Genomic DNA, 540,549 nt, shown 5'->3' with positions numbered 1-540,549 from the left:
TTTAGGCAGTTTTTTCCCTTGTGTTGCTGGAAATTGAGGGGGGGGCAGGGAGATAACCCTGCTTTCTAAATGAAAATGGCTCCTGTGACATTTTTCTTTCCTGGTAGCAATGTGCCCCCCTCAGTTACTCCCAGAAGTCTGCACTGATGGTAATTGCACTAGATGTGCTGTGGTAGTTTTATCAACAATGCTTTTTCCTGCTGGAGTGACGCAGTACCTTCGTTCTAAGTCTGCCCTTGCTTCTTGGTGTGTCAAGCAGTCAGCGCCAATGAACTTCCTCCACCTCCTAGCTTTCTTAACCTTAATTGCAGGAAGAGGTTATGGCCAGCGATTGTCTGCTTCTGGGTCCAGAATGATTACAATGCCTTGCGGAGAACAGCAACAGGGAATTTCTTGTTGTCATGGCAACAGCCACCAAATTACAATGAAAGAATATGGTCATAGTAACCATCAAACACACACACACACACACACAGTTGAAATAGTATCCCCCTTTTCTACCTGCACAGGAACCTGGAAGAGATGAAAAATAAGAATTTCCAGGAATCTCTCTGCATTTATTATCAAAGGCCAAGTTAAGGAGAGAGGCAAAAGTTAAGCCTATGAGTTTTTCCCCTCTCCACACAAAAAAGGGAGGGGCTTACAGTGAATAGATGGGGAGAAGAAAACCAAGCTCAACTATTATTACAATTATACAAACAATGTGTTTTGCATTTTCATCCTTGCAGAAAGACAAATGAGAGGAACAAGTTTCTGCTTTCCAGAAGACGTTGCAAGGGCTTGTAAGGAGAAGATCAAGACTGTCAAATAGAAGAAAAGCTGGTTCTTATATGCCGCTTTTCTCTATCAGGAGGAGTCTCAAAGCAGCTTACAATTGTCTTCCCTTTCCTCTCCCCACAACAGACATTCTGTGAGGTAGGTGAGGCTGAGAGAGCCCTGATATTACTGCTCAGTCAGAACTCCTCCATCAGTACTGTGGTGAGCCCAAGGTCACCCAGCTGGTTGTATGGGGGAGGAGTGGGGAATCAAATCCAGCTTGCCAGATTAGAAGTCGTAGCTCCTAACCACTACACCAAGCTGGCTCTCACCAAGCTGTGAATTGACATGAGACAGCCCAAAGGGCTGTGAACTGTTGAAAGCAGAAATCTGGAATAGGCAGAGAAGAAGAGGTTTTTTACAAGTGGCATACAACTACCTTCCCTTTCCTCTCCCCACAACAGTCACCCTGTGAGGTAGGTGAGGTTGAAAGAGTACTGATATCACTGCTTTATCAATGTTGTGACGAGTCTAAGGTCACCCAGCTGGCTGCATGTGGAGGCGTGGGGAATTCAATAATGGCTCACCAGATTAGAAACCATTGCTGTTAACCGCAACAACAAGCTGGCTCCAGTCAAGCATGGTCAAGGCCCACCAACTCAGTGAAAGGTCCAGTGCTATTTGAAGGAGATCAGTGGAGTTGAAAGAGAAGACCCCCAGGTGCCCAGAGACCAGAAGAACAACCTGGGCTGGAAATGAATTTTCAGAGGGGTTGCAAGCCTAATGCTGTGCATGTCTTAAAAATGCATCACATCATATTGTTTGACTTAAAAAGCACTAGACAGTAAAATAAAACCCAGTCTCTCCTATTTCTTCCACTCTATAGAAAAAATTCTCATCTTGCAACCTAACAGAAAAGCGTGTGTGTGTGAAGGGGGGGGGGGACGACAGATGTTTTTTTTTATAATGATTTTTTTTATTTTCATAAAGATAGAAATATAATCATCATTTGAGAATATACGACCCCACATTGACTCCACAGTGATATAAACTTTTGCCCAAAACTCTAAGAGCCATGAGTCTAAGAGCCGTCCACATTTCCACTACATTAAAAAAAAAAAAAGGCCTGTTTAGATATACAAAAGAAAAGTTATTATTAGTCAACTTACTTGAGAGATCGTAGACCTCACATTAACTGCTTGATACAATCTAAGAGCTATCCTAGCAGATATTTCTAGGTTTGAGTTAGATGCTTAACATTAAACATTTCTTATAGCACAGTATGAGTTTTGGCCCTGTATCAATACCCTGATGAAGGGAGAGGAAAGTAGGGCTTTGCCTTAAAGATGTACAAAGAAAAAAAATTACAAAAGGATTTCATAATTTCTCCTTATCCTTAATACAGATACATCTACAAACCATTTATACTTGACCCATTCTAAGAGCCATCCTGACAGGTATAAGTTGAGAGCTTTGCATTTTCTACAGATCAATATGGGCTTTGGCCCTATAACAATACACCAATTAAAAAAAAATAATAAGGGGGGAAAGCCCCATTTTATATTTCCAACGCTAACGATTATATTACCTATATGCCTACTAAGAAAAAGAAACAAGAGAGAAAAAAGGCACTGCTTCCCCTTTTTCATAAAAATAGCAATGTAGAATACAGTATATGTTGTTAATACAGAGAATAATAAGATTTCCAGGTTTAGATTAAATGCTTAACCTTAAACATAAAACAATATAAGCTTTCAGTCTTCTATAGCTTCTCCTTATCCTTGGTTCTGATACATCTACAAAACAATTTATGCTTGACCCATTCTAAGAACCATCCTAACAGATATATTTTCAGATTTAAGTTGAAAGCTTAACATTAAACATTTTCTACAAGTCAGTGTAGGCTTTAGTCCTAGGACAATACACTAATAGAAGAAAGAAAAAATAAGGGGGGAGAACCCCATTTTACATTTTCAGCACTAATGATTATATTACCTATATGCCTACAAAAGAAAAGAGACAAAAAAAAACAAGAGAGAAAGAGACACTGCTTCCCCTTTTTCATAAAAATGGAAATATAGAATACAGTATAACATTAAACATAAAACAATATGAGCTTTCGGTCTTCTTAAGGGGGTCTCATCTCGAGGCTTGCTACATCTTGTCGTTCCCGTAAAATTATATTCTGTCCCATTGGCCTTTGGCGTAGAAAGTGCAGTTGTACTCTTTCCCGCAGAGTATGCATCGATAAATCTTGAGGCCGTTGCACCTCCTGGACTCCAGTATCAATACAATTTTTTCCCCAGAGAGATCCTTTAAATCGGTTACTTTCACTGCAGATCCATATTTCTTTTGATTGATTTTTGTACACTGTTGCTTTGAGATGGCTGTATGTCTTTTTAAAAAGGGTGTCCTTATCTGGGCTGCAGAGCTCCGGCATCCCATTTTCCGTCTCCAGAATTTCAGATTTCTCTTCTACTGTTGGTTTTCCACCTTGTTTAGAGCTGTCATCAGCCACTGTTATTGATCCATTATTCCTGTTAAAGACGTCTTCCTTGGCATCTTGGATCTCCTTGAAGATATGAATTTCAGATTTCTCTTCTGCTGTTGGTTTTCCACCTTGTTTAAAGCTGTCATCAGTCACTGTTATTAATCCATCATTCCCATTGAAGACTTCTTCCTTGCCATCTTGGATCTCCTTGGAGATATTTTTGATCAATCCATCTAAGAATACTTTGTAATCTTGGGTTTGTATCTCTATTAGATGAGCCAATCTTTTTAACATAGACATGATTTTGACTTTTAAAAAAACCGGCCTCAAACAGTTTTACAAGTGGCCAGTAGAGGTCCTCTGTTTTATCCTCTAATGTTCCGGCACAGGCATGTGACGTATTGAAGTTAGTTAAGGCAGAGATTCTCGTACTGGCACAGAGTTCTCGTGAGATTTTCCCATTCACAGCTCTTATCTTCTTATCTTCGAAAACCAAAACAATTACAATAAGAGCTTTTGCCAATTAATTCGAGTTGATTTGAGTCCTTCTTCTGCTTAGTTAGGAGAATTAGCCTGCCTCTTAACGAGGTGGCTTCAGGCAGAGCAGAGTAAGAGGAGGGGGGAAACAAAGGGCTTTGATGCAGGAAGAAAGACGAAGAAAAAAAAAACGAGAGATACTTGCAGTAAATGATGTTTTGGAACTCAGCCGATGTCCTCCCCTCAGTTCAAAGCGTTCATTTGTGGTAAATCATCATGTAGGGTTGAAGCAGATACTTTAAGATTAAAGAAAGAAAAGAAAGTCCGAGGTAGAAAATGGCAGTCGTCCTCTGGACCTGGAACGCTGACAGCCTATAATCCAGGGAGATATACTCCCTAAAGGATTGGAGACGGCCCCAAGAACTTCCTGGGTAGAAAGGTGAGGTGGGGTTTGCGTACCCCTCCTCTTTTCTGCCAATTGCTTGCACAATTGACCCCTGTCAGGCTTCAGAGATAGCAGAGCAGATGCCCTGCCACCCTCTCAGGACGACATCTTTAGCCACACCTCTCGGGGGGACGACAGATGTTGATTAAAAACCAGCCAGTTGGTAGGGTTAGAGAAGCCTCATTTCTTTGTAGAAAAGCAAGTTCAAGTAGCAAGAAAGGGTAACATTCACTGACTTTGTTTATGTTGCTGAATGCTTAGAGTAAATGAGGACTTGCTTCTGGGTGCTGAAAGGAATCAGCAATGTCCAGCTTATCTTCACTGTTTACTTTTCTTTAATGTGCCCAATGACATGGTTGCTAGATGCCCATCCTCTTGGACAACCCTAGTACCAGGATGTATCTTGCAGCTATTTAAGGACTCATTTATTTCTTTTGGTGGGCACTATGCTTCTTTGGCCTTAGAAGTGTTTAAAGTGAAAGTTATAGCTTAGCTATTATATGTCAAAAACAGGACTGGTGTTTTGCCATGTAATCTGTTTTTTGTCCCTTGCATACTCCTGTCAGTGCCTGTATTCCCTGCTACCACGTTGATCCTTCAGGTAGCCATTCTGCCTTAGATCTCCCCCCCCCCCACAATTGTCTGGGAAACGCTATCTCAAACATCTTGAAATACTACAGAATGTCCATTTTGTCAACAAGAACTGTTCGCAAACCATTTGGCACTCAGAGGGGCTGTGGGCATTGGGTAGATAAGGGGTTGTTAGTTTTAAATCTGCAGTCTTAGCAAGAATCTCATGATGATATGTTCATTATTTCTTCAATAAATATATTTCTTTCTCCAAATGAAACCTGATTATTGGGAGTAATCCTAGATTCTCATATTATACAGAGCCCGAGTTTTTACTGAAGCAGACTATATAGCCCAGATTAGCACAATTTTGCCATTTTACCTCAGGACCTAAGCAAGGTCAGCCATAGTTGCTTCTTAGATGGGAGGCCTCCAGGAAGACAAAAGGTTGCTATGTGGAGGTAATCAATGGCAAACCACCTCTACTCATTTCTTGAAAACAACCATGATTAGGTTGCCATGGCACCTTACATTTGGATCCAAGCTTTAAATGTTCTTTTGAAAACATCCAAACTCCCCTTTCACATGCCGTTTTTGGAGCTCTTAAGTGTGTTGCCTCGTTGGTCTTGTGAATGGAGCAAGTTCAACTTTAACTTGGTTTGCAGCAATTATGTTTGCGCTGCCTCTTGCCTTATCAGATTCCCCTCTGACTATGATGAGTTGGCTCCAGTCTGACTCCCATTCCAGCTCTTGGATCCAGAGGACAGACAAGAAAATTGCCAATCTGTGTTTCTCTGCGACTTATTTATCAGTGCTGAGTAAGGTTAAACAAAGACTGTGCAGCAGTGATGGGAACAGTTGAGGAACTGGACTGGCAATTACTTTGAGCTGATGCTAAGCGAGTCTGCTCACCTATCTATCTAGGTTTTGTGCCTTCATTTCCTTTTTCTTATAATAAACACCTGTCATATCTCTTGGGTCCTGCTTATCACAGGCTGTTCTCCTTAGCTCATTTTAATGCGCTCCCTTTAACAGAACTAACCAATAGATTCAGGGGGATTTCCTGAGAGCAGAGGTGGAGCTCAGGATGCACAGCTCCTGTGGAGCTCCATTAAGTCTTTCCCCCCCTGTAAGATGTATGCTGAGCAAAGGGTCAACATTTTACCTCTGCTTAGGACTATGCTTCCAGCATACTCTATGCATTACCATCTGCTAAACCTCCTTGAGGTTGTGACGAGTGGACCATAGAAACAGTAGCAACTTTTATTTCATGGGCATTTAAACACTGCGACCAAGTTCTGAAATCACCTTGAAAGATTGGATTCTGAGGGCCCTGATTTAATTTTTATAATTGGCATATATGATATGTTTGGTTTATTTTAAACTGTTTAATTTTATCATAAGTTTGTGGTGTCTGAGCTGTGATTGTGTGTGTAGTTTACTTTTCATGCAGGGAATACTCCAGTTGTCCGTTCTTCTGCACCAATAAATATATCCCCCTGCCTTCTTCTTCTTTACGTCTTGGTTACCTACCCTGTTCCTCTCCTTCCTCTTAAACTGCAGTTTGGCCCAATGGATTTTCTGAATATGCTTATCACACCTTTCCACAGAAGATTAGCCATGTTTTTGATGCAGAGGTCAAATAAGAATGTAAAAGGCTGGCTGAAGCAACTTGTAGCAACTGGCTACAAGTTATACAAGTAACTTAATGTTCACTTGCTCTTAATCTCGTTCTCAGCACAGTCCAAGACTTTCTATTAAAGAGAGGAAAGAGGTTGGCTTATACCTCCTAAGAGAGCTTTGCATAAAATGGTTTGTTTCTACTGTCCTCTTCACTTCCACAAGCCCCCGGCACTGATTTAGAAATGGAAGGAGATGCTGTCTGTCTTCGTACTCTCAATGAACAAGAACTTTTAGAAAAGGTAGGTCAGGTGTACTAATGCACAAAAGTCCTTTTAGAAAGAAAGGCTGTAGTTTCTTCCATACTATTCATGGGCTCATGAAGCAGTTGATGAGGCTACAGCCTAGGTTTCTATATCAGATGTGCTAATGAGTCTTTGGGTAACACTTGTTCTACCAAATATTTGGCCACTGAGCTGCATATATTTAAATCAATGCATATAAATAATCAAGGAAGGGTCTTTCTTCAGAGACTGGTGGTAAGTTTATGTTTCTCAAGCAGAACTGTTACGCTGGCAGCTTTCTCTCTCAGATCTTCTGGTTCTGTAGGTGAGGACTTTTAAGTGCAAAATGGTTTCACCCAAGAGTGAATAGAATCATTCCCTAATTCAACTCCTTATTGCTAAGATAACACCAAAAGGGTCTTTAAAGGCCAACACATTTTCTGAAGCATACAATTTCACAAACCAGCACTCCTTTCCATCAGATGCATGAATCTGCCAGGCCACTTGATAGCACTGCTATCAGTGCAGCGGTTGGGGACCACCCCTGTAGATGCCACGAAAGACTGGTCCATTTCTGCCTTTCCTAGAGGCAGCCAATGGGAGCTGATGGAGGCAGCTGACAGAACAGTGGGAGAGCCAGTAGGGGACTAGAGAGAAAGGGAATGACAGAGAAGGCGGCAAGGACTACTTGTGGCCAAGCATTTGGCCAAGCATTTGGATGGTGGTTGCTGGCAGCTAGCCTAATGGCTGGCCACCCACATCAGCAGGTGGTCTGACCCACTAAGAGTGGGAGCTTGAGGTGCACTCTGATGCAGCAGGCTACGTCAGGGCCTGGCAGCAGATATCAAACAACACAGCCAGGAGCAGAGCATTCATTTAACAAAAGGCTAACCCTAAACATGAATAATTAGAAACTACAGTATTGTTGCCAAGGTAATTTATGGGCGAGTTCACATGTCGATAATATATTTCATCTGGCAATTAATTAGTCTACTTTCTGGTAAAACTCAATTGGCTCCATTTGGTTTGAGGAGAATGGGTTATGAACGTTCTCACAATGCTTTTTGATATGGGTCAATTGATGCATTTACACATGCAAGTCACCATTTTATGCTGCACGTTTTAAATTATGAACATGCATGTAAGAACTAGCTCTAAGCACCTCATTCAAACTTGGCTATGGACCTAATGATGTATGTTGTTCCTTCTGAACTTTTTGAGGATAAAGAGTGACCTGTAATGCTCATTATCCACAGGCAAGATAGGAACAGGAGATGTGCATGACAGAGGAGGAGCAGCCAGTAACAGCTTCAAGTTCAGCCACGACAAAATGGAAAAGTTCCCCTAGTGTGGTTTCTCTGTTAGCTTGCAAAGTTAAATTATTTTTTGCTCCCATTTTTCCTAATTTGCATTTAGTCTTTACAATTTAAAGAATGATTTTTGAACAGTGCTAAATTTGGACAGCCTTACAGACATTTGAAAAGACTTTTAATCTGCAATACAGTGGGGACCTCTTAAACACATTACCCAGCCTTGGTGTACTCTCAGTTGGGCTCTAATAGATTTATTTCATTAGCAGGCTATGACGATCCACCCCTCTCCTCCCTCAGAGACAAGATTTTCCCCTCTGTTTCTCTTTCCCTTTACTGATTGAGCTGCCCTAGTAATGTGTTTTCGTCTTTGCTGAAGAAAAGTGAGCTGCCCTAGTAATGTGTTTTCTTCTTTGCCCTGTCACATCACAGTATGATATTTTGGCTGCTGGCTCAGTGCAGGAGCCTGAGGAACCCACATTAACTGAAACAACTTAAATGGTAGTTGAGGCATTTAAAAATTCAAAAATAACAAAGATGGGAGAGTTCAGGTGAAATCGGGCTGAAAATTTCTGAGGTATCTCTGTAAGTATAAATAACTGAGATAAAACCTGTACATGCACAGACTTTAGTTCTTATGTTTCAGGCTATTCAGGCTATTAAGCTATTCAGAGTTACTTAAATCTTTGTGCTGAGAGGCTTTTATTCCAGTGTTTTCCCAAATATTCTAGTAAGATTCTTGTTTATACCATTCTCTGCTAACTACATTTCAAGGCCTTGCTGCTAGCAAGGCTTTAAGACCACTAGGAAAAACATAGTTTTCACAATCCCAGGAACTAACCAAGCTCCCAGGCCTAAATGTTCAATAAGATAACAGTCCACTTCACCAGGAAAGCAGAATACTGAACACCTGAATACTGAACAAATTAGGAATGAGGCACTTTGGGAGCTCTGTCAGCCTGGCTCCGAAGAAGAAGACAACGACGAAGAAGACGACAACTGCTGCTGCTTACTGTCACCTTCCCTTTCCTCTCCCCACAACAGACACCCTGTGAGGTGGGTGAGGCTGAGAGAGCCCTGATGTTACTGCTGTGTCAGAACAGCTTTATCAGTGCCATGGTGAGCCCAAGGTCACCCAGCTGGCTGCATGTCGGGGAGTGCAGAATCGAACCCAGCATGCCAGATTAGAAGTCCGCACTCCTATCCACTACACCAAACTGGCTCTCTAGATGAAACCCCGATGAAACTAGGCCTAGCCAGACTTGCAAACACTCTAAAAACCCACTCTGGGTGAATCCCAGTGGGGAGAAATCTGGGTCTTGATAGAAACACCAGTACTTTTCTTGAAGTTTTAATTGACAAACTTTCTACAGGCAGTATCTAACCACACCAGACCAGGGATCTTTTCTAACTCCTTGTTTGACTGGGTAGGGAAATTCTCCTCTCACTAGAAGATCTATCCCCCTTTTCTTGTTTGAGAGGGAGTCTCCATCTTCTCCCCAAACTTCTAAAGGGCTCTCAACTCAGACTGACATTCCGAACTGTCAGTACTGCCTTCTCACCTAGGGCTGAAATCAGAAGGAATCCTCTTCAGCATCCAGTTCAGAAGTTTCTCTGGTCCACTGATGCTAACCAGTCAGATCTCTGTCACTCAAGGCTCTCTGGCTCTGTGAAGAATTAACCCTTCACAGTCCTTTATCTGTTTACATTGCACATCTATGTTTTTTAAAGTGCAGTCTGTCACACAGGCATACGTAGGGGTAGGCTTCCAAAGCACATCAGATTGACAGAAATTCCCAATGAACAGATGTGATCAGTTAAATGGTCTATTTTTTTATAAGCCTGGTTGTCATTAAATAGCTCACTAATCCGTAAGATGTTTTTAATTTACTGCTGCAGTGAAGAGCTCAGTTTCTTGCTAGCAGTATTGCATTTCTTAAGTCGTTTATCTGTTCTACTATATATTTCTGGTAAGGCCTTGGAGGGGGAGCATGCCTCATGGCTTAAGTGCCACCGAGAGCTTAACAGCCACTCCAACCGGCTTGCCTGTTTGTCCAGTGGCCAGCCAATCGCCTTCTGTCCCCCACTCCTGACCACCCCCTCCTGCTCCTTCCACTTCCCTCAGAGGCTGCAGATCCCTGCTGTGTGAGACCTGCTCCTGCCGGTGAGTTCTTTAACAACTGCCTGCAGCCTTTCCAGGTCCTGGGAAGAGGGGGAGGCCATCCATAGAGTTCTTCTACTCCATCCCCCAACCTAGCACCTCTTGTGTTCCTCAATGCAATGGACTTGGCCCCTAGTTATTGTTATATTTTCAAGCCATCCTTCTAAGATGTTTCAGGCCTTGTTCATTTAACAAAAGACTGACCCCACACAATTGTGTAGAAAGGCTGTTTTGCATGTGTATCCTAGTGACAAACTGACATGTTTGTATCTCCAGTTCCAGTGCAATATCAGTATCTCAAGAATCCTTGATTGTTGTGTTGTTAGTTGCAAAGTCGTGTCCGACCCATCGCAACCCTATGCACAATGATCTTCCAGGCCTTCCTGTCCTCTACCATTCCCTGGAATCCTTGATATTCTGGATTTATTTTAGTTCCAAAATCTTAATGCCAGTTAATTGTTTCAATTTAATGATTCCTTGCAGACATGCTATGTGTATGGAAAACAAACTAGACCAGAGCTGGTAAATTGCTTACTGTAGATGCCACGAATGACTGGTCCATTTCTGCCTTTCCTAGAGGCAGCCAATGGGAGCTGATGGAGGCAGCTGACAGAATAGTGGGAGAGCCAGTAGGGGACTAGAGAGAAAGGGAATGACAGATAAGGTGGCAAGGACTACTTGTGGTCAAGCATTTGGCCAAGCATTTGGATGGTGGTTGCTGGCAGCTAGCCTAATGGCTGGCCACCCACATCAGCAGGTGGTCTGGCCCACTAAGAGTGGGAATTTGAGGTGCACTCTGATGCAGCAGGCTACGTCAGGGCCTGGCAGCAGATATCAAACAACACCGCAGAGCGTTTTTTTCCTTGGGTTTGCTTCCTGACTGTGGTCCTTCCTTCTCCTTAGTTGACTCAGCCCTGCTATTCCTGGCAGCTGCTATGAGTGTCCCTTCCACAAGAGGAATCTTCCACAAGAGTAATCTTCATTAGTGACAGGGCTGGGGCTTTTCTGCTTCAGGTGGTTCTATAAGGTATTTGGAGGCATGAGTGCCTGGAAAGGGCGGAGGCTATCTCTGACTACAGCCAATTTTGTGTGCTTTAGGGCAGCTGAACACCAGCAGCTGCAGCTGGCACATGACTTCTTTGCTTTCAGCCAAAGAGGGCTATTTTCTTTACCAGCAGATAACAAAGCTTAGGTTTGAGGCTGTGGTCAAATAATTGCAGTGTGCTCCCATTGTTTTCCATTTTGCCACCATTTCCCCTGATGGATGCCTTGCTTCAAGCTAAGCTTTGGTAGTGGCCATAAGGAGCACCTCCTGAGCATTCAGCCTCTGCAACTCCATCTTATGGTACCTGACCCTTTCCTGATAAAAGCTTAGGGCCATTCCTGTGGGTTTTATTTTGCACGTGGGAAAGCTGTTCATTTCTCAGGCTTCTCTGATTCTACATTTGTTGGTATCAGTTAGGAGTTATTTACAACAAGGAGTGGTAAATCTAAAGTAATCACAACAATATTAAAATCAAATAAATAGAAAGTAACTCTTTGGCAAAGCTTTGTTACAAAGCAGACTTAAGTATTTAACTACTCACAATATTAAGGGCTGTCTCATTTTCTTTCCTGTCTCCTGGTATTTCATAGTTAAAATGAGAATAATAATTCTAAAAGGCTTGGGAATCGTTTTCTAATGGGGGCAGGTAGGCATTGTTCACCAGCACTCTTAAATAAACAAATTAATAATACTTGATAGTAAGGTGTGCAATTTGGACTAGTATAGCTGGGGAAAGAAACTGAATAAATGCTGATTTGGGGGTGGGGGGTATTTTTAAACCCAAGGGGCTTCTTATTGGTAAATTGGTATAAAATACTAACAAGAAAAGGTCAAGATCAGAGATTGGGACAAGCTCCGTGCCTATGTGGTTAAGGATTGAAGCTGGTTATCCAGAAGCCATTAGAAAACAATGACAACCAAAGCTATGAAGATGGAACCACTCAATGGAGTAAGTGGTTCTGGTTGCTATGACTGATAAATGGCCAAGGGCTCACAACAGGAACAGCAATCTTGGCAGTCAGTCACCTGAAAGAGCTTATGACTCTCTGACAGTTTGCCTCTTCCAGCTCACTGGATGACTAAAACATCCCATTCTAATCTGTGCATGCCAGCCATTCTGTCACCTTTCTTTCCTTCTAGAAACTCAGGGCAGGATGTATAGTTCTTCCCTCCCCATGAGGAAGATCAGGATGAGACTTAGTGACTGAGCTAGAGCAAGGATCCTCAACCTTTAAAAGCCAGTGGTCACCTATACAATTTTGACAAAAGGTGGTGGGTGCAACCAAAACATGGCTATCACAGCTGATGGAGCCACACTCACAGAGTGTGCCAAATGCAGGGAGAAAGAGGGAAAATATACTGGGAAAGAGGCGAAGCAGAGAATAAAACTAACATACTGATGGCAACTGACTGTCCACAAAACATAATTTTAATTTGCCCAGCCATTCGGATCGCCGCTGGCTGATCAAGAGCCATCCTGTGCAGCAGCCCCACATTAACCCCACCCACTTTCTAAAAATGCCTGACAACACTAGGAAAGGTGTTGATGGGTGCCCTGGTGCCTTCCTCTATAGACACCGATGGAGACCCCTGGGCTAGCACTGCATAGCTGAGCAGAGATTTGAAGGTGGGTCTCTCAGATCCTAGTCAGTCATTTCTGTTTTATTACATAGCAATCCCGATAAGCTGGAATCTTCCATCTTAGACAATGTCATATTGATCCATATAACCTTGTGTAGACATGCAACGCTGAAGCAGTCTCTTTCATTTCACATAACAGGCAGGGCTCATTGCTTGAGGTTTGCCATTAAATCAGGCTTTGAGGAGAAATCTCAGTTAAGTGAAATGAGTTGGAATTTTGAGCAGCTGAATGTTTCTAACAAGGAATTAACTATTACTACAATTGTCTGGTTCCACTTTTTTTTTTTTACAGTCTACAGGGAAGGTTATATAAGCATCAACATTTCAAGAGAAGCCCAATGCGGGGGGGGGGGGGGAGGGGGGAGGGGAGTTTTCCAGTGAGAACTGAATTGATAGGAAGAGGATGTGAATGAAATGGTTTTATGGGCGACTATAAATGTCCTAGCTTTTCAAATACCGAAGCAGGCCAGTGCCCTGCCATTCTGCCATTGTTCTGGTGGCAAGTGTGACTCTGCTACCTGTTAAAACAAGCCTGACCTACATTTTTCTTGAAGCCAAAATGTGAAATCCACCAATTAGGGGACGGAATTTCAAAATGAGCTTGTTGTGCAGGATGACCTATAAAGTTCCTTCCAGCCTGATACTTCGAACCAAGAAGCTGTTAATCTGCTCTATGAAAAAAAAAAGTATGTTTGCCTGTTCTGTAGGAAGCAGAGGTTGCAGCAAGTCTTTGGGAAATGACTTGATCATTTAAGTTGTACAATGGTAACAGTGGATACTGGCTAACAAATAATTAGCATTTGATTCAAATGAGTAGCCGTGTTGGTTTGAAGTAGCACAATAAAATCAGAGTCCAGAAGCACCTTTAAGACCAACAAAGATTCATTCAAGGCGTGAGCTTTCGAGTGCAAGCACCCTTCGTCAGACTAGGAACTGACTATCATAACAGAAGGAATATATAAACAAAAGTTAATCCTGTTACATAATCCTGTGTGGTGACACAGTTTACTAATGTAACAGGATTAACTTTTTGCTTATATATTCCTACTGTTATGATGGTCAGTTCTTAGTCTGAGGAAGAGTGCTTGCACTCAAAAGCTCACGCCTTGAATAAATCTTCGTTGGTCTTAAAGGTGCTTCTGGACTCTGATTTAATTAGAACTTGACTACCTGAAGGATTCCCACCCCAAAAATTTTTTCTGGATGAGTGTTGTTGTGTATGTAGTACAACAGAGATCAAAAGATTGGATGCTAGCACTAGGATTGGGGATGCACAATTACCATTGGCTATATTGCAGGATCCAGCCTGCTATTGGTTGTTGTAAATACCCAATCACAGGGTTCTGCTTAGGGCCAATCCCAGGCTTTGGTGGGAACCTCTGAACTATATTTTTATGTTCAGGTGGTGGGCTGCTGTTTTAGTTCAGATGTGTGCGATCAATAAAGAGCTGATATTTTAGCACATGAGTGACTCTGTGCATTATTGAACCCACTATTCAATAAGAGACATCACAGGAATGCAAATATAATCAAGTCTGGGTCCTGTAAGATCTGCAGGAACATGAAGATGGTTTGGAAATCCAAGAGTTTACTACTCTAGGACAGTATAAGCTGTCAGAGTGTCAAGCAAGGTGACCCAAAGTAGTGTGTTCATAGCTTGCAAACTGACTACATCTTTTGATTCCCCCCTCCCTGCAATATGGCTGTATATTATGTAAGAAAGAATGGTACCATTTTCTAAGAACATTTGTTTAATTATTATTATTTCAGGCCAGCCTGAAGGGAGGGGAAGAGGAAATCAAACTTTCCGAAATCTCACGCAACCCTTTTTTCTTATAGAGCAAAAGTGCCATTATAATTACTATATTATCATGGTACCTCTATCATCCTTAATACTGCATTGTGTGAGTGCTAAAATCTTTGCTATTTCTCCCTTTGGAAATGAGGTACACTGACTGAAATCAAACCAGGTCTCCTAGTAAGGCTCGATTCAAAGCTTCCTATAGTCGTGGTTTCATTCTGATGTCAACTGACATATACCTTCTGTTGTTTACCTTATAATAAATGGAGAGAAAGCTACTAAATTCCTCAGGGCAATAAGGCAAAAGACCTTCCAAGAGAGGCCCAAATTAAATGATACTGAAGTAAATTCTAGAATGTGATATGCCTCTGGCTCGTAAGCCACGCATGTATATATAGAGAAAGAGCAAAAGCTCTAAGCCATCCTGTCAGGCCCTTGACCTACTTTACAACTTTAACAATATTCTGCTGTTCATGGTGACCAGCCTCATGGTGACCACTGCCTTCTACATGGGAAATATTGTCATATGAAGCTGCTTTTAGGCAGTTGTCCATCTGTCTAATTCATTATCCTCAAGTCCAATTGGAACCAGCTCTCTGGAGCTTCAGGCACAAAAAAGGTCTTTCCTTTTTTGCTGACTGAAACAATTTAACTGGAGATGCCAAGGATCAAACCTAGGAGCTTGTGAATTAACCACCGTTCTACCACGGAACAAAGTTTCTTCCTTCTAATCACCACTCCCCTGCTTTCAATGAGGAGCAGCCATTGCAAGAGGAAAATTCAGACCATTTTCGATTCATCCAAATCTCCTATAGTGTCGTTTTGATTTGGCTGAATCAATTCGGTGACATTTAAACCAGTTGCACCATTCAAGTCTATGGGGATTTCCCCGTTTCTGTCTTTTCTGGGCTCTGGGGCCTGGGTGTTTGAGGCAGAGGCACCAAACTTGCAGCGTAGAACCAGATTCAACTGAGTTGTGCCTGAATCAAGGCTGATTTGGGTTCTTTGTGGCCAGTTTGAATCAAATTGCACATGCCTAGCAGCCAATATCTTAATAGGTGCAAAGAATTACAGACATTATGGCAAATGTGTTTGATATGTGAACATACCATGAGCCTAACCTCCCCTTGCCATTTGCCTTGAGCAGCTGTCACACAGCTTTGAGCTGTGCAGTCACTGTAGCAGTGGAGCTCTGTGGTGGATGGTTGGGTTTAGCCTCCTTGCTATCTGTACAGTGATTCTGCTCAGAGTCACGGCTGGTTGGATCATGTCACTGAATAACATGAGGGGGGGATCTGTACTGTGGTTTTGAATATGTGGCAGGAACAGGGTCAAACTGTTTACAAACAAACAAACCAACTGAAGAAAAACCAGCTCCCTGCTTGCACCTGCTAAACTGACCATGAGTTGAGCCACTGGATGTTCCAAAATCCTATGAAAAATGTAAAAGGGACCTAGCAAAAGAAATGTGATGGGCACACATACTGCCTATCTGAAAACTCTTTGCAACTGGAACCCCAGTTTGGTGGTAGCATGCAACATGCATTAATCTTGCCCTCTTTAAGAAGGTACACAAAGCTCTCCATTCCTGACTCTGAATTCACTGTCAACAAGGCTACATTGTCCTTCATGCAATAAAAAATATCTTGTTTATTCTTTATCTTCTGAACCATTATGATGGAGAGCCAGCTTGGTGTAGGGGTTAGGAGTGCAGACTTCTAGTCTGGCGAGCTGGGTTTGATTCCCCACTTGCAACCAGCTGGATGACCTTGGGCTCGCCACAGCACTGATAAAGCTGTTCTGACTGAGCAGTAATATCTAGGCTCTCTCAGCCTCATTTACCTCTCAGGGTGTCCGCTGTGAGGAGAGACTCTTTAGGTAGATAAAAAAACCAACTCTTCTTCTTCTTCATCTCCTTTCAAATCTGGAGGAAGCAGGAACATCTTTGCTCTTGTTTAGTAGCTGTTCCTCTCCCCAAATGTCCCAGTATGCTTTTTAAATGAATGAGATAGTAAATGAATCTGAGAGAAGATGGATGACCACCTGACATGCCTTCAATTTAGCATGGCAATCCTCTCTTGGTCAGTGGGTTTTTTTGAGCTCTATAAGTGCTACTTACCAATAATTTTTACCTTGAGGCCTTTGATTTCTGTCTGTTGAGAGAATGTGGCTTACTGGACTGCATCTGTTAAAAATTGCTCTTCTAGTGTATTGACAAAAGGATGTAGGCAGGTGGCAGCACATCCCTCTGCTTATGTTGTTTGAATTATCTGATGCCCTCTCAGAATCCTGTGGGCTTAAGTTAATATGCTTTCCTGAAAGCACATCACCCTGTCTCTGCACAGTGTTGTTATCACACCCAGAAAGGCACATGGTGCCTTCTATCAATACAACACTCTTCATTATTTAACACAATTAATAATAGACCCTTGTTAAAACACCTTTCCTGTGCGTGGAGAATAGAATGGGAATGGCTGATATAAAATTCAGATGTGAGAAATAAATAGAAAGAGTGTGAGGCAAAGCACTCCTGGGTCCTCCTAAGGGTTAATGTGTATAGTAATCAGTTCATGCCATCTTGTAGGTGTTGTGAGTAGCCTAAACATCTTCAAGTCCAAAATTAGGAATGGGGTAATTAGCTCTTCATTAGAATCTGCAGCTCACAGAATGACAGGGGATCCAGGCAGAGGAGGTAATTTTCTAGAATGTTCTAGCAAGAAAATGTCCTGATCGGATTGTTATCATCACCTGAGGCTGGTTGACCAAAAAGATATAATGGAGTTAAGAGTCTAGAAGAAAGCTAGTTTGGATTATGATGGACTAAAGACCTGGACTATGATAGACTGAGATTGCCATGGATTGCTATGGCCTTTGACTTTGGGACTTTAAGACTGTGCCATCTTATGCAGATTTCAAATGTGTTAGATAGTTAAACTAGATTTTCTTGCTTTCTTTACTGTGTGATTTTAGATTTGTATGTTGCATAAAGTTAAACCTAGTTCTAACATATTATTCAACTAAATTCTCTCTATATTTTACAAAGATTGTCTTCTTGTGCACATTAGCTCTGGGAACCCACGGGGTTTGGGATTGGACTCCTTGACAAAGAGGTTTTCTGGAAGTGATTTGATTCCCGTCAGGTTCCATTTTCATGCTGCATGTCCCAACTTGGATCTAGTACATCCAGCTGAAATGGATTGTAAATACACTGGGGAAGGCAATAACTCAGGATAACAAATAAAAATAAAAGATGGAACATTGGAAGTGATTGGGTAATACCCTTGTTATTGCAGCACTGAGAAAAGACGTGTATGCCAAACAGTGGTGAAACGACATTTATGTCCATGGACTGCTGCCCAATTCACTCCTTGCACCTGGGAGATTTCCTGAGAAATGAAAAAATCCGAATGTATTAACCTGATATATCATGTAGATCTGCCTTCAAACTGTGGCTGTGTTTGTAGTGTACACAAGAGGCTATGTTTGCTGCTAACATTAGACAGAGTTGCTATGGAGTAAATTCTAGATCCAGAATGGTAAAATCTTGGCCACAGGGGACAACGTCAATGGATGGCAAATGCCCAAGGACAGAGGCATTCTAGAATTTTGCAAAACATCCCTTGACTACATTTCAACCAATTATATAGTGTTTTTTCCCAACAGTATATATTTTTGCTAACCCGTTTTAGGGGACCACAGAAACCAGATGTGTCTTTAAAATAGGTAGCCTCTAAAATAGATGTTTGAGGCATTTGTACTACACAGTTGTTCATCCCACAATAGAAAATTTCATTGTATTTACCACATAAACTTGGATAAACACTGCTGCACTGCCTAGGGAGGCCTGGCCCGTTGCAGGCCAACATGGCAGCCGGATGAGCCAGCATCACCTCATCTGCCCAGGGGATATCACAAAGTGGTGCTGAAACCACCGCTGTGAAGGTGAGGAGAGGGGGGAGGGAGCAGGGAGTCTCGGTGGTGGGGAGGCCTCTGGGGGCCAGGGCAGAGGCTGCATGGCTCCCAAGGGTGGGGCAACTGCCCTCCAGGCCTCTGGGGGCCAGTGTGCAGGCCATGACATTAGCATAGGCCCAGGTGCTGCCCTCCAGGCTGCAGGAGGCCGGGGCCCTCCTGGGAGAAGAGGTAAGGAGGGAGGACTCTTTGTATGCATGTTTGTGTGTGTGTGTGTGTGTGTATGTTGGGAGGGAGGGACCAGGGAGTAGGTCAGGGAAAGAAGAGGGAAGGAGAAATAGGGGAGGAGGAAATGGGGTTTGCATGTGTGTATTTGTGAGGGGGAGAGGAGGAGGAGGATGGACTAAAGTGCTGTGGATCAGGTATGTGTCACACATACCTGTGAGAGCCTGGGTGTCACTACTTTTATTTACCAGTACTGATATAGTTCAACTGCAGGTGCTTTTAAATTTTTCTTCTGCCAACACTCCAAGCAAGCAGTGCCAGACTAGGGGAGCAGGGGATGGGGAATCCCTTGCCTGATTGAGGGGAATGAAGCCCCTAGAATGGAACTGAGGGGACTGAGTACCTATGCTCCCATTGGACCATTCCTACAGCAGAGTCTGCAAAATACTGAATCTCCTTATAGAAACTACTCCTTAGAGCAGGGATAGTCAAACTGCGGCCCTCCAGATGTCCATGGACTACAATTCCCAGGAGCCCCTGCCAGCATTCGCTGGCAGGGGCTCCTGGGAATTGTAGTCCATGGATATCTGGAGGGCCACAGTTTGACTACCCATGCCTTAGAGGAACCACCTGTATCCCTGTCCCAGTGTGAACCACATGCAAAGGCAACATGCATGCATTTCACAGAAAACCACTTTATGCAACGTGTCCAGTACACCTCTGCAGTAACAGTGTACATGCAGGTCTGTGTACACGTTTGAAAGCAAGTCATTGCTCAGGTTGGCCTTATTTCCTTTTGCTGCAGCAGTAAAAACATAGTTTCTCTGAAAAATGCAATGAGGAATGTCCTCAAAGGTTGGACAGAGACAGTTGCCTAATTTTGCTCAGAATGTCACATCCTCCGGCAATAGTGGAAAGTGTGTTATGAAGAGTGACTGTTTAATATAGTGATTCATTGACCGAGACAATTGCTTGCCATGCAGGGGAAGCAGGACAGAGAGCAGCTGCATAAGTTCAGAGAACTATCCATTGACTACAGAGCATGAGGTGTGGCAGCAGGCTGAATTCTCACTTGGGAAGAAGCAGGCAGTGATTTCAAAAGTCACAGAGTAGGAAACATGGTAGCCCACAGTCTTGCGAGCCAACACCACCTCACACTAACCAAGAGGCTTCCAAGTCAGCCAGCTAACCAAACATTCATGCACTTAAATACAAGAAAACTCAGGAAATCTCTGCCGCTATTGCTGTGAAGGCATGTTGGCTCAGTCATTTCCAGCAACCCATCTGCCCATTGTATTCTATTAATGTGGGTACTGGACATGCTGTGGAGACCACAAAAGACAGAGTTGGAGAGGAAGTAGTAGGAGGTCAGCCTTGTAATCAACATTTACCTTCTCCCCAGAGATGGAGGAGAATTGTTGGCTATAAACCAGTAAGATCAAGAGATGGTATGTGGCTGCCAGAACCACCGCCTGTCCTGGAAGCAGAATCAGAAAGGCAAGCCAGAGTAATTTGTCCACTTCCTGGTACCAGGACCTGGACGGAGGAGGCAGTACTTTGAAATGATGAGTCTGCTATGATCAAATTTAGGGTTAACCCCCCTCCCAAACTGCTTCCTTGGCTGTCTTGAGAGAAGTATCAAGTGGAATCTTGGATCCAGTTAGGGAGGGCTTTGTTGTTGTTGAGTATTGGCATATGAGAGAGGGTGTCTCCCAAGACAGAAGAATTGGTGGAAATTAGTGTAATCGATGAGTATGGTCACCCTTCCTTCCTTCCTTCCTTCCTTCCTTCCTTCCTTCCTTCCTTCCTTCCTTCCTTCCTTCCTTCCTTCCTTCCTTCCTTCCTTCATCAGATATGCAGAGGACATAAACTGGAGAAGAATGTGAACATTTCAGAGAATGGTCCAGCATTTCAAAATGTCCCTGCTAAATAGTGTAGGACTATCTAATAACAAAGAAAAATCAGATGTTCAAATACATGGTATGGCACATAGGCATATGACCAATAAGAATTCTTTTAGTGCAGAGCTCAAAATGGCAATTCTCCCATCCAATTTTGGCATTTTTGGGTACCAGTTGCTGCTGTTCAAATGCTCCATCCAGCTCCAGGCCATTTTTTTTTTCAATTTGTCACCCTGACTGGACTGTTTACTTGGCTCTAAATCCTGGCTTGCAAATTTGTTATTTCTTGCTTCTCATTTGGCCCTCTTGTGCTTCTCATGTCCCTATTTCTTTCTGCTCCCATATGGTCTCAACACTGAAAGAAAGATGAAAATAATTTTCACTAAAGACTAAGGAATATAGACTCTGCATAAACATTAGAAAGAGGGTCTTGGTATTAAAAGGAGAAGGGTGCCAAGGGTGTCTTTCTCGGGGATGCCCAGTGACACTGCAGCCCTGATTCTATGTTGGTAAAAACAAGAGGAAGCCGAGCCCCTGAGAGAATGAGGGAGAAAAAGAAACTCTAATCTAAATTCGAACTCAATCAGCATTAACATCGATTTAAAAAGGTATTTAAAATTGTCTAAAAATAAGTCAGCAGCCTAGAACCTAAAATAAATCAACCAAAGGCTCTTTAAGGGAAAGAAGTTTCTTTTTTTAATTAAGTAAAATCCTGCGAAAAGGGAGATATTCACTTGTGTTAATTCCAGTAATTTATTAGCAATATGTTGATATTTTGTTATATTTATTCTTATGTGTTAAAAGACTCTGGAAGCTCTCTCTCTCTCTCATACACATGCACACACACAATCACACACACAGATCTCAAGATGCTTCCAAAATGAAGACAGTGTAGGCTAGACAGTTTCCTTGTTTATGAGTTATGGAACTTCCCTTTGGTTTTAATGGATATTTCTGGTACCTATGCTTATTCATTTTTAGAATAGAGGAGGTTTCTGGAGGTGGAAATGGCCCTTGGGTTGTTGGGGTCAACCAGAAAGGGAATGACACACTGAATGCCACCTGTGCCTTTGAACCCTGGAGACACTGCAGCAAACCTTAAATACAGGTTTCAGCTGTCAAGTGCTGATGGCCCACCTTGGGAAGAAAATGATTACATTTTGTGTACAGTTTCACCAATGATGGATGGTTCTTCCAGAAAAGGGAGACTTCAGGTTGAGGTCAGGTGCCTGCAACTTGACAGGTCTTCAGAGTATAAGCTCTCGATTGCAAAATAACTGTTCTGTCTTTTATTGGAAAAGAAAGCAGTTTTGGTCTGGACGTAAACAGCAAAGCACCGCATGAAATGCTGGTGTATTTCATAGCAGCCACAAAGCAGAACAGAGGACAACATTTCTAAAAGTAATTATGCACACCTTTGAAAAACAAGTCTAACCTTTTAAGTCTGGTGTCATTGATCAGGGCATCAGCTAGGAAATACGTGAAAAAGATAAGCAAGATTTGTTTCAGGTTGCTGGGCTTACTTTGTGCCTCTTTCCCCTCCATGCACAGGGAAATCTGAAGTGATGAATTTGCTTCCAGTAGAGTTGGATCCAACAGACAAAATAAACATTTGTTCTGATGACAGTGAATAATTGACATCTCAAGCAACAGTCTTCTCGTCTATTGTCATCTGTTTGTACCTGGCCTTGAGCTCGACAACCTTAAAGCCCTTTACAGACTTTCTAACCTGCACCTCCCCCAGTCTACCCCCATTTCTCAGTTGCATTCTCCCAACATGTCTCACTTCACATTGCCCAGAGGACAACAGTGAACTCATGGGCTTTCTCTGTAGTAGGTGGTATATTCCTCTGAAATGGTTTCCCAGACTGGGTGCAGAGTGACCTTTCACTTGCTGTATTACAAAGGTTTGCAGGACTGTTTTATTTCAGATGACATTTGCATAGAAGGAAAACTAATATTGGCGGATAGGGTATATTCAGCTCTGGGTTGGGAAATAATTGGAGATTTTGTGGGTGGAGCCTGGGAAAGGCAGAGTTTGGGAAGGGGAAGGATACAGGGTACATCAGGGTACCATGCCCTAGAGCCCGTCCCCAGGGCACATGATCTCTGTTGTCCGGAGATCAGTTATAATAGTCAGAGATCTCCAGGCCCCACCTGCAGGTTGGCAACCCTAGATGAATAAACTGTGAGATGTTTTTTTTGTCCTTGCAACCTGTTGTTGCATTGCTATCTACCCTGAATTTAGTGAGGGAAGGTGGAATATAAATATTTTAAATAAAATAATAAATAAAATATTTAAAAACAGAATGGAAAAACATCCTTTAACTAGAGCAGGCTGTCTCGACCAGGCTTTCATGAATGTATGCGAGTTAATTAATTTTAATATATATTTTTTAAAATGTTAAATATTTATCAGGTGATATGACCATATATGGTCAGGTCGACCCATGCGCCCTTCCCAAAATGGCCAGTGATGGGCCTGGGGGGTAGGAAAGGGAGGGGTCCTGGGTGGGCCTGTACACAGCTATGCTTCCCAACCATATTCTGCATGATCCTGCCACTTCTTGGGTTTCTCAAAGACCGGAGAATGTTCCAGGGGTTTCTCAATGGTAAAACAGTTTAGAAAGGCTCAACTAGAGTTTCAAAAGTGCTATAGGTACACAAAGAGATAGGTTACTCATAAATAATATTTAATTTTCTTTCAACAATGGCAACACAGAAATATGAATAAGTATATAGAGACAGTTCTCTACAATTCTAGTTCCAGGTCGCTGAACACCTGCTGCTTCTGTTTTTCTTACAGTCTGTTGGGCCACACAGGGATAGCTTTTTTTTCCCTAGTATGATCTCAGAGATACTCCAGACATGACCAAAAAAGAAAAAGAATGCAGAGGAACATTGGCTTCTTTGATTGATGTACAGATGACCACAGAGCCTTTTGTGCTGCAATGCATGGTTTAGAAAACGTGCTGTTTCTGACACACATGATTCCTTTATCGGGCAGTTTATTATACCTTTGCATCAGGAGTGGTGCAGGATTCTCCGGCATGACAATACAGATGACAAAACTACCTTAGATTGGGAAACTCACTTGGACCCAGTTAACCCCTGTGCTAAAAAGGGGGAACAAGGAGTGACCCGAGTCAGCAGCAATTACTTTGTGGCTGAGTCTTCTAGTGTTCGTGCTGTCCATGGGTCACAAATCAAAAGCCATTGTATCCACACCTGAACAAAAGAGCCCTCTGTATGAGAAGAAATGCTTTCCCCTCAAAGGATATCTCAGCTCTGGCTATAAACTGGAAGGTAACTACATCTTGATTTTCGTATCAGATCTGGTGGGGAAGGGAACCAATGCATCTATGTGGGGAACATGACAACACATCCTTCAAGAATCTCAAGACCCTGGGACTTTTTGCAGCCAGTTGTACCACTCGTGTGTGTGTGTGTTTCATCATTAAGTCATTTCCAATTCATGGCAACCCTCTGGGTTCATGACCTCCAAACTCCCCATCGTTAACAGCAGCCACACTAAACTAGGAGCAAATCTAATTTTGAGTTAAAGCTTTTGTTATTTCAACTAATTAGCATAATAAACTTTGGAACTCCTTCCCCAGGGAGGTTCATCTGTCCCTTACTATCGATGTCTTTCACAGCAGGTGAAGATTTTTTAATAGTTTCATCTGGCATACCTCCAGTAACAGTTTCTGGCAGCAGATTATATTTTAATTGTTTAAATGCTTTAATATTTTTTTATGTTCATTGCCTTGTTGACCCTGATTGGGTAGAAAGGCAGCATTAAAATGCTTTAAATAAATAAGTAGCTTATTGAATATTTTATTCACGTTGATGAGCCAGGGCGTGCAGACTGCAAAACTTATTATTTTTATTTCCATTATTTATTGTCGATTTTTCTCAAGGTGCATTACACAAAGTGAGTCAATACAGTCAACAGGATGGGATGTTATCTTACACGCTCAGAAGATCAAACAACCAATGCACACTTGTTGCCAGCTTGAGGTTGGGAAATTCCTGGAGATTTGGGGGTACCGCTTAGGATGAGTAGACTTTGGTGAAAGTAGGGGTGTAATGCCATAGGTGGAATGGAATGGATCAGAAGGGATGTAATGCCGTAGGGTAGGGGTAGTCAACCTGTGGTCCTCCAGATGTCTATGGACTACAATTCCCATGAGCCCCTGCTAGGAAACACTGGCAGGGTCTCATGGGAATTGTAGTCCATGGACATCTGGAGGACCACAGGTTGACTACCCCTGCCGTAGAGTTCACCCACTGAAGGTGCCATTTCCCCCAGGGGAACATTTCTGTAGTCTGGAGGTCATTTGGAATTCTGGAAGAACTGCAGACCCAACCTGGAAGACAGCTACTCTAGTTCATACATGCATGTTTATTGCTGGCCAGCAAATGATGACTGAGTTACAAAACAATGGAGAACTTTCGGTTTGTTTTGGAAGCCAGTGTGGTATAGTGTAAACCACCCTGTGGTGATATGTCCAAGAGAAACAACAAATGGAAGGAAGGAAGGAAGGAAGGAAGGAAGGAAGGAAGGAAGGAAGGAAGGAAGGAAGGAAGGAAGGAAGGAAGGAAGGAAGGAAGGAAGGAAGGAAGATAAAGGTGTCTGATTTAATCTGCCAAGCTGAGTTTGATTCCCCACTTCCCCACTTGCAGCCAGCTGGGTAACCCTGGGCTCATCACAGTCCTGATAGTGCTTTTTTGACTGAGCAGTCCTGCCAGGGCTCTCTCAGCCTTACCTACCTCTCCTGTGAGGAGAGGGAAGGTGATTGTAAACTGCTTCGAAAAGCAGTGTATAAAAACCAATTCTTAGTCTTCCTCTTCTTTGCATTGCCCTGAATGCAACAGTGTCAACTTCTGCGTTTTGCTGTGCCGGATCTAACAAAATTGTGGGAGGGGGCAACAAGAAGGCACTGATCAGTTTTCCATAGAGCTCTCTGATTGCTTGGTATCTGTCATATGTGTTGGTTTGTTCCCTCCACTTCTCTGCTCCCCCTTCCACTTTTACTGTTTGTCTTAATTTGTCCTATTTGTCCTATTACACTGCACTCCTTTCTTCCTCCTGATTTTAAGAACTGTATTACCTTAAAGCCAGGGAATAGAGGGTAGCAGTGGTGCAGAGAGCCAGTGTGGTGGAGTGGTTAAGTGCAGCAGACTGTAATCTGGAGACCAGGGTTTGAGTCCCCATTACTCCTCCGCGTGAAGCCTGCTGGGTGACCTTCGGCCAGTCACAGTTCTCTAAGAAGTCTCTCAACCCCACCTATCTCACAAGGTGGCCGTTGTGGGGAGAGGAAGGGAAGATGATTGTGAGCTGCTTTGAGACTCAGATAGAGAGAAGCGGGATATAAAAAATCAACTCTTCTTTCTACGACAGTTTATAAATCTAAATTTAAAAATGGCTAAGTAAAATAAAACCTCAGCTAACCTTTCCCCTCTCCAAAAAGGGGAGACCTCTTTTGTATGTTCAGGGCTATGGACTCTGAATACTTAGGTTTAATTTAGCCATCATGACTAATAGCTGTAGATAGACCAACATTTCCTGAATATATATAACTTCTTGAGGCAGTGAATTCCATAAATCAGGTATACATTGTGTGCTACACAGAGCCTCAAGGAGGCTCTGGATCCTAGCAAAACAGTCAGTCCCCCTCCCCAGTGAGATGTAAATAAATGGATGACAAAGAAAAGCTTTAAAAGTATTCTGTTAAAAGTATTCAGTTTCCGCCTTCATCAGTAACACAGCTGGTTTTCAAACCAGAGTCTAACATCATTTAGGAGCTAGATTTGGTCTATTATTGAAGGAACTGACTCCCATACTTTATTTAGATCTGATTCATATGCTGCTGATGTAGTGTGTGTTAGGGGGAGGATTTCTGGTTCAAAAATAGTTTCTCCTATTGCTCCAACTCCCATTTTTCTGGTAGTAAATGCTTCTAAGCCGCCCACTAGCTTCTTATTCTTAAAATGTGCACTGCATGTTAATTTAAGAAGGTTATCTTGCAAAAAAGGAAAAGGGGTGGGGAGAGGAGAAATAAAAGAAGACACACTTGCTGTTTCCCCACTGGCCTGACTTCATAAGTGTGGGTGGGCAGCAGGTTACGTTAACAAAAGGAAGAGCCATATTTTGTGTACACTGTAGGCACAAAAACTTTCAGGAAATTAGTTGTAGGTGAGCATCAGAGTTTAAGAAGGAGGGAGAGAAGAACTATATTGTTTCTTTAAAAAAACCCATTGTCAGTTTAAAATCATTCATGTGGTTCCCTTTGTAGAGCTGTAAGCTCCGTGCAGAATATAGTCAGGCAGAGAAATGGGCTTTCCCATTGAAAGCCTCTACATAGCAACTACTGGATGACTGGTTTTGGCAACTGTTTAATATGCAAACAGGATGAAGCATCAAGCTACTTAAAAGAATAGAATAGTATTCTTAAGAAGAGAAACAAACTTTATATAGGAAAAGGAGAGAGAGACCTAACTGTGACTGTCTAATTGTTCTGTATTCATGAAGTCTGTTCTGGAGGCAAGCAGGGAGGAAGTGTGCTGAAAGGGGCAGGAAGTCTCCAGTTGAGCCAATCAGGATCCTGTAGGAGATTATCTGGAAAATAGCAGGGAGTTCATATTCTAACTATGCTACATACATATCTCCTCCGAGACCCTCCCCCCCCAGATGTTCTTCATATCTTTTTGAATCATGCACACTAAAGAACTTGCAAATTCCAACAGCTGCCCCATCAAGTAAACTCTGGCCTGTCTGAATGGGCCACATATTTTACGTTCTCTGCTATAATTCCCAACCTTTCAGTGAAGTCTGTTTCAACAGAGAATCATCAAGAGATGCAGCTATATGCACAGACCAGATCTAACTAGATGTGACAGCAGCAGATTCATGTCTTAGAAGAAGGGCCATCGCCATCCAGTGAAAAGTGGTGTGCGAGTGTAAGAGAGACTTCATGCAGAAACAGGGCTGGGGGGTAGAGGTGGGAGAGGTGTACTGTTGAATCTTTTGCCTGAGATTTCCTCTGGATCACCTCCTGCCAGCCGCTTTCCTTCCAGGCATTCTCATTCCCACCCCATCAACTGGAGCCACCTTCTTCCAGTGCTGTTCTAATCCTCTTCCGTTCCATCTTGGATGCTGCATTTTCTAGTACCATGTTGGGATGTTACAACACTACCTGAATTCTATTTTTTTTTTACAACGCAAACATTGCATTGGGGAGGGGGAGGGGTATATTTGGATTTAGATACCCCCATATAAGTTTTTTTCTTAAATTTATGGCTTGTCCTATTACACAGATTTGCCTGACTGCATAGAGGTCAACCTGTTAAAGATCAACCATTTTGATATTAAAGTAGAAAATGTTTTGAAAGGGAAGGGGGATCTATGCAACCCTTTCCTTCTTACTGAGTATTTGTTCACTCCCTGATTCTTCAGAATCTAGATGAAAATTGCTTGTTTGGTGTTTTTAGATAATTTCTATCCTGTCTCTCCAGGGAACTGCACAAAGTATCTCACAGCTAAAACCAATAGCATAAAATTATTAAAAATATACTTTGGATGCTTTGGGCTGATCCTGCGTTAAGCAGGGGGTTGGACTAGATGGCCTGTATGGCTCCTTCCATGATTCTGTTATTCTATACATATTTAAAACCCAGCCTAAAATATGCATAAAAGAGTCTTACCAGACCATAAGTCATCTTATATACTGACCTCCTCCGGTTCATCTTTAGTCTTCTGTGCAGACCCACACTGGTACAAAGAAATGTTTGAGGCTGGTAGTCCCCAAAAACTAGCCATGCAGGTGTCAGGAGAGGGGACTCCAAAGGCAAAGTGAAAGCACTGAAAATGCCCTGTCTCTAGTTACCATGCACCATGGAATCATAGAATCATAGAGTTAGAAGGGATCTCATGGGTCATCTAGTCCAACCCCCTGTACTATGCAGGACACTCACATCCCTGTCACTCATCTACTGTAACCTGCCACCCCTTTGCAGATGAGGTTGCAGAGAGCAAGCCTGGCAGGTGCAGGCTGGAATTCTTCAGAGAAAGTGACAGTCCCTACAAACCATCTGAAGGCCTTCAAGGTAAGAAACAACACTTTGAATTGTGCCCAGAAGGAGAAGAGCTGCCAGTTCTTTCCAAAGCATATTATTTCACAATTCCCTTATCTCGTTTTTAAAAAGCGGTTTCTATTACAACGGCAGCTTTATTCTCTCAGGTACATACTGATCTATTACCCCACATGATATGGAGGAAAGGTTGGTGACCCAACTTCCCTTCATTGCTTCTGCACCATCACTTTGATGCCCCTCCTTCCAGTGGGTCTTACCAATGTCAGTTTCATCAATGTGGTTTTTCTTTATTTTAAAGTTAAAATATTCATTTTTTCAACCAGCTATTTTGTTTCAAAAATGTCCTCTTGAAAGTCACTCTGTACACAAATGTTTTACCAGCAGCAGCAACTACGATGGCTGTAGAAAAGCAAACAGGTGAAGTATCTGCAAGCACCATTATCTGGATGTCTGGAATGTAAAATATCAGGAGGATTTCCAACGAGAGCAATTGATTTTTTTTAAAAAGCCTCGGTGAACATTCCTCCAGTTTTTGTGTGTGATCTAGTGAGATGTATAACTCACTGCTGAATTCGGTAAGAATGGATGAAGATCACTTTTTAAAAAAAAGGCAAGCCATTTAAGTCTAGGTGGGAAAACACCTTCCTTAACAAACAGTATTTATTCTGACAGAGCTGCACAGAAGTGCAATAAAAACCAATTGCCATTGCTGTGAACTTAAAGAAGTAAAATAAAATATTTAAGCTATATGGATGGTAAAAATGCACCTCCAGAAATGCATTTTATCATTGTGTCTATAGTAGTTGTGAGCAAATGAGTAAAGGCTTTAGAATATGGTTCCTGCAGTACTCTATGATATAAATATTTATAGGTTAAAAACAAAAATCTTTTTTGCAGTTGTCTTGGCATTGAAAACAGCTACATTGCTGTGGCATAGTATGCTCAAAACATATTGCCGTGGCAAGAAAATGCTGTGCATATCCTCTGGGGAAGGGATCACTTTGTACTGAGACATCGTGGATTTCAGTGGGGCATGTATACCTTACCTCTATTAATTTGAGTAGGATTGCTGTTGGAGGGACAAATAGCTTTTCCTAGGTGAGAGAATATTGCGGAGGAGGGGAGTGAACACTGCGAAATTACTCCCAGCAATTAAAAATACTTCCTTAAAGAACAATATTGCTATGGTGGAAAGATTGCATTGTTCCCCTTACATGTTTTGCTTACAAAAATTGAGTCCAGCAGCACCTTTAAACATTCACGAGACAAGGATCATGTGAGTACAGATATATCGAAAATTTACCTTTTCTATATATCTGTACTCTCGTGATCCTTGTTCCATTTTATCAGAGCAAGTGTACCTGCACATGGAAGTTCATGCCTTGAATAAATCTGTGTTGGTCTTAAAGGTGCTACTGGGCTCAATTTTTGTTGTGCTACTTCAGACCAACACGGCTACCCGCTTGAATCCACATTTTACATAAACAGCTTTCTTAGTACTCTAACAGTGTAATCATGAATAGTTATACCCTTCTCCGCCTGTTTACGTCAGTGCATTTAGAAGGATGCATCTCTGCTTAGAATTGCAGAGATACTTCTCCTTTCCTTCCACTGGGTCATGTGAAAGAACCATCTGTAGCATCTGGACGGATGCTGTTCCACACAGTTCACTTTTGGCTATAGTATGGGATTAAGCAGAAGGAAAATGCCATTTTCCTACTCTGTGCTGTTCAAAGGGGCCATAGATGTGATGTCTGTCATTATTTTCATTGCATTTCCCAAATTTTTACCTACGCTGCTTGGCTCTTTAATGGCAACACAACTGGAGTTGGCCATTATTGCCTTTCGATTTCATAATGTTTGCTGTGCTTTCATTTCTCCTCAGTCTCTGCACAGTCTTGGCATAACAACCTCTCTACTGGCCGATTACATCTTTACTTAATATGGGATTAAAACTGGTTTTGTCCATTTGCCCAAATGCTGCACTTGGATACACATCTACAACTCCAGCAGAAGGAGAAGCATCTGGCATGTTATGAACATTCTGGACCAAGGACAGATCTTTCTAAAGAATAATTTCTTTGTTTACTGGGGAGGGGGGGGAAGTATGTTGTGAGGAAAATGGGTAAGAACTTCATCTGCATATATGAAGAAGAAGAGAGAAAAGTGGGTTACAGTCGCCTTCCCTTTCCTCTCCCCACAGCAGACACCTTGTGAGGTGGGTGAGGCTGAAAGACCCCTGATATATTACTGCTTAGTCAGAACAGCTTTAAAAGTGCTGTGGTGAGCCCAAGGTCACCTAACTGGCTGCACGTGGGGGAGTGCAGAATCGAACCCAGAATGCCAGATTAGAAGCCTGCACTCCTAACCACTACACTAACCTGCAAAATGGGTTCCTGTAGATGGATTCCTGTAGAGCTTTGTGGCTCCTCACTTTTAGGACTTTCTGCCAGGTGACTTTCTGTTTTACCCTTCCTCCAAGGACTTTAGGGCAAAATATGTTATTCTCTTTTCCCTATTTTATCTTCACAAAACCCCTATGAGTTGGGCTGGGAGACTGACTTGCCCAAAGCCAACCAGCAAGCTTCATGGCAGAGAGGGGATTAGAACCCAGATCTCGACATCTGAGTCTGTCACCCTTTCACGAGATCATTACAGTTCTTCCTTCTGTTCTCTCCCATGGTCAACCCAGATTATGCCACCTGTTAACATGGTTGGTTCTATTTCCACATGATAATCTTTCTAAAATATTGCACAGAGAAAGGCCAATGTGGGCTGAGCTCGCTGTGGGTATAGCTGATACCAAGCAGGATTTTGTGTGATCGTTTTGAGCTGACACAAAAATAAATGATTGGATTCAAGACCCTGAGTTTTATAGATTGACTGTACGAACTGGCCTTCTGTCTTGGGAAATATGCAAACAGAAAAAATAATTGACTGTTTCTGGAATGACTCACCTGGAGGAGTCTTGATGGGGACCCTGTTGAGAATTATAATTTTCAGGTTTATGTTCAAAGTCCCCACCCCCATTTCTGAATAGTCATGAAAGCTTACTCTTTGAAGAGCTGATGAACTGAATCTGTGGTGTCTCACTGGGAAAGTAATTGGCTGACGGCAGCTGTAACAGAAGGCTTTATTTTTCTCTAATTCCTCATTTGGATCTTTCTGTCACTCAGACATGGCCTAGGCCTTCAACATTTCCTGCAAATCCCTTCTATCATCCTGTTCAAGGAATGACTGACTGCAGTGCATGGAAGTCACTCAGGAATAATGGAGGTAACAGATAATGTGTGATGAAGCAGGGCAGTCTGGCACAGCTAAATTCTCCTTCTTTCCCAAGCACAGCTTATTTAGCTGGAAGCCAATCTGGGAGAGTAGGGAGTTCCGGAAAGAGTTGCCCTATGGCCATAATCCATAGTAGCTTCTGACACAATTTACCAACAGTGGAACTAATTTTCACAAGACCTGAAAGGAGGAGCAAAACTGGAGCATAGTAAAGAGTCAGCTAAATGATATAAAAAGTAAGGAGGTAAAGGAGAACAGTTTATGTTTGAATCTGGGAAATTCACATTGAGCCAGAGTCATGAGTCCATGATGGAAGCTGTTTATGACATCTTAGCTTCCCATTCTGTACACTGAATGTGGGCATGTACTGTCTGTATGTGCATACATCTGCTTATAAGAAAGCACCAATGCCCACATTCATTTACAAATGAATGTAGCTGGCAAAATTTTGGAACAAATCATCAGTCAGTCCTTGTGCAACTGGAACAGAGAGCTGTGATTTCTAAAACTCAGCATGGGTTTCACAAGAACAAATAATGCCAGACCAATCATCTCTTTTTTTGAGAAAGTGACTACTTTGCTTGATCAGGGAAATGCTGTGGACATAGTTTATCTGGATTTCAGTAAAGTGTTACTGTATAAGTCACCTTATACTGGTTCAGAGTATTGGTCTATCAAGGTCAGTATGAAGGGCAGCTGCTGTTCAGGATTGGGTGAAGGATTTCAGGTAATTGATCCTGGGACCCGCTGCATGCAGTGCCATGGCTATAACATGATTGAGGGAACATGAGAGAAAAAGGGTGGATGGAGGCTGCAACAGCCAGCTTGGTGTAGTGGTTAAGAGCAGCTGCCTCTAATCTGGCAGCCTGGGTTGATTCCCTCTTCCTCCACATGCAACGAGCTGTGTGATCTTGGGCTAATCATAGTCCTTTTAGAGCAGTCCTGTCTGAGCTCTCTCAGTCCCACCTTCCTCACAGGGTGACTGTTGTGGAAAGAGGAAGGGAAGGGAATTGTAGCCACTTTGAGTCTCCTTTGAGTAGTGAAAAGCAGGGTATAAAACCCAACCATTTTTCTTCTTCTAAATCTGCAGTAATGTAGGCCACCTAAGGCCAGACTTTTGGTTGAGGATGGGCTAAATACTGGGCTATGAACATGGGTCCTTCCCCATCCATGTGTAATCTGGACCTAAGCAGACTGTACAGGGCCCTTAGAAAGGCTGAGTTCTGTACCACTATGAATGCCTTTCAACCTTCACAAAGTTCTTTAGGCTTGAAATGTACATAAATTAGGTCTATAATACTCATTTAGGTTTACTGATTAGATGGTCTCTATATGGTATTCTGACATCCACAGAGGCATTTTCCAGCTTCCTACTCTTGCATGTTCAGATGTTTCCCTGTTTAAAAATTTTTAAAATCACAACCAAGTACTCAAAACCTAAAAAAAAAACACACACACAGATACATCCACTCTACTTAAGCAGGTCAGCATTGATCCCAGCTGTGTATATGTATATGTAACCACATCTCCGGCAGAAGTTGTTACCTTTTCTAGCTCTCTGCAACAAATCTGAGTCCCAGCCAACCAACTGCTGAGTTCCCTCCTGATGAGGACACAGTGTACCAGAAAATCAGGTGCAGGATTTGATAATTACATGATGATACAGCTTTCTCTGCTATGAAAGGGAATAGAGAAGCAGGTTCTATGCAAAGTAAGGACACTGTGAGGCCCCTTTTAAAGTGAGCAAACTGGATGAAGAATAGTCTTAAATCATTTTTCACTTAGGCAGTAAGGTTGATGGAGTGAAGACTGTCATTCCATGGCAGGGAGTGAGAAGAGCGGGTAAGTTTGCCAACCATTGTTCTTGCTGTCCTTGATTCTTCTTCAAATGAATTTCATTTCAACTAATGAGTAGAAAAATTCACATATGTGAATATGGAAATACATATTAGACCAAAACCAGATTCCACCCCACACCTGCAAGTGGGAGACATGGCAGCCTTAAGAAGAAATAGAAGAAGAAGAGTTGGTTCTTATATGCTGTTTTTCTCTATCTGAAGGAGTCTCAAAGTGGCTTACAGTTGCCTTCCCCTTCCTCTCCCCACAACAGACACCCTAAGAGGTGGGTGAGGCTGAGAGAGTCCTGATATTACTGCTCGGTCAGAACAGCTTTATTAGTGCCATGATGCGCCCAAGGTCACCCAGTTGGCTGCATGTGGGGGAGTGATAATCGAACCCATGCCAGATTAGAAGTCTGCACTCCTAACCACTACACCAAACTGGCTTTCAATGAATGGTTTGAGGACTTCTTGGTGTGGGGTTGGACTACTGCATGATAATTGTGTGTAGCCTGGCAGTTTATGATGGGAATTGGTAGTCTGTGTTTTACACGGTGAGCCTTTAATACATTTCAGAAGAAAATGCGCTGGCTGTTTTACATATAAAACAAAACATATTTTATAGCATACTAGTGTAAGCTTGGTGAAACAGTCCACTTTCTTGATGACTATCAACATGACCCTGCGAAGAAGTTTTACAACACTGAGTTCAAATTATACATTTTCCTACAATCTATAAGGGGTGTTTCTCAAGTGATTTCAAGATCAAAGGAGTCATGGCTCAGCAGTGGAACACATGTTTTGCTTGCAGAGAATGCAGCGCTTAACATCTCCAGTTAAAAGATTTGGGGGACTGAAAAAGATCTCTTTCTGCCGGAGACATTGGAGGCCAGATGTCAGTCATTACAGACTGTACTGAACTAGATAAGGCAACTTCATATATTCATGTCAAAATAGCTTTATCAGTGCTGTGGCGAGCCCAAGGTCACCCAGCTGGCTGCATGTGGAGGAGGAGTGGGGAATCAAACCTGGCTCTCCACTCTCCTGACCACTACACCAAGTAAGAGATGGGGAGTGACATGCCCCTCACAAGTCTTTCTAGGACCCCTACTTGTTATCATCAAACATGCATTTACACAGCACCTCAGTCCCATAATATTAGCCCACATCTTGACAATATGAGATACATATTTTAGAAATTATGTCAATAAGAAAGTGGCATTACAGAACTGACATTTGGTTTAGTTATAACCGTGGAGAGATACATACCCGTCCTGCTCTGCTGTGATATACTTTCCTTTGTCTTGTCACAAAGCAACAATTAATGTTCTATAACAGCCGTACAGTCTGCTTGGGTGCCTGTCTCTGGAACTGCTCGTGGCTGGTGAGAACCAAAAACACATCTAAATAATGAATTAATTTCCCACTCCCCGAATTCTGTTTCATTCAAATTCACAGGAGGGACCCAGTCTCCCACCCACAAGATGTTGTTTGTATTTTTGCTTTGGGTTTGTTTTCTTAACAAGATGGAACATTTAGACATATGGCTATTGATTGTGTGAAGAATAGGGAAGACGGATGAGAGTAATGATACAGAGAGCGGTTCTGCTAAAAGCATGGCACGTGGAGCTGGAGAAGGCAGACTTCAAAATGCATAATTCACGGAGCATTAATATTAATAATGAACCTAGTCTAACCCCGTGAAAAATAATTAGAAACAAAACCACTTTATTGAGCTCCATGAGGAGCCTTGTGCTATTCCCAAGACATAGTCAAAGAAGGATCTTTCTGGCTTCTCTGCGCAAATGACTTTGACTGCTACAGCCGTTTTATCATGTCAGATATTACCCTGGGGATCTTGGACCTTAGCTGTGACTTTGACAATGCTTTCTAGAAACCTTAGGAATTATTGTCACTACCACTGATTTCAAGAGCTTTCTGATAACAGCTGGTGTACCCTGGACTCTTGTAGCAGAATATATTCGGTGTTCATATCATACCCCAGGCATAGGTATTGCTCATGGGAATTGCCTTCCTGAGCTTGCATCCTTTTCTGCATAGTTTAGTTCAGTGGGATGGAAGCTGCTGCTGTCTGCAAGGTGCTCTGGAAACGTTCTGTTAGTAAAATGGTAAGCTATTAATTTTGCTGCCATTTCTCATAGTTGGAGCTGCTGCCCTTGATTCTTTTTGTTTTAGATTTTAAAAGGTAGCCTTTGAAATATAGGGCAAGGTCATATATACTTCCTTCTCCAGAGGAATTTTAGTGCTATGCCAGAACCACTGTGCATTACAATGATGTTTCTGAAACACTTATGTACTTGCACCATGGGAAGGAAGGCCTGTAGGGAGAGGATGCTGGAATGGCTGTTTCAGAAGAAGAGTTTTTGTTCCTGCAACAGTGAAAGGTACCATGAAAATTCTGGATGCATTTCCCCATGTAATGCTACTAGGTCATCCATGTAGCAAACTGAAAATCTGCTGTAGACTAATGAGATTGAGAATTACTGGCGTGTACACAAAGAAACACTTCTTGGAAATTGTTGGTTATTAATAACCATAAGAGACACCATGGTTAATCAGAACAATGGCTCATTTAGCCCAGGATCCAGTTTCTAGTAGTGGATAGAGATCTGACACAGGGAATCAACCCCTAGAGACAAGGGGCACCACCAACTGACTGCTTCCTATCATTCTGCCTTTGAACTTAGCAACCCCACTTGTCCAAAGTGTCCAGCCCCTTTGGTAACTGAAAGGTTAATCTTCTGCTCTGCAAGAGCTATACCAGACTGTTGGAGGAGGCAGCGTTAAAACATTAGGAAACTTGGTTCTTACCCAGATAGCGGTAAAATAACCCCTGTAAAATAGGCCAAATTGACATTATAATCCATCTGGCTATCACCAGATGGATTTTGTGGTGGTACATGAATATTCACACTTGTAGCAGGTTCCATGATCTTGAATTGTCCAAGAATCTAGCATCACAAAACCGTCAAGTAAAGAGAGTGGTCTGATCCAAACATAACCTCGTTTTTGAGTGTGTGCACTTGCTGGTGTAATTCCAAGTGCCTGTTCTGTTTTAATCTCTCAGTTTGCAAAACTGGCTGCGAAACTTGGATGAAGACATCAGAGGTGATGCAAAGCGATGGGCTGGCACGTTTCAGATAGCTGCATTGTTTTAAAATAGCTTCATTCAATCCAGTTTTTCCTCGAGATTGTAAAATGGCTAGTGTGACCTTTCCTTACAAACCAATAAGCGAGTGGCTAGCTGAAAATGCCGGCTCCATGGGTGAATGCATGAATGAAGCAATCAATAAATGTTCACTCAACTGTGTGGCCTTTGGGCAAGAAACTTTCATGAATTGCTCTGCTCCTCTGTATTCTCCCTGCTTGCCCTTTACCAAGTTAAGAACTGAAGGCAGGACAGCCTCATTTATCTGGATTACAGCAGGACAGCAAAACCATTCAGTCATACATTTACATGAACACAAGTAGTAGTTTCATACAGCAATGTTGATATGGGCGAGAGTTTGGGAATTAAGAGTTGTGAATAAATGAGGCTTGGGTGACGAGGTCACTGCTGCATGTTGCTCTTGCAAATCAGGTCTCAGGATTTGTTTCTTTCAACCATTATTCTGATTGAATTTAAATTTTAGACTACTTCAGCAAATGGTCATTTGACTGCCAAGAATGCCACATTAATAATTTCCGATTGGTGATTCATTAAGTATTGGCAGCCCTTTTCTGCAGTGAAGTGATGAGTTGGTAAAAGTAGTTCATATCTAGCTACCTATACAAGATTTATGCAAATGCAATGGAGTAGAGAATGATCTCACAGCTTACTACATCCGATTGAAGAAGAGTTGATGTCTACGGAGAGATGAGAGGACACATAATGCTACCTTATACTGAGTTGGGCTATTGGTGTATTAGGGTCAATATTGTCGGAAATGGCTCTCCAAAGTTTCAGGGAAAAGGATTTCATGTGATCTTTTTAAATTGGAGACTCTGGGGGCTGAAGGTGGGACCTGCTCTATCAATGAGCCACCGTCCCACCCCAAAATGAGAGGTTTGGCTGTGGTGCTGTACAGGGTCTTCCAATTACTCCATGCCAATGTCTTCTAGTTACTAAGAGGTGATATGATAATACTTGAAGGCCTGTCATATAGAAGATGGAGCAGAGTTGTCTTCTGTTTCTCCAGAGGGTCGGACCAGAACCAGTGGGCTGAAATTAATTTTAAAACATTTCAGCTAAACATTCAGAAGAAATTTCTCACAGTTCCTCAGTGGAACAGGCTTCCTTGGGAGGTGGTGGGTTCTCCTTCTTTGGAAGTTTTAAAGCAAAGGCTAGATAGTTATCTCACAGAAATCCTGGCTTTATGAACCTAGGCAGATTGTGAGTGGGTGGGCAGGAAGGGGTGTGCCAGTGTTTGTCTCTTGTGGCCCTTCCTTGCATACCCACAGAAATGACGTTCCTCTAGGCCAGGCTGGATTCTGGAGATTTTTGGTGGTAGGGGGGGATCATTTATATTTATACATGAAATTGGGGTCAATATGGGTAGGCAGATAGTTGTAAGTTTCTGCATTGTGCAGGGGGTTGGACCAGATGAGATTCCTTCCAGCTCAATGATTATATACTTCATGAAGCTACCATAAGAGTCTGGAAGTGAACAACACTCCAGTCTGTAATATCTTCTCTCCCCCTTTTCCTTAATGTCATGAAGTACTGGGAGGATCTAACCCAGTGGCTCTTACTCAGTGCCTTTTCATTTTGTGAGTAGAGGGAGGGAGTTACATCAGGTGATGTCAGTGATCACTCATTATTGGTGCTGATAGCTCCTTTTAGCTATAATGTTAAATTTTATGCTGTTTTATTGTTTTCATTTTCCTCTTTCGATGTTTATTCCTGTTGTAATGCTGTAAGACTGATATTGTTGTCCAGTGCCATGAGACAGCAAGTCCAAGAGGGGTGGTATATAAATACATAAATCATTGTCCTAGAAAGTGCAGCTATTTATTCCAAACTGTCACATCCTATCCTGTTGGGCATGGCCACAATCCATATTACACATGAACTATGACTGATGGTGAGATCCACCCCATTGGCTTTATAGAAGCAATCCCAGGACTGCATGGAAGTTAGGACAACAGGTGCAGACCAGATAGCCTTCTCATTCCATCTGCTGACTGCACATCCAAAAAGGGATTTTTGTACTGTGTCAGAATAGGAACCTGATGTCTACCTGTATTTGTCTTTTATGACCTCACAAGAAGTCCATGCCACAAAGGGCCGTAAATATGTCCCTGACAACTCAGCTGTGTGCTTAATTCCTAGGACTTATTCCTATTGCTTCTAATGGGAGTTATATCCTTCGGTCATTCATGCTGTGAAAAAAAAAATCCAGTGTCAACTGATATAGTCACACATCAACACTTGAGCTGCTATTTCCAGATACCCACAGGCTCATAGAAGTGTTACACACAAACGTCAGGCTGGAAAATGTCACCTCTTCCGGGGGGGGGGGGGATCAGATTCAATGGAGTTATTTTTAAGGACATGCAAAGCTGAGACTTGCTTACCTGAGACTTATTTGCATTACTTTTGACATCTGCTGCCAAGTTTCGTTGCTATTTAAATAGGCCTTTTCAGTGCTTCTATTGTTTTCCGAGTTGTCAGAGTTCCAAAATCTCTGTTCCAGAACAGAATGGAATATAATTATTAAAACTAATGTCTTTGGGAAAAATCCAAGCTTTAGTGTATCATCTTAAAAAATAATGACAGCATTAAAATATAAAGAGTGTTGTGTAGGTGATACAGATTTAGTGAGATCCAGTGTGGAAAAGTGACCATGGAGTTTGGTCCTGGAAAACCAAGTTTAAACCAGGACCTAGTCATGAAGCAGACTAGGTAATCCTGGACAAGTCACTAATTTCTCTTGAAAGACTGAGTTTAAATGAATTGCAAGCAAGCTACACTTTGCTCCTTTGTGGAAGGATGGGATACAAATATGTCTAATAAATAAAATGCACATAGCAAGAGCAGCCTTGAAAATGTAATTTTGCCCAAATGCACTTTAGGCTAAAGTCCATCAGTATGTAGCATCACAATATGATTATGTGCCTTGGCTCCATCCTGAAATATAGGAAGTAATCCTCAAGAAAAGCATGCCTTATTCGTAGCGCATTTCCCCACCCGCAGATCTTATACAACTTCATATCTAAACATCAGATGTTGCACCAAAATCTCAGAATTCAGTTCAAATTCCCTTTTGAAATTTGACTTTGAGGGATTATTTTGAAAACTCAATCATTGTTGATGACATTTAATGCATGTAGATGTTCCTGAGCTTCTTGGAAGGACAGGACAGAAATCAGAGATGTCTCATCACAGGCTATTTAACTATTCATTCAGACAACACTACAAATAATTAATCTTCACAATGATAATCACATACATTTTCAATAAGCAAGATTTATATCATTTGATAAACGTGAATATTGTTTATATCAAAACCATACAAATAATCAAACAGCCAGGTATTAGAAAGTATCAAACCCACCTTAATATTCATTTTACCATTCTTGTTAGTAAATGTCTTATGTGACAAAAATAAATGGTGTGTGTCAATCATGCACCTAAATCATGAAATGGACTGCAAACCCAATACAATACAAAAAAAAAATCTACCAACAAGGATTCTCACTTCTTAAGTGGACCATCTACATATTAGGTGAGAACCCTTGTCCCTTGCCCACTCCCCCCTCTCAGACATACCATGAAAACTCTTCCCCCCTCCCCACTCCCTTTCCCTCCTTACCTTTGAACCTCTAAAGACTGGTGGCCATGGCACCTGATCCACAACACTGAGCCACAGCACTGAAGCCTGCTCATCGCTCTGGCACCGCTACAGCCACTGAGCAGTTCCCGAGGGCAGGGCCAGCCTTGAAAGACTGGTGGCTGTGGCGCCTGAACATTGAGCCCCAACAATGAGGCCCACTTGTTGCTTTGGCACCACTGCTGCTGCTGCAGGCCATCTGCTGGTGCACCCCCTAAGGTGGGACAATGGACGTCATGTCCGTTATCCTTTCCGTTCTAGGGACCACGCCAGTAGTTGTTCCATATCAATAAAAGATTAACAAATGGAGGTTGGATGATAACAATAGTCCTCACCTGGAGTGCTGTTTTGTGATTAGTAATGCTAATAATAATGTTAAACTTCAATATGCCAACATGTTTCCTCTAAAAAAGCATCAGCTGGCATTCTTTTCCTAAAAAATGCTGGGCCAATTCAGCGGCATGCACAGCACAGTCAAACTATAGGTGTGTCAATAACTTTAGAGCAAGCAGCACTACACATGAAGCTGCCTTAGACCGAATTAGATTATTGGTCTTTCAAGGTTAACATTGCCTACTCCGACTGCAATGGTTTTCCAAGGTATCAGGCAAAAGCATTTGACATCACCTATTATCTGATCGCTGCACTGGAGATTCTGGGGAATCAAACTTGGGACCTTCTGTAGCAGAAGCAGATGCTCTACCAGGCCTATTATGCACGGCCGCCTAAACGGCGAGTTCGGGTCACATGGAAAACGCGGAGGGGGAAGACACGAAGCAAACCGCTTACGCACGAGATGGGACGCAACGGCGGCAAAACTCAGAGTAACTGATTATGCATGTGGTGACCCCAGCACCACTTCTGGTTGCGCCCCGGTCGCCCGGAAGCTCCGCTTTCTTCCGCGTTTTGCTAACATTTCCACCCCGAATGCGGACCTTCCCCTCCGTGCATAATGGGCCCCACTGAGGCATAGCCCCACTTAGGCATAGCCCCTCTCATCTATCTCCAATGCCTTACTTTAACAAATAGCTGTTTGGCATGATCATCTATTATTCAGCTGCTGGATTGTTCTAGGAAATCCAACAACCATTTTACAATCCAGTTAGGGATACCCATGAAGAAGCCTCCTTCAGGGTACATAGTGCCATAGCTAGATTCAAATATCTGAATCTCTGAGCATCCATACATAGGAATCTTCTTAATAAATAAATTCGGACAGCTGTAGAAGACCAACTCAAAACACCCAGACATTATTGCATATTCTGAAAACAAAAATAATGGGGGGAACATTAGGTTGGGATTTCATTCAAAGTTTCTGTAGAGATGTTAAGAATAGAACCAATATTTTCATTCTAATACTAGCAAAAGAAAAAAAAACCCTTCTTTGGAGAGAATGGGAGAATTTTTAAACAATTTTAAATATTTTCTTGCCATATGTGACTTTTCTGACTCAAAGATTCACCAGTGATTTCAAAGAAGTTTCTCTTTGCAATTTGCACTTCTGAAATCTGGTGTTGTATAGATCAGATAATCTTGCTGACAGTCACATTGGGGCTTCTAAAAACTGAAAATATGGTGGATTTTCTTTTTAAAAAATTAAATTAACCTTATATTCAAGTACATTCTTTTTCTTCCCGTTGAAACATTTTGGCGACCCTACAATCTAAATCTTTTGTTTTCAGCTGCCAAGATGTGAACGGCAGGGTTTGTATTATGTCTTACAACTTTGTGCCATAGGAGATTAAATTCAAGCAGATGAATCACAAACCATTCTCTGAAAACCACACAGTGATAGCCGGTGGGATGGCATAGCCTTGAATGGAGTTCCATCATGGATGACTTTCTCATCCCATAGAATCAAAGAACTGCACACACTGGCTATTCATCAAGCTCATTTCACAGATTGGTGTCTAAGCTTCCAACACACAATCAGGTGCCAATAAGTGATATTTAATAAGCAGTCATTGCCAAGAAAACCATGTGTGTTTTTGGGAAATGAAGATAAAAACCCTGCATGCCCCCCCCAAAGAAGGCAATGTTGGGTAGGAGGTGAACAAACAAACAGCAGCTTTGTACAGACAAACTTCTCATTTTCAAACACAAATACAATATAGGTAATTAGGCAAGAAGGCACTTATACCTGCTTACGTAATTGCTGAATGCTAAACATTCAGAATGCTAGCTCTCCTATGGAGGAAGCTGTTGTGATCACTACCAAATATGTAAATCTCAATCCAGACCTTGAATAAAGCATGCTGCATTGAACAGTTCAATTGATATCTCTGGGGGCAAGAACCTTCAATGGGGTCTTTTAACAAAGTTGAGGGGGAGTTAGAAGGGTGTCCAATGAAGGAACATCCTCTGCCCAGATGAGTCATGCATGCAGTCAAGCCAAAATTATAGCATCCTTGAGATTTATATACACGTTATCAGTATATTTTAAATTAGGACAATAACAAAGTAAAATGAAGGGGAAAATGTAGAATCATAGAATCATAGAGTTGGAAGGGATATCTAGGGTCATCTAGTCATCTAGTCCAATCCCCTGCACAATGCCAGAACTCACAACTACCTGCCTACACACAGTGACCCTCAATTTCATGTCCACTATTATTTTCTACTTTTATTTTTACCCAAAGACATTAAGCTGAACTCTCATGCTCAGACACATGTATTTGTTCACAAGTATAGATATTCTTAACATATAGTGCTACTCCTCCCCCCTTCTTTATTTTCCTGTCCCTTTTAAATAAATTGTACCTCTCAATCCTATTATTCCACTTTCAAGTGTTATCCCACCAGGTTTAGGTAATGCCTTTTAGATCATAATCCCCTTAGTTTATTAGGACTTCTTGCTTGTTTCCCATACTCTGTGCATTAGTGTAGAGACATTGTAATCCTTCGTAAGAGTACCCCAGGGTTTTAGTTTTTTGAACTTTCCTGTAAGTTAATAGTTCCCTGCATATATGCCATTCCCTTTAAATCTGCAGTGTTCCCATATACAATTATTGTCATCAAACTAGGCTTTGAATGTACATCTCACTCCCCCATTGGACTTAGTTTAAAGCCCTCCTCACCAGGTCTGTGAGACTCTTTGCAAAGACATTTTTTTTCCACTATTGTGAGATGCAAACCATCTCCTGATAGAAAAGCCTCATCACAGTAACACTATCCATGGCCCCAAACCCCAAACCTTTCCTGATGACACCAATGATTTAACCAGTCATTTATCTGCATTATTTTTCTTTCCCTTCCTAATCCTTGGCCATTAACAGGAAGAACCAGCAAAAACGCAATCTGTATTCCCAGGTCCTTCCCCCCCCCCCCCAAGGCCATATAGTCTTGCTTCATATGCTCCACACTTTACTGGGCAGTTTCATTTGTTCCCACATGAATGAGCAGGAAGGGACATCTATCCTTGGGCTTTATAAGTCTTTCCACCCTTTCTGTGACATCCTTGATTCTCATGTCAGGTAGACAGCATACTGCCTGAGACAAGTCTGGTTGACATACTTTGGCTTCTATTCCGCTCAATAGGGAATCCCCAATTACCAGCAAATGTCTCCTAGTCCTAACACATTGAGGAGCAGAAGAGCTAGTCCTCTCATCTGCAGGGGACTGTGAAACGTCTTCTGGCCTTTGGGGGAGTTGGGTGAATAGCCCTTGTTCCTGTGGTCCAGAGTCACTATCTACAAGCAAATCCTGAGAACAATTTCTGAGAATCAGAGGGGCAAAACTTCTTTTTTTGGCACCTCTGGATAACATTCCTTCATCTGTTGTCCTCTTGTATTGAGCTCTTATCTAATTGGTGAGACACCTTTTCCAACTCTCCCAGTTGCCCTCCAAAAAGTTCTCCATGAGTTCCTTCCAAGAACCGTTCACCTTCCTTTATAGAATAAACTGTGGGCAGGTGTTCTTCTAGCTTTTGTACCTTCTCCTCCAGGAGTGCTACTAACTTGCACTTGGTGCGTGTGTATTTAAAGTTACTCTGAGGTAAAAATATAAACATGCCACAGATGGTGCATTCACAGCCTCAGGTCCATCACCAGCCATGCCACTTCGATCAACTGTGGGAAGAACCAGACCCCTTTTGGGCAGCTAATTTATAGCATTCTGAGAATGGCATAACCATAAAGTCTTTTGTGTCAATTTGTTTTACAAGGTTGAAGCAGAAATTAAGGATGTGTGCAGAAAATCCACATCAAGCTTGATTCAAGGCCTAGGACAATTCTTCCAGGATTGTGGATCATTGTGGCTGCTAGCTAAAACTGAAAGCATTTTTACTGACTCACAGCCATCCAGGATCTTCTCAGTGAGCCAGTGGCCAAACTTTGGGCAACGGTGAATGCCACGACTTGCAAGCTGTAGCTGGCACCAGCAGAAGACTTTGGGATGGCTGGGATGGTCTCCTTGGTGTCATCACTTCTAGCAGAAAACCTGAAATTATTTTATTTGTTTATAACATTTATTAGCCATCTTTCTACCTTACAGAAACTCAAGGTAGCTTACACCTGAAACAGCAATAAAACACAGTAAAATACATAAAACTACACATTTGAAAGGAATAATATAAAACTGCTTTCAGGCAGACTTGAAATTAACCAAGTGCCATCATGAAAAAAAAAACTGTTTTCAGCTGGCTCCTAAAGTGGGGGTGCCAACTTCCAGCGGGCACCCGGAGATCTCTCGCTATTACAGTTGATTGCAAGACCACAGAAATCAGTTCGCCTGGAGAAAGTGTTTTGGAATGTGGATTCTAGGGCATTATATCACATGGAGACTCCTCCCCTCCTTAAACCCTCCCCTCCTCATACTGTACCCAAAAAATCTCACAACCTGGAGCTGTCAACATTACATGTAGGACAGAGTGAGTCAAAATGCTCAGAAGTCCAACCTACAACAATTCCCCCCTGTCCCCAATAATTAATATGCATTCTAGTATTCCATTTGAACTGAACAGGGATGGTTTCCTTAGTGCTCCTCTCTACATAAGTCACTGCAAACATAAGGATGGAGAAGAAATTCCAGAGACAGAAGCCATTATCTGCCAGCCTGTTCATTTGTACAGGGCATTCTGATGCACCAAGACTTTTGCTCCATAGTCCCCCTTTCTTTGAGGGCCAATGACTCAGATTCTGAGATTTATAGCTTCATTTGTTGCACTTTTTGTGTCTTGTGTAATTATCCTAAACTATGACAGGAACCCAGCCACCTCTTCCCCTGGAGTGATACGTCTGTTCAATTGTGCTCCCATGATTAATGGATCCATTCATTCCCTTGACAACACATTCAGGCAAACCTCATTAATTCCCATCTCTTAGGCATTGACAATCTCACCAGTCCCCATGATCTTTGAGTGAGTCCCAAGCAAGACACGTAGACCAGCTTGGAAGGAAGGGGATCCGGTTTGCCTAGAATGATTTTATCATGCTTGATCATGCTTGTGATTTTTCAAAGAGTGCTCTACTTCAGCATTTTATTTGAAGTCACATCACTTCTCCCAAGTTTCCCACTAGACTGAAGTTCCATTTCATTGGTCATTGAAATTAAAGTGATTGAAGCAAGATGCAAAGTAATAAGAAGATAACCTTTGCCTTATTAAAATAAATCCAACGTCAACCCAGTCCAGCTTCCATTTCCATCAATGGGCATCCAAAACTCATGAGCCACTAATTACAGCAATGGACGTCCTTGCTCCAAGATCTGGTATTCTAAGGTATACTTCCTCTGAATGTAGAGATGAAGATGGAAGCTGAAGATGGAATATGAAACACAGAGAATAAACTGGGACTTACTTTTGCGAAGACCTGCTCAGGATTGCTCCCTAAGTGGTACAGAAACTACATAAAAGGGTCCTACTTATTTACTTATTTGATTTCTTACCCACTGCTCCCAGCAGTGCTGCAACTACAAAACCCTCCCCCAATCAAAAATAAAACAGTAGAACAGTAAAGCAATCCCCATTTTCAAAACTTAACCTTCCCCGATGGCAGAACACTAACCTCATCCTCTCCCTTCCACTCAACAACCCCCCCATCCCCAATGCCTCAGGGGACTTAGGAGGGGATGGCCTGCTATCCTGCCTAAGCTGCACATACCTGACCATGGGTGCCTGGTCACCTGCTCCCCCTCTCTGAGCAGCTTCCCATCTTCCCTCTCTTGCACCAGTTGCTTGCGGGCCGCATAAGATTCCTCAGTGGGCCAATTCTATTCTAGCTGCTGACCTGGTCAAAATCCGCCCCCCAACTATTTTTTCACCTGTTTCGGAAAATATGAGTATCTCATTTAAGCAGACCTCAAAAAGAAATTCTGTCTGGAAAGTCTATTGTATTTTCAGATACCATCCTGAATTTTGTCTCTCAGCCTGGGTGAAAGCAAGTATCACTGTGAGATTAGGATGATACTCAGATTTACAAGACGATCAAGAGGAAATAATACTAATAAAAATGTGGTGTTACTCTTGAGTGTTTATCCAATCTACAAAGGTGTTGATTGAGCTGGAATTGCTAAGCCAGAGATAAATGGAAATGAGGCAGAAAGGTTTATTCAAAATAGAGGAAGCCGCAGGTGGTATTCCTGTGAAATTGACTTGGTCTTCTTTAGCTTCTTCTGGTGGTAATGAGCTGCTTTCAAAAGTCTAATTAACATATTTTGGTTTCCTCCTACCTCAGACTTGCACTTAAGAGAAAAGATAAATTAATAAACAATATTAGGTGTTGTGATGTGATACTTCAGAGGTACTCCTAGTTCTCTTGAGGGATTGCTGTGTGACTGTAGTAAGAACCAGGAGTGGCTTAAGGATTTGCAGGGCCCATGGCACCCAAGACAGTTTAAGGATTTGTGGGGCCCTAGCAGAGAACAGTTGGCAGGTGCAACCAAACTGGGGGTGAAAAGATGAAATCGGGTTTTCTGGGGATTCCTTTGCTACATGGCAATTTGGGACTGACCTTGAAGAAGCAAATTTTAGTGTGGAAACCGACACAAATGTTGACCCTTTAAAAATACAAAATCAAAATGATATTGCTAGTGCAGAAACAGTCTGTGAGAAGTCTGAGAGAACTGTGACTGGCCCAAGGTCACCCAGCAGGTTGCATGTGGAGGAGTGGGGAATCAAGCCCAGCTCTCCAAAATAGAGGCCGCCACTCTTGACCACCTCACCAAACTGTCTACACCAAAGAAGAAGAAGAAGAAGAGTTGGTTCTTATATGCCGCTTTTCTCTACCCGAAGGAGGCTCAAAGCGGCTTACAGTCGCCTTCCCAATCCTCTCCCCACAACAGACACCCTGTGGGGTGGGTGAGGCTGAGAGAGCCCTGATATCACTGCCCGGTCAGAACAGCTTTCTCAGTGCCGTGGCGAGCCCAAAGTCACCCAGCTGGCTGCAAGTGGGGGAGCGCAGAATCGAACCTGGCATGCCAGATTAGAAGTCCGCACTCCTAACCACTACACCAAACTGGCTCTCAGAAACAATAGTCCTGCTGTTGTTTATGTGATCACTGGAATAAAAAAATACATCATCAATTTTTTTCATGCAGTTGGAAGAATTCATATTCCTGAGTAGATATAAATCGCAGTTCCCTAGGGAAAGTAACCTATGAATGATCCAAGAAATACCCTGAAAATTCTTTCATTTACATAATCAGGAGCTTGCTTAAGATCACAATGCCAAGACGATAATGAGGTGTGAGTCCTAAGGAGCACTGAACATGAATTAGAAGAAGAAGAAGAAGAAGAGTTGGTTCTTATATGCCGCTTTTCCCTACCCAAAGGAGGCTCAAAGCAGCTTACAGTCGCCTTCCCTTTCCTCTCCCCACAACAGACACCCTGTGAGGTGGGTGAGGCTGAGAGAGCCCTGATATCACTGCTCGGTCAGAACAATTTTATCAGTGCCGTGGCGAGCCCAAGGTCACCCAGCTGGATGCATGTGGGGGAGCGCAGAATCGAACCCGGCTCGCCAGATTAGAAGTCCGCACTCCTAACCACTACACCAAACTGGCTCTCTTTTCTTGCTCAATTTTTTATTTTGGCCCATACTGCTGTGCCTTAATCTCAGAACTGGAAAGAACCACCAGATTCATCAAATACAACCCCTAGCCTGTGCAGGATCTATAACTATTATCTCCAACAAGTAGGTAGCTAATCCATACTTTAAAACTTCTAGTAAATAAGACTCTACTGCCTCATAAGGAAGACTGTTCCAAACACCGTTTACCCACAGGTAGTCAAAAGTAGATAATTTCCTGTAATTTATATCCATTAGTCCAAGTCCCGCTATCCAGCATGACCAAAAACATATCTGCTTCAACCTCTACGACATCCCATGAGGTATTACAAGATGTCAATCATAACACCTTCTGTCTCTTCTCCAGTAGAGAGGCTCCTTCAACCTCCCTTCATAGGACAGCCCTTCAGCAGCTTCATTGTCCTAGGCTAGAGTCCTTCTAACTTATTTAGGATGCTTTGGGCTGATCCTGCGTTGAGCAGGGGGTTGGACTAGATGGCCTGTATGGCCCCTTCTAACTCTATGATTGTGATTTATTTTATTCATTCAATTTACATTGACACCCTCCCTAAACTTAACTTTAATGGCAGCTCGATCTGCTGAAAGCAGTGGATGCAGCTTTTCCAAACAGATTTAGGCATTATCATCTGCTAATGTCTGCAGATTGTACTGTTGAATAAGGTGATGGAGAAAAACTAGTTCCAAAACATTGGCAGTCCTACCTCCTTAATCCGGCAGTTGGTTGAGCCACCCTAAGGGCATGCTTTAAGAGCTACTGAACGTGTTGTGTTCCTTCCCATGCGCTGAGAATTCTCATGTTAGACTGCATGGTCTATGATTTCATTCTCTTTGTAGTTTGTCTAACAATTTGCTCTTGGCACGTGTCCCGTGTGAATAAATTAAACAAGCAGAAGGAAAAACTAATGAACTGACTGTGTGGATATGTTGATGAAGTAAAACAAGTTACAGGTGTATATAATGTCACCATGCTTCCAACTGCATCATTTTTATTTTGTGGTTTATGGGTTTCCCAGTCAAAATACAGAGCATCTCAGATAACAGAACCTCAGAGGCGCCATCCTTCTGAGTTGTGCTTGGTTGGAAGTAATGTAAGTGGTTTACTGCAGGGGTAGTCATGGGAATTGTAGTCCATGAACATCTGGAGGACCACAGGTTGACTACCCTTGGTTTACTGGACAGAATGGAACAGCATCATTATGCAAGCAAAATGCTGGCATCTGGCTCTAGAAATGCAAACCCACCCACTCCTGCTGTTGATTCCTGCATTTCTGTGGTGTCTCTTTAGTGTTAATTATACAGTGTGGTTCATGTTGGCTGAGGTTCCAAAGCTTTTTAGAAAAATAAAGATTTCTCTTAACAACTACACAAAATGTTAGCATAGGCAATACTTAAAAAATAAACGAGCATATACAAGCTTGAGTGATTTAATTAAAGCCAGATCAGTAAACAAATAGAGACATATGTTCTCATGTTGTCTCTGATTTTATAAGGGAATCAGAGGGCACATTCATATTGCAAATGTAAACTGGTTTGAAACAGGACTGAGTCCATTTCAACTGGCATGGCATCCTGCAACTAATCCTGTGAGCCACAAATTAGCTGTAAAAGTGAAGTTGAAAGGAGTCACATTAGTCCAGAACAAAATCCCCAAATGAAAGCCTTTTAATTCCTTTTATTAGGACAATGAAATGAAAAACTGGCTGAGCAAATCTGCTCAGAATCCTACTCAGGTCTATTCAGTGGAGTTTGATCCCAGGTATGTGTTCTTAGGATGCACTGCCAAGTGTCTTGCACAGCAGTCCCTAAACTTGAAGTAAGGGCACTCCCATAAATTAGTATGGGAATGTGCCTCCAAGTTGCAGCTGAATTTTGGCAACCTCCTGGGGTTTTCTAGGCAAGAGATATTCAGAGGTGGTTTGCCATTCCTTGACTCTGTAATGGTTCTAGTCTTCCTTGACAGTCTCCTATCCAAATACTAAACAGTGCCAGACCTGCTGAGCATCCAAAATCTGATGAGAGCCTCAGGGCATCCATAAACCACCAGTTTCGTAACATTGTAAAAAGTAGAGGAATGCCTCAAAAATGTAAATTCTATTTGGAGAGGGGAGCAAAAAGGATTTTAATTCTTTTTTTAGGGAACCTGAGTTTCTCTCTAGAACTATAATTCCATATGTCTTCTAATGATGTCTCTGACAATGAAAGTAGACTTGGAAACTGATGAAAATGTGTTATCAACCATGCATCAAAGACAAAACCATAAACTTTCCCTCTCATATAAATCTCGTATGAGGAATTGACTGTTCAAGTTGGCTTTGCCACATTCTTTTCTGGCCAGCAGGCCACCCCACATAGTGAGAGGAGGTAAATTGGGATCTCTGCCGTCCCTCAGATGAACTCAAAATAACAAGTCAGATGTTAAACTGCAATGCATTTTATTAAGTAAATTAAAAGGCTACAGCAAACTAACAAAAACAGATTGAAACACACACACACACAAGGCTGACTAAGAAAATAAGGGGAAAAAAGGGAGAGAATATTTGGTGGGAAGGCAATATTAGTAGTTGTAACACTGAGAGGCCCACAGATTCAGCATCAAAATGACCAACATTTCATGGAGGAGGAGGAGGAGGAAGGCGGATGTACACATAAGTAGGGATGAATGTATGAATCCAATAACACATAAACACTGGACAGGGGCAGAATGCCTCTTGATACAGGAAAAACGTCCCCCAAGGTTATGATGTATTTGCCCTCCCTCCCAAAACAATTTAGTGTTTTGGAGTGTTTTGGAGTTCATGAGTGTTTTGGAGTTAAAAGATTTGGAAGACATGTGATGAAAGTTTCCATAGAAGAATAATGTTTGTGATTGCTTTACTTGATGTTATCTATGATTCCTGATGACTCTTTGAGTACTGTAATGGAAAACTATCAATTGGGAGAAAGGTGTTAAATATTGCTTAACTAAGGGCAATAGGTGCAGGAGAGATTATTGGAAACAGATGGCCTTAGCAGCCAGTTCTTGGGAGACCAATTGTCCTAAATTATGCATCCCCCCAGGATGGAGAAGCCTACCAGTACATCAGCTGCTCTTTCCCACACAGTCTAAACCAGAGGTAGTCAAACTGCGGCCCTCCAGATGTCCATGGACTACAATTCCCAGAAGCCCCTGCCAGCGAATTTTGGCAGGGGCTTCTGGGAATTGTAGTCCATGGACATCTGGAGGGCCGCAGTTTGACTACCCCTGGACTAAATTATATACCCAGACTTGTCTCTGGAAGCTTGTCTCTGTCTGGCATTCATTTTATGTTCTCTTGGGTTAGACAGTGTACTGCATTTATGATCTGGCTGACATCTATATTCTGTCATTTTAGCCAGGCAGCATGTCACATTCAGTATCTGAAATGATATTGAAGAAAGGGTGTTTATGGCTTTCTAACTATAAACTGCCCCTCAATTAGAGGAAGAGCCTGATTGCTAACACCACATGCTTATCAGAACTGCTTGACAGATATCTGCAATGAAAGCTTTTTCACACCAAGGATAACTTTAATTGACCAAGTTAGCTTATGTATCTCAGACAGCTATTAAAGGCACATGAGCTGTTGCAGAAAAATAGTTGACACCCCTGTGCATGTTTTAATTCTAGCCTGTTTTCCCTACAAGTGGGTTTAAAGCAGGGGAGGGAGAAATTTTTGATTGGTGAAAGTGCAGCATATAGAAGAATTAACTCCTCTTCCCACAGCATAACAGCCCTGACCCATATTGCCCTCCCATCCATCTGATTTTATATGTTATATGTTGGGGGACCCAGTCATAGAACCCTGACATCATGTGTTGTTTGGGCCTAAGAAAGCTAGGAATAGAATACCAGCCCTCTTAGTCATTTGCTGCCTTTATGAACCACACTGATTCTCTGAATAGCTGGGAGACAGCCAGAAGTGAAAATTAGAAACGTGTCTATCAGGATATATCAAAATCTGTCAGTTAACCTGAAGGAGAAGAAATGAGTAATTGTGTATGAGAAATGAGGAAGGTGATGGAAATTTGTTTAGGACTCTGTCATACCTGAACAATCTATCATGCTTTGTGGTCTGTGCGTATCATACTGGCAGGACTGCATAAAGCTGAAATTCCAATGCTTCTAGGCAGCTGTTGCTCCAGGTGATTTGATCTTTTTAGATAGGGTTGTCAGATACCCCAGGATCCACCTAACCTCTGCTGACCAACTGACCAAAATTCTACCAGCCTGTGCCCTGCTTCATTTTGTACTCCAAGGCCAAACTTGCCTGTTATCCCGGTTATCTTCTGGCTTCCTACTTTAGCTTTCCAAGAGTAAAACAGTATTCAGCTGCATTAAAAGACAATTTCAGGTAAACAGTAACAATAAAACAGTGCTTATGATAGAAACAGACCATACAGCCAAAATCTTTAAAAGATGGCCAACTCTCCTATAGAAACCCAGAATAAAGGTAAATACTATGGCGTGGTACTTGAAAGACAGTACAATGGGCACCTGGTGAGCCTCAAGGTTGAATTCCACATGCAGGGTGCCAACACTGAAAAACCTTGCCTCTGGTTTGTAACTCTCCCTTCTTTGAAGGCAGGGGCAAAGAATGCAGGGCTTTGGAGGAAGGTCCTAACTGGTGAGCTAGACCATATTTATTTAAGATATATATAGGCTGCCTCTCTAGGGACTCACTAGTACATTAAAGATGTATTAAAAATCTCCATTTTATAAACAAGCTGTAAACTAACCCAACTAATGAGTTGGGGGTATGCAGCAACATGAAACAGCAGCCTAAAAAGAATATTCAACAGATTCCTCTATGATTTCACTTTAATTAAGCCCTTAAAACCCTAGCAAAAGTTTGTTGACTGAGAAATTAATTCCATCTGGTCCAGGAAGGGAATTGGATACTATCACTGTGTCTGCAGCACTGCTCAGAAAATGAGAAGTTGGAGCCTTGATCCCAAACCACCTGTTCTCACACCCCTCTCTGGTGTAATCACCAAATATCAGATACCATGTCCTCTCTGTAAAACTTTAGTCACAGTTGTGAGTCAGAGATCTAAGCTTCCATACATCATGGGGAGGCTTTTGCTTGGATAGTCCTTGTCTCAGCAGAAGATAATATTTGTCTTACTCATTATAACCTTTCCCCTCCTCAGAATGTTTCCTCTAGTCATAGATCTTCAATAAATCTGTTATCTCCAAAGCATTTACCATCTCTTACAAAAAAATTAAAAGATAGTGTTTCCATAGAAACCTTCCTGAAATCTAACATCCAGTTCTCCTAGTCATTCCTTTTACAGAATAACTTTATTTCAGTCTGTGTGTACATTGTTGGGTTTGGCCAAACCTATTAGTCTCTGTACTGCATGTTCTTTATTTGTTGTGTTTTTAATGCATTAAAAATGCAGCTTAATTTATCCATCTTTGTAATCATATTTAGCCGAAAGCAATCTGCTTCACCACTTCTGAATATTCATGAGATGACTTTTTTCATTCATTCATTGGACAGTTCCCTTGTATAAGATGACTATTTAAGCTGAAACCCTCAATAGTTCTAGACGTGCCTGAAGGTACAGAATATTGTTATTATGTCCTGTTGCCTCACTCCATACCCTAGTGTCTCAAGGGGTTAAGGAACAGTAGGGCCCATTCCGCACAAGGACCAATATTGCCAATTGCTTTCACAAAGCAATAATGGTATTTTAAATAGTGGAATCTCGGTGTTCTACATACCTTCATTTGTAGTGGAATCCAGTAGTGTTTCATTAATTCCCCACAGGTTTCCGGTCTCGCAGGAATCGCTAGAAAGGAAGCGATTTTTTCTGTGCTTGTTCCCGCCCCTGGCCGTCAATCAAACGAACAGGCAATGGGTGGTTGTTATCTGGTTGTTATCTGGCAAAGTCTTCACTGGCAGTCTTCAAGCAAAGGTTGGATACACACTTTTCTTGGATGCTTAAGGATGCTTAGGGCTGATCCTGCATTGAGCAGGGGGTTGGACTAGATGGCCTGTATGGCCCCTTCCAACTCTATGATTCTATGATTCTATCATGCTCCCAAAAAGCCCCTTTCCCTTTAAGCACAGTTTAAAAAAAAACATGCACACGTTTCAACGAATATGCCTTGATTCCTCGCAACGTAGTAAAGACCCATCTAGCTGGCGTGTGAGCTGGTGAGTCATCATTACCACGCTCCCCCGAGTGAAAAAAAAATCCCCCCCCCCACACGGGCGCGATTTTTGCCCGAAATTAAAGGGAACTGGCAAACAGGGGTCTGTGTTGTGCTTGGGGACTTAGGGGAGCTTTAAAGCACTTTTGTGGAGGGACTGTAGTCGGAAAAGCCTCGCTGGGTGAATGAAGCCTCACTGGTTTGTTGCTTTCCCTGCTCTCTCTGAAGAAAAAAAAATGATGATCGCTTCACCGGAAGTTCGGAGGAGAGAGCCAGGAGGAAGGACTTCGTTGCAACCGCAACATTCAGACGCAGATGTCTTTTTCGCAAGTGTTGCAGGTTGTTGGCAGGAGTGTAGCGATTTTCTGAGGGTGAATCCACTTTTACCGATTCCCCGGAAATCACTACAACGAAGCGATTTTAGCGCTAGTATTGCAGGAGTGTTGCAGATTGTGTGCGACATCATGCGGAATGTCAAATTTGTAGGTTTACAATTTGTAAGACTTCTGCTACTTTTAACTCATGCGGAATAGACCTAGATCTCTTAAGTGGTGGTGGATCTAAGTGGGGCAGTGAGTAATTAACTGTTCCAGCTTCTATTCTCTAATCTTTTGTACTTTACCATTCAAGCTTTAGCCAAAAGGACGAAGGCATTTCCATTCCATGAGATATGATTAAGTGGACAACCCACACATAGAGCATAGGTTTTGGTTTAACAAGAAGTCTGGTCTATCAACAAAGCTCCTAGCAAACATGAAACATGGAATCCAGGGAGCATAGTTTTCTTGTTACCTCAGAATCTCCTGTGCTTTGATGACGTAAAGGTGAGGTGGATGTATGGTAAAGTCTTCTTTAGGCAGGACTATATGGTAAGTATTAAGTACTCTGGGTGGGACAGGTCTGGGCTTGTCCTAACCCATGCATCATCATTATGTTCACAGATGCAACCTTGCCCTTTATAAGACAAGATAGCCCACTGGTAGACCGAACTAGATGCGGTTCCTGCAGATGTCAAATCCATCATCCTCTGATGTGTGAGGTGGAGAGCAGGAGGAGGAGGGAGGCAGGCTTGCAATGAATCCAGTTCCCTGTTTCCCAAAATCACATCTGGCTTCTAGTTGACAGAGATCCATTTCCCTGGAGAAAACAGCTGCTTTGGAAATCAGTGTTATGGAACTGTTCTCCCTGCTCCCTCCCCTGTCTCCACTGCAAAAATCCCAACCAGACCCCAAATCTATGACTGCTACTGTTGGGGACTCTTGCTTTCCCTGCCCCAGTGCCTTGAGGCTCTGTAGCTTTGTAGGACCAGCATTGTTCCTGGTGGGAAACTGCAAACAAGGTATCTGTGCAGGCTATATTACTCAGCATCCTCAGGGTAGTCATAGGAACCTGCAGTTGGGAAAAGCTCTGCTCAAGCTAACCAGACTGTTTGGGATGAATTAAAAATTATGAACCATCAGGAGAGCAGAGGCCTTGAAAGTTCATCAGTGACTTGAATAGCAAACAGAAGTGAGCTGTATAGTGAGCTGTATTCTATTTAATTTTGTAATACTTGTGTGTAAATTTCCAGGTGCCCACCTTAAAAGGTAAAGATAAAGGTATCCCCTGTGCAAGCACTAAGTCATGTCTGACCCTTGGGGTGACGCTCTCCAGCGTTTTCATGGCAGACTCAATACGGGGTGGTTTGCCAGTGCCTTCCCCAGTCATTACCGTTTACCCCCCAGCAATCTGGGTACTCATTTTACCGACCTCGGAAGGATGGAAGGCTGAGTCAACCTTGAGCCGGCTGCTGGGATTGAACTCCCAGCCTCATGGGCAGAGCTTTCAGACTGCATGACTGCTGCCTTACCACTCTGTGCCACAAGAGATATTTGCTGTTACCTCCAATCAGGCCAATGCATTTCAAGGGGAGGGGGAGGTGGGGGGGGGTAGAAGTAGGCCTCAGCACAAAAACATGTGTTCCGTGCAATGGTATCTAGTGCTCCACCTATCTAGTGCTCCACTTCCATTTTTGTTTAAGATGAAAGGTAAGTCCATGTAAAAAGAACCTGACAATCCTCATGTTCTTGCTCAAGACGACAGAAGAGACATCTTAAGGAATCTTGCCTGAGTAAGCAGATGCTTGAGGAGAATGGTTACATCAAAGACAAGTTGCTGTCCTTCATCAGTAGTCAGTGGGAGGCAGCGAAGAGGGCACTCCCTACCTGTCCCATGGATAATTGTTGAGGAAGCGGGTACCTTTCCATTAATGAAGCACTCTCATTAAAATATCTCTCAGTGGGGAAGCAGTAATGCTTCTTGTTTGTCTGCACAGGCATTTAAAGAATTAAATCAGATCTGCAGTGAGGACTTTGAAGGGCAGCTCAACCTCAGGATCTAGTTTGTCATATCTGAGGGGTGTGTCCCCCTTGCCCCTTTCACTCAAACTTAGGGTTGCCAGCTCTGAGTTGGAAAATACCGGGAGGGTAGAGGCAGGAGTGAGTGAGATTTGGGATGGGGGAGGGACCTCAGTGGAGTGTAAAGCTATGGAGTCCACCCACCCAAGCAGCTGTTTTCCCCGGGGAGCAGCCTGGAGATCAGTTGAAATTGCAAGAGGTCTTTATGTCTCACCTGGAGGTTGGCCACCCTACTTGTTTATGTGTGTACCCTCTGCACCCATTTACTCTGGAGACCAAATCCTTACTGCTCTGTTCTGGTTTAGGATTGTGAATCTTGATCTGTTCGAGACGACTGTGTACGTATCCCTACCATGTGGTGAACTGTGAGATTAGACTGACTTTTGTCAGGTCTGTGATTATTTGAATCATTCATAAGAACACATTGCAGGATTGAGGCTTCTATTGAGGATGCATTTCAAAAAGAAAGGCTTTAATAAATATTTTGGTCAAACTGAAATTACTTGAAATCTGAACTCAGCTTGATTGACAAAAATACTAAGATCTGCCACATGGAACAAAACGTTCAGTTGGCAAACTCTGTTTATCAAAAATGTTTTTACAGCTCCATGAATTTTACATAACAAATGCCCAACATAAGCTTGTACAAATACTAGGTGAATCGTAAGATGAATATTCAAAGTAAATCAAATATGTATTTCATTTTTGGATTGTATTTGCTAATTCGGGTTCAGAATGTACATTCCATTTGCAAGGCCTCAGAGATGGTGTTAGCAAAGGGATTGTTTTCATTAATGAATTTTGAATGCATAATCAGATATAAATCAGCATTTGATATTTATTCATCTGATGAACTAATACTTGCTAATGAGGGGTTTGTTTGTTCAAAATTTGTAACTCATGATGGGTAGTTACATAGTCCAGGACATGGATTAATCAAGGTATCCAAAGTTAGATGTTGGCTTTAAGAGATAAAAGCAATTAAAACTAATGAAGACTCCCTTTGTATGTGTCCAAAAAATTAAGCTCACTTGAAGCAATTTTCTTCATGGAATGTGTGCAAACAAACTATTGGCATATCATTTCCGCACTGCACTGCACAACAAGCTTCCTGCATTTTTTTTTTGAAACTCAGTAGTTGCATTTGGGATTTGACCTGCTTATGCTGTTGATTCTGATATATTGGTATATGGAGACAGGAAGCAATATTCATGAAAGAATATGTGCCAGAACTATTACAGCAAAAAAGTACCCCAGCTATTTCTGTTCAGAACTGTTGCAAACAAATTAGAAAATGGAAATGTTTGACCTTGATATCCCTTTGTTGGGAGGAGACTAAAGGGTAGAACAGGATGAAATATTGTAGCATATGACTTTGTCTTTGACACGCATATGACATCACTTTGTTTTGCTTTTGCAAATGTGTCAGAAACAGTTGGCATTTGGCAATGTGTGACACCAGCCCTTGTTTTCAAGATTCTTTTGTGATAAACCATTCTGTTCTTAGAGGCATGAGAACCAGGGTGATGTCATGGCCAGGGATTACCTGGATTCAAAATGTCCATTTAGTCATAAATCTGACCTGTGACCTTACACCTGTCACTTTCTCACAGCCTAATCTACCCCACATGCACCATTGCCAACCTCCAGGTGGCACTTGGAGGTCTTATGCTATTATGCAGATTAGTTCCCCTGGAGAAAATGGCTGCTTTGGAGGGTGTGAACCCTCTGGCATTATACCGTGCTAAGGTATCCCACCCTCCCCAAATCCCACCCTCCCAGATTCCCCCCCCCCCAAAATCTGCAGGTATTTTCCAACCCAGAGCTGGCAACCTTACCCACAGGGATGGCTGTGTGAAGAAAACAGAGGAGAGAGAACTGTGCCACCCCTAGCAGGACAGCATAAAATACAACATTGTCTGTGGTAGGATCTTAATACCCAGGATCTGGTGAAGAGCGACATGCCAGTCAGCATGTTGGATCCCTGAATTTGAACCATACTCCTTAGTAGGATAGTATATAGACTATGAAAGCAAACCTAAAGTTCATTTGTCGGACGTACATATGCTATATGGTGTGGTGATTAGGAGTGCCGATTTCTGATCCGGGTTTGATTCCCCACTCCTTCCCCACATACAGCCAGCTGGTGACCTTGGGTGTGCCACAGCACTGATAAAGCTGTTCTCACTGAGCAGTAATATTGAACCTCTCTCAGCCTCACCTACCTCACACGCTGTCTGTTGTGGGGAGAGGAAAGGGAAGACGACTTTGAGACTCCTTCAGTTAGAGAAAGCGGCATATAAGAACCAACTCTTCTTCTGTATCATTGCTCACTCACATAATGTGGAATTGCTGGGATATAAAGATGCTGTAGAAATTGGTTAGACATTTTTATTAGGCCAGCTGATGGTCCTATGGTACAGATCTGGGACTCATCTATAACCCTCAGTAGCAGCATACAGTGCAGCTGCATGTAATTAACATCACAGTCACATGACTGGAAAGAGGGGAGGCTGAGTTATTAGTGCCCTGGGATCAAGCCCAGGACAGTAGGAAGTGACCAGGAAAGTTGGGGACAGGAAACACAAGGACCAAGAGTTATACCTTAGAGAAGAGGTAGAGCCTTGGTGGCCTCACCTTGTCATCCTGCTGGAACACAGGGAGAGAGTTCAAGGGCACCGCTCCTCTTGCCTTTCTTTGCATGTAAGCAGGATGGCAAGATGAGTTCCTTCCAAAAAGCAACTACAAAATGGCTCATGGCAGCCCCAAGAACGACAGGCCAGTGTTGAACTATCAGCTCTCTGGAAAAACAGCAGGCGGAAAAATACATGCATAACTTTATTGTAAATTTTACTGATGTAAAGCATGAGCAATACATGATTTAGATATAATAATACAATGTACAATCCTGTTTATTGTACATTTCATATCCCTGGTTGATGCTTTCATTTTCATTTTCGTTTGGCTGAACTCTTGTATCTGTAACCAACTGAGGGTTGCAATTCAACCAGGATTTGACAAATGGAGTTGCCTCCCAGTCTGCTAACTCTTTTCCCCAATACATTTATTGTCATTAAATATGATATGTGAGCTACTGTTAAACTATTTCTCACCCTTGCACAAATTATATTCATTAAGCTGAAACCCCTTTCAGCTTCAGTACTACTGATTGCAATAGTGCATACTCACCAAATTCTGGTTTACCTCTTGGGTTCTTGAATCAAGCTGTTCTACTGTAGACTGACACAGCTAACTTCTGGAATTTTTAAGCAGTTTTTATTATCTGTTTTGTGGCTGAGGACAATTTTACAGCTATCAGTTTAGGGTGCTGAATGGTGTTTCAATTTGGTTTTATGCCCCTGGCTTTTTTCAAGGCTTGTTGCTCATTCTTAAAACAACAACAACAACAATTTTATTGTATTGGGTTTTCTTGGCAAGCTTCTGGTGCAAAGAGATGGCATTTACATTTTCCAAAGAAAGAACTGATTGGAGTTCCTCTGTGTTGAACTTGGCAAGAAGCATAGATTCCCTTTGAACTTTCGGATTGTTCCTCTCTTCTTGGCTTTGCAGGCACACCCCTTTTCTGCCCCTGACAAAGATGTGGGAGCAGGTCTGTTAGAATGGACATCAAAGAATGAAGGGCTTGTCTGGAAGATGGTCTGGGGGAAGCCTCAGGAAAAAAAAAACATGGAGACACTCAGCACCCCCAAGTCCCAAATTCAAATCCTTCTGTAAGACTGAGCTGTTCTGCCAGGCCTACGCTAAGAAAATAACATCTAAAATACGGGTCTTTCTACCTGAGAATTTATCCAATCCACTAAACCTTCTAACCACTGGGTAGCCCCCACCCCTCATACCTTTACAGAGGGGGGCATTGAAAAAGAAGTGGAAACTGTTAAATTGCTTTTAATACTTAACTTATCTGGTAAATAAATTTATTGTAGATGTAACTGATTATTTGATTGCTTTAACCTTGTTGTGAGCCTCCCTGCGGTCAGAAGAAGGATTTGTATTTGGGACCAGGGTTGTTGTTGTTATTATCATCATCTCCCTGGACCAGTCTGGGCTACATGCTTAGCCTAACTTAACCCACAGGATTCCTGGGGGACAAAAATGAAAAGCTGTATATACCATCCTGAGCTCTTTAGAGTTGTCAACCTCTAGGTGGGCCTCTGGGGGTACTCCTAGAATTACAACTGATTTCCCAGACTACAGAGATCGGTTTCCTTGGAAGAAATATCTGCTTTCAAATACAGCATCCCATCTTTATGGATATGGATCATGTAGATAAAATACATAAAACAGAATACCGAAAATACATTTAAAAAATAGCAAAGCTGTTCACTCATGGTGATTCCGCACAGGCAGAAAAGGCCAGGAGGGCAGTCATATAGCAGCGGTGCTAGTCCCCACTTCCACATGACATTGCCGCTGGGGTAGGCCTCTCCTAGACTCAGCATGCATCAGGCCTCATTGCCCTGCTTTAAGGGCTCCAGGGGCCAACAGGACCCAGCCTGGCAGAGGCCCATGTGGATGCTGAAGAGGTTCCTTCCCATCCTACGGAGGCCCATAGGGGGCAGAAAATGCCTCACTCAGCAGAACCATTCTGTATCACCTGCGTCTGTCAGGATGCACAAATCCAGGGTGGACTGGGTTTGCCACCAAAATGTGTCACAGAAGGCGGCAGTGCAAGTAGCTCTGTTGCAACACACCAGCAGCGGTCCGGCGTGATGCCACTGGTGCGAAATCAACATCAGTATCCTTTTGCTCAGTGGTTCTCAACTTGGGGGTCAGACCCCTTTGGGAGTTGAATGACCCTTTCAGAGGGGTTGTGGCAGCTCTCCAAGGTGGACCCAAAGTGGCCCACATCCCTTTACTGATGTCTCCAAATCAATTTTGTGTGAGGGAGGGTCCCTGCACTTGAAAGTTCACGTGTGACAGTTTCGGTTTCATTTCTGAGAAAGAACCCTTGCATAATTTTATGGTTGGGGGTCACAGCATTAGGAAGGCTGAGAACCACTGCTTTAGCTGGTTCTGCAATAAAGACATCTCATACCTCCTTAAGTTACGGTAGCATCATATTCGACCCCTGATATCCAGGAGGTGTATCCTCAATCGTCTGATTACCACTGGGCTTGTTCCTATCAGTTTTGGTCTATAACTGTCACTGGCCCCTTCATTTCCCCAGCAGCTGGGCTGAGCAAGAACAAATTGCCTTTCAGACTCAAATAAGGTCAGAGACAAGTTCTATAAATGCAGATTTTCCTACAAAAACACTTTGATAAGTGTTAAAGTTTCTGTAGCATATAAAGGACTTGAGTTTCCTTTGGCATTGTGGATCATAATAATCTTATTTTTACTTTCAGGATGTTCAGTAGTTGGGGTAACAGGGGGAGGGTGTTTCAGCTTCTCTACTTTGTAACCAGGCATGACATTCTCTCTTCCTCCCATTTTGTCTCCTCCAGACCCTTAATGAGAGACACAGAGCTTTTCTAATGAAGAAGTTCAGCACAGATAAGAATAGCTCACCGAGCTCCACATGGCAATTACAGCTTCAGTGTCAAGATCAATAATTTAAAGGAATGTGGCATGACATGGCACTTTTGCATAGAGGTAAATGAGTTTTAGGAGAAGAAAAAATGGCTGGCACTGGGAATAGATGCAGTGAAGGGCTGGATCATAGATTTACTGTGGATAAACCTTGGGTTACTGGGTTATCTGTAAAAATATCTGTAAAAAAAACCCTTGGGTTACTGGGTTATCTGTAAAAATATCTGTAAAAAAAACCCTTGGGTTACTGAGTTATCTGTGAAAATATCTGTAAAAAAACTGTAGTGTGTGTGTTTCTGTTGGGCTTACTATTTGATTGGTGGCAGCAGACAAACTCCCACCCTACCCTGAATAAAATGAGGACGTAGCATCAATTATGACATTCTAGGAATTTCCTAGAATCTGAAGAAATTCCTAGAGTAGCACTCAGAGGTGTTATCACATTCTCCACCAAATACCATCTTCCTCCTCAGGAGTGGAATATGTTAACACTGTTACTGAGCCTACGAATTAGAGATATGAAAATCTAGGGGGAAAATAGGAATTTGTCATGCCGGAGAATTTCTGTAGAACATTAGCAGGGCAGAAAAGGAAGTTCATGTGAGAAAACCTGAGGCTCAAGGGAGACAGGAATCCTTAAAGAAGGAACTGATACACCAGTGCTTGTATGCCAATGTGAGAAGTTTCTTGAGATGAGTAGCCTAGGTTGTTTGATGCTAAATGAAAAGGCAATTGCAGAAACATGGTAGAATAGGAAAATCAATGGGACACTGTTATCCATGGGTATAAACTCTATAGACAGGATGGGAAGGGATATTTTGGTGGCATTGTTTCCCTATATATCAAAGAGAGCATAGACACAAATAAACTAGAAGGCATTAGGAGAAGAAACTCTCCCCCAGTGTCACCACGGGTAGTGATACTGGGCCATAAGGATTACTTCAAAGTGAAAATGTACCCTCCAATCAAAACCAGTAGCAGATCCTGGGATAGAGAGAGAAATAATGGAGGAGTCCAGTGGGGAGAATTATGTAGTTCTGGGTGACTTCAACTACCCTCACATTGCTTGGGCAAATCTGTGTTCCCATAGAAACAAGATTTCTAGATTGTCATAAATTCTTGTGCATTAGATCAGTTTGGCACAGAGTCAACTCTGTTGTCCCTGGACTTTGTTCTGAGCAAGGTTCAAGATCAAGATCAGGAGCAAGATGGAAATGTTGTTGCACCAGCTGACAATAGTAACCACAATGCTATCAAGTTTAGCATACAAGTCAACTGAAAATTACCCCCAAAATCCAAAACAATCACTTTGGGTTCAAAAGAGGGAACTTTGATAAAATTAAGGGAATAGTAAAAAGGAAGTTAAAAGGAAGACTAGGTGGACCATTAGTCTGATCTAGCAGACTGAACTTATGTTCTTCTTTTCCATCTTGAGACATGGTCCCAATGACACAGTACAGAAAATGTGGCATAACATGTAATTTGGGATATATAAGATGTTTATTTGTACAAGGTGAACGGCTAACTAAGGATGGGATATAGTTTCCCAGTTTTATGCTATGGCTATGAAGTTTGCCCTTAACCACAAAAATAGCCCCAAACAAAACAAGGAACTAGGTTTTGTCAAGTGGTATACTTCTGCGGCATCAAAATGATGGGAAAGAGTTTTTAATTTTGCACAATTGCACTTAAATGCAATACATATGATTCCTTTGCAGAAAAGTGAAGAAGGAGATTAAAACTGATTTGTAAAATGGCTGGGCTGCGGGATCATAAAGTTGCTCAGTTAATTTAGCAGATTTAATTAATACAGAATATAGGTGAAGGTCACAACTCCACCACTTAAAAGGCTCAGCTAATGAAGGAGGAACAACAGAGGCAAGGTTAGGAAGAGGAAGAACACAAGATCTTTCTCTGGATCAATTGCATAATAGCTTCTTCTTCTTGATTTAATACTTTATTTTTTAATTGCTTTTCCATTTATAAATGCTTGTATTATAAATGCATCTTCCTAGAAAGTATATGTATGCAAGCCAAAGAAAGCAAGCAAGCTTGCTAATTTTTAGGGCTGCCAACTCCAGATTGGGAAATTACTGCATGTTTATGTGGGGAAGAGAGGGACATCACTGGAGTGTGTTGTCATGCTGTCCATCTTCCAAAGCAGCTATTACCTTCAGGAGAACTAATCTCTGTAGTCTGAAGCAGGGGTAGTCAACCTGTGGTCCTCCAGATTTTCATGGACTACAATTCCCATGAGCCCCTACCAGCAAACGCTACCCCTGGTCTGAAGAACAGCTATGAAATTTACAAAACTAGTGAGAAGTACGAACAGTAAAGAACCACGGAGCACAGTGAAGGCCTTGGGCAAGGGCAGGGTCCTGCTGCAGGAGCCACAGCCATTCACAGTATCTTATCATTTTGCCAGAAAAGTCTTTTTGACTTTTCTGAAAAGAGACACCTACATTAAAAGAAGGTAGGTTTGACAACTCCCATTTGGGAAACAGCCAGAGATTTGGGGGTGAAAACTGTTTGTGGAAGGCTCTAAGCAGGGCATAATGCCATAGTGTCCACCCTCCAAAGCAGCTGTTTTCTCCAGGGGAACTGATCTCTGATGTCTGACAACTTGCTGTATTGGTTAAGAGTAGTGGTATCTAATCTGGAGAGCTGGGTTTGATTCCCCACTCCTCCATAGGCAGCCAGCTGGGTGACCTTGAGCTAGTCACAATCCTCTTAGAGCTGTTCCCTCAGAGCTGTTCCCTCAGAGCTCTCATAGCATTGTCCACCTCACAGGGTTTCTGTTGTGGGGAGAGGAAGGAAAGGCGATTGTAAACTGCTCTGAGACTCATTTGGGCAGTGAAAAGTGGCGTATAACACCAAACTCTTCTTCTCCTGGAGATCAATTGTGATTTTGGGGGCCATTTCGCACGGCTTCAAAGTAGCAGAATGGTTGCTATTTGGAAACGCTACTAATTTGCCATAACCCACGACGTCGTAGACAATCTGCAACAATCCTGAAACCAATCAGCAAAAAGCGCTTCGTTGTGGCGCTTTCAGGGGAATCCAGAAAAGTGGATTCACCCTCCGGATAGCGATACACTCCTGCAACCAATCTGCAACAGTAGCGCTAAAGACCTGTGCGTTACCATTGTTGCTGGTTCTTCAAAGTCCCTCCCCCTGGCTCTCTCCTCCAAACTTCCGGCGAAGCGATCGCCATTTTTTTTTCTCCGAGCGAGCGGGGATAAACGCACCGGCGAGCCTCTTTCTGTTTAGAGGCTTCCCTGGCTTCAGTCCTTCACCTTTAGTCACTAAGCACAAACCACTGAAAAGCCCGTTTGCTGAAATAAAGTCCCTTTATTTTTTACAAATAAATTCAGCCGAAAATCGGGCCCGTGAGAGGGGGGGGGGATTTTTTTTTTATCACTCGAGGCAGCGTGCAAACGATCATACAATCAAACGACAGCTCACATTAGGCAGCTGGATGGGTCTCTCCGTAGCAACGAATCTACCTAGATTCGTTGCTATGGGTCGTTTTTTTTTTTTAAAAACCTTTCTTAAAGGGAAAGGGGCTGTTTGGGAGCATGCTAACGGCTGCCCATTGGCTGCTTGACGGCCAGGGGCGGGACGAGCTTGGCAATAGCGCTTCCTTTCTAGCGATTTCTGCCGAGACCGGAAGCCTGTGGGAAAGGCTAAAAAACGCAACTGATTCCACTACAAAGGCAGGTATGCATAACGACGAATTCCACTATTTTAAATGGCGATTTTTCATTCCGCAAACAATTTGCAACAAAGATCCCTGTGCGAAAAGGCCCTGGGAGTTCTCCAGCCTCCACCTGGAGGTTGGCAACCCTAAGGGCATCACAGACTTGCAAAACAGAGTGGTAGGGTACAAACTCCTGCTGTTTTGTTTTGTTTTCTTTTGCAGATGGGACTTGATGAATGATTTGGTGCTGTCTTTAATAAAATACAATTTTGGAAGAGGACAGATTAGAGTGGAGAAAAGGCTTGGGGGTGGGAGCATGTGTAGGAACGAAAGTGCTTAATTGTGTCAGCTGTTTTTCTGTTTCAAATGCCCACCCATGGTTAGTTTGTCTCTGCAGGTTTTTTAAAAGTATACCCTTGCAAACATATTTCTGGAACCCCCATTGTGGAAAAGCAGCTTAAGGTACACAGCATGCAACATAAAAATTGCCAGCAGAGAAATGAGAAAAGATGAAGCATCTCTTTGGTTTCCTTCTGCGGCATTCCCATTAGGTTATATTCTACAAGTATTCTGTTGCATTTCATGGAATGCTGAGAAACAGAAGCCTTTTTTTGCACTGGTGGTTTTCATCATGTTCACGGTGCATTTCCGCCAGGTTTTTTTTTAGCCATTCTGCTTTCCTGTCATGTTATCCTCGGGCTTCATATCAATTTCCCCTTCTGCAATACTTCAGCTTTCAGTTCCTATTGAGTTCAGTTATCCTGTGGGTTATCTGAAAATATTATTGGTCCAGTTCTCTGACCCTCCATTGTAAGCCCAAATGTAATCAAAAGCATGACCCTTCCTTCAGAGTACTTTCCCCTGGCCTGTTCCACCCTTCAGAAGACAGTCCTCCACTCCAACCCACCCTCAGTGTATTCATCCCTCCCACCACACACCATCTTCTTCCTCCCCTGTGCCCCTTTCCTCTGTTGCCAAACTCCTTTTTCCTCCAATTTCCACCATCAAAATCATTAAATTTTTTGTAAGTTTCATTATGTCTAACACATCCTGTATGCTAGACTAGAGTCTACTGTGGAGTGCCAGGTTTTCAGGAGTTTACTAAGGAGTAATGTAAACACGGCAGGGGGAGGGAATAAGACGTGTCAGGGAGTTTGAGCAATCTGTGCACAGAATTGAGAGGAGGCATTCATTTCCATCACAATGGTAATTATTTGCTGAACTACTTCTTTAAGAACTGCAATACATTTCCTGAGGATGGTTCTGTACCCATGAAAACAAAATAGCCAGTCTGTTGTTTAGCATAAGACTGTACATGTGGAATTGTTTGTTTCACTCTTGACCAATTATGCATGGGCTGGGAAAGGCAATGCCTGCATGCCAATGGAGCTAATCATCACTTATGCATGATGCCAGTACTGTCCAGGCCCCCTCCCAGCCCTGGCCCGTGTTAGGGCCTCTGATGGCCCATGTAATGAAACATGGATTCTTTCTTGCTGTGGCGGCTAGCACAGGCTCAGCTGATGCAGGTCCGTGCACAAGGGAAAAGCCAGGCCTTTGACGCCTGGCTCCCCTCACCCCCAATGTCCCTGCAGGGATACAAGATGCCCTGTTCAGATTCGCAGTACTGCAGAGCCAAAGAGGGCATTTGTGCAGCCCCCATGATAGTGGGATAACACCATGCCACTATCCGATCATTGTGTGGTGGGATGCTCATACCCCCAGCTCCCTGCTGCTGCCATGAGGTGTGGTAGACCCTTACCACCCAGAGGTTTGCGTGTGCATGCACAACTCTGGGGCGGACCGTGTGCACCAAGAGGATTTCAACTCCCATGACTACATGTGAAGTGGTGGGGCATGTTGTCCCACTACTAGGAATCAGCAGGAAGTCCAGCCCAGCCATGTGCATAATCAGGTTCTTTAGCGTCTTCTGTGTCTAATCACAGAGGCTTCACTCTGGCCACCCCTCAATATGGGATATGGAATGGGATGGTCTATCGGTTAGGTACAGCCAAGAAAACTGTCTGCATGCCCAGCAAGCCTCAAACAGAGGGATGGAAAACTCCCTCCATTGATGCTGATGGCTTGTTATTCCATGAGAAAGATGGACTATCTTGAAATTCACAAATCTCTTTTTGAATCCCTCTTTTGCGTCTCATCCACCTAAATTCCAGGAGGGCTGACAGTAACCTGCAGCCAAAAGAAGGGAGCCTTGTCAAGGGGGTGGGGTCTCTATGGAAACAGCTGCCCTTAACAATTCCTGCTGAAACAAATGGGGAAGGAAATTCAAACATGGCACTACCCACGGCACTGATAAAACTGTTCTGACCGGGCAGTGATATCAGGGCTCTCTCAGCCTCACCCACCTCACAGGGTGTCTGTTGTGGGGAGAGGAATGGGAAGGCGACTGTAAGCCACTTTGAGCCTCCTTCGGGTAGGGAAAAGCGGCATATAAGAACCAACTCTTCTTCTTCTTCTTCTACCCACATGTGCAGAGTGTCATGCTGACTATACCAGGGGCTTTACTCTGCAGAACCCAGATGGGCCTGGACACCCTACAGAGGAAGCCGGGCTTCCCTTCCCTTCTGGAGTCACCCACCCACAAGGAGTCACAGTGGCAGGGCCCCATAATTGTTGCACTGCCTGGCAGCAAGATGGACAAATGCAGTGGCAAGGGTAGCAGTCTGGCAGGAGGTGGTACTCAGCAGAAATGGCTACCCAAGAGTAAGCAAAAGAGCTCAAGTGAGGAGCTGCCTTTATGTAAATATGAACCCTCCCCTCACAATTTGGACTGATTGGGAACTTTATGCATAGTGATATTTCTGCCCCACACATACACCAAACAAGCCCCACATTCTTCTCATTTTATGATGTAATGCAGAGAATTTACTCTCAAAATACAGGGGGAACTACGAAGAAAAGGAATCTATTGCAGTCAGCTATTGTGTGTCCACCACTGTCAAAATCAAGAGTAAACAAAAGCAGAAAGGGCCATGACTCAAGGATTAGAGAGAGGATACTCCTTCCTGTTTCCACAGTACTTGCAAACTGATCCTTTAACTTACCAGGCAAGTGCCTAGTGGGCTGCTGTCCTGAGATGTAAGCTGCAGACATATCTATAGTTTTTTTTGTGAGAGGCCAGGTCTGAGCAGCTCCAGTGGCAGTGCCAGTATCCCAGGGGCCCAAGGATTCAGTTTGTTCTGGTGCCTGTAGAGACCACGGACAAAAGGGGAGAAGTTTTCAGTTCCTGTGGGTGTGCTCTTCTGCAGCCTTAAGAATCTGGAATCCTGTGAAAAGTGCATGCATGTGATACAACATAAATGCAACAAGATAGCAGAGGCCACTTTAGAATTAGGTTTTCATTTATTTATTTATTTAGATTTTTATACCACCCATTCCATATGCCTCTGGGCGGTTTTCATTTGCCAGTAAGTAAATACGTAGAAATCAGAACCAAATAAGTGTCCTCAACCAGAGCCAGGACCTTTTTGACTGTGGCTCCAGCCTGGTGGAATGGGCCGCCAGCATATACCTTTATCAGAACTGTCAAAGTTCTGAAGAGCCTGTAAATTGGTGCTCTTCTACCAGGCACACAGTTGAGGCCAACGCTAGCACTCAAGGACTTCAAATTGGGTGCCCCCCTTACCCCCTCCATCTGAACCTTGGGAAATGAATTAAATCTGAATCATTCTGACCCCAGGTTCCTTGGAGGTAGTGGTGGAGCATTCCTTAATTAGGAATTTAATTTTGACTCTAAGCGGTTTTAATATTTTATGTATGGGTTTTAAATTATGCTAGCCATGCTAAGACTGCTATCTGAGAAGGTCTAGAAACCTAATAAATAAATAAATAAATAAATAAATAAATAAATAAATAAATAACATTTGTTGTTGTTATGTGCGAAGTAGTGTCCGACCCATCGCGACCCCATGAACAATAATCCTCCAGGCCTTCCTGTCTTCTACCATTCCCCGGAGTCCATTTAAGTTTGCACCGACTGCTTCAGTGACTCCATCCAGCCACCTCATTCTCTGTCGTCCCCTTCTTCTTTTGCCCTTGATCGCTCCCAGCATTAGGCTCTTCTCCAGGGAGTCCTTCCTTCTCATGAGGTGGCCAAAATATTTGAGTTTCATCTTCAGGATCTGGCCTTCTAAAGAGCAGTCAGGGTTGATTAAATAACATTATTAGTACACTATAATTTTTAAGGGGGTTTTACTTTTATTTGGTTCTACTGCACTTGAAGTGTGTAGGTGCACTTTTTTGCATCATCAAAATAAACAAACAAAATAAGGGAAAGCTCTTCAAAATTCACCCTTTGTGTTCAAAGAGTAATTTAAGGCAGGGGTAGTCAACCTGTGGTCCTCCAGATGTCCATGGACTACAATTCCCATGAGCCCTTGCTAGCATTTTATGGCAGGGGCTCATGGGAATTGTAGTCCATGGACATCTGGAGGACCACAGGTTGACTACCCCTGATTTAAAGGATTTCTGACTGTTGTTTGTTTGTGTCTGTGGTACAGAAAAGTGCTTCATGGTTTAGTACCTTAAAAACACAGCAGTAATAGACAGTTCTTGAAAAAAATATAAAACATATTCCACAAAATACTTTCCCCAAACCGTTTTGAGTCCAATCTTTTAGGAGACATTGATTTACTGTATGGCATATGTTGTAGAGCCAGGAGATCCCAGGATTGTCTGGCAGCCAGGTAAGCCTCCGTTTCATGACTCCTAATGTTCTTGGTGGCCTCCCATCCAAACACTTGTTAGGGTCGACCTTGCTTAGTTCCCCAGATCTGATGGGCTTGGGCATGTCAGGGCTATTCAGTCAGGGTTTCTTCTAGGAAAGATTGCAGGTTTGAGAAACTGTAGAAAAGAACCAGAGTAAATGCAGAAAGGGGACAACCAGATAGCCATATTGTGCAGAAGTTCCCAGAAAAATTTCTGCAGTTTGAGAGCTAATGCAGAATGAGAGCTCCATCTGGAAGCAACCATTGTTATTGGAGTTGGATTGGCCCTCACAGGAGTATAGCAATAAATCTGGATTGTGCTCTAGCATCTAGGAAGGCTGAAAGGGCATATTTCACAATTCTTAGCATGGATCTGTTTTGCTGCAATGTCAAAGCAAGTAAGGAGAAGAGGAAGCTTGCTCAGTCCTCAGCCCTCTCCTCTATTGCCTGTCAGCACTTCCTTAAAATGGTCCTGTGCTGGAAGGTGGGTGTAAGATTTCTTTTCACCTTTTGACGTTGCAACTGCTTTCCGTTTTCATTAGTGATTTTTATTGGTCCCTTTCTTGTTGCTCTTATCTTCTGATGAAGCTGTTGTTTGATTTTATGTGGATGTGTTTCATTATTTGATTTTATTATAGTGCATGTGCACGTTTATAATTGCTCACTGTCTTGGAGGCTTTGTGTTCACCAGAATGAAAATGAATCGAGTGCTTCTAGCTCTTCCCTCATTAGTCCTACCAAACCAATATTCTTTGCTTTGTAGCTTTCTTTTATATATATATATGAATACAGAGCCATCTATCATGCCTCCCTTAATCTTTTCTTGAAGGGAAACATGCTCTGTTCTTTTCATCCTTTGCTCATATGTCATTTGTTATACTATCTCTAACTTTCACTTTTAGAAGAACAGGCATTTTCTCTTTGCAGAGAAAAAGCCACAGTATGTACTACTTACAGGAGAAGAAACACAATAAGCAGAAACACCATTTGATAATTAAGCTATAATTAAGTTTGTGCTGAAGACCGGAGACACTCGTATAATTAAAATGCTAGCAGCAGCAAAAACAGTGATTACATGTTCAACCTCAGCAATGGTTTCATGCGATCTCAGAGCCCTGCCGTCCTGAGTTTATGGACATTTCAATCTTGGCATTAGGGAGAACTGATCTGTACACAGAAAAGCTCAGGTAAAGTCGCCTAGTTTCCAGTAAACCTTCCTGCTAATAAGAAAAATGCATTTTCTTCCTGCCAGCCCAGAAGGCAGACAGAGGTCAGGCCTTTGCCCTCAGCATAAAGGAGACAGGACATGATGTGAAGGCTCATTTAAGGCCCAGGATTTCAGTACATGCAGCTGTCTTGCGGCTCAGAACATTTACAGATCTTGTCAAAGACTGTCTGAGGATCAGTGGGGCCACATAAACCAGATTGCAATGTCTGGAAATATTGCCAGACTTAGGGCTAGACTCTACTGTGGGAGGTGCAGCTGTCTACAGCTACAACCCTGTTAGAAGCCTGCAGAGCACACGTGTGCAGATGTAGTTGGGGATAGCACAGTCTACCTAGTTAACTTAAGCACTGTAAAACTAGGAGTGACTAAGAAAGTGTTATGTCAACTCAGCAATTTCTTACTGGATTCTCCCACTGAAGTTCCTTTGTTAAATAAAGGTGACTTTCAGGTCATCAACAGAACATACCAGTAGATTGAAGTGTTCTGCTAAGAGCTTTTGATTGTTGCCATTATTTATGTCAAATTTATGTGCATTTCAATATATCACGCTAGAAGAAGAGCAAGTTGAATGAGCACGTGACAATATTAAGTCCTGTCATAGTGTTTGAATGGATATGGAGACAGAGTTGGCTTCTACATCTGTTGCACAGTCTGAATTGTGGGCCAATGTCTCAGTTTAACTGTTATCTGTGCTTCTGTCCCATTGAAATAATTAGGACAACTTAGTTCTGATGAAGAGGGTTGACATGTGAAACTCTCCTGTGGGTATGGCTTGTGCTTATGATTATAAGAAAAGTTTCTGTCTATAGTTTGATTAACAAACTCTTTAATGACTAAATGTAGAAATCCTAGTTTGTTCAATAGCACCACCCCTTTTAATCCCCTGCATACACAGAGAGAAGTAGAGAGGAACATAATAATAATGGCTCCTTCAGCTGCATTCAATTATTTATCCTTTCCTCTGCCTCCTTTCCACAAACCCATCTGTACAAGTGATGATGCACCAAGCAGCAAAGGAACTCAGATCCTCCTGTAAGAAAATTTAAATATCAGCAAAATGATGGCAGAAAAAGTCTACTCTCTAAACTTGCCAGGGGAACTGATCTTCGTCATCTGAGATCAACTGTAGTTCTAGAAGAACGCCAGCCACTGCATGTCAGTTGGCATCACTGTGATGTATTTGTTTCAAAGTATGGAAGTTCAGGAATTTAGTTAGAGAAGCAGGTAAATAGAGCAAAGAGGAAGAACCTTGCACCTCTCCTCCATTTTCATTATTCATTCTTGCAACCATTAGCAAAGAGTTTGCAATGAGATTTTGCCAGCACCCTGACAGTTAAAGATAGCTTTGGATACCACCCTGAAAAAACAACAAAACTGTTATGCAGGGCTGGTAGCCCAGGTCGCCTCTGATCACCCGTGGGTAGGAATGTCAGCTGCAGGCTGGGAAACTGTACGGGTTTGAGGGTGGGTCCTGGGGAGATCAGGGATCTCAGCAGGGTACAATGTGATAGTGTCCACCTTCTGAAGTATCCATTTTCTCCAGGGGAACTGATGTTAGTAGCCTGGAGATAAGATGAAATTCTGGGAGATCCCCAAGCCCCACTTGGAGGTTGGTTTATGCAACAAACTACAATTTATTGTAACACCCGAATACAGCAATGGTAAGTCAATGTTTTATGATTAAGAGGTAAAAGAATGTCGTTGTATATGTGGACAATTTGAGGCACACAGTTTGGAGGAAGAGACTGGAATCCTAAGCTCTTGAATGGGGTTTGCCAAGTCCCTGTTCATAATTGCTCACTGGACAATATAATCAAGGGCCTCCATTAAGGATCAAATACGTGTTGGGAGTCTCAAACCTGTATATAAGTTCTCTGGTTTTGCTTGTTGTTATTCAGTGTTCTTGTGCTTAGTAAATGGTTGTTTGGAGTAGAAGTGTCCCTGTCTTTACAGTGCTCACAGATTTAATAAATGCAAACCGGGAATGAATGCCTTTGTTTCACTAAATTTTGTAATGATAGAAACAAAAGTAATTATTTGGGTCTTCTCCTATAATTAGAAAATAAAGAGCTGCACCAGTCGCAGGAGATTAAAAATATTCATGACAATGTGGTGTTCACAGGGTATGTGCTCTGGGGCTCCTTGGCCCCTCCCCCCCTCTGTCTCAGACACACATCCTGGCACACAGAGACTCCTTCCTCTCCCCCCACTTCCCCTTCTCCCTCCTTCCCCCTTCCTTGCCTGAATGCCTCCCTAGTCCCTCCCCCCTCTCTCTCAGACACACAGATATACTCACATGCATGCACACACAGACTCCACTTTCCCCTCCCCTTTCCTTCCTTTCCTCTTGCATCAGGAGGGCCATGAGAGGGCATGGGTGCGGCAGCTAGCATTGTGCTCATGCTGCCACTGCCACTGGCCGTGTTCTGCTGTCCTCCACTGCCTCAGCCAGCTGCCCCATGGTTGCCTGCCTCGAGGCTCCTTTGGGCCTCAGCTGCTGTGGTCTCAGCCACTGCTGGCACCACTTCAGCCTCCACCACCACTGCTGCTGTAGCCTCCACCAATGCTATTGCTGAGGCCTCCGCCCTGGCCCTGGCGGTAGTGCAGTGAGGCCACAGCTGTTTGTCCTCGTGGCAAGCTGTCACCACTGCTGGCAGCCATCTTCTGCAGCTGGCCTGAAGAGCCCCACTTACACTGCCAACACAGATCTACTGCCATCCTCCCTCTGGTGGGACAACACACGTCACATCCGTACCCATTTCTGTCCCAGGGAGTGTGACGGTAGATGCGTTTCCACAACAGAAATAGGGTCAAGGCTGGTGGAGGAAAATCAGGTATTTGTACTTCTTGCAAATATGAAAATGAAAAAACAAACAAACAAACTAGGTGAAGAGAGGGGCTAGAGTTTCTCTTTTTATGCTATTTTTCAGTTTGTATGAAGTTTTTAATGCAGAGAAACATTAAGCCAAAAGTGTCCCTCTCTGTAGTTTGAAGTAGTCTGTTGCACTCTACTCACTCAACATCTATTGTCCAGGTTTTAGAGCAAAGTTTTTTCCATGTAAAGTTTCCCCAGCAATTGGGAAGCTGACCTTTAGTCCTGTCTTTTATCAAGCAATATGACAGAGCAAGCAGAGTCATGACCTGTATATTTCTTGCCCTGGCCACAACCAAACACCTGGTGGAAGAGCTGCATCTTGCAGGCCCTAGGGAACTGTGATAGCTTTGACAGGGCCCTCAGCTCTTCCAGGACCTCACTCCACCAGGTAAGGGCCAGGACTGAAAGGGCCCTAATCCTGATGGAGGTGGGCATACCTCATGTGGGTTGGGGATCACAATTTGCAGAGTGAAGAGCTCTGTGAGGGTATAGGAAGTTAAACAGTCTCAAACTGGTGCCACACTGTGGCTGGCCTTGAAGGTCAGAACCAATCTGGAATTGAACCTGATCTGGAATTCAACTCAAAACCAATGCAGCTGCCTCAGCATTGGCTGGATCTGGGGTTCTCCATATTTTGTTTTATATTTAAACAAGTAGCTATGTTTTAAACTCTCCAGAATCCAGCCTGTGTTTTACAATAAGTAGGACAGGTGAGCTACGAACCTCAAAGCTGGGTATCTAGGTTAGCTACAAAATAATTCCATGACAAATGGAGAAGGGACACCCTAATGTCTGTAACTATGTGTATGTTCACACTAATTTTACTTGATTTCTAGACCTGCTGAGGGCAGCCTTTTAGGTAAAACTAAAGCCAATGCAGTACAGGTGTTGTAACTGACCAGTTTAAAGCTCCACATTTTGTTGCAGATCTGGTGAGTGATGAGTTTTACCTAAAAAAGCTTAACCCAAAAATGCCTGTCATTTGTACAGGTATATAACAGCACAGTACCACAGAACTCACTCTTTAGCAGCTAGGAAACAGCCTCCAAAACTGGGTGCTCTTTTTCTTGCTTTTTGTAATATTTTTAGGCTTGGCTGTTTGTTCTAAAGACATGTAAAACGAAATTAGTCTCCTTGATTAATTGTGCTGTTTTTCATTTCATTTTCCCGCAGCATGTACCTAGGCTGCGTTCCCCCAATTTAAATTCTTGGAGATGAGCCTCAGTTGTTTATTTCACTTCTAAAATGTGTTTACTGAACAAAAATATTTCTGTTTCTGGGGAAATTATGCTTTCCCCTTTTGTTACTTCATTAAAATAGTTCTAAAGGAGAGGACGCCCAGCAACAAAGAAAGGCTAGGCAAACAGTATAATAACAAGCTGAAATGTAATCCCAGGGTCCCCTCATCTACCTAGTTACAAATGGTCCAGATAGTTCAGCCCACTTATTCCCACACACACTGTACTTATCCCACTTGCCCAGAAGATGTAGATTGTCTACTAACTAGGTGAAATTGGGACTTTGGCCCACGATGTAGTACTTTTGACAGAAAATAATGACTTAAGGCAGGGGTAGTCAAACTGCGGCCCTCCAGATGTCCATGGACTACAATTCGTTGGCAGGGGCTCCTGGGAATTGTAGTCCATGGACATTTGGAGGGCCGCAGTTTGACTACCCCTGACTTAAGGGTTGCAATATAGTAGCTACTGGGTATTGTGAAGATACTGTTCACTACACACAACATTTAAAAAAAACATGGAAATTAACTGTGTGCTAGATTTAAAATACAGTTAGATTTAAAATACAGTAGGTGCGTATAAAATTTTTAGAAGAAACTGTTAAGTATATGGACGAGCAGATAGCCATGAGTTTTCAAAATGCAGTCCTGAGAATGAGTCCCCAACCTACATCCCGCCATTTTGAGGCCAGGAGTAAGAGACTCTTCCTGCTTCTTCTCTCCCCACTAGGGTTGTGTGTGGCGGTGTCTGAATCGGCTGTTCCATGCCAACACAGCCAGTGCCATGCCACTGGGGGGAGGGGAGGCACGGGCACCGGTGTGTAACTCAGCGCACACATGCAGGAAGGGGAATGCCACTCTCCTGCCAAGGTGGGAGTGGGGGAACGCCCCAGCTAGCTCCGCAGCTCTGTGGAGCTGACAAGGGTGTGTGGTGTCCCTGAAGGTGTTTCTTTTGACTCTGCACAGTGCTGGCCTGACATAGCCCCTGATGGCGCCTGTGGCATCTCAGGGAATACAGAAGACTCTGTGTTCCCTTGCCACAGGCCATCTGAGGGCCTGAGTTGGGTGAGGGTTGGGTGGCGCCCAGGATGGCAGCAATGTCAGACATAATCAGAGATTAGCCCCACAGCCCTGTCTCCACCAGCCTGGCCATTCCACTCCATGCATAATCGGTCATAGAGATTCTTTCCAAATGAGGCGGTCCCTAAATATATGGAACTTTCGACTATGTGTGTAACACTATATTTCTTGTGTGATATTACAATGGCTAGTACATATCAATTATGGACTTCCAGATCTTCAGATAACCTAAGGTGATGAGATTTTAACATGGGTAAAGCAGGACAACATTGACCGGGGGGGGGTTCTTGATTAAAAATTTGGTCTATATGGAGCAACAAAAAGTTTCATAGAATGCAAAAATAGTATTGTAATATATATATTTTTAATTTCAACATAAATACAATTTGCCAGGTACCCCCAGATGTCCCTCCAAAAGTGGGACAGTCTGGTCGCCTTAACTGATAACCATGCAGGCAGTAAGAATGTGTGTTGCCAAACTAAACTAATCTAGGAGCAGATCCTCATAATGCCCTTATCCATGGCTTGCAGCATCCACTGTAATTTCCTTCCTGAGCCTGTGCATTTTTGTACTAATAAACCATGAATCTCTTCTTAGACCATTCCAGTGTTTCCTGCTCAGGTATCTTCCTGCTCAGATGCTCTTGATGAGACATATAAATAAAGCAACACTCCTTTAATTACATGAAGCCTTTGTGGCAAGCAACCCACATTTCGCAACAGATATGAATGTGCAGAGACCCTAGAAGCTGTTAAATAAACACTGTTATTGGCTCCCACTATGTCAGGGCAGTATGCTCACATTATCTTTTTATGCAGAAAAATATGGCAGCAAGCACATCTCCTGCCTGACCTACAGATCTTTCTCTCCATTCAGATTTTCATTTCAACTATTCAGGTTTCCCTGAGCAATTATGTTCATAGCATAGCTCCACAGCAAAAGTCTTTTAATAGAAACAAACATTTGTTATATGAAATCATTTCATTTCTTTGAACTCATTTCACTTGTGACCTCTTGTTGTCAAAGATTGTACCCTGCACCACATGGGGGGAAGAGACTAAGAGCTTCAAAGCTGTGGTATCACCTGGTTCCAGAGAAACTGCTGAAGGATGCATATAAAATGTAACAGGAGCTGGGCACAGGGGAAGTGTATGCCAGAGGGAAATTATGCCCATCAAAGCTCTTCTGGTCCTGCTCCCATTCTAGACCCTATACCATTTTATGTATTACTTTGAAATTATGTTACATACTATACTATTTTAAGGGGAGAGGCAGCTTATAAAGTTTGAAAATTAAAATATTCTTTTCAAAGATGTAAACTCTCCTACGCCATACTGAAATCAAAATGATGTTTTTTTGCATCCATTTTCCTTCATTGCCTGTGCATATAAAATGCTTAATTGGAGGAGTTTCTACACGTGCTGGCTTAGAAAAAGTCATTCAGGTATTCCAACTTTTTTTCAACCTCTGGATCATGAAGAAGCCCCTGAAATAATGTTTCAGACTTCAAGGAGCCCTGTAAGTGATGTCAGCTGACCACGCCTCTGCCATATCCCTGGAAGTGACATCATTATCTGTATCCTTAGCCCTCCTTTTTCTCCCTTCCCCCACCTTTACTACTGCTATGGCGGCTCTGCCTTATGTAGGCTGGAAAGAAGAGTACGGTCCAAGAAGACAGCCCAGACCCACCCACCCCCCATACCACAACCACTTCAGAATTCCTATGGACCGCCTTCAGAGATCCCGTGGACCTGCAGGAGTCTACAGACCCATGTTTGGGAATCCTTGAGGTATTCTGACTGAAGAGCCATCAGTATGCACTGAGCCCAAATAGAATTCTGCTTTTCAACTGTTTGGGGTGAGGCAGTGAATGCTGTAAATAGGATTTAGTAATGGGCTTACTATCTCTTCTTTTCTCTTGCCTTTCTCATGTACTGTTTGCCCAATGACAATAAGGTTAGGACTGCCAAAAGGAAGACCGTTAAAAGATTAAAACAGGATGCCTATGTACAGGTTACCAGATTTTTGAGATCAAATACCAAAGGAAGGCAATTACCTTCATGCCTTGCTTGTAAGTGTCCAGAAGCATTTGAATGGCCAGTTAAAGAAGCGTAATGTTGGACAGGATGAACCTTGATCTGATCCAGTAAGGCCGTTCTTGTATTCTAACCTTCTTTCCCATCTCTGCACCTTTCCCCCTAAGGCCCTTTACAGTGGGCCTAAGACTTTTCTATAGCTGCAAGTGCTGAAGTTGGATTTTATAATGTAGCAACAGAAGGCAACACTTCTTATGCTCTGCTTGGATTGTGTAAGTGCTATCTCCAAAGGGGTGGGGACTCACTGAGGTAGCATATCCTAACATCACACTCTTTCAGCATTTTCCACCCAGCTGTGATGAAGGTGGCAGCAGCAGGAAGACAACATATTTCTAGGTCCTGAATGTTTACACCTTAAATACTGAAGCTGGCAGGAAATTAGCTGATATGTTGTTGTGTTGTGTTGTGATTTTGATGTATATCCACGATGTTTCAAGTAAACGTCTCTGAGCCATATGGGAGGGTGGTATAGAAATCTAAGAAAATAAATATTTATTGTCTGCCTAGAATCATAGAGTTGGAGGGGACCTCTAGGGTAATCTAGTCCTACCCCTTGCACAATGCAGAAACTCACATCTACTTGCCTACCTACACTGACATCAATTGTATGCCCCAGTGATCCCCCCCTCCACCAAAAATTTCCAGAATTCAGCCTGGCCTGGAGGGAATTCACCTACCATCCCACAGTGACGATCAACAATTCCCTGGGTATGCAAAGAAGGGCCACCAGAGACACACACTGGCACATCCCTTCCTGCCCACCTACTCACAATCTGCCTAAGTTCATAAAACCAGCATTTCTGTCAAATGACTCTTTAGCCTCTGCTTAAAACCTTCCAAAGAAGGAGAACCCACCACATCCTGAAGAAGCCTGTTCCACTGAGGAACTGCTCTGTCAGGAATTTCTTTCGGATGTTTAGCTGAACATTCTTTTGAATTAATTTCAACTCATTGGTTCTGGTCCAGCCCTGTGGGCCAACATAAAACAACTCTGCTCAACCTTCTATATGACAGCCCCTCAAGTATTTGAAGATGGTTATGTCACCTCTTAGTCGTCTTCTCTCCAGGCTAAACAGACCAAGCTCAATTACAGCAGCAACAATTAAATGTCTCGATCTAGAGACCGCCATCCATTTATATTATTCTTTGGATGTTTGCAGTTCAGTTCATAATTCATAGTAGAACCACAAACTGAACTATGAACCCATACTAACCAGTAGGCTAGTTTGCTCACCAACTCAATTTGTATTGTTTTTTTGATCCATTTAAAGTTTAAACCCCTGATTTCGGCTGCCCATGGCTTTTTACAGGGAATATAAAACAGAGGGCCATTTAAACCAAAAAGGTAAGCTGTTTTTTGTGAAGAGCAGAAAGTAGGCTTTTAAACCCCTGCTTTCTACTCTTCACAAGGTTCCATGAATTGCATCAAAATCTGTAAAAGTTTGTGGTGGTTCTTCAGTTCCCAAACATTGTTTGCAAACCATGAATCGGTCAAAATTCATGATGGACTTTAATGTATCAACCAGTTCATTCCTATCCCTAATTTACACACAAGCATAAGGGGGAGAAGTTGCCCATGTTCTCCAAAAAACCCTAGTGATAGAATATGCATAATCACACCAGTTGGATGCCCTGTTTATTTATGCATAGTCAATTACTTTTTCATGTGTGCTTGGAAATCATTAGCACATTTTATTTCTGAGCCGTAATAATTTGTTTGGAAATAAAGTAAATAATAATAGTAATAATAATGACAAATAATAATAAATAATTGCAGTGTGGTATAGTGGTTAAAGAGCAACAGGCTCTAATCTGGAGAACCATGATTCCCCGTTCCTACACATGCAGCCAGCTGGGTGACCTTGGGCTAGTCACAGTTATCTTTGAACTGTTCTTATAGAGTACTTCTGTCAGAGCTCTCTCAGCTCCACCTACCTCGTAGCATGTCTGTTGTGGGGAGAGGAAAAGAAAGGTACTTTATAAGCTGTTTTGGAACTCCTTCAGCAACCGAAAAATGGTGTGTAAAATACCATTTTCTAATAGTAGGTCAGCAGAGCATTTCGATCTTCCAATTTCCAAGGGAAGGAAAAATTTTCATTTGCCAGCTGGAACTGTTCTTTGTGTACTGGTATGACATACTAAAAAGGAAGAAAGTTTCAGTTGGAGAAGTGACTGTAAAATCAGCCTCTTCCCTGCATGTCACCTTTATTCCAGTGTACTACTAGCAAAGCTTATTTATGGCTGTCATTACTGCCTGGGGAAGAATTGCACTCTGTTATGCCTTACACATCGCACTCATACTGCTAAGATATTTGCAACAGGTGATACTGTTAGAAGTAGGGGAAAAACATGAGTTTCTTGTCAAGTGTCAGGTTGCGTTGCAGGTGAAGAAGTGCAGAAGGCCTTGGAGTTTTGTGGAGATGATCTTTTTTTTTTGTACACTAAAGGTGCCACTTGTATCCAGCTGTTGCATAGGATCCAGATGTGTTTGACCCAAGGTGGCATCATTGTAGGCTGAGCACTCTGGTAGCCCTTGGGAGAAAAAGCTTCAACATGAAAATTCCTTACCTAATCATAATGTCTTCCTATTAAATTGTCTTTCCTGTCCTGTTTTTCCTCTGGTGTGGCAGATATCACTTCACTTATCATCCTCTGCTGAGAGAAACACCAAGTTCTGGCCAGAGAAGCTTTGGAAGACAGCATCCCTGATCTTTTAAAGCAGTGGTCCCCAACCTGCGGGCCGCGGCCCGGTGCCGGGGCGCGAAGGCCATGGCGCCAGGCCGCGGCTCCCTCTCCCCGCCCCCCCCCCGCAGTAAAAAACTTCCCAGGCCGCAAGCTTGCGGCCCGGGAAGCTTCTTACTGCGGGAGGGCGGGGAGAGGGAATCGGGCGCGGCCCGATGCGCGGGCATGGCCGATGCGTGGGCGTGGCACGCGCGGGCCACGGGCTGCGCCCCGATGCCCTGCCGGTCCCCAACCTCAGAAAGGTTGGGGACCACTGTTTTAAAGCTTAGTCTATACACACACATATACATGCCTACATAAATATTTCTATATATAATATATTCCCAGGTACTAAACTGGGCAGCTCATTCCTGCTAGTATTGTAATGGTTAATTTCTAAAACAAACATACACTAAACCTGGGGATTCAGGGGCTGATGTCTGATCAGCTTCCCTAGTAAGATCATTAGCCTCTGAGTAAGCGAGGGATGATCTCAAGGAGGTGGAGCTGTTGAGGGTATGCGCTGCTTCCTTTAATAGCTGTACTAGCATGAAGAACACAAAAGCCATGATTGCTCCAGGAAAGGCAGAGTTGAGGTTCTCAAGCTCATGAGAACAGAGATGTATGTATGTTTATTTGGGTGCATGGAGGGAGAGATACTATATCCTTTATACTAGGTTATGTATCAGGAGCACTTGGTGAAAGCACCCCTGACACCACTGTCACCTGTTTACCTAACAAGAGGACTAAGGCTAGCATTATTCCCTAGCAGTGAACCTGCTCTGTTAGGAGAGTAAAACACAGAAGAACAGGAGATATCACAGTTCCTGAGACAAACTTTCTCCTGCCCCAACACATTGTACCTATGTTTTGTCAGGATTATATATTTGTTCTTGTTAGCCCTCCTCTGACCCAAAACTGCCTTCAGGCACATCTTCACAAGTTCCACAGTCTTCTTAGGGTCTGCAGAAAGTGCAAGCTACAGCTGAATATCATCCAAATATTGGTTGCAATTCAACCTAAATCTCTAGATAACTTTTTTCCAGTGGCTTTACACAGATGCTGAAAACCATGGGGGACATGATAGAATCATGTGGGACCCTGTAGGCCAGTGACCAAGAGCAGGAGAAACAGTCCTTCAGTGCTGTTCTCTGAAAGCTATATTTGAAATAGGGATGAAACCAATGTAGTACAGTTCCTCCAGTCCCAATGCAAAACAGTGGTCCCAAAGGATACCATGATAAATGGTGACAAAAACATCCAAGAGATCCATTGCAAGTCATTCATCAGAGTGTTCGTAACCAGGACCAAAACCAAGTGGAACTCATCTAAGCAATCATCTTCATTCCAAAATCTCTGAAGTTACACAACCACCACTAAATTAACCATCTTGTTCAATAATGGTAAACGGTAGAACCAGTTTGGTGCCGTGGTTAGGAGTGAGGACTTCTAATCTGGCAAGCCAGGTTCAATACTGCACTCCCCCACATGCAGCCAGCTGGGTGACCTTGGGCTCACCACGGCACTGATAAAGCTGTTCTGACTGAGCAGTGATATCAGGGCTCTCTCAGCCTCACCCACCTCACAGGATGTCTGTTGTGGGGAGAGTAAAGGGAAGGTGACTGTAAGCCGCTTTGAGCTTCCTTCGGGTAGAGAAAAGCGGCATATAAGAACCAACTCTTCTTTTTCTTCTAAATCTGAAACTGGACAGATCTGTTGGGTTTAGAGCAGGTTTCTTTAGGAGAAAACACCCCACTGCCTTCTGCAAGGCCTCTCTCAGGCAGACATTTACTGTCTTTTAATCCAATCTGCCAGCCCCTCTTCCCCCAGTAGATTTAAGCAACTAGTTGGGTAAAGTGTCACACAAACTGGTGGTAGGTCTCAAACTTCCAAGAATCCTGTTCACATTCTCACACTGGACAAGCCGAAAGGTATTCCACACCACTGGACAAATTGGCATTTGGGGACCATCTGATATTGTTACTGCTAATGTAAGACTGAAGTCAGAATAGATGCAAGAGATTTTATCTGCAAATTGTTTATCAAAATAATCACAGTGGGCAGTAGAGTAGTCCACCTCTTTCTGCAGACTAAACCACAGTTGTCCTCGGACCATCTAGAACAGTTCTGCAGGTCTACACAATATGCAGTTGCAATGGTGGTAGAGAAATGGTGTTTCTTACTGCCATGGAAGAAAAAGATGTTTTTATATCCCACTTTTCTCTACCCTAAGGACTCTCAAAAAGACTTACAATCTCATTACTTTCCCCTCCCCACAATAGGCATTTTGTGAGATAGATGAGTCTAAAAGAATTCTAAGAGAACTATGACTAGCTCAAGGACGCCCAGCAGGTTTTGTGTAGAGGAGTGGGGAAATCAAACCCAGTTTTCCAGATTAAAGTCCACTGCTTTCAATCGGTACACCATGTTTTGTCAGATTTCTCCCAACTCTTCCTCCACCATCACTCTAGCTATGGCCCATGTCTTTTCATTGTCCACAGCCCCTCAGTATACCAAAGGGTTACTCAGGCTCTGAAAACAGGGTGCCTAGGTGCAATTGTGTCAATTGCCATGCCATTTCCTCATTCGAGAGGGTAACTGGGACATCAACAGGAATACATGCCATATCAGCAGAAAATCCCCTAATGCTGTCTGAAAACTGGTAGGATGCAGAAGGCTACAGGAGTGGATCATCTTAATTCATCTTCTACTTCTCTTACATAATATCTCAGTCTAAACCCTAGAAAGTAGTGATCTACTCTAGAAAGTAGTGATTCATGACAAGCGGATGGTTTTCAGTCTTTCCACATCCTGATCACCTTCTTCCTTCCTGGAACAGAAGACCTAATCAAGAGTGTGATTGGCACAGGGGTCTGTTATTTCCTGAGACAGGCCCATGGTTGTTGTGGAAACCATGAAATCTTGAACCACTCCCAACAAGGTAGCTTCAGCATGGATGTTGAAGTCCCTCAAACAACCAGCCTAGGAATCTGCAGCACACTCCTGTCCCCCCCCCCACTTCAAGACCATATCCATTAGTTCAGCCAAGGGAGATGATTGGACAGTGGTAGGGATGGCACACCAACTGAATCCCAATCCTGTCTTGCACTCCCAACTCTAAACTTTGAACTCCCAACACCTTTTGTAGCTTGGTCCTGACCCATGAGGCTGATGTTTGTTGCTGTACAATATATGAAACAACCCTAAATTTAGAGGTGCCATTGAGAAAGGGGTTTGTAAATGTGCAATAAACACAAGTCCCTTGGTTCCAAGGCCATGCCGTGTTTAGTTTAACCAGTATGGGAGCTGGTTGGGACAGAGAGAATTCAGCAAGCTTTATTGACTTGAGCAATGGCAAATTCAAGATGCGTGAAATGAAATTCTGAAGTATTAAAGCAAAAATGGCATAAAATGAGATTACAGTGAGCGATAAAGTATAAAATGAAAATACGCATTTAACATAAATTGCAAGACGTATCAATAACCATGAGCATTACATAAAAGTGCAACATAAATGTGCTGGAAAACAAGATTCAAGCGGACACTAAATGTGAAATACACAGTAATAACAGATTACAAAATGGAATTAGGCATGCTGTTGTAGACAGTGCTGGGTTGATTTAGTCGCAGAACAACAAAAGGACAAACAACAAATGAGAATAAGGGTGAGTTTACACAATCATTCATTGTCTATAGCTACAATGTGGGAGATGAGAACTAACCTTTTATTTCTTCAGGTATCTGATTTACTCAATCCCAGCAGCACCTGTAAAATTTCCTTATCGCTAGCTGCGTAGCTGCTATTTGTTGGGTGAAGGTTTGCAGAGTTCATGTCATGGTCCTGACTGGTCTCCGACTTCTCTGAATAGAAATTTAATTTAGTTGAACTCTGAATAAGATGGCAGTCTGGGTTAGATAGGCCATGGTACTAACACACACATGGATCAAAGAAGAAATATACTTTCCTGTTTTGTTTTAAAAACCCTCTAATGAAAAGGCAGGGGATGCCGCTGAATCCTGGCCTACAGTTGGATTCTCAGGTCTTAGCCTTGGCATGTAGCACTTTCTAACAGATTTGGCTGCTATGAAAACTTCCACCCTTCCTCAAAAAGGATGTCTTGGAAAAATGTCTGAACTCCAGCTAGTCCAAAATTTAGCCATCAGGGATCAGTTCCAAATCCCAAACATACTCCAAAACGAACTTGCAGACAAAGAAACAGCTCCTTTTTTCAGACCTCATCCCATAGGTAACCAATCCAGGTGCCGGGTCTAGGGGCTCAAATCTGCCCTGCAATCAAAAGGCCAGAGTGCTTCCCTCTCTGTTGGAAGGGTGCTCTCTATGCCAGGGGTAGTCAACCTGTGGTCCTCCAGATGTTCATGGACTACAATTCCCATGAGCCCCCTGCCAGCATCTGCTGGCAGGGGGCTCATGGGAATTGTAGTCCATGAATATCTGGAGGACCACAGGTTGACTACCCCTGCTCTATGTGGCAGAGCATCTCCCCCACCCTTCCCAACAGCAGAAATACTGGTGCCCAGCAAAAAGCCATCATTATAACTGTCACAGAACGAAGTTCGATTCCAGTAGCACCTCTAAGACCAAACAACTTTTATTCAAGATATAAGCTTCCACGTACGCATACAGTTCTTCAGATACACTGAAATGGAAGTTCCCACTCCAAGTAGAGGGTGAGCAGTAAGATTAGCATACAGCTTAATGGAGGTCTTTAACAGGAAGAACCTTAGTTTGTATGGTGACCATTTGGTTGGGTTTATTACATTCTGCACATTGGATTTTCAGTCTGCTTTTTCAGATGGATTTTCTTGTGAGAAACAGGAAAGTCGGCTTCTAAAGTGCATCGAAACTGCATTTTCCAATGTGTGCAGAATGTGATGGAAATAGATATATCAAAATTAGAGATTGATGAGTAAATGTACCCTTCTTAATTGTGGAGTAGCTTTAAAACTTCTTAATTTGTGGAATAACTGTCACAGCATCTCTCCACCCACCGCCCTCATCCATCACAGGCTGCTAATTTGTTTCTGGACACATATCCAAGGATCGTTCTTGCCGCTAAGGCCTTAAAGCCCTTGGTTGGCCCAATGTTGCCCCTGGGTAGGATAAGAAAATGATGGTGGGATAGCCTGAGAAAAGAGGCTACTCTGAGAGCCAGAGTGGCTTATGTCTGGCTGAGGCCAGGGTACTTGAAGGACTGCATCTTCCCAGAGTATTCAGCCTGCCAGCTATGATGTTGCCTTCTTCAGAGATAGAAATGGCAAGGACCAGAGATGGGGCTTTGACACTGCACCTGTAGAACGCTGTACTCCTTGTAGCTAGCCCAGTACCTCTGCTCCTCTCTTTCAGGCACCAGTCTTCAATGCTTCTTTGTATCCAGCCATTTAATGTTGATTTTATTGCTATCTTTATAGTCTCCTCTTTAGTCTGAAAATTCTGTAATTCATGTTAAGCTGCCTAATATTTTATCATTTTAATTCTGGGTTTTAGTTGATAACTTTGGTGTTGTGCAATGTTTTACAATGTTTTATTTTGAAGATCACCGTGGGCAGTTTCCCTGGAGAGGTGGTGTAAAATTGCATGAAATAAATATAATCAGGAAGCCATGTTTCTATTGAATTCTTTAATTTTTTTTAATGGAATTTTTGTTTGTCTAAAAGTCCACATGAGTACAAACGTGGTGAAGTGGTTGACTGGTGGACTCTAATTTGGAGATCCAGGATTGATTCCCTACTCCTCCTCAAGAAGCTTGTTGGGTGACCTTGGGCCAGTGGCAGGTCTCTCAGCACTCTCTCAGCCCCACCTCCCTCATAAGGTGACTGTTGTGGGGAAAGGAAGGGTGGGCAATTGTAAGCTGCTTTGAGACTCCTCAGGATAGAGAAAAGCAGGGTATAAAACCAACTCTTTCAAATGTTTTTTTTTTAATGTAGTTTGTCTCAGATCTTTACAATTAGGTTTGCCAGTTTTCCATGTGAAACCTGGAAGTCTTCTGGAATTATGACTAATCTCCAGACTACAGAGGTTAGTTTCTTTGAAGAAAATAGCTGCCTTGGATGGTGGCGTCTGTAGCATTATGCCCCACTGATTAGCCTCGGTTTTGCTCATTTCAATTTTAGTCACAATGAGGTGCTGAGCTTGACAGGAGAAGTGAGAGGACATTGCTTTATGAGAAGAAACAGATATAGGAAATAGTCACTTTAATCCATACCTTTGAACTCTGAGCTGATATGGACTTGCAGATCCTTTATGTATGGATTTCCCAGTGTTTCTCCATAAAGAGGACTGTATGCATCCATCACAGTGCTGGGCTCTCATTTGATTGATGAACTTGCCACATAGATGTCTCCCACCACCCTGCATGTGTACATACCTTTTGGTTCACTGAATTTCTTTAAAAACGTATGTCCCATCTTCCCAGCAATAGGTTCTCAAGGTGATTAAGAATGTGGAAATAGCAAGGGGAAGAAATTTAAAAATAATTTAAGCTGGGGATGCATTGCTGATTGAGATTTAGAGTCTAACAAAAGTGTCAAATGCACATTAGGGTGTAACAATGGATGCCCATTTGTTTCTGCCTCCTCCTATGCTGTCCATCCCACCTGCTTAGATGTCCCCATCTTCAGAAATAATGGGGTGGTGACCAGGGACAGGGACAGGGCTTTTTCAGTAATCGTGCCTCACTTGTGGAATGCCCCCCCCTTGCGGCCCCCTGGAGCAAAGACTACTCAGGTTAAGGCACCAGCCTAAACATTCCTTTTTTCTCTAGGTTTTTAATTTTAATTTAATTAATTAGGCTGGGTCATTTCTCTAAGCTATGCAAAGTACCACACACATGTATACCCAACATGAGTTAAAAGGAAAAAGAACTAATATTGGAAGAATCAGGCTAGATGAGATGAACTTCAAGTCCCTTTTAGACTTATAATTGTACAAACATGAGAAATGTCACTTTTGGCTCTGAAATGCCTTTATGCACTCAATCTTCCCTTCCTGATGCCACAGAATGGTACAATCTGCCCATTCAACAGATTTTAGCTAGTGGCTGAGTTGTTTGTTTAGCAGATGTGAGAGAGGTTACATTTACTGAATGCAGTAAACTTGGCTTTAAGAACCATGTGCTGTTAATGTTTTTCACAACGTCTGCAGCCTTTATCGTGTTCATTTCTGTTCCTCTGTGCCTGGATTGTGCATTTGAGCCTGCCTTATGCTGTTCAATTTGCATCCTTTCTGGCCCCTTAAGGTCTGAATCCAAGAAATGCATGTCTGGATTCTGAAACAGTTGCTTGAACCAAACACCTCCAAGTTGATCCAAATTAGATAAAACATCATGGGAGGCAACACATTTGTACAGAGCACAGAATTATCCCCTGACTGTTCCCAGTGCTTAGCTATTAGATGCTTCTACATTGCATCCATTTCTACATAAGCTTGATACTAAGCCAAGGAAATGATGAATAATGGAACAGAATGTTTTTAGCCCTTAGTACAGTTTCTCTCCCACTCCGTCTCCTACATACATTAGAGAAGCCACATGTTAGCTGATGGGCAAGTGGCAATAACACAAATGTCTCGGTAAATTGACAGCAAGGCATCTCATTGCTTAAGCAGGTGGAGTGCCAGTACAGACAGGCACATGATAGAGAGGTACAAGTTCTGCTAGTCAGAAGATTTTGATAGGTACAGTAGCTTGCAGGTAGCCAGAAAAACACAGAAGACCCATTCCTTTCATGGCTCATCTGCAGCTAAAGCAAATGCAGTTTCTCTAAGATAGCAAGCAATAGCGGTTTCCTTTGCTGGCTCTAGAATGTGAAGAATATATCTTTGTGAAGGTGCACCTAGAGTGCAACCCTTGGCTCATAAAACCAGTAACATTTTTTAGTTCTTGATCTTAACTATTTGAAATGGAGAGAGCAGCACAGACATGGGGAATGGCCAAAGGCCCAATTATTGTCAGCTGGTGAACATTTTTGCTGTTCCTGAAATTCTGCAGTTTTATGACTATTAGCAAGAGGGATACATTGTCATATGGAAAGGGATTGTAAGTGGTTTTGTGCATCCCATGGACTTTGGGGCAATTTCCACTGCCTCATTTTTCCATGTCATCTTCTACCAAGCTGCAGACGCTGTGAAAATGCCCTTTTGCATTTGATTCTTGTTGAGCTTAATGTTGTGGAGGCAAGAATAATACTGGGACTACATCATGACTCAAGAAGAAGACCATACAGTTGTGCATAGAAGGTCCATCCCAAACCATTCTTTGTCTACAACAACCTTTCTCAACTTTTTCACCATTGAGAAACCCCTGAAACATTCTTCAGGCCTTGAGAAACCCTGGAAGTGGTGTGATTGCACCCAGGGCGCCTCTCCTCTCCATCCCTCCAGGCCTATCGTTGGCCATTTTGGGAGGGAGGGTGAGTCAATATGACTGTATACAGCCATATCACCCAATAAATGTTTAACAAATTCTTAAAAATAAACAACAAATTAACTTCCACCTATTTCGGAAACCCTATCAGGGCCGTCAGCCTGGTCCACAGAAACCCTCCCCATAAATAGGGAGTAGCTGTAAAAGCTTAGGAATATATGACATTATTATATAACATTATTTTAAGATAGTCTTTGTCAACATTTAGAGGCTAAGAGGATTGGACCTGGTTAATGTTTGAATGGAAGACCACCAAGGGAGTCCAGGGTTGCTACACAGAGGCAGGCAAGGGCAAAGAACCACTGTTAGTCTCTTGCCTTGAAATCCCTACAGAGTCATAAGTCTGCTGCAAACCTTTATGGTAGTCTTTTCCACTTTTGGAGACCTCTCACTGTAAAGAAGTTTCTCCTGCCATTTAACTGCAGTCTTCCTCATATCCTCCGCCATTAGTTGTAGTCCTACTCTCCAGAACAAGAGAAAATGTCTTATCCCTCATCTTTGAATATCTCCAGATATTTTAAGATAGCAATCATGTCTCTCCATAGTCTTCTCCAGGATAGGTGTCATGACCCCCTCTGGCCAGTAGCCCAGGGATTCTGACCAGCTCAGTGACTTTGAGTTTCTAGTAGCTGTATAGCGTTGGAGGCTCATGTTCTTCTAAAACAGTTAGGACCATCTAAGCTCTTTGAATTCATCATGTACTTGGATGGGACTGTAAGGCTGCTTAGGATTGCACTATAAGGCTGCCATCCTAAGAACACTTTCCTGGGAGTCTGACCTATTAAGTAGACCCACTTCCTGTGAAGAATTATACTTTTCCACTTTTTTAAACTCAGTAGGCTTAGAAAAATTGTGCTGTATGACACCTTAATCCATGTTTCTCCTATCCTATGCTTATGCCTTTGATTTTTGTGTAGCTAAATATAAGATTTTACATTTATGCCTATTGAAGTTCATTTTGTTAGTGTTGGCCTACTGTTTCAACCTGTTAAAATCCATTTATCCTGAATCTGTTTTGTTCCATGTAAGCTGTTCCTCCCAGCTTCGTATTGTTTGAAAATATCAGAAGCATGCTCCCCATGCATTCATCCAATGTGTTGACAAAAATATTGAACAGCACAAAACCTAAGGCAGAGCTCTTTGGCATATCTCTTAAGACCAGTCTCCAGGTTGCTGCACATCCAATAATAAACACTTATAAAGAACAGTTATTCAACCACCCATGAATCCACTTAATTGAAATATTTTCCAGCTCACATTTAACCATCTTTTCCACATGGATATTGCAAGAGACTGTCAAGCATTTGGCTGAAATCTAGACATTGTCTGTAGCATTGTTGTAGACTACCGGACAAGTTATTTTATCAAAAAACTGTTTACCATATAGCTTGGCTTGCAGCAGAATGGTCCAGAGTTTTGGGCTTGGGTGTCACCAGTATGTGGCTGACACCCAGCTATATCTGATGATAAGTGGCCATTTGGACTTTACCCCTGGCTTCCTTGACCAGATGATTGAAGGCCATGGTGGATTGGCTCAAGCAGAGTCTGCTGAAGTTGAATCCCACTGTCAGGGATTCTCTGGCTGGGTCAGCATGCCTCAGGTTAGTCACTACTACCCTTGATTCTTGATGGGGTCCAATTAACAACCTCAGCAACTGTTAAGAGCCTGGGTATGACCTTGAATGCCTCATTATCTATGGAGATCCAGGTTACAAATGCAGCATGGTTGGTATATTATCATCTTTGTCAGGCGTGCCAATTGACATCTTACCTGTCGGCATCCAACTTCACCACAGTGATCCATGCAACGGTCACCTCTAGGCTAGACTACAGTAACTTGTTCTACACAGGGCTGCCCTTAAAGCTGCTCCAGAAACTTCAACAGGTCCAAAATGCAGCCACATGGGTCCTAACTGGGACCCAATGGAGGGCTCATATACAACTGTCCCTTTCCCAGCTGTATTGCCTCCAGATTGAAGACTGGATTAAGTTCAAGTTTCTGGTTATTACCTTTAAAGTCCTAAATGATTTGAGACCATTGTATCTGTGGGACTGCCTTTCCCTCTATGCCCCCCCCAGAGCATTAAGGTCAAGTGCCCAAAATCTATTGAGGATCCCTGGCCCTAAAGAGATAAGAGTTGCATCAACCAGGGCCCTGGACCCAGCCTGGTGGAATGCTGTGCTCAATGAGATCTGAGCCCTTAAAGTGTTCTCCAGGTTGCAAGACAGCTGTCCTGCTGGGTCTGTGGTTGAGGCCAAGGATTACTGGGCCATCTGTTGGCCCGCCCTACCCCATACCATCTATTAAACACATATACTGAAGTCCCCATCCCTTAGACATAGGAGGTGCCTTTAGATAGAATGGGCACCACTTATTTATTATCACACTTTTATTAATTTTATTTATCACACTTTTGGGCCACCGCTCCCACCCTGCCAGCTTGTGGTGGCTAACAACAATAAAACAGTAAAACAATAAAACAGTAAAAACATCAAATCCTATAAAGCAGTCCCTCATAATCACAGCCGAATCCTGCCCATCAGCCTTTCCCATCTACAACAGTCTCCAAGACTAATGGTTTATTGGGGGGAGGGGGGACTGAGAAAGATTGATGGTTCATCCATTTTAAATGGATGTAATTGAATTTTATTTGTATATATTATTTATACTGTTTTTATGTTGTATATATTAATGTTGTCAGCCACCGTGGTGGTGGTGGTGGTGGTGGTGGTGGTTGTGATAGTATTATTATTATTATTATTATTATTATTATTATTATTATTATTATTATTATTATATTTATATCCCACCACTCCCTTGCGGCTCGTGGCGGGTAACAATTTCACAAATCCCCATTAAAACAATAATAACATTGCCAATATTACCGGCATGGCAAGAACGGCAGCTCAACTTCCCCCCCCCTCCCGCTACTAGCGGGTGGAGAGGAGGTCCTGATGATGTTTTGCTTAGTAGTAGTAGTAGTAGTAGTAGTAGTGGTAGGAGGAGGAGGAGGAGGAGGAGGAGGAAGGAGGAAGGTGGTCAGATCCTGTATAATTTCAGCCTTGTTCGGACTTTTGGACTTAGTCCTTAGTCCCTCCAGAGAAACAGAGCTGCAGGATGTTTTGAAAGTATACAGTTATTAGTTTCCTTTCTGGATGAGGCATAGATCTAGACTCACAGTGCTTTGAGATTTAAAAGAGAGTAATCTTTACTGGAAATATTATACAGAAATATATCTCATATTCATCTGCTTCAGTCTCCTTACTGAAGCAGTACATCAAAGCTTAAAAGTAGTTGCAAAGAAAACACATTGCAAACCTTTGTGACTGGGCTGCAAGCAGACTACATGTTCACACATAAGCAGATGGAGAGAGCCAAGAGCCTAAAGGAGGATCCTGCTCCTCCTCACTAGCAGAAGAATGTCTATTCCTGAAGAAACAGAATGTGGGCAGGAACCAAGCTTAAATAGAGTTCTCAGGCACATGTTTGGGATTCCCCCACTGCAATCCCAGAGTGACCATTAGGTGTCACTAGTGAGCACATAGGTACAGTTGAGCAGCCTAAAAACTTTACAACCACCACCCTTCAGAGTTGATTTCACCAAATTACTTGTTTCCAACAAGTCTGTTATCTGGGATGTGTGTCTGTGTGCAACTTTTCCTCCATGGCCAAAACTCCTTGCAAAAGGATAAGTAGCACAGTAGGGTGAAAGCTACTCTAGACTGACACCAAGGTCTCATAAACATTTACTTACAGAGAACTCCATGCTGTAAAAACAAAGGCCTTCACTTAACAGAAAGGACTGAGAAAGTGGGAGGGGGGAGTATCATTTCTTCTACTGCTGTGTCTTTATTCATATATATGCTAAGCAGACTGGGGCTGGCTTTGATGCATAACTAATTCATCTTACCTCATAGCTTGATAGCAATCCACCCCCTTCGATTGTTTGCATGGGATCATGCCAGTACTTTTGGACTAATCTTGGAACTATGAAGTGCTGATGTGAGAAAATCTATCGGAACTGCACTATAAATAAATGTAGCAATTAAAACAGGCACACAAATAAACCACTGGGTTATAAACAATGTCCTGCCAAGTCAACACTCCATTGTTGCAATAGCTCTAAGGCACATTATACCCCCACACCTGCTTCACCGTGTAATCTCATACTACAAAGAAGCAGGAAAACATAAATATCTTTTGGGAAGAATCCAGCCTTCAGGCCCTTATATGATCAGGAAATTAAAAGAATTCACTGGCGTATAGGCATGGTACCAGTAAAGTACATGGAAACCTTTCATCATTTTTGGAGGACCTGGAAACAGATAATAGTTGGACAACACAGAAAAGGCAGGAAAGGGGGTGAGTCCAAAAACTGGATATCATAGCTGTTTTCTGTAATCCATTCAGTTCCTTCTACCAACAGTACATTTATAAAATGTAAATAAACTTGGCACAGAAGGATTCCCATCTTGCTGTGTCCTACCTTTGAAGATGCCAACCACAGTTAACTGGCAAAACATCAGCCACTAAAACTGAAAGACCATGGCCACACAGCCCAGAAAACCCAGTACATAAATTAACCAGTACATAAATTAATAGATAATCTAAAGCAGGGGTAGTCAACCTGTGGTCCTCCAGATGTTCATGGACTACAATTCCCTTGAGCCCCTGCCAGCAAATGCATTTGCTGGCAGGGGCTCATGGGAATTGCAGTCCATTAACATCTGAAGGACCACAGGTTGACTACCCCTGATCTAAAGGAAGCAAACATATTCTGAAGGAGGGGGCTTTCCCTCTTAAATCCTCTGTGTCGTGGTTCAGTCCTTTTATGACTATGTCCTGGAGCTGAACAAATTTACTACTGCCTTGGCTATACCACAGACATCAAAAGAGAAACCATGCTAAACCATGATTCTGATGTAACATTTCTTGTGGATAATTCCATTCCCCCAATGTTGTTAATTTTATAAAAGTCATAGAATCTTTAACTGTTCCTTGTTCTTCAATAATGATCACCATAGATGTGACATCATTATACACTAATATCCCTCATGAAGAGGCAAGATTGGCTGTTGAGAATTATTTGAATAAGCAGGTAAACAAACACAGCCCCTCCCCCATTATTTGATGAGCCTTTTGGTTATAGTACTAGAGAGTAATTATTTTGTGTTTAAGATCAAAGTGTTCTTACAAACTTATGGCATTTGTATGGGAGCAGCATTAGCGCTGGTAATAGCCAATTTATTTATGCTGGAAATTGAACAATTGTGGTTATGCAATAGTGAGGTTAATACTTTTTGGGGTTATATTTCAATTTATGCCCGTTTTCTAGATTATATTTTTATGATATTTACTGATGCTAGTAAGTATTCTGATTTTTTATGACTGGATGAACTCACAACATGAATCTATTAAGTTTGTAGCACAGATGGACAGTCACAGCATTCCCTTTTTGGATGTCAGAGTCACTTTAACAGACAATGACAGAGTGCAGGTTTTATTTTAATGCAAACCTATGGGTAGAAACACACTTTTACATTTTTGGTATTTCCATCCTAAGCATGTGTGTGCCAATCTTCCAACTGGTCAGTTTCTAAGATTTAAACCCTAATAATGCAAACACTGAGGATTTTGAGTCTGAAAGTTTATCCATAGCTTTAAGGAATTGAGGTTACCCTAAAAATGTGATTGATTCAGCCAGGGCATGTACCAGAAGTACATGTTGAGAGGATCTTTTGACTTATCTAATCAAACAGCCATTAGATGGAATCACTCGCTCTTTCGAATTTTTTAAGTTTTTGAATCAAATTAAAAGTATCATCAATTGACATTGGCAACTTGTGTCAGAAATCCAAGGATGTAAAGATAAATCTCTATTAGCAGGAGCCATAATATTGGAGAGCTGGTCTCCCCACAGAGAGAATTAGAACGTACCATTTAAGTGATTTACCATCAGGTTTTCTTCATTGTGGCAACTGCTCAGTTTACAAATTAGCAATTGAGACTAATGAACAGTCATGTAGCAGTACTGGCTTTAAGATCACCATCTCTTCATTCATGAATTTTATGTCAAAAAATTGATTTATGGAATCAAATACCCTTGTAGGTTATTATACATGCTTATTTCTACAAGACCATTAAAGGTTAGAGTGATGGAACACTTATCCAGACTTAGTCATTATATCATTCAGGCTCCCCTCACAGAACCCTGGGAAAATTGCAACCATTCATTAGAGGATTTAAGTTTTCTTGGGATAGAACACTTCTCAGTAAACTTATCAGAAAGTAGACATTGCTCAGAAACTGCAGCAAAGAGAATTTATTTATTTTATTTATTTTTAAGCTTATACCCCATCCCTCTCGACAAGTCAGCTCAGGGCGGCTTACAAATAAGGCAAACAGCCTTTACCATAATAAATACAGTAAAAACACTAAAACATGCCATTACATTTTCAGTTCTGACACTCTAATACTTGGGGGTCTTAATGCAGCATGAGATTTATCATGTTTTCTACAATATAATTTGATGTGTATTCCACTTTAAGATTGTGCACCTGTCATTTAAGATGCTTGTGATACTTGCATTGTCAGCATAATGATTAATTGTAGGAAACAATTTTAAATGGACACTTTTCCATTTGTCCCTTGGGACTCATTCCAAAAAACTGTGCTATGAAAATGTTGAGTCTTCGTTATAAAGCTGAGCTGTGCCATTTGGATATTTGACATTATGTTTCATTTGTAGATATATAGAATGGTAGACCTATTATACAACAGCATTGATTCTTTGGTTTGAATTTATGAAACTTTTGTATTGTAGAACCTGATGAAAGTGTGGAAGTGTATTAATTTGAAACATAATTTATTATTTATTTGTTTATTTATTTAGATTTTTATACCGCCCTTCCCTATGGGTCTGGGCGGTTTACAGAAAACTTTTTGGAACATTTACATGGAACAGTATCAGTATCAATATAATAATATAAAATATAACAACAATAACATACCAACTAAAGTTAGAACAGTATTTCAACAACAATAACTTTGACATTCCCTTGGTAGGTTCGACCTCTCAGTTTGATGTAGCGGTTAGGAGTGTGGACTTCTAATCTCGCGTGTCGGGTTTGATTCTGCGCTCCCCCACATGCAACCAGCTGGGTGACCTTGGGCTCGCCACGGCACTGATAAAACTGTTCTGACCGAGCAGTAATATCAAGGTTCTCTCAGCCTCACCCACCTCACAGGGTGTCTGTTGTGGAGAGAGGAAAGGGAAGGCAACTGTAAGCCGCTTTGAGCCTCCTTCGAGTAGAGAAAAGCAGCATATAAGAACCAACTCTTCTTCTTCTTTTTCTTCTTCTTCTTCTTCTCAGTTGGAGGGGGGGCTGTAGAAGTTATGGGTCAGTCGGCCTCAAGCAAATGCCTGGTGGAAGAGCTCCTTTTTGCAGGCCCTGCAGAATTGTGGAAGTTCCAGCAGGTATAGGTATGCGTGGCAACTTATCTTAAACGTTCCTGAAATGAACCTTTATACATGTATTATAATTTGAAAAAAAAGTATATTTAGGAGCTTTATCACTGATGAAAAAGAATTGACTACTGAAAATGAGAGTAAAGCACCAGACCTCATTTGGATGAAGCCCCATTGTTTATTGATTTACATAAAGACCGTTTACGCACTGGGAACTTCATTGCCCCAGCTCTCATGCAGGAGCACAAATCAGGGGTGGATGAGGTGCACCAGGCCAAATACTCTCCCGTGTGTGTGCAGGAAGAGGTGGGGCAACCTGCCACAACTAAAACTCCAGTCTGCAGCCCAGCATGAAACCTCCAGTGCATAAACGGTCAAAGAGTGATATTTTCAATCCTGAGACGTTGAGAAGTTCTTTATTTATACAGCCATCATCGTTCTTTTTTCTTCCTCCTCCAATTTGTGGGTTTGACTGGTTTTCTTCTTCCTTCTGGTTTTATAGCAGGGCTGATTTTTCATGTTAAATATGGATTTATAGTCCATAATAATTAAATTTCACATCTAACTGCCATACAATGCAATTTCTCCTTTGACTGGTAGTGGTTCTCCAGTGTCTCAGACAAAGACTTTCCATAGTGTTGCAAGCTTTGGGATGGGAAGGTGGAGCCTGTGGATGGTGGGTTGGGGAAGGGTCATCAGTGTGGTAGAATGCCAAAAAGTCCATCTTCCAAAGCAGCCATTTTCTCCAGGTGAATTGATATAAGTCTCCTGGAGATCAGTTGTAATAGCAGGAGATCTTCAGCCATTACCTGATGACTGAAAAGCAGATTAAAGAAGAGTTGATGTATTGGTAGCCATCTCATCAGCTTTTTTTCTCTTTTTATTACTTGGTGACTTGAAACCCTACTTTCTTGTCACCTGGTACTTGGTCCTTTGCCTGGAGATGACAGAAATTTAGCCCAGGACCTCCTGCAAACAAAATAATTTCTTTATGACTGAACCATGGTCCTTCCCTTCAAGGATGGTATAACCGAGAAAACTTAATATAAGAGCAGGCTGATGAACTTTTTTCTCCTAGGAGGAAACTCAGTGATCCGCTTAAGCTGAAAGAAATGCCTATGAGGCCATATCTGTCTTGCATAGAAAAAAAGCTGTAGCTCTAATTGAATGAAAGCCCACTAGCAGAGAATAAATATGAGCTGTTTGAGATTTATGTCTTTCAGTTCCTCCTTACTGAGAACATCATTTTCCACTCTGCACACCTTCACTACATGGCTGCCTGGAAACTCTGTCTCTCAGTGAAGCCTTGAAGCAATGATTTCTGACAACATGAATCAGTCATTTTGGGTGGCACCTTGCAGAAGAGGCACCAGTTTCCTGCCTCCAGCCCCTCTCTCTTTTTGCCATTTCAAAAACGGAATGGAGTGTGTGTGTGTGTGTGTGTGTGTGTGTGTGTGTGTGTGTAAGAGAAAATTTTGATTTTTTTTTTTGCTGGAGGCACAAAATGTTTAAGGCCCACACTACTGCGTCCTATTCCTTGTGATTGTCAAATTTAAACTCATCTCACTGCTAGCTTATGGTAACTTGATGGCCTGTAATTTTATTGCATAGTGATAATCAGGATGAATTTGCAGGTGTTGTGGCTAAGATAAATGAATTCTGGATTCCCAAATCCAGTTTCAGAATGCTTTCTTCCCCTTCTATTCCATACTGACCTTATAGTTTCCTTTGGTAAATACGTCCGGTTCTTGTTGTTCAGTGCATTGTACCTGATTATCACTCCGGAGGTAGGAACCATCCCTTGATTGATACTCAGTGTTCTGTGCCATTTTGTCCTATAGGAGTCCTCCTTCTCTGTGTGCCTCCCTGGTCTGCAATGGTAGCACAAAAAGCCAGCAAAATCATTAAAGGGAATGTGTAATTAAAATATTAATCATGCTTCGGAAATGGCTTTCTGTTTTTCTGGCTGTGTCTCTGTTATTAATGCAGACACATTTTGAAATGCTAATATTTTTCTAAAGGAATTTTTGGTTTGCTAGGCAGAGAAAAATTCTGTGCACCTATCTACATGTGCCTGCATTCTAACTTTCATTGCAACCTCTTGGTGATCTGTTTTCACTGATGGTTCTCCTTGGACAAAGGGATTCTCAAGGTCTTTGAAGTAGGTATATGCTCTGTTCCCAGTGAGAAACTTGCAGCCCTTAACAGATAGAAAGTCTTTTTGGCAGTCCTAGAGGTTCTGTTTACTTCTTCAATAACCTGTCTTTCTCAAGGAAGAGTACAGAATATAAAACAATCAGACAATTAACAGTGTACTAGGATTGTAGAATGGCCCAACAATGCAAACAAACAAACAAAAAAACCCTGTTTAAAGCATAACATACCATGCATAATATAGAAAGCGGGTAACAAAGGTAGAATGCAGTAAAAGGAAGGTGATGTATACAAATGAAGGTGCAAAGCCTGTAAAAAGCATGATACCAAGAGTGCTTTTGATTGTCTCAATGTATTTTTACATGTATAGAAATCCAGTCCAGTGTAATGTTTTATGTCAAGTGTAATGCTGTAGCTCATGTCTTCCAGAATCCAGCCTCTGGATTAGAGACTCTCCTTCTTTATTCAAAATATACTGAAGCAGGCTGAAATATTTTGCTTTATAATTGCTTTGTATGTTTAAGGTACTGCTGTAATATTGAAGGGAAAAAAAGATCAGGATATTAGCCTGGAAAAGAATAAATCCTCGTATAAAGTTTTTAATGTGTTTGACATCCATGCAGGAAAAGGGGCTTGCAATCCCCTTTCATGTAGGTTTTGGTGTTAGCAATTTTTAATTATTTATTTTTTTAAAATTTATACCACCTTTCTGCCTAATCAGGGTGGTACACCTAAAAGCAACCACACATTTGAACCATTCAAAGCAACATTTAAGATAATAAAATGATTCAATAAAAATACAAACACTACCAGAGTTAGGGAGGAGAACACCTAACAATAATTTATAAGTATGCCAAACAAAACAGAGAAGTCTTTATCTGCTGGTGAAAGACACTGATAGAGGGAAATCTCTCTGGGGAGAAAGTGCCAAAGTTTTGAAGTCTGTGAACATATATATATATCAAGGGTGACCAACCAGTGGCTGTCCAAAAGTCCATGGACTACAATTCCCATGATTGCCAGCACATGAGCCTTGCCATGGACATCTGGAGAACTACAGTTTGTCCACTCTTGATGTATACTTTGCCAGAAGTGGATTATTAAGCTCACTTACCCTCTCTGGCCGGGACGCAACTTAAGATCACGTCTCAAGCCAGAAATTTTGGGGTGACCATTGATGCCTCACTAACACTCAAGGTACAGGTCAAGCAGGTAGCTGGCCAGGCATTTTTCCATCTCCTTCAGGCTCGGCTACTAGCGCCCTATCTGTCCCCCAAACACTTGGCCCAGTGATCCACATGATGGTCACCTCCAGATTAGATTTCTGTAACTCGCTCTACACTGGCCTGCCTTTGGGTTTGACCTGGAAACTGCAACTGGTCCAAAATGCAGCTGCTAGGGTCCTCACAGCTACACCTTGGAGGGCCCATATCCAGCCAGTGCTGAGGCAGCTGCACTGGTTACTGGTTATATTCTGGATCAGGGTCAAGGTTTTGGTTTTGACCTTCAAGGCCATCCGTGGCCTGGGCCCAGCATATATGAGGGACCACCAATCACCCTATATCCCCCGCAGGGCCTTATGCTCTGCAGGGGCTAACCTATTGGTCATTCCCAGCCCCAAAGAAGCTTGCCTGGCCTCGACCAGGGCCAGGGCCTTTTCGGTGGAATGAGCTCCTGGAAGAGCTGCGGGCCCTGCGGGAACTTTCAATGTTCCGCAGGGCCTGCAAGACGGAGCTCTTCCACCAGGCTTTTGGTTGAGGCCGGGCAGCAAGGGAGATCTGCCCCCCCTCACAAATGTGGCAGTTGTGTGCGTCATCAGCCCCTCCTTTTTTTCTTCCTTTTAGTGGGGTTATGGAAATTGGGTTAGTTTGCATGAACCTGGCCGCCATTCTTGTCTTGCCTTGTTGTGATTACTGTACTATATTTTATTGTTCTTATTACTGTTTTTAGGGGATTGATTTTATGTGACCCGCCTCGAGCCTCCGAGGGGAGGCGGTATATAAATTAAAGGATAATAATAACAGTAATAATAGTAATAATAATAAAAAACAGAGCTGTAGTAAGAGGAAAGCTATCCTCAGTTATGACAATGTTGGGTTCATTTTCTCCCTGTATGACAATATATTCTGTGTGAAAAGCATTAACAAGTAAAGGGGTGCATAGTCTGAACAATTAACGAATCTGCCATTGGTCTACCATCTATTTTCAAGTCAGCAACATAACATTTTATCACAGCAAGCTCTTAACAACTACAGACTTAAGTGGATTGGGTTAATTCAATTATGTTAATTATTCCAGCATTTTTGCTTCCTGATTCTATGCATTTAATTTCTGTTCCTCTTGTCCACCTTCATGGCTAAGCATATCTGGAAGCCATAGCTTAGTCATGGTTTCCAATACTGATCTGCAGATAGATTTTTATTGCTGACCTAGAGCAGCACTTCCAAAACTCCCATCCATTAATGTCCTTCTTAATATGCTCTTCCTAATATGGACACAGGTTCTGAGACCAGGACCTGAACAAAGTTGCCAGCTCTGTCTCTGTATTCGTTCTGACAACACAATCATTGGGCTTAACAATACCAGATTCATTCACTTGTTCATCTTCCAACATTATCAATGCCATTGAGTATCAACAATGCTCTCACTCTCTTGACATCAGGCAAACAGGTCAGCCCCAATGCAAAAGAATAAATGGATATAAATCCAAAATTAAAAACAACACTCAAAACACATTATAGTCTTTGCATCGTTGACCTAAGACTGGCAGTCCTCAGAGATGCTTCAAGGGGAAATTACAACGCGAGACTGCTGAACTTGATCCCATTCATAAATTCAGAACAATGGACACTCCAGGGCTGAATAAATACACAGGATTCCTATTTCAACATAGATACCAATTTTCTGCCCTCAAGCATTTCCCCTCTGCTCTACTCAAGCTGATTACAATGCACATTCTACCTCTGCATCCTGAGTTCCTTCTTTGCATCAACCTTCTGTCTGGGATATAAGGATTCAGGGATCACCATTCCTACCCATGAATGAAGAATGGGTCTTTGACCCACACCAGAAAACCTTGTTGTTCTCTAAGGTTCTACTGGTTCTATTCTAAGGTTCTATTCTAGCTTTTCTACTGAAGGCAAATACAGCTACTCTCTGAAACTATCTGTTGCAAGTGTGATTTCACACCAAATCACATCAGCACAAACATCCTAGTGGGTATATTTAAAAAATTCTTTCAAGGACTAAGAGTAAAAACTTGAACCTCACTCAAACTGACATTGATGTTGTCCTTTTGCTGCATGCCACGTTCTCCAGAACGCATCCTGGCAGCAGACTCTAATTACTTTATGGCTCTCAAGGCACCCCTCTCTGAGACCATTTACCAAAATAGCTTCTAATGTTTCCTGAGTTTTCTCCACACTGATGTTAAGCTAATTGCTCTGTGATGGCTCAGTGATCCCAGGCGCTGTTGTGTTTACTGCTTTGCCATCCTGAGGAATCCCGCTTCATAGGAATTCATGCTACAATTATACCTGTTTCCTTTGTCTTACACTTTGGAATTTATGTTTGCTTCTCAAAGATAATAGACATGTGCCCTATTTCTCATCTGTGTGATAAAAAGGAAGTTAGTTGGTTTCTAGGTTATTTGCTATCCACAACTATGTTCAATGGGAAGTTTATAAACTATTAGGGGATACCTTTCTAAGAACCTGGAGCTCGAAAGTTTCAGGTGGAAAGGGATGTTAGATTGCCCAAACTAACCTTTCTTCTTGTTGTTCAAGTCTATTTGAGGCTGGCATCTCAGAGGAAGGGCATTATTGTCACTTTTGTGCCCTCTGCCTTGGAGTAATAGCATCTGTTCTCATGGTTTGCAAGATGAGCCTATTCTCTGTGTAGAAATAACGCAATGTGGTTAAAGTTCTGAGATCTTAAGTGCTTGGAGAAAATCTAAGAAAGATATTACCAGCATTTTTGCAAGCCACATTTGTTACTTTCAGAGTACAAAAGCTTACTTTCTGGGTCAGATCTGTGATTTCAGGCCAATTGCATGCCACTTTCTTGTTATGCATCTGAGCACAGGAATAATGAGGTGGTGGAGGCTGTTTTTAACTTTTTTCTTCCCGTTGTTTTTGTGCTTGGAATTTTTCTTTTTTCTCCAGGTATGAATATCACAATGTATCCACAGGGAACCAAACACTGGTTTTCAAAATTGCTATGCTTTCTTATTACTTTGCTCACTTGGAGTATTGTGTTCAGCTTTGGGCACCCCAGTTGAAGAAGGAAGTTGACAAACTGGAATGTGTCCAGAGGAGGGCTGAAAAGATGGTGAGGGGTTTGGAGACCAAGACGTATGAAGAAAGGGGGGAGTTTGGTCTGTTTAGCCTAGAGAGGAGACGACTGAGAAGGGATCTGATAACTATTTTCAAGTATTTAAAAGGGTTCCCTATGGAGGATGGAGCAGAATTATTTCCTTTTGCCCCAGAGGGACAAGAGAGCGACAGAACAAATGGGATGAAATTAATTCAAAAGAAATTCCATCTAAACATCCAGAAGAAGTTCCTGACAGAGCGGTTTCTCAGTGGAACAGGCTTCCTCAGGAGGTGGTGGGTTCTCCATCTTTGGAAATTTTTAAACAGAGTCTAGATAGCCATCTGATGGAGAGGCTGATTCTGGGAAGGCAAAGGGGTGGCAGGTTATAGTAGATGAGCCATTGGGATGTGAATATCCTTCATAGTGCAGGGGGTTGGACTAGATAACCCATGAGGTCCATTACAACTCTATGATTCTATGATTATTTTTCCAGAACTGAAACCATGGTTTATCTGTAGCATGGTAGAGATTATGAACCAGGATTTCAGTGGTGGCATTAGTGAACAAGCCAGGAGTAGGCCACAATGTCTACATTTCTCCATTACACCATAGATAAGACTACCTGTGGTTAATACACCAACTGGAAACCATGGTTTCAAATTCTGATTGATAATACCCTACTTAAGCATCATTAAAGTACAGTCTTAAACAGAAGAAGTATTGGTTCTTATATGATGCTTTTCTCTACCAGAAGGAGTCTCAAAGCGGCTTACAATTGCTTTTCCTTTCTTCTCCCACAACAGACACCATGTGAGGTAGGTGAGGCTGAGAGAGCCCTGGTCAGAACATTGTTCAAGCTTTGAGAAACCACAGAAGTGGTACGATCATGCAGAATATGGTTGGGAAGCATAGCTGTGTACAGGCCCACCCAGGGGTCCTCCCCTTCCCACTCCCTTCAGGCCCATCATTGGCCATTTTGGGAGGGAGGGCAGGTCATATATAGTCATATCACCTAATAAATATGTAACACATTTAAAAAATATATTAAAAATAATTAAATTTCACCCATTTGGGAAACCCTTTAAGGGATGTCAAGAAACCCTTGGGTTTCATGAAACTCTGTTTGAGAAAGTGTGGTTTAGGATCACACCATTAGTATGATAGCCCATGTTTAAATTATCAAGATAACCATATACAATTGCCCATATATTTGAGTCCTTTGTTGTGGCTCTCAAAGCTCCCACCCTCCTGGATTTATGCCTACGATGTAAAATTGAACTATTCAAGATGGCTGTCCCTTTTTAAAAAAAAACATTTTTATTTTCATTTTACACAGGACTATTACAGTAATGAAAAAAAAATTCATTTTACAGAAGATAGAAAAATAGGAATGCTACAAAACACACCTACAAACTCGGCTAAAATTTTTGGAAATTATACAATACAATTTTGTTGTTGTTAGGTGCAACGTCATGTCTGACCCATCGCTACCCCATGGACAATGATCCTCCAGGCCTTCCTGTCCTCTACCATTCCCCGGAGTCCATTTAAGTTTTCACCTACTGCTTCAGTGACTCCATCCAGCCACCTCATTCTCTGTCGTCCCCTTCTTCTTTTACAATACAATACCATCTTTAACCCACTCCGCGGATTAAATAATCCGCTTTGCGCCTGCCGATTGGGCCCTCCAATTGTCAGTCTGGCCCCAACGGCCCAATAGCGTATTCTGCAATTTTTCTGAGATTATCTCTTGTAGCACCTTCGACTCAATCAGTTTCTTATATATATATACATACACCCAGGCCTTACATTTATTCTTAACCATAACCCATTTTGCCAAGAATATTCTGAGAAGGATAGATGCTGGGAAACACCCCCCCCCAGCCACAGATTCAAAAATAAAAAGGCTTTTAAAATTACAAGTTGATATATTTTAGACCTTTATTGAATGCTGAAGCCTGAGGTTTCTAGAAAGTGACATCATATGTGGTCATTAGATACTCTTCTCCTTCCTGTTTTATTGCTAATTTTAAAGGCAATCTAAAGGAGGTTTTCTTACTGATGGTTATAATCAAGCTGTTCTGATTGATGAACTGGCAATAGAACTGGGTTTGAACTAGTTTACAATCTCCAAGTCTTAACTCTAAAATAAATTAGATAAATTCATAGTGAAAGCAGTACTCTATATGGGCCCATTATGCACAGAAGGGAAGGTCTGCATTCGCGGTGGAATGGCGTCGCCTAAATTCACCGATAACGCATGGCGCTGGCTGCAACCGGCCGCAGATTTGGTGCAGGCAGCCGAAAAAGCTGTGTTAGCAAAACGTGGAAGAAAGCGGAGCTTCCTGGCAACCAGGGCTCAACCAGAAGCAGCGCTGGAATCACCGTGTGCATAATCAATTATTCTGGGTTTTGCGGCCATTGCATCCTGTCCCGTGTGTAAACGGTTTGCTTACCTTCTTCCCCCTCTGCGTTTTCCATGTGACCCGAAATCGCCGTTTCGGCGGCCGTGCATAATGGGCCTATGTATGGCTAACTATCCTTTAGAGAAGTATTAGCCATAGCCTTGTTAGCATCTATTTCCTGTTGGTATACAGAGAATGAAGCAAAGAAACTGTTTCGGACTCATAGTTGAGTACCTCTCTTCCAACCTATCCACCTTCTGATGGGGAGGGGCATAATTCTTTGGGCCATCCGTTGCTTATCACACCTTTTCCGGTTATGGGTGCAAATCTCATGTTAACTTGCAGGCTTGATACTGAAACACAAAGCAAATGATACTTTGAGAATAAAGGAATTGGAGATAAATGCAAGGCTCACGGTGGGCAAAACCAACATACTTCTGGGGGATCAGACTGAAGGAATAACCCTAAGAAGGTCTGTTTAGAATCCTTTTCAAATATTTACAATGAGTCTCCAGAAAGTGTTCTTAACACTACACTAAAAGCATTTAGGTAATTCAATATACTTCCCCCCCCCCGCACATTAGCTAGCCGGATGCTTCTAGAAAACACAGGGCAAGAACTCTTTGTCCCACAAGCAAGCAACTGGTATTTAAAAGTGTATTACTTCTGAACATTCAGGTTCCATTTAGTTATCATGGCTAACTCACTTGCATTGAACCTCATTTGGTTGCCCACTCCTCTCATACAGTTTGAAGGGTTCCATTTGGATTTTTTTAGTGGTTTGCTTGGGGTTTTGTAATTCTGTAGTTTGAAGTTTTCTGCAAAATAGGGTGCCTTTTCTACTCCACCAAAAGCATAGTTCCAAAGTAAGCACAGCTCAAAAAAAGTCAACTTGCAAGGTGCAGAGGCAAATTTATTTAAGAAAGTTCTCAGTGCATTAAAGCAGGGGTAGTCAACCTGTGGTCCTCCAGATGTTCATGGACTACAATTCCCATGAGAATTGTGAACATCTGGAGGACCACAGGTTGACTACCCCTGCATTAAAGTACCCCTGCATTAAAGTACTCCATTCAGGGAACCTGTATATATAGATGCATGCCTCCTTACATTAGAGGAGTCAAGAAAACATGTGTTATACTGTGTCAATAGTCCTATAAATATATTGAATCTCCCTGGTGAGAGCCAGCTTGGTGCACTGGTTAAAAGCAGTGGACTCTAATCTGGAGAAATGAGTTTGATTACCCTCTCTTCCCCTGAAGCCTACTGGATGTCCTTGGGCCAGTTAGAGTCCTCTTAGAACTATCTCAGCTCCACCATCCTCACAGGATATCTGTTATGGGGAGAGGAAGGGAAGGTGATTGGAAGCTGCTTTGAGATTCCAGGTAGTGAAAAGCTGGATATTAACCCCCCCCCCTCCTTTTCTTCTTCAGATGCTTTTGGCCCAAACATACAAATCTCTTTGTTAAATAAATATGCCCTTACATCCATTCTGCTTCTTTACCTCACACACCTGGGTGCAAATCATTACCAAGATGGCATTCAGATTCATTGGGATAGTTGTGACTTTTGCCCTGAAAACTCTTGTTTTATTCCTACTTTCTGCTTCCTGTTGTTCCACTTAATCCAGAATTGAAAGCCATGTAATGCCATTCATTAAGCTGAACTGAAATAACACAGAACAGTGTGCAAACTCCATGGGTCCCTGGGGTCATTGATCCATAAGAGGGCTTGCCTTCTTATTTGGTGGTACTAAATGTATTCAGGAGCCTTTTAAGTAATCCATATGTATAATGTCTGTTCAATTGTTCCTATCTACATGCTTAATAATTCGAGCTGCAGTAATGCCTTCCACCAATTTACCCAGAAAAAAATGTAAGACAAACTGATTTGTAATTCCCTTGCTCTCCCTGGATACCTTTTAAAAAATGGTTTACACTATTTATCTCCCAGGCCTTTGTTAACAAACACCTGCAGATAGGGTTCCCTCAAATAGCTATGTTTTTCTAAACAGGGGAGCTCCACATTGGAAAACATATTTCATGAGAGAGATTCCAGATAGGATATTTCAGAAGCCTGCTGTTTATAAAATCCTTGGCTAGAAAAGCACCATTAAGAAATTATATAAAGGTAAAGGTAAAGGTATCCCCTGTGCAAGCACCGGATCATGTCTGACCCTTGGGGTGACGCCCTCTAGCGTTTTCATGGCAGACTCAATACAGGGTGGTTTGCCAGTGCCTTCCCCAGTCATTACTGTTTACCCCACAGCAAGCTGGGTACTCATTTTACCGACCTCGGAAGGATGGAAGGCTGAGTCAACCTTGAGCCGGCTGCTGAGACTGAACTCCCAGCCTCATGGACAGACAGCTTCAGACAGCATTTCTGCTGCCTTACCACCCTGTCCCACAAGAGGCTCTTTAAGAAATTATATATTTTAAAAATGGGAATAGTGCTAGGGAACTGGATCTCTGTAGTCTGGAGATGAATTATAATTCCAGGGGAGCCCCAGGTCTCACCCAGAGAATGGCATCCCTTTCACAGAAATATGCTTCTTGCTCCTTCCAGTGAAATCAAACACAGCAGGTAAGATGTCCTAGTGTTGAATGCTACCACATGTTTTGTTATACCACAGTTCTGTCCCATGGTATAGTATTTTTTTTTCTCACTGGGGACATGGGGTGGTGAGGTTATCACTTTCCTTTGGTGGTTTCCTGTCATCTGGGACAGGAAATAAACTTTATTCTTCTTCTCCCAACCATGTTGTATTTGCAAATTGTTTATTTTCTCAAATAGGACCATTTTGTCAAATAGGAATCTCAAACCTGTGCCTTCGGTCTCTATGTCCTGTCCATAAAGGAAGAAGTTCAGAACCGGATGTTGAGTAAAGACAGAATGGAATGGTACAATGACTTTCATCATCTCGGCTAGGATCGTGCTGCGATCTAACCTAACACAACTGGTTATTTTCTATGTATAACAAGGTACCCTTGTTCTTGTTGCATTTCATTTTTTATTCTTACCCTTCCAGTTACACTCTGGTGTGTTTAAAAAGAGGCACCTTCTTTGTCCTTCCTGGACCTTTTCTATAAGTGAGATCAAAAGAGAGGATAAAGAAAGCTAACAGGTCATTAACCATGGATAATTAATGCTTGGGAAAACAATGCTTGGGAAAACAAATCCCTATTCTTACCAAGCAAGGATAGCTCTTTAATCCTGAACCTCTGAAAATCACAATCCTCTCCTATGTGGTAGAAGCTGAAATGTCAACTATAGCTGCACAATATTACAGCCTTAGAAATCGCTGCTAGGGGCCTAGTAAATGAGAGCACAAATACTAGGTCTAAGTGACATTATGTGCAGCTAGTATTTTGAGCTACTTTTTTAAAAGTTGCATTTTAAATTATTTTCTTATTTTAAGTTTAAAGGTTAATAAGCTTCTTTAGAATGCACATGGAGTAACATCCAGTTTGCCAGAGAAATTTAATTTGATTGCTGGAACTAAGCTGCAAACCTAGGATAAAAGCATGGCCACGAATAACCGTGACTGCCAGTTGATGCCATGGAGGGGGGGCTAGCAGGACGTGGCTGTGTCCTGGCCAGTGGCTTCAGGTGTGCTGCAGTGGCATGCTCGGCACTGGCGAGGCAGGGCTATTGGGTGCCTAATTAAGGTGCCACGTGTAAGGGCCCTGCCAAGCCAGCCCTCCAGCTGGAGCCTTGTGGGTGCATAATATAAGCTGTGGCCTTGTTATTGCCCAAACTGAGCTGCATCTTGCTTGTCCATATGCCCTCCTGCCAACCAACTGGTAGGCAATGTTTACCATTTTTCATGATCCCATGCAGTTGCCTCCCTTTTAGTTGTGTCATGCCGCCTCTCTCTAACAGTTTTTCTGGAGTTCAGACTTGCAGGAGATTTCCTCTTTCCACTGGCTTTTCTCCTCCTTGAAAGGTTTCTGCCTCCCTTCTTCTATCCTGTCCACTTTGTTTTCCCTTCTCTGTTGTTTATTTACCCTGGCATTTTCAAAAGATCTCAAGGGGACCAAATACTCAATTCCCTTAAAATTCAGTAGAGACTTGGAAAAGCAGGTTGCTTGTTGACTTTGAAAGCCCAAGCTTTGATGTTGAAAAAAAAATCTATTACTTAACATTCTGCAGTGTTTTACATAGGAAAGGAAAAACCATACCTATCAAGAGGCTTTATTACTGAATAGATTATGAAGAGATCTTCAGACCTCACTTGAAATAATCTGTGGCAGAAATATAGAACCATATTTGTCTCTGGTCATTTCCACTTCTTAGAAAATATCTCAGGATAAAGCTATTTTAAGGTAAACCTAATGCCGAGACCTCAAGGGTGTTGACTATATAGCTATACTCCCATTTGTGCTAAGATTCTTTCCTTGGATCTGTCAACAGAAGTCTAGTTGTGGTCATATTTGATTTCCATTTATGGTATGTAATTTTCCCAACTCCAGATTGGGAAATTCCTGGAGATTTCAGATGGAACCTGAGGAAGGCAGGATTTGGGGAGGGAAGAGATCTCAGCAGGGTATAATGCCATAGATGCCATCCTCCAAGGCAGCCATTTTCTCCAGGGGAACTGATTTCTGTAGTCTGGAGACCAGTTGTAATTCTAGAGTACTGCCAGGCTCCACTGGACGTTGGTTACCCTAATTTGGCGCAACTACATAACTGTCTTTCCTCTTTAGTCTTTGGAGCCAAAGCAGGTACAATGCTAGGGATCTATAGATGAGGCACTCATCTAAACCTAAACTTTGCCCTAACCCTAAAATTAACTCTGATATCCTTAATTGTTTACATATTGTTTACATGTAAAAGAATGTTAAAAACAGCCTTTCACTTGATGGGCTTTCCTAAACATGACTCTTCCATAGCCCTTACGCTCCTGCAGAAACTTACCACACCCCAACCTAAACCACTACTAAATTAACCCTAACCACAAAGTTTTCCCTAAGACGAATCCATATCTTTTAAATACATTTCTACTTCTAAAAGAATTTAAGAAGATATCTTGGAGCAACAATAATAGGGACCGCAGGACAGAGAAGACTGACCCATCTCTCCCTGCTTGCTTTGCTGCATTTTACAAGAAGGCAGGCAGGCAAGGGGACATTCTGTTCTGCCACGAACACTGGTGTTATCAGTGTTGTGCTATTATCAGTGTTGTGGCTATGTACAGAGATTGTATCATTGTTTCTTACCCCAGTTTTTTCATTCTTGGCTGAAGCAGTAGTTATAAACATAACGGAAAGAAAATGTGCAACCAGTATGCTTAGTTTGAAGATCAGTCTGCCTGGAAATGGGGGGGAAATGGGATATGGACATCTTAGTTCTTACTGGCATCCAGGCGATTTCAGTAGAAAAGGCTCAGCACAGCACCTGGGGCAAAATATGCAAAATTATCTCAGGAAAAAAAACTGCCGGGAGAGGTTAATTTCAATCTTTCTTGGAAGCTCATGTTCTACAAAGTCATCAGGCCCTGGAAAGGATCCAAGTGGAAAGAGAAGAGATTAAAAGGACTGGATAAAATAATTGACTGGGATAAAGAAACAGAGCAGCATTAGGAGACTCAAGTATGCAGTGCTCTGGGGCAATTGCACAGTTGACAAAATAAGATGAAGGGGGGGCACAGCAATAATTTACAGCTGATTCTCCCATGTTTTCTCCAATTTTCTGTGGAGGCAGAAATGCCATCTTACAGTGCAATACTAAGCAGAGATAATCTGTTGTGAGAGATCAGAATGTTGGTTGTTCAGGGAACTTAGACAATTTGCAGCTCACCTTCTGTGAGGGAAGTGAAAGTTGCTATTTTGCTGGGGGTTAGAAGGGTGGAGAATATACAATGTATTAAGAAACTGTAGCCTGATGGGAGGCTTGAGTGAAAATGAAGTTTGAGGAAAGGGGCAGAGGAGAGGGGTCTGAATCCAAGAAGAAGGTGCTAATCAGCTAGGGGCCTTAAAAATTCGAAGTAAGAGTAATTTGGCAAATGCCTCCTCACTGGCAGTCAGTCCTCAAGCAACGGCTGAACAAATACTTGTCAGGAATGATCCTGCACTGAGAAGGGGTCGCACTACATGGTCTGTAACGAATGGCTTCTTCCAGCTCTATGCCTATAAGTGATAGTTATAAAGAGCCAAGGAAAAGATAAGACTTGGCAGTACTATAGTCTATAGGCAAAGGCACCATTGCTAGGAAGGAAAAGACCCATAAATGGGCATCATGGTGCTGGGATTGAAGCCTAATCCCTGGCAAGAGAATTCTGCCCATCCACAGCACAGCAGGAGAAACAGGGTTGACTTTGACAGATGAATATGAATTAGCCAGCCAGATCTTGGACATTGGCAGAATGAATTTTATGTGCTATCCTGCCTTGTCCTAGTCATGCTGGGCAAGGCAAGGAAAAGGAGGCAAGGGATGTGTAGAATGTGGGACTGGAAGGGAACAAAGGAAGGGATGAACAGACAGGTCAGAGATATCATGGTAAGGAGCTATCAAAGTCAGAGATCAGGCTAGGAAGGAAGAAAATGGAAGAAGCACCGCGGTCTGGGGGGAGAGAACAGGAAAAGAGAGAGTTCTTGGGAAATTTGCATGACCCAGGAGTGACCCATTGTAGTCCTCTCAGCACCAAAGAGCCCACATGCCAGAGGGGAAAAGTCAAGAAGAGCACGTGATGCAGCCCTATACTAAGCCCACTTCACTTCCCTATGTCCATCCTATGTGCCCACACACCTTTCCATGGCCACCATCGTCACAGTAAGGGTAGCAGGCTTCTTTAAAGAGATGCTGAAAACAGCTGGTAATACACTGCAATTTTCCTTCCATCATAATTGCGGCTTGACTTGAAGAGATAAAGAATGGAATGTGAACCAGAAAGGGTGACACAGCCGGGGATGACTCAGTGCTCTGTTTGTTTATTTATTTCAAACATTTATAGCCCAGCCTCCCCATGCAATGATATGTGAGGCAGTTTCAGACATTATATAAAACAACAGAAGACAATAGCTGAACAGCCACCGCCAAAAAAAGGTATAATTACTAGCATCAGATCAAAATCTTACTAGGACCTATTCTGCACACATAGGATAATGCATTTTCAATGCACTTTCGAAGTAGATTTTCCTGTTCCGCACAGGAAAATCCAGCTGGCAAAGCAAATTGAAAGTGCATTATCCTTTATGTGCGGAATGGGCCTAGGGCTAAAAGCACCCAGTAGGGGTGTCATTTTCCATTGATAAATTGTTGTATAATCATAACCCCTTATGGCTGCTGTTTAGGGGTAAAATAACACTACAGATATCCAGCCACAGAATTCCAGCATCAGGCATAGCTTGGCCAAGAGTATTTGAGAGATAGATGGTTTTCTGCAGGCCACTGCTGTTTTGCTTTCTTGGTGTTAGGAGTTATTGCTGACCTGCAATTTTGTTGTGGGGGAAAAACTTTAATTAACCCAATTGGCTTTGAAGGAGCTAAAGTTTCCATAAGTATTTCAACGAGGTAAAGATAACATTGAGATTGAATAGCTACCTAAAGCTCCTGGAGTTTTCAACCAAAAATGTGCTCATCAGAGCAGCTCAACCTATGGGAATGGCAAGGTCAGCAGGGGACTGGCTCTTCCTTGCAGGAAAGTCAATTGACTGTTCCCTGACATATGTGACAGAGGAAGGTGTTTGCTGAGGAAGATATTCCCCCTGCTGATTCTTGAAAAAGAAAGAAAATTCATTGGGAGAAAGTAAAAGTCTCAAGAAAACATCACCTCCTGTCTAGGAAGTTCTAGTTTTTCCTGAGTAACTTGGGGCCGGGGATGCTAGTGCTATTATGGGGCATGAGAAACATTTAACCTCTGTGGGCTCCAGTCTACAGATTTCAGTTCAGCTCCATCTCTGCCTACTCAGTTTGCAGAAACTGCTATATCTATCGCAGTTATGTGTGTACGGATACAGTGGTCTCTTTCTCAGTTCTGATCCATGTTTTGGTGAATTGGGTGCACATCAGGCATCTTAAGAGCAATAATTTTCATTTTTACCTGGCATTTTTGCTAGAACACCCACTTTCCTCCTTTCTTCCATCACACTTCACATCCTAATCCTGTTATTTTATGTGAACATTTCTAAGGCTGTGTGTCCTTTATACATTTGTCTATCAGTATTAATGGGAACAGCCCAATAAAGTGGAGACTGGACTCAAAGCAACATGCAGAACATGCAGTAAGAACATAAAAAGAGACCAATTATCTACCTAGTCAATCATCCTGTTCTTTCAGAGAGGTTGGCCAGATGACCCAGAAATCCCGCAGTAGAGACACAGCAGTAAAACTTTTGGCAGTTTTGCTTATCTAAAACTCACATTTGCTTTGTTGTCTTCTCATTATTTGCATGATATTGCCACTTTTTATAGTTATCTTGCCTTTGATAACTTCCATGATTTTGGCTGCAGTCCTAAAAACACTTTCCTGGTAGTAAGCTCCGCAGAACAAACTGGGAGTTGCTATTGCATAGGTTTGTGAGGACTGCTGTCCTTTTGTTATTGTTGTTGTTAGCCTCACTGGGATTTTCTTAGTTTTGGCAGTAATGTTTGCGATGTGTGGTAGGCATTCTATCTGAGTTTCAAATATTATGGATTTTGTCTTTGGAATGCCTCCCCCCCCCCTTGGCTCACTGGCACCTGCTTTATTGTCACTTAGATGCCACTACTGATATAAGCATGGATTGGTTTTGATTGATCAGCAGCCTGAATAGTCCAGTTTGAACTGAGCTTATTAGGACTTGGGGGATAAGAAAGATTGGATGGGAGATCACCAAGGAAGACTGGGGTTGCTATGTAGAGCAGTGGTCCGCAACCTTTTCTAGGCTGTGGACTGCCACCGGCGGGGAGGGTGATTGCCCAACCGTGCATGCCATGCATACGCAGCACTCCCTCGCATGCCACACATGCGTGGCGCTCCCACGCATGCCACGCATGTGCAGCACTCCTGCACATGTGCACATGCGTGACCAGGTCACGCATACGTGTTTGCGCCATGCACGGCCACAAATGCGCATGCGCAGCACTCCCAACCACCGATAGAGGGCAGCACTGGCAAATCAGTTTTGCTCCACTCATGTCTGGAGCACCACATGAACAGCATCACCATGAGTCAGTGGTGCCATCAAGGCACATTGTTCTGCTGTTGGTTTCTCATCTTACTCTATTTCTTTTTTTACTTTGTGTGCGACCTCAAGCAGGTCTATGGGGAGAGAGCACATATATATATGTATATATATATATAACTTGCAAGCATCCTGAAGATACTGATCCTCTTTAGTCTTCTTTTCAACTTCCTTTAATCTAATCCCCTCCTTTCTAAGAAATGAGATCTGGTAGTGTTGAAGAAGTTCCTGACAGAGCAGTTTTTCAGTGGAACAGGGTTCCTCGGGAGGTGGTGGGTTCTCCATCTTTGGAGATTTTTAAACAGAGGCTAGATAGCCATCTGACAGAGAGGCTGATTTTGTGAAGGCTCAAGGGGGTGGCAGGTTATAGTGGATGAGCAGTAGGGCTGTGAATATCCTGCATGACTTCCAACTCTATGATTCTATGAAACCCAATCAGAACACTAAAATAGCATAAAATGTTCAGCAGCTTAAAACAAATATCTTAAAAAGACTTCTGAGGATAAAAGCAGACTATTAAAATGATGTCCAAACCTAACCCCTTAATGAAAAACCTGAGTAAAAAGAAACACTTTGACTTGGTGCCTAAAAGAGAGTCAGGTAAGTGCCAGAGAGGCCTCGGCCTTCTCTAGGCAAGGTTTTATATGGAGGAGTGGGGAATCAAGCCCTGTTCTCCAGATTTTTCACTGCTGCTAACCACTACACTATACCGGAAGAACTTGGCTGATGGGTTGGACTTTATAGGAGGGGGTGCTACTTCATATTTCCTGACCCCAAGCCATTTACAGTGAAATCCTAATACATTTACTCAGAATCCTACTGAAGTCTATTCAGTGGAGTCCATTCCCAGGAAAGTGGGTTGTTAAAGGCTTGCATTCTCAATGCCTTAAAGATAGAATTGTGTTGTGCCCAGAAACAGATTGTGCCTCTATGTTACTTGACAATGTTACTACATAGATAAAATAGTTTCTCTCATAGATCTAGAATTATGTTTTTAAGCATGAATGGCCTCTTTCAAGGTTTATGGTGAAGGTTGCTAAGCTACAGGTTGGATATAGAAAATACCGATATTTAACTGGACAGCAAATAGCGTAGACCAAAAGCACAAACCTGCTTATCTGAAGTACTATGAGTGCAACAGTCTAGGTAGAGTCTTATGACTTCTGACTAAAATATCATCCCCTGAGATATATCATAGAAGTAGACCTCTAAATGCCTGTTTCTTCCCCAATAATGGCCCTTTGGGCTATATCACTAAAGGGAGCAGACTCTCAGTTCAAGATCTTACTCCTACTCTCTGTATGTGTTGTCTTCCCTGCCTCATAGAATGCTCCTTCTTGTTCAGTAGTGTTCCTCTTAGGTAATGTTACTTAAGCATTTAGGCACACTGAGTTACAGTTCAGCTTGCAGAATTTTAGAAGTATAAAGCTTTTAACTACAAAACAGTTATTGCATTGGTAAAACTCAGAGACACAAGCATCAACAAATACAAGCAATTTAGGAAAGAAAACCACAGAAGGGTGTAATTCTAATTTATTTGCTGTGGCTCTGCATCGATTGTAGTTTGCTGAGCCATCCCTAAAGGATTTAAAAATTCACTTAGCTAAGAATCAGCATCCATATACTCACCACTGGATTGGAGCTATGATGGACAGAACTTTCTCCAGACAGGTGAAAATTCCCTTAAGAAAGGGCAAACTTTTTTTTAAGTTAATTATTGGAATTTTTCGTTGGGACTCTGTCACTCAGTGACTTGTATGTGCATGTATGCCTTATTATTATTATTATTATTATTATTATTATTATTATTATTATTATTATTATTTCAATTTAGAAGAAGAAGAAGAGTAGAAGAAGAGTTGGTTCTTATATGCCGCTTTTCCCTACCCGAAGGAGGCTCAAAGCGGCTTACAGTCGCCTTCCCATTTATTCCCTGCCAGTCCCTGATGGCTCATGGCAGGTTACAACAGCTGAGTAAAAAATCCCCTAAAACCCCCAATTAAAATCCCAGAATAAAAATACACATTAATTAATCAACCACAAAAAGATATACGGCAGAAAAAAACAATGCCTCAAATCTCAATTATCCCAACATCTTAAGGAGGAGTGGGACAGAAAAGTCATCTTTGAAAGTGGACATAAAGATGTTTCTCAGCTATCAAGATTTACCTGGGCTTTTATTTGTATGAAATTCTATAGAGCTACAGAAGGAAGTGATTGTAGAAGCAATGGGAATGGGAAAAATCCCTTCTCCACAATACATTTGCAGTCCCTCAGCATGTGGTAATACTATGCATGCTCTGATGTCATTCTTGGTGTCAGTTAGGAGTTTCCAGATAGTTTAGAAACCAAGAAAGCATTTTTCCAAGTACTCCAACTGTGCTGGTAGGTGACTTGCAATCTTCCTTTGTCAGGTAAAGAGCAAAGCGTATTGGTGGGCATGGGACAGTTGTGTAACAGGATTTGGAGATGGCAAGTGTGCAGAATGATTATAAGCATGTTGAATTGGACTTTGAATAAACGTTTGCTGATTTCTAAGAGACTTACTCCCACATAACTTTTCTCAGGATAGTCACTGAACGCAAGTCATCATCAGACTTGCAAAACTTATGATATGAGTGAAGACTCACCATCAAATTTCAGAAGGGCTTCCAAAGGATAAGTTCACAGGGTTGGATATCCTAGTTGGACACTCGGTCTAAGTAACCTAGTCCTGGCTTCTCTTCTACCGCAGGTGGTCTCCTTTCCATCTTTCTCGTTTTTCACTCATCTCTCTTACGCCATAAGATAGCAGATTTAAGCGGAGCTGTGTTGGCGCTACTTACTGGGCAGGCAGCTTCGCAGCCTCTGTGTGAGAGTCATATCCAGCATTATCAGCATTATGATCTGGGTTCCTGGCAGACCTCACAGTCAATATCTAGGTGATTAAAATGCCCTTGTGATTAAAGATCTAACTTTCACACAGCCCTCTAATTTCTGGTCTAGGCTGTCCAAATGCCCCACAGGTATGTCAGGCTAGGCAAGAGCCACCTGAGTCCTGAAATTGATTTTATGGTATATATGGTCAGTGTTCTGATTTTACTGTATTGGTTAGCGAAATGATTTCATATTAAATTGTGGTATTACATAGATATTATGTTCAAGTTTCCTGAAAAGTTTATGGCTCGGAATTGAGAAATATCATTTAGCAAAAATAGGGGTTTAGTTACCTTTTCAGTGTCCCTATTCCCACTCAAACCATAAATCACATATTGTCATGTGTTCATGAGCCAGTTTGGTGTAGTGGTTAGGAGTGCGGACTTCTAATTTGGCATGCCAGGTTTGATTCTGCACTCCCCCACATGCAGCCAGCTTGGGCTCGCCACAGCACTGATAAAACTTTTCTGACCAAGCAGTAATATCAGGGCTCTCTCAGCCTCACCCACCCCACAGGGTGTCTGTTGTGGGGAGAGGAAAGGGAAAGTGACTGTAAGCCGCTTTGAGCCTCCTTTGAGTAGGGAAAAGCAGCATATGGCCCATTATGCACGGCCGCCGTAATGGTGATTTCGGGTCACATGGAAAACATGGAGGGGAAAGACGTGAAGCACACCGGTTATACACGGGGTGAGGCACGACGGCGGCAAAACCCAGAGTAACCGATTATGCACGCGGCGATCCCGGCGCCACTTCTGGTTGCGCCCCGGTCATCCGGAAGCTGCGCTTTCTTCTGCGTTTCGCTAACGCGGCTTTTTCGGTGGCATGCCCCGAAGCTGCAGCCGGTTGCAGCCGGCACAGTGCGTTATCGGTGATTTTAGTCGCCGCCGTTCCACCCTGAATGTGCGTTATTCCCCCCGTGCATAATGGGTCTATAAGAAGCTACTCTTCTTCTTCATAATTGGCCATATATCAGAAGCGCTATTAAAAATAAATAGGAAAGGTATTGTGGCATGCTCCCTGTTCCCGTAAGGTTTGACGTTTCCTGGGGTGAAAGACCAATGAACACTTAAGAGCCCTTTGCAATAATTGCTTCATTTATAAATGTACAAGCAGAGCATTGAGAAGGCAAATATGTTCATATAATCAGAAAGCACAACCTGTATCAGCTACCCAGACAGCAATTTGTTCAGCTCTTCCAATCTGTATCTTCCATTCCGGAGAACTGAAACTCGGTCTGTCTTTCCAATTTACCCCTGGCAAGATTTCCCCCCTGCTTCTTCTGAAGAAGTATCTCCTCCTGCTGAACTATCTCGGGAGAGTCTCCCAGTTGTCAAGAAGTTTTTCTAATCTAATTTCTCTAGCTCTCACTGATGAGCTACCAGCCAGCCAACAGCAGCACAAAGGAATGTATGATTTCTTTCGGCTGAAAAGTTCGAACACGCTTTGTGCAAAGGCAGAACTTGTTTCTCCAACTTATTCCTGACCATCTGGTTTTCACATCAAAAACAAAGTCTTTCTGGGGGAAAAGGAGTTTGTGCTTGTGTCAGCAAGCTCCTAAAAACCCAACCAGAAACAGGATAACCATTTTGTGGAATATGACAAAGTGTAACTGATTTTCATGTGTTGTGTGCAAGGATCTATCCATTAAACATTAGTGAGCATTAAATATTTTCAAACTCCCCATGTAATTGTTGAAAATGGACCACTTAGCTACCTGTTGTTCTAAGCTGAATAGCCTAGAGCAGGGGTAGTCAACCCGTGGTCCTCCAGATGTCCATGGACTACAATTCCCATGAGCCCCTGCCAGCAAAGGCACTTTCCACCACCACAAGTGATGGTGACCATAAACAACTGGGGGAGAGGGTCAGGAAGTCAGATTCCCATTTGAAAGAATTACTCAATATGGAGTAAAAACGGTGGAGCTTTAGGTGCTGGCTAACTTAAAAAAAAAAAGAAACTTGCTTATTCTTCTCTTGTTCAGCCACCTCTCTCAGAAGGCAAAGTCATCTTTTGAAACATTTGCTCTGTCAAGGCAGCTGTGCTTTTGCTGAGCCCAAATTATATCTGCAGTAGGAAGGGAAATAGCACTGTATTTCCATCTCCCTCACAGACTGGAGTCTGTCCAAAGTCTTTGTGGCAGGAATTTATATCAGTGGGGATGCTGGAGTACTTTCACTGGTTGATTTCAAAGTGTTATCCGATGAATTGGTATGATTTGTTTATTAACTCTATAATAGCAGATCAAAGTGTGATTTTTCATTGCATTTAGTGGGCAACGGAAGAGGTTCAGCACAGATCTTGATAGCAGCCTGTGCTGCCCAATACAGGTGTAGTCATGCACAGACTAATTGCCTGAGATGGTAGGGGTGGAGGGCTGGTTGTTCCTATCTGCATTGCCAGTGGGATGGAGAGGAACATCCGCAGACAAGTTTTGTATTGTGGACAACGCTAGCAGCGGGTGGCTCACATCAGGATGTGCATTGGATCTATATTCAATATGCAATTGAGCGCTGCCTGTTCATCTGAGTTTGTGTACAAAATCCACCTGCTTCCTAACAAGAATCTCCTTTTCTGGATTAACAGTGCATTCCTAGATTGAACAACACCCTTCTAAGTTGATTGAAGATTGCACTGAAAGTCATGTTAGTCTGTCTTATCCATTTAGGAATTCTATTTGAGATTATTCTATCCTTTTCCCCTTGTGTCCAGTATTATTTAGTTCAGGGTGCAGCATCCCCAGAAGATCACCTACAGCTGGTTAATTTTTGAAAACTGGTAGTAACTGATAGTAGAAAAGTGTTCTGATAGTAAACTGATAGTTAAAAGGTGTTTCTAGTCTGAGTCTCTCTTCCATTGGCTGAACCAAACATCTGGCCAACTACAAGCATCTTTTTCCTAATTCACAGTTATAGTAACTGTGAACTCCTGTAGGGAGGCATCAGTATGAAAACAAGGGTTGTAAATGCTCAGTCTTACATATATTTTCTCAGAAGTATGTCCCATGGCCATGGGGTAGAAATGATGTTGGTCACCTTGATGGATGACCTCCGATGACAGCTGAATCGAGGTGGATCGGCCATACTTCTGTTACTTAATCTGTTGGCCATGTTTGATGAGGTCGATCATGAGTAATTGGTTCACTGCCTTGTGTGACCTGGGATTTGGAGGACAGCCCTCCAGTGGCTGTGCTTCTTTCTCCAGAACAGGACACAGAGGGTGACTATGGGGGAAGAGTTATTGGATCCCTACCAACTCCTTTGTGTGGTCCCACAGGGGGTGGCACTCCCCCCACACACACACCTTAACATCTTTATGCACCTTCTGGCCCAGTTGGTTCAGTGCTATGGGCTGGGTTGTCACCAGTATGCAGATGACACCTAGCTCTATCTCCTCATGGACGGTCACCCGGACTCCCCCCCCCCAAATACATTCCCCAGATATTTGGAAGTGGTCACTGGATGGTTAGAGCAGAGTCACCTGAAACTCAACCCTTCCAAGATGGAGGTCCTGTGGCTGGGCAGAAAGGCGGCTGGACAGGAAATGCATTTATCTACCTTGGCTGGGTGCAGCTTGAGATTGCTTTGGCCCAGAAATTAGAGCTGCTACAAAACATAGCTGCCAGGGTCCTCACGGGTACATCTTGAAAGGCCCATATCCAGCCTGTGCTAAGGCAGCTGCATTGGTTGCCAGTTGCAGCCCAGATCAGATTCAAGGTTTTGGCACTAACCTTTAAAGCCATCCATGGCTTGGGCCCTGCCTATATGAGGGATATGTCTCCTTATGCCCCCCACAGAGTTCTTTGCTCTGTGGGTGCAAATCTACTTGTGGTTCCTGGCCCCAGGGAAGCATGCCTGGCCTCAACCCGGGGCCTTTTCAGTGCTGTCCCCAACTTGTGGAATAAGCTCCCAGAAGAGCTTATTCTGGGGAACTGCCTAAGTTCCACAGGGCATGTAAAATGGAGCTCTTCCACTGGTCTTTGGTTGTAGCCAGGGTCAGGAGCAACTCAAGCCCTCCTCCAGACAATGATGTACCATCAGATGAACCCCCACCATGTGGTGATGGGCTGAAGATCGGGGAGGATTGGGGACTATGCTGCTGTCTTGCATTAAGCTTTTAAGGGGTTGATTAGTTTTATACGGTTTTAGTGGGGTTTTCACTGATTTATATGTGAGCTGCCACAAGTCCTCAGAAAGTGGCAGGAAATAAGTCGAAAGAAAGAAAGAAAGAAAGAAAGAAAGAAAGAAAGAAAGAAAGAAAGAAAGAAAGAAAGAAAGAAAGAAAGAAAGAAAGAAAGAAAGAAAGAAAGAAAGAAAGAAAGAAAGAAAGAAAGAAAGAAAGAAAGAAGCATTGTTCTGACTGGACATAGCAGCTGTCTTCTGCATCATGCTGTCCTTAAATCCCATGGATGTTATTGTTCTGATAACCGTGAACTCAATGTGGTAAAGAGCAGCAGACTCTAATCTGGAGAAGAAGATGATGAAGAAGAACGGGAAAATGAACTGGATTTTTGTATAAATCTCTCCAGAATAAGGCCAACACAACATAAGAAGAGAAATGTGCATAACAGCGGCAGGACGGATGGGTCCAACCAGTTAAAGAAGAAGGGAAGAAGAGCTCTTTTTTGTACCCTGCTTTTCACTATCTGAAGAACTATCAAAGCAGCTTACAGTCACCTACTCTTCCTCCCCCCACAACAGACACCCTGTGATATAGGTGAGGTTGAGGAAGCTCTGAGAGAACTGTGACTGGCCCAAGGTCCCCCAGCTGGCTGCACGCTGCAGAGTGGGGAATCAAACCCAGTTCTCCAGATTAGAGGCCATAGCTCTTAACCACTACACCAAGCCCCTTCACTCATCCACATGAAGTCTACGAGGTGACCTTTGGCCAGTCACAGTTCTCTCAGAACTCTCTCAGCCCCACCTGCCTCACAGATAGGCCACCCTAAGTGGGGAGAGAAAGGGAAAGGTGATTGTAATCTGCTTTGAGACTCCTTAGGATAGAAAAAAGCAGGTCATAAAAAACAACTCCTCTTCTTACTTCTCCCCAGTCTGTTCGGGACTATGGCCACAGCAACAGACTGACTTTGTAGTTAAGCTACATTGGAGGGGGAAGGAGGGGGAGTTCCTTGGAGGCTAATTTTGGGTTCCTCAGAGAGAATATCATTAATAGCAGGCTGCCTTCTTACTTGAGAAATGGCTTGCCCTTTATTTCGAATCTTCAGCAATGACCATCTGCCAGCAGGAATCTGTTAGGTTCTCAGGTGTGCTCTCTGTTCATGTGAAATGTACAGGCCTGGCTAGACTCGGCATGAATTGATGATGAGCCCTGCAACATTTCACTAAGCACTTTGCAGTATGCAGGGCTTTAATGGAAGACAAATTGACACAGAAAGCAGGAGACCTGAAAAGCACTGCTGTGCAGTATAGCATGCTTGTTGAGGGGAAGGAGCTGTGAAAATTAGTGTAAAGATATTTTGAAGGCAATCTCTTTGCGGCTGTTTTATCACCGTTGCTTGGTCACTCCTTCATTCTCACTCGCACAACTACAAATAGATACAAGCCATCCAACTCATTCTAGGGATTTCTCCTCTCTAGCAATAGATAATTGGGGCAGTTGTGTGTGAGGGCTTGATGTTCCAGCCACTTTGGAGTACAGGAGGGACAAATGGAAGCACTACTTCATGCAGAGAGTGATCAAAATGTGGAATTTGTGGCCAGAGCATTTAGGGATGACTAACGGTAATGACTGGGGAAGGCACTGGCAAACCACCCCGTATTGAGTCATGAGCCATGAAAACGCTAGAGGGCGTCACCCCAAGGGTCAGGCATGACTCGGTGCTTGCACAGGGGATACCTTTACCTTTTTACAGGAATAAACAACTTTAAAAGGAAATTAGAATCATGGAGGATACGTCTATCAGTGGGTACTAGCTATGGTGACTGAAGGGAACGTTTATATTCAGAGGCACTAAAAATCTGAATTCTAGAGGCAGGAGGCAACATCAGGGCTTTGGCATCTATGCCCTGTTGGCCATCCAGAGGACTGGTTGTCAACTATGTGAGATGAGATGCTGGACTGGATGGGCCATTGGTCTGATCCAACAGGGCTCTTCTTATGTTATTATGTTCTTAATACGCTACAAGCAGAAACCCTCAGAATTATGCAGCAGTTTTCATTTTAACAGGTCTGTTCTATGTCTTGTGTTCCTGATCCTTCTATGCTTCCTATCTCCAGCAAAATAGCATAGATATAGCCTTGGAGCAGGTTGAAGCCCTGTTTTTGCCACTGCTGTAGTTGACCAAGCCAGTTGATTATGGTTCAGTTGGCTGTTTCAGAATTTAGGATTGGATCTAACTTATTCCACCTAGTAAACAAAGGCAACTTAACTTAAAATGTTGGCCTAGAACTGCCATCAAGAGTGGACAATGAATGACAGGTGACACTTATTCCTATCTTTGGGTGTATTTTGAGCTCTACTTGCACTAACTTTGGTTGGGCAGCTTATGCCCCTATCCTTTGCAGTCATGATGTTTGTGAGGATGATAACCTCTGTGGCTGGAATAGTGGCCATGGTGGACCTCTGCATATGCCGTACCTGGAAACATTCAAAAATGTGTGGTCCAGCAAAATGAGAGCAAACCCAAACACAATGTCCTTCAACGTTGCCAACTGTCAGTGGGATTTCACAAAGTGTTTATCATAAGCTTGCTGTAATGTTACATGACTCAGCCGCTAATGCTTGAAAAATCCCTAAGCCTTCTGTGAAACTGTCCTAAGCAAGTGATCTAAGGACTGCAAGCGACCATTGCCCTTTCTGTTTCCTATCTTGCAAGTGGAAGGGCCAGACAATGCAAAGAGTTATTGTCATGGCCATTATTGCTAATTTGTCAGGCTGTCATTCCCTGGTCTGTCATTGGAGACATGCACCCCAGTGGAATTATTCTCCCCTCCCCCCATCTGTTTTAACACATGCCTTAAACAGAGGGGAACAGCCATAGTTTTGGGGGTGCTCCCCCCTCGTGCTGGACTGTGGCTTTTCATTTCAACTTGTGAGTTTTTGTCCATCTCCAATGATCAACACATAAAGAGAAAGCAGTGACAAATCCCCCACCAGAGCAGAGCCCGTCTGCTGCCTGCCTCTTCATATAGCCTTGCTCTTCTTGCTAACAACTTATTGAGTGCCTCAGATTTTCTGGTATGGTGACCTTATGCATGATTCAGGCTGCCAGCGGCACAATAATACACTGTGCGGCGGCGGCAGCATTGGCCCAGCTCTTCCTCTGTCCTAGTTTCCTTATGTGTGTAGTAGTCCAGACTCCTCTACAAAATCCAGGTCTGGTTTTGGGGCCTGCTTTCCTCTCTCTTTTTTTGTGCATCTTTGCCTTTTTCTCCCCCTCTCTCCCTCCCAACCTCTCTGCGCTGTACTCTCAGGGGGATCTCATCACTGCTGCAGCATCACTAACAACCTCAATCCAGGAGGCTGGGAAAGAGAGGCGGAAGGGGGAGAAAAAAAAAAAAGCTGAATGAATGGGCATCGCATCAGTGATCATTATGGGGAGAACAGCGGCTGCTGCATAGAGAGGAGGAATTGTTTTTAAGGAAGGGGGGAGAGGAGAGGAAACGAAACGAGCGCTGCCAGGACAATGAAACCGGGTTTCATCAGAAGGCTTTCTTTGGACAAGTAATCCATGCCAGAGGAGGTGCTGCCGGATGGAGCATTGGCGACTGTCTCTTCCATTGATGCCCAGGTGAGTCCAGCGCTCTCTTTATTCTTATTCTGAAAGATAAAGGAAGCCATGTACGGATATGACAAATGGCACAGTCGTGTCTGGCAGCATAGCCTTTGGCAAGAAAGCGTGACCTGTAGAAATGCTACAGCTGTTACTACCCTCGCTGTCAAGTGCGGTGGAGAGAAGGGGGTGGGGTGGCCGGTACACCTGCTGTGGGGGGTTGGAGGACTAGCCCTCCCTGCTGCTTTGCCTCTTTTGTGGAACACCTCCAGATGCTGGTGATTCATATCGACAACTTCGCTTCCTGTTTGTTTCCATCGTTAGTTAGCCCTGGGCACTGTTGATAGTTTTATTTGGGGGAGAGGGGGTGGCTCTTCAGTTCTTTAGACCTTGAAACATACCTGCTTGATCTTTCAGACCGCCTTCCATTAGCCCGCTTGTGAATCGCCATCCAGCGGGGAGGGGAAAATAAGGGGAGAAGGGAGCCATTTCATTGGATTGTATTTGGCAGCAGGATTTGAGTGTTCTGTGTTGCCATTGATTTTCTGCGTCACGGAGTCAGATACCATGGTGATGGGCAGCAGTGGAAAACCAAAGATGAGTGGGTGGTTTATGTACAGGCCCGCCAACTTAGTCCCAAATAACACCCCGCAAAATAGGGAGCCACAAATGTGGGAGACGCGTTCCCCCCACCCCTTTCTTCCGTTGGAACGTGGCAGAATCTGATTAGCTCAGAGTGTATTTTGGCATTGTTAAGAATAGCTTGGAAGAGGGAGCTTTCTGGGCAGCCCCGAAAGAGGTAGACAGATACCTGTCTGAAGCCTTTGTTTCTGGAGAGGCGAACATGTGCTACGGAGCTAGAGAAAACTTAGGATTTTTGCCAACTCGTATGGCCGGGACTCATGTTCGAAGCCTCTGTTGTGCTCTGCCTGTCTCCTCCGTGGTGCCCTGCAGTCTTTCTGGAAATCGTGTCGAGGCTTTGCAACCTAAGCCCAGAGCATGAAGGTACCTGATGAAGTTGAAAGACGTATGTATAACTAGATGAGTCTTTGCCTAAGAAAAACCGGGCTTATGTGTGGCAGCTGAGATGGAAGATTCGACAGCTGTGGCGTGCCATACGCCTGGGTGTGGGGAGTGTGCGCGCACAATGACTAGCTGAGCATGTGGTGGCTCACTCGTGTGTAGAAATGTGATGAGCAATGGTGTACGTGGTGTGTGTGTGTGTGTGTGTGTGTGTGTCTGCGTGAGGAGTGTTGAAAGCAGCCCTGTTGCAAAGAGGGGAGTGTGCCTGCATGCGCGGTCCCTGGAGAGAGCACATCTTTGTCAGCCAGTGGCAATTCCATGCTTCGTAGCAGCAGAGTGGGAGGGTGAATCCAGGCAGGGGATGGGGCAGATGCTCATCAATATATTTCACAGGCATCTTGCTTTTAAATTTAGCAGGCGTGTGGGCAGGTAGGGGAGAAGGCTGCCTGACAAAATCTGACAAAACATAAAAGGAAGTGCAGCTTGAGTAGAAAAGGGCAGTCGATGGAGAAGGAGGGGAGGGGAGGGGAGGGCACAGAGTGATGGGCTTCTTTTCTAACAAGGCTTGCTTGCCTTGTGATGACCTTGGAATTGCTGGCCAGCCAAGCAGCCTTCCATGGAGAATCTTGAACATGAAACCAGATGGGAATGTGAGGCTGGAAGGGCGTGAGAAGGAACTTCAGAGCAGCTAGGGAAAGGAGTGCTTGTTAAAGGTTAGAGAGTGGGTGTAGAAAAAAAATATCCCGGCACAAAAATGAACTATGCAACTTCTTTGTTGACGATTACTCCATACCTTCAGGGATCATGTTCTTACCAGCTTCGTTACATACAGTAGCTCTTGCACTTCATTACAGTATGTCATGGGACCATACCGTTGTGCCCCACACCTGCATGCCAGGGCAATAATAACTGGAGCATAAAACGACCCAGCTATTCCCTATATTGTTTCTGTCCTTGCTGATACTTTTTGTTTGGTTTCCTATTGAGAATCTGCAGCGGCAGGGAACATGTGCTGTGGCATAAAAAGATCAGCAGGGGGTGCTGTGGGGTAAAGTGCTATTCTCGTCCAAAAGCCATTGTGTGGGGGCTGTGATGACTGAGACACCTGCAGCCCTTTGCAGACAATGGTATTGAATCTAAGTCTATACGGGATCATCTCTTCCTGCCTGCGTAATCTTGGATCTACACAGATCCCTGTGCTTTGCAGCACTTCTGTTTTCCTGCACTGCAAAATATCGGTTTGTGTTCAGCATCTCCTGTAATTGGCTGGCAATGAAGACCATTTTTTAAAATAAAACCCTCAACTGATACGGAAGTTGAAACAACTTAAGTGGTACAGAGAGTGGAAAAGGTAGACTCAAGCCATGTAGTTGGATGAGAATGGCATGTAATGCCTTAAGCGTCTTTAAAACCAAAATCTGTGTAGGAAAGGGGTGTGTGCGAGGAAGCCGTGTGTCCAGAGACAGTTTCAGAGGGTAACTGTGTTGATCTGAAGTAGAAGAGATAGACTGGAGTCCAGCAGCACCCTGGAGATCAGCAAGATTTAAGATTGTGATGATCAAAGCTCCCTTTGTCTGATACAGGTGGGGATGGAAACCCCTGAGTCCTTATATCCCTGTCAGAAGGTGGGAGGGGTGTTGCGAGGAAGGGAGTGAAGCTGAAAAGGTACAATGTAAAATATGATCAGCTTGATTGGTTGCAGCAGGGGAGAAATGCTCAGGGGCAGGACATTAGCACCTGTAGAGAGCAAAGAATCCTACTTTCCCGTTCAGTCGGAGGAGGGGGCTGTCCATTGCTTTGATTTTGCGAATGAACTCAAGTTCAAAAATCACCTTATTTGTGCAGCAATTACTAGGGTTGAGAGAGTCTAGGCCGAGGTTGGCACTTGACGAGGGAGTCCTCATTCACTGTGCCCCACCACGAAGCTGCCGCAGGTGGGTTGAATAATGATGCCAGGTCAAGCCACGGCAAAGCAGTGATTATACTCTGATTAACAATGCATGTTACTCAATTGGAGGGCAGGTTTAGCATTATTTTGTGGAAAATGTATCCCAGCTTTACTCCCAGAGTAGCATTTTAGGCTTAAAGAAACCCATCAGGATTGGCTCGATTAAGAGGTAGCAAGGTACCTGTGGGGATCCTGGGAGCTTCAGAAATGAATGAAGATTTGAACTAGAATTTCCCGTATGTAAACCCAATACTCTAGCCACCGTGCCCTAGAGTTGGGCTTGGTGTAGTGGTTAAGAGCAGAGGTCTCTAAAATGGAGATTGGTTGATTCCTTGTTCCTCCACATGCAGCCAGCTGGATAACCTTGGGGTAGTCACAGTCATGTTAGAAGTATTCTCACAGAGCAGTTCTCCCAGAGTTCTCTTAGCTGCACCTACCTCACAGGGTGTCTGTTGCGGAGAGAGGGAATGAGGACAACCGCAAGCCACTTTAAGACTCCTTTGGAGAGTAAAAACTGGGGTATAAAAACCAACTCTTGTTGTTGTATTTTACCATCGCAGTAAAGCTCCCCAATCAGTTAACCAAATAAAAATGTCCTACACAGTCCATGAATAAGCCTTACACACTTGAATAATATGGGCATTGTGGGGAAACATCCCCAGAAAAATGTATGAAGTACTTAACTTTTAACCTTCCGTTTGAATCACTCACCACATTTGCTTCTCCGTTTCATCTCCTGTTCTCCATCAAGGGTACAAAGTGGGCCGGCTGTTACACTGGGCTGTTAGACTTCATGGCATGCGTTCCACAAAAAGGAGTCAAAAGCCCCCTGACACTTGGCCCAAAATAGTAATCCCTCAATTGTATTAAGAGAATAAGTGAAAATAATTAGCACAGTATCTCATGACTAAGATTCTTAATGTTCATGATTGTGAACTTGTCAGGTCTTATACCTAACTAGAGGCAAAGCCTGTTGCACTCAGGAAAACAACAAGCCCTAGGATGCACAAATGCACTGTGGCCTTCACAAAAGCTCCTGCCAACCTCTGGACTCTTGAGGCCCTGCCTCCAAACCTCAAGGAACATTCCTGCCCTAGGGGTAGCTAATCTCCAGATGTTGCTTGGAAATCTCCTGGAATTGGAGGTCATCTCCCCAGGGGAAAATGGCTGTTTTGGAGGGGAGGGGGGGACTCTCATCTCCTGGTGATGAAAGGGCTTACTTTGGATGGGGAACTCTGTGGCACTGTGCCCCAGAGTGGTTGCAGGATGCCAATCTCTAGTTGGGACCTGGGGATTTTCTGGAATTGCAGGACATTTCCAGGCAACATAGATCAGTCTCCCTGGAAAAAAGGGCTATTTGGGATGGGAGACTCTCCGACTTTGGATCCCATGGAGGTGCAGGGATGCCAGCTCCAGGTGGGAAACAAAGAGGAATGCTGTGTGGCACTAATTGCTAATTGCAATAAACATCAAATAATTCATAAACTTGCCACAGTTTCTTCCTTCAATTAAAATATTTAATTAATAGCAAAATTTGCTTGAAGAACTGAAAACCTTTCAGTCTGTACATTCTTCAGTTCAGGTTAATATCAATATCAATTAATATCAAAGTAAATAAAAAAAACTGTTGTATGTTACAATCAACTATAAAAACATTGGTTGGCAAAGAACTTACAGAGGATTTCTCAATTACTGCCTCTATGTCAGCTTTTCTCAACCTTTTTACCATTAAGAAATCCCTGAAATCTTCTACAGACTTCGAGAAACCCCACAAGTGGGATCTCCAGGTCCCAATTGGAGTCTAGCATGCCTGCCACTGTTCAGAGATGCCAGCCTCCAGTTGGGACCTGGAGAACTCCCAGAATGAAAGCTCACCTCCAGATTGCAGAGATCAGTTCCCCTGGAAGGGCTGCTTGGGTGGGGAGGTCTCTGTGGCATTGGGAAGGGAAGATCAGGGAAGATCAGGGATGCCAGCCTCGTGGTAGGATTTGGGGATCCCCTGTAAGGACATCTCCTCTCCAGACTGCAAAGATCACTTCCTCTGGAGGAAATAACTGCTTGGGATGGGGGTGGGGGCTGTGTAGCACTACCCATACACAGATAGTTTATGCACTGGGAACTTCACTGGTTAAGAGCAGCAGCTTCTAATGTGGCAAGCTGGATTTGATTCCCTGCTCCTCCACATATTGGGTGACCTTGGGCCAGCTAGACCTAGGGCTAGTCAAAGCCCTGTTAGAAACTGTTCTCACATAGCAGTTTCTCTCAGAGCTCTCTCAGCCTCACCTACCTTAGAGCCTTATGGTGCTTCTGTGTCCCATCTACAGTTTCCCCATCTCCCATGCCAATGGTCTTAAATTTGCTTTGTTGTGATGTTACTACCTGGTTGGGCCATTCCTATCTGGGGACCATTTCCTATTGGGGGAATATTTCAAGGGGGAGACAATCAGGTAAGAGTGAGTTGTCTGCTTGGTCCTGATTGGTCCTCATTGGCCGAGTACTCTCTCTCTATTGGTGGCACACGCCTAGGGAGGGCCAATCAGGTAGGGAGTGAGTTGTCTGCATACAATTTGAAATGATTGGCCCTCATTGGCAAAGTGCTTTTTCTCTATTGGCAGCACACCCCCAGAGAGGGCCTATTTGGTAGAAAGTAAGTTGTCAACTTGAGCTTTATTATGTTTAGTGCTTAGCAATGAAATGATGCTTTCTACAGTTGTAACTTTTAAACTTTTTATCAACAGAATAATACTGGGTAATCCAGGGAACATAGAGATGACATCGCACCTCTGCAGAAGGATATATACTATCCTTGGGGGGGGTGGGGAGGGAGAATGCTTGTCTTTGGAAACCTCACTAAAAAGGAAGAAAAGCAAAATACATGGTCCCCATGCAGTGCCTTTGGTAAAGACAAGTGATCATGGCTCGCAGCTCCAGCCAACTGTTTTGAGAGCAGAATACCTCCTTTGGGGTCTTGTTAATGATGCTCTGGATTGTGAGAAGCAAGAGCTCTTCACCACATCTGGAACCTGCTGGTGGAAGTGAGCAGCATGCCATTAACTGCAGTGGAATTACACAGCTATAGAAAGGAATAGATCATTTGTCCTCTAATGCTGCAAGTACATTTTGTGCTGAACATACCAAGCCCTTTGTGTCTCTGTAGTGGAGCCTTTAAACTGAATAAATTGGCAGAGGAATCGTAAGTGAAATTCACTTCCTGCGCAGAGGACTAGCAAAAATGCTTGCGACTGTGCCTCATTTGTCTACAAAGGTTAAGGTGTGAACAAAATCTCAGAAATGAGATGCTTTGGAGCTATATTGTCTATTTTATTCGGTGTTACAGAGCTGTTATCATCTCAAAAAAGGAGGAAATCTCTCCAGAATAAGGCTATACTCTCCAAAAATAAGGAACATTTGGCAAGGCCTACACAACATAGAAACAGAAATGGGACTTGAATGTCAAAGCATCTTGAATTGCATGCCAGTCTTGCGAATGTGCATGACAGGGGCAGGAGGGATGGGTCCAACCAGTTGCTGAAGAAGAAAAAGAAAAAGGGAAGAAAAGCTGGGGGGAGGGATTGGGCCTCGCTTTTCACTTTCCCTTCCTCTCTCCACAACAGACATCCCGTGAGTAGGTGATGCTGAGCACCTGAAGGCACTATTTGATCTGGAGTGTATGTCATTGATGAGAACTATTAGAAAGCCTTCTGTTTTACTACCACGTTCAATGCTTAATGAATTAACTTCATTCAAAATGAGATATGCAGCACCAGTGTTGCCTCTTTTGGTGTGTTTTTGTTTTGTTTTGTTTTTAGGGACCAGTAAAACAGCTCAATGTCTTTTGTTGGCCCTTGGAATCATCAGTCATCAGTCAACTTTAATAATTAAAGTTATGGGCCTGTTCTCATCCATTCTGTCCTTTTGTACTGGGATCAGGACAAAAAAACAACAGCTGTTTTATTTTAAAAACTTGTTTTCACTACCTGGAGGAGTCCCAAAGTGGCTTACAAAGCCCTTTCCCTTGTTCTCCCCACAAAAGACACACCCTGTAAGATAGGTGAGTCTGAGAGAGCTATAAGAGAACTCCTCTGTGAGAACAGCCCTAAAAGAGCTGCGATTGGCTCAAGATCACCCAGCTGGTGGCATGTGGAGGAGTGGGGGATCATGCCCAGAGCTCCAGATTAGAGGTCACAGTGTGGGGTGGAGACAAAGGATTTCGTTGCAGCCCAGGGTTCAAATGAGCATCGGATATGTTCCGTGTTAATTTGAATTTATTTATTTGGATTTAGATTTATATAACTGCCCCTCCCAGATGACGATTCAGGGCAGTTTACAACATAATCAATACATTCAACCATTAATCATAACTAATGTATGTCTATAGTTTTGAAAAGCGGCATAATTTAATCCAGTTTGTTTTAATTATTTTTAAATACCTAGAGCAATGCCCATTAGCATGGCGGTGGGTGGGGATCAGGGTGGCGCAGTGGTCAAAAACAGGGGCCTCTCATCAGGAAAATCATGTTTGATTCCCCACTCTGTCTCCGCATGCAGCCAGCCGGGTGACTGTGGGCTAGTCACAGTTCTCTCAGAGCTCTCTCGGCCCCACTTACCTCAGAAAGTGTCTGTTGTGGTGACAGGTAGAGAAAGCAATTGTTAGACACTGAGACTTCTTAAGGTAGAGAAAAATGAAGTATAAAACAGCTCTTCTATTTAATGCAAAGATATTTGTGCCTTTGGCATGCACCCATGGTATATTTGCCCATTTAATTTATTATAATGTTGGCCACAGTTTGTAGGACAAGAGACACGAGTCCTTGCAAAGTTTCATTGAATGAGATCTCAAACATGGGGGTGGAGAAGGACATGGGGGCCTCTCCCCTTGCTCCCCATGCTCAATGGCACCTCTACATGTAGGTGAGCTCTTCCTAGGTCCCATGCTTCACAAACACAATTCAATGCCACATTGCCACAGTACTCCATTTGGGGAAAATGGCTGTGCATCTTTTCCACACTGGTATGTTTCCCCAAGAAGCATGAGACTACAGGTGACTGCATAGGGATGCATCCTCAGATGTTCTTCTACTTATGGAAGATGTCTTTTTGCTTTCAAAAAGGGTACTTACAAACCTCATACCGGGATGTTGCTTGGGGAAAAAACGAACTGAACTTCAAAGATTTTCGTCTTCTGCAAGCTCTCTACTGTTACAACACTATGCAAACTCTTCTATGAGACAAACATTAATAGACAGCAGTAACAACTGTTTCCCTTCCCCTCATCGCACTCCGAATCCACCCTATAACTCTTGGTGTGGCCCATTCTGCATGCCTATTACTCAAGGCTGTGGTTCATAAAACCCGACTTGAGCAGACGTCCTGTGAAAATAGTCCAATAAGTGGCTGTGATTGAGCAAACCCATTCAAATACTGGCCCACCCAGTCTGATGCTTATTGCCAAAGGTTAATTCTTATGCCTCACAACACCAAGAGCAGCAAAATTGCTTTATTTTCCAGCCAGTGGCAATTGTGCAGCAGGTTTGGAAGTAAGCACTTCACGCGTTCTTTAAATTGCCTACATCAGGCATCTACTGCGCACCGATATTTTTTAAAAGCTTGTTTTCTTCAAGGACAAATAGCCAAAGTGTGGGTGTTCGTCAGCTGTCTCAAGATGCAAGAACTGATACTGAAGCAGAGATATCAGAGCTCTTTCACACTCCAGTAAGGAGCCATTGCCTCTTTCATATCTATGGGAGCCAAACTCAAGAGCCCTTTATGTGGTGTCCCTGTGGTGTCCATCTTCTTACCATTGCACTAACATTGTTTTTGAATCCAAAGTTCTCGCCTTTCAACCATAGCTAGATTTTGACAGGAGAAATACATTTACCCTCCTCTGACCTCCTCTTCTTCCTCTTCTTCCCCCTCTTTGTATTTGTAGTTTGCAAAAGTTGTGTCTGCCAATTTCATTGGTTAAAAATGTAGAGGTTTTTGACAGATCCCATTTGCCTCCTCCCTTGCATTTAATTTTGGATTTGTAGACAGAGACTTTGTGGATTGAAACCTTCCTTTACTGAAAGTCAAGGGGTGGGACTGGCATCCTAGCTTTGAATTTGGTACTTTCTAGAAGACTAATTTCTGACCTTTATCCTGACACAGAAAATATCAAGGCCCCTATGATTCTGGCCCATGAGAGTTTATTGAGAAGCATTTCCCAATAATTTTGATGAAACTTCATCTCAGGGAAGTCTTCATAGTCTTGCAGTCTCACTCTCTAAGAATCCCCGTGACCTTCCACTGGCACCATATTTTCATTTATTGCTACCACCCAAGATTATGGATTTAAAACAATAACAACTTAGAACAAATTTTACAATACAAAAGAAACAATACAAAGGTAAACTAATAAAGACAATTTCCCCTAAGAAAAATGTGATAATTTGCACATTTCATTTTCAGCATTCACGTTGTGGGTTATCTAATGGTACAATTTAAGAGTTTGAATTCAAGTTTCATATTCAGAGGCCTGTAGGTGAAATCCTAATGGAAATCCACATTTCACTTTGTGGGATATTCATAGAAAAGACAGTATTATGCTGTAAGAGCCATTCTATATCATCTTCAAATGGTATGCTAATAAACGATTTGCATTTGGCTGGTTGTTGCTGGGAATTCAATCCTTCCTGAAACCAAATGGTGTCATTTTGCAGTGTGTTATTTGCATTTCATGCTTCGTAAATGCTTTTTTTTAGCTTTATTTTTAAACTCAGCTGGATGGCTCTCTGGATAGCATCTCTTCTTGCTGGAATTGAAAGCATACGAGCAAAGTCTAATAAATGTCATGTACAGCTTTGCATGGTGCATTAAAAAGAACAATTAGAAGGCCCGAGCCATATGCAAGCTCTTTCTCGCTCAGGGAAAGTTAGATTGAGCAGGAGTCTTGGGGGGTTATTCACAGCTGTAAAAGGGCTCATCATCTCATTTTTGCCTTGCTCAAGGAACTCTGGGTCATTCCATCACAACACACTTGTGAGCAAACTCGGGTTGATGAATAGTCTCCAGTTCACCCAAGCAACTTTCACAGCTAAATGGAGATTCACATGATTCAATATGCCATCCACTACTCCACACAGGCTGAAACTAAGTAGGAGACATGTGGCTGCCACTGAAAATAGCAGCTTAATTTCTTATTCTCTCTCCAAGCAATAGCAGATGGAATTGCTATTCCTGACAGTAGCCACAGGTAATCCATGACGTCTCACCACCAGAACTGCCCATGCAAACTTGTATGATGGCAAGAATTTCAGCATTCAGAATTATTGTAGGTGAGTTAAACTCCTATTAGAGAGTTAAACTCCTGCGTGGGTGTCCGGTGGCATTGGAAGTGGGACATGTATTTGGTGAAGTGGTTAGGTGTGAGCCAGTTTGGTGTAGTGGTTAGGAGTGCGGACCTAATCTGGCAGGCAGGGTTCGATTCTGCGCTCCCCCACATGTAACCAGCTGGGTGACCTTGGGCTCGCCATGGCACTGATAAAGCTGTTCTGACCGGGCAGTGATATCAGGGCTCTCTCAGCCTCACCCACTTCACAGGGTGTCTGTTGTGGGGAGAGGAATGGGAAGGCGACTATAAGCCGCTTTGAGCCTCCTTCGGGTAGGGAAAAGCGGCATATAAGAACCAACTCTTCTTCTTCTTCTTCTTCTATACCAGATAGACACTTCTTTTTTGCCCTCTGCCAGCCACAGATAGAAGAAGAAGAGTTCGTTCTTACATGCCGCTTTTCTCTACCCAAAGGATCTCAAAGCAGCTTACAATCGCCTTCCCTTTCCTCTCCACACAACAGGCACCCTGTGAGGTAGGTGAGGCTGTGAGAGCCCTGATATTACTGCTTGATCAGAACAGCTTTATCAGCTGGTTGCATGTGGGGCAGTGTAGAATCAAACCTGGCTCACTAGATTAGAAGCCAGCACTCCTAACCACTACACCAAGAACTGGGAGCTGTCTCATTCAAATCTGGCTCAAAGTTTTGTTTTTGTAGCCAATGTTAAAATGCATTAGGAATGATTTTCACAGACTCCTCCCAATGGTCCATCCAGCCTAGTATGTGGTTCCTAGCAGTGTTTCAAAGACTCAGGAAGAAGTTGCTTCCTGCCCTCCTCCTTCAAATCTTTGAACTGGAGAACTGGGGATTATACCTGTGATCTTACGCATGTTAATGCTGTATCCTATTATGAGTAACAAAAGGGAAGGAAAACTGAGACCTATCAATGTTAGCATAGCTTCTGTTTCACTTAACCATATACGGAGGGGAAACCTCCAAGTAAGAAGGAATGTTTTGTGATTTGCATTTCAGTGAAAGGGGGGGGGGGCAGCTTCAAAATGGACCAGAGATGCTCATGAAACTTTAGACTGAGGAAAGAACCTGCAATGAACAAATGGTAAACAGCATGCAAAAAAAGTTAAGGAAGGGACTGTGCAATTTCTATGTTCCCTTTCATAAAATAATTTTCCGTGGTCAACAATTTAATGTAGCTCTGTGGAAAATGTATTAGCCATCATTTTCCAATCTGTTTTGGCATCTAGGGTGGCACACAGAGAATTTCCTTCTGCAAATGATAAAAAACTCACTAGCGTGAACCCATTTGCTGCTCCTTTTTGCAAGCTGATGAACCTCAAAGTGAACTGATTTAAATCAAGGGTATTTAAATTGAGTTCCCTGTATTGAAAATCATACTTTTTCTTAAAGAAAGCATGGCTATTAAAGGATTAAGCTAGACACTGCATTCAGATGTTTGCCATTTTTACTGACTTTTAAAAACAAAACATTGCCTTAGGAGACTGAGATCATGAATGAGGAGCAATGGGAGAGGGGGGGGCTTTTTCTGCTCAAAGTTACCCCCATTTCAAGTGGCATCTTGCTCGTTATTGGAACCTCTGTCTGTAATGTCTAGTTAGATTTTAATTGTTGCTGTAACAATTAAAGCATATTGGTTAGCCAATTGAATAGAGTTTCATTGTTCCTAGGAGAATTATTTAAAGCCTTTGATCATGCAGCCTTTTTCATGACAGAATTATATGTGCCTAGAGCCCTAGCTAACGTTACTGAGTCTTGGGTAGATCATTTGTGATGAATTTGTTTGCCCCAGCTGTTTCTTCCTGTGTTCTTGGTCCATTATCATTTTAAGCAAGACACTCATAGAAGAAGCCGCTGGGTTCTCTTGGAATACAGTCTCTTTCCCCAGGTATCTCCTCTGGCAGTACTCTAGTATTGTGCGTTTGTACCTCATGTGGGATACACTGGAAAGATTGGAGATTCTGCTAGTGTACTGTCTATCCAGGGGTAGTCAAACTGCGGCCCTCCAGATGTCCATGGACTACAATTTCCATGCTGTGAATGCTGGCAGGGGCTCATGGGAATTGTAGTCCATGGGCATCTGGAGGGTCGCAGTTTGACTACCCCTGTGTCACTGCCCAAGCTGGTTAAGTTGATCATGGATTATCCTGGTTTTAATCTTGGGGAACTTCAATGTTGGTATGAAGGCTACCTTGTCAAGAATGGCTTAGGACTTCTTGTCTTAGAATCATAGGAGCATAGAATAACAGAGTTGGAAGGGACCTCTTGGGTCATCTAGTCCAACCCCCCCCACACACACACATACACACAATGCAGGGTCACTTGACCCTGTTTTTCATCCACTGTAACCTGCCACCCCCTTGAGCCATCACAGAATCAGCCTCTCCGTCAGATGGCTATCCAGCCTCTGTTTAAAAATTTCCAAAGATGGAGAACCCACCATGTCCCGAGGAAGCCTGTTCCACTGAGAAACTGCTTTGTCAGGAACTTCTTCCTGATGTTTTAATGGAATTTCTTTGGAATTAATTTTATCCCATTGGTTTTGGTCCGTCCCTCTGGGGCAAGAGAGAACAATTCTGCTCTATCCTCCATATGGCATCATTTTAAATATTTGAAGATGGTTATCAGATTCCCTCTCAGTTGTCTCCTCTCCAGGCTAAAAAGACCAAACTCCCCCAACCTTTCCTCATACACCTTGGTCTCCAAACCCCTCACCATCTTTGTTGCCCTCCTCTGGACATGCTCCATATCACATGGATATCCAAGGGTGTTAGCAGTCTCACACATATGTGGTCCTCAGCCTATATGTGTCAGATTACAGATTGCCAGGAGATCCATGGGGTGGCTGAAGTCTCTACAAGTCCTTTTTCATTTCTGGTAGGGTTGGGACTCAAGGGAGCCTGGGTATTCTGCAGGGATGGGAGACCAGATATTGGTATGTATTAGAAATCTGATGGAGCTAATGTCTCTCATGGAGTTTCAGTTGGCATGGCTCATACATATAAATTCTGGTTTCTCTATAGAATATGGAGATAGTGCTGTGAATGCATGTTCTTTGTGCCTCATCCTGTAGAATAATACAGACGCACTGGGAAACCAATATGGCAATAAAATATCCGAATTAGACTTATTATAGAGTCGTCTCTCTTCAGTTTCAGTAATTCTTTTATTCTTATTTCACACAAGTCCCGATGTGTTTCGCCTTACAGCTTTCTCAAGGGACATTTTTTATATTTAAGGACCAACTTCAACTTATTAAGGAATCTCTTGACCGAGTATAAGGTCATACAATAGCTAAACTTAGCTTGTGGCGCTTCAGATGACTCTATATAAGTCTAATTTGGATATTTTATTGCCATATTGGTTTCCCGTCTGTATTATTCTATATTTGTTTCTTCACTGGGACCCACCCCTCCCAGTTCATTATTTATCCTGTAGAATACAGTCTATTTAAGTCCTTGGAAGAGTGGGGAACAACTAAGCCTCACTGAAGTGGAGGAAAAGTCCCCGGAAGGCTGGGAGGCAGCAGCCTCCCATTTTCAAGCTTGCTGTGCGGCACTGATGACAGCTGAGAAAATACATTCCTTCCACCCCTGCCTGTGTGCAGTGCTGACTGACAGGACTGTTCTGGGACCTGTTGTACAGAAGCCCACAGAATGATTATATTTGTCAGTTGTAACTTGTTTGTTCAACATTAAACATACAAAATTGCTCGAATCCACTCAAGCTTGGATGCCATTTTAGATGCAATACAGTTAATGGATGCTGCCAGGGTTCTGTCTGAACACACTTTCATGGATTTCAATTATTGCAGCCTGGAAACATGGACAGAATACAGGAAGATGTGTAGACTGCTACTTATGTGCTCAGCAATTCCTCTTCTTGTTTTATATAGTTGACAAGGAATGGCCATTTGGGTGCAAGAGGTTATAAATGCCGTCTTATGGTGATGGGAAGCTGGTGTTCCTGACAGCTTTGAAAGAAGAAATTGTTAGGCTGCTCCTAAAGAAACTAATTTTAGATCCTGGTATTGCTTCACCTATCTCCTAGTCTTACCCCCCCCCCTTGGCCAAGTTGCTCAAGTGGTAGCAGTTCAATCCCAGACATTTCTAGAGGATACCAAGTATGCAGATGAAAATGTCTGTGTGTTCTGATGATCTGTGCAGGTAGATGGTGGTGGTGGTGGGGAGAATTTGATTCTATTAACTCATGAACTAGTTTTTTGAGCCTATCTATCATAGACTTGGATCCTGCTTAGAATTTCTGCAGGCACAAGAAGGGGAGATTTTTGCTAATTTCTTTTCTCCTGCAGCAGGAAATGCCCCCATAAATGCTGCTCCTGGGGAACAGGGGGCTGACAGTTATAGCTTGGGGAGAATGACTATGACTATGACTTCCTGCAAACAGGACCAGTTCATGCCTCTCACTTTCCACAGTGAACACAGAACCAAAAAAGTCACTGAGCTTCTCTGCCATTTCTCCATCTTTCTTTAGCAATCCATTTATTCCATTGTTTATCCAAAGGCTCCACTGCTTCTCTAGCTGGTTTCCTGCTCTGGATATATATATAATTTAATGTTTATTGTTTGTCTTGATGCTTTTAGCAACTTGCTTCTCAAAATCTTTTTTTAATGCCTAATTATTAACTTTTTTTTTTTGCCAGAGCCTGTGGTCCCTCCTGTTCAATTAGTTGGAGCATACCTTCCACTTTTTAAAAGAAGCCTCTTTACTTTTTATTGCTTCCTTGACTTGTGTTGTTACCCATGCAGGGCTTCTTTTAGATTTGACAGTGCCTTTCCTCACCTGTGGAATGCATTCTGTTTAGGCTTCAATTAGTGTGATTTTAAACAACTTCCAAGCATCCTCTAAAGCAGGGGTAGTCAACCTGTGGTCCTCCTGATGTCCATGGACTACACTTCCCATGAGCCCCTGCCAGCAAATGCAGATGCATTCCCAACTGTGGAACCTGAGAGTAATTAAAATAGATTCATTATACTGTGTGCATGAAAGCTTACACCTTGAATTAAACTTAGTTGATCAGGTGCCATTGAACTCAAGCTTTGTTCGAGAGGAAGTTGTCTTTGTTCAGATGTGTCACTTCTTCACAGTTTAAAACGTATTATTTTACTTAGATCCTTCTCTTTCTACTCAAAGTGGCTTATGAGAGGTCCCCACTAGGATGAGATCTACTTAATTTAATCACTGAGCAGCTCTGGAAGAAACATGTTTCCACTGTAGGCTTTGTGGCTAGGTAATTATTGTGTATATAAATTCTAGAGATTTTACATGCATGGAAACACATTCTCTGCTATCACAGTGTTGCAAATATTGAATATCATAGTGCGCACCTCCAATTTCTTTACTAATTAGCAGTTTCATATTGGAGAAGCAATATTCACAGAGGAAATGTGTAGCTTTTCCTACCTCAAAATGTCTTGCCTTCAATATCCCTTCGACATCTTTAATATAGCAGTCATGGTCAACATCTGGCACTAGGCAAAACCTCTGCTGTACTGGATTCACATCCAGGTCACATCCTTACTTCCCTTCCGGTGACGAAGCTGTAACACAGGATTTCAAAGCCATTACATTTGTCTCACCACCTGCGATAACGGTGCCTTGACATTTATGTAGTGGTTTCTGAAAGTAATGAATTATATCCCTCTGGGGCACCTCTGAATTTGTGGATTGTATAGGACAAAGTGTACAGAATAGTTACAAGATGGTACTGCAAATATCGGCAACTATATGAATTGCACAGAGCAGCAACATAACCAGTCTCTAAATTTAGTAGCAGGATGTGGAGCATTTGCATGACTTTGACACAAGTACATTTGAAATATTAATAATCATACTAAGCTATATTATAAATAGCTAGGGAAATCTGTCTTTTTCTGGCTAAAAGATTCAAAGTGCTCTAGCCATTTTATTTTAGGTAGTAGTTATTTGAAAACTGTTGATGAAAATATGTAACTTTTGATGAAATTATAACTTGAAAATATATAACTTTTATTACTGAATTTAGCCATGATAGGGTCACCAACCTCCAGGTAGTGTTGAGATTTCCTGGAATAATAATAACAACAACAACAACAACAACAACAACAACAATAAATAATCCAGACTACAGAGACCAGTTCCCCTGAAGAAAATGGCTGCTTTAGAGGGTCGCCTGTATGGTATTATACATGCTGAGATCCCTCCCCAACTCCTCAAGGTCCCTCCTTCAAAATCTCCAGGAATTTCTCCACTCAATTAATAGACCTTGGCATGTACAGTCAGTGGTTTCCTCATTGCACCAGATCAGCCGACTGTGGGACTCATTGATGTCTATAACATCACAGGCAGAGCATATACCAGAAAGGTAATTCTGTAGAGGCCCATGCATCTGCATTGTTATTTGATGATGTGGAACACATCTACTAGCGCATTCCCTCAAATAGAAATGATAACAGATGTGACATCTGTTGTCTTGCCTTAGGGAGTGTGCCAGTAGATGGTAGCCACTGCTGGCGGCAGTGCCCCACTTCCCAGGCCAGCCCCGCTCTCTGCAGAGCAGGGCAGGCCTGGGAAGTGGGGAGACATGCAGACACCACCAGTAGCGCTCTGAAGGATGCTGTACTCCTGCTGCGACAGGTAAGGAGGGGGAAGGGGCAGGGTGCATGTGTGTCTTAGAGGGGGGGGAAGGGACCAGAAAAGAGAGATAGGTGGGGAGAGGCAAGGGGGAAGAGGGGGGAAAGGTGTGGGGAGAAGGGAGGGATTCAGGGGGGAGGGACCAGGAAGGAGAAGTAGGTGGAAGAGGCAAGAGGGGAGGAGGGAGGTATGTGTGTGTCCCTGAAAGGGAGGGGGCCAGGACCATGGAGTCCCACAGCAGGTGTGTGTTTTTGTGATAATAGCTGAGATCTCCATCATTGATGCCAGAAGGTCTTAAATAGCAGATTACTTGTGTAGTCTTAAACAGTGATTCAATTTTGCCCATTGTCATCAAGGAAGATCCAATTAAAATATCTTAGACTGTTCCTATTGCAGTGCTAAATTTTGCAATCCATCTTGAGTCGTAGCAGACTCCAAGCGAAATAAAATAAATAAATGGTGTAATTTAGTTTAGAGTTGTAATGTAAATTAAGTCAATTGCAATACTGACTACTCTGTATGTATGTGTTTTTAAGATAGTATGAGCAAAGTAATGGGAAAGGAATAGCAATAATAAAAAGTAGGAAGGGTGAGGATGGGTGGGCTTCTTGGGTAGTAGGAGATGGTGCAAAAAAAAGTGGGCTGTGCTAAAGAAGTGGTCTTTGATTCCGAGCAGGAATTTGAAGGACAGAAAAACCTGGAAGACACTCAGCCAGCACAGAAGGAGGCTGTTCAGGTTGTAGGACAGCATGGTTATTATTCAGAATAATTAGCTCCAACTTTTACTTCCCAGTGGGCTCCTTGCTCTTACTACTGAAAAAATTCTCCTGACAGTTTGACTCTCAGAGGGTATGTGAGACACATACCTGCTCTGGAGCTACTTGATCAGGGCCTCCTCCCTCCTCCGCAAACACACATACACACACAGAGAGACTCTGTTCTCTTCCTCCCTTCTGCCTAATCTGTTGGTTTCCCAACCTCTTTCTTGGTTCTTTACTCGCCCTCCTGCACAAACACACACAGACACACAGAGACCCCCTTCCCCCTTCCCATTTCCACCTTACTTGTTGGTTTCCCAACCCCTTCCCTGGCTTTCACTCCCTTCCTCACAACCAAACACAGACACACAGAGACTCCCTTCCATTCCTCCCTCCCATTTCCCCATACCTGTTGGTTTCCAACCTCCTCCCCATCTCCCCTCCCTCCATCCCTAACAAACACGTGTGCATGAATGTATGCACGTGTGAATTCACACTTGCATGAATGCAAACACACCCTTCCTTTGCTCCCACCCTCTTCCCATTTACCTTTTTACCCTGGGTCTGCCTCTGCTGCTTCCTTGGCTCCTGATGGCATTGCAGGAGCTGGCTGGGGCAGTCTCTGCCTTGGCCTCAGAGGAAGTACAGCCTCTTCCTTGCCCCCCACCAGCATCACAGATGCTAGCTGGGCTTCCCGGGGTGAGGCGGACTCAGCCTCGGCCTCAGAGGCAGCGTAGCCACCTTCTCACCCCCTGCCAGTGTCACAAATACTGGCTGGGCCCCCGGGGGTGCTGCAGCCTCTGCTGCAACCTGGGAGGTGGTGTGGCCAGTTCCTTACTCCCCACCAGCATTGCAGTTGCTGGCTGGGTCCCCGGGGGGTGCTGTGGTCTTTGCCTTGACCTCCTCAGCTCCCTTGGCCTCTTCTGCCTTTTCTGACGTGCTTCTTCGGGCGGGACTACGGACATCACATCCATATTCATATCCATTTCAGAAGGTGCGCCAGAAGATGTGTCCCACATCAAAAATGGTATACTCATCAGTAAACCAAGCAATTTTGGCATATAGAACAGACAATGCAAATACTCTGTTTCTCAGTGGTAAAAATATAAATGTAAATTAAATAGTAACAATGCACAACCCTACAATGTTTTGTGGAGAGTTGCCAACCTCCAGGGGGATCATGGAGTTCTCCTGGGATTACAACTGGCATTTGCCATTTCGCAGAGTAAAATACGCCTCTCCTCCAATGGTCCTGTAAGATGTTTTTCATATCCTTTTGAACCATGTACACTGCAGACTTTGTATATTCCAGGAGCTATCCTACCAGGTTGCTCCTTGGATTTACTGTCCAGCACAGCAGCACTAGCAGGAAAGGCTCTTCTTGCATTTCTTAACAAAGTGGTACCCTGGGAGATATTTATAGTTGCCATAATGTTATTCCCCAGCCAAGCTATTACTGAAATAGGCTATGAGTATATCATAGGAGATGGGATTTTTAATGGCATGGTGCTTATTTTTTTCCATCCTAGGAATTGGAAGGTACACTACCTTACTAATGAGTTGTTTAATCCAATTAATATTTCTACCAAGCTGGCTCCAGAAAGAAGAACACAATTCTAAGTAGAACTATCACCTTTTAAACCCATTGACTTCAGTGGATGCAAAGGACTGTAACTATGCTCAGGATTGCACTATTGATCAAGAACTACATGTTTGGCAGCAAATATGGGACTCCTAACTCGGTAGTGGTGGGGGGTGTCCTCTACACTTGCCCTACCCATTTTCTTTTTTCCTTTGCAGATCTTCCATATTTCCATCTTGGGGAAATCTGTTAGTCAGCTAGGGGAATGCAGCAATGGTGAGGAGGTGCATTGGAAAACTCATAGGCCATCTTCTGCCTTGCAGTTTATCAGCAAACATGGGTATGAGAGTCCCAAATGTGCCATTCTTTCCTTTCAATCTAGAGAAAGTGGGAATACATTCCTGTATTCTGATCATTTGTGTATATCAACTGGGCTTTAAAGTAGACTGCAAAATATTCTAGGGCTGTTTAGCCTAGAAAAAGGCAAATAAGGGGAGACATGACAGAGGTTTATAAAACTATGCATAGTGTAGAGAGGGTGTACTGGGACAAACCTCTCTCTCTCTTATGATACTAGAACCCAGGGTCATCCAGTGAAGCAGAAGGATGGCAGTTTCAGAACAGGCAAAAGGGAGTATAGAGCCAGCATGTTCTAGTGGTGAAGGGTCAGACTCTAATCTGGAGAACATAAAACCTGCTGGGTGACCTTGGGCCAGTTACAGTTCTTGTCTCACCTACCTCACAAGGAACTTTTCCACTCCGGGAATTCAGCCCAGCCCAACATTCATCCAGTTGTGGGCTAATTTCCACTTCTGGATGACTTCAGTGCTGGCCTGGGACAAACTCAGGCCTGGCACAACTCAGGCCCTCAGTTGGCTTGCAGCAAGGGAACACCAGTCCTGCCAGGGCCAAGACTACACCAGACCATTGCTGACATCATTTGGAAGCAGAATTTAGCCCCACAACTAGACGAGTGCTAAGCCAGGCTGAATTTCCAGTGCAGAAAAGGTCAAGGTGTCTGCTGTGGAGAGAGGAAGCGAAGGCAATTGTAAGCCACTTTGAGACTCCTTAAGATAGAGAAAAAGCGGGGTATAAAACACAGTTCTCCTCCTCCTCCTCCTCGCATCATATAGTTAAATAACATATATATTTTTAAATCCTTTCATCTTCACCTTGAAATACCTGTCCTTGAGGAGGCCATTTGCAGACTCTGAGCAAAACATTTTGGTCGAGGCCTGATAATTACTAAGTTCAGGGGCTTTTTAAAAATTCATGAACATGCATCCTTGTGGGATCTTTAAGAGAAAAGTGCAGCAATCTACAATGTTATATATGGGAAGAGATGGCTTAATATTCAAAGCATAATTACATCTCTGGTGGTTGCGGGTTTTGTTTTCTATTCTCACTCTTGATTACTGACTCTAATCAATATTGCAGCAATCAGATGTCCAAGCTACCAGGATAAATACACCTTCTTGATCCTAAGAGGTGCTCATGGCCTTAGATTTAAGATCTACAGATCCACATATATCTGGGTCATTGAGTCCCCAGTGGGGGTGAGGGTGGGATAATTATATGTTATATTAATAACTTTTCCCCCTCCACCTGATTCTCTTTCAGTAGAAATTCAGATCCATGACTGCAATGGAAATTTAGAAATGCAATTCAGGTTGGGAAAGAAGTAGGTGAGTGGGGGGAGATATGAACCAAAAGTGGTAGGATGTGGGAAAGGAATTCATCTCCATCCTGTTGATTACTTTATACCTGTTAATTATTCCCTTCCCCAATACCACTTTGCCATGGGGACCCAGCAATTGGATTTTCAATATATAAGAAAATAGCAGAATATGTAGTTTTGTCCCAAGAAAATTTATCACAGCACAGATTACACCATCCTCAACACCTTACAAACTCTGAGCAGTTCTTACAAACACAATTAAGTTTTCTTTCCATGCCATATTTCATTGTGCAGATGAGTCTCAAGGGCCAGTATTTTGCCAAAGGGTTTTTTAACCAAATGGCAGGGGTTCTTTAGGATCTGGAAGCAATGGGAAAAAAGGGTTTTGTTATGGAAAAGAAATTATTAAAAACTCAGATGATAGCTGTCCACAAAAGAAAAACAATTGCTTATACAGGAGAGCCAGTTTGGTGTAGTGGTTAGGAGTGCGTACTTCTAATCTGGCATGCTGGGTTTGATTCTGCACTCCCCCACATGCAGCCAGCTGGGTTACCTTGGGCTCGCTAGCAGTGATATCAGGGCTCTCTCAGCCTCACCCACCTCACAGGGTGGGTGAAAGGGAAGGTGACTGTAAGCCGCTTTGAGCCTCCTTCGGGTAAAAAAAAGCAGCATATAAGAACCAACTCCTTCTTCTTCTTCTTCTTCTTCAAATAAGTATAACAAGATAATCAATGGTCACACAGCATAGTGAGTACAAGCAAACTACAACCGCTTAAAAGCTCTCTTTACTTCTTTGTTTGCTTTACTTCTCTGTTATGGCTCCCAAGGCTGAATTTCTCTTACTTCAGGAGGTCAGAAGATGACCTTTCAGATTCAGAAGACCACAGGGGGTCTTGCACCTGCATTCCTTTCTGCCATCACAAACCTTGGAAAGGATAACATATCTCAGCCTTTCCTGAGATGATACATTAGCTTCTGGCTCCTGTGCCTCTTAAAGTATGGTTACCAACCTCCATGTGGTGGCTGGAGATCTGAAATTACAAATGATCACACCCAGAGATCAGTTCACCTGAGAAAATGGCCACATTAAACGATGGACTCTGACATTATACCCTCTGACATCCCTCCCCAAATTCTGCCTTCTTCAGGCTCTACCCCTTTATCTTGTCCCAGTTGCTAAGATATGGAGAAAGGCTGTACTCCACTTTCTGTAAGAAAGCAATGTTGTAGCTAAAGTTCAGAAGCTTACCTGACTTTCAGCTGAAGAATCAGCCTTGTTGGGTACACAGATTCATGCTTCTCCCCACCTGAGATGATTCTGTTTCATTGCTCTGTAGCCCAGACTCAGAAGGTCCATCCTGCCAACTTGCACCAAATAGTGGGTCTTCTTACCTGGTATTTTCTCATGACCTCCTCCCCCAATCCACTGTGAGGATCTTCAGTTATCCAGGAAAGGAAACCCGTGACTTGAAGCAAAAGATTTCTTTTATGGAGTAAGCAAGTATACTTAGCCAGGCATTGTCAAAACTGAGGCAGAAAGCATAACATATAATTCTGGATCACACACACACATCTGTGAGAACCCAGGGAAAGTGGGAAGACTTCAAACAGTATCAACAACCAGATAGGGAGACTTGCATTTCAGAGGGAAATGGAGATGGATAGGGAAGAGGTGAGATGTAAAAGGAGGGGAGGGGAGGAATGCATGAAGGAGCATCTGAGTAATAAAGGAACATCAAGGCAATAACACATGGCCAACCAGTCATATCAGCTACAGACCATACATAGCTAGTGACCCAAAAGCAACCCAAAATCATGGCAGAAACTACAGGGTTCTTATATCCACTGCTCATATACGCCATTGATAAATAATAAGTGACTTTGATTTCCTGCATATTTTCCAGATAATGCAGATTCTTGGTCATGAAAAAGAGACAGATCACTTTTACAATAAATGCCTATGCTTTAGAACATTTAATCATGGTGTTGACTAGAAGGGAGCTAGCCTGTGACTTCATTCTGAATAGTTTCCAGATTTGGCTGTCGGTGTTGTCATAACACTTGGGGGGGGGGTGGGGGGGGATGGCCATTTATCTTAAATGTATATGGAATGCTGCCCAGATAGTTCAATGTGCTTACTCTAATTTCAAAAGAGAATGTATGTAAATGAGTGAATTAATCAAAGGCAAGTGAAAAGGAAGAATCGGGAGTGTCAGATAATATCAAAGCAAACAGAAAATGTTTTAAAGCATTACAAATAAAGCTAGTGTTAAGATTAGGAAAGACACAAATGAGTCCAAATGGGTGCCCATTATGGTTCAGAAACAAACTCAAGGTTGCTAGAAAAGGAAAAGCCTTCATTTAAACAATACAAGACCTGCTTGCCACAGCAAGAAAGAGCCACAAGATATAGATTCATAAGGCCATTTAAAAGTTTAAAAGATTAGGATCTGAGCAACTCATTTCTAAAAGCACTAAAACAAATCCATGTTTAATTAGATCAGAAGCAGCCAGCCAAGGAGGCAATTGGTCTGTTGGATGAAAAGGATTTAAAAGGTGAAAAGGAAGTAGTGATTGCAGGGGAGCTAAATGAGCCCTTTGCACTGGTCTTCACTACAAAAGATAGTTTTTGGATTACCATGCAGTAGTGTCTTCTGCAATTAGTAGGAAAGAGTTAAATAAAGATACCAGAAGAGGTTCCAGAGCTAATGAAGACATTACAAATGAATAAATAACTGGAAATGGTACACCCAAGAACTCTTAAAGAACTCAGAACTAAGTTGTTCATCTTCTAACAAATATCTGCAATTTATCACTGAAATGAAGAAGAAGAAGAAGAAGAAGAAGAAGAAGAAGAAGAAGAAGAAGAAGAAGAAGAAGAAGAAGAAGAAGAGTTGGTTATTATATGCCACTTTTCTCTACCCGAAGGAGTCTCAAAGCGGCTTACAGTCGCCTTCCCTTTCCTCTCCCCACAACAGACACCCTGTGAGGTGGGTGGGACTGAGAGAGAATGAAACTAGAATGAAAAAAAGCAAAAATTATCTATGCAACATGCTGTGCTAAAGACCACTACTTTGGAGGACTTCAAATCTGTGAAGGACAGGAGTATCCAAGCTTTGATAGCTGGGTGAAAGGGTCGGTGTTTATAGGTGTTACTCTGGTTACAGGTTCTTGTAGAGCAAACAGCTGAAGAGAGCTGCTATTTCCCTGCCCCATGGACTTTCTTGAAGTGTTTGGCTGGTGTTGGTTTGAGCCAGAAGGATTATTGTGTTCTTGATTCAGAACAGGGATAGAAATCATGGATAGCAGCTTTAAAGAAATATGTTGTTCTCACATAGTCCAGACTGCCTTCCCACATCCAACAGCACATGTATTTCAGAAATGAGTGCTGGCATTTTAGGCATTGCTAGGAGAAAATAAAACCCAGATGGCTCCAAGTGATAACAGAAGGTGGTTGTAGAACCAAAGGTGAAAGTTGGGACTGGACCAGATGGTTCAGAGCATTCAGCTGCAGAGACTCCCAAATATATTTTTAGAGCAGGCAGCTTCTTAAAGGAAGGCAGTGTCATGGAGATGTCCTTTGTAGATCTGTATGCTCAGCTGCTTATCCAGTGCTAGTTCACACAGCGTCTTGCTACAGAATATAACCCCAAAGGCACAGATAAACAAGATGCCCCTTTTCAGCCTCAATCAGAGATTGACTTCACACTTACACTTTTCAGACCCTCTCTTGCTGTTGATTAAAAAACATAAAAGTACCTTGATATGTGCCAGTTCCGGTGCCCATATTGGAACTTGACATATCCAGTTCCGGTGCCCACAGCCAGGCATGCAGGATCAATTTGTGGTTGCATTACAACCCTGCAAGTCTTTATGCAGTCTTGGGCTGTATCAACAGAGACACCACATCAAAATTGCAATATATCATTGTCCCACTGTATACCACATTGGTCAGACTACACCTGGTGTATTGTATGCAGTTCTGGAGGCCTCCCTTCAAGAAGAACGTGGACAAAATTAAAAGGGAGAACAGCGAGGATGATCTGGGCCCCGGGGACCAAGGCCTGTGAGGAAAGGCTGAAAGACTTGAGAATGTTCCGCCTGGAGAAGAGGAGGTTGGGAGGGGACATGATTGCTCTTTTTAAGTATTTGAAAGGTTGCAACTTAAACAAATGCAGGGAGTGGTTCTTGTTGGCAGCAGTATTGGCTAGATAGCAGGAAAAAATTCTCCAGAGTAGTTCAGCAGTGGAATATGCTGCCTAAGGAGGGGGTGAGCCCCCCCCCCCCACCCCAGTGATCTTCAAGCAACAGCTGGACATATCCTTATCCTAGATGCTTCAGGCTGATCCTGCATTGAACAGGGGATTGAACTAGATAGCTTCTATGGCCCCTTCCAACTCTTATTCTATGTGTGATTTCTGCCACAGATTTTCAAATGCTATATTGTAGCTAATCTGCATGCAATATTTCTGGATCCCAGTATAAAGACCAGAAGAACAAGGAGCAGTTCAAACAATGTTAATCTAAGGTGCAATTCCAACAGGTTTATGTAAGCACTCTCAAGGAGCCAAACTACCTACTTGACCATATGACCTGTGGGAAGGTCTTCAAATTAACACACTGCAATAATATTAAGGGAATATATAGAAATTATAAATTCTATCACAACACCATAAATTACCCAGAATTGAGTAGTAGAATTCTGTTCTGTGGGAGGCTGGGTTCATATTTCTTTGAATATAACATACTTCCTACCTAGAGTTACCTAGCACACTGGGAAGAATTGTTTCTCTTTTTCCGGGTACATGCTAGTTTGGAGTATGCAAAGAGCTTTATACAAGAAGCATTATTTCCCCTCAGTCGCAGAAATAGCTGCTTCCCTCCCTCACTTTAGACATTAATTTATACATGAAAAAAAAATAGAAAACATTTTAAAATGCAGACATAAAATGCAGGAATCCTGATGTAGGTTCATCTAATTAAGTGTGCACTTTGTATGGATTTGTTCCTTGGTTGTTATACTTTTGTTTCACACCTGAGCAAGAACCGAGACATGTAATTATGGCACTAGCATGACTATACCCATTGTACAGGTGCAGAATTTCCTCTTCACTTGTAGGACATCTTTGAAAGGCTAGAGTTGGACTGCAGGATGTGATTTTTTAGCTGTTCTTTGTCTCAGACAGAGGTAACTGTTCTCTTTAGCTGTTGCTGTGAACTTATACCTAGTCTAGGAATGCTCAACCAAGACCTGTTTTGCTTAGCACTGTACAGTTGACAGCCTTACACAATCACAGAATGTGTTTGCCTCCAGCCTCTGCAACACTATTGCCTTGTCTGGAAGTGGCCACATGAACTCTCCCTCCCTGTGATCAGCAACACTTGAAAAGCATTATCATGGGGAGAGGGCATACACATGGCACTTACACCTTATGGTTATACCCTGCAGATGACCAGGCAATTGTGCCAAGGAAGGTGATGGGGCTGGTATACTTGCACTCACTCTGTCTCTCTGTGCATTCAGTAAAAGCCTGGGGCTACCATCTGCAGTCACTGGAGCTGAATGTTCAATGGGCTTGAAATGCTAGAAATGCTGCCTCTAAACATGCGCAGAAATGCATGAACCGCATTAACCTTGCCCTATAACACTCCAACAGTTGTTGAAAGAGAAAATTACTAATGTAACATAGAAATAAAGAATTTAATGGTGGGGTATTGTCTTGATGTTGGAGTCTATTGGACAGCTTGACCATTGGCTGCCAAGCTGTCTGGGTCAAGTGCAGTTCATGCAATGCACAGCCCCACTGCATTATAGATATGAATTGCTTTGGACATGTTTAATATGTAATTATCATAAAACGATTCCAGTCCACACTGACAGCTAGGCTGTACTAGCAATATCCTCACAGGCAGGCAATGTGTGCAATGCAGGTCATTTAAATTATGCGTATGGGTCAGGGAGGGTGAGGCAGTTGCCCTTAAACAGCTAGCCCATGCCGGGTTCTCTGTCCTCTGTCAGTCTCGGACTGCGGGGTGAAGAAGAGGAGTAGCAATCCTAATCAAGAGGATTTCCCCTTCAGAGCTCTCCCCATGGTATCAATTCCAGGAATTGAATGTGTATGCCTTGGATGGGACTCAACCGAGAGCATGGCCATCTGGTTGGTGTACTGTGCACCCAATGCACCTCCAGACATCCTGCCAGCCCTGCTAGAGGAGATGGCAGCATGAATGCTACAGTTCCTAGATTATTAATTCTGGGAGACTTTGATGTCCATGCTGAGCTACCACCCTCTAGAAATGGACTCAACCTAGTGTCAGCCATGGTGAGGCTACAGGTCTTGCAATTTGTTGTTGGCCCTACCTATCAAGCAGGCCACACCCTGGACCTCATTCTCAGCACAGTGTTGAATGTGGATCTGGTCTCAGCTAATGCTTGCCATGGTCAGACCACTGTGCCCTGAAGGCCCAGCTAAGGCTGCCACCCCCTCCTCAGTTGGGCACCAAGCTCGCCCACAGAGACTTATAGATCCAGTTGGATTCCTGAATGCTCTGTGGGACTCAATGCCTCCCAGCATTTCTCTGAATGATTTGGTCAGTGACTAGCATGACAGAATGCTGTCTACCATTGACAAGATAGTTCCCCGAAGACCTCTCCACCCCATCTTAAGCAGGCCCCTTAGTACACAAAGGATCTCAATAGAAGAAATGGGAACTGAGATGACTAGAGTGAGTTTGAAAGAAGACTCATGACGAAGTTTCAAGAACACCTTATAGAATGCAGTTGAGAGCCTATGAGATGGCAGTGAAGTCATTTTACTCGAATGCCATTGCATCTGCTAACTTACGCCCAGTGCAATTATTTATGATAGTTCGATCTCTCACTGCCCTGCAGGAAAGGCAGTGAAATAATAACCAATTGGATATCAGCTGTGAGACATTTGCAAGTCATTTTGCAGACAAAATCTCAACACTCCACCATGACCTCCCTCCAACTTTAGATACAGAAAGTGAACTAGAGGCCCCTTGGCTATCTCTGGAGAGTACACTGAGTAACTTCAGATGACTCATGCTGAGTGAAGTGGACAAGATGCTAAAGGCAGTGAAACCTCATTTGCAAGGGCAAATATATAAACTGCTATTAAAGTATGATACAGAGTCTGAACAAGTTAAAAATTGTATGGTGAAATGGATGCTGAATTTAAATCATACTATTTCCATAGATGAATGGGAATGGATGTGGAATAAAACTGTAAAACATACAAAATATCAGCTATTAAGAGAAAACTAGTGCAAAATGTTTTACAGATGGTATGTCACTCCTAAGATTTTGGGTAAAATATCTGGTAATGTGGATATAAAATGTTGGAAATGTAAGGAAAAAGTGGGCTCCTGTTATCAAATGTGGTGGACATGTAAGAAAATTCAGAAATTCTGGACAAATATTCATGGTACCATAGCAACAATGATGAAGATCAAATTTCCACTATGTCCTGAATTTATATTATTGAGTGTACTCTCAGACAATGCTCCATGAAAAGCCAGTGATATTTTCTTCCATGCAACAACAATGTGGTGGCAAGTCTATGGAAACTACAAGACATTCCAACAGTTTTTACCTGGTTCAAAAAATTGATTAGAATGGCTAAGCTTACAAGCTTAATGAATGGACAGTCGAAAGATGAATTTCATTAACTTTGGAGCTATTCCCTGACTACTTAGACCATTAGTTAACAAATGTATTAGTAGAACAGCAAGGCATATTGCAATGAATATCAACTTTTATCCTTTCTTTTCTCACATTTATGTAAACTTTAATAAACGCTGGTTTCCAGCATATTTTTTTAAAGATGCTAAAGGCAGCAAAGCCAACCACATTACCTTTAGACCCCTGACAGAACTAAAGCAGTTCCACAAGGCCTGCAAAAGGGAGCTCATCTACAAGGCACTTGCTTGAGGTCAACCTAATCCATCGCTTCCAATTCGCCCCCAAGCCCCCCCCCCAATGAATCCACCCAACCCCTGGGTCTCAGTATGAGTTTGAGCTAAAGCTCTTTGCAGTTCCACCTTTCTTTAATGTTATTGTTGTTATTGTTATTATGTTAATGTTATTGTTGTTACCACCTTACTGTTACCAGAATGATGTTACCTCCCTGAGTCCTCAGGGAGGGCAGTATATAAATACAATAAATAAATAAATATATAAAATGTCCATCATGGCTGCTAAAACGAACCGATATAAGAATAGTGGGCCCCCTCCAGGAGATAATCAACCTCTCCTTCTCAACCGGAGAATTCCTGGAATGGCTAAAAGAAGTAGTGGTTTGCCCACTGCTCAAAAAACCATCTCTGGACCTAAGACAACCTATCAACTATTGTACCATTTCGCACTTAGCATTTCTGGGGAAGATGCTTGAAAGGGCTGTCATGGACCAACTGTCAGCATTCTTGGGAGAAGCTTCAGTCTTAGACCCATCCCAGACAGGTTTCCAGCCTGGCCATGGGGTAGAAATCGCCCCAGATGACATCCATTGCCAGTTGGCCCCAGGCGGGTCAGCACTGCTTGTGTTATTAGACCTCTCAGAAGCATTCGACACAGTCGGCCATGAGGTTCTGGCTCACCACCTCACTGATGCTAGGATTAGAAGATGATGAAGAAGAATTAGTTCTTATATGATGCTTTTCTCTACCTGAAGGAGGCTCAAAGCGGCTTATAGTCGCTTTCCCTTTTCTCTCCCCACAACAGACACCCTGTGAGGTGGGTGAGGCTGAAAGAGCCCTGATATCATTGCTCAGTCAGAACAGCGCCATGGCAAGTCCAAGGTCACCCAGCTGGCTGCATATGGGGGAGTGCAGAATCAAACTTGGCATGCCAGATTACAAGTCCGCACTCCTCTTAACCACTACACCAAACTGGCTCTCTTAGGGGGACTGCCCTTCAATGTTTGATCTCCTTTCTCCAAGATCACAGCCAGAGGGTAGCAATAGGAGAGAGTTCATCAAGCCACCACCAGCTTGTATGTGGAGTCCCTCAGGGAGCAATTCTCTCTCCAATCCTATTCAACATCTTTATGTACCCTCATGCTAGAAATGGTGCAGAAGTTTGGGCTGGGTTGTCACCAATATGCCGATGACACTCAGCTCCTCCTCCTGATGGATGACGACCCTGATTCTCCTCAGAAGCATTAGCCACCTGCCTGGAAGCAGTGATAAGGTGTCTCAAGCAGAGTCGTCTGAAGCTCAACCCTTCAAAAACGGGGGCCCTGTGGCTGGGCAGGAAGGGACCAAGTGAGGAAGCGTGCCTACCCAACCTGGACAGAGTATAGCTATCAGTGGCTTACTCTGCCAGGAACCTGGGCATGATTCTCAATCTTAATGGATGCACTGGTCATGAAAGTAGTGCAGCTGCCATTCTATCACCTTCACCAAGCCAAACTACTAGTACTCTACTTGGCGCTGGAAAACCTAGCCACAGTGATCCATGTGGCAGTCACCTCTAGACTGGACTTCTGCAACTTGCTCTACACAGGTCTGCCCTTAACTTTGATACGGAAACTACAGCTGGTCCAGAATGCAGTGGCCAGGATTCAGAGGTCCCACATTTGGCCCATTCTCCAACAGCTGCACTGGCTTCCAGTCAAATTCCAGATCAGGTTTAAGGTTCTGGTAATCACCTTTAAGGACAAATGTGGTCTGGGGCAAGTGTACCTGAAAGACTGCCTTTCTGCCTACACCTTTCAAAGAGCTTTATGCTCCTCTAGCTACCTGATGATCCCTGGCCCCAAGGAAGCCCACTCAACCAGGCCAGAGCATTCTCCATCCTGTTCCCAACCTGTGGAATGAGCTCCCAGACGAGCCCTGACAGAACTTGAACAATTCTGCATGCAAAAGAGAGCTCCTCCACCAGGCATTTGAACAAATCACCTTCCATTGGCCTCCGAGCTTTCCTCCCATGAAAACCACTGCCATCACTGTATTGTTACTGTTTACAACTATTAAGTTATCTGTACTGTTCCCTGTTTGCTAACTTCTATGTAAACCGTCCTGAGCCTCAGAGGAGGGCGGTATACAGATTAAATAAACAAATAAACAAATAAACAAATAAATGCTTCCTGCTGTGGAGGCACAAAAGAGGGAGGAAACTGATCTGTGAATTTTAGTATTCAGGTCTGAGAATGACCCTGGGTAGAGATTGATCGCACCTATGGCAGAGGCAACCACAAAACATAAAAACACAAAACATGCCTATCACACTGACTGCAGAACCACAAAGGTGCCCAACTGGGTGCTTGAGCTGGAAGGCAAGCAGTGAGGGTAAAACAAATCTATCTAAGACTTGACCTGCAAACTTATTGAGGTAGTCAAACAACTGTAGGTGTGTTCATGTGTATGAGAGAAAGAGCTATGTGTTATATACCATCAAGCTGCTTTTAACTTATGGTGACCCTATGAATCATGACCTCTAAAACTTCTTATCATTAATAGGCTGGCTCAGGTCATGCAAACTGAGGGCTGTGGCATCTTTGATTGTTAGTCCAGCTCATGTTAGGTCTTTCTCATTTCCTGATGCCTTCAACTTTTCCTAGCATTATTGTCTTTCTCAGTGTCTTCTCATTATGTGACCAAAGTTAAAGTATGATAGCCTCAGTTTAGTCATTTTAACTTCTAGGAAGAGTTCAAGTTTGTTTTGATCCAGACTCCACTTAATTGTCTTTTAGGCAGTCCACGGTATCCATAAAGCTCCCCTCCCACAGCATGTTTCAAATGAATAAGTTTTCTTCCTGTCAGCTTTCTCCCCTGTCCGACTTTCACATCCATACCTAGTACTGGGAAATTCCATCGTATGAATTATCTTGAAAACAGGTATTTAAGTTCTCAATGGGAGTACTACTTGAAAGGGCAGAATCTTTTCCGTGGTCTAGGTCCACAGATAGGCTAACAGAACAGCTTTTCTATCACAGGGAAGATGTAAAGCAGCTGAGCAAAAGCATGTCACATATGAGGCTTAAATTCCTTTTGAGCCTTTCTCAAACTGCATATCTCTGGTAGTTGACTGTAGGGGAGAGAGAGGAAAAGCTCTGAAGAGCCATTTGTACTGTGACAGTAAATTCTGCTGATCATCTTTTATATTCCCATTACAAACCCAATTGAAACAAGTTCTGCTTTAAGCTTCACGGGTGAAAAGATCCAAAGACTGCCTTAGTGAAAAATATATTGTATAGCAATGGCAAATTTAATATGTGTGAAAAATTGCTAGCAAGCCCAGCAAATAGCAAAGTGGTCATGTTAGCTTGTTAGGGAAATCCACAAGGAACAGGAAGGCAATACCCATGAATACCCCTACTAATTCACCACAAATTAGTTAGCAAGCTTTAGGGTTCACCAAAACTTTTCTTCAGGGTTCACGTTAAGCAAAAAAAAAAAAGGGGGGGGGAATTGTCAGGTGAGAGGGAAAGCCCAAGACTGCAAGTACCAATGTGTCCTACAGTATCATTTCTGTTCTTCACCCTTTTTATTTTCCTTAGCATCCAATCCAATTACAAGTGAACTCAAAAACCTCCTCACTATCCTTATCCATCCATTGTTTCTCTTAATATTTGTGAAACAGCCCTGGGGGTGGAGAGTGTCCTGGCTGTCCGAGATGTCCCTCTCCAGCTCCTGCCCTCCTTCCCTGGAAGCTAGTCATTTTGCTCTCAGATGCCTGAGAGAGACAGACAGAGACACAGAGAGCCCTGCCAAACCACAAACAATGCCTGATTACCTGCTATGCCAGAGACAAACTGCAAAGGAGCCCCAAACTGCTGCAAGAGAGAGATCTGTGCCTGCCAGTGTCCCCTGGGTCCTAGTACCCATTGCATTCCTGGTTGCAATGGGCTTTCTTGCTAGTTTTATTATGCTTTACACACTTGTAATGCAGATATTACCCATCTATTGCTTTTGGGTGCACAGAACTCCTCTTAATATCATGGTGATTTTCATTTATTTCTGCTCCTAGATATTGTTTGCCATCATTTCAACAATTCAGTCATTAACAATAATACAGGGCATGATCTGCATGTTGAACAAAGGTTGCTTTGTATTATGGTTGCAAGCGTTAGTTGATACATCAGGAAGCTAAAGATTCAGTTGTTTCATTGATATGGACCCATTTTACTCAGGTCTCACAGCGTACGGTTCCACAGATAGGCTAACAGAATCGCCTTTTGATGAGCAGAAAAAAGCAAAACCTTGGGTGTTAATTTTTGTTCAGAATAGCTTTGTTGCAATATTATTTTAATAGGAAATGATGAATGTTAATTGGTACACTTTAATAAGCAAAAGATATCTTACATTGTCAATGGTAACTCTCAAAGGCATCTATGCTGAAGTTTTAGCAATTTGTTGATATGTTGAATTTTAGTTAATTAACTGGTTGATTAGTGAAAAGGCAGACAAGCTGCAGAACAATTCATGGATTGTTTTTTTTAATTTACTTACCAATTACATTTATAGTCCACCTACCTCCTGGGGAACTCAAGGGCAGAGTCGAAGCAAAAACTTACTAGGATTCTCTTGCTGTAGAAATCAATGGTTGTGGGTTGAAAAGGAGAGCAATTCTTGAATGAGACTGCATGATAAAAGGTTTGGATGGCATGATGAAAGTTGCACAGTTGGACTGTAAGTTGCATCAGACTACACTCCCCAAACCCTCCAGTTATTGCCCAAGCCAGAACTGGCAGTCATACTTCAATCAGATGTGATGTCACAGAGTTTGACTAGCAGGTGGCGACTATCCCAGTAACGACGCGGACCCAGATTTGGCAACAAATTGGCCGCAGCCGTTTATTACCCAAAACCCCTCCCACCGGAGGGTTGGCCCGCATGCTAGGTGAAAGGAGCCCATGCCTTGTCAGCCGGCCGGCTGACCACCCATAACCGCGGCGTTCCAGCTCCTCGCCTCACTCCCAGCCGGGAGGATGGGATGCCTTCCGCCGCGGGATCCCTGGGAAGCGACCCTCGAGGACCCCACGGGCGTCCGCCTCCATGGGGCCCTTTCCCTTCGCTTGGCCCCGGGCCCCTGGCCTCCCAGCCGGGTAGGCCGCGCCCGGTTACGGCCAGTCTCCTTAACGAGACCCCCTACTCCAGGGAGTCCTGTACGCAGACGGGCTCCCTGCCAACGGGCTCCTTACCTGCATGACCCGACGACTGCGACGAAAACGGTAACGAACAAACTGGGAGGGCTGGGTGGGTAGCTGTTCGGGCACGAGGTCGGGGAAGAAAGAGGGCGGGCCACGTGCGCGCAGCCTTTTAAGGCCAGTGGCCCTGCCCGTCTCCCCGGCGCGCCGTGGCGCAGCCCGCCGACACGGCCAGGGTCCACGCCGCTTCCGGGCGCCACCGCCGCGTCAACGGCAGCCGCGCTCAGTCGCGGCCGCTATTTATCGTCCAAAGTGACAATTTATTTTCAGGTGATCTCTCTCACCAGAAGACCAGTTCTAATCCCAGCCAGAGAGTGGCTAAGTGGAGAGATGAGAAAATAGGCCTGCATTCCTTGTATTTGCTTGTTGCCTGCTTATTCTAATATGGCTTATTCAAAGACTGCTTCTGTTGGGTATAGTCTTATCTTGTATTCATCCAGGGGTAAGATGAGCTTTAGAGATTCCTTCTGGTGCTACAGTTTCTCATGGCCAATCATCATCTCTCTGAAGGTATGAAAATGTGTACTGTTATAATCTAGTTTGTGATATTTTTTCATCCACTGTTGTAGGAGGTGCTGACATGTGTATAATAACCTAGTACAGCCTTGGGAAGACAAGGAAAAGGTTTGACAGGCTTGCTCCTAGCCTTTAGCAGTTTAAAAAAAAAAACCTGTGCCAGAGTATTGGGGGGGGGGGGCACACACGCGCAGTGTGATTGTTGATAGCCAATGTGTGGACTGATTAATGGCCTTGTAGTAATCCATTCATAAATCTAGATACCAAGTGACAGTTTATTGATTTGCTTCTGAAATCTTTCTTTATGCCTTGACATCTATGTGTGGTCTCTTGGGGGTTTGCCTAATTTAGTCCACACAAACTATAACTTAACCTAGTTTTATTCAGTGAGCTTCCAGTTAGCTCAGAAAAATAATGTCCAAGTCAATCTTCTCCCCCCCCCCCGAGTATGTTTACAACTATGGGGTATTCCTTTTCTCCACACGAGTAGATCCCAGCTGTTCTTGGCTGTGCATTTGCATGGGTTACATTTAATATATAAAATAAACCAACTAAACAAAATATATGGCTGGGTATCAATTCCCATGAGTTATGGCAATTGCTGTCGGATCTGTCCATAGCTGCCTGGTTCACCCATCTGATGTTCTGCAGTGGACACAGCTGGATTTGGAATGGGTTGTTTGGCAGATTGGTCATGGGCAACTGTATGGACACTGTCTTGAGCTTCTTGGAGGAAGGGTGTGATGGAAATGTGGGAGTCATGTATTTGCCTGAGGATGTTTGGAAAGGCAAAAAAGGATTTACTTACAAACCAACTACTGTTAACTAGTGGGACAAAGTTTGAGTCCAATAGCACCTTTAAGACCAACTAAGTTTTATTCAAGGTATAAACGTTCATGTGCTCAGCACACTTTGTTAGACAATGGAACAGGAGTTACAAGACTGTATATTTAAGTAGAGAGTGGGGGCATGGATTCATACACGGTTTAACAAAAATGTTTCCCAGATACAAGGACCTCACAAAAATAGCAAGCTAAATTTATCAGCTCATCACTGGTTTGGGTTCAACACTGTGGGGGGCATAGTAGAGCAAATAAAAATGTCAGGATTAAAGATTAATGGTCAGATTAATGGTCAGGATTAATGGTCAGATTCTTTCCCAATTGTGGAATTTGAGAGTAATTAAAAGATAATCTATCACTATGCCCCATTAATCTCCCCCCTCCCCAAGCATGGAGGCACCCCCACAAGTGACCAGCAGTACGCAGTTCTATGTTCAGCCCTGAGAATTAAATTTCCATCTCTCATCTCTAAATTAACCACAGGGAGATAAAACACACTTTAGTTTTATGTCTTGGAATTTCTTTCCATTTTTGAAGAGAGACCTCTGTGCTGCCAGTAGTGCACTCCCTGAGATTGCTCCAAGCAAGTTCTTTTCAGGATCACTTATGCTGTATCCTTCAGGGCCACTGCTTCATCCTGCCTGCTGCCCTTGAGTGAGACCTAACAAGCCATTCATTTAGCTTCATCTTTCTCATTTGATCTCTGCTTGACGCCTCCCAGCCTCCTTTGCTGCTGCCTTGGCTTAAATGGTATCCAGACTTTTCTGTCTGAATAGGCATTTCCTTTGAGGGTGATGAACAGAATGCTTCAGTACTCAGTGGGATCTGTGCTCTTCTCAGACACCCACTGGCTTCAGAGGAACCCCCAGCATTACTTGTGACAGATGGTAATTGACTCTTGACCAGTGTAGTCGGTACCTACAGCTATCATCTAGGGTCCTTTTTGACATTCCCTTATGAGTTTGCTTGGAAATACCAGCTGCATTCTTCAGGATGCTAACTGCCCCCCAAGTGGAGCCCAATCCCTCTGGGGAATGGTTGTCTGCTTGTACTTTTAAAGAGGAGTCAGCATGGCAAAAGTGCACAGGTTTCCCTTTAACTGCCTGGTTCGCCAGTTCCAGAGGTTAACCACCCCCTTGTAGACACCTGCAGCTCACCTTGTTCACTCCTCATCACTTCCTCCTGCTCACTACAGCTGCTTTCCCAGCCTGAGGCTTCAAGTTCTGTTGTGACTGCAGAATCCTTTCTTCAGGATTTAACCATAGGACAGCCAGCTGTGGATTGGGAAATACTTGGGAGATTGGGGCTGGACCTTGGAGAGGGTGGGGTTTGGGGAGGGGATGACCTCAGGTGGGCATAATGCCATAGAGTCTGCCATCCAAAACAGCCATTTTCTTCAGGGGAACAGATCTCTGTAGTCTGGAGATGATCTCTAATTTCAGGGGATGTCTAGATGCCGGCTGGAACTGGCATTCCTATTTGGAAGGAAACTAATTTTGTTCACCTGGAGACCAATAGTAATAGCAGAAGATATTCAGGTGCAGCTTGGAGGTTGGTAAGCCTATTAAATCAGGGGGTATAGCTAGACTGTCTGGGTTAGGCAGGAAAAGGTTCCTTCATGCTTCCCTCTTGGCCAGTAATACTATCTTCCAAATTTCCAGGAAGCTTGGTGTTCTCTGTCTGGCAAAGATCCTAAGTCTTTCTGTCCACTGCTCCTCGCCCCTCCCTCCCCCCCCCCCCCCAGGTTATGGCACACACAGACCCAACTCACTCTCTGTCGTCCAAAGACAATGAAACTCAGGCAGCACATAGGGAAGTGAATTGTGTGTGGCTGTTATACTGTCAAGGAGACAATCTCCATTTGTTACTTCTCTCCGTTTGGTTGCTTATCAAGGTGGCTGAGGTACACTCGAGGGTTAGTAGCAGTGCCAAAGCTGTCTAAATCTGGACTGCAAGTGTAAACATTTTTCTCTTTTAATAGACTCTTGATATCTAGAAAGCAAAGGTTGCAGAATCAATATGTTCCCAGCCTGATTCCAGAGTGTGACCAGTTGGAATTCACCAAGGGTGCAGGGGTAGTCAAACTGCGGCCCTCCAGATGTCCATGGACTACAATTCTCAGGAGCCCCTGCCAGCATTCGCTGGCAGGGGCTCCTGGGAATTGTAGTCCATGGACATCTGGAGGGCCGCAGTTTGACTACCCCTGGGTTAGAGTATTGTACTAGAATAGGGACAATCCAGGTTAAAATTCTCACTCTGACATGGAATCTGGGTCCAGTCACATACTCTCAAGCTACCCTGCCTTACAGGGTCCTTGTGAGGATAAAATGGAGGAGAGAACAGTGTAAGTCGCTTTGAGACCTAATTGGGTATACATGAAGGCTTTGCATGAGGTAAATAAATAATGTAGTTGTACGATGTATCATTTTTTCAGATATAATAAGCAGGGGAATCAAGTTTACTTTTTATTCATCAAGACATGATCACTCTTATTGAAACTAAGTCACCTGTGAGATTGATAGACATTCCTACAATTGAGGAGGGAAAGAAGCGATCGTCACTGATCTATGTAGAATCATACATGAAATAGCCACGTCAGTAGAAAGAGACTTGATGCTGGATCTTGTAAACGAGATAACTCAGAAATCCAGACGGTTCATCCATTGGTAAGATGGTCTACAGAGGCTTGAAATTATTCTCTTCTCCTACAGTGGCTTGAGTCTGCGCCACAGTTCAACCAGTTAAAGGAATCTACACATCTGGAAGCACTCGTGGCCAAAACCCACACTGCAGTTTTAAAAAGCAAACAAACTTACAAAGATCTTATAGTCTGGAATGAATGCAGAGCAGAAATCACCAGATGGCTGTGGAGTTAATTTTCAGATGCTAATTTTATATCCCTAGTTAAAGGACAGATGGGTGCAGGGCTATGCAGACTCACCTGTGAGCAGGCATTATTGGAATTACTTCTGAGTAGACATGAATAGGATGGTGCTAAGCATTTGGTGGGGAGGGTTTTTTGGCTTCAGACTCGTAGTCTTTCTCTTTGAAGCCTAATTGTGAACATGTTTACTCAAAATTAGATCCCAGGAATTTAATAGGTCTTCTTTCTTGGTAGGTAGGCTTACAATTGTGTCTCTAATTCCACTAAACTAGTGACGCCTTAATGCACTCTGACAACTCCAGCAATATTCCACGGTTTTCAAAACATTGTGGAACTCGTACATCTCATGTTTGTCATGGTACCTTATGAGACCTAGTTTACAAGCTGCTAACTTAAAGTGCTCTCTCTGCTGTCTATGCACTGATTTGATGGTACACAGGCTTGTGAATGAGCCTGAGAGGTTTATGGCTTTCACTGTTTGCCCTTAACTAGTGATTGAAGAAGGATTTCACTTATATAACAACGGTGTCTTTTAAAATCCATACTACTTTTGTACTAGTAACGTTCTGTTGTCACAGTTATCAATGTCCTTTCCCACAGTGAGTGAAAAGATCAAAATACTAGTAGAAAAGGGGGGCACACCTTTTCTGCCACCCGCCTCTTTACTGGCAAAAGACTTAACCCTACAAGAGGTGTTTACGTTGCCATTGTGCTCAGGCCTACTTAGATGTCCCATTATACATCTTGTAAAAGGAAGAAAAGAGCTTCCATTTTATCGAGAGAACACATTTGATAATATGGACCCAGCAAGGCATAACTGAATGGTAAATTTATCTAGGGAAATCAGAATTTATAAAGCATTTAAAAACAAAAATCTAAAAATAGCATCTCCCCTTTTTGCTATTAAGTCGCAGCTAAGTTAGGGTTTTTGAGGTGGCCTGCCCTTGCATTTCTCTGCATAGCATCTCTGGTATTCCTTGGTGGTCTTCCATCCAAATTCTGCCCAGGGCCAACTGTGCTTCTGAGATCTGGTGAGATGGTGCTAGTCTTGGCTTTTCAGAACAGGGCGCTCCTACTATTACAAATAGAAAAATACAAGGTTTGTGCACTACCTGAAAAGTTTTTGTCTTTGATGACTTCAAGAGTCCTTTTGGTTTCAAGCCACTGCCAAGGGTTTCTGTATTCGGGAGAAGCAGATGGCTATCTGCCATGACACTAAAGCACATGTCGTTCCAGAACAAAGAACCAAAGTAAGCCAGAAATTCACATCATAGTCAGAATCTGTTCCAACTGGAATCTCCCCAGACAAGAGAATTCCCTCAGGATTTATTAAGAAATGTTTCTTTTATATGTGACACATGGTAATAGTGACAGAAAATATATCTAACACAAAAGTAATAGTGCAAGAGCTTTCATGTTCTCCAGAGTTCCTCATAGGGCTAGATATTTTAAAAAGTGTGGGATGGAAGGCCTCTTTGTCAACATCTTGTAAAGAATGTCTTGTTGGTTTCAGTATTTGGAGGGTATGAATAGTGTGTCTTATTGGGAAGGCTGAGAAAGGATTGTAAAAGTAGTCATTGAGGGAGAAAGTTGGAAAGGGATCCTTTTAAGGTGGAGGGAAAGGCTCCTTATTTAATGGGAGAAATCACTGAACAACTAGCCATCCAGAGAAAAGTAGACAAATACATCTTTAATATTTCATTAAAATATACAGGCAGGTGAGCTCACCTGGTTATGAGTCCTAGGATGCAAATCCTATCTGTCTGAGTGTGAGATATTTCTTAACACAGTAGATGGACACACATGCATTCAAGGAGATAGATTAAGAAAGGAGCTGTTAGTAAGTTAACCAAACTTTAAAAATCCAAACAGGATGAATCATTTCCATTGCAGAGGCTTCCTCCAATCTGACAGAAAGAAAAGATTTACTGAATATCTTGTTGCTTATTCCACATTCACTCTATGATATCATTGCTAATTTACTTGCCTCCAGGGGGACCTTGAGTATCTCTGTAGTTCTCTGCTGGACAGCTCCTTTGGTTCATTCTTTTTGTTTCAGTGACCAGCCAGCTCCTTTTCAATGTTGTCCTGATTCAGTATTACTAACAGCCAGACTTGTTATAAAGTTTAGGTTAATATCTAGACATGCTAGCTGTCCTACCTATTGTGAATCTAGCTTTGTTCACAAATTACTGTGAACGTACATACAATATATTACTTATTTGTGAGTTATATATTACTTATTTCTGAATCCTGTCACCAGAAACACACATTCGTGTCCAAGACACGGGTATAGTTAGTGGAGAATTGCTTATGAGAAGTTTAGTAACATTGTGTTAAGGACTGTTTGCCAATGTTTACAGGTGATTACACCCTTTAGAACTTAAGGCAGACAGCAGATAGTTATGGTGAAATAATAATCTTTTTTGGAAGGAGAATAATAAAAAGAAATATATCTAGCACACTAATAGTCAATCGGATAAGAAATAGCAAATGGGGGGGGGGGGAGGATTGCACTCAGTATATTTACCAGTCCTGAAGAGCAGGGAGGCAGAGATACAACACAGTCAGCTAACAGCATAAAGGGTGATCTGAATGGATCCAAATCAGATGGGCAATTTGCCTTAGCAAAGCCGCTGTTATATGTTTTGAGGAGAGCAAGTTGAGTTGTGGATGTGACTGAAACCAGTTGGTTTCAGGAAAGCAATTTCCCGTGGTAGATAGGTTAAGAGTGGATCATAGACAAAGGATGTTGCCCAAAAGCTTTTAGGCAAGCAGGACTCTGCCTGACCCCTTGTTCAGCAATACAATGGGGTAGGGTGGGGTGAGGGATTAACTGAACATGTCTCAAGCTCTTGCTATCATGTTGAACCTGTGGCTAGGAAAAAGATGGAGTCTGGCCCAGCAGGGTCTTGGCAGACTTTAACAGTGTGTGGCTTGGCACAAGCCTAGACTATTAAGGGGTGCCACTGGTTGTTGAAGACAGCATGCCAGTCTAGACCGCAGAGTTCTGCCATCCATAACAATCCTCACTAGATGACTATATTCATAGAACAGTTGCCAGTGTGCGTCTCTTGAAAATTATAAGCACGAACAAGCACATAGCACAATGAGGAATTCAACTTTAAACCTTCACACTCTGGTTTGACTATAATGTCAAAAACTACCACTCTGGGGAGGGAGTTATAATTGCTTTCCACAAACATGGAGAAAATGGTAAAGTTGTTTTCTCTTGTGCACATAATCAGGTTTCACTTTCATGTTCTTTCTGATATTACAATTCAGCCATTGCTCAGAGAAATGTCAGGTTCTACAACAAACAGGAAAGGAACAAAGAAGCCAAACCAAGAATTAGTAGTGCATAATGAAATCCTTTCAAATACTAGGAAACTTCATTTTGCCTCATGGACAGAAGTTGATAGGAGAAAGGTTTCAGAAAGTCTTTACTTGCTGTTCACCTATGAAGGTAGAAAGGAAATTTTGATATACCTTTTCCTCACCATTTTGCACTGAGGAAACCTGGTGGAGCAAAAAATGATATGGAACTTGGATGAGGAAAACCATATTTGTCTTAATGTAGGCAGGGATAGGAGTTTTGACTTTGATGCTGGCTGCCATAATGCTGGGCTTCTGACTTTTTCAATCTCTTCCTCACTTATGAGGGGAAGATAAGATCTGACTATTTTCTTTGTATGAGACTTGAAGAAAGCGAGTCCCCCACTGGCAGTTCATCCTGTCCAGCTCAATTTGGAAGGGCTTCTTTACTGCCACTGTCTTTTTGTGATCACATTAAATGTCCCCTCCCCTCCATTGCAGACTCTCTGTGTTCAGTCTCAGAAAGACAAATCCATTCCTTTGTCACTGTTCAAAAAAGTAACACGGTGGGATATTCAGAGTTCAATGGCCTCCCATCCTCCTGTCTTGAAGAAGCTGTGCTCGGAAGGTCTTGTCTAGAAAAAAGACCATGTTAACCTATCCGGGAGTGTGAAAGTGAGCCCAGAAGCTACATTTCCATGGTTCCCCTACATTTATATTTTGTTAATATTTGTCTTGATATTATCAAATCATTGGTGCAAATAAAACATTGGTTTTACAGAATAACATATGCCATAAAAATACGAACTGTCCAATGATAGGAAGTAAGAAAAAGGCAACTGGTAACAGACAATGGAGATAAAAAAATGGAAGAGTTTTTTGCTAGTGTGAAGTTGTATTTTGCACTTTGGAGAAATGTCACATGATGAGTAGGATCCGGGAGACATGCAAGGTAGCACTTGTAAATTGCCTGATTTCCAAACCATCTTGCTGTCTATTGCCTTAAAAATATCTTGGTGAATTCTGAGCCATTTTGAAATCTAGTCTGTCATTTTTTTTAAAGGATTAATGATGTATAATATAATTTCGGACTCATTAACACATTTGAGATGTTGGATGAGATGCAAAGCATTCCTGGAATCCTCTTAAAAACATCAGCTGCCAAAATGAAAGAGACACATTTCAACAGCTATTTTTAATAGCACAGTGGATTTAAGTCCTTCGTTAATAAGCCTGGACAGGGAGATTGCCTTGCTTAACAGCAAATACATGAGAGGCTGAGAGGAGCAGGAGTGTCATCTTTGAGATGACTGTGAGCAAATGAAGATACCAGTGTAAGCAGAGCTGGATAGTCATTTGCTTCAGCTCAAATGCTGGCATATGGAGGTCAATTGTTTGCTACAGCTTGGAGAAATGCCATCAGGACGAATATACCCTAGCTACTAACTCTGAAAACATTCCATAACATTTTTATTTCTGCCATAGCTTTCACTGTTAAGAACCACTTTTAAACAATTCTACCACCGATTTCTCTTCATAGGGATTCATAGAGCATTGGACCATGACCTGCCAGAGGCCATATTGATGGCCACAAACATAGATGGCTTTAGAAGCAGGTTAGATAGATTATTGGAAGATAGGTCCATCAATGGCTACTAGCCTTCATGAGTAACGGGAATGTTCATATACAGAGGCTATAAACCTCCGAATACAAGGACTGGAAGACCACAACAAAGAGAGGCCTTGGCTTCTGTACTTCGTTAGCCCTTCAGATCAGATGGCTGGACACTGCGTGAGACACAGAGCTGGACTAGATGAATCACTGGCCTGTTTCTGCAGAGCTCTTATGTTTTTATGACCTTTAAATGTGTATCATCTTTCCTCTGGCTTTAATATCCGAGATGAGACTAGGTATACAGGCATCTCATAACATAAATCAATTACAGATTTAGATACACTACCTCAGCTTATACAGAGATGTCTAATAGTTAAGAATATCAGAGTATAGGAGCCAGGAGACCCATGATGGATTCTCCACTCAATCCTGGAAGTTTACTGGTTGACCTTGGATTCACCATTCTTTTTTACAGGTTACTGTTTAGTTGTATTTAGAGTGGATGGTATGCCAAAATGGGATGTACAAGAATAATCAAATCTGATTAGCATAAAAAGTATTAGTATTTGGCTCCTGCTTTTAAAAAAATTGCAAAATAAACAGAAACCTTTCCCCCATAAAAATAACCCTTTAGTTAAAAAAGAAGCTGTAAAATAATAAGTCGCCCCAACCCCCATGAAGATCTTACACAAATCCTTAACATTTCAAGAATGGCTAATCCACAATGTGGGATTAGTTTATTCTTCCTACATTTCCAAGCAATATTGCTTTGGACTGTTTTGTCAGCCATGTACACATGTAGCTCTTAATTCTCCTCCTTGGCGACATCCTGTGGAAATGAGTTCCACAATCTAATTACACAAAACAAAGTGTTTCTTCTGACCAGCATAGAAGGCATTGGGAGGAATCTGTAATTGTCCAATTAAATGACTACTGTAGCACAGGGGATGGCGCCTCTCCAAATCCTCTTGTGGGAGGATCATGTGGCTGGTTACAAGCAAGCAAACCTATCTGTCTCAGCACAATATTTCCTCAGTCTGGAAACAGCATGAAGATTCAATTTGTTTCTTCTGCCTGAAATCATTTGGCTAAGCAGTTTTTAATTTTGTTAAATAAATATAGTGTAACAGCAGCAGAGGTTCAGGCCAAAAAGCCTCTGGGCCTCTTAGAGGAGACTCCGCTCAACAGGAAAAAAAGGCACACTTCTCTGCAAATCCTTCCCATAGACTTCTGTAAACTATAGGTTTGAGCAAGCTCACACCATACTAAAACATGGTGCTGGGGAAGGAGGGCAAACGGACAGGCCAGGCTTGTGGATTCACGCTTCATCTAGTCTCGCCAAGCATATGCTAAACCACACCGCTGTGTGCTAACGACGCTGAAAGCATTTCGAGGCAATTTCTGAATGGCTGTTAACAGCCGCTGTCATAAGATGCTCTAGTCTCCTGCTCCTAATTAGTGGATCAGACAGTAATTTGTAATCCTTTGGAATAGGAAGATTTCAATGTCTAGTGCTGCAAATCGGTCTGGATTTGAACTGCAGAATCACAGAGGCAGTGGTTGCCCTACTGGGTGCCCGTTCTCCATAGAATGAATCATAGGGCACACAGATGGCAAGCCAGATGCCGCCGCTCAGTCTCCACAGAAGAGCTGGCACTTCCTGCAAATGCAGTTTCTCTGCAGATTCTCTAAGTAACTTGTATCTGCTGCTATCGTGTGGGGTTCTCCCCCCCTCAAAATTATAGGGGGGCTATAATTAGTGCTGTTCTACGTAAAATAAGTGTGAGTCAAATCCTGAAAGTCCTTCAGATATATTGATCTTCCCAGTACTGGGAAGCTGTAAATGTTCAAGAGAACAAAAAGTGACTTTTGGCAAAGCTCAGGTCAGATCTACAATTTAAACCTATATTATATTAACTGTATACTTAAAAAAATAGTGTAGGCAGCAGAAAAAGAGAAAGCTCCAACATGAGGTCGATTGCCCTGGTCAAAGAAGCCATGGCCTTCAGGTTGGAAGACATAAGAATGGCTGTTCACCATAGGACATTTGGGAAGACATTTTACTTCTATTACTGTTTTACTTGGTTTTATTGTTGTTTTAACAGTTTTACCTATTTATTAATGTACTATTCTATGTGATGGTATCTATTCTATCTGCCAAATAGTTAGAATTTTGTAAAAACCTGAATAACTTTGTAGAACATATCTCACAGATAACCAAAGGGTATGGATTTTTCTAGGTTCCCCCCCTCCCCCTTTTTGGCTTTGCTTTTTATGAGGGCGAAGAATAAGTGCCAATATCCAAGATAATTGCACCAAGATAATTTCTTCTCTGCAGCATTTTGATAAAGGTCGAAAAAAACCAATTCTTTTAAGGAAAAAAAAACACCAGGAAAAAAGGAGGAAATTAAACATCACAAAGGGAGTAGAAGGATCTTGAAATCAGCTCTCTATTGTATATAAATGAGCTCATTATCGCCATAGCTGTGTAATTGCCACACAATGGACAAGCCTACAAGCAAACTGACCATTGCCAAATGAAGCTGTTAAAGTCATCCAAGTGTTATTCTTTCTCAGATGGAGAACCATGACTTATAAACTAAATAATGGGAGTTGTTAAGGCACATTGTTTTGAAATAAAGGACATTGATTATGGAGTATAAAACTGTGATGGTTTCTACGAATGAGCATTTGACAACTGTCCGCAAAACAGGAATTAGATTAAAAGTTTCTCACAAAAGGACCTCTAATTCTTGAAAGCTTGTATCCCCAAAATCTTATTGGTCTCTAAGGTGTTTCTGGACTCAAATCACCTAGTAAATTCACACCCAAGCCTAAAGCCAGCTGTACCCTCTTTCAGGTCTGCCAAGTGCCACCATGGCCCCCTGGTCAAATATTCCACCCAGGCCCCCCATAGGACTCTGATCCAAACCGAAGCTCATGACAAAACAAATCACTTAGGATGCTGTTACCATGAATCTATATGTCATCTTCAGCTCACAGTCTGGCACTATTGCTCTACCCAAGGCTTCCAAGATACACAAATATAACAAGTACAGAAATACAAAGGAGCCCAGAGCCAGATATCCAAAGGTCCAGTTCAAGAGTCAGGGGTAGGAAGGTCAAGGGTCCCATTTCAAGGCTTAGAAACAGGGGGTTGGGTCCCATGTTTCAGGGGCAAGCACAGATTGCCAGAGACAAAGTACAAGTCCTCAGGATCAGGGTAGACGTCTGTTCACTAAACAGGTTAGCACACAGAGGGGGGCACCAAACAATATTACTTCCAGACTGTATCCGACTCAGTGGGTTCTTTTTATCTGCAACTTTTGCAGACTCATCCCCCTGAGGGCCTGGTGTCACTCCTTACAGTTGCCCACAGGTGCAAGTATTTATGTTTCCACTCCTGGAACTAATGCTGACTGTTGCTGTGCAGCCCAGCGGGCACTCCATTGCCTCTCTTGTCTTGAACCACGAAACACTCTCTTCTTTTCCTACACTCTACTGGCTCAGGAGAGGCTGCCAGAGAAGCCAGCCTCTGTGGCATCCCTTTCTCATTCTGGAAGATCAAACAGCCTCTCCATAACTGGGAAACATTTTTGCTTCCTGATACTTCCCCTGTTGGGTCTGCTGCTGGATCAGTCTGCTCAGTTAGGGATTCTGTCAGCATGGGTCCTGATTCTTCACAGGAGGAAGAGGAGGCAGCTGGCTGGCCCATGACACTATAGTAATAAAATATTCAGTCCTTCTGCCCGTCTGTTATTTATTTAGTTTGACTTTTCTCCTGCTTTTCCGCCATTGGGGAAACCCAAAGCAGTCTGCATAGTTTTCATTTGATTTTCACCATGACCAAGTGAGGTAGGTTAAATTGAGAGTGTATAACTGGCCCAGGATCACCGAACAAGCTTCTATCACAAAGGGGAGGGGGGGGGGGTTCAAACTGTACTACTCCAAACAGGATAGGGATGAGAATGACTTGGAACTGAAAATAAATCAGAGGGTGAGGAGACATGGAAAAAATATGGTGGAGAGAGAGAGAAACTGAATTAGAAAAGCTTTGCTGGCTGCACCCTGATTGGCCCTTCCCCTGCAGCTCCCACCCTCTGTCCCTGGACTCTAGCCTCTTTGCTCTCAGATGCCTCAGTGCCTGTAGCCAGCAGCTGGTAAGGGGAGAGGGCCCTGGGCAAAGGGTCGTGGTGGAGGGCTTGCTAATGAGGGCCTCTTGGCCTGCTAGGCTGGCCCTGCTAACAAGAGCCTCCCGGCAGCCTTCTAAGGAGCTCTGTCCTGGCCCTGCTAATGAGCTCGCCAGCCCCACCCATCCCAAAGCCACCTTAAGCTGCCTGGCCAGGGGCCAGGACAGGGGACCCTTTCGAGGCCCATTCTTAGGAATAGGCGTTGAAGCTAGTATTATATATTATATGATATCTTGGACTGGATAGGACATTCTGGATTGTATATTTTTTAGGGGAATTTTATCTAGGGTTTTTATCTGTTGTAACCCACCACAAGCCTTCTGGGAGTGGCGGGCTAAACTGATATTGGTATAAGTATAACCCCTGCTAAGCATTTGTGTAGTAGCATCCCCCCGAGTCTTAGAACTTGATCAGCACATGTTACAATGCTCTTCCATGAATTTTCTAAACATTTGAGTGACATGGCTTCCCCTGAAGAACCACAGAAATTGCAATAGGATGAAGAGGCTGCTAATTTCCTGTTAGTGGTCCATAACCACACTTTGCTGGAAAAAACACTGACTAATAAACCAGCAGAATAGGAATGCCTTAGCAGAGAAGATTTTGCATCTATGATTCTGAAATGAGCTATTTGACAGTTTCATGGGAAGGTGTTTAATTTGATTGAATTATTATGCCATTCTACGTTCTGAATGCATAGTAGGATAAATTCTCTGGGTTTTAGAGAAGAATTTGCAGATGACTTTACATGAGGTGCAAGAAAGCATTATCACAGAGGGAATACTATGGTCTGTGGAGGAGAACCATGTGGCTAGGTCACCTTCTTTTCCCCAGACAGCAACTTCTGTGCCCTCAAGATGTAAAAGGCCAGCTGAGGTCTTTCACAGACATTATGGTTACAAACTTTATTGATGTTTATAGTTATTACCCTTTTTGTAACAAAGTTATCCGTTCCATTATTAAAACCCTATCGTTAATGTATGGGAATCAATTTCTTTGTAATCCACTTTATATCCTTCTGCCCTTTCTTTTGGATCAGGTAATTGCTTTAAGAGCTGTCTCCGTTGTGCCTTTGGTATCTATAGTCATTTCAGAGAGTCTCTTTTCATGCCTCCTGAGAATGCACTGCCAATCCTGCTCATGGCACATAGGATTATCCTTCCCTGATAATGAGACCAAAGAAGAGACCCTCTGAGTTGGGCCGCAATGCTCAAGGGAAACATTTTATTTTTAAACTGAAGGGAAGGTAGAGAATTATCGCTGCAGTGCATAACCCATGCATTGTTATAGGATGTGCATATCTAGATGTGGGAACTCGTGTGTATTTCGTCTTCAAAGAGAATGAAAGCTACATGCCATTGATTGATTAAGAATAAAAGCATAGTTAGTAGTTGTGAAAATAATTTTGAAATAGCACAGCAATGTCTGCTAAAACTCTATGTAAGGTATATTTGGAAAGGTATTCCAAATAGCCAGATTTCTAGAGTTCTGTATAAATATTTCAGTTTTGTAGGGGTTAGCAATAAATTACTAAACACATTTGGTCTGTACATTTGTACAGGTCTGTATATTTTCTATCCATAGTCAGCAAAAAAAATTCCTTTAAAAATGTGACAAATATAGGCCTTACTAAATCCTGCTGAAACCTGCTTAAGCCTTTCCAGGTAAAAGTGCAAAGACTGGCCACAAAAACACGCCAAAAGAGGCAACATGGTGTTGAATATCTCTTTTTTGATTAAAGTCAATCCATTAAATATTGAACTTGGTAATAAAAGGAAAGACTTTCTAATAGTTCCCATCAATGATACACACTCCAGATCAAATAGTGCATTCTGGTACTAAAATAAAAAGGGAATGTTGGTTTAATTTTTAATTTGGGGGGACAAATTGCCACAGCCATGTGTTCTGAGCTCTAATGACTCTCATTGTTCATTAACTAAGAAGTAGAGCTGATGAAGTCACCATCATTAAGTGCCTGCAAGTCTTATGGGTTTTTCAAGACAGAGGTGGTTTGCCATTGCCTTTCCCTGCACAGAAGTCATGGTCTTCCTCTGTGGTCCCCCCATCCAAGCTGGGCTGACCCCACTGAGTTTCTGAGCTCTGACAAGCTTGGGCTAGTCTGGGCTATTCATGCTGCTGAGAATGTCAGATGTTAACCGTATGGCACTTTTATAAGACAGTCGTTTCTGTTTTCATTTGGACATGAATTACCTTGAGGACCATTGTGTGAAAACTGTAATTTAGAAGTTTGATAAATAAACAGATGCTGAAATAATGCACATGAAGTTGCTTAAGATCTATGGGCTGCTTTACTGCTTCTGCATGGTGGTCAAGAAATTTTGATTCTTGGACCACGGCCTCTGTGGTATTTTCCTTCTCTCCGTTCAGCCATGTAGCTTAACTTGATGCTTGGTATTCTGCTGCAGTATCCCCATAATGGGCCCTTGCTTAGGGGTATGCAGTTGGCAGTCTCAGAGTTCACTCTGGCCCACACCAAACTCCCAGATATGTAACAGTTTTCCTGGATGATTTTGAAAATCCATTCCTTAAAATGACCTATTTTCTTTAGAAAATCATATAATTCAACATAATACCCCCATTAAAATTTGATATTTACCTGGGTTTAGTTGCTACGCTTCTACTATTGTTTAATTAATTTAGGTTGTGGCTATGGCAATTATTTATTTATTACATTTATATACCACCCTCTCCTAAAGCTCAGGGGATTAAGTACTTTTGTTGAGAATAGAGCACCATAAAGTGTTATCCCAAAGGTTATTTCAAGCAACTGTTTTATCTGCTCTGCTTTTCTCTAGGAGTGTTCTGAGCATTTTCAGGGGAACATTTCTGATGGAGCAGAGAAACTTTGATTTGGGGATCAAACTGTGTTTAGAAAAAAATCTCCTATTTATCCCTCTCTTTTATCTATTCATAGCCTTTCTACGGGTCTGCCTGGCTGCAGCTTTGACATCACCTACCCAACCCAAAAGGGTTGTCTTTATTTTTACAGTAGTAACATCGTCACAAATCCAGTTGCCTGTCATTGTCATAGAGGTCAAATGAAGCGCCTTCAGAGTGAAAGCAACGCGGTCTAAATTAGCTTATTTATTTATTGCTCTGGTTAAGTTTTGACTGTTCTCAGAATAACGAAGACGGGTTTGGGTAAAAATGACACTCAGATAAGAACCAACCGAGCTGTAACTAGACTCTTCCAGAATGGCTGCAGGGTAGGGGAATGTGGTTGGATTGCAAGGCGATGATTTGCAAAACAGCTTCTGAAATTCAACTCAAACTTCTCTGTTTCTGAAAGTGCCGTTTCTTTGCTTTCCCTTGCACTGGTTGACCTTGTCACTGAATTATCCATCCCAGTCCAAACTGAAAAGGCTTTTAGTCTGCTTGTCCCCATATTTCCTGTACTGCATCCTTGATGCTGTGTTAACTCCTATCTCCATACCAATAGATAGTGTCACAGTATTTAAAATCCAATAAATAAATTCTATGTTTACTGTAACACACTGTCCTTTGGACAAGTCTACCCATGCAGCAGAATTAAGAAGCTGCAGAATTTTAAGCAATAGTCACAAATGATCACAGGTTTAGTTGGATGGCATCTTTGGTATCCTTTAAAAAACACAGGAAGAGAAGATGCACGAGTCTCTTGATACCTATATAAATAAGCCTTCAGGACAAGTGCAGTGTTCCTCTGAAGAGTAAAAGCCAGAGAGCCAAAGCAGAAGAGTGTAAACAAATCACAGCCACAGTGCCGTGCTGGATCCAAATTTGGGCAGATGTGTATTCATCCCATGCAAGGCACTGAACACCACAATGGGCTTTACTGCCATCTCTTTCTATGCTGTGAGCCATGTATGTATTAGGGCTCTACATACCCATTTCTTTAAAAAAAAAAAGAAAGAAAGGTGTTTGGGAAGTCATTCTTGAAACTATTGCTGCCCCATATCTTCAGATATTATCAGCAGAATCTTATGAGTTCATTCACAGACATTTTATTTACCCATCAGCCCTGCTGTGTTCCGTGGGGCTTATCTTCACAGGAATATAGCCTTGGTTGCCTATAAGGATACGTTACATTCCAATTCATGCACACAAACTGCAGGGATGATTGCTTAAAACACAAAGTGCCAAAATTTTGCCTCAAATGAAATCTTAAACTCACATGGAGGCTGTTCTTCTGGGGAAAATCTGAGGCATTTCAAAGGGAACAAAAAACAAAAAAGGAACAGGCAGTATTGGTTGGTGTAGTTAGAAGGGATGACGTAAGATGGAGTATTGTTGGTTGCATTGAGGAATGACAAAACTTGTCTCGAGTTCCACAAGTAAAAAGGCAGCAAGTAAATGTTTTAGACAAATAAATTAAAAAAGAGTTTGTTTCCAATTAATGGGAGGGGAAAAAACCTTCATGGATGTAGGTTTGCCATATTTCAGGTAGTAGTGGGAGAGTTCCTGATATTATAGGTGATCTCCTGCTCATAAATGTCAATTTCCATGGAGAAAATGGAAGCTTTGATGTCTGGACACTGGCATTGCACCCTGCTGAAGTCACCTTCCCTTCCCAAACTCTGCCTTCTCCAGACTCCACCCCCAAATCTCTACATGTTCCCAGCCCAGAGCTGGCAACCCTAAGTAGGTGGGAGGATAGCTCAAGTTCTTCAACATGGCCAGTGGCTTCCCATGTTAAGGGGGATATTTTCTCCAAACTTTCTCAGTAAAACATCTCTTCTGAGGTGTGAATATGTGACAAAAGGTATTGAAACTGTGGTGGGTGCTTTTTTCAGGTGACCTTTTTACGGAAAGGATGAACTTCTGCTTGGTTGTATTTCAAGAGGCCATCTCTGTGTTAGACTTTAAATTCCTTTAAATTAAATAACAGGGTTTAGTTTCCAGGGCAGTAAACTGGGCAAGGGGGGGGGGGGGAGGAGAGAAACTGAAGGATAGTTCAGCCAAGATAAATTCCACTAGGAAAATCTATTCTGGTTCATTATAGTGCATCCATTTGCATGACAGAGTTCCACCAAATAAAAGACTGTTGTTCAATAAAGTCCACTTTCCAGAATGATCAATATATTTAAAGGGCTTAAACCAAAACCAGAGGAATCACCCACAGTGTGCAACTTGATAGATGTTTGCAGTTTTCTCCTTATACCGGGCCATCAAATAGTCACTTTCTCAATCAAACCATGGGCATTTGTACAAATGCATGGGGATTTTTCACATAACGTCCCCCACATACACACACCCCAAATTTACCGCTTCTCTTTGTGTATTTGACAGTAATGAAAAAAGATAGGACATGTATGTGGGTATGCAGGCAAAAGACTTGTCTATTCATCTTTCTTTTCTTCAAATACAATGAGAGATTGTGATAGTGTTTCCAAGCTGAAATAAGAGAAGAAAGCAAAAGTCTCTATGAATTAATTGGAGAAACACGGCATCAAACCACATTTGAGGGCTTCATGGGAACTGCTTTCCCATTAACAGCTCTCATGTTACTATGGGGGACCAGTCTCAGGTGTGTCCATCATTAAATGCCCTGCTACATAGTTTGGTCATTTAAGTGTTTCTGGAGTGTTATTTGTAAAGTAACTTCCATGTACCGAAGATTAACAATTACATGGGTCTCTGGCCTTCTTAATAGCTTTAAAAAATAGAACTAAATAGAGGTACACTTAAATAAGAAGTTTGATATTTTCTGAACTTGGTGAATCACACAGGTTAAAAAAAAATCTATGGAATAAATATATTTTTAAAGGATTTCCCTCAGCGGCTTATGCCTTTTGACAGCCAGTAAGCCTGTTCAACTTTAGTATTGATTTTATATACAAACTAACATTTTCTGCATACTTGGGGGGGGGGGAGAGGGAAATAATTTAAGAGTGATCACACACAAAAGAAAACACTTGTGTTGCATTTGGATGGCCTTAGATCACTGGCCTACTTCATAAGATTTGCATGATTAAGTTTGCCATTAGAAGAAATTGGATATTGTTCATAAGATATCAGACGTTGGAGTAAGAATGCATTTAGTGTTATATAGTCAACTTCTCTTCTCAAGCTCTTCCAATGCCCCTCCTTACTATAGCCCCTATTCCACATGGATTTTGTCCTTTCAAGTCCCCCCAAATAATCTGTTTGTTGTCCAAATGGACCCTCTCCTCCTTTTCACCAGCAAAAAAAAAAAAAAAAAAACAGGTTAGAGCTAACCCTATATTTTTATACCACATTTACACATCCCATTCTGTAAAACAAATTCCCAGTATATGAATATTTTATCTGAAATTAAACAAACAAATAATATTTAATAGATTTTCCTCAGCTTCTGTGGCGAAAAAATCCTTTCACTAATAATATCATTTTTGTTTCCCAAATTAAAGGGGAATTATCGCCAATTAAAAATTCAGCATCCACATTCTAGACAAGGTTTGTAGAAGTGCTGAAGGGCTGTGTACTGAGATTTTTAGATGGTCATGTAAAATTGAATATTGGGTTATATTTTTTTCCTGAAAACTTTGACCAGTTCATGAAAAAAATGTTATAGAATCTCATCAGCTTGACCACAGCTACAGAAGCATCATTTTAGGTTTGGATAAGGAAAGAGACTTCTATGGAGTAGAGAGGGCCAAACTGGCACTCCAGATGTCTGTGGACTATAATTCCCATAAATCCCTGTCAACATGCTGCTTGCAGGACCTCATGGAAATCTGAAGAGCCACAGTTTGGCCACCCTTACTCTAGAGCAGTGGTCCCCAACCCCTGGTCTGGGGACCAGGACCGGTCCGTGGATCAGTCAGTACCGGGCTGCGGCTCCTCCTCGTCCTCCTCCCGGGCTGCTGCCTCGGGGGCTGCCCTGCCACTCTGCAGCCAGCTCACCTGGGGCTCCCCCTCACCATGGCACTGCGCAGCTGCTGCTGGCAGTGCTCCAGGGGGCAGTGGGAAGTCAGTGGCCCCGGCGGGAAAGCAAGTGGAGCAGGCGCTCAGGCGGTGGCAATGTCCCTAAGCAAAAGACTATCCTCCTTCCCAGGGCCTCAGTAAGATTGTCAAGCGTTGACTGGTCCCTGGTGATAAAAAGATTGGGGACCACTGCTCTAGAGCATAGTACGTTTCTAAATAACATCAATATTTGAATATGCCAGAGTATTTCAAGACCAGTGTTGTCAATGCAGATTAGTTACTTCTTTTTTTTTAATTCAGCCTATTTCTTTTTTTAAGAGAGGGAGAGAGAGTGCCAGCATGGTGCAGTGGTTAAAGAGCAGTGGACTCTAATGTGGAGAACCAGATTTAATTCTCCCCTCCTCCACTTGCAGCCCTATTGTTGACCTTGGGCTAGTCACAGTTCTTTTAGAATTGTTCTTGCAGAGCTGTTCTCTTAGAATTTGCTCAGGCCCACCCCCCTCACAGAGTGTCTATTGTGGGGAGAGGAGGTGAAAGGTGTTTGTATGTCACATCGGGACTCCTTTGGGTAGTGAAAAGCAACAAAAAAACCCCAGCTTTTCTTCTTCAAAATAATTTGTGATTTTGCAATGCAAACCTGAGCCCTTCTAATCGTATATAATAGGAAATTCACTGCAAAGAGCCAGTAAGCACTTCTAAAGAACTATTGGTTATGTATTCCCTGCTATATTGGAAAAGAGAGTGGGAAGAGAATGATCCTCTCCCTTGCCTAAGGGGTGTTCTTGCATGACAGGATCTTGAATAGTAATGGAATTGTTGAAACCCTCATTGACTTCCCCCCAACCTATAGATGAGCCGGGTACATTGAAAGCTTGTGGCATGTCTAGGACTCATCAGGGTAATTATTGGACATTGTCCTGAACATAGGAGCAGCTTTCCTCCTTGCATGTGCTTAGCACAGTACTTCAGGCAGATGCATTTATTGTTATTAATGACTTCTGAGCAGCAGTGGATATTCCAAAATAATTGAGCAGTGAGGAACATGCCATATCAGTCCCTCAAAATATTAATTTAATGCTTTCCTTTGCTTCCAGTGGATTACACCTTTTTTTGTGCATAGAGGTAGAGAAAATGTGGGCAAGCCAGTAGAGTCGCTTTCCTCAATTAACAGAGGCAAACAACCAGCTAGCTGAAATGGAAAATTAAAAAAAAATCCCATGAAGTAGTGATACTTCTCAGTGTTGACACTAGGATTATTTGAGATTTGTAATGCTTTGAAGGAACAAAATTACTCTGTGTCTCAGGAAATGTATATGCAGGAAAGCACACAAAAGCGGCCACATGTTCTTAGAGGACCACAGCAATGTCTCAGATAAATCAGGACTGTCTGCAGGAATACATTCTCAAAGGAGAGAGGAAGCTGACTTGGTAACTACTCTCAAAGACCTTAGTGGACATTCTGTTCTCAAAGGGCAGTTGTTCACATGGGGTTAAGATTTCTAGTGTTTCTGAATCAACTGTGGAAACTGGAATACACAAGGAAAGTTCAGGACTGGAATGGAAGAGTAATTTGGAGAGATACATCAATTTTACCTCTCATTCTATCAAACATCGAATCACTTGGCTGCTTCTGAAAGGTGAATTCCACAAAATGTAAGCTTTATATATATTTATTTAAATAATATATTTAAAACACAGGGCAGAGATACATCCTTCTAAACCTACTGACTTCAGTGGTTTTAGAAGGGCATAGCTTGGCCTAGGCTTGCACTGTTTTAAGTGCCTTTCTCCTAAATAAAAGGGATCCAAAGTATATCCATCACATGTTATAACATCACTCATGGTAACAAGAGTTTACTCCTGCAGCACTGTGAGCAGTGCCATATAAAACCCAATCTGGTATTATCTATGAGATTGTTGGATCTAGCTTTTAACTTTAGTTAGACAAGACCATTGTATGAAGTCTACCTCAGTTCTAGCTGTTCAAGATGGGGAAATAAAACTTATAGCAATATATGTCCCATCTCCTCAAATGTAAATCCTTTCCATCTTCCAATCCTGTCCCATCACAATTTCAATAATATCTCTGCCAAATGTCAGAAGAGTTTATCTTTAACTGCTCCTAGCGGAGCGGATTAAATATTTCGTTAAGGGCACCAAAGGTGGGCCCTGTCTGTGATGAGGAAGGGTGCCCACAGGCCCCTTCCTCTGGAATGACAATCGGGGGGCCTAATCAGCAGGCGCAAAGCGCCTGCCTATTGGGCCCTCCGATTGTCAGTCCAGCGGCAAGGGACCAAATGGGCGGCTCCCAATTGGTCCCTTGCCGCCGGACTGACTAATCGGGAGGTGCTTCGCGCCTCCCGATCCGCCCCCCTTCGTCCTCGCTCGCAGCCGCCCGCTCACCACCCGCTCGCTCACCGCCCGCTTGCCGCCATAACTACCCTCACCTCCACCAGGCACGCTCGCTTCCTCGCCGCGCCGCCACCGCACTACAAGCCTCCAGACAGCCCCAGGTAGCTGCTGACGCAACTGTGGGGCCTCAGTGAGCCACCCCGTGCCGCACTGCACTGCCCCATGCCCGCATCGCCAACGACGACTCCCGCGACCCGGACGAGCCGCCCTGCACTGCACAGCTCCGCCCCACCCCTGCCCCACCGATTCCTGAGCCCCGCTCACGCCCCGGACCACAGCCGCGCCTGACCAGCTGGCCCTGCCGACTCCGAAGACCCGCTAGCGCTCGCTGCATTAAGACTGCAGCGGGCTTATTTACTAATTTATTAATAATGGAACAGAAATTAGATTTCAACACTTTTTAGCGCGGCTACATGAAAATTATTCATGCAAAAACCTTCTAGTGAATTTAGCGGTGAAGAAATTAGTTGGGGACAACATTAGTAGGTATAAACTGCCAGAGCTGGAGATGTTTGTCTGAGAAGAATATGTCCATCTGTTGTTTCTATGGCAATCCAGTAGGAGTCTGGGTTGCATATTAAAACTTCTATTACATGACAAAATGGAAATTTTCCAATGCTCAACATTTCCCGCAGGTAATGAAACTTCTAATATTTGTACTGAGTATGAAAAAGGAGAATTAAATTCTGGTAGTGTTTAAAGTGCCAGAAGGGAGGGAAAACAGCACAATGTAGCCTGATCTTGTGAGATCACAGCTGCTGCGCAGGGTCAGTAGTACTTGGATGGGAGGCAACCAAAGAAGACTCTGCAGAGGAAGGCAACAGAAAACAGCATCTTGCTTACCCTGAAAGCCCCTTACTGGAGGGGTAATCAGCCTGTGGTCTTCCAGATGTTCATGGACCACAATTCCCATGAGGTTAATGGGAATTGTAGTCCATGGACATCTGGAGGACCACAGGTTGACTACCCCTGCCTTACTGCAAGTCAATACCATATAGAAGAGTAATTAGTCACTTGCAAGTCAATACCATATAGATACCTAATCCTCCTTAGCTTTACCTGCCATAAAGATGTATTTGATAGCCATCGGGATTTAAAAAAAATATTGCCATTGTCATGGCAGTGGAAGTTACGCCCTTTCGCTGAAATATATATAAGAATCGAAGACAGGAGGATGAATACATGTGAGAAGACAGGGCTCATGGTAGCTTGCTGTGCCCCTGGTCTACACACCTTCATTCCAATGTCTCCAAAGAGCTGGCAACTGTACAGCTCTGTCTACATGGTTGGGAAACCTTTTTTAGAGAAAATTCAGAGAATCTCATGCATATGCTTGTCTATATGCACATGAGGCCAATCCATATGTTCAAATGAATGAGCAGAGCTTGCTGCTGTGTCTGCATTTCCCCGCTACATGCACATTCATTCTGTCTTCAGACAGTGACTAATAAGGACTTAAGTGTTTCTTCAATAAGGACTTAATGTGTGTTATATGGAAGGAATTGCCTCAAAACAGTCTTTAGTGTGATTTGGGACTCATCAGCCTGAAGCTAAGTAAACGCATTCTGAGAAATGTTTACTCAGCCAGCCCCCCCTCTAATGTAAAATCAAACCTGGTAATAAAAAGCCTAGATTGAGCGAAAGAGTTTTCATGCCAGAGAGTATGAAGAAGAGTTGGTTCTCTACCCAAAGGAGTATCAAAGTGGCTTACAGTCACCTTCCCTTCCCTTTCCTCACGACAGACACCCTGTGAGGGAGGTGAGGCTGAGAGAGCCCTGATATTACTGCTTGGTCATAACAGCTTTATTAGTGCTATGGCAAGTCCATGATGACCCAGCTGGCTGCATGTGGGGGACTGGGGAATCAAATCCAGCTCGCCAGGTTAGAAGCTGATGCTCTAAACCAGGGGTAGTCAACCTGTGGTCCTCCAGATGTTCATGGACTACAATTCCCATGAGCCCCTGCCAGCATTTGAACATCTGGAGGACCACAGGTTGACTACCCCTGCTCTAAACCACTACACCAAACGGCTCTTTGACTTAGACCGTTTATGCACTGGAGTTTTCATGCCGGGTTGCAGGCTGGAGTTTTAGTCGTAGCAGGTTGCCCCACCTCTTCCTGCACCCACATGGGGGAGCATTTGGCCTGGTGCGCCTCATCTGCCCCCGATTTGTGCTCCTGCACAGGAGGTGGGGCAGTGAAGTTCCCAGTGCATAAACTGTCTTAGAGAGGACTGAGGCTTTGTGCATTCCTTATAGAAATCAACTTCTGGCTCAGAATACTTTTGATTGAAGAGAGTTTATTCATGATTCATTGCCTCAGTTGAGCACAGAATGTATGGCAGCTATATTCTTGGACTGCTATCTTTAGTCTGCATCTGCTAGAGTTCACCCTCTTGCTTTTAGAAAGAAATTGCAGAAATGGATGCAGGTGTCTTTATTTTTTTATAGCTGGCACGTGGAAGTAAAAAAAAATTATATTGGAATTTATAGTCCACATTTCCCCCAGAAAATACCCAGAAACAAGCTGAAAAGGTGGTAACAACGTCAATAAAGCAATAACTAAAAGTAATTAATTTGTTACAATGTAACACTAAAAAGCCTGAAGACAGCACTGATCAAAAATTAGAAACCTTAAAAGCACTGGCAGCATGAGGTTTTTCCCATTTTTCCCGGGCTGAGCCTAACAATTGACAGAAGGGTTGGAGCCAAAGACATGTGGGTTCAGCATCAGGGCTATGATGATGTCACTTCTGGAGGTAACCAGGAAATGACAGCAGGTTGAACTATAGAGTTTCTAGCAATTCTTAGAGCTGCCCACTGTTACATCTGGGATTTCCCCAGAACTGATATCATAACACTTTCAATACCACCAAGTTTTTGTTCTATTCTTCCAAGCAACAACAGGCAATTGGATCAAAGAGCAGGATATTCCAGCCCCATCCACCGGAATGGCATTCCCAATTTGCCCTAACCACGTTAAAATTCAATTATACAGGCCTCATAGATCTCTCTAGGAATGGGAGTTCCCAATTCAGCTGTCACCACTTTAAGAAAAACCCTCCCTTTCTTGCAAAAGGTAGCAAAACCACTGGTCATGCCGGCATCTGAATCAATATGTTTCCTAATGAGTAATTCATGAAATGAGAGTTGAAGTGTAGCATATATTACAAAGCCCGGACCTGGCTAGCCCCATCTCATCAGATCTCAGAAGCTCAGCAGGTTCAGTTCTGGCTGGATGGGAGACCTCCAAGGAATACCAGGTCATTGCATGGAGGCTGGCAGTGGCAAACCAGCTCAGTTAGTCTTTTGCTTTGAAAACCCTACGGGGAACCCAACATGGATAAGCTGATCCATCAGACCTCAGAAGCTAAGCAGGGTTGGCCCTGACTGGCACTTGGAAGGACAACCTCCAAGGAATACCATGTCACGATGCAGGTGCCGGCAAGGGCAAGCCACCTCCAAACATCTCTTGCCTGGCAGCCAGACATTCTTGGGATCTCCTGGCTATATTACGCAAATATATATCTAAGATAATGTTATGACAGTACAAAAATACGAAACCATTGTGTAGAAGCTATAAACAAATCACTATTGAGACTTTATTGAACACCATAATAATCTTTCATTGAGCGATAGAATGAAACCATCAATCACATCCATTATCATCATTTCAGCGTGGACTGCTACTGAAACTGTATAGTGATTTGTTTGATAGCATATATACCAGGCTGTCTCAACGAAGATATAATCTGCACTTACATTATTTTCCACCGTAAATTTTGCTGAATACTGGTTGATTTGAACCCGTATCTACAGCCTTCCTTTCCCCCAATTTTAAACACATTGCCCTTCTGCATTTGCATTGTCCCAATTTTCAGTCTTTTTCCTGTTTGATTGGGGGGGGGGGCGTGGTTAGGTAAAGCTCCAGCCTGCATTGAAGGAGCACAAGGCTGGAGAGCGCTTTATTTTCTGCCTTTTAACTAGTCCTGAGTCTACAGCCAGAGCAAGCCGGGGGGGGGGGGGGGGGGGGAGGCAGCAGCCTCATAGAGAACAAGGAGGGGAAAGTAAATCCAACAGGCAAATCTCTGCTCATAGAGGTGTGGGGTTTTGGAGCACAGTCACTTTAAAACAGGTCCCAAAATGAGGTCAAAAATAAGTCTTGTGTGGGAATGGCAACTGGGAACCAGGCAGTCTTTAAACTGACTCCCTGACCAATCAGCAACAGACTGCTTTGCTATGTCAGCATTGGAGACATGGGGCAGGAGGTTAATCTGGCAAAATGCAGGGAAAATTTAAAGTGCTAAATATCAAAATGGAAATTGAATAACGTGTAGATGACTTTCTTTAATTCAGGATCACCGGAGATAAAAAGCCCAGTGCAGATTCTACCTAGGGTTTCGTGAAAACCTTGGGGTTTCTTTTAATATTTATTAACCATTTACCAACTGATATGACCATATCTGATCATGTTGACCCACCCCCACCTCCCAAAATGATGGCCTTTGAGGGGGTAGAAAGGCAAGGGGCCCAGGTGGGGATGTACACAGCTAAGCTCCCCAACCATATTCTGCACAATCATACCACTGGGATTTCTGGGATTTCTCAAAGCCTAAAGAATGTTTCAGGAGTTTCTCAATGATAAAAAAGTTGAGAAAGGCTGCTATACACAGTGGTCTCATAGTTTTATATTATGCACATGCCATACAATAAATAAATTGATAACCCTATAGGGTCATCATAAGTCAACTGTGACTAGACAGTAAAAAACAAAACAAAAACCATATTGGAAAAGACATGCCTTAAAGTGATTGAGACACAGGTTGCTTATAGTTTTCAACGTCAAAATGAATTCTTTGAATTTAGGTTGCCAGTGGTAAAATTGCATGATGGAAACTCCAGCAGAAGGCATGTTGTTTCATTCCAGATAGGTTGAAGTTATAGAACTGTTGTAAAAAGTCATCCTTCTTAGAGCACATTACAGTACCTGTTGACAGTATGTGAGCCCAAAGCAGTGTGTGTGTGTGTGGGGGGGGGGATATGCTTTCCTAGCCACAGCTGTCACCACATAAGGCTGGTCCTGGGAGTTCTCCCAAGCTGTGAACCCTTTCTCAAGTATGCGTATAACCCTGATACCGAATAGGCATTCTCCTCTTCCCTATTTAAACCCTCATGTAAATAAATGCTTATTTGTCCTTGATCATGTCTTGAACTATTCTTTTAAGTTGGTTCCAGATGTCATGAGCTCATTTGCACTATAAATTGCTCTTGTAATTATAAGGGGAAAGTTGTGAAAATGAGAAAGTGTTCTAGTCTAAGTCTGAAGACTGAAATTCTGAGCTGCACATGAAAAGCTCATGCTTTGAATAAATCTTTGTTGGTCTTAAAGGTGCCATCGGACTCAGATTTCGTTTAAATTCCTTTTGTAATCTCTAAATAGATTTTTCTTGATCGTCAGCCTTAAAATATCGCCTGACCCTGACGTTAGGTTGATTGGAATGGAGGATAACTTTGGCATATTATTCAAGTTTGCAGAATAATGAAGACAGTTGCCTTTGTGATGCAACATATTGGAGGGGGAACTATGCAGCTAGGACAGGAAGTGATAATGTGCCTACAGAAGGTAGTTACCTCAGTTTGATCTTGACTGAGTAGATACTGGGCTACAGTATGCTGCAAGACACACTAATAGACTCCCCGCACAGAAGGAGATGCTGCTTGCTGTGAAATCAGAGATGCAATCATACCAGAATTGTCACCTTAAGAATGTCCTGGCTTTTGGGAGCAATTTCACATGATATAGTTTTGCATTCAGGAGCTGATTCCTAAATGGAAAATACAGGGGTAATAAGTCAGGGATGAAGGACACACATCTGTATCGGCTGCAGTATTTCCCTTTAAATTACATGCGAGCAGGATTGCTGATCCTTGCAATGCTCACATAGCTTCTTGAAGGTGAGATCTGCAATTGCTTTCCACAACTGATGAAATATGCATTTATTTCGGTATGATATTCTGCATAAACCCTTCTTGTAGGTTCCAAATATGACTTTAATATAAGGCGCAGGATTCTCTTTCATCCCATCATTGATGTTGCTTAGGATTCATTTTATTGGGTATTTACTTAAGATATGTATATGCTGCTATCCTTGAAAATTATCCCAAGGATAATTTCTAAGACAATAAATACAAGAATTAAAACATACCATTCTAGATCTTACAGAAGATTTCCACGGGTGGAATAACTTATTACTTTATTTAATCTAAGAACTCCCTGCCATGAACTGAGACTAAACTGGAAAGATTGGATCTTTCCAATCAAAACCTGGATTTAGTTGGGGATTATATACCAATACTTTGAACAAAGCTGAATAAAGTAGTTGTGATCTGCATATTCCACCAAACTACGGAAAGTAACTGAATTGTGTTGTTTGGTAGCAGCTGGAGTTTCCATGTTGATGCTAAGAGTAGAACCGTGTAGAATGCATTACGGTTTCTATGGCATGGATCCACATGGCCAGATAATCAAAGTCAAAGTAGGGAACCATCTTCCAGGCTAAACAAACCTGGAAAGATGCCATTTTTGCTCCTGCATTAACTTGGTTCTTCAGTAGTAATGCTGGGTCAAGTATAACCCCTTGGCTCTTAACTGAGTCAGCAAATGTCAACTGAGGAATTTTCTCCGATTCCTTCTTCCCACTGTGGACCATTTACCTACAATGCTTTGAGGGGTGTTTTGGGCTGGAGGGGGAAAGAGATCTGAAAAATCTCACTCTGTGAGTGGAAATCTGTTCTGTCACTAAAAATCCCCAGTGGATAAAACCAACAATTCCTAAACAGCAATTAGTCCAATTCGGTATGACATCTAAGCTAAAACAGCAATACGGCATTAAAAAGAATTGCAGACTACTTAGCAGTACATGTGGCTGTGCACTGGAAACATATCACTATCAGCACACACGCTAATATTGTGTAGCTACATTCCAAATCCCCTGTCAATGGCATACATGTTGACTCTTGGGAAATTAATAATCAAATATTTTAATCTGTCAGACCCATTTAATTACATCCCAATTTCTCCCAATGAGCCCCGTTCACTGTATTTGCATGAGAATAGTGAGAATTCAAAGAGGTATCCCCTCTTTTTCACAGAGTTCCTGAGACCTGAAAACACTTCACATTTGTAATATGGTTCTTATTTTCTGTGTTCCCAGCAGCACCATAGTTGGGGTTATGCCTGAAGGCGCTTTGAGGGACTGGACAGTTCTCTCACTCATCAATGGCTCCTGAGACATTAGATAATGTCCAAACATCTACTACTATTATTAATACCCTGATTGTGTCAGCTGCTCTAAACCAAGCACAGTCTGTTCACAGGCTGTCCCTTCTTGCGGCTGAAGACCAAATGGGTCACTGAGCAGAAGAGCCATCTGAATGGCCGCCAGCAGGCTGAGCAGCCAGCAGGGAACTCCAATGACCATGTCCTGGCAACTGTTTGCAGGGCTACCCTTCATCATCCACAGACAAGATGACTATTCCTTCCACGCCAATGGAGAACCCTAAACCAAAGAGGCCTTAGATGCCCCAAACTAAAACTAACCACAGATTAATAGGTGTTTATATGAAGAAGCATTTACGGGCAAAAGGTGGCTATTTTCAAATAATCCTCTGGTGTGTGAGGCAAGCAGCAAAAAAACAACATTTATTTGGACACCTTCATACATGGTTGGTCAGCTGTTTGGCTTACCGGGCCAGGTTGTATCAGCCTTTTTATACAGGTTGTGCTCATTTCCCACTAGTGGTCTTGTTGGTTTGAAATGGAAAGGTTGATTTTGACATACTCTCCAAGTTTTGTATCACTCGTCCTCCAAGTCTGACACACGAGCAGCCTAATTGCTCATGAGGCCTGAGTATGATACGAAAGGGAGGTGGGAGCGATGTCCCTCCCACTGTTCATTCCACCAGAGAGTTTATGAATTAAATGAAGTACTCTGATTTGTTGAAATATTTGCAAATGTAAATTCATACTATTTAGGCATATTATAAGAAGAAGACAAGGTTTTTTATACCACATTTTTCTCTACCCAAAGGAGTCTCAAAGTGGCTAACAATCACCTTCCCTTCCTCTCCCCACAACAGATACCTTCTGAGGTTGGTAAGAGAGTTCCAAAAGAATCACGACTGGCCCAAGGTCACTCAGCTGGCTTCTTGTGGAGGAGTGGAGAATCAAACCCAGTTCTCCACTTCTCTGAACCACGACATCATGCTGGCTGTCATCTTATCAGTTGCAGTTCTGTGTTTGGTATGGTTACCAGCCTCCAAGTGGGGCCTTGCAATCCCCTTATAGAGATCAGTTTCCCTGGAGAAAATGGCTGAGAGTGGACACTATGTCATTTTACTCTAAAATCCCTACCTGGATGGCTCAGGGTGGCCCAATTTAATCAGATCTTAGAAACTAAGCAGGAATGGCCCTGGTTGGTCCTCGGATGGGAGACCACGAGGAAGTCCATGGTTGCCATGCAGGGGCAGGCAATGGCAAACCATCTCTGACCATTTCTTGTCTTGAAAACCCCTTGAGATTGCTATAAGTGAGTTGCAACTTGATGCCACTTTCTACCATCAAAGTCCCTCCGCTCCCTAAATCCTGACCTCCTCAGTTTCCACCCCCTAACCTCTAGGAATTTCCCAATCTGAACCTGGCAGTCCTAGTTCCTGATATGTGTCTACCTGCAATTTATCTAAGCACATCTTTCATCCATTAAAGCTTATTAAGATACATGCTAACTGTGTTGTCAGCACAGAGTCACCAAAAGTGACTAATTTGGATCTTTTCAAAAACATTCAAAGTTTCTACTGCTCAAAGAAAGAGTTTGCTTAGGACAGATTTGCCACAAATCGACGAAAAGGAAGAATAAAGAAGTTTTCTCAAGTAAGGAAACAGGTCTTTGTATAGAAGTGTATTGAACACCAAAATCTAAAGTAGGAGGCAGGGCTTTCAGTCCCTGGTCCAGGACTAGTACATCAGTCTAGAGAAGGTACAAGCATAGACTGTCACAGAGGAAAAAGCAGTGAAGGTGCCAGTCATATATAGACCCAACATGGTTTCTAGGTTCAGGAGCTGTGCAGGCATAATACAGGAAGGAACCCAAGACAAAATTGTCCTTTCACTGTTTGCTTTTGTAGCAGGTTCTCTTTTGGATTCATTTGGGAAACTGCAAACATCCCATGTGGGCATTGAGCCAAAAACAAAACGAAACCCACTTCTAATGCATTAATCTTCTGTTGCACAGATTGTGTCTGCTTCAGTCCAGTGCTCCCATTAGTTTTAAATGGAAGGGTTGATTTGAACAAACTTGAATGTACAAGAATGACTTGCTAGGTTCACCAGATGGAGCATAAGTTCCCAGTAAAGCATCCAGAGAACAGCAAACACCCATAGCCACCACCTTGAACAGCTGCTTGCCGTCTTTTGATTCCTTGTTTAGTACTTCCTTCTCTCCTGTCTAACCTCAGTGCTCCAAACATGCAAATGACCACTCTCCATCTGGACCATTAGCAACTGTCGCAGACTGTGCCATGAACTATCAACAAAGCAATTTGCACTGTAGAGACAAGGTGCAGTCTCCAATTTGCTTATGAACCCCATTGACAGTACCTGATAGTATTGTAGTGAAAATCTAGGTCAACCACTGCTAGACTGTCTGGAATATTTTATTAATTCAATTAGTTAAACTCTTCGGCTTTTATTTTACTGTGATGCTCTGACAGAGCAGAGGACAGCAATTTTTTGTGAGGCCAATATACAATATAATTATATGCCTGCATCTAGTGCAGCCTTTCTCAACTTTTTTACCATTGAGAAACCCCTGAAACATTCCCCAGGCTTTGAGAAACCCTAGCAGTGGTACGATCATGCAGAACATGGCTGAGGAGCATAGCTGTGTATATACCCGCCTGGAGCCCCTCCCCTTCCTGGCCCTTCATTGGTCATTTGGGGAGGTGGAACAGGTCAGTATGACCATATATAGTCATACCACCAGTTAAATGTTTAACACATTTAAAAGTATTTTTAAAAAATTAACTCTCACCAATCCAGGAAAACCAGGGCCATCAAGAAACCCCAAGGCTTCACGAAGCTCTGGTTGAGAAAGCCTGATTTAGCGGAAAGCAAAATCACCACATTAGGAACTTTCTTCATGACCATCTTTCTTAGAGTTGTACATTAGCCTTATTCTAAGGAGGGTCCACAGCTTTTACTTAATCTGTTATTTCAAATAACTGTTCTTTCAAATAGTGGCATGACAAGGGTAGGTGGGGAATGCTCTCTGCAATGGGTGCAATTTGGGGAAAGACCCTGAAGCCAGTGTCACACTGTATCCAGATGAATTTCTTTCCTTTTATTTTTAAAATGCAGTTATGGATGAAGCCACCAGGAGAAAAGGAAGTCTGAGCATTGCCAAAAATGGTCTAGGTTTGGCTAGCTTTAGGGCGTTTCTGCACATCAGTAAAAATAGCGATTTGCCAGCTGAATGACAAAGCGCTAAATGTTATCTCACTTCCCAGCCATTCCTCACCTTTTCTGATGTCTCGCCTTGTCTGCCACCATTTTGCGCTCCTTATCCTTCACATGCTGCTGGAAATGGTGGAAGAGAGCCACATACATTATACGTGACTCTCTTCTGCTTACCAATCAATCCAGGCAGCCAATTCTCTTCCTCCATATTCTATAATGGGACTGTCAGCATTCCCAACTTATCATGGCCTGGGGGGGGTTGGGGTTTGAGGTAGAGCCTCCAAACATTCAGGGTAGCTCCGAGAGATTCTTCCCTGACTCCCCTCCAAATTTCAGAATGATTGGTCCAAGGGGTTCACATGTAGGAGCTCCAAAAGGGGTGCCCCATCTCTCCATTATATCCTATGGGATGGACCCATTATTGGATATAATGGTGGGGTGGGGGCAGCTATACTTCCTCATCATATTGTTCAGGATCATGCAACTTCTTGGGTTTCTCAAAGCCTGAAGAATGTTTCAGGAGTTTCTCAAGAGTAAAAAAGTTGAGAAAGGCTGGCGTAGTCTGTTTGCCTGTTTCCTATGACCTCCTTGTCTTTGAATCCCTGTGCTTTAGACCCTGTCTTCCACCAGAGCTTGTATGAGGTTTTAATCACAACTAAACTGACAATTTTCCCTCACAGGAGCTAGACAACAACCTATTCAGCTCCCTGAGCAACTGAACATTTTGGGCCACCACAGCAGTTCAGCAGAGCTTCACTGCAACAAGCTCAATAAAATATAGATTATTCTGGTTTCTAAAATGCACCCCATTGCTCAGAGGTCTTTGTATTTATCAGCATAATAATCCATAATATTAAAAGGAACCCATGTGCAAGAAGATAAAAGATAAAACTGACACAGCAGATAGTATAACTAGTAGTGACCTCAGTTATATGCCAATTTTAAATGGTAGGCCTCATATGGTTTCCTGAAGGTCAGCCATCACAGAGTTTGACAGACTGGCCCTCTACAGGGGCTCCAGAGACTTTGGCTATCCATTAAGATTTTTTTTTTACCACATTTCCTTGGAGACAGAACCTTGAGACTGTTAGAGGTAGTACTGAGAATACCACAGCTGGCTTATCTGTACAAATGCCAATTCTTGCGTGTGCAGTTTAATGCATGCTTTGATTGTAGCTGTTTTTTTTCCAAGATTTTAAAAAACAAAGAAATTTTTATATTCACAAAAGCTGCCACAGAAGCCAGTCATGATCTCCATGTCATTCATTTGCTTAGATCAGCCTTTCTCAAGTTTATTACCATTGAGAACCCCCTGAAATATTCTTCAGGCTTTGAGAAACCCCAGAAGTGGTGCAATCCTGCAGAATATGATTGGGAAGCATAGCTGGGTACACACCCACCAAGGGTCCCTCCCCTCCCCACCTGCTCCAGGCCCATCATTGGTCATTTGTAGGGGGGGAGCAAGTTGACATGACTGTAAATGGCCATATCCCCCATAACAAATTTTGAAAATATATATTAAAAATTAAGTATATACAACAAGAAGAAGAATTGGTTCTTGTATGCCACTTTTATCTACCTGAAGGAGTCTCAAAGTGGCTTACAGTTGCCTTCCCTTTCCTCTCCCCACCACAGACACCCTGTGAGGGAGGTGAGGCTGAGAGAGCCCTGATATTACTGCTCAGTCAGAACAGCTTTATCTGTGCCATGGCAAGCCCAAGGTCACCCAACTGGCTGCATGTGGGGGAGTGGAGAATCAAACCCAGCTCACCAGATTAGAAGTTGGTGCTTCTAACCACTACACCAAGAGAGAGGTGATGTAACTAGGTCCAAATAGTTTCATATTTGCATGTAACACTTGACTGAACTGAGTATTGGATGGATCACTAGTCCTTCAGTTGATCCATGTGCTCAGGAAACGTGGGGTAGCTTCTCACTAATGGAGAAATTATAGTGGCGAAAAAAGAAGTGAGGGCAGAAATAAGTTCAGATCTGAAGGGGTAAATGTGTATGTTGATGATGTTATCCGTTCAGTTGTGTCCCACCCTCGGTAATTCTATAGGAAAATTTTCACCAGACGTTTCTGTCAATGACCGCTTCTTTTAGTTGTTAAATGCAGCAAAACCAGAAAGGCCTTTTGACCTCACAGTTTAATGTCCTTCAAAAATGGTGATACACATCCAATTTATCTACCAGCTGAAGGCAGACTATATTAGGGTTGCCAGCTTTGGGTTGGGAAAGACCTACAAATCCTGGGGGTGGAGCCTAGAGAGGCAGGGTTTGGGGAGGGGATGGACCTCAGCAGGGTACAATGCCTTATGTCCCACAATCCAAAGCAGCCATTGTCTCCAGAGGAACTGATCTCTATTTGTCTGGCGATCAGCTGGAATAATGGGAGATGTCAAGGCCACACCTGGAGGTTGGCAACCCTATACTATATGCTTCTGAGGAAATGGCTGTTGCCCCACAAAAGCTTATGACACAATACAGGTGTTAGTTTTTAAGGCGCCTTTGCTTTTTAATGGATTCTGTTCCTTTTAGCAGTTTCTTAGCACTTTGAATTTTAAACCTATTTGTACCACCCCTTCACTTCATGCTAACTGAGCACATCTGCTTGTCAATGTTTGCTTAGGGCTTTGATCATTTATCTTAATTACTCTGTTTTGGAGAAGTGTGGGCCCAGTAAAATGAAAGAAGCTCATAACAGAAAGTGAAGAAAATTCACACAGAGCTAGAGAAGAATGTCCTGTCTTTAAATTTCAATGATATATGACCAAGTCAGCTTGGTATAGTAGTAACTAGTTCATGGACATCTGGAGAGCCTGTGGTGTAGAGGGTAAGAGTGGTGACCTCAAACTGGCTGGACAACCCAGTTTGATTCCTGACTTCTCCACAGATAGCCAGCTGGCTAACTTTAGGTCAGTCACAGTTCTCTCAGAGCTCCCTCAACCCCATCTACCTTACAGGGTACCTGTTGTGGGGAGAAGAAGGGAACACAACTGTAAGCCTCTTTGATTCTCTTTTGGGTAGCAAAAAGTGAGGTCCAAAAAACAGCTCTTTTTCAATCTCAGGTTGGCAGTCTAGGCCAGCCTTTCTCAACTTCTTGACCATTGAGAAACCCCAGAAACATTCTTCAGGCTTTGAGACCCCCCCCCCTCAAATGGTGCAATTGATTGGGAAACATAGCTGTTTGCCTGCCCATCTTGGAGCCCTCCCCTTCCCACCCCCTACAGGCCCATCATTGACCATTTTGGGAGGGGGGAGGTCTGCATGACCATATACAGTCATATTACCTAATAAATGTTTAAAAAATATATAAATGTATTAACTCCCACCCATTCAAAAAACCCTTCCCGGGCTGTAAAGTATTTCCTGGGCTTCATAAAACCCTGGTTGAGAAAGCCAGCTCTGTGTTGGGAAATACATGGAGATTAGGAGGGGGCACTGGGAAGGGGAGAGATTTTAGTGGGTATTGTAGCGCACAGTTCACCTCCCAAAGTGGCCATTTTCTCCCGGTTAACTCAATTATGTCGCTCAGAGGTTAGTTGTACTCTCAGGAGACCTCAAGCCACTACTTGGAGGTTGGCAACCATAGTTATCATATAGGATCTATGCCTTCAAATCTGAAATGGAAATTCTTTCTAAACACTTCCGGGCTTCCTCAAGTTTCTATCCACAGTCAAATCTGCTAAAATATGCATGCTACAATGGCAAATGAGGCTGGGTTCAAAAGGTCTCAGGAAATCCCAAAGAGCCAAGGGGTGGGCCTTAGTGATGTCACACTGGCTGGCTACTACTTGTGGTATTTGCACACACAACTAGGAAGATGGTAATATGGTACTTGCGTATGTTTGTGTGGAGTCACAATCATGTGGCTCTGAAAAGACGGACTAGTTACGAATTATATTTTTCAAAAATATGGAGATCTACTATGTACTAAATGTAAAATGTGGTCCATACAACCATCACCTCCCAACAGGATTACTGCAATTCGCTGTATGCAGGGCTACCCTTGAAGCTGTTTTTGAAACCCCAACTGGTCCAGAATGCAGCTGCATGTGTGGAGGGCACATGTAGGACATCTGCTCTCCCAGATGCACTGGCTCCAAATGGGAGATTGAATCAGATTCAGGGTTTTGATCATTACCTTTATAGTCCCAAACAGTCTGGTACCATCATACCTGTGGGATCGCCTCTTCCTGTACATCTCTCAAGGAGTTCTAATTGAGCCAAATTTCCTCCAGATCCCCAGCCCTAAAGAGATTAAATTGGCCCTGGTTCTGGCCTGGTGGAACACTCTTCCAAATGACATCAGAGACCTGTGGGCCTTGAGTGGTTCCGCCAGGCCTATGACTGAGGCCCCAAAGAACTTCAGAATTATGCCAGCCTCCCTGCCATAGCCTCAATTTATATGTCTTCCCACCTCTCTCCTCCTTTTCCAGTAAGTATAAGATCTGGACAATTGATGTTGGAACAGTGTTTTAGATTTTATCTACATTTAATTGTATTTAAATTAGGACTTTCCCATATTTTATCCAGATATTATTTTAAATATGTATTTTATTATGATGTAATCCGCTCCAAGTCTCAGGAAATGGGGTGGAAAATAAGTACAACTGTAAATTAAAAAAATAAATTAAAATGTGCTGGGACTGTTAGCACCAGATTACTGCCTCCCATTTCCATTTTGCACGTATAGCAGTTAGCACATGCGTAGTTGTGTGGCTGAAATTCCAACCTGAGGCCCTGCAAATAACCCCTGAAGGCCCAGCCTCAGAGCCTGAAATCCGGCTGTCCTATCAGAGGGAAGTTTTCATTAGCTAATTTTGGCAGTGTTATCAAGGTCCTGTAAAGAACTCCTGTACCTTCTGCTGCTGGCAAGAAAAGGACGAAGTGCCCTACACCAAGCTGCCTGGGGCTTCCCTCTGTTCATAACAGCAGGAATAGTGCCAGGTGTCTCCATTCTGCTTAGATACACACACAGCAGTAGAGGCAGGCATAGGACTGGTTGAAGGTTCAATAAGAACAGCATGATTTAGGTGTCCTTTGCATGATTATTTTAGTCCTTTAAAAGTTTTTTTCCCAATGGCCATTTTGTGTGCCACGTAATCCCATTGGAAGCATGACTGCAGATGGGAACCAGTACTTAATGCTGAGATATGTATTACAACCTGCCCTATATATCCCAGTCAAATGGTGTTTGTATGTGTGTATGACTTGTGGGGACCGCTGCAAGGGGCTTTCAAGGCAAGTGAGAAGCAGAGGATGTTTGCCATGGCCTTTCTTCCTTGGAGGTCTCCCATCTAAGTAGTAGTAACCAGAGCTGACCCTGCTTTGCTTTAGAGACTGAGGAATGCCATGCCACCTTTGGTGGCCATGCGAGTTTGGGGTAGTGATTAGGAGTGCGGACTTCTAATCTGGCTTGCCGGGTTTGATTCTGCACTCCCCCACATGCAGCCAGCTGGATGACCTTGGGCTCGTGACATCACTGATAAAGCTGTTCTGACCGAGCTGTAATAACAGGGCTCTCTCAGCCTCACCTACCTCACAGGGTGTCCGTTGTGGGGAAAGGAAAGGGAAGGTGACTGTAAGTCGCTTTGAGCCTCCTTTGGGTAGAGAAAAGCGGCATATAAGAACCAACTCTTCTTCTTCTACCAAATGAAAGAAAATTGGTTTTATACCCTACTTTTCACTACCCGAAGGAGTCTCAAAGCAGCTTACTATCAACCTTCCCTTCCTCTCCCTACAACAGACACCCTGTGAGGTAGGTGAGGCTGAGAGAGATGAAACTGCTCTGTGAGAACAGCCCTATTATGATTATGACTAGCCCAAAGTCACCCAGTTGGCTACATGTGGAGTAGGGAGGAATCAAACCCAGCTCACCAGATTAAAAGCCGCTGCTTTTAACCACTACATCAAAATTGAATTAGTCTGGTCCCATGAACCCATTTGGGAAGCTTTTGGCAGTAGGTTGTACCCTATTGCTTTTTTAAAACAATTGTAAGTGCATTTTCTTTATTTTAGCAGCAGTCTACATTGTGCTTATTTCACCACTGTTCCATTCCCTTTCTTCGATCCTGACCTTGCTAACGGTGGTGGCTATTAATCAGCGCAATCCAGCAATGGGCACATTCAAGCGCTCCGGCTTGCTGCGTAGGCACCACGGCAGGCACTGTAGAAAAAACCTGAAGCCATTATCAGCATCTGGTTGCAGAATAAACACTTGGACTATGCATTGCTGCACGGGGAAGCAAGCCCAGGCTCTGGTGCATAATTCCTTGGTTTCTGTTTCCAGTCATGTTCTTTGGAACAATGCAAAGTTTTCTGTTTTCATTAGTCAAATGCTTCCGGGTGAGATCTGTTCTCTTGCACCCTGGCTCTTCATTCATGTGGACCTGAAACGTCATTGAAAAAATTCAAACTGAAGGTCCACAGGCCGTACAGTAATTATGACTGATGTTTTATTTCTCAGTGTTTTGTATATCTCATGGCACGTATTCCTAGGAAATGAATTAACACATTTTAATGTATTTTAATGTATGAGCTTGCTTTCAGTGTAACACCAAGTATTTCAGAACATGCTCACCTCTTATCCCCTTTCTGCCTGTGGTTTCCAAGAAGTGTTCAGTGATGGCTCCGGAAAAGGTCCCTATAAGAGAAGACCCAAAGTCATCTGGTCTGGCCATCTTACTAAGAGCAGCAGCATTAATTTACAGCATGCCACACGCAGAGCACGGGAACATGACAGAAAGACGCCTGCAGAACCAAATTTGTTTGTTTACTAGAGGCAAATCCCATTGCACCCAGGAATACAATGGGCACTAGGATGCACATCTGCACTGTGGCCTTCCTGGGGGCTGGCTGCATGGCAAAAGCTCATGTCCACCCCTGGACACTTGAGGCCCCACCTCCAAACCTCAAGGAACATCCCTAACCCAAGGGTCACCAACCTCCAGGCTACTGGGGATGAAAGGGATTGCTTGGGAGGGGGTGGGAACTCTGTGGCAGAGCGGTTGCAGGATGGGATGAGGTTGGGACCTGGGGATTTGCAGGTCATTTACAGGCTACAGAGATCAGTCCACCTAGAGAGAAGCCATGGCTTTGGATCCCATTGAGGTGCAAGGATGCCAGGTTTCAGGTGGGAAACAAAGAGAAATGCTGGATGGCAGTAATTGCTAATAACAATAATAATTTATGATCTTGTCAGAGTTTCTTCCTTTAATGAAAATATTTAATTGATAGCAAAATTTGCTTAAAGAACTGAAAACCTTTCAGTTAGTCCATTCTTCAGTTCACTTCAATTTCAAAGTGAATTAAAAAAAAGCCGTATGTTACAATCAAACATGAAAACATTGGTTGGCAAAGAACTTACAGAGGGTTTCTCAATTACTGCCTCTATGTTGGCTTTTCTCAACTTTTTTACCATTGAGAAACCCCTGAAATACTCTTCAGGCTTTGAGAAACCCAGAAGTGGGATTTCCAGGTCCCAACTGGAGGTGAGCATCCCCACCACAGGTCAGAGGTGCCAGCCTCCAGAATGAAAGCTCCTCTCCAGACTGCAGAGGTTAGTTCCCCTGGCGGAAAGGGCTGTTTGGGATGGGGACAGAGGCCTGTGTTGTACTCCCTTCTACTGAAACACACACAAACAGAGAACACAGAGGACAAAAAAATTCCTCCTCAAATTGCAAACCTTATGAACCACACAATCACCTATCCATGTAGGAAATACCTAAGTGTCTCCCTTCTTGGATTTCTCTTGGCCAGAAGCTCAAAACTTAAAGGAAAAGAATCCCATAACAATCAATGAGCAAGTCAAAAAAAGACTTACACCATCCTCCAGTAACAACTTCTTCTACCTGTGTTCCAACAACGTCTCTTTAAGGCAATGGCAATTTGTACAGCTTGGTGCAGTGGTTAAGACCAGCGGCTCCTAATGTGTGAGTCCCTGCTTCTCCACATGCTGTGTGAACTTGGGCTAGTCACAGTTCTGTTAGAAACCATTCTCACAGAGCAGTTTCTCTGAGAGCTTTCTCAGCCTCACCTACCTCACAAGGTGTCTATTGTGGGGAGTGGAAGGAAAGGCTATAATAAGTCACTCTGGGTATAAAAACCAACCCTTCTACTGGGAAGGTGCTACTGAGAAACAGTGTCTTCCCCCTTCCACATATCCTCATGGTGCTTCTGTGCCCTATCTACACTTCCCCCATCTTCCATGCCATTGGTCTCAAATTTGCTTTGTTGGGATGGTCTTGGAAAGACTGCAGCAAGACCAAGGTGGTCTCCATATGGAAAGAGAAAGTCTGCATCTTCCCAGTCCCACCCACATCAGCATTATTTTCTGTGCTGCAATTGCCTGTGATGGCTTTCCCCAAAGCATTCCTCCCTTTTCAGATTGCAAATTGTGCACCTCACATGACTTACTCATGAGTAAATGTTCCCAGGGCAGAGGCTTTTCCTGGCTGTCCTGGGTCCAAAAGGGCTGGCATGGGGGCACCTCTGGGCCCCCCTTCCAGATGGCACACAGAGTCTGCATCAGGAGGCAGCTCACACTCCCCCCTCCCCCATCCATCCTCCAAGTCAACAGAAGCCAAGAGGCCAGGGCAATTTACTGGCAGCAGCGCAGTTCTACTTTAACCCAGAAAACGTCTGCCACTGGGAGCAAGTTAGAGCCAGAGAGCAGACTCCTGTCTGAGGCCCATGACCTACTCATAACATTACCAGTGTAGAGGCTTTTCCTGACTGCCATACTATTCACTCATGAGTAAACATTCCCAGGGCAGAGGCTTTTTCCTGGTTGCCCTGTTTCCTAGAAGGCCTGCAGGGGGCTGTTTCTGGGCCATCAACAGCCCCACCTCCAGAAGGCACGCAGAGGCTGTGCCAGGAGGTGGCTTGCTCCATGTCCTCCAAATTGTTTTGAGGCCAGCTCTTTTTCCACCCAACAAACTACTGAAATTGGCAGGAAGTTGGAATCAGAGAGCTGACTCCTTATTAGCCTTTCCTGGCTGAGAGCAACCTCCTGATTGGGTCTAAGCAACCAGAGCTGAGGGCTCTCCTGATTGGGGCTAAACTATCCTGGCTGAGGGCCATGGCTTACTCATGAGTAAACATTCACAGGGCAGGAGCCATGGCTTACTCATAAGTAAACATTTCCAGGGTAGGATGTTTTCCTGGCTGTCTGCACGCAATTTGACCTGCTTGGCCCTCATTGGCAGAGTGGCTTGCAGGAGAACTTTTATTTGCCAGATCATGCCATGAAGTAACCAGTTGCAGCTGTGTAATTAGGAACGAATTAGGATTTTACTGCTCCTTGGGTGTTTTTAATTATGCATGCCATTTGTGCTCAGGTCTGGATGACCCAGGCTAGGCTAATCTCATCAGATTTTAGAAGCAAAGCAGTGTCAGCCTTGGTCAGCATTTGGATGGGTGATCACCAAGGAGAACCAGGATCACTACAAAGAGACAGATAATGGCAAACCACCTCTGTTAGCCTTCAGCCCCGAAAACCCAATGGGGTCAACCATAGGTCAGCTGTCACTAGACTGCACTTTACACACTCACACTGTATTTATAAGCGATCTTTAGCTATGGAAAGGCCAGGATATAGATGTTTTCATAAATAACAGAAAATGCCTGAAAAATATATATAGGTCTTAATTTGGCAAGTGTTGCCACTCTGCTGGTGGGGTCAGGAGATATCTCAGAGAAAACCATCTTAGTGTAGTGGTTAAGAGTGCAAGCTTCTAATCTGGTGAGCTCAGTTTGATTCCCCATTCCTCCTCCACATACAGCCAGCTGGGTGACCTTGAGCTAATCACCACCCTGTTAGCTTTTCACACAGAACAGTCTATCTCTGAGCTGTCTCAGCCTCACCTACTTCACAGCGTGTCTGTTGTGGGGAGAGGAAAGGGAAGGTAATTGTAAGCTGCTTTGAGATTTCTTTGGGCAATGGAAAGTGAGGGATAAAAAACAATTATCCTTCCAAAAAAAGTTCTATTGTATTTCATTTGTGATGTACCAAGGTAGTCACCGGGCCAGCCTCTATCAGTGAAATTATTGGTTCAATGTCCATTGAGAATGGAATATGCATGCTTTGGGTGAATACAGAACTCATTATTAGAGGAAATATGGCATACGTAATAGAAGGTAGCTCATTTGAGTGCTATCAGGAAAATACATTTCTTGCAAAATAATTTTTTAGAGGTTTGTGGATACAAATATGTAGCTTTGTGCAGGATCACCCTTTGTGATTTCTTTTCGGAGGGATGGAGTCAGTTTAGAGCATTGCTAATTGGCTCTTTTCTTCCTGTCTGCCTTTAGTTTATTCCATGTGTCCTTGATATGCTGCTTTGTCCAACCAAGTCTGACTCTCTTCTTTGCTTTCATTCCCTTTCGTTGATTTTACTTGCATTTGATCTCAGCTGTCCTTGAATTATCTCTATAGAAGAGCTTTTCTCTCTTTTTCACTCTTCCCTCTCTGCCCAACGGGGGAAAAGACACATTTTGTGCTTTCCCATCCATCAAGAACAATTTTCTTTTCATCTGCTTCTTGGGCTTCACCTTTCTAATTCAGCTGTCTCTTGCTTTACAAATTACTTACACAAGTTGTACAGGCCTTATTCACAGAGTGATAGGGAGGCTAGGGCTGAACATTCAAGCGCATGATGATTAAAAGCAAATAAAGCTAAACCGGGGAGGCTTTTCTTGTTTTCTCCCCCTTCTTTATTTAAAGACTAGCTCAGGAAGTAACGAGACTTATTCCTGAATTCCCAACAATCCCGTCATGCTTGGAATAATGTTATGTTCAGAAACTGCAAAGAAGCTTGGAATGGTCTCCACCCTGTTCTTTAAAATCTACCACAAGCCCAGCTTCTGCTCTGTAATGGAGCTCATTGTAGCTTAGCCCAGCAGTTCTCAAATGATTTTGAACCATTTTGAAGGACTACAGTTAAGACTCAAGCTAAAAAAAAATAGTGTGTCTGAGACTTACCAAGGCAGCATGTTGACACGGTGCAGGGGCAGCTGGGGGAGGCACGGTGTGCACCTGCTGGCATGAGCACGGGCCAATCAGCAGCACGCTGCTGCAGCTGGATGAGGGGGTGGGGCCTGAGCACACCTGTATAAGACACCCCATGCTTGGCCTCTGCCTCTTTGTCCCTGGCTCTCCGGCAGACAGCCTCATTCCCACCCTATTTTCTGATGGTTGTTCGGGTTATGTGTTGAATTTATTGTCACCCCTGTGTGTGTGTGTGTGTGTGTGGTGGGAGGGGGGGTGCCATGAGAGAGAGCCTGATGGCAGGGGCCCTGTTTGCATACAGGAGTCCCTGGGAGTTTAGGACCTCCTGAGAGGTGGCACAGCAAAAGGAAACCACCCAGCTGGGTAGGCTTAAACAGACCCATTGCCAGGGGGCCAGAAGGTAGTCAACTGAGGTTGGTGCCCTTTGGCTTCTCCACAGAAAGGTCCTTTCCCTGGTAGGGCAGGATTCCAAGAGGCAAGGAGATCCGAGTTCCTGGCTGGAAACAGGTAAGACTCAAGGGCGCCTCTCAGGGTCTGGGGTTGAGGGAACCAGTCAGCTGACTGGCAGGTCAGGCTCTCTTCTCATTGGTGGCAACCTTGTTAAATGTTGAATAAAGGCTATGGCCATTTAAAAAGCCAGAACACTTGGGTTCTCATTGCAGCCAAAATGCCCCACGGCATGTCAAAAGAAAACCCCAATCAAAATTCTCCATTAAGAAAAGAAAATTGCAACTTCTGCCAAGTATGTACATTAGGCATACATGCATCCCTGGGATGATTTCGTGTATGTTTAGATACCTGTGATAAGAGCAAGGAGCTCCAAAATCACTGGTGCTATGCTTCTTCACCACTGGAGATCTTGCTGATTCCTCCTGGACATTTTCAAGCTTAAGAACGTGATTTCCTTTTTAAAAAATGAAAGCTGGGATTCAAAGGAAAGTGATTTCTACAACCAGCACCAAATGATATTTCTCCCCACATTTCTGCAAAATCACAGTGTCCATCAGGACTGTGCATATAGCCTTTGTTACCTTGAGAAGTGTAACTTCCTTGGACCTGTCTCTTTCTCCAGTGTTCATTGCTGACATTCTGCTGACTCAATCCTTTTCTCCTACCCAGACACACTGCTTGGATGGGGGTGGGGAGCTGTTGCTCAGCAGGAGACCATCTTCTGTGCCTGCAGAAGATCCCAGGTTTGATCCCTGGCATCCCCAGTTTAAAAAATTCAGTAGTAAAAGTCCTTGACTTGAGGTTCTGGAGCTGCATTGCCAGTCAAAGAGAACAGACAGTATTGACCTTGATTGGTCCCAGATGCTGACTAACTGTAAGGCAGCCTCATGTGGGAGCCTGGCCATAGCAACAGGGTGTGACACACTCTTTTAGGAGAAGCTACTTTCATTAGGGTCAGGCCTTAATATAACCTAGACTGGACCAGATGCTGGATCAGAAGAGGCTGATCAAGCTAATCTGGGACAACGCTGTTTACTATTTAGTCCTGCATGCCCAGTGACTGCCACCCAAAACAACAGAAGCCAGTATGTATGCTGTGGATGATGCCTCTATCATGTCACTCTCCACCCACATGAATCAATGGTTTGTCTCCAGCCTCAGGTTCAGAACCTGCCCCAAACTGATCCCCATGAAATTCTATCAGTGCTCAACTCTAAACTTCCCCAACCTGTCAGCTTGTTTCAGAGGCATATATAGCTGAATGTTTAGCAGGAAGCCAGTGGGCCAAAGAGCATCAAAGCTTGTGAATTCATAGCGGAAAATGTTATATTTAACAAAAACTCCAAGGAGAAAACCAGGATGTCAAGGTGGATAGCCTTAACCTGGATGGGCCAGACTATCGAGTTCATCAGATTCTGGAAACTAAGCAGGCCTGGCCCTGATTAATACTTGGATGGGAGCCCACTGAGGAAGTCCAGGGCTACTACACAGAGCCAGGCAATGCCAAACCATCTCTGTTCATCCCTTGCCTTGAAAAAAAACATGGGGTCTCCATAAATCAGCTCTAACTTGATGGCATTTTTTACCAAACATTGATGGGACAGACTGACTAAGGCAGGGGTAGTCGAACTGCAACCCTCCAGATGTACATGGACCACAATTCCCATGAGTCCCGGCTGGCAGGGGCTCATGGGAATTGTAGTCCATGGACATCTAGAGGGCCGCAGTTTCACTACCCCTGGCCTAAGGCTTTGCCTTAGGGCAAAACTAGATATGAGAAATACATGACCCTGCATTTAAAAAGAAAATTAAAAGTAGCCTTGGCCTGGGAGAGGGAGGACAAATTAGACAGGAACTGAGAGGAGAGGCTTCCTGTTGTTTCTGCATCTCCCTTCCCCCCCCCCCAGTCATTATTTTCCCTGAATGGGGCAGGGGGGAGAACGTCTCCAGAAGATCTGGAGTACTTCTATTTGAGTGCTGTTCTAATTCTGTTTTTTCTTTCTATTTGCAGACTGAATAAACTGTTCAGCTTGTCCTTGCGTTTCCAACCACCACTATCCTCCTCATTCACCTAACCAGGTCTCTACGTGGAAAACGGATGGATGTTCAGAAATTGCGGGGTTCTCGTTAAAAGCAGGATTGTTCATGGGGAGAAACCCAGTTGCTGGATGATCATTCTTATGGTGAGTCTCTTGCCGCTGACTTCTGCATAACCGTGTGTGGCTAATGGGGAAAATACCATTCTTTAATGTATCCCCGAACTAGGACTAACACAGAGAAAAGGAGGCATGCGGAACTGATGGCTTTTAGCATTTCTGTGGCTTGCTTTGAGATGCTGGGATGATTGCTGTGATGGTCTCTGGTTCCAGGAAATGGTTATAATTATGCAAACAAGGTATTTGTCTGTTCCATATTCTATGGCTGACTTGTTCCCACTTAGCACAATATGAATGCAACAAGGTTTTCTAGAGAGAAGTGACAAAATTGTTTGTCTGGTAATACATTATAATTGGAAGCTTTGCCTTTAATGAGTGAAGGCGTAGTCTTCACATCCCGCAAGGAAATACACTGCAATGCCTTATATATATCCATGTGGAGGATAGGCTTCCTTGTTCAGTAATGCAGTACAGCTGCTTCTTAGTATCTATATTTACTCTGTTTGCAAGGATCCATGTCCAATAGAGAGGTTTGGTCTCAGGTGTACCTTTTCACTGTTGCTCACTGCAGATAATTGGGGGGGGGGACCCCCCAAAACCTAATTCCTAGGAATGAATGGATCTTCTCTATGCATGTGATTGTGGGAGGCACATTAAATTATAATCACAGCAGCAGTGTTTATGGAATTGTCAACATACATTACTGATAAAAGCCCATTCAGGCATTAGGCTTGTGATTACTACTTTAATTTGCTATGGCATTACGAGGATCCCTCTGCCTGTGGCCAGCTGGTTGCTGCTGTGCACAGGTGCTGGGTGCAATAGCTGTCATGTAGGAGCTTCAACTACTTGCATACCTCTTAACCTTTGGGGTAAATTGCTTGAGCATGCAAAAACAAAACAAAAATCCAACCCTTAGTTTTGTATACGTTGGTGGCATCTGAGGATGGACTCAACAGCCAGTGCTTGCAGAAATATCAAGCAGTTGTGGTGAGTTACTGGTGGAGTGTAAGGGTTGTGTTTTGTATCAGAGGAGGAGGTACCATGTGCCTGCCCTCAACCAGAGCTGCACAATCAGGTACAAAGAGATGTTGGAGGACATTATCAACATTGTTACAATATGGGTAATGGTGATATTACCTATACCAGCCTTTCTCAACATTTTTACCATTGAGAAACCCCTGAAACATTCTTCAGGCTTTGAGAAATCCCAGAAGTGGTGTGATGATGTAGAATATGGTTGGGAAGCATAGTTGTGTACACGTCCACTCAAAGCCCTTCCCCTTCCCACGCCCTCTAGGTCCATCATTGGTGAATTGGGGGGGGGGGGCAGGTCACATCACCCAATAAATGTTTAACAAATTTTAAAAATATATAAAAAATTAACTCCCACCCCTTTCGGAAACTCTTCCAGTGCCATCAAGAAACCCCAGGGTTTCCCAAAACCCTGCTTGAGAAAGCCTGCCTTAGATCCTGACTCTGCTGAAATCCCAGTATGAAGAAGGCTCCAAATTCACTAATGTGAAAAACAGCCTACGATTCTGAAAGAGACCAGAGGTGGAAGCTATGTGATATGGCAGTGGTTCTTACTCCATGGTTCACAGAGAGCCAGGTTGGCCAATACCACCTACGTAAGGAGCCACAGGCCCTTTGTACTATACTGCTAAAGATATACATAAAGTAGATATCTAAGGAAATTAACTGTGTTCTGTTACCAGAATACCTCCATGAATGTCGACTTGTCTCTCCCTTTGAACCTTAGCCAGCCCTTGTATATCTGGAAGAAGGGAAAGGGCAGCAACTCAAGTGAGAGTGTGAGATAGCCAAAATGCCGCCACTACCACCCCTCTGTGGCCTGCTTGCTGTTTTCCAGATGGCTGCTGTGGTTGTGGCAGTAGTGATTTTTTTAAACTCTCTATTCTCTGTAGCCAGCTTTTCTCCTGCTGGTGGATGCTGGGAGGGTGGGGCACAGAAGCTGCAGAGAAGAGAAGGGCAAGGGGTTATTTGAGAAGGTGGGCCTTTTGCTTCCATCTCTGGCATGAGGCCTACAGCTCAGGGACACTCCCTGTTTACCCATCCTTCAATCCTTTCAATGCCTGCAGTTTCAAGATGGGAACCCACCTGCCAACTGCAAGCCTTGATCACTTCACTGGAATATGGGACAGGTGCTACATTGGGTTACAGTGCTCTGAAGAGCTGCTGAGGGTATTCCAGAGAGTCACAGGCAGAGAGTCGCAGTCACTGAGTGAATATTACTATTTCTATGTATGATGGGTGTTAGTTGATAGATGGTGTATGTAATTAAAAACTTGGGCTAACAAAAGCTCCAGTGCCTCTGACTTAAAGTAGCTTCAAAGTTATAAACATCATGGCTTGCCTCGTTTCCCTAAGATCAATACAGTAATTCCTGCAATGAAGAACAACGTCTCAGGAATCACCTATAAAATCTCCACAGCAAAATGTATTATATCAAGCCTGTGAGGTCCATGCAGGACTCTTGCACTTTTATGAATCAATAGGCTTTTCAGGTCAGATGCTGACAGACAAGCATAATTCACACATACTCTTTAAGGATTATTGAAGGAGTGGTGAGAAAGGGGGATTTAAAGGACTGAACCATATAACATTTACTGAGTTATGAGGGGAAATCTCCTTATCAGAATTCCACCTTGACTGCTCGTTATACTGATATTGCTCTTTGGAGAAACTATTTTAAAATGGTGGCGCTTGCAGAATATAGACTTTTCATCAGCTGGAACATCCAATAGCATTTCCCCTCCCCCCCAAAAAATTATCGTATTGAGGGGAAATAACCATAGCTGGCCTTCGTTGAAAGTATTACTTTGAATCAGTTTCAGTGCCATAGAGATGTTATTTTGTAGGAGCAAGATATTCCTTTTAAAAAGATAAATGTATTTTATTAATACACAGGATGGACTGGGTTTCCTTTCTTTCTTTCCTCTTCAAAAGAACTCTGCAGCGATGCATTCCATGTATCAGACTTGCACAATCAGAATAATAGTAAGAACAGGAGGCACAATCCTTTTAGCAAGCTTCATTGTGAAAGCCCTAACACTTCAGCATCTCCCATTCATTTCAGTGGTACTTCTGCAAGTTAATTCCTCAATTACTCCAACACCCATTTCAGTAAATGTGTTTTGTATCAGAGGAGCCTTCCACTCCTGTCTGAAGTCCATAGAGATTTCTCTTCTAACACCTCCAGAGAAAGATTCCATAACTTTCTCATGCATCTGATTCCACTTTCCAAACTTTCTTTGGAGAGTTTCCCCCACAGACCTTCCCCCTGAATATGCGGTGGTAGAAAGTCCCATCAAGTCACAGCTAACTTATGGCAAACCCAGAGGGTTTTCAAGGCAAAAGATGTTTAGAGGTGACTTGCTATTGCCTGCCTCTGCAGAGCAACCCTGGTCTTCTTTAATGGTTCCCCATCCAGGTATTAACTTTTAAGATCCAGTGAGATTGGTCTACCCTGGGTCATCCACGTAAGAGCTCCCTGAATTTACTGTTCTACAAATGGATTGCATTGTTTCTTAAACATTTCTCAAGGGTCCCAGGTACAACGCTTTTGTTCTGTTTCTTTTCATCTTTTAAGAGATTCAAAATATCTTCCCGTGCCTTCAACCTTTTATCATACCTCACACCTTCCAAGCCCTTTATCACTGCTGACGTTGCCCTCTACATGTTTTCCCAGTTTGTCCTGATTTTAAAATATGCGGCCCTCAAAAGTGCAGTCTCTCCAGGTAGTAAAAACAGTAGGTTTTCTTGGCTCTTTAATGATTAAGGGCTATATCCAAAGGTCCTTTTAAAGTAGGTAGCTCATTTCTGCCTGCAGGACAGCAAGGAATATGCTGGTTCCTCCTCTCACTGCAGACCACGAATGTCCCGAGCATTCTACTCCTGGGGGATGGGAAACACTCAGGGACAGCAGGGGGGTGAAAGGGTAGTTTATAGCCAGAGATGGAATTGTTGAAAATCCTCCTACCCATTTTCAGTGGAAACTGACCCTGGGATTCAACCTCTGTGTTCTAGTGTCACAAACAAATTGGACTTTGTAATGAGAACAAGCCTGGTTTATCATCATTCTCTTCCCCCCCCCCCCAATTCCACACACATTGGCCAACCTACTTTCAGTGTGCTTTTGCAACAGACAGAGAAAGAGAAAGAGAGAGCACAGAAGAAAAAAGCATTTCTTCCTTCTCAAATAGCAAACCTTATTAACCACACAAACACCTCTTCATGTAGGAAATACTTTATAATGTGGTGTGAATCCTGCTTCTTGATTTGCTTGGTTCATGCTACCATCTAGCTCTGCACAAAAGCACTCTCCTGGTCCATGATATGATGCTCCTGTCCCCTCCTCAGATTTTCTCTATGGCTTCCGCATAAGATCCTTCCTCATAGATCTGACATGGCTATCTAATTCTCATAATTAAAAAAAAAAATGAAGCCATCTTACAGCAGTCAGAATCAGCTTGCTTAGCCCCTCAAAGCTCCTTCTTCGTGAAGGGAAGGGAATGTTCTTATCTCATTCCTTCAACTGGGTTTCAATATTTGACAACACTACCAATTAGGATAGCTTTGCTAAAACAGAAGAGTGGAGTGAATCTGATCTTGCCTCCCAGTCATAGAACAGATCCAGTTTTTACATGGGTTGTTCAGAAGAATATTGAATGGTGTCATGGGTGAAACTAGGAAGGGGAGAGAATGCAAAATACATGGTGAGAACAACTAGTTCAGCAGTGGAATAGGCTGCCTAAGGAGGTGGTGAGCTCCCCCTCACTGGCAGTCTTCAAGCAAAGGTTGGATACACACTTTTCTTGGATGCTTTAGGATGCTTTGGGCTGACCCTGCGTTGAGCAGGGGGTTGGACTAGATGGCCTGTATGGCCCCTTCCAACTCTATGATTCTATGATTCTATGAACTAGGGGGAGTGAGGGGTTTGATCTCTACTAACTTGCTTTGGACTCCTTTGCTTCTTCTAGATGCCATTATGGTTGGGAACAAAATCTGTAGGTGTTGTTTTACACTTCCCCCTCTGTGTCTGATTCATAGAGGGAATGTGGGTATCTCATAGCTCATAGCTGTAGTCATCGTCTCAAAAACGCAAATGCTTTGTGCACTTTGCCTGGGAAGTTTACAGGGTGTTGAGCCCAGAGGCAAGCATTCAAGAACATTAATAATTCCTTTTCTGAACTACTGCTAGTTAAAAAGGCTAATGAAACCTGCCTTGTTTGAACCAAATAGGAAGGCATTGCTTATCTCCAGTATCTAGCATTTGAAAATATACTGTCTCTGAATGTGGAGGTTCCATTTCATTATCATGGCTAATAGCTGTTGAAGCCTTGTCCTGGATAGCCAGTTCAATCTTGTCAGATGTCAGAAGCTAAGCAGGGTGGGCCTTGATCAGTATTTAGATGGGAAACCATTCAGGAATGCCAAAGTCATTATGGGCAACCCCCTCTGAAGATCTTTTCCCTTGAAAATCCTTTGGGGTTGCCATAAGTCAGCTGCAAACTTGAAGACAAAAAGAAAAACCAAAACGATGTTGATAGGTCTGCCTTAGTGAATTTGCCCATTCCTTCAAGACATTTAAAATTATGGGTCACTGTATTAAATCAGTTAATTACAGGATGTATTAGAAATGGGCTTAGAAGATGTAACTCTATTTAAAGTTGCAACGTTACAAAAATCTTCACATGTGGGGCCAGTTTGCATGACTTTCTTGACCAGTGGCAGCTATGGCTTTTGAGTTAACATGTGCTTTATTGTAGCCAGAGGTTACATTGTTTGCCTGTTTTGCATGCAGCCAGGCTGTGAGGCCTTGGAAAGCAATTCTCAGAGCAGGATGCAGAACAACTGGTCCAAGTTGAGCTTGGCATGTGTTGTCAGCATGAATTAAACCACCTAAGTAAATGGGACTGACAGTTTGAACTGAATACATAATTAACTCATCCCTGTTGGTACAACACAGAAGAGGCTTACGAGGACAGGCTCTGATACATGTTACTGAGCTAACCAGTCTTTAAAACAGTGAATTCAAGGCTTTTGAGTTGAGCATGCCTTTTACAGAGGTGGCTGATCCTCTAATATGACTACCTCTGTTATGACATGTAATCTCATATACTCTTCGAATGCCGGACTGCCGCACTTTTGTAACTGGAATTGCCTCCTGGACAAGGTCCAGCTCAGGTTTGTTTCTGAGCCTACACTCAGCCAGGACTTTCACAATAAAATCAGAGTCCAGAAGCACCTTTAAGACCAACAAAGACTGATTCAAGGTGTGAGCTTTCGAGTGCAAGCACTCTTCCTCAGACTAAGAACTGACCATCATAACAGTAGGAATAACTGTTCCTACTGATGGTCAGTTTATTGTGCTACTTCAGACCAACATAGCTACTCATTTGAATCTATCCCAGGAGTTTCAGTGAGCTGTAGCTCTGTTACAAGTGTAGCTATATGATATCAACTGTAGACTTTCACCTGCGAAATCCACATTTATGTGTGTGTTGAGTATTCTCTGACACTGTTCCTGATGTCTGCTTCTCCTCTACCTATTAAATAAACCCAGATTTAGATGTGACGTGAAAACATCTGCCTAGCCCCGACTACTAACTAGGGTTGCAAATCTCCAATTAGGGCTTGGGGATCTCTCAGCATTACAATGCATCTCTTTGGAATTATGCCCTGTTATAGTCCCTCCCAGCTTCTAACCTTGCCCCGCATAGGTTTAAGCCTAGGAATGCTAGGCTCCTCCTGGCTACCAGTGAAGGATGGAGGAGAGGGTTACCAGGAGTAAAAGAAAATCTGCATTGCTGGTATCACACAAGAAGTGACATCATCAAGTAATCAACTTTCAGGAGACAACATGGTATTTGGGCAAAAACTCTATAGTAAAAACAGCTTATACCATAGAGTTTTTGCCCAGCAACCAGAGAGTCTCCTGGAGGTTGCTGGTGTGATGACATTATTTCCTGGGTGACACTGGCAACATGACCTAGACTTTCCTCTTTGGATTAGTAAATGTCTCTTCAGGGCCTGATATCGAGGGTCCTGTGCCTACACCAGGAAGTTGGCATCCCTGCTTCAGACTTCAATATGTAGGATTTTCCCAACCTAGAATTAGCAACCAAGTTTCTGAGAAATGGGAAAACTAATCCCACTCTGTCTGGAAGAGAGAAGGTTCACACCCCCTTTTTGTCCCAATGATTCTTCAAAGCAAGGAGAATAGTATTGTTGGGCATCAAGGTTATCAATATTTATAGCACTTTATTTTAATTGTTTAAGATCCTATAATAAGGTGACCAGATTGTCCCACTTTTGGAGGGACATCGGGGGGCACCTGGCAAATTGTAATGTTGAAATTTTTAAAAAATATATTACAATACTATTTTTGCATTCTATGAAACTTTTGTTGCTTCATATAGACCATATTTTAAATCAAGACTCCTCCCCCCCTTGTCAATGGTGTCCCGCTTTACCAATGTTAAAATCTGGTCACCTTATCCTATAAGTAAAACAAATGGATGTTGCCAAGTTGATACACAAAGAGGGTAAACTGAATATAGCAGAGTACAACTATTGTTGTTGTTGTTATGTGCGAAGTAGTGTCCGACCCATCGCGACCCCATGGACAATGATCCTCCAGGCCTTCCTGTCCTCTACCATTCCCCGGAGTCCATTTAAATTTGCACCTACTGCTTCAGTGACTCCATCCAGCCACCTCATTCTCTGGTACAACTATAAATATTGCAATTCCAAAGTAGCAAGTGTTTAACTTTGCAGCTAACATAAGGCCCTTTTGAAATAGCTCTGGGTGTAAAATACTTCTGTGTAAAAAGAAAGAAAAAGTAAAATGTAACAAGCAGTGCTGGCTTGTGACACCACACAGATGCTAACTTTTGGATTTTGGGGTTTTGTTCATTTTGTTCATTTTGCTGAAAAGCACCCCCCGCCCCCAAAATGATCAGAAATCTGTGATAGTTCATCCCTGCACCCCATGCAAAAGGAATCACAAGTGCCGTCTTGTTTTGTTCTCCCAGCGGAATTGTTCCTAATTTCCGAGTCCTGGGATGTGGATAGGTATTTCTCTAGCTCTTGATTGCTGTCATCAATGTAATCATTCCTTGATTGGTAATGGGAGCGCCCAGGGAGAAAGAGCCTTTATCCTTAAACAGATTCCCCTTGCTGGGGACTTCCGACTCCTGCAGTAATCACACATGTATATTTCCCTCTTAATTGCAATCACTTGATTTGTTTCTCTGTGTTTTCTCTGTCTCCATCTCACTTATACATTTTTATTATTATTATTTGGGTGACACATGCTTGGTTCTAAGCACTTAATTACCCTCTTGGGACACATTTCATTTATTCATTAACACAAAAAAAGGGGGAGAAGCTGTCGATTCACTTTATTTCTCTGCGCGTTCTCTTTTTCAAACCCTGGAACAAATTACATCGGCATGCGGATCAGCCAGCCTACACACCCTGAGCCGTAGCCTCTTTTGCTGCTTTTGACGGCTTGGATGTATCGGTGCCGCGCTGGGATAAGTCTGCTCAGCAGAAGGAAAAGGTTGTGGGGTGTAGTTAGGGCATGTTTATATTTTTGGCAGATGGAAGCTCCTTGAAAATTGGAAGGTAAATCATGTCAGTGGCTTGAGCCAAGCATGCCTGTCGCTGACTCGAGGATAGAAAGCCACTTGGATTCGGCAAGGCAGATGCCAAGTGCTCTGGCACGGGGCTTGCAACCGCCTGCTGTTTTCTGCAGATGGAGCTGGCCCAAATCCTATTCTGTCCTACCTCCATCCGGCCCAAGAGAGGGCAGCTATGCCACAAGACTGAATGACAGCAGGTAGCCCACAAAAGGTGGGGCGATCGGTCCACATGCTGCTTCGTCACCTTCTGTTCTGTTGTACTGTATGACTCAACGGACAACTGAAAGTGGGAGAAAGCAGAGAAATAGGCAGGAGGAGTGGGAATCAGGCAAATAGAGGCCTGTACAGGAATCTCTCTGGATTCATCGTACCCCACTTTTACCAATTATTTACACTTCTATAACACATGACCTAGAGCCTCTTGTGAAGCAGAGTGGTAAGGCAGCAGACATGCAGTTTGAAGCTGTCTGCCCATGAGGCTGGGAGTTCAGTCCCAGCAGCAGCCTCATGGTTGACTCAGCCTTCCATCCTTCCGAGGTCGGTAAAATGTGTACCCAGCTTGCTGGGGGGTAAATGGTAATGACTGGGGAAGGCAAACCACCCCGTATTGAGTCTGCCATGAAAACGCTAGAGGGCGTCACCCCAAGGGTCAGACATGACCCGGTGCTTGCACAGGGGATACCTTTACCTTTAACACATGACCACATGAAGCTGCTTTATACTGACTCACCAGTCCATCTAGGCCAGCATTGTCTACTCAGACAGGCAGCTGCTCTCCAGGATCTCCAGCTGTGGCCTTTCACTTTGCCTACAGCCTGTTGAGATGCTGGGGTTTGAACCCAGGACCTTATGCATGTCAAGCAGATGCTCTGCCACTGAGACATGGCTCTTCCTCTATGGAACAAATTAATAATGTTTAAACAGAGGCTAGATAGCCATCTGATGAAAAGGCTGATTCTGTGAAGGCTCAAGAGGGTGGCAGGTTACAGTGGATTAGCGATAGGGTTGTGAGTATCCTGTATAGTGCAGGGGGTTGGACTAGATGACCCATGAGGTCCCTTCCAACTCTATTATTCTATGATTCTATTATTCTGTGATTCTAGGTTGCAGAATTGTAGATATTTACTGGAGGGAAGAGCAGCTGCCTGTTTGAAGAACTCCCTACATAGCTACAAAAACTCTCTGTGCATAAAAGCTCTTTGGGAATGTATTTGCTTTGTCAGCCATATATCCAAATAAAATATCCAAATGTAATTATTTTATGTTTGTGTACAGACAGATAGATAGATTTCTGACAATCCCTTGCATATGTAGTGAACAAGGCTTCATATATGTGAATTCCATTTATTTACTTTGTATCCTGATATGGTATAGCACAGGAAGAGATTCACCATCCAGTTGTTTTAGTTGCCCCAAAGTGGATACTGCAGTTGAACTAGATTTTTATAGCCAAAATTATCCCTGAAAGTTTATTTAGTTTTACATTTCTGTCTCACCACTCACCTCATCTGGGTCCTCTGAGACTGTTAACAGCCATAAAATATGCGACTTTGCTTCCTCAGTATCTGGCTGATATCTTACCTACGTCACAGTGTTTTCATTAGTGCTAGAAGTTACAGCTAATAGTCCTCGGGGAGCTAGTATTAAAGTGTTCCAGAATACAGAGTTGCCACTTCAGTCTTCTTGAGGAAAATTAGATTGTAAAGGGTGTCCACTTCAAAAGCAGTGTCCTCCATATTCCCTTAGTAATCACAAGTGAATTGTGATTTTCTGTCTCATTTTTTTCACTATGGAAAGCAACCTGGATGCCAACCAGAGGGAAGCAGGAGCAATTGAAATCTTACTGGAACAGTTTTTTAGATGTCAACAAGGAAGACAGAGGAGACTAATGGTTCAGTCTTAAACCTGTACACTGGTGCATCGCTACTGTTGCCGCAGCACCAGAGCTGGACCAGAGAAGTTTTCAATAATTTATTTACTTGGTTTATGTACCACCCGTCCAGCAAGCTGTGTACAGCAATCGCAATCAATACAATAAATTAATTAGCATTAATTAAATTAAGATTTGATTAATAGCATGTATAAAAATCACTTAAAACTGTATTTACATTAACATTTTTTTGCTGTCTATAGATCTTCTTCCTGTTTGGGGTGTTTTCATTGGGGGGGGGGCATAGACTCACTGGCCACAGCAAAAAGCTTGGAAGAGCTTTTGGTGGAAGAGCTCTGTCTTGCAGGCCCTGAGGAACGGAACCAGCTCTGTCAGGGTCTGGATCTCTTCCAGGAGTTCATTCTACCAGGCGGGGGCTTGGACTGAAAATCTCCTGCCACTGCTTGAGGCCAGACATACTTCTTTGGGGCAGGGCCACCAGCCAGGTGGTATTTGCAGAATGAAGCACTCTTCAGGGGACGTAGTCAGAGAGGCAGTCCCTCAGGTATGCCAGGCCCAGTCCACCAATGGCCTTAAAGGGTAAGGATGTTCTACTGATGGATGTTCAGAAGTTCTTCTGAAAGCACAAACCCTGTAAGCATCCATGCGAGAGACTGGAGTGAGGGCATCAAATGGGAAGCTGAGAATAAGACAGCGCTCATCTTCTTACTGGCAAGTAAGCAAATGGTTATCTCCCGGTGGAAATTCATTTCCGCTCTCTGACCTCTTGGTGCATTTTATGGTTTTCTTCTCTGGGGATATAAATGGCCGTCAGCTGCCTGAGCCCTTCAAAGCACCTTGCCTCTCCAAATCACAACAGTCCTTACTAAGGCTGCTAGGAATCAATCTGAAATTGCCAGGACTGCAACCGGGAGCCTGTGAATCTGTTGGTTACTGCCTCGTGTGATGAGCCATTCACAGCAAGCCTAGCATCTTAGCTTTTCTGAAACTTTCCCAAAGCTCGCAAACATCTTCCCTTGATCTGTGACAGAAATCAAAGCAAATGCTTGCAGCGGCTTTTAAACCTGATTATTCAGCAAGGAGAAATGGAAGGGATTGGAAGCCCGAGGCGAGCATTTAGATGAATTTGGGAGAGAATTATCTTCTGCACCCCTTCAAGGCATTTACATTTATCAGAGAGCCCATTGTTTCTCATACCGCTTTCTTTCTGTGACACCGCGAGTCAAAAAGGTAAGCCTCGTGCTAACGTTCCCTTTTCCATCATTAGCTTCCAGGCCTTTTCAGCCTGCTTCTTTGTTCCTGCAAGGGGAGGACATGGCAGCCCTTATGCTCTGAGTAGCAAAACCCCATCAGCCACTCCATGAAGTCTTACATGGACAGCGCAGTCTGAAGCAGAGACTGCTTAGTAGCCAAAGTCTGCTGATGAAATGCCTCACTGATTTGTTCTCCTGAAAGTGTTCCAGACAGAATCCTATTGGCCACGCAGATGCAATATCCTACATTATTGTTCACTCTGGTTTTGTTTCCCTGCAAGGGAAAACTCCTTGCTTTATGGGCAGACCCACAATTTCAAACCCACAATCCAGGCTTACATTTCCTCAGGTTCTGCTGTGAAAGCCAAGCTACACTTTCCTGGGAGATTCAGGGTTGCACCTGGGGATAATCATAAAGGTAAAGGTAAAGGTATCCCCTGTGCAAGCACCGAGTCATGTCTGACCCTTGGGGTGACGCCCTCTAGCGTTTTCATGGCAGACTCAATATGGGGTGGTTTGCCAGTGCCTTCCCCAGTCATTACCATTTACGCCCCAGCAAGCTGGGTACTCATTTTACCGACCTCGGAAGGATGGAAGGCTGAGTCAACCTTGAGCCGGCTGCTGGGATTGAACTCCCAGCCTCATGGGCAAAGCTTTCAGACGGCTGCCTTACCACTCTGCGCCACAAGAGGCTCTGGGGATAATCATATAATCTGATAAATTTTAACAATTTTTAAAATATATATTGTTGTTGTTGTTATGTGCGAAGTCGTGTCCGACCCATCGTGACCCCATGGACAATGATCCTCCAGGCCTTCCTGTCCTCTACCATTCCCCGGAGTCCATTTAAGTTTGCAAAATATATATATACTAGTAATCAAGCCCGCTGCAGGGGAATGCAGCGGGCGCTAGGTCCTTACATTAGTCGTCGGCGGGCTGGTCTGCGGCTCCTTCGGCGGCGGCGGTGAGCTTCTGGCGGGCTGGTCTGCGCCTCCTTCGTCGTCGTCGGCGAGCTTCTTTCGGCGGGGGCGGGCTGACGCGGTGAGAGGCGCGAAGCGCCTCTCACTGCATCAGGCCGGCAGGCAGGGAACCCCCGGCAGCCGCGCTTCGCGCGACTGCCGGGGGCTCCCTCGGGCGGCGGCCTGACGCGGCGAGAGGCGCGAAGCGGCTCTCGCCGCGTCAGGCCGGGAGGAACTGCGAGCCTCAGTGGAGTATAACGCCAGAGTCCACTATCCGAAGCAGCCATTTTCTCTGTCATCTGGAGATGAATTGTAATTCCAGGGGATCTCCAGGACCAACCTGGATGTTGGGAAGCCTATGAAAACACACATTAGATCAGGAATACGACTGCCCTGCTGAAATCAAACATATCACCCCTATAGCTACTTTTGAGTAAAATGAAAGTAGGTGATCCAGTCATATATTACACGTGGAACTTATTAAAAACAAGCAGGTAGCCCTGACTTGTTTTCCCCAATGTGAACAAGGATTGGTTCTTCTAGTTTGGCAGGAGGAGTATGCTGTCATTCCTTGGGGCAGAAGGGGGCTGGGAAGCCCTGCCTTAGTTGAAAACATGAAGACAAAGCTCCGTGGTGTGGGTGAAAAGTTTGTAATTCTGATTTTGGCACCTGAAAGCTGGCTGTCAAACCTGGCTTCTATTGACAAGCTGATGTGTTAAAAGCTTTTTCTTCTTTGCTGTACTGACGGAAGAAACATACATAGCCTAATTCAATGAATTGAAATTGGATAACTTAATAGAAGTTATTTGGCAACTCTTTGGAGACTCCGAAATGCAAATAACCAGAGCTATACTTCTTCCGCTAGTAATTGTCAGCCTCCTGTTCACAGTCCAGGGCAGCCAGGGCACAGAGCTTGATGTTCATTAAGGGCTACCTCACTAGGTCATTCCCTCCATGATAATAGAGCTCTGCAAACACCAAGCAAAATCAGTCAGCCTCAGTGTTGCTGGTTTCAGGGCTCAAGATCTCCATCAACTATCTCCTGTCTCTCATCTTGTTTGACCCTTGGACATGCAATTAAATCCTGGAACTTGGGAACAAAATTCTCTCTTGATTTGGGAACAGGTCCAAAAGATAGAATCAGCAAGTGGAGGTCATGTTTTACATTGGGACAGAGGTGAAGCCCAGTGATTTTGGGAGCTCTGAAAGCACAGCACAGTAGATTTGGATCCCAGTGCTTTGGAGTGAGAGCCGTCAATTGCCAGGTAGAACATGGAGTTGCAATTACAACACTCTACCTCACTCCAACCAGTAGAACAGCAGGAAGGTTGGCCCCTGGCTGGACGAGGGGATGAGACGATTTAGTGGATTTTTCGCCTGCCGCCTCAAAAGTAGTTGTAGTATTTATTAAGGGAAGTTATGGTGTTTTATTGTGTTTTTATTCTTTTAGAAGAAGAGTTGGTTCTTATATGCTGCTTTTCTCTACCCGAAGGAGGCTCAGAACGGTTTACAGTCACCTTCCTTTTCCTCTCCCCAAAACAGACACCCTGTGAGGTAGGTGAAGCTGAGAGACCTGATATTCCTGCTCAGTCAGAACAGCTTTATCAAGGCTGTGGCGAGCCCAAGGTCACCCAGCTGGCTGCATGTGGAGGAGTACAGAATCGAACCGGCTCGCCAAATTAGAAGTCCACACTCCTAACCACTACACCAAACTGTAAACCACCATGAGCCCACTCGGGAACAGTGGTATATAAATAAATAATTAATAAGTCTTGCTGTTTCCATCTTGTGGCAAGTGGAAATCTGGTGTCAGTAGACATGTAGAAAAAAAACTCTTTAGCAGAAATAGGCAGGTTCTGAGGGAAGAGACCTAACAGTAAACATGTCTGTTCCAATGGGAACTTAATGCCAAGTAGTCTCTCAAGTTTATCATGTATTTTTATCCATGCCTTCTTGAGACATTAAAAGGAAATATGATAGCTGAGAATTTAATGACAAAAAAACCCACCACCCACAAACAACCCTTCTACAGGAACTGAATGTATATGGAAGCTGGCATGCTTTGGGGCATTATCCAATCAATATCCACAACAATTAACCCCAAACATCCTTTCATTGATTACAGAAGTGCTGGTAGTGCTTCTGAGACAACATTTTCAGCTTTTTCCAAGCACTACATGAGGCACCATGAGAACTTACAAATCACCATGAGAAAACGCCATAGTGAAATGAGCAATATATGAACAGGGACAATAAATAATCGACAATACTTGTTTTCAAATTTCTCCTGAGCTGTCGAGTGGGCATAGCTGAAAGGAATATCTGCAATGCAGACGTAAACGTTTTCACATTCTCTTTCCTTAGAGGAGAACCCTGGGAACTGTAGTTCTGTTAGGAAATTGAACAGCTAAATGGAGAATTTTCAGCCCTCTCACCAAAGGAATTAAGTATATTGATTGGAAGAGGAACACCACATAGATGTATTCTCATGCAATTGCCCTAATTTGTCTGTCACTCTCATACTCCAGTTTTGCTTGGATCCCTTTTGGAACTATCTTCCTGGAGAATTCTAAAAAAAACCAAACAGAAAAAAAAGGTAGAAAAAGAAGATCTGACCCAGGAAACCGCTTCTGTGGGTTCATAACGGTGTTTCTGTCTCTCAGTGTCGATTGATTGCGAAAGACCCATGACATGCATTAATTGAACAGATAAGGGAGGCTGTCAAGCATGAAGTAATAGAAATCTGTGTCCACCTGATCGCATTTGCTGCAGATCCTTCCTTTGTGACACGCTGCATTTGGGAACTGATGCTCTCAAAGCTTGAGAATTGCATAAGCTGTTCGCCTATATTAGGCTGGATCTGAAGGTAAATAAAAGTGAGCCTTGTCTGGAAGGAAGTGGGACTTGAAAGAAAGGAGGCACATATGCCGTGTCTTTCCAGACAAGTCAAAGCGATGCCTGGGGATATGGGGGGGAAGAGCTGGCCATTTAGAAGGTGACAGTTTGTAAGGAGACTATGCTGATTTAAATACCAAAGTAATATTAAAATATACTACTGGGGCAGGGGGATTAACAAAAAAATGATATTGCCTTCCTTTTCACTTCAAGGCAGGGATTTTTATTGGAGTTTATATGACTTGATTTTCAAATGACATAAAAACCCAGTGTCATTTATTTCTTTATTTTAAAGGGCTTAGTCCTTGTACCAGGGTTTTATATTTGGTAAAGATGAGCAGTCGACTGCTTCTATCATATGACCGCAATAACTCAGTGTACCAAGTGGGACTAGAACTCTTGAACATGATGCAAATGGGTGCTTAGTGTGGCAATCCCTATTGTTTATAAAAATACCAGCACATTCCTTTTGCACCCAGCCTATTAGCACCCAATGGACAGCTTTTTCACGAAGGATTTAGTCCTTGCTGGCTAGAGCAATTTCATATATAAAGGTTTTATACAACATAGATGTTTATATTTGATACCTTGGAGAGGCAGCATCACATTTGCTCTAAACAAAGCATCTCAGTCACATTAAACAACGTATCTCAGTCATAGCAGTGGTGGAGTTCCCGTTCATTAAACCAAGTCAGGTTAGTGACCGGCAAAATATGCTTGAGGGGTTCCCTGTTGCCCATTCCTAATGTGTAATATAGCAGCAGTGACTTTAATACTAACCATGGTCCCCATGCCAGGAAGGTTGGCCCTGATGATGGAGCAGGGGTTGAAATTTTCATTTTATTTTATTTTATTATTAAGCGCTGTAATTCACTTTTTACTTTTATTGTGTTACGAAAATGCTGTAACTTCTTAAGGTGTCAATTGAATGGTTAAACATTGTGACAATGCAAAGTTCTGTAATGTTTTGTCTTTGTACTTTGGCTCTGTAACTTAGCTTCTGGCCTTGTGAGGAGGATGTACTTAGCCATCTCTTGAAATACTGGCCAATAGTGCCAATGTTTATGAACCGAGCTGGCCTACTCCCAAGGCTAGTGGAAGCTACTAGAATTGTTGATATTAAACCATTGGGGTTGGGCAGAGGGGAACGGAACATTGCCTTATTGGGTCTTTCCGGTGACTTTGCAAATTGGCAATGGGTGGTCCAGGTGGGATGTGCGAAGGGTGGAGATTTTAGGTTATTGGTTTGACCCGTAAGGGCATCACCTTTACCCACCTCCAATGGGAAGTTATTTAATCTCATGTATCTCTATTGTTCGCCACACAGGCTCTTTGGGACAACCGCCCTGTGTCATTTTGTTCTGCTGCAGTTGAATAAAATTATTAAAAGGTTTTCCAATCTAGTGGTCACTCTGTTTGGGTACTGCACGATCCCAAAACACCCAGACCAAGCCCTGGGCTATCAGTGAGTGCTGGCCTTGTCTGTTTGGAGATTTAGGCAGTATGACTATTGGAGACTCAGTGTCTCTTCCATAGCCTCCTAAGCATGGATTTTTCCAGCTCCATTTGTGTGGAAAGTTCCCCAAACCAATCTCTATCCAAAGGGAAAGAGAGAGAACTAGATTGTCCCATGTTTCTCCTGTACCCTTGAACTGCAAATTTTCATTACCATAACTTTCAATATAGAATGTGTCCATACCAGTGATGGTTGGCTTGACAATCATACTGTCAGTGTATTCCTCCAGTCATTACCCTGCTATATTGCTCTACATTATTATTATTATTATCATCAGTTTCCTCATATTTATACAGGAGAAAAGGCTTGGTCAAATTATGTGACATTGAGATAGATGCCATTCTCCATAAGAGAAGCAAGATAAACCTTTGAAACTGGAGTCCACATGTGTTCTTTGGTAGAAGCCTAGAAAATCTGTATAAACCTCCTGTAAGGTTCTGCTTAACTCTGTGCTGAATTCTTACACTGACATGTGATCAGAGTTTCAGATACTTGTTCTGTTTGCTGTATTCTCGCCATACCTATAAACTAAATGTTGCTGTGCTGTTTAAGAATCATTTCACATGTTATGCAGAGGTTAGGCTCGGTCTGTTTCATCTGTTCATAGTGTGAAGTCTTTGGAATTACCATGAAACCCATGGCATTCCTATCAGCTGACTAGTTTTGCCCTGGGTTGTCATAAACCAATCATAACATATGGACATCTGTAGCTCATATTGAATTAATTTATTTCTCAGATGGGATTAATATAATCGATTCCCAGTGACTACTGCTATTTTAAGCAGCAGCTGGACGATACTTACCATGGATGCTTTAGGTCGATCCTGCACTGAGAAGCAGGTTGGACTACATGGACTCAATGGCCCCTTCCAACTCTATGGTTCTATGATTTTATGCAGAAGGTAGCTACGTTGGTCTGCATTAGTAGAGCCATATTCAAGTCTAGTAACAGCACCCTAGAGACCAAGGAATGAGTGAAAAGGGGCCATGCAGGCCATCTAGTCCAACCCCCTGTTCAATGCAGGATCAGCCTAAAGCATCTAGGAAGGCGATTTCCAGGGTATGAACTTTCAAGAGTCAACGCTCCCATTGTAGGATATTTCATGAACAGAGCTTTGACTTTCGAGAGCTCCCACGCTAAAAATCAAGTTGCTCTCTAAGGTACTATTAGACTCAAATTTTTATGCAGAAAGAGATCTAAATGAGCTCAGATAATTGGTAGCACTGAAATCCAAGGAGGCTGGATAGGGTATGGACCTGGCCTCTCAATGTTCTGTTTACTCGGGATTGTCCTTTTAAAAGGATGAAGACTCAGGCCTAATTCCTTTCTCGCTGAAATGTAAATCAGGCATAACTCTCTTGTCAGCACTGGAGTCACAGTTATTATTAATATTATACAGCAGTGCCGAGGAGCACCAACTGAGATCAAAGCTGTATCATTTCTCAATTAGACTTTCCACCAGGGATAACTTGTCACATCTCCTGCCACTGCTCCTGTCTATGAAATCCTGTTAAGCTCTTGGTCTCAATGATAGTTTGAGGCCACAATTTCTAGAGGTTAATTATGTACCATGGCCAAAGAAAGCACAGTGCTAAGGAAATGTTGCCTTAACCATAGCAAAGCTTCACTTATGGAGTTCTGCACAGGTTTGCATGAGCCCTTTTATACATGATAAGCAAATATAGGGGCAGCTAAAGTTTTCCTTAATTCTCACCTGAAAGATCATGGTGTGTCCTGGTCAATGGTGATATTTTTGGTGCCTGCCAGGGATATTCTGCACCCATGTTTTAAGGGGCTTAAACCTTCCCTCTGTTGCTGAAAAGACAATCTATGTTTTATCTGACCAGGCTGATAAAGTATCATATAAAACCGCTCTTTTTGCTTTGGCTGCCAGAAAAATAAGGGCCAATACTGTTAAGGCAAGCTCTTAATACTCTTGCACTTTGTACTCATGTATGCTGCTTCAATTCGTTGGACTTAAATTTTATATTTTTATACAGTTCTTTTCTATTTTACTGTTTATAAATTTGTATTTTATATTTTGTAAAGGCCTATGGCTATATACAAATAAATGTATCACTGCACCCATGTCTATCTACGCTTTTCATGTTTTAGAATGACGCACAAGCTGCACCCATTGGAAGCTTCTACTTGAGGCTTTGAGATGTGCCACCCACACTGGTCCTGCTAACTGCTTTTGAGCTGCGGCAGTCAGTATGGGAGCTGGCACAGGCTTCGTATGGGTTGCCAGCACTAGGCAAGTCAGTGTGGCTGATAGTCATAGAACTCTCCATCTGGAAACAGGCTCTTAATGGGGCGGCTCGTCATGCAGATCATACAGTGCATCAACACCCACTGTTTTTGAAAAGGGCAAAAAAAAAATCCCACCCCTCTTAAAATCTGTGTGCATACCCACAACCCACTGATTCTTAAGAGACCTTTTAAAACCTTATTTTGATGCCCTGCTTGGAGCCACAGACACCAGTCAGGAGCGCACACACACACACATAGACAAATTAACAGTATCCCCCCTGAATGGAGAAGCAAACATGGGCCCTGTGCTGTGAAAAAGGTGCTGTTAAAAGATTAAGGCGGGGCTGGTTATAGGGATTATAGGTAGGGGCTGCGGCTCAGTGGTAGAGCATCTGCTTGGTATGCAGAAGGTCCTAGGTTCAATCCTCTGCTTCTCTAGTTAAATGCGCCAGACAGTAGATAATGTAAAGCAGGGGTAGTCAACCTGTGGTCCTCCAGATGTTCATGGACTACAATTCCCATGAGCCCCTGCCAGCAAATGTTCATGGGAATTGTAGTCCATGAACATCTGGAGGACCACAGGTTGACTACCCCTGATGTATAGGATCCCTTCCTGAGGCCCCAGAGAGCTGCTGAGTAGACAATACTTTAATGGATTGATGGCCTGATTCCGTATAAGGCAGTTCTGTGTGTGTGTGTGTGTCTCTGTGTTATATTGAGTCACTGCTGACTGGACAGCTGATGTCCTTTAGTACTACCTTCTTTGCCCTTTGAGTCCAATGTTTTAATGCATGAGACAGGGGGAGGAGGGAAAAGGATTGTGCCGCATTGGTTGGGTGGGGCTTAAAATTGTGGGTTCCCCCCCATTCATTCTTTCGTTGGATAGGAGGGGAATGAGTGTTTTGCCACTCAGTGTTATTGATTTGGAATAATCTCCAGTGGATATTCAATTACCTGAAAGATAATTGATAGCAGTGTTTCCATTTTCATAATTACCTTCATTCAATCTATATTCAAACAGTGTTTGTTTTATGTGTGACTGCAGGAAAACTATATGTGTCATCATATTACAGGCTGTGTACTTTGGTATCATTTTCTCCTTCTCTAAAATTGATAAATGTTTTCAAGAAAAAGCTCCTGCATACTTAATTCCCAGAGCATGCAGTCCATGTAAATATAAATGTGAATTAACTGGCAGTCTGTAGCTAGGTTTAGTGTCTTAAGATGTCTTCTCTCTGTATGGTTTTTTAGTTCTTGCTTTGTGCTTATGCCATAGTTGCATGGTCAGCAATATACTGATATCACGTGTGGATGGTACTGCTTTGGTGGCAAGGGACTTGCAAGCAAAGATAGGACTTATCTCAGTTACATTGAAGACTACACATATCATGCCAGGTTCTACCTATTGACCCACCATGGTCTATTGGTAGTGGGTGACGTGGCAGAGTGTATGGGTTTATGGCATCCCTACTCTTTGGAATAATACTGGGCCGGAACGCAATGTTAGGCATGAACCGAATATGGAAGAGTAAGGATATCAGCCTTAATACAAAGTGCCGGCTAGTCAACACCGTTGTCTTCCCCATAACAACCTATGGATGTGAAAGCTGGACCCTGAAGAAGGAAGACAGGAGGAGAATAGACGCTTTTGAATTATGGTGTTGGAGACGAATGCTGCGAATACCATGGACAGCCAAAGTTACCTACAAGATAGCTTTAGAGAGGAGCAAACCAACTATGTCATTAGAAGGGAAGATATTACAGCTAAAGCTCACTTAATTTGGACACATCATGCGATCAAACTTGCTAGAAAAATCATTAATGCTTGGCATGATCAGCGGCAAAAGGAAAAGTAGTCGCCAAAGGATCCGCTGGCTTGACACAATCAAAGCCAATACAGGGATGACCATGAACCAACAAAAAGAAGCAGTCTTTTTGACAGGGGCGCATGGTGCTTTCCTATAGAATCGCCCAGAGTCAGACACAACTGAATGGATCAATGCATCATCTTCATCATCACTCTTGGGAGATATATAGCGGCCGTGACTAAACGCGGCCGCCGTTGACGCGGCGGTGGCGCCCGGGAGCGGCGTGGACCTCGGCCGCTTCATCGGGGCCGCGCCGCGGCGCGCCGAGGCGAGGGGGGGGGCCGCCGGCCTTAAAAGGCCGCGCGCACGTGGCCCGCCCTCTTTCCTCCTCGACCGCGCTCCCGAACAGCTACCCACCCATCCCCCCCTGTTGTTGTTCATTGTTTTCGTCGCAGTCGTCGGGTCATGCAAGGTAGGGAGCCCGTTGGCGGGGAGCCCGTCTGCGTACGGGACTCCCTGGAGTAGGGGGTCTCGTTAAGGAGACCGGCCACAACCGGGCGCGGCCTACCCGGCTGGGAGGCCAGGGGCCCGGGGCCAAGCGAGGTGAGGGGGCCCCATGGAGGCGGACGCCCGTGGGGTCCTCTATGGTCACTTCCCAGGGATCCCGCGGCGGAAGGCATCCCATCCTCCCGGCTGGGAGTGAGGTGAGGAGCCGGAACGCCGTGGGCATGGGGTCGTCAGCCGGCCGGCTGACAAGGCTTCGGCTCCTCTACCCTGCATGCGGGCCAACCCTCCGGTGGGAGGGGTCCGGGTCAATAAACGGCTGCGGCCAATTTGTTGCCAAGTTCGGGTCCGCGTCGTTACTGGGTTAGTCGCCACCTGCTAGTCAACAGCTGCTACTTAATCCCAGTACTAATGCATCCCTTGACACGCTTTTTCAGTATTGCTAGAGCCCTACAATAAACAGCTGCCCACATTGCTTACTTGTGTGTAGTATATTAGTGGGCCAGAAGTTGAACTGAACTTCCAAATTTCTTTTTGTAGCTTGTTCATCAGCTGCATCTGGTTCCTCTAGCCCAGTAACAGCCAGGATAATTGCTGGTGATAAATCCCTTTCATTAAGGCTGTAAAAGGAATTTGATGTATGGTTCCTACATAAATGAGGACATGAAAGGAATGTAGGATGGCTGAGCATCATACTGCTACATGAACTGTATATGAATTCAAGGCATGGTTGGGCATATATATCATATATTTCTGATAATGGATACCTGGGCCATTAGCTTGAGGAAGTGAAAGACAAACAGCCTGGCATGTTTTAGCCAAATTTGCCAATGACCATTTGACTTGGACTAATGGTTTGGTATGTTAAACTTGATAAATGGCCATATAGAGCTGGGTTATATCCTACACAATTATCTAATGTAATAGTACATCTTTCCTTTTTGAATTTCAGATCCCATGAAAAGTATAGCTGAACTTACTGAGCTGCATTTAAAGGGCTTGATGGATTGCCACCCACCCACACACACACATACACCAAAAATGAGATAGAATCATAGAATAATAGAGTTGGAAGGGACCTCATGGGTCATCTTGTCCAACCCTCTGTACTATGCAGGACACTCACATCCCAATCGCTCATCTACTGTAACCTGCCACCCCTTTGCGTTCACAGAATCAGCATCTCCATCAGATAGCTATCTAGCCTCTGTTTAAAAATTTCCAAAGATGGAGAACCCACCACCTCCCGAGGAAGCCTGTTTCACTGACAAACCGCTTGAACTGTCAGGAACTTCTTCCGGATGTTTAGATGGAATTTCTTTTGAATTAATTGCAACCCATTTGTTCTAGTCTGTCCCTCTGAGGCAAGAGAAAACAATTCTTCTCCATCCTCCATATGGCACCCTTTTAAGATGGCAAGGATAGATTGCATAGCAAGAGGACATTTCCCAGTGGCAGAACGATGACATGCATACACAAGCATACCTTGGCAAAGAATGTGGCCACAGCCTTTTATTGATACACAAATGAGCATTAGCACACCAGGGACAGATCCAATTATCTTGCAGCCAACAGTCTGTAAGAAAGTACCCACCACCAGCGGACAAGCCTAGAAATGCGCACACATGTGCATGCGCCATCCCAAAGGCCTAATGCTTGCTGGGTACAAGGGAAGTGGCAGGAAATACCAGAGGGAACTTCCAAGCATCTGCCTCTGATAGGACACCCTATCACCGGAGATGTGAGCCAGCCAGCTGACCCAGAATCGGGCGGTAGCTCAGCATCCATGCAGCCTCTTAAGAATGCCCCTGACTTGAGGGAATACAGTGTGCACGCTCATCCCCCACCCCTAAAATGGATCTGCCACATGCACAACAACTGCTGGCTATGACAAAAGAGAACTGATCCACAAAGCATAAAAACACACCATACCTTGATCATCACAGAAAGTAGAAATAGGGTGGGATGGGTGGATATCGTTGCTGCTGGAGCAAATAAGGGGTTACCCAGCTGCTCTTGGACCCCTTTTAAAGAGGCTAGAGAAACCTGCCTCCCATGCCAGCCCTCTGCCTCTCAGCCAATATGGCTGTGGGCTCCTGCTGCTCCCTCAGGAAGCCCGCTGCCTACCATCAAATCACAGTTATGGGCCCCCGGTCCCTTGGTGGAAAGCCATTGTGGCCAGTTCTAGACCCATGAGAGCCCTTCCAGCCCCTGAGAGTTCCACGTGCGGCCACAATCTGCGGGCTGCATTTCTGAAAAACGTAATGATGGATGGTTGCTTGGGAAGTAAAATAGCATCCTGGCTTAGAAAATAAAGTAGATCATATTTGTACAAAGTGGTACAAACTCTACTCCTCTCAGTACAGGATCAGCTGTTTCATACTCTGTTTTTATCCCACATGTTGTAATGATTGTATCAATTGAGCTCCTAATCAGCTTCCAGTGCTGACTTTATTGCTAGAAATACTTTACTTTTGTAGAGGTAACGTATGTCAAGGTCTAAATGACAACTGAAAATATTCTAAGTCTGCAATTCTAAATGCAAATGTTCCCAGTCTTCAGTGGGAGAGAAGCCAGTGGGGACAGGAGAACAATATTGCAGTGATGGCATGACAACACTTCTGGTGAATATGGAATGTCATCACTTCTGGAGTTATGTCAGTATGACACTCTGGGATTTAAACAGATCTCTCTGGTAAAATTAGAGTTTTGTCCAAAATAATAACCAGCATGATGTCACACCGGCAATTTGATGTCACTTCTGCGTATTTGCTGGAAGTGATCTCACACTGTTGGCACAACATTAAAAGATTTCCCCTACTGGCCCTCATTGGGCAACTGACAACTAGACTGGTCTCCTTACTAAGCACATAGCATTAAGTATGTAAGGACCATTGAACTCACTGGAACTTACTTCAAAACATACATATGTAGGAACATGCTGTATGGTAGGCTTGATCTACAAATGTGGAAGAATAAGATCATATTAAGAGGCAGCGAAGAGCTGAGGAGATAAAATGGAATTACTGCTTCGGATCACAGGTACCGTATTTGCCGGCGTATAAGACTGGGCGTATAAGACGACTGGGCATATAAGACGACCCCCCAACATTTCCACTCAAAATACAGTACTATGGGCCACTATGGGCAGTTATGTCTATCCCAACTGAAGTGCACCTGGCATATAAGACGACCCCCCCCCCCACTTGGAGGCATGTTTTTCAGGGGGGGAAAGTAGTCTTATACGCCAGCAAATACTGTATCTCAAATTAATAACTTCCTGTAAATGGAAAATTAGCACCATTTATGAAGGCGTACCCTGGAAGCTTTGTTCCTGGAAGAAGTAAGGTTGATGTTTTTTGTTTTTTTTAATTGCAAGGAGCTTTTACATGAAAGAGCATTAAAATGCAATTCCTTCACACCTGTAGTCTGGAGTTGCATAGCCCATTCTGCCATATCAAAGTCCTACCATCTTACTCGCTACATGTGTAGACCAGTCCTGAGTTCAGATTAAGAATCAATGACTGTTTCCTTGAAATGCTTCTGAATTTGGTAGCCAGTTATTTCAACAGGCATATAAGAACTAACTCTTATTATTTCAATGAGATGAGGCAGAAATTCTTAGCTGGAAGGACTTTGTTTTCTCTCTCTCTGTTATCTTCTGTTTGTCTTGATACTACGGCATAGCTTCTCAGCATGCTTTGCAGGAAAAAACTGGATTTATAACTTCTAAACAGTTCAGTTCACCAAGAGTCACTGTTCTGACCCTCATTTAGATGACAGACTCCACAGACTCCATATTGAGAAGTCAGGAGGGGGCAGAGAAGCTCCCCAGCCTCTTCCATCAGAGGTTTTCTGTCACTTAGAAGTCTGCATTCTATTTTTTCCCCCTTCTGTTTATAGATCACATTATACAGCAATACAATGATGCCGTATCAAATAAACAGAGATTTGGTCTGCAACAGAATAAACACAACCAAAAAGAGCCAATATACAACTACATAGGGAACAGCTGTAGCCGACAGCACCTTTTCACCGATCTCTTTCTAAAAATGTTTTGATGGTGTGGTACCCAGAATACCAAACCATATTAGTCATTTATTTATCTAAATATAATCAGCTACTTAGTTTTTATAACGCTAAGTCCTATCCACGCAAACTCTGTTCACAACTTTATAGAAACAAAATAGCAATAAAGGTATTTTAAAATTACCAAGCCTCAACCACTCTGCCAGTTAGCCATTGTGATGGCACATTATCACATGTTTAACACTTACCAGCTGCTTCAGACACCAAAGGATGGCCATTGTGATGGCACATTAGCACATGTTTAACACTCACCGGCTGCTTCAGACACCAAAGGGTAGCCATACTTTTATGAACCAAGTATTTTAAGGCTATGGTGGCTGTTTCCAAGGATCTGTGCAAGAACACCAAGTTCATAAGAGGCAATCCGACTGAGTGGCAGAGATCTTCATTTTTGACAATCCAATTGATAATATCTGTGTTGGAGTTTGCTGGGAATAAATAGCAAATGCTCACAAATGCCAGCAATGATGTACTGGATGGCACAGGACATCTTTCTTTCAGGTACTAACAGCCCACATTTTCAAAAAAGCTTGGAGTACCTAAAGGTAAGGTTTCAACGGTGGTGGGAAGCGTCATCGGTTCTCAGTCAATATATGGCAACCCCTTTGGGCTTTCAGGGCAAGAGATATTGAGAAGTGCTTTGCCATTGTCTGTTTCCATGTAAGAACCCTGGTCTTCCTTGGTGGTCTCGCATCAAAATACGAACAAGGGCACCCAGTGCTTACCTTCAAGATTAGGGTGTAGTCTGCATGAGGCTTTTTATCCAGTCCCAGTTCAAATGAATCCCTCCTGTGTACACTGAATTTGATTTGCATTTTGATTTTGGGTGCCTTAAATCCTCCCTCCCACAACATGTATGATTGATTCGTGATGACCCTACCTTTCCCTCACGTTATCCTGGAGTGGATATAAGCCTCGATTTTTCAAAAACCTCCATGAGTAAATGTGCAGCTCTCTGCTTTTTGCTAATTAACTTGCTGCCTTGTGCCTCCAACGCTGACGTAGCGTTGATTGGCCAGGGCATCAGTTCAAAGTCTTCCTGGATCCTGCTTGCAAGTCTTGTCTTAAAGAGACTGCGCTCCAGAAGCTCTAACTTCTCTCAGCAGAGATTTTCCTCTTGGGTTTTCCCCCCCTCCTCTGCTGTCTCCAATCCTCTCCCTCCACCACCACCTTTGTTCAAGAAAACAAAGAGGCTTCTGCTGTGCTTGGCTACCCCCCTTCTGAGATTCCCAAATCAAATGTAGAATACTTTTTCTGTTTCAATGGGAGGCAGGGATAGAGGAAGAGCCGAATTCAAATCGTTCTGAATTCAACAGAATAAACAAAGTGCAGAATCAGCCCTGATGAAATTGAAATAGCCTGAGTTACCCAAAACTACTAATTTATAGTAATATAATACAAACATTGCAAATGTGCACCAATTCACAGCGCAACTCATGATTTCGTAGTTCAGAATCTACAAGCTTGCCCTAAAGAATACACATTGTTCATTAGATAATGGACAAAAGCCTTCGGATGAATTGAGATTCTCCAGTGTTACTTGGGGATGCATAAAGAGTTCAGTGTATATATATACCGAACTGTTCAGGCTTCTCATTTACCCACATGGTCTGTGCCTTCCTGACAATGAGAACAAATACTTGCATTTTTTTTGCACATGATCATCTGTAATCTGTAAATCCCAACATAAATAGGAGGAGTTCCAAAGTAGGTTGTCTTCATTTCCATGTCTTTGAGCCCGTCCATCTCTGAGAGCAGCCTGTCCAGTCTAGTATTTTAAGGCATGTTTTGTTGCTGCAGGATGACATGACCAGCCACCAGCCATGTAATATACTCAGTAACCATGGCAACTAGCAGGGATTTGCCCTGCTGCAAGCCTAAAATGGCCAAACTTTGCCTTCCCATAACCAGTTTGACATGTTAGATTTTTTTGCAGTGCAAAAGGCTCCCTTGATCTCTTTGAATCTGATTCAGATAGTCCTTTTGTTCAGTCTTTAGGACAAAGCATCTCTGTATTTTAAGAGATGCTTCTGTTTCCCAGACCAGTGCCATGATGACATTCCTCTAACAGACATAGATACTTAACGCCTATTTCTTATTATTTTTATTTGGTGGCCTTTTATGTGTTTTTCTATAAACATTATTTTAGTTATATTGTAAGCTGCCTTGAGTTCTGCAAGGTAGAAAGGCAACATATAAATGGTTAATAAATAAAAATCTAGGCAGCATGGTAAAGCCACTGTTCTGTGTGATATTCTGCTCATTATGAAAGCAGATGGGTTGTGCGTGCAGACAGACTTGTGTTTTGACAGGCTCTTTAGGTGTACTCACTGTATTGCCCCTTTGGACACACTTCCCACTCCCATGGTGCTGGACTGGCATTTCATGCTTGCCCTCCATGTTAGGGATGATCCAACAGGGCTTTTCCACAGTCTCCTTTTAATTTTTCCCCTTTTCCACATGTGATTTACCTCTGCTAGTGGTCGCCTCAATACTGGGTTACTGTATCTCCAACATATTTTCCTCTGCTTTAAATGTTCAGTGAAATACTTGGGAGATACAGGGATGTTGTATTGAAGTAACCACTAGAGGGAGTAAAACACATGTGGAAAAGAAAAAGAAAGAATAACAGAATCATAGAATTGGACGGGGGCCACACAGGCCATTCAGTCCCCACTCAATGCAGGATCAGCCTACAGCATCCAGGATAAATATCTGTCCAGCCACTGCTTGAAGAATGTCAGTTAGGGGGAGCTCACCACCTCTTTAGGCAGCCCATTCCACTGCTGAACTATTCTGTGAAATTTTTTTCTCCTGATATCTAGACAACATCATTCTACAAGTAGTTTAAACTCATTATTATGGGCCCTGTCCTCTGAGGCCAACAGGAACCTTTCCCTGCCTTCCCCTAAGTGACAACCTTTCAAATACTTAAAGACATGCAATAAAAAGAAGAGTGCAAAAAAAAAAATAAACCTCCTCAGTGTTTGGAATGGAGACCAGAATCTTATAATGGTGAGAGTGTCAGAGCAGGATTTGGAAGACCCAGGTTTAAATCTCCACTCTGCCATGGTAGCTTGCTGGTGCCCTTGAGCCAATTGTACACTATCTGTCTCAACTACCTCGTGCAGTCATCTTTAATAGCGGGTCGCTATTAAACAAAAGGCTAAGGCCTAAGTGGGCAGAGAGTGGCCATGGCCGGTCTCAGTGAAGGCCCAATCAGAAGGTGCGAAGCGCCTTCCGATTAGGCCCTCACCAGGACAGACGAGAGTTCTAGCCAGTCAGGTGAGGGCCCAATTGGAAGGCATGAAATTGGGCCCTCACCAGGACAGTCCAGAAAGTGACAGGGAAGTGGTGCCATGGCGTGAGTACAGAAGGAGGCCTTCCCCCCCCCCGGCCCAGAAGCACATCCGGGGCCTCAAAGAGGCCCCGGGTGTGCTTCTAGGCCAGGGGGGGGGAGGTGGGGCTGCTTCCGGGGGGGAGAAGGAGGCCTCGCCCCCCCAGGACCAGGCGCTTCTGGGCCCGGGGGGGGAAGGCCACGCCACAGCCAAGGGGAAGAGGGGGGCCTTCCCTCCGGGCCCAAAGAGCCTCCTTCCCCCTCCTCCCTTTCTAGAGCCCATTTTATTTAAAAGTACAGTGGGCTTTAAATCTTGTTATGAGGATAAAATGGAGTAGGGGAGGAAAATGCAATGTAAATGAAGTAAATAAATTAATGGAATGAATTGTCCGTTAGTGCAATGATATCTTGTTTTTTTCTTCCTAAAAGAGAACATTATAGCACCATTTAAGAATGGTGAAGTAGGTCAGTGAGGAGAGAGAGAGAGGGCCTCTTGGGACAAAAGAAACAGGGAAAATTAGTACAGCACTGAATGACCCACTTCTATAATACAGGCAATTTCATGCTTGACGTTACATGTACTAATGCAAACAATTCCATGCAGACATTTCCACTCAAGAAAACTATGGGTTAATTTGGACACTTTGGTGGGGGGGGGGAGGGGTAGCTCCATGAAGGGATTTTGTAGCTAGTGTCTGATATATGGGAAGACTAACTTTTATTCCATAGAAAAGGAAATGGCGTGCAATTTCATCCAGCATCTGAGCTGACATTTCCCAAGGGAAATATGAATAAACTCTTAGAAATTGATTTTGGAAATAAATTGGCATATGAGCCTAATACTTCAGACTGGCATCATTTCTTAATGTTCCAAGACTTGCATATGTTCCGTGAACAGCCTTTGCATAGCAGATTGTCAGGTGCCTTTTCCTAGTACCTGGCAGGAATATAGAAATATGTTTACATAAGAGACAGGAGGAACTGGCTGTATTTGTATTGCATTAGCCAAAACTGTGGCCATATTGCTTGATCAAATCAAAAGTAAATGAGTAATAGGTCTAAAATGGAAATTTATTAACAAAACAGGAAATGCAATGGACTGAGCTCATCATCAATAAATACTTAGCTCTGATTGAGAATCCATGGAGTTTCCTATTTTGCCTGTATATTAGTGTCATTTCAGAGGTTTGCTCACCTGCTGAGGTTTTATCTGTCTCTCTTAGACAACCAGATCTTCCCTCTTCAAGTTTATAATGTGACTTTATGCACCTCTCGCTAGTTTCTTTTTATTGTTATTATGATACCCTGCTATCAAGAAGGTATTTTTGAGGAGAGTAGTTCTGCTTCTAGTTTCTGAGAGTTCAGGGATCCTTGCTATATGCCCTGTTCTGAGATTATAAACATTTCAGTACTGGTAGGTCCTTAGGAGGGCTTTTGAAACATGCAGGAAGTTACAAAAACTGCTGAATTTACAAAAAGACATACTAGCCTTATTTAAGGCTTCAGTAGTCTGATGTTATATCAGGTTAATTGCTTAAAACCATCTAGAACAGGGGTAGTCAACTTGTGGTCCTCCAGGTGTCCATGGACTATAATTCCCATGAGCCCCTGCCAGCATCATGCTGGCAGGAGCTCATGGAGATTGTAGTCCATGGACATCTGGAAAGCCACAGTTCGGCCACCCCTGAACCAGTTGATTCCTTTAGTGTTGCTGCACCATTTGTGGATAAGATATGGTTCCCATATTCAGCTGCCACTATGCGCTTGCACAGTGCTCCTTGGAGACTAGTGTGAGCTGCAGTCATCAGATGGCGACCACCGTCTGTAACTACATGCAGTTATTTCAGTGTCATTCGTACATATTGCATTGCAACATCATGAATTCTTTTGCTAAATTCTCTGTAGATTACAGACCGTAAGTACAGTGCAAAGGCAGGACCCAGCCAAACAGGCACCGGAAAGTCTCAGTGGAAGAGGGTCAGTTTGTCTGAATCTTAATATATTAATCAATACAAACAGCATTTACAGTGCAATCCTGTGTATGTTTATGCAGAAGTCAGTCCCATTTTATTCAACAGGACTAATGCCTGGGTAAGTGTTCTTAGGACTGCAATCATAGTCTGCTGTTGTTTCTTAGGAAAGCATCTTGGCATAGTTTTCATTTGAGAACCATGATGAATGAAGAAAGAAAATTAAAATCCAAACAGGCACACTGGAATAGTGGCTGCTGCAAACACTTTGTTTCAGCAGACCATCCCAGTGTTTCAGAATCACAAGCAAACCCGCTACGACATCTCATATCAAAAGAATGTGATCACCATCTTACATATTCATTTTATCCGCTTCCAGATGCCAGAACTTTCAGATTGTGCATCTTGTACTTTATTTACTGTGTTTATAAAGTTAGCATCTTCTAATCTGGGAAACTATCAGGTTCTAGTTTTCTCTAGATGGAACTTTGAATATTAACAGGGGCCACTGGTATGGGGAACTTGATTTGGGATCCTGGATATAGCTTTTACATGGAACTTACACCAAGGCTACAGGAAATGAGTGTTCACATGTTTGACACAGGCAGAATAGTAGCAGAATCAATATAATATCATCTCCGATCCTGATGATATAACATGCTTAAACAAGCCCAAACACAGGTAGATTAGTAGGTGAACAGAGAAGAATAACATTTATTTTTATTTTATTTTTTATTTATTTGATTTGATTTCTATACCGTCCTTCCACATGGCTCAGGGCGGTTTAATTCAAACATAGCAGGGAGCTTGGACGTCTGTTTAGTAGTTATCTTTATTATCAAAGCAAAGCAGTGTTGCTTTGCTCTTTGTAAATCATAATAATAATAATAATAATAATAATAATAATAATAACTTCTTTCTCTTTCATGAGACCAGGGGAAGCTGAGTGATATTGACTGGGTTGTGACGCAAGAAGTTCAAGGGAATTTAATAATAACTGGGACAATTCCCGTGTTTGCCCATTCCGCATATGTGTGTGTAAGAGAGAGAGAAAGAGTGGCGCACGCCATCATGTGCCATCTGCAACCATGCACCAATTATCTCTGCCTGCAGGCATATTTTCTTGCCACAGATGCTTTTATATTCCTGTAATCTAAAGTAGAATGCAGGAAAAAATGTGGAGGGGAGAGTATAGTCATATGGAGAGAAGCAATAAAAATTTCCATCAGTCTGCAAAACACCTTGCCTCAGGAAGGTTTGGAAGCAACCCCAGGAGCTGTTTATTGAAAAAAAAAGTTCATTGGGTGATTATATTACAGCCATCATTATAATTGCAAAAATAAACAAGGTACATTTCATGCATCATCATTTGAACAAGAGGAGTGATCTGTAAGGAATCCTGAATCCCATCTGCCCTCCTTTTTTCTTTGCAGTAAGAATGGCTTCTTGGGCAGAGTGAGAGGATGGAATTCTAAGCTGAAGTCCTGTGTGTAGTGACAGTTTTAGAGTGACATTATTAGGAGCGGGATTAGTGTTGTCACCTGATTAAAGGAACCTTTGCTGATCTCCTTTAGGAACCTAACAGTGTCCTCCTGAGCTGGATAATCACTTAAGTAACTTGTGCAAGTCTATGTACACATAAAAACAATAGTTCTGCAGGGGGAAAAAACTTTGTATTTTGCATGCAAACATGAGGCATTCCCTCCTATGGAAGAAAGAAGCAGAAATGCCTGTTTTAAATTGCCATGTCTCATCTGTGGGTTTCCCAATTACTTCTATTTTAAGAAGAGCTGATTTGTTTAAACACTTAACTGTTTAAAAAATTTTAGGGGCCATTCTGCACATCTAAAAACAGCATTATGCCAGCGCAATTGCTTGACGCTATAAAGAATTGCCCCCTCCCCCAATTTCTCACCTTCTCTCTCTCTCACTTTCTTCTCCCGCTTTCTCACACTTCCTGGTGCTCCGCATGGCTGATTAAAATGGCGGAGGAGAGGGACTCGTTAAACCCATTAGTTCCCCAACTAGCCCTTTAAAATGGAGGATGTAGCTGCCAGTTTGCTGTTGGGATGCTGACAACATTGTTTAAAATGCCAAAAATATGGTGCCTGATCCATGGACATCTGGAGGACCACAAGTTGACTACCCCTGTTCTAGATGTTTTTAATCAATCAATCTGATATAACATCAGACTACTGAAGCCTTAAATAAGGCTAGTATGTCTTTTTGTAAATTCAGCAGTTTTTGTAACTACCTTTTCAACAATGCAATATACAAGTTTCTTGGTTTTGTCACCCTTTCTTATTTCTTCATCATTCTTCATAGCCTCTTTACTACTATTCACTTATACATTATTGTACAATTAGCCTCAGTAAGAGCTTTTTTAGAAAATCCATTGGATCAGATTATCATTGTCATTATTTATTACAACAATGACAACTACTACTACTGCTATAAATTCTCACAGTCAGTTATTTGACTGATAGATAGTGTTCTGCAAGTGAAGATCAAGTTCTTGGGAATTACAGATGTATCCTCTCGGGATTTTTGCTGCTTCAAGCAAAGCTATTTTCTAAAGCAGAGCTGTTATTATGTGCTCGACTCCCAGATTGCCCAGGTGTTTTTTTAGAGTTCTAGGCACTGCTCCAAGGGCCCTGCTGACCACTGTCATAATCATAACCTCCTTTTCCCAGAGGTACTCTACGGCTATTCACAGGTCTTTGATATTTTGTGATCTTCTCCTATTCTTTCAGACTTTTCATTTTGAGTGTCTGCACTAGAGCTTTTTTTTTTTTTTCAAGTCCCCATTTTAAAGCCACTTCCAGGTATCTTCACTATCAACTTTGTTCTTTACTGGATTTCAAATATTGCCCATGCAGGTGCTTTTCCTTCCAGTTGTCAAAGTGAGTTTTGATTTCAATCTTTTTGTAATTTTCTTTGGTTTCTGTAACTTTAAATAAGTATTTCTTGTACACTTTCTCTTTGCTTTCCTTGCTGTAGTCATTCAGTGCTCATTTTTCTTCAGCTGCTTGCTTAACTTTCAGGAGACCTCTTTCGCCTCATTTTTTTGGGGAGTAAAGATTATCAACAAGTTAAATTCAATTGTGAATGTCAATTTTAACATCAGTGAAATTTGTCCTGCTCAGAGAGCAGAATCAGTTGTTGCTTGGATGGATGATTTTCAGACCATGAAACATCACTTTTGACGCTACTGGTCATATAAAACACTAATACATTATCAAAAAAAATTGAGATGGAAAAAAGTCTGTTTCCGATGGGAGAATGTCTAATCCAAATGCTCACTTATGTATCACAGAATTTGCACAATTCCAAAACTATTTGGAGTATATAATATTTGGGGTACATAATTTTTACCTATCTCTGCACATTGGTTCCCTTATTCTCTCTGTACTTCTCATATACCTCCTTAATGAAGAGGATTCTACTCACAGATTCTCTTTCTGGATCCAGCATAGCATTCACAGATTAAAAGTGTACACTAACACTAATCTGGAGATGAGAAAATCGAAATTATTCCTCCCCTAAGCATCACAATTTTGATGGGAATTGCCAATCCATGCTTATGAAATACATATATACTTTAATCTCCTTATTTTACCCTCCATTTCCTTTACTCCAAAGAGATTCAGAATCCAGGGTCAAAAAAGAAAGGAGTTTGAAAGCATATAGTAGTAGGATTAGCACTATCTCTCCCTCCAAACAACACAAGTATTCCTGTGCTGTCTGTGCCATTAGTTTCATTAGAGAGTCCAAAGTGGTGGATTAAATCTAGTGAGCTGTGCAATGAACCTCATTGCTGGAGTCCGTTTTAAGGATTATAGTGAATTATGTAGATTCGGATCAAACTTCAACTCTGACAAGGCCCAGCATCTCCAGGGGAAAATGCTGCTGTAACTTTGCTAGTCAGAAGGTTTACTCTGATCTAATTAGATGTTCAAGCACTGACATGTTAACCTCCCAGCTATTTCATTCCATATTTATTGTTCCGTTCCATTGAGTCAGGTTTGCAGAGACTATGTAAACAACCAGCCGGGGTTTGGCGGGGCAGATAAAGATGTGCCTCCTTCACTACTCTACTGTCCTCTGCCGTGAACTTGGACCACATAGAGCTCCCTAGAAATAATTTCACTAGAAAGGGGCAAGCAGCTATAAATTGGACCAGAATTTCTGTATTCTCGGGTGAAATGTAATCATGAATAAAAGTATTAAAAGAAGTGGGACAAATGATGTGTGAAGAAAGCAGTAACTGGATCACATCCTTGTGTAGCACCATACAGACCATTTTTGTTTGGTTTTAAATGGCTTGGGTTCAATTAATGAACCAGTGTATTGGTTCATGATTTGTTTCACTGTTCAGCTATGAGCTGATGTGCCCGTCCCTAATCCCTATCCAGCCCTGGGTTGGGGGTCCACTATCCTAAATTAGTTAATACATTCTAGTTCCTTAATCTCCCTTTGTTGGGATGGAAGGCAGATCTTGAAAGGAAGATCACAAAGGAAGATTCTGCAGAGGAAGTCACTGACAAACCACCTCTGCTTCTCCTTTGCTTTGAAAGCCCCTTGTTTGGGTTGGCTGTGACCTGACAGTCCTTAATGTACACACAGGATCCTTTGGTTGGTCTCAAGGATTCTACTGGATTCAAATTTTGTTCTGCCTTCTGCAGTTATTTGTATGTGGTACTGAGCATGAGCAATCATGATACGTGGCCTGCTGTCTCATAAGTGTTGCATCAGTTTTGCTGCTAGTGTCAAAATATGCTTTAAATCAGTAGCTTCCACTTAGTGGCCAACAGTCTTTTTTTAGTGCACAAGAACTCTAGCTGTACATGATTTCATAGAATCATAGAGTTGGAAGGGGCCATACAGGCCATCTAGTCCAACCCCCTGCTCAACACAGGATCAGCCCAAAGATGATTTATATATGTGGATAGGGGGTCATTGCTTCTTGAGGGGAACAAGAATGAACAGTCACAGGGATGGAAACTATAGAGAGTTTGTGTGTAGGTGAGGGTAGAAGAATGTATTAGTCTATATAAACACATGTAGTATGTACAGGTATTTTTCAGAGTTTTGACAAGGAATTATTCTTGGGGCAGTAATTTTGGATTAGATTGGATTGCTAGTGTGCCTCTGTTTTGGTTCTTGTTGTTTTTTTCCCCTCCCCACACTCCACCTAGAGCCTTAGACGAGTTCCTCTCTGCATGTCTCACCAGCAAGTAAAATAGTTTGTGGCCATTTCTGAGACAAGAGATAGAAATGTAGGGAGGCTTGCACCTAATCCCAATCACACTAACTGAAGCAGAATAGAAGCTTCATTTTACCCAGTTTCTGGCCATCTGATAATTAATCAAGGACTCTTAGTGATTAATCCATGTGACTTTAGCCACAAAAGGAATCTGCCAGATTAGCATTTCCCATGAAAGGTTTTCTCATCTTGGATTGGATTCACCATGATTTAATTTAGACTATTTGATTTGCTTGCCACTGCTCCACTTGGACACTTCCCCCCTTTTACCTGGAAGTTTTTCTAGGACTCTAGTCCCCCTCCCTTCACCTTCTTCATCCAACCAATGTATACCTCTTATCACAAACTTTCTTCCTCCCTTTTTCATCAGGTTCCTAAAATTGTTTGTTTGTTTTGGACTTGGCTGACTATCATTAAATGGAGCTAGAATCTGTTCCCATGGCTCCCTGGCTGCATTGACCCATCTGTTGAGATGTGTGTCTGCTTCCCTTCTCTTTAGGATTATTGTTGGATTATTTGTTGCCCAGATGTCTGAATTTCAGACCTGGAAATCAGATGTTTGTTCACATCTGCGAAGATAGACAGCTCTAGCCAACTTTGCCTTCTGTCTTGCTGTACCCCTTGGCTTCTTGCCTTTCTTCTCAGTCTTATTAACTTGCATAATGTTTGATTGATTGGCTCTTTATGTGGACTTCTAGAGCTGAGCATTGATTGTAAATGTGAGATTGCTTGATATTGCTAATTTCCAAGCCCAATATTTGTACCGTTCCTTTCAGAAGCCTTACCTACTGTTTTGCACTACATCCAAATTCTCATTGTTCCTTCTGTGCTTATAGTGACCACTTGCTATTTTGTTCAAGATCCCTTTTTGCCATTCTGTAGTCCACTGCTCAAACCGAAGGCAATGTGGATGAAAAAAGCAGCTTTTGTGAGTGAAGGTTGGTAGGCAAAAGGTACTTTAATTGTTTTCATAGTTATATTTTATTAGAATCCACCTATAACAAATTCAGTTAAGAGAGAAATATAATTCTTGGCTAAAATACATAGAGGAAAAGATTTACAGTCTAATAAAGAAATTAAAAGCATTGCATTGATTCCTAGCTAGTTACTAGTCCCAAAGTATTATTAAATACAAGAATTATAGTTGTAAAAGGTCCAGAACGAGGTTTAGTTTGTTCTTGGAATTAAACAACAATCAACTTCATCTCTGTCTTCCTGATGAAGATGCAGAAATTGTAGAATAAGACATTCAGATAGCTTTGCTGAGTGTAGTGGTTAAGAGCAGTAGTTTCTAATCTGGCAAGCCAGGTTTGATTACCCACTCTTCCACATGCAACCAGCTGGATGACCTTGGACTCATCATAGCCATGATAGTGTTGCTGTGACCAAGAATATCCTGTCAGAAGTTCTCTCAGCCTCACTACCTCACAGGGTGTCTGTTGTGGGAAGAGGAAGGGAAGGTGATTGTAAGCTGCTTTCAGACTCCTTCAGGTAGTAAAAAGTGGGGTATAAAACTAACTCTTCTACTGAATATCTCCAGTGCTGAAAAGTAAAGAGCTAAATCTTGATGGGAAAAAAGTTTACCTAGCGACAGGGATCAAAAGTAGGGCAATAAAGAAAAGAATGGACTTGGTGAATCTCGGCCTTGTGTGGATTTTGTCAGCCCTTGTGAAGAAGAGCTGTTTTTTATACCCCACTACCCAAAGGAGTCCCAAAGCAGCTTACAAAACATCTTTCCCTTCCCCTCCCCCACAACACACACCTTGTGAGGTAGGTGGGTCTGAGAAAGCTCTAAAAGAACTGTGATCAGCCCAATGTCACCCAGCTGGCTGCATGTGAAGGAGTGGAGTCCGTCACTCTCTAACCACTGTGCTGCTACACCATGCTAACTCTTAGCTCAAGGAAACTAAGAGACCAGAGAGCAGGAAGAATATAATGAGCCATCCTGGAATCATTCACATGAAACCAAAATCAATGTTGCTCTATCATAACAGCTGGCCAAATACATTGTAAAGGAATTTGTTGTTGTTGTCATGCAAACTTTTTCAGGATGTAGCCCTTGGCTCCTAGGCCACATCCCTAAAGCTTACCCGCACACACATGTGAACACACACCTCCTTCCTTCTGTTAGATCTACTGCAAATTCAAAACATATTATACGTTGGTACAAAATGCGGCTGCAAGGATCCTCACTAGGACACCTTGGAGGGCCCATATTCAGCCAGTACTTCGTCATCTTCATTGACTACCAGTCTGTTTCTGGATCAAGTTCAAGGTATTGGTTCTAACCTTTAAGGCTATATATGGCTTGGGCCCTACTTATCTGCGGGACCACTTATCTCTTTATCTCCCCCCCAATAGGGTACTTCGCTTTGCGGGTATGAGTTTGCTGGCTGTCTCAGGCCCCTGGGACATTCACTTGGCCTCTGCCTGGCCCCAACCTGGTGGAATGATCTCTCTGTAGAGCTACGGGCCCTGTCGGATTTGTCAGCTTTCTGCAGGGCCTATAAGACAGAGCTCTTCCACCAGGCATATGGTTGAGGTTATGGTCAGTTACTGTCAGCAGATCCCTTAGCATCAGTTAAACCAGGACCCTTGTTCCCAACCCTTGTTTGGATCCTTATTGTGGAGAAATACAGATGGAGAGAAAGAGAGGCAATTGAAAATCCCATGGTCAGGAGCAAGCAGCAGAGGGCATTTCCAGCCTCCCAAAGATGGAGATTTTGAGGAAAGGCTACTTTCCTCTGGCTTTAGAAATTCCTGGAGATCTGGGGTGCAGCCTGGGAAGGACAGAGTCTGAGCAGGGGAAGGAACTCAGTGGGAATGTGATCCCATCCAGCCCACCTTCTGAAGCTGCCGTTTCCTTCAGGAAGCTAAGCAGGGTTGGGCCTGGCCAAACTGGCATGGGAAACTACCAACGAAGTCCAGGGTTGCTACTACCCGGAAGCAAGCCATGGAAAATTATCTTGTAACGTTTCTCACCAGGAAAATGCAGCCACAGCAGAGTCAGACTATTGCCCCACCCCCCACTACCCCCAAATTCCTCGCTGCCCCTTACTTCCTTTTTGCTCACTAGATCCTTCACTGCCCCCGGGGGGTGGAGATACTGCCTACTTTGGGAACCGCTAATATAGACCCATCAGTGTACAAGACAACTTACTGAGTAATATAGCATCTAGCTATCTGTACATAATTGTTGTGAGCTATAACAAGAAACAGCTTATAACCATTAGGCCATAGATGGTAATGCCATCAAGAAGCTCGCTAATGACTGCATGTGAATGAGTTCTTTGGTATAAGCAGTTACTAGCCTTTTGAAATGTTTAATAACTTTTAATGAATATGCAGGAGGGGGGTTTCTGCTTTTTAAGCAAATTAGGGTTGACTCTGGAGTGAGCAAAGCCATCATCTGGAAGCAGAAAGAGTGTTCACTCTGTAGACATAACTCAGTAAAACATTGGTGGGGCTCTGTATTAAAACACACTTTTAATTTTGGCATTCCATTTTACTCTGTGTACTGAAATTTTCATTATGCCATACTTAGTAGTTATATAAAGCTCAGTCCAGATAAAAGAGAGTCAGGAGCTGAGGAATTCATCTTTTGTAGTTGAGTAACACTCCCCCCCTAGAAATGCAGGTTCACCGCTTGGGGGGGGGGGGGTTCTACTAACTAGGTAATGTCTGAAAATGGGAGAGTTTTTTTTCTTCTGCTGATGGATGAAATGCCCCTTTCACTAATTCCTATGAGTATCCCTGCAATAGGCCTTGCTCAGCATGGTGGGCTTGACCATACTTGTCCATTCTCTGTTGATATTCAGGTTGACTATATTTCTAGCCTGATTATTGTTGACTAGACACTTTTAAACAGTATATATTTATACTTCTTAGTTTTATTACCCTGTGCTTTTGTTAGGGTCTGTCTATTTAGGAATGTTTAGTGTCTTAGTTTAGAAGTGTATGGTCTGTGCTGGTTTTTAATTGCATGGTTGTGCAATTAAAATTTTATGTTTCTGTCATTCTTATGTCAAGCCACCGGAAGAGCCAGAAATGTGGCTGAGAGTGCAGGTATAAGTATTTAAATATAATTCGATAGCAAGACATCCATGCCTCTTTTGTCTCTTCATATGTCTTTAGATAAAAGCGGGGGAATTTGGATTGGGACTGTGGTCCCCTCATGCTGTTTACCTGATGTAAATTGCTACCTGTTCTCTGAGCCACCTGGGCTCCTATACATTTTCCTTGTCAAGGAAATAGCAGCGTTGGGATATTACTCTGGGAAAGCAGCATGTGGAAAGGATTAAGTGATCTGTTCCAATTCAGGAGTCACCATGACTAAACATCAGGTTTCACAGATCTTAAGCATCTCTAGCTTGACCCTTATGGGATGCAAACAGATGTGACAAAGATCGTGAATCTTTAGAAAGACAAATTGTTTCCATGGCCCCGATTCAGATTGGGGCCATGCACAGAGGGGAGAGGGGCTTTTAACAATTTTCACCCGATTTTACTAACAGGAACTAAGCTCCTTGTGCTGTCAACAGTTTTAAAGTGAAAAAAGACCATGTGTTCTTTAAACACATCTTTTCCCACTTTCAAACACTCATAACAGGCAGGAAGCCTGGGTTTCAATAGTGGGCCAAATGGGTTTTGCAGAGTTCAAGTCCCTCGGTCCTCCCAGTGTGACCCCGATCTGACTTATAGCTGCAAGTAGACAAATTTCATTTTTTACAGACAGGTGAAGCTCTCTGATCTTCATTACATCTGTTTGTGCTTTTTCACTGCTGACCAGCATGTTCGATGTTCAGTGTCAGGTTTTCGGCAATTCACTTTACTTCAACTCTAAGACTACTCTTTTAGCGGAAATTGCAACTTAAAGGTCACATGTGCACACAATGAAAACAGTTTTGGAACAACAAACAAAGAACAATTAATCCCCTAACACATGCACATCCATTATGGGGAACTAAATGGGAGGAAGAGGATACATATCATTATCCTCCAACCCCTCCCCCACCAACACAATTGTAATAAATTTAAGACTTCCATCTCCACATAGTTTCATTTATGACTAGCATGCCCAAGTTGCAATCTGGTGTTCATGTTTTTATTTTTAATATTGCCTAAGGGAAGATGAGGCAGTATAGCTTTTCATCCATCCTTTTTCCCCTGCCTGCTGTAGCAAGCAAGACTCTAGAAGGGGGGGGGGCAGAGAGAGAGAGAGAGAGAGAGAGAGAGAGAGAGAAGGACCTGGAAAGGAAGCTGTAGCTGGTTTGTCTCCTGCTATGTTGGGGGTTTAAAGGATTGTCCTATGGCATCCTTACTGAAGGGGTCCTTTAGTAATGGGTTAGGTTTGGAGTGTTTTACAAGATAAAGAAAGTTAATTTAATCCATTTCCTCGTCCATCTCAATTATTATGTATACATCTTAGGTATGAGAAGAAGAGGAACGTACCAGGAATGGTCAAAAGTGTCTGCAATTATATTGTCTGATTTGTAAGGCAGGTGTGCAAAGCCTTTTGCAGCTCCACCTTTCCTCATGCTGCCAAGCAGAAATGGTGACCCCAGGTGTCCGATTGTAGTCCAGGAAAGAAACCAATGATTCCCTTTTATCCACCGCTTAGCTGCAGCAAATATTGTACGATTAAATCAGAAATTTCCTGGGTGCCTATGTTGTTTTGTTTTGTTAGAGCTGTCAGTCTTTTTTAGAGCTAAGCTATAAACTACTAGCCTGGGTTCAACATTCAAGGTCTTTTACTCCCTGCATCACTGAATTCTTTGTAGCTCTCAAAGGCAGTTCAGGAGAGAATGAACGGTTTGCATTTTAATTGTGCCTCTCACCCCCTAGCCAGAGACTTCAAAGGCTCTATAGATTCAGGTGGGTTAAGCTTCATAGGCAGTCCGTGCCAACTTTTAAGATAATCATCCCATCTTGCAGGTGGGGAGATCCGGCATGACCTTTCTGTGGACTTAGAAGCAGGCAGTGCTGGAGGCCAAAACTAGATTAGACAGCAGATGTCAAAACACAGCAGTCCTAAGTTTCTTTCTCCCTTCACCCTGGTAATATCTAGAGACCCTTAGCTGTATGGCATGATGGCCTAACCCCTGCTGAAGTGGGGCAGGGATGCTCAAAGGGAAATGATGACAACATCACATATACATTTCATTTTACTGGTTGTTATGGGGGGGGGAGCGGAGCTGTCATTTTGAGCCACAGTGGCCACAGTAGTTGCACCATTTTAGATCCAACCTAATGCAGAGACTCCCCTCTTTCCCTTTTGGTTAGCAATGGTCTTCCCGCATGTCTCCATTTCTCCACTTCTTTGGCTGCATAATAAACCACCCTTGCTGGATTCCTTCTCCTTTATTTAGTGACATCTGGCAAGTGTTGAATTACCTTCAGTACAAAGGTCTATGAAAGCTTTATAGATGTTGCACTTCCCTTCATCTATTTTCACTGTCATTACTGTTTCCTTTATTTGGAAGCTCCAGCTGGTAGGGAGCATAGATGCTTTGCAGTCAAATAATGTTGGCTACAAGGAAAATGTATTACACCATTTCTCGGTGGTCTGCATTGATTTCCAGTTGGATGCCTCGAGCAATTCAAGATGTTGAGATTGATCACTAAAGCAGTATATTCTTTGAGTCAGATTTAAGAAGTCACCTTTTCCACCACCCAGAGTCTTAAGGTTCATCAGCCAAAACGTCCGTGCGGTTGGTCCTGTGATTCTGCCTTTAAAGTTTGGTTGGGTTACTTGGGGAAGAGAAGCAAAAGCTTTTGTCTGTTGCTTTCTGTCATTTTCCTGACTTTTCAGATAAGTACTACTGTCATGAAGGCTCCACCCCACCCCAACACATGATTCTACTACGCAGCCCATGGTTGGAGATTTATTGGGAAATGCAGGTAAAAATCAGGTTTATTGAAAGGCATTTTGATGAAGACATTTTTCCTTAAACAAATCCAAGATTTTATATCACTCAAACTCCTCCCATATGTAAAATGACAGATGAATATTTCAGAGAGATATCACAAATGAGGCAGGGCTGGGATGTGGTCAACCAGTTCACACCATCCATGCAAACATTTTGGTTCTCACTAGATGCAATCTATAACTTTGTTACACAATGATTCCCAAAGCCAAACAGTCAGAGGTCCATGGCCTTGTTTCCAGATCAGAACTAAATTTCAAAAGGCAAGTAGACTAGGCTCCCTTGCCTAGCGCCCGCTGTATTTTAATTACAGCGGGCTTGATTACTAGTGTTTTAATATAACAGAATCTTAGTCCTAAAACCTTTAGCCAAGGGCTGTAAGAATTACATGGAAATTCAGATATTTTCCAGAAAACTTCGGGCATGATCCTCCAGGTGAGAACTGGGGACTTTTCTCAATTGGTTACTTAAGTTAGTGAATCTCATTGAGGCTCTCTATTCATGAGCAGACAAAAGGTGACACTGTGTCTGAGGCTGTCTGTCTGGAATTTCACACCAGGCTTCTTCAAAGGGCAACATCACTTAGCATCTGAGTAAAGCAGTATTTACATTTCAAGGACACTTTCTCTAAGGGTTGCCCTTTGATGTCTAAAGCTAGCCAGCTTCAATCCACACATCTATCACCCTGCTCCCAGGATGTGACCATCAGGCACATTATCCCAAACATCATTCCACATATCACAGTACCTACATTTAAAAATGCAATTCTCTATAAAGTACATTTCAACTTGAAATACCAAAATACAACATATTTCAACATTTCACAAATGAACAATAACTAAACATTAATACTAAAGCCAAAGCATATAACAATCACTTATCAAATCACTACCCAGAGCCCAGCAGAAGAATTTCAAAGGCTCTCACTCACTCTTTGTTTTAAAAATTAATTATTAGATGCCCCTATTGGACCAGTCATCTCAGGGCATCTTACAACAATACATAATAAAGCCATATGGGGATTAGAATCATAGAGTTGGAAGGGATCTCCGGGGTCATCTAGTCCAAACCCCTACAGAATGCTGAAGATTCACACCTACCAGCCCACCACAGTGACCGGAATTCCATGCCCAGATGATGTCCCCCACACAATCCCTTCTGCCCACCTACTTACAATCTGCCTAAGTTCACAGAATCAGTATCTCTGTCCAATGACTATGTAGCCTCTGTTTTAAAACTTCCAAGGCAGGAGAACCCACCACCTCCTGAGGAAGCCTGTTCCACTGAGGAACCTCTCTAACTGTCAGGAACTACTTTCCCAATATTTAGCTGAAAATTCTTTTCCGTTAATTTCATCCTATCGGTTCTGGTCTCACCCTGACCATTTATGCACTGGAGGTTTCATGTCAGGCTTCAGGCTGGAGTTTTAGTCATGGCAAGTTGCCCCACCTCTTCCTGCACCCACATGGGGGAGCATTTGGCCTGGTGCACCTGATCCGCCCACGATTTGTGCTCCTGCATGGGATCTGGGGAAGTGAAGTTCCCAGTGCATAAACAGTCCCTCTGGGGCAACAGAAATAATCTCTGTTCCATCCTCTAAGTGGCAGTCCTTCAAGTACTTGAAGATGGCTAGCGTATCACCTCTTAGTTGCCTTCTCTCCAAGCAAAGCAGACCAAGCTCCCTCAACCTTTCCTCATATGTCTTGGTCTCCAAACCCCTCACCATTTTCATTGCCCTCCTCTGGATATGATCCAGTTTGTCTACATCCTTCTTTGATTGTGGTGTCCAAAACTGAACACAGTACTCCAAGTGAGGTCTAACCCAAGCAGAGTAAAGCAAAACCATTGCCTTCTGCCATCTGGACGCTATGCAATGCTATATCTAGACACTAATACAATAAAAACATTAAATACATTAATACATTTTAAAAGGGCAGAGGCCTTACAGTGCAATATTAAATTAGTTTAGCAGTATTAAATCAAAAGGTAGGAGTACACAAATCTCGGCAGGGGTGGCCCATATGATGTTTTGATTCTCCCAGGTGTACTGGCCTCAACCATTTGCCTGGCAGAAGAGCTCCATCTTGTAGGCCCTGCAGAACTGTGTCAGTGCTGTCAGGGCTCTGATGTTCTCCGGTAGCTCATTCCACCAGGCAGGGGCCAGGGCTGAAAAAGCCCTGGTCTTGGTCGAGGTCAGTCACACTTCTTTGGGGCTGGACAGTTATTAGCTATTCCAAGGACATAGAATCCAGGGCAGTTCTCCCACAAATGCATGAAATATGCTGGAAGGCTGGCCCAGTCAGGACAGGACAGGAGCTTGTCAATACCCAGGTACTCAAATGCAGGCCCACACAGGGATTCCAGGGTCTGGACAGACCCCGCCCCAGGTTTGGGTGAGTATGGGGTCGAAACAACTCTTTTGCCTAATTTGGGTTTTATTTGTACTGGCGTACTCCTTTGTTGTTTACTGCCCATGAGCAAAAGCTGCAGGCCTGAATCGCAGAGTCCTCAATCCCACTCCTTCCACTAATGTGGCTTCATTGTCATGTACCTCAGCAAGAACCCTTGGTGCTGATTGTTCCTCATTTTGTCAGGCCGTAGTTCAAGAGCTTTTGCTCTTTCATCTTTTAAGTGTACAGCACATGTTTTCTGTTCTTGGGAATTTAACTTTTTGGCCCGGTGTTATGAATCATGCAGGACTGCGTGGAAAGCAAGGGTTCCCGTGATTTGGTATTCTGTGAACGTTCATGACTTTCAACAGCATCGATGCCAGGTAATCAAGAAGAAGGGAGAGTGCAAAAGCTTTGGGGAAGCCAGCAGTAATCCTCGATCAGCAGGACTTTGCTGTGTCTCAGCACTACAGGAAGGGGAAAAAAGTGCAACTATTCTAATAGTCAGCCTGAATCGGTTAAATAGTCTCCCCTACAAATGAGGGCAGGAGGAGTGCTTTTGGAGGAAAGTCTTTCCCTAAGAGGTTTAAGAGTAAATTGCTTTTCTGGGTGTGTTATTTTTAAGCAACAGGAAACTTTTCTAGGTTATCCAGGGCAACATCACCAGAACAGAACTGTGATGTTGTGAAGGGATGGATGTTTCATTTCAGTATCCACTAGATGCTCAAGCAAAGGTTGAAGGTGTGGGTCAAACTTAATAAATCCATGTGCAATACGGACTTGGTTTCAGCTTTACACCAGCTGGGTAAGTTCAGGAGGAAGATTATTAACTTCCCCTGCATAAGAGAAATTGGGGACAGAAGCAGCTGGCAGAAGGGGGCGGGATCACTAAATCTAGGCCAAACGCACATTGAGAAAAGAAAAGCTTCTCCAGTCTTGGTTAATTTTAAAAGGCTCCACACAAATGGGTGACAGATGTAAGGTCTCCATGACAACCTCCACAGCTGGCTAGAAAGGAATTAAAGGGCAACACACTTCAATGAAGTGTCAGTGCTCTTGCATTAATCTAGCTCTCCTAATATGGGTAATTACAGCCTTAAAGAAATCATGTTCTTAATCTAGATTCACTCTGTTATTCAACTCTTTGCAGGTCATGCAAGAATACTTTATCCTCAAACTGTTGCAGGAATGGGCATGCCTCTCCTAGAATCATAGAGTTGGAAGAGACCTCCTGGGTCATCTAGTTGAACTAGAGCAGAACAGGGTAAAATTCCTGTTGACCCCCAGGAATTTCAGTGATGATTCCCCATTTTGTGGATGTTGTATTAAGGCAGGCTTGCAGGGGCCAGGGAGCTGCACAGTGCCTCTCCTGAGGAAGACGAAGAAGAAGAGTTGGTTCTTATATGCCACTTCTCTACCCGAAGGAGGCTCAAAGCAGCTTATAGTCGCCTTCCCTTTCCTTTCCCCACAACAGACACTCTGTGAGGTGGGTGAGGCTGAGAGAGCCCTGATATCACTGCTCGGTCAGAACACCTTTATCAGTGCCATGGCGAGCCCAAGCTCACTCAGCTGGCTGCATGTGGAGGAGTGCAGAAGCAAACCCGGCACGCCAGATAAGAAGTCCACACTTCTAACCATTACACCAAACTGGCTCTCAGAAAGATGCTGCCTTAAGCTTCTCAGAAAAGATGCTGCCTTAAGCTTCCATGGCACGTTTTATCTGTTTCATGTCACGTTGGGAAGAAAACTGAAAACTGGTAGCTTGCTAGTAACTGATGAATACCATCTGGATTTAGTGTCTCCTCCCACTTGCAGGTACTTAGTCTGGGGGCACAGCCAAAACTTAGCTCTGACTGAAAGCCTGTGTTAGCCATCCCAGTTAATTAGTATCTGCCAAGTATATGCTTGCTGTTTTTGTTTATTCAAATAGTACTTAAATTAGATTTTTAAAAGGAATTTCTGCTTGGGGTCCCATGCAGAAAAGGCTCCGATATACCTAGGTAAATAAACAATAAAACTGGTTTATGTCTGCATTGGGAATATGGACGGTAAAAGGCTCAGGGCAGAGAATAGTGACCTTTCCCACCCTATCCTCCAGTTCAGAGTTGGTGAAGGACTGTAAATGCAGCTGGTGCCAATTGAAACAGAATTACATTTGCTAATTCATCCAGCCAGGTTTCAGTCCAGCAGGCTAGGCCTATATTTCCATCTAACATGAATAATAGAGATATTATTCACAGAGATGGCATTGTACATCACCAAGGTCAAAGCAGACGAGGGAAGAGTCTCTCTATCCATATTTCTCCGAAAGGGATGTACAACTCACTCCCACTAACAAACACCATCCTGATATTGCATGCCAAATACAATGTGGTGGTATTCTGTTCATCTGCAACAACAGCCTCCCCCTAACCACGATCTACCAGCACCAAAGTGCCACCCTAATAACCCTCGACTGCCTAAACCTATTAGAGTTCCGCTGTAGAGCAGAATTCTGTGCAAGGAGACAGTCATCTCATACCACCTGAGGGCACTGTCTTTGGTAGAAGCCACATAAGAAAAAGTGTGGCCTGACCTGGATGCACTTTGTCTCAGCCAGTCACCAAGGACAGCAGATGGTGACATTCAAGTTGGGGTGAGGGGGGTTTCAGCTCTTCCAGCTGGGCAGCAACATCAGCCACTTTTCCAGCTAATAAGCAATGCAATGAAGGAAAACCACAAATATGGGGTGAAGGGAGGAGATGGCAAATATTTCCTCTCTTTCTTGATGTGTGTTAAAAAATGGCATCCTTTTAAGGGTACTGAAATTTAGGTAGTAGTCAGTGCATGTACTAGTAGCCTAAGACTGTAGTAGAAGTGCCTAATGTTGTTCAAGTATGCTTGTACAGCCCCTACAATATGTATAAACTAAAAGTAAATCCCAGTGCGTCCAGGAATGCACCAGGTGCTAGGTAGGGGACTCTGGGTGGGCACAGAGATGCTTCTCACTGTGCCTGTGGTGGCGGAGGACTTAAGGAGGTGGCCAGTGTTTCTCCCCATTGGGAGAGGTGCTGCCTGGTTCCCTGGTGCTGCCCCAATGAGGGGACAGGGAGACTTCTCTCTGCATCTAGTGGGGAACTTAAGGAGCCAGGCAGCATCTCTCCCCACTAGGAGAGGCACTGCCTAGCTCCATGGCCCCAGTGCCACCCCTATGGGGTACAGAGAGCCTTCTCTGTGCAGCCAGCGGGGGTCTTGTGGAGCCAGACAACACCTCTCCCCATTGGGGAGGCCAGCTCCCTGGCCTCGGTGCCACTTCCATGGGGCACAGAGAGGCCTCTCTCAGCCCCCATGGGGGTAGAGACTTAATGAGGTGGTCCCACCTCTCCCCATTGGGAAAGGCAATGCCTGTCTCCCTGGCTCTGGCATAACCCCACCAGGATGCAGAGAGCCTTCTCTCGGTGCCCAGTGGGTGGGTGGGGGCTTAAGGAACTAGGCAGTGCCTCTCTGCAGCCAGTGGGGGTGGGGGACTTCTCCCAGTGCACCAAACATTCTGGAGGATCCTAGCAGGCAGGGTTCACTCTGGAGCCTTTAGAACGTTCAGCATGTCATCAGAAGTATGAATCACTCTTTGTGTATATGATGTTGATCTGAGACTTTTTGAGGTGCTGGGTTATACCTTTTCCTGGCTCTCTGGACTTGCTTCCCATATTTTCCAAGAGGAGAAAACTCAAGCTCAAGAATACAAGTTCCATATAGAAGAAAATGCTATAATAACCTTAGGGAAATTCTTCAGTCATCTGAATCTTTGCTCCATGTCTTTCCTTCATCCTAAACTAGTCTCCATTGTTTCCCCCACCCCCAATCACAGGTTCATTGCTTTTCAGCCGATAGCTGTCTAACATCTTTTCCCCTTCCCCAGATGATAGCCCTTTTGATATTTATATAGTGTTAACTTGTTTCCCCTTAGGCATCATTTTTATGGGGTATCTGTATTAAAATCTCTGAGTCTTACTTTATAAGTTATCACTCTTCCGTTCCCGAATCTATGAAGCTTCTCTTTCAATTTTATTGCCGTCATAAAATACAAGGATGAAGCCTGCATATAGTATTCTAGGAGTGTGCCTGCTGTGCCAGGATAAAAATGGCATTATATGCTGTCTTGTCCAACAGGTAATCCTTCTACCTACATATGTCTCCCAGATTTTGCTCGAGTTTTCACGAAAGCAAAATAAGAGTGTGATCCCATTGCCTCTTTATGGTCAGCAATTACTGCTGAGCATTTTTCTTTTTGACTGCTTTGTATATCACAGTTCCACAATGCCCTTGGCTGACCCTGGGCCAGCCTTCTTTTCTTCTGAGGTAAAAACTCTGCTGTAATTCCTTATATGCGCTCATTTGATGGCACCTAACTCAATTCGGGTGATTTTTCCTGAAGAAATCATATATCCTTCAAGACGGTATTGTCTCTCTTTGGAAATCTTTTTTTTTTTAATTATCACATAGTATGTTCCATATTGCCCTCAAAGTAGCCCTTAATCCTTTAATGTCCAAGATGGTAGGAGTATTTTTTTTATTTGTCAGCAGGGAATTCTTCAGGCAAAGGACAGCAGCTCTACCCAGCATGCTGTTCAATAACCCAACAGCACAACTTTGTGATAAATATATCAGCTTCCCAACATTTAACTATTGGCTTTTCTACAGAATCTTGGGAATTGTAGTTTAGTGAAGGTAATGTGAATGATCAGTTAAAGATCCCAGTGATCCTTCACAGAACTACATTTCTTGGTGCTCCCAGGGGAGAGGAAATGACTATTAAATCAGTGGGAATAAGCAGTTGAATACCATTCCAAAACCCTACTGTGATCTTACTTGCTCTAGGAAATAAAAGCCCTTCTCTCTCTGGCAGAGGCAGTTCTATAGGCACCACTGCTATGCTCACTCCTCATTTCCTGACCTTTTGGTAGTGATTAGAATTATGCTACACTTTGTTACAAAAGGTCTTCAGGAATCATCTCATCTTTCAGTGTTATTGATTCAGGAAGAAAGATGTGGTGCAAAGCAAAAATGGGAAAATGCATTTTTGAGCACATTTATTAAATCGCTTGAGTGACTGTTGTGTCCAGCAAAGTGGGGAAATCCCTGGATTTAACTGAGAGCCTCTGCCAGGTAGACTCCCATGAACCACTTCCTTTTAAAGGAATGTCACTGCCCCAGAAGCTGATCAAAGGCAACATGGGCTTGCTGAAAGGGAAACAGAGGCAAGGTTTGGCCATAGAGACAACCAAAGCAGTTCTCCACCTCTCATGGGAAGTTGGTATAGCCCAGGGGCAGGTGTAATTTGTTGCACTGTCTCCACAGAGGCTGTGAAGGAGGTTGAGGGGAAGTTGACTGGATTCTCTCCACATGCAGAGCAGGAGCTGGCAAGAGGAAGGGGTACAAGGGGCTTCAGAATCCCATTGTCTCTTTAGTTTGAATCCTGTGGGTCCCTTTGAGGCACCAAGGGCCCGTCTGAGAAATGGATGAGTCATGGATATCTCCCTGCCCCAAATGAAGAGTCTATTTGGTGATTAGCAGAATCTGAGTTCTGTGCTAATCTTAATTGTGTTCTTGAATTTATGCCCAATAGTAGGGATAAAATGGACTCTTGGGGTACCCCATAAAGTCCCAACTAGCTGATTCTGCCTCTCCTTGGGAACTCTTTGCTTCCTCACAAAATGGAATCAATAAAAGGGTGCACCTTTTATGCAAACATTCATTCCAACCAACCCACCAAAGTATGGTCAACCATATAAAAAGCTGCTGCAATGGCAGTGATGGATAGCCCTTTTTCAACTGTAGCTGGAAATCATTAACCGAGGCCAATAGCACTGTTTTAGTCCTGGAACCCAGCCTAAAGCCAGATTGAAATGGGTCAAGGACAGATGTTTCATCTAGAAATTCCTTCAGTTGCTATGCCACAACCTGTTAAATCACCTGTGCCTAGAAGGGGAACTCAGACACAGGTTCATAATTGCCCACATCCATCTTCTCCAAAGAGGAATTCCTAAGAAAAGGTCTAATCTCAACTTCTTTTAACTGTGAAGGAACATCCCTTGTAAGAGGGACATATTAATAATCTTACCCAAGTGAGATGTTACTTTCTTGTGATATGATTTTATTAGCCAGGACAGACAAGAATCCGGTTTTGCAAGACATGGCTTTCACAACTCTACGCATTTGATTGACATACATCATAAGCTGAAACTATTCATAGGACTATGACAAGAAGCTGTCACTGATACACCCAGTGCAGGTAAGACATATAACATTTCTGGAAAGTTTGAATCTATGGGGAAAAGAACTTTCTCCCTGTTTTTAGGAGGGAGACCAGGCCTGTTTACGCATGGCGGCAGCTGCACTGAGTTGCTGCCGGTTTGTTGGAGCAAAGAAGCATGCTCTGCCACTTCCCATGTAGGAACGGGGGACAATTTTCCCCGGTATACATGGTCTGCCCCAGAGTTGTGCATGGAAAGGTTTCACCATGCTTTGCTGTGGTGATGGGGGGGATGAGGAGGGTTACTTCCACGAGGGTGGGATTACGTGACAACGCACTCCCACCTTTGTGGAAGATTTTTAAAAGCCCTGTTTGGATCCATGGTTCCACGAAACTTAACAAGGCATTTTCTGTCCCCATTGGGACATGGTAGGTGGGGGAGGAACCAGGTCTGGATGACCCGGTTCTTCTCTACATGCATGGGTCTGGCCCGGCATGGTCACCAACAGCAGCCGCAGCAGAAAAGGAAATGCAAAAAAAATCAACATTCCCTTGCCATGGGGCATTGAAGGCCTTAAAGTGGGCCAGGGCTGGGTGGGGGCTGAGCCGGCATCAATGTGTGGAAGCAGGAATTTGCCTACTGCCTTGCGAGTGGATCAGAGAGCACAGGGCAGTGGTTGAGAGTAGAGGAGGAAACTACCCCCCCACACACACCAGGCCTCAGTAAAATTGTCAAGCATTGAGTGGTCCCCGGTGATAAAAAGGTTGGGGACCACTGCTGTAAAGGACAAAGGACCTTACTGTAAGTAAAGATGAGTTTAACCTGGAACAACTTGTCCTTATCCCTGAATAGGATAAAGTCTGTTCTGTGTGAGGGGTTAACTCACCCACTAGCTTGCTCTCTTGAGTTAGTTTTTCTTTGTCAGCTGGAGTTCATGAATTCTCTCACTCTTGAGATTCTGTACTGTAACCTTTTCTAAGCTTCATATTTCCTGTCTTATTTAGTAACCGTTTGTTTGTGATGAGTGACACCATCTGCCACTCTGATTGCTCAACCTAATTGCCTCCCCAGATGAGATGGAGGAGGGAGGAGGTCACTTTCATAAACCCAGTGCTTCAGAAGGCAAATTCTCTTGCCGGTTTGCCTGTTTTAGGGACATTCCAGTCACAGACAAGAAGCAAGTTATTGTCCAGTTTGATTGTGGCTTCAGTTAGGGATGCCAATTCTGTGATTATTATGAACATTGCTTTAGATGCAAAAGGCTCATTGTGGTGTGAGAAGAACCATTATGGATATCATGCTGAACTTGGTCAAGGCAGGCCTGCTTCAGGTCTATAAAGGTCATTGGGTAACCTTGGACCTGTTATTGTTCCTCATTTCTTACTTACTTCACAGTATTGTTGAGAGGTAAAATGGGATATCTAAGGAAGTGTGTTTGCACATAAAAGCTCATACCTTGAATAAAACTTGGTTGGTCTTAAAGGTGCCACCGGACTCCAAATGTGTTACACATAAACCAAGCATATAAATGTGATGAACTACCTGAACCTTAAAGATGGTGGCACAAAGTAGAACTGGAACCCTAGCACCATAACTGATAAGTCTGGTGAGAAAGCAAAATATTAGATTTTCATGAGTATGTAATAAGTTCCTTTTTTCCTGTAGAGGGACTCTGATTTTTAAAAAGTTGTCACAAGCCTCTTTCAAATAATGTCCCACAAATTTAGATTTTTTTACACAGAGGGTTTTGCAGTTGCAATATCCCTTCACTTACATAGAATCTCAAGATTAAAAAGTGTGAAATGCATTGAGAAGTGTTGGTGAGGTAGGGTAGACTGAAGGAAAGGAATCCCATACCTTCACTTGCTATGGGATAGAGGGCAGATCGTGCAGTACTTTGCTGAAGCATTTATTTATATACCGCCCTCCCCCGAAGGCTCAGGGCTGTTTACAGGGAACAGGAAACTGATACAGATAACATAAGGTAACACATGTGACAACAGCAATAACAGTACAGCATCAATAACCCCAACATGATAACAGCAATAATAATATGATAGAACTGCAAAGGAGCCTCAGCTCAACTCTTACTGGGACCCTGTGCGATAGGCAGATTAATGGTGATCATAATAGAAGGGTGGGGGCTGAGGGTCAATTGGAAGTAATGGTCTGGGTCAACCTCAACCAAATGCCTGGTGGAGGAGCTCCCTTTTGCAGGCCCTGCGGAACTGTTTGGGTTCCGTCAGGGCCCTGATCTCCTCTGGGAGCTCGTTCCACCAGGTGGGGGCCAGAATGGAGAAAGCTCTGGCATGGTTGATAAAACATCAGCAGTGTCCAATATGAGAATGTATCAGTGGCCATTCTGGGCACTGCTGCTCATTCACAGTGCTACCTCAGCCATCAAACCTTTAGTTCCTGGATTGCTCTTTCATCTGTCATGAGTGAGCACCAAGTATTTCTGTCCTCCACCTCCTGAAACATCATTAGTCCTTCAATAGTGTTAAAGTTTGTATTGTGCCTATCTTTAGCATCCTTTCTATTTGTGCAGCAAGTGGAGCAGTGAAGCTGTACATTACGGCTTGTGGCCTATCAACACACGTGGATTAAAATTTGTTAATGTCACTAGTTTGTTAATGTCACACAGCATGTATGAAAATATTGCCACAGTGGGGCACATTCTTAGTTAACAACGATGAAAAGCCCCCCCACAGAGAAAAAATGATACATTGAATTATTAAATTTTGCTTTATTTATATTTGTCCTCATAAAATTAAACTCTAGCTTATGTTCTGCATGCTTGTTCTGCCAAGATAAAGCCAACTTAAAATTCATATTAATAGAATCTCTCTTAGTGACTCTGCAGCCTGGGGAAGCAGGGGGTAGATAGCTCTAAAATAAATATGTTGCCCATGGCTACATTGATACATATTCTGTTCAGTGTGTCTCTGAGGACAGAGCTCAGCTACAAAATCTGCATTCATAGAGGTCTGCTGCAAAAGGAATAGAATGTGTTCAACTCTTTGATACACAATATAGTACATTTTCTACATTGTGATTAATCTGATATCTGAACACTGGGCATGAATAAAAAATGTCTTTTACTGTTTTCTGTCCATATTGACACACTGCCTCAGCCAGAGAAACAGACAACTGATATGGAGACACTTAAAACTCAAGGACAGAAATTGTGCAAGCCATAACAGGCTGGTATATGCAGATTAATATGTGCATCCCCATATAGTACAAAACTATCAAAATAGGGTCATGAGAATACACCAAAAGGAACCCAGAGAGAGAAACTGTATTTTGCAATCCCCACTGAGTTTGGGTGGCATGTACAAGGCTCAGAGGAATATCCTGATTCCTCCATCTCCTGATTGTCAGAGGAAGAGGCAGCTGGCGGACTCACAGCACGGGATTCCTGTAAATCAAAAGAATGCTCACTATATATGGTTGTGAACTATGGGTTGGGAAATTCTTGGGGGTTTGGAGGTGGAGCCTGAGAGGAGTGGAGCGTGGGGGGAGGGAGGGAGTCCAGCAGGAATGATGCTATGAAGTCCACCCTTTAAGGCTGCCATTTTCTCCAGAGGAACCGATCTCTGTGGTCTGGAGATCAGTTTTAAATCTGGGAGAAGATTGGCCACCCTGCTCAATTAACCTTGGAAACTAAACTTACATTCTTGATGATGTGAGGAGATCCAGTTTCTCCTCTGCCACCATATTCTACAGTCAATCCTTGTATAATTCTGTGGGGTGACTTAATTTTAAATGCTGTGTACGTCTCAACAAGTACACTGTGGAGGAGAAAGTCACAGAAAAGGACAACCCAAATGATCCAATCACTGAAGTATCTTCCCTAGGAAGACAGGTTCAAGTGTATACGGCTTTTTGTGGGGAGAGGGGATATTACTGGGGAACATGATAGCCGTTTCTGAAGTTATGCATTGTGTGCAGAACTCTGTGCACCCAATCATTCTGGATAGATAAAACAAGGAGCTTGTTCACACATTGAGTATGAAATTTGATTATGAAATTCATTGCTACAAGATCTATTCATGGCCATGACGTTAGATATCTTTAAAAGTGAAACTAGTCTGGGGGTGCCAGCATCCAGGTAGGACCTAAGAATCCCCTGAATTAAAGCTCATTTCTAGACTGTAGATATATGCTCCCCTGGGCCCATTATGCACCGAAACATCGATTTTGGGTCAAATGGAAAACGCGGAGCAAACCGCTTATGCATGGGATGGGACGCAACAGCGGCAAAACCCAGAGTAACCGATTATGCACACAGCGACCCCGGCGCCGCTTCTGGTTGCGCCCCAGTCACCCGGATCTACATCCGGTTGCAGCTGGCACCATGCGTTATCAGTGATTTTAGTCGCCGCCATTCCACCCCGAATGTGCGCTATTCCCCCCGTGCATAATGGGCCCTAGAGAAAATGGATGGTTTGGAGGGTGGATTCTCTGGCATTGTCCCTGAGTTCCCTGTCCTCCCCCAGCCCCAGATCTCCAGGAGTTTCCCATCCCTTGCCAGTGGCCAGAGAGAACCTGGCAACCCTAAATGGAAGGTCTGTCGATCAAAACATCAGTGGAGCTTTGGCCACTGTATCCTGCTTTTTTAAGTTGTCCATGGGTATCTGTTTTACCACTATGGGAAACAGATTTGTGAACTAGATGAAACAGCAATCTAATCAAATAGAGTTCAGGTTATGGGCAACAGATGTATTTTCAGTTTATCTCCAAAGAAAGTAGCTCAGGTAATTTAAAAAGTAGATATAGTCCTTCCTATTTATTTTCTACTTGTGCAGAGTGTTCTTACAAATAATTCTTCCAGAAAAGGGAGGGAAGGGGAAGACTATCCAGCAACAATTTTGTAATGTCATGCACTCAAGGGTTGTCTAGTGAATTGCTTTCCTCTGTCATGACTGACACTTGCATATGTTTCCTTTTGCAAGAGTTATACCAAAAGGCATGTCATCAGCCATGACAAAGGGGTTGCAGAAGAGGATCTAATAACACATTGTTCTTTAAACATCCTTTTCAACAAGACAGTTGTTGTTTTCCCAAGAATGTGTGTAGCTTCCCGAGTGGCACAAGTAAATTGATTCTTTTTGATGTGTGTTTTTCAGGGCATCACATGGTTAATGAAGTGCAAATTAATTAAAATCTTGCAAAAACAATTGACAAACCAAATTTGCATTCCAGGGGACCTCGTGCTTTAAGTTCACATAAGTTTATTTAGAACAAAGAAAAACACTATTTCATATACAGAGGACTGTCTGTGCTACTCTTTGTAAAATATATATTTAGGACTTTGACAGATATTATGACTGCAGCAGCAGCAGCTTCATGCACCTTTTCTATCCAAAATCCCAATGGTATGCTTAATTTAAAATTCATTTTTAATCAGTTGGAATGCATTTGTGAGTTTTAAGCAGTCTTCCCTGAAAATAAAAATGAAAATTGATGTTATGGGTGATGCGGACTGCCACTAACAATGGGACCCACGTGTCTAACTCTCTGTGGATTCCACTTAACATCTGGTGGAATACTATATATGACATGACACCATCATGCTGCTAGTTTCCTCACATCTATCAATATCATCTGATGGCATGAAGTGTGGGCAAGGGAAACTCACAGCACTGACAGCATCACATCATTCAACAGATGATATGGGGGATCAGCAGGAAATAGGCACAAGGTTGCTATTTTCTGCAGCATTGCCATATTTTCCATATCATTTTGTTCTAGTCAGATCAAAGAGATGTTAAATTCATGAGAATATTCTCCTTTCTTGTAGGAATTTTAGAAAACATTTTCAGTATACACCTGCCTGGACACTGAGGTTATCATCGGAGAACTCTCTCTGCATATTTTTTCCTATGTGAAGTTTGATGGACACTCATGAGAAAGCATTCCTCTGGAATGTCCTTGCAAATAAAAGCCTATTTAGTATAATCTTTATTGGCTTTCCATAGGTTATGATAACAGTCCTCCTTCAGTGGGCCTTTAGTCTGTATTTTTCTAGATCTTTATGCCACTGTGATGCTGGCTTTTGGTTTATTATTTTGGAACTTCTCAGGTCAGAATACAAGTTGTTGCTTTAATTATTGTTCTTTGAAATATTGTCATGAATGTATCTTGTTTTGCTGTCAGACTTGGGGATTCAGACAGTTGAGCTGAGTATAATAATGGAAAACTTATTTTTGTAATATATTTACAAAAAAGAGAGCTGATTTTGAGGTTGTTCTAGAAGAGGAGCATAGCATGCCTAAGTGGCCAATGGTGTCAACTAAAGAAGTATTGATCTTGATGAGCCCTCCTTCTTTGGAAGTTTTTAAGCATGGACCAGATAGCAATCTCACAGAAATGCTGATTCTATGAACTTAGGCAGACTGTGAGTAGTTGGGCAAAAAGGATTGTGTTGGAGCTTGACTCTTGTGGCCCTTTCTTACATGCCCAGGAAAATGCTGATTGCCACTTTGGGGTCGGGAGGCAGATTTCTTCCTGGCCAGATTGACCTGGGATTCTGTTTTTAGAGGGCACATCATATGGGCATGAAATTGGGGTCACTGTGGGTGGGCAGGTAGCTGTGAGTTTCCTGTGTTGTGCAGGGGGTGGACTACATGACCCTAGATATCTCTTCCAACCCCTTGATTCTATGATTCTATAAGACACCTAATACCAGCTGAAATATTCAAATATTCAGGAGCAGCCCACAATTCCCCACTCCAAATGCAGACAGCTGGGCAACCCTGAGTCAGTCACAGTACTGTCAGAGCATTCTCAGCCTCACCTACTTCATAGGGAAAGGAAAGTTAGGCAATTTTAAGCCACTTTGAGTCTCCTTTGTGTAGTAAAAAGCAAGGGTACTAAAAAAAACAGCCCTTCTCTTCCTCAGTGGTGGAATATTCTGTTAGCACTTCTGTTCACCAGAATCAACTGGATAAATAAAATCCTGGAACATCAGAACTATGCTCTTTTTGTTCCAATATTTAAAAAAGGTGAATGAACAGATTCAAGTAATTACCGACCAATTAAAGTGTTACCAGTGATCTGTAAATTATATGTGTCAGATCTGTATTATAAGTTAATTGACTGGATGTAGTCAGACTCCGTTCTGGGAATAGAGAATGCAGGGAGCCTCGGCCATTGATCATTGTATTCCAAGCCACTTAGCAGGAAAATATACTCACTATGATATAGGGAAGTTACGTGTGGCCTTCATGCATGTCTATGGCAAAAACATAGGAAAACCATGACCGGTCGTAGATTGAGGGCTGATAAAATCTCTGTGGTCAGATGTGGGCCAGACGGGCAACTAACAAGAAAACTAATCTTGAAATCTGGAGTTAAGGATGCCTGGTCTTGAACCTGTTCCTAAATTATTTAGCACCCACTCTGAAACAAGACCAAATCCATCCTCCAAAGCTTGGGGCTCTAGAAATATTTATTTTATTTTACACCAATGATGCCACTTTAATAAAATCTTCGGACTATTGTCGAGAACAAGGCCTAACAATCAAAGATATTGGTATTTACAAGGGAAAGAAGAGTTGTAAGTTATAAATTGATGCAAGATGGTGATGAATTAGAACAAGTCATGTCCTTTAAATATCTGGGGATAACGTTCGACACACATCTAATTTGGAAACTCCATTCAAGGCCTCAGTGACTTGCTCTAGTGCAGCAATAAAGCATTTTTCTATAGGAAAAGTGGACAGTATCTTCCTTCAGCAATTACAGATTTTCATGCTAAAATACTGTCTCAGTTACTATATGGTACAGTGGTCCTGGTCCATAAGATGAGACTCTAGATCAGCCATTAATATAATTTCTTCACCAAATCTGCAAGATACCAAAATTTGTGATTGGTACTACCTTTAGATTGGAATGGTCAGCATTCTGTCAGAGCCTGGATATGGTCATTAAATCTGTAATGTTTTCAGGGGAGAAGAACTTATTATATTATATGATGTCGGATAATTTCTCCAGCTCTTAGAATCAGACTATAGTGGAAAAACTGAATATTTTGGGTTGTCCAAAGTATGTAATTTTGGCATTAGGATGGCCTTTAGCTCATAAGACTACTTAAGCAGCTTATTATTGTTGTTGTTATGTGCGAAGTCGTGTCCGACCCATCGCGACCCCATGGACAATGATCCTCCAGGCCTTCCTGTCCTCTACCATTCCCCGGAGTCCATTTAAGTTTGCACCTACTGCTTCAGTGACTCCATCCATCCACCTCATTCTCTGTCGTCCCCTTCTTCTTTTGCCCTCGATCGCTCCCAGCATTAGGCTCTTCTCCAGGGAGTCCTTCCTTCTCATGAGGTGGCCAAAATATTTGAGTTTCATCTTCAGGATCTGGCCTTCTAAAGAGCAGTCAGGGCTGATCTCCTCTAGGACTGACTGGTTTGTTCGCCTTGCAGTCCAAGGGACTCGCAAGAGTCTTCTCCAGCACCAGAGTTCAAAAGCCTCAATTCTTTGACGCTCGGCCTTCCTTATGGTCCAACTTTCGCAGCCATACATTGCAACTGGGAAGACCATAGCCTTGACTAAACGCACTTTTGTTGGCAGGGTGATGTCTCTGCTTTTTAGGATGCTGTCTAGATTTGCCATAGCTTTCCTCCCCAGGAGCAAGCGTCTTTTAATTTCTTTGCTGCAGTCCCCATCTGCAGTGATCTTGGAGCCCAGGAAAATAAAATCTGTCACTATCTCCATTTCTTCCCCTTCTATTTGCCAGGAATTGAGAGGGCCGGATGCCATGATCTTTGTTTTCTTGATGTTGAGTTTCAAGCCAACTTTGGCACTCTCCTCCTTCACCCGCATCAACAGGCTCTTTAGTTCCTCTTCACTTTCTGCCATTAGAGTGGTATCATCTGCATATCTGAGGTTGTTGATATTTCTCCCTGCAATCTTGATCCCAATTTGTGACTCCTCTAATCCCGCATTTCTCATGATGTGCTCTGCATACAAGTTAAATAGGCAAGGCGACAGTATACAGCCTTGCCGAACTCCTTTCTCAATTTTGAACCAGTCAGTGATTCCATGTTCAGTTCTCACTGTTGCTTCTTGACCTGCATATAAATTTCTCAAGAGACAAATAAGATGCTCTGGTATTCCCATCTCTTTAAGAACTTGCCACAATTTGTTGTGCTCCACACAATCAAAGGCTTTAGCATAGTCAATGAAGCAGAAGTAGACGTTCTTCTGGTACTCCCTAGCTTTCTCCATGATCCAGCGTATGTTGGCAATTTGATCTCTAGTTCCTCTGCCTCTTCGAAATCCTGCCTGTACTTCTGGAAGTTCTCGGTCCACATATTGCTGGAGCCTAGCTTGTAGGATTTTGAGCATAACTTTGCTAGCATGAGAAATTAGTGCGATGGTGCGGTAGTTTGAACATTCTTTGGCATTGCCCTTCTTTGGGATTGGAATGTAAACTGACCTTTTCCAATCCTGTGGCCATTGTTGAGTTTTCCAAATTTGCTGGCATATTGAGTGTAGCACTTTTACTGCATCGTCCTTTAAGATTTTGAATAGTTCAACTGGAATGCTGTCACTACCACTAGCTTTATTGTTGCTCAGACTTCCGAAGGCCCATTTGACTTCACATTCCAGGATGTCTGGCTCCAGGTCAGTAACTACCCCATTGTGGTCATCAGGGATGTTAAGCTCGCTCTTGTATAGTTCTTCTGTATAATTTTGCCACCTTTGTTTGATCTCTTCTGCTTCTGTGAGGTCCCTACCATTTTGGTCCCTTATCATACCCATCTTTGCATGAAACGTTCTCTTCATATCTCCAATTTTCTTGAAAAGATCTCTGGTCCTCCCCATTCTATTGTTTTCTTCTATTTGTTTGCACTGTTCATTTAAGAAGGCATTCTTATCTCTTCCAGCTTTTCTCTGGAATTCTGCATTCAATTGGGTGTATCTTTCTCTTTCTCCCTTGCCTTTCACTTCCCTTCTCTCCTTAGCTATTTGTAAAGCTTCCTCAGACAGCCATTTTGATTTCTTGCATTTTTTTTTCTTTGGGATGGTTTTAGTTGCTACCTCTTGTACAATGTTGCGAACCTCCGTCCATAGTTCTTCAGGCACTCTGTCTATCAGATCTAATTCCTTAAATCTATTTGTCACCTCCACTGTGTATTCGTCAGGGATATGATTTAGTTCATACCTGAGTGGCCTAGTGCTTTTCCCTACTTTCTTCAATTTAAGCCTAAATTTTGCAACAAGAAGCTCATGATCTGAACCACAATCAGCTCCTGGTCTTGTTTTTATTGACTGGATAGAACTTTTCCATCTTTGGCTGCAGAGCACATAGTCAATCTGATTTCTGTGTTGACCGTCTGGTGATGTCCATGTGTAGAGTCGTCTCTTGGGTTGCTGGAAAAGAGTGTTTGCTATGACCATTGTATTCTCTTGACAAAATTCTACCAGCCTGTGCCCTGCTTGATTTTGTACTCCAAGGCCAAACTTGCCTGTTATCCCGGTTATCTTTTGGCTTCCTACTTTAGCATTCCAATCCCCCATGATGATAAGCACATCATTTTTGGGCGTTGCTTCTAGAAGGTGTTGTAGGGCTTCATAGAACTGATCAACTTCATCCTCTTCAGCAGCAGTGGTTGGGGCGTAGACCTGGATCACTGTGATGTTGAATGGTTTGCCTTGGATTCGAACTGAGATCATTCTGTCATTTTGGGGATTGTATCCCAAGACTGCTTTTCCTACTCTCTTATTGATTATGAATGCTACTCCATTTCTTCTGCGAGATTCTTGTCCACAGTAGTATACCTGATGGTCATCTGAATTAAATTCACCCATTCCTGTCCATTTTAGTTCACTGATTCCTAAAATGTCGATGTTCAGTCTTCTCATTTCTTGTTTAACCACGTCCAGCTTGCCTTGATTCATGGATCTGACGTTCCAGGTTCCTATGGAATAAAAATCTTTACAGCATCGGACTGTCTTTTCGCCACCAGTTACTTCCACAACTGAGCGTCCTTTCGGCTTTGGCCCAGCCGCTTCATTCATTCTGGCGCTACTCGTACTAGCCGTCTGCTCATCCCCAGTAGCATATTGGACACCTTCCGACCTGAGGGGCTCATCTTCCAGCGTCATATCGTTATGCCTATTGGAACTGTCCATAGAGTTTTCATGGCAAAGATACTGGAGTGGTTTGCCATTGCCTTCTCCAGTGGATCACCTTTTGTCAGAGCTCTCAGCTATGACCTGTCCGTCTTGGGTGGCCCTGCACGGCATAGCTCATAGCTTCACTGAACTACGCAAGCCCCCTTGCCACAACAAGGCAGCGATCCTTGAAGGGGGTAGCTTATTATAGAGACAGATAATAATAGTACCATCTGCCAAGCTAGACGTGTTTGTTCTCTCTATGTGGATATCCCATCACTCTTCGCAATGCCAAAATACCTGTTCAGTCTCACAATTCCAAAGTTTAGACGAGCAAGGATTTTCACAAGACTAAATGCACTACCATCTGCAGTTTCTGAAAGATGTATGTTAGGGGTACCATTCTCAGATCGATACTGTGGTTGTGGTTTAGGTGAGACAGAACCTGTGACCCATGATTGTTTGTTTGTTTTTCAATTTTTACCTACTCTTGACACCCTGCCAACAAAAGTGTGTCTAGTCAAGGCTATGGTCTTCCCAATTGCAATGTATGGCTGGGAAAGTTAGACCATAAGGAAGGCCAAGCATCAAAGAATTGAGGCTTTTGAACTCTGGTGCTGGAGAAGACTCTTGCGAGTCCCTTGGACTGCAAGGCAAACAAACCAGTCAGTCTTAGAGGAAATCAGCCCTGCTCGCTCTTTAGAAGGCAAGATCCTGAAGATGAAACTCAAATACTTTGGCCAAATCATGAGAAGAAAGGACTCCTTGGAGAAGAGCCTAATGCTGGGAGTGATTGAGGGCAAAAGAAGAAGGGGACGACAGAGAATGAGGTGGCTGGATGGAGTCACTGAAGCAGTTGGTGCAAATTTAAATGGACTCCGGGGAATGGTAGAAGACAGGAAGGCCTGGAGGATCATTGTCCATGGGGTCGCGATGGGTCGGACATGACTTCATACCTAACAAACAAACAAACACTCTTGACAATGTCATCTTGTGGCAGCTTACAATATAAAACCAATAAAAACACAATATGCCCCATAAAACCCCCATTAAAACATTAAACATTAACAGTAACAACAGTATCAAAATAATAAGATGGCAGTGTAACTTCTCTAATACTCCCAACCCCAACTTAGTTGTTCCAGCCTAGGGCAAATACCATGGCCCTAGATGATGAAAACTTGAGGGTTCTGATCATCATTGTTCTGAATGTCTGTGATATAATAAGGCTATAGAGAAATGGATTAAATCCCCTTATGCAACAGTGGGATGATTCTCCTCCAGATATTTTAGTGTCTACATTTTTAATAGATTCTAAATTAGAAAAATAATTTTTTTGCTAAACTTCTTATTCAGGCCGTGAAAACTCCAGCCACACGTAATAGGACATCCTCCTTGATATAAAATGCCTTTGCTCTCTCTGATCTGAATTCATCCTTGCTTCCTGTTATTATCAGCTGTAACTGACAGCTACTCCTCAAGGCCTGAAGGTCATAGAAGAGATGATGATGATGATGATGATGATGATGATGATGATAAGTAGTAGTACTAGTAGTAGTAGTAGTAGTGTTGGTCTAGTATCTGGGATATGGATTTGAATCCCCTCTTATGCCATGGAAGCTCACTAGGTGGCTTTATGGCAATCACTCCCTTTCAGTCTCACCTACCTCCCACAGTTGTCCTAAGGATAAAGTGGTGGAGAGGAGAGTGATGTAAGCCACTTTGGGTCCCTATGGGAAGAAAGGCAAGGAATAAATGAAAGCAGCCCATCAATAAAATAATAGTATTTTATCTTCCTGCAGCATGGCAGTATCCCTCACCACCATGAAATCCCAGCTTTCTCCTATGCAGAAGGGTAGGTTAGGAATGTTGTAAATAAACAGAATAATGGTAAGACACAGACAACAATTTAGTCAGTCTGGGTTGGGCAACAAACAAAGACTCTAAAAGAGCTGAAGGTCTCCACATCTATTTGCATCTTCAAAATAATAAATTTATACTCAAACATCTGAGCGATCATATCATTGCATGGGAAAAAGTGACCACTTCTGTATTTTACCAGTCAAGTCCTTAAGAAAAAGCAAGTAAATTTGTGCCACTCTGGGATATAAAAAGGTAAAGGTATCCCCTGTGCAAGCACCGAGTCATGTCTGACCCTTGGGGTGACGCCCTCTAGCGTTTTCATGGCAGACTCAATACGGGGTGGTTTGCCAGTGCCTTCCCCAGTCATGACCGTTTACCCCCCAGCAGCAAGCTGGGTACTCATTTTACCGACCTCGGAAGGATGGAAGGCTGAGTCAACCTTGAGCCGGCTGCTGGGATCGAACTCCCAACCTCATGGGCAAAGCTTTCAGGCAGCTGCCTTACCACTCTGCGCCACAAGAGGCTCTTACTCTGGGATATACTACTTATCATTTATTATATTTCTAAATGGATGACTTTCTAGAGGTAAAATAGAAAGTGACCCATAGACTTGCCCAGGGCACCCAGTGAACTTCATGGTGGAGTAAGAATTTGAGCCTAGAAGATCCTCCAGCAAGTGGTGAAGAATTGGCATGCAGTCCTATAACTGAAGAGTGGGTAGGAGGCCATGCTTGGCTATCTGATGGAAAAGGTGGTTGGACAGATTCACATACCTTTATTTCAATTGTGTTTTAATTCAATTTTTATTTCATTTACACCCCCAGGATTCAGATTTTGGGATCTTTATATCATTCTGATATTTGAAAGCAGAAGTCATTTAATCTATGAGGCATCCTCCCCCCTCCACAAAACCCTTCAGGATCTGTTCTGTGCTTGGCTGCTCCCCTCTGTCCTCTTGTCATTCTCTACTTAACTTAGTCTGATCTAATTTGACATACTCTTTTGATGCCCTTTGTTAGTCAATTTATTAAGAGAGGGTTTTTTGATGGATGAAAAACAAGGTGTTTTGATGTCCGAGGAAGGGGTCCAAAGCATAAAATCAAGTTTGGATGTGTGTGTGTGTGTGTGTGTGTGTTTTTCAATTAACAAGACTAGATAAAGAAAAAAGTACTGGGAACTCAGCTGCTAAGGGAAAGGGCAGGCCATAAAAGTAGCATTGGAATATCTTGATAGTCTATTTATTTTCTTAGATTTTTTATACCACCCTCCCAGGGCAGTTTACATGGAACATTGTGCAATACATAGATCATACATTAATAACAGTCACAACACAACATATGTAGTAGCACAGTAATGTTTGTTTACATCTGTTCAGTTTCCCTTAAAAATAAGAGTATAAGAGAATTGTTGAGCTTCTACAAGGTTTACTGGAGTCATATGACATGTATATTCTGCATTAAATTGGGTTGTCTGTCAACAGAATTCAGCCCTTTTCTGCTTTCAACACAGGCAAGCTGAGAATGATATGCAATCCCAGATTCAATTCCAGCAAATATAGCATCAGCAAATGCTCTGCTGGAAAGGTTGAAACGCAACACTTCTTTTCTGGTGGTTTGTACAGCACCATTACCTCCTCCATCCAGTTAATTCAGACCGTGGGGATTTTGTGGAAGCAGGAGAATGTCTTCTTCCAAATGAAAAGGGAGAAAGAACAGATTTTCTGCAAGACTGGCAAAAGATAATTAGGAGCTTTGGTTCTATAATCTGAAATTCCATCACCCCATGACCACTTTACATGAACATCTGTCTGCTCCTTGAACTGTTCCAGATTTGCCAGCGCACACACAGAGACACATGGCTCCATACTTGAGACATTTCTTCTGTGCATGCAATTTAGATTTGTTAGGGAAGACAGGTCAGTCCTAGAGGGGCAGAAAGACAAGAGGAATTGGTTTCTCTTTTCTTTATTCTTACTTGTGATTTCTTTCTTTTGAGTGAGAATGTTGTGGATCTCTGTTCCTAAAGAAGTTCTGGCTGTTAGAAACCAAATGGTGGTCCTTCACTATATTGGTCCCAAACAGTACAGGGCTTTGGAGAGGGGACAAAAATGCTATAATGTGGCTATTATTCATCTCTTTTTAACTCTCTTGAATCCTACAGTCACTCAGATTATAACGAAAGCCAGCCTGAATTTGAATTAAGGCTTATTCTGAAATCTCTTTGGTCGGCTCAGCCATAACACATGCAAAGTGAGAATAAAGAACTACAGTGTGCTCAGACTGTAGTTATTCAGTGATAAAAAAAAATGTTTTAAGAATATGGGCTTCAAAGCCAAGGGCACATGTCTCCAGACTTAAACCCTGATGCTTGCCATTTTTATTGGAAATGCAGTTGTTCCTGCATCTCTCACACAAACATATACCAAACTCACAGGAAAAAGTAAACAGAAGGGTTCTATGAGTCTGTGAATACAAGGAGGCAGAGGCTGTCCTTCTGTGTCCTGTTGTCAGGAGAATATAAAAAATCACCCTTAATCTGTAGAATCTTTTTATTAGTACTACAGAAAATGTCACAAAGCACATGCAAACATTTGAATCATAGAGTTACAAGCCATCTAGTCCAACCCCCTGCTCAATGGAGGATCAGCTTAAAGCATCCAGGATAACTCCAACCACTGCTGGAAGACTGTCAGTGAGGGGGAGCAGTTGATTCCACTGCTGAACTACTCTATTAATTTTATTTTTTTATTATTTTAATTATATCTAGCTGATATAGTTCTCCATGAAGTTCAAACCCATTACTGTGGGTCCTGTCCTCTGCTGCCAATAGGAACCTTTCTCTGCTTTCCTCTAAGTGACACCCTTTCAAATACTTAAAGACGGCAATCATGTCCCTCAGCTTTTCCTCATAGGGCTTGGTCCCCAGACCCTGGATCATTCTCATAGCTCTCCTCTGAACCCTCTCAATTTTGTCCATGTCCTTTTTGAAGTGAGGCCTCCAGAACTGCACACAGTACTCCAGGTGGGGTCTAACCATGTGGCATACAGTGGGAATATGACATCTAGTTATTTTGATATGATGCCTGTGTTGATACAGCCCAAGACTGCATTTGCCTTCTTTTCCATGAATTCTATGAATTCCTCATCAGGGAGGCTGATGAATCTAATGAAGAGTTCTGGAGAACTCAAAAGCTTGCACAGTATTTTCAGACATTTTCATTGGTCCTAGTAGAAATCCTAATTAGGCCTGGTCCTAATTTTTCTGTGAACCAAAATAGCTCCCTGGTTTGGAGATTCGTTGCAACCTGCTTGTTCATGAATAACAGCCAAGTTTATGATTATTGGATATCATATCCAGCAGCAGGATACTGGCAAAATCCCCAATTCCATAATCATCTTTATATTTTAATGTTACAGTGTGCTTTCTTGATTAATATCATCAGAACCATTTCAAAAAATGATTCAGGTATGGTTCTGACATCCCTTAAGTCAGGGGTAGTCAACCTGTGGTCCTCCAGATGTTCATGGACTACAATTCCCATGAGCGTTTGCTGGCAGGGGCTCATGGGAATTGTAGTCCATGAACATCTGGAGGACCACAGGTTGACTACCCCTGACTTAAAGTATGTACATTATGATCTGCTGTTTAATAGGAATGGGGCAATAGACTACCATATGTTCTGTACCAGTGGGTTATTTTATACAGGAGAAAGCATTGTTTGATTTAAGTCCAAAATGAATGATATGTGTGACATGTGACTACCATGGGGACTTGTCCCCATAAAGTAGTTGTGAGTTCTCTGTGAGTTCTCTGTGCCACAGGTGCTTAATTCAGGTCATTTTTACAACCACAAACACTTCTGGTGGGGCATTATTCAGTTAATGTACAGCTCATTCAAGGGACAAATAATGCCAACCTGGGTCTTCTACCAAGTCAGACTATTGACCTATTGAGATCAGTATTGTTTGCTCTGACTGCTGGTGCTGCAGTGGCTCAGGCAGATTTTTTTGTTTTCAAATCACTTACTACCTAATGCTATTAACTGGAGATATTAGGGATTATACCTGGGGCCTTCGGCATGCAACGCCAAAGCTTTATTACTAAGCCTCCCTAAATGGACAAACATACTAAACAACAGAATCAGAAGGGTATAGCTTGCCCACAGAATTGCCCTTCCCCTCTTCCCATTCCATTCTCCATTGTTTCTTTGCCCAAAGTTTCTTTAGTGCACAAGATGTCAGGATCACTTAATGACCCCGACGAGGAATAAATTCAGAATTAGTTAAACAAACAAATACACAAAAATAATCTTTGCTGTCTTGGAACAGGTAGGCAGACTGCTTGCTTGCACTCGAAAGCTCACACCTTGGATAAATCTTTGTTGTTCTTAAAGGTGCCCCTGGGCTCTGGTTTTGTTTTGTGGTACTACTAGGGAAGTCCTCCTAGGACTGAGATTGTTGTTTCAATTGTGGGTTAGTTGCTAATTCCCCCTTTTAGGGCAAGGTACTCTGCTGGGTGGTAATGGCTTAGCTCCAGACACACAGCTTTCATTTTATTTTTCCTTTGATCAAAGAGTGGAAGAAGAGATACTAAATAAGAGTCTAAAAGCAGGAACAGGCTATATGAGGGGCTAATATACATACCCCATTACAGATTATATTTCTCAATGTAAAGGTACTTTTAGATCCAGTCGTTACCTTGAATTTAGGAAGATTATGAATAGGTGGGCAGAAGGGACTGTGTCAGTGCTTGGCTCTTGTAGCCCATTCTTGCATGCCGAGGGAAATGACAGTCAGCACTTTGGGATCTGGAACTGCATTTCTTCCATGCCAGACTGGCCAAAGATTTTGGCCAGGTTTGGAGGGAACATCATCTGGGCATGCCCACTGTGGGAGGGCAGGTAGTTGTGAATTTTCTGCATTCTGCAGGGTGTTGGATTAGATGATCCTGGAAGTCCCTTCCAACTCTATGATTCTAGGATTTTATGACCCTGTTAGTAAGTATCCATTACAGAAAGTGCCTTTCATGAGTTTAGATCTGAGGACCCTCCTGAATGCATGTAGTCATTCTAGCATTATCCACACTCTGGTGACATCCATGTTAGACGACTGCAACACACATGGGAGCCTTTGAAGACTACTCAGAAACTTCAGCTGGTTCAGAATATGGCAGAAACCTGATTAAATATAACCTGCCAATCTGATCAAATTATGCTCGTGTTAAAAGATCCATATATTCTTACCTTACTCGTTGTCCTACTACACTTCTGTAGTATGTCATGTATTTGTATCATTACTATGATGCTGTGCTTGGTTGATTATTTATAGTTGTTTGAGGAAAGGACTTTTCAGAAAGCTCATTTTGAAACCCCCTTTCTGGTTCTTGGATATGAAATAATAATACCGCCAATAATAATACCACCAAGTTTGTTGTAATGTAAGGGAGTTTTAATGGGATATTATGTTTTTATGTAGGGTTTTAACGATATGACATGCCACGAGAAGGCTTGCCATGGGTGGCGGGATATAAATTGAATAAACAAACAATAAACAAATAAATAATAATGGATTTTTTTAAAAAGTAACAATAGAACAGATAAAAACATGCATCTGGGTTGTACCATTTCACAGTGCAAGTGGGAACACATATGATTTCTGCTTAGGTTTGCCAGCTCTGGACAATGGAATTCCTGGAGATTTGGGGGGCAGAGACTGGTGGTAGCAGGGGAGAGATCTCAGTCAGTGTTATCAGGTCCAATGGTCCAGGTGGGGGTCTCCTGCTTCCAGATTCATCCCATCCCCAAAAAATCCCTCCTAGACTTACCCCAAACCAGAAGAATGTCATGTTTTAATACACTGTGCTGATATTACTTGAACATGGGGTCTGTCGGGGGGGGGGCACTTTCGTCCATAGAGTATTGCCAAAAAGCCAGAGGGTCCCCCTCCTGATGTCTCTGGGTGACATCGGCATGGCTTGTCAACTCCCAGAAAGCTCCCCCCAGCATCAATGGCCCTGGCAACCTTAACTTCAGTGAAATATTATACCATGGAGTCCACTTTTCAAAGCAGCCATTTTTGTCAGGGGAACTGATCTCTTTTACCTGGAGACCAGTTGTATATATATATACAGCAAATTGTTGGACTAATTCTTCCTAACATCCCACTTAACATAGTCTAAAGCCTTTCTCCAATCTAAGGCTCCTTTTACTGAAGGAAGTCTTCACATGGTGCCGAGCAGAGTAGTAGGATAACGGCTATTATGTTCAAAGCCAGAAGGTAAGGGAATAAATTGCATAGTAGATCTTCCAATGATCCTTGGGAGAGGAAAAGGAACCATGGTCAACAGATTTCCTTCTGTATTGTTGAACTAGTGGCAGATGTACTACCACTTTAGTACCGTAGATTGGCTCATCCTAGAAGAATGAAAGCTATTTAATGCCTAGGACGGTGTTGGCTAGTAAAAATTTTATTTTTTCATTCACAGATGCAAATTACATCCTGAATCCAATTAAATTTTACAGCCATCTAATAATTTAATTCATCTTTAATGTCCTTTGCAAAAGCCACAGGTCTTATAAATATTTTATTTCTCACCAGGCAGGAACGCTTTGGAATAATTAAGGAGAACACTGATTTTCTTTTCCACCAAATAAATGCATGTTCAGCTCAATCTTTCTTATGTTATTATTGGTGCAACTAAAGAAACCAAAGAGCAGGCAGCTGCCTTCTGGGTTCAATGTGCCTTCTCGTTTAATTTGTATAAATTGCTTCTTTACAGTGGGAAAGAATTTTATTGGGCACTGCTACATTTGAAGAGTAGCACTTATGAGAAACTCATGGCTGTTCTTTTTAGAGCAGATCAAAGCAGCTTCCGTTTTCCTTGGTCGTTTTGAGGATATTCTTGTATCATTGAAGGCTTGCTGTGTGGAGAGTACTTAGCTGACATTTTTCTCCCCTCTGCTTTGCTTTAGAAAGCTCATTTTTGAAACCCCATACGGATCTCAGCGTGCAGGAAGGGGACATTCAAATAGTGGCAACTATTTGAAGTTTAATATATGAAGGTCAGAGTTGGAGGGCAAAATGTACCAGTTTATCAAAGTTTCAGTCACACACAACCTACATGTAGTAAAAGGCTTCCAAATAACATCAAACTGTTCTGACAGCCACCACAACTACCCATGGAGTTTTCAACCAGCTCTCAGGGACACCTGAAAGCCATCCTAAGCATGAGAGGCACCAGTGCCCTCCCTGTTCCTCATTGTCTATGTTTTTTGAGGTCCTGGTGAGAGGTAGATCTGAATTTCTGGGTATAAATATTAACTGTGTAATGTAGAAAACGTTTATCCAATGCTTTAAAGCAGGGGTCGTCAACACCAGGTCTGCGACTCGGTACCGGGCCGCCGCCGGCTGCACCTGCCTCTTCCCCCCTCCCTCCGCAGCAAGAAGCTCACCAAGCCACAAGCTTCTTGCTGTGAGGGGGGGAAGGGGCAGGCGCGGCCGCCGGCATGCTGGCGGATGCAAACACGCACGTGCGGAACTGCCACGCATGCGCATTTGCGCCCCCGGCTCTCCCTCACCCCCAGATGCGATCCTCAATCAGGAAAAGGTTGGGGACCGCTGCTTTAAAACATAAACATAGCATAGCAATTCTACAAAAACATTATGTAACTGTAGGAATGCTGCTGGACATTCCAAATCCAAATTAGGAGATGGTAAAAACATGCGCTTTGCATGTGACTGCTTCCTCAGTGGACCCCAACAGAAAAAAATTTACTAGACAAGTGCCTAAAGGCCTGTAGAAAACATTGGTGTCCTAATGATTATCTTCATGGTTTTATTGCAGACCTATACATGCCTTGGGTGACAGTATTAGCATTTTGTGTACTCCTTATCTCTGTGTCTAATAGGCTTCCTGCCTGAGCAGACAGTGGTGGTCTTGGAGGTGGTGTTGCAAACTCCCAGGCTGGTTGTCCTACAGGACTTAACATTTGAGCTGAGACTGTCTTGTCAGGAGCAGCTCAAGAGTTCATGTCCTCCATGACAAAAATGGGCCTGTCTCAGGTAATAGCTGACCTTACGCATCATGCCAGTGTGGCATAGGGGCAGCCTCTAATCTGAAGAACTGAGTTTGATTTCCCACTCTTCCGCATGAAGCCTGCTGGGTGACCTTAGTTTAGTCACAGTTCTCTCAGAACTCTCTGTGCCCTATCTACCTCACAGGGCATCTGCCGTGGGGAGAGGAAAGGAAGTATCCTTAAAATTTTAAAAAGTTGAGCATAAAAACCAGCTCTTCTTCTTTAAGTCTTCCTTATACGGATAACTCTCTTGCTCTGATATCTTGTTCTGAGGAGGACAAACATGATCTGAAGGTGGGGAAGCTCACAATGGCTTCTTTGTCACAGAAAGATCATTATTTGCTTGGATGGGTTTGGGTACCTCTTGAAGAAATAGATCCATAATCTTGAACACAGTCCTACTGCTGGATCAGCAGGTGACAACAGTAGCCAAGAGCACATTTTACCAGCTTCTACAGGTTAACTAGCTGCAGCCTTTCCTGGTTTTGTCTCTAGATTAGATTTCTCTAATACACTCTGCCCTTGAAAGTGTTTGGAAACTTCAATTGCTACAGAATGCTGAAGCAGGATGTTGACTGGGGTGAGCACTCTCTTGCTACAGGACACCAATTCCTATGATCTCTAGTCAAGCAAAGAGGATTCTAGCTGCAGCTCAAGTTCCATGATTTAAGTTATGAGCATTAGCAGACATCCTGCAGATTGCTTGCTATTACAGGAGAATAAAACAAGGCCTTGCTGATCAGGCTCCCACAGCAACACAGGCCTCAGGAATTTGGCAGCCCTAGCCCACTGCCCTCTCAGTAGCCCTGCTCATGGTACTCTCCAGTCATGCCTTAGTTCTTTAACAGCAGAGGATCAAGCATGTTTCAGAATTTCATGACAGCTTTTGTATCTTTCTGGGGCTTCTAGAAGAAGATAGATGCTTTCAGAAGGTTAGGCAAGCCATGCTGTAAAAGCACAAGGGGGAAACTTTTTTAGTTACAGCAGCTGTCAAAATCCAAAGGCTTCTACAGTCACCTAGATGTTCCTTTTTCTGAGCAGGTAGGAATTATATTTTGGGCTCCTGTGAGAACAAATTCTAAGAAATGGCAGCAGTGTTATTTTTGTTATATGCCACTTCTAGTTTTGTTTTATTGACGGGAGTATTGCTTGACGTAAAGAGAACTGAAAGGAGGAAGAGTTTAGAAAGTAGAGCAAGTCATAATTGCACTGTGTCCCATTCTACCTTTGGCCAGCACTTCTAGGCTACCCCAGGGCTTCTCAATCACTTTCTGTTACCAATTTGTATACAGCCTGCCTTTGTGATGGTCACTGTAGGAGATCTTTACAGAATCAGCAACTACTATGGCATGTCAAAGCAAACCATTTCTCTCGCTCCTGATATCAGCCCTGACTTATTTATTTATTTATTTATTTATAACATTCCTTGACAGTCCTGCTTGAGGTGGCTTACAAACAAAAGCCACAGTATAAATCACCAGTCATTTAAAAAACCACTATAACAACGCAAGCCATTAGACATAAGCAGCATAAGGACCATCCAGACAACAGAGCAGACCATTCAAAAGCTAATAAGATAAACCTTTCCATTAAAATAGGTAAAAGCCTCATCTAATAGCCTGGATAGGTTTTAGCCTGGCACTGCAAAGAAAGTAACATAGCGAGTGGGAGTTCCAAAGGCAAGGTCTCTAGACACCACCCACCTACCTCACCCCTGAAGGTGGAGGTTCAGAGAGAAGGTCTTGAGAGGCAGGTCTGAATTGGCAGGCTGGATCATGATAAGATGGAACCCTGGCTCCAAGCCTTTTAGGAGCTTCAAGCTACAATCTTTCCAGAATATTCCACAGCTCTTTTGCTCTGCCTATTTTAAAATGCATCTTATAGTTATGTCCATGTCTTAAACTGTAATTCCCTTAAAAGTATCAGTCCGTTAGTCAGTGTGTTTATTCGGTCAATTCACCAATATAAATAATGCATCAATACAAACTGTAATCAATGATAAAAATTAATCGATATGTGTAGTAAAAATACAAAAGTATTGCTACATAAAAATATTAAGATAAGAAGAAGAAGAAGAAGAGTTGGTTCTTATATGCCGCTTTTCCCTACCCGAAGGAGGCTCAAAGCGGCTTACATTCACCTTCCCATTCCTCTCCCCACAACAGACACCCTGTGGGGTGGGTGAGGCTGAGAGAGCCCTGATATCACTGCTCGGTCAGAACAGTTTTATCAGTGCCGTGGCGAGCCCAAGGTCACCCAGCTGGTTGCATGTGGGGGAGTGCAGAATTGAACCCGGCATGCCAGATTAGAAGTCCGCACTCCTAACCGCTACACCAAACTGGCTCTAATAAAACAATGTTAAAACAATGTATTGATGGGAACAAATAATATGTTATTGTAGGTAGGGGGAAAAGGGTTATAACATGTAAAGAAGAAGGGAGAAGAAACCTCAAGGAAGTTAGTTGCAGGGACAAGGAATCAATACATCTTCCAGAGCAGTCCATTAACCCAAGTGATAAGATGGCCTATCTATTACCTATCCATTACTATCATTCAGACATTCTTTTTGATCTAATTCCAGTACAGATGTAAAGAAATTTTGCTACCATGTTAGAAATAAGTGGGTCTTTATCCCTTAGCAAGAATTTAACTAGAATGTCACTGTTATGTGATGGTAGAGATGAATGTCTAGTGTAGTGGGATAGTAAGGGTAGGATTAGATATTTTCGGATGGTTTCATAAAGAGGACAATATAATAAGATATGTGAAATTGTCTCAGGCCGGGCATTATCACAGGGGTATACACTTAGCTCCAGCGGACAATTGAGAAACCTGCCCTCGAGGGAGGCTGTGGGGAATGTGTTAAAATGTGCTCTTGAGAAGGCCCAACGGTATTTTACTATTGAGATGTTTGTGAGATATGGAGCTGGAGTATTTCCTGACCATCCTTTCAGAGTGCTATAGATTCTAGGAAGAATTGAGAATTCCTCCTGAGAATCTATATCGAAAAGACGTTGCCGTATGGCAGCTTTGGCTGTTTAATTAAAAGTATTATTGTCATGTATTTCATTCCGGCACACTTAAATCTGTTACAGACTTTCAGACTCAAAGACCGGCAGATCAGCAGCAGAACTTTGCATTAGACTTCTACCTGATGACTATATTTTAGCATATATCAGGCCCCCAAGGGCAGCAATCCGGATGGTGAGTTGCACTGGCCCTCCTGGGGCACAATTTGTTTTCTTCAAGAATGCTACAGGGTTGAAGCATGAAGAGTTAACATGTTTACAAGGTCTACTTTTTAAAAATCTAGTTAGTAAAATATGATTTTCCTCCGGCGTAAACATATCACCCAAACTATGAAATCTCCCTATAATGGGAAATAAACAAAGTTTGTGAATAAGCCTTAAGAATATAATGTGGTACATCAATCCATATTCAACATTGATTTAGATAGGAAGTATATATAGACCATCATCACTTTAAAATATTCGTTCTGGCTGCCTCTCTCTCTATGTAAATTTAATCTGGCTGGGGTTCTTCCCTTCTCAAAGAAAGCTACAGAGCAGGGAGTTCAGACCATACCCTTGCAGGTGAATTGCCTATTCAAGCAAACATCCACAGACATTGAGAATCATTAAGTTCTTTTCTCAAGTCCCAGATCTCATCAGACAGCCCTTTAGGTAAAGCCATAGTGAAAGATAAATTCAAAGCAATAAAAACATCTTAGCTGTATCATACCAATTCAGAATGCTGCAGATCTGCATGCTAATGTCTGACAGGCGGGATCAGGATATTCAGTCTTGTCAACAAGAGTAAATGCCCTTTTGGGGGGAACTCTCCCAGTGAAAAATGAGGCAGCTCAAAATATCTTCAAACAGTATGCCTTGAATTCATAAGTATTGATAAACCCAATCCAGAAGAGATTAAATGGTACTCAAGGGCCAGCTGCAGTATTCTGCAGAACAATACCATGGCTTTTAGGATGTAATGTTACAGAGGGTTGTTAGCTGCCTCCCTGCTTTGGTCTGCAAGAATGATGGTTACTTGGGCGCACCCTGTGGCTGCACCTGTGCTGTGGAATAGGCTTTGTGAGTGTATGAGGAAGGCTCCAACCTCAGTCAGGTTTCAGAGGCTCTGTAAAGTCTTCGCTAGCCCTTAGATAAAAGTTTATTATTATTTATTCGATTTTCATACCGCCCTCCCGGCAAGCCGTCTCAGGGAGGTGTAGATCATAATGTTCCGGGTTGCTCCCTTTTATTTGTATTTAGGTATGATGTTGCGTATCCTTTAACATTTGATGCAAGTTTCGTAGAGTCCTGTTGGCTGGGAGAAAAGCAGGGCATTAATATTTTAAACAAATAAATAAGGAGCATAGAATAAGGAAGTCATGTGGTTGCTACTACTACTTTTATTGTGATGGTGATGATGTAAAAACGCCACCTGTGGCTACATTCTGTTTCCACATGAAGGAAAAAAAAGACATAGTGCAGAACTGGGAAGATGCAGAGTCATCTTTGGATCACCAGCTACTGAACGTAGTGCTGATGTCTTATTTATTTATGTATTACATTTATATACCACCCTCTGCAGAGGCTTAGGGAAGCTTACATGGAACATAGGAATAGAAGCAATACAGAGAAATAATTAATCATTAATCAAAGAACAAAAGAACAATAAATGGAAAACAGTAAAATAATTTCATAACTATAAGATCCATAAGTGTCCGCAGGCAGACTGAAATTTGCTCATTGCCCAACGGAAGAGGGGGTGGCAGCCTTAGCCGAGCCTTCAGGGCATAGTGATCTGAACATGGCATGTCCTTATCCGAGACCAGATCCACATTCAACCCCGTGCTGAAAATAAGGCCCAGGGTGTGGCCTGTCTGATGGATGAGGCCAAAAACAAATTGAGAGAGCCTTAGCATTGCCATGGATGACACTAGGTCCATCCCATTTCTGAAGGGTGGCAGCTCAACATGGACGTTAATGTCTCCTAGACCACTACCTCCTCTAACAGGGCTGGCAGGGCATCTGGAGGTGAATTGGGTGTGCGGTACACTAGCCAGATAGCCACACTCTCAGTTGAGTCCCAAGGCCTACACATACAATTCCTGGTATTGACAGGAAATACCCTCTCAGATTAGGATAGTCATCCCTCCTCCCCATCCCACAATCCAAGATTGATAGAGGATAGAAAATCCGGCAGGGGATAGCTCTTTAAGGGCAGCTGTTTCAATCTCCTGATCCAGGTTTCTGTCACACATGATAGGTCTACACACATGACAGGTCTATTTTCTGCAAAGTAAGTTTGCAAGGTATAGGCTTTGTTGTTAACCAACCTGGCATTGCACAGAAGGCTGCAGAGGAATGGCATCTGTTACTTGTCTCCAGGCAGGTTCACTAATTGCACTTGATGTGTGGTAGCACCATGTTTATGACAAGATGGAATAAAACGTTTCCACACAGGAATCGTGATGTGACCCCTATTACACAGGATGTAAAGAGGAAGAATGCCATTTTGGGCTGTAAAAAAGATAAATGCCATTTTGGGCTGTATCAACAGGGGCATCACATCAAAATCACAAGATGTCATAGTCCCATTGTATACGGCACTGGTCAGACCACACCTGGAGTACTGTGTGCAGTTCTGGAGGCCTCACTTCAAGAAGGACGGGGATAAAATTGAAAGGGTACAGAGATGAGCAACGAGGATGATCTGGGGCCAAGGGACCAAGCCCTATGAAGAAAAGTTGAGGGACTTGGGAATGTTCAGCCTGGAGAAAAGGTGGTTGAGAGGGGACATGATAGCCCTCTTTAAGTATTTGAAAGGTTGTCACTTAGAGGAGGGCAGGATGCTGTTTCCGTTGGCTGCAGAGGACAGGACACACAGTAATGGGTTTAAACTACAAGTACAACAATATAGGCTAGATATTAGGGGGGGGAAATTTCACAGTCAGAGTAGTTCAGCAGTGGAATAGGCTGCCCAAGGAGGTGGTGAGCTCCCCCTCACTGGCAGTCTTCAAACAAAGGTTGGATACACACTTTTCTTGGATGCTTTAGGATGTTTTGGGCTGATCCTGCGTTGAGCAGGGGGTTGGACTAGATGGCCTGTATGGCCCCTTCCAACTCTATGATTCTATGATTCTTAAAAAATGGACAGTACAAAATATGATTGCTATTGTTACATCATAGCATGAATATGAACACTTGCATCAGGAATACAATAAGAATGGGTGAACATCAGTGAAGGAATTCTTGAATGTTTGTCTCGTTAACAAGATCTTTACATGGGGTTTTGTGGCTTTATTCTGCAAGTGTGCACATTCATTTGTGTCCAGAGAATGGTATAACATTTATGATGGAGAAACATGCTGTGCTGGTTATGACAGAAAAGAATTCTCTCCTGGTTTCAATTCACCAGCCAAGAATAGTTGTGCAGAACAGTTTCATGGATAAAAACTAATTTTTTAGGAATGGTACATTAGATGACGTTAGTCAACTCTGTGTTGGCAAGGTCTTTATAAAATATTATCTTCTCTGGAGAAGTTCTAGTTAAGAATGAGTCTAAAATGGAGTATTCCTTTCATCGATGTATAAAGTAATGTTTGCGTTCGATTGTGAAAAATTTGGAAAAGGGGAAACCATTTTACTTGTTAATGTACTTTTGAAAATGAATCATGTGCATCTTGCCAGTGTATCCCAAAAGTTAATTGAAAGTTCTGGTGTCTGTTGTTGGAAGTAGAGAACCATATGCCGTGCAAAGACATGAATTGTTTTTTATAGTTCCAAAAAGATTAGAATAGCATTAAACCCCAACTGTTCCAGTCCTGCCATCAGACAGCATAAATAAATCAAAACCAGTCCTATGAAAATGGGGTAGGGGTAGTGGAAAAGGCTGATTACAAAAAATATAGATTCAATCTAAATTTTGATATTATGGTTGAAGCTAACCGCTACCTAGTGATTTGATTAAAACAGAGTAGCTTGCCAGTATCTTTTGCATTTCAATTTCAGACACAAATAGCCCTGGCAATCCAGAATGTTGGTCCTTCATCTCGCAAAGAGAAATCTCATTTCATCATTGCTTTACATTTATCTTTCCTATTATTATTTGCAAAGCCATCTCTGTGCCAGAAAACTAAGCGTATGTCTAACACACAGGGAAATACTGCAGCCCAGCCTAATCCTAGCCTCATCTGGACCATAACAAGAGCTTAGGTTTTGGGCTCCCAGTCAAGATTTTCTCTAAAGCCTGGCTTAGAAGGCTTTCTAAGAGGTATACTCTGTCAGTTGGGGGCCATTTCAGAAATTTTAACTAATTGTGCCATTTGAAATGTTGTTATGGGCAAAAAATTTCAATCTGATACCAAAAAATATATATACCACATGAAGTTACTTTAGTCAGACCCTTGGTCCATCTAGGCTGGTACTTACTTTGTAACATTGTTCTAATTATCAGGCTTCCTCGGGAGGTGGTGGCTTCTCCATCTTTGGACATTTTTAAACAGAGGCTGGATAGCCACCTGACAGAGAGGCTGATTCTGTAAAGGTTCAAGTGGGTGGAAGGAAGGAAGGAAGGAAGGAAGGAAGGAAGGAAGGAAGAAAGGAAGGAAGAAAGGAAGGAAGAAAGGAAGAAAGGAAGAAAGGAAGAAAGGAAGAGAAAATCTTCTGGAGGTGGGAAAGCAAGACACACATGAAGAAACTCATACAAATTGAAAGGTTCCCTGATCAAAAGAGGGCTAAGAGGTTAAGACTTGATTACAGGCATCAGTACTGAAAGACTCACTATGGACTTCATATTGAAAACCAAGAGCTCCTACTCATTGGAGCTTTTAAAAACAAGAGAGAAGCTGTGAAATTTAATGCATAAGGAAAACAGGGTGCAGTCTGCATAGGGCTTTTTACCCAGTCTCAGTTCGAATGAATCCCTCCCGTCTACCCTGAATTCAATTTGTATTGTGATTTGGGGCACTTTCAATTTTCCCTCTGCAACATCCATGATTGATCCGCAGTGACCCCACAATATCCAGAAGTTGATATAACCCTTGATATTTGAAAACCCGGCATCAGTAAGTGTGCAGCTCTCTGCTTTTTGTGAATTAACTCTGCCTCGTGCCTCCAACACTGTAACAAAGCAGTCTTCGCAGATTGGCCAGGGCATCAGTTTAAAGGCTTCCTGGTTCCCGGCTGCAAGGCTTGTCTTAAAGTGACTGTGCTCCAGAAGCCCTAACTTCTCTCAGCAGAGATTTGCCTCTTGGTTTTTCCCCCCCTCCTCTGCTGTCTCCAATCCTCCCCCCCCCCTTCAAGAAAAGAAAGAGGCTTCTACTGCACCTGGCTCCCCCACCCACCCACCATTCAGAGCTTCCCCAATCGAGTGGAAACACTTTGTGTCAATGGGGGGGGGGGAATAGAGCAAGAACTTTCAGATTAATCTAAATTCAGCAGGATCCACAACAGAAAAAAAGGAAGTACAGAATCAGATCAGGATAGCAGAGAAACTCTGAAGAAAGTTTTCCTCAGTAGCAGCAACAACAAAAAAAGAGGTCAAATGGCAAACTGAGCACATTATTTCAATTCTGAAATTAAATGAGGAAAGTGAAAGCAATGTTTTCCTTTCAGCCATGACATGGAAGAAATTTCCCTCAAGATAAACAGATTTGCACTAGTAACATGACATTACTTTACACCGAAAGAGTTTTTACAAATGGCCTGCCAGGCTAGAACATGCCTGCAAAATCACAGAGGTTATTCGAGAAGCACTTTACTCTTGGCCTCAGGGCATCTAACTGAAGTCTGATGGACTGGAAAGCTTCAGCTTGAAGGAAATGCAAACTCCCTTGCATCAAGCACTCCACTCTTTGCTTTTTAAAAGCAGCAGAGTGTGCATGTTTCTCTCAGAGACTGTGACTGTGCAAGAAGGTAACCCTCCTTGGTTCCTAATGGAATCTGCTGAGAAAAAAAAGACAGGGTGGGGGATTCCTGAAGGCAGCTGAGCTCCTGGCAGGATTTGAATCAATCTGTACAATCACATTGAATTCCCTCACTCAGCAGTTACTATGGTGCCTGGAAATGCTGCTGTCTGTTAACACCCATAATCATAGTGACTGCTACCGAAAGATGCTCACTCTGTTGACAAGGTGTGAATATCTCACATTTCCTTCTCCACGAGGAGTAAGGCATCACCTAACTTCACCTAGGTAAGTTCTCTTGGCTGCTACTATAACACTTTATTCATCATACTAGGGGCAAAGCCCGTTGTATCCAGGAATACAATGGGAGCTAGAGCTTGGTGGTGGGAAGAAGAAGGGAAAGAGTTGTTCAGTCTGTAAGGGCATGGGGTTGAATGTGTGTGTTATGTGGGAGGTTGTGGTGGCATAGTGACAAATGAGGGCATGGGTGTGGAGAGATGGGTGTCAAGAACCTGTGGTTTGGACTGTTCATTGAGTGTGGGAGAGGACTGACCTTTGGCATAGTGGTTACAGATGAGCTTTCCAGAGCCATGTCTTCAGATATGTGAAGGGAAAATCAGACTGGACACTCTTCTTAGGGGGAGATTACATGGCAACCAGTTCCTCCCAGTTCTGCGTCATTACCCTTCTTTTATGAATTAGGCCACAGACATTGAAATGTCCCCCTGCCCTAATACACATGGCTAGTCACAGTACACAGATATCCACCCTGCTCCTTCTGTCTCCATTGTTTTTTCACTGTTGATAAAATGTTATGTGCCCACATGCTTCTTTCATGGTTGCTCCTTAGAAGAAGAACTGGGGGGGGGGGTTGTACCCTGTTGTTTAGTACCCAAAGGAATCTCAACGTGGTTTACAAATACCTTTTCCCTTTGTCTCCCCTCAATAGACAACATATGAGGGATGTGGGGCTCTGAGAGCTCTGAGAGAACTGGGGCCACAGTGACCCAGCAGGCCTCAGGTGTCTCAAAGAATTTTCCAATCATCTTCCCTTCCTCTCCCCATAGCAGACTCCCCATGATGGAGGTAGGGTAGAGAGCCTCACATGGAAGCTGGCAAACTTAAGAGGAGGATTCTCTGTGCACAGCAGTCTTGACCATAGTAATATTTTGTATACTGTTTTTTATTTGCCAGGTCAAGCTTGAAAAAAGTCACTTTAGTTCCCATGTCTCTCCAGCCATATACTTGTTCACTATTCACAGTTTCAGGCTGTAAATATTCTTTATTTAGATCTTCTTGCCAGACTCACAGGACTGATGCTGGTCTGTCTGTTTGTTTGTGCCCCAGAATACAAACAGTTGCTAGTAAGGGCCATAGCCCATAGCCCAGGAGGGACACACCTGCACAACTCCCCTCCCCCCAACTGCAGTCTGCAACCCTCTACTGTAGTATCTAGATCACTGCTCATCTCTAGATTATAATGATCAGCTCTGCAGGCAAAAACGGCTACTTTTGAGATCAGACTCTGAGGCATTGTATGATTTTGAAGTCCCACCTCCAAACATCCAGAAATATTTCTAACCCAGGGGTAGCCAACCTCCAGGTGGGGCCTGGAGAGCTCTTGGAATTGCAGCTCATCTTCAGTATATAAAGATCAGCTCCCCAGGCAGAAAGGGCTACTTTGGACAGGGTTCTGGTAGAGAAGAAACATTTAAGGCCTCCCACACAGGTTGTTGTTGAATTGAAAGACTTGAGCCCTACTGCACAAGGTTGTTGTGCAGATGAAACAGGAGACAAAAGAACCTCCACAACAACATCCAGTTTTGTCTGCAGAATAATGCTTTGCAGTAGGCTTCAGTTCTGCAGAGAGTTGTGAAGAAGAAATTCACATAGCTTGGCTGTGTCTAATCTCTGGCCAGAGCAGTATTTTAAGTGAGAAGGGGCTTTTCTGTGGCCTCCATGTCACCCAAATGTTTGGCAGAAGGGGAAAGTTCCCCCCCTCAAAGGGAATGCCTACACCCATGCCCTCAGGCTCCCCTGCATTGCTCTTGGAAACGTCTCCCTCCCCTCAGTCAGGGGCTATCAGAGGCTCCTTCGCAGCAGGCCTGAAGGGAGGGGGAGGGAGAGCACTCACCAGCCTCCTGCCAGCTCTGCCAGTGTTCTAAGGCAAGTTACAGATGGACATGACAGTTAGGACAGCCTTGGGGCAAAAAGGGCTGGTGTAGCCTGTCCAAGCCTCTGTTCTCATCCCCCTTGGCAGCCCTACTGACCTCCTCTCCCTGTAGTGGTCAGGGGCTGACTGGCATTGATGTCTCCAGATTGCCCCTGGCTGGGCCGGGCGGGCAGGCCCTTTAAGAACTTTGGTCCAATGATTCGTCCAACTGCCCACTTAGCCCTTAGGCTCCACGGGTGGGGGGCGGGGCGGAAGGTGCTTCGTACCTCCCGACTGGCTCAAACTCTGTCCTGTCCTGGTGAGGGCACAATCGGAATGCCCTTTGTGCCTTCTGATTGGACCCTTACTCAGACCAGCCCCACCCACTCTCCGCCCCCCAGGCTCTTAAGCAAATACGATACCGCTCACCGAGCAGTTACAGATAAGGCTGCACTTTGAGACAGTCTGGAAACTTTTCCAGAAGGCCCAACCCACAGCCAATATGCACAACTGAGGTTGCAGCAGCTGTGTTGGCTTCCACTCTCCAAGGATACCTCTCCCCTTTTGAATTATTCCAAACTCCTATTTACACTTTTTGAAATGTACAGGAGAGGCCCTGCTTCATGATCTTTCCACTGAGGGACATTTTATGTTGATATCACAATCCATTTTTTTATGAACAACTACACAGGGAGAGGATGTTATGGCACCTACAGCATGAGGCAATGAATCTAAATTCCTCCATGATGTTTCCTGGATAAAAATTGCTCTGCTCAGTTGGTATTGTCCATAGTGGGGGAAATACATACAAAGAAAAGAATCACTAGTTTTTATACCCCACTTTTTACACTTTATAATCATCTACCCTTCCTCTCCCCAGAACAGACACCCTGTGAAGTAGGTGGAGCTAAGAGAGCTCTGACAGAGCTTGCCCAAGGTCATCCAGCTGGTTGCATGTGGAAGAGTTGTGGGGAATCAAACCCAGCTTTCCAGATTAGAAGCTGCCACTCTTAACCACTACACCAAGCTGTCTCTGGGTTAATTCCACCGATCTGGCATCAAAACCCTAATCAAAACTTTCATAGGATCATAGGAGCCATCTAGTCCAACCCCCTGCTCAATGCAGAATTAGCCTAAAACATCCAGGATAAGTATCTGTCCAGCCACTGCTTGAAGACTGCCAGTGACGGGTAGCTCAATACACCCTTTTATTTTATTCATTTATACCTGGCCTTTCTCCCTAATGGATCTCCAAAGCAGATTGTGCCATTTTTCATCTCCACCATTATCATAACACTCCTGTGAGGTAGGTTAGGCTGAGAAACTGCAGCTGACCCAAAATCACTCAGTGGCATGAGTGGGGATTCAAACCCAGAACCTGGTCTAGCACTCTTAACCACTATACCATCCGGGGCCTGTATACTCATGGCTGTTTTTTAAAGTTAAAGTGCCTGTCTGAAGAGTCAACGACACCCTCCCCTACCAATATGCAAAATGCTGTTTGGTGAGCCATTTTGGTGTAGTGGTTAAGAGTGCAGACTTCTAATCTGGCATGCCAGGTTCGATTCTGCGCTCCCCCACATGCAGCCAGCTGGGTGACCTTGGGCTCGCCACAGCACTGATAAAGCTGTTCTGACCAAGCAGTGATATCAGGGCTCTCTCAGCCTCACCCACCTCACAGGGTGTCTGTTGTGGGGAGAGGAAAGGGAAGGCGACTGTAAGCCGCTTTGAGCCTCCTTTGGGTAAAGAAAAATGGCATATAAGAACCAACTCTTCTTCTTCTTCCCAACACTGTGGGATTCTCTCCCTACTGAAGAGCATGAATGTACCTAATAATTACTTGACAGGTGTAGGACTGACTTCTGCCAACAAACCATTGAGAACTGCAATGCCACTGCCAATTTTTTAACACTCGTTTTTGGTGGTGTTTACTGCTCTGCATTACACTGCGGCAGAGTTTATCATTTTGCTTTGATTTTTAAAAATGTCCTGTTTCTGGATTTTTTTGTTGAGCTACCTCATTGGTAATGAGACGTCAGGATATAAATTACTAAATAAACTGCCCTTTTAAAGTACAAGGAAGATGCTCCAAGTACTGGGGATCACCCACAGGCAGGCCAATTGAAACAGACTTCCCCCCTCCAATGTGTGTGAGAGAGAGATGGAGAGGTGGGAGGGGAAGAGAGAGAGAACGAGGCTATATGAACAAACATGCCTGTATTTTTGCTTCAAGTCACAGGATAGATATTCTAATCAGAATCCTGCAAGCTTTGATGCTGTTACTATGGACCGTATTCCATTAAAACAGTTCAGATGGAAGAAAGAAGACATAATGGCCTTGTGCTGTACTAGATACACAAGGAAGTGAGAGAATAGCAGAAAAACCCTCTGCATTGGTTGGTGATCTGCTTCTTCATAATTGGGCACAATGTTTTATTTTTCTTTTAGGATTCTGTGCAGGTGCTCAGTGAGAGACCTTGTATTTTCCTGTATTTAAATCAGTATTGACTTGGGTTCCACAGTAAATTACAGCGACCAAAACTGCAAGGAGGCACTATTATTGCCTTCCACATAAAGTATTATACAATTCATTGCCTGTTGCATGGTTTTCATAATCCATGCCAGAACCTTAATGGCAAATAGCATTATGTGGAAGTAAGGTGACAGAATTCTGAACTCTACATTGTGGCATCTATTTTGTCAATACAGGGAAGCCTCCTGCCAACATAATTAGCACAACAGGTCCCAGGAACACAAATTATTTGGCATTCATTATGAAGACAGAAAAATAAACCGCCTAACAGCTTTCCTCCCTGAATCTTAGGATAAATTTTCACAGCCTTTCTATGCGCTGAGAGCTGTCCAGCGTGCTGATAGACTCCATGAATAACCTTAAGGTTATAGCTGAGATTGGATTAAGGCAGTTGATCAAACCTGTGGATGGCAGTACATTAGCATACAAACACAAGAGTTAACACACAGATGTGAGAATGATGTTAAGTCTAGTGGCACCTCTATGACCAACATAAGCAAGGGCTGAGAGACTTAGCATGTGTAGGTGCATACTCCTATATGTAATGGTTGAGGAAATTATATTACACTGCATCAGAGGACGTGTGCTTGCACAAGAAACCTTATCTTCTAAATACCTAAAATTGTGATCATACACCCAGACAAAATGCTTAAGGTTCCGAAGCCTTCTATTGGTGGAATATCCCCCACCCAGGGCCAATTGCTGCTCTTGCTCAGGATTCTGAACTTCCCCTTGCCTTCAGGCTTGCTGTGAAGGAAGCCAACAGCACTTGAACTGAGGTGTGGGTTGCATTTCCAAGAGCAATGCAGAGGGGTCAGTGGGCATGGGTGAGCATTCCTTTTGATGGTTTAAAGCTTCTGCCTAACCGCTGGCTGAGAAGGCCACAGAAAAGCCCCTTCTCGCTTAAAATACTGCTGTGGCCAGATCACTGCTGGAGGGAAGACACAGCCAAGCCATGCATGTCCCTTCTCCACCACTCTCTGAACATTTGAGGCCTACTGCACAAGGTTGTCATGAAGATGAAACAGCATGCTTTCCCAGGGGATCTTTTGCCTCCTGTTTCATTTGCAAAACCCTGTGCAGTAGGCCTCAAGTGTTTCACCTGCATAACAATCTGTGTGGGGAGGCCTCAAATGTTTCTTTTGCACAACAACATTGTCTACCCTCCAAAGCAGCCATTTCTGCCTGGAGAGGTGATCTTTATAGTCTGGAAATGAGCTGTAATTCCAGGAGATCTCCAGGCCCCACATTGTGGAGACAATGGTAGAGGCATCTATTTCCAGCAACAGTTTGTGTAGGTGTAGTACATGTTCTGGAATTCCATACTTCCTAGGTGTCCTTGAACCTGACTTGGGTCAGGACTGCTGGGCATAGAGAGACCACCTCTTAGGGTTTCCAGCTTCCAAGTGAGGCACAAAACCCATATCAAACCATGAGCTAGTGCCCACTGCATTACAGCATGTTATGGGCTTAACTACTAGTACCTTGAATAAATCCTTGTTGGTGTTAAAGGTGCTATTGGAATCAAACGTTGCTCTGCTACTTCAGGCCACCTGAATCTATCTGCAAAATTGGGATGCATAGATTAAGATTAAAGAGTTAAACATTTCCTTTCAAAACAACTATTCACTTATTTTATGTTTTCTCCTATTTTCAGTGTTTGGCTAATGGGTATGTTTATAGTGTAAAATTACAGTCAGCCTTTCAAGAAATATCAGATGACAAAGAGAGAGTCAAGGTCATATCTTCTGGAATTTTACTGTCTTCTGGCACTTTGTAATATATTACCCAGCAACTTGGAAATAATATTGTATTTTTGCTGCTTCTATTCTTCAGAAGACTAATCAGTGCCATAAGGAAAAAAAAGAACTGTGTGTGAGGGGGGGGGGGAGTTGTGAAACACTGGGGTTTCTTCATGGCCCTATATATGTATATATAAAATAGGGGCTAAAGCCCATTGCATTCAGAAATACAATGGGTGCTAGATTTGGGGGTGGAGTGGAAGAACTCTGCATATGCCCCCCTCCCCCCAGGACCTGGAAAGGCTGCAGGCAGCTGTTATGGAACTCACCGGTAGGGGCAGCTGTCATGCAACAGGGATCTGCAGACTCTGAACCTCAGAGGGAACTGGAAGTAGGAGGGGGTGGTCAGGGGTGGGGAATGGAAGGTGATTGGCTGGCTGCTGGCCAGACAGGCAAGCCAGTTGAAGGAAGAGGAGGCAATCAGGAGCAGGACAGCTGCCCTGAGTGGGAGGTAAGCGCTGAGTGGCACATAAGCCATGAGACGTGCTCCTCCTCCAAGGCCTTACCAGAAATATATTATGTGGAATAGATTTATTAAAATTTGTTAAACATTTATCAGGTGATATGATCCTAGATGGTCACGTTGACTCACCACCCCCTTCGAAAATGGCCAATAATGGGCTTGGGGGGTGGGAAGAGGAGGGGCCCCAGGTGGGCATGAACACAGCTATGTTTCCCAATCATATTCTGCATGATCCTGCCACTTCTGGGGTTTCCTGAAGCCCAAAGAAGGTTTCAGGGGTTTCTCAACAGTAAAATGTTGTGATAGATACATAGTCAGACTCTACAGCAGAGGAAGGGGAGGGGACACACAACATATTCTGTTTCACTGGAAAGGTTTGTTCTAAGTTGTATAATGCAATATTATTTGGAAACATGTAGCAATGACATACACAATTTATTCCAATACTGTACACTGTTATGAAATCTCTTCCTTACCACCTCTGTTGACAATAGGATGGTACATCATTATCATGCTGGCCTGTATTTGCCTGCTGTTAAGAGTTCAGGCCATAATGCCGAGCTCATCTTGAACCTGGGCTACCTCAATCTCTTCCTCATAATTAGGCAATGTTGTTAACAGTAGTGAAAGCAAAGAGAACCTCTGCTTTTGCTGAGGCCCATGTAGGCCTCTGACCCTTCCTGTTGAACTTAGAGCTGCAAAATATTGGCAATGACTGAGTGCTACAAATTAAGAAATAGATGGAAATGCATGGGAACCTGGAAGGAAGGTGGCCAGGTACAGCCTGATCTCATTAGATCTCAGAAGCTAAGCAAGATTGGTACTTGGAAGTGAGACCAAGGAAGACTTTCTAGAAGAAGGCACTGGCAAGCTACCTCTGCTTCTCATTTGCCTTGAAAGCCCTTCGCTGGGGTCACTGTAAGTCGGCTTCAGCTTGATGGTCCTTTACACACACAGGCTCATGGAAATCTGATCTCTGTCTCAAAATCAACATCAACAACATAAATGACTTAAGATACATGCATCTCTGATTGGTATCATGCAACAATATGTATAAATTTGTTAATGGAATTTCTGAGGAAAAGCTATTTTAGTGGGGAATATGATACAAATGATATCTAGAAAACAGATATTATTCACCGCTGGGGGTATTGGGGAAGAAGTATGGCAGTATGCCAATAAGTAAGAGGCTTAAAAACATGACTATTTGTAATGCATCTTTCACAAGGGCTAGATTTCAAGGATCCGGAAGACATTCAATTGAAATTTGAGTTTTCTAAATTATTACATTATCCAGCATGTAGATGGCCAAACAGAATTGATTCAATATGTCATTCTAATCCATTTAGGAAAGATAAATGATGTGAGAAAACATGTAAGTAGCCCAAAGCTGCTGAAAGGCTTTGTGTTACAAGGGAGGAGCTATGGCTCACTGGGAAAGACTCTGCCGTGCATGCAAAAAGGCAATTAGAAGGTGATATGAAAGATCTGTCTGAGACTCTGGAGAGCTACTGCAAACCCGACTAAACTGTACTGACGTTGCTGGACCAATGGTATGACTCCATATAAGGCAACTTCATGCAATCATGTGTCATATTTGTAAAAACAAGCTGTACTGGTCAGATGGTACTAGAGCCCACCAGTGTGGAAGATCATTGGAAAATCTTGAAAGCCCTATCCAGTCATGAAAAACTGCAGGCCTCTTGGGGGGTTGTAAAATGATTGGACAAGACATTTCCTCCCTAAAGGAATTCCTGAGTGAGAAATAATGCTTCCGCTACAAACGTGAAAACGTTTTAGAGAACTATCCGGTAAATGAAAACACTGGAGCAAACAAAAATGAATATTTTAACACTATTGAAAAATGGGGGCAGTTCAGAGCCATAAATGTTAGTTTTTCAATAGTATAGATTTTGGTCCACTCATGTTTCAGACCTAAAAAATAAATGTGAATTGCTTTCCTCCCAAATTTGGAGATGGAGCAACAGGAATATAGGGGACCTTTGGGGCTGCAGTGGAAAGATTAAGCCAGGGAAATCACCATCTGCAGGTAAAAATCCCTCCACCCACAGAAAAATTCTGGTGGATCTAAGCCATAAACTGGAAGTGGAGTGGAGTGCTATATAGAGTAGAATGCCTATTATCAGGACCTCCATGTAAACGGTATGTGCAGTCTTCACATTGTAATAACTGTCAATCCAAAAAAGGAGTGCCATAAATAAACTCTTTCAATCATTATACATTCCATAATCTTGTTTAAAATGTGGGGAAAACCAATTGTAGTCCATATATTCCCATGAGAGAATATATGCCTAATTTTCCACTGCCTAATTTTCATTGTCAGTCTCCATGTTATTCACGAAAGAAGGTTAGCCAAACAAAATTTATGTCTGGTCTATTAATCTGTCTGTCTGTGTCATTGTGGAATGTAGCATTTCAGTGTTGCTCAACAGCCCCCCCACACACACACACACACATACACAGGCTTGTGATGGTGGTACAGCCCATCAAACTATTGTCTTTCAGTCACAGGACTGGGAGAGTCGTGCTTTCCAGGGAGATATGATGGCGCTCTTTATACTCTCCCCATTTTCAATTGAATCGATTGGAAACTTAAATATTAGTGTTTAGGTGGATTGCCCAATCTGTCTGTATAACCGTTATGCCTACTTGGCTACATATCTTACATTATTATATACTTCTTGTTTGTAACTCTGGCATACAAATAATAATTATGTCGGTGTCTTTACACTTTATCCCTCCCTCCATTCAGGGAGCTTGGGATGGTCAGACATGGTTCTCCCCTCTTCAGGTTGATCTGGCATTTATTTAACAGTGGCAAGCGTGCAGACTGCAGAAAAAATTAATTCCAGAGCTAATTTTGGTGCATTAAATATACGACTCCAGAGGCCATTGAATTTTACACAATAAGCTTTTAACAAGAACGAGGGAGCAATCCTAAACAAGTCTCCTCAGTAAATCCTGTTTTATTCACTGGGCTGACTCCCAGAATGCCATTCTTTGGATTGCAGCCACAGAGTAAGCAAGCAGAAGAGCTGTATGGGGAGCCTTTCCCCTAATTCCAGGAGGGTCTGCCACCAATGCTTTTTCACTTGCCACAAATAAGTTTAGCCTGTTAGTAATGACTGAAGCATGAGGCCAGTGTGGCTCTGTTAAATTATTTATCTGTCATACAAACAATACTGCTGCTAAATCATCTTTAATAGATTCTGGCTTGCTTTTTTTTTTTTTTTTTAAAGGCAAAGCACAGCTGGAATGGATATATGTAAAATATTTCCATGGGTGCCAAGCTCCCATCAGACCACCAAACCATGTGTTCCATTCTCCACCTACCCACTTTTTTTTTGTTGTTTGAGGGGAGCACCCAGCAGCACTGAAATAAGTCTAATGGTGCACACAGATATCCCACAGAGCTTGGCATTGACGGCTGCTTGTTTGTTTACTTTGAGAACTGCCTGTCATTAAAGCAGTTTCCCAGACACAAAAGACCAAGTGGAACAGAGAATGTCTGTGAAGTCAAGAATGATTACCCTGAGTGGAACAACGAACAATAGCCTTAAATCTCAATAACTTTGCAAAGGATGTGAAAAGGTGCCTGGAGAGAGGAGGGGCAGAAAAATACAGAAGGCTACAGGAAAAATACAGTAAGCAGCTAGTGTTGGACTCTGCAGGACTGTTTCCATCATGCTTCTGTCTGCCAGCTGTGAACTGTGAACTGAATGTCTATCTTAATGGCTCTCGACTTACACACAACTGTAGACCTTAGTACCTTGGCATTTCCCTGATAGGACCTTGGGCTATGCAACCCCATCCTGATCTGAATTGAGCTCCTGCAATGTTTCCAGACTGAGTTCCTAAGGGGATCACACAGCTACAAGACCTCATGGGGAATCATTTGGTATATTTAAGCTGTCTTTTGAGCTTCAGCCGCCATTCGCAAATCATCAAAAGTTTCACAAAGGGCATTCTTTAAAAAAAATGCATCAGTCAGTTACACAGAGAAAGAAATGTTAGTCACACAGGATGGAATTTAAATATAAACCATGCTGTATAATCTAATAATATGCTTTGTCTCTCAGAGGTATTGAAATTAATGCAAAGGGAAGCTTGCATCCGTGTGTCTCAGAAGCCTGTTGGAGAGTAGAACATTGAGCTGAAAGGTCATCAGAGAAGAGCATCACCCAGAGAACATCTAGGGCAGGGTTAGGTGGCTGGCTCAGCATGGAGGACAGCCTTGCAAATATTCCATATACTTGATAGTGACTATATTTGATTTATCTGAACTGCATGAAGTTTGCGTGCCTTTTGCATTAGCATGGAAGGTAGCTGTGTCACAGCTGTTGGAAGCATTACAAACATTCTGACATGAGTTTAGGAATGGTTAGCAAAAACAAAAGCGAGGAAAATTTTAATCTAGCCCCTGGAAAAGATAATGTTTTTTTAAAAAATAAGATACAAAAGCAAAGATCCTTTTTAATGGCCTGCAGGCTTTCGAACTAGCAGCCTTGTGATTTTATCCTGCTTTCAAACTTATTTTGGTAGCTATGAGGATTAGGAGGTGTCTCCCCCCCACACACACACACACTTTTTAATGAAGATTTAGAACTGAGTTTACTAAGAGTCCATATGCCAGAGTTACAGCAATGGCTTCTAGGCCATGTTGTATATCTCTGGCATAAGGAACACCTCAAATATATGTTTCATTGAAGAGCCCATAACCTTGTGCTGTTCACTGTACTGGTGGTGTCATGCCTAGGATCTTGCTTGGGCTTTAATGTGGGTTGTATAGAACATTGTGCCTGTGCTTTTGCCATAGCGAAGGAGATAATGGTGAGTAGAACACAACAAAAGCTTGTCAAGCACTGAGGGGAAATTAAACCATGCCAGACATCTTTGGCAGCCATGCTGAAGATATTATCTCGAGATCACTTTGTTTCATTAACCCAACACAAATACAACCCACTGGCTCAGCGTTTATCATCACTTGTAGTGGCCACTCCAAACATTGTATCAGTAGAAACTTAACTTGCTTTAACCACACTTTCTATGCACTGTAAAGGTGGCCAAGCCATATAAGGAGTTTTCCTGCACACGTTCTATGCGTATTTAGAGCTTTTTATAGCAAAAATAATTAAATTCCAGAGTAGCAATCCATACACACAGTGATTGTACCTGGAATTATGTGTGTCCCGGTCCAAACACCATGTCTAGCCATAACCATTAGTTTAGAATTTATTGGTTGGCAGCTCAGGTAACTTTGTTAAACAAATGTATGTCAAGTGGCCTACCAGCCTGCCATAACCCCCTGGAAGTAACACACCACCCAGAAGTGATGTCACCCAGATAGAATCATTGCTTCATTAGCACGTTTTCTACCACAAATGAAGCACAGTGGACACCAGGGATCACCAGTCCATGCGAAACCCATAGATAAATAGCTTTCACTGAAAAGAAAGTATTTTGGGGAGTTGCAGAAGGCCCCTCTCACCACCACCCAAGGCCCGGAGATTGCCAGGGACCTCCTGTGGCCTAGCACCTGGCTGCAGGTGCACACTAGGCCATAAATGGCCCCCCTCCCCACCACTGAAGGTCATTGTGAGGATAAAATGGAGGAGATAAGGACTCTTTGGTTCCTCACTGGGGAGAAAAGTGGGAACAAATGAATTGAATAAATAAATAGTCTTTCACATATTATAGTAGTTCATTTTCACACCAAATTTTTATTTAAGGAAGATATAAATATACATTGTTTTTGCTCCATATTCTAAATGAACTTTTAAACTGGCCAAGGAAATTTCTAAGGCTTGAAAGTCCACATTTTCTATATGTTGCAAATTCTAGGGCTACATGTTATGGTGAATTATTATAATATCTTCATTTATTTACTTGGGTGCTTAATTTGAATGCAATGGTTTTGTTTTGTGTATCAGGCAAAGGAGGAGGGTGGGAGCTGGAGGGGGACGGCCAATCAGGGTGGACCTGGACGGACAGGGCCCTGAACAGTCTCCTCCCAGGAGGCTGTTTCCCAAATATATAAGGTAGGGAAATAGTGTTAAGGATATGCCATTGGATTGGTCCTGAGAGTGTTGTGCTCTCTTTGGAAACCCCTTTCCTGACCTGAAATCCTGTCATTTGTTGGACTGTGCTACTGCAGTTCAGAAAGCAGCCTACTCAGAGTAAAAGGAGACCATATTTTCTATCCCTGTGTCTCAAACCGGAACTAGACATCATTGCGATGTGGGACTGCTGATGGAAGCAGCAGTCTTGTGTCTCACACACACATCTCACCATCAGTGTCTAGAAGCAGTGAATGTGATGTGACAGCAGCATAATGCATGTTTCCCCAACTGTGAAAGTAGTAGCCAAACCATAAGAATGGAGGCACCCCCTGAGTAGCCTCAACACTGATTATCTCTAGACATCACGTTATATATTGTATCCCTAGGTAAAGGGGGCTAACAAGACACACAGGTTCTTAACTGTAGCTCCGTCTCTGCTATAGTATCTGGCTCCAGAGCAGCCATTGTTACTTCTTTCAGTCTGTTTTTCTTTTGTTATTTAAATACATGGAATGAATGCTAAAAGGTCCCAAGAGAACTGTAAAAACAGCACTTTTCCTGTGTTGCCAAGCAGATGGGGAGAACATGTTGAAGAAGCCACAAATACAGTCTTGTAGTTATTAACTAGTTTCTCCCGACTCCCCCAATGCAGGTTAAATTATGGTGCTTGAAACTAATATGTCATCATAAAAAGCAGGACATTTTATCATTTGTTCTGTCAAAAACACATTTCCCCTGCAGATTTCTGTCGAAGGCTGTTTGCCAGTTGGACTGTTGGTGGAACGAAAGGATTGATAAGCAAACCACTTAGGAATATACAGTATAGTTGCTCTAAATGGATGAAGAGGTAGTTTACCAATGACTTTGGCCAGGTGGTAGTCCCAGTGTTACGCCACTTTCACTTCTTCACATCTTCAAGTTCTTCTGAATATAAGAAAGGCCTTGTGATTATCAGACTACAGTACCTCTTGTCCAGCATACTGTTTCCATAAGCAAAAGGCCAGATCCCCCCAGGAGCTCACAAGTCATGTTCCCGTGTTGTTTCTCCCCAACAGCTGGCATTCAGAGCTGTAAGATGATGACGTGCAAAAGGAAATTCCCAGAAAGTGGTGGACTTAATTTGGAGGCTATAGTGAATGAGCCAAAAGAATCTGGGAAAGATATGAGTTTGACATGGTCTATGGGTTAGGGCTTGTACTGTGTCTGACCATCTGTTTCTATGGTGCTTTTTGCTTGTGTGGCAGGTGGACTTTCCAAGGTCTGCCACACTTGACAGACAAGTGAAATGAGCTCTGGAAAATGAGCATGATGGGACCTTTGCTCCCATTGTATTGCTGTTAAGCCATATCATGCATGTAGTGATATTCTCTATAATGTGATGGCCACACCGGCAGCTGAGAGAAGGGCATCAGTGCTCTGGATGGTCTGTGACCAAGAACAACACATTGACAGTTCAAGGAGCTCTGGATTGACCACCCCTCCCATTCTGGTCACTGCTAATCAGCTTGTTACTTCATTGTGTCTTGGGCAACAGGCTTGTGTTTGCAAGCTGTCCCGATAATGCAAAAACGTTGATTCTTTCGCCCACAACAAAAGCAGTAGTGGGTGCAGGGTGCCTTTCCCCCCGGCTCCTCCCCACTTCTCCAAGCTTGGAAAGATAACCTTTAAATGTCACCTATTGGTGCTGCTTAACAGAAAAATACAGTGCCAAATGCCAGCCTAGGTCTGTGGGCAGCTTGCTTGGTTTCTTGATGAAGATAAATGAACACCGTTACGTCAGAGCTGTGGCTGCAACGGAGCCTTAATGAAAAGTCTGGTATAAGGTAATGTTATTACAGCCTGGGTTTGTCACCAGCAAATTCCAGAATGGTTAGACTGCCTCCTTTTCTTACCTGACTTTACGGGTTAGGAAGGAAAGGAGCTCCAGAGGATGCTTTTCAGACAGCCCCGAAGAATAAATGAGGAAGTGAGGTGCTGTCTAGATTTCCTCCTGCTTTACTCCCCCCAACCCTCTGTTCATATCCAAGCAATGAGCTCATCTCTGGATGAAGGATGTTTGAAAGGTTTCCTATCCACCCCCTTGTTTCCAAAAAAGCAATACAGGTGTGATTTTCCAAAGTGGAAAATGCCACCATATGCTATCCCCCCCCCCCCCCCCATAATTGTTGAAGCCTGCTGATTCTGAGCAGAGTCCTATTTGTTGCCAGGCAAATATATCTTGTGCCCATCACAGTGCAAAGTTAGCTTTATTGGCTATTGTGAAATGGGACTGTTTGCTATCGTTTTACTTGACTGGCTTGAGAAAGGATCAGGGAGGCAGGAAGGAAGATGGTGGTCCTTAATAGTCTGGATTATTCTGCCAACTTTGGAATGTGACACTGCCAGAGACTGAAGAGGCAAATATACATTTGTGGCTTGAATTTGGGCAGATGCTCGGGGGGGGGGGGGGACAGAGAGTTGGGACTTTTCAGATGGAGTTGGATAATTCAGGCACCCTTGGATCAGGGATCTATTGTGGAATGTGTGGTTGTATTATCTACCTTAGGAATTGAGCAGAGATTTACCTTTTGGATGAACAAGCTGCCTCGTACTCCACTTTCCCCTCCCCCAGCTTGCTCTGGCTATATCATTGGGAGACAAAAGGCAGGAAATAAAGCACTCTCCAGCCTTAAGCTCCTTCAGTGCTGGCTGGAGCTTCACCTGACCCCTCCCCCCATTAAGCGGAAAGGAGACCAAAAATTGGGACAATGCAAGTGCAGACAGGAAAAAAGAAGGCTTTAGATCCGGGTTCAAATCAATCAGAATTGGGCAGGATTTACAGTGGGGAAAAAATTCAGTGCATGACCCCAGCAGCCAGTCACACAGATGCTATAAAGCCTGATCTTCCTGGCTGTTTCCCTAGTCTGCTTGGCTCTCAACTCTGATCTCACCAAAGCAGGTGAAATTAAGGTTGTTCAGGGTTTGGATGAGGAACCTAGAAAAGTAAGGTTCTTGATTACATGGAGAAAACTGTATGCATATAAGCTCTCTGCATATGTTCCAGTGAACATACGCAAGTTGGAATCCAACTTTGTTGCAACGATCCAACTTCCCTCCGCCCCCACATGTTCATTGTATCATCTCAGAAGGGGACTACATGTTTCATTCCTCTGAATCTTAAATAAAATCCTTTTGGATCATTTGTTTCTGCAGCTTTCTGCGTTGGTGTTTGTAAAGATGTGCAACGTGCAACCATCGATGTAGAGAGAAACTGGCTGGGGGGGGGCAGAGTGGAAGGAGAAGCGTCTTTGTCATTGTAAGCAACAGAAAGTGCTGGAGAGGCTGGATGTGAAGTAATGGGAGGAAAGGGGACATGTTATCTCTTTCTCTTGAATATACATATTCGTTCTTTTGCTGTGTTTCCAGTTGGCCATTCATGACATGAACAGATTTTTTTTATCAGCACAGATGTATAGAAAGAACAAACAGCTGACACCACCAGTTAGTATACATGCCGTTCTTTCCCTTTCCTGCTGTCATCCAGCCTTTCTTGCTCCATCTTCCAGCCGTGGATCACACAATGTGACGGGTGAAAATGGGAGAGGACGGTGCCCCATCTAGCTTTGTCATGCCACAAAGCCCAGTGAGATGCGTAAAAGGGAGTGTCCAGGGACCACACTCCCAGCATGCAGGATGGGGGTGGGGGTAGGGTCAGGGTTTTAATTTGATGCTACCTTTAATATTTGGAATGGAAGTTGATGGAATGAACATTTGCATACTAAAATTCTTACTAGCCCTGGAATGAACATGTATTGGTTTGGATTTTCAGTGACAAGAAGATAATTAGTGAAAATAAATCGGAGGTTGACATCCCTAAAATGGCATCTGACAGTTCACATGTAACTCTAAATCCTCCTAATTCATATATTATTATGCCTGGGATTTCAGATAAAGCTGCTGGCGAAAGCAGTGCTGAAGACTGAATACATCGCACTGACTTGCCATGGATGAGTCTGTCTCATGTAGAGTTCAGATTCAACACCATCATCCTGCTCTCTTTCGTAGGGATGAAAGAGCTTTGCAAAGACAATTCCTCTAGAAGAAACTTTGAAACTTTGGGAGGATCCTTCTCGGTGAGGAACTAAAACAGCAAAAAGTTTTCCTAGTTCAGACCAAATGCCACAAAGATTGGCCATACTTTAATGAGGCTTTTTGATGTTACCTCGTTGTCCAATTTGATTGGCTCTGACACCTTAGCAGGAAGCCTATCCAGAGGGGGAACAATGTTTCCTGTTTTTACTTTGATATAGCTTCATGCTAGCAAACCGGTCCAGCTGCCTGATGGGATGGCCTCAGAACCTCACTTATGTGGTCCTAAACGGGTCAGCATTGAAGAACGAAGAAGCTCAGCTCTTCCCCCCACCCAACCACTGCTACTGAAGCTGCGGATCAGGGAAAGAAGCCACTGTGAAAAGGCATCAGATGTCCTACAAAACAGTTGTGAAACTCATCCCTTTAACATTTTTTGCATGTGAAAACCCAATGCATTCCTGCTCTTCGGTGCATTGTCATTTCAGCCATCAGGACATTTTGGAAAGATATCAGATAGTAGAAGAAGAGATGAGGAATCATAGAACACTAGATAATTTAAATTATGCTTTCAGGCTCTTCTTTTCCTGTAACTAAGATTAAGATCACAAGTTCTTTGAAGATAAACCCATCATTTGCAAAGCAGTAACGGAGCAACCTCAGACTGTTCATTGGCTGTGCTGCCAAAACGCTCCTGACAATCTTCTCCATCCCTGTCCCATCACCCTTCTTTTTTGTCCTGCACCTGTCAATCTGTGCAGCTCTCATCTGTGTGAGCTGCACACTCCTCCTCTTATGGTTTTGATAGATGGTACTGTCAAGGTCAAATGAATGAACTAGCCCCATTGATTTTCAAAGGCCTTTTGCTTCCATTTTGCACCTTGAACCATCCTATGCATCTTTCTTTAATGTAGGTGTAATGTGACCCTTTCCTCTCCTCTCCGTACCCTATAAGTAAGAATCTGGTCATCTGTTGGGTTTCACTTGCGTGTGCTTGGCTGCTCACAAGTGCAGGCTCATGAGCCCAGATGTCACCCCCCCCCGAAAAAAAGCTGCCAAGAACTGAAGCAGAAACTCATTCCTAAACTGGACTGTTAGCTTGCCCATTCCACTTTGTTGGTCTTTCTAATCAGCGCTTGACAAGTTTGCTATCTTAACTGGCAGCAAGCCCTGAATCTGCTGTGTGTCACTGGCCTTACTTATGCTAAAGAAATACCCTGTCAGTCAATTGCAACCAGCCGCCTCACACACATGTGTGCACCCAATGGTTACAATGCCGGGGTAGCAAAGCTCAGTTCTTGTTTCCACTGCACATTTCCTACCCAGTTACAATTTACAGATGTACCTTCCAGAATTAAAGCTGTGTTGTTGCCAGAGAGGAAGAATCAATGGAAAGGACAGATTGACTGAGCAATTCTCATTTCGTCAGCCAAATTAGCTGTTTTTAGAATGGCTCAGCATGCTGTCAAATGGGAAGCATTTGAAACAGCAGCCTTTAATGCGCCACTAGATCTCTATGTGGCTCGTGATTCTTTACCATGCAAAGCAGAGCTAACACTTGCATTGTAGAAATAAAGTCTATTCATGGTTGCTCATGTGTGGCTATAGGAGTGCAGCATATAAATACCTCAATCGGGATTCCAGCAGTGAAATTCCCCCAGATCACCTTTGAGTATCTAATGGTGCATAACAATGTGGGTTTGTTGTCAAGTCATGTTTTGTAAATCATAACGGGCATTGCCGGGTGCTGGACTTACTCAAGGCCCCACCCTGCCGGAACTCTGGCACATACACCTACTTGTTTAATATAATTATTGGGACCCATTTTGATTTTATTTATATTTTTATTTATAAAGCGTTTATATCTTACTTTTCCTCTTGATTCATGGTGGCTTACCATAATAGTTTAAATATGAACCTAAGGATAAGGCAACAAGAGTAATGTTATAGTTTGGGAATGAGTCTTTCATGGAGTTCTGCTGTGCAGACTATAAAATGCAGGTAGCTATGCTATGTTAAGAGCATTGTGCTCATTCTTTGGAGCCCGCTTAGTGTAGTGCAGGGGTAGTCAACCTGTGGTCCTCCAGATGTTCATGGACTAGAATTCCCATGAGCCCCCTGCCAGCAAACGCTGACAGGGGGCTCATGGGAATTGTAGTCCATGAACATCTGGAGGACCACAGGTTGACTACCCCTGTGTTTAAGAGCAGCAGCCTCTAATCTGGAGAACTGGGCTTGATTCCCCATTCCTCCTCCACATGCAGCCAGCTGGGTGACCTTGAGCTAGTCAGTCCTATTAGAGCTGTTTCTACAGTACAGTCCTGCCAGAACTTTCTCAGCATCACCTACCTCACAGGGTGTTTGTTTTGGGGAGAGGAAGGGAAGGTGATTGTAAGCCGCTTTGAGACTCCTTCCGGTAGAGAAAAGCAGAGTATAAAAATCAGTTCTTCTTCTTCTATATGTGATGGTCCAGTAGTGCTCTCTCTTTGGGTTGGATTCCTATCACCATAGGAAAGAGATGCTAGATGCAGAAAACATATGCCAAAGCTCTTACATTTTATTTCTCAGGAGTGATGTATTCCCCATATTTACATTGAGAAAGCACTGTGTCCCCCTTCAACATATGTGTTGATCCTGAGAAATAAGTTTCCCTTCTTGCTCACATAGCTTGGATCGCACAAAAAATTTCTAATCAAAGAATGGGAGGGGGGTGCCAGTTGCTCTCTCCTACTGTAGACTTCCACGTCTGCTTTCATGCTGATTCTTGAGAGGTTCTCTGTTCCCCGTGAGCACCCTTTGGGGGAGGGGGAGATGAGGAATGTCCAGTTTCATTACGGAACTCCCTTATATCTGTGGACATTTACCATTAGATTCCCAAGGTCATTTCTTTTCCTGATGCAATATTTGGTCTTCTGTGTGTGATTTGCAAAGCTCGGAGTAAAGTCTGCTAATATGTTGTAGGCATATAAGGACAGCTCAATGCATCAGACATGCAGTTGGTCAGTTTGCTGCTGGTCTTGTGCTGTCTCTTTGCTTTCTAATAATGTGACCCAAGAGCCTCTTGGCTCCTTGGCAGTATTGTGCAGTGAACTGTCATCAGCACGAATCATCCTGATAATGTGTGATTTCAAAAGTGGGTCTAGGTGGGGAAAAATTGATGATCATCGCCGAGTTTAAGCCCATTAGCATGTGACATCAGGTGCCAAAATTTGCTTCCCTGGCAACGTTCTCTGAGCCCTCCTGCCAGGACTGTAACTTGGCTTCAACTTTCACTATGGAGCTTTATTGCAACATTCATTTGTGTGTGCAGATAAATGGACCTGTTATAATTTCACCTTGGCAGATTCCTGATGTTGTTATGAATGTCCCTGGTTGGAACAAAAACTTTTGGCAGTTCTGTGTTGGTCTTGAAAATGCTTTCCTTCGATAGAAAATTCTATTGATAGAATTTCTGGCTGCAGATGGCATAGCCACCTTTACCCATGTGCAAAACTCACCTGCAGAGTAATTGTTCACAGGATGGGGTTGGAAAAAGTAAGCTCAGTGTGCATCTTTTTGGGGCCAAGTGGGGCTTTGAATCCAAGTCTCTTCTGTCCTCCTCTGCTATTGTGACACTCACAACATTCTTTCACTTATGTCATCCTAAATATCTTGCACTTTTCTGCTCCCATTGACTTCAGTGGACCTGAGAAAGTGTAGCTCTGCTCAGGACTGCACTGTTCATTATTTATGTAATTAATCAGTTTATTTATTACATATATTACATATATTATATTGCCCCTCCCAGTTTTCTACCTTAAGTTGGTTTACATATTATAAAATTAAGTAAATCAATAACGTTGATAAAACCAGTTTAAAAGTTACATAAAACAGCACAATACTGTTGCCAACTTGGTATAGTGGTTAGGAGAGCAGACTTGCAATCTGGTGAGCCAGGTTTGATTCCCTGCCAGCTGGGTGGCCTTGGACTCACCACAGCACTGATAAAGCTGTTCTGACCAAGCAGGAATATCAGGGCTCTTTCAGCCTCACTCACCTCACAAGATGTCTGCTGTGGAGAGAGGAAAGGGAAGGCGACTGTAACCCGCTTTGAGCCTCCTTCGGGTAGAGAAGAGCAGCATATAAGAACCAACTTCTTCTTCTTCTTCTAGCAGCAATCCTGGATTTCTGAGGTCAGTTATAGTCTATTAGAAGGAGGACAGAGGGGGAAAAGAGCAATGGGAAAGGAGAGAGGCCCGAGATTTATCTATTTGTGTATCTATATATCTAGCTGACCTCAGGCATAGTCCCAGCAGAAGAGTTCCACCTTACAGGCCCTGCAGAATTCAGTGAGTTCTGACAGGACCCTGATCTCACTCAGAAGCTCATTCTACCAGGTAGGAGCCAACTATGAAGACATCCTGGCTGTGGTTGAGGCCAGTCGTATTTCCTTGGAGCCAGGGATACTCAACTGGTTAGCACTGCTTGATCGAAGAGCCCTCTGGGGCACATATTCAGAGACTAATTACTTAGTCTGGCATGACTTTGAATTGAGTCTGTGGGTTGATGTCATTGGATAACATTGTGCTGCAAGTGATGTTATGTAAAAAGAAAGTTCTGGCTGTTGAGTTTGGTTGTGGCTTATTCATACCCACACAAACAAGTGAAGGCATCAAAGGATAAGCATGTATATGTGAGTGATTCCGAAATTCAAAACTTAATATTTTCTAAGGGTCAAGTTACATGATACTTTTGGCTATGGGAAAGGGAGTCATGTTGGGGGAACCCTGATAGACTTGTCATTAGGATCATGTCATTTCTTGCTTGGTAGTTGACATCATTCTCTCCCAGGGACTGACCAACCTTTGATCCAGGTATAGTCTACACCGGGCGTCAGTTCAAAGACTTCCTGTTTCCCGGTTGCCAGGCTTGTCTTAAAGTGACTGTGCTCCAGAAGCCCTAACTTCTCTCAGCAGAGATTTGCCTCTTGGATTTATTCCCCCTCCTCTGCTGTCTCCAATCCTCTCCCCCCCAGTTGAAAGAAAGAAAGAAAGAAAGAAAGAAAGAAAGAAAGAAAGAAAGAAAGAAAGAAAGAAAGAAAGAAAGAAAGAAAGAAAGAAAGAAAGAAAGAAAGAAAGAAAGAAAGAAAGAAAGAACTCCTGCTGCATTTTGCTCACCCCCCCCCTACTCTGAACGATTCCCAATCAAGTGCGGAACACTTTCTGTTTCAATGGAGGAGGAATAGAGGAAGACCCAAATTCAAATTGAACTGAATTCAGGAGGATCTACAATGGAAAAAACAAAGCAAGTGCATAATCATCCCCACTCAAATGGAATTCCTAAAACTTTCTGACAAAATGACCAAGGTTGGCAGCTTTCTTACCTTTGCTGTGATTATTTATCAGGTTTTATTTATTTGCAATAGCGTTGAGTCCACCTTTCTCACTGAGACTCAAGGCAGATCACATAGGCTGAGTCAAGTACCATTAACAAGATGGGAGAGTTGATGAACGGTATATAAAAGCTTTGGACTGAATAAACCTGAAACAGAATTGAAACAAACCGGGAGCAAAGCAAAAGTATTTAAGCAGCTCTCACTAGAAAATACATGTCCATTTCTCACAGGAAGTGAGTAGTAGCCCTTTCAAGAAGCCAGGCTGGGAGAGGAGTGATCTCTATTCCTTTCAAGTCACCAGTGGATTTAAGTACAAATTGCATGACAAAAACAACATCGCCTTACCAAGTGATCAGATGCCATTGAGTTCAGAGAAAACTTGCTACTTTTCTTGAGTGGAAAATACAGTTCTTTAACTGGAGAGCTGCCTAAAGAACATTAGCCTACTGACATACTGACCACATGTTGGAATGTTCACCTCTTTTCATTCCATTCCCTCCAGTTGTCTCTGAGTAATTGAGACAACTGAATTGATGTCTAGTCAATAATGCCTCACAGAGCCAATCACAGCAATGATACCAAACAGAGTGTTGCTAGCTGTTACGAAGATTCAGGCTTGAAGCATCCGGCCTCAAAGCCCTAACAAGCCCTGAGCACTGCTGGGGAGGGGGAAACAGAAAAGATTCTGCCTGTGCATCATGATTGAAAGGATGAGCAAGGAGAATTGTTCCACGAATATTAGCTACAGTCAGTAAAATCCATCTGAATGCCAGTAGGTTATGTAAGAAACTGCCCCGGGTGCCACTGGGGGGGGGGGTCACTGCGTACAAGACTTCTCTACTGCTCACCAGCTGCAGCTCTCCATACTCTGAAATTCTGAAGGATGGTCAGGACATGACTCCAGCCATGCAGACCAAAGGTTTGCCTCTCTCCCTTGCCACAAAGGAAGGCTGGTGTGGTTTCAAAGGCAAGCTTCAAATATTACTGGAAGTCACTCTCCGAAAACAAGCATGGTTGACTGGGAGGGTGGGAAACAGAGAGCTAGGCAAGGTCATGCTTCATCCCCTTTTCTTTGATCTATGATGAAAGAACCCCGCCCCCCCCTCCAGGCGAGGCCCCCTTGGTAGTAGGATCCTCTTCTTATTTTGGACTTAGTTGTTTTAATAGGCAATCCCATTAGAGTCTAATCATCTGAAACTTGGAAAGTCTCATAAAGGCACCTGATTCAGTTGTGACACTGGATAAGGAAGGGTGTGCTGGAATTATACAAGCTCGAGTGTCATATTGGTTTTCAAATCAAAAAATCTTTCATCACTAAATTCTGAAGTATGCCTAATACTATCATATCCCTCACTTCAAGGGATACTTCATCAAGACAATGTGAACCTTTTCGAGCTATAGACAGGTAGACAACCCTTAAGGATCGCTTATCTGTTCTGGCAATTGATAAAGGCAGCCTAGCAACTGAATCACCCCTCAAATGGGCCATCAGAAGGACACTTAAACCATTTTAATATTCCTGCCAGATTTTGAGAGCAGTTACCTTGAAACTGCCCAGTCAGATTCAAACTTCATCTCTTGGAGCAATCAGCTTGCTGGGAGAGGGGGTTCCCATGTCTAGCTGTTGGACCTTCTCCGTAAAAAGACCATCCTAAATCAATGGAAAGTGTGCAGGTTTCTCACTACCTGAATACCCCCGTGGCTGTGTTACAGGCTTCTCTCCATACCTCAATCTCAGGATTTCAGGTTGTCCCTTCCCTAAAACTTCCCAATTTCTTCGCTTTTCATTCTTATCAAGTGCACTCTGGTATGTGTGAGTGTATTTCTCAGGTGCTTAGTGTAGGGTCTTTACATTTTATGTTGTATACAATAAAGCTATTTGTATGTGGGGGTACCCCTACTGAGATTCACCCTGGTATACACAGACCAACGTCTTGTGTTATTGCTTTCTGGAACCCTTTTAAAGCTAATTTCCCCTTCTTTGGGTTCAGTTTGGGTAACAGTAGTGCCAATTCATGCCTCCCTGTGCGCAAATGAGTATTTTAATTGCTTGTAAAACAGGGATACTTTCTACTGTCTGCCTGCAATTTGGCAGGGGAAGATCCCTTGGGTTAGAGGTACAATCCATGAAAAATGGGGCAGGGAGAGGAAGTTGTATCATTTTAATTAATGATCTCGCAGGCATTATCCCAATAGCTGTCAGTGATGCATGTGCAACCACAATCCACACCGTGTGCCAGTGGAAGGAGAGAATCTCATTGTTCTTGCAGCAGACTCTTGTTCTTTGCAGATGCTGAGAAAAGCAGGATCCCTGTCACAGGAGGAGTATCTGGAGGAAAGAGTGATAAATAGGCCTGTAAAGTCTGGGAGAAAACAGGAGAGATATATTGTATTTCTATAATCTTCTTACGCTATAATCTGAAGAGTTCACTGCCTTGGGTTTGTTTTAATGGAATCTAATGTTTGCTTTAACAGACTAATGTCCCTTGTTCTTGTAGAATTTAGTCTTCCTTGTGATAATCCCTCTTTTATGACTGTGTTTCTTGTGCCGTATGGGCTCGTTGGGCTTTGTGACCCTTCTATAAATATGGAATGATACAATTTGAAATAGCTCTCAGCTTTGGCTGGAAGAGTCTATTATCAGACTGATTATCCAGTTATTCCTATGGACAGAGGAGCACAATGAGAACAAAACATGCCAATGTAGAAAACATTCAGGAGTAAGCATATAATAAATGGTCAGAGTTGGGGGAGAGACACGATATTCCAGTGGTTTGGCTTATCCTGTGCTCCCAGAAAGTCCAACTAGCTGCTGCTGCAGGACTATTGTAGTAGACCTGTTCTAAGGAAGCGTCTTGCATGCATTATTCTAAATATGAATTGGAACTCCAAGTGTGGGAAGGAAGACAAGGGAACCTTTCTCTGAGGAGTCATGGTGGCTCTTGTGAACTTCAGAGTCTTTGAGATACTTTCAGAACGTTTTTATTGTATATCAACAGAGATCCTTCCATAGGAGTCAATAGGAAATATTTGACCTCCATAAGCAGCCTCCAATAATAAAAGCAGAGGCCAAAGTTAAATAATTACATCTGTTAAAGATTTTCAACTGGAATAGGCAATATAAGCTAAATGAGGCAGGAGTCTGATTTGGTGTACAGAGGAGAAGCACAGAGCTCTACTAAGCAGTAGAACTGGAAAACTACAAAGTGTGTGGTGGTGAGAAGGATGATATAAGCTCTTAGAATGTATTTCTTAAGGATGGTGGCCATGTAATCTGTTTAAACTCTGAACTTTGAAATCGTATTGACTGCCGTCACACTGAGCAGGTCTCAGCCGAATAATTCCCAAGCCTCCCATTGGTTGTAGATGGCAAGTGGTTGCAGTGACTAGTAGATCACTGAAAAAAGAAGAAGGTACAGAGGAGGGAAAAGAGGAACAAGGAGTAGTCCTTTTTGACCTGGGACCCTGTGACTTAGCTTTCAGCAAATGGAAGGAACTGAACTCACTTGATCTGATATTTATTTACTCTGAGACTGGTGAGAGAGGCCAGCTGGGGAGTGCCCTAGCCCAAAACAGAATAGAATGGACTATTTTCTTTCCTTTGTCTCCCAGTCACATTTACAAATAGAAATATTCCCTTGATGTCAGAAACATTCCCTGCTATGTTGGAGTTTGCTCCTACTAAGCAGTAACAAAAAGTATAAAGAACTTGAAGGCAAAATTCAAATGAATACAGTAGATATCATGCAGAAATTAAGAAATATTTATATAAATCATTTCTAATTGCAAATAAATTAATTATTTAAAAAACATGGGAGGAGAGATGTCCCAGAAACTACAGGCCAGTGAGTCTGGCTTCAGTTGCAGGGAAGATAAAAGGAACAACTAGCAAACATCTGAAGGACAATTTGTTGATCTGGGGAAGTCAGCGTGGATTTGTCTCCAACATGTCCTACCAGACCAATCTGCTTTCCTTCTCTGACCAAGTGGTGGGCTTATTAGATTGTGGAAACTCAGTTGATGTTGTTTACCTGGATTTCAGTAAGGCTTTTGACAAGGTTCCCCATGATGTTCTGATGGATAAACTGGAGGATTACAGACTGGATTTACATTTGGTTAAGTGGATACGGAGCTGGCTGGAAAACGATACCCAGAGAGTGATTGTCAATGGCCCTGTGGAACTGTGAAAGCTCCTGTAGGGCCCTTAGCTCTTGTGGGAGCTCATTCCACTAGGTTGGGGCCAAGACTGAAAAGGCCTTGGCCCTGGTCAAGGCCAGGTGAACCTCTTGTGGACCAAGAATCACCAACATGTTAGTACCCATAGAGTACAAGGCCCTGAGGGGAACGTAAGGTGATAGGCAATCCCTCAGATATATGGGGCCCAGACCACGAAGGGCCTTGAAGGTTAAAACCAAAACGTTGAACTTGATCCGGGCTGCAACTGGCAGCCAATGCAGCTGCCTCAGCACTGACTGGATATGGGCCTTCCAAGATGTTCCAGTGAGGACCCTGGCTGCTGCATTTTGCAATTTCTGGGTCGACAAGGAGTGAGTTACAGAAGTCAATCCTGGAGGTGACCATCACATGGAACACTGTGGCCAGGTGTTCTGGGGACAGATAGGGCACAAGTAGCCTCCCCTGGCAAAGATGGAAAAATGTCAGGCATGCTACTCTCGTGATCTGCACCTCCATAGTAAGTGAGGCACCCAAGATCACGCCCAGATTCCTAGCGTGATGTTAAGTTGCATCCCAGCCAGTTTGGGTAAACGTACTTCCTAGTCTGCCTTCTTCCTTCCCAGCTGCAGGACTTCCATCTTGAGTTGGTGTTGAGTTTTAGACGACTCTACTCTAACCACCCAGCTACAGCTTGCAAATAACTCCAGGGGGGGGTCCAAGTGGCTGTCCATGAGGAGATAGCAACATAACTCCATAATTCCCTCCCTACCCAGCAGCAATGCCCCTCAGGGAGATTGTTCAATATAAATTCATAACCTGAAAAGGGTCCCGATGGATCCAAATTAACTATAAAGGTTTGTATATAGTTTCTCAAAAAAAAAAGAGAGAGATCAGTCGCTCTATCTTGTTTTCTGCATCGATAGGGAGCTATAGAAGAACCTTCCATAATTTTGATTCTGATTTTGTTCTGAAGTTCAGGGAATTTCATGGCATTCATGAGCACGCTCATCTTTTTTACAAAATACTATAAGAAATATGTCACTCTGATGGTTTCCCACAAGAACTGTGAGTACTTGGATGTCATCCTTTTCCAAGCTACCTTATTGCTTCTCAACTGTGGGCCCATGTAAGCATTACTCTCAATCTACTTTTTCATTTAAACTTCCTGTGTTTAAGATAAACACAGAAGAGAACACTGCAAGTCAAAGCTTCTCTTTGTCTTGCATGTCAGAATTCTTGAATAGTCCCATTCATCAATTTTGAGGGCTGTTGTCTTCCATCCTAAAATTCAATAATTAAAAGAAGAACCCAGAGTTCTGAGGAAGTGTCTTACAGCAGGGGTAGTCAACCCGTGGTCCTCCAGATGTCCATGGCCTACAATTTCCCAAATGCTGGCAGGGGCTCATGGGAATTGTAGGCCATGGACATCTGGAGGACCACAGGTTGACTACCCCTGTCTTACAGGGCATATGAAGGATGGATCATAGGGAATCACAAAGTCTGAAATCAGTGAGTAAAGTTCTTTCACCCCCATCTGCCCATGCTGGAAATTCCTTATTAGCAAGATAGGACTTTCTTAACAATTGGGGAAAGCTTTTTATTTCCAGATAATAAAAACTGGAACTTCTATTCCTTCTTCCCCTGCTGACTTAGCAGTTTGTTATTGCCATGGAGGCCTTCATTGTAAAAGGGGGCACAACCTCCTCTGCTCAGCAAAGTGTGCTAACAGGAGCAAGCATTTTTAAAAAAACATAAAATCCCAAAAGACGTTACCCTGAATTCATATAAGGTCTAATTCTCATCCACACTGGATTTCATGGCCTATTTCAGATTTGTATTCTTCTTCAAGCTGAAGTTTCCATGTAATCCTGTGAACAGACCATCCATTCACATAAAAGCTATGAACGAGTTTAGCCGATCAGGCCATTGTAAATGATAATACTTAGCATGTATGTAGCATCTCCAGCACTGAAAGGGCTTTCCATACCTTCTCTGGCTGTAATCCTTTCAACAAGTATATGAGGTAGGCCGGTATTATTAGCCCCATCTACCCATTATAGATGGTGTGCCGAAGGTGAGAGCAGTTACCCAAGAGTGCCTAGTGAGTTTGGAACAAATGTGAGATTTGAACCAGGAATCTGCTGAGACACAACTCATTCGCTTAACCATTATGCTATAATGGTAGTGGTGGAAAGTCCTGTCAAATTGCAGCTGACTTATGGCAACCAAGAGAGTTTTCAAGGCAAGAGATGAACAGGAGGAGGAGGAGGAGGAGGAGAGATTGTTCTTATATGCTGCTTTTCTCTACCTGAAGGAGTCTCAAAGCAGCTTACAATCACCTTCCCTTTCCTCTCCCCACAACAGACACCCTGTGAGGTGAGTGAGGCTGAGAGAGCCCTGATATTCCTGCTCAGTCAGAGCAGTTTTCTCAGTGCTGTAGCGAGCCCAGGGTTGCATGTGGGGGGGGGCGCAAATTTAAACCCGGCTCGCTGGATTAGAAGTCCGCACACCTAACCACTACAGAGTTGGTTTGTCACTGCTTGCCTCTGCACAGAAACCCTGTACTTCCTTGGTGGCCTCCCATCCAAGTTATAACCAGGGCCAACACTACTAGGCTTCATGGCTGCCTAGTCCCATCCAGGCCAGGGCTATTTTAGGTCCCAGATAAGCACTGGTGGCTTTCTCAGAGAGACATTTGACAACTTTGCTTGGCCCTGTTGATTGGAGAGCTGATCCTTTTGCAGTGCAGCTCATTGCTCTGGTTAGCCATCCCCTGCACCGCATACATTTATTCATTTCTCATATCATATCATACTGCAGTTTTGGCAACAGACCATGGCTGGACAATGGCCTTCTGCAGCCCTGGAGTTTGGTGCTTTTGCTCCAGCTGGATCCAGGGCCATTCTGCCAGTCTGTCAGGTGAGCCTGGACATCTTTTCTCAGGGACCGCCCATTCTGTGGGAACATGGGGGTGAAGGGAGTCCCCTTTCGTATTTTAGATCACTCTGGGTTCTCTGTTTGTACATGCTGGATCCAGCATCTCATCACCTGGCAACGATCCTTTCCTAGCAACAGAGGGAAAAAGCAAAAGGGGGGAAGGAGAGCGAGGGGAGAGGGATGCAGCTGAGGAAGAGAAAGAGTAGGAGGCTTTCACTGGTGGAGGCATCACTATGGATCCAAAGGTATGTCTGACTTGCTGCTAAAGCTGCATACGTTTCTGTTCCAATGCTGTGCTTGGTTAAATGAATGCTAAGCTGTATTGAATGCAGGGAAATAGTTATGCGCTGCATAAGTATGCCCTGTTTCTTGGCAGTGAAGGAATGTACCTGTGGTCATGGGGTAGGCTTTCGTTTCCTAAGAGTAAACCCACCTCTAGGACTTTCCATGTATCCCTGTGTGGGCCTCAGTGCTCAGGACTGGATAAGGTGGTAATTGGTAGGTTGTTTCCTGGCACATATGGGATATGTGATGCCTTTCTAAAATCTTGCACAAACCAGCAAATGAATTGAATTGGGAGCTGCTCAACTTTCAAAATAATCACGCCAGAGCATGAAACCGACCAGGCCTGCCAAGAGGCGGAGCCATGATTCTTAAATGGGGTTGTTGGGGAAACTTCCCCAATCCCCCCATTCCCTGAAGGATCAACTTCTGCACCGCTCATCAAGAAACAGAGGGAATGGAATCCTTTCGTCCCCCAGGGACTCCTGCCACAAGCATCCAGGCTGTGGGGGAAGGGGACAAGTCCCCTTGGAAACTGGCTGGCTGCTAAAGATGATCAAGCACGAAACAGAGGGGAGAAGCCGCATCCTGACAGTGAATGGTTTTGCCAAAGCACGAGCTGAACTGAAAACTGCAGTGATGATGAAGTCTTTGAATCAGTGCAGTGGCAACGCAGGAAACAGCAGCACATCCCCTGCTGAAACTCCCCGTAGGAGAGGGACAGCACACAGCAGGCATGCAGAATTCTGCAAGAGTCGCTTGGCTAAGAGTTTTGTGGGAACACCTTGACATGAGACGGCTAAGAAGGTAGACCAAGGGCTGTGCCAGGTAGTCCCACATCTCAGTTTCAGCTCTAAAAATGTAGTTGCGGCAGGGACAAAATATTCATCTTGAGAGCCAGCTTGGTGTAGTGGTTAAGAGTGGTGGCCTCTAATCTAAAGAGCTGGGTTTGATTTCCCACTCCTCCACATGCAGCCAGCTGGGTGACCTTGAGCTAGTCACAGTTCTCTTAATGCTCTCTCAGCCCCACCTACCTCCTAGGGTGTTAGCTGTGGGGAGAGGAAGGGAAGGGATTGTAAGCCACTACCTTTGGGTAGTAAAGCTGGGGTACAAAATAAAAAGCTGCTACTCTTCTTCTTCTTCTTCTTCTAATTCTAATTCTAATTCTCCTTCTCTTTCTCCTCCTCCTCCTCCTCCTCATGCTACTGAGACTAAGAGACCATTAAGTTTGCTGCTTAGGTTTCTTTGCCTCCCTCAGGCTTTGCTGTCTTTGTTGTTGTTCACCAGATAGGAAAGCAAAATAACTTGTCATCTGAAATTCAGCTGTTATCTACTAAGCAGAATGATGTGGGCTCTTTGGTCATTGACACGTGGCATATTTCATTCAATCAAAACTAGCATCTTAATATCCATAGAGTATCCATCCAGCTGTCATCGCTGAAGCTAAGACATCCTCTGCTCATGCCTGCAACTCTGTATTGAAGACTCCTGCCCAATTACTCCATCTCTTTTAACAGCATATTGGGTCTGCTGATCTCCATATACGTAGTACTTTAATAAACACAAATTAAAGCCAACATCCTTCCCTGAGGACCTTACAGTCAGAACACAAACCACATGTGTCTCTTTAAACTACACAACAGGAGCAACAACGTGTGGTGTATCCCCAAACTGAGCATGATGGCATTTGTATTCAAGGCTAGCAAACTGAGACAATGCCAAGTGAAACATTACAAACCAATCCCACCTAACACCCAGGGCTACAGTGCTTCTTTTCTGGGTTCCAGTAAACTGTATCACTAGTGCACTCCTGATATAGGATAGGATGCAGCCACTCCAAACACGTGTGATATAATGTAGTGCTAGAGCTGTTAGGAGCTCTGCTACCTTGATGGGGATTAATTTGGATCAAAGTTAGCACTTTCACCTCCAATCCTAAGCACTTTATTTATTTATTTATTTATTTATTTATTTATCATACTTATATACCGCCCTCCCCGGAGGCTCAGGGCGGTTTTTAAAATACCTTTAAAGTACCTCTTATGCTGCAAGAGGGTAAAGTGACCCAAAGAGCTTGAATGACTTGGACAGGGGAGCTGTTGGGCCAGGGGAATCAATGGCTGATGGCTCACATCCCCCACTTTCAGTTCTCTCTCTGCATTAGGTGACAGGCTGCAGAGAAGCAATAGGCAAACCATCTACTTCCCAGCTTCCAAATGGCACCTGGGGATCCCCCAGTTTTACAGCTCATCTCCAGACTAAAGAGATCAGTTCCCCTGGAGAAAATGGCTGCATTATACTCCACTGAGGTCCCTCCGCACCCCAAAACCCACCCACTTCCAGCCTCACCCCCAAAGTCTCCCTGTGGGATGATTCTTCCCAAGCATCTAAACCTCAACTTTTGATGAGATTAAACGTAACTGAAGCAAATGCTCTTGAATATACAGCTTTAGGGTAATTTGATCTTGGGTGTATTGAAAACCGGACCTTTGAACCCAGCTGTGAATCTTGGCCCTGCCCAATGAAATCTCTCTCAGGCACACACCTCTGCAACCAGAACGGAAACTCCAAATGCTATAAAGATCCTGTCCAAAGTGGTCCTCCAAGGTCTTGGTTGCTTCCCAAATGAGGCTTACCTTTCAGCAGGATGAAAGGTGGTTTTGATGGAGGGTCTTCATGATAATAATTAGGTATTTGTACAGCTATCAGCAGAAGTGACAGCTACCTTTGCTACTAGAATGAACATTTAAAGGCTTATTAACCCTCAGGCTTCAGATCATTATGAGATTATAACCAGCAGGGCTAGGAAGAAATCTGTTCCATGCACACAGCTTGGGGCTCTGCAATTAGGAGATTACCAGAGCTTTGAGTCTCCTGGGAAGCACACAGCATTGGCCAAAGTCAGAGCCAGAGAGTAGGTTATGCAGAAGAGATGGGCCACTTACTCTCTGTAGACTGGCTGGCCCATTGTTGATGGGGAGTCTCCTGGTTTGGAGGCCTCAGAGGTCACCTCACTTTATCGCTGCATGAATCTTGCCCCTGATGTTGCAGTTGTGATAGAGCCATAATAAACTGGATTAATCATGAAATGTAATTACAGTTATGATTATTACTTTATAATTAGGATGTTTGTTATAAAATGACAGTAGGGACGGACTGCTAATAGTGCCGGTGGATTTATTCCCAGAGTCTTTGTGCTTCATCCCAAAAAAGAAGCTCAAGCAGAAATACAGGGAAGCCTGCCCAACATTTTCAGAGAGCCTTTTTTGGCCCTTCTGAATTGTGATGGTCCTGACTTGCGTGGCCTTTTGCCAACAGCCAAACACATGGCGCTTCCCACTGTCCAGCTATCCACTCGGTTCCTAGAGCTTTAAAAATATTTCAAGTAGGACAGCAATGTTGAGTTGAAAAATTGGTTCAATGAACCTTTAAAAAAATGTCCTTTATTATTCAGACAACAGTTTTCTTTTTTAAAAAGCTAATTCCTTTGTAACGAAGAACCATGAATCGCGGCTTGCAGCCTTAGTATTTCCCTTTCGTAGGAGACAGAAGGTGGAAACTTCTTCTAGGACGGCACCAGCCATCTTTGGTTTTTTTTAAATAGAGAAGTATCTCTTCTACAAAGGGGTGTGTGCAACATAGGTACATATTTAAAAATGAGGAAACAATACTTCTTTTCCCCTTGAATTTTTGTCTTCCAATGCAAATTGAGAGGAGGAGGAGGAAGAGGAGGAGTTGGTTCTTTTATGCTGTTTTTCTCTACTCAAAGGAGGCTCAAAGCAGTTTATATTTGCCTTCCCTTTCCTCTCCCCACAACAGACAACCTGTGAGGTGGGTGAGACTGAGAGAGCCCTGATATCACTGCTTGGTCAGAACAGTTTTCAGTGCTGTGGCAAGCCCAAGGCCACCCAGCTGGCTGCATGTGGGGGAGTGCAAAATCGAACCCAGCATGCAAGATTAGAAGTCTGCACTCTTAACCAGTACACTAAACTGGATCCTCTGGAGAAAATAGCCTCTATGGAGGGTGGAATCTATGTCATTGCACCCTGCTGAGGTCCATACCTTCCCTAAATTCTACCCTCCATCTCCAAACACGCCCCCTTCCACATGGAGGGGCTACCTCTGTGCATTGACTGGCTCACTGGAGGATGACTGGCTCACTGGAGGATGTGGAGGGAGAGCCTCTTATCAAGGAACTTCAGAGAGAGCAGTGAACTAAAGTCCTGTTTTCTGATCACCCCACATTGGAAACAAAATGGGGAGGTGTAAGAGGACAGGAGAGTGGGACAGGGAGGGGATAACCAAAGAGCTCTAAAAGGTGGCTGCAAAACCGAGGAGTAAAAGATGTGGAGAAACCAAATGGAGGTGGGACTCAGAAGTTTGTAGGCTGCAAGTAAGCTGAAAAGCAGGAGGGAGGCAAAAGAGGACTCCCAAGTGGAAGTGGTAGGGGCTCAGTCAGTCTCTGCAGATCTTTTTGATCAGAGCGTGAAAAGCAAGAAGAAATGGGTGCATTTCCCTTTGTCTCCAGGGAAGCTCCTGCTCCTCACCAGCTGGAGAACAGAGTCATCTTGGCTGCCTGGCTGGGTTTTTGCTTTTTTCCTGCATGATCAGCTGGGGCTTTGTGAGTTTTGGCTTCTGCTTTAGGGAGTAGTGCAAAGGCAAGTGGGGACATAAAAACAAACAATCCTGTGCAGCTGTACTACAGTGCAGGTAAACAGAGGCTGTATTGCTAAAGATGCATAACTGGAGGTTTACTTGGAAGTAAGCCCAATTTTATTCAGTGGGGCTTACTCCCAGGAAATAGTCCTAAGATTAACCTGATGACACTGGTTAAGCATACCACCTGCCTAATGCCATGCCCCTTAAACAGAGGTTTAATTATGAAAAGGGACAGCAGAAGTTTACTTAGTATTACTTTAAATAGCATCACCTGGTATTTGGTGCAGACCCATCTGATGTTCCTCATAGCTCTTCCTCCTGCTTCTGTGTAACAGCCACTTGTTGAGGCATTTGTGGACAATGCAGCTTTAAGCTTATTCCCATCCCCACCACCCCCTGCATCATCTGCTGATTTCTTCAGATCAAGCTGCTTTTAAAAGTCAAAAGAGAAGATGGAACTCTGTTTTTTCTGATCATTTGGCAACTCTGCATTGGAGCAGTAGGTTAAAAAGCAGAATACTAAGGAGGCTTTACAAAAGTTGGGGGTCACAGCATTAAAGGAAAGACATTTCTGCTTCCATGAGAATTGGAGGGGGGATAATTTCCACTGATTCTCCTTTCCTTCTATATTCAGTCAATGGAACATTTTTTAAAAATGTATAACTCTGGCTCTTGCTGTGCTGTTCTCATATAAAAATGCATTCCCAAATGCATAAAGAGTCCTTGCAGCTGCTGTAACCTTTGGTGCCTCCACTGCCCCCCCCCCCCAAAAAAAATATCCTGGCCATCGGCCTGTAGTGGTCCAAGACTCTCTTCCCAGGGAGAGACTTTTTGTTCCATTTGGCATTCCCTCAGTGATCCATCCTTCCTTCCAAATATTTTAGCTGTTCTTTTTAGTCTTTTGCATTTCTTTTAAGCTCTAGTTTTAAAAGTTTTTCATGATCTATTTGTGTGTTAGTTTTATTGCCTTTCTGATGGGATCATAAAGTGTATGTTTTAATTTGCAGGCCACTTCGGTGGCCATTAGGAAGGAAGAAAAGCAGGGTCCAAATCATGTTAAATAAATAAAATGAACTGCCACTTGGAACACTTTACATGCTTTGTGGGAGAGCAGGTGCAACATCCTACTGGTATTTTTCTTTATGCATCAGAGTTTTAGCCCATCTTTCCTCCAGGAAGTTCAGGGCAGGGCACCTGATTTTCCCTTGCCTGTTTTATCCACACAGCCCTCTGAGGCAGGGTGCGGGTGGCCCAGGGGCATCTGGGAACTTCATGTGAAGCCCCTTGCTTAACCATCCTGTCATCTGAGGTCATCTTCAAGCCAGTCTCTTGGTTTGGTTCCCCCTCCCCCTTTATTTACTGCTAGGCTTCCAAGGCCAGTAAAAGCCTGCCGGACATCTCTTTCTTGCTTGCTAACAACAAAGATTATTGTGGCATTTTAGTGCCTCACAAGCTTTTCCTAAGCAACACAAGAAGAGGTAGAGATTCTGCCAGTGATTTTGCCTAAAGCTGCTTTCTAAACCTCAGGACTTTCACTGCTTCAAAAAAAAAAGTGGGTTTATTTTTATATAGATAAAAGTGCTCTGAATGCTATGTGCTTTGGTCTGCTGGTTCTATTTTCCCCTATTTGGACAGGCTGGAGCAGGGGTGGGCAAACTGCGTCCCTCCAGATGTCCATGGACTACAATTCCCATGAGCCCCCGCCGACATTTGCTGGCAGGGGCTCATGGGAATTGTAGTCCATGGACATCTGGAGGGACGCAGTTTGCCCAACCCTGGGCAACATAACTTGACTCACACAGCAGCATATTGTCTACTTCCTCACTACCAAACTGGCTTTCCATATCCTTGTTCCAGAAATGAAGACAGAAATTGGTATGTAGCGGAACAAAAGAAAATCATGCATATGGCTATTTGGGAATGAGGTGGCCACGGAGAAGCTGGCACGGACAGAGTCTGGCTGAGACAGTCAGGTTCCCTCACAGGTGCTCATGGCAGGCAGCCTTTGACTTCGCTGTGATGAAAGCCCTTTTTAAGCCTTGAGAATAGAAACGTTCTGACAAATCGTTCTTACCACGTGAGGTCAGTACTGTGAACTTAGCCCTCCGTGTTCTCTGGGGTGACAATGTTAGCATCGTAGGGCAAAAATTATGTTTTTTAAAAGGGAAGAGATTATCAAAATGGGGTTTGCTAGCATTCTGTAATTATTGTGCAATGTGTTTTCTGGGTATTCTACGTTTAGTATTATTGCGAACTGTATTTTCTGAACAATTCACATGTTGTTTAGGATTGAAAATAGTTTTGGCTACTCTAGTATTCTTTGTATAGTGTATATTGTGTTTGGGATTGAAAATAGTTTTACTGCTATAGAGCCCTTCAATCCTTGGATGTATTATAAAATGTAGTGTTCTGATGGGGTATAACTGGACATGTGCTATATGTTTTAACATTTGCTTAATTATTAATTCTCACTCTGAATTTCCACAATTCTCCTAATTTTCAGATCAGGACCCACTTTTGCACTTTTTAATGTGTGGTTAGGAGGGTTTGTCCTCCCCTGCCACAACTTATTCCTATTGTGGCTGAGGCAATTCACTATTGCAACATCTGGAAACCAGATGACTTAGACTTACTTGGATCATCTAGACCAGGGGTAGTCAACCTGTAGTCCTCCAGATGTTCATGGACTACATTTCCCATGAGTCCCTGCCAGTGTTTGCTGGCAGGTGCTCATGGGAATTGTAGTCCATGAACATCTGGAGGACCACAGGTTGACTACCCCTGATCTAGACCAAATTTCTTTGCATATATCTTCTTATTTTATTTTCGCATTTGTTCTGACTTTGTTGGTTACTGTACTGGATAATACAAGTTGATTTATGAAGTAGCATTGCCGGATCCAAATGGGGAAGATTTGGGGATGGAACCTGAGGAAGACAGGAACCTCCTCAGAGGGATACAATGCCACAGATTGCACCCTCCAAAGCATCCATTTTCTCCAGGGGAATTGATCTCTGGAGATGGGCTGTAATTCCTGGGGTTCCCCAGGTCTAAGCTGACCATCCTTCCCGCCTTTGGCAGGGAAGTCCTGCATTTGGGGCATTTGCCCCGTGACCCGTGACATTTTTGCAAATTGTCCCGCGGCGTTCTTATTTTTTTTAATTAAATTTAAAAAAAAAAAATTTTTGCCCATGCAGCAGGCAGCCCATTAGACAGCCCGGGTTCAGGAGGCCCCCGTGCAGGCACCCAGCCTCAAGAGGCCCCCGCGCAGGCACCTAGGCTCTGAGGCAGGGCTTCCCGGCCAGCTCTGTTGCCTCCTTTTCCTCCAGGCCTCCCTGCCTCCTCCAGGACCAGGCCTTGACCCGGGCTGCCGCCACCGCCCTAAGGCCAGTCAGGGAGGGAGGGGGAGGAGGGGGGAGGGATGAGGGAGGGGCTGTTGTCGCTGTCGCCCCTCCACTGCCCTTCTAAGGGTCAGGGGGAGGGAGGAGGAGGTGGAGGGAGGCCTGCCGCTGCCGCCACACCGCGTCCCACCTTGCAGGGCCAGATATCTGGTCACCTTACCCAGGTCTCACCTGGAGGATGGCATCCCTATTTCTGAAGAGATGCTTAGATGCTCCTCTATGGCTCCAAAACAAATATTCATAACTATTCCAAAATCCCTTCATTTTCCAACCGAACCTTTCTTTTGGTTTTGCCTTGGAAATTTTGAAGTAAAAACCCATATTTCTCAGTCTGTTTTTTCTTAGGGAACTCTGGATACTTTGAAAGATTATCAGGGTTTCTTCAGCAGCAACAGCTGAAAGATAATTTGCTCACTTTTACTGATCTTCTGTGCCAATGTTTAGCTAGAGGAGAATGTTGTACATGTGAACCTTCCCAGACTTCTTTGTTGTTAAGAAACAATTTCTCCCGTTTCCCTGCAGTATTGTAGTGCATTTGAGTGCCTCCTGGGGTTTCCCTGACCTTTTTCTGATCTTTCTCACACTTATGTATGTTGCTGTGTTGGGAAAGATTTCAGCAAGGTCCAAAGGGCTGCCATGTGGGTTTCATTTTCCCAGTTCTGCCCAGGGCAGTCACTTTTCTAACCCTTGTCCTGGGCCCTAGCCACACCACTGTGAGAACTCTTTTCTCATCAGCAATTGAATGTTGTTGTAATGTTAAAACAATATGCACATCAGATTCTGTGATTTTTTTTAATGTACCCCTTTTTATTGCAGAGATATGAGGGGAAAGGCATATTTCTGTGACAAAAGGGGACAGAGACTTACTTTCTAAAATGAAAACTGAGTATCCAATAAGTCTCATAAGCTAAAAAGGCCTTGATGGCATGGAGGATGGCCTTAGTCCAAGGACTGGAGTATAGAAACTGTGGAAGAGTCTGGCATAGGGAAGCCCCATTACTGCTATGATGTATTGGCAAGTGTGTTGGCAGACATAGCAGCATTGGGGAAACCTCATAAGACTCTTCTGTGGCAGATTTTCAGAAGTCTGATAGCCAATATCAATGTGAAAAATGTTCCCTGAAGTTTTGAAACGACTGCACCCTGCTGTTAGGCTTCAGCTATCTGAATTGCCAAATCCCCAACACCATTCAAATGCAACAAATTAACATCTTCTGAAAAATATTAAAACTAAATACCATTGGGTGTCATATCTTACCTTTAGAGAATACGCCAGCATTGAGAGAGCGCAGGGAACATTTGACAGCAAAATCTTCAGAGAAGAATTTTGGAGAAAATTGTAAACCTTAAGAAGGATATTGCTCTGAATTTCAAAGCAGCCACACGGTCATGGTGGGAAGAGTCACACCCTCTTTGCTTCCTCATTTGGATGGGTCCCTGTTCTGGAGCATCCTTGGCAAACTGGAAAATCTAGCTCTAAGTGAAAACTAGCGGTTGAAAAAGTCTCCTTGACATCAGAGGGAAGCGAAGCATGTAAGTCAGAACTGTCACACAGTTAACAATCTCTTCTGTGGCTGCTAACTCCACGCTGCATTTTTACAAGAGCCGCTTTTATGATGGAATCAGGAAGTTCAGGCAGCTCGTCTATGTATGCCTCTGTGGTGTGTCGTTGCATTGCTTTTTAAAAAGAAAAGACATCGACACTGTTTGGTTTGGCATTTGTTGAATAGGTTTACAATACAGAAGGTGGACCGCGGATTTGTAAAATTGTTGTTGTCAAATACAACAAGATGCCATCCACTTTGTAAATGAAAGTTAAGATTCAGGGAAATAATCCTCCCGAGTTTAATTTCAGAAAAAGAAACCAGAACATATTTAAGATTCGAGCTTGAATTTGTTACAAATACATTTGCAAAAAAAAATAATTTTGGCTTTTCTCCCATGCTCTTTGCTACTGATGCTTGGCTATCTTTTCAGCAATAGGCTAGCGTTGATTCTCATCTAAATCTTCCTTGCTTGCTACTTGCAGCTTATTTATGTCTGCATAACAGGGCTGGGGCTTCCCACCCTCACTCCCCAGCAGCAAAAAAAATCTTATTAATGAATGCACCAGAACTTTGTCCAAGAGACAGGGAGGAAGGATGTGATGAAAAACAAGATGAAAAGAGAAAACAATGAAATAAAGATAAGAAGTGACAGGTGGAAAAAACAGGATACATTTTCATTTTCTATTTCTTTTTTTTTTCCCATCCATTTATTTTTTATGAAGCAATCAGTGCCAACCTGTGCAAAAATGTAGTTGTCACCGCACAAAATGTACCCAGCTGCTTGTGAGAATAAACTCTGGTTGGGCATGAGGGAGCCTGCTGCTTTGGTGCAAGTCTGGATAAACAGCCTTCTAGTCCCATCAAGTTCTATAGAACTTCAAGCTTCTGGAGCAGCCTTTCTTGACCTTTTTCTGTGGAGAAACCCCTGAAACATTCTTCAGGCTTCAAGAAACCCCAGAAGTGGTGCAATCGTGCAGAATAAGATTGGCAAGCATAGCTGTGCACACACCCACTGGAGGCCCTTCCCACCCCCTCCAGGCCTGTCATTGGCCATTTTGGGAGGGATGAGTGGGTCAACATAACCATATATTCTCATATCACCTAATAAATATTTATCAGATTTTAAAAATATATAAAAATCAGTTAAGTTCTGCCCATTTGGGAAATCCTTCCAGGGCCATCAAGGCACCCCAGGGTTTCACGAAACCGTGGATAAGGAAGCCTGCTCTAGAGCAGTGGTCCCCAACCTTTATATCACCGGGGACCACTCAACGCCTTTTACTGAGGCCCGGGGGAGGGGGGATAGTTTACTCCTCTACTCTCAACCACTGCCCTAAGGCTCTCTGATCACTATGGTAATGTTTAAACATCCCTTCAAAATAAGATACAGACATGCCACAACAATGAACATAAGGAACATTTTATTTTCACTCATGAAAATATTCACTATTTTAACTCATGACAATGACAAATCAATGGGAACCCTGAGCTTGTTTCTCTGCAACGAGATAGTACCATCTGGGAGACAATGACACCCGAAGTGTGTTGTAAAGGGCCAGGGGGCGGGGAGAAGGCGTCCTTTGGGGCCCACCTCCAATTAGTCGACAGACCACATGTGGTCCGCAGCCCACAGGTTGGGGATCGCTACTCTAGAGAGTTGCTGTTGTCACCTTGCTCCTCAGGCAGTTTCTCATGTGCATGATGAGGCCTTTTTTGGGTTCACCTGTTCTTATTGTTGTTCCAACTATTCAGTGCTGTCTGTATGCTGGGTATGTAGGAAACGGAACAGAAAGGCCAAGAGGATGTGCACCCTTCTGCAGATGGGTGAGGTAGACAGGGATGCACCAAAGATGAATGGGAATGGATTTCTACCGCAGGGGAGTAGATATACACCAATCAAGAATCACAACCCACCAAATCTATAGCAATACAAACATCGTTTTGCTTTTGAATACCTGCTTGTCATCTATGACTCCCCCCCCCCAATAAAAAAAGAATTATTGCAAGAAACAAACCAGGTTAAAGCTCACCCTGCAATATCCTTCTCAAATGTGACTTTGAGTAATGGTCATTATTAGTCATTCAAGGGAGAGCATGGTAGAATACAATTACAGCAATTGTGTTTAGAAATGTAGTACAGCAAATGTCCCTTTATATTGTTTTTGTAGTGTTTTGAAATTATGCCAGGATGATCTATCCACCTCTTGTAGGCAGTCATTTTTCTGGCCTTCCTATTGAAAAGGTATTTATGATTAACAAGTGCCAGAGCTCTTCCTTCCTCCCACTTGGAAGCGATCCATTAGTTAATGGTTATTCGGTGCATTGAAGATATGTCCCCAGCATAGACGTGGAAAGGACGCATGTCATCTATGCCCCCTTTCTTTCCCACTTGTTCCAGTGGCTAGGAACAGTGCGTCACACATTCACACCATCTTCCTATAGAGAGACTTGCTAATGGTGTGTCTCGCATGAAAACTAGCAGAAGAGCTGCAGGGGAGGACCCAGATATAAATATAGAGGAGTTGCTTCCCTGGATCTTGATATACTCACTCACTGATTGATCTAGACACATGAATGTGCCCGTGTGAATCAGAAAGCCAGATGAAACAGACACTCGGTTTGATCTAAATCCTTGGATGCACCGAGGACAGAATAAAACGTGACAGGCTGTGAGGGTGCAAGGAGGTTGTAACAAGATGTGCCTACATCCTGGCCATTTTGTAAACTGTGGATTCTGTACTTTTGCTGCTCAAGAGAAACCCTTGCTGCCTCTAGCCTGCCATGCAAACCAGAGTTTTTAACCAAGCCTATGAGTGACCAGTTATGCTAGTCAGCATTGCCCAATTCAATTTACTTACTTGTTACAGTCTTGGACCAGCATTACCCTATTTTGCACACCGTTATCTAATCACCGCAAACCATGGAAAGTTTTATGTGGATGACTAGACTATTTCATTTTTCACATGTTGAATCCGGTTTTTTAAAAAATTGAAACCTGTTAGCCCACGGGTGGATTGGTTGGTTTAATCCCCTGAAGTCATTAATTGCACATACACAGCAGTATCCTGAGCATCATATCCATGGACTAAGCTGCATGTGAAAATAAAAAAAATCTATACAACAGCTATGATATGGAGGGTTTGTCAAACTTGGAGGACTCCCAGTTTGCAGAGAAGTCTTATGTTGGGGGTATAGATTCCCAACTTATAGCAGTGTTGATGTCAAAAAGCACCAGAATTCAAGCAGCATCTGGGTTTGTTAATAGGTTGCTCTAGCAACCCCAAATGCTTCACTAAACTGCAAGGGTGAGCAACATCCAGTTCCTTCTGACCATCCCAATGACACTGATTTCTTCTCCCTTGCGTGCTGGCAGCAGAGGTGAGCAGGCAGGCAAGAGGAGTGGGGAAGCTAAAGGAGGAAGGAAGAAGGGCTGGGGAGGGAAGCTAAACTGGTTGGGTAGGTGCAGGAGTCCAGGTGGAGGTGGCAGTTGGGGAAGGAGCCATTGCTGAGGGCAGCGATCACAGGGAAAAGGAGACTGATCCACCCAGAGGGACCTCCATTGTCTAAGGGATGGTGAGAACTGGCTGCCTGGACCAACAAAAGGTAAAGAAGTGGACAGTCATGAATTGAAAGGTCCAAAGATAAAAGCCAGTTGCTGGGCTCCATTGAATTCAAAGCTTGGCTGGTGTCCTACTCTGCAAAGCAACTGTCTTACAGATTGCACCTTCTGTGTTCAGTGAACAAGATGGGGGCTGCAACATATAATTTTGCCATCCTACCTTCCCCACAGTTATGTGACTCTTGGCAAGCTGACGGTTGGTCTTTGATTCTACAAGGAGAAATTTTGTGCCATGTTACTTTAGTCTGAACAGCTCTTTAGCATCCTAGTTGTTGTTGTTCAGATTTTTAAACATGCCTCTTACAGCATTATTTCATTCTGACAACAACAGCTGTAGTGTGATTAAAGCAATGAGATATGCCAGCGATGACATACCGGAAGCAGTGGATGTAATGAAGGCATATTTAAGGGGAACACTGTACAAGTTAGCACAGATAACAGGCCCTGGGATGCTCCATCTAAAAGCAGAGAGCCTTTGTCAGTGAAGCACTGGCCTTTTTGAAATGCTTCATAGCGTTCCAGTGAACTGATCTCAAATTCTCTGAGTGGATTAATCGAGAGCCAGCTTGGTGTAGTGGCTAAGAGCAGTGACCTCTTATCTGGAGAACCAGGTTTGATTGCCCACATGCAGCCAGCTCGGTGAACCTTGATTCAGGCACAATTCTCAGAGCTATCTCAGCCTCACCTACCTCACAGAGCCTCTGTTGTGTGGAAGAGGAAGAGTCACTTTGAGACCCCTTTGGGTAGTAAAAGTGGGGAACAACACCCCCCCCCCCGGCCCTGCTTGCTCATTTCAAGATAGGTAGAGAAAAGCTAGCCATCCCTGCAGTTGCCAGGCATAACTAATGGGGGGAAATCTACATAATTCTCAGATCCACAGAACTCAGGGATGAATTGTAAATAAATAGCCAAGTTGTTGTAGGTGCAGCTGGTGAATAAACATTGTAGAATTAGAGATTGAATACACAAAACTGTATGAATACTAGTGTCTGGTAGCTGCAATGGAATGAGCTTTATGAATCAGACAAATCTGAGTCAGTTGAAATTCCTATAGATGAAGCATCCTCTGCTATCTCTTCTTATAGCTATTCCAGACCTGATCTAAGACTCACCTTTGTTATTTCATTGTTCAAGGAGGGACAAGAAATTAAAACTGTTGTAGGGGGACATGGGTGGGAATTCTGGTTGTTTGGTAGCAAAAAATATATACATCTGTGGCTATTTGGTCTGCAATTGACATATTTAAGGGACAGAAAACTGTACTCGTTATGAAGATGAGTCTGTTTTTATACCCTGCTTTGCACTGCCCGAATGAATCTCAATGTGGTTTACATTCGCCTTCCCTTCCTTTCCCCACAACAAACACCCTGTGAGGCAGGTGAGGCTGAGAGAGCTCCGAGAGCCTGTGACTGGCCCACAGCCACCCAGCTGGCTGCACGTGTGAGAGCGGGGAATCAAACAGGCTCTTCAGATTAGAAGCCGCTGCTCTTAACCTCTATACCAAGTTGGCTGACTCATAGGCTGTTCTCCTAAGCAAAACTACACATGTCTAAGTCCATCTGATTGCTTGTTTGTTTATAGTCTGCCTTTTTCACTGAGACTCAAGGTGAATTACACAGTATAAATCTGTACAATCAATAGTGCGAGGCATCGAAAAAGCAATGCAATAGGACTAGGTCTGCCAAAAAACTGAAAATGCAAAAACTGTTACAACATAACATGTAAAACAAAACAGAAAGTGGTGTTAACAAGATAGAAAACAATGTAGTAAGGGCAGGGTAATATCAACAACAGATAGATAAATGCATACCATACACAGTGGTATAGTCTGTGGTCCTGTTCCTCTTGTAAAAGTGCCTTGCTGAACCATCCCACTGGCTTATATCCCTAATGGCTTTATAGAAGTATTTTTAACTTTACCATCCACAGAAAGGCAGGTGAAGCTACGGAATAGCAGCTAAAGAAAACATTCCCTTTTAATGGGAACTGCAGTTTGTCCATATCATTACCAGAGCTCAAAAAAGCTTCTTATGTATAGCAGTCTCTAGTGGTTATCTTCAACAAAATAATCAGTAATCGTTAATTTTAAAATGCACTTTTTATGTGCTTGTTTGCTCAAGTGCTTTAGCATTGTCTACCTGTTTGGCTTGTACCAACCAAATGGAGGGGATTTGTTTGCGCCCTGATGAATAACTGGGGAACATAACATTAGTTTGCTGAGTGACAGAGAGTGATAGTGTTTTGTTTACCATAGGGATGAATCTGAGAGAAAATAGAATGCATGAGCCTACCCATATGGCCAGTGAATGGAAGGCTATCTCATAAGAAGAGCCCTACTGCATCAGACCATTGGTCCATCATTCTGACTCACTTAATAGCTACCAGTTCCTCTGGAGGGCCAACAACAGGACATAAAGGCTGAGGCCTTTCCCTATTGTTGCCTCCTGACAGGAGTGTTCAGAGGTTTACTGCCTCTGCATGTCGAGGTTCCCTTTAGTCATCATGACTCGTAGCCACTGATAGATCTATCCTCCATGTATCTGACTAATCCCTTTTTAAAGCCATCTATTCCTGTGGCCATTATATCATCTTCTGCCATCTCAAAGTGCATTCCTGATGAAGAAGGGAAAGGAACTGAACACAGGTTTAAAGAGTGTCTAGGCAGTTTTCAGTGTTCTCTCTTTGCGTTCAGGCAAAAGTTGAGTCCCATGGGGTGGACAAAAGAAAAGGTATTTTTCAGGTTCTAGTATATTGAACCTGAAAAATAGTGATATTTCCTGATATTCCCAAATCCTAATACCAGTATGATATTGGTATTCTGTAAACATTTGGGAACAATTGAGGGGATGGTTATTCCATGATTGTGAGGTATTTAAATTTTCAGGCTCAGAGTTCACTCTAAGCCATGACTTTGTGGCTTGAGATAGAGAAAGCATTTAAATTCTTGACTCAAAGCTACAAAGTTGTGGTTTGGAGCAAAGTCTGAGGCCCTTTAAATGCCTTCTCCACTCCAAACCACAAAGTCATGGCTTAGAGTGAAGTTTGAGTCTGGTATCCAGAAAAATAGCAAAAATAAAATCCCACTAAATTAATATCTGGAAAATACCTACAAAGTATGGGGGTTGGGGGGCTCAGATTAATGGAATCCATCCCTCTAGCCCCTTCCATTACATGCAACAGTGTAAATAATCTAGGTCTGATTGAGGGGTTTTTTTTTACTCACTACACTATTCCAAGGAAATCAATGCTGCTTGAGTCCAAGCCCATTTGGAGTAAAGGAATCCAATGTATCATTCCTAGTAATATTTAATTAAGGAGTAATCAGGTTGACAGAGATTTATTCACAGTTGGTTTCCTTAAAACTAGTTTAACACAGTCGGGAAACTGAAAATTGACCTCCTTGTTCATACATGGTTCAAAATGATCATTAATTACGCCATTACATCTTACACATATGGGAGGGGAAACTTGAAAAGGAGCTGCCCCTTCTGTGCATGTGAGTGTTTGACAGCAGGGAAGTATGACCAGACAAAGGACAGCATTCTCTTGACACATACGTCCAATTGAATCTCCCAACAGGGAAGGGAGATCAGATGCTTGAGATCTGTGAGTTCCAAGTGGGTTAGCATTCTTTCCCAATTTCATTTCTTTTGATTAGTCTACACCAAGGGTAGTCAAACTGCGACCCTCCAAATGTCCATTGACTACAATTCCCATGAGCCCCTGCCAGCGAATGGGAATTGTAGTCCATGGACATCTGGAGTGCTGCAGTTTACTATCCCTGGTCTACACCCTAGTCTTGTAATTCATATTGCCTCTAGGCTTGTGCCCATAAAGATTCTTTTAGTTAAAAGAAAGTGAATGTCTTGATTCCTACCTATGTGGCTCACCTTATGCAAGCAGCCCCAGTTTGGATGCTCTTCATGGTAACAAACAGGAGAGGGGACAGGAATCAGGAGGTGGCAGCAGTCTAACACAGGGGAAGGCTCCAAACTTCATTGATGATGGGGCTGGGGAGCAGCAAGGGATTCCCATTGGCATAAGTGGGTTCCATCCCCCCAAATGATCCTCTCTCTAGCTCCTGAGCCGAGCCGGGCCTCACTTGCTGGATTAAGGGCTGTTTGCCTGAACAGGGAGAGAGGGGGGCATGTCAGGCACTGGGCCAGAAGCATCACAATGGGCTCTTGGGGAAATCACACACCTTAGTAGGATGATTTGGCAAGTTTGGCAGTAGTAGCAAAGTAATGTATAGCATGTACACTTCCCACCAGTAGTTTAATGTTTTAAGTGTGGGTTCAAGATTAACAGCCTATAATTCCATGCTAAGCACAACATATTATAAGTACAGACTAAAGAGAATAGAGTGAAATAAGCATTATTCAAGGTCTTGTTTGAATCAGGAGACAGACAGACAAACAGGCAGACAGATGCTTTCTGCACCTAAAAGTTTTAAGGAGGGAAATTTCTTCTAATTTAGTGAACAAACAAGACTGTTCATCTTTGGTATAATAAGACAACTGAAGCACTGCACAAATTTATTTGAGGGAAATCTTATGATTAATTTCATTGTTAACTCTGCTTAGCTACCTACAACTGTAACATTTTAGCCAAACAAATCCAGGACAGACTGCTCTCACCAAACGACCAAGCTGAGCAAGACCATCACAAGGTTTATAGAGACTTCAGTGCATCAGTTCTATTTTTAAATACAGAATTGTCAAAAAGGCTGTTAAAGACTAGTGGTCATTCTAGTTTTATTGTGCGAGTGTATTGTCTTTCAAAATGTCAGGTCTGTGCACAGGAGCTGCTGGGAAAGAGAGACTCAAACTGACATTCATTCATGTGAAGTTTATTTTATTTATTACCTTTTATCTTCTGCTGTTCCTTTAAATATCTCCAAATGGCATGGATGAGGTGATTGTTTTTCTCCTCAGTTAGGTTGAAAGGTCAGCCCAAGGTCACCTCATAAATTCTGTGGTTGCCTTGGGAGTGGAACCCAATTCTTTTTGGTTCTAGACCAACATTTCCTTAGTGATGCCAGCATTTTTCCAGCACAGAGAACTTTTAATAGGAAATTAGTTAAAGTCCATATCCACTGTTGTTGATTGGCATTTTGTTTTTTATGAGAAATAATTCACTCCAAAACAACAACAGTAACAAAACACCATGGCTATGTTCCATCTATTTTCATGCTTTAGGATGCCTTGGGCTGATCCTGCGTTGAGCAGGGGGTTGGACTACATGGCCTGTATGGCCCCTTCCAACTCTATGATTCTATTTTACTTGATATGGATGGAGTGAGTGAGTGTGTGTGTGTGTGTGTGTGTGTGTGTGTGTGTGTGTGTGTGGTACTTTCAAGGCACATCCAACTTATGATGATCCTAGCTTTCAAAACACAAGAGCAGGATAAGTGGTTTGCCATTGCCTTCCACTGCAGGGTCTTCCTTGGAGGTTTCCCTTCCAGGTACCAACCCCTCTTAGCTTCTGAGATCTGACAAGATCAGGTATCTACCTTCCCTCCCCGAAATACTATCTGTCCATTTAAAAAGTAAACAATGTTACAGTGTCCCAGTGCCATAAAATTCCCAACTTCTTTCTGGATCCACAGTCCTGCTCTCTGGCACAGTATATTTCATTGAGACAGCACCAAGCAAGGCATTTCATCACGTCTTGGGCTCTGTCTGTCCCCTGTACACCCACTTGAAGCATTCTTTTCTAGCCAGCATTGGTACCAACCAAGCTGAATTGAGGGTTGGGTAGACCAGTTCCTCCCTCGCCCTCTCTTTTTTCAGTTATCTACCACACAGCAAAGCAAGACAAACACATTATGTAAAAGGTGCTCGGGCTCAGCTAGAATCAACAGCTGTTTGGAAGAGGACTGTGGGGGGATTTGCATGGTATCTGGCCTAACACTGAGGGCTACGCTCTCCATCTGCTCCTGAATTTGACAGGCTCACTTGGACTGCAGCGGTGCTGATGCTCCAGGGTAGGACGCAGAGCAAGGACTGAAACCAGAAGCATTTGTCGTTGCTGGAGTTTGTTAACCCTTTTTTGGTCCACAAAGTGTGCATTGGTCCTCAAAGTGCTGAGGGAAAGAAAACGAAAGATCAGTTCTTCAAAAGTATACGGTACCCGTGTAATATGTATGGCTATAAGTTAAAGAGATCGTATTTTGAACTAGATTTCTTTGGCAGATAAATTCAGAGATTAAAAACCAAAAAATCTTATGTATAAATGACAAAAGGGAACACAAGTAACTAATTACATAAAGTCCGTTGAAACATTTAGAAGAGATACTTCAGCTGTGGGGATCAACTGTACTGTATTCAGACTAGCATCCAAGTCAACATATATGCAACTGGTTTTGTTTGCAAATGGCCTAGTGAGCCGACTGCAATGAGCCTCTACAGGTTCCTGACCATCTTATGGTTCTTTCTCACTACTCAAAATAGAGTTAAATGTGACACATGAATCCACATTTGGCTTTATAACAGCAGGAGAACATAAAGATGACAGGCTACCTACACACTACCTCCTCCAGGATGAACTGAGGTGCAACTTATTGGTCACATCTCAAATAGTGTTGCAGCAGAGGTTGAAAGTGAATGGTTCTCTTCCTACCCACCTTCCCATCAGCTGGCCAGCCATCTGGTTGACTTCTGTGCTCTAGGCTTAGCACACGATCAAAATAAGTATTGTGGAAGGGGGAGGAAGGAGGCAGCCTCTTCCTTTCCCTCTAACCTCCATGAACTTTCCACATGAACAAATGACATTCTTCATTCCATATTTATTGGAAGAGTCATTTGTCCCTAAAATACACTGCTATACCAGATCCCCACTCAATGATTTAATGGCATTCAGGAGGAAACATTTCCTGAATATTTATTTTGATTCTAAAACATCAATTTAGGAATGGGACCTATTCCTGTGCAGACACATCAAGGTGACTTTTATGCTCATTTGTCTATATAAAACATCATATAATCATAAGAGGAGGTTGGATCAGACCAAAGTTCATCTATTCTAGCATCATGTTTCCTACAGTGACCATTCAGATATTTTGCGGGAAGTTCAGCTGCACAGCATAAAGGAAGCAGCCCTTCTCTCTTGGTTGCCACTCAGATCAGGTTTTGTGTTCTAATCACAAAGCTGTTATTATTGATAAACAATTTTTAAAAAATGAAATGGAAAAGGCCAATTTCATTCATTTGGGTAATAAAAACAAATGCAGAAGGCCTTGCTGGATAAATATCTTTCACTGTTTCATGCCTTGAAGTTTTCCGGGCTGATTGAGAGAATTCAAGAAGATCAGAGAGAAGGGGACATATTCTCTTCCTCCTACACTTACTATGCTGCAGGCTGTGGCTGCTGGGATAGCTATGGCAGCTGGTTTGCCAGCAAACAGGCAGGTAGACTAATGGAGCATCTGGGAAATGCAGTTTTTTTAGATGCTTGACAATATCCTAAACCAGGCTTTCTCAACCAGGGTTTTCTGAAACCCTGGAGTTTTTTGATAGCCCTGGATGGGTTTCCTGAAAAAAATTAGACATATATCAGGTGATATGACCATGTATGGTCATGTTGACCCCTCCCAAAATGGCCAATGATTGGCCTGGAGGGAGTGGGAAGAGGAAGGGCCCCACGTGGGCATGTACACAGCTATGCTTCTCAACCATATTCTACATGACAGTGCCACTTCCCGGGTTTCTCAAAGCCTGAAGAATGTTTCAGGGGTTTTTCAATTATTAAAAAAGTTGAGAAAGGCTGCACTAAAGGTTTTTTTAGATCATTCCATGGCGTATACTCAAGCCCTGCAAAATATAGGTGGGGAAGTTGTACAAGAAATTAAATCAATAATGGCAAGCAAAGCTAAACCAAATTATAGAAATTGACTGAGTTACAAGATTTTCAAAGACTGCAGCCATGTGGAAGGCAAGCAGATGTAAGCTTCCCCAAACCTGATCTTGATGTCTCCTCAAAGGATAAGCTGTCAGGACCACTAGGTGTACCAGGCTGTTCCCTATCCCCAAGAAATTTGCAGATCCTTTCAGGACCAAAATCCACAGAGGCAAGACCGATCTGGGGACAGTAACAGCAACAGAGGATAAGCAGCCAAGTTGGAGAGAGAGAAAAAGGAAGCAAGACTGATATTATCTATTCTAATTGTTCAAGAAAAAGTCAGGCATTGCTGGGAGCTGGGAGGGAGCACCGGTGTCAGCAGCTTTCTCCTTACCAGCATATGCTAAGTGCACTTCCTGGACCCCTGGGAACAGATTCCATCAGGGGTCAGCCTCACGCATCATAAAGAACATACCAAGAAACACAATATGAAGACGTCAAGGAAGAGAGAAGGGAAAAGGATGCACTTACAGTGAGAAATGTAAAATAAGGTGCACTGAACTCAGAGGAATTTCCTCCTTTTTATTACTCCATATCAGCATGTTGGGAAAGTCAGAGGCCCTCAAATAAACACATGTAAGTGTTGGGGAATAAAAGCTTAAGGAAGCAGAGCAAGAAAACATCTCTGTAGGAATGCAGATTCTCTTAACTATTCATTTAACCAAAAATGTGGCAAATAGTCTTACTCCAGGAGTCAACTTGCTATGATTTTGATTCAAGCAAAGGGTTAAAGTGAGTCCTTGGTATCTACAGATGTAAGGACTTGATCAGCTCACCCCCTGTCAGTGTTTGAATGGCAATCTCAAGAGAAAGTTGGATCTAGTACATAATGAGCAGTATTTGTGTGAGCACCCATTGCCTGCACAAAATATCTGCTTGTTGGGTGGAAGTGGCAGGAAGTGTATTTGTTAAGAGAAGAGAAGTATTTGATTACAAGGCTAATTTGCTTCTTTTTTCCTGTCAATGAAGACCATATGCATTCAACAAGAATTTGCATTACTTTTTACTTCCCATCCTTTGAAAAATATAGCTATGCAGCTGTAGTGCTGATCAGGTTCCGTGGTGACCTAGAGTAGCCCCCTTGTTGGGGTGAAGAGGGGGTTCTGGGAACCCCTAAAAGGTAAGCAAAATCGGGTTTTCACAGGCACCAGACATGGGATGACTCCAATACTAGAGGTCTGTACCTTCTCATTCAGCACCATGGACAGCCACTTATTTATACAAATTCCAGCTGCAAAGAGATGCTGAGAGGTCTGTAGGGGCAGCTCATGAAAAGAACTACCAGACACTTACTCTAAACAGAAGCAAAGACATATATTGGGATTCCAAATGTGGAAATAATGGAATGGCATTAGTGTAAGTATAGACGTAACTAATAAATCAAGTAGAACTCAGACAAAATCCACAAAGGCAAATTAGTATAAATGCATCAACTAAGTGTACAAGTCCTAGTAATCTAAAATACCTTGTTACCGGTAGGATAAATACCAGGATTCAGCCCTCCTCATTCCTCCAGTGATGACCAAGAATAGAACAAATACCAGTAGCTCCAGGTCTCCTCATATGGAATATGGATTAATGCAGGCTTTCTCAACCAGGGTTTCGTGAAATCCTGGGGTTTCTTGATGGTCCTGGAAGTATTTCTTGAGTGGGTGGGAACTAATTAATATTTAATATTTTTAATGTGTTAAACATTTTGTGTGATATGACCCCTCCCAAAGTGGCCAATGATGGGCCTAGAGGGGCCCCAGCCACATTCTGCACAATTGCACCACTTCTGGGGTTTCTCAAAGCCTGAAGAATGTTTCAGGGGTTTCTCAGTGGCAAAAAAAAAGTTGAGAAAGGCTGTAGGCATCAATTCGGAGTAAAGACTCATTCCTTCAGTTCTCTTCTTATGGTTTATTGTGATGGTGTCAAGTCTCATCCACTTTGCTTGTTATGATAGGATTCACAGGCCAATCTAAAGATATGAGAGGAACCACTTACAGGTTGCTCTGCTTGCTGGCCCAGTTTATTGTGTCATTCCCTGGGGTGTCTCTGTCCTTCTTTCCTGGATGTAGCATCTGCCTCCCATTGAGTCTTCCTGCCAGTTGGCAAACACTCTGGGGATTTTGCAACAAATTAGTTCTTATTTTCTCAAAGCAAGAGGGGGTGACTGCCATGTCATCACAGTTGCCCACAATAGACTAGCCTCATCCTTGGTTTAAAGCAACATAACAGAGATCAGCAGCAGGATGTCTTTGGCATGTGGATAAGATGAGCTTTCTGTATTGCAGAGACCTTTCCATTGAATTTCAGCTAGCGGGGGTACCCACAGTGACTAAATCAGCTTTAATATGATAATGGTACTTCTGCGGATTACTCCTCCATTTGTGATTTAGCCAATATGCTGGTAAGAAATGCCACTCCAAACAATTTTATATTAAGCCAAGGCATGCCATTATCCCGTGTCATTTTGAATAAAAGCTAAATGAATCTGGGTGCTACACAATGCTTTCCTCCATCAATTAAATTAAACATGTTAGAAAATATACAAAGTATAAATTGTTCTTCAGCTCATCTGCTGTTAAACCATCATGTTGCTGACCTAACTCCTTAGGGCTTTCCTTATATACTCTAACATGTCCATGGAACATAAATGGTTGCAAAGAATCCATCCTGTGTGTATTTGCGTTGATGTTTGGGGTGGCTGTTTTATATTGACTTGAATTGTTTATTGGTCTTTTTATGTCCCTTTGTTACCATTTTTATTTCTATATTTATTGTTATTTATTTATTTATTTAGATTTTTATACTGCCCATTCCATACAGCTCTGAAATGTTGTATGTTAATCTGGCTGTGTAAACATGGGGTTAGCATAAATGATCTATGATCTGAGATTTTGATGTGCTAGATTTGATTTCCAGCTCTTGTCATGAGCTTGCTTTATGTCCACAAACAAATCACCTTGGCATATATACGTACCCATCTTTCCTGCAAAATCATTTATGTATACAGGTAGTGAGGAGAACTGGGCTGTGTGTGACCTTGCAGTGGACCTCAGCCCAATTAAATGCATTAGATGGTGCCCAGATTCCTACTTAGTCCATGTGGATCACCATCATTCATATGGCCAGTAGAAACCCAGAGAGTCTAATACGTATATGTATCCTTGTCCGGATCTTAGAAGGCTGAGCTGTTCTTTAAGATTCAGTAATTTAAGAAAAATGACTCCTCCCACAACACATATGCCAGCCCCTCTAAATTTGTTGCAGAAGAGAATAAGACAGCCACAGCTTTTATCATGACCAGTCGCCTATCCTCTTGTCATTCCTTGGCTTCTGTCTGGCGTACCTGGAAGACTATTCATTACAACAGGCAGGACAGAGACGCTAGATCTGCCTCTCAGTTGAACAGTATTTGTAAAGGTAAACTGAGGGTTCCTCTGGGATGAAGCTGAGCAACTCTGCCCGTGGATAATGGTCTTTTGCAACAGCGGCCTAGTCCAAGCCTATTAGCTGCTGTGAGAGATTTTGGATGGCTGAAATATGGCTGTGCTGTTCCAGGGTAAAGTATCATAGACGCTAAAAGGATAGCCCAGATAGTTGTCCCATGTGCCACAATTAAAGTCTAAGCAACATCTTCTCATTTTTCTATTGGCTCACAAAGTCTACTTTAATAAAGGTCTGATAAGACAGTGAAAGGTGACCCTGCAGGGCACCTCGTTCCTTCCTCACCGACATACACAGTGCTAAGCCTTCCTTAAAAGAATGGTTCTCGAAAGAAGACAACTGTTACGCTAATTAAAAGAGGCTGGTTAAAGGAGTGATGGGTGATTACTCATTTTGTTAAATGGAGACACCTGCAGAGCATATATTGCTGTTAGAAAGATGGCTTCCCATACAGATGCAGGAAGATTCTCCCAGAACAAATGCTGATACAACTACAATAGCAGTAATTATAGCACAATGCAAATTGCTGCAACTCATCACACGAGACCAAGGCAAATAATCTTAAGGCAGAATCAATGCAATATTGTGAATTAAGAAATTGCAGCACAGAGTCAGTCAATCAATGCAACCTAGATCTGTGCCCACAACTCTCCCAAAATATGAAACTTTTAAGTCCATTTAAATTGATGACCATGGAAAGTAGACAGAAAAAACAAATCAGTGAAAAGCAAGCTGGTATGTGAGAAATTAGAATCGACGCCATTTTTTTTTTTAGTCTAAAAAATAGTTTGTTCTGTCAAAGAACATTCAAACGAAACACAGCTGAAATATGCAGTTTAAGTATATTTAGAATCATGGACACGTGATGGTCACAATAACCATTCACTTTCTATCTCATGTATAGCTTTTGGTATTACATAAAAGAGTTGCCTTCTATTGAGAGTCAGCACAGTGGTCTATCATGGCCAGGACCCAGCTGAACCGTTTATAGCTTCAAGCTTTCATTGCAGAGGTCTTTCCCAGCTCTTCTGCTTGAGATTCCATAACAGGAGTTGCAAATGAATTGGATTCATAACAATATATGGAGGATTTCATTTTCTCCTTTTCATGTGGGCTTCCATAAATGGAAGAACCCCATTGGTCTTTGCTCTGTTAAATGATTCTGTGTGAACTGAAGGGCAGCATTTGCAGATAAAGCTGTCAACTTTTAAATATTCTTGTTGCAGTTGCAGCATCTCTTGGCTAGCCCTGATGGGCCCTGGGCCTCCTCCTCAGCCCATAGGAGCTGCTGACTGTTTTCATAAGATCAGCAACAACCACATTAGGCAAGAAGCTCAGTTCAAAAAGCTGTCTCAAAGTGTCAGCTGTACTCTCAAGTGTAAAACATCCTCCTCATCTGAGAGGAATTATCCCATACTTCAGACTGATTTCTGAAACCTCTAGGGCTTCCTTCACAAGCTGTTGGGCTAATTTGTCTTTTAACAGTACAACAGGTCCCAGAGGTATATAGGCCAGTAGAAACAAGCCATGTGACTCTGCTTAGGAAATTGCTCAGTTTTGATAGCTTTTTGTAAAATGCCCCAGTTCTCAAAGAGCTGCTGTAGCTAGTGGCATTAAGAGAAGGATGGAGATGCTTAATATGAATGTACATAGCTCAAAGGCCTGATTATTAAACTAAGTTTTATTATTTTCATGTATATATGAGGTTTTGCAGTGACATCAAAACTTGGAGCTTGTAGACATTAGCACAAAATTCATGTTCCAGATATCATTTTTAAAAAGAGAATACCACTAATATATGTTGCTGCAAACATTAATGATGTGTGTTCACTGTGCTCCCCCCCCCCTTCTTCTTTTTCTTCTTCTTCTTCTTTTTTTGAAACTCTACTTTTGTGTACAGTACAACTTGGCAAAATACAGAAGATGTCATGCTAACACTCACTCCTGAGTGCCTCCTCCTCCAACTGGCTTGCCTGTCTGGCCAGCAGCAAACCAATCACCTTCCATCCTCCACCCCTGACCACCCCCTCCTCCTTCCACTTCCCTCTGAGGCTTGGAGGCTGCAGATCCCTGCTGTGTGAGAGCTGCCCCTGCCGGTGAGTTCCAGAACAGCTGCCTGCAGCCTTTCCAGGTCCTGGGGGGAAGGGGAGGCTGTCTTCAGAGTTCTTCTACCCCAACCCCCCCCCCCCATCTAGCGCCCGTTGTATTCCTGAATGCAATGGGCTTGGCCCCTAGTCATTATATAAAGCAAATAGAGGGTTTGGTAATCTTGGTTTTGCGCAGTTGTTCTGTGTGTCAGGTCAGTGAAAAGACAGATAAAGGAAAGTCTGTGACCCTGCTCAGAGATGTGTGTGTGCCAGACACACAATTGCTAAACTTGAGTAGTTCTATGACAGCAGCTCTCTAGTTGTGGAGAGCCATTTGCATCTGTAAGCAAAAGCAGGTCACCAATCCCATTTCAGTGCAAAATCAAATATTGATGCATGACAGAGTTCAAAGGCAGATTGCCTGCCTTGGTTTTGCTCACCTCTACATGTGCTTTATTTTTGCACAGGAGAAAGTGGCGTAGAAGTTGTAAATCAATAAATACATGTTGTAGGGATTCAACACAGAATTCCATTTTCCCAGATACTTCCATTTGATGCATGAATAGAAGGCAAACCCTACCCTTGGCCATTCTTTCTGCATGTGGTAGGAGGGTGCTATGTCAGTTTACAGAAACAGAACAGATGCTTCTACCTCTGAAACTCTCCTTGGATTCGGGCACAGAAACATTTCATCTCAGTGCTGTTACTCTCAGTCCCAAAGCAAAAGCACACACAACTTGGTTTCCAAAACATTTCATCAATATTGCAATAAAGCAGAGCAAAAGCCAACGGCACGATTTTAAATTTTAGGTAGACTTTGATTTAGTTGATTTTTTTTTTAGCATGTCTCTCAAAAATCCATTAATTTTTAAGAGGACTATCGAGTTTTTGAACCAGAACACAAAAGAAGCACCCATGGAACCTGGGCTCACTAGTTGTTTTCAATTGAAGCTGTGTCATGTCCATGGACATGCCTCCCCCCCCCCCGCCGCCGCCTTTGACAAACCCGTGGCTCTTCATAAAGCTACCTTGAAAATTTAAGGGTTTTTTTTTAAGCCTACTATGCTTTTGATTAAAAGTCCTAGCTCGTCAATAGAACATTGATGAAAAAAATCTAAAGGACACAACAATTTAAACCCACCCTATATTGTGGCCTGTGCAAAGAACAACCCCCCCCCCCTACATCCCACTTTATAGAAAAAATGGTGTTCATTTCAGATACAGCTGGTGACCTTAGGGCACCCATTTTAATTACATTCCAAACCGGACGAAGATTTAACATGTAGATTTAATTGCAGCTGGGAGCCAGAAAGGGGAAATAAACAGATGGAATCCACAAGATTCCCTCTGTGCTCTATCTATCTAGAGGTAGCAGATAGGATGGGGATCAAAAGACTAATTAGTTGTAAATAGCTTCCCATACACAGTCCAGAGTAATTATCATCTCATTTTGAAGTTTAACCTCTGGCTGTAGCAAGCCTAATGTAACACAGAGGGATATTATATTAAAAATGAATATATAGCATCCTTCAAACCCCTGCTACAGACACCTTTGTCGACTCTCGCAGGCCCAGGGCTTTGTTTCCTTTTGTTGTCTTGCAGACAGTTTCATATTTCTGAATGGCTCCTGTTAATGAGTCATGCCTTTGGATGCCATCATTCTGGACGGCCTCCTGGAAGGTGCCGCCAAGAAACAGAGGGACTTCCGCTTTTAATTGGCCAATGCACGGGCTGCCATCCTAGGGAGGAGGACAATTATGGCTTCAGAAGCCCTGCAGGACTTGGCTGATTCTGCTTCCCCTGCAGACAGAGATAGAGATCAGGCTGTGCTGCTCTGCATAACTCTTGTGTTCCAGACACAATTAGATAACCTAGTGTCGGCCTGAGTTTGCATTTCAGCAACACTGTTTTGTCAGAACAGGCTTCCAAAGCTGTCCCCAGTGACCTCCCCGTGATCCGAGTCACCGGCCTGAAAAACCAGAGGGAGCAAGTGCTGTTTTTCAGAGCAGCTATGGTGCTCTGCGTATGTGCTTCATTTCTCTCTCTCATAATCAATAGTGAAGTCATTCAAGAGGGACAATATTTGCCTTAGAGCAGATTTAGTAAATAGTTCTGCACTTTATTGTGCTAATGGCTCCCAGTGGGAGAGACAAGGACAGGATCGGCTGTGACCTTTCTGCAGCAGCTGCTTCTGCAGCGTTTTCTATTGTGATGTCTCTGAGGGGAAGGTGGAGCTGAAGGCACCATGGTCTCCTACACTGCCTGTTCAGATCTTATCTACCCTCCTTACCATGGCATTCCTTGCTTGATTGCCACCAAGATTGCTCCTTCTAGAATATATTTGAGACATATTCAGGTTCTTATGAAATCCTGTAGGCTATGTGAATGCAGCCCCAATTTAAGGATTCATGGGGCCTTAGCAAAATACAACCAGCAGTGTTACTTGTGCTGTATCATCCAGGCACTCTTACTAGAAGAAGTGGTGGTTCTTATATGCCATTTTTCTCTACCAGGAGTCTCAAAGTGGCAGCTTACAATCGCCTATCTTTTCCTCTCCCCACAACAGACGCCCTATGAGGTAGGTGAGGCTGAGAGATATTACTGCTTGGTCAGAACAGCTTTATCAGTGCTGTGGCGAACCCAAGGTCACTCAGCTGGCTGCATGTGGAGGAGCGGAGAATCAAACCTGGCTCGCCAAATTAGAAGCCACAGCTCTTAACCACTACACCAAGCTGGTTATCAGGGAATGTTGGAATTTTGGACGCAAATTATGAATTCTAAATAACATGGACCACAAAGAACACCAAACAGGGCGACTATTTTAAAAGCATCTTTTTCCTTTTCAATCATGGGTTATTCATGGCTTGGTTTGAAGCCTTGCTCTTTAAATAATAAGAAGTTGCAATGGGTATGCTGGTGGGGACAGTACATAGAAACAGTTCTGGAAGGAACCCCAAAGGTAATCTAGTTCAACCCTTTACATAATGCAGGAAATTCACCTCCCCCTTACATGTGGAGTATTACTAGGCTGCATGAGGACACACATCCAAATTGCCACAAATGTACTTACTGGACTATTTGAACTCACAGAGAATAACCCACCAAACAGGACTGAGTTGTTCATGAACAGCTGAAGTACTCATCAAAAATTTAGTTCCCGGCAGAAAAGAATGAGCTGTCTGAAATATAAAGACCTGTCAACTCCTACAGGGAAATTAAAAAGTTGTGAGGTACTTAATAAAGAAGGGGAAAATATTAAATGGTTTGAATATTCCAAAATAATAACGCAGTTCAAGGCAAAATTTCAAGACCAGCTATGCTCTATAGCAAACCTTACTGAGTTTGAAAGTATTTTGTTTCAAGCCAAACTACATTTGCAAGGACAAGGACAAATATATAAACTTTTGTTAAAATATGAGACAGAGACAGAGTTGGTTAAAAAAATGGATGATTAAATGGATGCAGAATTTAAATCGCAATATTTCATTAGATGAATGGGAGCAATTATGCGGCAGAAATATAAAGTGTACAAAATGTCAATCATTGAGATAAAATTGGCATAAAATGTTTTACAGATGGTATATAACACTAAAAGTAATTAGTAAAATATCTAAAGAGTATGATAATAAATGTTGGAGATGTAAGGAAAAGTTGGTTCCTTTTATCATATGTGGTGGAATTGTAAGAAAATTGAAAAAATTTGGATAAAAATCCATAAGGTTCTAGAAAAAATGATGAATATTAAATTCCCCATGTATATATATTATTGAATATATATATTATTAAATTTAATGCCAGAAAATATCCCTTAAAATGCAGAAGATTTCTGTTTTCACGTAACCACAACAGCAAGAATAGTAACAGCAAGGCTCTAGAAACAACAGGAATTACCTGAGGTTACAGACTGGTTAGACAAACTTTGAGAACTATGAAAAATAGCCAAGTTGACAAGCCTAGTCAATAGAAGACCTATAGAAGTATTTTAAGACCAGTGGCATTTTTATACAGACTATATAGATAAGTAGCACCCTACTGTATTAGTAAGGGGAAATGACAGAATTTAGAATCTTGACATTAACTCCTCAATATATCATTTCTTTCTACCTTTATATATATATATATAATAAAAACATATTAAAAAAATAGTTCCCTGCTCACAGCTGGAAGCAGAATGTGAGCTGAACTGGTGGTTATTTGACCATCTCCACTTTTAATGGTGGCCAGCTGGGGGCCAGAAGGTATGTTACTCTGATAGGGAATGAAAAAAGAAATCATTGAAACGGTACCTTATTTAATGGCATATTTCATTCAGTATCCGAACAGTTTTATTTTCACATCGCCAGAGTAGGTTGGGATTAGTTTTATAGTTTTTATGTATTGGGATTTTATTCTTCTTGTAACCTACCACGAGTCAATTCCGAGAGCTACAGGTAAGAAATTTAATAAACAGTAATTATTTATTTGGGATTTGCTTTGTTTTATTTCTATTCCTCCACTATGCCTGAGCAGAGGCCTTCCTCCCCTCCGTCCCATGGCGCTGGCCACCACAGGCTTCAGTGATCGCCATAGCAGCTGAACCAGACAACAAATAGTGTTTAAAACAAGGGTTGTAGCTTTATTTAAACAATAAAACATTAAGCAACCTACTGCACGTGTGGCAGGGGGATATAAGATGAGAAATTGCAAGGGTGGGTGCGGGAAGGGTCAACAAAGACGATACAATTACCTATCTAGGGAACAGCAAGCACAGATGGGTTCAAAGCAACTGGAATGACCTGCATTCAGTTGGGTATCTAGCAGGATCCGTCCAGGGGAAGCTGGTTGCCAGAGAGGTAGTTGGGGGACCCCAATGAAAAGTATTTTATACCCTTCTCCTTGGACAGATACGTGGTAAAAAGTCACATTTGGACTTTTGGACAAAAGGGGGGCAGGTGCCCTTTTGATGTGATGACCAAAAGGGTGATTGATCCAGAATGGCTAGGATCAAAAGTGATCAAAGAGAATGATCTGGGAAACTTTGGACTTGGTTTGATCTAGGTGAATACATAGAGCTATAAAGCTCTTGGCAAACTGACTTTAATGTTGGATGGATAGGAAGGGGATTTCAGGGGTAAGAAAGCACTTCTGCTGTTTCCCATGTTCACACTTCAGTGACTAATGGGGGGCGGGGGGAGAGAAATCAGAAAGGAAGATGTTCTTTGAAGTTGCAGCCAGTGTGTGTGTGTTTCCCACAGACGCAGGGATGCTGAGTTCATGAGAGATCAGTCAGTCATGCCAAGCTTCACTGAAGCTCTCTAAAAAAGGTTAGCCTGTCTTTGCTTTTTGACTAGGCTAGAGCAAAAGTCCAGAGTCTTGATTGAAGAAGCATATAAGTGCTATTCTTGTCCCAAGATGAGGTCTGTTGTCAAAGGTGCTGATCCAGGGTTTCTGGCACCATAAAATACAGTCAAAAGGTCTGGTTTTCACTGGCTACAATCCAGGGTCTGTTTCATACAAAATCCAGGGGCATGGTTTCAAACTGTCTGGCTGTTCTCATGCAGTGCTTTTGCCCGAAAGTCTCAGAACTTCTGGACTACAAGGTAGGGCAATATCAAGATGTCTTAATCGGCTAATTCAGTTGCTTTCTTATTTATTGTCTGCCATAGCTGGTTTGAGCAGCTCTAATTGTGAAATATTTGAGAACAGTAGGTCAATTTGTGTGTATTCCTACTGTAAAATGAGTTCAGCTTTTCTTCCACTTGTAAAAAAAAGTAAGATGAAAAGTTGCAGAGGTCTTTTTTGAAGCCGCAAAGGAAGGGTAGAAGTCCCTAAAGTGCTCCTTGGCTGCAGGACTTCTGTCTTATATTTTATTTCCTCCAAGGCTCTCTGGATTGAAATGTGTCTCCCGGGCCATTAAAGTTTCATGGCACTGCCACCAGCTTGCTTGTTTAATTTACAAACACTTGACACTGAAGAAAGTCTAAAGAAAGAATCCATTTGGGGAGGTTTGCTTCACTGGAGTAAGGTCAAGGAGGAGACTGAAGTCAGGTAAGGTGTGACTTTGGAAGTCCTTCAAAAGGGCCCACTCATATGGCCCATTCATATTCCCATTATAAGGATACAGATCTGCATTTACCAATGCTAAATATGCACATATAATCATTTAGCAAGCCAGTTGTCCACAATGGCTTAATTCCAAAATCACTCTTTTATGAGTGCAAGGGCAGTTCCAGTTGCAGAATTTCTGCAGATTCCCTTTTCACTGTAGACCCTTACATCCACACTATCCCCCAGGAGAAGCTTTTTGAATACGGGGGGAATCAAGAAATGCTATCCCACAAGGACAGCTCCACTTGACCGCTTATGCACTAGAGGTTTCATGCCAGGTTGTAGGCTGGAGTTTTAGTCATGGCAGGTTGCCCCACCTCTTCCTGCACCCATACAGGGGGAGCATTTGACCCAGTGTGCCTCATCCGCCCACAATTTGTGCTCCTGCATGGGAGCTGTGACAATGCAGTTCCCGGTGTGTAAATGATCCTTGCAGCCTTTGGATCCAGCCTATTTTGCTGCTGAATGGAGAGCAGGTTCCCTCACCGGAGTAATCTTGCTAGCGAAAACAAATGGGTGTCTTGTGTAAAAGATTAATATACTTTTCAGCAAAAGATTTTATGTATTAGAGCTCACTTCCTCAGTTACCTTTTGTGACTCTCGTTCCTTCAAATCAAGCTTATACAAACCCATACAAATTAGCTTCCATGTTCCGTCACATGTTCTACCACGCATCTTGGGGTCAGAGGGCTCCTATCCCAGTCTGGTTGTCTATATCCTTTCCTACAGAAGCTTTGGAGTGCTCACACCTGGCTAGACAATGCAGACTGATAGGTAGCTTAAATTTACCACTTGGAAAACTGTCATCTGCAGTGAGTTCTTGATCTGGTCAGTAATTCCAAGATGGCCCTAACTGCCTATTTACTACTAAGTTTTCGGCTAATGTAAAAATGAGCAAGACATGCCTTGTTGCACAGAGAGAGGATAAGGGTGAGAAGTTGATATAGACACAGGAGGTGGATAATGACCAACCATGCAAAAGGGGCAGTGGACATGGAAGTAGTTCAGGTATCCAGGCTTCTGGCTGGCTCCTTATGCAAACCATCTTTTGGCCACAGGTCCTGAGAGCCAGTATGGTGCAATGGCTAGAGTGCCAGACTGGGAGACTCAGATTTGAATCCCCATTCTGCGATGGAAGCTTGCCAGGTGACCTTGGGTCAGATGCACACTCTTAGCCTAACTTAACTCACAGGGTCGATGTGAGGATTAAATAAATAAATAAAATTAAAAAGAGGAGAGAGTAAGGTAAGCCACTTTGTGTGCCATTTAGAGAGAAATGGTATAAACAAAGTAGCTATTAGTCTAGGAGCTTTTGTTTAGTAACTCTCAGCTCTTTTTCTGACATGCTCCTGCTTACCAGCAATTCTCAGACCCAGACATGTTGGTTTCATTTTTCATCTTTGATTTTCTCCATCTGCCAAGAAGAAGAAGAAGAAGAAGAAGAAGAAGAAGAAGAAGAAGAAGAAGAAGAAAAAGAAGAAAAAGAAGAAGAAGAAGAAGAAGAAGAAGAAGAAGAAGAAGAGTTGGTTCTTATATGCCGCTTTTCCCTACCCGAAGGAGGCTCAAAGTGGCTTACATTCGCCTTCCCATTCCTCTCCCCACAACAGACACCCTGTGGGGTGGGTGAGGCTGAGAGAGCGCTGATATCACTGCCCGATCAGAACAGTTTTATCAGTGCTGTGGCGAGCCCAAGGTCACCCAGCTGGTTGCATGTGGGGGAGCGCAGAATCGAACCTGGCATGCCAGATTAGAAGTCCGCACTCCTAACCACTACACCAAACTGGCTCTTACTAACAAGACACCAATAACAAGACCCCACCGTCACCCAATCTACCACTTGGGAAATGGCCATCTGCAGTGAGTTCCTGGTCTGGTTAATACTTTCAAAATGGAAGTGTTCATGTCTGCTACTAATTTTCAGCAGACACAAAATTTAGCAGCAGCTCTGTGTACAAAACATGCCTTTTTGCACAGACAGAAGCCAAGAAGCTGGTTCGGAGGTTCCTCTGAGGAGAGAAGTTTGGCTTCCACCAGGGTGTTTCCACATAAAGAAGGATTCCTGTTCACAATGCACAACATTCTTGCCTCCATCTGCTGCCCAAAATCCACACCCTGAAAGAGTAGTTCAGGGGGTACTTGAGGCTGTGGCTGGGGAGGGGGGGGGTCAGGCAAGAAAGTCATGTTCCATAGGCAGAAATCCTCCCATCTGCGGAAACACTCTGGTGGGTGGTCCTAGGCTGTTACAGTAACAGACTAGGTATGCCTTTACACTCCCCAAATAAAGTACTTCCAAACCAGCTTTCAGCACACTTCAGCAGCTGTTCACAAGTGGATATTCCTGTACAAACAAGAGGCATAAGACATTCAAAGTGGATTGGAAGTGCATTATTCAGCATATACGTGAAAGCAGCCTTGAGTAGAAGTAACCAGTGACATCCATCTTGCAGTCAGGAGGCACAGTCCTGGAGATACTCAGTTCTCTTTTTTTATTCCATGACAGTGAACACTTTCAGCTAAGGCTCTTCCTACACTTTTAATGTTGGATTCACCTTTATTATATTCACCCAATGCTAAATAGTCTAGTAACTAAGTCAACAAATGTTGAAACTGGAGAGGCTTTAGAACGGGTGTTAAAGAAAGTAGCAGAGTTTGGCAGTTAACGTAACCCAGACAGAATTGCTTGTATGCATTGCCTTGACGATTATTAATTAAACTTAATTATAGCACAGCTATATTTGAGATGCTGCGGCATGCAAAGACAAAAGCAGAATTACAGGCAATGGGGCTCATCCCTCCACTGCCTCCTTGGAACCATTTAAATTAAGAACTCTCCAAGGTGAGTAGAAGGAGGGATCCTTAGATTCTCCCTCTTTAAAATGTAGCTCAGCCTTGCTCGCTCTGGCCGTATGGGAAGCTATTGCTGATGGGCTGCCGGAGGGCATTGACAGGCTCTTCTGACTGTGCTGGTGATGGATGCCCGTGGCATTATTGACGGATGCCAGCAGTATCTGTGATGGATGTGGGTGGCACACCAGAGAGAGGTTGATGGCAGAATTGATGAATGTTGGTGATAATGTGCCACTAGCACTGATAAAGGATGCCATGGCATTGGTGGGTGCTGGTTTGGGGGGGGGGGGAGGTGGAAGCAACGATGACGGATGGCCATGCCTTTGCTAATGGAAGCTGGGAGCATTAATGATGAATTCCAGTGCCTTGGATCATCAATGTTCATAGCATGAGTGGGGGCCAATAGCTGTGCTGTTAATAGATGAGGAGTCATGGCTTTATTGAAGGGTGCCAGAACTATTGTTCGCAAATGTTGGTGGCATACATTATTTGTTCCCCTGCAGGTGAGTGGCTATAGTGACAAATGTCAGGATTTTTATTAAAGGATGCCAGAAGGCTTCTTCAGGAGGTGGTGGGTTCTCCATCTTTGGAAATTTTTAAACAGAGGCTGGATAGCCATCTGACGGAGAGGCTGATCCTGTGAAGGTTCAAAGGGGTGGCAGGTTGATGAGCAATAGGGTTGAGAGTGTCCTGCATTGTGCAGGAGGTTGGACTAGATGACCCAGGAGGTCCCTTCCAACTCTATGATTCTACGTACTGGCCAGAATTCACGTGCTAGTGGATATTGATACCACTGATTATTTCCCATAGCCAGTTGATGCATTGGTGATTGGTTGTAAATATCACTATACTTCATTGCCGTGAGAAATACCACTATTACCATTCAGTTTGCATCTGTACTGAGACATTATTAGGCCTACTTTTTCCATATGCTTATTATTGACTTGCTTTCAGAAACTTTTGGTGTACCAAACCTGCAGCTAAAGGCTGTCAAGGTAGCTTCAAACAGTTACATGATGAAGCACTGATGAAAAAGAGATAAAAACAGCAAGGTCTGTAAACAATTATAATTTAAAAATGGGCAGCCAAAAATGTTTATTATCAAGGTTGCTAAAAAGAATGGCATTCTATAAATGATTCAGCATTAAAAAGTTGAACATTAAATGAGGCCATCAGAATAGGCAGGAGATCTTCAAATTATCTAGGAGTTTGGGTTAACAAAATAGTTTTTACCTGAACAGGCTAGAAGCCAGGCAAATGGCTCTGGGAGAGAGTTTGAATGGTGGAGTGCTGCTACTGAAAAGGTTCTGTCTGCCACCTTTTTGTATTTGGGGCACAGAAAAGTGCATCTTCAGAAACCCTGAATTGATAGGCAAGTTTAATATCTGCATGAGGAAAAACAATATCTGCATAAGGAAAAACAAACATTTAGTAAGGTGCATGGTTCCGCACAAATTTCACTTTGTGAAAACTCTGATTTGAAGTAGCTGCTACTGAACTGACAGACCCTTGTTTGTCATTCGCATGTAATGGTAAAGGTGTGTGTTTCAATCCGTGGATTGTCTTGACAGGATTTTATACTGCCTTGCCTCCTCCCTCCTGTGGGTTTGGTGGGGAGTAGCCAGGGAGGGGGGAAATGGTGCTCCGTGGGTGGAAATCTTTGCACCTATAGAAATGTTAAGTTTTGATCCTGATTTGGGGGGGGGAGTGATCCCAATGGCAACTCAGAGATCAGTTGCAATCGTTCTCAAAGGGTAAACACTTGTGGTTTGCAGTTAACGTAATCAGATGCATTAAATGCAGCTATGCGGAGGTAATAACCTTTTCAAACCTTTTGTTAGAACGTTGACAATCTCCCAATTCAGTCAGCCCAAAAAGAAGTTCATGACAAGAACGTTCTTTCTATCATTCCTTTTTCTTTCTTGTGTTTCCACCTTCCTGAAGACAATGCAGCAATTTCCCAGAATGACATACAATTATGAGAAAAGAACAAAGAACAAACACTTCTACATTCACGAGAACAATGTGTTGTTGCTGTTGTTGTTGATTTTCAAAAGTGGATGGCCACGAACAAATCCGTGATTGGTGAACTTCATTTGGGGACTTCAGCAATCATAGATTTACATTACCGTAAAATCTGGAAGTTAGTATAACACATTAACATGGTACCTGTTTTACGCAGATGACAAAAACCCACTCAAAACAGAGGGTGTGCCTCAAGAGCCTTCTCAGAATGGTGAAGTCTGGGATTAGAATTCTAAATCTCCATCAGATGCCTTGATAGAGACATTTATTATTTCCAATGTGTTCACATTAAAGCTTCTGTTTCTGGTTATTTTATTCTCCTTGGAAGATAATAAAATCAATAGGCAGATACACATCATGGACAAGAGAACATAGGTAGGAGTTTTCCCTAATGTAAGCAGAAGCCCAGTGACTTAGTAGAAGAAATACAGCCTATGTCAGCAGGGCTTCCTTGCCCTTAAGGAACCAGAAAGCAAATGAGTTCCCATACAAGCAAAAAGAACAGGCCTGCAGTACAGAGGTCAGCACAATCATTAACCTCTGCAAACCACCTTTCTTAAAGATTTCTGCTGCACCCTCAAAAGAAGGAGCACCAGCCCTTCAGCAATATGTACAAACAAAGATGCCCTGAAGCCTTGAGCAACACCATTTGATCCACAGTCAGCACAAACTTACACGCAAGACACATGACATCAAGCTAAGAGAGGGGAAGAGAAACTGAACTTTGTTTAAAATGTCTTTTCTTCTTGAAGCCCTAGATCTTCATGAGGAGCAAGCCTGGAATCCAGAGAGATAAGGGGAGCCTGCACTGAGCTCGGCTTCTACCTGTACCGGAAGCATCGGGAGACGTGAGAGGTACAGTATGGCCCAGGTCTGCATTTCAGCTATTTCTTCAGAAACTGCAAAATAATCCTTGGGTTTATTGATCTAGGTTCTTCTTGCTTAATCCAGATTTGACTCCCAAGCAAGCTTTGTTTGCTGAAACTGGGGGAGGGAGAGAAGCTTTTTTAGAGAATTTTAAGGAGAGGAGCCACAGATCAATGGCTGAACACAATGTCAAAGATTCATAAAATCATAGTTGAAAGGTACCTTTAGGGTCATCTAGTCCCACCCCCTGCACAATGCAAAAACTCACAACTACCTGCCCACCCACAGTGACCCCAATTTCATGCCCAAGTGATCCCTCCCCACCAAAAGCTCTAGAATCTAGCCTGGTCTGGAGGACATTCACCTACCATCCCACAGGTGTGATCAGCAGTTACCTGGGTATGCAAGGAAGTGCCACAACAGTCAAACACTGGCACATCCCTTCCTACCCACCTACTCACAATCTGCCTAAATCAGCATTTCTGTTGGATGACTATCTAGGCTCTGCTTAAAGCCTTCCAAAGGAGAACCCATTACTTCCCAAGGACACTGCTCTAACTGTCAGGAACTTCTTCCAGATGTTTAGCCAAAAATTATTTTGAATTAATTCCATTTCCACCACACCACAAAGAATCTCAGGTAGCAAGGGGTTTGTTGAGGACTCTTGCCTGAAATCTTGACCAGCTTCAGCCAATACTATACTACATGAATCAGCATTAAGAGACTATAGGAGAATAGGTGTTTCTATGTCACCCAAGAGCGGAGGGAGCCAGAAATCCTAACCGGAAATGCAAAAGGAAAACCAAAACACACAGGAAAGGAACCCAGTGAGAGAAAGCTGTCCTGTTTTTATGTTATTTAAAAGTCATGGTGTCTCTGGTGTTAATCTGACAGACTTGCTAGAAGAAAGCAGCTGAGAGGCAGATGAAATTGGAAAAATGTGGAAGAGGAATGTGCAAGTTTCCTGATTTGCTCTCTGCCCTCACAGTGCAGCTAAGGTGGAGGCCATGTGAAAACAAGGCTAAAGTTGATCATCAACTGACTGACTGACTTAGCAGCTCTTTCTTCTTCTAGCAGGAAAAATCACGTTAAATCACCAGGGGGAAGTATGAAGTATTATGAAAAATTGCTATAGCAACATCTTGCCTTTGACTGACCTACTTTATGACAAAGGAAGTGTCCCACAGCCACTGAGTGCTTTAGAGGCTGAAGCCTGTCTGAAGGCAAATCATTCCTTTGTTTATGATGATTAGGTTTGATTAGTTAAGAGAAAACACCTCACAGATTTCACTGCTTTCCCCTCTGTGGGGGCCCCATGACAGCAAGATGAGTAAATCTCTGCAGTGAGCATATTTCTCTGCAATCTGTGGAGAAGCTGCACTTGCCCTGCTGTATCCTCCACAGACTGGTGTTGCACTTGGCTTGGCAATGCAGGGTTGCTACCTGTAGGCTTTCTTTATTCTGGTCTAGACCTTGCAATTGTCAGGGAGCGTCACATATTTGCTCACAGATTTACTTTGGAGCCGGCCAAGAGTCTGAGGGGCAAAGCTGTCAGCTCTCACTCACATGTTACAGTTTCAAGTTTCCGCCCAGGCAGGTGAATGGAGTAAGAGTGCTAAAGGATGCTAAAGGATGCTAAAGGATGCTAAAGGATGGGCCCCTTTGTCATTACTTTCTGGTCTCTGGGTCAAACTAGGTGTACATCTGGAAGATTTATAGAATGGTTTTTGAATGTTCTTAATTTGGGGAGGGGGGGGTAAAAATGTAAATAGATGTTTGGAAATACCCCAGTTCAGATTGGGGATGCAAGGAAGATAGGGAAGAGGATTAACCCTTAGCTGGCATGATTTTGCTGACCAAAACAAACTGTCCTACACATGCTGTGATTAATCCTCAAAGGGGGGAAAGACAGGTAAAATAGATGCCTGTCTTTTTTTTTCTTACAGATTGGGATTGAATAGGGGAAACCATGCAAGGGGAAGGTTAAACCCCTCCTCCCTTTGCACTGTGTCCCCAGTCCAGTTTTGTACCTTGTACGGATGCGATTTCCATTTCACAGGGTTTGGCTCTCAGAATAGGATCACAGTATATGCATGTTTATGCCAGGAAGAAGCCAGTTTTCAAGATTTTTGTATCCTTGGATATTTATTCTAGGGCTGCACAGTTCATTAACGATTAATCAACTTTTCCTTGATTAAAATGGTCCCCCTGATTAACTGAGCAGAGGATTTTTTTTAAGATTAAATAAGGTTAGGGGAGGGGCTGTGGATCAGCAGCCAGAGCACCTGGGCCCAAGTTTAACCCTCAGCATCACCAGTTAAAAGGATCAGGTAATGCAGTGATTCCCAAAGTGAGCACTACCACCCCCTGGTGGGTGCTGCAGTGATCCAGGGGGGCGGTGATGGGCCACAGGTGCATTTGGGGGCGATGAATAACTGTAAGGGGGCGGTGAAAGCATAAAAGAAAGAAGAGAAGATTTAGAAAACTTGATTTATGTATTCCGCTCATAACGCTTAATTTTTCTTTGAACAACGTACTGGATGTTAGCTCGGTTTCAGCATACCCCCTCACTTGCATTGAGATATGTGCAATCGCGCATTGCTATTGTTCATGCGGTGCCACTGAATTGCCGTTCCAAAACACGTGAGTACTACGAGCATTGCTGCGGCCAACTGCCACTTGTGCAAGGCCAAAGTCTGGAACGGCTGCAGCAGTACTACCAGCAGATTTTGGAGCACGCTATGAATCAGGAGATTTCCCGTAATTATTAGGGTAAAATTACAGCGTAATATAACTCTGTTAGATTGTTGTGATATTGTACAAGTTAAAGTTAACTAACAAACAGTGCAACTATAAGTGGTGAGTATTATTTATTTATTTTGTAATAATTACCTGGGAAGGAATGGGAAGGCGATTGTAAGCCGCTTTGAGCCTCCTTTGGGTAGGGAAAAGCGGCATATAAGAACCAACTCTTCTTCTTCTTCTTCTTCTTCTTCTTCTTTTCTTCTTCTTCTTCTTCTTCTTCTTCTTCTTCTTCTTCTTTACAAACCTTTTCGCTCCGAAGAACGAGACAGTATCGCTCCGCACTTTCGATTCTCTCCACCGAAGAGCGAGACTGTCTCACTCTGAATGTTTGAATCATTTTTTTCTGTAATTCAAAAGTTCTTAATTGCATTTCCTTCATCATATTTAGAGGAACGTGGATTCAGTGCAGTAACCAATTTATTAACAAAAAAAAGAAACCGATTGCAAATAGTCAATCGCGGTGATTTAAGATTACTGCTGATGAAAATAGAGCCGAGGATGACTAAATTGATAGCAGCACACCAGGTTCATCCTCCTCATCAAGATGATTTCGAATGTTTTAACTTTTTTTGTATTACCTTTCTATTCTGAGTTCAATAAATAGTTTCATAATTTCAAACTTCAATATTTCTAATTTACACCTTTCTTTAATATATTTTACGAAAAAGGTAGAAACATTAATACATATATCTTTCTAATCTGGCAAACTGGGTTTGATTCCCCACTCCTTCCCCACATGCAGCCAGCTGGGTGACCTTGGGCTCGCCACAGCACTGATAAAGCTGTTCTGACCGAGCTGTGATATCAGAGCTCTCTCAGCCTCAGCTACCTCACAGGGTGTCTGTTGTGGGGAGAGGAATGGGAAGGCAACTGTAAGCAGCTTTGAGACTCCTTCAGGTAGAGAAAAGCGGCATATAAGAACCAACTCTTCTTCTTCTAAAAATGCATACATATTGGAAACCTACGGTGCAGTGCTAGTAAGGTGCCTTCCTGAGACTGCCATTCTCTCTGCCTCATAACCTTGGCAAAGGACATGGAAACTGAGCCTTCGGGGAGGGCGGTATATAAATCTAAATAAATAAATATCCAAGGTATGCAGTAACAGAGCCTCCAAGCTAAAAGCAGTACTTTGGGGGACAGCCCTGGCAGTCAGGGAAGTTGCCCTGCTGAGTAGCCAGAAGGTAACATTTCTGATCAGCATTCCAGTATTTCCTTTATTCCCGTGATTCTAAATCTGTGGTGTCAGCCATTCTCTCAGTATCAGACAAGACCTGGCTGCCAATTCTGAGTTGGGAAAGACTTGGAGTTTTAGGGGACACAACCTGGGGAGAAGAGGGATTCCAAATCAGCTGTTTTCTCTGGGAAAATGGTCATCTAGAGACAGTAATAGGAGGTGGTCTTTAGGTGCCATCTGGAGGTTGGCAGCCTTTCTGCAAGTTCACAGCCAACTGGAGCCTTTGTTCATCCAGTTCCAACACAACACAAAGAGCCTGAGCATGTGAAAGTTGGGGGACAAGTTCTGGGGGACCCAGAAGCCTCCTCACAGTTTTGTGACAATTTGGTTGGCCCTAGCAGAAGATATCAACCATTCAGAAACCCAGATCTTAGATCACAGGGTATTACTAGTGAAGAACTCATAGCTGCCGCAAAATGACCATGATAATGCTAAGAATGTCCTGCAAGTTCAAAAGAAGAGAATCACGCAGCAGCTGTGAATGGTTTGCCAGTGCGAGAACGGCCCTTCAAAATGATTCCTGCCTTAACTCTGCTAAGAAGAGGCAGGCACAGCACACTTCGACACTTTTGATCTGTTTTGTCTCCCTTTCCTGTGCAGAAAACATTGTGAGAATTGCTGAGTCCCCACTCCCTGAATGTATTGAGCCTATCTGAATTTGTGTGCCTGAAGAAACTGACTACAGCAGGGGTAGTCAAACTGCGGCCCTCCAGATGTCCGTGGAGTACAATTCCCATGAGCCCCTGCCAGCGTCTGGAGGGCCGCAGTTTGACTACCCCTGGACTACAGTGTAGTGGTCAGCTCCCCCTGTCCATTCAGTATCCCCATTCAGACCTGCAGAGCTTTGGTCTAGAGCCCAGCTCTGTGGACCATCTTTGTATCCACTGTTACAGCCTCTTTCCCTCACCAAGAAGCAATATTAACCTCTCCTAGGTCCTTGTTCTCCCTGAATGGTAACCAGTTGCTGGCTGGCCCATACACATAGGTAAAGGTAAAGGTATCCCCTGTGCAAGCACCGAGTCATGTCTGACCCTTGGGGTGACGCCCTCTAGCGTTTTCATGGCAGACTCAATACGGGGTGGTTTGCCAGTGCCTTCCCCAGTCATTACCGTTTACCCCCCAGCAAGCTGGGTGCTCATTTTACCAACCTCGGAAGGATGGAAGGCTGAGTCAACCCTGAGCCGGCTGCTGGGATCGAACTCCCAGCCTCATGGGCAGAGCTTTCAGACTGCATGACTGCTGCCTTACCACTCTGCGCCACAAGAGGCTCTCCCATACACATACTGTGCATTTAATTGATAAGCCCTCATTAGTTTAGGTGAGTTTGTGCGCGTTACAGGCAAAATCACTCTTTTATCATTCCCTCTGTATCCCCAGATGTGAAACATTGGTACATTATGAAACTCTCTCTTGCCAGTTCACCATCGTACATCTTTTAGCTTTGGATTTCTGTGTGGGTTGTTTTCATATTTCTGTGCATGCTCATTTGACCTACTTTGCATGTTAGCATTCTCTTTACTGAACAGATGACATCTCATAGATAACTGGGGGGGGGGACGATTTCTATTTAGGGAGAATCAAATTGATTGTGCAGCCTCTGCCCATTTTGATGGAGTTTTGTTCCCTTGGGATTTTATTTTATTCCCAGGGACATTTGCATTAAAATAGGTTCTCTTTCTGAAGAGTTCATCTGCTTCTGTCGCTTATTCAACACCTGAAGTCAAAAGCCTCTGTCTCATGGCAACTACTTATTTTCCCCCCAGCAGCCAGCTGTGGCAACACAAAAGGGTCTGATGGCTTGTGACAGGTGATAAGCATCACAAGCAGATATAGAAACAAATTAAAGAATCTTGGCTCTCTCTCTCTTTCTCTCTTTTTTAACCTGAGAAAACAGCAGATAAATGGAATTCAGAGTGTTCATCAGAGGTGACTGGGGTATGACCAAGTTAAAAGCTGCTCTGCATTTTATGGAGCTGCATTTGAGCTCCCTGCAATGAATACGTAAAGAATGCCAATCAGAGGCCACTAGAAGCATGTGCTGGAGATCCTTCATGGGCCTAAGACCTCCAGACACCGCTCCAGTGAGGACTTAGGGACACACATTTAGCCTTCCCAGTTTAATTTCTCCACACGCGGTTTAGGGAGGCAAGGACCTCTGCCATGTGGGTTCACACCACATTGAAAATCCTCCTTAAAATGAGCAAAATGACACACCCACATATTCTGTTCATGACTTGCCCGACAATTAATTCAGCTCACACATACACACAGAAGCAGCAGCCTCTGAAGCTGCTCTCACTGTTGAAAATTTCACAACTACAAAAGGGAAACAGAAAGACCAAAGATAATGTGGGAGGGAAAAGGAAGGAGAAAACCTTAGAAGCATCCTGCAAATTAGGTCCACTAGAACAGGGTTTTCCAACCATGGTACCATATAGTACCATATGGTACCATAAAGGACCCTCAGTGGGGTTTTTCAAAATGGTAGCCCTCCCACCCTGTGAAAGAAAAACTTTAAAAAAATCATCTACCCTTATTTGGGCAGGTTGACCCACCCCCTCCCAAAGTTGCCAATGATGGAGCTGGAGGGGGTGTGAAGGGGTGGAGCCCTGTCCATTTAAAACTTTGCCACCAGAGGCTCCTCTTACTTTCAGGTGGCGTGGCAAGGAGGCATGGCCAGCTGGCATCACTTCCTGGTACCTCAAAGTCTGAAAAATATTTCAGTGGTACCTCCATGGTCAAAAGGTTGGAAAAGGCTGCACTAGAGACTCCCCCCCCCCATTCCCAACACAGAGCAAGTCAGAAATGGGATTGCTGACAGGCATGGCAAAAAAAACGTCCTGTCTCTATAACCCTGCATGCCCCAGCCGGACACCAGTGAAGACAATGTGGCAACTTGGACGGCAGTGATGGCAGAGGATGGAGAAATCACTGTCCTCCTCAGGAGGGAAGGAGAAAAATGCCAGGACTCAGGGCACATGGCAGTGGGAGTGGCCCAGGCTGTACTGATGGCCATAGCTGGCTTCCTGACCACCCTCCCCTCCCCTCCCCTCCCTCAATAAGGACAGGGCCCTCCTGCAAGAAGACCGGCAGTTTAAAGGTATTTTGACGGCAGTTCTTGTTCTTAAAATGTTCACAACCTGTTGTGCAGAGGTGTGAAATCCCTAGCTAAACAACTTGCTCTTCCAGGAAGGGCTGTTGCACTGCTAATTGTAGCTCGGGGCTGTGATTTTTGCTCATGGAAAACAAATTAATCAGCCTGGCACGACTTTGGAGAGAGCGACCTCCACTACTCTTGCAACACAAACACCCACCGGTGCATCTTTGTTCTTCCTCACTAGCCCTAGAAGGGAACCGAGAAAGGCCACCTGTTGCCTTTGGCCAGCCTGTAGTGCTCCAAGCACTAACGTTTCATTGCATGTATTTGCGGCAACTCTTGTTGCCTATGCCCTGAAGGGCGACTGTAAAACCCATTGCCATTTTTGGGTGTGTGCCTAAGCACATTACTACTAGGTGTGACGGGTTTTGTTCTGGACTTGACCATACCACACCAAAGTATCCGCAAGAATTCTCTTGGGCTTTTCAGTCTGCCTGAATGGCAGAGCAAGGGAAACAACAAAGCAACAAGAAAAGAAGGTATGGTTGAAACTCACCAGCAGTCGTATGATTTGTGTCTGAGCTGCTTCATTCACACAAGACATGCTTCCCTCATGCTCTTGCATAGCTCCTATTAGTTTCAAGCCATGCATTATTTTATTTGTTGATATGTTTAGGACCAGTTTTATAAAACCTTTCCAAGAACCTGCCTGAGGTGACCTGGAAAATAAGCACTACAAGCATCAGATCCAAAGACACACTAAAGGAGAAATTCAATAAGATCATTCATTTGGGATACCAAGAAGCAGCCCTCGGAGTCAAAAAGGGTTGGGGAGGTTCTGGAGAAAATTGCTTGAGGGATTTTTCCTGTTTTCTTTTGCAATCAAGAGAAAATACCCCAGATGCTGAGGAGAATTGCATAGGGAGATAATGAGCAGCAGAGAGAAGCTGGAGGAAGACCTGTTGTATAATGAATTGTTATAAGTAGAAATTTTCTATTTTTATCGCTGTGATTAGATTCTGAACTCTTTGAATCATCATTAATGTAACACCCTAGAAACAAGCTACAGCCTGAGCTGAATGCTACATTAAGTGTTCCTGGCTAATTCGGGGAGCATTTGAAATAGTGCGTGTAGGCAGACTGACGTCAGGCATGCCACAGTTGTAATTTAAAAAAAAAACTTCTGAAATTGGGAGAATAGCACATTTTGTGATCAACAAGTTGTTTGTTCTTTTATCTGGCTATGTATTAATATATGGTTCAGTTAACAGATTTGCCTATATTTAGAGGGATGCATGTATTTGGAGATACCAGAAATGCATAGCGATGGGTAAGAACTGAGCTCCATGTGGAGGAGGAGATGGTGGAACCCTGGACTATACCACATCATTCTGCAAGTGAGACCACACACCGTGACCATCTTTTAATAGCTTCAGTCATTTTTGTCAGAGAGTTTCAGGAGTCGTCAGTGTAAAAAGCTGGATCCTTTTTGAAGGCACAGCATAATAAGTGGTTTATTCACGCTTAGTATTTGTGCCTCTCGGTCGGTTTGATCCTTCAATGTTACTATACAGAAAAGTGAAAAGGAGATGGATGCATGTAGACTGATGCCATGTGTACCATATAAATGGTGATCTTGTGACATCAGTGAGGGCAGTGAGTGAAGGATCCTCAGGTTAGGGGCTTAGAACTGCTGCCCTAATCCAGTTACTAAGTCACCTTGGGTGCTCTAGGGTCTTGGGCAGTGAGACTCTTATTGCAAGGTTATAGGTATTTCTGACATAGGGCAGTGCAACTGGTTTCAATAGGAGAAATGTAAAACATGAGCTTAACTCTCCCACTGAAATGAAAAGAATTTAAAATTATGTAACTTTCTCTGGGTCATCCTGCCCTAACATATTTTCCATCCAACAATGCCTTTGTGGTACTTTTGACCCAAACAGTTCAATAAACAAAAGTATTGGGCTATTTGGTTAATGTAGCGAAGTTTTGTCCAGTCATACGGTGAATCAATCTCTCAAAAAGTATTGCAAAAAAGGACTTTCTACTTTTGACTAAAAGGATGCCTACCATCTGGTTCCTGTTCAATCTGAACTCCCAAGTAAAACTTAGCATTGTTTGACTTGAGCTTCCTTGTTTAGTTGGGCTTTCCTGGGATCCCTTGGTCCCAAAAGGCCAACAGGAGGGCTGTTTCTGGGGCTTCTGCAGTACCCCACCCTACCTTCAGAAGGCGCACAGAGGCTGCCACAGCTCCCTCCCCACCATGTCCACCAAGTAGAAAGAGGCCAGGCACCCAGGGCAACTTACTGGCAGCAGGACATGTTTTGAGGCTGGCTTCTCTTCCACCCAGCAAAATTTTGAAAATGACAGGAAGCTGGAGAGCTGATTCCTTATTACCTTTCTGGCTGAGTGCTGCCTCCTGATTGGGTCTAAGCTACCTGGGCGGGCCATTCCTGGATGAGGGCCAAGCAGTTAGTGGGTGACTTGTCATTCTGGGTTTTATAAGGTTTATTACTGACTGATTCTTGTGCTCAGCAACCCCATTCTGTTCTGGTGTGTGGAGCACCTGTTGTAGCCCCAATCCCCAATGCAGTTTTATCAAAATTGAAGTATAAGCCATTTTAATCTGTGACCAGTGCTGATTTGTCCTTTATTTTGTACAAGACTGCCTTGCTCGAGGCAGTCAAATCTGCTAGGAGGGTGGGAGAACTAATGGCACTTTACTATGATCCTCTCTTTGCCAAATTAGTTAAAGCAGCCCTCAGACCCAGGATAGAGTTTCTCCCCAAGGTGGTGTCACAGTTTCACCTTCACCAAGACATCAACCCTCCAGTGCTCTTCCAGTCCTCAATGTCACCCTCAGAACAAACATTACACACTTGAGATGTGAGAAGGGCACTCCTTTTTTATTTAAAAAGGACACCAAATTCAGGAAAGACAGAATCTTATCTATGTTTCTGGGGGTCAATAAAGGCAGAGCCACATTGGCACAGTCTGTCTCTAGATGGGTTGTTTAAGCAATTAGTACACCTTATGCTGAAGCTAAAGTGTGTTGCCCCATCCCTCTGAAAGCTCACTCCACAAGGGCACAGGCTTCAGCAGAGGTCTGGGCCAGATGTGCTCTGGAGCAGGGGTAGTCAACCTGTGGTCCTCCAGATGTTCATGGACTACAATTCCCATGAGCCCCTGCCAGAGAACGCTGGCAGGGGCTCAAGGGAATTGTGGTCCATTAACATCTGGAGGACCACAGGTTGACTACCCCTGCTCTGGAGGACATTTGCAAAGCAGCAATGTGGTCCACCCCTTCTACATTTGTCAAGCACTATTCAATGGATGTGGACTCCAGAAATGACACTACAGTGGGAAAGACAGTGCTATAGGCAATGTTTCACTGATCAGCCCACACACCCCTCTTCTGGTAATTGAGCTTGCTCGGTACCCATGTGGGACCGCACAGAAGTCATGACAAATGGGGGCTTACTTCCCTGTAATGGATGTTCATGGAGTGGCCCACATCCCTCCTTCCTTTCCTTGTTGTAGGCTGCCAACCAAGCATAGGTCTCCTCATGGTGGCAAAGGGAACTGAGGGAGGAGTGCTTGCCCCACCACAGTCGCATGACCCTTTGGGTGGGAAAGGGATCACTGCAGACAGAGGGGAAGGGGAGTACTCCTAAAGCCTAGAGACTCCTTTAAAAGCTGTTTTCCACAGCAGACTAGCAATCTTGCAGTCCCCAGGCATGCCTGCACAGAAGGCCATTCCATGAGCAACTGTTACAGATAAGGACAACCCTGTTTTCTCTTTTCCTATTTCTACCCCTTACGTTACAGGTGAGTTCCCATACATTTTGTGTAGGGGTGTCTCCATTTCTGGTTTGTAAAATCCGAATGCAAGAGTAGTCTTGGAAATCAAAGCATTAACCTTGGTAGACCCAGGTTGTCACCACTGTTTGTTGAAGCTGTGAAGGTGATGTTCCTTTGTTAAGAGGCTTTCCGTTACAGTAGCTTCTAAATTAATTCTAAGCCTCATTCCAATGAATGCCTTCCTTTAATTTCACTCTTCACCCTCTTTTCTTACTACACGCTATTGACAAATGATTACTGTGTTTGAATAATGTATAATATCTCATCATTCTAATAACCATTCTGAAATGGAAATGGGTGTTACCAGTGATAGGCAGGACAGAGGATGGAACTATTAACCCTGCAGATGTTCAAAGAATAGGAGATGGAATGCTGGTTTCTTGGGGTCAAAATTTAGAAGGCAACAGAAGCTTCAAAGTGTGGATAGATGCAAAGACCAGATCTTTTCTCTTCATCAGACTTCATCTGGAGAGCACTTGGCACCCACTAAGGCTGATTTTGTAAAAACCTTTTCATCAGGAATAACCAGTGTGTGACAGAAGCGGCTGTTCACAGACCTTGATAAATTCACAAAGCTGGAGGGATCATGGATTTGAGAAAATTAATTTTATGCTTTTCATCCTCCCAAATTTAAACAAGGAAATGGAGGGAAAGGCTTTTTCTCTTTGTGGTTCTTTTCAGACGCATCACAGATTGCTAAAGGGAATTGAAATGTAATGAAAACGACTTAATCTGTCTGGGAGGGAGGCTGCAGTATGGAAAGGCTGCATCCCCTCTTGTCCTACTGAAGAGCCTGACAAAAGGGTAGAGGAAGGACATGAGCATGAAAGAGAGCCCCAAGAAGAAGGTCAGCCAAAGTCTATAACAATGTTTCCCAACCTGTGGATCAGGACCCAAAAGTGAGGTGTGAAGTATCTGAAAGGGAGTCCTGGGCCAGACCTCCCTAATGGGTGACCCTGCACTTCCCATTGTTCTTGTTTCTATTTTGGAAACCAATTAATTAATTGATTAACCAGTAAGAATATGTGAAAAGAATACATCTTTATTCAGCAGCTGCGGAATGAAAGAGGCATCTGCCAGACTCACCGAACAGAAGCCCCCCCTAAAATCCAAATGCAACCAGTATTTATACATATACATATTCATAATGGTCTTTTCCCAAACCTATCCAACTTTCTCCCATCATGCCCCCAAGATCAGCCTGTTACACATGCACTCTTTATTTTCTCTTTGTCCTGACAAGCCAATTAATATATATATTACCCAACTCAGGGATGTTTTTCTGCCCTGCTAATGGGACATTGCTCATGATAAGGACTTCTTGACTGTTCAAACGAAACCATTAACTCAAATGGCTCTTATCTAGTCTTGTTATTCCCTGTTGAACATACAGGAAACGTTCCTGCTTCTAATGCTAAAAACCTAGCTTGCTATCTCCAGCCCTGGAGGCTAACATATCAATATATATATATATATCAATATATCAATATATATCAATATATATCAATATATATCAATATATATCTATATCTATATCTATATCTATATCTATATCTAGATCTAGATCTAGATCTAGATCTAGATATAGATATAGATATAGATATAGATATAGATATAGATATAGATATAGATATAGATATAGATATAGATATTGATATAGATATTGATATTGATATTGATATATATTGATATTGATATATTGATATATATTGATATATTGATATTGATATATTGATATTGATATATGATATATATATTGATATATATAATTATTATTTAAGTATTTCCTACAAAACTACATTTCCAGGATATACAAGAGTGAAGTCCTTGATATTAAAATGGGACTGGAGAAGGAGGGATGCAGAAGTAGCATTTGGTAGATGGTTTAGTAGCTCTCAAGGAAGCAGCAAAGGAGGTAAATTTTGCTTGAAAAAAGGAGAAGAGAATAGGGAGTGACATGGAACCAGAGCCCCTGCTGGGTTAAACAGGGAGAGTTATAACCTCTTTCTATTAGCTCCCCCCACCACCACCAATGTTCTGAGACACCTCCAGCTCCACTGCTGAGCAGAGACGTGAGGGGGCCAACAACCCAGCTTCCCTCCCAATTGCCATGCAGTTGCTCTCTGCTCACACCACTGCTCCATGTGTGATTGTGTCAGGACAGCCTGAGCATGCATGCTGAGCAACCAGCAGAAGGTGCAAATTGAAATGGAGAACAGATGGAGAACTCACCCTTCTGTTGTGCTCCTCAGTAGTCCTGTGGAACTAATTTAAACTAGTGTTGCTCTTCCTCTCCCCTGGCAAGCGTAGGTACCCAAAACCCAGAGGTGGATGAGTCAAGGATGTGCTTGGCCACTTTGCTTTTTTACACCAGGTGTAAAACTTTTTCTGAGGCTGCAACTGATTCCACTAGCAGACAAAAGGGAGCCGCTTTGAATATCATCCTAGAAAAGAAACCCTTTCAAAATACAAAACACAGCATGCTGGGGGATAAAGCTAAATAGCTGTCTATATTTAGGAAGTGCTTATTTCCATGGGAGAGGATTCAAATACACGGTCTCTCCTCACTCCTTTCCATTTGCAGCCTAAAATGGAGCCATCAGCAAATCCTTCTCCCCTTGATTCTATCAAATATAAGCGGGCTTTTGGCCTGGGGGTGCTTGATATACACCTGGCAGATGTGAATGTAAGGGCTCCTATGTTCAACATTAGATTTCCAGGTGGGTTCAGTTGTCCAGGCTTTCTCCAGAATCTGGACATGTTAGACTTGCATGACTTCCATACTGGGCTGCATGGGAAAGCAGGGGAATAAGAACTCACCATGCAAGTCACTGAAGCTCCTTTTCCTATAACTGGAGAGGAATGTCATTCAACATATTATGTCTACTATGGTCCTTAGATTGCCATACTATGCATTTTCTGTTTCTTTAAAACAGCTGAAAAGATGAGGAGAGAAATGTACAGTGTCACATTCCTCCACATGCAGCCAGCTGGGTGACCTTGGGCAGGTCTCTTAGAGCTATTCAGTTAGGGAGCTGTCTTGGTCTGTAGCAGCAAAACAAATTCAGAGTCCAGTGGCACCTTGAAGACCAACAAGGTTTTATTCAAGGTGTGAGCTTTCGTGTGCACGCACACTTCCTCCGATACGATGTCGTGGAATGGAAGTAATCAGTTCATACATATAGGCAAAGTGTGAGAGTAAATATACAGCATAATGAAAATGGTTAACAGATTCCAGAGGTAAATAGGAAAAAAGCAGTAATTAGGATTTGTTTGTATTCACTTGAGGTTGAATTGCATGGGAAACATTTGGCGTACAATATCTCTTAGAGCTGTTCTTGCAGAGCAGTTCTCTTAGAGCTCTCTCAGTCCCACCTACCTTACAGGGTGTTTGTTGTGGGGAGAAAAAGGGAAAGTATTTCTAAGCCACTTTGGGACTCCGTTGGGTAGTGAAAAGCAGGGAATTAAAAAAACTATTCTTTGTGTACTGGGATATTTTTCTGGCTAAGAAATGCCTACAGGCCACCACTGTTCTCTCTCTCTCTCTCTCTCTCTCTCTCTCTCTCTCTCTCTCTCTCTCTCTCTCTCTCTCTCTCTCTCTCTCTCTCCTACCGTTGTCTCTACCCACAGAGCGCAGTGGCTCACTGCTGTCTCAACAAGGCTCACAAAGGAAGTGTGATACAGCAGTGCTCATTCCCCCATTGTTAGCGCATCTTATAGCCAGGTAGCATCTTGGAAATTGGCTTGTTTTCACAAAGAGATTTGCTTTTTTGAGTTAAATTCTCAAAAGACCCAACTTTAATCTGCAAAACAGGAACCACTTGTTTTTCCCCCAGCTGCATATACCCATCTGTTTTTCTTCTTCTTCTAATTCTTTCCTGCTGTCCCATCTTTCTATCCTTGCTCAGGACTGAGCTTCTGCGATACGTGACTGATTACGGAACATGATCTGCCCACTGAATATAATTTATAACCCTTGTAAGACCAATGGACCTATCCTGCTGTGACAGACCAGCTTTAAAAGGGGCAAACACTTACCTGGAGGAACTCTTCACTCTCAAAATATCTCTTTGCTTCACACAGAAGAAGAAGAGTTGGTTTTTATGCCCCGTTTTTCACTACCCAAAGGAGTCTCCAAGCAGCTTACAATCGTCTTCCCTTCCTCCCCCCATAACATACAACCTGTGAAGAAGTTGAAGCTGAGAAAGCTCTGAGAGAACTGTAGTGGCCCAAGGTCACCCAGGTGGTTGCATGTGGAGGAGTGTTGGCTCAGTTCCCCAGATTAGAGGCTGCCACTCTTAACCGCTATATCACACTGGCTCTGAGTGCAGAGTATACTGGATGACTTGTTTTGCTTTGCCAGCCTCCTTTTTAAATCCCCAAACTAGTTATTTTTCAATCCACTCTACGTCACGCCTGAGTGTTTGGTATATCTCAGGTACTGAGAATGGCCCAGCCCTCAGCTTCATTGTATTACCTCCCGACCTTTCTGCTCCCTTCCTGACACCTCACGAAGGGTGGACTTTGCCACCTAAGACAGTGTGCTTCACCACTTTCTGATCCGTTTCCACCTTGGCTCATTCTGCCTTTCTGTTTCTTTCCTGTGCCCTTTCCTCAAATGTTTATTATTTGCGCCCTGGGGAGAGCTCAGCTCTGAGGCAGCAGCTGCTTCCCAGCAGGGTTCGTGTTTGCACCTAGTCATGCGACTCAGTTTGACAGACACCCAGGAAGCTTAACCTGTTGGCTGAGGGTCAACAACTGAGCCAGGGACTCAAGAAGGGATTAGATGCCAAAGATCCTCCAATTTGCAGCATGCTGGCCTTTAGCCAGCTCTTCCTCTTTACATCCTCTTTAACAGCTACTTGCTTAACTTACAGTAGCCGGATTCTAAAGCTTGATTCTGCTGAAGAGATAGCGAGGGAGAGGGAGAAAGAATGATTTCCCTGCTACTTTAGTATGCCAACCCTGCAACAATCCCCATATCGGGAATTTTCATGATTGACTGGGCTGCTAGGTTTCTGTGTAACCTACCTAAGATAGGGAGGCAACATAATAATAAAAAAAATAGATTCATTGAGTGCTTTGCACATCCATATGTCAAGGAGATACCCCAAGGGCAAATAATCCATTCTTCATTACTCCCCCCTATCCAGGCACCCCAAACAAGTTAATCCTATCTATTAAACGTGGGGATTTTTTGGGTTAAAAAAGCCATAGCAAGTAAGATGTGCTGTGTCAAATCACTTCATATTTATTTGCTGCCTTTATATTCCCTCTTTCTGCCAAGGCATTCAAGGCAGTTGGCAGTATAAAATATTGAAACACAGAATAGAAGGTACATAAAAGCAGCAGATGGCCATCTCCAGAAGTCAACGGCAGGAGCTCCTGAATGAAACTTTTCCACCCTAATATGGTCCCTGCCCATACAGCTGGTGACCAGCCAAACCATGTGATGTCTACCAGTGATGCAATGTGGCTGCCGCCCCATCTCTTTTGCAGACCCAACTGCACTTGGGTAGCACCAATAGGAAGTTGATTAAGACCCTGGTGGTTTGCCATACATGGGCTGGCCAGGTTTATCAGAGCTAAAGAAAGAACCATGATGCAAAGAATTGGGCACACCTTATAAAAGAGCTGAGAGTTTCAGAGCAAAGGTGGGCTAAGAGAAGAAGGAATTCTGCCTCCTTTTTTCTGGTGGGCATCTGTTAGAGCACACTGACTGACAAGGAGCCCCATAATTACTGTCTAAAGCTGCCGTATGGGAATGGGTGCTCCTGCTCCTCACCTCTGCTCTACTGCTGTGGTCCTTCTGTCCATCCCTCTGAGATTTGAAGGATCCCTTAGGTAAGGAGTATGATTCCTACCAATGCCATCCAAACAGGGAAGAAAGTGGGGAAATGACTGCCAGGAAACTGTTTTGACTCTGTTTACATTTACTAAGGATATGAAATGGAATAACATAGCCTAGTCTCATCAGATCTCAGAAGTGGCTTAAGAAGTAGCCACATCGTCTGGGTGCTCCAATTGGCTCAACAGTGATGACCAGTGGTGGAGCCCCTGAGTTGAGGCAATCTCTCCCTCCACAAGTGCCGTGGGCCCACACTTGAGTGTCTCCCAGACAATAACAAGAGCAAGGGAAGGAGAGAGGAAGCCTTGGTGAGCCTGTCCAGAGCAGGTTATTGTTCTGCTCTGGTTAGACCTCACTTGGAGTCCTGTGTTCACTTATGGACATCACAACTGAAGAAAGATGTAGAGAAACTGGAGCGTGTCCAGAGGAGGGCTACAAAGATGGTGAGGTGTTTGGAGACCAAGTCATATGAGAAGTTGAGGGAGCTGGTCAGTTTAGCCTGGACAGATTAAGAGGTGATATGATAACCATTTTCAAATACTTGAAGAGCTATCTTATGGAAGATGGAACAGGGTTGTTTTTGGTTGTCCCAGAACCTATAGGATAAAATTAATTCAAAAGAATTTTTGGCTGAACATCCAGAAGAAGTTCCTGACAGTGAGAGCTGTTCCTCAGTAGAACAGGCTTCCTCGGGAGGTGGTGAGTTTCCCTTCTTTGGAAGTTTTTAAGTAGAGGCTAGATAGTCATCTCACAGAAATGCTGATTTTATTAATTAAGGCAGATTGTGAGTGGATGGGCAGGAAGGGATGTCCCAGTGTATGTCTATTGTGACCCTTATTTGCATACCCAGAGAATTGCTAATTGTCGCTGTGGGATGGTAGGGGTATTTCCTCCAGGCCAGGCTGGATTCTGGAGGTTTGTGGTGGAAGGATAATTTGGGCATGAAAATTTGGGGTCACCACTGGTGGGCAGGAAGTTGTGAGATGCTGCATAGTGCAGGGGATTGGACAAGATGACTCTGGAGGCTCCTTCCAACTCTATTATTCTATGATTCTAGGTCCAGGTGAGCCATCAAGACCATGGGGGATGGGGGAAGGAAGCCTCGGCAAGCCCATCAAGAGCACCATGGGGGGGTGAGCCTGGTGGCTGCAGGGGAGCTTAGGGGCTGCATTGAACCTCGTGAGAAAGTAGGGGGAGTTGGGATCCCCCTGCAAGTATTGTGGGGGCCCACTTTTGTATTGATTATGTCCTGATGGCATCCGGGTATTCTATCACTACAAAATAAAATAATTCCTTTTAAAACTATATAAGGATGGGCACAATTTGTTTAAATGTTCTTCCTAAGCCCATGGAAACAAATGGGAAATACATGAGCTATAATAAGACTTCACTGTGGCCTATGGCACTGACAGAATGGATTTCATAGTGTGAAGAGTTGTCTTTCCCCCTGTGATGTGTATCCTAGCTTGTAAAGCATATGCCTAGTCCTACATCAGGCCTACATAACTTGTGACCTTGGATGATAGCCAAGCTGGACAGATGGCCTCATCAAGATCATTTCCTGCTTCTGGTGATGGTGGCCAGGAAACCAAAGCTTCTAAAGAAAGCAGGCATAAAAATGCAATAATGCACCTGGTTATCCTGACTATTTCCGCAAGGATGAAAGAATCCCTTTGCCGGAGGGTAGGAGCTAATTGCCTACAGCAATCAGGAAGGAAGATTTGATGGCTATTATCTTAGCATGAATAGCCACAAATGCTCTTACTAATGTGGGATTGTACGCAAAGGACTCTGAGTTCTTTCTCTCCTATATGCATATTTATGGGCAGATCCATATGAATGTTCCAGAGCCCAAATACATGATTGATGTTCCTGAATTGCCCTTGACCTTTCTGCTTGTCCAATCAGCTTTGCTGTGGGGAAAATCATGGCCCATTGCTATGCTGCCCTGCCTGTTCCACCGAGTCACTTGCCTCATCTCTATGCAAGTTGTTCTTTGCAGTCTTATCATTACCATCGCAGTGAATCGGAGAGCGTCTCACAGCTGCTTGCTTCTAAACTCTGGAGTGCCTGGTGTACAATAGCATGATGAGGAATGGAAAAGGAGCCAAGCCAAAGCAGTTGGCAAGCCAGAATGTATAAGCATGCAAATAAAAGGATAATGTTGCCTTTCGTTTCCCTGCAAGCAGTTCTCAAGGCACAGCCCTTTTATGCTCTGATAGATATGGCGGAAATGGGCAGCGGATCCAGGCTTGCAAAACCTATAGGCAAAATACCCTCTTGATGTCAAGAACAAATCCATAAGGGAAAGCAAAAAACAGATACTCGACTCGTTCATCACTCGGATCCATGTTATGTGGGTTATTATACTACCTGGGAACCATACCTTTTGTCTGTGCTGAAATAATATGCTGGGATAAAGCTGAGAGTATGCAAGGTATTTAATACCAGAAGATTGCTGCATATAAATAGGGGGGAAACCATATGCAACTTGAATAAAAGAAGACAACTTTTAATAGATTTTTTAATCCTTTATTGTTATATAGTTGTGTTTGCCCACTATGCTACAGTGCATTTTCTTATATTGCACTTGAAACTAATTCCTGTGGCTGCCTATATTTGTTTGCTTGATTTTTGGTTGTGCATTTATTTAGCCCCATTCATTTCTGTTTGATTTGATCAGCTTAAATCTTACATGTTTTGTACTTAACTGGGTATAAATCAGGATTTTTTTCTTATAGGCTCCTTTCGTTTCTGTCTGAAACTAGCTCTCAGTCAGTTTTCCTGCAGAGAAAGATTAATCTCTGTCGATTCAGGATAATTCTAGAACTCTATTTATAAGATTATTGTAATGGACTTCAAAAGATGCAACTCAATTTAGGATGGCGCTGTGTGTATAGAATCCTATCCTGAGCGCTAGACTTGATGGGCGGTTGAAGTATAAATATGTGTTGTGGGGGAATGAGCTTGTGTTGGTGTATATATGTTGTGTATCAATGTGCTAGTAAACATCTCCCCTCACACTGAAGCATCTGGATTTCCCTGGCAATCTCTCTTTTTCTATTATCGCTGATTTGAATCTATGGCTTTATATATCCCCAGGCAAATTGCTAAACATTGTCACATCCCAAGCTATTAAAATGAGTAGATTTTTATATGAGAACAACTGAAAACATGGAGGTCAACTTCTCTGTGAGGTTCCAAGGAGAGATGGAACTCAAATATGAGTTGTTCTCATATAAAAATAGTACCAACATGGAGCAACATAAACGTATGCTGTCTTTTGAACTGATGGTGCCAGTTCCTGTGTCACAGAACCCTAATCTCCATTCATTCTCTCCATGACATTCATTTGTATTAGACAGTAGAGTACAAAGTTCTTGGAAAGGCATTTGTCAATCAGTCATTAATCTTGCCGTCTTTCTTTATTGATTCTAGGGAAATCTCCCAAAAGAGAGAGTGTGACCAAGGAACTGGACTGACAGAATCTTAGCATCCTCCTCCTGAAGCGATGCTCTAGGAAATACTAGCAGCATGAAGGGTTTAGGAGATAACAGAAGTCGCCATCTCTCTGATAATCTGGACTCCCCCCAAGAATCTCTTTATGCCAGCCAGGACAGGAATCCTTATCTCCTCAGCCCCACAGACTCATACACAATGGATCCTCGGTTCCCCACGCCAAACTCCCTTCATAGCGACTGTCTCCTTCCACTCAACAACCAGATTTCCAACAGCAGCACATTTCCACGGATCCATTACAACTCCCACTTTGAGGTGCCCGATGAGAACCCATTTCCAAGCCATGCGCAAGCCACCAAGATCAACAGGCTCCCTGCCAATCTTCTAGACCAGTTTGAGAAACAACTTCCCATCCACAGAGATGGCTTCAGCACTCTCCAATTCCAGCGAAGCTCTGAGTCCAAACAACGGAGCGAGAGCCCTGGAAGGATCCGGCATTTGGTTCACTCGGTCCAAAAGCTCTTTGCTAAGTCACAATCACTGGAAGGTGCCTCCAAAGGCAGCATCAATGGCAAGAAAGGCACAGAGGACTCAAAGCAGAACCGCAGGAGCAAGAGTAAGGACAGGGCAAAGACTACTGAAACCAAGCGCAGGACCAGGTCCAACATATCGGGATGGTGGAGCTCTGATGACAATCTAGACAGTGACACATGCAGTTATCGTAACCCTATGGGACTCATGACACTTGGCCGGCAACCAGATCACAGCCAGCCTAGGTACTTCATGCACGCTTACAACACAATTAGTGAACACATGCTGAAATCCTCCAAGAGCAATAATGACCTCAAGGTCACCCCTTGTACCAACATCCCCATCAACAGTGAGTCCAACTACATCAAAAGAGGCTCCTGGTCCACACTTACGCTCAGCCATGCCCGGGAGATGTGCCAAAAGGCTTCTGCTACCATCGACCGAGCTCTGCTGAAATCCAAGTCCTGCCATCAAGATTTAGCCTATCAGTACTTGCAGGTCAGTGCCATGACTGGGGGTCTTCTTCCAATGACATGCACGTTCTGTATAAGGCACTCTTTTTCAGTGTGGTCAAGGCTGTTGTTTGCAGGAAGGTCACAGGATTAAATCACTAATTCTAGGGGTAAGTCAGTTAGGCTATCTTACCCTGTGCTTGCCTAATTAGAAATAGGTCAGGTCAAGAAAATTACAATAGAAACTGAGTTATTAAGGTAAGATTCTTGAAGAGCTCATCTAGTCTGATTTTTTTTAGCTGAACATAGATCATTGTCATTCTTGCACTATACTAACTCCTAATATGAAACATAAGCTAAATAAGAGAAACAGTAAATTTATTGATGGAACCATATGTACCAATGATACCAGCAGAAAAGGACTGAGTCACAGGTAACCTATGCTCCACTTATTTCAGTGTCATTTAATGATAACTATTCTGAATCGTGCTGATTAAAACAAAAAGAATCATGAAGATAAAACTAAAGGCACAAAACTGTGTGCAGAAATCAAAGGATAAACCAAAGCAGTATGGGTGGCAGATTCATGAGGAAAAGCCCCAAGTGAAACAGTATGTTTGTAAGAGGGGCACAATCATTTTTTGTAAGATGGGCAAGAATCATCCCTGATTCCTGGCATTGCATTATACTGGCAACTGGGCAAAGAAGATGTTGCCTTCCGGGCTAATGTTCATACACATAAAACTCAGTTTGGTCTGGACAGTATCTGTGACCCTTCCCTAATGAATAGCTCTGCTGCTTTAGACAGCCCTATTCCTTCTCTGTCTGAAAGTCAATGAACCTGTGGCAACTGGAAATTGCTCTCTAGAAAGAAAACCTTCATAAATATTGGCTGTCAGTGTAATTTTATTGGAGAGTTTCAGTCATCAAAGCTGTACTAAAGGAAGTTATATAAGTAGGAGGTGAAAGTACAGGAACAAACACTTAACAGGACTCTAAAGCATTTTCTCAAAGATGGTAGATGAGCCATTGGCACCCATGGGATCTCTTCTTAGTCCTTATAGACTAGGCTTTCTCAGCCAGGGTTTCTAGGCAACCCTGGGGTTTCTTGACAGTTCTGGAAGGGTTTCCTGAATGGGTAGCAGTTAATTTGTTTTAATATATATTTTTAATTTGTCAGGTGATACAACCATGTATGGTCATGTCAACCTGTTTCCCCGCCCCCTCAAATGACTAATGATGGGTCTAGAGTGGGTGGGGAAGGAGGTTGGGAGGGGCCCCAGGCATGTACATAGATATGCTTTTCAACCATATTCTGCACAATCGCAACACTTTTATGGTTTCCTGATTCCTGAAGAAGGTTTCAGAGGTTTCTCAATGGTAAAAAAGTTGAGAAAGGCTGTTACAGGCAATAACTTTTTAAACAGAAAATGTCCCGGGGGGTTAATCAAACACTATATTGTCAGTTTGTGAGTGTCTAAACTTCTTTACACAATACAAGAAATGACAATGTCAATGCAAAATGAAAAAAATACGTTATTTATCAAAGGTCAGTTATTTGAAAGGGATGAAAGATGATGTATTGGCATGAACAGACAGCATTAATGGGGGAACTACTAGTTTGTGTATGCTGTGGTTGCAAGTAAGCAAACAATGTCCATTCCACAGTAAATGTGGAAATAACCATAAATCTAATTCCTGCATTCTTTTTGGAATCCTTTTGCCCCCCCTCTCCCTTTCAGACCTCATTTATGGTCATTTTTTTTCTAAATATCAAGAACACAATTGCAATGCCATAGGCAAAGTACTATAAAGAATTCTCAAAGTTACAGGTCTTTTCTTTCTTTTTTCTGTAACCATTTCCCTTATTTGCTTAATTAGCTGCTCCCTATTCACCCAGGGCGGCTGGAGCATTCCAGAATTGATCCTTAATTTTCAGGCTTTGTTTCTAGAGGAGACAGTTTAATAATGCTTTCTCTTTGCAGGCAATGGAACTGCTCATTAATTATCTTTTTTAATTTGGTTAGTTATATGCTTACAAAATTATGACCATAAAAATTAAAGAACAATTAATGAGCAGTCACTTTAGCCATAAAGGAAAAAACAGTAAAAGTACCTCTCCTCTACCAGAGAAGCAAGAGCCTTAATTAATGCTTGATTCAGCCAGCAGGAATGAACATGGGAGTATCCAGTTCATGGAAATTTTAATAAGGGATTAAGCAAATCGCCATTTCAGTCTCCCTCCCAATCTCCCATCTCGATACAAAGACTATGAATTCTTCCAAGATTTACTGAGGAAATTTATTGGAAATGCGCTGAACACATTAAATTAAAATGTAATAATTATTGTTGTTCTTGTTTAGTCCTTGTGTGGCTTGTTTCACCAGCCTAGTTAAAGAGAATAGGCTATTTCCAATAAAACATCAAACTATTACACGAATAAAAGAACACAGGCAGAAGATAATAATCAGAACTGAGTGTATAAGACACACCATGATGATCATGTTATTAACAGAGTTGTTGTGGATCATTGATTCCTAGCTTCTGTTGTGATGAACTCTGGGGAACTTTTTGCTTCTCCATCCGTGAAGATGCCCAATCCTCCAATAAATCTCTGAGCCTGCTCATGTTAGCTAGTGGCAAAAGACAATTGGCCAAATTCTTGAAGTAATAATTTTATTATACTTTACTCCACCCTTCCTCCAAGAATTTCAAGGATGTATGTGTGGTCCCCTCCACCCAAACATCATACTGACCTTGTGCAGCAAAGCCAAGTTGGGAGAGTATCTAGTTCCAAACTACCCGCTGTACCATGGTGCTAATGCCACTTGTCCCTAATTATAGGTGTACGTCAGTTTAGGCTGTCTCTCGAGCCAGTATGGTGTAGTGGTTAGGAGTGCAGACTTCTAATCTGGTGAGCCGAGTTTGATTCTGTGCTCTCCCACATGCAGCCAGCTGGGTGACCTTGGGCTCGCCACGGCTCTGATAAAGCTGTTCTGACCAAGCAGTAATATAAGTGCTCTCTCAGCCTCACCTCCCTCACAGGGTGTCTGTTGTGGGGAGAGGAAAGAGAAGGTGATTGGAAGCCACTTTGAGACTCCTTCTAGTAGAGAAAAGCAACATATAAAACCAATTCCTCCCTCCCTCCCTCCTTCCTTCCTTCCTTCCTTCCTTCCTTCCTATAGGATAAGCACTTCAATAACAGAACTAAGTCCATTTATAGTTGCATAAGTCTGGCTGTGTTTCCAAGGTTGTCAGTATCTCTATACACTTCTTGTCCAATTTACTTGTGTGTGTAAAGTGCTGTCAAGTCACAGTTGACTTATGGTGGGCCAGAAAGGGGCTTTCAAGGGAAGTGGAGAGGTAGTTTGCTATTGCCTTCCTATGCAGAGTCTTCCCTGGTTGTCTCCCTTTCAAAAATTGCCCCTGCTTAACTCCTGAGATCTGACCAGATCATACCATGTCACAAGTTATTTCCCTGTACACAAAGAACAGTACACAAGAAAGCAAAGGGGGACCTGGGGATCCCCTGGAATTACAGCTTGTCTCCAGACTAAAGAGATCAGGCTTTTTTGGACTCCTTAGCATCATTCTCCACAGAGGTCCCTCCCTGCCCCAAATCCCACCCACTTCTGGCTCCACCCCCAGGCTCCAGGTATTTCTCCATACAGAGTTGGCAACCCTACAGTATAAGGGGTGGGGAAAGCTCTAATTCCTAGCCCAGCAGTTTCTGAGCCCTGCAGTCCCCTTTAGCCTCTTCCCACACCCAACACTGTCTCCATGCATATCCGTACACAGTAAAGCATTAGGGGAATCAGTTTATTGCTTGTATATTTTATTTATTTATTTATTTATTATATTTATATACCGCAGTCCTCCTCCTCCTCACCCTCCTTTCCTCACTGGATGTCACTTATTTGTTATCCAGAACAGACTAGCTAGATGCCCTGAAAATCCACGATCACCATATTTGGGGAGTTAGACATAAGTATCAGATGAAAGCTTTTGGGGCATACTATGTGTTTCCCAGTCAATGGGAAATTTAAGAAGATTTCTGCAGGCCTGCCTTCCTTTGAAACTGAGAAAATAGAAAAAATGAACGTGTGGCTTCCAAAATGTGTTTCTATGGGTTTCTTTTAACATCCAATAAAGATGATCCCAAAAATATAACTTTCAAATCCTAATGTTGATGTGTCTAATAATAAAATTCAAATTATAGGTAATATATGCCAAGGGGTCCAGATACATTGCCCATTTTCAAAACACTTCTTTCATCAGTGGCAATATACCTTCATTCAAAATAATACCTTTCCATTCATAGAGTCTTTACTTATTTTGAGTTGTCTCATAAATTGGCAGAAACGCTCATAATTATAGGAAGAACCTTAGCGTAACTCCTAGGTACAGTTTCTCCATTTGGCAATCGACTAGCCTTTTCTATTTTTCCCCTTGAAAAGGATGCAGGAGATCTTCATGAAAAGTCTGTTTATTTTGCAATGGGCCAACAGCTATGGGGGAGCAACTGGGAGCCCACAATCCATGTCATCAGCCAGGCATTTCAGCAGCAGGGTTCAGCAGCCATATTTGCTATCCTGATGGGTCACCTTGCTAGCAGAGGGTGTACTTTGGCTTTCAGGTCAGTCGAATCACAAAATTCGAGAAGTCTGTAGGCTGACTCAGTCATAGCTCCTTAATATGAACCACTTGCAGACTACCTGAACCACTATTGTATTTCCTGCCTGCCAGCTTGGCTATCAGCCCTGACATCAAGTAGCATCACTAGGGGGTTTCAGGATCCAGGTTGCACAACTCTCTCTTTTGGTGTAATGGTTTGGTGTAGTGGTTAGGAGTGCGGACTTCTAATCTGGCACGCCGGGTTCGATTCTGCACTCCCCCACATCCAGCCAGCTGGGTGACCTTGGGCTCGCCACTGCACGGATAAAAACTGTTCTGACCAAGCAGGAATATCAGGGCTCTGTCCGCCTCACCCACCTCACAATTGTGGGGAGAGGAAAGGGAAGGTGAATGTAAGCCGCTTTGAGCCTCTTTCGGGTAGAGAAAAGCAGCATATAAGAACCAACTCTTCTTCTTCTTCTAACTCAGGCTGGAAGAACAGACAATACTCTTCCCCAGGCAAAATCACCTAAAGCCTTGTCCCTGGCTTCCAATTTAAAAACAGTCCTTTGCGTTTCATTAGGCTGAAGAGACACCCTGAAGGGATCCTTGCTCACTGGGCACTGGACAGATTCAAGTGAGTAGCCATGTTGGTCTGAAATAGCACAAAAAAAATTGAGTCAGATAGCCCTTTTAAGACCAACAAAGATTCCTTCAAAGCATGCGCTTTCGTGTGCATAGACAGTTCACCTGCACTTCATTTTGTTTGAGGCCAATGGCACTGCCTGCAAATGCAATGTGAAGATTATGATATCTTTCCTAGGCCCACAACTAAGGCTGCCAGCTCAGAGTTGGCCTTAGTGGTAGAACTGTGGGGGTGGGATTTGGGGCAGGGAGGGACCTCAGTGGAGTATAATGCTATGGAGTCCACCCTCCAAAGCAACCATTTTCTCCAGGGGAACTGATCTCTGTTGCCTGGAGATGAGCTTTAAAGCCAGGGAATCTCCAGGTCCTAACTAGGGACTAGCATCCCTATCCACAACAGTGTTGTCCTGCCAGGTTTTTCCAATACTGATACTGTCCTGAAATCTTTCTGACATTGGACACATGTGAATCTTGGATTTTATGGAGAGAAACATTTGTGCCTTCTGTGGTGACATATCCTCATTCTTTGAATGATCCTTCTGATATTCCTTCGTTGTACTATCATGGAATTCCTGTAGGCTGGGGCTGGAGATAGAGAAATGCCTTGCTGCAGAATTTTCTCTATTTTCCAAAGTTGAGACACGGAAGTTGTAAGGGATAAAGCTCTTTTTTATATCCAGCCATGGTGCGTTCTGTACCACCAGACTAGGGGAATACACAGCCTTCAGGTACTTGGAAGTTTTGTTCATATTTTAGGGGAAACAGTCCGTAGGGATTTCCTACAACCATCTATTATCCAAAATGGGACAGTCTCCAAATGCTGTACAATGTGAATTGCCAAATAATTTGGGAGGGATGCTCATTATATTTAGAACTGTATTGTTCAGGAATCTGCACAAAAAGCCATCCAATTACCAGGTGGTAAAACCTTGAAGCAACGCTGATGAGCAGCCTCCTGCCAGGACAAAATACGGTGATCCAGGATAAAATGGGCACACAGAAAGGGACGTGTTGACTAGTCTCCTCTACCAAGGGCATGTGCAGAAACCAAATCAACACCATCATGTCTGCTCTTACATTTCATTGCTTTTGGATTTGCAACTAGTGCCACACACACCTCCCACCAGAGCGGCTGGAATAATAGCACAGTGACTGAAATGACATTTCCATGCTTCCCAAGGGACTTCTGTCCCCTGAGCAGTCAACTAGAACCCAGTGACATGGGCACAATGCCATGATTGTATATTTCAGAAATAGTGATTAAAACGAGAAATGAGGAAGCGGGGCATTGCCATGACTTGAGGCAAACAGTTCAGCCATACCAGAGGTCAATGATATTTGGGTCTGCAGACTTCCAAAATTACAAGCAAGGAATCAGAAGCCCATGTTTTGAATTCTGAGATTCGTTTTGTTCATGTGCTTTCTCTTTTGGTGGCCTCGTTGACTTCCGGTAAATAGCCTCTGGACGGATTTTCCACTGACCCTACCCTCCAAATGGTGCAGACTGGAAATCTAAAATGTACAAGCCACAGTCTTTATAGTTGGGAACTAGTTATGAAACACAAACTGTAAACTGTGAGAAATGTGGTACTGACTATACCGTGAGAGATACTTGAGAGCCAATTTATAGATGATGCTGGGGAACTGTGAAAGATGTAATTTAGCTGCAGAAATCAGTTGGAGGGGTTGGGTTGGCTGATATGGCTCGAGACCCAGGCCCTGCATCATTTCCCCAGTCAAAAAGAACTCTCCCAGATGCCTTCAGCCCCCAAAGGGGCTGAAAAAAGCCGGCAACGAGACAGATAAAGTGTTTCTCCTCTCCTCCCACTCACCCCCTACCAGAGTTTATAGCAGCCCTGAGGTCCAGGAATGTTCCACCAGGAAGAAGTTTCAGAGAGTGGTGTGAACCTCCTGGTAGAGACTGGTGTTCTCACAGAATAACAATTGAGATCTAGACTAACAAAGCTCCGTTCCTCAGGAGACAATGGCAGCTGGGGTCAGTGGACAGGATGGCATCACATTCCTGCTGAATTACCTCCCCCCACCAGGCTCCACCCTCCCCCAGGGTCTATCCTGGAAAACCCAGGGATTTCACAATCTAGAGATAGGGTGACCATCTTGTATTCTGCTTCTGTCTTCTGGTATGTTTGCTACTCCTCCCAGTTTAGTGTCTTCTGCAAATTTAATAAGCACCCCTCCCCCTCTATTCCTTCATCCAAATCATTTATAAATATGTTGAACAACACAGGGCCCATGAAACATTCCCTGAGGCACTCCCCTTGTCACTGCTCCCCAAGAAGATGATGAACCATTTACAAGCACCCTTTGGGTGCAATCTTTCAACCAGTTCTCGATCCATCTAACAGTAATAGGATCCATACCACATTTTACCAACTTGCCAACAAGAATATCATGTGGAACCTTATCAAAAACTGAAATCATGGTAAACAATGTCCACAGCATTCCCCTGATCTAGCAAGGTAGTCACTTTCTCGAGAAAAAAAAGAGAGGGATAAGTTACTCTGACATGACTTGCTTTTGAGAAAGCCATGCTGACTCTTAGTCATTACAACCATCTGTCTAGCTGCTCAAGGACCGACTGATTGATTATTTGTTTATTTGTGATGTTGCAGAAAAAGGAACAGAGATACTTAGCAAACCTAGTCTTGCAGTATTATCTGTCTGTCTGTCCTATCTAAATGGATGCATGGAAGGATTCAACAACAAACAGGAGAATCCCCAAAAGATTAGGTTTGTCAGTCTCCAGATGGTGGCTGGAGGCCTCCTGGAATTAAAGATGAGCTCCTGTAATTACAGATGGTCTCCAGTTCCCCTGGAGAAAATGGCTGCTATAGAAGGTGAACATTATAGCATTATACCACACTAAGCCCCCTCCCCTCTCCATATTCCACTTTCCCGAGACTCCACCCCCCAAATCACCAGGTACATCCCATCCCAGAGCTGGCAACTCTCCTGAGAGCTGCTCCTAAACTCCTTGCTTCCATAGAGAGAGAGCCAGCTCTTCCTCCTCCCCCCCCCCCAAAAAAAAGTGTGAAGCATTCTTCATCCTACGTTGGGGAGGGATGTGAGAAATGAATCAAAGCCTAGGCGTTTTCCCCGCAACCAGAGGTGTCAGATGCAATTACTCTGTCAAACAAGTGCAAAACATTTCCTACAAGTCTCACAAGGAGCAGCGGGTTTTCACTTTGGGGCTCCAGTGACACAGGCACAAGTGGTGATTAGCAAGCCTCAGTTCCTCGCTGTCCTCTGGGGGTGAGATAACATGGATGGGACCAGCAGAAAGCCGTGTCCACCGGAGCCAATGAGAACTCCCAGCTGGCCCCTGTTTTATTTATGAACTCTCCCAAATGGAGATTAAACAGAAGTGAGATGTTATCGAAATAGGATTTTTTCTCATTTGGAGCTTTTGATTGCTCAAGTCCTTTTAGCAGAAGGGAGTGAGGTGGGGGAGGTTTTAGATAGTTCCCACTGCTCTGATAACTGAATCAGCAAGAACATGCCTACGGCATCACAGTACCCCTGTTGCTTACAACCTGGCCATGTGCAATCCCTGCCTCCCACACCTTAATGAATATTTCTTCCAAGGTAGCCAAACAGCCAATCAAGAACAAAGCAATATCCATTTCCTGTGTCTCCTTGTAAGCCCACTGGCCTCGACAGATTTAACGGTGTATGATCTGTTTAGGAGTGCAGTGTTAGCTCAGTTACCTGGCTGCTGCTTAAGAAGCATGGTTCAGCCACACCGTGTGCAAGGAAGTGAAAGAGTAAAAATTGGAAATAAGGCTAAGGCAGAATTGAACCATATGGAAAGGAAGAGCAAAGCCTTCCTAAGCCATTCATAGGGGGCTGAATGAAATGAACTGCAGTTTGACAGGGAGCCAGCTTTGCATCTTTCTTTCTTCTTACTGTTTACCTGCCAGAGTTGCTACCTGAACTTAAATTTTACCTTCTTCACCATTTCTTAGAACAGGAAGATGCAAATTCAAACAGGGGGGAGGGAAATCCAGCTAAACTGTTTTATTAATAGAATGCATGCTTCAACTGGCTCTGTGGATGCAGCTTGGAGTAGTAGCTAACAACTAAGAATGCAGCATGCATATAACTGATTTTTTTTTTAGTTGTACATGGACTGTGATGTTAAGAAAGATATGGAAGTTGCAGGGTACGTGATAAGGCTGCAAAGCTGTGTGCTGGCCTCTACCCACTCCAGTAAAAAGATCAGTCCCCAAAACAGCATGAGCTTTTTGCTTCCATTTCAGAGACCAACTGTTCTCTCATTTCAAGCAGACAAGTGGAGTTGTCAGATGTCAGACTCCACAGCACGCTTGGGGAGAATTTCAGTTTTAAAAGCACTTTGCACATGCCCATAAGCAATCCCTGTGAGAGAGTTTTAGTAAATAGAAGTTGGCAATTCAAGCTCCTACTCCACTGAAAGGTAGTTGCAAGTGTGTACATGTGTTTTATCAAGGATCAAGTGAAGAAACATAGTACTTGAAAGGCTGCCATACAGAGGAGGGAGCTGAGTTGTTTTTTGTTGCCCTAGAGCAGGCTTTCTCAACTAGGTCGGGGTTCCTTGATGGCCCTGGGTTTCCCAAATGGGTGTGAGTTAATTTTTAATATATTTTTTAAAATTTGTGAACATTTATCGGGTGGTATGACCATATATGGTCCTATCGACCTTCCCCCTCCTCTATCAAAATGGCCAATGATGGGGAGGGAAGGAGAGGGGCCCCAGGTGGGCGTATGCACAGCTATGCTTCCCAGCCATATTCTGCACCATTGTGCCATTTCTGGGGTTTCTCAAAGCCTGAAAATGTTTCTGGGGTTTTCCATTATTTAAAAAGTCGAGAAAGTCTGCCCAAGAAGGTCGGACCAGAACCAATGGGTTGAAATTAATTCAAAAGAATTCCCAGCTAAACATCCAGAAGACGTTCCTGGCAGAGTGGTTCTTCAGTGGCACAGGTTTCCTTGGGAGGTGGTGGGTTCTCCTTCTTTGGATGTTTATAAGCAGGAGCTAGATAGCCATCTGACAGAAATGCTGATTCAGTAAATTTAGGAACAATGTACATGGATGGGCAGGAAGGGTTGTGTCAGTGCTTGGCTCTTGTGGCCCTTTCTTGCATGCCCAAGGAAATGCCGATCACCAATTTGGGGTTGGGGGGTGAAGTTCCTCCAGGCCAGACTGGCCAGGGTTTCTGGTTTTCTTGAGGGCATCATCTGGGCATGAAATTCAGGTCACTGTGGGTGGACAGGTAGTTGTCACTTTCCTGCATTATGTAAGGAGCTGGACTAAATGACCCTGGAGATCTCTTCCAACTCCATGATTCTATGATTCATATCTATTGCCAGCAACTGGTCTTTATGCAGACATCACAAATTAATTAGAAGGTGATGGCAGAGGTGTTTGGAGGACACAGAGGCACCAAGCAGATGCCACAGCTGGTCCATTGCGCAGGTTTGCCCTGCCCTTTTCCCATCACTTTTTTCCGCCTTTTTATAAATTATCTCTTCCTTAATTATTGCTTCTGATCCTGGTTATCCTGCTTTATTGATCTTTTGTGTGTAAGCCACTGGAAGATCTGTCCATCAGATTCTTTTCATTCCTGACCTTTCCTCTGCATTCACCGTGTATTATTACAGGGAAGCAGCCATTTCCTTGCTTAAAAACAGAGCTTCATTAACTGTTACGCTAAATACACCACCGAGGAGGGACCCAGCTCAATTAGGGCCCCTGCTGTTGTAGCTTAATTATTTAGGGTCCCCCAGCGTGAGAAGCATGCTCTCCTTTTTCCCAGCACCAAATTTCTTTGAAATTCCCTGTAACTTAGAATGTACTGCTAGTTCCCTCATCATGAAGCTAGACAGCCATGGCCGTGGCCCCAGTTTGAGGTAAATGTAAACCAATAGTAGTTTGGCCTGTGGGGCAAATGAAGTATTCAATGCTCTGCAGAGCATTTGGAAGACAAGGAACTGGACAATGAACAGCAATGAGTGGGGATGACTGAATAATATAGTCTGTAGTTGCCTCTGCTCATTGCCAACTGATGTGAAAGGGCCTCTGTCTGTATCTCAGACGTGCCTCTCTCTGACCCACCTCAGCCCTCCCTTTAATCTGCCCACGTTTAACAATCTATTTTGTTTCTGGAAAGTTAACCTTAGGTGAAGCCTTGCAGTTTACAGTCCCAGACATGCAATTGATCAGTTGATCGATAGATAAGTCAGATCTATCGATCTACCCACCCTGACTTTACTAGTCTCTGAAGCATGCAGGACTGCATGTGGCTACATAATCACAGCTACTTATACAGGTTTAACACCCGGAATGAGAAATAGCGAGAGAAACAAATTAATATCAGATTTCAATAGAAAGTGGAGTCTAATATTATTTTAGACAATGTTGACTAATATAATGAGATGGAAAGAAATAATTGATTTATATGAGGTGTATGTAAATGATGGAAATACCTTTGGAGGGAATGACAGGTTCAATGGGAAAATATATAAGACATTTACTCTTGTGAGGTGCTCTGCTATACCATCTGCTTTGCTTGAGGGGCACTGTAAAATATTCCAAATGCAGATATAATCTGTATATTTGGAGGTGGGGAATTGGTGATCATCAGACATATCCTTTTCTCATGTTCACTTCACGTGGAAATTTGAAACAAAATCAATCCCCTCTTGCCCCAGATTCCCGCTGACTCTGAGGAGGGGAACATTAAGAGTTTCCTGTCTGGGGGGAATACTGAGGTTAGCAAACAAATAGCCAAATACTGTGTCATAGTATGTAAAGTACTACAAAACTGTGGGGATTTCCACACCCTTAAAAATAGTGAGATATGTACCTTTTCGTTGTTATATTCCGGTCCCTCCACATGACGTTGCCAACATGCAGCATCTGAGCAGTAAACAGCCAGCTACATCCCCCATTTTAAAGCGCTAGTTGGTGAATCCCAAAAAGTGGATTCACCAACTTATGTAGCACTAGCTAATGAAGAGCAACCAGCAGCCCACCATCCAAAGAAAGGTATGGAGGCGAAGAAGTGCTATCTCTCCCTCCAATGTCCCGCCCTCACGCCCGCCTCCCTCTTCCTTCTCCCAGGGATGGGAGGTTTTTTTAAAAATGAACTGCCTGGAGCAATGAATAGGCATTCAATCCTGCAGGCAAAGGCAAAAAAATTTTTTACCAAAGTTGTAGCACAAATCATGCCTCTCTAAGCTCCCCCAGTAACGAGATTTATGTTTAAAAGAAGCAAGACTCGTGATTCCATAAGCAGTGGCAATAAAGAAGCACTATGCATCTATGATTAGATGTATAAGTATTTCAAGAGGGAACTATTGATTTTAAAAAATAGTGGGCATCATGGGCCCTTTAACACATGGAGAAAGGCTGTCTGCTTGATTGACAGGTGGAAGAGAGTCATATATAAATCGCATTGCTCACTTCCACCATTCCCAACAGCACTTATGGAGGGGGAGAAGCACTAAATAGCCGTAAAAAGCGATACAGCAAAAAAGGTGGGGAGGGGCCAGGAGGCGCAATATGTACCGTTACGCCACTTGGCTAGCCACTATTTTTAACGATGTGCGGAAATGTCCTGTGTTATTGGACATTTGCCTTAGGTAATCCTGATGTGTTTTTATAGTTTTATAATGTCTTAAATGTTTGATTTATAAGAGTTTTTATTGTTGGACATTTGTACATTGTCATGATATGCTAAATCATGCTTTTGAAAGTGGTGTGGGTATTGTGGCTGGCTTGGAGCTGTAGTACAATAAATCAGTCGATCATATAAGACATATTGTGATATATCAGCTTAATATTCGTAGTTCTGTAAATTAAATATATAGTGCTATTTCCCCCCCCCTATATTCTGTATTCTTTTTCTGCAAAAAAATAATAAACACCACATAGAAATGAAGAGAGCTCTCACAGAATAGTAATTAGAGGGCTGGGCTGTGATCGGGGAGGCCCATGTTCAGATCCCTGCTCTGGCCTGAAGCTTGCTGGACCATTCACTCAGTTCTCAGCCAAGCCTAGCTCACAAAGTTGTTAGGGGAAAGGGAGGAAGCATTACACTGCCATGAACTGCTGGGAAGGATAGGATAGAAATGAGTAGATGCTCTAAACCAGCTGTCCCGAACCCCCAGTCCGGGGACCGGGTCCGGTCCGTGGATCAGTCCGTACCGGGCCGCGGCTCCTCCTCATCCTCCTCCCTGGCGGCTGCCTCGGGGGCTGCCCTGCCACTCTGCAGCCGGCTCACTTGGGGCTTCTAGACAGAGAAAGTAAGGAGCAGTCAGTCATCTGTGCTAAAAACAGAGCACCAGTGTAAGTTGTCATGTATGTGTAAAGTGCTGTAAAGTTACAGCTGACTTAGTTGACCCCTTAGCAGGAGACAGCTTCTTGCCTCTGTGTAGCAGCCCTAGTGATCTCCCATCCAAGCACCAATCAGGGCTAGCCTGGGCCATCCAGGTCAGAGCATAAGTTGCCATGGCTCCCCGCCCCTAAAGAATTCTAGGAATTATTAGCATTGTGAAGTTCTGAGAATTGTATTATCTATCCCAAGCCCCCCACAGAACTAGGGTTCCCCTGCTTAACAGGAAGGAGTGGTAGCCACGCCGTTTAAGTGAGTACAGTTCAGGAATATAATTTTCCTGAAACAGTCATTGTGAAAGCAAGGAAACCAAGCAGCCATCTCCAAACTGGCTGGTCAAGTTTCCCTTGTCTGAAGGGACATTTCTCATTTAGGGGCTAGTTCTCATTCTGTACCACAACAATGGCCATCCCAATTGCTGTGAACCACTGGCATTCCAGAGGAACCATTTCAAAGCACTGAATCCCAAGTTGTATTGTTTTGAATTGCTGGTCCTTGTTTTTACTAAGATATGTTTTAAATCCCCATGAAAGTCCTCTGGATGCATTAGGGCATCTTGGAACATGATGTACCAGGAGCCTTGCAAACATGAGGCATGTTGCTCACAAAGCCAGACAGACAAGACTGCAACACTTTGGGTTCTTGTAAGAAGTACAGAAAAAAAATATTCCCAGCAAAATTAGAAGCATCAGCTTGGTTTCCTTAGCAATTTCTCCCACTCACCCCCACCCACCTTGACACCTGCCCAGACACAGGTAAACATTTTCAACTTATTTCTCAGTGCAGCTTGGGAGGGAGAGTATCAAAAGGAAGCACACATTGTAAGGGTAAGTGGTATTCATCAGTACATGAATTACAATGCAGAGCGTGCATTGATCAAGAACTTTTTACCCACTTCAGGTTTCTTTTCTGGTGTGTTCTGTATAATTTGAGTCCAATAGCACCATAGAGACCAATGACATTTCCAAGGTATAAGCTTTTAAGGGTCAAAATTGTCAAGATATAAGCTGCTGAGAATTTTGTATAGCTCACAAGCTGCCTTGTATTCCTGCTTTAGCCATATAGCCAGCTGTGAAAGTTGTGGCTATGTAGTTCAATACAGTCCTAACCATGTAGTTCAATACAGCTGCTTTTCCATGTATGCAGATTCTCACAAAGCCTAATCGAATTCTACTCCCCACCCCCCTCCCCCCACCCCATTCCTTGCTGCATAACAGCTTTGCCCAGCAGGGACTTGTTTAAAGAGACAATTAGATGACTTGCAAATCATATAAATCAGTCATAAACAAATGCTATGTTTCAGGAAAATGCTACCCTTTCGTGTTTGTTTAAGTGGTCCTTAGTGGCTGCCAATCAGTCTGAACTGGCAATACCTTTGCCCTGGGGCAGTTCTGCGAGAATTCAATGCAAACCCGTTCCACACACTTCACAGCCTTTTGTCACAAACCAAACCAACGGGGTGATTTATTCACATTGGCTCTTTGAATGTAGTAATGCTAATTGTCAATTGCATCATGGGGAAATTGGTCACATCCCTACTCCTGAAGTCAAATTGGAATCTCCCATTGGTTCAAAAGGCAGCATCTCAGTTGTTGCATGGAACCAGCTGTTTTACGCTTCTTGAGATCCCACCTTGAGATTGCTGCATTGGCTGCATGTTTGTTTCTGAGTTCAATTCAAGGTGCTGATTATTACCTGTGTAGCACTTCATAACCTGGGACCCACAGATCTGATGGATTGTCAGTCCCGTTATGAGCTTGTGCAGAAATTCGAGTTATGTCAGCCAATCCTCCCATTCATTCCCTTGGACAGGCAACTTCAGTTTGGCCTAATCTATATTGACCATGAAACAGCTGGTATACTAAACAATCTGTTCCATTCAGAAGTAAGTCCCATTTTATTCAATAGAGCTTACTTCCAGGAAAGTGTTCTTGGTGCCAGTGTGATGATTAGAATGTCAGACTAGTACCTAACAAAGATTGAGCCCACTAGCACCTTTACCTAGTACTAGTACCTAGGAGACCCGCATCCAAATGCTCATTCATCCCTGAAACCTTGAGCTAGTCACTCTTTCAGTCTAACCTCCCTCACAGAGTATTTGTGAGGACAAGATGGGGGGAGAGCCTTGTGTGCTGGCCTGAACCCTTTGAAGGAAGGGTGGGGTAAAAATGCACAGATATATTTATTTTGTTGTTTTAATTTGTACACAGCTTTTGATTCCCATTTCTGGGAGAACAGCTAGTTATAGTATTTTAAAAAACAACAACAAAATATTATGGACCTAAAAAAGCTAGAGAAAATAGCAATCAAAATGAGCAAGGAGTTCCCTCCCCCTTTTGGAAAAAGGTTTGGAGCTTTGTACTTTAGAGAGAAGATGTGAGGAAGATATTTTATGAAATTTTGCATAGTGTAGCTGTCACCTCATGACCTTTGTTCAAAGTAGACGTTTGCAAAATCAAGTACACACTGCAGAATTAATGAATCTGCTGCCACGAGATTTGGTGGTAGTCATTGCCTTTAATGATGTAGAAAGGAGGTTGCACAAATGCAGAGAACAACTTCCTGCAAAGAATCCTGGATGTGGAGAGGCTGCTGGAAAACCCTGGAGTTCACTAGCTGTTGTGGTACAACTGCAGCTTTTAGGGTACCTTGGTAAGACAGGTGGACTATAAACCAGAATTGTCCCTTCTGCACTGACTTCAAGCTTCTTCTCACCCTCACTGCCTGCTAGCACTGTGCCAGTGAATTGTAAAGGTGTGTGTGTTTTAAACCAGGGGTAGTCAACCTGTGGTCCTCCAGATGTTCATGGACTACAATTCCCATGAGCCCCTACCAGCATTTTCTGGCAAGGGCTCATGGGAATTGGTCCATTGACATCTGGAGGACCACAGATTGACTACCCCTGTTTTAAACTATGCTTTTAAAGTGTGTTTGTGTGTACACAAGCCTCTCTGTGGATGCTTACCCATCTATGCATAGACTCAGTGTTGGTGTGGGTACTTAGATGCATCTTCTTTGTACAGTATGTAGAGAATCCTGTCCCTCTTTTGATTCCAGCTGAAGAAAGAGGAACAGAGTCTTTCTTCTGTATATGCCCTGCAACCAAAAGGTGGATTTTCCACTCAGCAGCATTTCCTTTTATGTTGATGCTCTGTTTGTTCTGATGATCAGGGAATGCCCCTGGCACATTTATGCCACTGAGGGGATCTTGAGCAGTATTCAGGCATCTCCCCCCTCCCCCACCACTACTTCTAACCAACCCCTCATTACCCTAAGATGGAAATAATAGGTAAATAATAACTTCTTCCAAAATGTATATTTTGTTAGCTGTTTAACCCCTGAAGTGCTGTTTTCACATAGTGGATTGATCAGTCAGGCATTCACTGAAAGTATAGAATTCATAGCAAGGCTTTTAAAGAACAGAGTGAATTGCACTGCAGCGGAATACTACAAGTCCATCCAAAGCCTTTGGCTAATACGCAAGGCTATTTCCTCTTCCCGGGGATGTGTTCACAAAACTGGAGTGGAATTGAATAGCTGCAGCAAAGTTCATACTGTCTTAACAGAAACGAACTGAATTGCACAGATACAGGCAGGAGCTTGACAATATTTCGCTCAGACCCTGGAACTGCAATCTTCTGTGGCATCATCTGAAGATGGAGCCCATTGGGCTGCTGCTCTCACATAGCCAACAAGGTGCCCCTGAAGGAGCACAGCCAGAGGCACAGAGGCCCCATTTCTGACTGTGGGGATGTGTACCTGTATTTTTGTGTGAATACTGTCAGAGTAGAAGCAACAGGGTGGGTCATGGGTAGGGGTGCCAACCTGCACGTGGGGCCTGGAGACCTCTGATTATTACGGTTATTCTACAGGTCAGTTCTTCTGGAGAAAATGGCTGCTCTTGAAGCTAGGCTCTCTGGTAAAATGCACTGCAGAGGTCCTAGCGTGCCCACCCCACACTCCACCCCTAAAATCGGCAGGTACTTCCCAGCCTAGAACTGGCAACCCTAGTCATGAAGTGTATGATGATAGTTCTTAGAAGTGTCTTTTAAATTCCTGAATCCTTAATGCAAATTAAAGCCTGAGCAGACTTAACATTGGCAGAGTTATCCGATACCGAGAGAACACCCCAGCTCGATCGGCTGGCCAAGCCCACAGCTTGCTGGGCTCTGGCATCGTTTGATATTGATCTTGCCCCTGCACGTTGCATGAACCCACCCCAAGGGTGGAGTTTGGCCATATTCTTTTTACCTACATTTAACCACATGCAGCATTTGGGAGTCCGCTTGTTCAAATGTTATGCCATTATGGCATAGAGCGTGACATAAAAATTCTGTTTAACATTAGATTCAACCAAGTTACATCGTCACGTGTATAGTAAAGATCCGGAACAATTAACAAGTAAGTAATTTATGCAAAATGACTGGTTAACAAATAGTGACTTATGGGGATTAAAGTGTAAAATATTTCTGGTAGTGTTGTAATATACAAAAGCAGCCTCTAGGAGCAGGTTTCTGCTTTTGCATGCCCTTTAGTTTTGGCCCTGTGGGGCTCCAGTAGGAACTGAGGGAGCCGAGGAAGAAAATGGCCCAGCCAGTGAGAGAGCTAAACCAGGAGCCTTCCTACGTGGAAATGGAGCTGACGTGTTCTGTGACTCACGATACGACAGGTAGTGTAAACCCCCAAGGACCAGGGGGGTCCTGCAGAATTGCATTTCCAAACTACAGAGACCAGTTTTCTGGGAGAAAAACAGAAGCTTTGAAGGGCGGACTCTGGCATTGCAATACACTGAGGCCCCTATTCTTCCAGGCTCCATCCTCACATCCTAACCCTAATCTGGCAACCTTACCCCCCCATCCCCCGCAGGTGGCCAGTGGGGGGGGGGACCTGACAACCCTATAAAGCTGTGACTACAGCAGCATGCGGTGTGGCCCATACCTGAAGCCAGCCCGGCACTTGGGTTGCAACAGGCCTGTTAGCGGCATGAGCTGTCTGCAGTATGTGAGAGAGCTGCAAAAGTGGCATCACGGCCGTTGCTGGAGGCTGGGCTGCTTATCACTGTCAAAACTCCAAGCTTTGTGGAGCTTCCGGGCAAATGTTGGAGTGTCACCCTGCTGCAGTTCCAGTGCTTCTGGGCTGCATCAGCCATGACATCATCATTCTGCGCCAAAGATCACACACTCCCTGTTTTGCCAGCCTGGTTCTGTCTGATGAATGTCAGCAGGCATTGCCAACAATGACCAGGAGTTTGTGGGCCATAAGCAGGTTTGTAAATGGGTGTACATTTGACATGACAGTTGCAATTAAGCTCTCAGATTAATATACCTGAAGCTTGTGTTGTTTCATTCTTTATTGATAGTGCCTCCTTGAGGATATTTAGATGGACACCTAAGAAAAGCAGCATATGAAACAACCACACTCAGTTCCAGCAAATATTCAGGGGGTCGGAATTGGCTATATCCTTCAGAGTGCTTCTGATCCCCACTCTCCACCAATTCCTTATTGTACCCGGTTCTCTTCCCCTCTCTTCCCCTCTCATCACACAGCAGCACAGACTGTCACGTTAGGAGCTGCCTTCCCTCCCAAAGCAGGCAGTTTTTCCTGATGTTAAATTAACAAGTTGAGGCTAAGACAGTCCAAAAGAGAGAGAGAAATCTCATCTCCAGTCAGACGTGACTCCAAGGCGGCTAGCATTAAAGTGCTTTCAGAAGTCTTGTGTCTCCTTCATTAGGAAAGGTCAAAGCCAATCACCCTAGTGGTGATTTGCGGAGAACAAGACATAGGAATCTGACACTGGAGCTTTTTAATTTTATTTTTTTTGCTTTTCACAAGAAGAGGCAGAAGGTAGAGCTATGCCCATGACCCCATGATGAACTTCTTCCACTATTGCCAGTGTCTCATCCCCTCTTGAGGACGACACACTGCAGACCACCAGTAACATGAAGGAAAAGCCTTGGATTTGTTTCTGTACACTGACATGGGCATTGTGGCCAGATCTCGCATCTGAAAGCCCAGGTGCAATATGATGGGAGGGAAAAGAAAGAAAGAAAGAAAGAAAGAAAGAAAGAAAGAAAGAAAGAAAGAAAGAAAGAAAGAAAGAAAGAAAGAATCTGGCAATAGCCACAATCTGGAATCATACATAAAATATGTAGATTTATAGCATGTCCCATGCTGTGCACTCATGCAAGCTTCTTTATATTAGTGATGTGTCTGCAGGACAAGAGAGCAATTGCCTTTTCTTTTTTTAAATCAGACTGAGGCCACAGCAATAAGTTAAATCTTTCCCACTGCTTTAGATCTCAACCATCCTCTCCAGAGCTGCTCTGTGTCTCATGGGGAAATGTATAAATTGGGAGAACAGGGAAAGGAAAATTAAACTTCTGTCTCCCAAACATTAAAGCCCCAATTGGCCTCCACAATTCCCACTAGTTGTTGTTTCCCCCATATCTAATTGGCTGGCTGTTGCCCAAGGCAGTAAAATGGAACCTCCATAGGCAGTCTATACCTGATTTTCAAATGCTGGGATACACAACAAGGGAAGTTACTGTTGCTTCCATGTCCTCCTTGTAGGCTTTGCAGAACATCCAGCTGATCTGTCTTGGAAACAGTACCAGACCAGAGGGGCCTTAATTCTTGTGCTATTAAGGCTTTTAAATGGGGAAAGAGAGCTGTTATTACATGGTAGAACCTTTAGCAACTTTAGAAAAGGATTCCAGATGAGCATATTTGTCTTTTGCAGCAAAGGTGCCACAGTCTCTGTTGGATTTAGAATTGAATTGGTAAATTTTTATTCTTCCTACTTCTGTCTCATAGAAGTGATTGAGCAGGTCAGCTGACAGTTCCACAAAGTTATGAATGGGCATTTGCTGGCAATAGAGAGCATATGAGAAACTGGGCTGGATCCAGACAGACATTTCTGTGGGCTCAAAGATTTCTGCTGATTATTCTGCCTCCCCCTCTTCAGCTTTTTAAAATGCCTTGCAAAATTCTGTTCCATTTCAGGCTGTCACAGGAAGCTAGTGGATGCAGGAGAACCACGCTATGTGGCAAGAAATGCTGGGGCCTACAGAAATGTTACTCTGGATCCCAGCCATTCTCTTTCTTGACGAAGATGACGAAATCCCATGTCAGAACATGTATCAAAGCCATAGGGAAGGATTTTAGGAAAGATTCAGTCAGACACTGGCCCATGAGCTAGGAAAACAAGGGAATTTTATAGCATTTTTGCTTCATTTCTCAGGAGGCAGGACTAATAAGTATCATAAAATTTGATAGACAAAATGCTAGGAGATAAGGAAATTAGAAGCTCTAAAACCTAGCTGGTCACCGTAGACTACAGGAAGGAATGGCTGACTATGACATTAATAGCTGAGCAATGATTATCTGACGGCTTGTTAAATCTGTACTTGGTCGGGAGTTAACTATTGCTAAATATGGGATGCTGGATGAACTGCTTTGATGTTCCACTCTCTTAAAGTTCCTCCAGTTTTTCCATTCTTCCATCCACCCTATCCCCAGGGTCTCACCTCTCTTACCTTGCCACATACCATCATTGTACTCTGTTTCATCTTGGATGTTTTTTTCTGCAGGTGCCTCAGGGAGACTGGAATAATACGCTGACAAAGGACAAAGACAATGAAATCCCATGTCGACGCATGCGGAGCGGGAGCTATATCAAAGCCATGGGGGATGATGACAGTGAAGACTCTGAAACAAGCCCGAAGCCATCCCCGAAAACTGCAGCACGGAGGCAGAGTTACCTCAAGGCCACTCAGCAGTCACTGAGTGAGCAGAGCACCACCCAGAGGTACTTGCATTTACAGGAGGCCCCCTAGCCAGTTGGTCCTACCTGGATTTTTGGTCACAGTTAAGATGAAACGTGAGCTGTGTCCCTGAGCTCCTTTTCCATATTAACTGCAGAGAAGGCTAAAGGAAAAGGGATGGGCACTTGGGATATGTAGGCTGCAGTAGGAACATTCTGTGAATAGAATCCTACAGTGAGGGATGACATATTTTGCAGGCCATGAAAGGCCCTGTGCTCGACCAGAGTTTTTGTTTAGCCTCCTGTTTTTTAAGGTTCCATTACACATTTCCATTTCCAAGATTCTTCTAGCAGTCAAAAGGACTAGAAACACTTTTTTGATTTCTAAAGAAGAGTGCATTTAATTGCTTTATCATCTCCAGATCCTTTCCTAGTGGTAGTAAAAAATAAGTTTGTCCTAGCAATTTTTTAAAGATCCTTCTTAGGTTAGCTCTACTGGTTTTATTAACCATAGTAATAAGGACCAAGAGCCATTTTTCGTTGCCCCTCTGTCCCCAAGAGACAAGCTGGGAGACTTCTCCCCATCCCCACTCAGTCAGGATGCTCACTGGGGGACTTTGGGCCAGTCCCTTTCTCGCAACTGAACCTACCTAACAAAGTTACGGAAGGAGATCCATGGCTACCACCCAGAGCTACTTGGCAGGAGGGAGACAGAACAATGTAATTTCTCATATACATTTCATATATTAGTCACACCCCGTGGTATCTCAGGTTGGGGTGTTCAGTGGGGGAATCAAGAAACAGTCCAAGAGGGAGCACTTTGTGACCAGGAAGAGAGAAAGGCAGGAGTGTGCCCCAAGAGCACCAAAAGGGTTGAAAACAACCAGTATAGTCTGGCTCCAGTTTAGCCTGGAGAGAAGAGGACTAAGAGGTGATATGATAACCATCTTCAAGTACTTGAAGGGCTGTCATATAGAAGATGGAGCAGAGTTGTTTTCTGTTGCCCCAGAAGGTTGGACCAGAACCAATGAGATGAAATTAATTCAAAAGAATGTTCAGCTAAACATCCGGAAGAAGTTCCTGACAGTTAGAGCGCTTCCTCAGTGGAACAGGCTTCCTCGGGTGGGTTCTCCATCTTTGGAAGTTCTTAAGCAGAGGCTAGATAGTCATCTGACAGAAATGCTGATTTTATGAAGTTAGGCAGATTAGGCAGTTAGGCAGTTAGGGCAGGAAGGGATGTGCCAGTGTTTGTCTCTTGTGGCCCTTCCTTGCATACCCAGGGAATTGCTGATGGCCACTGTGGGATGGTAGGTGAATTTCCTCCAGGCCAGGCTGGATTCTGGAGATGTTTTTTTGGTGGGGGAAATCACTTGGGCATAAAATTGAAGTCACTGTGGGTGGGCAGGTAATTGTGAGTTCCTGCACTGTGCAGAGAATTGGACTAGATGACCCTGGAGGTCCCTTCTAACTCTAAGTCTATGATTCTAAGTCTCTTTGGGGATAAAATGTGCCTCAGACATAGGGAAGTCCTTGGGAATAAAAAGTAGTCCTAGGCAGGATCAAAGACCTGTGATGGGAGGCATGGCTGGAGGAGGAAGAATAAAAGATCAGAGTGGTGGGAAGGGAGAGACCCATCTGGGCAGGAAGTAAGGGAACAGGCAAGGCCTGTGACTTTGGAGGACAGATACAACCAGTCCCTCCCATGGGTTAAGGAGGTAGCATTCCTGGCCAGGAGAGCAATGGATTCCTTTCTCACCTCAGTGCCTCACCCTGTAGTAAGGTTGCAGTAGCTAAGAGGCAGTAAGTCTAGACACCCAGGCAGCCTGGTCAGATAAGGTCTGCCAGACCTATGCCTGGCAATCCTGGGAGTCGGGGGGAGGGTGCATGGGGGGAGGACCATTATGTGACTCAATTATTCCATTTTTGCATGAAAACCTAGAAGTGATGTCACTGTGTTGCACAACACTCTAGGAATTCCCCCAAGGGATGGAGGGAAGGGAGGTGAGTACTTCAGAAGGGAAAGCTTCCTACAAAAAGAGGGCTAGTTCCTTCAGACACAAACATCCATTGACACAATAATGCTCTTTGCATGGTTTTATCTTTACAATAAAATGTTTATTCCTATTCCCAAGAGCAGTAATTAGCCTGCAGCTCTTTATACTTCTCCTGGCCTGTGAACACTGTTTCCTGTCCACAGAGAAGACAAAGATTGTCTTCTAGTCTCCCCATTGTAGTTATGAATAGAACAATGGAAAATCCTACACTTTGCTTCCAGCTTTGTCCTGTCTTCGCCCTGATCTTCCATTTCCAGGGCAAAAACATCTTGACTCTCAGGGAACCTCAGCAAATGCAATAAAGACGGCACCAGGAGAGATTGCTGATGGAGGTGGAAAATGGTCACTCAAGACAATCGCAGGGCTTTACTGGTATTTAAAAATGAGCTCTAGCACCATCTGCCGACCACTCAGGGGGAATTTCTTGGTTTTGTGACACTTGTTTCAGCAAATCTTTGTTGGTCTTAAAGGTGCTACTGGACTCTGATTTTGTTCAGCTCCCCAGAACACTAATCCAAAAAGATTCAAAACCTGCCCAGAAAGGAGCTGGGAGGGTTGTTCCTAAAGTTGCATTTTCCATATGTCTAGGGAAGTGCTGGCAATTCAGCTAGCACAGTCAGGGACTGATAGGTTTTTGTGATTGTACCTTTTGCTGGGGTATGGGGCATAGTCAGGTAAAAGTTGTGGACCAGCCACCAGCCAAAGAGTTCTCTCCCTGGATGTTTGCCAAAAGACTTCATCATTATAATAGCTACATATCTAGATATATTTTATTTATTAAGATATGAACACCATAACACTGATAATAATGATAGACAAAGCAAAGATCCAGGCCTGGGAAGAGAAATAATGAGGCACTCAGGGTCTACAGTTGTAATGGTTTTATTGTTTTATGGTCTTATTAGAATTTATATAGTGAATTTTAATATATCATACACTGCCTAAGCCTATTGGGATGGGGGGGGGGGAGTTATAAATCCAATAAATAAACTGCCCTGTTTGTTTAATAGTTTTCCATGTGTCCAAAGGGGGACAACCCCATAAAACTACAACAATAAAATCAACAGTCCCATCAACCCCACTTTTTAACAATTAACAGTTCAACAACAGAAATGCCCTTTGAAATTAGAGTTCCCAGCTTCCAGGTGAGAGAACATGACCTTCTAGGCAGGGATCGGGTGCAGCTTCTCTCTTTTTACAAGTTGGGCATCACGAAGCAAGTTGAGCACTTCACCTCACAGACTGGTTTGCTGATCCCTGTGTGTGTGCCAAGTCACTTGCAGTTTACGGTGACTCCATGAATGCATTGTCTCCAAATCATCCTTTTGTTACCAGCCTGGGCTGTGGTGTTCCTGATTGAGTCAATCCATCTCATGTTGTCGTCTTATTTTCTTGCTGCCTTCAGCTTTTCCTAGCATTATTGTCTTTTCCAGTGACTCTTGTCTTCTCATAATGGGACCAAAGTACAATAGTCTCAGTTTAGTCATTTTAGCTCCTCAGGCTTGATGTCATCAACAACCCCTTTATGTGTCTTTTTGGTGGTCCGTGGTATCCTCCAATACTACATTTCAAATTAATCAACTTCCTGATATCTTTTTTTTCATTTCCCAACTTTCAGACCCATAGATAGTCATGGGAAACACCATGGTATGAATTCCCTTAATTTTGGTTGTCAGTGAAACATCCTTACACATAAGGGTTCTTTTTCTGGCTCTTTCATGGCTGCCCTTCTCAGTCTCAGTCTCCTTCTGATTATCCCTAGGGGTGACAAATCTTGATTTAGCCACAGGAGGCTATACCATGGCTGGCTCCTCTAGCCTTGCTCTGGGGTTTGGGCCTGCTGCCATGGGGCATTTCAGGATCACATTGTCTGATGAATCAGCTTTCTAGCAGTGACAGTGGGGTTTGTTTTAAACATATTGGTGTTAAAATGTTGGAGATAGGCCTAGCCAAATGAGTTTGAGGAAGCAAGAATACCCCTACAGCTTCATACTTCAATATGAGAAACACAAAAGGTTCAGTGAGCGGCAGATAGTATATTCATGTGGAGCACTATTGCCACCCTGTGGCCATTTTGTGTCTGGCTAGTGTGTGCGCAGAGCTGTTCTGCAGGCTAATAGAAAGCATGCTGCAGGGACATTTGATAGTGTGGTATGCCCACAACTGGGTTTTCAGGGTCTTCGGTACAATGACTTATCTGTACATTTGAGACAGAAAGGGTTAGCTATGCTGCTTGTTGCCTCCTTAAGAACGTCTGCTTGCTTCCTTATAAAAGGGACACAATACCGAGGGACCCCTATTTCTTAAATACAGTAATACGGGAAGGCCCCAAATGGCCCACATTTGTGGTGGGTTGCATTTTGGCCAAGCAAGGCAGATCAATTTCCTTCTAAAGTCCTGAATACTTTTATTTTTGAAATGCATGTTTCTAGCCCATGGAAGCATTGACAAATGCAAATCCTGATTAGGTTTACTTTGAAGTAAGATCCACTGGGTTCAATGGAACTTTCCCCCTAGCTTGTGCACTTATTTCCGAGTTCTTATCCTGGGCACTTTTGAGCCCAACGAAACTTAGCTTTCAAGTAAACACAGAACATCAGGTGGCATGTATGCAATTCTATTCATGCTTGCTTGGAAGTAAACTACAGGAAACTCAGTAGGGACTACTTCTGAGCAAACAATTTGTCTCTACGTTAAAGGGATGTTTCGAGCATTGTGTTTCCACAGAAAATGAAATGGGGACAAAGATCTTTTGCCCCTGAGATCCATGATTCCCACTTTCATCTTGTTAACTGTTCATCATTTCAGTTACCCTGTTTTCATTCTACAGAAGTCTGGACCGGTTAGACTCTGTTGAGATCCTCTTGCCGCCAAAATTCCCAAGCTGGGAGGAAGAATACAACCAGATCACAGAAAACCTCAATGAGTCCAGTTCCATCAGCCAGGTAAGAGCCAGGAGCAGTGGCAGTGAGGCAGCTAGGAGCTGCTTTCAAGTGGGAGGTCACTGGGAGGCTGCAGGAAGGGCTGTTTCCACAAACATAGGAAAAGACCACTTAGGCCGATTCCACGTGGCAGCGGCTGTGCTGGGCCAACACTGGTGCTGCAGAGCTTTATGCTCCACAGCTTTCTATGTCCCCATGGGGGATGCATTTCAGAGCCAGATCTGCTGTGGTGCTGAAATGTGTTCCCCTGGGAAACTCAGTCGCAGCTGACAGGCATGTTTTGCCCACTCTGGGCCTATGCAGGGTGGGGAGGAGCTGGGACTGGGAGGCCTGTCTTTTCCCTGCCTACGCAGGCCTGCCACTGGACAAGCCCCGCTGGCTCTCACTTTTAAAAAGGGAACACAAATTCTTCCACGTCCCCTTCAGGCGAGGCAAATGAGGGCCCGATCCAGGGCAGACCTGGGAGGGGGCCAGCCCACCGGCCTGTGGAAGCGGGGATTAGCCCCACTTCCATATGAGTTCCCTCTCGTCCTTTTCCGCCCATGCAGAATCAGACTGAAGGAGATCACTTTCACACAAGACACTTAAAGCAGTGTCGCCATGACACACCAAGCATGAACATCCTGCCCAAGATTACTACCAATGCAAAAACGATCATTTCCGCTGCATATATTTCACATTTGTCAGCAGCTTTACGGGGTTGTTCTATATTCTCCTTCAGAATCCCCAAATGCTTCCAGACTGACACCTATATTTACTCTCCCATGGATCTCCTTGCCTGGGCGTGTGTGGGAAGCAAAGGGAACTGCGGGCCATTTTAGGATTATTCACGTGTGGTTCTGTGTTTGTTTTTTGTTAGTTGTCTCCATCATTTTCTTAGCTGTCTTGGTGAAGGGTAGTTACAGCAGTGCTTGAATTTTGTGGGGAAAGGTAAAGAGACTTAATAAATCAGGGCCAACTTATGTTCTTCTATTGCCTACTACAAATAACATTTAAGGGAGCAATCACAAGCTCTAGATAAATCTGACTCATTTCTCATTTGCACATTGGGTGTCTCCATTTGTCTGTCTGCAGAACTCTCAGAGAGGGACTTTACTGGTTTCCTTTCTTGTTACATCTCAATGAGGCCCCTGAAATGTTATTTTTGGGAGGGGGGGGATCAGCGGACCATCAGGAGCAGCATAGCAGGCAAAGGGGAAGCTGCGTGGGAGGAGGAAATATCAGAAAATGCTACTCCCTCTTCTGCAAATAGTAATGTTAGAACAAATTTAGAGTCTGGTGACCAACAAACTTTTATTCAAGGTATGAGCTATCATGTGCACACACACTTCCTGAGATACAGTATCATGGAATTAACATAATCAGCTCAGACTTATAGATGGAGTGAGAAGGCAAATTAACACACCGCATAATGAAATTGCCGAGGTTCCAGAGATACATAGGAAAAGACAGAAATCAGGATGGGTTTGCATTCACCTGAGATTGAATTGCACGGTAAACATTTGGCCACAATTTTTAAAAGTGCGAATATCTACATAAAGAGAATAATGGGCAAATAGATAAGCACTTTGTGACAGCAGCTAGCAATGTTGTTCTGCTGGAAGAACTGAACCGTTGGATGTTCAAAAGACCCCCATATTCTATTATGCCCCTTTCTCCAATTACTGCTTCCTAAAGCAAAAAAGTCACAGTTCATTACACTGGCCCTAGTGGTCACTTATGCTCAAATGCAGAATGGAAACTGGGAGTCTTCCACATGCCCACTGCAAATTTGAGATTGGCAAATAAAAAATGGAGCCTGTTTCTAGTTCCAAAGTATTCTGAAGGATATTAGCTGTTAAGAGTTAGGAACTCTCTCAGCTGTAAACCTCCCCAGGAGTTGGAGTGTACACTACTCCCCTATCCTTTCCTCTTTACCTCTTTGATAATTGGAGGAGAGATGGGATTTTTAGCCGTCATGTTAGTAGATTGATGTTTTAATGGGAATTTTAATGGGGTTAGTTGTTGTGATCCACCTTGAGCCTGTTGGGAGAGGTGGGAAATAAATCTACTACTACTACTACTACTACTACTACTACTAATAATAATAATAATAATAATAATAAATGCGATGTCACTCCACTAATATATCCACTTTAAGAATCGTGATGTATATGGTGATTTAACTGAAACTGTTGGGTTTAGAATGGAATTCCTTGGCATCAAACTGCACTTCCCTGAACTTTCTACATGGTCCTCTCTTCAAAAGTTTAGACGGCCAGCTCACAAATGTATTTTGTTGCTTGGTTTCTCCTCACTTGAGAATTTGCAGCAGAGAATGTGACTGCTGAAAGCATTATTTGGTGCTGTAACATAAGTCACCACTCCATGGTCCACACAGCAGTCAAGTGATGTAGGAGCTAAACCAGTGTGGCCATATTAACTGCAATCTCACTTTTCCCGTAACGTGGACTTATCTGGTACCTTTAAAAGAAAATTGACTTGGTTGCTTGAGTATTCATTTCATATTTCTATGGTTCATACTCCTACCAGTTTTAGTAAAAGATGGCCTATGTGCCCAGTCAAGACCATAACCAATAAATAAATAACCTTATTCGTCCTACAACTGCTGCCTCTTTCCTCAAACCATTAAGTGAGTGAGTTGTTCAACAGCAAGGGGGGGGGAGGAATCGGTTGTTGTCCTACTACCAATAGTCTGGCCTACCAATAGTCTGGACTATTGGATACCATCAACAACATTGGTAGGATTTTGGAACAGTGACTGGTGTTGTGAAAACCCAAATATATGCAGGAAGTTACTCATGAAAAACCTTTCTGAAGTGTTTTGGACCAGTGGTCCCCAACCTTTTTATCACCGGGGACCGGTCAACGCTTGACAATTTTACTGAGACCCAGGGGGGTAGTCTTTTGCTGAGGGATGTCGCCACCACCGCCTGAGCCCCTGCTCCACTTACTTTCCTACCGGCGCCCCTGACTTCCCGCCACCCGCTGGGGGGCACTGCTAGCAGCAGCTGCACAGTGCCAGGCCGAGGGGGAGCCCCAGCCATGGCGGCTGCCGGAGAGCACCAAAGGTGAGCCAGTGGCAGAGTGGCAGGGCAGCCCCCGAGGCAGCAGCTGGGGAGGAGGATGAGGAGGAGCTGCGGCCCGGTACCGACAGATCCACGGCCCAGTACCGGTCCCCGGACCGGGGGTTGGGGACCACTGTTTTGGACCACACAGTGTTAGTAGGTGGCTCTCTCATTTGATTAAAAGGCTTCCAAAAGCTGAGGAAAGTCATCTTGAATTGCAGTGCATCCTGGGAAGAGGCAGCAAAGAGTAGTGGGTAGTGCTAGGGACATAATAGGCGACAGGGAACGTGGCAAGACCACAATATAACACTCAAATTTAGTGCAGTCTTTGAATTTGTGATGTTTGCCCATCTTCCACTTGTCTATATGTTGGCCTGTTATCTCTGTAAATGTACTTTGTGACACTCTTTTGAGATCCTCAGAAAAGAGGCTATATTTCATTTCTCCAGTGAGGAGTAATAATCATCAATATTCTGGATGTTCCAAATCAAGACAATTAAACTCATTTCACATATAGATGAATTCTTTTAGCCAGTCCTTTAAGAGGAAGTCATTTATAATCCTTCTAGGTGTCCGGCAATGGACATTCTTCGCATCAGCTTGGTCCTAAAGGCCAGAGTCTCAGAAGCATCTCCCCATCAGTATTCATTTTGAGCGCTTTGCTAAGTTTTGGAACAGACCCAAGAAATAAGCCTTCTCCTTCAGATTACTGAACTGGATATGCTGCTTGATTCCAGGCATTTCATTCACATTTGTAATAAGGATGGGTTTTGTTCAGTCATCAGTGCTGTCAAACAGAGAGCATCGTGAACTATAATAGCGATTCTCAGTGATACTGATGCAATCTTGTATTGAGTCAGCCCATTCATGAGTAATGATCTCAAATTTTGGCAGGGATCTTCTTGAAAATTTCCTAATTGAATGCTATCTGTGAGCAGAACTGTGATATTTTATTCTTTCGGACCTCTTACCAAAAAAGTACTAGATATTCTACTAATGCTTAGTCCCACAATGGTATAGTACAGGGGTAGTCAAACTTCGGCCATGCAGATGTCCATGGACTACAATTCCCAGGAGCCCCTGCCAGCGAATGCTGGCAGGGGCTCCTGGGAATTGTAGTCCATGGACATCTGGAGGGCCGCAGTTTGACTACCCCTCGTATAGGACAACTACAAAAAAAGGACATGCATTACCAAAGAGGCATGTACATCCAAATCACCCACAAATGAAAGTTCGTTTGTATATACAGTAGATGATAAATACCTGTTTTAAATACCCAAATTAGCCTTTATCGTTTTCAACACTATCTCTTATGTACTGCCTGTGTTTTTTTTTAATTGGCAAAGATCATTTGGATACTTTGAATGATTGTTTTTTCATTATACCACATGCACATAACAGCTTTCATTTGTGGATAATTTTACCTCTATTGCAGGCATTTGAAACAGATTCACACCATTTGTGAGCTAATGATGCACTTCTTTCACTGAAAAGAACATGGAAATAGTGGCATGTTTAATGGTGGTACATTAAGAAAACACAAAAATGTACAAAAGATCTTGCATTGACCATGATGTATTAGTTAATCTACCAGTGCACTAAGAACACCTTCATGTTCCATATGAGATTAGTGTGGTGTGGAGAAAGAAGGAGACCTGATGAAACAATTCAAGGACCCACATATCAAACCAACATGCATCAGGCTTAAAACTAACAAAACAAAGTGATTTTTTAACACTTGTAAGAATACGTTATGAAAGGGCCTAGACTGAGGCATAAACAAGATGATGGGAGCAGCCATGCTCATTTCCCAGGTGTTCCCAAGCAAAGGATCTGGAACCTGGGGATGAGAAATGTCCAACTGAGAAATATAATTACTTGTATTATTGAAAGCTTCCCCTTTCCCGCATTGGCCACTATGGAAGACATAATAACAGATGAGGAAGAAGTCAATCTGGTACTATAACACTGCTCAGTGCAGTGTTCTTCTGGAAGCAGAGATGAATTTCTGTAATGTTGAAGGGTCTGTCTCTAACTTTTCCCTGTCTGGGTGAAATGGTTGGGGAAAGACAAATCAGCAGTTTTGGAGAATCTAATTCTTGATTTATATGACAAACGAGTGCAGCTGCCATCTGACGTGAATTCAGCCTTGAAAGTACTGAAATCTTAAACCACTAGAGGTTTCTCCTAAAGCTACTTAAGCTCTTAAGCTCACCGAACGGCCTCATGTGGAGTCAGACCATTGGTCTATCAGAATCATTTACTCAGACTGGCAGTGGCTCTACAGGGTCTCAGGCCACAGTGTTCACTCCTGCTACCTGAACCTTTTAATCAGAGATACTGAAAGCCTGAGACACTTTGCATTCAAAGCAGAGGCTTTACAACTGAGCCACAAGATTCTCTTTTCCTAGCATGATTCTGGTCAGATATGTAGACTAATGAGAATGTCCCTTTGGATAGCCCTGGGGAACGGAAGGGGATAGATGATTTTACAATGGTCAGTCTGTTAAGCCATCTTTCATTTTACAGGGACAAAATAAATCAAGCTGAAGTCCTGATCTGCTTTAAGAATGCATTTATCCTGTGTATGGCTGTTAACAGCCACAGGATCATGGTGCATCTTTTCCTGCACTGGTCTCAGGTGTGCAGTTTGCTTTGAGTAAATCTTCATAATTTGTTTGCATAGTTTGACAAGATAATCAGTAGAGGAGCTGCACTGTGTCTACCTTTGCATAGTAGTTGATCTCAGCCATTGTTTGGCAGGGGCTACTTTCTCTATGGGATATGGATTGTATTGCTATGCTTTCCCATTCTAAGCATGACAATTATGATCACACAGTAGGTTAGTATTGGCCCATATCAGAAGAGGAAGAGCTGGTTTCTATACCCCTTTTCAGTAATCGAAGGGGTCTGATAGTGGCTTACAATTGCCTTGCCTTCCTCTCCCCACAACAAACACCCTGTGAGGTAGGTGAGGCTGAGAGAGTCCTGACAGGACTGGTCAGTCAAAGCAGCACTATCAGGGCTATGATGAGTCCAAGGTCACACAGCTGGCTGCATGCAGGAAAGCAGGGAATCAAACCCAGCATGCCAGATTCGAAGCTGCCTCCCTTAACCACTACACCAAGCTGGCTCTCATATACAGACTCATCTGCCTTTCTTCCCTTTCTCTGTCTGTTCCTGGGTATGATTTCCACTATAAGATTTTGGACCACTCAGCATCATTAGTGGCAACTGGAACTTAAGCTTTTGGTGTAAATTGTGATAGATTGTCTCACTGCCTGGTTTCAGGCTGAAATTTGTCTCATAGTGTTAAATGTGTCCAAGGACTTCATTGACTGGCTTGTAGAGTTTTGTCTTGTCATGCTTTGTCAACTGTCCTAGGAGCTGTGGGTTATTCTGCTGCTCCATGCAGGGTGAAACTGTTGTATGGTTGTTATTAGTCGGGGTCTCCTGTGAAGTGCTTCTGTACTGAAACAGTGAGTCCCCCATTCCTTGTGCTTTAATCTTCTCCAACTCTTTCTTCCAGATATTTGGACAGTCCTCCTTTATTCCACAGATATTTACGCAAGGAGAGCAGGTACTAACCATCTTCTGCTGCCCTTTATGTGGGTATTCAGGTCCTTGTGCAGTTAAAGTGAGCTGCCTTTTAAGGATGAATCATGGCTATATGCCTAAGCTTGTTGAGCAAAGGGTGAGATGACTGGAAGGAGCAGAAACACAAAACATCCCCATGGATATTTCAAGGTGGTTTATTGCTGTGAGAGATTCTCTGTTGCCTTTTAGTACTGTGGTAAAGCAGGCAGAGATTGTTCTTTGATGAGGCCAAATCTGCCTAAAAGTCAGTAGATTGGAATGAGATTCTTGACTCCAGATGCCATATTTAGGCTCTGGTAAAAGGTCTGGAAGCTTAGAGGGAAGGCAAATAAAGTTAGGGGGGTTAATTAAACAAGTGACTCTAGTTGCTCTGGTTTTTTTAGTTGAGTATCGATATAGATATAGATATAGATATAGATATAGATATAGATATAGATATAGATATAGATAAAATTGATGACAGGACTCTTCCAAAGGAATTAGTATCGGCTGCATTTGTTTTTTGTTGGCTTGTTTGTTTTTTGGTGACAGACACCAAATTTGCATAGTTATTTCGAGAGGAAGAAAGGATCTCACCAGAGAGTCTATATAGGACAGGTGCTAAGGATGGGGAGATGAATACCCAAGATACCTTTTCTGCTTATTCAAGTATTTTGTGTTAAATCTTGTGGCTTTAGTGAAAAATAATAGGAGAAACTCTTCCTAGTTGCAACTACAATTACAGGTTTAGATTATCAGATGTGGGAGTCTTACCAGGAAACACAACCAAAATCTTGGTTTGAGCATCACAGAGTGATTAATTTTCTGCAAAGCTCTTTTTTCACAAGTTTATCTAGGCGCTTTCACCTCCTCATTCATGGAATTTCCATGTGCCCATTCTTTGAGGATCTCAAATCACTTTATGGCACCCAGGAACTAGATCCCACAGTGCTCCTACACAGAGGAAAGCATTGGTTTGTGGAAACAGTAGATCGCAAGGAAAAAAGCAAGCATCTTTTATCACCTATTAGCCTTGCGTTTCATACCCTCCCTTACAAAATTAATATATTTGCAAACATGACTAGTGCATTCAAATTAAAGAGGCCCCATAAGACGTGTGGAGCCAAAAGAACTTTTGACAGAAAAGATAACCAATGGTGTTTCCACAGGCAAGAGAGGTGGAGCTGAATGACCAGTACGAGGGCCTGTGTGAATCCACCTACAGCGAAGCGGAGTCGGCAGCTGTGGAGGTGTTGGATCTGCCTCTTCCCAGTTACTTTCGCTCACGGAGCCACAGCTACCTCCGAGCCATTCAGGCAGGTTGCTCCCAGGAAGAGGACACCGTCTCTGTCCGGTCCATCTCTCCACCCCCCGCCAACAGCATCAGCGGGAGTCGGACGCTTCCCAGCAACAGTAAGCAAACAGTTTACTCTCTATTTTTCGATTTGTGTGCATCTGTGGGCTTCAGCTTTGAGAAGATAATTATGGCTGGTTAATGTTGTTCAAGTGAAATACCAGTTGAATTCTGAGCTGGGTTTTGGTTACTCGTGTTTTGATTAAATGTTTTCCACTTTCACTGTACCCACTAGCATGTTTTTCCTACGCATTGAGAGCTGGTACTGCCAGTGGTTCACTAGCCAACTGGGAATGAAAATCACTAAACACATTCTAGCCATAGTTAGATATTTTTAAGGCAGCTATTTGGGAGTAGAAGAAGAAGAAAAGTTGTTTTTTAAATGCCGCTTTTCTCTAACCGAAGGAGTCTTAAAGCAGCTTACATTTGTCTTCCCCTTCCTCTCTCCACAACAGACACCCTTTGAGGGTAGGTGAAGCTGAGAGAGCCCTGATATTACAGTTTTCTCAGTGCTGTGGTGAGCACAAGGTCACCAAGCTGACTGCATGTGGGAGAGCGCAGAATCAAACCCGGCTTACCAGATTAGAAGTCCACACTCCTAATCACTACACCAAACTGGCTCTCCAGGAGGAAATTCCTTCCAGCACAATGGAGCATATGAGGAGGCATACAGTAGGCTGGGCTGCATAGCTGCAGTTCTGTAGGATGTTTACCTTTCTTAATACCATTGTAACAAGGAGTCTTGGCACAGTTTACAGGGGGTGCTGTCCGGGCCTGTCCGGCCCTCCAAGATGACAGGCAGCGGGCCAATCCGGATGCGCCCAGCTTTGCTGGGCGTGTCCGGATTGGGCCGGCCCCTGGAGCACCCTCCTCCAGGAGCTGACCATGCCACCCTCCATTTGGGCCCTCCAGTTAGGAGGCCACACACCTGGGTAGGCAGCACTCTTCCCGGACGGAAAGGGGCCAGGGATGCCTTCCCTGGTGCCCACCAACCACATCCACCATCTTGCAGAGGTGCCCGTCCTCCCCCCGGTGGAGGACGCGTGCTTGCCGGGGGGGGGGGGTGGGCAGGATTTCCCCGCAGCCCGCCAAGCCCACGTGCTTGCCGGCAGGAGGGTGGGCAGGCCTTCCCTGCGGCCTGCCGAGCACACCTCTGGCAAGCAAGAGCCTTTTATAGGACAAAGGCCTACTCAGCAGAGGGCGGAGCTAGTAGTCACTCCCAGGACAGTCATTTAATTATGGCAGCCATCGCCTATTCTCAAAACCTTAAACACACTCAACAACATTAGGGACATCTGCCCTAACTGAAAAAACAGTTGAGGGCTAGATTCATGTACAAGGCAGGAAAGGGTAAGCATCTTTTCTTTATATGAAGGAGGAGCGGTTCCATTCACTTCCTTTTGTACCACATTGCAAGCTATCTTGAAACAATACATTGATCTGCGGAAGAAGATGTGTACATACGTATAAATTGGGCTGTTAGATACTCTGATGGAGATTTTCTGTTTTAGACTCTAGACATTTAGAATTAGGCTCCAATACCATCAGGAGTGTGTTTCAACTGGCTTCATTGGAACTGTAGGCCCTTAGTGGGGCTGGATTTAATTTTCCCTCCTAGATGGGCCAAAAGAGATTATGTTGTGAAGGGATAACCATGAACTCGACCTGAAGGCAAGGCTGAAACAGGGGTGACATATCTCAAAGAAAATGCCACCTCCAGCACTTCCTTCCCAAATGACGGAATTTTAAGGCCTCGCTGGATTAAGTGTGATTGAAAGACTGGGAGGCTCATCGAGTAACTTGTGTCCTTATAAATATACATAGCAGAAGCCCTAAAGCTTTATCAAAGTTACCGCTTCTTGGAAATCACTTCCACTTATTTCAGTGGAGCTTATTTCCAAGTAAGTGCATTTAAGGTTGATGTCAAGCAATACGATTATATGCATATATTTTATGCATTTTAATATGAAATCATGAGATTGCATTCAGTTTTATCCCAGGGAGCCTGCTCCTTAGTTTGCAATCACATGTGCACTTATTTGGGTGTGAATCCCAATGAATCCATAAAACTGTTGAGGGGAAATATATATAAAAACTGTTCATAGTAAATCTCCTGTTCTGAACTGGCTGTTTTATTCATTCCTGTGCACACAGCTCTTGTTTGGCCCAGTTTCCCAGGAAAGACAAGAAAGCAAACTATTGTTTGTGACTCAGATGGAGTGGCAAAGTATGATTCCTTGTGAAGTGATGCATTTGCAAACTACATGCAAAAAGAGACGTAGAGGGTAATCTTGAAGATGCCCTAAGACTTGTTCTGTAATTGTGGTTTCCTTTTTGGTGAGATTCATAGCAGTCCATTGTCTTGGACCTGAAATATTTCCTTGTGCACAAGAAGGACTGTGGCTCTTGCTGTTGTGTGAGGCTAAAAGAATGTAGATGACTGTGTTAAAACTGTGAGGTGTATCATCATGATGTGTGTTGCAAAGAAATCAGTTCAGGCTGCAATCAGCACGGGATTGGTTGCTCTTAAAGGTTTGTCAGTGAGACTAGCTCACTTCTGTTAAGGACACTTTTTCTCCTCTTCGATAAAATAGGAAAAGGGTTCCGTCAGCCCAACAAGATCAGCTCCACATCCCCTCTCATACCTAGAGAGGCTATGACAGTTTACTACACATTGGACAGCATCAGCATGCTTGTATATTGTACTGTAATCAAATTTCTTCCCAAGCACAGTTAGATCCAAAAGCATTCCCCTGTCCCACCCAAACTTGGATTTCTGTCTGTTTCCAAGCAGAGACCCTGGGTCTTTAAGAGCTGCATAACAAGAGCATTTCCACAGGTATAGATTTCCCTACCAAGGAGATGCAACAGTGGCGAAAATGACATTATTGGGTGTGGGGGTGTTTCAGTTATCCTAACAGTGATGTCTGTCTTTTATTAAAAACTTTGTAGCTCTGGAATATATTGAGTTCTGCTCCACTGCTTCATTAGACCATTTTCACCTTTGGAAGAGAATTCCAGCTTGACCTGTCAACAGGGAGCAATGAAGGTTGGGTGAACACTGGGATGTGAAGGGTAGCAGCTGCACTCTTTTCAAGTACCATAAAGTTTGCAAAGAGACAAGTAGCAGGTGAAGACATAGGCTCTGTGCACATGACACCAGTTTTCTGTGGAGCTCTCATGGCTGCTGAAAATACAGAAGCAATGAAGCTTTCCTATCATTCTCACCCCACCCCCCTGCCCACACAGGGCTTTTCTTCCAGACTTTTAAGTAGATCACATTCTAACCACCTGCTGCAACAATGTACTATTTGCCAGCTTGAGATTTGTTTGTTTTAAACTACATCTCTTGCCCTTTTCATTACAAATATGTAAAGAAGAATATACAACCTCCACCTTTCCCTATATCACTCTGCAACAAAATGGGCTAATGATTTTTTTAATGGAACCTGTGAACTGGTATACTGTTGCAATAGACTGTTTTAATGTTATAGTGAGCCAGCAGCTTCCATCTTTTTACAGCCCTCCATGGTGGGGTAGAAATGGCAGCCATAGGGACTGAAGCAACAAAAATCGTGCTGATGTTAGCAGAAGTTGCAAAAACGGATGTCTTCTTATCCACACCCGTCCAAAAGGATCACTTTGACCGCCATCACTCTAAAAAGAGCATACCAAATCAGGTCTGGGAAAGATCACACTAAAGCAGGGGCAACTACAGAAACAGGATGAATAGACAATGACATCACATGAATAATCCCCCAAACAGCATTGCAGTGAGGAAGCCACGGCTCAGCAAAGCATCTTTGTGAAAATAGTCTCAATGACAACAAAAGCCACAGTGCTTAAGTCAAAAGAAGAAACAGTGTTTGTGGCAGTGTGTAAGGCCCAGGGGATTGTGGGTGCTGGAAATATGAGGAAAGGACATAGAACAAGCAGCTTAATGAGCTTTGTGTGAATGCATAAGGATATGTTCACAAAGGAATGCCAAGGAAGCTGGTGGGTAGTTGTTTATGCAATTCCGAGGGTGGAGGAGAGTCATTTTAAACCGCACGTACAATCTAGTTCAAGTGGCTTTTTCATTCTGTGTTCCATTTCACTTTTTGTACAGTGCCTAGTTGTTAAGACATTTTTTGCATAGTAGGATTTGTATTATTAACATGTAAGAAGCTGAAATATTACAGTTCTGCACTCTCATTTGACCTTTCTTTCTTGCTGGCTTTTCCAGCCATTTGCATTCCATTCTTTATTTCTTCCCCCCCACCCCCACGTCTTCCTTGTGAAAACAGAGTCTCCTACTCACTGCAAACTAAAGCCTGTGTTGTGTTGGGCAGGCAAAATTTAACAACCGTCAAATATTTGATAAGCCACACAATGTTCCAATTCTTTCTGTAACTTCAGATTTAGGTTGCACACGATATGTGAGTTAGCTCAGGTCTGACAGCCAGGAAGACAGATGAATACCTTCCCTGGATCGCGCCACAGACAGAGCCTTTGTGCCTTGATCACTGTAAGGCTAAGGAGGGGGTTAATAATGAGCCCAACAGCTCTCATGTAATTGATTGAAAAAATTTTGATAGCCACTTTGAATCTCTGGCTTCAATAAAGAAATCCAGGGTGCTTCTGACAGTGTTTCAGCGGGGGGGGGGGGTATCATTTTGTTTAGTTACCTCCTTTGTGAGGAGGAGATAATATGTGCTGGAACCCACATTATGCTGGGAAACAAACAGCATCTGGAAGAAGGGGATATTTCCCCATTGCTGAATGTGGACCTGCCGCCCTCTAGACTCAGTGCTTGGGGTAGACTGATTTGGACTGTCATGGTACATGCAAATCCAAAGCCCCCTGAGCACTAGGAGAACATTCATTATCAGTTAATAAATAGCATTACTTTACAGGTATAATACTTCTGTACTTTAGAGCAGGGGTAGTCAACCTGTGCTCCTCCAGATGTCCATGGACTCCAATTCCCATGAGCCCCTGCCAGCTTTGCTTGACATCTGGAGGACTACAGGTTGACTACCCCTGCTTTAGAGAATCTACTATGGACTAGAGATGTGCAAAAGAAACCCTTCAGGTTTGGCTATATTGAACCTGAAAAAAATTAGTATTTCCAAATATTCCTGAATCTCAATACTGGTATGATATTTGAATTTGGTAAATATTCAAGAATGCCAGTTCTTTTCCACTCCATTATAGCCTAGGGAACCATTCTAGTCAGTCCCCATAGGCTATAATGGAGAATCAATCTGGGCATATCTGGTGCTGTGAAGGAAGACCTGTTTTTTGAGTTAGACACACCAAATTTGCAGCATAACTTCTGGTGCCTCTTCTCTATCTCCCCCCCACCCCACCGCCGCATTATTTTTTTAAAAGATTAGACCAATGGGTCCAATTCTATGGATCCCCAAAGAAGGTGTCCCCATCCTCCATTATTTCCACTGGAGGAAAAAAGGCATTTAAACTTTAAAGGGAACAGAGTCTTTGTAAAATGTAGATGCTTTTTGCAAATAGCAGCACAAGTGAATTCCCAAGGTATTTAAAAGGCTTGCAGTCCCTCTAAATTCTTTTTGTAAGCTGAGTTTACTCCAAAGACATTTAAAGGGACTGAGAACTCTTTAAAAACACTTCAACTGCAGCTATTATTGTTATTGTTGTTGTTGCCTGCCCTATCTGGCGGTCCAAAAAATCCCAACTATTTTGAGGATTTTGGGGGCCTCGGCCATTTCAAATAGTTGAAAAAATAGCTATAAATAAATAAATCTGGTGGAATGAATGCCCCAAAAATACTGACAAGGTAGTTGAAGGGTATGTTTTTAGCTCAGATTAGCTGAATGGACACTCCTGCTATGAATTTGCAACCAGCAGTCTCAGGGCCAAATCCAGCCCCATGAGGACATACAATTTGCCCTCTCGAGTGACAACTGCAAGGATTGTGGACTGTGACTATTATGAGACTTCCTGGCAGTCCACTTTGGGAAGGAGCATCTTGGCCTATGAACTTCTGTCACCTCCTCGAAGAGGGCCTTCAATAGTGTTAGACCAGTGATGCATGATGAAGAACTGGTACATTCTCAAACTTGAAAGATATTATCGGAATTTTGTAGCAAGTGTGCCATTTCAGGAAGGGGCGAGATTCAGTAGATGGAGGCTAGATTAATGACAAAGTTCAGGGACCTGTTCTTTGATTATTCAAGGTGATCTTTTAAAAGTGTATTTTAAGAGCATTTGCTGTGGTTGCTTTTTAATGCATCATCCATCACAAGCACAGATGCAGGAGCTCCTGAGGAGTAATCACATATTCCTCAACTTTATGCTTTCTGCTGAGGTTTCATCAGAAGGGCAGGAGCCCATCGTGTCTAGAAGGCATAGATAAAGTTGGATATTCTAAGTCGTTTATTCCCTTTATAACACAGGAAGTGGCCTGAATAACCCACCTTAGCCCGAGCTGGTCAGAACTAGGCTGCTAAACAGATTTGGCCATGGCTAGTATTTGGATGGGAGACCACCAAGGAAGCCAGGGGTTGCTACTGGGAGGAAGACAAGGGCAAACCACCTCTGAATGTCTCTTGCCTTCAAAACCTTATGGAGGTCACCATAGGTTGGCTGTGACTTAATGGGTTAGGAAACATCTCTGAGCTTATGCAGAGTGCCCTCTCAACTCTGAACAATCACAGCTAGCTCTCACATTAATGAAGTTAAAAAGGAGTGTCAAAAGATCTTGAACTCCAACAATATCCCATTTGTTCTAAGCACTGATCCGTGATTCTGTGTCTTAAGCATAAGGTGACCAGATTTGAAGGGAGGTAAGGCGGGACGCGGTGGCCCTCCTTCCCTCCCTCCCTCCAGCAGGGCTCACCATCGCTTGCCAAGCACGTCTCCTGCGAGCCCGTTGGTTTCCCGCCTGCACGGTTGGCGCAGGTCAGGTGGGGGCAGAGGGCGGCCTCTGCCTGGCGCGCCTGTGCAGGCCAGTCACAAGGTCAGCCAGGGCAGAGCACCGCTGCCGGCCATCCTACTGGCTGGGGGGCAGGGAGGCAGGCAGGCATGCAGGCAGGCAGGGGGCTCCGGCTGGGTCATGGCTGCGGCAAGAGGCAGCAGCAAGAGGTAGACGGCAGCGGCAGCGAGGAAGCGGGATTTTGGGAAACTCCAGCGGGATGCGGAGCAAAAGATGGCTGCTCAGTCCTTGTGAGCATTCTGTGTATCTGGACACAAGTCTGTATGCCACCAATAAAGCATCTGAGGGTCCATATTGAGCAGCAGCCCAGATGTGTGAAAATACAGGCAAAGAACAACCTCGGCAGCCATCTGTGAGAAGTTGAAGTCCCACAAAGAGGCCCGTTACTAGTTGCATCAGCCAGAAATGACCCCGCGGTGCCTTTCATGGCAGCAGTAATTATTTTCCCGCTTCAAGATTTTCTTCTTCTTTTTGACCTAGATTCCATCTTCCAGAAATAACTTTCTCTGAAAACAGGCCAGAGATTATGCAGTTTTTACGCAAACACCCATAAGCTATGCAATCTTTTCGTTTAATTTTCTCCCTGGATCTATGTGGAAGAAAGAGAGGAAGAGAAATATTGCACAGGGTATATTGAGGTTTGCAAAGAGAAGCTACTTACTTATATCACAGCAGTATTCCTGTGTGATGTATATTTCATCCATAATCTCTGGGTGGGCAAACATGTTCTTTATTTCCCCAGATTACAGCATTGTTATGAAATGTGACCAGACAGGATCCTTACATCTTGATCAGTAAAGCTGGCAGAGCTGTGCTTTGCTAGTAAGATTCTAGCCAGAGTGCAATTTGGCAGTTTTTCATAAATATGCTCTTTATTTCTCTCACTATCTTGCCCGTCCAGTCCTCCAGCCAGATTCAATCACAGGGAAGTACTGGGTAGCATATACTGGATCCTTTTTTAAAGTATACTGATAGCAGAATGTATAGTTATGACTAGGGTCAGTTCACACTCAATGATAGCCCACAATGGAAAACGTCAACCCTTAACAGCACATACACATGTGCAGGCAGTGTTTGAGAGAACCACCCTTTCTCCATTGTGGCTGATTTGGTAGCCACAATAATAGAGCGTGTTCATTTGCTGCTTTGTTACAGCACTTTCACACCCATTAAATAATGCCTATGTCCACAAATCTCAGATGATCACACATACCACATGCAGATTCATGGTGTTCATCAGAAATATAATACACAAATGGGGGCATGGTATGAAGGGAAACCATGGATTTACCGGGTGACTTGGACAAAACAGCTGTACTTTCATATCTCTGACTGAATTGTAATTTATTTTTGTTTATTCTCAAATGTATATACCACCCCTCTCTGTGGCCAGATTCAGAGCCATTTACAGCATGTTAAAATCAGTTTAAAAAACAATAATGTTGAAAAAGATCAGGACTTTAAAGCATTTGGGGGCATACTTAAATAGTGGGGTCAGTGATGAACGGGGAGAAAGTGATGAACAATACACAATGTAGAACAGGAAATGTAGCCACATGCTTTAGCTCGTGTTCAATATATGTATCTCCACTATCCCTCGGGATGTAAAGATTTGTTTTTTTAAAGATTATGCAGTCACAAAAAGCAGTAACCTTTTTCGTGTTTTTCTGCTAGAGTTTTGCAGGATGTGGGATTTTAGAATGATTTCCAAAACTACAAGGGCTCTATGGGCCTTTAATAGTGACACTCCTGCCATATTGTCTTTCTGGCATGCAACATCAGTTGTCTTAGCAGTCCTTTTGGCTTGTGTCTGTATTTTACAGTGAAACTATCTCATGTGCTTTCTGATCCATCTCTACCCTGCACAGCCTTCTGGCCATCTGGTTACCTTATGTTACACAGTTATTTAACCCTAATGGTGCCAAACAGAGTTTTCCAACTGCTGTTGTCTAAGCACAGGAGCTACCTGGCACCTATGACAACAGTGTTATTTTCTCTACTATTGTAGACTGGAGTTGCTGGGCTCTGGCCTGACAATCAATGCATAGGTTAGCCATCCAGTGCCTCAAAAGGGATGGTGGAGTATCTATATCTTGAAGACTAATCCGAGGAAAGCAGAAGTTCCATGGGTGCGGATGTGCTCTTTGTAGTGCCTTGTAAAATGACACAAGTTGGTCTGTGCCTTCTTCAGAGCTTTTGGGGCATATGTGCATACAATGGGGAAGCTGCATTGCTCAGTGTTTCACATTTCTACTCAGGCTCATATGCTCCACACTGAACCTAATGTCTGCTGACCTAAACACAATGGATAGGATTGTCCATGGTGCCTCCATACACTGCATGGATCCTATTTTAGGCCACATCTCCTGTGCTTCTGATAGGGTACAAAGGTGTCCAAAAGGGAGAGACCCCCCAAAAAAGGGAGAGACCCCCATGTAATCATTTGTTTAAAGAGAGAAATACCTCAGCTCTGTTTTATTACATAGTCAGCCTACATAATTAGTTGTCCCTATGCTGTATATTTTATATATCTAAAACATTTCTGTGTCATCTTTCCATCCGGCTGAGGATTCCCCAAAACTGCAAACATTCAAACATTTAAAACATTTGGGCATTAAAATATTTCAAACATCAAAACAGTGTTTAAAATGCAAATACAACAATTAAATATAGAAACACATACAAACACACAAACACGGAAGAGGGCTAGTAACGGTTAGTGCGGGAACGTCAAGCAAAAAACAAAACCTTGCATCCCTTGACTGATTGAGCTGATGTGCATTGTTCTCACTTTTTCAGTCAATTGTTATACTGTACAAGAAATCTCATGTCCTTACTCAACTATTGCATAGAATCAAGTTCCGATATGTTGTATTTGACTGGTACTTATTTATTTATTTATTTATTTATTTATTTAGATTTATATACCGCCCTCCCCGAAGGCTCAGGGCGGTTTACATTAAAACTAATCAACGATACATGAAACAGTCTTCGTTAAAACATACAGTAAATAATAACAGTGGTTGTAACCATATAACAGAATAATGTAACAGTATAACAGTATAATAAAATAATATAACGATGGAACGGTGCAATACCACAACAGGTCCAGAGCGCTCTGGTGGAGTTCTGGGAGGAAGGGGGGAAATGGGGGGAGGGGGGGAGCGGGGGCCCTTCATTCGCTGTTGGTGGTGCCTGGTCTCAACCAAATGCCTGGCGGAGGAGCTCCTTTTTGCAGGCCCTGCGGAACTGTTTAAGCTCCGTCAGGGCCCTGATCTCCTCCGGGAGCTCATTCCACCAGGTGGGGGCCAGTACAGAGAATGCTCTGGCCCTGGTCGAGACCAGGCGGACTTCTTTAGGGCCAGGGACCATTAGCCGGTTGGTGGCGGTGGAGCGCAGAGCTCTTTTAGGGGCATAGGCAGGGAGGCGGTCCCTCAGGTACACTGGGCCCTGACCGTGAATGGCCTTGAAGGTAATTACCAGAACCTTTAGTCTGATCCGGAATTCAACTGGCAACCACTGCAGTTGGTGGAGAATGGGCCGGATGTGGGACCTCCACGGTGTTGCTGTGAGGATCCTGGCCGCTGCGTTTTGGACCAGCTGTAGTTTCCGGGTCAAGGCTAAGGGCAGGCCTGCGTAGAGCGAGTTACAGAAGTCCAGTCTAGAGGTGACCGTCGCATGGATCACTGTGGCTAGGTGTTCCGGGGCCAGGTAGGGCGCTAGTAGTTTGGCTTGGCGGAGATGGTAAAATGCCAGCCGCGCTACCTTTGTGATCTGGGCTTCCATTGTAAGGGAAGTATCCAGAATCACGCCTAGGTTCCTGGCGGAGTGAGCCGTAGAGAGCTGTACTCCATCCAGGGCAGGCAGGCACGCTTCCTCGCATGGGCCCTTCCTACCCAGCCACAGGACCTCCGTCTTTGAAGGATTGAGCTTCAGACGACTCTGCTTCAGCCATCTCGTCACTGCTTCCAGGCAGCTGGCTAATGCTTCTGGGGGGGAGTCAGGGCGGCCATCCATCAGGAGGAAGAGCTGGGTGTCATCGGCATATTGATGACAACCCAGCCCAAACCTCCGTACCAGTTGTGCGAGAGGGCGCATAAAGATATTGAATAGGATAGGAGAGAGGACCGCTCCTTGTGGGACTCCACAAGTAAGTTGACGACGGTCTGATGTTTTGTCTCCAATTGCAACCCTCTGTCCACTTAACCTTGGAGGCGGTGCGGGATCAGGGATCGTGGCGGCAGCTGTGCCCTGGGATCTCCAAGAGTTGACTGAATAGCTGAATACAACAATACCTTGTACTTAAACTGGTGGCTTGAAAAATATGCCGTGTTTTTACCCAAACAGCATATCTATTGCAGTTCAGTAGGTATATATACTGAGGTTGCATGAATCCCAAGCACATATTGATTGTTGTCTGTGTATTTTACTCCCTCTCTCTTTCACACACACATATCATTTTGAGATCCTCAAGAAAAGCATGTATTGAATTTATCAGCAGCTGTACTCTGCTTGCTGTTAATGAAAAAGGTGCTATCCTTGTAAATCGGGGGGGGGGGGGGGGGGGTAAAAACCACCAGGAAAGTCTATTAATTCCTAAAGTAGTCTGTTGTCAGATCATCTTTTTCCTGTTGGTTTGGTTTTAGGCTTATGGCTTCTGCTCTCCAGCACTGGAACGTTCAGGGCCTCATATTTTTAAAACAAAAACAGGCAAAACACATCCCTACCCAACCCCAGCATGGCAAACCCCTCTACAAAGCAGAAGTCCCTCTGCACACAATTGTAGCAGATATTATTCTGTAGCTAATGCTAGGTTCAATTTTGCTCTACTTCAGCCCTAAAATGTCATCTTTCCCGTTTCCTAAGCAGGATTCTCCCCACCCCACTTGTCCCATGAACTTTCAATATCCTCTTAGTTCACTGGTCCCATAAAGTCTCCTTTGTGTCATTTCTCATTCTTGCCCAACTTCTCCAAATGCCAGTTATGTCATGCTGTTCTGCGGGGGCTAGGAGGTCTGGATACATTGGTGATGTTTGGAAGGGAAGCTGTCAGGCCTAGTTCTTCTGTTATTAGCCTAGTTCTGTCTCAGAATATAGCAGGACTTAGAAATGAACTGTATGATCCAGATTTCCATTTGAATGTTTTTTGTCCATTTTAAATTATAAAGTTGTTGGTTTTTTTGACAAGATATACTATTAGAAAAGGTTTCTTTTCAGCTAAGGGAGGGAATTATTTGGATCAGTAGGATATAGGAGGATCTTGTTCCATCCATATATGTTAAGGCAGACATGTATATTTGTATACATGGGTCCATGTATATTTTCTAAAACACTGTGGATTCTGTAGATAGTGCTCTTTGCATGGATCCCAAAGGTCCTAGCATAAAATGGGATAAATATTACATTTAATTATACCCGTTGATGTCGGTATGTGTATTTTGAAGCTTCGCAGGGCTCTTCATCAGATAGAAGCTCCAATTATTAAAACTCTGCCTAGAGAGTTCTGTGAAATTGCATGTTGCCTACACTATCTAAATTCATTGAATGTATTGTGAAATAAATAAGTATAATAAATTGTATCATTATAAGTTAGGGTTGTCAGCCTCCAGATGGTGGCAGGACATCTCATGCTGTTACAATGGACTTTCAGGCAACAGAGATTAATTCCTCTGGAGAAAATGGCCACTTTGGAAGTTGGACTTCATAGCAGTGTACCTTTTTGAAGTCCCTCTCCCCCCTAAATCCTGCCCTCCTCAGGTTCCACCCCCCTCCCAAAAAAATCTCCAGATATTTTCCAACTCAGAGCTGACAATCCTGTATTTTGCAGGCTTTTTGATGTGGAACACATCTTCTGATGAATCTTCTGGGATGGAATTGGGTATGGACATGACATCCATAGTCCCGCCTCAGGGAGCACACCAGAAGAAGGAGGAAAGGAGGAAGGGAGGTAGCCGGTGGAAGTAGAGGCTGGGGCCCTAACCGTGAAGAAAGGAGGGAGGCGGCTGGTGGAGGCAGAGGCTGGAGTACTGTCCACAAGTGAGGCAGGTGGCTGGTGCAGGCAGAGGCCAGGGCACCAGCCACGAGGGAGGTAGCCAGTGAAGGTGGAGACTGGGGAAGTGAGAGGGGAGGAGGAAGTGGGGAGGAAAAGGATCTGCATATGTGTGTTTGTGTTTTATTTTCACAACAACAACTGAGAGAGTGACTGACCCAAGGTTACTCAGTGCTTTTCATGATGCATGGGGATGGTACCTGGGTCTCCCCTTCAGTGAACAGTTTAATAACTATGCCTCACTGGCTTACTAGGGTTATACATATACCTACCTCTCAGTTGTTTTTCTGGCCTTATTTTGTAGTAATTTTTTTTATCCTACCACCCTGCCCATTTGTACCTCCTCCCCCCCCCCCATCCCTCTAAGATACACTTCATATATTTGATAAAGTGGGCTGTGGCTCAAAAGGTTTGTCTGTCTTTATGGTGCCCCTAAGACTGTCATTTTGGATACCATAGACTTCCGGGACTCCTCTCTGGAATTGCTTTTCACGTTGTGCACCATCTGTATTTATGGCAGTATTATATCCTCCATAGCTTCATACCAGCAGGAGTAAACTGGGAGGAAAATACAGCCCTTAAAAAGTTCCCGTTCATCACTACCAGCAAGGGAGAGAATGGGATGATGAAGAGACAGCCTGTCTGCCCAGGCAGTTCAACACTGTGCATGGCCAAGCCAGGACAGTGCTTTTGCTAAGCCAGGGCATTCTGCACAGTTTGGCTGGGGCATTGTCTTTGTTGTTTCCATGTTGTGGAAACAGGCCATCAGCCAACCAAGAAATGTCCCAGTGGTCATAATCTCACCATTGCTCCATGGTATGTCTTCATATACTTCTCCAGTACCATCATTCACTGTAGATGGTCAGGAGGCTACTCCCAATCCAGAACCTGTATGCCTTATCTTTCAGAGGTGTGAAAATTTCGCACTGCTGTGAAATCACAGACACTGTTTCTAGCATTCAACCACATAATGCGGTAATTAAAATAATATATATCTAAACGAAATTGTAAATTGGCAGGGAAGAAAATGTGTACGTGGGCCAGACTACATGTACATTTTAAAGCTATGCTGAAGACTATAAAAAGGGGCCAGGCAGGTGGTATGTGGCTCACAAGGTGCAAGCTGCCCACTCCCTATTAATTATTATAACTCAGAATAGTTATAACCATCTGCGAAAGCAGAAAATAACTATTCTAAGTGTTTATATAACCAAATGTATTAATTTTTTTTGCCATCAAGTCACATTCAATTTACAGCAATCCCGCAGAGTTTTCAAGGCAAGAGGCATTCAGTTTTGCCTTTGCCTGCCTCTGCGTAGCAACCCTGGACTTCTTTGGTGGTTTCCCATCCAAGTATTAGCCAAGACTGACCCTGCTTAGTTTCTGAAATCTGATGAGAGCAGGCTGGCCTGGGCTATCCAGGTCAGAGCAAAACTAATCAAAAACACAACATTGTTGGATCCCTAGTCATTCCCCTTCATAGGACATGTCCCTCCCACTTTAACAGGTGACAACCCCTGGAAGTTGCTTGTATTAGGCAGTAAACAAGAAGATAGTTTGCATTTTTCTTAGCAAGCACAACAGAGCCTGAACATTCCAGTTCGGAGCAGTTCCTTCAAACTGATGCACTCTAGTCTAAATTGATAAAAGGATTGCTGGATCCCTCCCAGGGTCTCTTATCTTACTATTTAATTTTTAACACTAGATCACATTGATGTATGTGACTTTATCCTACTGATGAAGACTAAAGAGAGTCCAAACCACGAGTGCTTGCTTTTGGAGACAAAATCTGGGCACTCTTTCTACTGTGTTCCCATTTCCATCCTTTAAAAGCCAGACTTTATATATAACAGAGCACAGTACAATCAGTGGAGCATAAATAAATCACAAGGCTAACTGGCCATTTTGAATAACAAGCTGTTCAAAGAACACATATGCTTCCTGCTTGACCTCGCTCAAGGAACAAGATGACCTGCCAAGCCACAATGCCTGTATCATTTTTGGTAACAGCAGGAGGAAAATACCATTTTAAATGACCATCTTTCTCTGTGTAGTTCATTCAACTTGTAGTTCATACAACTCCATGGGTTGTATGAAAAAGATGCTTATTGTACTATATGCTGTTGTTGAAACACATCCAGTGTACCTAAGAGACCGTCTTTCCACCTAAATCACCCAAAAAGCCTTACGCTCGGCCAATGCCAACTGGCTAGTGATCCCGGGCCCCAAAGAAGCATGTTGGTCTTCAACGAGGGCCAGAACTTTTTCTGTACTGGCCCCCACCTGGTGGAATGAGTTCCCTGAAGAGATCAGGGCCCTGTCCAAAATCCCAAAATTCCGCAGGGCCTGCAAAAGGGAGCTCCTCCACCAGGGGGGGGGGTTAGTGGGGTTAGTTAGTGCTCGCCTGTTGCCTAACGTTGATAATGTTGATAGGTTGGATTGGTTTTAATGGTTTTAACTGTGGGTTTTATTGCAATTTTTATCTTGTAAACCGCCGTGAGCCTAAGGGAACAGCGGTATAAAAGTTTAATAAATAAATAAGCCACTATCTTGCTCACCCTTTTTCTGTCATCGCTATCATCTTGGGTAAAATCCAGGCCCCCTCTCTTTTGTGGGTTGCCCAGACTGATACCATGGGGTGCATTACTGTAGCATGCCAAGCAGGCAAGGCAGGTGGGTAAGGACCTATGCACACTTTCTCTAATTAAACTCCTTTGATTCTGCCAGGCTCAAATGCAGGGGACTAGAAGAACAGATCTAGGGGCACTAAACAAAATCAATGAAAGGAAAATTCCTGTCCAGGTACTTTCACTCCATTGGGTATCAGGTCTTTTGTTAGTTCCTGGATGCCTGCTGCTAGTGCATCTGGAACTATCTTTAGCATCATTCCCATCACTTCTGGTATCTGGAGTGAGGAGTGACTCATGGAAGCTCATGCCCTGCTACAAATGTTGTTTGCCTTTAAGGTGCAACTGGACTCTTGCTGTTTTCTATTGCCAAAGACAGACTAACACAGCTCCCTGTCTTGATCCTTCTCCTCTGCCATCCTTCACAGCAAGCACACAGAAGAAGCAGCTCCCCTAACACACTTCAAATGCATTCACAAACACCAGACCACAAGCTTCCCTTTTCATGCCCTGCCCCATGTGCCCTCAAACCCATGAGAACCTGGACCCTCCAGTGAAGAGGTGTTAACACATCAAAGGCTAGCATGTTTTCCCTTTCCAGTTGGAAAGGAGACTCCCTGTCTGGAGGAGTGTCTTTGTTTCCACATCCTCCCAGGCACAGGGACATGAATATCCCCTTCCATCCACTGTAACTGTCACAGCATCTCCTGCTCCCCCTGCCTCTCATCCATCACAGTAACATTGTCCCTATATCCTCCTGGGTCTTCAGGTCTGCACTTGGAGTTTTTCCTGAGAATTCAGTCCCAAGGCATACATGGGCCCAATTCAGACTGAAACTACAGCATTCGGGGAGGAGGTGATTGTAACTCTTCCACTGTTTTCCTGACCTGAAACATCCCTGGGTATAGGGTTGCCAGCTTCCAGGTGGGGCCTGGAGATTTTTCAAGATACAACTCTATCTCCAGACCACAAAGATCAGTTCCCCTGAAGAAAATGGAAGCTTTGGAGGGTGGGCTATATGGCATTATACACTGCTGAGGTCCTTCCCCTCCTCAAATCCCACCCTCCCCAGAATCCACGCCAAATATTCAGGAGTTTGCTGTTTGCCAAGTTATGAAACCTTGGCATACCCTAGGAATACACCTGGAACCCCTAACTGGGCAAAAAGTGCCATCCCAGGGCCATTTCATATCAGGGGAAGACTGAAGCCCCACACTGTGTTTTGCACCACAATCATGAACCAAACCAGGCCCTGTGTGCCCAGGAACAATTTTCAGTAGGGAACTCACAAATGCGCAAGGATCTGCAAGACATTTAATGAGTAGTTAGGCTCTCTGAGTTATTCTTCTCATGAAAATATTCACTTTAGCAAAAGTGAGTGTGTGTGTGTGTCAAATAAACAACTACCCACCGCTGAAAAAATTATACTGACAATATGTACTTGATATATTTTAAACCAGGGTGTTTCATGACAGCCCTGGAAAGGTTTCCTGAATGGGTGGGAGTTAATTATTTTTTATATGGGAAGGGGAGAGGCCCCAGGTGGGCTTGTACACAGCTATGCTTCCCTACCATGTTCTGCACAATTGCGCCACTTCTGGAGTTTCTTGAAGCCTGAAGAATGTTTCAGGGGTTTCTCAACAGTTAAAAAGTTGAGAAAGAAATCAAATTTAAAATGCCATTTATAAAATGTATAAGGTCTTAAGTGAATCCCTTAAAAAAATAAACTGCTACTATATTAAAAATTAATGTTTTTCTTTAGAGTCAAGTTTAAAATCCTGAATATCCCAATTTACATACACACACATAGATTTCTGTACCTTGGATCAGCCTCAGCATTAATTTTTAATAGAACAATCCACTGTTTCAAGTTTTTATATATCTACACTATGATGCATTGTGTCACTCTGGCATACTGTGCAACGTGCTTTTAAACTATACACAAATGACTCTACTTGTATCTCAAATGGTCTTTTAGCACTAAGCATAAAACCGCATATAATTGTACGTGCTTATAATGGGCTTTACTTGAAACCTGCTGTGCAAAATCACTTGCCAGGAGCACAAAGGTCACCTCTAGACTGGCTGTCTGGCCACAATTCCTCAGTATACTATTTTCTGTTTTGCAAGCAAAAGAATTAAATATATTCACAGTTTTCCCTAATGAATTGCTTTTCGAATGTTGTTGTAGTCAAAAAAAATCCCCACCCTTTAATTGGTTCAAAACCATGTACAGCAAAACTGGAAAACATCTTTTTTTCCCCTTTTTCTGTAATAGTCTGTGTTGTGATAATGAAATTCAGAATGCCTTGTTTAATACACAGGAGACCTTGACTCTAAAATAGGCCACCCTCTTCCTTGGAAATGAAGCACTAAGCTCCTCAGATTTCAGGGTGAGAGGAGATGGTTTCCCTTTATGGAGACAAATGGGCAGGATAGAGATGACCATTGTGGTTTGGATATCCTGAGGTAGAGCCACAAGGCTGACAATGACCTTGTTATGACTGGGGAATCCTGTGACCCCTTTAAGACAACAACGTTTGAGAGAGAAAGAGAGAGTGGCCTCCATCTGTGCTTCAAACCTCAGACGCTGAGGAAAGGGCAGAGGCTGAGTGGTGACATCCTACCTCATAGGACAAGAAGAAAGAGAGGAATTAGGGGTAGTCAAACTGCGGCCCTCCAGATGTCCATGGACTACAATTCCCATGAGCCCCTGGGAGGCCCATGAGCTGGCAGGGGCTCATGGGAATTGTAGTCCATGGACATCTGGAGGGCCGCAGTTTGACTACCCCTGAATTAGGCAATCCCTCACTTACTGTGCAGATTGCCCACTGCCTCTTGGGTACTCTCAGGCAAGGAGAGGGGGGTGGCATCACTGCAGTCTTTGCCATAAAATTCACCTGTATCATGCTCATTTTTCTAGCTGTAAACCCCACTGAACACAATGCAGCCTGCTTCTGAGTTAACACACTAGATGTGTTGGAGAATCAAAGAAATTCCAAGTCAAGAAACTTCTGTTGATTTTACTTGCTGTGAATCTGCCAGTCTATTGTTGAACCCAGCCCCACCCCCATTTTTCTTTATTTTGCTGAGTCTCAGTCAGTTTTTCTCCTTACTACAGTCCCTATTCTGTATGATTTCTTTTGTCGGTGCCAGTCCCATGAACCTTTTGGGTAGTTAGAAGGGACCCTCTCCCTTGCTGTGCACTTTCCAGAGGAATCCAACTGGTTTCTGTTGGGGAAATGAAGCTGACCCTCTCTTGATCCCTACTGCCCTACTGATCACCTCCATTTAGTGAATCCCAATATTTCAGCAGACTTCTCCTGACTGAAGGTGTGGTTTTGACTCGTCACAGGCAGGAGAGGGCCTTGCCACCTGCGCGTGACTCATCAGAGCATTCCGAGGAATCCCTCATCCCCCCCCCCAAAAAAAACCCCTTCATCTTAGCCATCCAGGGTACGGTGGCGTTTGGGGCGGTAGCTGGTGACTTCTCTAGGCTTGGCTGGGACGGAGCGATGGTGGGCGACTAGTGGGGGCCTCAGGAGGCAAACAAAGAGGAGGGCGCGTATTCCAGCGCCTCCATGCCAAGCAGCACCGCGATGCGATGCATCCCTTGGCGGCAGCCGGCGAGAGACTTCAAAGAGCGTGCGCCGCGGCCCCGCCCCTGCCCCTGCCCCGCCGGAGCTCGCGGGGCCCGCACACCTGTCGGCCATCTGTCTGCGCGTGCAGCGCTTTCCCCGCCGCCGCCTCGGGGGGAACGGAGGCCGCTGTCGCGCAGCCTCCCCAACCGGGGGTGCCAAGCTGCTAACCCCTGTGGGGGCTCCCCCTTGCCCCCGCCTCTTCCGCGCGAGGCCTCGCCCCCCTCCCCTCCCTCCCTCGGAGAGCGGCGCGTCTTGTGAGCATGTGCGGGATACTAGCTGGAACTGGTTTCGCAGCCCGGGCTGAGGCGGAGCGGACACTCGCCCGGCCTTCCCTGCAGCGCTCGCTTCAGCAGCAGCAGCAGCAGCAGCGCCCTCCCCTCTCCTTCCTTGGCAGCGCGGGCAAGGCTGCCTCCTCCGCCGTCCGGCGCCGCTGCTCTGCCTGCCTGCCTGCGTGCCGGCCTCCGCGCTCCCCCTGCTGCTGCTGCTGGCGCCCCAGCGCGGCATCCTCCGCTCCCCTCGCCCCAGCGCCGGGCGCGGCCCGCGGGAGAGTGGGCGTGGCGAACCCGGGGCTTTAAGCCAGATGCCCCTCCCCTTGGAAGCGCCTCGCCGGAGCGGATGGGGCTGGCGGCGTGAGGGCGGAGGGTGAGTGCGCGCCCCCCCCTTCCCGTGCGTCTCTGTCACTTTGTCTCTTTTCAGCACCGGTCAGCTGGGCGGGCGCCGCTTGCCCTTGCCGCCTGCCAGCCTGCGAGACGGATCGCCAAAGGGCAGGCCCCCCACCGCAGCAAGCCGGCGCCCAGCTCTGCCCCTCGTCCGTCCGTCCTTCCTGGGCCCGGGAAAGCGGCTTGTTGTTTTCTCAATGAACCTGGTGAAACCCGCCTCTGTCCTCCTGCCGGCGCTGTAGTGACTCCTCTCTTCTCCCCTCCAGAGAGAAAGGAAGGAGAGCGTCTCCTCTGTGCCCTTCTCCACAACCATCATCTCAACTCTCTCTCTCTCGCTCTCTCTGTTCCTCCTTTTCTCCGTCGCCCCCCACCCTCTTTGTGTCTCTCATGGCTTTGTGTCTGGAGCTATTTAAACAATGTGAGTGGACAAGATTTCGGGGGTTTTCAGTGTGGCATGCACATCTCGGGACGGCTTGCGTGGACGACGCTGTGGCTCTCAAGGTTGTGCTTCTTTTGGGGCTGCTCTTTTCTGTTCTGGTCGTGCTGTCACTTGAATGCATTCATCGTTCGGTTTCTGCCTATCGAGAGGTAGCTTGATGTGCTAGCTGTGCCTTTGGACGCAAAGGAAAATGCCCATTTCCTGTTGTGAGCCAATTGCCTCCGATGTAGAGCTGACTAAGTGGGTGGGGGTCGGGATAGCTCGCTTGAATGTAGGAAAGGCTTAGTTTTCTATGCTTCTCCACACCTCCTGCTGATCCAATTGCATTTTCAGCTAAATCCTGAGCTTTGGAGTGGCTTGCAACATTTTTTTGAGGGGGAGGGAGGTATTATGGGATGGGGAGTGCACAAGTCTTCCCCCACTCCTGCCTTTTGCATGGCTGTGTGTTTGATTAAGGACTGTTGTCCTTTTACTGTGATATATTTAAGCTACTTGTGCCATTCCAGATCATGACAGACTATGGTCTCACTTTGCTATATTTATATCTTGTCATGCTCCAAGCATGAGCCTCTGTGTGTTTGCTGCTGCCAGAGTAATGCCATGACACAGATTGGTGGTTAATCAGCTAGGCTTTCCTTAATAATGGTGCCATTTTGCTCTTTTGTAACTTGTACCACTTTGGGAGTTTTAGTATTTCATGTGAGTGTGACTTACAAGTCTCCTGTCCCAGATTTGTACAGTTACTACGGTATTCTACTCCATTAGCTAAACGAAAATTAAAACAAAAGCTACCCATTAAAATCCTTTTAGAATACATGTTGTCTAAAGCAGTGGTCCCCAATCCCCGGTCCGGGGACTGGGACTGGTCCGTGGATCAGTTGGTACCAGGCCGTGGCTCCTCCTCATCCTTCTCCCCAGCTACTGCCTTGGGGGCTGCCCTGCTACTCTGCCACCAGCTCACCTTTGGTGCTCTCCAGCGGCTGCCATGGCTGGGGCTCCCCCTTGGCGTGGCACTGCACAGCTGCTGTTGGCAGCACCCTCCAGCGGGTGGCGGGAATTCAGGGGCACTGGTGGGAAAGCAAGTGGAGCAGGGGCTCAGGTGATGGTGGCGATGTCCCTCGGCAAAAGACTACCCCCCCCCTGGGCCTCAGTAAAATTGTCAAGCATTGACTGGTCCCCGGTGATAAAAAGGTTGGGGACCACTGATCTAAAGTACAAAGTAGAGGAAATGGTGGCATCAAAATGTATGTGCAATCTCTGCTTTAGTTTATTACATTTGAATTCATTGGGATGAAATCAGTAGGGTTGTAGGGGGGGTTCGGTGGTGGGGGAATGTAATGAAGAACATCAGGATGTGTAAAAAAAGAACGCTATAAACCAATAAATCTGAGCTGTTCAACAGCAGAAGGCAATTCCTAATAAAATGGTTCCCCGACCTCTTACCTGAAGTATTGTTTTTTGTTTACAGGAATGCTGCTGTGCCCTGTAATGTTAATGGCTGTTTCAGGGAGTTTGGCTTTGAAAAAAAGATTAAAATACAGTAATACAGTAAATAGAGGAGACTGAGTTGAATGTGAAGGAAATTCACACAGCTCTGGTTCCCGTAAGACCTGTCTTTCAGTTTTTTCTTTCTCCCTGCCCTCATATGCACAGAGATCTTTTCCATCCTGATGAACTTTAACTCATGAGAACAAATTGTCTGGAGCCACAAATTATCCCAAAATAAGCTACCTGCCTTGTCATCTGTTTACAGCAGCAGGAAGGGGCATGAGTGTGCTCATAGTGTCCTTCATTAATTTATTATTATGTTTTAATGTGCTGTCCTATTTCTCCTAGTGAAAGAGACACTAGATTTGTCTCTCCAACAGTGATTTTTCATGGCACGCGTTTGCTTACATGAGCAGGTTTCCATAACAAAGTATCCCCTTGTCAGTTACAACTGAAGATGTTGTGGTGATACACTGTGTTTACAGGGGAAAGCAAGCCTGAAATGCCTCTTAGGTTGGGTTAATGAGTTCTTAATTGGCCAAAATATTGCTTCAGTGTCCTCTGCCTAACTCTTCCCTTGGCTAGAGAGGGACTATGGAATAAAACTGGCTTCTCCGGGTGATTGTATTCTCTGTAGGAAAATAGACCCAGATTTTAAGGACTTTGTGGCTCTCCCTGTAAAAATTGGAAAGCTGCGGGGGGGGGGGGGGGGTTGATGTCTTCATGTTGGGATTGACAAATGGTCCTTATTGCATGATAGCCCCATAGAACAGACTGGCTGTCCTTTGCTTCAGAGCAGCTGCTTCCCTTCCAGAAAGTGGATTTTCTTTGCCCCAGCCCACAGTGCTTGCAAGGGGAATTCCTAAGGAGTTCTAGAACCAGTGTAGTAAAAAATGCAGCCCTGTGCATGTGAGTCAAGCACATAAGCAGGTGGTGAGGTGTGAAACCTGACGCTGAACATAAACCAGCCTTGTAAACTAAGTGGTGTCAAGCTAGGTCAGCGTTTGAATGCAGGTCAGTACTGTAACAGGCTGATAAGGAGTGCTGAAGCTTTCAGAAAGAGATACTGGAATGTTATGCCAAATTCTTCCTGGCTACTCTGTGTCCGGTGGAGCTGCTGTTTCTGCTTTAAATACTTGAGCTACGTGGCTCTCTAAAAGTTCAGTACAGCGATATTCTGGTTAGTGAAGGTAATTGTTCTCATGGTTCATATGTCTAACTTTTATGATTCAGTATAAGTGGCATTCCATTCCTCTGCTAATGATGCTACCCTTTCTTTGAATAGCTGGTGCGTTTGTCTCAGGCTGGGAGAGATTTAGCAGCAAGCTAAAGCAAGTTGGGGGAAGGTGCAACAGTAAATCTTACCCAAAATGGCACAGGGCTGAAAAAATGTGCTTTGTGTAGATGGTTCCCCTCTTGAGGATGGTGTCGGGGGGGGGGGGGGAATAGTTCTTGAAACAGCATTAAACTGGAGTTAAAGAACTCCTGGCTCCACCTCACTGTGTGTATGAGCATTCATTAGAGGGGTTGTCTTCAAAAGCATGGTTGTATCTTGGGCAATTCAGAAGTCTGGTGATGGAGGAAAGAACTGTCAAGTCACAGCTGATTTATGGCAATCCTGCAGGGTAGGCGTGGCCAAACTAACTGTCAGGGGCTCATGGTAATGGACATCTGGAGAGCCACAATTCGGCCAGTTTTCAAGGCAATTTGTACGGTTTTCAAGTTTTGCCATTGCCTGCCACTGCACAGCAACTTTGGACTCCCTTAGTAGTCTCCCATCCAAAGACTAACAAAGATTGACCTTGCTTAGCTTCCAAGATCTGACAAGATTGGTGGGAAAACAGCACAGCACTTAAACCCATTCTCCCACACTAGTCTCAGTCATAACTCAACAAGGAAACAACTGTATAACTTTGAATCCTTAGAACTTTTACTAAAATGAGAGCTAGACTCCACCCAAACACTGTCTGCTTTGAAGAATGTGGGAATCCATGTATCTGCTAACCTTGAGCCTCTCAGCACAATCCTAAACAGAAAAATCCATTGTCTTCAGTGGGCCTGGAGGATGCAAGTCCATTTAGGATTGCTATGTGAGTCCTCTAGGGCAGGGGTAGTCAACCTGTGGTCCTCCAGATGTCTGTGGACTACAATTCCCATGAGCCCCTTCTGGCAACTGGCAGGGGCTCATGGGAATTGTAGTCCATGGACATCTGGAGGACCACAGGTTGACTACCCCTGCTCTAGGGATTCTAAAACTAAAAGCCTCTTGCTAATCAGATCTCGCAGCTCTTTGCTACCATTAGTGGATTGAGTAAACAACAGACTGTCACCCTTGCTCATGCAGTTAAATAACAAGGAAACCTATTTTAGAGTAATAGGGTTTTGCAGTCTGATGACAGATAAATATTTCCTGTACAGACTGGAACAGGTTTCTTGGATGCTGGCAAGGGGACTTGGTCTGTCAGACAGCAGGTGAGGCAGTAAATCTATTTGGGCAGTACCACTTCATCAAATGATGAAATACTCCTTCGTATGGGGGCGAGGAGCCCCACCTGCCTAAAGCATATTGGTGACAGGGGACTAGTTCTCTCCTCCATGATTTCTAGTTGCTATACAAAGCTGCAGTCTGAGGGGTACAGATCAACCAACACTGTTTTGTCATCTATTTGTGTGATGAGGCCTGGGAGGGTACTCCTTAAAAGAATTGCAATTCCTTGACTCAGCCATGAAAAAATTTGCAGCTGTCCTCTGACTGCTGATGCATCTGTTCCCCTCCTTATACTGTCCAGACTAAGGTTCGTCTTAATTTTGCACAGGAGGGGTGGTTAGGCATGCGACCTATGTGATTGTCTGTGTAAACTCTTGGCTAGTTCTTAAGACCAGTTCTGATCATTGTAGCCCAAGATTGATTTACTGACTGTCTGTAAAGTGTTTTGGGAAAACGTAAACTGACTTTCTTTACAAGCATCTCCTACAGCTGAATAATAGCTTTTAAAGGAAGGAATTGATAGCTGTTGTCAGGCATCTGTTATCTGTTATGTTTTACATTGGCCAAGCTACTACACAAACAAATAAAGAAGGCATCTAGTGTAGCTGAGAGGACAAGGGTGCCAGAAAAGCCTTGTAATGAGAGTTCACACACTCTTGCTTCAGAGACGAAATTCTTCAATCAAATTCCATAGACTTCTCTGATGACTTTATTCTTTTTTCCCCTATTCATAAATGCAGCTTCAATTTATATGGGTTGAGTCTGTAATTGGATTAACTGTGGTACAACCTTCTATGAAATGAATGTTTGAGATAGTGAAAGTTTGATGAAATGAAAGTTTGAGATAGTGGGTGGCTTGGTTCCACACAATTCCATATTTGGTCATGAAGATGTTTGGAAAACTTGGGCAACCAGAACAATTGTATTAAATTTTAGGGGGGATTTAATTTTCTGTGATTGTTTTCTTCTCAAACTGGAGGGAAGAAATGAGTGAAGACAGTTGTTGATACATAGTAATGACTTTTTCCAGCTTTGATTGACTACTCTAAGTTTTTATTGTAAAATTTAAGAGTGGTCTTCCTAAAATGGATGGTTGTGTGGAGAGGGATACCAGCAGCTATTCAGATTTTGAGGGGTGGAATGTTGTGTGCAGTTAATTTCTGCTTGTTTAAACGGGCTCCTAAACAGTGTTTGTAAATTTGTTTGCTAACGAGGAGACTGGGAATTCTGCCTGACAGTCATGCATTTTTCATGAACGACAGGCCCTTGCTCCCAGATGAGCAGTGCATTAAATCAATCTGCCCTCCTATCCGGATGGGATTTCTTAGGGAATAATCTGTATATGCTTCCGACGGGGAATCACGCTTTGAACCAAGCACATAATAATAATTGGTGCTTCAGTAGTAAGGATATTCCAGTTGTTTGAAGGGGCTCTTGAAAAAGTGAAGGCAAATTTTTAAAGGAAACATGATGGTGATGGAAGCCAGGGATATTGCCCAGGGATTAATCTTCCTATTTTGAGTAGGTTCATATGTGTTGTTTCCATTGTTAAAAGTACTGCTTTATCCATTTTTCTGGGACCCACATATCTGTGGGATTGCCTGTTGCCCTATGTCCCTAGCAGGGCCTTATGCTCTGTGTATACCAACTTGTTAGTCGTTCCCAGCCCCAGAGAAGCTCACCTGGCCTTGACCAGGGCCTTTTTGATTCAGGCCCCTACCTGGTGGAATGAGCTCCTGGAAGAGGTACAGGCCCTGCTGGAGCTTTCAGCATTCTGCAGGGCCTGCAAGACAGAGCTTATCCGCCAAGTCTATGGTTGAGGCCAGTGCAGGGAGGAGGTCTGGTAGGCCCTCTAAGGAAGACACTCCACCATGCTCTGTTCCGTCAGTGGCGGTCAACAGATGTTCCCCTCCTGCCCTGGTGGGGGGAGTTGTCCTGTTGTGGGGGAGGGTTTGTTTTATTGCCATGTGTGCATGTATTGGTTCATGTTAATTTTAATTGGTTTTAATGGGAGTTTTATTGTATTACGGGGTTTTATTCTGTAACCCACCACAAAACGGCGTGCTGAGAGTGGCAGGGAACAAATCCAATATAATAGTAATAATTTTAGATGATGATGATAAGATGTGACAGTATGTGGCATATCATTTTTTTGGTTCCAGAGTGTCTTGGTCAGATGCCCCTTTGTTTTAGTGATGATTCCTTTCAGAGCATAAATTGAGCAATATCTTCTCTCATACTACTATTGTTTCATGAATTCCTATAGGGCCAATACTTTAACAAGGCACTCATGAGTCCGATATTAATCTGTCATTTCCAATTGAAAACTGTTTGGTAGCTTTTTGTTGTGCAGGAAGGACGGAAAATCCGCCCTAGTTAACACAATAAGGTTTTGCCATATCCATGTTATGGCAGCAAGGAAACATTCCCCTACATGCTTCTGGTTATGCTGCTTTGCTCTGAGGTCTCAGAATCCTCTAGTGTATTTCTCAAATTACCTTAAAGGAGCCAGTAATATCTCATGTTGCAAGCCACTGCTAGGTGAAGCAACCTGCTCTCAATTCTCCATCAAATTATGCGTGAAACCAAGCGGTTCAATGGCCATGTTGGGTTGGATTGCACTGGATAAGCACCGCAGCACTTGTCTTGCTATTTTGTCCTACAGTTGAGTTTTTAATTTTTCTTTAATGGCCTCTAAATAATTCAGCGGCTATTATCAGGAGAAATAACCAAGACAACATCTCTTCCGCCTTCCTGCAAACTAGCTTTTCAAGGTTGCCTTCTGATGTGGTAACTGCAGTGAAGCAGTAATGGGCTTTGAATCACAGTGTTGTCCATGCTGTGAAACAGAAAGAGAAGCAGATGTACCTGGGTCCATCAAAGTACCACAGTCTGTCCTGCTGCTGCTTCAAAACAAGCAGCTTATATAAGAATGCAGACTCTTACCATAACCCTGCTGGAACTCCCTGGGTTAAACCCTGTCAGTTCCCTTTGTCACTGAAGAGATAGCAAAAGAATTCATTAAAGATGGATTGATAGGGACATCTTGAGCTTGTGCAAAAAATAAAACCAACCATAATGCAGTATAGAATTAAAGCCAAAATTGAAATGGAAGGGCATTTAATGTATTGATTTAAATCAGGTTTCCTTTATTATGATTCATATATTCCCTTGAGGAAGGATGCACTCTTACCTTGGTTGCTTGTACAAAATGTACTGGCATGCAGCTATATAGAACCTGTATATTGCTTAAAAGTATTATCTAAAACGTTTGAATCATACAGTCCATATGCTTTTTGTATCTGAGTTGCAGTTGCTTATGGACTATGGTGGCAGCTGGGCAGTTATGAAGTTGATCAAACTCTTTACATTGTAGAAATGATAAACAAGACCACATCTGAAATTCTTATATGCCCATAATGCCATTGGGATCACATTGGAGGAATCTGTATTGCAGCTTTTCCATACCTGTGTTATGGAAGGGCAGTATAAAAATCTAAATAAATAAATAAAGCAAGTTTTAGCAAGAACTTGTTCTGTGAGACCTGGAGCTTTTCTCATGATTTGTGTGTGTTTGTATGTGTGTAACGGAGAATAGAGGCAGTGCTCTAACTAATGTTGGCAAGATCATTTAAGAGTCCAGCATAAATGCCTAGAATACATCAGAAAGAGTAACTTGGTAAAGCAATATCTATTTAAAAAGGTAAAAAGGTAAAGATATCCCCTGTGCAAGCACCGAGTCATGTCTGACCCCTAGGGTGACGCCCTCTAGCGTTTTCTTGGCAGACTCAATACGGGGTGGTTTGCCAGTGCCTTCCCCAGCCATTACCGTTTACCCCCCCAGCAAGCTGGGTACTCATTTTACCGACCTCGGAAGGATGGAAGGCTGAGTCGACCTTGAGCCGGCTGCTGGGATTGAACTCCCAGCCTCATGGGCAAAGTTTTCAGACGGCTGCCTTACCACTCTGCGCCACAAGAGGCTCATAATATCTATATACTATTTCCCAAATGTGCCCACTACCTATGGATACCTAAATCCACAGATCAGGCCACAGTTGCACCAAACAGATTTTTCTGCAAACTTGGGTAACCCCTCAACTTCGTAGAAAAATCAGAAATTGTAAACAAAAAAAAAACAAAACAAGGGAGGTTAATCCCTCCCTACCCCCCAAGTAAAACAGTATTCTCTGGGCAAGTGCAGAGAATGCACTTACCTCTGGCAGTCATTGTTGGAGCCTGGGAACCCTGTGGGGCCTGCTGCTACAAGTGGCACAACTTGTGTGTGCCAGAAGGTGAAGTACAACTCCAGTGTCACATTATACCTGGCAAGAAAGTGGGAGGGGGAATCCCCCTCAGTGAGTATCACGAGCCCCCCCCCCCCTATATTTTTCCATAATATTGTAACTGAAGTCCTGCTTGGTTAACTGGTAGAGATAGTATAGCCAGAACCTGAGATTTGAATATTTAGAATAGCCCAAATAGTTACAGGGCATTATAGAAATGAACAGGTTGTCCTAAGTCAGTGGTCCCCAATCTGCGGGCCGCGGCCCGAAGGCCATGGCGCCGGGCCGCGGCTCCCTCTCCCCGCCCCCCCCCCCCCGCAGTAAAAAACTTCCCAGGCCGCAAGCTTGCGGCCCGGGAAGCTTCTTACTGCGGGAGGGCGGGGAGAGGGAATCGGGGCCGGGCCGCGGCCCGATGCGGGGGCGCGGCCCGATGTGCGGGCGCGGCTCGCGGGGGCGCGGCCCGACGTGCGGGCGCGGCTCGCGGGCGCGGCCCGATGCGGGCCGTGGCCTGCGCGGCCGCGGGCCGCACCCCAATGCCCTGCCGGTCCCCAACCTCAGAAAGGTTGGGGACCACTGTCCTAAGTGAGGTCAGTGGGTGATCCCTGGTGACATATTGGATAATGTTTTCTATATCCTGAACCATTCAGTTAAGAAATCCTCCATAATAATTGCAATGCCTGACCAACTGCACTTGACTTTGCAATTCAATCTTTTACACAAAAACAGTTATTTTCAGCTTGCTTCGGTTGATAAAGGGATGTGCTTCAATTTGAGGATATGAATGTAGTCCTTATACCATCTTATGTATATTCCAGTTATGTGTTATTGGTAGCAAGGTTCCTTTAAAAAAAAGACCTTGTATGTTATTCTTGCTTCCTCACTATTTGCCACAGACAAAATGCAAGGAGTGCAATCTAGATTCTGGCACATGTTTGAAACAAAATGTCTTCAGACATTATTGAGCTTTTCACAGCTAATAGTGCATATTATGTTCTGCACTACTACATTTACAGATGTTGTGCCAAAATGCTAATTCAGAATTCAAATGCCAGGAAACATTTTCAGTTTATTAAGAGCTTTTATTTCAGCCTCTGTTTACAATCCATCCTGTGTACAGTAGGTGTCACTCTGGACCTTGAAGCTGTATCCAGTATGAATGGGCTATAAGAATGCTTTTAAAAAGCTTTTACACATGGCTCCAGGATTCTGCCCAGCTGCAGGTGCTCGATTCTCAGTAGCAGTTTCAATTTCCTCCATTCTTCAGGAGTAGTGTGCTTGAAGTTTAAAAGCATGCATGTACATACACAAAAGAAGTATAGTCCAATTGTAATTAATTTGTAGGTCAGAATGTGCTTTGACTGGGATAATGGTGTAGGATCCATCTGACCCATCAAGAGCTGGCTTGAATTGTAGCACTCTTGAAAAGTGGCCAGCTTAGGAATTTTGTTTTAATTTTTATATCCTTCTGGATTTACAGGACTTCCTTACCTCTACTAATGAACAAACTTTTCCTCCTTGTTCTTACCAAAAAAAAACTTCATAGGGAAGAAAGCACAGAATTGCTTTAAAATTGCAAAATAATGTCAGAATTAGTCCATTGTATATACTGCCTCTCTGTCAAAGCAACAAGATCTCACTATGTTGGATAAAATAAGGATTGAACACAACTTGGCTCCTATCCAACATTCATTTCTATGTGGGTAGTCAGACAATTATGCTAGTGACACTTGGCACAGTTGCTTTCAGGATGGCTTGTTTTGAGATATTTGTAATTAACTTTTTTTTTAACCTTGCAACTAATACAGAGCCATATGAACAGGCCTCTCAGCTGTAATTAAAACTTGGTTTTATCCTCGAGGGGTTACCAGCTCCTCAGACGAGGTAACTAAGCACTTTGCTTGATGAATTTCATTACTGCAGAACTGCACGTACCTGTTTGTTTTAGCAATGTTATTCTACAGGGGTCTGAAGATGACAATACAGAGTCTTTAGATGATAACTTTTCATGTACAGTAAAAACAGGTGAGGGTAAGCTGAAACCCAGTGAGTGTACAAGAACAGAACAATTATCTCAGGATTTGCTTTTAAAAAAGTAAAATGGACACATATTAATTTCAGCTTTTGTCATTTATCTCTCACTCGCGGATAATAATGTATCCTCTTATTGAGGCTGCTTTGTGTATCAGTTTCCTAAGCTACATACTTAACTAAAGATTCATAACAATTCACAAGTATAATATAACTTTTCAGTTTGGAAAAAAATACAAGGTTTTATTTGTATTTATTTGCAGGCCCTCTTTACAAATGCTGAAAAGTGTCAGTGCTGCATAATATACTGCATAATTGTAGTGTCAGTGCTGCATAGTGTAATGCGACTGCAATTTTATAAATGCTTTATTGTCATAGTGTAATGGACATTTTTCTGGATCTAGTAATCTCCAATCCTTAGGCACTACGGCCCGCTGCCTTAAATGTACTCTAGTCTAAATTCTGTAATGTTTTTTTTCTTGTGGCCAAAATTAATGGCCAGGGCTTTCAGTATCATGTGTTTTAGGTACAGCTTTCTCAGGAAAGAGGTTGAAGATTCAGATTATAAAAAGCAAGGGCTTCTTATTGGTACCTGTCTTCAGGCAGGTGGCAAAGCATGTTCTGCATTCCAACTTTCTTCCAACAGGGAGATCCTGTTGGCTTGATTTAGGGGTTTGCAGCTGGAATCTGCTTATAATCATTTTATTACTAAGCAGTCACTTTAAGGTAAAGGTAAAGGTATCCCCTGTGCAAGCACCGAGTCATGTCTGACCCTTGGGGTGACGCCCTCCAGCGTTTTCATGGCAGACTCAATACGGGGTGGTTTGCCAGTGCCTTCCCCAGTCATTACCGTTTACCCCCCAGCAAGCTGGGTACTCATTTTACCGACCTCGGAAGGATGGAAGGCTGAGTCAACCTTGAGCCGGCTGCTGGGATCGAACTCCCAGCCTCATGGGCAAAGCTTTCAGACGGCTGCCTTACCACACTGCGCCACAAGAGGCTCATAAGCAGTCACTTTAGAGTTTGATAAAGCTTATGATCGGTAGGCAGATCTGCAAATAAATCCAGTATTTTTCTAATGAAACCAAGCAGCATCAAAATTGGATGTGAAAAATTCCATACCTTCCTGAATTCAGGTTCCCAGTCCAGTCATGAATGTCGAATCTCTAAAAACATTTAGTCTAAATGTAGTGAAGTAAGTTCATTGTATATTAGAAGAGAAAACAAAACAGGCACTGAGGATACTTGTTATTATCAGAGCTGTAGTTTATGCTATATCCAGAAGGATATAGAAATTAAAACATCCCCAACTTATTGGGGATGCTAGAGGCACATTTTTTTTTAGGAAGCATGCACATTAAGTGCATCCTATTTAAAACACTGCATGACATGTGGTCTCTTGGGTCCTCTTCACCACATGCAGTGTGTTCCACAAACCCATTTTAGTTAGATTAGCCTTTTAATTCTGAGTGCTCTCTACAACTCATCTCCTTTTTAAGAGCTCTCTAACATTACTCCTCAGAGAGCACAACAGAGTCCAGTAGCTTGGGAATCAGCTGGAAGCGGGCTAAATGGAAGTAGCTTGCAAAATGCAGCTATTTCACAAGGAAGGGGAAAACTAGATGAGCCCACGTCCCTTTTCTTACATTTTAAAGTCTGAGACTGCCGTAAGTCAGTCAAGTGATAGCAATGAAGAAGAATGCGGCAGCTGTGCTTTTTGCATCCTGTGAAGCCACACACCCAAATGGTTTTGGAAATGAAGACTACGAGTGCCTGCTGTTTTATCTTTCTGAGCCAGACTACCAGAAGCCATGACTTTGTTTGTACCCTTCAGTTAATGTGGCAAAGCACTGACTGCCCAGATGCTCAGAGTTGTTTTTCTTTGTAGTTAACAGGGATGGGTTTACTTGATTTTTACTTTTTTAAAAAGGCCATAACCTCCTTAATCCTGTGTTTGAGCCAAGTCCATTAGTGTCTTAAAGGCCAGCAGGGTCAAGGTGTCCATGGAATACACTTCTGAGAGTCAGAGCTCCCTTTGGCAGATACAACATGACTTGCGTCTGACAAAGGGAGTGTTGAGTCTAAAAAGCTTTTACTCTGGACATTTTGTTGGTCTATGGGGAGCTACTGCGCAGGAATCTCACTCTTCTACAGTGGACAAACATGGCTACCCTTTTGCAACTATTAGTCCTGTGTGCTAACTCACAAAGCAAGGAGGCATTCTCCATCTCAACCATGAAGGCATAAGGAGTCCATGTGTGCTCTTGCTTTAAAAAGTTTAACACAACTTCTCAGGCAGAACCCCATCTGCAAGAATCTCTGTTTTTATCCTACCCTTTCTCCAAGGAGTTGGGGCAGCGTCGCTATCTCCTGCCCACAACAACCCTGTGCGGGAAGGCCATGTGAACCGGCGGCCCCGAGCTCCAGCCCGCCCCCTCCTTCGCACCCTGCCTCACCCTACCAACCGCAGCCAAGCTGGCCGCAGTGATACTGACTGGCAGCGCCCGCGTCCCCCAGGGGAAGCGAAGGGACGGGAGAGGCCGAGCTCCCTGCGTGAGTCCTGGAAGCAGCGCCCGTGGATTGAAGACCTGCCGATGAGGCCCGCGGCTTCTCTGCTCTGGCCTTGCCGCCGCCCGTCCGGCGAGGGCGCATCGGCCAGCGAGGCTTCCTGCCTCCCTGGCGCGGGGCTCGCTGGGCCCAGGCGGCTTCTGGCTGGCTGGCTGCAGCTGGGCCCGAGGGTTGCCGCGGGGCAGGCGAGGCCCGGGCGGGGTGTGGGAATTCCCTGCAGCGGCGGGGGTGGGCAAGCCCTGGTGAGCAGGCGGCGTCTGCCTCGTGGGGTGAGGCAGCGCCTGTGACTCAACCGGAGTGCTGCTGGGAGGAGTGAGGAAAGTTCCCCTCGAGCCTCTCGCGGTGCGGGGCCGGCGCTGCCTCGCTCTCTCCGCCCACCCCTTGGCTGGCTGGCTGGCTGGCTGGGAGGCCGGGCGAGCCAGCCAGCCTTTCCCCATGGAAGCTGCTCGGCTGGGCCGTGGCCTGGGTTTGAATCCCACGCGGGTAAGGAGCGTGCGCCTCGGTCGCTTGCTAGCTCTGGACGACCCCCGGGGAGGGGGCCGGGTCGCCGCGCAGCAGAGTTGCCGCTCTTCCCGTGAGGGCTCGGAGGCGAACACACGCTGGGGCTCCCCCGGAAACGGGCCAACTCTGAACTGCTGTTAAAAAGCTGGACGTGCATACTTGGACACCTTCGTGGGTGTCTTTTTCCAGCCATTCAGTGAGATTTCTAAACGCAAAACCCATTGCCTCTTTATGGTAAGAATAACTGTATGCCGCTTCTGAAGAAGAGAACTTGAAAATGTGTAGGATGCTTTGCTTTTAAAACTTTAGGGCAGGGGCTCATGGGAATTGTAGTCCATGGACATCTGGAGGGCCACAGTTTGACCATCCCTGCTTTAGGGAAAGTGAGCTTGGCTCTTTCATGGTGTGGCCGTGTCGCGCTGCAGTTCTCTGTCGAGCTGTAGTGTATCAAAGTTTAGACTCTGATCATTGAGATGAGCTTGAATGTTAGTTTAGGGAGCACATCAGATATTAGAAGTATCTCTGTGTGTGCCTTTTTTCCCCTGGTAAGCATTCATAGGAGTAATTGGGAAGATTAGCAGTATTTAAAAAGTGTTTTTACTTGTGCAGATATAAAAAACGATTACGGTATAATGTAATATGGGGGACTTTGCTCTAACAAAGTTGGAGATTAAAGTTTCACTTGGTCTCAAATCAGATGATGATGAAAAGGCTGTCCAGGCTGTAACTTGGGGTGCAAGTAGAATTTGGAAGCAGGAGACAACTGGATAGTTCTAGCTAGAGATATTGACGCCCATTCTCTGGGTCACCCCTATTGTGGTGGGAGTTTTGATGTTCTGATACTAGTTCTGATGTTCTGATACTAGTTAAAGATTGCCAACTTTATGTTGATATATTAAATTGCTACTCAGCTGAAATAAATTGTCCTTGGATGTATATTTGCATGTATGTTTATTCAGTACTGCATTCCTGTTTTTACAATTACAACTCCATTGTCTTCTTGCCAGTTTAACAGTAAAATAGCTTTAGGAATTGCAGTGTCTTCTGCTTTATACCCCCTCCAACTTTGTAATTCTTGCATGAACTGTACAGTTTTCTATTCCAAGGTGTACTTATTAATAAAACATCAAATCTGGTGTTTAAAGAAATGTGAGCTAATAACTGTGGACATGCTCTTATATCTGTATTCTTGCAGAAAATAGTTTATCTGTAATATGAATGATTGATGGCTGCAAAACTTTTCAGGGGAGGGGGGAGGCCATGTTTGCCAGACTGCTGTATATAGGAATTACACAAGCTGCTAAAAAACATTTTCTCTTGTTCATCATTGTTTATCCTGGGTGTCTTTCTTACTACAATGGCAGCTTTTGAAACTGTTTTTTATATCCTTCTCAGCCGCTCAATCTTACATTTCCTAAAGGATAATGGGAGCAGTTCCCTTCTAGAATACTAAAGTAATGATTTCTAATAGTATTGCTGCACACAGCAATGGTTGTGCTAATGAGTTGAATCCAAAGACAGAACTGGGCCAGCCTTTTTCATCAACTGACTTTAAGTCAGCAGTTAGGTATGGAGAAAGATTTCTTATACTCTTTCTGTTTCTGTCTACCCTCTCCTTGACAGAGAGCCCATGAATAGCTCCATAAAGTAAGATCAATGCTGTTTCTCTATTCCTTCAGTTCTTTCTTCCCTTTTCATCCCTGGGATGAACAAAAAAGGGTTATGGGCTCATAAAAGGATAATTAACCATGTCCTCCGCGTTGCTGCTGCTTCTGCTTTTCCTCGCTGTCAATTTTGAACAACCTGGTGACTGTTCCCTTCTAAGTTGTGCTGCATTCTAGAATGCTGCTTCCTAAGTGTAGGCTATGCAATACAGTCAAATGATTGCTCTTATAGATGAATGGTCATTACTGCAGGACTTATTTTAATGCAGCAATCCTCCTCTTCGGGATATTTTAGGTTTGATGCTGTTGAAAGTAACCTGCTGACTATTGTAAGTAGAAACAAAATCTTCTGCATCATACTCTAGTAAAGGTTAAGGTATCTCCTGTGCAAGCACTGGGTCATGTCTGACCCTCGGGGTGACACCCTCTAGCGTTTTCATGGCAGACTCAGCATGGTTTGCCAGTGCTTTCCTCAGTCATTACCGTTTACCCCCCAGCAAGCTGGGTACTCATTTTACCGACCTCGGAAGGATGGAAGGCGACCCCATGGACAATGATCCTCCAGGCCTTCCTGTCCTCTACCATTCCCCGGAGTCCATTTAAGTTTGCACCGACTGCTTCAGTGACTCCATCCAGCCACCTCATTCGCTGTCGTCCCCTTCTTCTTTTGCCTTCAATCACTCCCGGCATTAGGCTCTTCTCCTTCCTTCTCATGAGGTGGCCAAAGTCTACAGCATGTTAAATCAGTTTAAAGTACAATAAAAACAATAAAACAGTAATACACTAAATGCTCTAATACGCCCACAACATCTCCATGTATTCCAATCATCCTGCAAGTCATTGGCAGTTTGCCATTAATGTGCGCTGCTATTACAAGAATGAGACAGGGTTTACACTAGATTCCTAAGCTGCAAAGGCTTATTGCACTGGTGAAGGGCTGCATTGCTTATCTGCCTGTCATCACAGTTGCATTTCTTTTATATACAGTATAATGTCCATGTGCACATGGTCTGTCACACACCCTTTTGCCATCCACAGTGAATGTGTACTATGAAATTATTACCACTTCCATAATAGAAATGTGTTTTAATGCATAGGATATTATGGTTTGTGTTTTTAAGACCCTTTGGATGAAGTCTAAATTTAGCAGGCATTGCTGAAATCCACTAGGCAGAGCTCATTAAGCTGTCATGTCCTTTCTGTAATTTGCTTTCCTATTCCTGTCGGTTGCAAGGTCTTGGAGTATCCATAAAACCTGGTCCACTGCTCTCTAATTGGCCTCCTCCTGTTTGACTGATTCATTCCTGTCACAGGCAGTCAGTGCAGAAACAATTTGTGATGTCACAAACTTGCCATGTCACTGAATGAATCAGACAGGAGGAGTCTGGTTCTGCTGCTAAGCCTGTGTTCCCTTTTGACCCCGGCAGTTGAAGGACGCTGAAAAACTGCAGAAATGATTCTGGGGATGAAATATAATTAAATATGGCATTGGTCTGAGTTGTGGCTCTGGCACTGAAGTCATGGCTTATGGGAATTTGGCTGGATAGGATACCGATACCACATTATTTGATAACACAAACATTCGGTGCCTGCTTGTTTTTGAGGTCTATTTATTGAAGGTGGCTGGAAGCCCCCAAAACTATAGTTTACTGATTTCATTAAATAGGTAATTCACAAGCAAAATAGCTGTCTACTAGGCTGTGTTTCAGATGCAGCGTTTGTTACACAATTGACTTTGGCCTTGGTAGAGAGATCCGGCAAACTGCGGTAGGCTCCAAGTTTTCCTTTCGACTTGTAGAAGGGCATAGGACATGGTAAAAGCACTTCCAATTTGCTTCATTTCCGCAGTTCTTGTTTTGAATGTCTCAAAGTGCAGCTGTTGTGTTTACCCTCATAATGAATCAGACTTTCTGCCAAGACCTGTGTAACACCTATGATCTCACCACTGTAATGTGACTTGTCTTGGTGTATGCTTGTAAAGGATGACCTAATGTGACTTTAAAAAAAATGGCTTGTGTAATTCTTCAGTCCTTGGTATGAAACCAGGAAAGTGAGCTGCAAGGAAAGATTTTTTTTCCTTTATTTTTTCAGTACAGTTAGTTTGGGCTTGCATCTCCTTGTCACACATCTCAGTTATAGGGTGCATTTATGGAAAATACCTAATTTATTTGTCATATATGTACTGCACTAGGTTTCTTGTTATTCATATTATGAACAGGAGATGTTGTAAGACCCTCATGAGCTGTGTGATCTGTACTGCCCCGTGTCTGTGCACAGGAGACCTGGGAACTGAAATCCTTAATTTCACCAGAAATCCTTGCTGCACAGCTGATTGTTCAGGAAAGGATCTGACCATAAGTACAGGAAGTTGAAATTTGGATGTTCTCTCGTTTGACCTTAACAACATTCCACTATATTTTCACATCTGTCTTTGTAAGTAGCATGTTGCTGCAAAAGTCTGCACAACAGTTCAAACTATATGTCGAAGATACATCAGCCATAATATGGACCACAATTGCCTTTTGTTTATCTTTGTGAAACTCCTTGTTATCATAAGAACAACTGATGCAAGTGATATTCCGATGAATTTGTTGCAGTTTTACTTTAAAATTAACCAACAGTATCTTTTCCCTCTTCGTTGTAGCACACCAAATCTTCAGCGGTTAGATAAGGTACTTAAAATACCATTTTATATGGTTCTTAAGTACCCAAGAATGAATTGCTAAAGACCTTCCACATCATTTGTCATCTTTTCCCTTTAAACCAATAAGAATATTGACTTTGTTCCTAATATACTATCTTCGACCACTGTTTTGATTCTGTCCTCAAACAAATTGCAGGGGGGGGATTGCTGTCTATGCCACCAAATTCTGTATCAGAACTCACATAAAGAGAGAGTTTTCAATTTTTATGCAAAATTAAAGCTACTCTCTTAGTGTGGGTTCTGGTCCAGCATTTAGTCATGCTTTAAAATGATCATCTGTGCAACTTGCAAATTAGATATTCAACCATCTATTGAGAAATCCAGTCTTGACTAGAATCCTCTACTTCCAGGTTTCTGAATGGTCATCTGTGGGAATTATTCTGTGTTCTACACACTACATTGTTTCTTAGTTGAAAAGATTAAACTTGTTTGTAAAGAATGTTGAGTGGCAGGTTCTAACTTTCTATATTTTGGCCATAATTGAGAAACTGGATTAAGTTTTATATTTTATAACTGGGTTGTACCCATTGCAATGCTAAAATATCTTCAGCTCTGGTTGTAGTGGAAAGTGCTGTCAAGACACAGCTGGTATATGGGGACTCCACAGGTGTTTCAAGACAACAGATGTTCACAGGTGGTTTGCCATTACCTGCCTCTGCGTGGTGACCCCGGACTTCCCTGGTGGTCCTCTGTCCACATACTAACCAGGGCAGACTCTGTTTAGCCTTTGAGATTTGATGGAATCTGGCTAGCCTGGGGCATCCAGGTCAGGGCTCTTCAACTCTAGCCTTTCTCAAACGATGCATTAATGGGCAACTTGTTTCTCTTTCATTCTCACAAAAGAACACATCAGGGAGTCTGAAAGTGAATTCTGAAGAAAAATTGCCTTGGTTAGAAACTCCCCTTTTATAGATGACATTTCTAAAACTCCTTAGTGTGAAAGAAGGGAGTTGGTAAAGCAGCTCACATGAATCATACACACCTCTGCCTTCCCACATATGAAGCTATCAATAGTCTTAAGATGCCTCCGTTCTGCCCTTTTATTTTTACTTTTTCTCTCCAAAGAGGATTGCATCTTTAATTGGTTTGTAATATGAAAAAGGCTACCGGTTCTAGGATATTTTTCATTGCATTTCATTCTAATCAAGGTATGCTGCCTTTCAGGCTTAGCTCTTTGAGAAGTTTCCCTTGTTTCTGCAATTAATTCTTTTCCTTTAAATGGAAGGGCTAGTGAGATTATTATGTTTCCTGTATGTGATATTCTATAGGATGGACTTAATTTGTGCTTTTTTGTTTAAGTGCTTTCTTTCCTGCCATTAAATAATATAGAAAATCGTGCACAGTTTGACAGACAAGTTTCTGTAGTGTCAGGCTTTGAATCCCAGAAATTATTTGTCTTAACCTGCATATGTTTCTCCCCTATTTTTCTTTACGCACAAAAGAAACTGATTTTACAGTTTATGCGAGTTGTTGCCCTTGAGCTGCCTGCTATAATTAAGGATTCAATCCCACATAAGAAGCAGATTCATATTTTGCATCCCTGTAGTTAACATTAGTGCTTGATGAAGTTAACAGGTAAAGTGTAAACAAATGTGTTTGTTTGTAGTACATGCTGGGTTGTTGAGAAAGAAAGGTAAATTAATAGTTAACTAACCCTACTACTATAGCAACAAAGGGATTTCCATTTCAGTACATGCTTTGGAAGTAAGTAGACTCAGCATTTTGAACAATATTCATATTCTCCATCATGACCGTGTTTCTTATTCAGAAGTTGATTGTCTACCAGTATTATTCCAAAGTACACTTTTCTAGTCCATGTTACCAGATAGATATTTTTACCTTTGTGAATGTGCTGAATAACAATACAATTTCAAATTAGGTTGCCATTCCTTGATCTCGAATGTTCTTTTCTTCTGTCACCTGCCTTAAGAACCTTTTTTGTTAGAAGTGCAGAATATATGTGCTGCAGATTTTGTTTGTTTGTTTAAAACCTGATACCAAGAAATTAGGCACAACAGCAGTGCTGACTTTTGTCATATATTGGACATTTAAAAAATGATATTACATCAACTTTTTAAAATTTATTATTGTATTATACTGCCCTCCCCAAAGGTTCAGGACAGGTTACATGAAGCAGGAACAATACAGGTAACTCCATTTGTAATAATAACGTGGTGATAACAATAACATTAACTTAGTAATAACAATAAACAACATTATAGAATGGTGGGATACTGGGAAGAGCATTGAATTCAACTCATACTGAAGCCCAGTGGGTTGTGTCGATCTGCAATGGTTGTCATAGAAAATATATAAGAAAATACTATCAAAATGTTCTTTTATACATAAGAGAATGGTTAATAATGAAATGCTAGAAACCAGCATGGCCGCTAATCATAACGAGGTAGTATCTATTCAAATTGTGTTCTTAGTGGCTGGATGCCGTGTTTTCAGAGAGCTTGACACAAGGTTGAACCCTCTAGTGGTGTTCACCAAGTTGAATAGAGGGCAGCAGATACTGTCTCTATGCGATGTTGCACAGGCTTAAAGTGTTTGCAGTATTCTCCTAGAGCTGGTGGTATGTTGTTGTTTCTGTTTTGTTTCTGAAAACCAATTTCTAGAGTCGTGAAGTATTAAATCTCTATTTAGTACCTCTACTCTATCAATGAAATACTAAAGGTTAAGAGACAGGACATACTTTTGTTCTGGTAAAGAGGAAAATACGTTTTTGAAAAATTGGCTGTTCTAGCACGGCAAGTTTGAGAAATACTGTACTTCAGAGGTAGTCAACCTGTGGTCCTCCAGATGTTAATGGACTACAATTCCCATTAGCCCCTGCCACCATTTGCTGGCAGAGGCTCATGGGGATTGTAGTCCATGAACATCTGGAGGACCACAGGTTGACTACCCCTGCTGTACTTGACCAATCGCTTTTATCATAACCAAGGCTTTAAAAATACTCCCGTTCCTAGTAGCCAATAATATATTTAATTTTTTTTTTACCCATTCTACACAGGCCTGAAAAAATATTTAAGGTTCCTTGGTGCAAAATCAAATGTCTAAACAATTTGCTGCCCTGTCAGTGACCCATTGACGTAAAAAAAAAACTCTAAGCTTGGGTGCTGTTTACTAACTGTGGAAAAACCAAACTGAGCTAGGAATAGCCTTGCCTTACACTCCCATAAAACAGGCACATTTGAATAGGTGATGGTAGGACTGGAGCTGCTATTGCAGAAGTACAAAATGGAAGAACTCAAGCAGCTCTGGGTAGTGAGAAAGGTGCAGCAAACATGACAGCTCTCCACAAAACCGTCTTCTTCCTTCCCTTGCCCCAGTCAGAGTCAACAATTACTCTGTCAAGATCGGTATTGTCTACTCAGACAGTAGCTACTCCCCAAGGTCTCAAGTGGAGGTCTTTCACACCATTGACTACCTGATCATTTTAACACAGGTCCTGGAGATTGGACCTGGAACTTCCTGGACACAAATAGAAGCTCCACCATTGAGCCATGTCCCTCCTCAAGGATCAGGGTAACCATGCTGGGGGGGTTTATAACTCAAATATGGGGGGGGGGTGATTTGATCTAAAATAATAATCTACCATGGTTTATTAGGGAGTGACTGTAGTTCAGTGGGAAGGCAAACACATATTGAAAGTCTCAGGTTTGATCCTTGGCATCTCCAGCAGTGATACTTGGGAAGATTTTCTTTTATCTTTTCCAGGAGACCATGAAAGAACCACCAGTAGTCAGAGTAGACGATACACGCATGTTCTGGTTCAGTATAAAGCAGCTTCATGTATGCATTTAATGTTCATGTATCCCACCTTTCAACGCTTCCTAAGGCAGCTTACAGAAGATAAGCATACCATAATTAAAACATATATATGAACGTACATTCACTATGTGACTTGTAAAAGTAGCAGGACATCTTTTCAAAAATGTCTTATCAGAATGCTTGCAAGGTGCTACACGCCACTGCAAGGATTTTGGTGAGACTAACAGTGATCCCCTGGGACCTGCTCTGTGACTGTTTCTTACTACAGTGACTTGCCAGTGTATATATATAGTCAACAGTCAAGTTTATGCAACTGTTATAAAAATGAGAATTGTAAGCATATCATTTGGGCATGAAAGACCTGATTGATGCTCATCTTACAAAAAAAACAGCCTCTGCCTCCCTTCAAAGACATGGAATTCATCTTCAAAGTTCTTTTTTTCTTGCTCTCTGAGAAGCAGTAGCACATATATTAGTTGCTGGCATGAATGCTACATTGACTCCAGGCCCTACAATGCAGCAGGATCTCAACAGTGATAACGAGAACTTGTTCTTCTAGTTAGATCTGCTTCTAGTTAGATCTGCTTTCCTTTTCTTGTGTCCCTCACACAAGAAAGCCTTAGTCTCTGCAGCAAATCAGAATGGTAGCCCATGTTCATCTGTGGCAGCAAAATAGCACAAGAGTTCAGTAGGCCATTTCAGCATGGTTTGAATAGCAGTGGGCATACCTCTCTCCTATGCTGGGTGAAATCATACTATTTGGCCCATCTATAAATTCACTTGTTTAATTATTTTAATTATTTTTGTTCAATATATACCTTTGTGTGTTTTAAATTGTTTTTTACTTCAGTCTTGAAGCTGGGAAAGTGCAGGTTGAAATAAATATATTTTTGTTGTACTGTTGGACTACTGTGTAATTATTTTTAACTCTAGTTTACCTTCTGCAGTAACTAGGGAGTACCTCTTCCATGTTTCGGCTCTTCTTATTGGTAACCAGCATGTGAATCCCATGGAGGATTTCTGTTGGCAGAAAGCTAGGCAATTTTTGCTAATTCCCTCCCCCTTCCTGTTGCAGACCTCCAGGCCTCCCCCCCACCCCTTTCCTCCCAGAAGCAGTGTGAGGTTGCAGTGTGAGAAAGTTATGCTTCATGAAAGGAAATCCCTTTCATCTGCAGAAATCCCATGTGGGATCTAATCCGTAATCTGATCAGGATGCTCTGGGATAAAAGCCAAAGAAAAGTAGCACTCAGTGAATTGTTCACGTTTATAAAGAACCTTTCTGCCAGAATACTTTTTGAAAGTGGTGTTGTAAAACAATTAACTAAATTGTTTTGTAATCGGTCAGAAATCCTGATGCTTACAATACAGTCAGTGCTTTAAAAATGCTCAACCATTAATTAATAGTTCACACTATTAGACTGGCCTGTTGGCCAAACCTTTTTCAGATCTCCCCTGCAGTTGGGAATGAATCGTTCATTTTAGAATATAGCAGCCTACTCTGTGAGAGGCCTTTGCATTCTACAGTCATTTCACTGTGCAAAGTGGTTTGGATAAACTTCTCTTTTAAGCTCAGTATTCCAGTCCAGCAGCTTCATGTAGCATCTTGATTGAGGAACCATTTGTTGTACCTAGATGCTTCCATAGGTAGTTGATCCTTTGTAAGTGCAAAGATCACAGTTTGGTCTTTCCAAAGGAGCAGACTCTACAGACCTGAGGCTTGCAGCAGCCATAATCTCCGCAGGTAGAGAGACAAGGCCAGGGTTCCCTCTGTGGTTATGAACGAGGATCATTCTGCACAGAAAGCTGTGACTTGCTTACCTAAAGAAAGCTCCCACCCTTGAAATAACCCGATATTGTTGCTTTCCATTAATCATGGCAAGTAACTTGTGCAACATGTTTCCAATCCCTATTTCTTTTTTAATCTGTTTTTGCTGCTGTAATCTTTATTCACAGACATGCTCTGACTGAAATCTCTGCCTCAGCTTGTAGCAGAGCATGAGAGAAATCTTCCCAGACAGGAGTAACCATTCCAGCGGGCAGCTGTCTAGTGAGAATGTGAGGAACCTGTTCCCTAAGCAACCAAGTATGTGGGCTGCTGCTAAGCAACAGCCATCTGGAACCCAGTTTGTATTTCTTGGAATGTACCAGCCATTTGGCCGGCCAGAGGATTAGCATACAGTTGTAGCCAGGGGTTGAAAAGATAGTTTTGCCAGCTTTCTGTAGCTCTCAAATCCACAAGAATTGCAAAGGCCACATGGAATGGTTTTTCCCCCTCCCATGTAGTTAAAAATCTTCACGAGCCCTATAAGTAATTCTTTCCACAGGGTGTATGTTTCTTTGATTGCAGATTTCTGGCTCAACTGGCTATATATATATATATATATATATATAGTCTTTTCAACCATTTCTGAAAGTTATTTGATCTTTTTGTTATGTGACTTTCCCCTGTGTTTTATTTCTGAAATGAATACAAGGAGAAGTCTGTGAAACAGAGGAAGATATATCTCTGTAATATGCAGTAAGATGCTTATTTTATTAAGCCCGCTTCATACATTCTTTCCTAGTATATTTCCAGACTTTGTTTTTGAGCATTCCCATGCTGCAAAGGGGTACATTTCTCCTTCATTGGTTTGCAACTTGTTTCAATACATCTGTTGAAAAGAACTTTGGGATAGAAACATCACATGTTTTCATGAGCCTTTTTACTAGTTCTGAATATCTTCATTTTTTATTTCGTAAGGCCTCTTTGTCTTCAGAAGCACAACTGGGAGTAGTCTACTTGGCTCTCTGAAAACCTAAATTTTCATACATGCTGCCTAGATAGCAATTATTTGTCCCAAAATGTGCTGTATGAATGTTGTAAAGAGTCAATCTAGTTTAAGTAACATTCTGCAAGCAGTTGTTTTAATAAATTATTTACTAATCCATCTAATAAAATTGAACAAAATAGGAAATTAATTTCCCCATAGCCCCTTTTCCACACTTAGTAGGAAGGGGAGCAGAGTAGACTGGGAAGCAAAAATAGCTCTGGATAACTCCCACTGCCTTTTACTGACAGAAACCAAGGCTTGAAGGCTGGCAGTACAGTTGTGGCTGCCTAGCATCCCTGACTGTGGCCACTGAGAGAGGAAAGGGAATGTGCTTGTAAACCACTTTGAGACTCCAGATAAAGAAAAGTGGCAGATAAGAACCAACTCTTCTTCTTCCTCACAGTGACATATGTAGGACCCACACTGTTTTATCCTCACAACCAGCCTTTAAGATGGGGTAGGCTGGGAAAGAGTGACTAACCAGAGGTCATTAACTAAGCTTCATGGCAGACTGGGATTTGAAAATAGGTCTTACAGACTCTAGTCCAACACCCTGATAATTACATGACCTGACTCTGCCATGCAGAATCAGCAGTTGGCATAAATAGGATCCACCTTTTACAGGTAAAATGTGATGCACTATGCCTGTGTCATGGAATAAATGCTCTATTGCCAAAAGTTCTTTCTTTCTTCAGTCAATCTTCAAAATGGTTGATAACTTTATTAAGTATAATTTTTAGGAATTATACTATACTAGCAACAAAGCCCATTGTATCTAACATTACAATGGATGCTAAGCCCTTCCCCTGCCCTGGGCAAGCCAGTTGAGGCCTCTCCCCCCCCCACAGCCCACAAAATCCTTGTGGAGGCCTCCATAGGCCTTGGTTGGCCTTTTGGGGGCAGGGGGGAAGCACTGGTGGGGACGTGCCCCCCCTATCCCCCCAAAAAGGCTCACCCAGGCCTCAGTGGGCCTTTTCAGGGTGAGGGGAAGCGCTGGCAGGGAGTCAGTTCCTTCTCCACTTCCCCCAAGAGACTCACCCAGGCCTCTGCGAACATTATCGGGTGGGGGAGGAAGCACTGGCAGGGAGACAGTTCCCTCCCTGCCACCCCCAAAAGGCTGACCCAGGCCTCCACAGGCTTCCACGGGCATTTTTGGGGTTGGGGAGGAAGCTCTGATGGGGATTTTGCTCCTCCCTGCGCTGCCCTGGTCAGCCCTGGCAAGACTGTGGCTGGAGCTGTTCAGGACAATGGGAGCGCTGGTGGGGGCTCCCTCCCTCCACCCTCCTTCCCAGCCCCAGCTGCCTGCTATCTTACTGGGGGCTGGCACTTCATCCATCCCTCCTGATTGGCCGTTCATTGGATGGATGGACAGCCAATCAGGGATGGGACAGCTGGGACAGCCTCCCTGATTGGTGGTTAGGCGATGAGTCCTAACTCCTCCCAGCACCCTCTTACCGTTTTATTAAGAGGAACAAATTACTCCTAGGGAGGACCAGTTACTATGATTTCTTGAACTGTTAGGGAAATCCCTGATAGTTTTTTGTGCTTTAGCAAAATGTCTGTGATTCAGTGGATGCCATGATTTAGCTCAGTTGTGGACAACTGCGTATAAAATACAACAGTTATTCTTGGGTTGATCTAGTTTGCTCTGAAATATCCAACCTCGTTCTCATACAAACTTCTCATATAAGCTTCTCATATAAACTGTAAGACTGATGTAGAATTTTCAGTGTTCAAGGTGCTTCATGTTACAGATTAAATGTGCAAATGAGGGGTGTGTGAAAGGGGGACACCAGACTGGCTGAGAGACAAGCATCCCTATTCTTTAAAGCATGCACAATACATGTTGGTCACTAGAGCATTATTGTGAGGTTGGTGTTGGTCTCCTTGGAGACACCAGTGTAACTATTTATAGCTGGTCTTTCAGTGATTTTCTTGCATTTTTGACCTAGAATTTGACTTGGTAAGTTCCCTGTTGAGGTGGGCTAGAGCTTCAGATCTCAGCTGCTGTTGCACATGATTCTGATTTTTTTTTTTAATTCTCTGTGTATCCGGGCTTGAGGCACACCCTTCTCTGTTCCTGAACCGTGCCTGTCTCTGTTTAGATTTCCTTTGGAAAGCAGTATTTGTATATGTAAATTCCAGTTGGGTGGCTGCATTTGCGTGCACCAAAACAAAAGTACAAACTCCTGTGGCACATCAACCCATTGATCGTCATAGGATGCAGAATTATGTTTGAAATATTGACATAGATAGAATTAGCGAGTTGTGCTGTGCTGCACAGTCTTTTGGTGTAGGTGCCCTGCAGTGTGGATAGAAGGAAATCTGTTGGAAAAACTAATGAATGAAATTCAGCCTGTAGAAAAGGAGGTTGAGAGAGGACATGATCGCCCTCTTTAAGTATTTGAAAGGTTGTCACTTGGAGTAGGGCAGGATGCTGTTTCTGTTGGCTGCAGAGGAGAGGACACGCAGTAATGGGTTTAAACTACAAGTACGATATAGGCTAGATATCAGAAAAATATTTCAGTGGAATAGGCTGCCTAAGGAGGTAGTGAGCTACCCCTCACTGGCAGTCTTCAAGCAAAGGTTGGATACACACTTTTCTTGGATGCTTTGGGCTGATCCTGCGTTGAGCAGGGGGTTGGACTAGATGGCCTGTATGGCCCCTTCCAACTCTATGATTCTGTGATTCTGAAATTCTTGCTGGAATGTAGCTTCAGAAGAGGAGATGTGTGTCACAAAAGAAGGCTCCCTTGTTAGTGTGGTCTAAATTTTTCAGAAATCCCATTTTACATGAATTTTCCCAGGAATGTGAGAACTAGGGATATGGTGCATGTTATGACACCAGGTATGTCTTTTTTTATAAAATGGATGTGCACCTTCTAAGGTTTAACATGAAGGGGGAGGGTGTTTAGGGATTTTTGCTTTGTATGCTACAGCAGCTACACCATACCCAAACTTGTGAGTCACCCAATATTATTTAACCATTCTGAATTGATGCTTTGAGAACATTGATGGGATATTAGTAAAAATAAATAAATAAATAAAATCTCATTTTGGAATTTTAAATGTTAGTAAAACCTCTTTGAAGCTCCTTCTACAGTTCTGAATGGTACAATAAAATCAGAGTCCAGTAGCACCTTTAAATCCAAGCACTCGAAAGCTCACTGCCTGAATAAATCCTTGTTGTTCTTAAAGGTGCTACTGGATTCTGATTTTATTGTGCTACTTCAGACCAGCACAGCTACCCATTTGAATCATTTCTGAATGGAACAGTGACTGATATGTCAGAATGGAGATCTAATACCAGAAGGGGGAGGAGTCTGTCTAGAGCAGGGGTAGTCAAACTGCGGCCCTCCAGATGTCCATAGACTACAATTCCCATGAGCCCCTGCCAGCTGGCAGGGGCTCATGGAAATTGTAGTCCATGGACATCTGGAGGGCCGCAGTTTGACTACCCCTGCTCTAGAGCCTTGGAATGAAAAAAAAAGTCTGCACACAATAAACCTCAGGAATGCCACCAATGAGGAAATGACCTTTCAGTCCAATTTCCTACTTAACTGAGTCCCTTAAATTGACTGAGGCAGCGGAAACATTTGCTCGCCTTCTCTTAATGTCAGTCAGCCGTTCTCAGCTCAGTGTCAGACTTTCAGCTGCAGCTGGCATCGTGCAGATGTGGAGCTTGTTGCAGCTGGGGTGCAAGGCCTGCTTCAGAAAGAATCTCCATGGCCATGTGTTTACGATTAAAACATTTCCGACTTTGGCTTCAAGTGAGCAGTTTCTCTCTCCGAAACGTGTGACTCTTAACACTCTAATGCAAGAGGAAATGGAACTATAAAGATATTCTTGGTTTTAGTGTCCTTTACTTTTAAGATACAGCTAGACTTCATTATGCTTGGGAGATGCTTTCAATAGCTGGAGCTGGTTTGTATACTAAATCATGTCTCTTGATTTTAGAAAACACACCAAAATTTACAGTTCTTCCTGGAGCAGAAATAAATCACTCCAGAAAATACAATGGTTTTGTGTGCTCTTTTCTGGAATATAATGTCAGAAAACAGTTGAGTTATGAGCAAGTGCCTACATGATCAAATTCTGAGTTCCTTGTTTCCTGCCCAGTTGAATTTTGCATATAGATACACTGTGTCTTGCTTATTGGATTATTGCTCCTCCTACAAAGTGTTCAGGGTATTTCAGTGGATAGAAGGGACTTAATGGGTTAAACACTGGCTCCGTTTCGGACCAAAAAATGAAGGAATCTTGCTTCAAAACATTCTTTAGCACTAGAATGTCTCCTTCCCGTCTCCCGCTCTGAAACTGGGAGAAATGTTCAGCCTCTAAAGAATTGTCTGAATAGCAACACAATGGGAAAGGACTAGTGTTTAAGAATGAAACGGGTGCTAAGTCACTCTAGGACAAATTTAGTCCAGTGGCCCCTTTAAGGCCAACAAAATGTTATTGTGTGAATGCACACTTCCTCAAATACATTGTATCCAATTCCTCAGAACATTGTATCCGAGGAAGGATGTGTGCACACTCATACCTTGAATAAAACTATGTTGATCTTAAAGGTGCCACTGGACTCTTAAATTTGCTCCCCACCTGAATCTACTTCCAGACCTCCACCATTCCTAATTCTCATATGCTTGAAAAAGTCTTCCCACATAGGAAAAAGACTCCCTTACTGGTCTTCTTGTGCAAGGCCTTTTTGTCTATGCTTCTTTGTTTGTGAATGCTGTTCTGTCTACCATGGAGAGAGGGGTGATAATGTCTGCCACATTTTTACATTATTATAGCAAGCAGAAGAGATGTGTCATCTACACATAGAGCAGGGGTAGTCAAACTGCGGCCCTCCAGATGTCCATGGACTACAATTCCCAGGAGCCCCCTGCCAGCGAATGCTGGCAGGGGGCTCCTGGGAATTTTAGTCCATGGACATCTGGAGGGCCGCAGTTTGACTACCCCTGACATAGAGTGTATGGGTTGTTCTTTCCAGCCTTGATGGCATGCGCCTAGACCTTTGATAGCTATTTCAGCTGCACCGTGGCCTTTCCCCCCACCCTTCAAGGAGCATTGTGACTTTTTCTTTTGTAGGTGAACCACTGATGGTTCCTTGAATTCTCATCACAGTCGCTGTTTAACATCAGGCTCCCGGTAGAGCAGATTATTGTGTCCATGAATGTCTCCATCTCTGTGGGCCATTTGTTTTTGTTTTTCCTATTTGCTCAGATTAAAGGGAGTCTTTTTGTTCTATGAAATTATCCCTCTTTTTGCTTGCAAAGAGGTTCTTTGTGTCTTTTCTTGTTACCATATGTTCGTTCCCTGTGCTGCTGGCGCTGAGGAGACAAGGGTGTGGTCTGTTTGGCAGATAAACTGGAAGTTTTTAGGGATGCAGACCAATGTTTGCATAATGCTGCAGCTTTGTTGTCTGTTATGGTTCAGTCTTGTGGACAGTTGTGTGGTCTAGTATCAGTAAACACTGTTTGCATTACAAAAACATAGATTCATTTCTGGCTCGAGTGGTCATTTTCAACCACCATCATCCCTCTCCCCTTACACTGTTATCCCACCGGAGAGTTTTTCTTTTTAAAAACTTAAGTTGTGTGTGTGTGTGTGTGTGTTCAGGCAGAATTTTTAGCTGATACTGTATGTTAGTGCACCCATCTAAGCTATTATTTTCAGTGAATGGTCAGTCTGGACTTTGGAATCCAGGGGCCATTCTGCACAAGGACCCATGTTGCCAATTGCTTTCACAAAGCGGAAACGCTATTTTAAATAGTGGAATCTCAGCGTTCCGCATACCTTCATTTGTAGTGCAATCCAGTAGCGTTTGTTGCAACCACTACATTGAGAACTTTTTCGCAAGTGTTGCAGGTTGTTGGCAAGAGTGTAGCGATTTTCTGAGGGTGAATCCACTTTTCCTGATTCCCCAAAAATCGCTACAACTAAGCGATTTTGGCGCTAGTGTTGCAGGAGTGTTGCAGATTGCTCACGACGTCATGCGTAATGCAGTTTTAGTGGCGAAAACAAAATGTAAGACTAGTGCTATATTAAAGTCGTGTGGAATGGCCCCAGGTCTTCCTCCCTTTGAAGATGTGGGACTCAGCAATTATTATAAAAGTAGCAAAGTTTTTTACTGGCAATTTTAAATGAAAATCTTTTACGATAGATTTTACATCTGGAACTGTTTGAAATGTTCGTTTTATGCTTTGCAATTTTATGCCAATAAAGGTACTCTGAATCTGAAGATGTGGGCTCTTTAAACTCCAGAGGGCCACTGTGCCCCAGTCAGCGGGGATGTGCTCACAGCTCCTACTTTCAACTGCCTTCCCAAATCCCAACTCTGCCATGAAACTAACTGAGTGATCAGTTGAATCAGTTGTAACCTGTATGCCTAGCCTACCTCCCAAGGTGACTATCAGGATAAAATGGGGGGCGGAAAGCCTTGTATGTCACCTTGACCTCCCTTTGATGAAGGACAGGATAGGAATGCAATGCACAGCTAGATAGAATTAGAGCCCAGTGGCAACTTCTGGACCAACAAGGATTAAAACAACAACAAAAAACGTAAAGGGTGCCACTGGACTCTAAAGTTGTTCTGCTGCTTCAGACCAACCGGGCTACCCACTTGAATCTGCACAGCTAAAAGGTAAAGGTAAAGGTATCCCCTGTGCAAGCACCGAGTCATGTCTGACCCTTGGGGTGACGCCCTCCAGCGTTTTCTTGGCAGACTCAATACGGGGTGGTTTGCCAGTGCCTTCCCCAGTCATGCACAGCTAGATAGAGGGAAAACTCTATACTTGGTTTTGCCAAATCCTTAGTAATGTTGTTGTTTTGGATTATGACCATACCAAAATAAATATCTACCTTGTCCTTTGATATTTCTTTTAATGCAATAATGCTTATATTCAGAAAACAGACTAACCCCTTACAACAAACTTCGGCTGTGGAAGTACCTTAATTCTGATACCAGACTCATTATAAATAAACAAAGCTTAAAAGTAAAGGTAAAGGTATCCCCTGTGCAAGCACTGAGTCATGTCTGACCCTTGGGGTGACGCCCTCTGGCGTTTTCTTGGCAGACTCAATACGGGGTGGTTTACCATTCCCTTCCCCAGTCATTACCGTTTACCCCCCAGCAAGCTGGGTACTCATTTCACCGACCTCGGAAGGATGGAAGGCTGAGTCAACCTTGAGCCGGCTGCTGGGATTGAACTCCCAGCCTCATGGGCAGAGCTTTCAGACGGCTGCCTTACCACTCTGTGCCACAAGAGGCTCTAAACGAAGCTTAAGTGTCCTCAAAAGACCATCAGATGTTGTGCTGCAGTTGTGGGCTGTGTCCAGAAAATCAGACTTGCAAATAGGTTTGTTGGAGGCTCCTGTGTGGTAGGATAGGCTGAGAGAGCATTATCCAGCAAGCTTCTATGTCAGATTCAGGATTTAAATCTGAGGGTCCAAGTCTGACACCTCTCCACCAGCTGAGTCCTCATTAGGCCCTGTTATTTATTCACATGATGAAGCTGATCGAGTATTTCTCAAAGAAGTTTAGATTGCTCTCTAATAAATGTGGAACTTGTTACTTTTTTAAAAAGGAACTTGATGCTGCGGGCTATTATGGAAATGGCTAGAGCAATTTTGAGTAGTATGACTCTTATATCTTAATCATAAGCAGCTCTTAGGAATTAGCAGTGCCGAGTTTCTCCAATAGAAAATCAGTGTTCTTGGAGGGGAATAGCTGCACAGAACTGCATTATATTTCTGCTAATTAAGAATAAAGTGATGTGGTATTTTAATTACATTATTAAGGGGGTTTAAAGGCTTGCTTGTTTTCTTTTCTTTTTTTCCAGTAAGCTTTTAATACCAGAGTAAGATGCACGTATTTCCATTTGAATCAGAATTCTGCATTTGAGCAGGATTATTATGGAGGTTATTTTTCTGATATTTGGAAGTGACTTAACCTATCAAATGATTGCACAGAAATTGACACTGAGCTCAGGATACATACTAGTGCATTTGTTCTGCCCCTCCCCTTTTTTTAAAAGTAAAAGGCAGGTGCTGGCTGTAATTATGTGAAAAATTATATTTAAAATATGAGATATTATATTTTATTTGAGATATAAGCTTTCATGTGTAAGCCACTTGTTCATCTGGACTCACAACTATTCAGCGTGTTTTGTTTTTTAAATTGATTTGTTCTGTATTTATTTATGCTGCTAGGCTTAAAGTAGAAATTTAACCGTGCTCTATCATTTATATATAAAAATTGGCAAAACAACAAGATTTCTGACTTTGCCTTGTATTATTGTTCATCGTAACAGCTGCTGCTTTGAATTGTTGTAGAATCCTCCTTCCCATTTCATTGTCCCCAAATCGAAGGGAAGATGAGATTAAAATAGAAATGCTAATTCTCATATCGTCCTACTTTTCTTCCCGTCTCTCAGAATTTTGATAGTTACACTGTGGTTGTCATCACATTCTCTGTAGCTGCTTTCATGTCTAACTGGAAATTAGACATGTCTAGGGCTACATACTGATTACTATTCCTTCTTTGATGTTGCAAAATCATTTTTTTTAAGCAGCTTTAGCAGTTTTACCCATATAAAGTCAAGCCTTCCCAATTCCGTATCTCATTTATCTGCTTTGGGTAATGGTTGTGTTCCTCAGGCACCAACTGGAAGCAAAAGCTTTGTTGCGGGTTATAAATTTCTGCTAGAATAGACATCTGTAAAGATACCAAAGCACTTCTGTAATTGATCCTCTTTGGGTAGAGGTGATGGTATGTAGCTGGAAGCCCAGGCAACCCAGTTTTAGGCAGACAGGGAGTTTTCTGAACAGAGCAGGTAGAGTTACCTTAAAATAGAACTGATATTTCTCCCTGACTGAATTTAGCAAGCTGGGCATCCCCTTTCCATATTGTGAACGATGAATATTATTGAAGCTGTTGCCATGGAAACATTTTTTTTTACGTCTTAACCTAATTATGTTTGTGTGTACTCCAAAATTGGAGTACATCTCCCTAATATAGACTCATGATGCTCTGTTCATATAGACCAGGGGTAGTCAAACAGCGGCTCTCCAGATGTCCATGGCAGGGGCTGATGGGAATTGTAGTCCATGGACATCTGGAGGGCCACAGTTTGACTACCCCTGATATAGGCAGTTTCATATGTGAGGCTCAAACAACCTTGGCGGTTTTGTCTTATGCCTTTTGTGTTCAGTATTGGCAATGCATGTGGAACATAAAAGAAAAATGGGGGACTCATCAATATGCGTTTTACACATTGATAGAAGATATGTGCAGTGGTGTGCCCATTCTGTAACTGAGAGGAAGACTTTGTAACACTAGAATTCCTTAATTCGAATGCTTTGAAGTGATACCTCACAGCCTTTGCTACAGTAGTTCCCTGTCCTTTCAGCTCTCTGCGAAATTGATCCTTACTCAGCTATACAAGGGGTAAAGGTATCCCCTGTGCAAGCACCGAGTCATGTCTGACCCTTGGGGTGACGCCCTCTAGCGTTTTCATGGCAGACTCAATACGGCGTGGTTTGCCAGTGCCTTCCCCAGTCATTACCGTTTACCCCCCAGCAAGCTGGGTACTCATTTTACCGACCTTGGAAGGATGGAAGGCTGAGTCAACCTTGAGCCAGCTGCTGGGATCGAACTCCCAACCTCATGGGCAGACAGCTTCAGACAGCATTTCTGCTGCCTTACCACTCTGCGCCACAAGAGGCTCTTATACAAGGGGTAAACTCTAGTAAAATAAGAGTCCAGTAGCACCTTTAAGACCAACAAAGATTTATTCAAGGCATGAGCTTTCGAGTGCAAGCACCCTTCGTATATCCTGTTCATTTCAGGCTGAGGCAAACCTCTCCGCACCTGATCAAAAGCAAATGAACCTTTGCAGTGAGGTCTGAGATGGTTGTAGGGTGACCAGAGATCAAAAGCAGGAAGAGCTTTTGTCTGGGCTTCAGAGGTCTCTGTGGCAGTTGAGGAGGCTGTAAGCATGCAGTTGTTTGGATTCTTCAGTCAATACCACCAGTATCAGACTTTAAATAGACATTCTGTAATGTTCTGTGATAGCCCTTTATCTTTGCCCCACTGTCGCAAACTGCAGATCTCTAGGTTTGTTTCGGATTGAGAGAATGCTACAGATGGTCACGACTGGGATCGTGTCGCCACATGGCAGTTGCTTACAAAAGTAAAACAATGCTCAGGAGTTCTGAGCACCCGACTTTCATTGTGTTATTCTGTTGGCTGAAGGGAAACGGAGAAGTCACCCATATTAACAGCAGTACGTGCCTTGTTTAATAATTATTTAATTGGGGTTACTGTGATAAGTGTTCAGCAAATTGCTGGCTACATAGCTGAAGATAGGCCACTGTTCTTGGATCGGAAGATAAAATTGAAATGATGACAAATAAGATAATAATAGAAGCTATGATATGGTAGAGCAGTGATCCCCAACCTTTTTATCACTGGGGACCACTCAATGCTTGACAATTTTACTGAGGCCCGGTGGGGGGGGGTAGTTTACTCCTCTACTCTCAACCACTGCCCTAACGCTCTCTGATCGCTATGGTAATGTTTAAACGTCCCTTCAAAATAAGATACAGACACGCAACAACAATGAACATAAGGAACATGTTATTTTCATTGAAATTTTAACTCATGACAATGACAAATCAATGGGAACCCTGAGCTTGTTTCTCTGCAACGAGATAGTCCCATCTGGGAGTGATGGGAGACAATGACACCTGAAGTGTGTTGTAAAAGGAAGGGGGGGAGGCGTACTTCGCGGCCCACCTCCAATTAGTCGACGGACCACATGTGGTCCGCGGCCCACAGGTTGGGGATCGCCATGGTAGAGTGTTTTTCTAGGATCTAGGAAACCCAGGTTCAGATCTCTTCTATGCCATAGAAGCTTGCTTGATAACCCACTCTCAGCCTAACTTACCATCAGAGTTAATGTGAGGATAAAATTGGGAAAAGATCAGTATATGCTGCTTTGGATCCCTATTGGAGAGAGAGGTGGGGTGCAAATGAAATAAATAATGACAGTTGAAACATACACATTCAGGGCTATAAAACATTAAAAGCAATAAGTCACTTCAAATCAAAAAGTGGATAATTGGCACTTGACCAGAATTACGAAAGTCATGGGAACTTGCATGGATACCCCTGACATTCTAGAATGGCCACTAGAGGAAGCCAGGCCCTGCCATTTTTCTGCTCCATTTACTCCTCTTGCTGATTAATGTTGAAGCTTCTTTCACATTAGCTTAAATCCAGTTCCATGTGAAATCGGAATATGGGCGCATCCGTGATGGACACAATTTCAGATAACCCTGTATTAATTTTGTGAACTTATTATTTAGTAGCAGTTGAATATAGTACAATGTAGTAAAGGTAAAGGTATCCCCTGTGCAAGCACCGAGTCATGTCTGACCCTTGGGGTGATGCCCTCCAGCGTTTTCATGGCAGACTCAAAACAGGGTGGTTTGCTAGTGCCTTCCCCAGTCATTACCATTTACCCCCCAGCAAGCTGGGTACTCATTTTATCGACCTCGAAAGGATGGAAGGCTGAGTCAACCTTGAGCCGACTGCTGGGATTGAACTCCCAGCCTCATGGGCAAAGCTTTCAGACGGCTGCCTTACCCCTCTGCACCACAAGAGGCTCAATGTAGTACAAACTATTAATTTTGTGAACTTGTTATTTAATTGCAGTTGAATATAGTACAAACCCTGTTTTTCATTCCTGGGTCAGGGGACATGCATAACTCTCCACAATCTTACCTCCAGAATGATTTACTGTTTACCTTACTGACCAGTGGGGGTCCTACTTTGCAAAGAAATCCCATCTCAACCAAGCCAAACATAGCTGTTGACTCATAAGTGTCCTCTTATAGCATCTTTCTTTTTCTAGGGAGCAGTACCAGTTTGGTCAAGATACTGAAATTTGTCAACTGTTGGGTTTAAACACCTTGGAAATAAATCAGAATTGTAGAGTTGCACACAGCCTTTGTAATTCTATTCACTATGGCTTGCTTTACAGATTTTCTAGAGGGTCCTTCCTCCTCTTTCTCATTATCTTCCAGTCTGCATTGTCATGATGTTCCTCTTGAAATTGGGTAGCATTGGCTATTAATGTGCTTTGGTTTGCGCTGCTGCGTGCACCCTGCTGGCTAATGTGATATGCTCTGCATCTGTGCTTGCCAGTTTCTCTGAAGAGAGTTACTAATCTGCTCTTTCTCTCTCCTCATTCAATTTTTTCCTGCTTTCTCTTCCTCTCCATCGCCACCATTCTCACAGGTTCGGCATGTCTAGTGGGCTATAAAAAGACTCCGCCACCAGTCCCACCACGGACCACCTCCAAGCCGTTCATCTCTGTCACGGTGCAGAGCAGCACCGAATCGGCTCAGGACAACTACCTAGACAACCAGGACCACAAGAGTGAGGTCAACAGCCAGTCGGGATTGAGCAATTCTTCAGACAGCTTAGATAGTACCAGACCACCCAGTGTGACCAGAGGCAGCATCGTGATTCCAGCCAGAGAGCCTCCTGAATTACCGGAGAAAAATGCAGCCTTGAAAAGCGACAAAGGAACGCTGACCAACGACGAGCCGAAGGCGGAGAATATCCCCAAAAGGAAGTTGTCATCTATAGGAATACAAGTATGGAATTGTTTCTTCTCATCAACAGTACAAAACGTCCTTAATATAGTCACTTTAACATGTGCGTACTTGTTCAGCTGCTTGAACATTTTAATCTGTGTAGTGCACCTCGGGAGAAGCTCATAAAACTCCCAGGGCACTCAGGGAGAAGTTCCTAGGGGAAGATTTGTGAGAGCTTGTTCTACTTAACATAGTTTAACTGGACTTTCCACACCCAGGTGTAGTTGAATTATGAAACCGGTGGTCATCTGCATGGGTAGTGGTGGGTCACAGGAAAAGCGGCAGAAAGACTGAAAGTGCTTTTAAGCAGAAGAGATTTTTTAGCATTCCCAGGCGGGGGGGGGCTTGTGCATGATCATGCTCTGTTCAGGTCTTGCACAACTGCTCGGCTTTCTTCTACTGCAGGGGTGGGCAAACTGTGGCCCTCAAAATGTACATGGGCTACAATTCCCATGATCCCCTGCCAGCAAAAGCTCATGGGAATTGTAGTCCATGGATATCTGGAGGGCCATAGTTTGCCCACCCCTGCTCTACTGTCTCAGTAGACTGCTGCCAACACTGCCTCAAGACACAGTGGAGATGTATGTGCACTGCAGTGCACTGTATTTGGCTAAGGAGTCTGAACTCCACAGGTGGCACCACAGAGCTTATTTTTTTCTTTTAGAGAGAGATGGAAGGTTAGGTAAAAGGAGGGAAAGTAAAGTGTGCCTGCATTGCACATGTATACTGGCCCTGTATTAGCTCAGTTGTTGTTGGAATTGTTCCTGTGGTGAGGGTACTGCAAATTTTGCACTAAAATGTATTCACCCCCATTCATCCCCCCCAAAAAACTGCAACTTCAAAACACACTGCTGTTTATATGTCTGAAAGGCAAGAAAGAGAACAAGGGGGGATGCATATTTAAAAAAATAGAATACAAATAAAGCCCCAGATTTATCCCACATTATGGAAGGAAGCTAGAGGTAGGCTTGTGTCTGGAAAGGTTGGATGCAGCTGCTGTACTGCATGCCAAAGCGGGACCGCTTTGGGCATGCTTGCTAAAAAAGTCAGCTGTTTTTGCTGCAGAGTGAGAAATTGGTTTTAGTCAAATGAGCTATCAAGGCAAAGACTACATAGGAATAGGAAGTTAAATATGGAGGAGAGAAGTAACAGGATATCTTTTCCTGGTCCTCATAACAATCTACAACGGTGGAGGCTTAAAACCCCTAGATCTAAGGAGCTCTAGTCTAGTCCATTCTTTTATCTAGTCTTCATCCATTCTTTTGCCGCTATTTGTCTTCTTTTCAAATGGAAAAGAGAGTGGGATTTGAGGGGGCAGCATTAAACATGGGCTTGAGGAAACCCTTTAGTACGGATCACCCCAGTGTAGTGTTAAGTGCCAGCCCTGCAAGTGTGATCAGTTCTTGGGGGCTCTCAAAAGGACTTTATTCCCTTCTTTGGCATTACGGACAGAGAACCTACTCACTCTGGGAGACTAACAAGATTGATTGAAATCAATGTGAATGGATTACTTAAGGGCAGTACTACAACAAACAACAGAGAAGTCACTCAGGACAGCTTTCTGCCATGACCAGAAGGCACCTTCCCCCAAGAATCTACTCATGCCCCTGAAGTTCTGTTGGAGGATTTCATTCGTGCCGACTCCCAACACAGAACATAGAAATCTTGCCTATGCCGTGGCTAGCTTGGAGAGATGTAGAGATTGGCAGAGGACCAGAGTTGCATAGTGGTTAAGAGTGGTGGATTCTGATCTGGAGAACCTCGTCCACAAAAAGCCAGCTGAGTGGCCTTGGGTCAGTCACAGTTCTCTCAGCCCCACCTACCTCACGGGCATCTGTTGTGAAGAAGGAAAGGCAACTGTAAGCTGCTTTGAGACTTCTTTAGGTAGTGAAACCCAGAGTGTAAAAAAACAACTCTTCTTCTACCTACCTACCTCTCTGTTGGCCTGTGGCAGATCATATACCCCCAGTTTCAGCTTTCCATCCCTTGTTCCTCATTGGCCCAGATCCTTCAAGATAAGGAATTGTTCTTCCTTCTAGGGAGTCATTGAAGAGAGTCTTTCTCCCTGCCATCTGGCATATCTCTGATTAGGGGGCAAGCTGCCCTGACTTGGTTATCTCAGGATTATCTTCCTGCCTGACATTATGTTCAGTGATGTCTACTCCCCATGTTCCTTTTTACATGCCTGTGTCCTTGGCTAATAGATAAGCAATATATGCAGCTAAGGGCATCTTGTCTGTTAATATTGAAGCAAAACTTTGAAACAGAGAGAGTAGGGCAAGGAATCCAAGATAGCTGTGAACTAAGAGCAGCTCAGTGTTCTATAACTCACTTCAGAAATCCCAGATCTGAGTCACTGCCGATAGCAGAACTGCTCTTTTTCATTATTTTTCCCGGGGGGGGGGGGGGGAGGAACTTTCTAGCTCAAATGTTATGTGATTTTTTTTTCCTTCCAAGGGTCATAATGCATACATTTGGATTGGTTTTCTATCAGAACACCTACTTTTCAGTTCCTGTACATTTATGCCCACCTAATGGGAGTTAAATGACAAAAAAATAATTGGGAATTACAGGCTCAGTTCCCAGTTGAGGAAGTTGGATAAAATGGTTGACTTGGAAACATTTTTTAAAAGATATTTGAGCTCTTCTCTCTGCTGTCCAACTTTACAAAGAGTTAATAGTTAGTCGCCTTCTCATTGGAATTGGTATCCTGTCCTGTTGAGAACAAATAGGATTATACTTCTTTTAAGAAAAGAAGTGCCTATGTATAAGTCTGTATGCAATTGCTATGAGCAGGAGCTGATGCTCTAAAACGGGTAGTCAACCTGTGGTCCTCCAGATGTCCATGGACTACAATTCCCATGAGCCCCTGCCAGCAAATGCTGGCAAATTGTAGTCCATGGACATCTGGAGGACCACAGGTTGACTATCCCTGCTCTAAAAGTTAAAACTTGAGTGCTATGACACTTTCCCTTCTTCACTCTGGCCACTGCAGAGGTGCCAACAGAGATGCTAGTGCCAGCCAGGGAGAAGCCGGAGGGGAAGTTTGCGGGGTTGTTTTGTTTTGTTTTGTTTTAAGGCCACGTTTCCTCTGCAGCAACACAATGGCATTCTCTCTGTTTCCTCCATACATCGAATCCCAGGAGCAAGGATATAATGGCCCTTGTCTTGTATCAGTGGAACATTAAAGGGAATTTCTAGCTGGTTTTCAGAGCCAAAGGGAAAATATGGTAGCATGTTTGAAACGGGAAGGCTCTCAACCTGCCTATGAGATGCTGGGCCAGGATGTACCAGGCTGCCTTGATCTGAGTTTGCTGGGAACTTTTGAAGCACCCATGGTACCTTTGCCCAGAGTATAGAGCTGCCATCTGTAGTGCCACTAAGAGCAAGGTGTCACTGACAGCTAACATACATATTGATTCTACTCTACATGATATTTAGGCTATATTCCTTCTGTTGGTACATTTGTTTTGGCTGCCCGTTCCAAAGACTTGGGTAACAATATATTATCTTTAAAATAACCAACAATTTAAAAGCGACTTTACAATATTGGACATTAAAACCCTAGCTTTATACCATAGTCCACCCACTAAAAATACTCCAAATAATATGAGATGGGAGGGGGGGGATAGAATGTGCATTTTGCTTATGGCAAATTTTGCCCTGTACTTGTGAAGTATTGTATGCTAAGGCGAATAAATGTGTTCCCCTCTCACTTCTAAATCCAAGTCCCCAAACACACATACAGACAAATACTCTTTTCCATAGGGTCCCTCATTAAATCAAAAATTTCAGCATAGCCACTTAAAAATATATATAAGCTTTAGTTATTGCGCTAAGTCCACAAAGTTACCCTTAAAATCTCTGGATAAGAAAATGTCAACCAGGTCACTGTAATTACAACGACATCACAGTACTGAAGAAATGCTAGTAATCTAGTAATTTCCTTGTTCAGGCCCTTAATGAAACAGAGAAATTTTTGCTGCCTTTTGGTGTGTGGTGTCTGCATGATCACTGTGTGTGTGTGCGCGTGCGTGTGTTTGTGTGCATGCTTGCCTCTTTCCTTCTAATGTGAATTCTAGCAGCAAGTTTTTGTGTTTTTGTTTTTTGTTTGTATCTTTTTTTTTTTTTTGTTAATAAGGTTGACTGCCTTCAGCCTGTGGCAAAAGAGGAGCCCCCTCCACCAGCCACCAAATTCCAGTCCATCGGGGTACAGGTAGAGGACGAGTGGCGGTAAGTGGAAGAACCAGGCTCTCTTCTTCTTTTTAACCTTTAAGCTGCAGTGTCCTATTGATAGCTTAGCTGCCCCATTTCTTGTCCAACCCGCCCACCCATATTACTGCTGAACAGTGGGGATTGCAGAACTTTCGACAGCATGTGCTCCTTACAAAAAAACACAAAACAAAACACGTTGACTTAATGTAAACAAATCACTGGAAGCCAGAAAGGAGAGCTGGCGATGTAATTATAGATGCGTGCCAGTCTTTGTTTGGATGGCCTATTGCAGTAAGCAGGCAACCTTATAATTTTGTCTGTCTGCATGTGTGGTGTGTGTGTGTCTGTGTGCCGCGGGGGGGGGGGGCATGGAAATGCAGTCCAGCTGCAGACACGAGGAACACAAATGCGTATTGTCGTCTCTGTTTGCTGTGGCACAAACCCAGCTCTCCACGCGGGCTGCCTCTTCTGAATCCTCCCTTGCCCCCTCTTCTCTTTGCAGCAACAGCCGCTCCCGCAGCATGTCCACCAAGCAGGACACAGATTCTGACACACAAGAACCGAATAACTCTAGCTGTAAATCATCTGAGAGAAGCCTTGCTGATTGCCCGCCGTGCAACAATTCCAACAGCCTTGATGCCAGTACGAGGCAAACAGCTATGCCCTCCCAGATCCAGAGAAACCTCTCCTATGGAGACAGCAATGATCCAGCCCTAGAACCTTCCTCTCTTCCTCCTCCGGACCCTTGGCTTGAGACTTCCACCAACACTCCATCAGAACCAACCCAGCCAGGAGCTTGCCGAAGGGACGGGTACTGGTTTCAGAAACTACTGCAAGCGGAGACGGAAAGATTAGAAGGATGGTGTCGTCAGATGGACCAAGAGACCAAAGAGAACAATCTCTCTGAAGAAGGTTAGTATTAACAACTAGCTCAGCAGTGGTGAGCTGTAAGTCTTAGAATCATAGAGTTGGAAGGGACCTCATGGGTCTTCATCTGAGGATTCAACAAAAAATCGTGAGGACTAGGAAAGTGAGCTGTATTTTCCATTGTGTGACCTAGTCTTACACAGAGATGGAGTAGAAACCTTGAACCCCTGCTTGTGTGTGTGTGTGTGTGTGTGTGTCGGGGGGGGGGTTGTTTTGAGAACTATAGGTTTAATGGCAACCCACAGATTCAGCAACAACAAAAACTGCTTCCCCAGATGCGTGCCCCACTCCACAGTTTTCTGGATTGTTATGGTCTTTAGTTTTCCTCAGAGTCACTCCTAGCCACACCCCCTATTTTTCATATGCTGAAGCCTAAATATGGCCTGGCTCACACAGGGTGCAGTGCAGAGGTAAGGGAATGGGCGGTTTTCACTGCAGGCAGCATCAGGGGGATTATTCTCCAAGTACATAAATGCTTTTGTAAGTGGAAGGTTAGTGCACTATACAAAGATCTGGGCTAGACCTTTGTCTCTGGCACACTTACATTCTCTTTTGCTAGGAAGTTGGACATGGAATCTTTAAAAAAAAAACATCCCCCCCTCCACTCACACACCTGTATTCTAATGTGGGTACAGTACATTCTGCTATGACAGTATACGTATCAGGAGAAAGCAGTCTTTTAACATCAAAATGTTTCGCTGCTTATGAATATGATTGTTTTTAAGTTGCTGTCAGCCTCCCTGAGCCGACCAAGAAAGGGCAGAGTACAAATAAAATATTAGGATTGTTATTATTGTACTTCATCCTGTCTCAGCCAGGTGTCAGAGTGTTCTTCTGATACCTTTAAAAGGAATTGGGAAAACATAAGCAATTTGGACCCAAGCTTTCTTCATGTTTCTTAGCATGTGCATTGCCCTTGCTTGTACACGTAAAAAAATAGCTTCCTCATTTTAAAAGAAAAAGAAATAATTTCCCATTGTATATACACTTTGTAAAGTTAGTGATTGTCCTTGGGGAGAGGGCAGTGAATGAGAAACCATAGGTCCCATCTCCATAGTGAGAGCAAGTTGTGCTCAGACCTCTGAAATATTGATGTTGCCAGTATGGGGTGGGGAGGGGGCTGGCTCTGGGAGGATATAAAAATGAATCTTCCAAAAGTCTCCGTTAGACTTCATTAACACTCTGTTGCAAACAAAGGATCCTGCAGTCATGTGGCTGCCTGCCATTCCCGATGGTGACTGTTGTGTGCTGGCTGTGGCTCTTGGCAGAAGAAGAAGGGCTAACAAACATGCACAGACAAAAGGGCCGTATGTCATTTTTAATGACTTGTCCTTAATGGCTTTGACAGAAAAACACTTTTGTTACTTGGTACAAAAAGGGAGAGGGAATAAATGTGTGTGAAGGACAAAAATACCTCAAATCTCCTTGTTGGTTCAGTTAACATCCTTCTGTCTTGCTTGACTCCTTAAATGTATGTTTTATTTTTCAGTCTTAGGTAAAGTCCTCAGTGCAGTGGGCAGTGCACAGTTATTAATGTCCCAGAAATTCCAGCAATTCCGTGGCCTCTGTGACCAAAACTTGGTGAGTATCCATACCCCCTGAAAGCATTCTAATCTCTGCAGAGCGTAGATTGGCACGCTTGACCACTTGCTTGGCTTTTGCCCAGGCATGAGAACAGCACTCATCTCCCCTGCTGGTCTCTTGAATACCAAGAGGTATGTTGGCATAATGTGACTCAGTACCAGAGGCCAAATGTAAGTTGATCAATAGTTTTGTCCCAAGAAAGGCATGATTCATACTCTTCCCCCCCCCCACCCCCGCCTCTGCTCCATCCTACATAATGGGATAATACTGAACTATTTTGTGGGTGATTCTAAGACAATTTCCGCGAGTGGCTTCCTGCTTATAAACATGGGATGGTAAATCTCACGTTTGCAGCCCTCGTCGTGGGGACACCCCTCTCACATTTTCCCTCTGCCCCGTCATGGCTTTTTGCCTCCTGATGAAGCTGCAAGGGAAAACAGGGCGAACTTATCCCTCTGCTCCTTGGCTTCTCAATCACAGCAAGCCACCAATTACAGCACAGCAGTTCTCTCCTGGATGGAACCCCCCCCCCGCCCCGAAATTAATAAAAATAAATAAAGGCATTTCCACATTGCTATGTGGTAATGCCACAGCATGGGCGCGTTTTTAATAGAAATCAACTTATATGGCGCCAACATGTGAAGGCGGTCCAGGAATATTTTCCTCATGCGGAAATGGCCTAAGGTTTACTGTCCAATATATTGAAAGCACTTTGGCCACTCCAGTTTTATTATAAGCGTAACATGTTGGCCAAAGATCGCACTGTTACTATACTTTCACTAGATCTGCCCCCTCCAGCCGTACTCTTATGAACTTTTCTTAATTAACTTTAGTCAGCAAACTTCTTCATAATAAAACATCTGGTACAGGATGGAGACTATTTCTATAGTTATTTGTTATATGGCTATTGCTATATTTTGTTTCCCAAATTAGGAAATTTGGTTTATATTAATACATATATCTTCCTCTGTTACTGTTTACACTTTAATTTCAGATCCAATTACTTCTCTTTTATAGTCTTCATATTGTTCCAGTGCAATTTAAACAGCTGTCAGTAGGGGCAAAGTGACTGTCCCACATTACATTGCATGGTACATGTTGCAATGTAAAGCATTATAGTTAGTCCAGTAGATGTTGAATTGCAGCCTGTTTTCCTATATTAGTTTTCAAAACTGTATCTGAATGCAGATGCAAGAGGATACTTCTGAACAGACAAAAGGGGAGACCTATGAAGACTGCTTCACAATGAGATGTGATCCCCCTCCCCCTCCTATTGCTGCTTTCTCCTTCCATTCCCCAAATAAGGGATGGCACAGTGTATTCCTTGCCTGCATTGCTTTCCTGTGTTGCATCACTTCTCTGTACAGTTCAGGATTTCATGCATTATCGGCTGTGGAAGCATACCAGAGAGAAGGGAGAAGATTTGGTCAGGGTTGACGATTTGGTGTGTGGTATGAGCACATCTGGCCCCCAGAAAGCTCTGTACAGAACTGTCTTAGTATATCTAGGCTTGGTAGAATGCCACGTGAGTGGTTTTTTGAGAACAAAGATTATTTCTATGCCACTTCATACATTCCTTTCATCACAGGTTTGTACAACCATGTATGAAATACATTGTCCAGGGAGGACATTTTATAAAAACAGCGTTGCAAGGAAGAAAGGAACCTCTTCCTTTCCAATTGCTTAGGAAGCCTCACTGTACACAGAAAAGTTAAAGCATCACAATTAATTTGAAAACCTACTCAATTCTTTATTTTTTTTCAGCAAGTGCCAAGTGAGAGAACGACCAAGTTCTCTGTCAACCATTTGAGAACAGTATTTTTCGCCAGCATGCTTCCTACTGGGCTCAAATGTACTTGTCGTTTTTCTTTATCCCTCTTTAACTGTTCTCCACTGGGAGAGCAAAACGTGAAAGCCCTTTTTTGGTCTTGCAGAATAGTTAGTGTGTTTATAGTAAGAAGCCAGTCCCGAAGGACCCATGTGACTGTGCCACTTGAGTAAACCAATTTAATCGCAATTTGAAGGTCTGCCTTCTTTTTATGCTAATAAAGGTTTTCTGACTCTTGGAATAAAATATATTCATGATGTCAATTCTGACAACCTCCATAATAAAGGGATGCCGTGCTCCCTTAACCAGACTCTTCTGAATTGTGTATGCCGATTGCTGGAATGCCGAAGCTACAGAGTGCCAAAATCTTTCTGGCAGGGTTAAGTTGTTGCTCCCAAGGAGCTGTCGTAGAATCAAGAATACGCACGTCAGTGGCCAAAACTGACGTTCGCCTCTTCAATGTGAATTCAAAATATTTTGCAATTGTTGTTTTGCAACGTCATTCTAAATCGCAATAGCTACATGTAATAGCAACTAAGACACTTAATGTTTCTCTTTTGCATTTCCTTCTTTGCAGAACCCTAATTCCAATCCCAGGCCCACAGCACAGGACCTTGCTGGTTTTTGGGATCTCTTACAATTGTCCATCGAAGACATCAGCATGAAATTTGATGAGTTGTACCACCTAAAAGCTAATGGCTGGCAGTTGGCAGAGACACCAGAGAAGAAAGTGAGCATGAAACTCTTGGCAAAACCCAGTGCTGGGTGTTAATGACATTTCTTTGCCCTCTTCCTTTGCAATCTGTAGTGAGACTTGTGGGGTTCTAAGATGGCACATGGGAAATTCTAGACCCCTGGTTACTAATTTTGGTTTCGGTCTCCCTCCCCATAGGAGGATAAAACCCTTTGGGGCCTTTGTCCAGGGAGGAGGGATGAACATCTTCCTACTCAGTTCTCTTTTGACTACTGCGCTGTTTGAAATCCCTTATTCACACTCAAAAGAGACTTTTTTCAATATTTCTCCCCTTCGTTTTGTCGAAGTCATTTTCGGGCCCTGTTTTTTTCCTCTCTGTCCTCCCTGTTCCCCTTAAACCACATATCACCTAGTGCTGTGTTTGCAAGGGAACATTCCTGCCCCTGACAGGCTGCTTTTGCTGCGGAGACCCTGCCATCTAGGCTAAGCTCTTCCACTTGCTCAACCCCACTCCCAGCTGTCTGCCTCTAGAACATACAAACCTGAAAGCTGGTACTGTTTAGTTATTAGTTTGTTATTGTATATCTGTATTATATTATAAATATACGGAGTTTCACAGTTGTCAGTCACCTTGTGTTCTTCTCAACACAAAGGTGGGGTACAGAAAAAACAAACTCAAATAATAATAATATAAATGAATACAGTAATACACTTTTTAATTAATTAATTACTTTAAAACCTCTATTAGCTACCTTTTTACCTTGCAGAATTCAAGATGGTTTACAAAGTAACTAAAACAACAATAATTTAAAGATGCATAAATGACAGCAATTTATATCTTCAATGAGGACTGCCAGTGAATAGAAAACTAAATTACTCAATTGGGGGCCTAAATAAAACTAAAATAAACATGATTCTTATGATACCTTTAATGCCTGTACCCACTCAATGTATTTGCCAAAATTGCATTTATCCAGGTAGTGGTTTCTGGCTCCAATTGTAAGTGGAGCTTAGGGGTCTGCAATTTTTTTAACCAGTATATTTCAGTTCAGATGTATTAGACCTGAAAATAATTCTGTATTTCTGAAAAAAAATCCCAGATGTCAATGCTGTATGATATTCAGATCTGGGATTTTTCAGAAATATCAATTTTTTTCAATTACAATAAACCGAAAAAGAAAAATACTGGCTTAAAGAACCAGGGGCAGGGGTGGCTTCTCCTGCAGTGCATTTCAGACTGTGCTGAAGAAGCTGCCCTGTGGCTCTTCATCAAGCAGGCTGGTCTCTCCCCACCACTTGCAGATCCTGGCTGGGATTGCTTCTCTTGCAGCAGTTTAAACTGTACAGCAGGAGAAGGTGGCCCCAGTGTCAGCATGCTGCGGGGGAGGTCTCTCCCCATGGTATGTGGACCTGGGTGAATGGCACATTTCAGCTATGCTGCAAGAGAAGCTGACCCCAGGATCTGTTGTGCCATGCCTAGCAGATTGTCCCCTGCAGCACAAAAGCTTCTGGGGCTGGCTTCTCCAGCAGCATGGTCTAAATCAGGCTGTACAAGAAGCCAGCCCCAAGCTGAGCCAGCAAGAGCAGTCTGCCCCTTTGGCCCTGCTGATTCTCGGACTACAGTAGAAGCCTCACAAACAGCTCCCACCTCTCAACTCTTTTTGTACCTTCCTGTGGTCCCTGAATATATCTTGGGTTTCTTTTGAGGGGGTGGGGTCAGTTTTCTCAAGAAAACTGGGATACATTCAGGAAGCTGAAGTACACCAAAAAAATAACCAATATATTTGGGGTTATATTTTTGGCTCAAGTAGATGCTTAGCTACAAGAAAAGGTGTTTAGCTACTGCCTTATATAACTCCTTGGGACTCTGTTGTGTTCATAGTGGCAAGATATTTTTTTGCCATGAAAGAGGACATAATTAGGGTCTCATGCACAGAGAAGTGTGGGGACTGAATGAGCGCAAGGATCCTTCTGGGCTTGTCTATGTAATGCCTAAAGAGCTCTGGCATTTTCACATAGCCAAGGGACAGTATCCTGTTAGTCTAACAATTTTTTTATAACGCTCCATAACCAGGGAACTTCTCTGTATGTTGGTGACTGCAAATAGTGTATCCTGTTGATAGTATGCATTACTCACAGGTGCTGGGTTAAGTCACTCCTATTTATTTATTTATTTGTTTATTTATTTACATTCATATACTGCCCTCCCCGAAGGCTCAGGGCGGTCTACATAGAACTGAAAACTATACAGGAAACATTACATATAACTAACTATAGCATTAATATTATATTAACTGATAATAACAGAGTAACCATATAACATTAAACAATAATAACTCCACCAGGCTGGAAAAACAATCATAAGTAGTGTGTTTTGGGCTCACAATTTGGTTTGTTTGTTTATTTGACTTTGGGGGGGGGTTATAGAGAGCCAGCTTGGTGTAGTGGTTAGGAGTGTGGACTTCTAATCTGGCGTGCCAGGTTGGAATCTGCGCTCCCCCACATGCAGCCAGCTGGGTGACCTTGGGCTTGCTATGGCACTGATAAAACTGTTCTGACCGAGCAGTGATATCAGGGCTCTCTCAGCCTCACCCACCCCACAGGGTGTCTGTTGTGGGGAGAGGAAAGGGAAGGCCACTGTAAGCCGCTTTGAGCCTCCTTCGGGTAGGGAAAAGTGGCATATAAGCACCAGCTCTTCTTCTTTTGAATAATATCAATTCAGTGCTACCTGTCTGTGACATAGTATCCTGTGACCTACTGGCATTTGGTGGCCAGCTCATGTTCTGTTCTTCTTTCCAGGAAGAGAAGAAAGCGCCCCCACCTGTGCCAAAGAAGCCAGCCAAATCTAAAGCGCAGCTAAATCGGGACAAGGCCTCCGACTCAGTGGATAAACAGCGCCAGGAAGCTCGCAAGCGACTGATGGCAGCAAAGCGTGCTGCCTCGGTCCGACAGAACTCTGCCACGGAGAGTGCGGACAGCATTGAAATCTACGTCCCTGAGGCACAGACCCGTCTTTGAGCAAGGGGAAGAGAGGAAGAAAACGCACTCTTTTTCACATCATTAAAAGGAAAAAAAAAAGGTTCACTAAACTTAGTGTGATTTATTTGGTCTAGAGACGCAGAGCCAATCTTTCAAAGGGCTCCCAATTTGGCTTTTTCTCTCTCTTTCTCTCTCCAGCTTTAAGTAATGAAGATTTTGAAAGGAAATTCCCTTCTCCCGTTCTCTGGTTTCTCTCTCTCCCTTCACCTTCTTGCCCTTTCACACTGGCTGTGGTGTGGTGGAACAGACTTTTGGAAACACAGTCCTTTAGACTTGGAACTGCATCCTTTTTACTTGTTCTATCTAAGCGAAATTATTAGCTTGTTTACATGAAACGGACAAAAACGAAACCAAGCCTTGGGCACTTGCCATGCTGTGCTTTTTCTCCTCTCTGCTGTATTCTTTGTCTTCCCCTTCCACACACGGTCTCTCTCCGTCTGCACCCCGCCTCTTGTGGGCCTCCCGCTCTAGTCCCCCCCCCACCTTCCTTCTTCTGTCATCCTTCCTCTGCATGGCGTTGTTTACTGTGTTGGAAGTAAACTCTTCCACAGAGCTCCAGGAGAGGATACCTGTCCAGCGTGTGCTGTTGCACTCTGCTAGTGAGCAGCCTTTTGCAGGTTTCTTTAATCATTATTTTTTTCCTTGTCAGTGGGCGGGGTGTGGGAGGCTGAGGGAGAGGGGTGGGGAAGGTGACCAGGGCTTTGGGGTTCATATATCTTTAGCTGAACATATACAAAGGGCAAGATCAGTGAGGTGCGTAAACCGGCCGGTCCATTCAATGCCGCCAGGAAGCAAGTATGCAATAAGGTAGAGTTGGGCTGCACTCCCGTGAGGGATGCTGCAGAAAGAAGATTCCCCCTTTCAGGGTGCCCAGTCCTACCACTCAGTGGATATACATATAGTGCCCCACATATGCACACATCCTCTTCTTTCCTGCAATTTCCCCTCCCCCTTCCTGCAGGGTTTTTTTTTTAATGGTTGCTTTGATGGGGTTTGTTTGTTTGTTTGTTTTGCAAGGACCACTGTTTAAGAAGGCAGCTGCTACACAGGACAACACTGTCTCCAAAGGGGTATGTGATATTAAGACCATTCTTGGGTGAAAGCTGACGGCTTCTATAAAAAGAAAAAAGAAAGTAGGTAGCTAATGGGGGGCTGGCAGTTTGACTGCCTGTATGTATGTGTACATATGCATATACACACTTAGTAGGATCTGTATATTTAACACATACACACATATACATACCCATGCGCACACTCATGCATTTGGATGGTGTTTGTAAAAAAAAAAAACCAAAAGCACCTCGTTGAGAGCGGGTGTATGTACAGCATATATTTTTACATGTACTATAGCTAGCTGTGTGTAAAAGTGTGTGCAAAAATATATACCCTGTGTATAATCAAATTCCTTTTTCCAGTCACACCCATTTTGTCTCCCATGTTCTGTGGGGAACACTCACTAAATTTCACTTTGGCCCTTCTCCCATTTTGGCCAAATGTTGTGGAGCCAGAAGTCAGTAGCTTCTCTACCTTCTCTCCTCTCCCAACCCTCCCCCCCCCCTCCAAACTCACCCCACCCCCCAGTATGCATTTGTCTCGGAGCTGAACCATCACATTGTGGGTGAATGATAGAAGCTATTTTGTTAATGACTCCAATTCGTCAAAATTCTGAAGGAATCTTATACCAGCTTGTGGGTAATTTAATGAGACAATAGAAAATCCTAATTTTGTCATGCACATCCGGTGTCTATGCATATACAGATTTCTCCACCTCGTGTGCAACCTCTGTACAGAGTAAAAACTTGCCATAGAGAATGTGACTTCCAATCAAGGCAGACTTATTCCCCTCTTGCATACCCCACCCCCGTGTTACATGATGGTAGAGTGTTCTTTGATGACTTTTAAACAAATGGCTGGGAGGCACAGTTCTCCATGTTCAAATCTGAAATGCTTGGAATGGGACTGGTCTTACTCAGGTTTCCCTAGCAGTTACTTTGGAGGGCAGTGGCTTCTGCCAAATCTCTGAATCCCAAGTATTCCCACAAAGTGAGATGAATCTTTAAACCTCTGTAAATGCAGTTTAAATCAGTTGGTGAATCACAGCCTAGATAAACTTTTCACCAGGCCGTAGCACTGCTTCACACACCATGGGCTGGTATGCACAGGGGCCTCTGGATGTACAGTCCTTTTGCTCTCTAGCACATGTACCTGCACGAGGCGTGTGTTTGCCACATTCTCCCTTTTACAGTTCTATGCATGCAAACAGCGTCTCGATGTGTGCAACTGAAGACTGAAGTAGCACCAGTCGGCAGCAAAAAAAAAAGGACTGCAAGGACAATGGGTTCGATACCACGTTGTAAGGGAAGGTTGGGCTTTGAGGAATGTTGCTTCAGAGCCATTTGAGCCATCCTGACCATAGCTAGAAATACAAGTGTCCCCTCCTGCCTCACTGGAGGGGTGAGATCAAAGCAAAAGCAGCCGAGACTCAATAAAGTTTCCTCTCAACCTATAGCTCTGAGGCTTTCTCCCTTCTTAAAAAATGGAGTAATGAAGCAGGAGTGGCTTTCTGTATTCTAGAAGAGCACTGAAAGATGTTTACGTGCACATCACTTGCATGCAATGTCTTCAAAATGAAAATAGCCTGAAGATGGTGGTTTTTGTATTCCAGTGGTTGGAATGCAGTTGGCTCAGATTTCCTGTCCACAGTGCAAGGTGCGTGCACACCCACCCACACACCCCTTGCTTTCTTATACCTCCCAGCTTCCTAGGAGACTTAACAGGGTTTGAAAAATAACTTTCATGTATGGGATAGTTTTAGTTAATAGGGTGACAAGGTAGCACACTACCTACCTCTTTGTGCAGAATCAACCGCTCACCACCACTGTTCCCCTTTCCGCTATAGAAACCTAGTATCCAGGGATGAAACAGTTGCCTTCCAGATCTTGACAGTCTCCGTAAGGGGAAAAACCAGGTAGCTCAATAGTCACACAACCCTTTTTTTAAAGTCTACCTTCCAAGAATTGTGAACCCATTAATTTCCTCTATTCCTACATCTCTTGTGTGGGTACTGAGCAGCTGGAGGTGGATTAAGTACAGTTTTAAAAATGCTGCATGGGTGTAACAGGAATACAGCTACTGCCAACCCAGGGATCGGGATCAACTGCAGCTTGTCCTGATCAGTTTGATGCAAAGATTTAGCTCGGACATCCTTAAGTCTGACCTTGTCTGACTTTATCCCCTTGCCATTCAAGGCTATCCCTTCCATGGTAGGACATGTCCACAAAGGAATAGGTTTGTTCCAGTAAAAAGGCTAGGATGATTGGTGTAACCATGACTTCATCCCTCGTAGCAATAGTTGTGGGTGGGGGGCAGACTGTGGTGTATCTTGCGTTCCTCTCCCTATTGTTTTAAATTCCGTCACTTTCCAGGTTTCAGTGTTTTCAAGAGACAATCTAGAGAGATCCGACACTCAAGTGGCTCTGAACAGCCCCTGCTTGGTTAAACTGTGCTCCCTAGATGCTTCTGTAGTTCTGTTTATCTGATAGTTGTGTGGATTTAAACAAAATGTACATAGAATGCTTTGGTTAATAACATTATTATTTTTCATAACCACAAAGATGGGGGGAAAATTGTGACACTTTTCCCCACCGTGATTTAGCTTAGTTCGATGGCAGGAAACAAAATTGTTTAGGCCCATGATTGTTAATTTCATGACACTTTTTTAAAAAAAACGAAAAACGAAGCCTTGTACCTAGCCCCATGGCCCAACGTTTTGTAATGTGAATTTGCTGCCATTGTAGACCACAGTAAAAAAAAAGAAGGTGCCTCGTGGGTGCCCTGATGTCTGTGTCTCTTGCAGTTTGTAATGCCCAGTTTCTGCATCCAGCAACAAAAATGGAGAAACAACACTTCAAAACAATTAAAGAACAGTGTGCTGTGTTGAAGAGCAGTATGTTCTTCTTCCATCTTCTTACACAGCCTCACATTGAGACTGCACGTGTGCAGGCCAGCTGTAGACATTTTTCTCCCTACCTTAAAGCTCCGAAGACGGCGTGCCCCATCATAGCCACCACCTGTGCAGGATTCCCACCCAATGTGTCACATGTTTCCAAGGCGAAGCACTCCCCCTCCCAGTCCCATTTTCACTGCCACAAGAATAGAAAGTTTTCTGGTGATGCTCCATCAAGTTTTGTCATCAGTACACAAAACTGACTCCTTTTTTCTTCTTCAAAGAATGGTCTTTTCACCTTTGGGAGTTTATCGAGTTGAGAGCATTCCCAGTCGTAAAACAAATTCTCCATTTTTGTTTGGCCTGTGGTTCCTCGTAATGGTGTCCAAGGCACTGTTTAAGAAATGTTTCAAATATGGAATGAAAATGATGCTCAGCAAAGGACATGAGCTCTGCTTATTGTGTCTGGGAGAAGCCCATAAGATTGGAATGTAGCCTGTCTGTCAGTCAGATAGGGGCTCAAGGCTGCCCTGCAGAAAAAGGATTTGCCCTCCTCGGCTCTGCCCAGAATGACTCCAGATTCAGGTCCAATAGTTCTGGGTGCCAACAAAGAAAACCCATTTTGGGACCACGTTCAATTCCTGCCAGTCCCTACGGGACACCTGGTTCCATCAAAACCAGGGCCATTTTTATCCTGGCAACCTGTGAACCTTCCCCAACCTGTGAACCCTCTTATGTCACCATCCTAATTGAGTACATAGACTTGACATCATCCTCAGATCTTAGAGGAGCATGAACTGAGTGCAAGGAGTTATATGGAGGCTTGTTCTACACTTCTTCTAATCCAGTCATTCCAGGAACTGGAGGAGGAGGTCTCCTTGGCGTCCCATTATAGTTCTGGGAGTGCTTCAGACCTGTTATCCAGTGTTATGGAGAGCCATCTGACCCCAGCATCTCCTAGAAGAAGAAGAGAGCTGGTTCTTATATGATGCTTTTCTCTACCCGAAGGAGGCTCAAAGCAACTTACAATCGCCTTCCCTTTCCTCTGCCCTCAACAGACACCCTGTGAGGTAGGTGAGGCTGAGGGAGCCCTGATATCACTACTCGGTCAGAACAGCTTTATCAATGCCATGGTGAGCCCAAGGTCACCCAGCTGGCTGCATGTGTGGGAGTGCAGAATTGAACTCGGCATGCTAGATTAGAAGTCCGCACTCCTAACCACTACACCAAACTGGCTCTATGGAGAACAGATGTTTAGAACGGTGAAAGCCCTAGATATTGACATCTCAACAAAAGACCATCCAAAAGACAGGATTCTGAGAAGGCTGTATTTCAGCACTCCAGGAATGGTAGCCTTAGAATATTAAAGGACCTATCTGGCCTCACAGTTCTAATATGGCAAAAGCTAGACTCAGTTCTGGATACAACTTGTAAAATAGAAAATTCATGTAGAGTAAAACAAGCCTTGTGAGTTTCTCTTTACTCACCCTCCAACATTCTCTTTAGTCATGGAAGACATGCAAGTATGCCAACAGCCAGGTCAGTATTCATCCTCAGCAGACAGGGAGAGCCACCATCTAGACATGGGGGGGGAGGGAATTTTATGCATCATGTGCTCTTAACTTCCATGTTCCAAACTCATGGGAGGTTACCAAGTTTTCCTGTGGTAGATCCTATTCTAGTACTTAGACAAATTGCCCGATGAATGCAAGTTCCTTGCCAAATTTATTCAATCCAAGGCAGTTAAACCATCCAAACAAGAACTTAACATGGGCGGACACACTACACATGCATCAATGAGATCTATGGCCTCTGCCATAGTTCTCCAGAGGCATTCATGGCTTTGCAGCGCTGCTCTTCCTTTAGAGCCCCATTGTAAAGTTGAGGATCTCCCCTTTGAAGGGTCAATACTTTCTACACAATCCACTTACAAGTTTCTCTCAACAATGAAGAAAACCTCAGCCAGAGCATCTTTGAGCATCTTCCCCTCAGCTTCAACCCACAGACCATGCTTTTCTCAGAGGCAGCATGGCTTTGCTATCCCATCCTACAGAGGCCAAAGGCAATACCACCAGCCTTGCTGTGCATATCCTCAGTGTCCATTTCAGTCACCCCTATAGCCTCCTGTTCCTTAGAATTACTCTTGAGGAAGGTAGTGGTTTTATGTGGTCATTATGTATGTCACTGAACTGTCAGCATTTAGAGTAGATTCCCCATTTCTTTTCAGCAAAAAGGTCATTTTGCAGCCAAGTCTGGCTTTTTTTTTTTTACCTCGGGTAGTCTCTAAATTCCACCTAGCACAGGTAGTGGTCCTAGTATTTTTCCTGATCCTGAGCTCGAGAAAGCCCTATGTAAAGAAACGGAGTCATTTCATAAAGACAACACATTATTTATTTGTGGTTGGTGTCCTGAGAATGGAAAAGCTGGTTCAGCCTAATCCATGTCCAGATGGGTGGTAGTGGCCATACATCGGAGTTATGGAGCATCCAGGAAACCATGCCGATGTAAAAGTTCATTCAACCAGATCAAAGGGATTGTCTGCTGCATTCCATCAATGGGGTCATCTGTAGTTCTGCAACCTGTGTCAACAGAAGAGATATTCATGAAGCATTATGCCTTAAATCTTCAGGCAAGGAAGGAGGCAGTTGTTGGCACGGCTATTCTACAGGTGTTGTTCCAGTAAGAGACTCATCCCACCTCCTCTGGTAAACAGCTTAGTAATGGGCCCAACATGGGGCTGCATTAGAAGATGGAAGATGAACAGTTATACTTTCTAGTAACTGTTGTTCATCATTGTCTCCTGTGCAGACACACATACCCTCCCTCCTGCCCCACTGAGTTCTCACAGGACCTGTTGTGCCATAATGGGGGGCTCGAGGCAGCTTAGCAGGAACTGAGGGAAGGGTACACTCTGCCTTTGGAGCATGTAATGTGTTGGGCAGGAATCGCATGTATGCTCCAGCTCCAAAAGGGGTAGGATGCCCTCTCTTTAGAGTTCTAGCTAGAAAGAAAAATGTCCACAGCCACCCTGCACAAGCACAGTTCCCATGTATGTCTGCACAGAAGATGTTGAGGAACAGCAGTTACAGGTAAGTGTAACTCTTTTGGGCATCTGTTGAAGTTGCATGGTCATTTTAAAAGGCACTTGGAGGTGGTAAGAATGTTTTCAAACTCCATATTCAAAGTCCAGCATGGTTGGATTTTCTGCAATTTGCACACAGGTGCTATGCCAGAACTTAAACCCAGATCTACTTTGTAAAAAAATAAACTCTTGGGGAAGGATCTTTTCATAAGGAGAGCGCTCCTGAGGAAGAGGATCTTTGCACCATGGTGCCAGCCTCCTCGGGCCTTGGCGATTGCACCACACCAAAGGGCACATCCTATCTTTCCCCTTTTGATCAGTGACCAAAGCAATGGCTGTGGGTTGAGCTCACAGTCAGGGCCTGCGTCTGGATTTCAGTCAAAGTTAGGGCTCCTGAATCTTATAGATTCTAATAAGCAGCTCTGCCAGTGTAACTCTACAATGTGATTGAGTTTGAATCTATTGTGGGATTGTTTTGTCTGCCCCTTTCCCTACCCATCCCCAGTTATCAAGCAATAGGGAATACCTTTCCTTTTTCTTAGTAGGAAGCTGTTATGTTTCCCCACTACCACCAAGCACTCCCAAAAGTTTAAGGATTGATAAAAACAGGTTTTCCATTGTTTGAGTTATGAAACAGGACAAAATTGGGCAAAGATCCTTCCTTGGAGCTGGGGTTCGGGTTTAATAAGCACGGGCCAGCTTTAAATGCAGTGCAAGCACATTAAGTCAAAAGGACACACTTCTGTAGAACATTGCACTTGCACAAATTCCTCCAGTGAAGAGAACTGTCTTTTTATTCCTACTCTTTGCTTCCTATCTGTTTACTGATCTTATTCATAAATGGGCCTGCCCTCTTATACCATGGATGTTAAGCTTACACAAACATCTTCGGTAATGTACTTTGTAAAAAAAAAAAAAGCCTTTGTGGAAACCCATGTGTATAATGTCTATTGGATAACCCTTATCCTCATGCTAGTTAACGTGATCAAAAAAGACCAAAAGGTTGGCAAAACAGTACTTACTTTGGTAGAGACCATGCTGAATATCTGCTTTGCAGGCTTTTTTCCTTAACTTGGGTATATTCCATCTGAACCCAGAGACTTACCTGTTTTAAGTTTGCCTAGCAGTCCTAGAACTTTATCACTTCTCATCTGAATTTGACCTAATTCTTCAGACACTGTTCCGCTAAGACAGGGTAAATTTTCCACAGCGAAATCAGCCACAAAGATATCATTCTGTTCCTCTCTCATCTCCCACTTTCTAAAAGCAGCTTTTATGATATTCTCAATGTTAGTTCTGCAGGCATCCTTTTAGATTTAGCGATACCTTTCCTAACTTGAGGTCTACCTCAGTCTCTACTAATATAGTGGCAATAATTTTCCAACAGCCTGGGGGGATTTGATTCTTAGTTCTTCACTTTAACTTTCTTCACTTTAACTTTCCAACAGCCTGGGGGGATTTGATTCAATTCAGGTTTCAAGCCCTGCTTAGTCACTGCATCTCTAGTTATGCACTAGTTATGCACATTTGTGATGCTTGGAATCCTCTTCTATTGCATGATTCAAGCACATACTTTTCCAGTCAGTGTTAAGGCAGTTGAAGTCACCCAAGTATTACAGATTTAGTCATACACTCCCTTATTTCAAATACAATCTTTTAAAGTAACAGCCCAACTGGGGGAGGGGCAGCAGAGTCAATTCCCCTATTTTTCTATTTGACTGTATACTGTTAGTGCAATACCAGCCTCAACACATCCATCCCTGTCCTGCCTAGCATTTAAAGATAAAATTCCTACTAACTCTAAATTCTCCTAGCAACAAGCACTCTTGGTTTGGAAGCTTCTAATATTAGCACACAGGTGATTTGTTGAACTCTAAGGAACTTTTGTGTTCTGCCCTGCTCTCATTTTCATGTTCTACCCCACTGGGATGAGTTGTCTCAAACTGGAGGTGCCCAAGCTGTCCTTGTGAGTTAGTTTAAAAGCTGCTCTATTATGTTGTACATGTAACTAAAGCCACTTAGGAGCTGGCAGGAGAGGCACAGGAGCCATAAAGCAGTCAATAAATAAAGAAATGAGACCTCCTCAAGCAGTTTTAATGCTCAGCATGTCAAATAGCTGGATAGAGTGAGTTTTTCTGCCTTAGTTGTAGTTATACTGCACCAATAACCTGCAGCAGAAAGCATGGGAAAAATGTAAAAAAGAAACCAGCTCCATTCTGTATAATAGAGATTTGAGGAGAAAACGGTCTGAAACAGTTCTCCACTGGAGAGAGTATAGCCCTCCCTTCCAGTATATATTTCTCCATCATAAATGGGGATATACAAAGTCTCTTGGCATGGATTGCTCTTGTGTTTGTGATTCACAGCCAGTGTCTGTACAATTCCCTCCCATTAAGATGAGCACTGGCAGCTCTGGAGGATTTCCTTCATGCACCTTTGCTTGGCAGCATCCCGCCATGGCACTATTCTCCCAATATTGTATCACTTCATCTAATCATTAAGTGGCTGGTCCCCCTGCTAATCATAGAAACACTAAGAGGAGCTACATAGGTGGCTTTGCAAGAAAATGACTGAACATTAACCAAAATAACACATACCTATCCCCTCCCCGCCAAAAAAATTTCACAATTGTGAAAAAAAAATTCACAATTGTGCATGTTCCAGAAGCATGCAATTTTGAGAGTAGCAACCAGGAAAAAAGGGGGAAGAGGAAAAGCCAGCTCCAAGGAAGAAGTTGCAGGGGAGCCTTTGGAGGAGCCGCAGCAGCATTGCTCCTACCTCCCATGAGCCCTTATAGGCTCCACCTCATTTCTTTGCTTGCTTAAGTTCTGCATAAGCCGAGAGATTCTTCCCTCTTGCTGCAGCAGTAACAGGAAGGTGCAACTCTCAGACTCAAGCGGCGTCCATGCAAGCTGGGGGTGTGAATGGAGTTGTTAATTTTGCCACATAGGGAAGGACAAGTAATTCCCAGCACCCATCCACGTATCTTGCACACTTGTTACGTTGCAAGAGCTGCACCTTAAAATGTCTAGTCCCCAACACCCCTTTCCACAGGCAGACATGCTCAAGGATATTGGCCTGATGAAAACAGATAAGCTATCCAAGAAAATAATGCCATGATATTCACATTTAGTGATACCTCCCTGCACTGAAACTGCAGGAAGGTGCAGCCTGGCAGTGTGAGCCCTTGAATGTACTCCCTCTCTGCTGGCTGAAGCCCAGACTTGCTTCACAAATAAGAGGCAGCAAAGGTGCCTCTTTTGTCTGAGTGCAAACCTTTTAGAGTTGCCTTCATTCTAAAAAGCAGTTTGTCATGCTGTCTATTTTGGAATGCTAGGTACTTGGGGCTCCTTGTTTCAACCTGCTACTTTGTTTCCTTCTGTGCCTTTCAAGGGGATTTATTTATAGATCACCTAGCAATTAAAAAAAACTCCCCAAAGCAAAGTTACAACATGGGAAGCAAAATATACACTTGATCTTAGCTAAAAGGCTGAGAAGCAACCTGCAGCAAGATCAATAAAACTACGACATCCCACAGCAATTTTTCAGCTGTGCCAACACTTAATTTCTTTTCTGTGGTGCCATTACTCATTAACGCAACTCAAGCACCCTCCAGGTCTTCAGACCCACAGAGGAGGTTTTAAGGAACCACCTGCTCTCAGTTCCAGAGGAAATTTAGCATTTGAAAGGAGAGCAGCCCAAAAGACCTCTTCCGCTTCCTTCCAGTAAGGCTGGTTCCCAAAGCTTCCGATAACAAATCTCAAGGCTCAGGTTGGTTGCTAGAGATGGAAGCACACTTTCTAATACTGTAAGCATAATCTATTAAGGACATCAACAGTCAAGACCAGCACTTGTATTAAGCCCATAAAAATATTGGAAGCCAGTGTAGCTGGCATATAACTCTGGCTCCCCATGAAGCCTAGCCATGTTGGGCTAAGCAAAACATCCAAACCACTGCAGTAATCAAATCTGGATATTACTAATGCACATATCTGGGTCTAGGTTGTATTTCTCTAAAACAGGGTGGAATTGGTGAAAGGCGCTCTGGGCTACTTCCAATACATGACCCATTTCCAGATAGGGGACACCTTAGAAGTCAACAGCTGAATGACCACCTGCAGCCAGAGAACAGAAGCTCTCAAAGGAACTGCAAGATTTACTTGACTGTCAGCGGCACACTTAATTCTCTTCCAGCTTTAGCCTAAATGGTGCCGGCGAAGGTTAATAGACCAGCAACCAGCACACAAAAAAGTTTGCATCTTATTGTGACATGGACGCTACCTAAGGAGAAGTGGAGACATGGGATTTAAGAATACCACTTATAAGAATTCATGTCAAATTAATTCAGCAGCCACCATCCATTTGTTATGTTCAGGGTGCCACCTCCTTCCTGATCAAAGTGAATATGGGGTAGATCATCTCCATTAACAGTTCTTCCACTGCTTCATGAGGCCTTCAGAATTGGAATGGACTCTCTCTCCATCACAGCCTTCCATGGGCTGAAAGCTGCACCAGTTATAAATACCCACGTCACAGCATAAGAAAATAAGAGGATGTTGCTTCTTCTACAGCAGTGGGAATGTTTGGGATAGGAAAGAAAACAGCACAGTTCACAGGTAAAGTCAACAGATGATACTCCAACTTGAAGCTCTTAGCAGGTTTGCTGGATTACCTTTGAGAATTACAATGTAAACACTGCCCCCTTGTGTACCGTGTCTATCCCTAGCTCAAAGAGCCAATGGCTAGGGATGTGCATTCAGTATCCCGAGTCCAAAAACATGCTGAAAAATACCTTATTGGTATTGGGGTATTTGGTCAGCTATCCAAAATGGCTGAGCTTGAAAAATCCCCAAAACATTCAGGATTTTTCAGGTCTGTCGGGGGTGGAAGAGAGCAACAAATTTGGGGTCTCGACCTCAAAAAAACAGCCCCCCAAAAGTTCCAGATGGATTGACTATAATTGTCCCCTTAGGGATTAGAAACCAGCAATTGACTATCCATATGGCCAAAACTACTGCCACCAATCACCAAGAGTGGAAACATATTATAACCAAGGCAAAAAAAATCCAGCAGCACCTATAGCAGTATACTGGCTGAGAGGACAATCTGCTCCACCCAAGGATAAAAAGAAGTCCCCATAAGGTATCATGGAGCCAGAAAAATTTGGGAATTCTGAATACTTACCAAATCCACGTAATTGACCAGTATTGGGATTCAGGAATATTGGGAAATTCTTATTTTACTTGAACCAAACAAAATACCATAGGGGGAGATTTGCACACCACTACCAGTCTACAAACCAACTACCGAAACACTCCTTTTGTTAGGTGTTTGATGTTGCTTCTTACAACTTAGAAAGCACCAGGGGGTGAAAAAACACGATAGCTAACAAGAAATTTATTATGTTTCTTAGCAATTGTTCTACTGAGGTTTAAAAAGCATATTTAAATATTTGAAGTGCACTTGATACCTCTCTTTAAGAGATTTGCTGGAAACTTGATGTATCTGAAATATACAGGTATTTCAACTAACGGTCTCAGTACTCTGGATCAAACATACAAATTAACCTCACTAAATAGGCAGTATTTTTAAAAAACTTTATTGATTAAAAAAAATCCAAAAAGTTATTTACAGTGGGGGGGGGTTGCTCCATAAACTACAGTCAAAAGAATATTTTCTGTTTTAAACTTTCCATCCCTTCTAAAACAGCATCTCCACCTCATTCAGAGAAGAAGAAAAAAAAAGTACAGCAGTGTAGCCACTGTGGTCAACAAGGAGCAGTGCATTGTGGGAACTGGATGTGTTTGGCCTTGGACCAAGAATGGCAGCTTTAAGACACAGGTGCACAGAAACAAACAGTGCAATCCTAAGCGGAGTTACACCCTAGCGCAGGGGTAGTCAAATTGCAGCCCTCCAGATGTCCATGGACTACAATTCCCAGGAGCCCCTGCCAGCATTCGCTGGCAGGGGCTCCTGGGAATTGTAGTCCATGGACATCTGGAGGGCCGCAGTTTGACTACCCCTGCCCTAGCAGCTCCATTTAACAGGCTTAGAAGGCTATAACTTTGCTCCAGATTACACTGCAGAGCTTGAAATGGCCAACCATTTGCCCAGCAGCAGCAAATATAGGCTGCACCACTCTTAGCCCTTAAGTCCATCTTTTGCTGAAAAAGAAGGCACTCTGAATTAGTTTAAAAAATAAAGTTGTCTTGCCCTTCTGGTTCCAGTTCCCCCAATGTGCTCGCTGCTTGCCTTCCTTATCTCCAAGACTCCCATCAAAATCAGGTCCATAAGCCTGGTTTTAAAAAATCTGAAAGTTGCATTCTCCTGGACTTACCTTTACTATTCATGCAACGTAATAATTAGGCTAAGGCCTTCTAAAATTAGTGTTTCTCAAGATAGATATATAGATGTATATATTTATATATATATAGATCACTATTTAACTTACATTTACAGTGAAACAGCACTATTCAGAACAGGCAACCTGAATCGTGTGGCCCAGGTTGCTCCATGTTTTGCACACTCATGGTCTCAGGCCAAAGGTGGTATCAACACAACAAAAGATGGACCTAACTGCTGAACAAGCAAACTAGTCACCACACCTCCCCTCCCCTAGATCCCAGGACATACTATTGCTGGGCATAAAACTCCATCAGGACTGCAGATATGCTGTACATTTCAAATAATTCACACAGAGAGTTCAGGGTCAGCTTTAGCCCGCCAGAGGAGTTGTGATCTATCATGTAAGACCCTGCTCTGTTTGACTTCCCTTCCTGGCCTCTAGAGAGCACCCTTGCTTCATCAGCAAAGGAGTAACTACATTCAGCATGATGAAAGCAAGGATACAAAACAAGAACTGGGAGGCACTCCACATAGGTAGTTTTTGTTTGTTTGTTTTTGTCCGCGCATCCTTAAAGTTATCTCAGATTGGCAGGGAATGCCCTCATGCAAGACAATACAGTCCAAAAAAAAAGGGGGGGGGATTAAAAGCAACTTCACATTAAACTATCTTATTCCCTTAGCACCCCCCACCAATGCCCTATACTGCTTTTGGTCAGCACTGTCCCACCACAGGCCTGAGATCCCAACTGCAGATCTCTGCACACCATATAGGAGAAAATACAGAGGGGAGAGAGCACCATAGAGAAGAAGAAGAAGAAGGGGGGGTTAATCCCCACTCCCAAAAAGGTACCTTTCTGCCTGCGCCTACAAATTTGTTCAACACCACCATCCCCATATTTACTGGCATCAATATTCACAGGGCTATGTCCCCACCCTCCCCTCGTGTATGCGCGGGGAGACAATGCCACTAACAGGTAACATTTCCAGGTTTTCTGATAGTCCTGGAGACTCTCGTTTGGATGCGAAGTAAGGAACCGGCCACTGTCAGTCACCCCATACAGGGAGTATTGAGAAAGAAATGCCACTGTTAAACAAAACAAAGCATTACACACACACATGCCCCCCCCCCCAAAGTCCTCAAAAAGCAATACACATCAGGAAGGCCTAACAGGAAGACACACAGCAATTGCTTTTCTTTTTAAAAACAATGCTTGCTTTTTGACACTCTCTCCCCATTACCAGAGGCCCTTTTTTGTTCTTTTTCAAAAAGTCAACAAAAGGTGGGGAGAAAGATTCTCTTTCCTTCCTCCCAGTAAAACCATATCAACCAGCAGCAGCGGTGAACCCTTTCAAGAACCTTCTGTGCGTGATTCTGGTGTGCCTGGCCAGAGATGGTGTCTTCCACACGGCTTCAAGAGGAAGGGATTTGTAGAGACCAAAGCTTTTCTGCCAAGCAAAGGATGCTGCATTGACTTTGGAGGGAACAGTGTTTTGTCAAGTCAAGTGGCTGGCTTCAGAGATGATTCGGCAGCACAGCGCCAAAATGCAAGGAGGAAGCCGTATCACAGTGTTAACCTCCAGAAGACAGCCCCTCTCTGCAGAGGCCAACCACCCCTTCCCCCCCAAAAAAGAACCTGGAAGAAGAAAGAAGACTCTCCAAGGAGGAACTGGGCCCCAATGGGCTACTTGGTGTTTCCAGAGAGGACAGCAGAGGGACACTCCCTCTGCAGTGAGGGGGGGAGTTGCCCGTTCAATCTCTCCGAGTCGAGCTCCGCTGCTTTCTGCAAGGCTACTTCCACCAGCAGCTGGAAGCTACTGAAGTCCTCTCCAAAGAGCTCCGGCGGCGTTGGAGGGGGGGTGTTGAAGAGTCCATTGGTGGGACTGGCGGCATCTGCCCTGGTCAGAAGGGCCAGGGTGTTGCCCACGGCACTCAGCTGCGGCTGCTTGGGGTGAGGATCCAGCTCAACCCGCTGGAAGGCAGACTGCTTCTCCTGCTCGCTCGTCACGACAGTCAAGTTGCCAGCAAGAGGCTGTGCAGCACGGCAGATCATGGAGGGGCACACCGACATGGACAGCACCTTGGAGGCAGCAGTGGCCGCCGCGGCGGGAGGCACCACCAGCAAGCCAGAGCTGGTGACGGCGCCACGGGGCAGCGCTATATCGCTGGCTTTGGCACCGCGACGGGAAATGGTGAACTGGTTGGGATCCTTGCCGTCCTTCCGCAGCATGTCGGGAAGAAGCCTGCGCCTGGCATTGATGAACCAATTGCAGATCTGCAGGGAGAGAGAAGGGAGGCGGCTTTAGAACACAGCACCGTAGGAACTGGTGTGGTCCTGCAGCTAAAATGCTAGGCTTCAAAACCCCAGCTCAGATTCCCCGTTCAGCTGCTGCTTCTCCCCATCAACTCCTCCCCCCACATACATTCACTGCAAAGTTAAGAGAGCTGATTTTTTATACCCCACTTTTCACTACCCGAAGGAGTCTCAAAGCAGCCTACAATCGCCTTCCCTTCCTCTCCCCACAACAGACGCCCTGTGGGGTAGGTGGAGCTGAGAAAGCTCTAAGAACTGGCTGCATGTGGAGGAGGAGTGGGGAATCAAACCCGGCTCTCCAGTTTACAAACTGCCACTCTTAACCACTGCACCAATGAACAGCAGCGCCTTCGTGGTCAAAGCCAAAGTGTTTCTGTAAAAATCCAACTGAGTTCTAAACACAGGGTTTAGCAGTTTCCGGCAGTGGGCAGGAGCATGCAGGTCTAAACTTACATACAAGGAAGTATCAGCAGCTTCCATTTTGGGAACCAGATCACAGATTTACAGAGAAGTTTACAAAAAGAACTCCCAGAGCCACTCTAGAAGGATTGGTTGAGGATGTGGCTCAGGGAACTTTTTATAACATGGTGATAGTGGTAGGGTGCAGAGATAAGCAGCTGTGCCTTCCGCTTGTTAAAACAAAACGGGACCCCCACACACACTGGTCTCGCCACCTGTTTTTACTTTGAGATGCTGTGGGGGGAAGACAAGTTTGCAACGCTGAGAGGTAGAATTCAGGTGACAAGCTGGGATCTGCCCAGCCAGCACAAGGATAAGGCCTAGAAGATGTCTTCCAAGATTCCTGGGATGCCTTTTCTCGTGCCAGATCTGTCCAGGGGTGAACAAAAACCTGATAGATGCTTCCTTTGTAATACAGTCATTTAGCCTGAAGTCTTGCTCGTTCGCCCATCCTATTCTTTTCAATCCCAATCTTTTTATCCAATTTTTAAAAATTATGTGTAATTTTCAAGCAAACTGAACATCCAGAAGTCGATTTAACTTTTAACCGGTGGCAGGGTTGCTCGGGTTTTGGTTTTCCTCCCTCCCTAGTGAAACAACTAATTCTTTGCCTGGTCTGTGTAAGAAATCTTACTGCTTTCTCCTCCCTATAAAAAGGTGGTTTTAACTGGAAGTTGAAGATGAAACTCAAATACTTTGGCCACCTCATGAGAAGGAAGGACTTCCTGGAGAAGAGCCTAATGCTGGGAGCGATCGAGGGCAAAAGAAGAAGGGGACGACAGAGAATGAGGCAGCTGGATGGAGTCACTGAAGCAGTAGGTGCAAACTTAAATGGACTCCGGGGAATGGTAGAGGACAGGAAGGCCTGGAGGGTCATTGTCCATGGGGTCGTGATGGGTCGGACACGACTTTGCAGCTAACAACAACAAACTGGAAGTACGTTCCACAGCATTCAAGGAGACTAATTCCTAAGGAAGTGTGCACAGGATTTTGGCCAAAGACATATTGAACCAAAAAAATAGGTTTGTTACAATTCAAATAAATACTATTGCTTTCATGTGCCAGTTTGCATCCAAAACCTTTCATCTCTAAACATGCTCACCCTGAATGATGCTGCTCACAGTATTGCAGCCAAAACCTGTGGTGGGATTCAGGAACATTCATTACACTTGTGTTCTGATTTTCCTCTCCACATAGCTCATAAATGGTAGTTTCCAATCAGGGAACGTCAAGTTGTTGAAAGCACCAAAGAGATTTACATCCAGTTCTCATTTATCCTTAACACTATTTCGCTCCCTTATATATTTGGGAAACAGCCTCCTGGGAGGAGACTGTCCGGGACCCTGTCCGTCCAGGTCCACCCTGATTGGCCCTCCCCCTCCAGCTCCCCCCCTCCCTCTTTGCCTGCTAGAAGCCTTGTGGCTGCGCCCTCCATTGTCGCCCATGAGGAGAGAGGCAGCACACAGGTACACTCCTGCTAAGAGGGAATGGGGGGGGGGGAGTCTGCAGCCTCCCTGTGGGCTGCAATGCCCTCTCGCTGCTGGGGGGGGGGCTTTCCACTCCCTTTAGCCCGCTTTGCAGCCCAAAGGGAGCTGCGGCCACCCACTCATGCCTTCCTGCCTGCCGCCCCTTTGATACTAGTAATTTGGGCTTTGATACCAGTAATCTGCATATTTCCTGAACAAACGTGCAGACTAATTGATTACCATAACAAAGAACAATATCTGCTTGCAATATTATGCAGCAAAAAACCGGCATCAACAATCATAAGAAGTTTGAGAAATTGGCAGCACCACTACATGCACATAACTTCCTGTCCTGGGGATTACCATAGCATGTTCTTGCTCTGGACACTATAAAGGATGCTATAGCTAAAATGTTTTAAATATATCAATTCCTAAATTTCCCATTGATGAAATAAAAACAAAAACTTCATCATTAGAAGCAGTTAATATAATACCCCAACCGCTGATACCACAGGTTTGCCCAGGACCCAGGGTGTAGCCCAGGCCTTCCCCATCATGGCAAAGCCCGTCAATGGTATTATGGAATGGGGGCTTTCAAAATGGCGGCTGGGGAAAACCTGCTCACCCTGAAACTGTCATTTCAAATGCTTACTTGGACTTGACCCGCCTGCTCCCAAAATGGCCAATGATGGACTGAGAAGTGGAAAGGAGTGAGCCACTGATCATTTAAACCAGGGGTAGTCGAACTGCGGCCCTCCAGATGTCCATGGACTACAATTCCCAGGAGACCCTGCCAGCAAATGCTGGCAGGGGCTCCTGGGAATTGTAGTCCATGGACATCTGGAGGGCCGCAGTTCGACTACCCCTGATTTAAACCTTTGCTGGTCAATAGAAGAAGAAGAGTTGGTTCTTATATGCCACTTTTCCCTACCCCTCTGAGTTCTGGGGGACATGGCCAGCTGACATCACTTCCTAGTGCACCAAACCCTGAAAAATATTTCAGCAGTACCTCCATGTTCAAAAGGCAGATGTAGCCCATGCTTTCTGCCAAGGCTGCCTTAAAATTGCATTTCTCCCCCACCGTGGCAGGGCTATAAGACATTGATTTAAGGGGCCTAGCCAACGTACACACAGGACCACATAAATCCCATTGCTTTCTCCCAGCAGCCTGGCACAAATGAAGAACAGTACAGCAACTATCTGTGGAGCACCCATGTCAGGCAGCACGAGCACGTAGACTGCACTACTTTAAAGAGACTAAAAATTAAAGGTGAACGGTTCCATTTTTCATTTTGCCAGCTAGCCAAGCCATAAAGCAGCTGCACATGATGCCTGCAAGAAGCACACAGCAATACCACGTGGCAAGAATTACAAGACTCTGGGAAGCACAGCTGCTGTTTAGGTAATTTGTTTCACTACATGTAGTAAGTAGAGTGTACAGCAATCCCTCCCCCTCTTTTGAAAGCCAAACTGATATGAACACTTACTTCAAAGAATACAATTATGGGAATATAAATCATACAGATTGACATATCTTTTTTGCAAATCGGCAGTCCTGACAAATGCTCCCTCGGGGGGGACATGTGTTGCCACAAATTCATTAATTTCCCCCCCCCCACCCAATATAATCTTTTTCTCCAGAATATCATTATGTTTCTACAGTCTCAGTGGCCACTTTTTAAAAGTGGAAATTTTTATACATTTTAATGCTATTTTATCCTTTGGTCAATGCTAAAAATATCTGGGTTGCCCAGCCCATAGACTGGTGGGTAGGATGGACACTCAAAGCCTGGACACTTATTGACATAACTGATTGTGGGGAGTGTTCCTCATTTGTGGATATAAATTTGCAAAAAGGATGCCCTGTGGCATTGCACCTTTTGCAAAATTTAAATCTGTACTACATGCACAATGTAGTAAACCTGACCTACTCCCTCTCCTCGAGTTTTGGCCAGATTACCTTGGGATGAGGAAATCGCCAGAACTGGATTTGTTCCTTCTTATCTCGCATCTCATCAGGGAGGAACCAGGGGCAAGCCCATATGGAGGGGGGAAGGCATGACAGTCTCTGTAGCTTTGTCCCACCCTTGTACCAGCCCTCTCCATTTCCTGCTCTGAGAATTTTGTTTTAAATGGCACGGTCCATGTTGCTGCAAGACCGCAAAACTACTTTGTCAAAGGTAAAATAAAATCTTCTGTAAAGACTCCACTGTCTTTTTGGGATCAGGCAAGTCCCATTTGTGTTTTCTGCAGTGGGGAATGAGTGGAGAAGGAGGGGGGGGCATGATGAAGCAGCCCTCTCTCAATCAGCCAAGCATCTGTGTTAAGTCCACAGATTAATCTGTTTGTTAAGCCCACTGTTTACACAAAATCACTTTTCGGGGTCCAGTTGCCATTTCCAACCTCTCACAAATCTACCCAGGCATAAATAGAGTTTGAAACACCATGAATCTCAAAAGGGGATGGGGGGATGCTGTATCGTTCTGGCATTTCTCCATGGCAACGTGGAAGTGTTATTTATTGAAAATGCTTCTGTGTTGTGGCATTGTCACATAGCAATGTGGAAGTGCCTTTTTAAAAAAAGAAATTGATTTTGGGGCTGGGGGGAGAGAAATTTTCAGTCCACAAGAGAACCACTGTGCTGTGATTGGTGGCAAGGAGTGACAAGCCAAGGAGTGGGGGGAGAAGTTTGGTTTGTCTTTCTTTGTATCCTTGTCAGGAGGCAAAAAGCTGCCACAAGGCACAGGGAAAATGCGGGAGGGATCTCCCATAAGGAAGCATGCACCCATGCAGCTTACTATCATGCGTACGCAAGCAGGAGGCAGCAGGAGGCCTGCACCTCTGTGTGGAAACGGTCTGAGTCTTCTTGCGAGTATTCAGGTGGGTTAGCCCTAGCTTTTCTGTGCCACTCAAAAGAGAACTTGCACATCTGTGATGACCAAGCAAACCCACAGCTACTACTGCTCTTATTAAAATTCTTCATTAGTTGGGGACTATATCCCTATCACTGGCTTATTTAATGAAGTGCAAGGAGTGTTGTTGGTTTTTTTAATTATTGCAGTATCTTATTTATTGCATTTTGATTCACCTTTCCTTCAAGGAACTCAATGGTGAACGGTCACTCAGTCACCCCAACCCTGCAAGATAGGACTGGTTGGGCTAAGATCACCCAAACTTTGTGGCTGATTTGAATAAAGGATTTCCGGGTCCTAGCACGCCACTCTAACCACTATACTGTATTGCAGGGATCTGTAGTTTGGAGGGGGGGGTCTGTGTGAGCTCTTAAGCGGCATAGTATTAGGCAGGTCTAGGCTGTCTTCTCAGCCACTACTTCCCAGCCTACATGATGCAGAACTGCTATAGTAGTAGTAACAGTGGGGGAGAGGGAGCAAAAGGAGGGCTAAGGGGGTAGGCAGTGATGTGGCACAGAATTTCTAAAAAAGGAATATGAATATGGAAACGACATTCTGAGTGATTTCCAAAATATGGATAGTGTAGTTTAAACCAGATTTTTCCAGCATCCTAGCCCTATTTTCATATGCACGGATTATACATACACCCAAACTTAAATAATGGCAAGCTCTCGCTTTATGGCAAACCACCTCTACAATCCCATGATCAAAACAATCACCAGAGGAAGAATGAATGGGGCTGGCATTATACCAGGGCACAGTAGATCCCACAAGAGTTCAATTGTACCTCAATCATGACTAGGCCTGGATTTTTAGTTATTATTATTGTTGTTGTTATGTGCGAAGTCGTGTCCGACCCATCGCGACCCCATGGACAATGATCCTCCAGGCCTTCCTGTCCTCTACCATTCCCCGGAGTCCATTTAAGTTCACACAGACTGCTTCAGCAACCTCATTCTCTGTCGTCCCCTTCTTCTTTTGCCCTCGATCGCTCCCAGCATTAGGCTCTTCTCCAGGGAGTCCTTCCTTCTCATGAGGTGGCCAAAGTATTTCAGTTTCATCTTCAGGATCTGGCCTTCTAAGGAGCAGTCAGGGCTGATCTCCTCTAGGACTGACCGGTTTGTTCGCCTTGCAGTCCAAGGGACTCGCAAGAGTCTTCTCCAGCACCAGAGTTCAAAAGCCTCAATTCTTTGACGATTATTATTGTAGCTGTATTTATTAACCGCCCTATCTCCTGAGGGCAGTTTACAATAAGAGGTAAAATGTATAAAATCAGCACACGACAGATTTAAATAAATATATTAAATTATAATATTAAAACAGATACATACAATTGCCTACTCTCCTATCATGGGAGAGAAAGAGGGGGCTCATGAGATGTTCTGTTAAGTTGGATGGTTAAGTTGGATGGTGGATGTTTTTAGGCCTCAACAATGAGCATGGCGGAATAGCTTTGTCTTACAAGCCCTGCAGAGGTGTCTTGAGATCCCACGGGGCTCTGATCTCAATTGGCAAAAAATTCCAACAGACCAGGGCCAAAAAGGCCCAAGCTCTGGTTGAGGCCAATGTGATCTCTTTGGGGCTGGGATCCTAAGCAGATTCTGTTTGCTAGATTTTAATATTCTCTTGGGGACATAGCGGGAAAGGCAGTCCTGAAGATATGAAGGTCCCAGACCATTTATGGCTTTAACATAAGAACTACTACTTTGAACCAGATCCTTGTCCGATCTGGAGCCAGTGTCACTGGATGAGGACAGGTCATATATGGGCCCCTCCCATCAGGTCCTGGTAAAGACCCATGTGGCTGCATTCTGGACCAGTTGCAGGACAAGAATAGAAAGGAAGTCATGTTGGACTGGGCCAAAGGTCTGCTTATCTGAGCCCACATTTCCAGCAATGTTCAGTCATATGCTGCTGGGAAGCTCCCCAAGATCCACTTGGCTCCCACAACTAACAGTCATTAATGAAGGACGGCCCCCTCTATTGTGCAATGGCTTGATAAACTATCTGAACTTGCTAAAATGGCCAGACTTATCTGCTTGATTAATCAAAGGTCAACGGAAGTATCTGAAGAACAATGGAGACATTATTTGGACTACTTAAAGAAAGATAGCTAGAGGTATAATAATATATTATTAATTAGAGGAAGCTATGAGTGTCATGTATCTGAGATGTAGCTGCAAATTATTCTGATATTCTTTTGTTATATTGTTTCCTTATCAAATAAAATAAAAATATATCCCAGAGACAAAACAAAATATTAATGAAGGATGGCCACCAACTGCTACAAGCTCTAAGATCCCAGGGAGAGGCCCTCATGACTGCCCCATTGACTAGGTAAGCTTCCTGGTAGGTACACAACAGAGAGACTTTTCAGTGGTAGGTCCACAACTATGAAATAACTTTCCCAATGAGGCTCACCTGCCCCCCAAGAACCTTTAAGAGACAGCTGAAGACTGTTTTATCAAGTAATGGCATGACTAATTTCAGTTCTTCTGCCTACCAGCAGTGCATATCATTTTAAATTCATTTTATGCATTATGTTCTATTTTACTGTAATTTCTATTGTAAACGGCCTTGAGTTCCTGTAAGGTAGAAAGTTGGCTAATGTTTTAAATGAAATAAGAGTAAATTTCACACAGGAATTCTGCACTATGTGATGCTATGATATGAAACTCCCATTCTTATGAGCTCACCATCCCCCACACTCTATGAAGTGCCACAGATAAGAAACATCCTTGTACTGATTTCTGTTCTCAGGAATTCAACAAGGAATCCTGCACACATCAAGGAATCCTAGTCACACAAACACATAACACTGCCTTATACCAAACCAGTGTAGACTCAGACTGGCAGTCAGCTCTCCAGTGTCTAAGGATGTCTTTCACATCACCTGCTACCAGGACCCTTTGAACTGGAGATGCCAGGTATTGAACCTGGAACCTTCTGCATGCCAAGCAAACGCTCCGTCATTGAGCTACAGCCATCCTTCCTCTCAAACAGCACAAATCAACTTCCACTTTTGTTTTCCAAGGGAATACGGGCTTCATTCTGCACTGCAATGCCACTGACCATTTGAGGCCCAGCAGGTATGGGAACAGCTTTTACCTGACTTCCTTTGGAGCACAGTCTCTCAGTGCAGACCCTTCATGAGAACCTGCTGCTCATTCAGCCCACTGGAAACTCCTGAGTAACTCAAAGGTTTGCTTGCACTTCCTCCAGAATTAGGGCTGCCACCCTTTTTGCCCTGTCTGTGGCAGACACAGAAATACAGAATACAGTTTTCCCCTGATATGAAGCATGACAATGGAAAACTTCACAGAATGAATTTCGACATATGATGCTGCATGCATCCAGAAAAAAAGAAATTATTTTGGGGAGTTGGCAAAATATTTACAAAAAACATGCCTTGCTTGCACAGAATATCCACCCCCACACTTCACGTTTTTAAATAAGTAAACAAAAAGGGATTTCAGTGGCACTTAACAACTAAACAAAATGTTATTGTTGTCAACTAAAGCCGAATTCTTTAGCTGGAATGAGAGGATTCCCACCTTGCAGGCACTTTATTTTTTTAAAAAAGGTTTGAAAAACAACAAGACCAAGATGCCTTGAAATCCAGGAAGTACAAAATGAAATACAATTATCTTCTAAAACATAGAAGAGTTCACTAGTTTGGGTAAACTAGGCAACACCTGTCAATGGTAGCTTTGATTCAGAATGCAAGGTCAGGCAGAGGCTGCAGGAAGGAGCTGTGCAATCACATATCCTACAATGAACGCTATTCAACCCCCAACTGTTTTAGGGATTTCTCCAGCAGTCTTGCAGGGGAATGTTCAGAAATACAGAAGTCAATCTCGGTCAGGGTAGTCTACTAACTCTTCCTCCTTTTGATCTCATATTACGAGCATCAATTCTACTTTCCAATCCTCTATGTCAGGGGTAGTCAAACTGCGGCCCTCCAGATGTCCATGGACTACAATTCCCATGAGCCCCTGCCAGCGAATGCTGGCAGGGACTGATGGGAATTGTAGTCCACGGACATCTGGAGGGCCGCAGTTTGACTACCCCTGCTCTATGTGGGCCGTGATGTAACTATAGAACGAGTTCAATGAAGGAGTCAACTTCTTCCTTGCATTTTCTATTGTCAGAAACCAGAGGTTCAAGATGTACAGTGCTGGAAGACCCTGCTCCAGTTGCATATGAACGTCATTTGGAATGGAGAAATAATGTGGAAAGCAGCCAGGGTAAAACACCAGATTCCATGGAGATACTATGCCAACATGGGGACTTCCCACACTAGCCAACATCACACAGTTTCCTTCCCTTCATTGCTAAAATGGTCAAACTGAAGTAGAAGGCATTTTGCAACAGCATCCAAAAGCCCCTTATTAAGGGAACAGAGGGACTGCTTCTAGCACCAATTGCAACACTGCACGGGTTAAGTGAGCCGATCATCTTTCATGATTCCTACGTCAACAGGCACCCTGCAGCATTCAAACCCTACAGCATGAACAAGGAATTTGCCTTAAACTCCCAGGAAACATTTGCATACAGAAGGTTCACAGCCACTTTCCCTGGTTAAGTCCCATGAGTTTACTGCAAGACGGAATATGTTGCTTTTGAGATACTAAAAGTGACCTTGAACTACCAGACAGTCTCTACAGCAAGCCGACTCTTCCTCTGCACACAAGCTAGGGCTGTAACTTGTTATCAGAACATTTGTGCTTGCAGCAAGCCAAGCAGAACAGACTATGCATTCTTGTGCAGTCAGATCCCAAGCTCCGAGGGCCAGGCCTGGTCAGCAAAGAGATGGAAACTATCAAAGGCAGCTCAGAACTCTCCGAGGAATGCTGTCGGCTGTTCCGCAGGACAGGCACTTTCCCCACTGACCCCAGTGGTATATTATAAACAAGAAGATGGACCTGAGGCATCGACTGACCAGTGGTTAATTCTAAACAGAGCTTCTGAACTGACTACTTTTCACAAGACTAATGTTGCAACAAATCTGTCCTTTTGACTTTCGTTTCACTCTGTGGGAAATAAAAACTGAATTTAGTTTTGACGTGGTCCTAAAGATTCTGGGAACATAAAGTCAATAAAATAATGGAAGACAAGAGGAGCTCCGTGTAGACGTGTTCACATAACAGAGGTTCTTCTGCTAACTAAGAGAAAAAAGATCACAAAGAGGGCTTCCGGTGACCAGACTGCACTGCTATGCGGTTTTTAATCTGGATAATTTACTTCAGAGTCAATGAGGCAGAATGTTCTTACGGGGCCCCTAAAATTTGGAGAACAGGGCTAAGCCAAAATCAAATGAATATGGGGGGGGGACCTTAAAGAGAACTGCAACAGTAGTGCCTTGTTCTGTCTTCCCTACCTTTAAGTCAGAATTCACCTCTTCTTGTGGCCCTTGGTTTTATCCCTCATTCCAGTCTCTGGCCAAATTCTAAACAATTACACTTTTACCCGCATTCATCTTGCTCTAGCTTTGTCTCTGCCTCATCTTCCCCACTGTCTAGTTTGGACTGTTAAGTTCCTTGGGAGCAAAAGCCTGTCCCCTAGTGACCCTATCAGTCTACAAGGTGCCCTCATGGATGGCGCCATACATATACAACTCAAATGCTACACTATTTAGTAGATATCCCTCCTCCTTTTTCACTTGTATTGATAATATCCAATGGAACACATTCTTTTCTCTCAGACTAAATGGGTACCAGAATTTTTAAGTCTGAATTTTGAATTAAGTTTGAATTTTGATCAGTCATGTACTAGGTTTATACCCAATGATTTGTACGCTTCTTGCCTTTACAACCACCACCAAAAAAACTTAATGTCAGACCAGTAATGGTTATGTTCTGCATACAAACAACATATATGATCCACCCTGTTTATGTACGACTCAAAGAGAGTTCAGTCTGTGAATCTCTTGTTCTATACAGTCACAATTTTTAATCTGAAACTAAAACTGAACTCATTCTCAACAGTGTGGTATGTAGGGTCACATTAAAAAACAACAACATAAAATGGGCTTATATCTTGGTTGAAGCCACCCTGGTAAACACTGAATCATTCTGAATTCGCATCAACCCTTTTCACATGGGCCAACCAAGAACCTCAGAGACTGCCTACAGCAGGGGTGGTCAAACTGCGGCCCTCCAGAGGTCCATGCACTACAATTCCCCAGAGCCACTGCCAGCAAAAGCTAGCAGGGGCTCTTGGGAATTGTAGTCCATGGACCTCTGGAGGGCCGCCGTTTGACTACCCCTGGCCTACAGGCTCCCAAAGTTCTGGACCTGGTAGCATCTATCAATATGATGATGGCACAAAAGAATGTGCATTTTTAACCTCCTAATCTATGTACAAGCAATCAATTTTTAGATTTCTTTCCCCCACACCATGCCCCAAAAGAAGGACCACAGCCAAGCATGAATCAGGAGAAGGAGGAACAAGGGGGTCCTTCTAGCTTCTACAACATTTAACACGTAAAGCCAAAGCCTGGCTCCTGACATTAGTCTGGAATCAGGATGCCTGAGATTTAGTCACTCTGCAGTCTTGACCAATCCTTCACATACAGAGAGTACTTCACAAAACCTTGAAAGGGAGGCCGATACCCAGGAAAGCCCCGGCTTATTTCACAGGCTGCCCAGACTAGTTCCCACAATGAAGCACATGCTTGCCAAAATTTAGATGTGACCACACAAAGCACCCTTCAGCTGTGCTTCATTCTATGCTAACAGAGGCAGCTAAATTCAGATCAGGTGTTGAGTGGGAGTCACAGCATACATTTCAGTGCAACATTGTTTACATCCGGATTGGATAAATCAATTCTCCTTTTATTCCCAATTTTCTTTCCTTCTTCCTTCCTCCACCCTCTCCTTGTTGCACAAACACACATAAAAGGATTTGTTATGATTAAGAAATAGAAGAAAACACCTTTGGGGAACCATTCTATTCCACTAAAAAAAACACCCCCAAACTGAACAATCTGTTTATACCCATATTTTTGTCATCTTAAGTAGTTTGTGCAAAGAAGTCTCTTTAAAATGGATTTTTTGAAAGAACATAGGAGCTGTCTCCTGAATTTGTGTGGAAGAATTAGCAATTCTAGGAGACTTTGCTTTGTGAGGGTGGCAACAGGTGAGTATACTTCACTCAAGTACATTGGTGGGGAGGATCTTGGCCAGAAATCCCAGGCAGAGGCAGACTTTGAAATTAGTCAAAAAGGATTTTTATTGAAAAATAAATGAAACTTACTGCTTCTTACTTTTAACAAAGCTTAGTTCTCCTAGAACAGTGGTTCTCAACCTTCCTGGTGCCGCAACCCCAGCTTCGGTGGCAGTGTGCGCATGGGCGGGCATTGTGCACACAGGCACATAACAATCGAGGCGGCCAGTGCCATGACTCCGCTGCCTCCGCCACCTGCCTCTGCCCGCCGCTGCGGCCAACAACGTGGCGACCCTGCGGAAGGAGCCAAGCAACCCCAAATTGGGTTGCTACCCCAAAGTTGAGAACCACCGTCCTAGAAAGTTAAAGGGTTTAAACACTAGGGAAACACACATTGTCCAATCCAATCTCCATCTCCTGCTAGACTAGGATTTAAGTGCCTAGTAGTGTCACCCTACAAAAATGTCCTCAGGAGTAAGCCCCACTGAGTAACCTGCATAGGCTTGCTTCCTAATTTTCATTGGGATCTCGAGAAATCAAAGGCTTCCATTTCTCCAGCACTTGTAACGTGGAAGTGGCAGAAAAACTTGGAAGTTCTCAAGGCAAACAGACTGTAGAGTTTGAGTGAAATCCTAAACCAAGTTGCATCCTTTTCTGTGAAGTCCTTTTCTTAGGGTCACAGTGTTAATTCTCTACTTTCATGCACAAATCTAGCTAGATCATGCTTTAATTTTTTTCATTCTATGGTGCCCTCTGGACCAATCTCTAATCAGCTAGGATAAAGAAAGGCTCAACATAAATACATCCTGGGTTTACATGAAGTATTCCTCTGTAATATATGCCTCAAATTTATGTGCACATAGGCACCCTGATACCTCTAAAAGGGGATATCAGTATCCAGAAGAAGAGCTAATGAAGCTCTAGGTTTTCATACCTCACTATTTCACTGCCCAAAGGAGTCTCAAAGCAGCTTACAAACACCGTTCCCTTCCCACAATAGACAGCCTGAGAGGTAGGTAGGGCTGAAAGAGCTCTAGGAGAACTGCTATAAGAACAGCTCTAAGAATTATGACTAGCCCAAGGTCATCCAGATGGCTGCACATGGAGTGGGGAATCAAGCCCAGTTCTCCAAATTAAGATTCCACTACTCTTAACCACTACATCATACTAGCTCTAGCTTTTCCCTATGTTAATAAATGCTCAACGTTTGAATGCCAATTGTACACTCACCCATGCTACTACAATCATCCACAACTACTTAACTTCCGGATTCATGCAAGACTGGAGCTAATCCCATCAACAGCATAAGTAGCTAGCATGGCACTGTGAATCAGACCTGGATACTTTGACCCTCATTATGTGCAAGTTAAGCACAATTATTTCAATGGATCTTTCCCATGTAAAGCTTGCTTAGAATTGTACTTCCATAAAATCAATGTAGCAGGAAAGGAATGGCTGCAAATCTTGGCCCATAAATCAAATTCACCGAACAAATGCCTACAGTGCACGTTGTAGAAACATGCTTTCCCTGAGGTGCAAGATTTTTTTGTTGTTCTTCAAGGTATTTGCTAGAACTGAATCACCGCTGAATACAAGACTTGGACTCTCCTTCCACTGACATCTCAGAATAGATACGAGATCACTAAGTTGCACTGTGTAAATGAAATGAAACTTGCCTAATTGCTTTGCAAAGTGATTTGGAGAATTTCTATTCACACACCTGTTGCATTCACTAATTATCATCTAATCCAAGTGAAAGCCAGCAATGGAATATATGTTGAATATTTGCTACACCGTCAATATAGCCTTGCAATCCCCGGGAAACCTTCCCGGGATGGACCTGCAAAACAGTGCTTACCTGGAGAACAGAAAGGTTTGTCTGTCCGGAGAGACTGAGTTTTTCTTGCTCAGATGGATATGCGTTGAACCTGTGTTCGTACAGCCAATCCCGGAGAATCTTCACCGACTCCTTTGGAAGATTGCCCCTTCGCTTCCTCTTACTAGCCTGTGAGAGATCCAGAGATACGATTCCATCCTCTTCCCCAATGTCACTGTCTGACATGGTGGAGCTGCTGGCAGATCTGTCCTGATTGAGGCCTGGTAACACAGGAAAAATTTGGGGGCACGTATTACTACACGCATGCCAAAGATGCCATTTCAGCTGCATATAACCAGAGAGGGAGACCTTTATGAAATGTATCTTGTTCATCAGCTCAGTGCCACTGTGAAGTAGGGAATGTGAATTGCTACTAGACACGCATGAGCAAGAGGGGGTGCAAAGCTTCCAGCAAAGAATGGGTTAAGCCTGACTATGGCTAACATTTCATGAATTGAGCCAACCTTCACAGGACAATCCACTGCGGAGCAATGCTTTGTATTCTAGGGGAACCAGAGTTGCCATGTTTTGAAATAAGTACTCCTTTGTAGTAAGGGGCAACACTTAAGTTTCTCTTTCTTTTCTTTTTACAAGCCTGCTCTTTGTGGTAGGGTTGTTTTTAATATTCCCCCAAATATGGTTCACTGCTTTAATGCTAACCCTCCAGACACATCCAACACTCACCCATTGTTCTAGAGCATAAACCTTTTCATTACCCCACCCCATGTGAGGGGGAGGGTTGTATGTCACCGAAGCTGTTAATTATCCATAATTCATTCATTAAAGTGATTTGGAAAAGATGCCAAAAGCCAGCTCTTTCAAACCCACAACCTTGCTGGAAAATTAAAGGATATTCAAGGAGCATCCAGCAGGATACTCGAAATGCTTCTCCTCAGATCTACAGGCAAGTCTCCTTCTCTCCCTCCCCCCCCCCTCACTTTAAAGGAGGGGAAGAAAAAAATAAGAGAAACTAATTACAAAAGCGGCGAGCGAACTGAGTCCCGCAGCCTTTCCGTTTGCTTAAGGTTCGCTCCAGACATGCGGTCGAGCTTGTTTGGAGGGAGGCAACCCGGCGGGACCTCCCCCCGCGCGCACAAACGCCCGGCCGCTTCAAGTCCCTCGAGGCGCAAGGCCGTCTCCCTCCGCCCGGAAAGGAGGACAGGCCAACTGGACCCTCGCCGTGCCCCGCAGAGCCACCGGGCTCCGGGGGAGTCGCTGGCGCTGGCTACGTGAGGGGAGCCTCCTCGTCTCGTCCTCCTCCTCCTCCTCCATCCCCTGATGAGTTGCAGAGGTGGAGCTTTGCGGCTCTCTCCCCCGTTTCCTCCAGGCCCCGAGAGCTGCCCACACCGCCAGCTGCACATGGGAAAAGCTCCGGCCGGCCCAGAGCGGGCGAGGGAGGGAGGGAGGGAGGGGAAATTAAAAGCGTAAAACAATACAGGAAGGAGCGACGAGACGCGGTCGGGAAGCACGTTTTCGGGACGCGCTCCTTCGGCCCCATGCAGCCCACTTTCGGCATCCATAAAAAAGTTCCCCCTTCCCCCCCCAAAAAAAAACCTCCCCCAAAGGGAAGCGAAATCCGCAACAAGCGGCATTCTCCCGGCCTCATTCCGACACAAAGAGAACGCCGCGGAAGGCAGAGCCAAGCCGGGAAGGAGGAGGGGGGCGCGGGGGTCGGGAGCCTCGAAAAGGCGGCCGCTCGATTTCGGGAGGCAAATCACGTGCCATAAGTTGGCTACTTAGTCGGAAGCAGCAGCAAAACACGCTTTCGGGACACTCGTTTTCCGCCGCCCCCCGCAGTACTTGGAGAAGGAGGTCAGATCCGAGTTTCGGGGGGGGGGGCGGCAAGAAGGGGCCGCCTCCTCCATCTCCTTCCCGCACGCTCTCGCTTTAAATCCCTGCCGCTCTCACTCCAGAAAACACACACACACACAAAACAAGCCGGGACTCCATGTTTTCTGCCTTTGCATCGCCGCTCTTACCCCCGGGTCTCCTCCTCCTCCTGCGGGCCCTTTCCATGGGGGCGATCAAAGGACAAAGCTTTGGAGGAGCCCAGCGCCCCCGCCCCCGGAAGAGGGGTCCCTTCCCCGGCACCCACGCAGGGGAGCGATCGGAAGGCCAGGGACGCGCACACAAAAAAGTTTCTCTCTGTCGCTCTCCGCCTGAGTGACAGATGCCGAGACAAGAGTGCTCTTTGTTCCAAAAGAAACAGGAACTTGCGCGCCCCCCCCCCCGCCAAGCGTTACCCCGGTTTTGCTCCAAACACATCGCCTCTCCTCCTCCTCCCCCCAGCTGTCATTTCATAAACTCGACTAAAGAAAAAAAAATCCCCTTCTGAAAATGCACATCACAAAACGTGAGGTTGGGGGGGGAGGCACATATGGGGAGAGGGAGGAGTTTGCAAAAGAGAAAATTGGGAAAGTTGCCATTTTGGGATCAAGAGAGAAAAGCGAACATGCCCCCGGGGGGGAGGGACGAGAGAGAAAAAAACAAAACTTTAGATAGTTTTTGTGTGTGTTTTTTAATCTACTTAGGGGTTGGGGGGAAGGCTCTTCCGTGGAGAAAGGAAGGCAACGGAGTTGGGTCCAGTTTGCTTTTCTCCTGCAACGGAGCAATAAATGGGGCTGAACAAAAGATCCCCTTCGCGGCTCGCTCGCTCGCCTGGCTCCGAGGCGCTCCTTCCCGCAGCGGCGTTGAGTGCCCGGGAGGCATTTCCCCCCTCCTTCCCTCGTGCTCGCGCTTTCCCCGAACTTCTTGCAAAGTTTCGGGAGTTTTGCAAGGACCGATCACCGCCACTGGCGCCCCCACACAAACAGAGCCGGTCTCCACGAGGGCGCTCCATTCTCTACGCCCACAGGCGCACGAAAACTCTCTCTCTCCCCCCCCCCCCCGCCCGCGACTTCGGCTGGCAAAGCAAGCGCTTTCTCAGGCTTTCAAAAGCGCCCCGCGCTTTACACGAACTTTCCCGCAGGCTGGGAAGGGGCCGAAGCGCACGAGCCGCGAACTCCGCGAGGCGAGCAACTTTGCAGACAACTCACTTTTTCGGGTCGGCTTCATTCTCTTCCTGGCGGCGGCGGCGTCTCCCACCCCGCCCCCGTTCCCCTCCTGGCTCTGCTCCCGGCGAAGTTTCCAGCCGGGTCTTGCAGCTGATGCTGCCTGGGTCCTCGCGGGCCGAGGAGATGGACAACTCCCTTTGTGTGCCGCGGCCGCCACTCAAGAGGAGGGGTCTGCGGGCGGCTGCTCGAGGCGTCTTTAATACCTAACCTGACACACGGACTGACAGCTCGGGCTGGAAACTACCTCTGCGGGTGACGTCAGAGCCCTTCTTCCAGTGCCTGCTCGGCAGAGTGCAGGGCCGGGGCAGCCAGTGGAGGGAGAAAGCCAATCTCGCCTCCGCCCCCTCCCCCAAGATTTGAAATGTGGGGGAGGGGGCACTGGCGGAAGGTGGGTGGTACCAGCCAGGACCTAAAAAACATCGCACACCTCCCTTTTCAGGAAGAAGAAGAAGAAGGGGAAAAAAAGGAGGGGGGGTTGTGGACGAGAAAACTTTGTTTCAGAGCTTGATCCATGGGGATTTCATTTATGGGGACAAAAAAACAAGACACACTCCACTGCTTTGTTAGCAAAGTCTTTAGGTGATCAGAGGTTTTCTTGATGAAGCCAACAACAAGACAAATCTAATAACCATGTATCCCAGCGTGTAGCTGATTGAGGAAGGGGTTTATTCCAGCTTGTATGTTGTTAAGAAGTTTTCTTAATGGTGAAATATTCGTGGCTACACCTATAATTGCAGATCTTCCTCCAATTAAAAAAAAACCCTAGAAGGCCAAAGGTGGGCTCCACTCCCATGGGGAAAAAGGGAAGCCGTGTTGGAATTCTTCTCAGGGCTCTTTGGAGAATTTTTAACATTTCTGTTCATAAACGCAAAGGCAAGCCAAGTCTTTCCAATCAAAGGGAATTATTCTGCGCATGGTCCCACATGCTAGAACACCAGAGTCACAGTCCAGTACACAGCGATGGCCACTAACATGTTTACTGAGAAGTATGGGCCACTAAGTGTAATGGGACTGTCTTCCAGGTAAGTAGAGATATCTTTAACTTGTATTAAAATTAATTAATCCTAAACATGCCTAATTCTGTAGTACTTTGTAGAACATATATATGAACAGAAGAGCTCTGTCTCTCCATCTTCATAATTCATTAAGGGGTAAGTGGGTGGGGCTGGTCCAGGTGAGGGGCCAATCACCAGGACAGCCTTCCGATTGGCCCCTCACCGGACTGACTAGAGTTCCACCCCCCCCCCCCCGGGGGACCGTTCACGCAGCCAGCAGGACCAAGCCGGAGACTGCACTCCAGCCCACGCTTGCTGCTGCCTACGGGGCGCCAGCCCCACTGCAGCTGACGGCATCATGGGAAACAGGGCGATGGCGGGGCCTGGTGAGCTTCCTGCCGAGCCCACACGCTTCTGGCCCCAGCTGCTGAGGACCTGCTTGTCCCGACTGTAAACAAGCTGCCCGCCACACACGCGGGAGGACAAGTGCTTCGGAAGCCCACCACCCTACCCAGCACTCCACTGCATTCTCCGAGGTAACTGTGCGGGAGGGGGGATGGCCGCTGCCTCCCCCCTCCCCCCTCCGGAACCCCCACACCTGCCTCCACGGGGCTCTGGAGCATTACGGGTAGGGAGGGAGTAATGCCCGCCCTCTCCCCCCGCTCCCAGAGACAGTGCCTGCCTTCACGCTGCTCCGTGGCCCTCTGGAGGGTGGCACCAATGGTGGGGGAAATGGCTGCCGCCTTTCCCTGCTCCCAACGCCCTGCAACGGCCTCTGCAGCCCTCTGCAGGGCCATGGATGATGCCCAAAGGGGGGGGTGGCCGCTTCCTTCCCCAGCGCCCCCACCGTTCTGTTGCCCATGCCACACTCCTTGCGCTGCTGCTGCTGCTGAGATGGCGCCTACAGCCCATGGTATTTGCCATACCACGGGATTATCTGCTCTCCCGGCCCAGCCGTGGCCTCGGTGTGGGGGGCCCACTATGACTTCCCTGCCCCCCTGGGCCCATAGGTCTGCTTGCTGCCGGCCGGGAGGGGCCCTTTCAAAGCCCGTTCTTACGAATGGGCTTTGAAACCTACTAAACAATAAAGTTGTTACCATCCTTGTTATAACAAGAAGTTCTGACAGGTGTTAACACCATGTAATGTATAGTTAAGAATGAACAGGGGAGAAGGGATGATAAAGACCAAGATGGTATGATAAGCTAGACAATAAATACATAAATACAAATAAATACAAATTGTTAAGCTAGACAATAAATACATTCAACAACATTAGCAATTATAAAAAAATGTGAAACTTGCACTGGAAACATAACAGAACCCCCATATTAAATAGGTTTCGAGGGTGATCTGCAATAGAGAAAGGTTATGGGAAAAAGACTAAGCTTTTCATGCCCATCAGTTTTCCTGCTCCAAATTGCCTCCCATTTCCTCCCCCTCTAGAGTTCCAAAACACATTTTCAACACCATGGAAGGAAGAAGAAAGAAGGAATAGAGGAGGAAAGGGTAAAGAACACACACACGCCAGTCAGTCCACACAAGCTATTCAAAGCTACTTTCTCTTCTGTAAAAAAAATGACTTTATAGTTCTGTTTCTCAGACTGTCTTAGTCGAAGGTGGCTTTAATTAGCCATGCTGGTCCATAGCAAAATCCAAAAACAAAAGGGGAGAAGAACATCAACTTTCAGGCCATGGTATTAGGACTCTTTATTCTCACCCCACCACCCCATCCCTGGCCACCTTTTATAGTTCCGTGTAAATGTTCTGAAATGTTTTCTGTAAACCGCCCAGAGACGTAGGGAAGAGCGGTATAAAAATCTAAATAAATAAATTAAATTAAATAAATAGTTATCATGCAGCCCAATAAAAAGTTATGAAGAACTTTAAAAGTTTACAAAGAGTTTTGGGTCATTTTGTTTGGTCCTAACAAAATATAATATAGGGTTCTGTTCTCCCACAAGATTGGCTTGTCACGCATATATGGGCACTTGGTGGCCACATTAATTCTGTGCAGGAATTGCAATGATTAATCAGATATTCACAGCCTGTGACCCACCACAATCCACAGTGCAGCCCCCAATCAGTGCTGTGGCCTGACAGAACTATCTTGTTATAGAGTCTCAGGCAAAACCAAGAGGTTGATGGAACACATTGTAGGCTGCCATAGGCTGCCTTGTAGGCTAGCTTTGGGATTGGAATGTCACAGGCTTTACTGCTATTATGCTGTTTGGACTGATTAAGAGCCTAAGATGCAGTCTTTTAGAACAAGTAGAACTTTGTTTGAAATAAGGGTCTTGTGTGACTCAAAAGACTGAACACTGAATTTTAGAGCCAGTTTGGTGTAGTGGTTAGGAGTGCGGCCTTCTAATCTGGCATGCCAGGTTCGATTCTGTGCTCCCCCACATGCAACCAGCTGGGTGTCCTTGAGCTCGCCACGGCACTGATAAAACTGTTCTGACCGAGCAGTAATATCAGGGCTCTGTCAGCCTCACCCACCCCACAGGGTGTCTGTTGTGGGGGGAGGAATGGGAAGGCGACTGTAAGCCGCTTTGAGCTTCCTTTGGGTAGGGAAAAGCGGCATATAAGAACCAACTCTTCTTCTTCTTCTTTAGAGAGCAAATAACTGTGCACTAGTGGGAACGGTTATGGGAAAAAGAAATTAATTTTGTAGCTAGCCAGATGTTAAGAGAAAGTCGGTATAAAATGTTCCTCAGTATATTACCTCAAAGGACATTGAGGAAATGGAGTAAAACTAGAGAACAAAATGTTGGAAATGTCAAGAAATAGATTTAACCTTTCATCATTTGTGGTGGACTTGTAAAAAAGCCAAAAGATGCTGGAAGGAAATATGGGAAAACACAAAATGTATTCAAATTTCTATGGAAGCCAAGAATATGTTATTAGGGATAGGGATAGGGATGGGCACTCTGGTTTGCTTCGAGGTTCAGGGTGTTCCCAAACCAAACCCCTGAATCCAAACGACCCAAAAGCCCTGAAACGAGCTGGCCAGATTTAAGCATGACTTTTTCGTTCCCTTCCCCCCAATGAAGCAGGGGGAAGCAAAACAGAGCACTGAAATGACTGACAGCCATTGAAAACCTCCATTTTGCTTTGCTCCATGTGGAAGAAAGGGAAGTGAAACAGAGCACCAAAATGGCTGCCAGCCATTTAAAACCTCCATTTTGATTAGGAAGGAGAGGAAGCAAAAGCGAGAGTTAAAAGAGAGTTAAAATCATCGAAATCTTGAGCCAACTGGAAAATGTTCAGGGGTGGTCCAGGGGGGCAGCATTTGTAACAGGTTTAAGGTCACAAACTGGTTCATATACCCATCCATAATTGGAAATATTGCCTGACAAATTACCAAAAGAGATATTTGAATATATGGTGATAGAATTATCATTTGCAGCAAAATGGAAATCTGATGTCTGTCCTAAGCTTTGAAAAATGGAATAAAAATTGACTGACTGTAGTAATAGTGAAATTTATGTCATATCTGAAAAATAGATCAGCTTCAGAATTTGAGGAGAGTGGAAGACTTTATTATGAAAATAGGAGAAACATTTATAATGAGAAGTAACCTAAATAGCATATTAATATATAGCAGGCTGGCATCCCAGTTTAATGTAGAATGAGAACAGAATTTAAATATAAATAACTGGAATTCAAATAATAATATTCTTTATTTCTGATTTTCTTTGTTATTGGGATATATAATGGTTTCTTTTTTATGTTGATGTATTAATTGTCCTTGTTATACTACTATAGCTGATATGTAGAGCTGATGAGGTGTGCAATATGTAGTAGAGATGAAAATAATATAGTGGTAAAAAAGGTCTAGTTATAATGTGGATGATGTCCAAACCAATTGCTCAAGTTAATACTCATTTTCTTATGCTTTCTTGCTGGTTGTTCCCATTGTGATCAGGCCTTAGATTGCCATTCCAATGAAGGAAAGCCCAGATGCCTATATTCAACCTCTATCAAAGTGGCCCTCTTTAGAAGGATCAAGGTCATCCTGATAGACCGGGCAGATCTCAGGCAGCCCAGAATGGGTTTCCTTAGTTGGAGCTGGGGAAAGCAGACCCAAACTCGGAGTCACTTTGAACAGAGACAAGGAGGACAAATCTTTTTCCCCACAGCACAGACTTGAGACTGGAGTCCCTATCTGACTGAGCTTTTGGGGTAAAGTGCCTGCACATTGGGCAAGTTCCAACATTGTGGGTTTCTCTCAAGCATAAGCAGACTTCATGCTTGTTACTGTGAGTGATTTTCATTCCACATTTGGATCACTATCTTAAATTGTGCCTTGGACACCATTATGAGAGACCACAGGCGAACAGAAACGGAGAGTCTTTTTTACAGTTGGAACTGCTTCCAGGTTAATAGACTCCCAAAGATAAAAAGACAGTTCTTCAGAGAAGAAAAAAGGAGCCTGTTTTGTCTACCAATGATGAAACTCGACAGAGTGTAACTAGAAAGTTTCCTATCGTTGTGGCAGTGAAAATTGAACTGGGGGAGGGGTGCCACCTTGGGGACATATGATGAGGATTCTGCTAGCTCTGAAGGAGGTGGGTAGCTCCCTCTGGAGTTTTAGCGAGAAAGAAAAATGTCCATGACCAGCCTCCATATGCAAAGTCCCAATGTGAGGCTGGCTGCATAAGAAGATGGGAGATGAATCACTTTTCACAAATTCCAAAAAACATAGCCATCCCTGCAGCAAAATCATTTGTGAATCCCCGGCGCACCTTAAAGATTAATACATATCTTGTGACAAGAGTTTTCTTTAAGAATCTGATTTATCCTTCATGGTCAGTGAAGATGAGAGAAAAGATATCATCTATAAGTCAACCCACCCACCCATCCGAAAATGGCCAATGATTGGATGGAGGGGGTGGGAAGGGGAGGGGCCTCAGGTGGGCCTGTACACAGCTATATTTCAGGGTTTCTCAAACGTAAAAAGTTGAGAAAGGCTGCCCTAGAAGGAAGGTGTTCAGTTTGTGTGACACTACAGTGAGTGGTTGTTCACAAGCCAGAATGAGGAGCATCCACAAATACATATCAAGGGGGAAAGATTAGAACGGCAGCAAGCAAAAGGATGTTAAAATGCCATTTATGCAAGAAAGCATTTTCAGAACAGGCATAAAGCATCTGCACTTTGAAAAACCTACTGGAAATTTAGGTCACCTTCATGTCATGGACAGACTTTTGTAGATGTTTTTTAAAAATGTCATACAATTTACATAAAATATGAACTTGCCATTTCATAGGCAAAAGATACCAATGAATTGGTTTACTCAGCAAACATTTCGGACAGTAGCTGTGTTGGTTTGGAATAGAACAGCTAGATTCAAGTCCATGTTCATCTGATGAGTGCAGCACTGACTCTTGAAATGTATACTCCAAAACTTTTGTTGTTCTCTGGGTGCTACTAGAGCCAAATCTAGTTGTTCAACAAAAAGTATTAACTCTGTTACCCTGGAAAAAATTTAGACCCCTCTTTTATTTAACTCTGATTACCAATAAAAGCCTTTTGCATGCTATTTTTATTGACTTCAAGTTGTGAATGGATTAAATCCAGGCCACACATCTTTACTGTCATTTTGAACCAGAACCAACCCTAAATAATATTTATAATTATCAAACTGCCAAAATACTAATGCACTTCATATCTAAGTTGGTTCAGTTTTGCAGCTCAAAATTTACACTCAATACATCTCTGAAACACAGCTTCTTCCCTTGTAGCTAATGTGTTAAAAGCTCTTGATGGGAAGAGGGGTAGGATTTGAATGTGATTTAATCTGCCTGAAGGATTTACAAATGATTTATCTGATTGTGATAGCTGATGAATCTGAGTAAGGGGAAAGCTGGGGCAGAATTAGCTGGAAGGAAAGGCCTGAAGAGAGAGAAAGGAATCTAGATAAGGGAGTGAGACCGCTGCCTCCTTTCCCCATCTCTTTGGTAGGGAAAGCCTAATGGGAGAGGACAACAATGCACAGCAGAGGTGAAGTAGATCTCAGGCACTCCATCTTTTCATCAACAAGTGACCTAAATAGATTCAAGAGTCTGGCACAGAAATAAAAGACACTGTTAGAAATGTAGCTGGGACAGCTCTTCACGGTCTATGGAAACAAACTCCTGATAGATACCCTAATTATATGCATATTTGTATGCCCCTAATCCTCTCTTGTGTTCAGTGTGCTTGCTCACAAATATTCTGCAGTTCTATACTCACCTTAGCATGTGTCCCATTTGCAACCGTATAAGATGGCATGTTGTTTTTTCCCCCCTATGTTGCTCTATATTTTAACAGCTGTTCTATCTCCATTGAGACAGAGATAGATGAACAAAATATAATTCTACAATCATAAGCATACTGGGATTTTTCATCAGATTTTGAGGGGGAATACTGATCTGATCAGTCACATGCTGATGAATAGAGGAGGGTTGCCAATTCTTGGAAGGCACAAATGTGGGAAATGGTAGGGAGCAGCTGAGGACCCACTCAGGAGGAGTGAGGCCAGAGGGCTTAAGTGGGGGAAGGGGATCCTTATGTCCAAGGACTCTGTTGCTGAGGGGTAAAAGGGCAGAGCGCCAGCAGAAAATGCTGTACAGCTGTAATAATAAAATTTTATTTTTAGCCCGCCCTTCCATGTTGCTCAGGGTGGGTAACAGCACTGTAAAACATGCAAACATCAGAAAAATTTTAAAACATTATTAATTAAACTAAGCTATTCCATGTACCTTCACCAGTCACACCCAACAATACAGCTTTTTTGAACACATTCAAGCTGCATGTAGATATAAGCGACAATGTTCTTTTTAGTTCTTGTAATTTTCATCCAAAATGATTTATTACAAAAATGATAAAGGACAGACTAGATTTCCAGTAACAGGAAGTTCTGTGACACATTAAAGGCCAACGGATTTTTGGTGGGAGTTCATATAGTCAAGTCTACTTTTTGAGTTACTTCTTCCAGAATGGGGGGGGGGGGAGAGAGAGACAGTCTACAAGTAGAGCATGCTTTGTATGCAAAAGGTCCCCAAGTTCAGAGGATGTCATTTCCAGGTAAACACATCTGTGACTGCTGGATTGAGAATGCAAATGCTGGCAGGGGCTCATGGGAATTGTACTCCATGGACATCTGGAGGACCACAGGTTGACTACCACTGGCTCCACAGGCTAATGGTCTAATTCAGTACTAAGCAACTCCCTGTGTTCAGGTGCTATCCTAGCAGCACAGTTACATAGAAGTAAGCCCTATTAAACCCAGAAGGACTTACTTTTGAGTTAACCATGAGACAGAACATTATTCACTTAGAAGATTTATATGCCATCTCTTTAGAAATCTCATGTCACACCATAAGGTGGGGAAAAGGCCCTACACAATCAAATCGTTTTGAAAAGCCAACATTCAAATACAAAACAAGTACAAAACAACAATATTCAGCAGCCTAAAATTATATCCATAATACACAGTACAAAAAGATCAGAAAAGCGGCTTTAAAAGATGAAATATTTCATTTAAACACCTGGCTGAACAGAAATGTTTTTGCGTGGTACCTAAAGGACTGTAGGCTTCAGGCATGTCTCAGAAGGGTAGGGCATTCCAAAAGCAAGGTGCCAGAACCTTAAAAGCATCATCTTAGGTTGCTGCTTTCTTCATCTCTGCAGACTGAATCGCTGAGAATAGGGACTGGAAAGAGAATCTTAACTGCCTGGCTGGATAATATAGGAAGAGGCGGCCTTTCACATGTCCCAGCCCAAAGTCATTTAGGACCTTAAAGGTCAGAACTAGCCATTTGAATTTTGCTGTGAAACAGAGCTCTACAGTGTGTATCTTTTGACACAGGGAGGGGAGGGGCTGTGGGTCAGTGATAGAGCATCTGCTTGGCATTAAGAAGGTCCCAGCTTCTCCAGTTAAAAGGAAGAAGCAAGCTGGTGATCCTGGAGAGACACCACTAGTCTAAACAGACTATGATAACCTTGATGGCCCAATGGTCTGATTCAGTACAAAACAGCTTAAAGTGTGAATTCATGTGGGATGATATGGTTCCTGTAGTCATCCTATAACAGTAGCCTGTCTGCTGCATTTTTGACCTTTGGAACTGTGAGACTAATTTCAAGTGGAGACCATGTAAAATTAATTACAGTAATTTAACCTGGATGTAACCAGAGTACAGATCATCGTGGCCAGACCCTACTTCTTAAGGAAGGCCAAAGATGATATATTAACTGAATAAAGCCGTTCCATCGAGAATACTGGATTAATAGGGTTCCCAGAATTGCAACCTAACTGCAGAACTCAGTTACCTTGGAGGAAATGAGAGCTTCAGAGGGCAGACTCTATGGTATAGAGTCTGGGAGCAACAGAAATCCTAGAGTGGCTAGAGAGTATATGCTCTCTTTTTCCTTAAGAGGGCAGATTGTTGCCTAGCAAGACCCTAAAAACCAGAGGCCAATTGATGACTCTGAAATGTATGACATGACTATGTTTTGGCATCCTTCTGTGGGTCTTCACAGTGGATTTTTCTCATTAACACTGAGAGGAACTTTAAATAAGGTTGGGTTTTTTTGTATGAGTGGGACATAACAAGATAGCAGCCAATTATACTAGCACAGTTATTTTGGATCAAAGGACTGATGTAAGATATAACACACATGCATACAGCATCAAGCAGTGTAAGGTGGGAGAAGAGGGTGGGGGGATATGAGATTGAGATGTCCATGAAAGGAAGTTATCTAACCTCGCAAAAAGGGGAGGAGTCGCCTTTGATCCTGATGAGGTATCTCCACCCCACAGAGCTTCCTTTCCAAACTGTGCCCTCCTTCAGGTACTCCTGAGTCTCCAGGAATTTTCTAAGTCAGAGCTTCCAGTGTTATGGATGATCCTGTACGAAATCCTCTCCAGTGGTGATTTTTGTTTCTTCATATGTACACATTAAGTTACACGTTTCAAAATACATGTCACAAACCTGTCACAAAAATACCCAAATAAATGTTTTAAGGCATAAAGTGCCCAGTTTCCTACCTATATGGTATATTTCTTGTGTCAATAGATTTACACCACAACATTTCTGGAAACAAGTTTGATAGAGACATAAGAATTTATCTCTTTTTTTCCAGATAAAGATTCTCTCGGAGTTATATTTACAGACTCTGTGTAGTTTCAGGGATGTAGTTGCTGTTAATGTTTCTGCCTCACCAGCCCAGCCTTGCAGAGAATAGCCTCCAGCAAGATCACAGCACCTCCCACACCTTGCTCACTTCAGTGTTGTTGAGCTAATTGTAAAACAAAGCTTGACCCTAATTCAAATGCTAACTAACAGACTCAGGAAACATAAGAAAACAATTGGCTGGCGATGCTTGTGGTTCAGAAATCTAATGAAGCAGTCCTTTGCAAAGGAAGACTAGCTGGCAAGTGATTGTCTGCAGGAGTGCCCCCTTCCTTAAAACAACTGCACGATATAGCAGCATTCCACTGATGGAATTTTTGCAGCTCACCATGCTGGGGGAAAGTCACTTCTGTGGGATTTCAGCCAGTTAGATAGAACAGCCAAACCAGAAATAAAATGGAAATCTTAATTTGTCCATGCTGCGAAATAGGCAGTTCTGTTTGGATTTTCTCTGAAAACTAGGGGGGAAATGGCACTACAAAAATCTGTAGAGTATCATTGTAATTTGCCTTCTATTAACAGTGTAGCTAACTACCTAGTGCCTTTGTTGCACAACATGTGATAATGAATCCAGAGACATCACTTGATGCCTCAGAACATGCATACTATAGCCCAGAAATGGCAGTAATTCGTAATTTGGCCATTAATTCTTAAAAGATGAAATACCAAACTGTTTTACTTTCTTCAGTCTCAAAAACTGTCCGCATGTCCTTCCAGTAGGATTGCCAGATAATGGCTGGAGATCTGGCATTACAACTGATCAGTTCTCTGCCAGTCTCCAGGTGGGACCTGGAAATCTGCTGGGATTACAGCTCATCTCCAGACTACAGAGATCAGTTCTCCTGAAGAAAATGGATTCTTTGGAGGGTGGATTGTTTGGTGTTGTAGCTCACTGAGGCCCCTGCTTTCCCTAGACTCCATCCCCAAATCTCCTTGAGATTGTGAGATTTCCTTGGAGCTAACAGCCCCCAAATTCCCCCCAGCACCTTGGGGGGGGAGACCTGGCAACCCTACTTCCATAAGCTCTCTACCCAAAGGAGTCTCAAAGCGGCTTACAGTCGCCTTCCCCTTACTCTCCCCACAACAGACACCCTGTGAGGTGGGTGAGGCTGAGAGAGCCCTGATATCACAGCTAGGTCAGAACAGCTGTATCAGTGCTGTGGCGAGCCCAAAGTCACTCAACAGGCTGCGTGTGGGGGAGCGCGGAATCAAACCCAGCTTGCCAGATTAGAAGTCTGCACTCCTCCTAACCACTACACCAATGTGTGCACGGACCTGAATCTACCAGCATTCAAGGTAGTAGAGGCCATGCTAAGATTCAAGGCCTCAATAAACTCAGGGGTATAGATTACACAGGGAAAGTGTTGCTCAAGTAAATATTGATCTGAATTCTTATTTTAGTACAGTCATGTAACTGTGTTCTAACACTATGCATCCAACCCAGTGAAGACTTCTGGGGTCCTCAAAAACTTGCAGACTGTATTGTATTATTTTGGTTCATCTTAATTAAAGGTATTAATAGACTTTTGGTCTTAGATTTTGTTAGGGACCAATATAGCTACCTACTCCCTTTCATTTGTGTTGGAAATACTTCAATTTAGCTGCTGAAGGAAAAAGAAACAGGGAAGATTGATTAGACCAGGATTTCATATAAAAATCTGTCAAACTATGTATGTATCTATGTATGTATGTATGTATATATGTATGACTTTAGTGTATCTATCAGCAGTAATCTAGATCTGAAGTGTGCTTGCACATGAAAGCTTATACCTGGAATACAATTTTGTTGGTCTTAAAGATGCCACTGGACACAAAATTTGTTCTGCTGCTTCAGACCAACAAGGCTACCCACCGGAATCGATCACCTATTTTGCTATGCAAGAACTACTACATTTTTGCATTGCTCTCTTCCTTTCAAAAAACTGTGCATCCCTTTTGGAATTAGAGATACATTCGTTCAACTACTGGTTGTTGTATTGTAAACTGGGTGGCTTCCTTTTTTTGTTGTTTCTTGTTCCTATCATACCAGCCATGCCCTGTGCCCGTTGAAACTAAAACCTTAAGTTCTACAGGATGCCAGTAAACAACCCTCAAGGTTTTGGCCTTGGGGAGGAAAAACATTTTTAACACCCAGCTGATTAAGAGTTCTGGAGAGCTCAGAAGCTGGGTGAGAGAGCCATTGTGGTGTAGTGGTTAAGACTGGCAGCCTCTAATCTGGAGAACTAAGCTTGTTTCCCTACTGCTCCAGGTGCAGCCAGCCACACCTCTCTGACGGGTATCTTTCGTGGGGAGAGGAAGGGAAGGTGAGTATAATCCACTTTGAGGCTCCTTCAGGTAGAGAGAAAAGCAGGGTATAAAAACCAATTCTTTTTCTTCTTTTCATAAAAAGCTTGGCACTAAAAAAATCGTTTTTTTAATGCTACTCTTTAATTTGTAGCTGCTATTTGACAGGCAGGCTAGCAGTTGTGGGAAGCCCCGGGATTCAATCCCCAACACCTTCCATAGGTAACAGGTATTAGGAAGTACTTTTCTCTGAATCTCTGGAAAACTGCTGCCAATTGGATCAGACTATTCTGAACTAGTGATCTGATTTGATGTGGCAATTTCATGTTAATGAAAACATCTTGCCTCCATAGGGATGCCAACATGCTAACAGCCTATGAGATAAAATGTCTCTTCCCTTTAATAGAGTCATAATGGCGTGTTATTTAGCAAGTGATGTTATTAACATGTGCCAGGAAAATTGTCAGCTTCACATTTCTGAACATTCTGGCTTTATTAAAGAGAAAAGATTGTTGGTAGGTTTACCTGAGAATAGGTTTAGGCTTGCTTATTGAGGAGAAATTTGTTTCTGAAAGCCTTAATTACAGAGCTATGGTATATTGATCAGGTTCTCCCCTCCATCTTGTGTTTGCTTTGCTCATTTGTTTTGTGTCTACCATCAAGCTGGTAGATAATCATTCCCTCCAAGCTCCCTGTTTGCTTTCTGATCTCTTGGGGCTAAGGGGATATTGGGTGATAGAGATACCAGAGTAACTAGTTAATCAGTGACCCTGGGATGAAGATGGAAGGGCAAGAGGTAAAAGTGAATGGAAATGGAGAAGGGAATTTCATCTTAGCCATTGCATGGGGCCTATAATTTTCTTAATCGAACTGTTGCATAGAAAAAACACAGTGATTTGTAATGAAATTAGCTGAAAGGGGGGAAATGAAGACATGGATGTGGCTGGTAAAGTAAATAAATCTTTTATTTTTCTAGCCTACCCCCAATACAGCTCAAGGTAGGTGACAATGCCATTAAAAACAATAAGATAAAAAAACAGAACCTTCTCTAATTCCCCGACTGATTACATTGGGGGGGGTGGGGTATCAGAGAACAGATCTTTCCCATTTCCAGCAGTGAGGCCAGCATTTCTTCATGGTTATTTCAGGCCCTGACCATAAGCCTGGTGGAACAGCTCAGTCTTGCAGGCCTTGCAGAACTGCTTAAGGACCACAGGACCCTGGTCTCTTTAGGCAAGTCAAAAAAGCCCTGGTTCTGGTTGAGGCCAATTCTGCTTCTTAAGTAGCTCTTCAGTTAATTGCTGCAACACGAATCTGATGCTTGGACCGCTAAAACGGAGAACTGGTCTCTGGGATTGTCAGTGCTAGTTTAGGAAATTGCTGGAGATTTGGAGGCAGTGCCTGAGGAAGGTGGCATCTGGGGATGGAAGGGAACTCATTGGGAACCTGATGTCATAGAGTTCACCTTGCAAAGTGATCATTTCCTCCAAGGGATCCCTACTCCCTGAACTTTTTTGCATCTGTCACACTAATGACTCTCAGCCTGGTTGTAACAGCCTGGTTTAGCCAGTAAGGGTACCTTGGAACTCTATGTTGGGACTCACCGAAGTAGACTTAACTGCTAGCAAGACCATTTCTGGCACAAATGAAATTACCTGCCACAGTAAGGAGTACTTGATTGAAAATACAGTGACCAGTGACAGCAGTAGCTTATATGGCCTTTTCTTAAACTAATATCTGTACTTTCTGTGCCTTCTAAAAGGCAATGAGCAAGTCCAGTCTTTGTGTGGCCTTTAGGGGTTTAATCCCCCTCCCTCTTCTTAAATTACTGACTCTTATTTAAATTCTTCCTGTCCCAGGCTTTCCTTTGGAAACAGCTTGGTCAATTAATTAATTTAACAAGTAATTTTAATGTGTATGTGTAGACTCAGAGCCTATCTGTGTATGGCTCCATTTCCCTCCTCTGCCTACAGAATGGGATCATCGAGTTCACTTTCAGAAGGAATGACTGACATGACAGAATTCTCCAATGACTGGGGGCAAAAGCGAATCCATCACTGGTGAACTATTTGTTGCTATGTTTTCAGTTGGATGGCTTCCTCTTTTTTTGGGGGGGGGTGCCTGCTTATTTTGAGCATATAACCACCACCTTGTCACTTATGAAGTCAGCAGGACACCGAGGAAGAAACCATCCATATAAGACCATGGATGGAAAGTTCTTCTGCACCCCTCTGTTTTAACATCCAGCCTGATAAAAGAGTTCTGGAGGGCTCAAATGCTTGCACACTATTTTGTGTTATCTGGGCTGATGTTAAAAGACATTACATGGCTGTTTGTATTTGTATCATGTACAATGTTTCCTTTCTTGCTGGTACTAAAATTCTAGGCAGCTGCATACTACACATGTAAAATACCAGCTTCTGTAAACATTTGCTTCAGAAATTTTAAAATCATGTTTGGCATTATGGCATATATTGTTCCTCGGGAGCTGTAATGTTTCTGGAGATTTCTGATTCAGCAGGATTGAGAAAGGAACAATAAAATCAACATCTACACACACAGCTTAAATTGGGAGTGAAAAATTGGCTTAGTGTCAGGTATGCAGCCTGACCATATTCTTTCCAATTGAAATCCCTCTAAATTAGATAGGAGTTAATCCCAAATAAGTATGCTTTAAAATGAAACATGTAAAAGTTGAACTAAGATTTCCCCCGCCCTCATTTAAATCAGAATATTTTAATATTTTTAATTCATCACAATGTTCCAGTGTTCTAATTTTTCTTAAATCACTGTATACTCCTTTTAAAGAAATACTGCTTTTGATGCAGTTCTGCAATTTAATATGGGATAGGAATCATCATTGTAGCCAAATGCCCGTGAACAAAGAACAAGAAGGGTGAAGGAAGAAGATTAGAGATAAGGAGTGAAATAGTTCTGTTTGTAACATTTGCTTTAAATTAACAGTTCACATCACAAAGAGGCGGTAATGTGAATTGTTTGTTGACACTGGATTTGAGAAAACCATGCTGAGATACTTGTTGATAGTTTGAAATTAATTATTTTTTTAAATGTTGGAGTGAATAATGGCCAGATAGTTGCATGGAGGACAATATAATGGAACTCTGGAAAGAAACATGGTAAACTCATACATAAATCTCTGTAATCCAAATGTTAGTCAGGTTGTATCCATTGTAATTATTATTTGTATCACACTGTTAAATGATGAAAACGCTTGACTCTTTGTCTCATTTATTCAGGTGAGCAGTTGTGTCAGTCTGAAGCAGCAGAACAAAATCTAGTAGAACCTTTAAGACCAACCACGTTTTATTCTGGGCATAAGCTTTTGTGTACAAGCACATTTCTTCAGACACTTTCAGAGGGTAAATATGGAACAGAGAACCATGCAGTCCACCCTGAGCTGCTTGAAGAAAAAGGAGGTTAACCAGATAAGGATTGCACACAGCTGGCAAAGAGACTGAGGACATAATGTTAATTTTCTAAGGCACTGTCAACATAGATGCAGGGAAAGCAATAGTGATGACCACTTCTCAGAAACGGAGAAAGTTGGGTAGTTCAAAAGTTGACAGATATATGAAATCTACTTTTGTCTCCGATAAATGGATTTGCAAGTTTTGATGTTTGAAAAACATGCAAATTGTCCTTGATCAAAACTTCAGCGTGTTGCAAAGGTGACAAATAGGATTGCCATGTGTCCCAGGGGAGGGGAGGAGGCAGGATTGATTAGATCCAGGATTGGAAATTCCTGGAGATTTGAGGACGGAACTGTGGGAGGACAGGGACTTCCGTGAGACACAGTACTGTAGAATCCTCCTTCCAAAGTATCCATTACTGTAGAATCCTCCTTCCAAAGTATCCATTTTCTCCAGGGAAACTGATCTCTGTAGTAATTCCCAGTTATCTCCAGGTCCTGCCTGGAAACTGTCATTCCTATTTCCAAATAATCATTCATAGTTTGCAATGTTGAAGCCTTCAAACATCTCTTAAAAACACAAACATGAACCACCATTCTGCTATCATGGTGAGTAAGCTAGAATAGTTTCTGAACATTCATTGGGCATTCTTCTCAGTGGGTATTTAAAATTGCTCATTCTTTTGAGGAAAGGGTGGCTATGCACATATTTAAACCATTTTAACTTAATTTAAACCATAGTTTCAAAGTTTCTTCCTGTGAAATAGGCCAATGAACTACTTCATAGTAAGCAGTATTGAAGTTTCTTTAGTTAAGCTTTGCATAAACCCTTAAGTGGATTTACATCTTGAATCAATTGATTTTAACTTCATTCAGGAAATTAAGTAAATTAACTATTCAAATTTTAGATATATTGATTGAAACCAGGTTGAGATTAGTACACCCAACATATGGGGAGGTCATGATGTTTAATTACAGATTTGCCCTAAATTAATTATTAGCAATTGTTATAATAGAGTCTCATATATAAGGGAACACTGGACCAGTTATCAATGAACTAATTCCAGGAAATGTAATGGTTTTATGAAAAGGATTATAATATCTCTGTATTTCAAAATATTAATTACAAAAAATGAGTTTCAAATCATTTTTTTGAAGGATACTTTTCTAAAACTCAGTCTTTAAACTCAGAGGGCAGGAACATGTCTAAACACATCTACTCAGAACTAAATCTCATGTTATTCAGTGCTGTTTACTTTCAGGAAAGTATCCTTAGGTATTTTTGTATTTTAATCTTTAAAAAACAGAGGGGAACAACATTAAAAATAAAATAAGGGAAACAGACTTTAAATTCAGCATGCTAAAACTTGGTTAATCCCCCCCATCCGTTTTAGCATTAGTAACAAATTATTGTCTTAAACTTTTACAATACCATTACAATAAAACCTGAGCTATATACCACAAAACAGCTTCCACCTAGAAGTTGCAAGGCCATTCTGAAGCTGTTATAGTCAGTTGCCATAGTTTGAAATTGCTAGACAGGGCTGGTTTTCTAAATCCAGCAACCGAAGGGTCAGTAAACTTTGAGGAGATGGGTATTACATTCAGGTGTGCTGTAATAAATCACTGAAAACCAGGAGTTGAGATTACAGCAAAATTTCCACCACCTGAGAAATGCTGCTGTGGGAATGCTAGAGTCTGTAAAAACTGAGCTAGGAGTCCTGCTTAAAAGCTGGTGAGCTATACTGAAGCACTAACTACGCAATTACTGAACTGAGGTAAAGTTTCAACCTAACCAGCATAACTTTGGGGATATAGCCTACTCAGGAGAGAAACACTGCAAGAAAAAAAATTACCCTCCCCCATGCTTAGAAGGATGAGTCAACACCTCTAGGTCTCCTATTGTTACTCAAGGTATTTGCATGAGGATATCAAATTAGGTCAGATATGCAGATGATACCACTCTAATGGCAGAAAGTGAAGAGGAACTAAAGAGCCTGTTGATGCGGGTGAAGGAGGAGAGTGCCAAAGTTGGCTTGAAACTCAACATCAAGAAAACAAAGATCATGGCATCCGGCCCTCTCAATTCCTGGCAAATAGATGGGGAAGAAATGGAGATAGTGACAGATTTTATTTTCCTGGGCTCCAAGATCACTGCAGATGGGGACTGCAGCAAAGAAATTAAAAGACGCTTGCTCCTGGGGAGGAAAGCTATGGCAAATCTAGACAGCATCCTAAAAAGCAGAGACATCACCCTGCCAACAAAAGTGCGTTTAGTCAAGGCTATGGTCTTCCCAGTTGCAATGTATGGCTGCGAAAGTTGGACCATAAGGAAGGCCAAGCATCAAAGAATTGAGGCTTTTGAACTCTGGTGCTGGAGAAGACTCTTGCGAGTCCCTTGGACTGCAAGGCGAACAAACCGGTCAGTCCTAGAGGAGATCAACCCTGACTACTCTTTAGAAGGCCAGATCCTGAAGATGAAACTCAGATACTTTGGCCACCTCATGAGAAGGAAGGACTCCCTGGAGAAGAGCCTAATGCTGGGAGCGATCGAGGGCAAAAGAAGAAGGGGACGACAGAGAATGAGGTGGCTGGATGGAGTCACTGAAGCAGTAGGTGCAAACTTAAATAGACTCCGGGGAATGGTAGAGGACAGGAAGGCCTGGAGGATCATTGTCCATGGGGTCGCGATGGGTTGGACACGACTTCGCACATAACAAAATCAAATTAGGAGGACAGATTCAGGTGGTTAGCAGTCTTGGTCTGAAGCTGCGGAAACAAAATTTAAGTCCAGTGGCACCTTTAAGACGGAGTTTCATTCAAGGTCTTCAGCTGTAGTGCTTCATAGAATTTGATCAACACACACACACACTTTCCATTTTAGCATTATATCTGAAAAAGTGTGCAAATAAATGGATACAAATTAGATATGAAAAATGTAAACACTCAGAACCTATTGAGGCATCATCCAATCTCCCTGAACATTTGGGGGTGGGGGGTGGGATGAGAAATTCTAGCACCACACAGACTTGATTCCATCAGCTTAGGCTCAATAGAGAATGTTATAAGTCCACTTCCGAAAATAATTGTCTTTGATTAATATATACTATTCAACTTGCTTTGCCAGTTCATCAGTGTTTGGGAGTGATGGAATAATTTGTTCTGGCATTTTTCTCTCGACCTACAGATTTTCTCATTTTATAAATCAGCTTTCACCCTCCCACTATTCTATGGTGCTGTAAGATTCTGCCAATTAGTTCTGTTTGTTCACCTTGCAGGCTGCTGCCTGAAACAGGTACAGTGGACTACTGGTGTGCTCCAACACAGCCCCTCTTAGGTTCTTAGACCTCTGATGAAGAGATCACTATCTGACAAAGCCTGGAGCTATAATAAGCTGGTTTGTCTACAAGGTGCCACAAAGCTCCTCATTGTTTTGTCTGCAACAGACAGGGTTGTCAGCTCTGTATGGAGAAATACTTGGAAATTTGGGGGGTGAAGCCTGGAGAGCAGGGCACATGCCATAGTTCCATCTTTTGAAGCCACCATTTTCTCCAGAGGAACATACCTGTCATCTGGAGATTGATAGCAGGAGATCTCCAGGCCCCAAAAGGAGGATGGCACCCTGTTTACAAACTAATACCACAGTATCAGTTCTTAGATTGCTAAAACAAATTTGCCATCCCTGTACAGAAGACTACCTAGTTGTATCAGGTGAATAAAAAACTGGCTGATAATGAGCATAGTTGACACTATTATCTAGGGACCACCTGCCTGAATATGTCCTCCTGAAGGCTCTACGTTCAGACACTGCAAATTACCTGACAGTCCCCAGCCCCAAAGAAGTCTGACCGACCTAAACCAGGGCCTGGTGAAATGAGCTCACTTAACACAACAGGGCCCTAAGGGAACTAGCACAGTTTCATAGGGCCATCAAGAGGAGCTCTTCCTCCAGGTTTATGATTGAGGCCAGCTTGGACAAATGAGTATACCAAAATTAAGGGCCTCCTCCATGTGCTCTCCTGTCTACTTCCTACTCAGAAGTAGAAGACGTCACCAATTGTCGGCTGTTTAAATTGGTTTTTTTTATGTTTTAATGTTTTTAATTCTGAAGTACTATTAAATGTTGTAAACCACCCAGAGACGGCAGGTCCAATAGGGGTGGGTTATAAATCTAACAGTCAAACTTTTCTCCCATTTTGGAATTCTAGAGCACTAATAAGGTTCCCATGATTCTTTTCCACCACCACTGTCCAGAACAGTGAAGTTCACCTACCCTTCAGCTTAGTCCCTTGCCCCATATTCCTTATAAGGTAACCAGATTGTCTCACTTTTGGAGGGACATCTGGGAGCACCTGGCAAATTGTACTTATGTTGAAATTAAATATATATATATTACAATACTATTTTTGTGTTCTATGCATTCTATGAACATTTTTGTTGCTCCATATAGACCGAATTTTTAATCAAGAACCCCCCCCCCCCAACCCAATGGTGTCCTGCTTTACCAATGTTAAAATCTGGTCACCTTGCTTTAACAGCAATCAGGTGGAGCTCTTCTCTGTGATTGCCAGGTGGTAAAGAAAAGGATTGCAACCTGCTGTTTGATCATATAGTTGTTAGGAATTGGCTATAATTCTACATCCTGTCCTGGTTCATGTCTTTGGTTCTTTCCAGGCAGAGAAAACAGCCTGTTCTTCTCTGGAATGTAGTTTTTTTATAAGCTGTCTCACAAAACCCCACCCCTTAAAAAGCTTCACCTGCTCAATTACTTAATGTTTTAAAAGTTAGAGACATAGAAAAGCAGCAGCATCACTTTAAACCCCATTTGTTCCAGGTGGGCAGTTGTGTTGGTGAAGTGTGGTTGCACATGAAAGCATATACCTTGCATAAAACTTTGTCCATCTTAAAAGGAACTGGCAGAGTTTAAATATGCAAAGAGGAGCATAGTACTAGGTTGCTTAAACAAATAAAATAGTTTTATTTAGAAGGAAAAGAACTTCATATAGAAAGAGAGGAGAGGGAGAGTCTTGTCTGTTTTTTGTTCATTCTGTCTTTTATGGAGGCTAGCAGGGAAGAAATATGCTCAAAGGAGCAGGATGTCTCCAGTGAGCCAATTGGGATGCTGGAGAAGACTATTGAAAAAAAACCCAGGAAGTTCCTAATTTAACTATGCTAACTACATGCCTCCTCCAGTGCCCCCTGCAGGATACCCTTCTTACGCTTTTGAATTATGCACACTACACCTTGCATATGCCCACAACAGGTACCTTTGGACTCAAACTCTGTTCTACATTTATTCCAGTAAAGATTTTTATTAAGGAAAATTCACGTTATCAGATGAAAGTTCTGACTCATGAAAGATGATGTCAGAATAAACTGTATTTTAACGTGCCCCTAGGTTTCCGCTTAATTTTGCTATTGTAGACCTATACAACTTCCTGGGTAGTCAATAAAAATGGGCAACTTTAGCAGCATAACAATAGATTAGTGGCCAGTGAATGAGGGGAAAGGCAGGTATAAAAGCAGCAAATAAATACAATGAGAGTAGTTAAGCATAGAGGAATGTCAAAAGAGTGGGATAAATCAGAGGTCAGAATTTTAAATTGTTGTTCACCCTTCATCTCCCTGTGAGGAAGAGCTATGTATTGAATTTCTGATGGTCCTACACCTGGCAAAGACACAGTCTGGAGGAAGAAAAAGTGGCAACCCTAAGACTTGGGAAGGAAGAGTGTTCCTTTGGGCAAACATTCTCCTCATTTGGAATGGCACCTTTAAGAACTTAGAGCCCAAGTGATGCTTGAATTATTTGCTAAACCTTTTAGCCACCCTGCCGCACAAACATGATATGGAAAGAGTAAACTTTCTCCATTCTTTCAACATACATTTGCATGGGACTTTGGATATACCATGTGTAGTGTGTTGGACTACGATCTGGAAAACACATAGGGCTGCCAATCTCCAGGGGGTGGCTGGTGACTTCCTGCTATTACAACTGATTGCTAGGAGGCAGAGATCAGTTCCTATGGCATTATACCTAAGGTTGCCCTCCTCAGAATTCGTTTCCTTCCCAGTCTCCTGGTATTTCCCAAACTTGAGCTGGCAACCTTAGAAACAGTATCAGACCCTGTTCTACATGGAAATTTGATGGGTGGCCTGGGACAGTTGTTCTCTCTCTCAGCCTAGCCTACCACGCAGGGTTGTTGTTGTGAGGATAAATAATTAAACAGATAAAACACAAACAGGATTTTATAAACCCTAATTATTTATTATGGGGGAATGTACTTTGGCTAATCTACATAAATTGTCTTGATAAGCAGGACTATATTACTTCTTTATTTTGTTTAAGCATCTAGTCCAATTTTGGCAGTGAATAAATGCCTAGTTATGATCGCTAGATTCTATCCGGTAACTACAAGAAGAGTTATTAACTCTGTCCTGTAGGGTTTTTTTGTTCCTTAATTATTGTAAAAAGAAATGTATGTAATTATCCACCATGTACTTAAATCATTTAAAACTACCATAGAGACCACAATTAACAGGATGTGTCTTAACAGCTACTTGGTTTTCTTTGTAAACACTAGTTCCTAAAGAGACAGTTTATCTCTTCCAGGCTATGCTTCTAACTTCTTGGGAGAATTACAGAAGCAGATTAAGTATTATATATTACTAGAAATTAAGCCCGCTGTACAAAAAAGACAGCGAACGCTAGCAGGGTGGGTGGATGGATGGATAGAAGGAAGGAAGAATGGAAGGAAGGAAGGAATAAAGGCAGGAAGACAGAAGGAGAGCAAGCGAGAGGGAGAGAAAGAAGTAGAGAGAGGCAGAAAGGAGAGAGAGAAATTGAGGCAGGCAGGCAGGCAGGCAGGCAGGCCGGCCGGTAGGTGCCATGAAAGGGGACGGGGCAGGGCTGGAAGGAAGGGGGGGAAGGGTCCACTGGGTGTTTGGGGAGGCAAGTCGCGAGGGGGGCCATGGGGAAAGAGTTAGGGTTTGAAAAGGGTGGGTGGCTGGGTGTTTGGGGGCAGGGAACCACAGCGGCAGAGCACAGGGATGAGTGGTGCGGGGGGGGGGCACCTACCTGCCTTATCAGCAGGCAGCCGGGTAATGGTAAGAGTCATAAATATGTTCCACTGTTGTTTTCTGCTGGAAAAGCTTTACCCACTGTAAGTTCACAGGTGACCATAAGAAGTGTGGTACAATTCACTGCTGGAAGACTTGATAGCACAGTCTTTGCAATTTTCCTATAAAGGTAAAGGTGAAATCGGAATATGGGCGCATCCGTGATGGACACAATTTCAGATAACCCTGTATTAATTTTGTGAACTTATTATTTAGTAGCAGTTGAATATAGTACAATGTAGTAAAGGTAAAGGTATCCCCTGTGCAAGCACCGAGTCATGTCTGACCCTTGGGGTGACGCCCTCTAGCGTTTTCATGGCAGACTCAATACGGGGTGGTTTGCCAGTGCCTTCCCCAGTCATTACCGTTTTACCCCCCAGCAAGCTGGGTACTCATTTTACCGACCTCGGAAGGATGGAAGGCTGAGTCAACCTTGAGCCGGCTGCTGGGATTGAACTCCCAGCCTCATGGGCAAAGCTTTCAGAAGCTCCCCCTTTCTTATGTCTCCACTCCGAAATAGCTTCTCCTCTGTATAAGTAGGGTGCTCAACCTCCAGGTGGTCTCAGAATATATATTACGACTGATTTTCAATCGACTTAGATCAGGTTACCTGGAGAAAATGATTACTTTGGAAGTAGAACTCTATGGCATTATATTAGCTGATGATGATGATGATGATGATTAGCTGATGCTTAAGGAGCTCTTGTTCTTTATGGACAGACTAGTGAGGGTGACTGTACTGATAATGACATTTTCAATGGGGAGGAAAGAGATAAATAGTTCACTTATCTTCTCCTTGTGAAAGTGAATCATGGGTGGAGCCTGGTTGTCCCATGGGCCTTTGTTCAATACAAAATCTGATTCTTGTTAAGTTAGTTGGGGTGTAGCATGATTTTTATCTCTTAGGAGTAATATGTGGTGTAAATCTTGATTCTAGTGATGCTGGATTGAGAAGGCTAGATATGCTCAATGCTATCAAAATGTGATGGGAATCAGCTGCTTGGATATTCGTTATAAGTCTGGTGAATTTCAGCAAGGAGTAGTCATGGGTGTGTCTGACTGTCCTTGGATTGCATTATGCATGTTCTCCTGATGTCTTTAGCTTCAGGGTATGAAGTATTCCGTTCAGGTATGTAGAGGGAGAGCCATAAAACTGGCCCAGAGGAGAATCTGTTCCAGAGCCAAGGGAGGTATTTCCAGTGTTAACCTTCCCAGTACTAATTGAGCTACATTATGAAGGTGGCCACCTACAGACTGGAAGTATTTTTGGATTGTACTCTT

At 43.4% G+C, this 540,549-nt stretch overlaps 2 protein-coding genes and 1 long non-coding RNA gene across 14 annotated transcripts; 1 reads left to right on the top strand and 2 right to left on the bottom strand.

Moving 5' to 3' along the window:
• Positions 1–126,842: 126,842 nt before the first annotated feature.
• On the top strand, positions 126,843–487,489 carry DLGAP4 (DLG associated protein 4). Of its 8 annotated transcripts, none has more exons than XM_077335345.1 (14): positions 126,843–127,107; positions 207,891–208,062; positions 358,202–358,304; positions 378,600–379,649; positions 400,848–401,065; positions 405,905–406,019; positions 412,614–412,664; positions 413,830–414,073; positions 471,003–471,364; positions 475,506–475,597; positions 476,082–476,491; positions 477,996–478,087; positions 480,496–480,648; positions 483,412–487,489. In XM_077335345.1, the coding sequence occupies exons 4-14, from the start codon at positions 378,696–378,698 to the stop codon at positions 483,628–483,630; spliced, it is 2,910 nt and encodes a 969-aa protein (XP_077191460.1). In that variant the 5' UTR covers positions 126,843–127,107; positions 207,891–208,062; positions 358,202–358,304; positions 378,600–378,695; the 3' UTR covers positions 483,631–487,489. The 8 variants fall into 8 exon arrangements, with proteins under 8 accessions (XP_077191460.1, XP_077191459.1, XP_077191462.1 ...); XM_077335344.1 differs by having other exon boundaries at positions 358,202–358,320; XM_077335346.1 differs by lacking the exon at positions 126,843–127,107 and adding an exon at positions 205,807–205,936 and having other exon boundaries at positions 358,202–358,320.
• Positions 200,638–205,540, bottom strand: LOC143836863 (uncharacterized). Its single transcript, XR_013230794.1, has 3 exons — positions 205,403–205,540; positions 201,002–201,064; positions 200,638–200,810 (listed from the first exon to the last, which is right to left on the bottom strand). It is a non-coding gene; the product is annotated as an uncharacterized LOC143836863 (long non-coding RNA).
• An 8,773-nt stretch (positions 487,490–496,262) lies between the features above and the next one.
• TGIF2 (TGFB induced factor homeobox 2) lies at positions 496,263–516,498 on the bottom strand. 5 transcript variants are annotated; one of them, XM_077335339.1, is made up of 3 exons: positions 516,252–516,498; positions 513,199–513,437; positions 496,263–499,297 (listed from the first exon to the last, which is right to left on the bottom strand). In XM_077335339.1, exons 1-3 carry the CDS (start codon positions 516,268–516,270, stop codon positions 498,707–498,709), a joined length of 849 nt encoding a protein of 282 aa, XP_077191454.1. In that variant the 5' UTR covers positions 516,271–516,498; the 3' UTR covers positions 496,263–498,706. The 5 variants fall into 5 exon arrangements, with proteins under 5 accessions (XP_077191454.1, XP_077191453.1, XP_077191457.1 ...); XM_077335338.1 differs by lacking the exon at positions 516,252–516,498 and adding an exon at positions 515,196–515,416; XM_077335342.1 differs by lacking the exon at positions 516,252–516,498 and adding an exon at positions 514,653–514,703.
• Between the last annotated feature and the right edge of the window lie 24,051 nt (positions 516,499–540,549).

Source organism: Paroedura picta, chromosome 4, assembly GCF_049243985.1.
Source record: "Paroedura picta isolate Pp20150507F chromosome 4, Ppicta_v3.0, whole genome shotgun sequence".
NCBI lineage: Eukaryota > Metazoa > Chordata > Lepidosauria > Squamata > Gekkonidae > Paroedura > Paroedura picta.
Note: the sequence above shows the minus strand (reverse complement) of the source record. Positions and strands in the feature narration are given on the sequence as shown.

Bases quoted from the DNA above. Each gene is read 5' to 3' on its own strand.
- DLGAP4 (XM_077335345.1), top strand. From the start codon at position 378,696: ATGAAGGGTTTAGGAGATAACAGAAGTCGCCATCTCTCTGATAATCTG. The intron at 401,066-405,904 runs GTACTTGCATTT...TTCATTCTACAG, and splicing joins GAGCAGAGCACCACCCAGAG to AAGTCTGGACCGGTTAGACT. The intron at 412,665-413,829 runs GTACTAACCATC...GTGTTTCCACAG, and splicing joins TATTTACGCAAGGAGAGCAG to GCAAGAGAGGTGGAGCTGAA.
- TGIF2 (XM_077335338.1), bottom strand. From the start codon at position 515,232: ATGGAAAGGGCCCGCAGGAGGAGGAGGAGACCCGGGG. The intron at 513,438-515,195 runs GTAAGAGCGGCG...CTGTGTTACCAG, and splicing joins GAGGAGGAGGAGACCCGGGG to GCCTCAATCAGGACAGATCT. The intron at 499,298-513,198 runs GTAAGCACTGTT...CTCTCCCTGCAG, and splicing joins CAAACCTTTCTGTTCTCCAG to ATCTGCAATTGGTTCATCAA.